This window comes from Amphiprion ocellaris, chromosome 1, assembly GCF_022539595.1.
Source record: "Amphiprion ocellaris isolate individual 3 ecotype Okinawa chromosome 1, ASM2253959v1, whole genome shotgun sequence".
NCBI lineage: Eukaryota > Metazoa > Chordata > Actinopteri > Pomacentridae > Amphiprion > Amphiprion ocellaris.
In genome coordinates, this window is record NC_072766.1 from 10,893,312 (window position 1) to 11,342,618 (window position 449,307).

Below are 449,307 nucleotides of genomic sequence, written 5' to 3' on the forward strand. Positions count from 1 at the left end.
CTGGCTAATGTTAAATTCCTTTACCATGACTCCACGCAGCAACACTCCTTCATGTTCAGGGTTTCACACTTGAGTCGACTGGTATACATACACATACACAAATATGTGTCCAGTCCTCCTCATCTGCATTCCTGTTCTATCCCGTTGACACCTACTGCACATTCGGGAGCAGCAGCTCTGCCTCTCCTGTTATGGTGCCAAAATAAATACCATTCCTTCATTTGGTCATGTGCTGGTCCATGGGAAGAGTTGTCTCACCCCAGCCTGGGCCTCCCCCTCATCCCTCTTCTCAGCAGGCTTCCTCTCCCAGGATGGGGACAAGAATACTAACATCCCTCGCCTCCTTTTAAACTAGGCCACCATAACAAGAAACCACTTCAACAAAGAGTCAAGTATTGCTGCTTATATATACAGCGTCATGCCATGAGCGTTTTAGAAAAGTCAACAGAGAGAGCTGGTAGCAGTTTGGACATGAAGTGATGCTTTAACTTCTCAGTTTACACAGTAAGGGCAAACTATGCAGTGAAGCAGACCGAAAATACACTGGATATACAGAAGTGAAACTGCTACCACTCTTATATCTCAGCACTATTTTGAACAAACCACTTGTTTTCGAGTATTCATTTAAGCATCTTAGTTTTGTACCATGGGCGTTATATATTGATTTTGATCCGATAACATTTTCATTAGGGTGAAGTAAATGGAAAAGCCAAAAAGTGACATATCATGTGTTACTTGCAAAGATGTGCTGTGAAAACTCTGATTTGTCACAATGTTCATCTGCTCAGGTATCCAATTTGGAAAATTAGTAGCCCAAGACAAAACTACATGTAATAATAATTTCAGTTACTTAATAAGCTGCTGATAACTTTCCCAATTAATCAGCAAGAACTTGGATAAAATATGAGTATAGAATGAAATTGAAAATGTCAAAGAGCCACAGAAATTAAAATAGTGTAAATTCTTACATTTAAGGAGCTGGAAAGAGACTGCTGTGCATTTTCCTTTTAAGTGATTAAACACTCAGTCCTGTGAACCAACTGATCGATTAATCAACTCTTTTAGCTCCTGCCAAAACTACACAATTAAGCGGACTGATATTGCAACTTCAAGTAAAAAATAACCCACCTCTGCAAGGTTAGAAATCACGAAGCTACATGTGAAAGTGGGGATAATATGACCATGTAATTCCCTAATGCTCATCTGTGTACGGCTACAAGTCAGAAGTTATTCTATACTTTAAGGCCACAGCACAAAGACACTGTAATAACAGAGGTAGAGCTTGAAATCTGTGCATGTAAACTTGAGTTCCACCTCTGCGGCTGAAATAATGTATAATTGTAACATCCTCAGAGCAGATCTGTCCTTCACACCTTCCTGTCCCTCATCTCTAGCTTATCCTGTCATTCTCAACTGCACAAATCACAGGACAATAGGAAATGCACATTAAATAATACCAACAAATTATGGCTTATTGTATCAAAACACTCTAATAAGATGCATGCTGAGGTTCTTGCTTGAGAAAGATAACAGAGGAAGCAGACAGTACTTAAGATGCTTTTCTTTGATGGCTTGATGGAAAAGATGCTGGCCTGGGTCTTTTTTTTCTTCACTCAGAGTTATGAATTCTAGTGCTATTTTTAGCACACATAGTCTCCTCCTTATTTGCGACCATCCCTCTGCTCGGTGTGCGTGTTTAAATACATGGCGTCCTTTTCGTGGGCGACTGCCAGGGCTTAACTCTACACAACACCCTTCACATGTTCTGCAGTGACGAGCCTCATGGGGGTGAAAAGAGGCATGATGTCACTTCCAACCAATAACAATCATCCTGCATCACTGCCATCCTCCTTGTCTCCGGGTTACCTAGCAACACCACAGCTTTCCCCCTTAAGAGCTTCCCCCTCCCGGCCAATGCTGTTTTGTGAACCATTTGCCTTCTCTTGCCATTGTAATGGATCCAATCACCACACCAGAGCCAGCATTCTTAAGTGATCTTCTTGTTTCTCCACACACACTCATTCTCTCCAAACGGTGACCTGAATAGCACCTTTTTGAAAAAATTAATTCTGCTCACCACAGAATGAACTAAATCTTTAGTCAACAGCTGCTCCTAATGAATAAGTGCTAACAGGGATAGAGCTGCCTGCGTTTTCTGAATGCTAACAGGTTTTCCTGATCAAAAGCTGCAATTAAATTAGGTATTTAATGGTCAGATTTTTTCTGTACGTTTTCCTTACACAGATTACTGCAAACAAAATATATTGTTGTATATCTCCATTGACTTAGAGGTACGGTTTCTATTGAACACTAGTTAATTAAATCACACAAGAAATTCAAGTCATAAGCAAAAAATCAAAAGGTTACCATTAGATAAACAAAGGAAGAGGAAGGTTCTACTGAAGGATGCAGTATACTGTGTGTGAAGAGTGTGCTGGATGATCAGACAGCCTTGGAAACCCCCCTGCACCCACACTTTCAGATTAGAGAGGCGACCAAAATGTATAAACCACAATGACAGCTTTAAAGCTACATCAGCGTGTAATAAGCAGGTCCCCAGACAATATCCAGTCTCATGTCATGACATTGATATGTCCCCTAGCTCCAGGGAGATCTCTAGAGAACAGCTTTGCTAACAGGATCACATGACCTCACAATTTTCAGACAAACAGCTGTTACAGTTAATTTTGTGCTTCCCTACCTACTGCCCTTTAGAAAACATGCGTAGTTTTGTTGAACTGTGTCCATACTAAACAGGATTTCAGTGCAAGCCAGACTACTTGCGTATTTGTTTTAAACACGGTTGCAATATGAGCCATATGCACTGTACTTGTAATCGCTGCACCCCAACGGGACCGGACGTTAAAGGTCACATAGAAAAAAACATGAGTGCAACAGTTACAGAGCAGCTACTTACGCTGTGAATAAAGCAGTATCTGCATCTCGAGCAGAGCACAGGTGAACAGCTGAAGAACGTTCTCCACCCCTAGCAGATTAAACATCTCACTGATGGCAAAGTCAAAGAGCGGCAGCTCAGATGTGCTCGGCCTCTGGCACACCACAGGACCATAGACGCCTGAGAACTTGAGGGAACGCCCGGAGGGTGGTAGGGGCACCTCATAGAGGATGTTATAGATGTAGCTCTCCAGAGGAAGGGGTGGAGGCTGTGGGGAAGTGACAGCTTGGTGGAGCTGCAGCAGCACCTTCCTGCAGGCCTGGGCGAATGCCATGGGGGTTATTAGGCAGATGCACTTCGACACATACAGGGTGTCACGGCTGATGTCGTAGGAGTTGAAGCGCTGCAGACGGGAGATGGAGGGTGCAGCGTGGAGCATTGGGCGAGGCTGCGAGTGTGGGTGTCGCTGGTCCTCGGGTCCTTGAGGGGAGGTGGGCGTGTGCAAGATGTCATACTGCTCTGCGTTGTGCATGTGGTAAAGAGTCTGCATGGCACTGCAGATCTGCTTGCTGGTCACCTCCTCGAAGAAGGTGAGGGCAAAACCGTAGGTCCGAGAGCCATCCTCTCTGGTGATGATAAAGGAGTGGAACTGGGGCTCCCGAGAGTCAACCTGTGTCCTGAACGACAGGCCCTTTGGCATACAGAGCTGTAGGAGGATATTCAGAAAAGCAATCAGAAAGAATCCTGACTGGAACCAGCCTTCAATAACTGGTACAACGTGCTGATCAAACAAACACCATATGAAATGCAATTTGTGATAAAGGTGCTTTTGGGTGTATGTTTTTTACCTTTGGACTATGCTAGCTATTTCCTAAGTGTCTGTCTTTATTTTAAGCTAACTGCCTCTTGACTCACAGACATGATTTTATAAATATTCTTGTCAAAACAAATGCGAAGAAAGCACATATCCCCCAAAATGTCTATAACCCAGCAACACCTTTATTCTTAAAGAATAATGTTATGTTAGAACTGTGTAGAGACCATACCATGCCAACTGCATCCTGGTCAAATGGATTCCACTCGACATTGTCTGGATAATGTGCTAGGACTTTGGATTTAAAGGTCCTCCGCAGTGGACTCTGCTCAAAATTCTCACCTGAAAGCAAAGCAAATAGAGTACAAAAACAACAGAGGAGGAAAAGAGTTAGTGCAAGTTTCCAGATGTAGACACAGGAGAAGAGGAACAGTCTGATCAGAAGCAGGCTTAAAGTGCCAAGCACAACTCCAGAGGAAAGAGCAAATCAGCATATTTGTCTTGAGAGGAAGATTGTATTGCATCATATAAAGCTGTCATTTGCATCCTGCTCCAGTGAGTAAACAAAATACTATATTCAAGCAGCAACATCTAATACTCCAAAATAGATCATTTGTCATGGGAAAAAATGGCAAACTTTAAGGCTCTTAATGCTTTCCGACAGCTTTAATGGCAATACAAAGGGACACACAAAATAATCAGTCACAGAAGCATAAAATGAGTTGATTTGAACCCAGAGTAAAGCAGAAGTGATGCACACACCAAGGCAGTACTGAAAAGTCATTCAGAGTGTAAGGGGAGAGTAAACATTGACCAAGCAATGCCAGCACAGGCAGCACTGGATTTGTGTGTGTGTGAGAAACAGAAGCAGTGATTGTCAAACATCGGCTCATTGTTCAGCTGCTGCTGAAGTAGGTGAGGCAGACGGAGGAGGGGAAAAGAGAAACTGAAGGAGGACAGAAAATCAGTGTGCAAAAAAAGAAAGGGCAAGTTCCCACACCTGTGCAGAAAATAACTGTAAAAAAAACTCAGATTTTTCATTAACAAAAGAGGGCTGCTGAGAAATAAAACACAACACAGTGCACCAGGTTTAAGGCTGAAGGGTTAAAGCTGAGCTCAGGTTAGGAGGGAGAGGAGTGTGTGTGGCGGGAGGGTTACCTTCATTTGCCCCTGCCAATTTTCCTCTGGCCCCATCTCTGAATTTAGTAGCTTCTATATACTGGCATAAAGCTACACAACAAATAAAACAAAAAAATAATTAAAGGCCTGCTTCTGGATGGGTAGCGCATCACTTCTCAGTTTGTGTCAACACATCCTGGCAGCTCTGTTCCCAAGAGAACAAGCTGTGTGTGCGCACACACACACACACACACACACACACACACACACACACACACACACACACACACACACACACACACACACACACACACACACACACACACACACACACACACACACACACACACACACACACACACACACACACACACACACACACAGGACATTATCATGTCTGTGTCAGGTGGGTATATGCTAATTCAAGCCAGCTGGTGGGGTTCCGATAAAAAAAGGATGCAGCATTTCTGTCTTCTTCTACAGATCATACAAATTCATAGTGGTCTAGCATGAATGTATTTTTAACACAAATGTACTGGGAAAGAACCAGCTGTGCTAGTAGCTCTGTCAGGCTGTAATTAGGCACAGCGGTACTTTAAGCTACATGCTAACATTAGCAAGCTACAATGCTCACAGTGACAATATGATGCTGTTCAAATGATATAACTATATTCACCATCGTAGTTTAGCATAGTAGCAAGCTAATACTCGTTTAGCATGTCAGCATGATACAGATAGAAGAGTGAAAAGTTGAGGTCTAGTAGTATGAACACAAAGCTATAGCATTTCTTTTGTAGAGAAATGTTTATTATAATAAAAGCTGTGATTATAAGCATAGGATCATAAAACTGGCAACATTCTGTATCTTTCCTACTGTCAAAAAATTCAATTAACAAAGAAAAAAATATTCACTGTGTAGCCAAAACCTTAAATGATTGATTCTTCTGTGTCTGATTGCTCCACTTTAGTACAAAAACAATACAGAACACAATATTGAAGCACAGTTTTGAACTAGATGACATGTTCGTTCATTAGCATTACACATGGATCCTGTCGTTTATTTTGAGTCGATCCCACATACGCCAACATGCTGCTGTAATTACTCACTAAGCACACTGAATGTGCATTAATCCACACTTAGAAACAGTCCCAAACCAGTACTGATGCTTCTCCTTTTTGGGTACTGTTTGCTAAAAGCTACAGTGCCCTGTTGTTTTAGGAAATGACTGAAAATTGTGGTTAAAAAAAACAAAACAAAAAAAAAAATTGATTTTGACCTGTTTAAGATGTTTTTCTTGAGTATGAATGAGTGTCATGGATAGGGTAAAAAAGTAGCAAGACAATAAAAAGAGGTATGTAAAACAATTGTTTACAGAAAGAAAGAAAGGGAAATACAACATTTTGCACTTTCAACATCATGCTGATAAAACATTTAATGGTATGGCACATGGGTCTAACATGTGTATCCCATCACCAGACAGTCATGAGTTAGAATACAGTGAATGACTGCTTTTGTATTCCAGCCCTGGAGTTAGATTATCTAACATTTTACATTAAAAAAAGATCCTTTGTACCCTTTGCGGGCAGGCAATGCTATTTGCTGTCTTCTTCAATCGTGACATTTGCCAAGCCCCAATGAAAAATCCTGCTGGCACAAAAACACATTCATGCAGCGACTAAAAGCCAAATGTAAGTTGTGTGACACATGGCATCCACATTTTTCTAGCAACATCACTTCAGCCTCAGACTAATGCTGCTCTCAGGCTAATGTGGCCTTGCAGATGTCAAACCAGGACAGTCCTTACTGCACTTCCTGTGGACTACGCATTGTAGGGAAAATCCATTTTCACTGCCTTTATAATATGCCTCTGTGGTGACACACACACGCCCAGACAAGAAATGATCATTTTCTCAAGTCTGGTGGTTTCATTAATCCTCTCTGCTGCATATTAGAAAGAATTCACTGAGAATCATAGCTGAACTTTTGAGAACGATGGATAAAAGTCGTGTTTTTAGTCAGGTAGCCTGCTGATAACATTTGACCTCTGATTCCGCAGTCTTACCCTCACAAAAGTTCAGCAGTAATAGAAGTGTTGTTTAGAGTACAAACAGGGTCACATTAGAGCTGTATGTACACAGAGCTGTCTGAAACAAATTCTGGCAAGGGAATGAAAGTCTTAAGGATTAAGGGGTGTAATCTGTTGGTTACAGTCATATCCAAACTGCCCATGGGGAAGAATCTAGGCCAGGAACTCAGACGACAAAAACATCAGCGACCAAAGATAGGTCAGACAGTGACATTATTATTTGAAGGGACAGACAAAAATGGTTCAGGTCCTACAGTGAAATCACAAAAATGTGTGTTTAGAAAGCATATTTTAGGCACATAATTATCATCAGATATTGTTAAAAGTGGATGTAAAATATTGCATAGCTGAAATAACTAACTGTTCATGAGCATGAAAATGTAGGTCAAATTCCAAGGCAGAACGCGGAAATCGACAAGTGACTGAAGCTGTCGGTGAACTCTGCCAGCAACACAACATCTGGAAGCATGTGGCTGTGGAGCCTGTTGGAGGTGATGAGTTGTTGTATTCAACCAACAACAGCTAACAAAATAATCAGAACTGAGTAAATCATAGCCAATGGTAATGTTCAATTTGCATAAATCACAGCCACAATCACACACGCAGCAGGTCTTTACACTAATACAGGAAGGTTTGTTGGTTGTGAGATCACCTTTTCAGGGTGTTTACAGCCAGTACAAAACATCCCTGTCTAGCATGTAAAATCTAGAATTTATAACAGTGTTTTCCACAGTTGAAATGTACAGAATGGCTGTAATTATCTCTAAGAAAAACATGCAAAGCTATTACATGGTTAAATAAAGAAGCCTTTTCTAAAGTGTGTGGAGAACAATGTTGGGCACTGAAAATGAAAGAAACTGAAAATCTGAAGGGAAAATGGCAAATAAACTGTCATCATATAATGGAATTTATTAGAATCAGGTTACGAAAGGATAAAAAGAAAATGACAGCATGAAAATGAAAAGTAAATTAAATTCCTGTAATGAAAAATATAAAAGTCGCTAGAGCAGATAAAAGCATTTCTAGGCTATAATTAAATTCTTAAATGCAAGCACTTACATTTAAACATATAATAGGAAACTTATTCTCATTTTCATTCTCCACACTTTCACTGTCACAGCATTACAAAATAAATAGAAACTGTCATTTCACAGAAAATATTCTAAATGAAAACAGCATCTGTAAACTCAATTTCAAAACTGGGTGAGGGTTCCTTTTCTCCTCTATGTTGGAAATACAATTATTCTGACACTGCACCTTTTCCTTGTTTTTCACATAGGAAGACCTGATGTATAAAATCATGAGTCAGCTTCAAGTGCAGCTGGCTTAGACCACAAAAACATTCCCTTCATCTAATGTCTTCATCTGATAATTAGTGCTAATTACAAGCTAACTGCATCACCTGGAGGAGACACTTGTTGACGTAAAGCACTACCAGACTCCACTGTGTTAACAGTTTCTTGATTTGTCATATTTTCTAATAAATGGACAGTAACGCAATGAGTGTGGACTGGTAGTGGGAGTAGAGCGTCACTGCTCTGGCTCCTCATCCTATGAGCCAAGGACCACCCACAGTTCTGCACCCCTGCTGTGCTCACACACCCTCACACCTACTATAGCTTGGTCCTCCAGGACAGGCATGAAGGGATATACCTCTCTGAGTGGAAAAGCTATAACTGAAGCACGACTCGATTCGACAGCCCGCAGCAGAATGTGGTGTACAGACTGCTAACAGTTCAAAATAGCTCTGCAGCAGAAGCATCAACACTCATTCACCTAGAGGACCGGGTAGTGACAGAACATGATAGCTCACTCGCAGCTTAAACTCACCACCTTCACAGCTCAGAGTCTCAGCAGAGACACAATGTGGGTTTTTGTGTGCGTGTGTGTGTGGTTGAGTGTGTGGTTGAGTGTGTGTGTGTGCTCAATAAAAGGATATATGGTCTTTTTTTCAGTTTTTGCAGTGTGGAGGGATTTTAAAGCTGACAACTGTCTTTTTTGTATTTAAATTAGTGGTTAACACTACTTGCGCTGATGCTAGCTACAAAGAAACACCAGCACAATGCTTCCTGGGTAGTTTTAGGGGGGAAACGTCATGAAAAAACAGCCAAAGAAAAGGTGTCAACCTGTCATGGAATTCCTTAAACTACACTGGACCTGTTAAAAATCCAAATACTGACATTATACACCAGCCAATCATACTTCACTTGGCCTCCTCATTCAATATAAAATAAAAGAATCTGATACTTAAACTTCATCAGTTACACAGCCAAAAACAATTAAAAATATAGATTTAACCTTTAATAATGAGGCTGAAATATGAAACAGAGCTAGTGAGAATTACAAAAAACACCCAGACCACTATCTGCACCACATCTACAGCTAATAAGAAGCTGCTGTCGACAAGACACCTGTAAATCATACAACACTTTCATGTAACATGACGGCCTAAAAAAATTCTACTCTAAAAACATCTGTTAGCAGCCACGGGATTAGACAGCAGAAGACACGCAATCTTTAGGACAAGAATGTACAGGTTTAATTTCTGTGCCATTGCGGTGAAGAATGTAAACCTTCACTATTCAAGAGCATATCCAAGCTGCAATCTGAAAATCCTCACAGAGTTTTATACAAAGAGAGGAGTGCAGCAATGAGCGAGGGAAAGAGATGTTTCTCCACAGTGGATTAAAAATTTATCACCATGTGGAGGCAAATCAAACTCAAGAGGTTATCCCAGGGCAAATTCAACTCTCAATGTAGCAGAAGCAAAATAAATACCCCAATTAACACAACAGATACACATAGTTTAGCTTGTTGGTTTAGTATGAGAAATAAAAATCACAAACGTAAAAACAAACCATGAGAAAATATTACAATAAGTGTTATGATCAATAGGGAGTAGCCATCCTGTTCCTGATATTATTTAAACACAATTTTTCCAATCTTTTTTTGATCAATTTTGGCATAGCAGACAGTCTAAACATGACAACTCCCATGGAGAATAGGCCACAGCTGCATAATTCATCCAAGAATCGAAAATTAAGTTGATTTAAGCTGCAGATTGCGTTGTCAGCTTCATCAACCCTATAGGCCTTCATTAGCAGCGTATATCAATTAATCACAGAGATTTGATGTTTCTTGCTGAATTGCACCATGGGAGTCATAGTTATCGTCCACAGGCTTGACAACTACTAAACAACTGTTTATCAAAGAATCAATCATTTTCAAAAGCCGCTTTTCAACATTTGTACGGATGATTTAACCAGAAAACTTTCATGTCCCTCCAAACTGTAGAAATTATCTGATTGTGAGACATTTAGCATCATCTGCATAGCAAAGACAAAGTGGATTTTTACTTCTGAATCCTGAAATAGCCCAATTCACTTTGCAATGTGATGAATTAATTATCTCAAAAATAATAGTTTCAGTTTATGATAAAACTAATTATTTGGCACGGCACCACAGGCCTAAAAGCTAGTACTTCTACGAGCTTACTTATGGTCATGTTCTGAGTTTATATTAGTTCTGGGTGTAAAGATCGTGGTATACTTCGCATTCAAAGGACTGTTAAAATGTCTAATGAATCTTCAAAGTGCATCCAAAATTTCGCTGATACATTTTCAAACAGATTTTTTTTAAAACTACAGATTAGTTACAGGCCCATAAATAAACAACTCTGAGTGAAAATATGAAGGAGTACATTATGCATTTGAAGCTAGCTTTCATGTTGAGCCATTCATCCTCATTTGTTTGCAGAGTAGGATTTGGGGGAGAGAGGCTGCCTGGGAGATTCAAAAGGATATTTAGCATTTGAATAAGTGGAGCCTGTCTGCAAGTGTACTTATGTCCCCCAGCTCCCTGTGTTTCCAGTGTCGCCTGTGAGGCTGCAGGGTCATACATATGCTAATCAGGTCTGCACTGTGCTCAAAGAAAGTTTTGGTCAATGCTTTGTGTTCCGCTGTACACGAATCACTGCTGCATCATATTAAAAGTGAGGAACATACTGTACTGTGGCTCTGTTGAATCCCTGAAGAAAACCACTGGAGAGTTTGATTTGGCTCATTTCATTCACTGCACCATGGATCTATCAAACAGTTTGAGGCAAGGTTACTTTAAGTCATTACAAATCATTGTGTGTGATTCATGTCTAAATAATGTGCAGTTATCTGTTCAATGATTACAATAATTACGAAACAGAAAGCTCCGAGGTTACCATTCTTGCCATCTGTTGTTTCGGGTCTGTGAGATAAAGCTGTACTACCTCTTTGTTGTTTCATAATGGGGATTTTGTCTTGCTTAAAACTGTTCTTTATTTACAGTTGAGTGAAACATTTGGTTAGAAATAAATTTTAAACCAACTGCTGATTGTGTTTACATTGATCTGCTGGTTCCTTTCTTGCTCTATGAAATATTTGTTTTGAATAGTAAAAAAATCGACGCTGCAATTATCTAGATTACTGATTCATATGTTTTTTTTTCTAAATGAATAACTGTTTATATAATTTCTTACAGTTCCTTAAAGATAAAAGTCTCATCTTTGAATGTCTTGTTTTGTTCAATCATCGATTCAAAACACAAAGATTTTCAGTTTGCTATTGTGTATGAAAAGAAAACTGAGAAGGTGAAAGACATTTATATCGTTTGCTTTTTCCCCTTTTGTGCAGGGAAAATTACCTATACTGTGAAATAATTTTAAAAAGATGACAAATAAATGTGTCTATACCAACTGGTTGATTCATCAATGATTGCTTCAGCTCTAGATAAATTTAATTTTAGGTCCTTGATTCAAAGACGTCATGTTTAGATTCCTTGTTCTATCCAACCATTAATCCAAGGTACAAAGATATTTAGTTTACAATCTTGTATAATGAAGAAAAAGACAAGTCGTCAGATTTGAGAAACTGGAACCAAGTAAAACATAGGTATTTCTTCTTGAAAAATTACTTAAACAACTGATTGATTATCAGAACAGTTGATTTCGTGTCAGATGATTGTTTAATCCATTTTCTCTTTCAGCTTTGGTGTTAGATCTTATACAGAAAGGTTAGGAAAACATAGAACTTTGGTATCAATAGCAATATTAGAACTCAAAAGTGATGACTTATAATCAAGTCAAATGACTTCAGAATTTCTGCATTTTCTACCAAACTAACCACAAACGAAAAGAGAAACATTAGCGTCTTTCAAAAAACACACAAAGTATTTTGATTTCATGCTGAAACGGTACGGGAGCTCTCTGTGAAGGCAATAAATCCTTTATAATTTATACAACTACCACTAAATCTAAGACTTTTATATTATTATATTTATTTGCTTTAATCATTTATGACTAATAAAGTAAAATAAAGTAAAAACTAGAACTGCAACAATTAAGTAGATGATTATCTGTCAACTACAAAATTAGTCACCAACTGTTTTGACGATCGATTTATTGCTTTGAGTAATTTTTCAAGAAAAAAAAGCCATAATTTCCTGTGTCAAACTTCTAAAATTCAAATATTTTCTACTTTCTTCATTTCTCTATGACAGTGGTTCTCAAATTTTTTCTGTCGGGCCCCCCTTCGGAGGACAAAAAACTTTCGTGCCCCCCCAATAACTTTGTGTGTGTGTATATATATACACACACACACACACACACACACACACACACACACACACATACATATATCTGAAACTGTGAAAACATAAATATGCAGGGCTGTGTTATTTTATCTGATTCCATTTTGTTGTTTTTCACAGTAAAGATCAGGGGTGTCAAACTCATTTTAGTCCAGGGACCACATAAACCCCAATCTGATCTCCAGTGGGCCCCACCAGTAAAATCACAGCATAATAACCTATAAATAACCACAGCTCCAACTGTTCCCCTTTGTTTTAGTTCAAAAAAAGTACATTCTGAAAATGTTCACATTTAATGAACTACCTTTTTACAAAATATTATGAACCTGAAATTTCTTAAGGAAAACAAGTTCAATTTCAACAGTAGCCTATTATGCCTCAGTTCACCATTTACACATGCATTGTAACTGCCAGATAACAGTTTATCTACAAAAACACAAAACATTCAGTCACAGGTATCTGGAACTGAACAATCTAGTATTTTACTTCATGATCAGAACAACTTGTCAAGTTCTAGAAATTATTTTAAATTTACAGTTTTACAAATTTACAATTTACAGTTAATGTTGTTGTAATTTTTATCATTTGTAAAGTCGTCCTGCGGGCCGAAATGGACCGTCTGATGGGCCGGTTTTGGCCCACAGGCCGTATGTTTGACATTGCTGGTAAAAATAATCGGAGGAGATGAGCCGAGTATGTGACGTGATCAAGTACGCTGGTGTTCCGACTGCACATTAACGATGCGTTCTCCCGTTCTCGGGAGTCTGTACTTCGGAGTCTGAACGGCCAGCGCATATACCATAGATATATATAGAAGATCATTATTATTATTATTTTTTTTATATCTATGGCATATACAGTCTATGGGCAGCACAATTTCAGTATTGTTGTACGCCGCGAAAAACAGGCCGACGTTAAAACAATAGTTCAGCTAATTAGTTCCGTATTGAAGGACCTTTTCCTCCCGGTCGCCCGCGCCCCCCCTGACATGCCTCTGCGCCCCTCTAGGGGGGCGCGCCCCACTATTTGAGAAACACGGCTCTATGAGTCTAACTGAAAATCAGCTGATTGTGGATATAACTTATTGGAAGCTGTCATCTTGGGCTTTCTGAAACACTGATGGACATTTCCCCATCATTTTTGATATTACTCATCAATGAAAATAGTCATTAATTGCAGCCCTACTTCTAGGTACACCTGCAGTTTTAGCTGAAATAATCATATGCAACCTGTAACAATGGAATTTCCACACCATTTCCTTTCTTCAACTCATAACTGAAAACAGTTGATAAGGGCAAGCCCCTAACCTGTTTCTACAGTAAACAGCAGCAGCATGCAGTAAGTAGAGCAACACTGGTAACGTTTGACCTCAAAGCCCCAGTTTGTATGTCTGTGCAAAGTTTCAGTGGGTTACATTTCAGTCTTGTCAGAGAGGCTTTAAGGAAATCTTATCACACACCCACAAGAGAAAAAGCTCTTCCATGCCTTTAAGAGAGCCTGAAGGGTGATTCGAGAACATGATAATACCGCAACTGCAATATAAACTGCTGCTACTAAACTGTATTTCAAAAAGCCTATATGTATTTACGCCTTTTGCATGTGTTAAAAATGTTTTTTGAGCAGCTGATAATTTTAGTGTCTGAGTGTTGAGTGACAAACAACGCAGCTGTCTAATCTGCTATACTGCCATACAAAAAGAACTTGTCATATTAATTCTGCTGCTACACAATGGCACCAAGCTACATATTGGCGAGTGGCAATCACACACAAGTATTTTTTCTGTCAACGCTAATGTAAGGCTGACAATTTTATAGCGTTCGCTCTCTTTAGTGTTTTAGAAAAGCTCTATTTTCAGCAGAAGAATATACAGGCTTACTGTGGAAGAAATAGGCTGCGTTTTTATATTAAACTACAATAGTGTGGACATTTTCTTAGTGTAGTCAGCTTCATGTACATTGGCTCTGCTCAGGTATTTAACAGATAAGTGCATTTTTTTGGAGTTTCACTTATTTCATAGATTCAAAGTGAATTTCTGCTAAACCTGGAAAGAGGAACTTCATTAGAGGAAGTAAAAATAGGAAGTACAGGCGCTGAGTCTTTGAAAGCTAAAAGGATTTTTTGGTTAGGTCATTGCTTTAAGGAGGAATGAACTTTCGTTCAGCAACAACAGCAACTGCACAGGCCTTCAACCGCCTGCTGAGTCACAACAAATCACATCAATGTGGGACAGAAAATAAATAGACAAGAGATCAAATCAATTCTCGACCCTCTTTCAAATCACTGCATTCCAAGTTGCAGTAATAGAAACAACATTATCTTGTTTTCATGAGACTAAAAATGCATAAAAATGGCTGAACTAATTGGATTGTTGTCTGAAGCCAGACGGAGCATTGGCCCAGTTAGCGAGAGCTTAACAGTTATTCTCAACAAGCTTAAAGACAGTTCACGTTAGTAGATTTACGCACGGATTCCTCGACTGAATCATAACAACCAGGAATAGGAACCTTAGTGTAGAACAAGGCAAAACTGAATATTGTGTTATGTTAAATGCAGTGCCTAAGACATCATTTGAGTTAATTTGTTTGTTCCTGTCAACGCTTAGGGCTTCCCCAGGCAATTTCATTTCACACTGTGGGAAACTGACATTACAGCATGAGGGAAATGATGGAACTGCCTGATAATTCACATTCACTCTGAACAACACTGATCTCCTATCAAAAGTCTAAACACTTTTTTTTAACAAGCACAGCTCGACTTTAGACATTGGTTACGGTATGACTCACAGATGACAAAAACTCGAGTATTAATTATTACATCATTTTTTCATGAGAGTAACCCCTTCAGGGCAAACTATACAAACAGTCAACTTTAGAAACTCCAGTTCCAAGATATAGAATGCTCAGGTTTATCATTTAACCATTAAAACAATTAATATATGTGTAGACAAGTACATTTTTAGCAAAAACTGAAAATGAATATTCGTCAACTTGGAGTTAGGGAAACATATCCTGACCACACTTTTAAATGTCTGCGTACATGTTCGAAATTAGCTTATCCTTAAACACCTGTAGCTTGGGTTAATACAAAAGAAGTAGCCCTCCAAAAAAACCCACTTGTTTTACAATTTGTAGTATCAGAATGCATGGCCAACATGTCATACCAGACTACATGTAATTTCACATCATAATATCAATTTGCGTCCAGAAAAAGGGAATTTTCTGGCACTCAAAATAAAGAAACACTTAAAAGACACCATGTAATGTTCTTGTTATATCAAGAGCAATAAATTCCAGACAAGTAAAGAAATGCTACCACACTGGTACAAAAATCACTTAAAAAGCCCCAGAAATAAAGTAAAAACAATATTTTTAAACATGGCAAAATAACTATAGACTTGCTGACATTACCTCACAGCAAATTGTGTAATATATTCCCAAAACACTAGTAAATGATGCTACAAACATATTTACTGATTGTAATCCTGTACATCTGATAAACTTACTCAGTATTTGGTATTCTGCGAAAGAGAAAAGCAGCGCTGTTACTATGCTGTAATCTCAAACAGGTCATATCAGCGCTGAGGAAACCTTTAACCACAGCTTCACATGAAAACATATGACCAGATCCTCTCTCTTTCACTCAAATTCTCAAGCAGGTACAATCTTAATTTAAAGGCTCACACAAACAAACAGGATCCAGGTCTGCCACAGCCTATCGTACTTGCATTAGATGCTTAAGCTATTTATGTGATTGTTTGTGAAGGGAAGGGTGTGCCCTCTGAGGAGGTCAGGGATACAATGTGGTCTGGTGGATGCTGTGGATGTCAGAGGTCGATGAGAGGGGGCATCGGGGATTTTTGCCCCCAGGTGAAACAACCATGTGTGCTTCTATCTTGATAACTGATCCCATTTAGATGACAGTGACAACCTGATCATAGGCAGCAACGTTATAAAGACATCAGTGTCACAACAGCAACGCCTGGATTAACCCAAAATGAAGTGTTGCTCATTTAAAATACATATTACTGCGCAGTACTGGCATTAAAACATTTCTATTTATATTGAGTGTAAAAAAAATAAGGGTGGATTTATCGACAAGCTCTGAACTGAAATGCTTGTCAGTGCGTTAAAGAGGAATACCAAACAGTAATCCCCTCTCTTCTCATCGAGCAGCACAAACAAGAGGCTGAGAGATGAGCTAGGCCTGACGTTTTGTTCGCTGTTTTTATCTCAGTAAAATACACAATATGTTACACGAATTGTTAAAATACAAACATATAACGACACAGAACCGACTAAACAATGCAGCCAATATGATGTTAAAACACCCCTTCCTTCCTTATTCGGTCCCCGAGCATCAGCCCCGACGTTTACCCCCGGTGGCTAATGTGCTTACCGGACAGTTCGTCGGGTTCCAGCCCGCTTTCGGTGTCGAGCCCGCAGATCACAAAATAATCTGCGAACCGGCAGGAACCGGAGCTGAAGCCGGTGGTCATTTTGAGACTGGTCCGGTGGTACCCTTGTGCCCTCAACAGGGAGCATATTAAAGGAGCTCGGAGAGGCGACTTCTCCCTGCCATTATGGATGATACGTTGCTGCGAAGCTCGAAAATCACTACCGATACTGAGCTGCTAACGGTCAAGCCGTCAGCAACGGACATGATAAACCCAGCCCCGGCCCTTCACAATAAAACGTCCTTCAGAATAAAACGCCCTTCGACTATACGATTTTATAAACACGAAACTTTAATTTTACGCCAAACTGCTCAAAACTCTCTTCATGAATTCTGCCTGTCATTTAATGTCTGATGTGTTATCTGAAAAGATAAATACAAAAAATAAAGGAATAAAAAAACACAAATTATAAATCAAATAAATAAGAATGATTAATATAAATACATATAAATACAAATACCTGGGTGTTCACCTCAACAATAAACTGGACTGGACACACAATACAGAGGTCCTGTACACGAAGGGCCAAAGTCGTCTCCACCTGCTGAGGAGACTGAGGTCCTTTGGAGTGTGCAGGACTCTGCTCCGGACATTCTATGACTCTGTGGTAGAGTCTGTTTTTTTCTATGCAGTGGTCTGCTGGGGAGCAGGGAGCACTGAAAGGGACAGAAAGAGACTAAACAGAAGGTCAGGAGGGCTGGTTCTGTCCTGGACTGTTCCCTGGACTCCATAGAGGAGGTGGGTGAGAGGAGGATGTTGGCAAAGCTCACATCCATCATGGACAATCCCTCTCACCCACTGCATGACACTGTGGGGTCTTTAAGCAGCTCCTTCAGCAGCAGACTGAGACATCCACCCTGCAAGAAGGAGCGCTATCGCAGGTCATTCATTCCATCTGCTGTAAGACTTTACAACATCAGCATCACTGGCTGATGCTAGCATATACTTGACTCATATCATTATTACCCCAAACCATAAAAATTTGCACAGCAATTCTTGCACTGCTACATCTTTGCACTTTTTAAACTTATATTTTCAAGCCACTTTATATTGTGTTGTTTATAGTGTGTCAATACTGTACTATTTCATTCTCATCTCTCATCCCTGTACATATTGTAAACACTATTACTACAATTTTATTATTATTTTATTACTATTACTATGTTTATTGCTACATAAGCTGCTGTAACAATGTGAATTTCCCCTGGCGTGGGGAGAAATAAAGGACTATCTTATCTTATAAGAACACCAGTGGCGTGCACAGATAGACACCAGGTGGTGCTAGAGCACCTGTCCCTTGCCCTCTGTATCAAGCAGGTGCCCTCCGCATCTCAACTTTTTATTTTTAAATTTAAACGTTAAACACACACACAGACGCACACACACAGGCACACACACACACACACACACACACACACACACACACACACACACACACACACGACCCGCCCCATCTCGTAACGTGACCACGAGGAGCGGGCACATGTGGCAGCAGCTGCACAGCCCATATAGACTGTAGCCACCAACCAGGTAACACGTAAATGAATGCAGGGTTTTGTTCATCAACCTCAGTTGCCACACGGTGCATTTATTTGTCTCTGTTGTGAAGTAGTCTGTCTCATGTAGCGCTAAACAACCCTACCTAAATTAACCAACTGCCTGCCTGCTTAACAAGCTGGACTACCATAGTAATAATCAATTAATCGACACAACGTGACGACGATGACTTCACAACCAATGTTATTTGGTGAATTGGTACAGCATATGATCAGTATACTATAACTGAATATTTAGTTTGTGTAGGTTTATTATTAGCCTACATTAGATAGAGGCAACACTTGCTGTGACTTATTTGCTAAATGACAAACAGAAAAAGTAGCTTTCTGCCTTGTTGTACCCTAATGTCGATCTCTTTTAATTTACCAATTGTTACGGTACAATGTTTTATTGACCCTTTGTGTGTTATTAAGATGTTAAAATAAATGCCGTTACAGAAAATGTGTTCCTGATTTTATTTTTTCAGATCTCACACTGTTACATTAAGGTAGCCATTATATTGAGTAAATCACTACTACTTCTGTGACACAAGCATAAACACAAGTATGAATTTGAATTTTTAAAAATCCTTCAAAGTCAGGCACACTGTACATATTTGAAAATTAAAATTCGCACTCAAATGTCAAAGTGGCTTATAGATAATATACTATTGTAAATAAATTAGCAGTAGTTTTACTATAAATTAAAGAAAATCTGTCATATTAACACAATATTGACATTTTGAAGTGTAGGATTCTTGATATTTCTCTTCATTAATATAATTTTTTATATACATTTAAATTAATTAAGCCAACTATCCAGCTTCTTTTTTGTCGTTGCTGAGACCAAGCAAACGTTTAAAGGTAACGTTCTTGGGATAGGAAAAAGAAGGAAAGTTCCGGGTTTATTCTAAGTATTTCTGACTTGACTTACCAAAAAAAAATCAGAGCGTTGCAGTCGAAATGCATCATGGTCCACAGGCAGCACCACAGCTGTAATAATCTGCCTGTGCATGAAGCTGACATGGAATATTCTTAAAATGCTCAAAAGCCATAAGAGCAACAATCGTTACTGTGCAGTGACAGTAGTATTATATTCTATTCCCAGAAGCACACTGAATGGATGGATTAGTTGTAGATTTTAATTCCAGAGAGGTATCAGAATTTTACTCTCTGATCTTATGTAACCTCGAGGTTTTTTATTTGTTTTTGAGCCCAGTACTGAGAGAAGTATTTAAGTGCAAAATGAGTGCAGTTAGATTTTATCTGTGAAATAGTGAACGTAGTATATTAGCAGAAATGGATACAGGAATATTTCAAATTAAAGCATGTTTTTCCTATTAATCTCTTCTAGACTTCTGTTGTTGTATAATCTCACTGGATTTAAAAAACAGCAGCCACACATTTCAGTCCAAACAAGCTAAACTGATGAGCTCAAGTTTTAAAACTCATACCAATTATTTGAAAAAAATAAACAGGTTTTATTTCATTATCTTGCTTTTCATTTCGTAAGCAGGTATCTAAGAAAAATATTTACCTATTTACAAATCCATTGATCTGACATTTTCATTTTTAAGAAACATTTAAGTGCTGTCATTTCTTTCTATGTTCAAACTTACATTTTCTCAACCCCTGATTAACACAGTTTAGAAGCATTCTCACTGCTGCACACACTACAGTATATTACAATGCATGGGGTATGCAGGTATGTTACAATGTCACCACCTGGTGGCACTAAAATCTCCTACATTTGTTTGTGATTTACAGTAATAAACTAAGATGACAACATTAACGTAGCCATTGCTAAGACTACCACAACAGATGTGTTTTTTTTGCATGATGTCTTGTCCAAAACAGCAAAAGAGAATCTCATATGTCAAACCAACTTAATAAATAATTACAAGGAAACCCCACATTTGAAGAATTCTATATTTATGATCAATAATTCAACATGTGCTCTTTGCAGATCATTCTCAGAACTCACTCACACTCTGTAAAGAAAATTTTAATGATTCAATAAATATAAAAAAACAAGTTATATTAGGTAGGACAGAAGTCTGCAATCTGTAAACACTTCATACTGCAATACATCACTGCTGAGTACAGAATAATACTGCCTTTTGAAATGTTAGCAGAGGGTTACACAAAAGTAATCTCACATCTGTGACTGGATAACAGGAACACCAATAACATCCAAATTGAGTGTGAAGTTTAGAATAGGCATACTGTTTTATTACTTTAACAATTAGAAAATCACTTAAATCTACTAGCTTTCATCTCTTGGCAGTTTTACCATTAAGGAGAACTAAGATTAGGTTAACCATAGTTCTGATTTAAATACGAGGACAAAAATGAAAATTGTTAGGATTCAGTTGATAACATTTCACCATGTTACTGAAGGATCTACTTGAGGTCCACTTTCCAAGACAACTGAGTACCGTAGATGTACAAATGCAGCAAATGCAGTAAGAAACATAAAAACAACCCAGCTCATGTAGCACTGTTTCCTGCTTTCACATAACTTGATGTTTTTATAGCCATTTCTAAAGTGGGTTTGAGAGGTTGATAATCTTAGACAGTAAATCTGTTGTGTAGTAAGACATCAAAGACAAAAACGGGAAATCCCAAAATGCACAACTTCCTCTAAATGTGCAGTTTTAAGAGACTAGATAGGTCTGTTGTGTAAGACTTGTTGCCTGCATCTACATTCACTGCATCAGTGTCTCTGGTAGCCATCCAGAAGGTTATTTAAGCAGCAGCATTAAGTTGCCTTAGTACAAAGGCAATACATCTAAATGAAAAACAAAAAATCAGTAAGCTTTCATATCACTGGACACAATTAGCAATCCAAAACAATTTAAAGAACACAAACTAGCAACATAAATCAGGCATCGTAATACATATCCCCTGGTGAAAAATGGAAGCGATAAAAGCAAGGCAAGTCTTGGATACCTCACAGTCTGTTGGCAGTCTCATCAGGGGCACAGGTGTATCATCCACAGACAACATCTCCAGTTCCATACTGGTATATGAGACATTAACATACATAATCACAGTACACACACAGAAGTACATCATTATCACTTCATCCCAAAATTAACAACCCATCTCACATAACAATTCTTTTGCATTTTGCCAATGTTTTGGGTTTGCGGGCACCTTATATCACTCAAATCAGCAAATTTATATTGATCTGTATTAATTTCGTAATTTAAACATATCAGATGGAGATCAGCAATGCTTGGATTTTGACATCCTCCAGTTCAGATGTCCTGTGATTAAATATTACATCAGCTTAGTTTGTTATTTACAAGTTGCAGAAGCAACGTGCTGCTTTAGGCTACTAACATGGACAGGGATTGGTGAACACAAAATGGGCTATTGTGCGGCAGTGGATCCAGGCACCTTTTGAGGAAGAACATGGGAACATTTCAACAAAAGCTGAACTTACTGATCTGACTCATTACGTTTTTCTTCTACACATTTTCCCCTCACACTGCATATGTCTGCCAAGGCAAGCACCGGGTATCAAAATTTACTTTTAAAAACTAAAGTCCTCTTTCAACAGTAGTGTGACAGTTATTGCTGTGGTGGTACAGTTCATTGAGTTGAAACTAGACACAAGCATGTAAAAATTAATATTAAAAAGGGAGTGGGCGTTAAAGGTGCTACCAACAGGATTAGTAAGTGATATGAAAGCAAATGTAACTGTTGTTCCAGTAATGAAAAAGAAAGATGTTTAAAATTCCCTTGACAAGGTGCTGATGATTTCAGTTTCCAGCAAGAAATACAGTATATTCCCAATGAAAAGTTGGCTATTCGAATTGGAACAACTGTACTATTAAAAAAAAAAAAAAAAAAGGATCTTATTAGTAGCACCTTTAATCATTTAAGAAATTACACAATAATGAGTCTTAAATAAAAACAAAAAATGCAATTTCTCATATTTACAAGATGTGCCACAATCAACAATACGAGTCACAGAAACCAAAAAAACCTGTGCAAGCAGCGGCCAGTTTACACTTTACTTAACATCAGGAACAACGCACCACTGCATGCATTTTGTGGTCGATGAGTGCTTGCTGTGCCAGAGCCCAGAGATTCCACCACCAACAGCGCACCGAGGCAGAGCAGCCTGAGTGACAGCTGCATGTTCCTGAGCCGAGGGAAGGGGATGTCGGGATCAGCCAGCAGATGAGGTGCTGAGGTGTTCAATGTTCTACTCCAGTTTCTGCTGCAGCTTTTTCTGGAAGCAGACGGGCAAGATCGAGAGCACAGCGAGTACACCGAGCACAGCCAGGGAGTTCCAGGACACTGCCTCGCCGGCTGTCGTCAGTTTGTACAGCGTTGTACCTGCGTTGATCGCTACAAAGGACGGTGGTGCCACTCCTGTCAATCAGCCATGCAGAATACAAGTGAGTCAGAGACAGCAATAAACAGCAAAGAGCGAAATACAACAGAAGCGATAGATGGTCTTACCGAGAAAGGTACCAATGAAGAAAACCCCCAAAGGCACATTAATAACAGGCGAGGTGATGTTGATGAACCAGTTGGGAAGAAAGGGGGTTATCCTCAGGAAGATGATGTAATTGATCAAATGATCTCTATGTTTGTCGACCTGTCAACAAGTCATGTAAAGAGTGATTCTGGAGTTCTACTGGTGCAAAATATTGTGAGCCAACACAACAGCCCTTAAAAAACCGACTGTAAATGTTTATTGCTACTGTTTTAGAGGACTGTTGTATTGCAGAATAATAGGAAGATCAGAGTCATCCCTCACTTTACTTAAGCACTGAATACCACACCACCATTAACAATGTCAGCATCATAGTCTAGAGCTGGAATGTTTAGTTGACTAATTAAATAGTCCTTTAACAGAATATTAATCGGCATCCATTTTGAGAGATTCATTGTTTTTGCTTCTCGAGTGAATAAATGTTGATGCGCTACTTTTCCTTGTCTTACATGAATTCAGGACTCCAACTTTGATACATCACCTGAGGCTTTGGAAAACTCGTTATTATTTTGCAGAAATAAGTAATCAAGATGATAAAGATCAGATTAGTTGCTAATGAGTAAAATTATTAGGTTCAGCTCAACCATTGGAACATCACATAACGGTTTGCAACATGAGTACTTCCTGCTGGTAAAATAAACTTCCCAAACAGGTGTAGCAACACTCACAAAATGCCAATAAAGTTGTAAATATAAGCTTCACAAGTGTGGGCTGTACAGTGTTGAATTGCGTGACTAAAACACAGAAAGAAGACACAGCTGAAACCAAACATCTTAAAGAAAAAATCCTGCTCATATTGTGTGAAAGCTCTCACCTGCTGGGACCATTTCTGTGCTCTCTCTGTGAGATATTTGTAGACCATGGGTCTGCCCACCAGATATGACAGCATATAGCAGAAGGAAGCCCCCAGGCCAGAGCACTGTAACACAAAAAGCACATGACGAGTGATTAAAACACATGATAGGGAAAAGGCAACCACAAGCTCGTAGCTAGAAAAACAAAAAAACAAACAAAAAAACAAAACACTGCTTACTTTCATACATGGAAGTGATTTGCCCTAAATACGACTCTAATAGTTTGGTAATTGCACAGACAAAATCTAGAGTCCACTAAAAAAGCAAATATACGTGCTAAAATACAACATTATCTCCACCGTCGCGACTGGTCTATTTTAACTTTGATCAGCAGTAGCGTCGCGTTCATCAAGTCATTTCAAAGAAGCGGCTGTGGGTCTTGGTGTTTTCACACCTTAACCACCGCCCTTCATGTTTGGCACAGCAAAAGGAAATAAATTGTTGCACTCCGAATGAGAACTCAATCTGCAAGCATCACATTCTTTGCGATCATAAACAAAACCATTGCAGAAGTGAAAAGAGCAAAAAAAAATCCAACCGAGAGTAGTCACAGCTGACTGTACCGCTACACAGCCACATGACATGCTGTATATCAAGGTACTGAGGTCAAACTGGTGACTTTGTTATTGTAATGGGGTACTGTCTGTGTATTTGACGATGGAATTTTTCTTTAAAAACATAAGCGCAGGGAATGCTGATTATGCTTAAAGGTCCCATATGGTGAGAATCCATTTTTATTCTGTTCTGTATGTCCAAAAAACCTTGTGGTGTAAAATAGAGGCTGTAAAAATAAAAAGACGCTAACGACTGCCTTTACTCAGGCATAGAATTATATTCAATTTGTATGGAGAAGCTGAGTAACCAGTAGTCATCTGGCTAAAAATTTGCACAATCCTGCCCCCTCAGTGCCCACTGCCTGCGAGGTGAGCCATTCAGAATGCGCAGCTGTTTCACAGAGTTTATCATACAGTACAGCATTTGCTTTCAATCTCACATTTCATACTGTTCTTACTCACCAAGCAGACTAAGAAAAGAGCCAAGGGGAAAGGGTAAAGATATCCAGACAGGATGCTCAGGAAGATGGACCCAGGGATTGCAAATGTCTGAAGGCTGGTAAGAGCGTCAAGGTGAACAGCTTTACAAAGACATACAGATATCACACAGACGTATGCATGTATAATAAAACAGGCATATTCCTCCAAGCACTCTTCTGTTGGTCCTTTTGCTGAATTTTTAATTTGATACAGTGCATTTTATTATGAGGAATACACAGAAGGGATGTATTTTCCAGAAATGTTCAGTTTTTCTCCAACTAGAATGTCGGTGCTCAATCCCAATCTACCAGCAAAATAGACTATGTGTGAGATAGCTCCTGTGCATTCGTTGAATGAAGCAATAGGAGAAGGTATTTAGGTCTCACTACGAATGTTTATTTAGCAAAAGACTGAATATAACAGAACAGAATTCTGGATCCAGAATTGCTTTCCTGGACCCTTCTCTTCTGCTTTCCTTATCACTCCATAGCCGGCCTTCAGTCCTTCTGTGGGATGTCTGAAACAACATCCATCTGTGAACAAAATTTCATCTGGGACTTTTTAATGGCTCACTAGTCAGATCTGTCCTGATTTTTGCATCTGCTCTCACCCTTTTCTCACACTGATGTGGTTCTCCTTCCAACATCTGATCTGCCATGTTAATGCCTTCGTGTGAATGTGATATGAGATGCTGAAAGAGTTTTTTCTACCCTCGTTTGCCTCAGTGATGTCATGGTGAATGCTGCTGAGTTAACAGACACCAAAAAAGCTTTCATGATTTTGTAGTAGTATATAAGTCTGGGTCAGGGTGGAAGTGGGTGTAGTCAGACTTCATGAACTGACAGTGTCTCTGTTGCTGTTAGGGAAAGGAGTCTGGACCCAGAATTCTGTTCTGTTATATTCCATCTTTTGCTAAATAAACATTTGTAGTGAGACCTAAATACCTTATCCTATTGCTTCATTCAGCGAATGCACAGGAGCTATCTCACACAGTCTATTTTGCTGGTAGATTGGGATTGAGCTCCAACAAGAACCACAACTGACGTGTTTTCCTGTTAGTCATCATGGAAAGGTCAGCTAAACAGATAACTGGTCATCTTTGATCTAGACTTTGAGCAGCTCAAGATCTGACTGTCTGCATACATCAGGCAATGCTCACATATGTAAGTAAGTTACATAAGTTTTGATAGCTTGAGTGAATTCAGCATATTCAAACCTGATACTTTTGACACTTGTGACTGATTATTTCTATCAGATAATGGCTGGTTTTCAGTGTAGGTGCTTCTGGACAGGTTTTGTAAGCCCATATGCGGGTACACTTTGTCAAGAATGTCAGCCGGATGACTAAATTAAGGAAACAACTGATGATGCTGCAACTAGTGTGTTGTCATTGTGGTCCAAAATAGCTGTAAATCAACTGAATCGCTTCTACAACCTGTTACTGCAAACCAAACTGTCTTCTAAAACCTGAATGTCACTTCATTCGATAGACGAAGCAAAACTGAGTTATATTTTTCCAAAAGGTGCATGTTTTCTCAAAGGATACAACACATATGTTGCAAAGTAGGCCACCAACACCTGGGAGTAGTAGGTGTCTTTGTATTTGGACAATACAGTTCCCAAAGCTTTGGCATCATCCATGTCTTTAGGGATTTTGATTTTCTCCATTTCATCACTAGAAAAAAAAGAAAAGAAAGATATTAGAATCTTCAGGAATTCATCTTTCACAAATCTTTATGCCTTTTCCACAATTCTACAATTCATTTTATGTTTTGCTTTATCCAAAGCGACATACATCTGACAGTAATACCACACAAGCAAGGATATAGTCAGGAGAAAACAACTTGGCCATTTTCAATGTGGCTTCTTCATATACTAATCAAAGAATTTCTTAAATGCTTTATACTGGCTCTGCTCTATATTCATGCTGCATTTGACACTGGTAGGAACGCCGTACTTCTTTAACTGGTGAACATTTAGCATTACAGAAAATGACATGATGTACCCCAGCAGTTAATGCATCATCTAGTCTTGCTCTGATTTTTGAAAAATTACAGAATACACTGTTTTGGTATTTGCACTTTGATATATAGCTTATTTGGTTCAACTTACTATGTAAAACAGACATGGTCAGAGACTTCAAAATTTCATAGTTCATGAAAAATTAAATGTTCATGACAAAACAGATATTTAAAGAAAACTGTAAATTCTATCTCAGCATTTCTGGATTTTGAGCATCATGTTAAAATTAGTAGTTCAGTTTAGCCTTTTCTGATGAATAAAAACTGCCAAACTCAGGCACATTATTGAGCCTTAAGATTTGAGAAAACTCCCAGAAAACTCCAGTGCTGTTTTTTTCACCTATTTGACGTCTCTGCACTTCAGCCAGTCTGCTCTGGCTGAACTCGGACTAGTCCAGAGATCCACCGCAAGGCTCCGAACAACAACATTACACACATCTAACACTGAGCCATTGCCTGCTTCTTTGTTTGGTTACTCATTAACTTTAAGATTTGCTTTTTCACTGAGAAGACATTACAAATGCAGCCAAGTCCATCTGTACTTTTAAACAGTGGCTGTCCTCTTAAATAACCTCAGCTGCTCAGAGTGAAGGGTGTCAGGTTTTCCAGGGTCAAGGCTTAAAAGTGAAGGTGATGATGATTTTTCAAAAGACATTTTTATAAATTCTTACAGAAGCTAAGAATTTTTTTTAGAAGCATGTTACAATGTACATGTTTTCAGTGCATACACTACCGGTCAAAAGTTTGGACACACCTTCTCATTTCATGTTTTTTCCTTATTTTCATGACTATTAACATTGTAGATTTTCATTGAAGGCATCAAAACTACGAATGAACACTTATGGAATTATGTAGTAAACAATAAAGTGTGAAATAAGTCAAAACATGTTTTATACTTTAGATTCTTCAAAATAGCCACCCTTTGCTTTGATTACTGCTTTGAACACTCTTGACATTCTCTCCATGAGCTTCATGAGGTAGTCACCTGAAATGGTTTTCTAACAGTCTTGATGGAGTTCCCAGAGATGCTGAGCACTTGTTGGCCCCTTTTCCTTCACTCAGAGGTCCATCTCATCCCAAACCATCTCAGTTGGGTTTAGGTCAGGTGACTGTGGAGGCCAGGTCATCCGACACAGTATTCTTGGTCTTCCTTCCTGGGGTGGTCCTCATGCGAGCCAGTTTTGTTTGTAGCGCTTGATGGTTTTTGTGACTGCACTTGGGGATACATTCACAGTTTTTGCAATTTTCCAGACTGACTGACCTTCAGTTCTTAAAGTAATGATGGACTGTCGTTTCTCTTTACTTAGCTGATTGGTTCTTGCCATAATACGGGTTCTAATAGTTGTCAAATAGGGCTGTCAACTGTGTACCAACCTGACTTCTACACAACACAACTGATGATCCCAACCTCATTAAGAAGGCAAGATATTCCACAAATTAACCTTGACAAGGCACACTCTGAAGTTAAAACCATTTCAGGTGACTACCTCATGAAGCTCATCGAGAGAATGCCAAGAGTGTGCAAAGCAGTAATCAAAGCAAAGGGTGGCTATTTTGAAGAATCTAAAATATAAAACATGTTTTGACTAATTTCACACCTCTTTGTTTACTACATAATTCCAGATGTTTTCATTCATAGATTTGATGCCTTCAGTGAGAATCTACAATATAAATAGTCATGAAAATAAAGAAAAAACATTAAATGAGAAGATCTGTCCAAATTTTGATTGGTAGTGTATGGCTGAAATAGTCATTTTCACTTTATCTGTTTTTTTTTTTATCTGTATACTAATCAACTCATTGTTTTGTTTTTTCCATGTGTGTTTTAAGAAACCAAATTGTTCTTTAGAATTGCCAAAAAATAGTGACAAGTTTGCTTTTAGAATGAAACTATATCTATGACACAACCTGTTTTGCAAATGGTATTTACACTTGTGTATATACACTTGGATCTAACATCACACTCAGTTGTATGGCCTTGCTGCTACTAAATGTGACCAAGTAATGTATCCCCCACCAGGGAAACAGCTGCACTCTTTGAATTCATTATAGTGGAAATAGAAGTGCCCACAAAAATATATTTCTTCATATCCAAGAAGGTTTTTTTAGGGGTGAAAAATTCCAGGTTACAGCTGTCATTAGTGCACTTTATATTCAAAAAAGCAAACCAGACAAGTCACCCTGACTTTACTGCACAATGTGCAAATCATTTTATAACTGCTAAAAAGGGTATTTTAGATTTTTAGTGTAACCTCTAACACCCCAAAAATGTAATATTTACTTTTAAAATATCATTTATGAACAAAAAAATGGTGGAATTTCCAAAGATGGACATTGTCCTCTTCTTACATATAATCATGTTTAATAATTATGAAACAACTTACTCAGGAAGCTCTGGGAAGTTCCTGTAGACCAGGTACATGACTGAGGCAGAGCAGGCGAAGATGGACACCAGAATGAGAAGAGACATGCGTGTTGAGCCCCCTACACTCTGTTGAGCCTCTGTGTGGACAGAAAATAAGGTATTTGCCTAATAAATGAAGACTTTAACATAAAAACAGACAGACTAGCTAACAGCAAGTCTTACGTAATTTGCTTACGTAATTTGCATCACTTGATAAAGACACTACAGGGAAACGAGTCTCTCCCGTGAGATAGACTCTTGCTGTTGCCGAGACAATCTGGTTAATTTTGTTTTCAACACTTTATGGAAAAGGAAAGGAAACTGTAAATATATTATGTTGTACTAAAGCAAAATTTTAAAAATATTATTGGCAGTTTGAGTATTTTAAACAAACCACAGCACAGTAAGCCAGGTGGATAAACTAGGGAGCTGGAGACAAATTGCAGATAACAAATTAACATTAATTACAACTGATTAACTAACTAACTCAACAGTATCCAGGAAGAATGAAAAATGGATATAAAAGTTCTAGCAAATATCTTATCTTGGACACACGACTGGTGCAAGTTTGAAGCTCGGCTGTATGGAGATATTCAGCTGTAAACAGGCTGTGGGAGAAGACAGACATCTAATGTTATGCTTCAAAATGATAGATTTATAGAAATTTCACACCAGCTTTGTTTATTGGTTATGGGTCTATCTTTAGATTTTAAAAATGTGTCTGTGTGTAACTGTTATGTCTTTGATTAGGGTTGAATGAAGGAATCTTTACATGAAGACACTTCCCGTTATTATTGATTAACTTTAGTCACTTCTGGCTAATATGTCAGTGACACTGCTAAAATATAATTAGAGTACATGCACTCATGTATTTCCATTTCATGACACTTTACAGATCTATTCCACTATATTTCAGGGGTAATTACTGTACTTTTTGTTCTACTGCATTCATCTGAGAGGTGTAGTCAGTAGTTACTTTACAAATTAAGTATGAGTGCAATGTTAATTAAAAATATTTCATACCACAGTATATAAACTGAATGAATTACCTCCAAACATGCTAATTACATATTTATGTATCCGTAATAACAAGTACATGATGTAATCTTGTATTAGCAGTCTGAGGGGTGTTTTACAATGACTACATGACACAGCTACTTTATGTCATTTTAAGTAGATTTTGATGACAATACGACCCTTTAGATTTGATTTTCAGGCGGTTATTTTACTACTTTTACTACAGTAATATTAGAGGAGCTGAGGGCTTCCCTCAACTGTGGTACGACAAGTCTTTGTTGACCAAACCTTTATCTTATCTAGCTAATAAAACATTCAGAGATTTGAGGCTTTGCCATCGTTTAAACAGTCGGGGTAATTTAATTATATCAATTATGCTGATTTCGAAGTCACAAACGATTTAGGTATATCTGTAGCTAACTTTGCTTTGTGTTTCATTAGCTAGCCATCGAAGTCGTAGAGGGCTAATTTTAGCTAGCTGGCTCCGGCTAACATTAGCTTCCGTTCCGCAATTTGTACCGACCTAAAACTCAGCCGGACGTTGCCAAATCGCTATATTGCTCAATCTGTCTTTATCGAGAACAAATACCTGCTTTCCTCTCGCTTTAGGTTAACAGTTAGACGCCGCCGTGAACCTACCTTTCAGTTCCTGAGAGACGTTAGCGTTCGTCTTCACCTCCTCCTGAGCCGACAGCAAACCGTCCGTCTCTCGCGTTTCTCTCCGCTTCTTGGCCATTTTTTCTTCGGGACTAAGGTTGAGGTCGGTTACGGTACCGAGCTGTCTCACAGCAGCAGCCGGCGGGTGGAGTGACACCGGTGTGGTGACAGCCTGCTGACACGTTACACAGGCTGACCTTTTACCTTCACATCCAGCAGCAAACCGGGCTCCGTCCACAGCAGCGCCCCCAGCTGCAGCTCACCGTCCACAGAAACTGAACCAGAAACAGAAAGTAGGTTTTCACATAGGGATCTGACTTGGTGTTTTAGTGCAAATACCATAAACAGTAACATAAAGATAAAAAAGTGTCGCCAGTTATTAGTATTAAGTGTAACCAGATAGTGCCACAGTAGTTTACAGTAGTAGTAGAACAAAACGCAAAGTGTCTAAATGTGTAAAAATGTCTAAGTGGATGCCAAGAAATAGTGTCTAAAAAAATGAAAATGAATAAATAGAGTGACACAAGTTCAAAATGTAAACTGTAAACTAAATAACAAGAAACAGATAAACAGAAAGTGAGCCGATGTATTGCACAGAAATATTGCACTTGACGATAATAATACAGATCATGAGACTATTAAAGAAAAGTCTGATGATATTGCACATGAAAATAGGTTTGTTGTTTATGTATCACTCCTGCAGAGGGTGGAAGAATTGTACAGTCTGATTGCCACAGGTAGGAAAGACCTCCTGCATCTCAGTGTCATAATTCAATAGCAAGTTGCAGTAAATGTAGAAAGGGTTTATAAAAAACAAAAATGAATAGAAATATTTCCAGAATGTGCAAATTACTGACTAGTTATACAGTGTTTGTAATCCAATACACTGGAGCACATGTTTCTGGTGCTGGAGGTTTTCCTTATTCTTAATATTACTAGTGAAAAAGACATAGTTATTTATTTTGAGTACAATATTAAGGTATTTTACATTTTACACTAGTTCATCTTCCTACTGTGCTGCATTTCTGAGTGAAATATACCAATTTTTCTTATCTGACAGCATCTGTATCAGTGTTTTTACTTTACATCAAGGCTTTACAGACAAAAATGAGGATATAAGATGTGAATTATAGCTGCAGATTCAGCTGACTGACACTTTAAATGTAGGTAATGTCACCTCTTCCTGATGAAAATAGGCCTTTACTTCAGCCATAAACACTGCATGTGGCTGAATAACTATCCCATGTGTTTAACTTATAGGACATTTACATCTAAACATGACAATGTCAGTATTGTTCACTTGATCGATTTTGAAGGGTATTGTAATGATTTGAAGTTATTAATTTTAATCGTGTTATGTCAATTATTATCTTTGTTCAAGTAATTAATGTGGCATGTATGTAATTATCTTTTTAAAAAAAAAAATCTGTATATTTTACCTACTTACTTGATGGACAACTTTCATGGTGATACTCGTCTACCTGAGTACTAAATGACAAATGTCTGCTGTTATGCTTAAGAGCAATGTATTTAAATGTATAATGTTGTAGAAATACCATGCAAAGTCTTTCTTTTAAAGAGAAAAAGAAGGAGGAATGGTTGCTATAATTATTGAGGAAGTGCAGATATCCTTGATGGTAATTGCAAGGCCAGGAAATAAAGAAAAGATGACCTGAGTTTGCAGTGTGATCTCTGGTTTATTTATTTGAATATCTAATTTTCATGTGTTGATTCTGGACACGGGCTGCACAATGGATCGGTGGTTAGCACTGTTGTCTTGTAGCAAGAAGATCCCTGGTTTGTGTCCCAGCCTGGGGCTGGGATTTTTCTACATGGAATTTGCATGTTCTCCCAGTGCATGCGTGGGTCTTCTCCGGGTACTCCGACTTCCTCCCACAGTCCAAAAACATCCATCCATCCATCCATTATCTATACACTGCTTAATCCTCAGGTCATAGAGGGGCTGAAGTCTATCTCAGCTGACTTGGGGCGAAGGCAGAGGACACCCTGGACAGGTCACCAGTCTATCACAGGGCTAACAAACAACAAGCAATCACACTCACATTCACACCTACAGACAATTTAGAGTTACCAATTAACCTCAGCATGTTTTTGGACTTTGGGAGGAAGCCGGAGAAAACCCACACATGCACAGCGAGAACATACAAACTTCATGCAGAAAGATTCCGGTAAGGCCAGGACGCAAACCAGGGATGTTCTAGCTGCAAGGCAAAGATCCCAAGCCACCAAATCACTGTGCAGCCAGTCCGAAAACATGCTGAGGTTAATTGGTGATTCTAAATTGTCTGTAGGTGTGATTTTGAGTGTGCTTGTTGTCTCTGTGTAGCCCTGCGATACACTGGCAACCTGTCCAGAGTGTCCCCTGCCTTCACCCTAAGTCAGCTGGGATAGCCTCCAGCTCCCCCTGACCCTAATGAGGATTAAGCGGTGTATAGATAATGGATGGACGGATGGATAGATTTTGGACGCAAATAGATGTTTTTATAATTTGAACCTCAAAAAAAAAAACATAACAAAAATGACCATAACTGTATTGTTGTAAAATATTTTATATGTAACTAATGTGACTGAATGTCTTTACATATTCTGCAACAAATTGCCAAAAAATGACACGTTGTACACTCCATGTTCTCAAAGGTGCTGCATGATTACACTTTACCTTTACACATGCCATTTTTTTCTTGCTTTTGTTTCTTCCTGAAGCTGCCCTAGTCATGACCTCTTGTGCTTTCTTTTTTCTTGTGTTGTCTTGTAATGATTGCTTATCTAATCTCACTAAGTTTTCTCTTTCACTCTCGCTTTTGCTGTTATTGTCCCAACTGTGTTTATTCTGTAGTTCATAGAATTTTGTAGGGGTTTTAACCGTAATATTGACCATATTTATGTAAATTCACATCATAAATTACGTTGTAATGTCTTAACCTTAATATTTAAACATGTAAGGGGTATTTGCAACACCAATTTTATCTCTCTACCAGGAAGCATTTTACTTGTTTGAAATGTGTTATATAAATAATGGTGACTTAACTTGACTTTACTCAGCAGTGGGTCCAACAACAGGTAGAACATTTAAGGTATTTGATCAGCTGCTTAGTGATTGGCAGAAGCTTACAGGCAAATTAATTATCATACAATATTTTGGTATTTAGCTGAAGGTCATTTTACATCAGTAATGTTTGCTGGAAAATCTAAAGTTTAAATTATAATAAAATGAGAAAACAAATGTATTACAGAAAATCTTTATTTCTTGTCTTAAACTTTTAATCTTCTGAAGAATATCAAAAATCAAATTAGCCAAATTATTTTTCATCAGAAGTTTTACAAGCAATAGCGTGCTACAGACCAACTGTTTACTACCTGAAGTTATTGAGGGTCATTTTAAACCAGTAGCTATAATCTACATTTCAGATTATGAATTTGCAGATTTATCTGAGACTTTAAGACGGAATCTCTTAATCATTTAAGATATCTCAAAATCATTATATCAAAAATCAGACAAGCCAATTTTTTATTTATTTATTTATTTATTTTTAAAGAAAGCAACCAGCAGGTGGGTCACCTTCCCCTTCCATTTGCTGGACACAAAAAAAGCAGGTTGTGCTATATTTCTGCTGAAAAACTACAACTCCCACAGTCGCGCCAACGAGGCCGGATGTTCATGTTGCACAAATTTGGCGCTGATCTATCCGGGTACTTCATTCACTGCTTCCTTTCGCGCCGGGTAACCGGAGAGCTGTGCGTCCATGTGCGCAGTGACTGGGAATTGATAGACCTCTGAAATATTAAAATCCGAGCCGTAAACAGAGTTTTCGTGATGGATCCTGAGTCTTTGGTCGAGGCCCTTCGGGGCACGATGGACCCCAACCTACGGGAGGCCGCGGAGAGACAGCTGAACGAGGTAAAAGTTGAGATTAGCCGTTAATGGTGAAGGCAGTTTGTGGCGCGGTCTCGGGTCGGGCCTCGGCCGTTCACAACATCAAGATGGAGCGATCACGCAGGCTGGGCTCGGCTGCCTTTACCCGGACATACCGAGCGCTAAATCCCGCTAAACTCGCCCGCTCTGTCTCACCGCCCTCGGTCCCGTCACCATTGTTAGAGCCACAAGCACCGAGAGAAGAGCATTTTTGTGATCTTGATGACACACTCGTGTGCCAGTATCCAACGTCAACGCTAGCTACATCTCGAGCCAGCTGTGTCGCTAATGCTAAGCAAGCTAGCCCTTCTGAAGAGATAATGGTTAGCTCGTCACAGACCACTTCAGTTCAGTTTAGACCGATTTCAGAGCTGACGCGGCACGAGAATAACACGGGCAGCGTGTTAAATGCCAAGTGAAGCCGAGCGAATGTGGGGCATGAGCTGTTTAAGGTATTTAACAGCAGGATACTGGTGTCTAGCTGTGTGGCTAATGTCAGCTAGCTAACTTAGCTACTTGTTGGATGAGCTGCCATAGCTGCTGCTCACGTGTCACTGTGACAAACCCTGGACTGAACACAGTGTTTAACAACGGAGTAACAAATATGTAATTCGGCCTTTTTGCTATTGTTTTTCTGATCTAGACTTAACACCCGATCGGCGATTTTATAGTTAATTACGTAAAATACATAATAAAGTGGATTTTTACGCTAGGCGAGTTCCATGTGAGCTAACGTTCAGTACGTTAGCACTAGGGTCCTGGTTGAGGCATCAGCCTGAATGTGCTGTTAAAAAGTTGTCTCCTGTCCTCAAATGCCTCTTATCAGCTCTACTTTTGACTTTTAGTTATATATGTGCATTAAATTATGCCGTTCCATAATTAGGTCTCAAATCAGAGACAGAAAGACTTTAAATGGCTGTGATTGAACGTATCTTTCACTGCAAGTTGAAGCCACGAGGTTACTATTGTTTTGTTCCATTCTGTATCGATTGAGGAGAAATAGCTTGCGTGTTCATCAAGTTAATTAGTATACATTGTTCTTCACTAAACAACTAGAAGCCTGAGCCAATAGTTTGTACATTCATGCACAATCTGCACAGCTCTCTCCCTTAGATAACCCTGTAAATATTTGTATTACTTTATTACTTTGTGATGGCTTTCGTATGCTGCAGTTGCTTTTCATTTGACTTGCAACTCATGCCTTTTATAATCTTTTTTTTTTAACCTGTCAGGGTTTATTGTTATGCTCTAAAAAAAAAAAAAAAAAAACTACTCAAATTCCACTTATGTAAAAACTTACTTGGCAATAAAACTGGATGTGATTCATAATATATTTGGAGTTCTCTGAGTCAGGCTTATTTGTTAAGCGGATTAAATGCAGGACCAGATATCTTAAATTGTTTTGAAGCTCTGGTTTTAGGTGTGAAAGTGGTGTTGGTCAATCAAATGTTGATGCTATGATGAAACTCCACACTGCTGTTCTTGCATCTACATTGCTGTAGGTCACAAAAAATACCCGTTTGTTTTATATTCAGGTGAAATCCAGTTATAGCACAAATATTCAGTATGTTGTGCTCCAGTCAAGAACACTTCCTCTGTTTATTTATGGCAGTGCTAGGGGCTTAAGTTTTGTTACTCCCACATATGCAATGATAGTGATGGTTCACTTGAATGGCATCGCTGGGAGAGTATTCTCACACAATTGGCTGGATTTATACAAGTTGTGTATGGAGCCAAAGAAATCATGTCTTCTGGAGGAGGACGGAGTAAATCTGTAGTTTCTAAAAACAGTTCTTTGCTTAGTCATAAACTCTGACTCTGTTTTTCATGGAAAATTGAATAAAGATTCAGAAAATGTTTATTGCATTGCATGACCTTTAAGCACGCACCATTAGATTGCAGCTTCACAGAGGCTGTCTTTAATGGAGCTCATCTTGCCAGTGTGATGGTTGGAATTGGCAGCTTGTTTATTGGTCTGACCATACAGAAACAAACATCTGATGTATCAGTTGGTCATCTCATGAATCATCAGCTTTACAAGTTCACAGGGACCAGCCTAATGCAGCTTTGCTCCGGGGGAGGAAATTGCCCAGAGAGCTACCTTACGTACTTCACCAATTAATCATATTTTAGATCAGAAAATGAACTTGCACTGTTTGGAATCACAGTTGGTTAATGTGAGCATACATTTTTATTGACATTAGTCCTTTTGAAGGATTCACTCGTGTAACATTTGTACTTCTCTGTTGATGTTTTTTTTTGGTTTTTTTTTTTATTAGGCAAATAAAATGATACAGACTACGAATGTTTTTTTTTTACTCTAAAATATAAAGTAAAAATGCTACAAAGCTTAAAATTATTCATCAATTTTACAAAGGTTATAAGTCATCCGTTTTTGTTGTCAGTTGCCTAGCAACAGAGTTGACATGAGCATGCCTTCGAGCATCTGAATGACAAACAATGTTTACTCAGCTTGCCGTGTCAAACATACACCCTGTCGAGTATATTTTGATTGCAGTGCAAAGTAGGTTTCATGAAAAATGCACACAAAATAGTATTTTTTAAAAAAATATGTAAAAGGAAGTGTTATGTGTGTTTGTAACTCATCTACATTCAGCTGTTTTTCAATTTTGATTTACAGGGTCACACCCAGGTGAACTTTGTTTCCACTCTGCTGCGTGTCACCATGTCTGATCAGCTGGATTTGCCTGTCAGACAAGCAGGTGAGTCTAAACCCTGACATGTAATAATAGATCTTCAGATGATTGAAAGCTTATGTTTAACTGAACTAGAAGGAGCAAAAATCAGCTGTGTTAAATTATTGCAAGTCCACTCTTTTTCATCTTAACACACCATTAGATTAAATGTTAAATCAGTTTACCATTGAGTGTCTTTTCTGTATTTGAGTAAATGATTGGACTGAAACTGAGATAGAATCACTCCAAAATTTGTAATTGCTCTTGAGAATAATCTTGAGCATATAAAAAAAAAGTACTCCCTTAGTAATTATATTGTTCTTTTTTTTAGTTTTCTATGTTGTTGTTTTCTTACTGGATAAATAGTGTAATTTTAAAAAAATGCTAGGATTCTAAGTTCATGCCTTTATCCCCTTGTATCAGCTGGATTTACATATGGCTACTAAACTACCCTGGGTCTCTGTGACTTTATGACTTTACCACTTTATCCTTTATCTGGCTCTAAATTTGTCAAATTGCATTAGATGAGAAATCGACTTGATGTTCTCCACGATCCCAAGTCAAATGGGTCGCTTACATAATAGTGTTAAAAAAAGGATAATTTAGTGGTGATACGTGAGTCACACGTGTTTTTGTGAGGCTAAAGTGGCACGCTGAAGTGCAGTGCACACGTGGAGTCGGTTAAATATAGCTTGTTTTGCTTTAGTCAAAAGCTGCTCTGTGAGGAAGGTGTTGATGGAAGGAAAATCTATGGGCAACATTGAAATTTTGTCCCAAGTTGTTAGAGAATATGTACAGATATTATCTGAATCATTGTATGTCCGCCTCACAAGTGTTCATAGCACTACTAGCAAATGAAGCTGCTATAGAGCTGTGCTTTGGTCCAATAAATTACTTTTCCAGCTGTAGAAAAAATGCCAGAGCAGAATAGAGGAGCAGCTCCTCCAGACTGCACAGAAGCTGTTGGAATAATATCGAAAATGAAGCTGATTGCAAATGTGCATTGTCGTAATTTATTGTCCTGGCACTTTGTCAATCACTTAGACTGGCCAGATTGTTATTTGTTTTTAGAGCCTGTCTGGCTTGATGCTGGTAGGCAGTTCAAGATTTGGAAAAAAAAAAAAAAAAAAAGGCTTTCATGGTTTTTTGTGGAAACACTCTGCCTCTTTTATGATCATTTTATGTGATTGGCAGTGGTTACATAATTTGAATAGATTTATCAAGTTAATAGTTGTTTCACAACTGTCTCTAGACAGCATGACTGGATGTGGGTTTGAGTTGTATTTGAGTCAGTGTTGGTGGGATGTGCAGTATGAGCTGTGTTTTTATGGTTTCTGCTACCAAGAAACAAACAAGGGGGTAAATGAAGTTTTGTGTGTGGTGGTCCAAGCAAAAAAAGCACTTCTGAATTTGAAATTCCGTTCACCTCAGCTGTATTTGTGCGGCAGCAACTTGCAAAATCAGTATGGAAGCACACAACCCTGATACTACCTAAATTCTGCACAGCTCAGTGCTACAAGGAATATTTGAGATTTTTTGATGTGAAATATTGTGAACTGATCCCTTTTAAATATTTGGTTCCATCAACATAGCTGTATGTCCTGGGCATTAGTAGTCACTTTTTAAATTTCAGATAGTCTCAACTTTGTGGAGAAAAAAAGAGTAAAATTTTGGTGTTATGCTTGAGAATGCCTGTAATAACGAGACGAGTTAAGTAGGGCACCTTTGTTGTCTTATTTGAAGTGATATTTTACCATATTTATTTTTCCATTTTAGGTTTTTCTGGCTTATGTATTAATCCTGCAGCCATTTCATTAATTTAGACATTTTTAAGTAGTAATTTTCCTCACATCCATGAGTCTGATTTATATGACAGACACTTGGCAGCGTTGGGTCGTAGCGTAGGGTAGTTTGGTGGTCATGGATGGTGGGGAGGGGGTTTATGCTCTGTCAGCATTGATAGGCTAGATTATGATTGCCTCGCCAGCGGGGCAGACCTTTGTGTCAGCAGTCTGACGTCTGCATCCAGCCCTCTCTCCTCCACTCCCTCAGATGCCACAGAACTCAGAGTGGGGCCCCACACTGTAGATGCGAACCCAGCCGACACCCTGGTGCCACATTCCAAACTACTCAACTACAGATGGAAGAATTTATTTCTGTAGCTTAGAATTTAGGTGGTTCTAAATTCACACTTATGTGTTGTACACAGCCTAATGATGCAAATGTAGTCGATATGATGGATGCAAGTTTGGGATTTGTATATTTAAAACCACACATTATGATTTAGTCTAACGTGCACAAATGGGTGCGTTATCCTGAACGGCATAATGGTGTCATTAAAAAGCTATTTGACTGTGCACTGGGGTTGATGATGCAGGGGAGAGAATAAGATGCCGATATTTTAGGATTTTTGTAATATTTGTCAGCATTCACACATTGGGTTCAGTGGCTTTCAAGTTTTGTCAGTGCTTTGGAAGATCTACAAAGGGCTGACCTTTGTGTTCTCTCTCTGTTTAGGTGTGATTTACCTTAAGAACATGATAACCCAGCACTGGAGTGATGGAGACGGTTCAGGCACAGAGACGCCTGTTAATAACATCCCCGACGAGGACAGGCAGTTCATTCGAGACAACATAGTGGAGGCCATCATCCACTCCCCCGAGCGCATCAGGTAACCTCAAACCCTGCAGGTTCAGTACAGCCAGGAGGAGACTTTGTCATCCATCCATGTTCCCTCAGAGTCACCGTTGGTCACTTCACGTACCGCATTCTGTCACTTTCTAAATCACCTTGTCTAAAAATGGCCCTTCAACTTTTCAGGGTTCAGCTGACAACATGTATCCACCACATGATCAAGCACGATTACCCAGGCAAGTGGACGACCATCGTGGACAAGATTGGCTTCTACCTGCAGTCCGACAACAGTGCAGGATGGCTGGGCATCTTGCTCTGCCTTTACCAGCTTGTCAAAAACTACGAGTAAGCCAGAGCTCTTCGCCTTGGATTAATATAATCTTTTAACGAATGGCATGGGCTTAACTCCACTTACATGGCTCTGTGTTTAAAACAGATATAAGAAACCAGAAGAGCGCCAACCTCTTGTGGCTGCAATGCACATCTTCATGCCCATGCTGAAAGAACGCTTTATCCAGCTTCTCCCTGACCACTCCAGTGACTCTGTACTCATACAGAAACAGATCTTCAAAATCCTCTATGCCCTCTTCCAGGTAAAGTCATAACTCTTACAGTTAGTGTTTAAAATAAATTGGGTCTGTTCTCTGAAATCAAGGTTTATTCTCAAATCGTATTACCCTCTTTGACATGAACACACCTAAATGTGTAGTGTAATCACGCAATGATATCTTCTTTTTTCAAAAATCTGGCTTTCTTGTGTGTTTCCACAGTACAACCTCCCTCTGGAGCTAATCAACAGACAGAACCTGACAGAGTGGATGGAGATCCTGAAGACAGTAGTGGATAGAGATGTGCCTCCGGTAAGGAGACAAAATAAATTCACACTGCTTTAACATTGCCAGTCCTCAAAAACTGCTTTCCAAAATGTGTGCAATTAACGTCTCAACAAGCAGACTGTGCCAATGTTGTTCTTGTCTGTGCAGGAGACGATGCAGATAGATGAAGATGAAAGGCCTGAGCTGCCGTGGTGGAAGTGTAAGAAGTGGGCCCTTCACATCTTGGCTCGGCTGTTTGAAAGGTAAAAAAAAAAGAAATATAATTTATCCTTTAACTTGTTTAATAAATCACACAAACATGTTTAACATTGACTATATTAAATCCTGTTTGTAGGTATGGAAGCCCAGGCAACACAACCAAAGAGTACGCAGAGTTTGCTGAACTTTTCCTCAAGGAATATGCAGTTGCTGCACAGCAGGTAAGAACTTCAAAAAGTGAATTGTAAGCTGCAGCTCTCCAGTCAGACTGAACTGAGTGGTTTTTTTTTTTTTTTTTGGGGGGGGGGGGGGGGGGGGAGCGAACATCACAAGTGAACATCACAAGTGAACATCACAAGTGAAAAGTTTCTTTGTATATTTGTCTCCTAGGTGCTGCTGAAAGTCTTATACCAGTACAAGGAAAAGCAATATGTGGCTCCCAGAGTACTCCAACAGACACTCAACTACATCAACCAGGGCATAGCACACGCTCTGACGTGGAAAAATCTCAAACCACACATCCAGGTACAAATACATCCTGTCTGAATATCCAGTAAACATTTCACAATTCTGTATGTGACAGTATGTTAGCTATCATGTACTGATCAGAGGCTCTGGTAGAACTATTATGTGGTCACTGCCAGTCACTACTGGTTCAACCATGTTTGGAAAAAAAACAACAAAGTGAGCATCATTTCTCGTATTCTCTGTTAGTAGTTCAGTGCCCATTCAAAATGTGTCACTTGCAGCTTGAGTCAGTGATAGAAGCCATTTATTATGAAGGAATGGCGTGTGTCAGCAAATACACAACTGATTTGCGTGCAAATATTCAGCTGCATTTGCTAACAGTAGTCTGGACCTGAAATTTCCATTTAATGTTACTTCACAAAGTTTGTCATATGTGTCACAATAATAAAGGAAAACAAAAATACTGAATTCAGCCAGAGGACCAGAGCTAACGCATAACATTACTGTTTTTAAGAGAGGACATAAGGATACACTCTCTGCTTGTAGAATGTGTGAGCGTCGCTGCTGATAAACACAGAACGCCTGAAGCAAGCCTGAGGAGCAGAGATAATGCTGAACTAGCCAGCTTTTGCTAGATAAACTGAAACCCAACTTTTTTATTAGGCATTTATTTTAACATAAAACCCAGGGTGAAAAATAGATAGTAGGACAGCTGATAGCCGCTAAATATAGCATCCAAAACATCACATCCAGTAGTAATAAACTGTCGATACTTCCTGATGAAGGCCTGCTGACAAATCACTGAAAACATACCGTTGTGAAAACGTAACAAGAACTACTTAAGTCCTGATTAAAACACCTGCCAAGTATGAGGTAGACTGGATGAGCAGTTGTTGAGGAAAGCAGTCGTTAGATGTTACAACAATGTGGAGACGATGCTTTCTGGCTAACAAAATAACGGACCTTAACGTTTGTATTTTTCAGCCTCAGCAATCTGCAGTGGTGGCACAGTATTTAGAAGTGTGTAGAACTTGTCTCGGGTCAAGTGCTGGAGAAATACCGTGTTAACGCTCCCGTTTGTGACTTTGTTTTTCAGGGCATCATCCAGGATGTGGTTTTCCCCCTCATGTGCTACACAGACAGTGATGAGGAGCTGTGGCAGGAGGATCCATATGAGTACATTCGCATGAAGTTCGGTAAGCAGAGCATTTGTGTTCCTGTAATCCAAACAGAATCCAGTGCCTGTGTGATGACTAACCATTACTCCACATTGTGCCGTCTCCCTCAGATGGGGGGGGGAGTGAACATCACAAGTGAAAAGTTTCTTTGTATATTTGTCTCCTAGGTGCTGCTGAAAGTCTTATACCAGTACAAGGAAAAGCAATATGTGGCTCCCAGAGTACTCCAACAGACACTCAACTACATCAACCAGGGCATAGCACACGCTCTGACGTGGAAAAATCTCAAACCACACATCCAGGTACAAATACATCCTGTCTGAATATCCAGTAAACATTTCACAATTCTGTATGTGACAGTATGTTAGCTATCATGTACTGATCAGAGGCTCTGGTAGAACTATTATGTGGTCACTGCTAGTCGCTACTGGTTCAACCATGTTTGGAAAAAAACAACAAAGTGAGCATCATTTCTCGTATTCTCTGTTAGTAGTTCAGTGCCCATTCAAAATGTGTCACTTGCAGCTTGAGTCAGTGATAGAAGCCATTTATTATGAAGGAATGGCGTGTGTAAGCAAATACACAACTGATTTGCGTGCAAATATTCAGCTGCATTTGCTAACAGTAGTCTGGACGTGAAATTTCCATTTAATGTTACTTAATGTTACTATCTAATGTTACTACACAAAGTTTGTCATATGTGTCACAATAATAAAGGAAAACAAAAATACTGAATTCAGCCAGAGGACCAGAGCTAACGCATAACATTACTGTTTTTAAGAGAGGACATAAGGATACACTCTCTGCTTGTAGAATGTGTGAGCGTCGCTGCTGATAAACACAGAACGCCTGAAGCAAGCCTGAGGAGCAGAGATAATGCTGAACTAGCCAGCTTTTGCTAGATAAACTGAAACCCAACTTTTTTATTAGGCATTTATTTTAACATAAAACCCAGGGTGAAAAATAGATAGTAGGACAGCTGATAGCCGCTAAATATAGCATCCAAAACATCACATCCAGCAGTAATAAACTGTCGATACTTCCTGATGAAGGCCTGCTGACAAATCACTGAAAACATACCGTTGTGAAAACGTAACAAGAACTACTTAAGTCCCGATTAAAACACCTGCCAAGTATGAGGTAGACTGGATGAGCAGTTGTTGAGGAAAGCAGTTGTTAGATGTTACAACAATGTGGAGACGATGCTTTCTGGCTAACAAAATAACGGACCTTAACGGTTGTATTTTTCAGCCTCAGCAATCTGCAGTGGTGGCACAGTATTTAGAAGTGTGTAGAACTTGTCTCGGGTCAAGTGCTGGAGAAATACCGTGTTAACGCTCCCGTTTGTGACTTTGTTTTTCAGGGCATCATCCAGGATGTGGTTTTCCCCCTCATGTGCTACACAGACAGTGATGAGGAGCTGTGGCAGGAGGATCCATATGAGTACATTCGCATGAAGTTCGGTAAGCAGAGCATTTGTGTTCCTGTAATCCAAACAGAATCCAGTGCCTGTGTAATGATTAACCATTACTCCACATTGTGCCGTCTCCCTCAGACGTGTTCGAGGACTTCATCTCTCCAACAACAGCTGCCCAGACGCTCCTCTTCACTGCCTGCAACAAGAGGAAAGAGGTGAGTTGACACTTTTTCTTGTGGTTAATTTTCTGGTAACTTCAAAATTATTCTCTCTGTTCAATGAGGCATAAAGAATAATATGTATGTTGTTCTTGCTCTTTTTAGGTGCTGCAAAAGACCATGGGCTTCTGTTATCAGATTCTCACTGATCCCGCATCTGACCCCAGGAAAAAGGACGGTGCCCTGCACATGATAGGCTCTTTGGCTGAAATCTTGCTCAAGGTAAACTAATGGCCAGCTTGTATGCAGTATGTCTTTGACCATTTCTGTCTTCTAAACACAGATTAAAAGACCTGCAACTCCCTTCTCATTTAGCAAAACAGATGTTGAACATTTCTGACATGGTGCAGCCAAAGATGCAGCAATGATTTCTCGTGCTTTCACCACAACTGCCCTCATGAGCATTCAGTCGTAGATTATGGTCTCTAACTGGGGCAAGAGATGAGTTTGTACAAGTTGACTTGGATATGGGCTGATGGTGAACTATCATCCTTACTTTGTTGTGCTCTATTAAAACCCATGTAATTATTTCATAGCTGTAGGCCAAATATTCAAGTGCTGATATTGAACACTTGTTAACAACTCTTTTCCCTAATTTAAGCAGAACAACCTCTAGAATTTACCTAACAAACAAAAAATAGATTCATGCTAATGTGATACAATGCTAAACATACAGGTTAAGTGTTGTGTTTGACTGTCTTTTTCTATTTCACTCTTCACACAGAAAAAGATATACAAGGACCAGATGGAGTTCATGCTGCAGAATCACGTCTTCCCCCTGTTCCGCAGTGAACTGGGCTACATGAGAGCCAGAGTAAGTGATAATCACTGAACAGACCGACCTCAGACTCGTGTGAAAACCGCACTGAATAAAGTAGCCTGTTATATTGGCATGTAGCTTCATTCTGTCAACGTCTCTCTAGGCTTGCTGGGTGCTGCATTACTTCTGCGAGGTGAAATTCAAAAGTGACCAGAACCTGCAGACAGCTCTCGAGCTGACCCGCCTCTGTCTAATCAATGACAATGAGATGCCAGTTAAGGTGGAGGCTGCAATCGCCCTGCAGGTTCTCATCAGCAACCAGGAGAAAGGTGAGCAAGTAAAATCAGACAGCTCATGGTCTGCTGACCGCACTACATGCAGTAATTGATATTTTTTTAGGAAATGTAATTCAGTTTTCCTGTCTGACTAAAGTTTTGTATTGTGTTATATAGCCAAAGAATACATCACCCCCTTCATCCGGCCAGTGATGCAGGCTCTCCTGCACATTGTCAGGGAGACAGAGAATGATGACCTTACCAATGTCATACAGAAGATGATCTGCGAATACAGTGAGGAGGTCACTCCAATTGCAGTGGAGATGACACAGCACTTGGTGAGTTCAGTCGGTGTAGAGGTTACACATTGATGTCATAATCTCGCATGATTCCATTCTCTTTACTGTCACTGAGTAGCCAAATAAACTCCCCCTAGTTTGTGCAAACTTGTGCAGCATTTCCATTTTCGTTATGTCAATATACTCATAGAAGATGCCAAATATTTGCCTGTTTGAACATCAGAAAGTGACTGGAAAGTTCAGTGTACGATGATATCTCATTCATCTGCTTATTTTGTTTCAAAGAGAAAACTACACTCAGATTGGGTCTGTTTTTATCGTCTCCTTTAGCAATTCTGAGAAGGGAAAATGTCAGATCTCTTGCCTGTTGATGAGTTTGTTGCCATTTGGATGGCAATATATTCTCAATCTAAGAACGTCATAATAGTCCCTCTGTTCGCTCTTTGACAGGCAATGACGTTCAACCAGGTGATTCAGACGGGCCCTGATGAAGAGGGAGGAGATGACAAGGCTGTGACAGCAATGGGCATCCTCAACACTATCGACACATTGCTAAGTGTGGTGGAGGACCACAAAGAGGTTAGCAGCGTCGCCGCTAAGTGTGCAGCCCACATACGCGCACACTCCTGGCTGATCACTCATCTTAATGCCACTTCCTCTGTAGAAGCAGCGCTGGTCTGCTGCAGCGTTCCTGCCAACACACTTGAGCCACCCACCAACTCCTGGGAACACGCTCTGTTCTCACCATGTTCAAAATGACTCAGAGGCTGAGGCAGGCACTAGAAATAGTGCCGGGCACGTTGCCACTATGTCTGCTGAAACATAGGACCAATGCTGCTCGAAGCCAAGAAGCCATTAGATGTGACCAAGCATTGAGAGCCTTTTGCTTGCGTAACGACTCAGTAGTTTTGGATTCAGCTATTGTCAGCATACGTCATTTGGCTGCACAGACGTGGAATTAATTTTATCTCACCTGTGAATCTGGTTTAGGAAATATAACCTTAGAGAACAGCTGACATTACAGCACGAACACATCAGATACATACAAAATCACAAATGGTAAAGAACTGCTTATTTTTATTGCTTTTAGGTGTTTTGTCTCGATAATTTACTCTCCCTATATTGTCAATACTCAGATGTTTGATCATGTTTTCAATGTAATAATCCCATTTAATTTCTACAGAATTAGTCGGAAATGTTAAAATGTAGAAATACAAAAAGGCCCCAGGAGAGGATATTGTTAAATGTACCGTGAACAAAAAATATTTTTTGACAGTTTCATCTTCTTGAATTTCTAATAGAATGATTAAATCCTCATTGACTTTTACTGTTTGTGTTGTTTCAGATCACACAGCAGCTGGAGGGCATCTGCCTGCAGGTGATTGGCACTGTGCTGCAGCAACATGTACTGGGTAAGCAGGACTGGTTCTTCCTGAGCTTCCACATTCCACCCTGCATGTTACACTAAAACTCTTTATGTTTGCCCGCATAAGAGATTACCTGTTGATAATAAACACATAGTGCTTGCCACCAATGACTCAGTTCTGTTTTGCTCGGTTTTTTTTTAGAATTCTATGAGGAGATTCTGTCCTTGGCCCACAGCCTGACCTGCCAGCAGGTGTCGCCACAAATGTGGCAGCTTCTTCCACTTGTGTATGAAGTCTTCCAGCAGGATGGATTTGATTACTTCACAGGTACGTGTATGGGGGAAGCATTTACATTCATCGGAATACTAAATAGGCTTCAGTGAGGTATATAAACCTTGAAATAAAATCCAGATTTATACTTTATACCCAGTCAGTATCCTGAGTTGTGAGAGGGAAAGAGTAAAAAGTAGAAATCTCTAGTTGTATGACTATTGCAGCCTCATATTCTGCATACTTTGCTGTAAATTCAGCTGCGTTAATAATAACTTTCTGTTTCAGATATGATGCCTCTCCTTCACAACTATGTCACAGTTGACACAGACACCCTCCTATCCGACACCAAATACCTGGAGATTATCTATAGCATGTGCAAGAAGGTGAAGTGCAGTTGATACTACATGTTCAAAGAGTGTCCATATATTCAAGCAAAGTTCTTTGTTGATGAGTGTGCATTTTGAGGTTTACTTTGGTTTGTCACTTCACAAAGGTCCTGACAGGTGATCCAGGTGAGGACCCAGAATGCCATGCGGCCAAGCTGCTGGAGGTGATTATCCTGCAGTGCAAAGGCCGTGGCATTGATCAGGTCAGTCTCACGCAAATGAATCCTTAAGATACAGCTATAGTAAATTGCATCTACAGATTCCAAGAGATCTTTATTTGCCTGAGAAATCAGGATTTTTATTGTTTTATTACTAAAATATATGTTTGCTACAATTGCTTATAATAAAGAAAAAAAATTCGACCTGGTTTTGCTGCAGGTTGTGCCCTTGTTTGTTGCCGCTGCGTTGGAGCGTTTGACGCGGGAGGTGAAAACTAGTGAGCTGAGGACCATGTGCCTGCAGGTGGCGATTGCTGCACTTTACTACAGCCCCCCTCTTCTCCTCAATACTTTGGAGAATCTCCGCTTTCCCAACAACACCGAGCCAATCACTAACCACTTCATAACCCAGTGGCTGAAAGATGTCGACTGCTTCCTTGGGTGAGACTTATGTTTTTAGTATCGCAAATCACAGCTTGTGCCGGTTGGCAGTGAAATTGACCATAGCGAAGACGCAAACGCAGCCAATATTATTTGAGTAATCACTGTTAATCATATAACTGTTCATTTAAAGGACCAGTATATAGGATATAACGGCACTTTCTGATTTTTAACTTGTGCATCAAATTCATCAACACATTTACCTCAGAACTAGTTTTCTAATGTGTAATTACATAATTACAGAGAGATGCACACTTAAGAGACTGAGGAGGGAAAGAGAAATTGCCTTTCAGGAAAAATACACCATTGCTGCAGAAAACCTAATTATTTTTTATGATTCATTATCTGATTAAAGTGAACCGAAGTATAGATTAATAACAGCAGCTGTAGTGACATAGACAATGAGCGTGGATTGTCTATCCATAATTGCTGGTAATGACATTATTATCTTACTAATCTATATTACTTTTAATCAACCAGTTGTTTACTCGGCTAGTGTCGATCTTATTAGTGTTAATCAGAACTCCGGCTAACTTTTTGTGTCTCTTTGCTGCCCCTCAGCCTCCACGATAGGAAGATGTGCATTCTGGGACTCTGCGCTCTCATTGACCTCGAGCACAGGCCTCAGGCTGTCAACCAAGTGGCCGGCCAGCTTCTCCCAGCAGCCATCCTACTGTTCAGCGGCCTCAAGAGGGCGTACGCTTGTCGAGCAGAACACGAGAATGAAGATGAAGATGATGACGAAGATGGGGAAGACGAGGATGACAACGGTAAGTCGCAAGGGTTTGATGAATCAAATGTTCCTCTGCAGGAAAAAATGAGGCGTGAGATGACATTAAAAGGTGTTTTTGCAACTCTGTGAATGTAGCTGAGCTGGGCAGCGACGAGGATGACATCGATGAGGAGGGTCAGGAGTACCTGGAGATGCTGGCGAAGCAGGCCGGAGAGGATGGAGATGATGAAGACTGGGAGGAGGACGACGCTGAGGAGACAGCACTCGAGGGCTACACTACAGCTGTAGACGATGAAGATAACTTTGTGGACGAGTATCAGATTTTCAAAGCCATACTACAGAGTAAGACGACAAGAGCTTGTGTTTATCACTGTCTTGTGAAACAAACCATCCATGTGGTACATCACTCACTGATTTCACTGTGTTGCAGACATCCAGACCCGCGACCCTGCATGGTACCAGGCACTAACGCAAGCCCTCGACGAGGAACAGGGCAAACAGCTTCATGACATTGGCACACTTGCAGACCAGAGACGGGCAGCACATGGTGAGCAACGACTTGGACCACACCTCAGTTGTCCAATGAGACACTGATGCTGCACTTCTGCCTGATAATTCTGACAATAAAGCATTTTTTTCTACATGTCACTATTTACTGCTATTTTTGTTGTCGATACAGTTCTACCTGAAATAAAAATTGTTTTTCAAAGCATCTACATATTTACACTACAGTCTAACATATTGAAATAAGGCATCCGTGTTTCTTTAAAGGCTCTGGGTTATGTTTGGGATCAATACTTTTGTTTTTCTTATCACACACTGTTTGTGTAATTAATAAAACAAACATAAATTGGCAAAAAACAAAGTCCTTTAGCACCGAGTGCCGGTATGTGGCTGAATAGGGTGTGGTCTGGTGGTCTTACATCCAACCTTGCAAACTTTCAGCCCTTAAGCTGAGAGCAGCAGAGCGGTTTGAAAAAAGAAAAACCCAAAGAGACAAGTGAAAGTTAATACTTTTCAATATTTCAACAACATTAGCCCTGTTTCTGTTTCCTCTTGTTCATTTTACCTGTTGGATTACCAGAAAGTTTTGTCTCATCATGTGTTCTGTAGATCATATTAAAGGAAAGAAAAAATTTTAAACCTTACTCTTGAACATGAAAGTTGTCAGAACCTCCAACTTAACATTAATAACGGGCCATCTCCAGTAGGTGGTGTTCCACCAGCTGCGTAGTGAACAATTAAATCTCAAAATCATTTTCTCCCATAATTTATGTTGCTTATTTTCTATTAACAGAATCCAAGATGATCGAGAAACACGGCGGGTACAAGTTCACAGCGCCAGTGGTGCCATCTACTTTCAACTTTGGAGGCACTGCTCCAGGAATGAATTGAGTCATCTGTTCTACTTTTTATTACTCTGTGACTGATTGTAGTGAAGTGAAAAAAAGCTTGTGTTGTTCCCTTAAGTAGTGGTTCCAGAACTGGTTCTTCTCAGTCATTCTTCAATCTGTCAAATGGGAAATAGCACCAGAAGATGTGGGAAAGCAACCAAAATGCAACCAATGGCTGGGGAAAACAAACCAAGAACTTGAGCACGATGCAAGAGAAGAAGCTCTGAACAACGCTGTCTTCTGGAGCCCGGTGTGCAGGGGATACCATGACAGCAACTCTTTTGTTTTTTTTCCCACTTAAACAAAATTGGGGGATTAACAGTTAGAATTGATAATGGGACTAAATATTTCATTATCACTGTTTTGGCCAAATGGCCGTAATAAGATTATACCTCTGGTAGTGGTGAAATCTACGTTATGTTCTGCATAAACAAACACTCATGTTTATGTACATACAAGCCAAGGTTATTGATTTTTCAAGTAGCCTTGAAAAACAGCCAGAGGCATTTGTAAGGTATCAACAGCTGTATTCATATGTAGCATATTGGATAATTCATAGCACTATGTGATGCCTGATCTCTGTAAATTAATGACTAGCACTTTCATATTGTTCAGGTCTCCTAGCCTTCTGTATCAGACTGCAAATTTTTTAAATTGATGACTATTTAAAATGAAAACAGCTGTAACTTTGTTACTTTGCAAGTGACTTCTGTAATGGCTGGTTGGAACGCATCTGGTTACAGAGTGGATCAGTGGGCAACTCGGAAACATCGATTTCAGGAAAAGAGAATGTTCTTGGTGTTCAATATGGCTACAGGACAAGTGTTTGTAAGCACTGAAAGTGCAGTTGGATACATCATTGAAGCATGTACAATTGGACTTATCGTGAAGGTCTCAAGCTTTTGGTTGGTGTATGGATGAACCATCTATATATACAACAACATATTAAAAAAAAAAAAGCTAAGGGAATTTGTGACCATGAGTGTTTTCTTACACAGACACATGGCCTTTCCTGTAACTAATAACTAAGCGTAACTTTCATAATGACTGTCCACCAGGGAGCAGTGCACTCAAGTGATCACAGACTCTGAGTCACTGTTTTTGACATTGTTGTCCACAGTGCTATGTACGCTTGCATTAAAACTGCATTCTGTCTGTTAGCCAGAAGGGGGCGACTCTTCTGGTGCCGAAAAGAAATCTAATTGTAAAGAAGTCTATGAGAATATAATAATAATAATTTTAATAATTTTTCTACAACTTCAATACAATTAGACATGTTTTTCATCCAGAAGAGTCGCCCTTGCTGGCTTTTAGAAAGAATGCTGCTTTAAGGCACGTCAGCGTTAGCATCACCTTTTACAGGTTGAAGGCCAAGTCCATCTATTATAAACAATCTATGTTATTAGTAGATTTTGTTTCTGTGTGAAAATGTAGTTTTAGTATCTTAATGACCTTGTTTTTTAACAATATATATTCTTAAAAGTATGTTTATTTAAATTACAACCAGAGCCATTATAAGGGAAGATTCTGTCACAGCAGAGATGGTGGTGGTCTGACACATCTACTCCCTCGCAAAAGCCAGTCATCTGCTTTGTAACAGGCATGTTGGTAAACATTAAGCCAATCGTGTAGACAGAAACTGCACATGTTGAAGAAGTAGACCACCTGCAGAGGATGCTTTATAACCTTTATAATCCAAAACCCACCAGCAGGTTTTAAGGGCATGTGTTCTATTAAAAAATAAATAAATAAAAAATTACACCATGAATCAAACAGAAAACCAGAGAGAATTGACAGAATTGTAACTTTCCCTGAGCAACTCATCTGGTGTGTTGGTCCATCGTGGACACGAGTCATGATATTTCATCAACATTCCTTTATTTTACATGGCTTGTTTTAAAAACTGTCAAAAATAAGTCTTTTTCTCTAGCTGGATTCTATAAACTAAAAATTCTGCAGTCCTTGGCACATTTGCGAAGACATTCGTTACTCAGCTGTGACCAACAGTTACGTGGCAAAAATACAGGGACTTTTCAGCTGAACTGCAGGCTGTGTTTGCACAGAGCAGATAGGGCAAGATTATGTCAACAAATGAACAATGTTAAGTTAAATATCTGTAGTATTTATGATGAGCTTTTTTTCCCCTAGTATTGGTAACACCCAGCGGGCACATGGAAGAATGTATGTGTTTATTCCAGTTATTTTTTTTCCCCAAGTTTTGAAAAATAATTAAATTACATCTTTGTTCTTTTTGTGATTTATGGCATTATAACTTTGTCATGCTGCACAGAAGATTTGAGTTTCCACTACATCTAATCATGCTTGTGCTGGTTCCATAAAAGTGAAGAACATTCTGCAGTGAAGAATGAGCCCTTTAGGGAACATTCCCTAAATGTTCTAAAAAAATTAGGTTACAAAAAGTAATCTTCAGGGGATGGTCTTGGAAACGTCCCCTGAATATTCTCTGAAAGATTCATGAAATAACCAGAAGGTCTCTAAGTTAAGGTACAAAAAAGCCTTAAGGGAACAGCCAGTAAAATTTCCCTGATAGTTACCCAAAGGTTCTCTGAACAATTCACAAAATGACCAAGACCCACTGTTGCAAAAATGCAATGTCAGTTAAATTTTTTTCAATCATGTTTCTATCTATCTATCTATCTATCTATCTATCTATCTATCTATCTATCTATCTATCTATCTATCTATCTATCTATCTATCTATCTATCTATCTATCTATCTATCTATCTATCTATCTATCAGATATAATCTTTGCTCATTTTTCCTATATTTGGGTTTTACAGCTTTTATATATAATATATGTAAGTTACATATATATTATTAATTTTTTTATTATTCAAACATTATTTTTGCTCATTTTTTCTATGTTTGGGCCTTAAAGGGTTAAGGGAGCATTTCCAGAACTTTCCCTGAAGGTCTGAAGCGTTCATCAAATAACTTAAGGGGAACGTTGCCTGAGTGTTTTTTTTTTTTTTTTTAAACCAGGGTGCAAAAAAGTAAAGCAACACTCAGTCAACATTCTTTGAATGCTGTTGTTCGCCATGACTATTTATTAATACTTGATTACGGCTTTTGCTCCCAGTACATCCTCTGGAGATTTTGGCTGAAGTTAGTTAAATGACAGAAACTGTTGATCGTCATGTGGCGCCATCATCACGCTTCTGGTTGTGCGACTCCAACTTCCCAGAGGCGGATAGTTTCAAACCGCACCGACACAAACAGCAGACAGACACACAGACAGATAGACTGACTGACAGACAGACAGACAGGCAGACCTCTGGTGCTCAGGGACAAAATGTGGCATCGAGAGGAGCTTTTGAAATCCATCTGGCACGCATTCACAGCCCTGGACTTGGATCATCGTGGAAAAGTTTCCAAATCCCAGTTAAAGGTGCGTTTCACTTTTGCTGTTTCGCTTCACACGTTGACACCCACCGCAGGACGAACACTAACTGTGTAGTTATTGTTACTTTACAGGCCTAATTCACCACATCCTGGTGCTACTTGTTTTACATTTATGTGCACTTCTCTCGTGATAAACAGGGGACTTTACTGTAGAACTTAGTGGTGTAAAGTAAATGCATTTACCCATATTACACTTGCAGTGGACAACACACGTGAGAAATATCACTTCTGTATCAAGTGATTCAAAATTGTCACCTTAAATAAACAACAGTTTAGACTTACTGTATTAGAATAGCTACTGAATCCACAAAAAAGTCAGAACATCTTTCATTACTGAGATTCAAATCTTTTATTCTTAGTGCTGTTTATGTCTAGATTTGTTTTTGATGGCAGTCAGTCCTCATTATGGAGGATATCATTGTTGCTGAAATTTCTGGAGGGACGTTATGCAACTATTGAAATGTGATTTTTTTTCAACCCATACGTTCTCTTTAAAATACGCCAACCGTGTTTTTATAGATTCAAGTCCAGTGACACACTTGGCCAGGTCACAGTGTTCTTTAGATCAATATTATCATGCTGCAGTAACTGTTTTATTCCAAGTTCCTGAAGAATGGGAGTCACCTTATTAGCCAGTATTTTTAGAATTCATAGCCATAATTGTCTATAAATGTCATAACTCCGCCAAGGAATGGCGGATTTATGTGACGAGCGGCGTATGTTTGTCTGTGAATCTGTGTCTGTCTGTCTGTTTGTCAGTGTGAAACATTACTCAAAAACGGACTGACAGATTTGGATGACATTTTCAGGGGAAGTCAGAAATGACACAAGGACCACCTCATAAAATTTTCACAGTGATGCGGCTTATTGTCTGGATCCACGGCTTTGTTAAGGATTTCTCATTGCCAGATATAGCTGTCGGCACTGCGTCGCTGTAACCATGACAACAAGTGAACACTGTGTCAGTTACCTGCTGACGATCACGATTGCAATCCTCCTACAAATTGACTGTGATTTATCAGTTGGAAATCATACAAGGAACAAATGATTAAACTGCGGGGTGTTTCTGAGTCCCATCAATTCCTGCCGCCTGCTACATATTTAGGTTACGTGATGTGGCAAACCCCAGCCAGACAATGGTGAAGCTCCTGATGTTTCACAAAGCCTTTATTTACATTCAGCCGTCAGCCATATTTTGAACACAAATTCACCTTTCTGTCCTTCACTCCTTTCTCCAGGAAACACCATAAGAGCTTGTCCCCATTCCAGCTAGGTGCTTCTAAGTTTAGACACATCCTTTGTTAGACAGCAACAGCGTGTAACCATTTTCTTTCATCTTTATTTGAATTTTCAGACTTTTCGGCAGCGTCTTCGTCATGTCAAGAAACTGCTTATTGGATAAACACTTCCTGTGCCGCTGGAATGGTGACAAAAAAATGCTTTCCTGTCTTCCTCTTGACCGACCTATTGAATAAAACCAACTCATAAACAGCTCAAGGCCCTTTACTACTGGTCTTACCTGCTTTCCTGTCTTCCTCTTCACTTACCTATTGAATAAAACCAAAAAAAGGGCCCAAAAAACAAATTGGAAAAAAACGTCATAGTTTAGTACGTCGTCCAAAATGTGACCAAAAACGTCATAGTTTAGTATGTCATCCAAAATATCACAAAAATGTCATAGTTTAGTATGTCATCCAAAATATCACAAAAACATCATAGTTTAGTACGTCGTCCAAAATGTGACCAAAAACGTCATAGTTTAGTATGTCGTCCAAAATGTGACCAAAAACGTCATAGTTTAGTATGTCGTTCAAAATGTGACCAAAAACGTCGTAGTTTAGTATGTCGTCCAAAATGTGACCAAAAACCTCATTGTTTAGTATGTCGTCCAAAATGTGACCAAAAACGTCATAGTTTAGTATGTCGTTCAAAATGTGACCAAAAACGTCGTAGTTTAGTATGTCGTCCAAAATGTGACCAAAAATGTCATAGTTTAGTATGTCATCCAAAATATCACAAAAACATCATAGTTTACTATGTCGTCCAAAATGTGACCAAAAACGTCATAGTTTAGTATGTCGTCCAAAATGTGACCAAAAACCTCATTGTTTAGTATGTCGTCCAAAATGTGACCAAAACGTCATAGATTAGTATGTCGTCCAAAATGTGACCAAAAACCTCATTGTTTAGTATGTCGTCCAAAATGTGACCAAAACGTCATAGATTAGTATGTCGTCCAAAATATCACAAAAACGTCACAGTTTAGTATGTCTTGCACTGGCACCTACAACACATCGTGGATTCATAGCATTATAAGACATTATATTAGCAAAAATGTCATAAATTTGTCTCGTTGTTTGTGATTACCTTGTATTTTATTATGTATTGTAGATATTTAACGAATAGAGGAATTGAAGCATGTTTAATTAAGGTCTAATTGGCGACAGAGCTAATTTTCAGCTGTATCACTGAAACCCAGGCCTGAGAGGTGGTGTTTGGCTGTATGACAGCCTGAGCCTCAGTTTGTTTGCCTGCTGGCTTTCATGTCTATGTGAACAGCCTGACAAAGACACAGTCTGACTTCAAGGCTCCTGCAGGGCTTTTCATCTCTCACATATGCTCCCTCGGCACTGTGGAGTGGCCAGGAAAACTGTGAAACTCCCTATTTTGGGAGGTTTATTCATATCACGGTGACATCACTGTTAGCCTGGAAACTGTTGAAGAGGAGGTTTGTTTGAATCTAGTCCTCGCTGATGTGACTGTACAGATTAAATGAAATGTTTACGGTTGTCATTCTACATTGTTACAGCTGAACTAACCCATGGGAAGAATATCTAGTTTGAAAGTTCAACTTCAACAACTGAGGTAATGCTTGGTCAGTAATGCCAAACACTGATTTGCATATGTGTGAGACTGAAGTTGAGCTTCACCTTTAACTTACTATTTTTGCAGGAATGTGACTTTAGTTAACCTACCGTCTTTCCTCTCGCTTGCAGCACTCATGTTATGGTGGTTTCTAATTCACTTGTTGTGGTTGTTTAGGTGCTGTCTCACAACCTGTGCACAGTGATGAAGATCCCCCACGATCCTGTGGCACTTGAAGAGCATTTCAAAGATGATGATACAGGGCCTCTGTCCAACCATGGCTACATGCCGTATCTCAACAGGTTTATTCTTGACAAGGTGGGGGCAAAGAGTTTAAAACTTTGTAGTCATTATTTTTATTACTGATGCTCTGCTTTGTTCACAGGCAGCGTTTAAATCAGAGTTCCAGTAGACGATGAAACCAGAAATTGGTCTGGTCTTTTCTGTAAGCGACTGTGAAACCGTGATAACAGTATTGGGCAGCAAATTTAGCTCACTAAATATACTGTAAAAATGGATTAGTACAGTATCGAGGAAACATGATTAAACATGCAGACTAGGTGACAAATAACTAGCTGTATTTTACAGAGTCTCTCATGCCAGACAGAAACAAAAGAGTAGAAGCAAAATGAGAAAAACACTTGGGTCAATATATAGTTGCAGGACTTTTTATAACATAGTTGACAGGTATCATAGTTGACACTTTTGCTGTTTTCAGGCCTAAAATCAACATGGCCACCTATAACCAAACACCACATGGCATTTTTACAGAAAGATTCTTCTAAATATTATATATACAATTGAGTAAAATTGAAATTGAAAGTTCATTATGAAGATATTGTAGTAAACCTGTTGACATGCCATAAATCCACACTTGACTCACACACTACTTTATATTAAATAACTCAGAAAGCCTTGGAGTCTTGCCAGTCTTTTCTTCAGGAGGAAATGACATCATGTGGAGCAGGTCATGTGATTTGGAATTAACACACTTCCTTGAGAGATGTTTTTGTAATTAGTTGAAAGTTTCTCGGACACAGATACAATTTGTTATTTTCCATCTAAAATTTGGTATATTTCCAAAAAAGAAATATCTGTCATGATTACCTCAACTTCATAAGAACAATTTTTGAATAAGCTCATTTTATTATTGTTTAGCTAATTAGAAGGTGATTGTAATTAAATTGGGACGGTTATTTAGTTGACATTTTAGTGATATCCAGTCATTTTCTATCAATAAATGACTGTTTCCATAATAAATAATTATGGAATTTGTAAAGACATGATCACAATGAACCAAAAAAACTTTTTACTTTTAATAAAAATGTATGCAATATATATCCCACGGACTTCAAAAATCCCTCAATTATATATCGACCCACATAGCAGACCAATGCTAATGTAAATTGGACTGTTCACAGTATATTGTCCTATTGTAGTGTGATCCACTGTGTAGTTGTGTGCATGGATTCTATGCTACTTTCTGTCAACAATCCTCCAATGCAGCATATGCTTTTTTATAGATGTGAAAAATCAGTGTCTTTAAATGTCGGTGATGACACAGAATGGTGACAATTGCTAATGTCAGAAATTCTGCTTTGACACTGAGTAAAATATTTAGTGTTCATTAAACTGACTCACCAGATGTAGACTGCGGGCATAAGCCTGCCATTGGCTGTGATATATTTACCATTTTAAAAATCCCATAAAAAAAAAAAACACTCCGTAACTTTATGAACTTAAGTTTAAGTTCTCCTGCTCCCTTGAAACATTTTCAACAAAGACATCTCCTGACATTGTTCTCTCTCTTCTCTCCTTCCTCAGCCTTTGCAGTGACAATGAAAATTTGTCTGTGAACATCAGCAATTAAACAGAAAAGGGACTTATTTCTCAGTCACTGTAGCTTTTTATTTCTCTTAACAAAAGAAGTCGAACTTGGACAAGAGCTTTGCATAAATAACTTGAAATCATCAAAGAATAAGTAGACAAGTTGACAAATCTGACAAGATATTTGATGATGCCAGGTTTCAGCAATTTTTGACACTTTTTTAAATTATACTGAATGTCACACTTTGCCAGGAACAGTTCCCACAAGCTTTTTGTAAGACTTAGTTTGAAAATCTGAAAAAAAAACTAGTCAGTTACACAAACAATAAAAATAGTAAAAACCCACCAACAGGCACTAGAAGACTGCATGACGTGGATTAAGATGACTAATCATGACCTGCTTTGCTCTGTATTAGAGGAAATGGTTGCAAGCACTTCCCTGTTGTGCCTACAGCAACAACATGGGTTTTTTTGGTCTACTGTTTGTGCAATGGTTTTCTAATAATTTGTGGTTTAGTGGATTCTTGTTTTTTATTGCTGTGCAGCTTAGCGAGCTCAGTGTAAACCACAGCAAACACATCTGTTGAAGTTCTCTTCAAACTAAGCCCTTGTCCACACGTAGCCGGGTATCTCATAAAACGAAGATATTTTTCTACGATTCGGCCTATCATCCACACGAAAACGCAGATTTACGTCATCAAAAACGATTCTTTTTAAAAACTCCGACCAAAGTGAAGATATGCGAATTCTCCGTTTTATGCGTCTGCATGTGGACATCAGTAACCGGCGTTTTGCGTTTCGAAACGTCACCGCCTGCGACAAAATATGTTCCAACGTCACATATGCGACCTGTGTTTACATTCGGTAACAGTATGGATGCTCTCACAAGGTTTTGGGCGCTGTTTCTTGTACAGGCGCTTTTTACTTGCTTGTTTTTACAAGCCCAGATACTGCTCCACATTCAACAACACAGGCGAAGGACGACGTTAAGGACGGTTATTCTCCACCACCTTGCTAGGATTTGGGGAACTACTGCCACCTAAAGGTCCGGCATGCTTATGAATGTGCTGAAAAACGCACTTATGCGGTTAGGTATGGATGAAGCTTTTCACTAAAAACGAGGTGGTGTGTACGTAAGTTTTTTTCTAGACGGAGGGGGCAGGATATTCGGTTTTACAAAAACCCTGCTACGTGTGGACAAGGCCTAAAACTCTCACGAGCTGCTTGAGTTTCTCTCTTTGTACTTGAAGGCGGTTTTCTTGCCTTTCTCTCGGAGGTCCTGACTTGAATGAAAATGAGGCATTTAATTGCATCACGTTTGTACCTCACATCCTGCAGACTTGAGTTTTTAGAAAGGAGACAAACGCCTTTCTCCTGCTTAGCATTTGTAAACACGCAGATCACTGCCGCCAGCAAGCTTGACTTTGACTCTGCTGCGTTTTTGTTCACAGGTACAGGAGGATTTTGATGTGCTGGAGTTCTACAGGATGTGCTGGACACTGTGTTACAAGAAAAATATACACTCTCAACACCTCCTCATCTCAGATCGGGATGCTTTCAAAGTCTGGTGTATTTTTAACTTTCTGTCAGAGGACAAATACCCACTAGTCATCATCATTGAAGAGGTGAGGAAGATTCTTGCAGCTGCTTTCTCTAGGATTTTTTTCTATATCTTAGAGTGAATGATCTGAAAAAGGTCCACTCCACCATGGTTTTAAATTCTAAGTAAAGTGTTTTTTTTTTTTTTCCAATGTCCATCTCCCTAGATTGAGTACTTTTTGCGAAAGATGATGGAGGCGATGGGAAGTGGATGGAGTGAGGAGAGTTTTGCAGATTACAAGCTACAGCTGAACACAAAGAACTGCCTGACTGCCTGGGAATTGATTGAACTGGTGGGGTTGGGTCTCTTCAGCAAGGGCTTGGACCGCCAGACCCTGTCCATGGGCATCACCGAGGTCTTCACTGAGCTCATACTGGATGTGCTCAAGCAGGTCAGACAGGATGTAGATCTCAAATACACTGTGTCTTTTTCATATTTGCTGTCCAAACGCCATAGTTTCAAATTGATTATCCCATTTAGATCTCTCTCAACTGTGCACTCTCATCGCCTTGCTGACATTATCTAAACAAAGAAATTGAAAGAAAATGGTGCTTCTTATTTAAATAGCCTTCATTTGTTGTACTGCAGACAACACACACAGCGATGTATGTAGATTTACAGCAATTTGTGCCACAGTAGCTCTTCTTAGGTCAGACTACATGGACCAGACTTCACCTACCACCTGCATTAATGAGCTTCAGTTGCCTATGACTCTGTTGCATGCCCACTAGTTGTGCTTCTCTGGACCACTTTTGGCTGGTGCTAATCATCACATACTGGGATCCTCCCACAGAACCTGCCCATTTCGAGATGCTCTGAGACAGCCATGTAGCATCAAAATTAGTCATGCAGCAACCATTGTCAGATCTTTACACTTGCACTTTTTCCTAATTCCAACACATCAACTTCAAGAACTGACTGTTCTCTTGTAGTGTAAAAAACACTGGACTGAAGCTGTAGACTAAGATCTGTTGGCCACAACTGGAGAGTTTTTGTGTGTCAGCAACTGCACCTGCTCTGTCGAGTAAAATCAGAATGTTAAAGCTTGGCTCAAAAACTGTAACAAAGAAGGGAGACAACAACTGTGTGGTGACTGAAATGGATTTATTTTAACACAAAAAACAACCAAAACTACGCATTTAAGTCCCCAAACAGAAACCCGAAAACTATGCTGCTGTCAGAGAGAGAGGGCTGAAATGGAAGTGAGGGTGCTGCTGAGCCACTGGATGCCAGGTGTGGTTCAATCAGCTGACGACCCTCCCTCAGCTCTGAAAAAGAAAGACACAGACACCTAGTGTCCAGGTGGATGTTGTGGCTCAGTCTGTCTGCTAAGGGCCAGTGATGATCAGGCAGCTTTGCCAAACATATAGTCAAAAATCAATTCTGGATCAAAACTTAGAGTCTTCAAAAAAGTTTTCAAGAAAGTCTTCGAGAGTCTGATGCGAATAATGTTTATTCAATACAGAGGCTGTAAGAACAAACGAGCAAAATCTCAAGATTTTATCTGACTGCACAAAGCGTTACATCGTCTTTTATACCTACGCAAATTCCTTCTAAACACTCCTCTTCCATTCTGGAAGACCACAGCCCATTGTTTTAAGACCCAATCAGGATGTATATGATGTAATCACATCAAAAGTTAGACCACCTCCTCTTGGTTTCAACTCACGAGTGCAGACAAAGAAAGGGCATGCACTTTCAGTCCTGTTACACCCAGTCTGGGGGTTACTGAACGTAACATGAAGTGCCATCCTGCCGGGGTCTCAAGCAGCACACACCACAACGCTTCCCAAAGAAATTAACAATTTATTTTCAATAGACGAGAAGTAATAAACAAAGGTTGTATTAAACAAAACTAATCGAGGGCAGGTGTAACTAAAATTAGGGATGAGCTCTTCATTAAAAATAATAAACAAAACCACACTAAACTTACAGAGATTCACTGACCTACCAAAATAAAAGTACAAAATTAAATACAAGGTCTAACCTCCCTCTCTAAATCAAACAGGGGAAAACGAATGAAACAAAAAGTAGAAGCTCAATCCCTCCTACCACTACTACCGAACTTGGCTTTTAGTACACAATCAATGACTGAATGAATGAATGACTCGAGCTGCTGTGTGCCGGTTGGCACGCTGTGAAGGATGGCCCGCCCATCTGGCCCTCTCTCTCAGACCCAGAAACAGCATTGTCTTTCCGCTTTATATCCAGCTTTCTTGGTAGACCTAACCAATCCGTCCTTCAGGTGTCCAATCCTGGCGGCAGTGCGGCACAGCCCTATTTACATATTTGATTGGATAAACCAAAGGGGACACATACAGTACAGAAAAAAAACATGTTCGACCTCAGCCCTAACAGTCTTATGCCTTATGGGCTTCATGGGCTTCTGTTTTTTGCCGTTTCCCACAGGATTATTTAACGTATTCATAACTTGAGTTGACACGTTAGGTTTTCCAATCTTATCATTGTTAGCTCTTAAATTTGATTCACACATCCCATTTGTCTGATTTTATCCTTTGTTCAATCTTAAAATGCCACAACATGGACTGGTGGAGGGTTGTCACAAAAGTCAAACCTTAGGTCATATATATATATATATATATATATATATATGTGTGTGTGTGTGTTTGCTAGCATTGTGACGAGATATCATCTAAAACTCATGTAGAAGGAGCTTTCATGTTCAAGGGAATATGCTGAAGAAGCGATCATGTGTACTGGATGTATGATGAAAACTCTGACGTGCTATTTCCTGAATAAACATTACACAGGGATGAGTGAATCCACCTGTAGACATGAAATTACTCTGAAAGTTTAAAAAAAAAGGAGACTCTTCTCCATAAATGCAGGTGCATCAGAAGCTGAGGATCAGTTTGCTCCCTGGAGCAGTTTGGGTTTTTTCTGTTGCTGTTTCGACAGAACACCTCAAACTCTTTTACAACAGACTTTGACATCTCCAGTGATCTTTTTGATTGGACTATGATTTATTCATACCTACTCGTCTTCCTAAAAATTGGATCTTTGTAAAAATAATAACTTATTATTCCATCCAGTGAGCTGAGGATACTTTTGGACCAATTAGACCCGTGTTGGCGTTTGGACACGTCACACTTGCTGCCTACAGGGATGAGAATTTTCCACGGATCCGCGGAATTCCGAGTTTTTTTCCGCCGAAAGTATAGTTTTTGTGAATCGTGTAAATCCGTTGAGAAAATTGTAGGGGGGTAGGCAAGCGGCCGGCCGGCCGGCCGGCCAACATGTCGCGAGCCGAGGCTTGTGTGTGTGTGGGGGGGCTTCGGCAGACATTTTCCGAGTTTTTTTCCATTTGTCATTCTCATCCCTGTGCCTAATACATCCCACATCTTGCTATCTTTTTACAAGCTTATCATTGATTTAGTTTTTGCTTAATAAATGACACTGATGATGGCAGATTTATGATGTGATTTAAGTGTCTTTGTTTACCTCTGTGCCGTGTTTTAAAGGACTACATGATGAAAAAGGGCCACAAAAGGAAGAACTGGACTGAACGCTGGTTTGTCCTTCGACCCACCTCGTTGTCATACTATGTCGGTGAGGATGTTGAGGAGAAGAGGGGAGACATAATACTGGACCAAAGCTGCTGTGTGGAGGTAAACAGTCCAGCTGTGTAGTTAGTAGTTATAATATTAAGTCATGCTGTTGGGCTGTGTTGACTGAACCATTTAATGTTCCTTTTTGTTTCTAAATGCTGATGTACATTCGAACTGACAGTATGACTTAACTTAGAGTGTCATAATATTTTTCTCCTGTAGTCTCTGCCAGATAAAGACGGAAAGAAATGCCTTTTTATTATCAAGTGCATTGATAAAAGCTTCGAGATTAGTGCTTCGGATAAAAAGAAGAAGCAGGAATGGATTCAAGGTACTGACTAGTCATTTTCCACCGCTCTGTAACTTCCTCATCATGAAGAGGCTCATTGTTGAGTTGCTGACTCACCAGTGGTGAGATTGTCAGTGATTCCCGTCTCTCTTCGTCTTGTGGCAGCTATTCAGTCGTGCATCCAGCAGCTGAGGTTGGGGCTGTTGTCTCCTCACCGTGAGGCCCGGCTGAGGCGACGGGAGCTCCGGCAGAGGCAGCAGGTGGAGGAGGAGGACCTGGCAGAGAGGATGAAGCAGCTCCAGGCAGCCAGTGACACCAAGCAGAGAGAGCTGGAGGCCATGAGGATGGTCTGTGTTAAACTGCAACTCAGATGTTAACATAAGATATAAGATATGTTGTCTGCAGTGAGCTTCTCAGTCTCAGACATGATATTAAATATTGTATATCTGCTATAGAAGCTCTTTCCTCCTAAATAGGCCTGTTAAAAACAACCATAGAGACATCATTTTGATCCTCACAAAGATTTTTGTGTTCCATTTGTGCCCATCAGAAGCAAAAATATCCAATTTTGTGCAGTGAATGAACTGTAATAAATAATTATAGCCCGATAAATGATCATGATTAAGTCAAGGCCTCACTGATGCAGACTTTGTTTCTTATCGCAGGGCTGCTTTATACTAGATGGATGTTTACGCCGGGGCTGGTTCTAGCTTTAAACTGTATACAAATTTTTAGATTCTGTAGTTCTTGCCTGCTGTATTTGCAACTTTGGAGATAAAACTCCAGAAGTCCTGTAAGTGACTTAGTAATCAGGAGGTGGCTGAATTGAGTCCAGATATCTTCTCCCCTTGCGATTAGTGTTTCTGTAATAAGTAGGATAAACAAAGACTTACAGTTAAACTAACATTTAGAACTGTAGTTTGTTCGGATCCATACATTATTTAGAGCAGAATATGTTTGTGATGTTTCACAAGCCGTGGAACTGTGTTTGTTCTTTTACTTGTTTTTGCTCTAAGAGATGCTCTGCAGTGGGATAATTTGGAGGTAAGAAATTAGAAACAGTACAAATCCTTCATCTATCGGCTGAACCAAACGTGTTTTTGTCTTAATGTTTGATTGGCTGGGCCGAGGACACTCCTGTTTGACTCCTGATGACCAACTGAGGAACATTATAAATACTCTTCATTTAAATTTATTATAAAGGGCACCAAGTGGAGATACAGCAGGTCAGCATGTGCATTTGTAGATTTTGTTGGCATTTTCTGACATCTTCTTTTCTTTGGGAAGCACAAGCTGATCCTGAAGAGGGACAAATGTGTTAAAATGTATTTTATTGATGCTGTGATGGCTGTGAGGTTTCAGAAGCAGTAGTACAGTCAACTCAGTCATCATGAACAAAAATCTGACTTGTCCACTTCCGCTTATTGTTACCTATTCTGGTTCAGAATAACGCACACACAGCGCAGCAGAACTCTCACAAAGAAAAGGGAAGTAAAAGTATGTAAGCCATGCAAACAACAGTATATATCACGTCAGGGACACCTGCAGCCAGTGAAGGGTGTACGATCATTTCTCACTTCTCTTTTTACTCTGCCAGATGTTTTTACCAATTGTCAGAAATAGATCATGTCTATAAGCCTACTTAGTAATTATGTGGAGCGTAACTTTGTGTTTTTTTAAAATTACTTTTACTAAAATACACCACAGTGCCAGAAAGTAAAACATATTAAATTGACGACAAAACAAAACAGAAAAGGTGCTTCTTGATTATTTTACCAAGAAATATGTGTTGAAATGACTTGTCTACAGTAGACACAGATTCTCTCCTCAACGACACCCAAGTTTCTCTACTGTGTCTTGTTTTTCATCAGTTTCTGCACTATTTAATGTGAAGCAGACAAGTTGCAGCTCTTGTTTTTTGCTTCACAGAAAATGGAAGAGGCTGCGGCTAAAGCAGCGCTGGAGGAGCTCAGGAGGAAGAAGACTCAGTTAGACCTGCAGGATCGCTACAGACTGGACCTAGAGAGAGAGAAAATGGTAACTACTGTGCTCCTGATCATGTGGTGACACACCGCTTTGTCATCAGTACAGAAGGAGAACTAATGCATTTGATTAACTAAGACTGTCTTTTCATTTCATTTTTCATTTTTACCACCCGTCTGTGGTTTGGTCCTTTCAGGAAACCGGCTAAAATTACTTTAAATAACATATCCCATGATGTTGACTCATCTTTGGTCTGAGTGTCAGATGAGCTAACATATTAATCATCCTCTTAGTTGAATGACTACACAGAATAATGGCTTTGTAGGATAAGAAAAACTTTATTGTTTGCTCAAGTGCATCATTGCTTCAACACATATGGGGGTGTAGAAGGAGCTAAAATTAAGCAATCATCACAATACAGTGATTTATAGTTGATTTGTACATGACTGCAAAGAGCCTGTTGTGTAAGAATGTGCAACACTGTGTCATTCAGGTGCGTCAGCAGATGGAGGAGCAGGTGGCTCAGAAGTCCAGTGAGCTGGAGCAGTACCTGCAGCGCGTCCGACAGCTGGAGGACATGTACCACCGGCTGGAGGAGGCCTTGGAGGACGAGAGGCAGGCCAAGCAGGATGAGGAGGCCATGCGAAAGCTGCAGGCCAGGTCTCAGAAACACACAAACACACTGGGCGGCATGTGGATAAATACATGAAGTAATAATAACTCCTGTGTGAGATAATGAAAACCAGAGGGACAGATATGTGGTTTTTCAAAGCTGCGAACAGTTAGTCTTCTTGTCAGAGAACTGTTGACTCATTTTCTGGTTATATCCTGCTGTTAGATTATCTTATGCGGTCGGTCTTCAGTTATGCAGTGAGCTGAACTCTTCCACTTTTACTGAAAATTTTACTGGATGCACATATAAAACTGTTAAAATGATATAGAATCATAACAACATGAGATATTTCAAACCTGCAGTGAGAAACTTTTGTCTCCTCCTTCTGGCAGTGACAGTAATTACATCCAAAACATGCTTACATTGCTATTGATCGCTTTCTTTTTAGGCTTTAAATCCTTCGTCTAGATGCCGAGTTTCCTTTTTATCTGGAACATTAGAATTTTTTTCCTGGATGCCACCTCCTTTTTTCCACCATACTCCATTTTGTTGTCGCCTTCTCTGTCTCAGTCGCTGCGGTTGCTCCCTTCTTTACTGGAAAACCAGTTGTTGCTGGTTAATGTAACATGCACTACACTGGCCAATGCAGGAATATAGACAGATTTATAAACCACTGATGGACTTAATCAACATTGAGTGTAGTCGTTTGACAAAGACTTGAAAGTGGAAGATGTTCATTTTACTTGCAAAAGTCCCTTATGCCAACTTTAAGTACAGTTACCAGGAAACTGGATTCACAAAAACATAAATTCACTTGCAAATCACTTCCATCGACCCTAATGCTAGAAAGGAACTAATTCTCACACGTAAAAGAGCAACATCAAGTCTGCATAGGAAGAAGAGCACATTGATTGTACCATAAAGAGCTTAATTAATAGTTATCTAGATGTTCTCTAGTTCTCTGTTGTATTAGCAACAAATGTCGAGCTTGGTTACCACTAAATGTATGAATTTACATTTGTTTACTTACAAATCTAAATTTGTCTGCTGTACATGTCTGCTGTCTGTGCCTGTTTTGAACTGACAAACACATTTTTCAACCCTTGTTCTGTGCTCTTCATTTCACGGGATTTTAATGAATAAAGAAACTGTCAGAAACATTTTTTTCCAGCATCCTTGCTGTTGGTTTCCTGGCAGGCTGCTGGAGGAGGAGGCAGCCAAGAGGGCCGAGCTGGAGCAGATCCAGCTGCAGCAGCAGAGGGCGCTGTGTCAGACCGAGGCGGAGAAGCGGGAGCTGATGGCCGAGCAGCTGGCCAAGGAGAGAGACCTGCAGGCCGCCACGCTGCAGCTGGAGCGGCTGGAGAAGGAAAGACAGGGAGCGCTGGAGCAGTACGAGGTCAGGAGCAGACGTGGAAGTTTACAGGGATCCACTGACATGAAAACACGACAGACGGCTTTAAATCTAACCTTAGCCAGGACGTCAGGCTTTGGCATCAGAAATGGTTTTATTCATTTTTCTGTTCTGGGTTGAAGAGAACGGGCATCTGTAAGTGCAAGGTTGCATGATGTTATGGGCGGCTATGGCTCAGCTGGCAGAGCAGAGCATGTGGAGGGGCACTTCTTCATCCCCCACCCCACCTGTCAGCAGCTGATTCTCCTGTCGGAGAGCAAGTAGTTCTGTAACCAGGTCTGCTTTTCCTCCATTTTGACGGCTCTGATTATTTGCCTTCACACAAGCAGAGTCATGACTACTCTGAGTCATGCTGAAGTGTTCTTGGGCAAGACACTAAACCTGTAGTTGCACCTACCTTGCAAGCACCTTGAAAATAAGCTCTGTTGCCATTTGTGTGTGAATGGGTGAATGAGAGACACATTGTAAAGCACTTTGAGTACCAATAGGGTAGAAAGGCACTATATAAGTGCTGACCAAAGAATCCTGAACATCACTAAAGACCGGTCATACCAGCCGATTCCACCCGGCGAAGCTTGTGCCACAGTTAGACTGAAGCTGTACATTTTGCCTCTCACGCTAAAAAACACTACAAACTATGCCGAAGGGGGCTGATCCAATAAAGTCTGCAACAAACAATAGATTCACCAAAATCTAGCAGTTAAAACAAATGCTAAATGTTAAAAGGGTTTTAAAATATCCACAACTTTCACTTATCCACCTGTCTATTCTGTGCTAGCACCTCCTCAGCGTCTGACTGCATCTCTGTCTTTCTTCCTGAGATACAGGAGGTGTCGAGGAAACTCAAACGAGCCGCTACCAAGACTAAGACTTGGAAAGACAAAGTGGCAAAACATGAAGGGCTGGTGCGTCTCATCCAGCCAGGTAGGTGGAGCTGATGGCTGCTCCTAAGTAGTTATCAGTTCTTTTGTACAGTCATAGTTGTGCAGCTGCAGCTATATCTGGGCTGGTTCACAGTTTCCACATTTGTCTTCTAGTAAAGCTGTAATGTTTCACAGTCTGAGTAAACGTGATGATCTATATACCAAAAGATGCCACAGGTTATACACTGACCCTGAATTAAGAATCTACGTGCATCCCAAAGACAATCAAACGCTGTTCTTCTTTATTAACAGTTTTGTACCTGTGACTTGTTTATAAGTACATCTTCCTAAAATACATTCCTCCCTTTTGTCTTTTAGGTCATAAAGGACTTCAGCAGATGACTAACTGGGGTCCAGCAGCGTTTACTGATGCTGAGTTGGAGCAGAGGAAGAAATTATGGCAGGACAGTAAGAACCAGGGAGCTCAGGCTCAGTGAACATTTTAGATGAACGACTGACTGATTGATCGGGAAAACTCTGGCTGTGTCCGAAAACACTGCATGTTCACTCTTTCAAGCCAATAGACACTGTATATTCAGTAGTATGCAGTGAGTTGAAAAGTCAGATAATTGTCATTATTTCGAATTCGGACTGAAAACAAAAACTGCAGAAAGAAAATGTTCAGTGTTATGTGTGAATATTCAGTGATTTCAGACGCAGCCTGTTCTTAAGATTTGATAACATAAACTTACTGAGCCACGTGGTAGCTGCAAAAACTGCTTCACTTATAGAATTTGAGGTACTTTTAAATATACAGAGCAGGTTTAATGCATTTCTTCTGTACAAATACCATCACATTCGGGAGGGAGAAGTTCATACTTGACCTTGGAAGACGTCTGGCGAAATACTTTCAAATGTCCCACATGGTGAAAATATATCTTTATTATGTTTAGTATGTCTTAAAAAAAACTTGGACGTGCAAAATACCACCGCCATTCCTCTGCTTCAGTGCAACCTAAACAGCCTTTACATCTGTTTGCTTCCCTCCTGCTCTCTGTGCTCACATAAACTGCATTTAAATACACCCAAGTCCCCAATAAATCTGCTCTCATTTATATGTTTTTTCTGTTTCTGTTGTCAGACAACAGAACAAGTATGAAATACTGACTGACACACAGCATGTTAAGTGGAGGTCATTTCAGAGCCATTTCCTAGCCGCTACTCTGCACAGATAAACTACTGATTTTATTACAGTAACACCGTCTAAAAAACTCACCGCACACGGGGTAAAAACAACAACTGCGCAGTGAATTTGGGCATATTTTCATGTAAAATAAATAAGAAAATCCTCTTCTCACACATCATTCTCATTTATGGTTGTTCAACTGTTTTACTCCATGCTGTAGGTCACAGACAGAGAGAGTCTTCTTCCTGAAGGGTGCATGGTCAGAAGCAGATCAGCTGTATTTAAAGCTACAGACACATTTAGAACAGGAGTAAAAACAGTGGTCACAGTGAGAGGAATCACTTTTGCTGTATTTTGAGCCGAGACTTGTTGAAAATGGCCTCAATATGCAACCTTTAAGTCAGCGTCTACTTACTAGCTTTCTTTCTCTAACGTCCCGTCTTATTCAGCAGATGCAGTTTACCCAGTTGTCATGGAGATAGTGATGATAGATCGTGAACCATCTCTGTGAGAAATAAGCAAACTTCATGCACTGAAGACATAAATAAGACTGAGGTGTAGTCAAAACCGCTGAAATAGAGGAGAAAAAATGGATCCATGTTCTCAATTTATTCAGCTCCTTTTGTAATTTTTGTCCGTTGTTTTTCATTTCATGCGCTGTTTAATGTAACTACTTTGCAGTTTTCCATGTTTTGCGTTGACAAACTTTACTGCCCCATAAATGGAGGAAAACATTTAAGATTTTACTTGTATTTAGCAGACTGTAAGAGTAGACAATTTCCTACACAGCCTCGGTTTATTAGCTGGAGATGACTGAACTGCATTTGTTAATCAACATAATACAACGTAAAACAATTTATTTTTCATGAAAGTGGATGGCTATTTTCATTTCATAGATTGAGAACAGCCTTTTTGCAAATAAAGACACTTAAATATGGCTTAAGAATCCTACAAGCTCTCTCTTTTCTATTTTATTGGACCTTGGAGTCTTCGTGTATCTCTTGAACAGTGTCCACCAGGTGTCACCATATGAACAGGATCCTTTGTTAGTTAGAACCTGAGCAGGAAGTAGTCTGTGTGCTGCTGTTATTGGCAACTTCAAACAGCAAAACCTCAGAAAATCTGACGAAGAAGGTGTACAATAGCAGTACATAGACAATATTTTCGGATGCTTAGGAGCCTCAGAGTGTCTCCAGACTTTAACCTGGAGTTCTTCTTGCTCTTACCGCTCATGAAAAATAAACCTTTTGTCCGTTAGAAGCTTTGTTGGGACTATTTTGAGACTGAGGCCTCATTCAATCAGATTCAGATTTCTAAAAAAGCACTGCAGCAGGGAAGGACTGATCTGACGCTGACCTGCTTTAGCAGACGTGAGCATCAACCACAGAGCTGCTATCAGAGTGGTTCTTCTTGTTGGCAGATGTAAGAAAGAAAACAGTGGATCTCTACATGCTCTGGTTACCTCCATGACAGGCCTGTAGGTGTTTGACAATATGACTTCAGTGTTCCTGTAATCACACAACGAGATGAATCGCTCAATGCACGTGGCATGCGGTGGTGGGGTCTCGTTTTTTTTGCTGCGTCTCGGTGTTATAACAAATCAGTTGGTGCAACAAAGAGATCCACTGTTCTGAGACATACGCCTCGCCCTCATGCTCGAGTGAAAAGAGAGACTCATTACAGGAATACTGTAACTGGGTGAAACTGTCAGCTGTGGGTACTTGTTTGTCTCACAAAACTCAGCCCACCTTAATTTGCCCGTAGAAAAAGAGGAGCTGGAAAAAAAAACTGAGAAAGTTCATTTTGAGTTCAGATTTGTTCGAGCAAGAAGTGAGATGAGAACCTGCATATATTCATACACTGATCTAACAGTCGGCACCGTGCACGTCTCTTTACACTGGCGGACTATTGAGAAAACATTTACCACATCAAGATTCCAAAAAAACAGCCAGTTATTGGTAGAATTTGTTTGTTTTCATTGCAGTATTTGTCAGGAATTGTGCTCTGGTGTGCAGTAAACAGATTTGCTGTTCACATTTCTTCAGTGAGAGGTATTTATATCCCAGAATCTGAGAAAAAATGTGCCACTTTTTTTACTGCAAAGACTATTCTCAGAATCTGGAGTTCATCTCCGTAGCTAAATTGCACAAGCCCCCCGACATTCCAAGTATAAGGATATCTGTAGCTGTCTCGCCCTCACCCCATGTGTCCGAAAAATGCGCAGAACCAATTCATCTGATTCCCGTCCAATCATCGAAACTGATTTGAAACTGGAAGGCTTTATGGGATTGTCTGCCGGTGAAAAAAATGTCTGGCAGATGCCTGTTTTCTGAGTTAGATGACTTCCCACAGTGACCTCATGGCCCGGAGCGTTTCGCATAGTTGAACAGTCTCGGGGTTTTAAGCTGCAGAGAGAAGCTGTGGGTCACTTCCACTGAGTTACTTATCTGAGGCCCTGATGTTTTTCACTTGCCAAAGTGGGCCAAGAAAACAGACTTTAGTGCAAACTGGAGCAACGCTCACTACCACTGTTCCCTCTAAGCTGCGCACGTGCGCAATTGCGCACTGCTGACACGGTCTCCGCGCACAGAAAATCTGCGCTGCGCACAAAAAAAAAATCCAACCTAAATTGTAAATAAAACAAACACGTAACAATTCATTCTGTGCTATTTTTCAATGTGAGTCAGTGAGTGACCGGTGACTGGCTGCTGCAGCCAATGATGCGATTCACATACGTATTTACCATAGACTGTATATAATGGTATTTATGCAGCTAATCAATGTCATTGACAGACGTCCTTATGTGCAGCCATCGTTGTTCTCATAGATATGAATGAGTAGATAGGACACGCCCCTTTGAGCTGCGCTACAGCGAGGCTAAGCTAGTGGAGGCAAAGTTTCAGTGCATTCCGTTGATGTAGATGGCATGAAAACGGAAACAAGTATGCCGGCTCACTGTGCTGCATACAGTTACACACTGTGTCGTACGATTGAGACAAGGAAACTTGGAATGACTTTTCATAGGTAAGAATAGTTTTTGGCTCTTTTTTCATTATGAAATCTTGTTGAGAGCTTCCAGTCTATGAGAGCTAACTAGTTAGCCACTAGCAAAATGCTAAGGCGAGCTAGCAGCTTGACAACCAAATACCAGACGATTAATAGTAGCTGTAGTATAGTTGTACAAGCAGTAGTAGTAATACTAAAAGTACAAGCAGCAGTAGTAGTATAAACAGCTGTTAGAGTCGTAGAAGTAGTATCAGCATTTGTAATAGTATTACAAGTTGTAGTAGCAGTGCCAGTATCAGCAGCAGTAGTTACTGTACTACCACTACTACCAGTAGTAGTCACATTGCTATTACTGCCACCAATACTACCAATAGTAGTTATAAAGCCTAACTCATATATCCAGATTACCATCTATGTTCTTCCTCCAAACCCATTTTATGATTGGGATTACAGGCAGTTCTTTAGAACTGCTCTAAAATAATTGAAATGTTACTAAACAAGGTTATACTTAGCAAATTAAATAGCTCTCGTCTCCAGTATATTGGCGAATTCAGTTCTTTGTACTTAATTTATTAGCATGATTTCTTTTTTAATATGGTGTGTACAGACTTAATTACTTCTCTGTCTACTTTTCTTACTCCATGTAGGTTTCCCAGAGACTATGGGTTGAGGAGGAATTGGAAGTTTGTCGGCTTCGACCTGGTGTCATTCCATCAGTGTTAAACTTCCTGGCTCATCTTGGAAGAGTACGTGCCAGAAAGACCACGACCAAGCAGCCTTGAGATCTTAGGCAGCGTCTCCCTGAGGTGGGTGTCGATGGTGTTCACAGTCAGGTCTGTGGTAATCCCATCAAAAAACAAAACAGAAAAAAAATCTAGATTATAAATCAACATGTAACCAAAGCACTCTGTGTATAATGCCATAGTATAGGATGTAGTTCAGAAAATGTGAACGTATAGTATGCTTTACTCAAGAATAACATAGTATGGCCTGTAGTTCATAGTACAGCATGTTGGCAAGAAAAAAAACAAAACATAGATTATTATGTGGTTCAAAAAGCGCAAAATGATAGGATGTTGCCTAAAATTGTCATGTATGATATGTGGTTCAAAAAATGTCTTAGTGCAGTATATTGTCAAAATAGTATGTAATTCAAGAAAACATCAGAGTATAATATGTCATCTAAAAAATGCCAGAGAATAATAATTTCATTGCACAAGTAAAAGTATAGTAACTTTTAAAACTGTTCGAATTCGTGTATGTTGCTAAAAAAAAACAACAAAAAAACTAAAACAAAAAAAACGTCACAGTAATATGTCAATTAAAAAAGCCTATAGTATAGCGTGTCGCCCAACAAACATCATAGTATAGCATGTCGCTCTAAAAACGTCACAGTATAGCCTTTAGTCCACAGCTGTCAGTAGGTGAGGAGCAACACAAAAACAGTCCAAACGCTGGTTTCCAGAGGGTTAGACAAGAATTTATTTGAAAGAGTAAGTTTACAACAACACAACATGTGAGGGGATTAAAAACAAATGGGGGTTAGTAAAATAAAAATAAATCAACAGAACTAAAAGTGAACTTCATGTTGACATTGATGGGCATTCAGGAACAAGGTAAAAGATAATCAATACCAAAAAAAACTCTTCCTGTTCACCTCTTAAAACCCAAAAAAACCCCGCAGTAACACCCTAAACTAAAGCTACCAATGGGTTCCCTGTTTTCCTTTGTGAACAATTCAAAGGTCTCTCTCTATCTCCCCACACATCTACCAACCACTGGAACACATCTCCAAAGTTCTGCCAGGCCAGCTCAGCTTCCCCTCAGAAGAAGTGCTGCCACCTGCCAGATGAAGGAGCCTTTTGAGAGGCAGCTGGCATCGTGATTGGACTGTACTTTGGTCTGTTCCAATCCAGCTTCAGCTCCAGAGACGGCAGGCGGGACGAGTCAACGGAGGCCGGGTGGACGAAGGTATGAAGCTGAGTACAATCCAGAAAACAACAGAGGAGGAGTACAGCGGTCCAGGGCCAGAACAAGCAGAGTAGCATCGTATGTCTCTTAGAAAACATCATAGTATAGAAAAAACGCCATCATATACATCGTATATTGTACAAATAACAAGTCAGAGGAAAGAGACATACATTGTAGAATTGTAGTAATTGTGGGCTGACTGGCCTTGGCAATGGTCGTCGGAATGTGAATAACACTGACCACACTTCACAGAGGTTATAAGCTGAGGCAACATCAACCACCACCAGAACTGAAGAAGCCTCTTGGATGAGTGGTGAAACGTCTTCAAGGAACCTTCTTAAAGTCCAGTTGGATTGATTTAAACAACTTTGGATGACTGATTTACTGATTATCAGTATTTTATTTTTTACTGATTTACGGTAATAAATAAATTTAAAAATGGTGCTACTTTGGCTCTGAACCTTTATCTACCTGTGGTCGCTCTGTCTTCTGGAGTGATTTGATTGGTTATACGTCACGAATAAAACTCCTTTAACTTAACATCTGTAAACAAAACAAAAACGTATCAACAAAGTTTTCTGTTAGAGTTTGTGTTCTTCACTACAAGATTTTAAATACTTTGATTTACTGCAAATGAATATCTACTCCAAATGTCTCACTAATAATCATTATCAGCCTTAAAAACCGACAAAACACCCCTCTATACTCGACCACACTTAGTACAGTCCGGTTCCTCCGTCTATAAATCTGCTTGGAATCTTCCACTTCCTGTTTGTCAAAGTGGCCTTCTACCTGGACAGGTTTTGTTGGAGCTCATGCAACAAACATTTTGGGTAACTGCACTTTAATATGGATGGATGACACTGAATTAGAGTCTGTTTTAATGGGACTGAGTTAAGATGTGTAGCTCTGTCATTAAATAGGAAATTATTTCCCAGAATTCACAGAGAAAAGTCTGAAATGTTTGCTAGGTTAGCGTCCCACATGTTCTTTGGCTCAGCTAAAGGTAACTCTCTCCAACTTCTGGATCTCTTGAGTTGCTTGTTGTTAAAATATCTTGCTAGAGGTGCTGAAGCTCAGAAAGTCTGAGATGTTTGTTCAAAATAAGCTCATTCTCAAGTCTTATCTGAACTGTCCTCTTTTGTTTGAACTTTCCCTGAACTTAGGAGTTAGGAGCACATTCGGACTCAGTCTCATTTATGTAGCGATTAAACTTCAGTGTCATTTATTGATGTTAAAGTGCAGTTTTTCAAATGTTTGTTGCACATGCTCCCGACCAAACCAGTCCAGGTGGAAGACGATGTGAAGAGAAAGCTCCAGAGGATGAATATCACACATTTACATTGGAAATTAATGTCCTTTAATTAGACATTGTCATGCAAAAGTTGGATTTCCCTTTAATGATGTTCAAATCTTTGAGTGTTTTGTTGATGTTGGTTTCTAAATGTTTTTTGACACTCGGCCCCAAAGATTAAAACCTTCTACGCCTCACAAGCTGCAACAATTCACACATCAACTATCTTTCTGACTAAACTAAGATAAAAAGTGAAAAACTGCCTAATTCCTGCATCATGAATGTAAATCTTTTTGGTTTTTATGACAGTAAACTGAGTATATTTGGATTTGACATTTTATAAACCAAAACAAGAAATGAATTACTGGAGAAAACAATCAACAGATTAATGGAAAAAGAAAATGTGTTTTCCAACATATATGGCTGAATTACTCCAACATTACAAGATACATACAATTTGAATTCAATTTTATTTATATAACACCAAATACAGATCAAATTGTCTCAAGACACTTTATTTTTATATTTTTTGTCATATTTAAAATATGACAAAGTAAGAAATTTATACCTCTTGACTAATCCAATTTATTACTTGGTTTTTAAGAGACTAATCGACAACTAAAATAACTTTCTCCGCTAAAACTAATAAACATGAGGTCAAATAGAAGGAAGAGTTTTAAATACTGCAGTCCCACGACGACAAGAATAAAGTTTGTCAACAAAAACAAAATCTGCTGGTGGATTCCATTAAAGTCCTAATAAATGATAATAAAGTGTGATACTAAAGGTTTGTGGTGCTAAAAATGTCAAAGTAAAGATATCAAGTTGAACATCTGGATGGAGCTTGATAAAAGTTGACCTTCTTTCGTTTCTCTGGAGCCGACTCCATGGATTTTATGGATGGTGGTTAAAGACCTGCTCTTCGAGTGGTCTTCCTTCTAGTCGCTGTAAAAAGTCAGTCCATCCTGGCCGACTTCAACACCTCTTCATGACAACTTGTTCTGCCTCCGACCTCGTGGAAACTCCAGAAACTCGGGAAAACCTGTGGAGACTCGAAGAACTCGTGGAGACTCGAAGAACTCGTCGGGCAGGGGAAGGTGTGGTGGGCGGTGGGGGAAGGTGGGGGAGTAGAGGGGGGAGGCCGCCACCCACCTACCCACCTACTCTCCGCCCTGACTCCACCCAGACTCCGCCTTGGCTCCACCCATGTGGTCACTTCAGGAACTACGATGTCAAAGGGACGACGAATTTATTTCTTTGTATCTGATCTGTAGCTCAGTGAGTTAAGGATTTGCCTATGGAGCTGCAGGTCGCTGGTTCAAGACCAGACACTTCTTAAATTTTCTCAAAATTCTGACAAAGACAAAGAAAGAAAATGCCGGTGGTGGGTCTTGAACCTGCGACCTTCCACTCTGTAGTCTCTCTCTTATCCCCCTGAGCTATTCGCTCAGATACTAATTTTACTTTTTTTTGCGCATTTATCATCTATTTTTTGTCGTTTTCGAGTTTTTTTTTTAACTCGAGTCTCGACTCGACCGTTTTTCTCAGGAGGTTGGACTTCAGCCTTTGTGCTGGAGGGTTGAACCCTCAGTTCCAAGACTTTCCAAAGCCCCCACACCTCCCGAGTCCTCAGGACCTGAGCTTTCACACAGTCTGAGGGCTGAAATTTTCTAAGTCCCACAGTAGTTCTCTGTTAGATTGAACTTTCAGACAGTCCAAGGACTGATATCTTCTAAGTTCCTGAGTAGTTCTCTGTTAGTTTGAACCTTCAGACAGTCTGAGGACTGAAATCTTAGAAGTTCTTGAGTAGTTCTCTGTTAGTTTGAACCTTCAGACAGTCTGAGGGCTGAAATTTTCTAAGTTCCTGAGTAGTTCTCTGTTAGTTTGAACCTTCAGACAGTCTGAGGACTGAAATTTTAATAGTTTCTCAGTACTTCTCTGTTAGTTTGAACTTTCTGGTTAACAGAAGCCTTAAAACTTGTGAGCATGAGTCGATTTCACATTTAGATCATCCATCTGAGTTCTTCTCAGACCTTCACCTGTGGGTTTTTAGAAATCCTCAACAAACTTTGATTCTCTTCACTGAACAGTAAAGTTTGTGGAGCTCAGAAGGTAACATTAGTTTGATCAATGCCTTCAACTACTAGTAGACTTTATCTGGAAAGCAGTTTTCTGAAATGAGTTCTTAGTAAATCTGTCCACAATCAAACCAAGAACACAGAAAGAGGAAATGTTTGAAGAAACAACTTGATGTTTTCATTTCAGACTAGAAAACGTTTTACGACCTTTATCTGTTTTTGCTCTTTTTGATCGTTTTATTGTCTCTTCTGTTTAATTTGATCTTCTAAAGTCTAACTGGTGTCTTTTCAAATGTTTTGTCTTTAGTTTGAGTCTTCTTAAACATTTAGTTTTGCTCTTTTCTCACCTTTTATTCTTCTCTAATGTCTGATTTGATTTCCAAATGTTTTGTCTTTTTAATGTTTAATTGTTTTTTCAAATGTTTTATCGGCTTGTTTGAGTTTTTTTCCTTTCCCAATATTTAATGTTCCGATTAAATCTTTAAGGTTTTTCTTTTTAAATGTTTTACCACCTTTTAATGTTTAATTTTCTTTTTAAATGCTTCATTGTATTTTCTGTTTAATTCCTATTTGAAGTTTTATTGTCTTTAAGATGTAATTTTCTAATTAAACATTTAATTTTTTAACTAAATGTTTTGTCTTTTTAAAGGTTTAATAATCTAACTAAATGTTTTGCATTTTTTAAAATGTCTAATATTCTTCTTGTTTGTATTTTTTAAATGTTTAATTATCGAAAATATTTTATCTGTAATTTTTAATATTTGTATTTCAAAAATTTTGTTTAATTTCATAATGACATGTATTATATCTTGTTGAATTATCTAATTCAATATTTTGTCTGTTTAATAGAGTTAAACATTAAATATAATTAAATGCTATGTCTGTCAAGATTTTAACCCCAACCTTAAAAATGAAATAAACCCTTAAATCATAATGAAAATACTTCTGTTGTCACAATCATGAGTTAGTCAATTATTCAGTTTATCAATTCAACTTTATTTGTTTAGCACCTTTTACACAACTGACAAAACTAAACAAGCAAAGAGAAAAAAACTATGCTAAAACTATGATTAAAACTCAAAAACATTTTTAAAAAAAAGATTTAATATGGTAATAAAATATGTTGTGTCCAGGGGATGGAGGGAGTTTATTGAAGTCTTCTTGGGCTCACATGGGAAATCATTTATAATATAAACTTGATATTCAGTCTAAGGAAACTGCAGAGTGACAGAAGAACCAACAATATCTCCTGTTTTCTCCTTTAATGAGTCGACTCTTCTTGTGCTTTCAGACCAAAGAACTACAGACTCTTCACAACCTGCTCAAACTCTTGGTACAGGACCTCACCACACGGGTCAAGAAGGTTTCCTTCTCATTTCTACTCTGAAGCTCACCTTCTCCTGCTCAAACTGCTGATAAATGTTTCTGCTGCTCTGAAGTCTGGTCTCCAGAACTTCCTAAAAACTCTCAAAGGCTCTTCTGCTGCAGGTTGCTTTGTAGAACTGTTGCAGAAAACCTCACTAAACCACATGGAGGGGCCTCAAGATAGTCGTCCAAATGAAACCATACAAAAACCAAACTAGTACAACCCAAACGCTAAAGTCTCCTGCAGCCTACCAGAGAACCTCTGAGAACAGAGAATCAGGACAGGAACTCTTACCTTCTGGACAACCAACGTGGGTTCACAAACAAGAATACAGAATGTGTCTGACCAAAAACCTCTGAAGACTCACTACAGCCAAGATAAAGACACAACTCAGCTGCAACAAATCCACTAATCACTGCACACATTGCACCATGTGCTAACTGTGGCTAAAGAACCACATTTACCAAGACAACTATCCAGTACAAAGCCCTAAAACACACCAAGAAACACATTAAAGACGATTTTACTGCTGGAAGCTGCAAGCCAACGCCTAAAGAACAAGCTAAAGCAATGGAGCCAAACCCGGTTCAGTGGTGAAGAGAAGCAGAGGAAATGTTTGACTGCAGCTAAATAAAGCAGGAAGACACTGAGCTGCTCAGGTGTTCCTGATAATACCAAGCAGCCACCTGGACAGCCAATAGGAACACAGCTTACTGGAAGTCCAGAGGGCTGGGTTAGTGAAGGAAATTTAATTTAAAGTTGAAGCAGAAAGTTAAAGAAAGTTGAAAACCACCTTCTGAAATCTCTGAGTTTTCACACAAAGAACACCTGAACATGTCAAACTGGCTTCATAGTAGAACCATCATTGTAAAAACGTCATAGTATGGTGTGTTGCTCAAAAAACATTAGGACCCGGCTGTCAGGGGACAAATATGTAAGAAACATGAGAACAGAGAGAACCCAACCAGTAGGTCACAGTTTATCATCCCCCAGTCATCTCCTGAAGTCCATATGGTGAGAGACATCAGTATCTGGTTGTTAATTTACCAGAGGATGCTTAGAATCATGCTGATGTGGTCTGTACTCTACAGTATTTTAGTGACTCAATAAATGCCTAAGTTGTTTTTTTTTTTAAATGCTTTTTAGTTTTTAATAAACATTTAATAGCCTATATGTAATCAATAAATGGCCTTTGCCTATCTTAAGAAAAACTCCCTCCGAACTCTGATATGTTAACAGTACTAAATAAATCAATAAATACATGCATACACACAAAAATAAGTTAATACATTAACTGTGTTAAGATAAGATTTAGATTTTAAAAAAAGTTGTTTATGTTTGGGCTGCACAGTGGTGTAGTGGTTAGCACTTTCGCCTTGTAGCGAGAAGATCCCTGGTTCGCGTCCTGGCTTTCCCGGGATCTTTCTGCATGGAGTTTGCATGTTCTCCCTGTGCATGCGTGGGTTCTTTCCGGGTACTCCGGCTTCCTCCCACAGTCCAAAAATATGCTGAGGTTAATTGATTACTCTAAATTGCCCGTAGGTGTGAGTGTGAGAGTGATTGTTTGTCTCTGTATGTAGCCCTGCGACAGACTGGCGACCTGTCTAGGGTGTCCCCTGCCTTCGCCCGAGTCAGCTGGGATAGGCTCCAGCACCCCCCCTGCGACCCTAATGAGGATTAAGCGGTGTATAGATAATGGATGGATGGGTTGTTTATGTTTTTGCAGAATCCAGTATTGCTCACTGGTTGGTCATTACATTTTGTTAGTTTGATTTCACTGTTTAAAATGATGCCACCTCTTTTCAGACAGAACCTGTGATAATAAAACAATACAAAATTTTTAGTTCTGTGTTAATAAAGCACTTAAAGCTTTAAGTATGGCTAAATGCTTTTTTCAAAATTAAATATATCACTCCTTAGGTGGTAGTGGCCCCAAGTTCAGTAAAGTTGGAAAGATATTCACAGATTTGGACTTCCAGCATCAATTACTCATTAGATATAGGTTGTCAAAACATAAACGGTGCCTCTTTCCCATTGTTGCAAGGCAGACTGTGCTACAAGCCAGTTTTATCAAAAGTAGCTGTCTTTCAAGCTACAGGAATAACATTGGTGTCTATGGAGTGAACAGGGTCCGTCTGCAATTTGCAAAACCGCTGTAACAGTAAAGAGAGACAAACATTCAATAACTTCACTCTTATACATTGTAGTGTCACTAAAATCACTGCAGCCTTCAACTGGCTCCTGTTGACAAAGTGTTTTAACAGAAATGTAAATGCTGTAATTTGATTCTTTTAATGAACCATGTAACTTGAATGGATGTGATGCTGGTGTGACCACAGTGCACACGTCTGATGTTGCTCACAGTGGTCCAAGGGACGCTCAGGGAGTTTGTGTGTTTGCTCACACTCATGAAAAATTACAGGGAACATTGCTCACTACTATCCCCTAAGGCAAAAAATCAAATGTTTAATTGTGCTTTTCTATTCATGGATGAGCGGGCGGTGTCCGGATAACATCATCTGGAGCTCGGTTGATTCATGCACTTGGTAATCTCCCAACTAGACCCCCATGTGCTGCCGGCAGCTGACATCACCCTGATATCTAGGGTGGGACTCGATGATGTGAGCCGAGCCGGTGAGATCAGCGTTTGGAGGTGCTGCGTTGAGTTTCGGAGCAGGTGCCCGATGAGGGGTCACGAGGTTTCTGAGGCTTGAAGGGGCCCCAGCAGCGGTGAATCAGCTCTCACATGGCTGCAGAGGCACCCAGGAAGTGGAATCTGCATTCACTGCAGCTGCAGGGCTACATGGATAATAGGATTTGGAGGAGCAATAAAAATAAATCAGTATCATCTGTCAAGGGGGGTATTTTTTTTTTTTTTTTGCAAAGGCCAATCAGCATTCACTGCAGCTGTGACTGCACAAGAAGGGTACAGGCTCCAAAAGCAACAGATACGTGCAATTTTGAATTTATAGACTGCTTTTGATTTGTCTTTTTATGTAAGAGCAGCACGCTTCCAGCCAACCATGACTTATCCCACTGAACTCAGAAGAAACATGTGGCCAAGTTACACAAGATCACTGTCACACAGCTATGCGTTTATAACAATAGTGTTCTTAAGGACATTCGATGCTTTTGTCTGTAATTTGTCTTAAACTTCACAGAGGATAGCATTTGCAGAGGCAGTAATGTACCCAACCTCACGTCATGGTTATATAACAGCAAAGAGCTTTTCATCTTCCAGAACAACTCATTTGCATGAATGTGGTGCGATTTAGTCAGAGGAAAGCAGTTATGTGAAATCAATAGCTGAATAAAATGGCTGCTGAGGAAAATCACCATTTTTATCTCTGGGTAAAACGATTCCTGTCATGGCATTCCTCACAATCCTGCTGGAGAACTTCCGCTGCGTCCCTCAGTTCACGGGCAAACGTCCTAATCTCCGTACCCAGAGCAAAAGGCTAAATATGGAGAGAAGTGCCAGAGGCTCTGCCCAGATGTTCGACTGCAGCAGTTCTGCACCTGCTGCCAGAACAAGCCAGCTGGGAGACCGAAGCACAAACACCCACCGCATACCACCGAGCCCATGTGCTCCTCTTCTGACCTCAGCTTCCTCCCAGAGGTGAACTTTCGAAGGACTGCAGGAGTCCTGACCAGCACCGCCTACCAGGCGCCACAGAGCCTGAGCTGGGGCTCCTGCCCAGTCCCATATTCACTGCTGGCAAGTGAGACATCCATCATCATCCTGTCCAAGCCCTGCTGTTGGCTCTGAGCAAAAAAACATGGGCTGCAGCGGTGTCTGATTACCTTTCATTGAGAGAAAGCCCTTGTTAAAGACGAGGTGTTTGTTAGAGGCCAGAAAAACATGGCAATTACAAACGGTTCACGTTTTCTCCCTGTGTCCTGTGATCCATAACAAGACTGAGAGACTACAGCCACGTCAGCAGCTGAGAGGCTCAACTTTGTACTAAGAGCTAATGCAGCACTCACTGCTGAGTTTCCAACAATCTTTAGCATGTCCATCACATTAGTTTGATGTGTTAAAATGCTCCTTTGTTAAACAGTATTCATCAACATAGAATGGAAGACAAGTGCACAGCAACAGAACGTAAACTTTGAGTCGTGTTTTTGACATTTACACTGGAAAGATGGAAGAAGGTTTAACACAGTAATACCACAACTATTAAACCGAACCAAGCCCAACACCTTTACCTCATTTAATTGATCTTTTAGTTTCCTTTTAGAATCTGTGCAACTAAATCCAAATACAGTGTAAGTGTAAGAAGTGTGTCTGACGGATAAACTTCTGAACTTCTGAAGCTTTTATATTCTAGTGTCATAGAGAGATAGAGAGAGGAAACAGTGGTACTTGAAATGAAGAAATTCCTAATTAGAGGTGGTCTAAATCGGGTGTCAAACATGCGGCCTGCGGGTCAAAACCGGCCCTCCAGAGGGTCCGATCCGGCCCGACTTTGTAAAGACTAAAAATTACAGAGAAGACATTAACTGCAGATTGAAAATTTGTAAAACTATAAATTTAAAATAATTTCTAGACTTTGACAAGTTGTTTTGAGCATAAAGTAAAATACTAGATTGCTCTTGTCATTTTGTGTCTTATTTCTGTAATATTTTCTCTTCTTTTTTGCTTTTTGTCTTTTTTTGTCTGACTTTTGTCATTTTTCTCATGTTTTTGTTGATGTGTTTCCTTTTTGTCTTGCTTATGTTATTTGTCTTATTTTTGTCATTCTGTGTTTTGCTTTATTCGTTGTTTTGTGTATTGTTTTGTTTTTTTTTGTGTCACTTGTATTTTTTTGTGTTTTTTGTCATTGTTTCTTGCTTTTGTCATTTTTTTGTCTCGTTTTTGTCATTTGTCTGTTCTTTTGTCGCTTTGTAACTTTTTTGTCCAATTTTTGTCTCTTTTTTTGTTTTGTTTCGTATCGTTTGTCTCACTTTTTGTCATTTTGTGTCTCATTTTTGTAATATTTTGTCTTGTTTTTTTGTCTGACTTGTCGTTTTGATCATAAAATACTATATCATTCGGTTCTAGATACCTGTGACTGAATGTTTTGTGCCTTTGTAGATAAACTGTGATCTGTAAGTTGTAATGTGTAAAAGCTAAACTGAAACATAATGTTGTTGAAACTGAATTTATTTTTCTTAAGAAATTTCAGGTTGTTCATAATATTTTGTAAAATGATAATTCCTTAAATGGGACCTTTTTCAGGACAGTTTTTTGCACTAAAACAAAGGAAAAAATTGCAATTGTGGTTATTTATTGATTATTATGCTCTGATTTTACTGGTCCGGCCCGTTTGAGATCAAATTGAGCTGAATGTGACCCCTGAACTAAAATGAGTTTGACATCCCTGATCTAAATGATGTTATCCGTTACCTCTTATGTCTAACTCTGTCTTTTAGGACACCCTCAGAGTTTGTTTCATATTCATCTCCAAAAACTGGAACATTTCTCTGAGTTCAGCGAAAATCTGAGCTGAAGGCGTGTTTCTGCAAGCAGGATTTGTGACATCACAACTGCTACACAGCCAATCATTGTAAAGCATGTCACCTCAGGAAGAGCAAACCTTCACACGCTGAACTTTACTGCTTGCATCCGTCAGTTCAACTATATTAGTAGAATTCTTATTTAAAGCTGTGCGATGTTATTGATCTTAAAACTGGAGGGTATCTGTCACGAACACATACGCATTGAGCACTTTTGGTAGTTTTTGGTAATAGCATTATTATACGAAAAGTAAACTGACACTAAACATAAAAATGTTTTCAATTCTGGTTTTATTATAGGCACAAGTGCATACCTCATTTAACAAACAAGCTATTACTGCAGTATTATTGGCAAAATAAATATTCCCTTTTGTTGTTTTTATTAGTAGTTTTGTATCTCAAATAAAGTATTTCCTAGTTCTGGTGACTTACTGGGTTTCATGGCCAGATATTGGGGGGATCTCCGGAGGAATTATGGGTCGGTTTTTACAGGCTATCAGCAGACTTACATTTGTGCCAATTCTGGCAGTTTGATTGGGGTGATTGCAGCATCAGTTAGGTTTTGGCCTTAAGATTTGCATCAGTGTGGGCTCAGTCTGCCATTTTTACTGAGGGATTGTGAGCCCACGCTGGCAGTGTCGGTTTAGTTTCAACACTGGGTTGGAATGGGGCCAGACTGATCTCTTTTTGTCTTTATTTTGTTGTGCACTTGTTTCTAAGTGAAGTTGACTGACAGATACATTTGATTTCTCGTGAACTGGTTAAATCAGGCAAAGCAAAAACAAAGCAAGCACTTAACTCTTGAAATAATCCATACAGCCGATATGCATATTCAGTAATATTTTCACTGCAGGATTTCCACTTGTAACTTTATCTAATTGAAGAATCCGAATGCTTCTCCAATCACCGTGAGCAAATAAATGAGCAAATCCCACCAACGTCCACTCAGTAAGCCATAAACGCAAGAAACGAGTAGTTTCAAGTATGTTTGATTTATTTCCAAAAAATTAGTGTCACCACAAAACATGGTACAAAGATACAGTAACAAAAAAAGCTTCTGACATCTTTGAATAGTTTCATTAATGTTCTTTTTTTGTAATGAAGCTGAATAGGCTGCACAAACAGAGAACAAATGAGACGAGGATCTCTGAAAACCACAACGTCCTACATGATATATTCTGTAAAAGCCCTTAAAAGACACAGAGCCTGCCTGGACAACAACAAAAAAACGTCTCCATTTCATTTTCAGAACAATGTTTCACCACAAACAGGGAACAGGCCACTCAGGTTTTTTTTTTTTCTTTTTGCACCAGTAACGACACATTTAAAAGACTGGTTGGTCACATTAGAATGAAAGTTAGAAAAGTATACTTATGCTCAGTACATACAGTTTATAAAATGAAATGTCACGTAGGTATTTACAGGAAAACGATGCCACCACACGGACACAGTTACACTTTTAATAAAAAATAATAATTTACATTGCATGAGACAAACGTGTTAACCAGAAGTCAATAAACAATCAACAAAATAGAGAAAACGTCACATATTTAAATAGAAAAATGTCAGGTAACTCTTTTGAACTCACTGTGCAAACTCTTTTCATTTAAACCGTCAGGATGAAACATCACATGTACACTGTAAAGTAATGCCTTTAGCCTCGCCGTCTGCATCAGTTAGAAAATCTATATTTGATAACGAGTGCATACTTTAGAGCTAAGTGCAAACAAATTGCTTTTTAATGTTGTGCATTAAAATCTCTGAGTTTTTGGCGGTTCATAATGTTTCTGTAAGCAGCAATAACTTTTTCCTCATAGTAAAATATCTGATAGAAATTCTTTTACAAGGTCTTTTCTATATTTTTTTGAGTCTAAAATTGAACCCACAGTTTTAATGGCCAGTGATATTGCTTTGATGTATATACAGCTTAAGTAGGATAACATTTCCTCCATAGTGCAGTCCCCTAAAACACCACCTTCTCTTCATCCCTGTCGGAGGGAGCTGACAGCAGAGACGGATGTGACTCCGACTGGAAGCTGACGAACGCTTGATCAGCCGCTAAGTAACGGGCAGAGAAGGTGGACGGACGGTTTCCATCCTCCACTACCAGGCACTTTGTTCACTGTGGTCCCAAAAGATTAAAGACACCTGAAAGCTGAATTGAGCGGTTTCCACGTCTCTGCTCTCAGCCGCCTGACGCTGCCTCTGGTGTTGGTGATGTTTGGCCTCAAAGTTCAGGCATCAGAGATGCAGTTCTGGATCTTGTCCATCCACACCTGAGCGCTGGGAGCGTCTGAGGCGCAGAAGTTGTAGACTCTCTTGCTGGTCTTTAACTGGAGGAGCAGCATATAAAAAGGGTTAATGGTCACCTAAAGAGACTGACCATCTGAATTTAGTGGACATTTTAAACTACAGGGGGTCCTCGACTTGCGTCAGAGTTCCATTCCTACTGATCTACGTTAGTCAATTTTTGCCATAAGTTGGAACTCCGGCGAAAATGTAAACAAAGCCGTGATGCGCATCACGATATCGATCAGTTCTTGGGAAAAGTCATGAATACCAACAACTTTCATGTATGTATGAGTCATTTTACAAGAAGATAACACAATATTGTAATGGAATGATATTGTTGTTGAGGTTTCAATGTTTATTGTTCAGTTAGAGATTTACCTGATGTCAGTGAACGTGCCATGTTTGGTTAGCTCACCTCTGATTGGCTAAGAGTCAGCAGTAGTGTGTCTCTGGCGAGAGAGAGCTGGGAACAGCAGTTAATTCTGGAGCTAAGTGACAGTTTTTTTTGTAGTTATTTTGGTGATGGCTACGGCCCACAGCAGCCTGTTTGAAGGTTCAATAAACAACCAGAGAACGAGATGAAGTCTCACCCGTTCATCACAGAGAGTCGCTACAATATGTTGCACTGTTTTTACAACTTGAGCGATGTTTGTTGGTGTTTCACCCTGTTCAGAGTGTTTTATTATACCAAATTTCACTTCCATGGAGATGTTTTTCCTTTTCTTCGAAGCACTGCCATCAGAAGAGTCTGACTGACACTTGGGAGCCATAATGAAAGGCAAAAAAAAAAATCAGAATTCAAGGTGGTGTACAACCAGAGAATGGAAACAAAGCCGTCTTATAGCGCCGTGTGATGACGTATTCGTCTGCTCCGCTCGTCAACTAGTTCCACGTAACCAGTTCTGACGAAACACCGTACGTTAAACTGAGGACTGGTCCGTAACCAGTTTCAACAAAACGCCGTAGGTCGATGACGTCGTAAAGCGAGGACCCCTGTATTTCCTAGAAAATTGGCCGCAGAAAAAACTTTCCATATATCAGGAGCTGGCTGAGAAGAGTTTGTATTAGAACTTTTTCAGGCGATACCAGTAAAACACAAGTGGTTTAGTTTTTCCATTCCTTTGCCAGACTTGTATTGAAATAAAACAAAAAATACTCTGAAGTAAGGCAGTCATACATTATTGCTTTGGAGACGAGGGATCGGTTCAGTTTTGCAACAGTTGACGTCAAACAGATGTTATGCAGCCATGTTCTGTATCGACCCGAATGCAGGATGAACCCGAATCGGAGGCGTTTTCAGTCAGTATGGTTTTATTTAGTCTGCTGTGGTAAAACACGTTACACAAGCCTTAAGAAACTCCTCCAGGTGAAACTGGGTGAATGAACTTCAACAGCCGACTTTCTCTGCCAATGAACTCAAGACACTTGTGAGCCTGATGACAATAAGGCTACAAAAACCCACAATGCAACACTCTCTGGGATTCTCTCTATTAAAAAGAAGATTTATAGTAATATAGTTGTGAAAATGTAATGCTCTAGCACTTGAATATAAATAATACTGTCTGACACTGTATGCAGACTAATGTAGTTGAAACTTGTTTAAATGCAACCTCTGTGAAAAATCTAGTGACAACACAGATACTTTATTTTAAAAACATGTCTGGATGGAGACGTGACGGAGTGCACTAACATGTACTCACGTCAAAGAAAGCCTTTTCACTGATGTGTTTGGGGGCTCCTATAGTGGGAGCAGCGATCATCACAGACTCCACCTCGGCCAGATCGATGTGGCCTCTGCAGTTTGTGTCCTCACCGGTGTCGTAGTACCTCAGCTGGAAAGACGTGACTGTTAACCTTCAGTCTCACTCAGGTAAAGAATAAAGTGGTTTTTTTTTAACCCTCTGAACCCCAAACATTTTCTCCTGCCAAATGTTTACTCACTGTGGACTAATTTTTTGCTGCTATTATGTTTTTCCAGTTTTTTTCTCTAATGAATGGTTCGTGATTGGCAATAATTTAAAAGACAACATGCCTTTTAAAACCACCGACGGGTTTTGTGATCCAGAGGGTGAAACATGAATGTATTACAACCTGCTTACCTGGTGTTTTGTAATGTCCAATACAAACCAGCGAGGTTTCCAACCTTTCAGCAGCGCTCCACGTTTGTACAGGATCCCCTCATAAGACCTGAAAAAACATAAAGAGTGAGATCCAAGTGCATTTAGAAGTTTTGGATGACAAACTAAAGCCTCAAACTGCAGACGGCTTAAACAATGTTCCTAATACTTTTGTTTTTTTCATCCATTATTAGAGTCTAAGTCGGTGAAGCATATCTCAGTGTTTGTTTCCTAAAAGGTTGAAAGATTAAATACAAATTTGAGTGAGTTTCTCCACATGTACAATATCAACTCCAGCACCGTTTATACACTGTAATCCTGTAGTGTAAAACGAAAATAGTCTACAAATCTGTACTATCATATTCCAACTTTCTCAAAGCTTTACATGTAGAATCAATCAATCAATCAAGTGCCATCCAATCTTTTGCCTTCTGAATTGTGACTGTTGCCCGTTCCATATGTAGCCATGATGTCAGTCCGTCTATCATTTTCATTTTCTGTCTGCCTCGTCCTCTCTTCATGTTAATTTTTCCAGTTGTGACGATACATTCCAGGGTCTCTTTCCTCATGATGTGTCCAAAAAAATCTTGCTTGCCGTTTCCTAATTTCGTTCAGTAGCGTATAATTTGTGTGTTGTGTTTTTAAAACACGTTCATTGGTTATTCTGGCCGTATAAGATATATGTAGCATGCGTCAGTAAAACCACATCTCTGCTGCAGTCGTTCTGTTTGACATTTTATCATCTATGCTCCAAGATTCACATCCGTACATCAGAACTAGTAGAATGTAACAGCTGAGAGTCATTGTACGGATGCTACTTGCTATTTTCTTGCTTGTCGGAATATTTTTCATTTTCGTAAATGCTGTTCTTGCCATTGTTTCACACCTGCCATCTCATGTCCTCCATGAACCGAGATATTTGAAATGATTAACCTGCTTCAGTATTTCTTGGTCTAATTCTAAGTTACAGGTTGGGATGACATTTTTCATTGAAATTACCATTACTTTTGTTTTCTTTTAGTTTAAAGACAGACCGAATTTTTGGCTCTCTCTATTAATTATGGATACTATGGTTTGCAAGTTTTCTTCACTATTCGCTATCAGCACTGTGTGATCTGCATAATGTATGTTTTTTTATGCTATAACTTCCGATGGATACTCCTGATAAGCCTTGTATTTTCCTCATGATGTTTTCACTGTACAAGGAGAACAGGTCAGGTGATAGCACATATCCCTGTCTGAGTCCTCGTTTTATTGGTTCTTCTTCATCAATTTCATTATTTAATTGCTCTGCTGCACTTTGTTGTCACTGGAGGGTTTTCATAATTTGTAAATCCTTTCCATCTATGTTTCTGTCCTTTAGCATCTGGATTATTGCTTGATGTTTTACTGTGTCGAAAGTTTTGATTACAATCGATGATTACATGTAAAACACAGTAAAAATCAAGCAGCAACCTCCGGGGAAAATAAAATGATGAATGATGAAGGTGCCTAAAACTGCAATCCCTCTAATGGCCACTAGAGGCTGACTTCAAAAATGAGTCAATCCTCATAGACCCCATGTTAAAACGTCCAAGCAAAAATAAACATACTCATCATCTGGCTCAAAAAACTGTTTTGGTCTCTAAAGCTAATTTCCCCATTCATGAAAATTTCAAAGGGTGTGAATTTTGATACAACTCACGTTTACATTGTTTTAGGGCTTAGAGTTATGCATATGTTACGACTGCGGTCGTTTATGTAGTTTCCTGTGCTGCGTGTCCTTTTTACATCCCTATCATGTATGCAAATAGGGCTGCACCGCACCACGGCCACGGTTGGACGCCAGGATAACCGGTCGGCACTGGATTGGTTGGCTGTACCAGGAAGACCGCGATATAAAGGCGGAACCGTGACGTCGTCTCCGGGTCAGAGGGCGTGGCTACATCCTACCCTGCTTCCAACCTACAGTCAGCACACTTGGGTTCCAGTGATCAGCTGTGATTTAGGGATTTAATATTGCGTAATCACAGTGAGCAGCCACCTTTTGTTTAACCGGCTTTTTCTCATGTTTAAGTTAGGATAGGGAGGTTAGACTTTGTTGTTCTTTTTACCTTTTGTTTTTGGCAGATCAGTTTTGGGTTAATAGCTTAGTGGCTTTTTGTTTGTTGTTTTTGGTTTTGCTCACTGTCGCTTTCAGTTACCAGTCCCCATTGTTTCAGTTCTTAAATTTGTTGAGAAATAAATACCTAAACTTTATGCGAAAACGTGTGTTGGAAATGCTTGGGACCAGGGGAAGGATGCCTCTTCATGTTACGCACAGTGGCCCCTAGACCTGGGCGTAACACATAATTACGGAAGTGGCCGCTTAAAGTGACAGGTGAGTACCATCACTGGACAATCAATGGCCCACAGACATTTCACGATCCAGCTCAGCCACACTCACTCAATTTTGGATTAATGGGGAGTTAGGAGGAGTCAGACACCGCAATATAGCAACGGCTGCAAGCACCGCACTTAGCTACAGGAAACTCATGGCTGACATCATGGGGGGGTTCATTCATCTTTATATACAGTCAGCTGCTTAAATGATCAGCTCAACACATCAGAAACTATTTTATTTTTTCTGTCCACAAAAATGTGAAGCTTGCAAATATGATTAAATATTTTACAGGAAATGAGAATACTTCAAAGGATGATATTATTTATGGATCATTTATTATCCAGAAACATGCATAAGAGTGAATGATGTTTATTGATGATAGCTTTCACTCTCCTCATCTGTTAAAGCTTGTATCTGTCAGAGCGTTATTTGGAATGTGAAATATGGAGAGCATGTACAAAAAATATTTTTTTTTTTATCCAAAGTAGATTTTAATCACTGTTTGTTTAACTCACAGGAAAATATCCAGATATTGGAGCCAAGAGACTGTACTTTAACCTCACAGTAATTGTAAAATTACACACCCAGAGTTTAACAGAGTACAGACAATCCTCACAAACATGACACACGGCATACCACAACGCTGACTCATCTTCCAAAACTGGACTGGCCACTTGGCCCCAGCGTGCAAGTGAATCAAATGTGGACTACTTATTTGTTCCGGCACTCAGGAAGTTCACGACCCACCTGTTCTCCTCGCTCTTGGGGGTGAACTGGTTGTAAAGCGTCGCAGCGCGGCGGTTGATCCCGTTGGCTGTGGCCGTGCTGCGGTCGTCGCCCAGTCCGCTTTCTGGCAGGTGCAGCATGGAGCGCCGCTGGTAGGCCTGCAGGCTGGACGTGGGAATGAGGCCTGAGATGGACACCGACTGCTTACAGAGCTGCAAACACAAGACAAAGGAAATGTTTTACGCAACTGAACAAATGTATGTGACTACTTCTTCAGTTTTTTAATATAACATATCATCTTTACTCCTCTACTACACACATTTCCTTCTTGCTTGAGGTCTTCCTGAATGCTGATTCTGACCCTCTCCAGAGTTGTCTGCCATTTCTCCGGGGGCTGGTTTAGTTGACCTTCCAGCTTCTCGATGTCCTGCAGCAGCAATAAAAGCCAAAAAAGATGACGTACGAGAACAAACAGGGCACAACTTGGTTCAAAGCTTTTGGTGATCAACTCTTACAGCGAGGAGTTTGGTGATGGCGTCAGGCTGAGCGCGGCTCACGCTGCTGTAACACGGCCAAACAATCCTCCTCTTACTGTTGGAAATGGTGTCAGCCTCCTCTGAGTTCTCCAACCTCACAGCCATCATCCTCCAGTCGTAGCACGGTCCAGTCGACAGAGTCTCATCCGTGAAGAAGTCCCACTTGTTCAGGCTGGGGATGCTGATAGACGGCTTCAGAATCACCTAAAATACAGAAAACAGGAGGTGTTGATGAGAATCTAATGCAAACCTGTGGGGTCTAAGATGTAAAACACAGCAGAAAACAGAATTTAAAATAAAAAGCCTGAAATTTGTAGTGGTGAATCACTGTCTGTCACAATGACTACGCTGATGATGTCTATATGGTGTTTTTCCATTAAGATAATTCAGCTTCACAAAGAGCAGCTTGTCAGTCGGTGGTGTGGTAAGATACAGAAACAGGATCCTCTCATTGATGTGGCTGGAATATAACTAAAAACACGAGAAACTTGAACATTGAGGACTCATTGTTCAAATCAGGACCGATCCACCCATGTTTGATACTATTTCTTCATCTCTACTTTGGTCATTCTCTCACCCAGACTCTCCTTACTTTAGATCAATGGACAATTCTGTGAAAAAAAAAAAAAAAAAACTATGCTGATGATAAAACCATTGTGGGTCTCATTTCCAACAATGATGAAATCCAGTACCACACTGAGGTGGACCAGGCCATCACTTGGTGTGCAAAGAACGACCTCCTGATTCATTCAGAAAGTCATTTTTGACCTTTAATATATGCACTATTCCAAAGTACCAACAGACATAAAGAACCTACATTGAAGTGGAAAACTAACACTAAACACATTATTGCAAAAGCTCAACAATGACTTTAATTCCTGAGGCAGCTTTAAAGGTCCCACATGGTGAAAATCCATTTTATTGTGTTTTGTGGTTGTTAGAAACTTGTAAAGTAAAAGCTGTTAAGACATTAATATGTTTATTTCTGCTATTTCTCAAGCCCCCCAACATCTAGATTGGCCCCCAGCTTTACCAGCCAGTTTACTACACTGCTATGTTCTAGCTGAGGAACTAACAGTCCTCTCATTTAAACCTTGCGTAATCCTGCCTCCTCACTGCCTGCTGCTTCTAGGTGAGCTATTTAGAATGAGCAGCTACCTCTCAGTCCACCAGCTTTATTTACTTTCTAGAGCTGCTCCTGTCAAATTTAAATGTCTCAGCCATGAGCAAAGCAAACCAAAAGTTCCGCTGCTGGCTGCAAGAGTGAACACAACAGTCTTCACACACTCCCAGGATGCAAGGAACTGAAAATCCAGTGAATTCCATGTATTTTTTATGACGATGTCCATACAGCAAAAGGAAAATCCTTAGTGTTAGTGTGTTGTGGTGCAAATGTGACTAACTCTGCAATAACAACAAAACTGGTATATATTCATCTATAAAGCTCTGCTGGGCAAATTCCCAGAACACCTCAGCACCCTTCTCATTTTCAGTTCTAGTAGTTACCATCTGCGCACCTCCAAGTGGTTGCTTTTTAACATTCCCCGGGTTCTAACAGGCTTTGGCAAAACAGCGTTCTCCTATCATGCACCACGGTCATGGAATAATCTACAAAAAACTCTTAAACTACAAACATTCATATCCATTAATGACTTTAAGAGTATCAAAAAGAACACAGCGAAGGAGGAATGTCAGTGTTTTTCCGGTCACTGTCCTTGAATAGCTGTCAATCTGTTTTATTGTTCACTATTTATTTGTGTATTATGTATCTGTTTTAGATAATTTTTAAGTTCTGTATGGCTGCTACCTTGGCCAGGTCTCTCTTGTAAAAGAGATCTCTAATCTCAGTGGGACTTCCTGGTTAAATAAAGGTAAATAAATAAATGAAATAACACTTCATTAACTTTGATCACATTCCCACAGGTCAGAGCTGTGTGAATAGTGTAAAGCTGAGAGATACTGAGAGATGTTGGAAACTTAAGATCAATTTAAAACCCATAAACAACCTCTCTGTTCTCACAAACACTGCATTTATGCTGACGCCTCTGACTTGCCAATTCTTAAAAAAAAAAACAAAAAACATCACATCGGCCTCAACATTATGACCACTGACAGATGAAGTGAAAAACATTGATCATTTTGTTAGAATGCCACATTCTGTTGGGAAACCTTGAGTCCTGATATTCATGTGGATGTTTGACATGTATCACCCATCTAAACATTGCAGGTAAAGTAACCCCCCGCCTTCCCATGGCAACAGCAGTCCTTGATGCCAGTTGCAACCCTCAATAGAACACTGCACCCCGACACACCGCTAAAACTGCTCAGGAGTGCTGTTCACCCAGGTTTCACACTCCCCAGATCCAAATCTTATTGAACATCTGTGGGATGTTCCAGGATAAGCCTGATCTAGGTAGGTCCCACCCTGCAACCCACAGAATTCACTGCCACCATCCGCAGAGGTCCAGTGTCCATGCCCCACTGGGTCAGAGGAGTTTTAGCAGCATAAAGGAGACCAACACAATATTAGGCAGGTAGTCATAATGCTATACCTGATCGGTGTACATTGATAATGTAATTACAGCAAGAGTCCCAAGTTTATTCCACCTCCTCATGTATGCAAACAGCTCCCACATTTCTCTCAGTTGGCTCTGGTCAAGTGCAGAAAGGTAACAAAAACACTCACGTCGCTCTCTGAGGGGCTGTACAGATAGTTAAAGAAGATGGGACTCCTCCGGTGCATCCTGTTAATGCACTCCCAGATGCAGATGCCTCTCCGGGCCTGTTTATCTCCTTTATCTTCAAACAACAAGCCTGTGAAAAACAGAGGACAAGCTGTTGAGCACATGGGCCAGTTAATCTCACAAATCGTTTTAGCTTATGGAACAGTCTTGTTAACAAAAAGTCGGCAAATGGTGATTGTGAGTTATAACGTGGGTACTGGGAGAAGAAGGTTTTGGCTGGCTATGTGTACACTCATTTGACAGAATATCAACATGAAGTATAGACAGTGCAAACTACAACTAACCTCACCTCACAACTTCAACACATCATTTCATTTCCTGCACCAAATATAGGCTTGCATATTTATTTTTGGGAGGTTTAGTGCTGTAGCATGTCAGGATTCTGTGAAGACAGTGAAGGCTTAAGTGTTGGATTTAGTTTTAGAAACTCTTCAATAAATCAAGCAGTTTTTTTTTACTGACGTGGACATTTCAAAAACAAATCCTTGGCTCATTTAAGGAAGGCATTATGTGCGCAAATTCAAATATTGTAAATAAGTATCACACTGCAAGTGACTTTAGACATATAACATAAAAACAAGATTCATAGTAGAAGAGTAGTCACAATGGACACAATAATGACAACAACACAACAGATACAGTCATTTAAATGAGTCTTACACAATGTTTTAGTTGAAATTTCTTAAAGGGCAGACTAATAATAATAATAATAATAATAATAATAATAATAATAATAATAATAATAATAATAATAATAATAATAATAATAATAATAATATTAATGAAATTAACAAGTTTCGAGAATAAGTAGACAATGACTGCATAATAAATACTAATGAAAAGACAAAAAGCAAGTTTATGCAACTAATGTGTCATTAAAATAATACAATAGCAACATTTTATTATTTTAATTATCATCATTATGGACAACTACAGATATTAAAAGCACTACTTTAATCACTACAATATATTAATCAAAAATAAAATGGAAAAAGAAAGGAAACTGACAATTAAATGATAATAAAAGGGAAAGACAGAAAATATTTAGCTTTTTGCTAACCAGGCTGGTAAATGCTATTGATGAATGGGGGCCTAAAGAGTTCACCTCTATCTTTTCAATTTAATAAAATAGTTTCTTAAGGGAATGTGCAGCTAATATGGGTTGTTCATATCTCAGTGGAATGAAGCATTATGACAGCTTCAAAATGAGAAAGTTAAAAAAAAAAAAATTCCCCCTGGTATTAATTGTAAAAGACACTGACCATGTTCCAAGCGCTCATAGTCTGAGTCCAACAGGAAGTTCTTGAAGCGGTTAGAGATGTGATGATAGGCCAGGAACTTCAGATAATACTGATTAAACTCAAACTCCAGAGGATGCTGCTCCAAAATCTGCGAGGACATAAGAAAATGGATAAAGACACCTCGAGACCAAAAGGGAGGAAGAGTCAAAGACAGGAGGTCAGAGTGTTGTGTGACAGCTGCGTTGTGTCCTCATGTTGTGGCTTCACTTCTCTCCAGTGTGTAATTGACCAATTAGAAACAGGAAAGAACCTCTCCTGTCCGTGTGAGGGCAAAGGCCACTGATATCATCACCGCCAGACACAATCCAGCCTGAGCCAGCAGGACTGCTGCTCCATTGTTCCCATCCAGTGGTGTGAGGTGGCCAACGACAGTGTTGAATATTTGAGGCCACCTGGGTCTGCTGGCAAAAACAACAGCTGTTTTGGAGATGAGGCGCTTCTATTTCTAGCTCTTGTCCGATTCTCCTCTCCCCCCTCCTGTTTATAGCTCTCCAGACCCCAGGACCCCCGCCAAAGTGTCTTAGCTGCCAAGCCTACAGTTTCAAAAGACAAATGCAGAAACTATGCGTTGATGTAAGTGTATGGGAGTGGATCTGTGTGACCCCAGGAGACACAAAAAAACACACCACATTCTCTAAAGTTAGCATTTCCGAGCGGACACAGTTCTCTGGACCTCAGCTGTGTGAGCTTCATTCTTAAGTCGACCCCCCCTCACTCCTCCACATCCTGAAGAACACCCAAACCTTCCTAGAGACTCTCAATCCCCCAAACTCCAATTTTCCACATGCAGCTCTAAGCACGCACTGAAATGTGAAGAGATGCTGAAACACGCGAGCACAGACAGCTCAGCGCTGATCACTGGGTTCACCGACCATCTGGGCAGCAGCCTGCCTGCACACTCACTGGTGCAATATGCTGTCGTGATTACATCTCAAGCGTTGGGAAAACCAAACCAATGCACGGTTAATGACAGCTGAATTTCTCGCCTTCTTCACTCACTCGCCTGTTTGCTTTTGAGGAATGCGATGAGCTCATGAGGAAGTTGTGAATGACGTGAAGTCACGGGGTAAAAAGTGGAGCAGAGTCACATAGCGGGGCCAGAGGTGAGCGCTCAGTTCACCTGTGCTACCTGTGGGGTTGGCTGAAGCTCACCTGGTGCACACAGTCCAGGAACTGCAGGAAGATGGGGGTGAAGCCGCTGCCCTGGCTACTGGGACTCAGGTTGCTCCGCTGGCTGAACTTGTGGCCGAAAGACAGCCACTCTTTCTCCAGGAGCACCTGAAAACCCTCCAGGGTCCGGTAGAACGGATCGCTCAGCAGCTGCACCAGAGACACCACCTGCAGCAGGACAGAGAAAAGATGTGAGAAACCAAAAAGCAGGACGCTTGACTGAGACATGATGTGTGAGAACAAACACCTCCACAGAAAAAGATCTTCCTGATTGGTACCATACTCCTGGTTTGTGGTGTCCTTAGTCCTGCTGCAGCCTAAAATCCCATGGTGCACATGTGGTTTGTGTAAAAACACATACAGTACTGTTCCTTTAGGAAAAGACCATACTGTTCAGAGGAAATGGTACATGGGGTGAACATTTATCATAACACACAAGCCAACTATATGATAAACGGACAACCTGCTCAACCTTCTGAGCCACATCTGCATCTCAAAAATATTGAGAAAAAAATTAGGAAAAAAGGAAAAAACTGCGATCATCCACACAGTGAAGCTAACGCAACTCTTTAAATATGGAATAATGGAGATGTGTGTATGTCTGTCTGAGTGACACCAGTTTGTTTGATGTTGTACTCTCATTTCCAGATTTGACAAACCGCTGAAAATGACTTGAACAGAGTTTATTTTATGGCGATGATGTAACTAAAACAGAAACAAAAATTGTGGATTTTTGAGGCCAAGACCAACACTGATATTTAAACATTATAATATTGATATCATATGATGGAACTAATAAGTGTAATGAAACCCAGTAGTGTTTCTAAATGACCTCAAACATATATTTGACATCACAGTTGTGTTTCTTGTTACTTACAACTTGTGCCAAACCAACCGCCAACCTACTGTCAATGCTACTGAAGAGGGCACTTCTTAATATGCTAAACTTATACGATATTTTGGCAAAGAAGATGTTTGATCATCTATATACTAAAAGGAAGTGACAGCTGTTTCACGACAACTGTGCAGAATTTTCTCAGTTTGTCACGCATGATTATAATTCAGCAGACTTCATTTTTTTTAAAAATTTGGATGGTCTGACTTTGATTTCTATCCTTCTGAAAAGTCAACTGATCATCTGCTATCAATAACATTATATAACGCTGCTGCAAAGTCTTCAGGCACACTTGAGCTCACTCCACAAAACACCAGTTGAGAACCACTTGTCTACACATGCAACATTGTTGGCCTGCTTCCCTGCCCGCGTCTCCTCCAACACAACTAATGAGTCCTGACGCGTGTGGAATGAGCGGGAAAAACACTTCATGGCTTCCCAATGGGATTTACAAGAACATCCAGCCCCGAGTGGCAGAGAAAGCCCCCTGCACCCCAGCAATGAAATAAGCCCCCCCACAGCACACTAAAGAGTGGCTTTAAGAAGGAAACAAGGCATGAGATAAAAGAGTGGACATGAGAGAGGCACAGGACATGAAGGAGAAACAAAAAACAGCATGTGGATCCCCAGAAGTTTTGTATAAGCTTGGCACGATGGGTCAACTGATATTTTTAGGGTGGCACAAAAAAAAGCAAAGCGCTATAGCTGAATTTCTGTGAACTATGTACATACAGGAGTTGATGAATTATCTGCTGTGCACAGACTAATATTGGTGCAGTTAGAATTTTGGGTGACCAACTTTTCAAAGTAGGAGGAGAGATGTCGTAGTGTGTTTCAGGGGGAAAAAAATTACCTGTAGGTAAGACATCCACATTTATTTAGGAACTCTTAAACAATGAAAATTCTATCCATTTGTAATGATATTTTACCATCCAGAGCCACTTATGGGACAATAAAATGGGTTGTCATTGTGACCAGGCAACCTGTTGCCATTTTTTGTAATTGTTTTAATGATTGACTTGAATTTCCCTTGGGATTAATAGAGTGAGTGTCTGTCTGTCTGTCTGTCATGCTTAAATGTGTAATTATGGGAAGGCCTCCTTAGACGATAGTCTGCTGCACAACTGTAAAACTGAAAAATATCGGCAGTAAAAAAACTTGAAATGACAAAAAAATATCTGAACTTCAGTTAACAGATCTGACTTTACAGTAAAATAATATCCCATCCCATGATAGAGGACTTAACTATGGAACAAATGATTTAACTGCATCCTATAAACATTGACTCTGTGTGTGACGACTCACCTGTCTAAAGTGATCTGAAGTACATAGTGGTTTTTTGCCTACTTTTGTCCTCCATGTCTGGAATAATTTATTATTGTAAGTAGTTGATTAAGTTACTGAAGTTGTTTCATGCTTGTAAATGTGTGCAAATCTCATATTATTATTGGAGATGCTCAATTGGATCCTGCTGCTGTGATGCTGCAGGTATTTAATAAATTAAGAAGAAAGACAAACAGCTGGAAGCAAAAACTAACCTTCAGCTCCTGGTAATGTTTGTTCAAAACCAAGATTACAACTATTATTGGTCTCATTAACCTGACTGGTACAGACTCTGTCATCACCACATTAAAGTTTTATTTTTAAGGTAATTTCAATTCGTAATAGATGTGAAATTTTAAAAGCAAAGTGAAAAACTCAACATATATGGTAAATGTTTCAGTTTTTTTGTTTTGGGGAGGTCTGTTGGGTGTTTTTATGGATCAATAATTGTTCTGGAATATGGGAAGAGTCGGATGCTCTGACTTTGTCTTGTACAAGTAGCTGCTACATCATTTAATGTTGCTTTTCCTTGCACTCAGTCCACATAATTGCATTCACTGCAACATGGACATCAGAGTTACAGTGAATGAACCTGAACCTATCAGATCTAGTGGTATGATAACAGGAGTCACCAGTGAGATTCTTTGGCGGCCAGTGCTCCCCTAGTCCCCCCCCTGGCGGCACCACTGGCAGAAAGAAAGCAAAGACAGTTCTGCATCATGTCTGCTGGAAGTCTATGGTCCGTAGACCGAGGCATGAGAGCCAGAGCATATGGAGTCCATTTGCCTGTGCAGGCTGATCAGGACCTGGCGTGATGGAGTCGGTGGCCCATGGAGAAAGATGCTCAGGGCCGAACACGTGCCCCGCATAAGGGATCCACAAATGGTGCTTTTAAACAGCAGCCCAGGGCCTTACAAAACCCGTAAACACATTTGAAGGACACACGCTTGCAACACAGACATGTGCAATTTAACAGGTCGGCATGGAAAATATGAGCTCAGAGAGCAAACAGGCGATGAAATTCTGAGTTTAGCAGGAAATGGATACTGACAATTGATCACGATCGAAACAGACTTTTTGCTTAGATAATTAAAAATCTGAACCGTGAGCTTTCATGGAAGAATTCATCACAAGTTAGTGACATAAGGCTTGAAGACTTTAGAACTCTTCTTTGCATCTGCATAATTGGGTCAACTGTGACAGAAGTGATTAGAAGGATGAGCAGGAAAAGCAGGTACGGCAGATTTATGAGCCACACATGGACCGTTAAGAAGTGCAGTCCTAATGGATGCCATGGGTGTCTGGAGAACCCCTAAAAATGTTGTCAACATCTAGAAATCACATTTGAATTACAAGATACTGATCTGCTTTTAGTCTCAGTTATGACACTAGAATACTGAGGGCAACAGGACAGAAATCTTTAGTACAGCGACATCTAAAATTTTATCTGAGGCACCTCTTTGATTCATTTATGCTCGCCCTTTTCTATGGAAGAAGACCAGAAGTGACTGAGTAAATATGTGGCAATATAGACCATAGAAAAGGCTAGAACCTGTGTTTTTTCCGTGTACGCACCATGGTTGCTGTTGTGTTGTTATCTTAAAATAGTTTACACAGTTTGAACAGTGAGGCTTTGTTCTTTCAAAGGTGTCAAGCTGGATTTCAGGATGCACTGATGCCATTCAAAACACACCAGCAGAATGTTTGGTTGACCCACAGTCGGAGAGATGAGTGTTCCTAAGTTAAATGATCGTGCAGCTGCATCTGGAACTTTTTTGTTGACACCTATTGGGCTTGGTTTTGTTAGATTGTGTCTCTGCTCTAGTGAAGTGAAGTTGTAGAGGGATCTGAGGAGTTGAACAGTTGAATATATTAAATGGTGAGAAGCAAAAAATAGTTTCAAATAATAACACAAATAGTCAACTATATTCTTCCAATAATAAATCTTTAGCTTGTATCTACATGTAAGTTATGTTTAATTATTATTATTATTATTATTATTAATAATAATAATAATAATAATAATAATAATAATAATAATAATAATAATAATAATAATAATAATAATAATAATAATAATAATAATAATAATAAATTTTATTTAAAGCGCCACTCAAGGAATGCAAACACAATTTAAAGAGGCATAAAAATCGACAATAAACAATAATTAAAAACTATGCAATAAAAAAATATCAATAACAAGAATAAAACAAAGAACAACAAAGAGGTGTGGCACAGTGAGGTTAGGGTGTGAGGGAGTATGCAGTCCTGAACAGGTGAGCTTTGATTTTGGATTTGAAAACTGGGAGGGTGTCACAGTTCCTGATATCCAGGGGTAGTGAGTTCCAGAGCTGGGGAGCAGAGCGACTGAAGGCTCGGCTCCCCATGGTGCTGAGATGGGTGGAGGGGACAGTGAGGTGGATGGAGGAGGAGGATCTGAGGGAACGGGATGGAGTGTTGACAGAGATGAGGTCAGAGAGGTATGGAGGAGTGAGATGATGGATGGACTTGAAGGTGAACAGAAGGATTTTGAATTGAATTCTTTGCTTGATTGGGAGCCAGTGGAGTTCTTGGAGGATGGGGGTGATGCGGTGGTGGGAGGGGGTTTGGGTTATGATACGGGTGGCAGAGCTGTGAACGAATTGAAATTTATGGAGGGACTTATGAGGGAGGCCAAACAGAAGGGAGTTACAATAATCCAGGCGTGAGGTGACAAAGCTGTGCACAAGGATAGAGGTGGTGTGGGGGGTGAGGGAGGGGCGGAGACGGTTGATAATACGTAGATGGAGGTATGCAGGCCGAGTGATGTAATTAATGTGTGAATGAAATGATAGTGTGCTATCGAGAATTACAATGTCGCAGCAAGTTTGAAGCTCATTTTTGAAAAGCTGGCAAAATGCAACGTGAAGTGTGTGTTGCATCAGCTAAAGTGGTGCAAGTATATTTAACAGAGTGTGGCACAACTACATAATTAATTGAGTTCCAGTAAAGCTGATACGTCATGGCATTGCAGCGCTGCTTCCCATTAAATACCTGTGTGCTTGCTTTGATGAATTAATGCGCGTCTTTTGATCCGTGCATTCCCTGTGGTGTTTTTATCAACTGCTATGATTATAACGAGGGGAGTGAAATGTAACATGGACCTCATCTGGAGCTGTACCAGTGAAGTTGTGTTTACCTACTCTTAACAACCCCCTTCTCTATTCTTTGTTTATGGACTCTAAAGCGCAGTGGAGGAATGTAACGGTGAGTGGCTGCATGACATGAATGATGCATCTGCACCGGTTTTTATCAGGTTGTACAGTAGCGATTTTTCTTTTTCAATACACACACTTTCAAAATCTCTGCCATTTGTAAAACATTACATAAAAATTATTTCTGGAACATAATTATTTGCTTTAACACACCTTTTTACACAAAATTAAAATCCTCTGGAAAATAGGTTGATGGAAACAAACCTAAAGACAAATTCTGCACCATGTTCAACCTCTCTCTAGACATTTTACTTAAGTGTTTTCACACGCCAGCCTTGATCGTGTTTTTTTTTTCTTTTTTCATGAAGGCATTTGTGCATTTTTCTTACTTGTGTAGTGATGTCCCAGCCGTCCTCCAGGCTGAGCAGAACAGATGAACCGCTGTCCAGAAGCTCCACCAAAAACAGTGCCAGCTGCAGGATCTTCTGAAGCTGTGGGAGGTCAACATATGTGCATGTGAACAAATAGACACACACACAATGAATCCCCTCCAGTTGCATATATTACCATGTTTGGTCTACCGGTGAAATACTTGCTGAGTGCTGCTCTTTTCCCACAGATATTTCTCGACAGTGTATGATATGCTCAATGTAAGTCTGCAGGGGGTCAATCAGATAACCAGCACGATAAGGCCTCTGCTGTTACCCCGTCGTTGAGAATCTGTTTCCCTTGGGAAAATGGCTTCAGAGTGGACTTATTCGCACAACTTATCTATCATGTGAATCTGACACACAGGATGAGCAGAAAGAGTGAACTGCTGGGTCATTCTCACACAGTTTTGTTTTTTTTAGTGTAATGTAAATATAAATACAAGCCTGTTTATGTGTTTTGCTACCTGTTGGATCCACTCAGAGTCTTCCAAGGCTTTAAGGAAGGAGTCCTCTGAGTCAGATGAATTGGCACTAGGAGCGCAGGCCCTCAGCAGCTTTTTAAAGGCAGCTTTAACCTGCCGCGTGTCCGCAAAGTCCACCGGAACCAGTTCACAGTTCAGAGAGGAGTCCACTCTGAGGCCCTGCAGTCAGAGAGAGAGATATTTAAATTAAATGACACCGAATGAATAAATACTCAAACATACTCAACAACAACATAATGCAACAACTGGATAAATACTATGCTACATAAAATGTTGGGGTTTTGTTTGGAGTAATATTTAGGTTTTGTGTTGACTCAGCCTCTATGGAATGTACATATGTAGGAGCAAACACCTGAGACATTCATTTACAAGATCATGTATAATCAATACGACACAATGTGCTTTGCACTCATGCAGTGTTGTCATTGGGGCATTGCTCACCTCCTCCACAATAATTATTTTCTCGTCTATATGCAGTCACTTATGTTGTGAAACTGTATAAGAAAAGGATGAAGTCTGGTGATTCAGTTGCAGATTAGAGCTTTACACATTGCACTTGCATCCTTTAGGAGTAAGAACAGTTACTTCATATTCAAAGAACAATTACTCTATTAATGGTTATGGGTAAACTGACTTGAATTATTCCAGTAGAGATGCTCCATTTTTACTTATTATACTGATGCTATTCTATTTTATGTGTCAGCACACTAAGACAGAGAAAACAGTGGCAGAAAACTTCTTAAATGTTAGCTTTAAACTAAGTTAGTTTATTGTTGTTGACATATTTTATATTGTTTTCCTGCATTTGGATGTATTCTAAAATAATCAAATTGTTCCTTTCCACAACATACCACTAAAAGAACTTTTTGCAATATATTGCTGTTGTTTAGTTTGAGCTGGGTACTAGAAAAAATTGACCATTTTCTTCTAGAATTTAATTTATACATACTGTGATGCTGTTCCACCCCAAATTCTGATTTTGTTGGATAAACCTGCACAATGTACTGCAACAGATTTCTCCATTAAAAGGTTTAGAATGATCAGCTTTTATACACAGTATAATTTATAATTGTAACGCCTCTTTGCTGAAAAAAAGAACATTATACGCATCATTAAAATATAATTCATGACAGATTGCATCTGGTACAGCAGGTGTACCTCATAAAGTGGTTACTGAGAGCAGATTTACAACAATATACTACACCAACTTGTAGCAACAGCCCCTAGAGAGCAGCTTTTTCTTTTTTTTAATTCTCACCTTTAGGTGTGACTTCTCGCCAAAGATGTATAGGGCAGCTTGGTGTTTGAGGAGTTGAGCCTGCAGGCTGTTGCTCCCTGCAGGGGGCGCCAGGTCCTTCCCTGCTAGTCTGGCACCCACGTCAGCTGTCAATGGGTGCTGACTGAGTCTGCTGCTGGAGCGCAGGCTGGCCCACATGCCTGCAAACATACAGATACAAACAAAAGTCACACAGACGCAGGAGCTGGTATGTTCGAATGTCACTGATGTACACATGCTGTCAAACAAACGAAGACTGAGTGATGAACAACACATGTCATGGGGACGGCGTTTACATGCACAGCACTACAACAGGAATTATGTAAACACATTCAATCCTTCAGTCCACCGACAAAGCAGTCGCATCTGACAATCGGTATGCTGAGATATTAGAAGCAGAAGTGGCTGGAATTTTTTAGCAAGTCAACAAGTCTAGAAGCCATTTTTCTAATCAGCATGCAAGACCTTCCAAACAGAATGAATCACCATCAGGAAGGACATGATTTTTCACAGTAATCACTTTAGGCCTTTTCAGCTGCACTTGTACAGCGATCAAACTGTCATTTTCTGTAACCAGGGCAGTTGTATAAGAGCCTTTGGCCAAATTAGCTGAATTTCACCCATCCATTATCAATATACGGCTTAATCTTCATGAAGGTCGCAGGGGGGGCTGGAGTCTATCCCAGCTGATTTAGGGCGAATGCAGGGGACATTCTGGACAGATCACAAGTCTATCACAGGGTTATACAGAGAGGCAAACAAACACACTCACATTCACACGTACAGACAATTTAGAATTATCAATGAACCTCAGCATGTTTTTGGACTTTGGGAGGAAGCCAGAGTACCTGGGGAAAACCCACACATGCACAGAGAGAACATGTAAACTCCATGCAGACAGATCCCAGAACCACGCCAGGATGCGAACCGGGGATCTTCTAGCTGGTTAACAGTTCTAACCACCGAGCCATAGTGCAGCCCTTACTGAATTTCACTATTTGTAAATCCTTGGGTGCGATAATTACAGTTCATCCTGAAATCGGACAAGTTTCAAAAGCTCTGACACTTTTTCCAGATAGGATCCACAACATAACTGTTTATACCTGATGCATCACCTGATGACGGCTATTTAGATCTAGTATGAAATAAAGAGCCAATCAAAACAGTCATCACATGCACAATATCAGAGAATTTATGACTATTTCTCACATTAACCAAATTCTGTTCCCTTTGGGTCACATTTGCTGCACATATTCAAACCGTCTCCAATGTACTGCAAGATTGCAGGGGTCTCATTTTCTGTGATTCATGACTTGTGTGCCATGACAAACAGCTTCCTTTCCTCCTCAGTCTGGACCCAGCTCTTGACTGACCACAGTTAGCCCTGCTGAGCCAACACATTAACAATGGAAAAGACCACATCAGAGCAACCACTCTGGTTTGTGAAAAACCACAGCTCCCAGAGGAGCACCCACAAAGTCAGCGATGATTAGTACTATGTTCCACAAGGCTTTTGTAAAGGGTTTGCAGCATGGTGCACTGTAGTACTTGACCTGGTTAGTGAGCAGTTGTGTAGGTTAGAAAAGCAAAAATGATGAGGCTTGGAGGAGATGTTAGACAAAGAAGACGTGCTGCACAAATGCTGGCAGGGGAAGCAACAGTTTCACTATACCTTGATTGTGGATTCTCTCCTTACTGGCAGGTTTTTGGTTTGAGTGAGTGAATAGTTTATCTCTGTACTCAAGCACTGGGTGGTTGTTTTGTACAGGACAGAGGATGAGGGCAGGGAGAGGGGCATGAAAAAAATAAATCATGTCAACATCATATGAACTACAGTCACTGCCTACACTACTAACAACTTCAGATTACAGAAACAGTCACGCAAATGAGGAGTTATAGTTTGGTCTGGGACACATAAATCAACAACGAAATACAGCCTTATATTATTAATGATCAGGAGAATGGTTGTCATACAGTAGCATGCATGTTCATGACTGTTCATGATTATGATTGATTGTATGGAGATAGAGGGGCAGATTAAGGTTTTCTGTGTGAGCTTGCACGGCACAGATGTAACAGGCTGCCTCAAGGAACAGGTAACATCTGTGCATGCTGGAATCATTTACAGGAGCTGCAAGCAAGATTCTGTTGAACCTATTTAAATTTTAAAGAAATATTAATGACAACAAAAAAAAAAAATATGAGCACAACAATGAAGCCCCTCTCAGACACTCAATCCTTTCTATTAATCTGAACATCAGCTTCATGTCTGAACAAGCACCCCGGTAACTTTTAAAAGTCATGACATCAGTCTTACTAAATTGGATCTAGTAATATGTAACTTACAACATGGTACAGGTCTGAACTACATGCTGTCGCTTTAACAGACGGGTATCAAACCACAAGCAGTTGGACCCATACGAGCTTCCCTGATGTGATCTTATTGATGAAGACATATTTGAACTGACCAGTATTGGCATGGACCTAAGCCTAATTCTTTATGTTGGCTGTCACACAGGTGTCATAAAAGGAGAACACAATTTGCGGTAGGATGCTAGGAATTTAACTTTCAATAATTTTCTTAATCAATCAATCATTCTATTCTATTCTATTCTATTCTATTCTATTCTATTCTATTCTATAACTGGCATTATCAATAAATAAACGATTACCTGAGAAGACAAATAAGGCGCAGTGGGTATTTGCCCCACCACTCTACTATATCCCAGCTCATCGTAAGAACATGAGCTTCATCTGGAGGTCATTAAGCGTTGCTTTGTCATGGCGGCCTGTGGCTAATTAAACCCCAACAATGTTCTCTGCTTGCTAACACAGACCCAACCACAGTCCGAGTGACTGCTTCCTCGGGTCAGTACAGAATTATAAAGCAGGAGGCTCCACATGGTGGTACAGCTAATGCCCAACACATTTTCTGACATGCATTTAGAGAATGCAGGTTTTTGCCATCTTTTGAAGCTTGTGGAACCACAGAACACCCTATCCCTTTAGACACCAAATTTCCGACAAGGCCATACTCAGAGCTTTACAACACGGTCTATCGCCACCTACTTAACAGTAAATAGCAGCCTAAATGTAGAAACGCACTGCAGAGCTATTCAGTGATAAACTATACATACTGGACTGTTTTCCATAACTTTAATGCACTTAAAGTTATGGAAAATGTAATTGGACTGGGACTTGCACTGGCAGTTACTAAATATTAAACAACTCGGATCAGACCTGGGGCAAAAACCTTGATCAGGACATCCATAATTGTAGATTTTTCCCGACATGGAGGCAGGATTGATTAGGAATTGATAGCAAGTGACACTGTGTACATTTCTTCACTTCAGGCAGGTGAGCTGTCACACAACACAGTCTGTAAACTAAGTTAAATCACTTGTGACATATTGCGTTTAGTTTTCTTTTGGTAATTAGTGCATTATCATGCATTATGCTACTTGATCTACTGTCCAAACTCAAAAACAGCACCAGGCGCGTACCGTGGCCCTCAATGTTGTGGATTTTTTCTGAAAGAGGCCACGAGGAACATTATCTCAATGACAGAATGCTGTCATGTGCAATGTTACATATCCAAAGTCTGAAAAGAGCCTAAAACAGCTATCCAAAGTCAACACTACATTATCTCAATTAATTCACCAAATGTAAATTAATACAAATACATAACCTTGGAACAAAGCAACCACTAATAGCTTTGTATTTGTAATATTTATCTCAGTGATCTATTGCAACATCAGCCCTATCGACAACATCTTCACCCTTCGCCTAATGCACTCTGTCTGTTGGCTCGTTTGAAACACCTTGTTAAATCACATCATCTTTTCCTAATCTCTAAAAAGTCTCTTTAATGCCTCACACTGCACTTTTAATAAAATCCTGAAAATGGTATTACAGTTTAATGAGTAACAAGATCTCTAAGTTATCAGATATTTCCAGATTTTGCTAATCCCAAATAAGTCAGATTACTTCATTTGAGCCACTTTCTTACAAAATCTGGCTCAAAATTTTACTCCTGGTTCCTTGGAAGCAAAAATGGTGTCAGTGATAATCCTGAACTTTAAATCCAGCAGTTATTACAGAACAGTGTTGTGGTTTGGTGGATAAAGAAATGGAAGTGACACATTCATGTTGCAAAAACTTTAAAGTGACGTGTCATCCTTTTCTGTGTGCTAGAAAAATGCTGAGTAATGTTTGCGAATTCTTTCGCCTTTCACCTTCATTTGAAGCACTGACTAACACCTCCGTTATGCATCAACTCCAAGAAAACATCTGGTCAAGACAAAACACTCAGTATCGTTGTTTCTATTTAAGATTTCACATTCCTGTGTAGACAGTCACTGTGTTGTGTCAGCTTAACAGGACATGATGTTTTTATCTGAAAGATTGCATTTACAGAAATTCTCATTTCTCTGGAAGATCACGTGTCACAATAATAAGGGTTAACACAGAGGTCAGTTTCTGGGACATAAATTAAACTTGACATAATTAACAGATGCTGAACAACGTTTAAACTGTAAGCATGGGTGACAATAGGTTCACATTTGTTCTACATGGGCACTAATGATCAAATAGTTTTAAGCATCTGTTTATATGTTTTTTTTTACTTAGCCAGTCCATTAGTTGTACCTTGGTTGTATTTATTTGAAACATTTTTTTTCCTCACGGTTATCCTTCTATAATTTTTGTAGTGTAAATGGATGATTCAAATATTTTTCCAAGGGGGTTTATGTATTAATGACATTAAAACTAAAATGTACTCTCTGAAGTCTCAATTCTCCTCTTTCAATTGAATAAAGAGGAATATATTTTTGAAAACAGGCTGTAAATGAACAAAATGATTATCACTGTTAACATTTGCTATCTAATTTAGACATTAAGGATTGTTAGCCTGTTAGCATTGGCTCACACTCTCTTATAAATACAGTTTTCAAAAATGACAGGAAAATCATTAAATATCATCTTTTTCATTGTTTTCTATTATTTATTTGTTTTTATTTAGGTGCGTACTTGTGTCTTTAGAAGTTCTCCAGTTAAAAACTGTGTAATTTGAAGGTCTTAGAAGTTTTTTTTGCCATATTTACTCACACTATGCATGTAGTGTGACTAAACTAAACAGAAACAGAGACTCGAGTGGACACCAGAGAGAGGGGAAAAGAAAATCTGAAAGATCTTTGGAAAACAGGAGAGGAATTAAAGTATTTTCACTGTGTCTAATACACATGTTAACAAGAACTATACATCTCGTTTCCTTTAAATAAAACGATGATGCTAAATCAGTCATAACTACAGTTTAACAGATGACAGTTCTAGTCTTTCATATTTCACCTGACAGCAGGAAGACGGTTGACAAATTGAGCAGGAAACAAAGGAAAACACTCACCTCCTCTCGTAAAGCTGCTTGAGAACGGGAGGTCTAAATGGACAGGAGCCATCTTTGGTATCCTGGATGTCCTCCTTTCACTGCCTGAAAGCAAAACATTTGTACACAGGATGTTAAAACAAGTGTCAGGCTGCATGCATACGGTGCTAGTAGCAAATCCAAGATGACAAATGTGCTCTCAATAATTATACAACCAACAACCAAGTAGTTTTGGCTCTGCTCATTGTAACACTGCAGAAGTGCGCTAAATCCAATGTTCTGCATTAAGACCCCTTAATCCTATTTGAGAGTTTAAAACACGAGATACAAGAAAGTTAAATGTGAACACATGAATGATCAGAATTTGCATGTGTGTGTGTGTGTGTGTGTGTGTGTGTGTGTGTGAGAGAGAGAGAGAGAGCATCCTGGACACAGTTTCAGCACAGTATATCCAGGATACAGGCAGGAGGGGGTGAAGTCAGAGGAGATGAATGGGTTGGACAGTGACCTCAGGCTGTCTTGTGATTCTTACATAACCTTTTATTGTACAAATTTCCTTAAAAATGTGAACAAATATCAGATACAGCATTTCTCCCACACAATCTCTCACACATACACACACACACACACACGCACGCATGCACGCGCACACACACACACACCAAGATAAGTAGGTGAAAAATAACCGCTGACCAAAGCAAACACAAAATGGAAGAGAATGATTACCTGACTGCAGAGAAAAAAAGAGACCTGAAGTGAACGAAAATAACTCTGAGGAGTGCAAGTCTGCAGTTTTTCTCTTTATCAGAAGAAATGAACTCTGTGTGGCCTCGTGTCCCTTTGCAAACAATCCAAGCTTTTTCTCACGCCACCGCCAAGGCCATCGCACAGCAAATCCAGGTCAGGTAGGGAGCCCGACAGGCAGGTGACGTAGCTTTGCTTTAAGGAAACGAATGCCCGCTTATGCTAAAATTAGGGTTTGCATCAAAGTGTGTCATATGTGAACTTATTGTATTTACTATCTTATAGTTATGAGAGGTGAGTGGAAGTGAAGTATCCTCCTCTGTTTGTTTCATTGCCGTCTAAAAGCAAGTGGAAAGTTGCACACTGCAGACTATCATAGTAGCTAGGGTAACTTCCATATGACTTTGACACAACATAAGGTCATGGTCTGGGTTGGGATCAGTCAATTCCTGGCAAAGAAGGTGAGGTATGTGTGCAGTTTGAAAGGCTCACATCAGGGCGACAATCTCCGGCTCTGTTTGGTTTGAACAGCCCTTTCTCATGCCCCGCAATCTGACTAACAGCCATCAATGCTAACTGATAACATTTACGGTTGTATTTCATTTAAATGTTCCAGCTTCAGCCACCGTGTTGGCAGGTTCAAAATTTGTGGGAAAATGAAATGGAAGAGAGTGGTCATCACTGTTTACTGACACCTAAGATATGAAGAGCCCAACAGGCACAATGACGTACCAAATGAATTTTGTCAAGAAGGTGAGAGAACAGTGTCAGTTTCCCTCCAAATAAACAGGACATACTTTGATTGAGCTTCAAAATAAAAGAACATACAGTCATACAGCATTACACGTGCGTCATTAAGAGCGCCCACACAATCTGTTTTACTAAGCTAAAATGGAAATTTATCCCGCAAGGTCTAAGGTCTAATCAGATCATCTACTCCATATTTGCAACCTGTGATATAATTGTGAAGTTTCTGATGTACTGTGTCTACAGAGTCACAGAGTAACAGGTTATGAATCATGGTGGGAAGGCATAAAAAAAAACAAAAAACAAACACAGAATTTGAATTTTTTTTCTGTTGAACAGTACCTGGTGAGAGGCCTATGAGGGAACGGTTAGACAGGGTGTTGTTTCCGTTCATTTTGAAGTAAATAGGGATGGAGTCCAGGATAGCCTGCAGGTATTTCTCCTGTTCAAGACTACTGGATGAATCTGAGGATGAGGCAGGGGCTAAAAACACAAAGACAGAAAAATAATGACCATCATTTTAAACCTGTCTGAATTACAGATCTACATAAATAAGACAGGAGCCACTAAATAAACTGCTGTCGACATTTGTGTTTTCATAGTTTAACCACCGTGATTCATGTTTTTCAGATAGCCAAAGGAACACAATAAAGATACAAAAGACAGAGTATCTGTGCAAACCTGTTGAGGAAGGGTTCTGCGACTTAAACAATCCCACTACACTCTTGCCGTGGAAGCCTCCTGAGCGGAGCAGCACGGCTTTGGTACGAGGATGCTTCCAACAGACGACAGGCAGACGGTTGTGTCTGTAGCAGCGGGCTACTTTGTGTAAACTGCTGTCCTGTACAGCTTGAGGAACCACCAGCAGACCTGGGTAGCTGATGGACAGAGACAGAGCAGAAATCCAGGTGAATAAACAACTTCTTACAGAATTTATAGCCAACATTTGAGTAGATTTGTGTTTGAGTATAAAGGCCAAGACTCTCAATAAATAAGGCAGATATCTGTCTGCCTAGTAAAAAAGGACTCCCCACTGGCAGTTTGAGATACCAAGACTTACACCGCTTCCGGCAATGGCTACATTTCCTGGAAAATAAAATTCTCAACACTGCTGTGCCGCAATTAAGTGACATCAGCCCAGATCAGCAGGTTTCTGGAGTGATTCATGAGGCCCATAAAGTCACAATGCTGCAGATGATGCTATTTAACTGGCAGCAGATATCCAGTGATTGGCGTCGTACCTGCGGCAGAGGGAGTAGAGTCTGTTTACGGCTGTGATCCTGAACTGCTCGCCTGATTTGGAGCGAGACGAGCTGGCAGTGATGGTGCCCAGACCCAGACGCTGGTAGTCACGGAAGCAGGACTGCTCCACCAGCTGCTCCATGGTGGACTTCTCTGACGCTCGCAATGTGCTGCTGGGTGGTGGCTCTCCGTCGTCTGATACTGAAACACACATAAAAAGCTGAATTACATTTTTGAAATATTTTCTTCAGTCTGTTTTTTCTCCCTTCAGGTCCACACCACCACTTGTAAATGCGTCATCTCTCTCACTTGAAATGTCATCATCTTCATGCCAGGTCATTCTGCTGCCTCTGTCGTTCTTCTTCAGCGAGGCCTGGCTGCCACGGCCCATTGTGATCTTTCCAGCTCTCTTCGCTCCTTTGACAATAGTTTTAGACAGTGTTCTGTGAAGAGTACAGAGCAGACAGAATTTACTGTGTGCAGGCTTTGGTGGTGTGTGTTTGTTCATGGGAATATTTCATATGACAGTATGATTTACACATTGAAACAGTATTAGAACTCAGTCCAGTAGCCATTTCTGTAAAGCTGGTTGACGAACCTGAAGCCAGTGTTTCTCTCCTTTTGCTTTGGAAGGATTAGCTGAGGTGCTGTTTGTCCTGCAGCAAATGCAAAGGAGCTGAAGATGGACTGTGGATAGCGGATCCTCTGGAGGTGCTTCCTGAAGATCTCCACCATCTCTGAGCTCACCTCCTCGTCAAAAGCCACTTTTAACAACTGCAAGAGACACCCATCAAACCGACTATTTAACAACACAAGCAACAATTCAAACACAACATTTCAGATTTACACTCATTCCAATTCTGTTTAACCCAAGCAACATGTGTTGAGGTCAACCTAAACACACATGGCACATCTTAGTGGAACAAAGCTGATTTTTCTCAGTTTTATTCCAAAACATTTGCACAAGGATGAAGATCTACAACCTCCACATTTAATGAGAGATTAGTCTAACAGCCCACGTATGGTTTCCATAACACTGGCACACAGTAAGTATGGAAGCACAACAAATCTACAGAGATGGCCACGTAAGCCGAGCAACCTACAGTCACTTTCATCATCCTTGATAGTAAAAAGACAGGAATGAACCATAAAAAGGTTTATAGCAAAACACTTAGAGTAAAAACTCATGCTTGGCTGAAAATTGTTTTGATTCTGAGATGCTTGAGTTATTTAGCACAAGACAGTGAGTTCATGTGCACCATGCTGAATGTTAAGCATAAGTTCAAGTGTTACTGCTTATACATTAGTTTGTGCTGTTTTGGAATTTTCTGGCAGCGCAGTGAATTAAAAAAGGCATTGAGTTAATATCATATTGTGATCTGAAGAATGAAGAAACAGAACCACAGATAATTCTAAATAGGACATCGTCACTGCTCACAAGTCGTAATAACTAAAACACTGCAGTAACTCCACTCATCTGTTTAACGTCTTGTTGGAAGTGTGTTTTAGTGTTTACCTGAAATGATGCAGAGCGGAGCTGCAGGCCTTCCTGCATGTTCTGCTGCAGCTGGTTCTGGATGCTGATCTTCTTCTCTTTGGTCAGCGTGGACACTGGGAAAGCCCTGATCACTGCCTGCTCCCCCACTGGGAATATAGAGACCCCCATCACAATACTGACATGTCATAGGAGTTTCAGTAAAAAAGCAACTCTCTTTTAGGTTCTTAAAGATATTTCACTGTTCATCCAAGAGGTTTCTTCAGTTCAGGACTGAACTACCACGAGCACCATGACCTTAATGACTGAGAATCTACACAGACATTACTGACATGATGGCTGCAGCATCTTATCAACACACCAGACCTCTTTGCTAATTGGTATTTTATGCTTTTGTTAAACAGCTGGCAGTAAAGAGATGTGGAACACGGTGTGCCAGATGCGAACAGAAAGCAAGAACATGAGGATCATTATTTTAATTTGAACATAAAAAATGTTTGGTTTAAATTACTGGGGATGAATTATCAGTTGAACATTTTGTTTCTTGCTGTCTGTCCAAGAAAAAAAATGTCATTTTAGATCAATTATTAATAAAAGCAGACTTATTGTTTTAAACCTGAAAATTAGAAAACACTGTATTTTTTAGTTCACTGAAACTACAAAGCCGGTGATGCTGTGGTTCAGCATTTACCGAGTGGATCATGGGGGATGCCTTTGAAGATGATGCGGTACGTGGTGAGAAAGAGGGCTCCCTCTGCTGGCAGGATGTGTGGGCCCCCCAGGAGGCCCCCAGTGGCCTCCTCCCTGCCGTCAGGGTCCAGAAGCACCCGCAGCCCCTCCGACACCAACTCCTCTCCAGGAAGCAGCGCTGGACGCAGAATCTTGGGCTGAAGGGAAAAAACACATTACATGCTACCCAGGACAGAAGCACAAACTGTACCTGCCTGTCGACACGTCTGAGCGCAAATGTTGACAGCTTTCACTGACGATAAGGTATTTAAAATGAAGCCAGGAAATCAATTTATCATCATGATGTCAAATCAGAGCACCACATGACCTTGTTGGACAAATTTAAGCTTCGCATGGACGTCATCACCAAAAATATACATCTTGCAAACGCACTGACCATGAAGTGGGAGCATTTTAAAGATCAAACTTTCCAACAAAAACAAATTCCTACTCTCCACTGAGACGCATTTAACATTTCAGCCCTCCTAGTAAAACTCATGATCTGCTTTTTTAGTAAAGTGGTTCTGTTTATCCAGTTTACTGAGCTGAGTAATTATTGGTTCTCACTTTATGTTTTGAACATTTAAACATCTGGACACAAACTGATGTGATGTGTTTTTGTGCTTGTAGAGCAGATTCATTTGAGTGTCCAGTCATCACTAATGATAATTAAAGGTTTCATTCAAATGCAGGTTTTACACATCCTACTTTTATTCTGTTTGCTCAGTTGAATCATTTTAACATGAAATCTTTGTGTAACTAAAGGCAGGAGGACCAGCTAAATAGCTGCCCTCAAAACTTCAAAGTATCTTCTACGTTCAGGATCTCTTAAGATATTTTTCATATTTGTGTGAAACTGATTCAGCAGACAAATAGCACTTGGAGAAATCGACGTCCGCTTTAAGCTACTTTCCAAGAAGAAGTTAATGACGCTTGCATCGTCCTATAGAAAGAAGAAAGGGTGCGTGCAGTGAGACGATTATACCTCATATAATACACAGTTGACTGCATTTATGTGTTTTGTTAAGAGAACTGATTATTAACTGTCCCTAACACCATATGACTGTTTCTACTGCAAGAACTGTAGCTAAAAACAGTAAAGTCTGAACCCTGTATTGCTTCAGCTCTTTCTGACCTCCAGAGTCAGTACAGAAGTGCTCAATTGTTCCATTGTCACAAATACGAACAAGGAGGGACGTTAGATCATTCACAGCATTTCCCATTAAGGCCATAGCTGACCTGAAGGAGCCACGGCCTGGCCAGAGGATAATAATAGCTTCTTGAATCTGTCCTTGAATGAACAGCGAGACCAAGAAGAGACTCCCTCTGCACCTCATTACTGCTGCAAGCTCTGCTACTCAGTGGAACTGCACCTTAAATGCTTTAACTGTTTTTCTTCTTAGTGTTATCGCTGCCATTACTACAACTATTCAGACTCAGTGTTGATTACGCACTTTTTATTTTTAAGCATTTTTTGGCATGATGCACGCAGCTCGCTGTGGAATTGGAAGTTTTCTCCAACACATACACTTGTGAGAAGTTAACCACAAAGGGCAGCAGACAGACTGCTCTCCATGGTGTCCAGGTTGCTCCAAAGCAGTACTGGCATGGCGTTTGTCTGGTAAGTCTGTGTGTGATTGTGTGATTTAATAAGAACTGGCAGACATATAACACAGCAGGCTCCAATAGATTAAGTGGTAAAATATAAAAGTTTGACTGGAAAACACTGGATGACACTCTGCATAGTAGCAACAAACCAGACTAAACTGACTCAACTGTGGTCAAAACTAAGAGTTGCAACACAAGTTAAAACTTTCATTAAGGCAACAGTGCAGATGCATATGATGTTTCCTATGAATAAATTCATTTTTAGGTACTATATTAAGGAATTCAGATTTTATTCTTGGGTATCAGTTTAGCCTGATGACAGGGTAGCCACCGCTGCACAGCCTTGTTAACATTTTAGAGTTGATCCTCTTACATAAAACAGTATTTTTTTTTATCAACACTTGTTATTATGTGTTTAAACTACACCTCCTGTAATTTGGCCCAAGTTCTCTCAAGCTGACATTTAAATTAAACTAGACAAATAAAGTTTATGTTATACAGCTGAATTCTGTGATACTGATGCCTCTCATATAGCACTAAAAGACAGCTGAACACAACCCAGAAAATGCATTTTCACTTTTGCTTTCTAATTAGGAAAGAAATGTTAAATATTTCTGCTGAGTCTAACTCCCTGTTGTTTGATTTTGTAAATGCTGTATATACAGTTGAAGCCCCAGCTGCTCAGTGTTGAACAACACTCACCTTCTGAATGGGAGGCAACCTCCTGCTCTCTCTGTGAACTGCCTCAAGAGCCTCCATCTGCATAGCTACAATGCCTGCAGGTCAGAAGACGGGTCAGTTACCATATGTATGCACACTAGTGCGCATGTATGCATGCACGTTCTACTCTCAGGTGTATTTACAGATTGTGAGGCCATTTGACGAGTCAGCAGTTAATGAGCTCAGAGGCCTGTGCTGCTGTTGGCTTGAGCTGAGAATACACATGTCCAAGGGCTACTGAGGGAATAGAGGCAGCAACAGAGCAAGTGAACACTGTGAGTTCTGTACCTGGAATCATGCTGTGCAGGCTCTTGATGTGTTCCTGGGTGACTCCACTCTCTGTGCACACCTTGTCGATGAAGCGGGCAACAAACCTGACAACAGAGTTGGCCACGTCGCTGATCTCTGAGTCCTCAAACCCGCTTTCTGTATCAAAGCTCTCTGCCACACTGCCAGCAATGCTGTAAACATACATGATGACACAATGAAAATGAGAAAGGTCAAGTGACCATGTCCACTAGAGATCTGATCTGAGATCTGAGAGAAGTGTGTTGACAGAAATGGATTAGAAGATTCACTATGATAAAGAGCAGTGCAAGTGCGAGTGACTTGTAGCCTGGCATGAACTAAGTGTTGATGGCTGGATTAAATGCTCAGACTGTATTAGCCAAGAAGAATGTTTCACATAAAATAGTGATGCAACCTTCCCTCTGGATGCACAAATACTGAGTGATGAAACCTAAATGTCCTTTGTGTGAAACAAACAAGTCTCAAGCAAAAATGACAGAAAAATAAAAGAAATTATCCACATAAATACATTTTTGGGTGCAACATTTATGTAATCTCATTCAAAATAGAAATGAAGTACAATCAAATAGCAGCCTTATGTTCTTGTGGCTAAGTGTGAAATTATGAACAAATGTTTTGTTCAAATATCATACATGACATAAACTGACATTCTGTTCCTTTGATTATTGGAAACAAATCTTAAAATTTGGAACAGGACATTTTTTGGCTGAAATCCTTCCAGTTTTTGGGAAAGATATACATGGGGGATCCCTCCCATGTTTAATTCGCTCCACATTTACTGCAGAGCAGTACAGGAAATCACTTCCTCTGCTATTTTGCTTGGTTTGGGTGAGCACAGCTTAGCACGTTAAAGACACCCTGAGGGATTGAAACTTCCCAACAGAAGTAAATGAGCCACACTCTGTTTTGTGCAGTAGCGATGAAAGCCCACAGGATGGATGTGGGCCGGAAACAGAAGTGGAGTTGTGGTCCATTTGGCTAAACAGAAAGGTATCGTGTAGACTGTGAGTTAGGCCACATCCACCCACATGCTTATCATCACCTTATTAAGAGAGGTACACATACTCCCAAACCATGAAACCTTATCTTAATATTTCCTCCAGATAAGACTGATCACTCTACCTTTCAAATTCTGAACAAGCCAGAACTATGTTCTAGGCTCTTCTTTGTTTCATCTTAGAGGAGAGTAAAGATGTTAAACTACATCTTTTCTCTACCCAGACAGTAGGCTATGGTATGCAATCGTCCTGCTGACCTGTTTGTCACGATGCTGTTACTGCCGCTCTCCCAGTCAGCAGCAGGAGTGTTACGCAGCAGCTTGTTCTTGCTGGTGTCCAAAGGCACCAGCAGGTAAACCATGAGGCTGGCGTAGTGGATGGCCTGGCTGAACACAGTGCTCTCTTCGTTCTTCACCAGCTCCTGCTGCTTCTCTTTGCTCAGGTTGAGCCACAATCGCAGCTGCTCTGCTGCCAGGTCCATGGCTGTTTGGTCCTCATCTCTGCCTGCTGGAGGCGCGGGGTCCACATCCTGGAGAGGTCAGAGTAATCGAATGGACTTTCACTGAATTTGTTTCTTCGGTTTGTGACCCTAAAAATGTAGTGATGTTTGTTTTGTTTCAAGCAACAGAGGGCTTACTTGTTCAACCAGAGCATGATTCTCTTCTCTACATTTTTACTTGTTGTTTATTATTGTAATATATTAAATATTATCCTGCATTTCTTAATTAAAAAATCTAAACACACAAAATAATAAAACATGTACACATTTTATCTTTATTACAATAAAATTGTTACTGATTCATATTTATATGGCTTAACCCTCTGAACCCTGGGAAGGTCTAAAAGTGCTTGTTATATCAAAAAATAAATAAATAAAAATAAATAAATCATCCATATTATAACCACTTAGCAGAGTCAGAAACTGTGCAAGCAGGAAAAAAAGCCAAAGTTTGCATCTTTCTGATGATTCTTGAGTGCAAAATGTGTGACTTTTAGCTATATCTATAAAATGAAACAAATCTGAGTTTAAAATCATTATGTTTAATCAAAATCCCTTCATTGTACATGTCTCATTATAGAAACTAAAAACTACACAGATTAGTTAAAGACAAACAAAATTCTGTTCCTCAGTGCAACCACAAAGCTGTTTAGCAGTCACATGACAGAAATTCAGGGACTATAAGGCTGAATGGAGCTGAACCAGGCTAAGTGCAAACTACGTTTAAATTTCTAACACCTGTGTATTTTTGGAAAAATGTGGTACATTTTACATCCTTGAGCTTCAGAGGGTAACATTTTGACCTTGATGTGGATTAAAGGAGTGAGACTAAACAGACTTTATATAGGGACAAAATCTCACTCGACATTTACTCATATTAATGTTTTACCTTTAGCCTGGCTGTGATGCCCCCCTTTTCCTCTGGGGTGTTAAGGTAAAGGGCTCGGATCTGGCTCTGGACTTCGCTGTAGAAAGTAGCTTCCCAGAACTGCTGGCTGGTCCAGATGGGATGGTCCTGTATGCAGGTGTAAGCAAACTGGTTCACCCCAGCAGCCAGTTTCTGAAAGACAAAACAACAAAGTTGGGACAATGTAAAAAAATTAAGCAAAAAAAAAAAAAAAAAGCAACATTAAACCATTTCCTCTGCTTGTGGGTAGATGTGCAGGGCTGATCTGAGGGATAGTAGGGTTCTTAGGGTTATTTTCTGATCAATACTGCATGTTTCTGCAGCTGTGAACCTTGTTTTCTAGACATTAATCACCACCTTTACTGAATGAAGTGAAACTGGAGCTTATTAAATGACTATCAACCGTAAGGAAAAGACAAGATGTCATCAAGCAAATAGTTACAGACAACAACATGATTTATTTTATTAATTGACTACATGATTAGTTCTAATAGACAAACTAAATTAAATCTTTACATACACAAATTTGTCACCCCTAGTACAAGCAGATGCTGCAGAGACACACTTTGTTCAAAATTTCAGTGTCCTTCAATACAAAATATCAAAAGGTTTCAGTTTAAAGGAAATGTGCAGCAAAAAAAGCCCCAGTATGTGAATTTCTATACAATGCTACAGTCGTCAGCTGCTCCTGTATTCATATATCTTATTATCTTATAAAATCTGTAAAACATTTGTTTTTAGTCCTGCATTTCCCACTGGATTCCAACGCCACCACAGTCCTGTACATGTGGACAGAGGTACAGCAGGTTAGTCTTTATTACACAACCGCTTTGAGGGATTTCACTAAGGGTCCTCTAAAAAATGAATTTGTCAAAAGGCTGAACAAAAGGTGAAACACAAAAGTCAACCATGAGGTTTAAAGTGCAATCAATCATTGTGAGTTATAACTCTAACTACTGGATCAACGGACCACCTCTCTTGAGCTCTGTGTCTGGATGCATCTGGAAACAGAACTTTTGTTTTTCATTAATGTGGGCTGAGGAGTAAATCACCTGCTGCTTGAAAAACAGCAACTAAAGGGAACATACCGTCCTCAGTGAAATGCACTGACATTGATGCATACTGTACTGTGTAACACATACATTAAACCACACTGAGCACACAAGTCACATGGTCTCCACAGAAGCACAATGTGCCAGTGAATGAGCGGCCGCAAAACAAACGCTCACCAACAGTCCATCTCCCTGTAAAGTCTCAGGACCACATAAGGCTCACGTCTATTATTAGATTAGCGTCTGATTTCTCTCCCCAGAGTGTGACACAATACAGTGTTTTCTATTATAACTGCATAGTTTGCCTTTGAAGGATGAGAACTGGGGTGGAGGTTGCGGTAATTATAACAGACAGAACCAAAACAGCTCTATTCCCAATGTGATGGGCCACAAGCCAACAGGCAGGAGAGCTGGAAGCTGATGCCCATATAACAGCAAACACACAGCACTGTAACTGGGTCTTGTTCTTCATTTATGAGTGTCAGTATATCAGCCACTCTAAGATTTAAATATATTGTTTATCCTTATTTACTACAGAATTAACTAATATTTTAGAAAACTATTAGCCAGAAACTGGCAAATGTCTCATTATTTAGCTTAAGTGTATGCAATGATAGAAAAATATGGGTAAAACATCTTGAAAGATTTTAACATGCTCTGACATCTTATTACACAGTCGAAGCAATGGCTGCACGCTGCTGTTCTCCTAATATTAGATTCCCAAAATGAAACCGCTTTTTCAGGACACATGACACTGCTGAGTAAAGCAGATTTTCATGAGTTTTCAAGATGTTTTAAGAGCCAAGGATATCCTGCTGGCTAATGATAGATTCCAACGAGAAACGGATTCAAATTGTCTCAATTAAGCAAAAGAATGTGAAACAGTAGTCTGAGGTATTTCAAAGCAAGAACACAGACAGTGTTCACATTTTTCGAAACTCGTCACTTGAAAGGTATTTCATGTAAGCACAACATTTTTGGAAATCAAATCAGTGACTGGCTATATGTTATGTGTTGTAACCTATGGATCACAGAGTGCCCCATCTGAAGATCTTTAGCTAATGTTGCCTGTGTTTACCATCTCAGTTTAGCATTTTAGCATTATAACTTAAACAATGCCTTAAATCATAAAAAAAAGAAAAAACTAAAGTTGGATTTGAAAAAATGTAAAAAACTTGGATCAATATATGTCCAAGATTTTTCCAAGTGGCCAAAGGTGCTGTCAATACAGGGAAAAAAAAACAGTCACTCTTCATACTATAGATGTTTTGCTACTTACATTTTTATTACGTTTCAGTACTTGTCTCCTCTCTGTTCCATGTCAACACCGCCTGCAGTTCAAACAAAAACTCCAAGAATTGCAGCCGAATCACTAATGGCCTCTCAGTTGAGCAGGAGCACAGAACTTTTTCAGTTTTTTACAGAATCTGGTGTAATTATTCTAAAAACGAAACATGTAGAATAAAGGGATTTCAATAATATGTCACAGTTTTAAGCTTAGATTTGGTCAAGTTTTTCTGAACATTGCTTCACAGATGAGGAGTTCAAAGAATACTGGAATGTTAAAAATCCAATAATCATCTGTTTTTAGAATTTGTAGCTTTGATAAAGGGTGTAAATTTGGTGATATTGGAAGAAAAAATCCTTACCAAGCCAATGGTGGGTTCTGTGGTACAGAGGGTTAACATTTGCTAACTAGAAGTTAACACAAAGTTCAGGAACACCAAAGCACTCAAACATCCCTCTCAGGGACAATTGATTAGTAACCCTTCTAGCAGAAATTGAGACATTTTCAGTCTACAGTTTGACTTCAGTCTTGGACCTTCCAATGTTGACATCTCGAGATAACAAACCACTTGCCAATATCAGTTTTTCAGTTAAAGTGCTCTCTGGTTGATAAACTATGTGATCATGACAAAGTGTTTCTTCGAGTATATCTTAAGCTTTTTTGGCAAACATATAAGCTTGTTTTGCTATATCTGTGATAATCTTAAAATAATGTTGGCAATGCGACTACCCAAAAAAACATGTTTAACTGTCCTGTGATGAGAGCAAGAAGTGTCCTTAATCTGTCCAAGCTGAAATGGTTCATCTCCTGCAGGCTTTGCACAGTCAATCAATGCTAAATTACACCTCACTGCTTAACTATAAATGCGCCTCCTCTCCGTCCATCTAAACCGCTCTGACATCTACATGTGGTGAGCCAAAGTACAGCCTCGCAGTAGATCACAAGCCAACATTAGGACGACATAAATGGGGAGCTTGCGTAGATGAACCGTTTTCTCAGAATGAAAGATGATTAAACTCACTTTACTATCATCAGAGGAACCAAGCATGCTGTCTTAAACCAAGTATGGGAATTAGGCCATGAAATGACTAGGGCAAATCTGGTGGAGCAAAAAATGCTTTGAAGAGTGGCTAAACCTGGCACTGATCTAGCTAAGAGACTAGCAGACTATGGACGATACATGGTGTGCGGACTGACGGCACACAGAAGTCAAATTCTTTAAAAATGGAGTGATGGAGCTCAGTTAAACACGCCATAAATAAATTGTGACAAATACGATAAGAAGAAGTGCAGCCCCCTTGATAGTACGGTAATACCTTTCTGTCAGCTGAGTATGTTATGTGTCTTGCAGCAGATGTTGTGTGGGTGTGCGTCTTGTGTTTGTGTAGGGGGGTCTGTGAGTGTGTGCGATTCGTCAATGCTGTCTATAATCAGCCTGGCTGTACTTTTCTGACTTGTCAGATATGTCGAGGTCATTTTGACCGAGGTCAGGCCTTCCTAATATGATAATACACGAAGCTTAGAGAGACATCCATGAGACAGATGTGCAAGGAGGAGGACGGGGAAGGAGAGAAGAAAGAAGAGGAAAAGGGAGGAGGAAAGGAAGGTAGGAGGTAAAGATGAAGGCGAAGGAGGGAGTATACCACTATCAGACCCATCTGGCTGTGTGACCAGCAAAGAGGAGGAATGCAGGATTGAGGGAGAAAGGGTGAAAAACAAGCAGAGAAACCACAAGGGGAGACAGACAGAAAGGCGAAAATGCTTTGTACAAGTCAGTGGAATGAGGCTATCAGGATTTGGGATCTTGTTTTGAACTCTGGGACTTGATGCAGTGGTTCACCGTATGATGGACTACGGCCTCCGAGCATCAGCAGAACAGCATCACATACGTCCACTGTGTCTTTCAGAGACTGGGAGACCGCATGTTGTCACTGAGGGGAGTGTGTACTTATATGCAGACACTGAGTCAAGACTGCTGTATCTGATATGTCACCAGCCTTGGGGCAGCAACATTATTTACATGTTTTGGAAGAATTCATAGCATTCCTAAACTGTTGATACAAAAACAGTCATTACTTCTGGACTAGTCTTCGGTGAGACTGCACGCCTGACCTGAGCGCAATCCATCTCCTCACTTTTGCAATTCTACATGAGTCAGTGTATTGCGATAAAAAACTACTTGAATCCTGAAACCATGAAGAGGGTATTTATAGAATGCCGTCCCGTAAAACAAACACAGAAAAACATGTCGAAAGTCAAACTAACAAACAAGTCCATCATGGCATCCATAGGCGGCATCTGTGCAAAAACACAATGTACAAGTAACATAAATGTTCCAAAACAAAGTAAACAGAGATACGGCAAATCAAGAGCTGGACATTTCTGAGATATACAAGGGTCACCCAGTACGTCATCTCCCTTGTGAGGACATAGTGGAGAGCAGTTTGACAGAATGAGCTGCCAAATCCCTCCATGCATAAACTCTGGCCGAAAGAATGCTAACAGTCAAGCGGTCTTGCCGTGTAGGTCATCCAGAATCGTGTTTGGGTTTTTCCACATGCTGCCGTATTCAATCTTTGTTTTCCCTAGGCAGAGGCATTTACACTGGTGATACATTCAAATTGAAGAAATATCACGTGCCACTGTAAAGGGCAGAATAACAACCGACTTAGGCGTCAATGACACCCGCTCATCTCCTGATAAACCCACCACTCACTAGATAATGAATGCCAGAGGAACTGTCCGCAGATTAGACAATCACAACAAAATGTAAAACCTTACCTCTAACAAAAGGCCACTGTGCAAAGGTTGTAAGGCGTTTAAACAAATTTTACCTATGCAGGCAAAATGACACCATCCATGCATGATTTAGACTAGAAGATGTTTTGCAACTACCACCCACCACTCTGAATCAAACACTGTTCCGCAAGTGGTTCAGTTTGAGCAAAACATTCAGGGAGGGTCAAATTGAGGGGAAACTCAAGAAACGGGAAAGCAAAACAACTGAACACAGAATTTGGGTCAATAGCATAAGCTGTTCAGTGTCAACATATGGCTAGCAAAAAAACTAAACACTGTCTCGATCGTACAGATTCTGGGGGCAGACATTTGCAGCGATGGGAAGCTTCCCACATTCCCCGACATGGAGACATGAGGGCCGTGGGGAAAGTGCCACCGTCAGCATGAACATAGTGTGAGCCTGCCAAAGTCTGGCCAAGAATACCACACAGGAACTTGACCAGTGACTGACTCCTGATTTTGAACTTAGAGTCTTTAATGCGTCTCAAGAGAGGAAGATCATTTTTTACCCAAAGTTCAGCATGGAGTAGTTTTCCTAAACATGTATTCCTTCCACAGTGAAAAACATGCACTTGTTGTATAAAAACATTTATAAAACACCACTTTTGATTCAAATCACAAATATCCGAAGCTAACTCATCTTTCAATCAATTAATATGTAAAAGTGCGAAAAGGTGCGGGCAATCAAAGGGCAAATTCCTCATCTGCTCCTGCATACAAGACTAGTTCAAGATTAATGTCAACACACAGGTAAGTGGGTCAGTACAAGAACCGACTGGGTCAGTGATTTGATTTACATCACAGACGACCTGCTGGCTTGGAAAAAAATGGAAATCATTTTTCTTGTCGTAATCTTAATTCCAGGGCCTTAATTACACAGTACGACCATCATACTTTACTGTAGCACCAGTAAACATCTCCTTAAGTGTGGCTGTCAGGCAGTATTTTTGGATCATGCGCATAGAAATCTTATGAAATAAGTCCAACATCAGTCCAGCTATGTGAGATCAGGTTTAATAAAGGATGACTCAAACGTGTGCTTTTATTGAGACCAAATAAAAGATGTAGGACGAAACTAATCTCGACCACATGGACCACTACTGACTGCTTTGGGCACTACACGACTCAATAAAGTATACAATGGACAATGATGAACTCATTTTTACTGTCTTCTTCCGAGGTAAAAAACAACAGGTTCTCCAAGGTATGAGAAACCAGCTATTGCTAACATTCTGTTCTGTGACTTTCAGATCTTGTCTGGTCGGATTGATCATCTATGGAGTATTGACAACTGTAGATTTATAGTCTGTCCAAACTGCATGTTAGACTGTTGGAGACCACTCTCTCCGCACCTTTCTGACGTCCGACGGTCGTTAAATCTTTCCAACCTGTCAATCTGACATTCACGTTCTCTTCATGCTGTGACTGAGCATCTGTGCAGAGATGAGAGAGGAATGAGAAGATCCTCTTTCTAGCTCTCTTTTTTCATTTGTTACTCATCCATTTCAGACACCTTTCATGTCTGTTTAAGGTATTTTAAATGCTTGTAAAACATCTGCCTTCTATTTAAACTCAATGTGCTATTGGACTTGCAATGTCATTGTACTTAAAATAAAGACACACCACATCCATGTTATGAAACTTCTAAGGCTGCATGTTGTCACGGTCAGATTTGTGAATGCAAAGAAATAACTAAACATGGATAAAAAGCTGTGAAAATGGGGGTGATGGATCAATTGTGAGATGTCAGGATCATGCAGGCCTCTCAATCCCCACCCAAGTTGACAGCTGTTGCGATGCTCCATTACCAAGCGTTGTTTTTCTCACATTTCCACTGCATGATCCTTGCTCCATAAACCAGTTATTACAGATACTTTTGGCAGATTCCCTCCTGACCTCACTTTACTTTTCACCCTTTGGGTGAGGCAGAGCTTAAGCTTGTCACCAGTTCCAATCATCAGTAAATAAGGAAAAATCTGTCTCTCTGGATATCTTTCTTTCTAACTGAGTGTCAGTGCCAGACAAAAAATCATTTGCAATTTTCTCACTGGAACAGCAAAGCATGATGGCAGGGTGGCGATGATGGTGTATTCTTATGAAACAGGATTTGCTTAGAAGTGGTCAGTAATTGTTACTTGGTTTAACAAGTGCACAGCTAAGCGGCACTGACAGAGCTGATTAATTTACGGTGCTGGTGGTCCTGAAGAGAAACAAGAAAAACAACACATATGGCTTTATCTGGGAGAGTTACATCAGCCTGTGGCATGTGAACTGGATGAGTCATGTGGTAGTAGAGAGTGGGCCAGGTCCCAGGCCAGCCCATCAGGGTATGGCACTGGTATCCAACAAAAAGCCAGTGCGGACAGTTGTGTCTGTCCCTATAGCAACAAGTAAGCTGCGAGGACATAGTTGCAGTGAATACTGCAGCTACCCAGTGCCTATATTATGACTTGGAAATCAAAGGCCACAGTTGGCTCTTTACACTTCAGTGCGGAGGCTTTAACATGTTGCACTGGGTACGTAAATGCTCCAGGATCAGCAAAGGTCAAAGGCTGTGAAAGCTGTCCTTTCTTTGACTATTCCCTGCTTACAAACTTCTCTATAATGCAGTGCTAACTTAAGCCCAACCAAAACTGGACTTTTACAGAAAACTATGACACTGAGATTTGAGAGTTCTGCTGACAAGGCACTAAATAAACACAAAAAACATTCAACAATTTTTAGAAGAAGCCCTTAAATGTGTTTATTGAGAGAACTGGGACCATGGTGAGTTGTGCATTGAATATACTTGTGTAAAAGTTGCATTTAACGCAGACACAATTGTTTTGAACTGTGTCTTATGCACTTTTGCACTAACATTTGTAGTTACCTTTCAGCCATCATATACTCCACTGCTTAAAAATCACTAGCAGTAGGAGCTAATAAGCTACTATATCAGTCCGCTATTGTACTGTACTAGTCTATATCAGTTGTTATTTTAGTTGATGCACAATCAGGCTACAATGGTTGGTGCATTCAAAGTGGACAATTTCTTGTAGGTGAATGTGTTTTGAAGCCTCCACTCCAGAAGCAGATGTTTTCTGCAAAGACACACAGCTGGTTGTTTTTTTCCCAATACAAGTTGTCAATATTTTCTACAGCTGAAATAAAAACTCACCTAAAATGTACGAAAATGGTGTTCAGAGAGAATACTTTGACAGGATAAACTGCAGTATGTGGATAGGCAGAAACCACATATGAAGCAGTTTGTATGCATAACAGTGAAAGTAAGGAGAAAAACAGAATTCCATTAAATTCACATACATCCAACTTTTGTGCTTTTGGGACTGGAAATTGATTTCCTTACCCTGTAAAAGGCTGTTGACAGGGGCAGCAGTGCAGCAGCCACGGTGAACTCTTCGGAGCTGGAGCAATCCTGTAGGTCAAACAACAGAAAGAAGGTCAGAGTACAGCAGGACACAGCAGGAGACATGCTACAAATCTCTGTGAAAATCTCATCTTCACTGGAGCCCCAAAACAAGCAGCACAAGTTTCCAACAGAGAGGTCACACGCAGTGGCCAGAGGGGAATCAGCTTTGGTAACTTCACAGAGAAACATTTTATCCCTGCTTCAGTGAATCCATTTTCATTTTCAGAAGTAAGACAAAACAAAATCTGTTATCATTCAGCGTACGACTGATGAAGTGTCATAAATTAGAAAAGCAGAGATTAGTCGAAGACAGTAGGGGGCAAAGAATCTACATAGCATGCGTAAGTTCCTATTATATAAAGACACCCTATCCTGCTAAATGACAGGGCAATGCTAAAAAAAAAAGGCCTGCCTAAAGCATTCACTCTCCTCCACTATTAGGACATATGCTTTCAATAGCCTTATATAATCCCTGCCTTGACACAATTGTCAGAGCGTTCCAGTCTTCAATTTATCGACAATTTTATGTTTTGCATTCTTGAACTAGATTCCCATACAAGTCTCATCAAAGAAAATCACAGGATGTTGCATAAAACAGATATTTTTGCCATAGAATGCTGTATCCATTTATCTAGCAGCTAGCTATAACTGGCCAGAGGGGAAAAGTAACTCTCTTTTTTATTTTATTTTTAAAATCAGGAAACAGTTGAAAATATTCCCTCTTAAACAGTTACACATCATGCCTATGTGTTTTTGTAGTTGGGACTATTTCAGGTCAAAGAGGTGGTGCTTAATTGTGCTTTCAGGAGATTGGTATTATGCTGAAGAGCACATTAAGAGGCTTAATACAGGGGGTTTAGGGGCCCAAAGTAAACTTTTCTTACAGAGATCACAAAAGACTGATGAGAATGGAGAATAAGAAGAAAAGACATGAGTTGGATTCAAACTTACTTCACTCTCAGGAAATTGGTACTTATCATTGGTAAGCTGTGCTGGGATTTATTTGTTGGAGTTTGTAAATGAGAATGGCCGGAGGAAACTTTATGTAAGACCATGTACAAACAACAGCACTGATTCTGACCTGGTGCCGCACCTCATAACCCCCCAGTGGGGCATCAAAGCTATAAAATATGTGTATTGAAAACATTTTCTTGCTTTTTTGTTGCAATACAGTATCTCTCTTTAAATGACACATTAAAAAGAGAACGGACACACACACACACACACACATACAGAAATCTTAAATACACAGCTGTGTCTTTTTAAAACTATGCAACAAGCTATCAGACTCTTTAATTTTGGCGGACAGATAGGCAGAGGAATGCTGCACTTTCTGATAGTGGTCTGTAATGGGGGCCTCTGCTACCACCATTGCTCGAGAAAAAAAAAAGCACAGACACACACACACCTACACACACACACACACACACACACGCACACACACACACACACACGCGCACACACACACGCGCACACGCACACACACACACACACACACACACACACACACAGAGACAAAAGAATGTACAGAGGGGAGAAAATGCAAAACACATGAAAGTCTGGCCCCCCGTTGACCAAGCTAAATAGTTTCTGTTTTATTTTCCTTGTCGCTAGTGTTTTTCTTTGCAGTTATTTGGGCTGTGGTAAAATGTTCCAGCTTGCTGGAGCAGCACCAAAGCATTGTTTACCGGCATCCTCCACGACGCTGTAGGTCACAGGAGTTCATGGACACCAGTCAAAATAGAATAGCAAGTGGAAATGCAGAGAAATAAAAAGTGTGAATATCTAGCAAACCATAAAAAAAGAAGGAAACTTCGCTGTGCATGTCATCAGTCTGTGGAGCAGAAACTCGGGACGACAGACATTTCTAGCACTGAAAATGCTGTTGTCCTGCTTCAGATGAAGAAACTGCTACAAGCTATATTCAAAGCGCTTTTCAAAAAGTCATATCTCATATAAAGTAGACATTATCAGCCTTACTCAAGCCACACTTACCCCCGACAAGCCTCTACCTTAATCTCCTGTGAGCAAAGAGGCTAAGTGACAGCTCAAGAGCTTTGGAGGTCAACTAACAAAGCAAACTGATAGTAGCAAAATCTAAAGCAGCTATGAGATGAAAACAAACGAAAAGTGAAAGTTTAGAAGGTACGAGCCTTGTAATGAGGTATATCCTATTGTATTCAGGACTCAGTCACTGTGATAGTGGTGAATAGATTCCTTTTGTGCAGGGTGGGAAACGCAACTTAGTTTATTTCAAGGTTGGGGGAAGAAGAGGGTGCTGAGCATCCCCATGTTTCTGTTTCTGAGGACACCCTAGAGTCCGTTTCCTTCTGTTATTTCCCAGCACGCTCACCATTTTCCCTTCATTCTTGAAACGGTGATGGCAAGAGTGACTAACAGCTATGCCGTCTCAGACACGTATACAGTGAACATCAACAAAAAGTGAGCCTGCGACAGAAACACTGCAGGATGTGAACAAACAGCAAATTCCTGCGCTTTCAAAAGAGGTTGGCACTTTCCAGAAAAGCTGTAAGATTAACTTATGCTCATGGCATGCTTTTACAAGACTTGTGTGGCAATGAACAAAGCAAAAATCTTCAACTCAGCGTCTATTACCGTTAAGTGTGTTGAATCACTGATAGGAAGCCACAGAGTTGACCTCCATGTTGCCCAGAGAAGCAGTAAACACTGATTTCAAGACATCCGATTAACACAGATGTTTACCTGGTCATATTGGTGGACATCCTAGAGAAACAGTGAACTGGACATGGGAATGATACCCAGCACAGATTCCCAGTGACCATGTTACGCAAGACAGTTCATCATGGACACTATGGCAGACAGGGGCCATCTTCTCACAGCAAGAGGCTAATTTATGATGTAAATAATGTAAAAATGCAATGAAGTCATCTATTTGAAGCGATTAAAGCGCAGCATTCAAGCTCAGGGTACAAACTCTGTTGGTAGGCGCTTACAAGCTCCAGTTCGTACAGGATGGTCAGATAAAGCTGCTCATTCTTTCAAACATCTGTGAGTAACGTGTGTTCTTGCACAGTGCTCCACATCGGATGGACGAGCTGAGGATCATGCAGAACTCATGGAGTCCATGCAGTAGCGACCACTTCCCATGGACCCCCCCACCCTAATCCCCTCTCACAGTAAACTGCCATTCAGAGTGTGTTTTTGAGCACCATCATGAGGGCCTCAGCCATGAGAGAGCAGAGCACAGAGGGCTCATAATCCTATCTGACAGGAAATGGTTGGGATGCCAGGATACATCCACAGCAAGGCTCAATCCCCCCACATGGCTTGCGCAACGTTTACTTCTAAAAGGCTGGAGCAGTGACCAGTATGTGCACACATGCACAAACAAATGAATGAGCAATTAGCTCAAATATCTTAATGAGGGTCGTTACCGTGCGTGATTCATGGCAGAAAACGGCACCGATAAGGACTACAACAGATGTTTAAACAGGAAAAAATGCGTCACTGTACATTTTTCACAGCTACATCAACCCATTCCAGTTATTATATCGACATTGTTTTGTGAATTGCAAAACCTCTAAAGAAAGATAAAACAAATTAATAAGAACTGACAAGGTACAGTTCCACCTGATTCTAATGTCCTAACCTTCAACCTATTGTACATTCTATGTATTACATAGCACTTCCTGCGGCTGTGCTCCCCTGCAAACCTTTGAAAGAAAAACCCTGATTGTATCCAGACAACACAACTGTCACTCGGCCTGAAGCTGACAGTTAAACGATAAATGTTGTAATCCGCCTCTGAATGATGATGTCATCGCAAATCAATGTGTCACATCAACACATATGCCAGAAATTCTAATGAGGCATTATGCTGTCATTATACAAAGAGCAAGCAACATTTTTTACCGAAGAGGTCACTTTGGCTTTGTTCAGCCCTGAAGGATCTTTTGCACACACACCCATACACAACGGCTAACGCTCTCTAATATCATTTTGGGATTCTTACGTGGCCAGGCATTGAAAGAAAGGGCAGAGTGCAGAATATGAAAGTAATTAGTGGTACCGCAATTTACTATTTATATTCCTTTCACAGATCATCAGAGACAAATTCCTCCCAATTTAGAGGAGACCAAGAAATGAACGCCAGGAACAAATGCCTGGCATCAAGACTAAACAACAAACAACACACAAATCTAAAAAACAAACAGGAACCCATCAGAGAAATGCTGACCATATCGTGTTGCAGTTAACAAAAGAGCACTCCACATCAGATCTCTTCTCCATGTGTGAAATTACTACTTCTTTCCACATGTGTAGCTGTGGATCACTGTTTTTTTCAGCAGTATGCCAGAGAAAAGTAAAGGAGGCAAATTAGTTTTTTAAACTCACTTGGAGACTATTATTTCTCAATATAGTTACACAGTGGTACCAAAGATTTTACCCTACTTCAAATGACAGACCTTTACTTGCAGTAAAGCGTTTTTTGTTCCAGATGTGCATGACAGTTACCTGTTTCATGGAGTCTGACCTTGATAAAAATAAAAGACTGCAGGATTGTAACTAGAATCCTGCATTACACATTAATCTTCCCTTCAGGGAGATTTGTTGCATTGGTCTTCATTTTGTGGTAACGAGCATTTTGTGTCCAGCACTGCAACATTTTTTTGCAATTCCTATCGCTCATTTGTCATAACAAACCTACCCAGGATCTAATTTCAGCACAAAAAAATGCACAGATAGCAGTACAACAGTGTAATGCAGGTACAACAGTCATTTTTGCATCAATTTCTACTTAAACACAGTGTAAGCATTGACTGAATTGGCAGTGTAAAAGGAATTGTGGTCTTAACTAGACCTCTTGCCATGTTTTGGCTTTTCAACAAGTGATAAACTACTGTGAAAACAGCAAAGAGTTCATCTCTGATCCTGGAAATTAAGGCAGTCAGACACTGCGCAGCACAAGATGGATGATTCAATAACATTTCTTTTACGTCTTTGTGCATGGAAAGACAACATCTACACATCAGTAGCCTTGACATGCAGACAATACATCGGCCAAGTCATCAATACTGCATTTTATTTTGCACCGATTTATAATTGTGGAGCAAATGACACGTCCAATGACCTTGCATGTCCCTGGCGCAGGCATATGGTGGGATTAATTGACTATTTATCATTTCTGAGGGAAAAAAAGAATGACTGGAATCTAAAGTCGCTCCATAAAAGCTGCACTCTGTGAGGACTGCTTAAAATTATTAAAATCTCTGGAATGGGCTGATTCAAGGCAGTAAAACATGAGGAACTACCAATAAAGACCCTGCTGCTCTGGTCGAGTAAAGCTCCACCAACTCTTTATGAGCTCCACAAATACACATTAGTTACTCACTTTGACAAGTAGCTGAGGCATGAGAGCACCAGGAAGAGACAAACATACTATCTGATAAACAATGAGCAGCACTGTTGAGACTCCGTCTTTCAGCACTCTGCCAGAATGTTGGAAATGAATACTAATGTAAGAACAAAGGAAAAAGATGTTGAAGACAGCTAGCTATTTACTACTGTACATCAACTTCAATTAAATATTTTGGTGAACATTCATTTTTATAAAAAGAAATAAATAATTACTATTTTTACTGTAAGGCTTAAGATTCACATTCACAGTTTTGGGAAGCACTCAGGATCACAACACTAAGGGTCAGATTCCTGTTTGTAGAAGAGTTTAAAATTATAGCTTGAGTTTTAAAATGGCATTTTTATAAGCACAGCAAGTCCTTACACTCTTGTCTGTAAAATACACAAATCATTTGGTTTTAATACCCAGCATGTATTACGGTTACTGATGTATCATGCAACTTCACTGAATGTCTGGTGCTAAACAAACTATTGTGTAACGTAGTCCTTTGACCACATTTTTCTTCCCAAGCATCTGTTTCAAGAAGAATATGAAAACCATTCTGTTTGTGTAGTTCTTTCGCTCTTTCTGGCAAAAGAAAAGACCACATTTTCTGAGCCCAATTAGACATCTTCAAGCAGATTGTTTAATTCGACCGACAGTCCAAAATCCAGTGCTGAAACAAATGAATGTTGTACTTGAGAAACAACTTAAATATTAAATTAATACCAATGTCATTGTCAGTCAACTAATAGAACTAGCTTGCTGACTGGACAACAAGCTCTCGGCATTACAAGAAAGATAATTCTTGGCGGGTAAAAATGTTTGTGCCTTCTTGGCTACATGATCTATTAGTGCACATGTTTCACATCAGTTTACAGTTAGCATGCAGCAGTCTGTTACTTGTGCTGTAACGATTATCTGTCACTTACCTGAAGGGCACAGTTCATCATACGAATAATGTAGTCAAACTGTTGGTGGTCCATTATGGCACGATTCTGCTGAACGTGAAGACTCAGTTCGTCAGTCAGACACTGGCGGGCTGCCTTGCCTTTCAGTGCGCGCAGTGCAGCCGGCAGCGTCTGTTAGGGGAAATACGAATAAAGAAGGTTTTAGAAAAAAAAAAAAATTTTTAAAGTTACTGCTATGTGGTTGTACATCTTTGACAAACAGTCAAGTTGCGGTTCACATTCATGTCTGTCCAAACTCATTTAATACATTTAGTTAATTTAGAAAAAATACAAGATTTGTTCAGTCAACACAGTTTCAAGGTTTGCTGCCAAGATTAGTATATAACCAAATGACTTTCTGGGTATATAATGTCTTTACTTCATTGTTTTATCCTGTTACATACATATATTATGTGAAATGTGAATTCTTGAGTTATTGCTAAAGGTCACAGTGACCTTGATCACCAAAATCTAATCAGTTCATCCTTAATTTGAAATGAACATTGTGTCTCATTTGAAGAAACGGCCTCACATTAATGAGACAGGGACAGACAGGTGTTTGTATGGACAGATACAAAATGCAAAAATATAATGCATTCAGCTGTCAGCTGTCGGAAGTACAGGGCATAAAAAGAAAAAAAAACTTTAGAATTAGGTAACTGACCTCAGAAAAAAGGCTGGTTAGTGTTAGAGAAAAAGAGATGTGACCATTTAAAAAAATGGGAAACACATTTTTAAGAAAGCCAACCGCTGCTCCATGCTGTTTCGATAAATAGCACTAATTTGATTTGACTATCCATTCACTGCTTTAAGTAACACTATGTACCAAAACAGTACCTCAAGCTACTTCGACCCGCTGGATGGCTAATGGTGTTCAACTGACCATTTGGCAGTCAAGGATTTATAGGCTCACGGGGGGTTCAGAGGATGCCTGCTATGCATTCTTGCATTATGGACAGAGATGCAGGCCTGGATTATATAACTTCTATATGAAGCCATAGGGATGCATAAAGTAACTGGAAACCATCCCATTTTGAACATATTGGATGCATATTGGGCAGAATGTTCACTTATAACATTACAAAGATCGGGCTACAGGAAAATAAAAAAAAAGTGAGGTAAAGTCTTTGTCGAGTGTAGATGCTTGAGAGGCAAACACAAATGATGAGAACCAATGAACCTCTGTGTTAAAACAGTAATTGTTGCAGAGCAAGTAAGCTTGGAACATGGATTCAGAGTGTTTTATTAATGTCCTGTCTATTCTTGTGTCTTGTGTAAATGTGTGCCAGCTGGAAGATATTAGAGTGATGATGGTGAGGAGAGACCAGCAGCTCTATGACGGCCTGTAGGAGTAGTGTAACTCAGAGCACGGATGCCTCCGGGTAATGAGCTTGTTTAAAGGTTGATTAACTCCCCTGATGAAAGACATTGTGCATCACCTTTTCAGTCTCCAGGGTCTTGTTGTCAAAGATGAAGGCAATGCAGCTCCGCACCACTTCCAGCCTGCGAGCGCTATTAAACACAGAGCCACTCTTACCCATGATGGACACTGGAATAAAAAAAGACAGAACAGCAGATAGATGTCTGCAGGTTAAAACAACAGCTGCTGCAAAGACAAATTTTGCAGGTGTGAGTAAATCTATCACAGCAAGAAAGAATGCTCGCGTCATCACGGAACTTTATATTACTCATGACTGAGGTTTAAAGTGGGTCATACCAACAGGTGGTCCAGCAGGAACAACACATTTCCTCTCTAGTCGTGTGGAAGGAGGTACATTGCTGTGTTTTGCCACACCCTCCTGCAGCATCTTCTCCACCTTTTCATCATCCAGCAGGGGGAAGGGCACCTGGTGCACACGCAGGTGGGATCCCTCGGACGGCCGAGGCACTTTCTGGAATGCCATGTGGGGGTTTGGGTTCTCCTACAGTGCACCCACCAGGAAACAACACGCATTAACAGGATATACTATATACGCAACAGTGCAACACTCCTGTAGAGCGAGCTGAAATGAGGGCAGGTGATCTATACAGTGGAACTTGCATGAAGCCTTACATTTCTGTACAGCTGCTCAGAGAGCTCCCTGATGTGCTTTTGCAGCTTGGCAGGGTTCACCTCCTCTTCCTTAAAGCTGTCAAAGTCTAAGGCCACCAGCTTCACAGCGCACATCAAACAAAAAAACAACAAGACAGTATTTTCCACATTAAAAGGGATGGATCAATGCATTAAAGGTTGTACGGTCACTCATAACTGATGTTGATCCTATTAAACAGGTTGAATTTCAGTCATATTAACCTTCTGAACCCCAAAACTTGTCAGCATGCATGTGAGGCATGAAGTCATTAAAAAGAAGCCAAAATTGTATCATTTATCAGAGCTAGAAAAAAGGAAGTGTAAGCGCTATATTTCATCAAAATCGCTTTATTCTGCATGTCTCAGTAAAAAGTTGGCTGAAAATAAATCATTGGCTCTAACCAGATTCTTTAAAAAAAAAAAAAAAAGAAAAATTTTGCACTCTTCTGTGCACCCAAGAAGCCATTACCTCAGCTGCGGTCAGCACTCACGTGGCAAAAATTCAGGGACTATTTGGCTGAGATGCAGGTTATTTTTACACAAAGCAGAGAAGACACAATTATGAGAAACAGATTAAATAGGAGAGCAGTAAATTATCACTGGCATGCAGCATCACTGTTATTTTCCAGTATTTGTAACATCTGTGGGCACATGGAAAACTTTGTACATGTTGAGTTTATTATTAGTTTTTTCAATTTTTGTAAAAGAAATAATAAAAGAACTTCAACTTTCCTTTTTTGTTTTATATGATATATGGCATAGCTGCATTGTACTGCACAGAAAACATTTTTGAGATCTCTGTACTTCTAGTCATGGGGGTGTTATTTCCACAGAGGTGCAGCACTTTATATTGCAGTGAAAAATGAGCCCACTGTGAGTAAAAATGTGACAGAAGCAGAAAAAGCCCAGAAACGGCTTGGGGTTCAGAGGGTTAAACTAGTCCATATTAAAATCTGTTTCTTTTTCACTTTAGTGTAAAAAATGTTTCTGTGTGAACTTCTATAAATAGCTAAAAAAGAACAAAAGTGAAGGGTTAAACGGGTACATCATGGGGCTGTACCTCATCAAAGAGATCGCAGGCTCGGTAAGGTGGACCTCTCTCTGAGACGAAGCCAGCGAAGGCCATACCATCCAAAACCTTGGTCAGGAAATCATTCTCAATGAGGCCTCGCTGACCCAGGAAGGCAGTCTGGATAATGTCAGAATTAGAACAGTTACAATCCCACACAGATGGGAGCAATGTAGTCTTGATCATATGGACTTAGTGCAGACTGAACAAAAAGCATAGCGATCACAGCCATTTTTAGAACACGATCACAGAATCTGCAAAAAGATCTCTGCAAGGGGCCTATTTATTGTTGAAAACATGAATACATTCTTCAGCATGCACAAAAGGGGAAATAAATCTAGTTATAAATGACTACATGCAAATGATTTTAATTTACTTTACGCATAATTATTTGTGCTTGCGGGTAGAAGAGATAAAACAAAGTTCACTCAAGCCTTCCCCACTCAGGGATTCCAGACGAATAAGCAGAGCTTTTGTTTATAATGTGATCCATGTGGGGTACTTAGAGGATGATGTGCTGATGGGTTACCACGGAGACACCACAGACATGAACAAACAAAAACCCTGGCACAAAGCAAAAATGTAAACCTAATACGTTTCATATGGCTCATTGCCGGGCTTTGCCCAAGGCCTGTGTCCGAAGTTTGCATAAACAAATTGATAGCATCATGGAAGAGTGTGTGCATGAAGCCTCTATGACACACTTAAAACAACATGCATACTCACACATGCACACACAAACACACGCCGTGCAACTATCACAAGTTTATCTGTCACGTCTTTGTAATTCCACCCACATTGCTGGATAAAACATTCTTGGCAGATCAAAAGAATAATGTGTTTGCTGAGGACAAATTGTCTTAGGGGTTTAAGCTAAGGTCACAGTGGAAAATCAAGTTTGAGCAAAATTTTAAATTGAAGCACTGGGAATTCCATTTTGTTGTTTTCTTACCTTGTGAAAGTGAATAACAGGTTCGGAATGGATGCGAATGAGCTGCAGACAAGACCTGTAGCCCTGGAAGAGTTGTGCAAACAGCCTGAGAAAGACGGCCCTCACCTCCTTGTCCTGGAGCACACACACACACACACACACACACACACACACACACCACACACACAGATAATGTTATTCCTCAAACAACTATGCCACAAATGCAGTCTGATAAGTTCATCATACAAGAGATGTGCTTTTTTTTGTCTTCACGGTAATGGGTCAGTTAATGCCCTCAAGCCTTCCAACACTGACATTTTCGCAACAAGAAACTTTTTTCTGATGAAGGCAGCCTGTCCTCCTCACATAGTTAGAGAAGAACATCACTCCTTACAATGAGACGCCCCGAGGACCATGACTGATAAGAGGGCATGTGATTATTATGACGACTTACCAACAACTTGAGGTTGGAGGGTGCAGTGCGAGGAGGAGGGAACGCGTTGTCTGCTATCTCCAAATCAGGGTGCAAAACCTAAAAAGAAAGAATTCATCTCCTGAATATTTATTTGCTTTCAATAAATCCATTTTGTGTAAGCATTAAGCAGTATCTATCTATCTATCTATCTATCTGTGAGGAGAAAATGCAGCAAACCAAAAGTGTCCCGTGATTTCATTCAGAAACAAAATTAAGACCATCAGTTTGTTGGCAATCATTACGCAACTTTGAATTTAAGTATCAAAAAAATTCTATATTAAGCACCTATGTGTGTAAATCGTATGAATAACGGACATGTATACAGATGCCAACAAGAACATACTAGGATTTGTCTGGATGGTGTTCAAAGTTGATTGATTTCAAGAATGTATTCGTTTTTGAGTCCTGACTTCACATATCATCATATTGCCATTATTTAAATATGCATGCGTGCATGTGTGGGTCTGTGTTTGTGTTTACCAGGGACAGAGTACACTGTGTTTGGTGTAGCAGGGGTTCAGGCAGCAGGGACAAGTGGATGCACTCAGGGATCTTTATTGTTCCTCCATCCAGGTCAGCGATAATTACATCCAACTGATCAAAACACACAAAACATTGCATGTCAGGTGGTTTGACTGCAGCTCTGACGTACAACATACACACATACTGTGTGTCTGATGAGATCCAACCGAAAACAGCTAATTAAATAGACATCTTGTTTACGTGTAAAATCTTCCTGAAAGCAAAGGGCTTGTGAAATTAAAACTCTTCTGCTTAGTAGAAAGAACAAGTCACAGGATGTCACGATTGCTTTAGAGATATCAAAATAAACTCAAAAAGACTCCAGTATTTGTTAATGATTCACAGGTGTCTGAAAGCATTCAACAGTTTATGATGTTTGACCGTGCATGCCCGCAACAGAGATTGCTGGATGCCTGCGACACATCTGCACTCACCAGATCCTGGATTTCATTCTGAAACATGGAGTGCACTCCGATGATGAAGGGGGTGGGTGAGCTCAACACCTCCAGCAGCCGCGAAGGAAGAATAGGGATGTATGGGTAACTGAATACATGACAGGAAATACAAAATGAATACGTGTAAAATTTACAAATTTACAAAAAAGTCAGTTAAGTAAGAATTAGGGGGAAACCAAGAGCTTAAAATATACTTCCTTGGAGGGAAGTGGATGTGTCTGAGTGCACATTATTATGAAACTAACTCTGACATGAGTAAGCTTAGAATAGGCGATAGGATAGCATCAAGGCGTAGATTACATTATTAATTTTGCAATTAACCATTACAAGTTCTGGAAATTTACTATTATCATCAACATTTACCAGAAACTTGGGAGTATCTACTTTGTATCTAGTGGACATAATATATTTCACAATGTGTCGAAACACAGCATCTTTCATTTCTACATGTAACACAGAAATACAGAAAACCAGCAATGTGTACCAGTCTTTTGATGCTACTGAAGGCATGTTTTCAAATATGAAATGTTCAGAAGACTCATCTCAGTATAGTATTTGGTACAGTTTGTTACACTTTTGAATTACACAATGATTTTTGAGACATGCAGTTGTGTTGCCAATGGGTAGGACAGGCAAATGAATCATTACTAATATCTGCCTGTTGCTGTTGGCAAACAGGCAAATTTAGCCCAAACATAGGATGCAGGAAAAGCCTAGCTTAAGCTATCATTATAGAGTAACACAATGGACGAATATGTAGACACTGGGGCATCTGTGACTCAGGGTCAAAGGGAATTTATCCATCTTTTTCAGGGTTTAAAAGCTCAATCCTCAGCTCTTGAGCACATTCATGGACTTGTGGTTCTGGCCCCAATTCCACTAATTACATTCTTTACATTTTGTGCCCTCTCTGCAATGTTTTTTTTATACAAATACAACTCCTACAGATAAACCCATCCACTCAAATATGACTTAACCGAAAACTAATAATACACTATCTTACAAAAAGATTTGTGTATATGTCACAGCGGGAAAGCACAGGTATAAATAAAATCAGTGCGACTGACTGCCATGCTGCATTTCTAAAAGGCAAACGTGTCACTAATGTTGATGAATGACAACTCAAAGTAGGGCTGCAGCTATCAACTATTTTAATAATTGAGTATTCTATTGAGTATTCTGGTGATTAACTGAGTAATCTAGTGTCTCAGTCCGCATTTTGCATTCTGCTCTTGGCATGAGCATTACAGCATCACAAGTAGAAGTAAGCACGTTGTGCAACAGAAATAACTGTACAGGCAAAACATGAATGGACATCTGCGCTGTATCGTGCACACATAGTGGAGTATCTAGTGAATTGAAAGAAGCAGAGAATGTTGCCTCACTTGAGGAATCATTTCAGCCCTAGATCAAAGTGTCTTCTGTGAAAAAGGCCTATTGTCTCAAAGTATGTTGGTGTTTTGTCAGCCTCTGTTTATTCACCATTCTTGGTGTTTTATGTGTTAAAGATGCATAAAAAGGAACTCCTGAATTTTTTTCAAGTTTCATGCAGTCATGTTTAAAATGATTTGCAAAAATGTAATACTCATGAGGAAATTACTTCCTAAAAGTCCCCTGAAAAATTAGTTGCACAAGAGAGTATTGTGAAAAAGGGCAGGATGTTAATCACTACAGAAGTGAAAGTCATTCCTAGGTGCAATTAATCCTAAGAAGAGTTACTAAGTGGAAAAAGTAATTTTAACAACATGGTTAAACAAGGTACAGTTTTGTGACATTGTGAACTTACGCAACCAACAAAGTGAATTAACCGTCAGATCACAAGCCATCAAAGTCATAACACCAATCAAAGTTCTCGTAAAGAGTCACGTGAGAACCTCACCTATATTTGAGAGGGAACATGAGAGCTTCGAGGGCGCGAGACGCCTCTCCAAGCCTCTGGTAGCTGGTGGAGTGAAACAAAACCTTGTGTTCTGTCAAAACCGCACAAAACAGGCTTAGAACATTTTGGATTCCTGAAACGACAAAAACAAGAGAGAACGAAATTGATGAGGTATTTGTTGGAATGTGACATCCACACTGTTACAGATCATTCATCAAATTTTCATTGCTATTTGCAGAGGATTGCGAACTTCAAAGACAGATTACAACTAATAACATCCATTTGGGGGTTCTGGGAATATCTATCACAGCTTCAAGGCTGATTACTGCAACTCTAAACATGCAGCGTTCTGTAGAATATGTCATCAGCATGACAATCATAATGTCGAAGTTTATATAGCTGCTCATGAATTGGGTGTAAATGTGTGGAAGTTAGTCTAATTTGTTTTACTATTGCTGGAAAATGTGCTGCATGACTCCACAATGCATGAAGCTGATATGATGTCAGTTCTTTGGTAAGGAAGATGCCGGAAGCAAGGGTTGCAACTCACTCCATTTCAGAAAAGAGCATGACTTTTTCTGCACAGCTCACTGCAGCCTTATCATTTTATTGGTTCCACTGCCTACATAACTGAAGCCACGACAGCACGTCTTTGTCTTTGTTACGTGGGCAAAGCATTGCCCTTCTGTTTTCCATTGCACAGGGTAAACACATGTGAACAAGAATGCTGAGCTAACAGTGGAATAGAGCAACATGAAAAATGTAAGAGTGAATAAACAGTTTGTGTATTTAATTCAATTGGTGCTAAATTTTGCTCTTAAAATCTAATAGACGAGTAGCTGATCACAGCAAACAGATACAATCCCTGCACGTAATCTGCTGTTATTTTCAGACATGCAACCTGCTGGTTCATGTCGACAAAAACAATAAATTTCCACAACCAGATGGGACAGTTCATGTTAAACACTGAATATAAAACCTATGGGAAAAGTCATCTCTGAAAAACAAAGGAAATTGCACACTCTCATACAGTATAAATAATATTTCAAATACCGATTTGACAATCAGGAAGAATTCAGGAATCAGGAAGTTTACAGTTCCTGTTATTGTTTCCTATCAAGCAACTGACAGAGCAATTCATCGCACATTGGAGTGATAAGGAGAGGGGAACACTGGCAGACATGTCTGCGCCACTGGGGGCGCTGAGTCTGGATGTCTGGTGGTCTGAGTGGAGCACTTCAGTGATAAACAGGAAACATGACGAGCCTCAAAAAAATATGACTTTTGAAAATGAATATGCTTGTCTTAGCCTTGTGGCCTTTTGCCCTGAAGAAAGCAAGCTCTACTACATACTGGCATCTCGTCAACAGTCCAGCTAGGACACGTGAATATAATAAAGACATTTTATTCACATGAATGCCTCAGTGTGGATTTTTTTTTGTTTCTCTCTTTTTTGCTTTACTGAATTTTTTCCGTTAGACACCAAAGAGCACCCAACCAAAATAACCAATAATTCTATTAACAGAGGTGCTCATGCGACCGAGCTACTGAGGCTCTGGTTTCATAATCACACCTCAAGTTCAGGTGTTAAGTTATCTTATGGAAACAGCGACGCGTTTCCCAGCCCTAAATAAAAAAAGTGACAGCAACAGCCCCGGACAACAGAAGAGACAAAGGCAACAAACAACAAACAGCAGGGCTGCTGATGGCCGGTTTTATCTTGCCCCTGGGGGGGGATGTACTTCCTTTGCAGTGTGACATGTTTAACACACATTCCTCTCTGGTGACTCGGTGACCTGTGCGCACAGGCTGATGTGCCGACCTGCCCGTCTGCACAGCTACTATCCAATCCTTATATGGGCATAAGGATGACCTAATACGTGGAAATGAAACACTTGTTCTCCATGCTTACATGTAATTCATCAGCTGGCTAATGACATTTATCTACCGGTCAGCATGTACAGAAATCAGTTTATAACGTTTGAGGAATGATTAATTCAGTTAAAGTCTCACTATGTCAATCACCTTCAGTCTATCTGACTATAGGAGATTCATGCAGACATTCATAATGCTTCACAATCAAAAAAGGAATACAACAATCTGCTATTGTTTATCACCAGACAGACAATGGTCACACAAATGCAGAAAAAGAATGTTACCAATGTCTGCATGAGATATTTGCCTGATAACAAATTTGATTCTATTCAGATGCTAAAAGAAATTATATCTTAGTTGTCTATTTTATGTTAGTTTTTTCATCTAACATGAGGCAAGAAAGTGAATAGCGGCATTTCCTAAAATGTTGAACCATTTTGCTCAGCAACAGCCAAAAGCACAAACACCAGTTAATTGGAAAAGAGTCAGTATTATAAAAAATGTTTTACAGCGTGGAAGCACACAGTGTCATTCCACCTGTCTGTCAAACAAGGAATTAAAGTAACGTTTTACATTTCTTACACATCTCTAACATTAAGTAGACAAGATAAATGTCAGATGGTAACAGCAACAACACATGCTGAATGTCTTTTTAACACACATTGTAGCCCCAAAGCTGCTTCACAGACGAACAGCACTGAATAATGTGCTGTGTTGATGAATGAAAGCAGGTTTATAAGAACTAACAGACCATGGTTGACTACAAATGCGTAACGTCGACATGACCCTGATCACATGTATCGTGTAAGTACCCCCCATGTGTATGTTATTTATTCTGTCCAAACAAAAAGAGGATGGTGTTAATACACTCAAGAAACACTGATTTGAAGCACATTCTTCAAATCAAATGAGGCTAAGTGAGGGCCAACTTTCCATTACCAATCAAATTTCACATGAACTATATCTAATTTCACTCTCAGCTCACAGATGCACAGTGCAAGATGTGAAGTAAACCTGATTTGGCGTGAGTGACCGCAAGTAGCTCTGTTCATGACGTATGCCAAACTGTTGTTTTCAATAGATAGATACTCTGTCCAAGCACAGTGTTGAACTATACATATGAGTCACGGTGAATGAGGAATGCCGTATCTTTACGCACGTATGGCCTGTGCAAAGCGTTTAAGTTCAAACCACTAACATCTTGTGCAAACACTACAACATGAAGCCAGCAAACTGCATCAAATCTTCATCATGTGTTCCTTGTAGCCCAGACAAAACTACAGGAATTTTGATAGGACACAGTGAAAACCACATAATCTTGCCTTAGGCACATGTAGAATTAATCTAAGCTCTTAATGGCTCATTGAACAAGTCTCCTGACTGTAAAAGGCCTATAGTGCTGCAGTTTACCATGTGATTAACAAAGTAGAAACAAGCCTTTACAAATCTGTTAAGAATCAATATGAAATATGTCACACAAATTAAGCTGCTTTGTTTAATCAACTAAGACTCTAATTTTAGGACAAATGTTCTTTTGAATGTTTGCTGTCAAATAGATTATAAAACTCAACCGTACAATTTGCAAAATGTATTGAAATCAACTTGCAGAAGGAAGCTATTGTTTATTGAATAAATTCAATTCAATCAGGATTCATGTTCAATAACAAATGACGAGACATTTAGTCATCTAGTCTTGTGATTTGTGATTTCATGAAGTACAGATACAGTAAATGACAAGTCATGTTCTGACTCATGATTAATGGTTAGTAGTGATCAAAGTGCATGGAACACACCCAGCTGCTGGAAGAGCAGAGCAACACTTTTGCACGTGACAGGCAATGTGTCGTTCAGGGGCGTCTGGATGAGCTGCCGGTCTCCTGCTCCCAGGCTAAACAGCTTCTGTAATGAAGAACAAAAGCAGTAAAGGTCAGAAAACAGTCACGGATAATTTCTACAACCATCACGTCTACAAGGTCAGGCAGTGTTGCAAATGACAGTCATTCATTAAGATTAATAGCTGAGTGCAGTGTGTCTGTATCAAATAGAGAAGGCTGTTCAGTTGTATACAGAAACTGCAGCTGCAGAGCTGAATTAACTATCTGAATACATTGGTTTGTCATTGAAGAAAGACTGCATGTTCACAAAACTGGCACAGCAAACAGCTGCAGCAATATCACGAAATCCCTTAAAAAGATCCTTCTATAAAATATATAAAAACATATTTTGATTCTGTGTATCTGCTGTTAAAATGGGCATTGACAGTTCTGCTGTGAATGTTTGAAATCCTACAAACAGATCGTGATTCAGATTACAAAGAACTGGCAAAAGTTCTTCAACAAAAAGTGAGATATTGCAGGGTCTCCATTCATACAATTCCTGACATACCTGTATGTTTAACCTGGTTGCATTTTGACAAATGCGTCTGCTTGTGTCTCGCAGAAAGCAGGACTTGAGATTTACATTTGCGTCTTGCCGGAGAATACAGGCCAAATTCTTACTACTTACACGACATAAGCAATTATTTAAAGCAAAATCTGATTTTTATGAGTGATAAGGATATATGTCCAGTGGCAGTGGTTGACAAAAACTGCATTTTTCCAGTACGATTGTGACACATTTTGGCTGTTGGCTGTTTTTTTTTTAAAGGTACAAGTACTCTTAGTAATCTATTGCTGAGATTACTGCATTTATAGCCTCACCTCTGACACTGGGCCACCAAACTGCAGCAAACTAATTATGTTCATATATAATGAGGGATTTTAATGCAGTGACATTTTAAATACATATTAATCTGAACCGCTCTAAACACAGTTTAGGAGCCTGCCATCTTAGACTGAGGTATTTTGCTCCGAGTGACATGATGTGAAAAAATTACACTATACTTTTAGAAAATTACCGTGTGGAAACAACATTTCTGATTGGCTGCACAGCAAATATAAATTATTTTAGGTGCTGCACCATTGAGCTTCAGCCATTACTTGAGATTAAACATTTCTTGTCTGGTCTGACGTGGACCTGTGGCCCCTGTAAGGAACCGGTCCGTAGCAGAACTGTGGGGGTGTCTTGCAGACCGTACTGCTTTGAGTCTGTTGTGTCTCAGGTCAGACTCACCTGGGATCCACCAGCAACAGGAACCAGGAATGCAAAGAGGTTGGCCACCAGACCCTCTAAAGGGAAACTCAGGCTATCAATGTAAACTGTGTAGATCAGACCCAAGCAGCCCTGTGAGGACAACATGCAAAATAGACATTAGATGTGGACAAAGAGGAAAGCTAATCGATTTATAGGAGTCATCATTGTCTGCATTTAGCTGGGTATTATGACAAAGTGCATATTTTGACCGATCTCGAACATTCAGGCAAGGTTTGCCAGAAGCTATTACTGTGAACTGCATGACTGACTGTAAGTCTGCAAAAACTATGACTGTAATGAAAGTCCAGTGAAAAGATCAAAGGCTCTTATGCTTCTATGTCTCATTTACTTTACTAAAGTGCATGCTTATACTTGATCAAACTTAATCATTTTTGCAGTCCCTACAAGGTAGATTAGCATCATTTCAAGACTGCAAGATAAAAGCAAGATTTGTCAAATATTCTGAGAATTCCTTCTGAACAGATAGAAAAATATTTTTTAATCAAGATTAAATCATATGGTGTCTTATTACCCGGAATATTTCGGGATAATCCAGCCTGGACACGAGGATGAGACTTTTTGGTGCAAACACTTGAGCTGGCTGGATCAGGCCATCCTCCTCCTCCTCCTCATCTTCTTCATCTCCATCGGCCTCAATACTCTTTGATCCCTGAAACATTAAAAAAAGAAGCTATTTCAGTCAAGGAGTTCAACGTGGTGCCATGGACTACAGACCCTGAACTCTACTGTAGAGCACGCCAGCACCACTGAGCAGCACTGAGCTCCTGGTTTAATTCAAGAATACACTGTGTGCCTCAGACACATCCAGTACGTATCTGGCATGTGTACACATCACATCACAAGAGATACTTGCACATTTTTAGCGGAAAAAATAGCTCACCAACATGTCCCGGCATAGGGAGCGTTAACCGGAAAAATCTGCAGGAATTTAAATTGGTGTACCAACTTACAATGTGCACGTGTATGGATCAACACCCAACTTCTCAAGATTCAGAAAATTGCATCGTCTATCACATAGTGACAAAAGTTTGGGGCTCACAAACAACATGTCCCCATATAAGACTCACATAAAGATGACATCAAAACACAAAGAATTAGGAGAATAAATAAGAACAGATGTGCAAAGCTACATCAAAAAAGAAGTGACAGTGTATTCAGCTTTGTTTAAAACAGAAATTGCAGCAGAAATTAAAGACTTTTTGTTAGTTCTCTATTTGGCTTCTATTTCCCATTTTCACTTGAGGTGTGTGTTGTAAAATGGGCTTTTAAGGAGCCATAGGGGAAAATTAGTTGCATTCCTTCTACAAACAAAACAAAAACCGCCAGCTCTTGCATCAGACAGCCCTCTGATATTCTTAGGAATCTTTGTCTTCAGAGGGGAAAAACTGAGACACATTTATGAAAGTTTAGTCTATCAATTATCACCTCTCCTAATCTGTTGCAGTTCAGCTCAGTTGCTCATCCCAATGGATCCATTGAACGAAGGCAACAAACTTTCTAAAATTACGACGATGTTATTAAAAGATCTCACTTCCAAAGAAACAAAGATCACACACGAGAGGATCTGCATACCAAGAGACAACCTAGTTTGAGGTTAATACTTAATCCCTCCCAGAGTCAAATCATAACACAACATATGTGTCATCAAACATCCTAACAACGACATAATTTACAGTTTCAGGCTGTTTTTAATTGTCTTCTTTGTGTATTTATTACAGCGATGCACCCGCCTCTCAGCGCTCATTCCTAACTAAAGCCCTTATCACAATCTGGTTTATTTCTCCAGGCAGTGAAAACATGCCGCACTGCTTAAGTATCTGAGGACCAAGGAGTGTGAGATCAAAATATCCCATTCAGATGGGGGTCACATTTCTTCATTATTCTTAGGATTTGGTTCAATCATTAGACAAAACACATTCCTGCACTGCCTGTCTGGACGCTCCCTGGATTCCAACTGAGCAGATAAGGATGTCAGTTTAGAAAGTAAAGATTGTTAAAACACCCTCACGTTTTAAGAAGATCTTCACGGCTATAGAGTGAATCCTGGAATGTGTGTTTGTTTGCAAGAACATGATGTCTGGGCCGAATATAGCCTGATCTAATCATAAAGGTGAGCCTGACAAAAATGGCAAAGTGATACTGGGGATGGAGAGTCTGCCAAATCTGAATGTTTATAACGCTGCTATGTAATCTACACAAAGTATTCACGTGTCTCGCTCAAGTGTCTTTTTTAGCACACACAAACTTATTATTGTAACCCATTTTAGAAATGAGTATCACTTAAACTCTCTCTACAGATGTATTCCTGTTTTACAAATACTTATCCTTCCAACAGCTTTAATATTGACTCTTCTTTTTTAACAGCTTCTCACTTTATAAAGCAGTATACATTTCCTTTTCAAAAATGTGAAGTATAGCCAGGTATCTCTCCCCGTATATGACTGAAATTAAAAGCAATAAATGAAACTTTCAAAATAAAACAGGTTGTACTGACTGTACTTTGTAGCACTTTTTGCTTGTGCTGTTACATCTTGAACTGAGAGAATAGTTAAGGCCATTTTTTAGAGATTTGTTTAACTTTTGTAACTATAACCAAATCCAGGCAGTCAGATTTTGAAGACAGAACAGAGACAGAAACAGAGATTGAGAGTAAAGTTCAAAGGCTTCTGATTATCCATATGATTGCACACATACAATGTCACAAAACTAATGAAGTGAAATGTTTTTTACATAAAAAAGGTAGTACTTCATGTGGAAGTCCCCTTCTATCACGTCTGGTAGATATGTTGCACAATTTGTGATTTAAAAAAAGTCAACAACTGTTTTTAATGTCCGTTTTAAACCTCTGACCCTTCAAGCAGCTCCTGGGTGTCTTTTGGTCCTGTGGGCTCATTTTATAGTGCAACATAAAGTCCTGCACCTCCATGGTAACAGCATAAAAGTTGAGTGAACTCAAAAATGTCTTTTGTGGGGGTGCCCGGATAGCTCAGCTGACTGGGCGGGTGACCCATGAACAGAGGCTATAGTCCCTAACGCAGCGGTCATAGGCTCGAATCCAGCTCATGGCAATTTACCGCATGTAGTTCCCCCATTCTTCTACCCATGTTTCCTGTCTCTCTCTCATTGTCCTATCCAATAAAGGCAAAAATTAGAGTTTAAAAATGTCTTTTGTGCAGTTTGACTGTAAAGAACTCAAGCACATTTCTTTATACACTAAAAAATAACTACAGTATTTTATTTTTCTTTATGTATCATGCTTCATTATGGTTATGCTTCAATGACACTCAAAATGATAGAAATTATAAAAACAACTAATCAATTTATAAGAATAGAAAACAAACTAGAAGAATAAAACAGTAAGTAAAAGCATATTATCTGTGTTACCAACGTGTGGCACACTGGATCAGTGGTTAGCACCGTCGCCTTGCAGCTAGAAAATCCCCCGGCTCGCAATCTTTCTTTCTGCATGCAGTTTGCATGTTCGTGGGTTTTCTCCGGGTACTCCAGCTTTCTCCCAAAGTCCAAAAATATGCTGAGGTTACTTGATAATTCTAAATTGTCTGTAGGTGTGAATGTGAGTGTGATTGTTTGTCTCTATATGTAGCTCTGTCATAGCAGCTCTGTTTCCATACTTGTCTCCAATCTGCTCTGTATGAACTCACCCTGAAGTTCATCATAGGTCACACAAAATGTTCCAGCATTTTTTTCACATGACTCTTGGTTGCAAATTTTCAAATGGAACAGATTGATTTCAATGAAATTTCATGATTTTAAGCATAGTCTTAGAGCATTTTTCAGACTAAATGGTATGTCACAGAGGAGTTTCCTGGCTAAACTGGAAATCTGCCGATTTTTCCTGTGTAATTTTGGCAATTTCTTTTCGAGAAACTTAATATCAACATTAAATGTGGAATGTGGATGAAAGTCAAGAACTGTTGTTGTTAATGACAGCTCATACTAAGCTCATTTAGCCTATGTGGTAGTGTGACTGAAAACTGATAAGAGAGTAGAATATTAAGCTGCAATGCTGAACAAAAGTGATCCACTGGTCCCATGTTTTATACAGCTGAAGGATTTCACCAGTCAGTGACAAGCAATGAGAATTAAATCTATTGATAGGTCCTTTCAAAGATACCTGATAACAGCTAACAACGGGGCTAATTCTGGTTACTTTTCTTCTTTAATGTGGCATTTTTTTCATAATGTTTTTCACAAGTTTTATAACAAAGGAGGAAAAATGTGCCAGGTTATGCAGAGGAATGTTTGTGTAATTACAGTTTGATACAAAATTGACCATAAACATTCCATCAATGTGACTCGGACACTATTTGAAAGCGGATAGCCTTCCTGGAGATGACTGCATTTTGAATTAAACTTGGTAATGCCTCGCTGAGTTAACTGGAACATGATTGACGACTGCCTTCTTCACGCGAAAGGATGTGAAGTCACAGTGGGCAGAGCGACAGAAGTCATTCAAGGCCTCCAAGACAGGCCAACACAGTGAAACAATTAGCTTGGTATTCTGTGGGCTTTTGGCAGTGAGAGACACTAACAAAATCATTTGTAAGTATAAGAATGAGCCTGTCCAAACAAATCTGTTGTAATCAATAATTTATGGGGGTTTTGAACATTTGTGCCTTGACCACAAATCAGGCATCAAACGCAACCTTGTATGCATGAGTAAATCAAATGAAAATCGCCAGAGGGAAAACACTGATCCATCCTCTCCTTTTTAAAAGAATCTCCTAGCCAACTCGCAATTTATTAGGCTGGATCCAAGCAGGCGTTTGTTTTCTTTAACACCTGAAATCCTGGAAAACATCACAAGAAGCATTCCTAACAGTTAAAAAAGTGTCAAAAAAAAGCAACAAAACAATAAGCCTATAATGGAAAACAGAAAACGAGCACAACTATATTGCCCAACCATGATTTCCCTGAGGGTTTCTAAGGGTCATGAGGATGAAGATGACCTCATGCTCATCACGACAACATTACAAGGATGGAGGAGAAGCCTGCTGGACACAGTGATGAGATGCACAGCTTTCAAAAGGAGTGACAAAGTGGAATATTTGCGCGTACTGATTTTACTACATAAAGATTACTAAAGCCAACATGTAGGGGCAGCAATGAGCACTGTTGCCTTATACTGTAGCTGTGTGGGATCCATCCTTTCACTGTATATGTAACATGATATTTGCATGTTTGTACTGGGGTGAAAACCTATTAATACAAATAAAGTAAAGTGTGTGAATAGAAGTGCTGCAGTCTTACCTGGAGATTGACCTCCGCCTCGTAGAACGTGAGGCAGGAACAGTAGTGCCGGTCTGAATCTATATCTGTCAGCACAACGGTGAAGAAGGTGGGTGCTTTCCTCTCCCTGGACAGCCTCCAACCTCCTGGCTGGCAGAACTGAAAAATATTTCATAAAACACCATGACATTAGAATAAAACAAAGGATAATTCATATACCAAGGTCAGACATACAGCAACATTTGCTCTAGAAAGGACATGTGCTTTTAGTCATTTAAGCTCTTGGCATTTCACTCAAAGATCGAATTTCTTAAGGGTTCAGTGATTATCGCATCCCCAGACGTTCTTCTGGTGAACCATTCAAACCTTACAAGGACAGGGCATAAGCATATTATTGTGGCAGGTTCTAGCTAATGCTTAATGCCCCCATAGAGAGCACAGACAGGATGTCCTGTTCTGGTGTACCAATTACATCTACTGAACATGCCACAGAGCGGGAAGTGGCATGTTCGGAGTTTATTTTCCTTGAAAGTCACCAGCAAGGGTGCCTGATGTCATTAACAGTAAGAACATGAAAAGAAACATCTTAACCCTCTGAATCGTGTAAATTTCCTGCTACTGTCTCATTCTTGCCGATTTGGGACTGGGATTTTTCACTGTAATATAAAGCCCTGCACTTCTACGGAATCAGCACAACCATGGCTAGAAGTAGAGATCACTTGAAAATGTCTTGTGTGCAGTATCATAAAGTAATAATGCCATAAATAATTAAAAAAATGAAACATCTTTGAACACTATTTTACAAAATTGACTTGGAATCAGCATGTGCAACATACATGCAGCAAAATACCCAAAACTGTTTCCTTGCTTGTCTCCTATCTGCTTTGTGAAACACAGCCTGCAGCTCAACCCAGTTAAACCTGCTGGTGGGTTTTGGCTTCAGAGTGTTAAATAAGGCTACTGTAAAAACACCATCCATCCGTCTATTATTTATTTACTGCTTAATCCTCATTAGGGTCACGCTGGAGTCTATCCCAGGTGACTTGGGGTGAAGGCAGGGGACACCTGGACAGGGCTCCAGTCTATCGCAGTGCTAGACATACAGACAATAACACTCGCATTCACACCTATGGACAACTTAGAGTTACCGGTAAAAACACCAATTAATTAAATAGTACGTTAAACTACGGTTAAAACTGACACAAACAAAGATATATTTATCTTGCTGCCAGATTTATATTCATCATCAACTGAGACCAACCTTTGCACTAGAAAATGTGATATATTCTGATGGTCTCAGGGTCTCAGTTTAAGATTAAAAATCTAACTGGCCAAGTTGTGGTTACACATGAGATTCGTTTTACAATTCTGCATGAGTATATCAAGCTCTTACAAAACTTTCCTGGAAAAGCCCATTATCTATAATTCCAAACACTCTGTTTATCAAGAATTGAGGAATCACACAAATCAATAATTTTCGATGCATGACAAAACAGAGCAATTTTTAGAATACTGTGGTCACAGAGTCTCAGAAACACTGTTACCATAATAAAAAGCATCTTAAACAGGTTTTAGGTCTCAGAGCAACAGTGTGAGTCATTTGCAATCCTGACACAAAACATCTGTGAAGTGTGGGATAAAATAAGCTTTTTCTGATATGGTGTTTATTTAATGTTTTTTTATATACGGTTTATCAATAAAAAAGACTTTGCAGGTGGGGACTTAACGTGCTGTTAATGTTGTTTTCACATAAACACTTCCAATTCTATGAGCCAATAATACACCCGCCAGTTGTATGATGAAAAATCTGAATTACTATTTGAGGCAAACTTTGAAAATGAGAGGGGCACACAGGAGAGCACGGGGCCTAAATATGGGAGGCAGGCGGGCATTTAGTCAGAGCGTCGAGTGTTTGTGTCTGGTCTCTCTCTGTTTTTCCTGGAGGCCCAACTGGCCCTGGCTCTGAAAATGGTGTTTAGACTGCTCCTCAGGGGTTACACAGGGGATCACCGGACACATGGAGGAAGACAGGAGAGGAGGAGCGGGTGAGGGCAAAAACAGATGGATTGATGGGTAGATGGATCTGTGTACAGCCAAAGACTAATATAATGGCAAGGTAGTGTCTCTTGGGGTGAAAAAGAAGAAGAGTAAACACAGAATAGGAGAAAAGAAAGTTTAAGGAGAGCAGGAAATGTAGATCAAGAGAGGAAGGGAGGAAAGAAAGGAGGAGGAGGTGGAGGAAGGGAATTTGGCTTGTTCAGCCTGGAGGTTTGGACCAGGATGCTACCATCTTCCAGCAGATACAATAGTCTACAGGAAATCTGTTAAACCTGCATTGTGGTGAGGTGCTCGTGTGTGTGTGTGTGTGTGTGTGTGTGTGTGTGTGTGTGTGTGTGTGTGTGTGTGTGGGTGTGTGTGTGTGTGTGTGTGTGTGTGTGTGTGTGTGTGTAGGTGTGTGTGTGTAGGTGTGTGTGTGTAGGTGTGTGTGTGCATGCACTCAGGCCAGACAGGATCCAAGGACAAGTGCAGATAACTGTGATCCTGTCCTAAACTATTCCAACTATGCCATTCATTATTGTCAAAAAAGAGGCAAACACGTTCAGGACCACATGCCTAAGAAGATCACAGGAGATAGAGCATCCTGTGTGCATGTTTCTTTCCATAGGACCATGTGTATGTGTGAGAGTGGGACTAACTGTACGGGACAGTGACAAGCTGTGAGCACATGGAAGCATGATGATGAGAGGGATTATGAACTTCCATGATATTAAATGAGCGTTTCCTTTAAGCCATTATCTTGCCTGTAGGTCTGCGGAGAGACACTTGAGGGCTGGCACAGGTTCAAACACACTTTAGGGACCTCAGTGTTTAGTAAACTCCACTGTATTCAGGGTCCAATGCACCCAGACAGACTTCTGACATCATTTTACATACAACTTACGGCTGCCTAAGCAAAAGTTCAATGACAGTATTAAATTAAAAAAAAGTTTTGAAAAAGCTGAAATTTTTTTGTATCCTACCCTTTATGAAAACATGTGGTACATTACTGAGACATTAAACACATTTTTATGCAACATTATCTACTTGTGGCTCCCATGCATTCCAGCATCCACAATAACTACACATGCATCCTGTGTTCATATATAGTGTTGTTTGCCTGTAAATAAACTACTTGAAACTGGCTGTGTCTTGATGAATCCAGAGTCTGTCCTGCTTTCTGTAAATTTTACAAAAGCAGGGAAATCTTTGAAGGCAAGCAGTCCTTTCTGCACATGTTATTTGAAATTTAGCTACAACAAAGTGCTGTATAACAATGTGTAAATGAAGAAAATATGGTTAGGCTATTTGTTTAAACATTCAGCTGAATAAATTATGTAATTTGTAACTCAGTCGCAAACAGGATTTAACATGGATTATGAACACACATGGATACACTTCTGATGTTAGGCCCTGAAGGCAGAATGGACAGACACAATGTTAAAGACAGCCAGTTTGCAATATAGTGATAACTATAGGAAAGTGTTGTGTTAGGAGTATTTGTGTCACCTGGTGCTACATTTTGCAACCAAATGCAGTAAGTGACACTGGACAGATTACTGGTATTAGTTGAGGGAACATCAAGTTAGAGCATTGAGTGACAGCGTCTGGCACAAGCTATACTGTACATTCACTTTACAGCATTACACAGAAAGCCACTGCAGTGAAACAGGCGCAAAGGTTAACACGTAGGAAACTTAACCTTTACACAGCACACATACACACACAAACACTGCAGAGAGAAAGGACATCTCCTATTCCAGATTTAGACCTCAGTCAAGTGACAAAGGAACTCTGGGACACACTTGCTATATTGATGTCAAAGCCGAGTAAACTGCTGCCCTCCAACTAAACCCTCTGCACCGCATCATGTGCTGCAGCCCAGCATGACTGACTCCCAACTGCACTATTCACCACCTCAGCCAGTGACACTGGATACCCAGTCTGACCTGCTAAGCATCATTAGCTCTGTGTGCTTGAGGAGCAGCACCAATCAAAGAGGGAATAAGGCAACACAGAAGCTTTGCCTGAACAAGACAGACCGACATTCTTATAGTGTGAGAGGACATAAAAGCTTGCTCAGGCCAGAGCAAGCCGGCTATAACAGGAGTGACAGCCATTACTAAAGATGACTCAGGGCAAAGATACAGTGACAAAGCTGTCTCCTTTTAAAGTCAGCTTTGTTTTCCTCTGGTATGACACAACTGAAACCTGACTGGAAAAGGTTTACAGTGTTTTTATTATGACCGCAACATCTGAGAGTAAAGTACTTGTGGGAATACAAACAGACTTCGATGGGTCATAAAATCTTTAAAGTGTTCCTGATACCACGAATGAGCTTAGACCCGCAAATCTATTCAGAGAGGGATGCATTTCATAATTCGGGTGAGTTGCAAATCGAACTGAACTCAGGCACCAAAAGTTCACCCATAGTTTCTCTATACAGCAATAAAATATGTACGCACATTTTTTCTATAACGTAAAACATGTCATTGCATGAAAAAAAAAATTGGGGGAAATGATAGTGAGACAAATGTAGGAATACAGACAGCTCTCATAGGATAAATTACACACATTATAGAAAAGATACAGAATAAACGTGGAAACAAACTGAAAGTACAAAATACAATCTCTAATCTTAGAGCAGGTGTTAGCAAAAGCAAAAAAAAAGAGAAACGACTTTCCAAACTTCCAGGGAGTAATTGTGAACTATAGATGAAGCGTGAATGTAAAGGGTCTGTAAGACAATGCAGTCAGGAAAACTTAACAACAGATGTGTGCTACACCATGTACTCCCATCATCCTCTTCTCCCCACCTTGTTCTTTCCCCATTCATGGGGAAGAGTCGTATGCCAGGAAGACAACACAATGACGGAAAGTGAGGTGCGAGGTGTCAAGGGCCAGACAGGAGCTGGGGGAGGTGAGAAGGTCAATGGCCTGCTGCCTGTCCAGCAATTCAGCTTTATCAGGGCTGCAGGATGAGCAGCGGACAAAACAAACACAGACGGCTGCTCCATCCGAGTAGTTTTGCACACAAACATACATGCCCTCCCATCCTCACCCTCCACAATCACCAAGGTCAACTTGATAAACAAGACTGTCAACAAAATGAGCATAATAGCACTGTCACCCAAATACTATTCAGGGATTGCAGTCAATTTACTGCACCAAAGCTCAGTTCCATCACATAGCTCTGAGGTGGCATCTCCTCCCTACTTCCGTTCCTCAACTCTGCTCCCCTGCTGTCACCAACACTCCTCGTTTCCATTGCTGATCTGTTATGCAATACCAGGCACATATGGTTCATTTTAGAGATAGATATTTTTAGACGACCACAATGGACCACAGTAAATCCAAAAAAAAAAAAAAAAAAAAGTCTAGTAAGGCAATGAAGGAAGAGTCATCTAGAAATATTGCAAACAGTATGGTACGCAAAATTTTGAGCCTTATGAATGCCATATGTGTAGGGAAATGCAACACCATAAAAAGAAATTACGACAACGTGTATTTTTAGTGAAAACGTTTTTTTTCTTTTCAGCCAGTCAGTCTAGTAACAAGCTTGTAAGGACAGCTCTGCTGAACTCCCATCTCCGCAACATACCTTGGGGAGATTTGTTCACTTCAGGGCAAATACTTCATTTCAAAAACACATCATAAATTAAAAACATGCGGCCAGTTAACCACATGCAACTTGAAAGCAGAAATGTGGAAAGAGGCAAACAAAAAGGACCCTTTGGAGAATTAGGCATTCCTACGCTTAAATCAGTCCACTGTCAGATTGACTCATCCTGTCTCAAAACCTTACTCTTCAGCTAAACCTCAACCGTCTGTGTGATGTTCACAGTTGGGATGGGGATCCCAAGCATTAAACCAACTTTATCATGTGTCATTTTAGTCAAAAGTAGGTTAATAAATACCATATCAGCCATGCATAAATGAGTTGAATCATAGCTAGTAAAAAACTTGCTGTAAAATATACTCATGGGTAGAAAAATTCCCTATCAGAATTCAAGGAAAGTCCATGGCTTTTCCCAGCACTGTTTGATAGTAGGCTCCAGTGGTAAAACTGATATGAAAACCATTTAAATTCTATAAAAACAATCATAATCCAATAAATTCTCTCTGTGCTATGATGGAATCTGTCAAAACTGAAGCAGTAAGATCAAACTTAAGGAATTTTGGAAAAGACAATCAAACCTGGTCTGTCTCGTACAAGCATGCCTGCTTACACTACTCCGTTAATCATAGCCTGACAGTTTGTCTGCACACGGTACTTTTTAGACAAGTGAAATTACTGTAAAAGCCCTGTAATGACTAGAGTTACACAATTTATATGAGGTATTTCTACTAGAAAGAAATTAGTGCAATTAGCTATGAACAGCAAACAGTATAATAGCAACATGAGTATTTAACAAAAGTACTGACAATGGCCACTGAGTACAGCACATATGTTGCACACTGAAAGCAGACTTTTTCTTAATTTCCAGCACGAGTTACATGTAAAATTAAAAATTCAAACCAACAGCCAGTGGAATGTTAAACATTTACAGACAATGTCTGATTTCTCCTAACGTTCACAGGACAATGAGAGCCAAATGAAAACAGAAACCAACCAACCATAACAACATTTTCTGATTGTGACAGCAATGGTGAAAAACACTAACATGAGTGTCCCACATAGAGTCTACCTGACAGTGACCTCAAACATTTAAAGGACATGGAAGTGAAAGATGGAGACTTTTAGTTGAACTGGGGGTTCCACTGCATATTTGCAACAGCTTAAATGACATAAATATTTGTCAAACAAAGGATTACAATTCTAAGTCATGATGTTGAGGAGAAATGAGCCCTATTTTACTCCAAATGCACTCAAATAACAGGCAGATGCTATTACATAAGCGACTCCCACTTGTATACAGACTCGGTTTCAGTGATTTTTGTAGCAAATCCAGCAAGCAGATGCAACTAAGTGAAATATTATGTTGACTTTTTGTCTTTTCTATCACTGCAACTTTCAAGTTAAGCTGTAGAACTAACCTACCTTAACTTATCATTGTGCTTGTGCCTGTCATACCAGCAGGTGTTCAATGCCTCCTCAGAACCTACAAGGTTACATCTGGCCTCCAAATTTTGGGTGCCTGCAGATGTGCGTTTGACCCTCAAGCACTTTACCTTCACTTACACGAATTACACAGGTTGTGGACAGAATACAGCAAAAGGCACCTAAACTTACAGAATAAGTGCCCCCATGTCCTCAGGTTAGATCGGGGCTAGCAGTGGGCTTTCCTGTCTTTCAGTTTCGTTTTTTGATCACTGGAGGTACCAAAGTCAGGACATTGCTTTAAGTAAAAGGTATTACAAGGGACAAGTACAAAATGGCAACAAAAACCCAATAAAACAGAGCAACATTCAAAAAACGGACACTCTCTCCTCCATCAGAATCTGAGTAAAGGCATTTCGAATGGGTCATTTATTATGATCCATATGTATGTACCCCTGGGACATATTTTGAGAAATCGCTCACTGTTATTTTTCTTATATCATTTCTGATAATCACCACATTACTACAGTTCTTTTGCAATCTGTATCAGCTGAGGGATGGTAAACAAAGTTACTGTTCTATTTTTTCTGTTGGAAAGTGTATACAAAACATCAAAACACGTTTCTGAGCACATGGAGTGATGCATGAAAGAACAGGGTAAACAGCTTTGTCTTGAGGTTGTATATCAGTACAATGGCTGTCGTACTTCAGACTGTTCAGTCCTTCAGAGCACAGTAAGATAATGACTTATGAACAGGTGCTTCCTCCACCGCCTTGTGGGGGCCCTGGCTAAGCTACAGTACTCGCAATAGGTTTTGATCTCCCTTCTGCCATTCATATGCTCGGTTCAAACCACAACAAGTTCCTCTCCTGACTACATGCTAATATAGTGTGAACAGTAAATGTGAATCTGTGAAGTAGGCGTCAGTGTGTTTGAGTGTGTGTGAACACAAATGAGCTTCCCTGTGTATCACATGAGAGAACACTTGCTAACACACGCCTTCTCTCACATTAGGCTTTAAACACAAATCTCACCACGGTTTTGGCGTTAAGATAACAAGTGAATAGAGGCCTTGCTGATTCTGTAATTAAAATGTTACTATAAGATTTCCTGTTAAAGAAACAACACAATTAACCACCGGATCGTGATCTGTCCAAATCACGGTTAAAGATTACTTTTATGCTTAACAGTTAACATTTAACTGACAAAAACTACCAAAGTGAGTAATTTTTTCCCACTAAATGTCTCACTGCTGGGCTGGATTGGGCAAGAGTAACAAGCCCTAAGACTGAAGAAGAACAATGTGCAATCTAGTACTACTAGGAACAAATATCCAGCCACAGGAACTGAGCATATGGTGTTCTAAAACAACAAGAACAAGGGACATTATCTTGATGTACCTTATATGTGACGTCTAACCCCTCACCCCCTGTCCCAGTCATTAGATTATGTAAATGCGCTCCAAGTGTTTCTATAGATAGTGATTGTGACTATATAGCTGCCATATAAGATAAAGGATTTGTTGTACAGGTGCTGAAAAACAGAAGTTTTTTTTTTGCTTGAGTTGCATTTTTCTTACAATGAAGTGATCTGTTGATTAGCTGTTGTCCAATAGCTGAATAGCTAAGGACATGGAATTCAAAAACATGAAGTAAGACATTAACTGTGTACCATCATGTGTCAATTTTCTCCTAGCTGCAGGTGACCTAATGGTAACACTGTTCCTCCTTGCCACCACAACATATTCATCAGTGCACTAAGGATCGCAGTTGATATCGACAATTTTGGATCTGATGTTCAGCATTTTTCTGATAATAAACAGGGTTATTTTTTCATAAAATAAATCATTTAAAAAAATGCAGTACTTTGGTTCTTTAGACAGTGACAGATACTGAAGCAGACAGTTTTATAGTGGAAATACCATATAAATTGAGGGTATGACCCTAAAAGCTATGAAACCATGCCACTAGAGGACATGCCGCTCTTCAAACCCAACAGGGTTTGACAACCACCCAGCACTGTCGTCCTTAGAGCCCCACATTCATACTAGCATGGCTAAAAATGTCAGTGAATAACAGCAATGTAATGTATTACTGCAACGTGTTATTATTCTGTCTGTGGCTGTCCGAAGGAATCTCAGTATTTTTCACTTGAAATTACAAACATCCAGGCCATGTCAACACCACTACTTATTCTCAAATCAAACTCAACAGGCTAGGAATACAGCAGTCTGGGTGCTATCCTTACTATGCCACCACGAAAGGGAAAAACATGGCTGGGCAGTCATGTTTAAGTGTATTAACACTGAGGACAATACATGAAACTGACTCTGTACATCTGCATACATTAGACAGTGGTGTAATATTTTCATGACAAATAGTTAAAGTTTAAAGGACTCACAGATTCTCCTGAAATAAATACATTCAGCCAATAGAGGGTCTGTACATATGCTATGTTATGACTTTGGAGGTACAAGTCACCAGCCACAGGCCATTGTAATAGCAGCAGTCAACACTTTTTTACTAGCGACTGTGGTATTTGCCAGAAGCCAAGTACAAGGATGTCGGGAGCCAGCCAGTTCTTTAGATGGGAGAGAAGAAATGTACAGGATAAACGGGGTATCCCAACTTTGCTCTTGGGCTTGTCCATCTGGCACAATTTTACAACTACATGTTGTTGTCAAGCCACAGAGTTGGTCATTTATCATCATTGCTTTTGTGTTTTGTTTGTTTGATGGGTGGCTTTTCCTACTACAAATCCCAGACTTGGGTCTATGAGGAAATAGCATTGCTGGAAGTGGAAAGGCTTCTACTGTATTTAATCTAAAAGTTTGATTATGTGCACTCTCCAGTGTACTGTGGCTTGATTTCATCCTGTGTATTCCCATTTCCTGGTTAGCTCATAGTGCTTTTCAGCATGGAAAGTCCTGCTTGCTTGACAGCTCCAGCTTTGTTTCCTGATGTGTTTAGCTTCACTGGCACATCAAGCATTGATTACTCATCTGTGGATCTTCCTGACAAACACATGATCCCATTCTCCCCCCTGGCTGGAATGGCTTCCTGCTATCTGGAATGCACTGTTTAGTTTTTCCCTCATAGTTTTACAAACACCATAAGACCGACGTGCTGTGCGACACGTCAAGTTATGGTCACTTGAGTCAATCCATAAAGTGATACAATTAGGCTACATTCTTTCATCAGTCTGTGGTTTGGCATGGAGCCTAAATCTGACTAACCAAGGCTGCTGATTGTGAACAATGCAGTTAAGCTTTGTCATGGTTTGCCTTTCCAACCTAATGGGAGAATAAGGCCAGATAAATGATTTCTCGAAGCAAAAAAGGGTTGCGTCTTAACTGAACTGAATCTGACCTAAGCCCAGAGGCTCAGGTCTTACTGGAGTCATGGCCTATAGTTTTTCTGAAACAATATGCATCAAGAAGATTTTTGTATTTGTGCTCAAGTCCAGCAGAGACATCAACACATGGTACCAGCAGTTTACAAATCTTCTGAAATACCCCGGCATCCTTTCTGGAAGTGCAAGCCGTGTTCCTCATTACAACAGGGATTTAAGGGAAAAGGGAGGAGGTTCAACAAGTCAGAGTTCTAGACAAGAGAAATGACACATATGTTTACAGTCTGGTCAAGTCAGGTCACATTCCTTCATTAGAAGAAATTATGCCCTAAAGAGGATTTCTAAAAATTTGGATCTGAACATTTTTTGTCAGGGGAAAACAGGGGTGTTAGGTGGAATTACATACATAGTGAAGTATCTTTGTCTGTGCTGATGAATTAAGCTTTTACTGTATACTCACTTTTGTACATTTAGTATATGTATTGTGTATGTGTATTATTTAATGTATGTAGCATAGGTAAACAATGCCTATCAACTCAACTTGGATTATACCTTAAGTCCACATGTGATTTGACACTACTTACACTTTCAGCCTCAGGCAACCTTTTAAATGTGATTGACACAGTATGAAAAACATATTCACACCAGAATGCACAGACATCATATACAAAATGCTGTAACCATTTTTCAGAATAGTGACTGACTTCCATTGATAGCCGCTTCTCCAGTGTCCGACAAGAATAAACGGATACATCTGCTTAAAAATGAAAAGCTGATAGCTGACCAAACAGCAACCACATTAATGAAAAGGGGACATGTGAAAAATAGAGCACATAACAGGTGAAAAAAAATCCATAAAAGTTGCAATTGTTTTGGTGATATACTCAAAACATATTCCTACAGAAATGAGTTTCTCCTCATCCATTTATTTCTAATTGCTGATAACATTGTTGACATACATTCAAACTAACCCATATCAAACAAGACATAAATTTTCCTATCCATGTACAATGTGACCAACTGACAGTGTTTCTGAGCAGCCTAAGCCTGAAAACAGCTAAAACATGCAGTGATAGTGCAACAGGGCTCGTGAACAGAGACAGTCAGGGGTAAGTTATGTTATTTATGTTCTAACTGATAGGATGTACTGCTGCCTTCTTTAAAATTAGATACTCAGAAAAGGACAGACGTAGCGCCTGTGTTGTAAACCTCACTTTTGAAGATTGTTCTTAAGCTTGGATTTGGGTTTACCACTGACCAGCATTTTGAAAGCCATTAGAGTCACACAATTCAAATTTTGGCAAATAATGGGGTCATCTTGGTGGAGCTGTGGAAGGACAAGAATGCTGCAGGCAGTCAATCTCAGTGTGACACACTGACACTCTTTTTAATCAAGCAAACACACTTGAAAACATCCACCTCTACTTTTAAAGACCACACCGCAGATGAAATTAGCTGGCGTGACCATAATGCCTTGTGGAAATTCGTGGCACATCAATATTGGCTGCAGTTCTTGGACCACTGGGGGCCATTTGTGTAAATGACTATTTGTCTCAGTAACAATTATGGCTACCAGTTTATGGCTGAGTAAGCAGTGGGACAAAAAAGCAAATGACCAGCATGGTATGTGGTCAGAGAAGCAGCTCTGCTTGCCTAGCTGACTGTGTGGAACAGAAAACCCACACCACATACTGTACTTTGGATGGGTTCAGTTCAGAATTACTATTGATGGTAGAACCGCTCTCCACCCTCAATAGTAAAGAATTACTATTGAAGGCGGAGAGCAGTTCTAGTATAAGGCTGAGGCTGTTTTCACTGTCACACATCTAAGGCTAAATGCCACAGCCTTTTAGAGGTGAGAACAGGTCACCTATTACCTTTGAAAACAAACTAAAAACAAACTGAGAAATACGTCAAGCGGAGGCAACGTGCGGCAAGTGAAGGTTTTTGCATAAACAACTCCTTTGAGGATGTTTCAACTTTGCTGTCGTTAATCTCAAACTGCTGAACGAAATGTTCTTGAGAAATGGTTGTCCTCTATAACTACATTAATGCATTTTTGAAATATTTGGTAATCAAGTGGAAACTTAACTAAACCAGTAAGTATTACTGTAAAGCTTCAATTGAGCACAAGTTAGGCCAAATTAAATTAAAGCAGACGGGAACAATTATTTTCAATTTTGAACATTTTGGAATCATTTTTTTCTGTTGATCAGGAAATACTGAAAAATAGTGAAACTTGCCAATAAAGCCCAAGGCCATGATGTTTCCAAATCAATCTGCCAAAAACCCTTAAAACATTACATTTAAAGTGACATAAAACTGCAAAGAACATCCATATTTTTACATTGGGTTGGATGCAGTTGAGTCTGTTACTAAATAAATAATTTAAATGATTAATCAATTCACATAATTCTCATTAGACTGATTAACTAATTGTTTCAACACTGACTAAATACCACTGAATCTTCACTTTGACATGATGTTATTAAAAATGATAAAAAAAAAACTTTCCCATCTTAAACTCTACGTACAGACAGTAGTCTCCTTACTGTAAGTCAGCCTTTAATTTTTAACACATCATCAGATGAGGCATATTTGAGGCTGCGCCTTCAGAGGAAAAATCTTGTTTTCTTCCTGGGAATTATGACTACAGAGGAGACAGGAGGAATGAGTCTGTTGATAGAACATTGTCTACAGGCTACATGTAATGGACTGACCCTCATGTTCAAAGCTGAACTTTGTTGTGCTTTGGAATGTGTTTGACCTCTCAGCATAATTGTCAAGGCAACTGAAAGCTAAGCCGAGCATAAACACGAACAGCTATCTATTCTCGTTCCACAGCATATGTTGCGTGTCATTTTCTGTTTATTGCGATGTCCATTTCAGTTGAAGGACTGTATGCTGTCTGAGAAATTTAATGGTACTTTGAATTATTTCTCATAACCTGTTATGTGTTCAAATTACGTGTACAGTATAAGACTATGTAAGAGCTAGGCTTAGAAAAGATGATTTTTCCAGCTAACAGACATTCCTTTAATAACAATAAAATGAGTATGTAACAGCTAAATATATGCATCAGATCATCAAATGCTGAAAATCAACATTATTACTGTATTTTTTGGTAAAAATGTTAAATTCATTAGCATTCAAATTAAAGTAACCAGCATGCGTTTATTGGGTGTTTTACAAAGTTTGGGAAAGGATAAAGTCAATTTGTACAGCTTCAGAACAGTGTGTTTAAAATACACACTCAATATGTTTTACATAGCACTGTTAATGCATCCAAGACACACCCTTAAATGAAAACCATCCTGTCTTAAATTAGAGACATATTTCTTTCACTGAATGTTTGATTCAGGTGAGGTGCGCTGTAAAGATTTACAACACACTTTACTGGCAAGCACTTGTAAACTGCAAAAAAAAGCAAGCTTGGATAAGATTTTGTGTTTGTTACTTCAAACACTCACCAATACTTGTATCAGATTAAAAAGCTTAATGTCCTCGTGGTTGTCTCACAGTGTCGACTTTATACCTACAATTATTATAATCCACTTAACATGGTAGAAAACAGCGCCTGTTGGAAGCAGAGGACATCTGAAACAAACAAGTACACGTGAAGGAAAGGGACTGACAGGAGACTGTGGGGCTCAGAAATCTAAATTTGACACCAGTATGTCGTCTATAAACAGCAAATGTTGTGAACATCATTATGTACACCAAACATTAAACATGCTGTATTTAAACAAACAAACTCAGTGAACACTAATGTAATGTCAGGCATCCCTTTGGCATCTGTGTGGCACATTTCATTTCTTTGCTCACAAATATCGAGTGGTAAACCTAAATAACAAAATACAGGCTGTCTAATAGAGGGAAAAATAATGTTTATCGTGATAAAACTGCCATGTGTACAGTGCTAGTTGGAAACAACTACTATGAACAGAAGCAAAACCAGGAAGTTCATATTATTGCCATTTGACACAATGTGCTATTTTACATTTTCCACATATTTAACTACGGGTGATAAACCGACTGAGCACATACCTGTTTTTTTCCTGGACAAACCCCTCCGTGTTAAATCCACAAATACTTTGTCCTGTAATTTGGTTTCTAGCAAACGCTGCCCTGTGTTCTGAAGTTGGTAACGCTTTTCTTTCAAAGACAGACTTTTACATTTATGCTGTAATCCATTCTCCGCTCTCCTAACTTATACTAACTTATACCAACTATGAGCGAACAACGATTCTAACAGTTCTTGGAAAACAGCAAATGAAAGTGCAGTGGGGGAACAAGCAGTCAACCCCAACTGGCATCAAATTTGTGCCATCTGTTTACATTGCCAAAGGGTCTGGATGTGTATTTAGTTGTTTTCCTACACTTTGGACATAGTAAAGATGTTCGCACATCCTAACCTCTCAAGACGACAACAACTGAAAACAGAGTTTCATCACTATTCTATCCAGCAACTTAAGAGTTTAATGTCATGAATTTATCCAGAATAATACTCATTTCAAAGGTACTCAGTATCACTACAACTACACTTTTTCATGCTCCCAGCAGAAGAAGCTTCGGCCCACTTGGCTTAAATGAACCAAGAGCATGACTAAGGTCACTTGACCCAGAGGTACTGAATCCCTGACGCAGTGGTATTTAAACTACACATCTTGTAGCAGAAGCAGCCAGCAACTTTAATTAAACAGCGAGTATAATAAGCTAAAATTGGGCCCTAGTCCTTCATAGGAAAAAGATAAACAAGAACAAAATGGGTTAGAATATGGGAAACCTTGCTAATGATTGTGGAGTAAATACATTTCAACAACTGTTCTAGCAAAAATGTGCACTAAAGAGAGCTCAGTGGTAAAAAGGAAAATGTTACAGCTGACTGATACATTCTGAGGCAACCATTATTCATTATGAAATTTGGTGCAATTACGGTAATATTATAAAAACCTCCTACATGACACCACAGTAGTAGTATCTCCAGAGCCTCTGTCCTTTTCCTGTAAACGACGAGGGATGTGCCTCAACAGTGGACTGCGAGGTGATGGAAATGTACTAGATGCTCGAAGTGCTGCCCTCCATCTACAGACTGGACTCATCCATAACAGATGAGGGTTTGAGCTGGTTCCTATCATCATCACTTGCCCGGAAAGATTAGAAACACATTTTTCCAAGCACAAGTTGTAAACGCTTTTTCTTGGTGCATTCCTCATCTGTGGTTATTTAGTTTGCTGGGGGCCTGTTGTGACCGCAAAATGCTTTTCGTGCTCAGCTTCATCCACTGTTTTCTACAGATGTGTTCCTTAGTGTTTGTAAAAGAGTAATTTTCTTTTTCATGGACGAGAGAAAATCTGCAAATAATAATGGTGTACATACCAGGCAAAAACAGAGCCAAAATGCAAATTGCTTAGTGGGTCTGTTAAACACTATGGTGTATCTTCATTAAAGCTTCAAAGTAGGAATTTCAGTCATTTGGCTCTTGACCAAAATTTGTCACACACCACATAGTAGGAAAGTAAATATCTGAAACGACCCACTCATTCCAGTCCTTCCTTACTCTGGTTATTTTTCCATACTGAAAATCAAATATTTCAACATATGAATCCTATTCAGCACATTATTCTGTAATCATACTTCACATACAGTTGTATCCCAGAAGAACATCATCTATGTCTATGCCTTGCATTGAATGCATCCTCCTGTTTCCGTGTAAGCTTAGTGCCTTCAATGAGAAAAAGTTTTCTTTGCACTCTGGGGATTGCAGTATGTCTCAATTTCAGTCTAGGCTGACACATAATAAAGAAGTACTGGTGGGATCACTTCAGCAAGATGGAATACAAAAAATCCACACACACCCACACATGCACAAAAACTGGTATGCACGTCCTCGATGACATCTGGAAACACTAAGCTAATAGATTTAGCTAAACTTGTTGCAGTGTTTCTATATTTAAACCCTAGGAAACCATGACAGGATATTTAAGGGATGATACTGAGAGAACAGAGCCATCCTGGTTTATTCCTGAGTCACTAATAGGAAACAGGGGTTTCACCCTCATATAAAAAAATTCAAGCTCAAAATTTCCTCAACTTTGTCTAGACAGGACATTTTTTGTTTCTAAATTCTTTTGAGCTTCATTTACTGGCCATTGCTGGCCTTGACGAGCTCTGGGCTTTGCCGTATGACATACTGCTGCTGGTCTCCCAACAATAATTCACAAGAAGATATTCTCGATGGCCACCAACAGACTCAATGAGTTACACAGGAAGACGCCTGCATGCCATTCAAACCACCCACTCACAATATGTCTATTTGCGCTGGAACAACAGCTTACTTGTCCACCACTGCCTTATAAATACTGCTGCATGGATAAGAGTCAAGGAATAATAGTATCTCTTTGACTGTGTCCGTGCACAGTCAAAAATTTCAACTGCCACTATAATAACTATCTGCCATTATTTACACAAATCCTAATTCACAAATCATCTAATTAAATTCTAAGACGTGTTTTTGTTAAACTTTTACAAATGCTGCACAAAAATGCAAATATATTCTCTTTTCTACAACGGATCCTGTCACAGTAAAGAGATTACCTCATCTAAACAGGGGTTTGTGAGGAATGCATAATGTTTGGATTAGCTGTCTTCATTTATCCTGGCTTAGATATCTGACCCATATTATGCAACTTGATGACCTCTGCACCTGCTGTGTTCTGCTCTGCATCACTTAGCTCCTAAATGATATTCCCCTTGTGATCTCTGACCCACTGTGACCTCCACAAAACACAAAACATACTTTCACCAGCAAAGTAGAAGACATGTAGGATTTATTTTGACACAGCACATCCAGTCTTCTGCAACAATGCATCCTGTAAATCTTCATTGCAGAAGTATTAAAAGAAAGAGAAAATCTGACCTTTCCAATTATTTTTCTTTTTACAAATGCACAGTCAGGTAGATATCAATTTTATCTGTTCTAGCTATTCATTAGCAAGTGTTTGTCACATAGTCCAAAACTTCCCAAAATTAAAACAAAAAAGCCTGCTTATATCATCCATACACCAGTATTATGTAATTTACCAGCCAAACACCATCCTAACCCCCAATGATTTTAAAAGAAAGTGAATGTATAAGTATAGCCACCCCTCTTTTTAAGGTGACTCACCTAATTCAACACAAGTGCAGCCATTTGGTGCTACACGCCACAAAATTTGTGAAATAGAGATCATCTGAGTATAGTAAATGTGTCTCTAATTATGGTAGTATAAAGACATCTGAATCTGAAAAGTCCAGTCATGGTGAATCATGAAGCACGTCAGCGGATGCATACAATAACATTTCTAAGTCCCTGCATAGTCAGAGCCCAGACATCAATTCAATTGAGAAATTGAGACTGGGCTTGAAAATGGCTGTTAAGTCATGATCCCTGTACAAATTGCCAGTCTTGCAAAGAAGAATGGGGTCAAATTTAAGCATCCAGATACGCAAGGTTGTTTGAGACCTGTCCACACAATCTCAATACTCTAATCATGGTCAAAGGGGCATCTTATAAATTCTGACTTGAACAGGGCAAATAACTAATACACTTACCCTACATTTTATATTTGGGATTGATTATTTTGTAGAAATCTGTTTTCACTTTGACACAAAAGATTCTTTTTTGTACATTCCTGCTGAATAACTCCAAATTACACTGACCATGATTCAGTGTTGAAAAGCAATAATGGCATTACATTGGAAAAATAACAGAAATCTGTAATTTTGCTTAAGTAAGGCCTGGATAGCACCATCAAAGCACCAAGTAAAGTGTTTGGGATGTGGAGTCACTTTGCTGTTTTCCCTCTTTGTGCCAAAGCTATTCTACTTAGTCATTAAAAGCTTATCTACATTAGTCAATATAAATAAACTAAAACAGATACAAAACAGGCACTAATGTCCTCTGCAGTATGACACAGTCAACTGCTAATCTTACCCAAGAGATTGACAGTTTTTCTCAGCCCTGATAAGAAAGTATTTGTCCATCCATTGCATTGTCCATGAAAGGATAACCAGACCCCCTGTCAGAGACCCCTTAAAGTCACTCTGCAGAAAGGCAGGGAACAGGCTAAGGGAAGCATCATTCCCTTAATATTAATATTATTGCAAAAGAAGATGGAGATAGACAGCAATGGGAACCAGATAATAGGCTGGATAGAATGTGAAAAGAGACTATGATGAAAGAGGTTCCCCAATTAGTGAATGTGAAAAGGATTTAAAACAAACTGGAGTGAACAATCATTATGAATTCAACTGAAACAGGAAATGCCAATATCTGCTGTACAGGCTCCAAAGGGCAAATGTGCTTTTAAAACTGGAAAATTCCCTGGGGTGTATTGTCAGTTTGTGACACAGAAAATACTAGAGCATTATTTCTTGTGTAACAGCATTTTACAGAGAAAAACACATATTAACATCAGAAAGGAAGCTGGCAATGGTTAAAGGCTGTTAGAACAAGACGCTTTGCTAAACTAGAAAACAAACATTAACTTCAAGCTGTTTGAAATATGAAACTATGATATGGGTCCGCAGCCTTCAGTCATAATAATATTGCAACCATTCAGACACTAGTCTGTGAATTATACTTTAAGTTTCATAACGGATTCCACCAGTCATATCAAACATAGCAAACAACGTGAGAATTGAGGTGAAATGACCAAATTGTCTTAAATAATGTGCAATGGAGCATATGTAGAAGAAAAACAGGGGAAAAGAAGGGTGAATGTTTTGACATTTTTTCTACACTGCCCAAATACTTCCACATCAACATTAAGCAGTGTTAAATTGCATTCTTGATTAATTTTCCTATTGCGATTAAATAATCATATTGACTGATCGTTCCGTTTTCTAAGTAGGTAATTTTCTGAATCATATGTCCACATCTTTGTGCTCCACCATTTCACTTTGGACAGTGTACTTAATAATTAGTTTTGTGCATATTACGTAACTTTAACTTGGTAAGAGTCTGTTTTACTCACCATCTCCACCCCCTGAGGAAAGGCTGTCCCCTCCCAGTCTTTCTTGGGGAATCGCTGAATGATCTTTCCACATCCTTCTCCTGAGGCTGGAGATAAAAAGACAAAGATCTGTCAGTCCCTGCTGAGGACAGTTATTATATTGAAGCATAAACAGAGCGCGAAAATATAGCAAAACTATTTTCAGAATTTTAATGTTGATATTTTCTAATAGCCTATTTGATAGACTGGTAACCTGTACAGGGTGTCTCCTGTCTTTTGGTCTATGCCATTTAGGACCGAGACAATGCTCTCAACTCTACATAAACCACTGTCGATAGTCAAATTCCCTAAAGCAAAGGAAAATCTATATATGGTGACAGGGCAAGTAAACAAAATGCAAAAACATTATGTTTCACGAGTAGAAATGCAAATACGAGCATAACAGAGACTACTGCTCTTTGCATAGAATGCAACACAAAATGATTTTAATTTATAAACGACATTAGCAAACAATGACAAAGATAAGCATATAAATATAACAGATTATAATCATAACATCAACATGTAATGCATTTTGTATCTAAGACATCTTCTTTCTCAATCTCAGCCCCTAGAGGGAGTGTTAACTGCTTCACAACACATTCTGATTTTGTGCTCTGGCTTCATGAAGTGCTGGATTTTTAACATCACCTTGTCTAATACTAGATCTGTACTCACTGAGGAATGATGTGATGATGGGAACAAACACAGGGATGTATTGCCAACCTAGACATAGCTTTTAAACCCATGCACCTGCCATGGTGTGGTAAATGCATGGCCAACAATATAGATCTGAACAGAACAGGAAAAGATTATATCATTGCATATGTGTATCTGCTACTAAGCTATATGTTTATTGGCTGTATTTTGTGTGATACAAAAATATCTCAATTTAAAGATCTAATGTTACCAACAACCAACAAAGCAAGCTCGTAAAACAAACGAGCATCTTTAAACACTTAAATAATCAGGGAGCATTTAAAAACTGCCTGGGTTTGCACTACTGCCTTTGAGGTGCTGATTTTCAAAAAGCCATCCACTGACTTCTAAGACAAGCTTATTTCATTTGGTCTGCATCTACTTTCAAAAGAAGTCACTAAGAAGAGAGAATGACCTAAAATCTACTTTGGTTCATTTGTTGGAAAGAGGAAATGTGATAAATCGAAAACTGAAGTACAGATATCTAAATCTGCTGACGGCGCAAAATGAAGTCAACTGTGCAAATTGAAATAAACAGTCAAAATGCATTACTGAATTAGGTAGCAGGTTAAAGCCAATCAATGAATGGATTATTGTGTTGAATAAAATCAGCCCCTACAGGAATTTGTGCTGTTGTCTACGTAACATTTAAGTTTATTGGTTCACGTTGCAGTATATCTTACATGGTTTCTAGTAAAGTATGAACAATGTTTGCAAATTCTTATTAGCAATACAACAAGACATTAGCAGCAGATCCTACAAGTTCTCCAGGTGGTGAAATGGGGTCTCCATGGATAAGACTTGTTTTTAGAGCTCATCCCACAGTTGCTCAGTCAAATTGAGATCCAGGGGATTTGAAGGCTAAGTCAACATTTTGAAATCTTTGTCATGAACCTGAACAATTTTTGCAAAGCGGTCAGGTACAGGATCCTGCTAAAAGAGGAACTGACTGTTTAATTGCTGCCTTATGTATCTCCCACCCTTTGACAGGAACATTGTAACAAAACGATAAATGTAATTCACTTCACCTGTGATGTTTTTAATGTCGTGGCAGATCAGTGAATAATGTACAACACAAAGCCATACACACTTGTAGTATGTAGTCAGTGCTTAGAGAGACAGCTGGATCCTGATCTATAGCAGGTGCAGTGAACTTCATATTTATTCACACAGATGTGATGGGTTGACCATTGAAAGCAGTGAAATACCTCACTCATAGATTTCCCACATGGCCCCATATGGCTGGGTCTTGCAAAACTCTGAGACCTAAATTAGATGTAATAATTCATTTCAACATGAGTGCAGACACAGTAAGTATTTAGGAGTTGATATATTACTGCAACATTCTTATTTAGCAATCCTGAAAGTTAATAAAAAGGAAATTGTATCTAATTAAGGAAAAATTCCCCTCATTTAAAATGCCAAAAACAACATTTTAGAGCCTGTTTCCCAATATGCAGTATGTCATGATATCTGTCTGACCCCATGACTTCATCCTATCGTTATTTTAAACTCTCAGTCACTCCTTGACAGCTAGGACACACTTTCTATTTATCAGCCAAGAGAAACAGTTCTCCTATCAAAAGAGTAAGAGACAGAAATTAGATACATGTGTCCCATTTCTTGGAATCCATTTAGTTAATATGGATAATTAGACATGTATGGGTATTTTGTTTATGCAATCAATAAAAACCCAAATTGCCAATTAAAATGACTGTGGCTACATAAATTGTAACACACAGTAGATTGTGTGAGCTTTTCAAAAACTCAGTTATTTGATTAAACACTTAAAATATTCTGAATTTACAATATGGAATCAAGGTGCTAAAAAACACAACTACACAGCATTCAGGATTTACTCTCATTCGAAAGCATATCGTTAGAATTGGCAAGTGCTAAAACCATGTGAAATTGCTATGTTGGTTAGAGAAATGAAAACCAACATACCAATTTGCTGCATGTGCCTTTCAAACTGAATTTTCAACCTACAACCTACTATAAAAACCTCAAAAAGGAAACAGGAACTATGCTGGACTTGCTGCAGCACTGGAAAGATAATGGAGGCAAGTGCAAGCAGTCCTCCAACAGCCACACTGTGTGGGCAACAGAGACAGGTGTTGCTTCAAGAAGAGAAATAAATGTTCCTGCACAACAATCTACACCCTGAAAAGGGCAAGTTTTCCAGTATTCACCTCTCAATGTGTCCACCTAAGTTCATCCCAACACCTTTTTACCAGGGCACTAATGCTGCGCCTTGGGCTTAGCTCTGCCCAAGAAAATTGTAATTGGTTTAAATAAAAACATAGAAGCCAGAGCATTTTTTCCCCCTAAACCAGACCATTCTCCAGCGCTGACATAGCGATGTGGATATAGGTCTGGCTATGTGAGACCACCATTCAGGAGTAGCCACTTATGGTCATTTACAATTTTAATCATTTCCAAAAAAATTCTGGTGTAAGCAACCGTGATCACTGTTATTATATTGTCATTGGAAAAAATGGCCGTAGTTAGATCCATTTAGCAATTCAGTGCATTTCAGCAGTTCTAACTCAAAACAGGCAAATGTCATGACTCAGCAAACTGCTCAGCTGACTGCTTATGTTGTCCCTATGTCACAGTTTGTGTAGAGGTCAGACACCATGCACAGAGGAGGCAGAATTGAAAAACGAACTGCTACACATTATCAAAATGACATGTATTCCTCCAGCACCAAGTGCCTCAAGCCTGCTGTCAACAACTCCTTGAAACCTAGATCTAATGATGAAGCTCTTAGGCCTGAGTGAGCATGTGTCTTAGTTAGGGAGTGTGCACACAAAACTGTGTAAAGGTTTGAGGCACTTCAGATGTTTAGGTTTATACAGAAACCTGCAGTCAGAGTCATAAAGAATTATATTTGGCCTCTATTGAGCTCTGATCTCAACACTGAGCCAGTTTGGAATTACATGAAGTGACAACAGAGCCATGACACATTCTACAAGATGTTTGAAACATACCCGCCACATACTTGAAAAAATGTGTGCAAACTTTTGCAGAGTACTGTATGTTCTTTTAAACAGGGGGAAGCTGTATGCTGGTTATATTTCTGCCTTTGTTCACCTGTAGATAAAAGCAGAGCGTGTCCAGACACAGCATGGAGACTGGTGTTAGTAGAGCACCAGTCTGTCTGACCATTACGTGTCTTCAGGTTTTTACAGCTCCTTTAATTGAAATCACATGCCTTGAGTGCTCCACGTTCTAATTTTCAACCACAGATGAAAATAAATGACAGAATTCCTCACATTCCATGAGGCTGCACTATTGTATTAAAACATTAAACATTAAAACAAGCCGCGGTTTCAAATACTACCCCCCCGATAACTATAAAGAACCCCATCAGAGAGGAAAATAGAACCCAGGCCTGAAAAGGAACATGCTAATTTGAACATCCGCTAGCATGACACAGGGGGGAAGTGAAGTCAAAAATCAAGTATATTTATTTATTTTTATTGGCAGAAGTTAGAATCAAACCTCTCCTAGCCCACTACATGTGTGTGGGATTTATAAAAGTTTTCTTAGAACAAAAAAAAAAAAAAAGAACAAACTTTACGCTCGTAAATGGATGCCATGATGCCCGCAAATTCTTGCTCCAGGTTTGTGGCAAGATCTAGGCCACGAAACAGCATATAAAACACAACGACTGGGAAATATCCGTCAGATATAAAATATTCCAACTTCACTGGAAGCTTTTAACACTTTTTAATCAGGTTTTCCAGTGGTTTGTTCTAGCGTATAGAAGGACCCGGTGATAAATGTCGAAGGTATATGATATAAAATAAGACAATGCTTCATACAAATCTATCTGTATGAGTCTATCATCAAATATGTGCCTTAATTCACATTTCTTTTTATATTGAACTGAAGATGCCTCTTGGATGAGAGGAGAAACGTTTTTAAGAACCTGAAAGAGAAGTCTAGTTGCTACTTAATGAAGCCACTTGGGTTACTGTGACCTGGATGACTGAAAAACTACACAAACATAAGTATAAATAACAGAAGTTCATTAGTTTAATCTAGCTGAGATAGTACTGTCATCTGCAGCTGTACTGAAGTGAGTGGTTGATACCATTATCCATTTGCATGCACTTATACAAAGTGCAAAGATAGTGCAGCAGATGTGAAACTATCTGGCATAGTGACATCTGAGTGTTGGTGGAGTAGTGGTCTGAGGGCACAGGCAAGCCCCTTGCCCAGTAGTAGTGGTGGTAGTCAGGATTAATATCATTAAAATTCCACAATTAACAAACAATACTATTCTTTTAGCTTAGTGTTTAATGCAATAGCTGCTACCAACATACAATACTGATTTATCATTATGTCTCTACAGAAACCATTTCATCAATGAATAATGAAAAATGTTCTGACAGTTGACTAAATATTAAAAAATAGCAAAATTTTTGCTAAGCCCCAACAGAATTTAATGTTCCCTTTCTCAGCAAACTAAGTGGGACTTCAGCCATTACTGCAAGTCAAGTCAATACACACACACACACACAAATATCTGACTTAGACTGAACAGATCTAATAATTTATTACTAAGTTGCGTGATTTAGCATAGTCTCAACAAAAAGTGAAAAACCACAGAGGAAAAGTTGTTAGTCTCTCTTGATTAGAGCAGATGTTTCTGCTTTTGGAAAAAAAGCTCAATTTATCTTCTTGATTTATCTTACTTCTCTGACTGTTGATTAAATCAGCCAAATGCTTATTTTACCTTTTACAGACCGGCCACCAGTGGACTCTGCCAGTTTATGTAACATTTACGTCAGCCTCTGACCTGATTTTGGTCCAGTCATGCACACAGGTGGACAGATCTGGACCAGCTTCACAGGTGTCATATATTTACTTGCCTTCACTCTCAGTTACAATGAGAAAATAGATCAGAAAATAGCATTTACATTAATATATTTCAGTGATTATGACATCAAGGATGTCTGCACATCCACTGACAATGAATTAGAGAGCTTTGTTGGACTTGTAGCATCCAAAAGAATTTAGTTTAAATCTAGAGTCTCCAGATGTGCATCACAAATCACTGCAGATGCATATTGCCTTATTCAAACAGTCACTGCATACGGAGCAGCTCCAACTGTCTACAGACTGTCATCCCTTGACTATCTCACTTGCTGCTAAACTTCAAGACAGATGTGAATCAAATTCACGCACACAATTCAGCTGTACAGATGTACATTCATGTGTGTAAATTCTGCATAAGAGAAACCAAGTATTGTCTCAAGAGTGACCATCCTCAGGAAACTAAAATGTTGTGGATGTTCTGTGTGCATGATATGCAAAGGAACGCGCAGGTGCTGTTTGCATGTCAGAAGGGTACCAGAGATTAGCAAATTGATGATGCATTAAAAGCTTTCCATCTTGCACAGACAGCTACAGGATAAATATGTAAAACAATAGACAGTTCCCTGAGGCCATGCCCAGGTTGAAATGTCAGAAGAAAAGAAAAACATATAAGCCAGGAGAGGAGTTTTGAAAAAACAGAAAGAAACAAAGAAGAGTGTTACATGCACATACTATGTCTCCCTTTTACACATGGTCATAAATATGCAGCTTTGTTTTCCACATAAAACAATACATGAGACTAATTTTGACATTCCACACACAGACATGTGGTTCTCAAATGGGTCTGCACAATGTTTGCAAAAAAATGAATCAATCATCTTTTCACCTTTCACTTAGCCTATGAAAAGAAATTTGTGCTGCTCACTAATGTCAGTGCCATAATTATTAGAAAGTGGTTCGAGGCCTTCTGCCATCATCTTATTGTAAGCCCCATTTGAAACCAAACCCACTGGTTACGAGCAGCACCTCTCAAAAAAAGACTCCTTTTATAACACTTAGATCATGCAAATGATTTAACAGTCCCTGGTTACATCTGTTGATATAACTCTCTAAATTACGTAGTCTGAGTTTAGAGAGAGTTCATTTAGGTTCAATACTGTATCAGTTTTAAAGATTTGTGGTCACAAAGTCATTATGTTTCATCAGATTAAAGAAATGGTTAGCTTGTTTGAGAGAAGGGGATTACTTACTGTTTAACAGAATTTTGCTTTGTTCCAGCTGTATCCTACCAACCAATTCCATCTGTCATATTATATTTGATCTTAAAATGTTATGACTAAAAGGTTTCCTGCTGTGAACTTTAGTGCAATTTGCATAACCCCAAAAATCACAAAGCTCTGATTGTATAACATCTTATCAACAGACTGTGACTGGGGTAACAGTAGCCAGTGGAGTTTCCCTACATATCAGCTTTAAACTACAACAGAGAGGAAGGAACTCCTCCATTGTGGTCGGGACGCCTCTCATCACCAAGTCTGAATCCAAACGAAAAGCTGCCAAATGTGGAGTTATAAAGAAAACAATCAATGGAGGCAGAAAATCCAAGATGTAAAATAGAAGCGAGGAACAATTCCACATCTGCCAGCTCTCTCAGAGCAACAGCAGTAATGTCAAACTTTTGTTATCCACAATCAGCCTGTTGCTGTTAAAGAAATACAAGGATTGACATTTAGGATGTATGAGAGTCTACCTTTTCCGATAAATCCCTATTACAGCCATCTTATGAAACAGAAGTGAAAAAAGTAAGTCAAAGTGAAAGTGGATGACTTTTAACCAAGTAAGCACTACTAAGGTACACGACACAAATAGTTGTTTCCGACTGTAAATTTATTATAATTGGTGATGCTAAGACACAAATGTCATTTATCAGCTTACTGCAAAAAAAAGGAAAGTCAGTGCAAATTCAATATTTTGACAAATTATTCTTAAGGCTCATCTTTGCTGCAAATTTCGTCAAAACATACTTTGCAAAAGTATAACCCATAAGCACTGAGCCAGCCACCATGTCGACATGTGTTTATGTTATCGCTGATAAATGAAAACAGACTGCACGACTTGAATTGACTTGTATAAATAATGATTTAGAAAACCAACAACAACACATTGCAGCACTTCGAGTTCTGGCATCTTCAACATGATATCAAAATCTCCAGCTGTTTAGAAAAGCTCTGCAGTAAGTGCACCCAAACAATGTTTACTTTGTGGCATTATTTAGTCAGATTTAATGCTTGCTAAGTTAGCGTATGGATTGTAGTCATCACTTTAGCATACATAAACAGCTGTCAGATATAATATTGAGCTGATTACCAGAAATTAATGCTTAATTAAACTTTGTTTATGCAACACAATTTCAGACAGAAAAGCCCCAGAGAGTTCATAAATGTCAAAATGCAGCCTTTTGATAAAGACTGAGAAATTTATTAAACAATATGCAGATCTTATTGAGAACGTCTGGCTTTAGTTTACTGTAATGAGAAGATTTTTCAAACTGAAAAAAATTAAAAAGCATAAACTTGCCATATTCTGGAAGTTAAGAAGAAGAATTTAATGTTGCATTTAGAAAATGATGTATAAGAAAAAGCACAGTATCTCTTTAGCATGCAGCTAAACTGTACAGAGACAATGAGGAGACCACTTTTAAGGTCAAGAGCCAGCACAAAGCTAACACACTTCTGATTGTGAGTCAACCTAAAACTAATAAGTAGGGTCCCGTAAATGAAACTATGAACCCCAACGAGTGCAGATCAACACAAGCTTGAAAACCACTTTATAGCCTGGAATGAAAGGCATGAAATAGTCCAATGACAAAGTTAGCCACAGAAGTTTAAGGAAACGGCCATAAAGACAAACCACAGAAGCACCAACATTTGCTGTTTTCATAGAATTTTCAACAAAATGAAATTGCAAAAATAGCAGACAAAAACATTAACTTCTTAGAATCTCAAATGTCATTTTTTTTTGCTTAAGAAAGGGGTGCTTTATTAGCAAAGCACTTTCCTTGTGGGTGTCCCAAGAGAGCCAGCACAAAAACAAACACTCTTTGAGAAGATACAACAGAAAGTCGATTCATGAAATTTTTGGAGGACAAAACCTAACATGGACTCATTCTTGACACAACCATTAAAGAAGTTGTTAGAGGCCATTTATGAATTAGCAGGCAAATTAAGAGACAACCTCACATCTGAAGCTTGTATATTTGCATGTCTACAGTAAGCATCTTATGACGCAAAACAAATCACGCGGTAAAAAGACATCTGCAGATGGAAGTATTTTTCTCTTTATTTTTTGTTATTTTTTTGTAGGATTACTATGTTACATAAGCCATTCCATGAGACCAGACCAGACAATCCACACCATAAAGTCACACAGAGTAGAAATTGGTCACAGTGTCTGTGAAACAAATTCCAAAAGCAGTCTGATTCAATAAATAGTGATGATATCCATCTAATAATCTGTTTGAGAAAAACAGCTGGGCAGATTCCTCTTTTTATACTTGGCAAACTGGAATTTATGGCAAACAGCATGCCAAGTCATATATAAACCATTGCCAGTAAAGACAAACAGTGTCCTACTGCAAAAGGAAAATACAGAGTACCGCGGGGTTCAATACAGGCTGCATCCATCAGAACCACAGTTTTCGCATTCCAACATTATTCATGAAAATAATTCCAACATTTGTGGTGCATGACATTGGCCCCAAGGGAAGCACACTCCGGTCAGATTTCTAATACAGAAATGTACCTCTCAGCTCATGCTCCATTTTATCATGCTGACCAATGCATACTATTTTTCATATATCTGAAGCACTTCAGTGACAAACAGTGCAACGCTGATGGGTTTAATCATCAACAGTAAACTGGAACTAGAAGTTGTCCCACTTTCACTTCTTTTTTTCCCATTTGTTTTAAATCCTTCAGTCTGGGGCACCTAGCACAAAGACTTGACCATTAGATGTGTCCTTCAGTAAATTTTTCTAAATAGGTCACCAGTCTCATAATGAAAGTATGTAGAGACACATACCTTGGATTTATATTCATTCCCAAGGGGCAAACAAAAGAGAGAAAAGAGCAATGCAAGAAAGCCAATGAAACTGGGTCATGCAATTTTGAGTAAATAATCCTAAAAGAACTTAGTCTTTATTGATACTATGCAATGCTTTATGTTGCTATACTTTATGCTTTTAAGTGACCATCATTACTACACGGTATTGTCTCTTCAAGTCAGCTGTACCTGCCTGAATTCCTACTTGCACCGTCACTCAGGGAGAAGTTTCATCACCACTAACACTACAACTACATACACGAGTCCAAAAGTAATATTTTCATTTTATCTCAAAAACTGTTGATGAAAATTAATAATAGTCCTATAATTTCCAGTTTATTAGAAGCATGCATTCAGAATTTATGGGACTGATGTAGTTTTTACAGTGTAATTCTAATTTACTACCAATTGGACTGGAGCCTGTTCCTCAACAGATTGCATGCTTGGTCGTACTTCCAACTGCTCCATCCATAGTAATCTAACAATGAGAAGTGGGTCAGGCCAGTGGAGCAAAAGCCACCACGGCACAGAAGGCATGGTGATGATCCATGCAGGGATTCCTGGTTTGAATTAACGAGCAAGGTGGACAGGAAAAATCTGTTGTCTAGACAACCTACTGCTCATTTCTGTGACTAAAGCTTAGCTTCAAGAAGTCATCTGTGCTGAGCGAAAACATGGCTATAGATACTAAGGAGAAATAAAAAGTTATCTTTAATTTTCTTGTGCAATTGAAATCTAAAAGTCATTTTAATTTTTCACATTTGCAAAAACCACTGCCAGCCACAAACAAAGGTATCCCTGCAACAACTAATATGCTTCGTTACAACTCACCAAAACATAACAAAAGCAGACCAATACAAGTCAGTAAGGAGTGGGGGATCATTTTTGTCCTCGGGAGAGGCTTACATGCAGATGAGACATAAGCCTGTCGCAGCGCCCTAATCAACCACAGTCTGTGATGGCAGACCATTATAGTTTGTTCTTTCCACAATCAACCTCATCAGTGAACAGTGACCAGTGAAGAGAGGGGAAAGAAGTTCAACTCATGGTCCCTGTGTCTTATTGTGGTAAGACTTTTTGAATGTGAATCCATTCAGATTCTTCTTGTGACGCCAGGAACATTTCTTCCCTGGAGCCCAAAAAAATAATAATTTTTTCAGTTGGCGCTGGGATGCACAGCACTGATAAATGACATTGTTTACCTACTGTGTATAGCAAGCTATGGTGACTAAGAAGATTCAGCTGCTCTGGCCCCTCGTTGACACACATGGCGCTGGATGGGCGCCACTGAAAGAGGCTAGGAACCTAAATTTGTTCCCGTAATGGCAGATTAGCTGAATATTTTTCCAAACTGCTCATTAGATAACATTCTCACTGGATCTGCAAAAGGGCACGAGTGACAGTAAATTTCAGAGGTTTGAGCCATTTGCAAAGTAGCATTTATCAAATGTGCAGTGCCAAAAATGTTTTCATCTATTTATCTATGAATGCTTAGATATGTGTGCAAAGCTGTTTTCTGTCTTGGATGAAAAGAATGTGAGGCTGGATCTGAGGCGGAACATGTAAGTGGAAGCATGAGGGGCTTCCTGTCCCACTACAAAACAACAGTGGAGAGGGAGAGGAGGGCTGAGGCTCTGGCATAATGTTACGCCCATCATGAAGAAGTTGAGCACTCTTCCGGCAAAAATAATATAACACAACAATCAATGGCAAGTGTGGCTGCAGAAGGAAAAACAGACTCAAAACTGAGCATGCAGGAGGTCCAAGACCCACGCTACCAACGCTCAGCAACACAAACACAAACCATGGATGCAAATACTGGTTACTAAAACCAATCAAGACCTGGCTTGACTCAGCAAACAAATCTGATAAAGGAGGAGCAAGGTTCGGTCTTATATGATCAAATGTGATCAGTATTCAAGCATGTCCCGCTGTTATTAGCTCCCAGACCTGACAGGAGCACGATCAACAGGGACAGGATGTGACAGAATTTGAATCCACGGAAAGTTTCAATTGATCCAAGATCGCATATCGTCGTGTGAAAACATTCACGAGTGATTCAACATCGGGCGTGTGCTTGATCTGTAAATACATGCCCACCGGATGATTATCCACCATCTGGCCGGCTAATGGAGAAAAACCGAAAGTGTTTCCAGTCTCGCCTGGTAGCCGTGTGGCTAACGTGAAGCTAAGCGCAAAGCTATCTAGCATCAACATCATCACACACTGACTGACGGCCTGGACGCAAACCTCAGCTCCGCAGTTCAATCTGCGAGCCGCCCCGCCGCCAAACTTACCGGCTTTCTCTTGATCGTATCCCACGACAATAAAATAGTCAGCCAATCTAGCCATGTCTGCTGCTTTTCCCGAGATATACCAACACAATTCAGCATTTTTCCTTCTTCCAAAGCACAGCCATGTTTGACAGAAGGAGTGTCACTGCGCTTGCGTGCAGGAGCGGGATACATCCATGGGCGTGGGCCCTTGAGTTTACAAATACAGCTCTGTGTCTCAACAGAGCCTCTTTTTGGCCCTAAAGCACAGGACCTTTTTCATATCGAGGACAGCCAAACACACAGCCACCACACTAGAATAATGCTAAACGTTACTGTAGCAGCGGAGAGTATAATTACAACCACAGAGGGGAAACCTGCTATAACAGTGATTTGTGCCTGTAACATTGGATTTGCTGGAGGCTGACTGGGAGCTTTCCAAGAACTGCTGGAGATCTTAGGAGCTTCTCCAAACTACTGTCGAGGATAACTGGAAAATACTCACAGAAATGCTAGATAAATATAAGAAATAAATACAGCAAAAAGCAACTTTGACAGAGGAATGTAGAATATTTGCGTCAGTGTTATAATCGGTGACAGAGATTTCCATATGATTATATCATCTCTGTATCTGCTTACCTCCTTTTTCAGAGCGATATTTTTGATTTATATAAAGATGTAGAGCCAGGACCACCTTTATAGGGGAAATATTATTTAACCTTTGAGCTATACATAAGTCTTCAACTTCAACTGCAAGTCAGCAACTAAGCAAGTCTCTCACCAGTCTGTCAAAAGAATTCTTATCATATTGCAACACAATGCAAAAACTTAGCAAGTTGTGATTCATTTTTAGTCTTAATATCACAAAGCTTCTCCAACCGCAACATCACAATCTTCAGGGACTATTCCACATATTTGTGTGAGCTTTTTATTTAAACCCAATTTCACTTAATAGTTTGATTTTGTGGTAAGTGCAAAAGAGATTCATTCTTGGTCCCGTCCCAGACTTTGCTATTGTTTTAAAACCTTTTCTGTTAAGCTAAATGTGCTTGTGATTTGATGCACAGTGTGAGCGACGGGGCAAACTCCTGTGGTCAGTGCAAAAATATTGAATATTCATGAAAACAGGAAAAGCTGTCACAGGGTATAGCACGTGGTTATCGGTAAAGTGTGAGAGACAAATAAGCAAACCACCGTCACTGTCAACAATAGCAGGAACACAGCAAGCAGTTTCCGCTCTTATTTTCTCCCGCTCTTCATCTGTGTTTTCAATCTCGCTCTAATTTCCCACATACTGCTTTTGTTTGCTAGTAAAAGCAATATAAAGACAGAGGTAGTCAAAGAGCTGAACCTACGCCAAAACATGAAGGAACACAGACCGGGTGTTTACATATAGTGCTTATCATAAAAGAAGAATGAAGGGAAAGTCATGGGACCTCAAACAGCACAACAGGTATTTCTAGGTTCATCACAGTATTGCAATAATTATGAATCATCTTGTAAGTTTGTGCCTTAGGGTTGGCAACCTCTTTTTCCTGGAAACCATGTCATTTGTTGTTCAGATTTCCTGTCTCATGTAACTGTCTCATGTAAGGACCAAGTTGTTGAAAAACTGTGACAGTCATCCAGCGACAGCAATTTAATGAGGGACATAAAAACGATTGCTATATAAGGAGCCGAAAGACGCCAAAAGAATATTGTTGTCGCGATTGCACCATCTCTTGTTTTAAACTCTGGTAAGGGGATCACTTGTGTGCTGGAGACAATTATCATTACAAAGTGCTTACAAAACATTTGCTGGTTTACAGCACATGTGTTTGCCATTTATGTATTTTTTTGAGTTGAAAATATGACACCATGTGAGGAATGGGGTCGCATGAGATATAAATAAACCCAGGAAGGTTTTGTAATAATAATAAGATAAGAATTGTAGGATGCTGATATCCTAGAGTGGAATGTCAAGTATTAAGCACTCCTAAAAAGATGTTGAAAGAACGCAAGGCACCATTTTGCCCCTTCACGGAAATAGAAACAAAAACTGAAAGCATTACTTGGAATGTAAAACTGATTTACACAATGCCTCGAGGAAATTTCTACACTGCAATTTCTTTGTTGGTAAATGTTTTTTCTCTGGTTTTTACAATATTTCGTATGCCGAGTGCAAGGGTGTATGATTTTAATTTTTTTTGACTCACATACTCAGTTTTTCTGAGGTGTAGGTGTATACTGAAAGAAAAGTATTTTTTTTTCAATGCAGATAACATTAATCAAAAATACAGTCTAGACATTGTTAATGTGATAAATGACTATTGTAGTTGGAAACGGATGATTTTTAATGGTTTATCTACATATATATATATATATATATATATATATATATATATATATATATATATATATATATAGACATACATATATATATATATATATATATATATATATATATATAGACATACAAGCAGACTTCATGGCTCTTCATGGATTATTGTATGCGGGATCTTGATAGGTCCATTATCATGTAATATATTCTTGTCTGTGCATTCCTGAGAAGAAATGTGAAGTCAGATTACTTATACACTATAACAGCAACAAATTAACTGACTTATTTTAAAAAAATGTCTCAGTCAATATTTTTCATACGTCACAGATTATTGCTCAAGTTCATTTTCTGAATCTAGATTTATTTTTAGATAATTGTAAAATTCCATTTTGCCTTTATCCAGATATCAAAATAAATGGCATGGTAAGTCAAGAGTCAAATACTTGCCCTGTACAAACAAATACATTGAGCATATTGTGCTTACAGTTGGGCATACTTGCTATATTTAATCAGTTACTCAATGCTTGTCTCTTTCCACATCTCAAATTCATCATCATTCAAGCCGACATGGAACTTCACTGTGTCAGGGAGTGCCATGGAAGGCGGACTGTGGAAACATTCCTTAAATTTTATTTTAAACAATTAGCCAGTTGGGCTGAAAGGAGCATTAACAAAAACTATGCGTAACTGAGCTCAAAGTTCAAATATTAGAAGATCAATGCGTAAACCTTTTCTTTTGAGATTATTTAGTTTTCTAATACCCTCCCCATACAAAGCAGCCGGCTGAGCACACCATATTGTATTCTTACAGGAACAGCGAGTGTTTTGTTGTAACTGATGGCCATTATATACACATACTGTTACAATTATATTTACATATGGTAAAAAAAACAAACAAAACTTTATGATACTTATAACTTTATATTGAGGCGTAAAAAAGTTAATATTATGACTCAGTTTAATCATTGCATTACTGCATTTATTCTGTAAGCTCTGTAAATATTCTTATTTAAGGTTTTATGTTAAACATTCTAATTTTTGATCTTCACTCTTGATCTTTTTACTGTGTTGCGCTGAGCACAGCAACAGCACAGCAGTAATGAACGGGATGGGGTGGGGGAAAAGGATGAGAGACTGCATGTGTCAATGAGCCCCTCCCACCTCCCGTATAAAGGCTCCCCGTCTGGTGTGTAGGAGCTATTAGCAGAGTGACACAGCTGCCTAACAGAACCAGTGGCAATTTCAAGAAACCTGTGGAGTATTCTTTTACAGCTGACCCGACAAGAAGAGCTTTCTTACCCATCTGAATTGTCAGAGACCAACAGGTATGTGCACTTTCTTTCAAAGAAGACATTGCTGTGATTTGCTGTGCTCCCAGCTGATGGTTTTATCTTTGCTTTTTCGAGGTCAGGGCACAAGTGTAGAGGCAAGGACAGGTTATCTGTCTGGTTATATAAGCAGTTCAGCTCTTAATGTGTGTGTCTGTGAAGAATTGCCTTCAAGGTATAAAGCATCCAACAGAGGCAGTACAAGTTGCAATTAATTTTGCTGTGTTTTGTGGTAGTAATAGGTTAAAAACATTTTAGGCTTTGTTTGAGTTGTGAGCTGAGCCTATTTCGGACCCCTTATTGGTAGACTGTGTCCTTCGCATTACTGGCCAGGGGCCCAAAGCATGGTTGTAGGTTTACTTAACCGAGCAAAATCTGACCTTAGCTTAACTTTTTAAATAAATGAATGATATGTGCAAATAACTTGGCTTTTGGACTCTTGTGTAAGCAAGCATAATTGTGGAACTTACTGTATGAGTGAGTTTTACATGCATAGAGGGACATTAGGTAATTTGTGTTGTTAAAAATTAATTTTGAGCAGGCATAACTAATTAACAAATGTTTTCTCTACTCTCCATAGGAGTCAAAATGAAATTGGTCTTCCAGCCTTTCCTCTATTGCTGTCTGCTGGCAACAGTAGCACACTGTGTGGAACTTGAAGTGAATCCCGAGTTGAGAAAAAGGTGAGTTAACTGATGAGTAATTCATTTAATAATCAAAATGTTTTCAGTCGATTCAAGATGTAACAGACTGTGACAGCAGTTATATATCTGCTGAATTATCTAACTAAGACTAATGGATTTTTCCCTCCTCTCACAGGCTAAGCATATGGCTTGGAAGCAGATTGAGACGGGATCTCGACAGTGTATCACTACAGAAGACCGCAGAGTCTGAGCAGTTTATCAGACCAGAGGATATCAGGGATACTTTGCTGCCACATTCCAGGTAAGATACTAATCATGCAATCCTGAAAATCCACTTGATTACGGTATAACTTTTTGTTATTTAATTGCTTGTGTTAAAAAAAAAAAAAAAAAAAAAAGCAAATTAAAGAAGTGCAAACTGAGGTGTTAACAATTCAGGAATGAACAGCATGATTAATGTCCTATCCTTTTGTCCAACAGCACTGACATCAATGTCCGAACCAAGAGGTCTAGAAACTCAGCCAACCAGTCGAGAAGACAAGGTTGTTCGCTGGGCACTTGCACAGTACACGATCTGGTACACCGCCTGCACCAGCTAAATGTCACATTTAAGGCCGGGAGTGCCCCTGTTGACAAGATCAGCCCACAGGGATACGGCAGGAGGCGTCGGTCTCTTCCAGTGCGCAGAGCCACACTGAGGCTAGAGCAGGGTATGCTGAGGCCCGTGTGGAGCACAACTGACTCACAAGTTCACAAGCTTGAGGCTCTCCTGAAACGGACATGAGCGGGACTTTGCAAGAACAGTTGGGAACAAAAGTGAGGGAGCAGCTCAGAATGAGCGTCCTCTCTGCTCTGTTCTAAGATTCTCGAAATGCCTCAAATTTCTGCCAAGTATTCTCCAGCGCATTTGTTCCAGCCATGAGGACTGAGTCAGAGCAAGACTGGCTGCAGCTGAGTATCTCTAAAGCCTGAGCCTTGCAGCTCAGCGATGCAGAGCTTTCACACAACTGAAGCTGCCTTATAGACACTGGATGGCACATTGTGGAGCAAACTACAGGTGCTGCTCTCTGCTTGGCAGAGGTAAAGGAAGAGTGCTAATACCTGGCAAAGTGGACACATCCTCTGGCTTAAAGAGGGAACTCTCCTCAAATATTCTGGGACTTTACATACTTGTTCCTCAAGGCCAGGACTTTGATAAGTGCTATCTCTAAGGATTATACCACCATGTTCCATCAAACTGTCAGTACATTTCTGCACTTTTCCATTTGGACTTAGAGTCAAATGAATCATCAGGAAAAAACATCTTCATCACAATGCCAAACAAGAAGATAGGCTACAGAGCTCTGAAGCTCTCAGTTTATATCAAGCTTTGGACACTGTATAAGGGAAAATGCCTTAGATTCTGTGAGATATGTGCCAATCCACAATGGATTGAAATATACTTGAAAATGTTATTATTTGTACAAAAACACGTGCAATCTATATTTGTTTTTTTTTTGCAGGATATGTGTATATATGAATTCCTTTATTTAAATATTATATAGAGGTTACATTAAAGTACTTATGCAGATAGAACTATTTTTGTACAGGAAGAAATATATATGGGCATTGTAGCTATTTGTCATTATTCTTTTGCAAACTGTGGTAATAGGAAATCTGTTTTATAGGTATATATTATATATTTGTAAATGTGTTCTATTTTATTTGTGTCGAAGCAATAACATTGTCATTCAATAAACATTTTGCATACAAAATCTACACCTTGTTCAGACCTCCTTTACTCCCGGTTCTTGTAAATTGAATGCGGCATTTCTATTGTCTGAGGCGCATTCAAGACACACCTGGTCTCCGTTAAGTGATTACAGGTTCTCATTAGAGCCTCTCCTCCTCTCACCACATTCCCCTAGTTATGACCCCCCTCAGCCCCCATAACCCCCTCAAAAAAAGGGCAGACAGGGTGCCAGGCGCATTCCTGCTAGGTTCAGCTCATATTTGTTGGCTCACCCCACACCACAAAGCAGCCCTAAAGCCATCAGAGAAGGCTAAGGCTTTAGCTCCATCTGTATTCAATGGCAGACGGTTGGGACACAAGGAGACTGATGCGGGGGGTTCCGGTCTAGCATTCCTGCACGAGCATCACAAACACATTCACATTCAAGCACACCCAAGACTGAACACCACTGAGCCACTGTGAATCTCTTCACTTGACACATTATCGCCCCTTCTTTCACATTTTTGGAAAGTTCAGGCTCCACCTAAGATGTACATATATTACAGTTTCCAATTTAGGCTGTATTTCTTTTCTGCCTATAAAGTCAAACCAGTCTCACAGTCTAAAAGGTGCAACATGAATATTTGCAGCTTTGGTATGCAGTAGTAGGGAAAATGTGGGTCTAACACTGCACAGAGTAATGAGCCATGAGGACCCAATGAAGAAAGGTGAGAGGATGGCATTTTATCTTCTCTGCAGAATTTACAATGAAATATACACCTTAGAATTACATATGTATATATTTACTACAATGGCCCAGAACAGGAATTTTGGAAATTGTATCAAGTCAACTACTTTAAAGTAAGACATGAATTGCTACTTGTTGGTGCCCTTTGTACTCCATATCAGCAAGGACTATCTGAATATTTATTCTGATTTTCTAAACAATTCCTTGTAAATCATATAGGGAATGAAAGATATACCTGTGACTGAACAACATTATATGAGACTTAAGACTATTATAGAGCTAGAGACTATCATATGAGGATCAGAACTGTGATTATGTGTTCTCTATTGCCATCTAGAGATAATGGATGGGTAAAACAGCAAACATTTATGCTTCTATGTTCTTGGTATGATGATTAGTTCAGTTAAATCCAATAGCTGAACGAACCACTTAGCTGCGTTACAAATGTAGGTGCTGCCTATCAATTCAACCTTCTATAAAGCACCTTTACAAGAACAATATCAAATTCAACACCTTGTTTTGTAAAGAATGAATATTTTTTTTAACTTATTTTCATCTTAAGCAATACTGCAAGACAATATTGGTTCACTCTTACTATACACTGTGAATTTTTAGCTTTCATGCAGTAAATGGCATTGCATTATAGACAAGCTTTACTGCTGTAGTTGCTTGTTCTTTTGCATGAAGTGATGTATAATTAGAAAATGAGGCTCAAATGTCACTTTAATTAAAGACTGGAATTTTGGGTTCAGACTTGCTTTGTGCTTTGACTAATTCCTTAAGTATAGCTTTAGCATGAGGGCATTAACAAATACTATTAAGTAACTAAAACAGAGCAAATATGCCATCTAGTGGCTGAATAAATTACGTGTTTCTACATTCTGAATAGGAATTGAGTTACTACACAACATAATTATTGTAAAAAATAAATAAAAAAATAGAATAGCTAACTTGTATAGTGTTTTTCATCACAGTAAAATAATTCTAAGAATAGAATGAATGATCTACTCGGTGTACTCTCTAAGTATGTGAAGGTGTCACTGCTTCAGTAAGCCAATCAGCTAGTGACGCCAGTAACCTGATGATAGCATCAACAAACTGATCAGTCTAGGTCAACGGGTAAAAAATAATACCCACTTTCCCAGATCACTGTAGGCAGGTCTTTTATCTTTTTTCCTCACAAGTATGTACAGTCAGTTACTGACTAATATTTTAAGACCGGCTCTTTCCAGCAAGATATCAGCTAAGATACAGTCACCATTTTTAATGTTATTGTCAAAATGCAAGTGAGTGAAAAAGGACTGTCTGGAGCAATACTACTGTCAATCAAAATGATACATGCCTAGGACTAAAAGTCAGTCCTCTAAAGCCAGCTCTAAAAGTAACCTGATAACCTGAGCTGAGAAGATTAACCTCATAATCTCAAACCCTGTCAGGCTAAAACAGGGACGATGGTTCCCCTGCTGCTTAAGGCCAAAGTAGTAAATCTGGGTGCTCTTCTTCGATGTACTGTGTTGAGTTGTACAATACTAATGCTGTACTGCAGGACTGCTTTTTCTACTCTGCACAGATATCAGAAAAAAGAGCTTTGATTTGCCCATGGGACAAAACATGTATAATACCTTCAGTATAGAAAGTCTGAAATTTTAATTTCTTTGCAAAATACATGCAATAATAGAGACACTTAGTCTTCACATGAGATATACTGCTGAGTTAAATCTGGATTAATGAAATGTAATTATATCTCAGTAGATTAACTGGAATTATAGACAGAAGTGAATGCCGGGTTTTAGGCTTTTAAACAAATGAGTCTTCTAAGTGAAAACTGTTCTAGTATTTGTACATTCATTCTTTACCTAATCAAAAGGCACCCTTCCTTTGCCGTTGCCAATTGTTACTTGTCATGTTCCATCACAGCAAAATGTCCTGCAAGTGCACAAAATAGCCACAAGAGGACATGGTTAGTCTCAAAGAATAAAAGAAATAAGAGAGAAACCAGGAAAAAAAACTGTTATTTTACATACTGACCTGCTCTTAACATAATAAGCACTATATCCGTTAAGACTGGCTGAAAAAGTAGCAACACAATCAGGATGGCAGCATTCTATTTCAGCTGCTGTCTCTGTGCTAAGCTGTGGTCATGAAAGAGTTAAGGATGGAGTGATGTGCGCTGCAGGGTGGTGGATGAGATATCAAATACTTTCTTCACAACAAGAGCACAGCATGACTTAGATGTTTCTCTGAGGTTCCCTCAGAGACAACAGAGATAAAGAAGGTGAGTGGACTCATTTGACATATTAATCTAGAACCAGGGCGAGTGATGTGCAGTGATGATTGTCAATGACAAGCAAATGTCACTTGAAATATATTTCTGTCTTTAAATCTTCATTCAAAATGTTCAAGATTTATAGTTATTTATAGTTTTGGTATACTCTGAGATGTTGTAACTGATAACCGGTTTAGGTGTATACAAACTTATTTAATAGTGCAATAAAAAGTATGCATCTAGACTTCCTGGAAATGTATCTGACAAGTATTAGAAAATAGCTGTAAGGGAGGCTGCTTTGCTTTCATGTTTGAATGGCTGCACTTCCTTTGTTTTTATCTTAGCTATTCTCCAGGCCCTGGTGGCTGAGAAAGATGAGAAGAGGAGACACGCCTCTTTGAAAGCAGTAGTCAACGCCTTGCTTGGGAAAGAGTGAGCTTCCTTCTTCCCCTCTCTCATCACTATCTCCCTGTAATGTGGTAAATGGCTTTCTCTTGTGCTGCTGACCTCTTTCTCAGATATGACTTTGACAAAGAGCCAACTTGGGGGCTCGGCCAATAACAGCAGTGAGGTATCTGAGAAAAGTCCAGAAAGACAAGATAAAGAGAGCAGAGCTGGGTCTGAGATAGGGCCATGAGTGGTCCAGTAATGGCCTTATAGAGCCTCCTGTGAGGTTTACAGACAGGGGAGTGGGAAGGAATGAATAATGATCTTTATCCTTCAAAGTAACTATTAAGATGATATATGGACAACTCAAAATTTCCACATTACAGTGCATTTAAGCAGTCCCACAAACACAAGTGTACTTACACCCACATTAGCTCAGTCCAGAGTGGGCACCATTAAGATTCTCTTGGAAAATTCAAATATGCAGAGATGCAGTTTGTCCGGTATCCTTTGACTCTCTGCCATGCTGTGGTTATACCTTAGGGAATGTGATCGCACGTATATAGCAAACGGATAAAAACTGCATGGATTATATGATTACTTTCATGAATTCGTATTCAACTAATTTGTTAATTCTGGGGAAATCAGGGGGAAGTGATGCATTCTAAAAATTTTCACTGGTTAAACAGCACCTGACTCATACTGTATAATAATCATTTTACTGTATGGATTACTAGAGTGTTATCAACATTAACATTATTGATCACTCTAACTACTTGGTTATTTGACTACAGTGCAGTGACAGAGAGTATAGACAAAGCTTATCTTTGCCATCATACAAATCTAAGTGCTAATCTGAGAGTGTAAAGAAGCCTAATGCCTTATGAGAGCCATTAGTTGTTAAGAGAGTGACTTTTGCAAAAAACACCGCAGCAGGAATATATATTTTTAAAAGTGCAGTGACCAAACCAAGGTCAGAAACCAGATAAAACACTGGGCCAATAAGCAAGAGAACAGAGAGACGTGTGATAAATCAGCAAAGACTTGGATTGTTCTCAAACTACTTCAGAAACCTATCACAGCATCTTGTGAATCTAGTGACTTACTCACTGAACAGAACAACTATGACCTGGCTGCTATGATACAGAAGTAGTGAGGAGTCTCTTTACTTCTCTCCCCCTCTGTGTGCACACCATAAAGTATGGAGGTGAGTGTCAGAGTGCTGTGTGTTTGAGTGTTTCGGAGAGTGGCAGAGTAGCAGGCTCTGTCTTCTCTGACAGTGGCTCTCTTTTTGTTGACAACCAGTTTTGATAAATTCTCAGGATTAGCAACTCTATCAACATGATGCTACCAGCTCCTTAAAACAGAGAGAGATGGGCAGTCAGGAAAACAGAATTGTAGTTGTGGACCACCGTACACTCGTAGATTGCAGATAGAGTATATTAAGGTACTGCTGAATCTGTGTCCAAGTCCAGCTTGAGAAGACAACACCCTCAGATATGGCTGTGAGCAACACTGAAGGTAAGGCTACATGGCTATGATTTCAACCTACAATATAGTACAGCAATTCTCTGTATCACTTGACATCTGCTATAATTCAAGACATAGTAAACAGATGAGGCTGAGTTGATCAGCAGCAAAATTGGATAGCATGTGCTGAGTGTTGGGTGTCTCTGCCTCAATGTGCTGAGTATTCATGACAGATTTTGCAAATTTGTAGTAAAATAACGCATAATGATAATGTTTTGAAGATCATAAACCAACTTTGACTTGACACAAAATAACTTGAGCATAATTTTCCTAAACATTTGAACAGGTACATAATATTTTTATGTATAAACATTTTCCATTTTTACAGCCATGACACATTTGGCATTGGTTGTCATGGTTACCGTCAAGGGCCGTTTAAAACTCATAATACGAATCTATTCAACTCAAGAATAGGAAAGTTCTTCTGTTAAATGCAGTATTTTCTCAAAAATCAATTTGCTATTCGACCTAATATAACTTAGAATAGCTGTAAAAGCTAATGAAATAACTTACCGGATGGATCTTCTACGGAAAGCGCTACAGGCGTGCTTAGCTAAAGGTTAGCATGCTAACTTTAGCACAACGGTATATTATAAAGTTATGTTTTGTCAAGCTAGCGCTAGCTGGCACGCTGGTTTACAGCTACACCTGCCTATTTTTCCTATTTCGAAACACTGCAGTGAGGTAAACGTTGTGGTAACTAAATTTAATAATTTGTTGAATTTTTGTCTGGGAATACTGGACGGTGTACTTCCGGTCCGTTCAGGTATCCCTCCGCCTAAACAATTTTCAGGGTGACAGTTTTAGGATTTTTTTGTTTACTTGTTTGTTTTTATAATGATAGTTGGACAGTTTGTCCATTTCTTTAGTATTTTTTCCATGCTTTTTTAATTTTATTGTTTTGACTGTATACATTGTAACTTGTTGATAACAGCACTGGAAAGTAAAGTTTGTAAGACAGTCTACTACATGGATTACACTGAATAGAACAGATATAGTAGGTTTTCATATCAGATCTTTTCTTGGATGATAGTGACCTTGCTACTCTTTGAATAGCATTTAAATCATTTTACTGCTGAGAGACAATCAATAGAAGCAGTTTCCCAACAAGGAGGCAATGTTGCTTAACACTACTTACAAGTTCTGTTTTAAAGAAAAAATTGTAAACTTAAATTCAGAGAATGTCTTAAGAATATTTAACATTTCAGCTAATGTTGCTATGAGGTTAAAAGTAAACTAAGACAGGACATGTAAACATTTAGAGAATGTTTGGAGGATGTCAGATTATTTTACATGACAACAACAACAGAACCAGCATTCAAACCATGTTTTTAAAAAGTTCCCATGTCCTCCAATGACAGAATGTTTGTTCTTTAATAACAATGTTCCTGTAATATGATCAGTCAACAAAAGCAGAGCATTTTGCCAGTAATATACTAAGGATGTTTTGGTGATGGCAGCGTTGAGAGAGTTGTTCTATACAATGTTCCGACAATGTTGCACGATACCAAAGGAAACACATTCGAAACGCAAATTTCAGAAAATATTTTAGGAATATTGCCTTTTAGAAGAACATTCTGGGAACTAAAATAAAATTTCCAGCTGAAAACATTACTAGAACTTTGCAGAACTTGTTCAGAACGCTTTTAGAACAAGAAAATTTTAGCTGGGTTTGAGGTATGTTGATGCAATGTTTTAATCATAGCTTCAAAATAGGCCTGTTATGAGCATATACATATACATATACAGAGTTTTTCTACTGTTTACATGAGAGTGATATGGAGAGTATGGGGTAAGGCGATATGGGGTAAGATTTTCAATACTCTAGCTTAGATTTCTAATATACTATGTGCTGTTTTGTCTAATATTGTATGATAATAGCTAAGCTAAGTTCATTATTTGACTTAATTGAGTTTTTGACTCAGCCAACATAGTTTTAGGCCTACCTGAAGTTGAACTGGATTAAATAAAATAGGATTGTGGTGCCATGGTTTGTGTGTGTGTAACTGTGAAAAAACAAGAAAAAGTAATAAAAAGTAATTGCTTCATAGAAAGTATGGCGGATGTGTGAGAGGATGGTTAATAATTCACGAAGCCATTAACTTCAGATCAATATGAGCCTATCTGTTTTCAGTGTGCATGTGGTGCCATAAAGCTCCACAGCAGTGCCAATACACACAGCTGTTGTCAGGATAGTGTTGTGTGCCTGGAATGATAAGCTTCCTGGAAGCACCCTGGCAGAGCAGAAAACTGGCTTAGATTACACCACACAATGTAGCCTTTCTCCGTTGTTGCATCAGCACTCCAATGAATAGAACTGGATGTTGTATCACTAAAGATATCAACAAGACACTGTCAGTTCATCCAGGTTATCTACTTACAAAAGCAGACACCTGTTCAGCATAGCCACTGTACTGTAGGTTTGTGACCCTAGTTGACTGTAAAAGGATTATATACATAGTTAAAGTAAGTGTTATGTTGCTACACTGTTGATAAGGGCTAAAACAAGGGGAGACAGATACTATCCCATCAGGAAAACATCCATCCATCCATCCATCCATTATCTATACACCGCTTAATCCTCACTGGGGTCGCGGGGGGGCTGGAGTCTATCCCAGCTGACTCGGGCGAAGGCAGGGGACACCCTAGACAGGTCGCCAGTCTGTCGCAGGGCTACATACAAAGACAAACAAGCACTCACACATTCACACCTACGGGCAATTTAGAATAATCAATTAACCTCAGCATATTTTTGGACTGTGGGAGGAAGCCGGAGTACCCGGAGAAAACCCACGCATGCACAGGGAGAACATGCAAACTCCTCAGGAAAACATGTATACTACAAATGTGTCATGTATCTGGAGAATTTAAATGAAACTATTCTTGCTCATGGAAGTTGTTTTCAAATATAGCTCTGTATATATCTTTGTACTATTGCCCACTTTAAAATGCTTTCAATGTAAATGTGGTGGTGGTCCAGTGACTATTCTACAGGCCTCCCTTCCATTAGAGGGTTTCCATTACAATATCCCATTACAGGCATTTCCTAAGAATAAGAAATATTTTTTAAATTACATTACAAAATAAAAGTTGTTGCTCTACATGTAGAACTCTTCTAAAGATGAAAAACAATGCAAAGAATGAGTAAGTATAACAAATAAAGACGTCATATTGGGACACATGAAAACAGTTCAGTTTATGGACAATAAATATTAATAGGGATTTTGAGATGAGCTAAATAAGACAAGATAGGCATTAAATTATGCGCTGATTCATTTGTGGCAGTTTGAAGGAAAAAACGCGTCAAAAACTGCAGTTTTTTGATGTCATTTGGACTAACAAAAGCACTTCACACAGCTCTCCAGGTGGTGATGCTGTGCAGTAGTTAAATCCAGCATGCCCTGCACCCAAACCCTTACACAGGTAGATTACTGTGTTTACAAAACAGCACAAACTAGTCAGAGCAAAGAAGGTTATAAAGAGGACAAGTCCTCTTTGTTTCTGTCACCTAACTGTAGCTTCTGCTTTGTTGCAGACATGCCTCGTCATTTTCCAAAGGTAACGCTGAGTGAGGCAGAGGAGGAGACCCAGCTTCTAGCAGAGAAAGTATACGCATCAGCGCTAAAAGAAGAAGACAATAAGGATGCCTTGTCGATGTTCACCGTGCCTGAGGATTGCCCAATTGGCCTCCAGCAGGCCAAGGAACATGAACTGCTTAAGGAGCTGGCAGAGCAACAGTCAGAGGAAAGTGCCAAGAGGTAGGCCTTGCTGCTGCTCTGGCACTGACCCAGACGATGGCCATGTCACAAATGATACAAACAGAAAAACCCTATTAAATAACTGTATCATGATTTTCAATAAAGTTTCACCAGCTAAAGTGAACTTTAGGGGAATCAAATGCTAATCATGTTGCTAATTTTTCAGGAGGAAAAGCTTGAAGATGATTCGTTCCCAGTCATTGTCCCTGCAGATTCCAGTGAATACAGATTGGACACGCTCAGTGGCAGTTACACCTTACCTGTCCCCAAGCTCCACCTGCTCATCAGTGCCAGAAAGCTGCCCTGATTACCAGAGGGTTACTATTACGGGTGACTATTGTGCTGGGGTAAGTAATATGACCGAGAGCATTAAGTTGTGTGCACCAAAGTTAGAACAGCTTTACATATTTAGTATTTACTAACTATTCCCTTCTAACTATTATCATATTCAGTACATTTAAAGAAAAAAAAAAAAACGTGCACAGCGTGACTTCATGTGTAATGTCCATTTATGTCTCAGGTCACAGTGGAGGACTATGAACAGGCAGCCAGGAGTCTGTTTAAGGCTCTGCTTATTCGTGAGAAGTATTCTAAGTTAGCCTATCACAGATTCTGTAGAACTACAAGCCAGTTTCTCCGCAGTGCTGAGAACATGAGATGGAGGGAAGAAGATGAGGTTCTGCCAGGTATGAAGTCTTGGTGTATTGTGTTATTTGAAAAGATCTTTTATGCTAATACAGTATATAACTAAAATGAGAACACACCTGAGCAATATGATTTAGAATTATCATTGTGAAATTATTTAAAATTGTATCCCCTCTCAATATATGGATTATTTCAATGTTGATGAACAGTGTTTCCTCTCATGAACAATGAAAACCAGCAGTTTAGGGAAACTATATTATAAATACAGGCCTTGATATAAGAACAAAAGTGAATCCATCTGTGATCACTGACACACAAGTTAGAAAACCTGTGATTATTGATACCAAACTAAGATTTCCAAGTATACTTGCCTGTCTCTGCATAGACAAGAATAGCTACAGAAATTGAAAAATCTGATTGTGAAACTTCATAAAATTGGTATGAACTTGGTCAGGACTGAGTGAAAAGGGGGAGATGACATTTATAGATGGCACCGTGATACTAAAACACTGGCTGACAAGATGAGTCCCAGTCTGTTGAAGCTTAACAGAAGAGGAATATTCTAGCATGATGGCGATCCAAAGCATGCCGGCAAAATTACACAACAGTTTCTAAAGACGAAAAAAAATGAAAAATATGACCTGAATTAAATCCAATTAAAAAAAAAAAACAAACAAAAAAAAAAAACACTGGAGTATTTTAAAGACAAAGGTAGGGCAAGCCAACCCCTCTTGCAAAAGAAGCTGAAAAAACTTACATAAGGAATAACAGAACATCAGTCTAGATTGAGTCGGTTATCAAAAATAGAGATGGATGTACAAAGTATTAAAGAACTTGCTGCAATACGTTCTCACTGTGGGCCTGTTTTTTAAAACAGCATATCTAATTTGTTAGTTTTTAGTGTAACGTTAAGCATATACTGCTCTGTTTAACTTAGAAGTAGTGAAATTACCATAAAGGGTTACAATTCAGAATCCTTTGACACTGAAGTGATACTGCATAGGACTGTAGTCACTTCTGTTGTTGACAGTAACAGAAAGATATTGTGGCCTCCAGACATGTGGCCATCCCCTGCAGACGGAGAGGATCCCTACTGCATGGACAACATTCCTGAGAACCTGAACTATGAACTGAAGATGAAGGATGGGATAGTGTACGTGTATGATAATGAAGAAGCTCTCAAAGAACAACAGCCCCACGATCTTCCTTACCCAGACTTGGAGACCTTTGCTGTAGATCTCAGTCACGTGCTGGCAATGATTGCAGATGGACCCACGTAAGTTGCCAAAACAAAAAGGCTTAAGAGCTATGCTGGTAGAAAAACCGGTTGCTACACACAACGCATATTTATTTACATTCGTCAGCAGGGTTACTTTAGCGTATGAACAAAATTCCACTCTCATTTTCAGGAAGACCTACTGTCACAGAAGGCTAAATTTCTTATGTTCAAAGTTCTTCCTCCATGAGATGCTCAATGAGATGGCTGAGCTAAAGGAACTGAAAAGTGTGCCTCACAGAGATTTCTACAATGTTAGGAAGGTCAGTATTCTATCTCCAAGTGCTATAAATATTGTGTAATCCCATAGCATTCTAGAGTTTGCCTCTATGAAAACACTTAATCTGTTAAGGCCTTGATATATTAGTAGGCTCTTCTCATTTCTCTATTTTGAGCCACGTCTTCTCTTTCCTCTGTCCTCCAACCTCTACAGTGTCATAAAAAATGATCCTAAGTGCACAATCTTGCAGGATTTCTCAATTCCTAAAAAGCATCTCAAGCAGAGAGAAAGTATTACATGTATTCATTGTTGTCACATTATGCCATCATGTTGTAAAGTAAAGTAAAAGTATATACTGTAGGTTATCATGAACACTGCAATGCCCATCTGACAGAGACCATAAAACATAATGGTGGGCTATACAGGTGACAGATTATGTTTAATCGATATTGCTTTAAAATGATCGCCCCCAAAACAAGCATGTCTCATTTTGTTTAAGGCCTCCTCCACTCTCCTTATCCTTAATATTAGGACAGCTTAAAATTTGAGCTGTATTTCATAGCTGCAGCAAAAACTGACATTTTTGATAAAAACTAGAGTAAATATTAAGCAACATAGATGTTGTTGAACTTACTACTAATAACTGCAGCTCTACCAAATTTGATGCAACAGCAACAATTCTGCATCCTTATCACTCATAGTCGCACCAGACAGCCTCTTTGCAAAATGTGCTACGTTCAGCAACCTTCCAATCATGGTTGCATTTTAATCACAGATACAGCTTGGTCCTAGCATATAAACTTCCAGGGTAAGGGTTAAACAATTAATCCTTAACTAATTATAGTTCCGAAAAAAGAGTCCTGTGTGCATGTTTAACCAATCAGCATGTCTGGTAGACTGAACATACTGATTCTTTCTCGCAGGTGGACACACATATTCATGCAGCTGCATGCATGTCTCAGAAACACCTTCTGACCTTCATCCAGCAAACATATAAAACTGATGCCAACCGTGTAGTTTTGGAAAACGCTGGACAAATGATGACCCTCCAGCAGGTTTTCCACAGCCTCAGCATGGACCCCTATGACCTTACAGTGGACTCTCTGGATGTTCATGCTGTAAGAAAAGCAGAAACTGAGAACCTCTTTCAGGATTTTAGAAAAATGCTGTGGTTTTCTGTGGTCATTTTTTTGTGTAGCTATAAACATTTTATTAATCTCCTGTCAAATGTCATATCTTCTACAGCTTACACTTTCTCAACTATGTGTGCTGCTAGTTTGTATCACTTTATTTCACCAGTGCACATAAATTCCTCTACTGATCATTCTGGGTTAACAATTGTACTTCACAGGGGAGACAAACCTTCCACCGCTTTGATAAGTTCAACTCAAAGTATAACCCGGTGGGAGCCAGTGAGCTTCGAGAAATCTTCCTGAAAACGGACAACCTCATTAATGGAGAGTATTTTGCTCGGATCATAAAGGTATTATGTCATGAAGTCATCCATTTAAAGTCAGTGCTGATGCAGACAATGTTTAGCACACTCTAACTCTCACCTTTAACAGGAAGTGGCCCATGACCTGGAGGAGAGTAAGTATCAGCATGCAGAGCCTCGTCTGTCCATCTACGGACGCTCTCCTGACGAGTGGGACAGTCTGTCGAAGTGGTTTATCCACCAAAAAGTCCACTCTCCAAACATGAGGTGGATTATTCAAGTGCCCAGAATATAGTGAGTGCTGAAGCCTAAAATACACACGATCTTCTAACTTAAACAAATTTTGTAAAATATACGTTAAAATATGTTTTTCTGTTTCAGTGATATTTTCAAGGCGAAGCAGCTGTTACCTAATTTTGCCAAGATGCTGGAGAACATATTCCTTCCTCTATTCGAGGCCACTGTTAACCCACAGAAGCACAAAGAACTTCATGTTTTCCTCAAATATGTAAGCTATTTAGATTTTTATTAGGATTCATCAGAGTAAAACCCTACATAACCTTGCAAGTATTCGTACGTAGAATTTATAACACTTTATTTTTATTGTTATTCAGCATTTATGTGCAGTATTTAAACACCTAATAAATATTTAATAATATACTGTAATATAATTATAAGCAGACAAGTGTTTGGTGTTGCATTGTAAAAATTAACACCTGTAAATATACTCTGGTGTAGAATAAATAACAAAACAGTAAACACATTTGCATTATAAAATATGTCTTCATACAACAACTATGTGTACTGATAAATGCTTTCAATTGTTATTTGCTTATAACTACATCACAGTGTGTTCAACATCACAGCTACATGGGGGTTTAAGTTAAAGTGAAAATTAATGTAGTCAGTTGGAGATAAGATCAATCATAATAGGAGTATTCCTTATGAATTAGCATTTCGTTCGTAAGATGTGACAGTGAGGAAAAACAGTCATTGTTATAGCAGTTAACCCTTGAGGGAGGGAAAATATACAGTCCTAAAAAAATGATTTCCTTTTATTTCCTTTTATTGTACATACAGGTGTCAGGCTTTGACAGCGTGGACGACGAGTCCAAACATACCGATCACATGTTCTCCTTCAGGAGCCCAAAGCCAGAACAGTGGACTAGAGATGACAACCCCCCCTACAGCTACTACATCTTCCACATGTATGCAAACATCATGGTCCTCAACAACCTCAGAAAGTAAGAGTCAAACTTGCACTCAAAAGCACCAGAAACAGGTTGTTTAATTCACTTGCACTTTACTCAGTAGCAGATCTACAAGGACAGCCAAATAAAACAAAGAGAGCAGCCAAATCAGGTCCCTTATTCAAAAAACAGGGGGATGTTAAAAAAATAGACAAAGGTAAACAGACTAAAAGATCTGAAAAAATAGATAGATAGATAGATAGATAGATAGATAGATAGATAGATAGATAGATAGATAGATAGATAGATAGATAGATAGATAGATAGATAGATAGATAGATAGATAGATAGATAGATAGATAGATAGATAGATAAAATCTTTATTGATCCTGCAGCGGGGAAATTTACGGTGAAACAGCAGTAAATAGAAAACAGTTTGAATAAAAAGAGCAGCACACAATGCACACAGTGCATAGATATAAATACTTTCTCTTTCTAAAAGAGTAAGCAAGATGAAAAAGAAAATAAACAGAAAAAAATACTTGACAAGCGAGAGCTGCCACTAGAGCGGCGCCGGGGGGCCTTACAAGTACTGCACAGAGCTGATAAATACTCTCAGAATGATGAATACAGATATGAACAGAACTGGACACTGCTGTGTTATTTGCTCATATCCTGACTGACTTGCTTATCATGTCCTTTTGTGTCCTCTATAGAGAGCGTGGACTGAGCACCTTCCAGTTCCGACCTCATTGCGGAGAAGCTGGATCCATCACTCACCTGGTCTCTGCCTTCCTCACCGCAGACAACATCTCACATGGACTCAACCTGAAGAAGGTAAAAGGTCATTTCTAAACTGCAATTAGAATCCTGAACATTTTCAATTCAGATGCTGTTTGCTGTCTCCTTACGGATCAAAGAGTGATCCTTTTGAGAGCAGGGAAGAGAAAACATGGTGCTACTGTTGAGTGGTCTCAGCCAGTCAGAGATCAATAATATAATGAGGTTTTCAATTACCTTCTACAGCTGTTTGTCTTTGTTTGTTCATTTGTAACTTTAGACCAAAAAGCAGCATAATTAACGTTTCTTCCTTCCGGCTATTTCCGAGTCTTTGCTGGTTTGAGACTGTCATTTCAGCTTGTTTATCCGGAGTGTTCCTCCAGATGTCAATTTTCTTGGTATTAGCACTGCGATTCAAAACACAACAACTGAAAGTATGAGAACTGTGGGTGTGACAGAGAGGAAATCTGAAGTTTTGAATTTCCGGTAGATGAACAGTTTGTTCCAAAAGCACCTGCCAGAAAAGATGATGACATCAACTCAGTGATACTGATCTACAACTCTGGCATAACTGTACAGATATATTTTTGTCTGGAATGAGGTAGCGAGAATCTGTGTTATCTCACTGTAGCTAAGTCTTGGCATTGCAGATAAAGGACCATAGCATGGAACAACATTTAATGTTTTAAATTTAACTACACATGACTTGTGAGCTGCAGAATAAACAAAGCTCACCACTACAGTATTGCAAGATAAAACTGCAAACAGTATATAGCATTGTGAAAAGAACAAAAGGGTTTTATATTCAGTCCGGTTTTAAGGTTAAAACATGGACATCAAACAGTAACAGATCTTATATGTGTACTGTAGTTGTGTTTGTGTGTTTGTCTGACTGTCAGAGCACTACTTCTCTTTTCTAACCTCCCTCAGAGCCCTGTGCTGCAGTACTTGTACTACCTGGCACAAGTGCCAATAGCAATGTCTCCTCTCAGCAACAACAGCCTGTTCCTAGAGTACTCCAAAAATCCCCTCAGAGAGTTCCTGCACAAAGGTCTGTGCGTGTCCTTGTCCACAGATGATCCCATGCAGTTCCACTACACCAAGGTAAAAATAGACACGGGTGTTTCTAGGCTATCGTTCACTATATCAGTATCACTGTTTAACTTGCTATTGCAGCGCAGTTTGGATTGATGTAGTTCCGCGGTGTAAATACTTCTTATCTGCCGTTTGTGTGCTCTCATTCTAGGAACCGCTGATGGAAGAGTACGCAATAGCAGCTCAGCTGTGGAAGCTCAGTACCTGTGATGTGTGTGAAATAGCCAGAAACAGTGTGCTGCAAAGCGGATTGTCTCATCAGGTACCATAACATCCTCCTTTTATTTATTCTCTCTGTCATACTGGCATTGAATTCAATCATCACTGCTTAGACATGTCTTCCAACAATATACTTGTTCATTTATTTAAAGGATAAGAAGCACTTCTTAGGAGTGAACTATCTGAAAGATGGACATGAAGGGAATGATATCCGCCGGACCAACGTCGCCCAGATCCGTATGGCCTACAGACACGAGACACTGTGCAATGAACTTAGCTTCATAGTGGACGCAGTGAAGTCGGACGCTATGAATGGCCAGTATGAATAAAAGAGGCCTCGCATTTTACAGAGCCCAAGCATGCTGCCCTCTTATATCACTAAATAAAAATACAATCTATTGTCACTTAAAGAGCAATACTTGACTGCCTCAAAGCTATGAGAGATGAGATGGTGAAATAAAGATGCATTCCTTGGATGACTGATGGCACTTTGGTTTTCAAAGGTTCAGACAAAGGCTGTGGAGGATCTTGTGTAAAGTATATGTCATTAAACAAACCCCCTATGTATAAACATCTGTACCTTACACTCCCTTCTGTGATAGGAGTATGTCATAGAAACTGTTTGAAACTTGAAATTTTATTGTATAAATATCAGACATGAAAACACTTAGGTTTGAGAGAGCGTTGCACAGAGACAGCTGATGACATGATGGCTGGAACTGTCTTTTCTTTAAATAGCTTGTTTGAAGAAGATTTCAGTGAATATCTGGCCAGATGTTGATACATTAAAAGATATTTAAAATAAGTCTGGAATAATGTATACTTTATTTTAAAATTAAATTAATTAAAATTGTGGAAGAATAGTTGCTTTTACGTGTGCGTTTCTTATTTGAAACACCAAAAACTACATTATCAGAATAAAGTCACCAAAATGATTGTCTGGCAAACACTGCCCTCTGGTGGTTGAATTGCATCATTTATTTACATCACATGACAGAAAATAATAAACGCATACATGCAAAATAAATTCACTTTACAGTCATTCTGTTACAATACTTTCACACAAAATAAGGCACAAATCTTCATCCATAATAAAGTCGTCACTCAGATTTTTTTCATGGTGTGTTTCCTCAAAAAATCTCTCGAGTAAAATGTTCAACATGCATTGTCGTCCACTGCTGTCCTCTCATCTTTCTGACTCACTTTCTTGGTTTCCTTAGTATTCTTCACAATTGTCCACTCTTCTGTCTGGATGTACTCCTCGGGCTTTTCCATGTCAGAGCTCAGAGAGCAGCGTCTTCTCCTTTTCACACAAAGAAGCAAAACAAGACAATTAATTGTTGAATGTAGAACCTTGAATTTAACATGAAGGGATGGTGCTTTGTCTTCGCCATCTTTTTTACTGGCTCTATACAGCACAATTTAACCAACAACAAATCTGTTCTTAAGTCTCAGTGTTGTATTTTATTCACTTCTTGAAAATAACTCACAATTTTAGGTATGCAAAGATGATTATTGCAGTCAGGAGGAAGGCACAGGTGCAGGTGATGAGTACAGCCTTTCCTGAAATAATAAAACATCAGAATGGAGGGAAAACATATTAGTAAAACAGGAAAATAAATAAATTCAACACTTGTAAAAGTGTAAAAATGCCCTCACAATTTTGTTGTAGTTACTACTATGACCTGAATATGACAAAGGATTCTATCTGCAAACCAGAGCCTCATACCTCCGGATGAGCCTTGTGCACTGCCGACAAAACGGGCTGGTTGTTCTGCAACATCTATGCTGTAAGGAGTTGAGTAGGAAGAAGGAAGAAGGGAGGAAGAAGCTGTCGAGTTTTCTGTCAGGGTGGAATTTGTTGCTCGAGTTGGAGACTGAGGTTTTCCTGAGTTGTACCTGCTGCTCAAAGGGCTATCAGTTGTTTCATCCTTCAATTGTTCCGCTGCATCTGTGCAAGTACACGAAGGTCATGAAAGATTAGATCAGTGCCAGTCATTTGACAGCTGTTTATACTTTGTTTCTGCCTCCCACTTGCAACAATGCACTGATATGAAATATGTAGGAAAATATGTTATGTTGTGGAGATTTCAACTAACATTTACATTCTTACTTTAATGCAAACATTTTCGTTCATTTTTTCATTGAAATTTTTAAGCAAATGCTACATAGAATAAAGCAAAAAATGCAGCTGAATCTAAATTCTGTCCAAATGTAAATGCAATGAATCCGGAGTGTTTATTCATATTAACTTGAGTTGACATATTTGGATTTATATGAACTCCCCATCAGATTTTTTTGAAAATTTAAAGACCAAAAAGCAAAGAGATGTGACAAAAAGCATGCATGATATTTTGAAATACCCTGACTAATATAAAACACTAGAGAAGAGTTCAGATTGAAGTCTTCATACCTGATTCATTGAAGCAAAACACATCAAACTTCTGTGTTACAGAAGCTCTCCATGGCACCAAGCCTGTCTGGTTTTTCCCACAATTAACAAGTGCCTGGATGCGGGGGATGACCGCAAAATGTTCATCAATCCATCCAAACCTAAATGCAACAAACAAGCATGACATCAGGTACGTTTCTGTGAATTCCACTGATCTGATACTGTGCAGTTTTACTCTGGTCTTACCTGCATGTCTCTAAGCCTCTGCTGAGAGCTCTCTCCACTTGTGCTTTTGTGGCGATGCTCAGTCCGAGAGACAAGCAGATCCTCCGAGCTTCAGAGGCATTGAAGGCGTACTGAGGCTGGTTGAGGTAATTTAAGGAGGTAACCTGAAGCACTCCGGCAATACTTTGGTTTTCTGCTGGGAAAACTGCAACAATAAAACAATTAACTGAACTATCTGATCAACCAGTGGAGGCACACATGTACATGGTTGAAAATATGTAAATTTACAAATCATTTCTTACCTCGGATGTGGCTTATGTCAGTATTTTCTTCAGAGAAGACTGATGTAAAAGTCAACGCTAATGTGATGCAAAGCCAGATGATATTCATGACTGGTCGGAGTAGAGATGGATGAATGATGGGGAGGACCAGCGCTGCAGCGTTTGTGCGTCTGTCAGCCAAATGACACGGTTAAATAGCAGTGATTCTGTTCACTGGGGTGTGTGGAGTCTGTCATTGCCAGAAAATAAAGGAAAAGGAAGTAGGAAGTACTGAGCACAGGTCAGATCAAGAGCCATCATATGTTCTGGGAGAAGGACCCAGAGGGAACATGGAAGTTAGACACATGTTCCAGGAATAATTGAACAAAAATGTTCTATAACTTAAGCAAATGCTGTCAGTTAACTATATGAGCAACACATGAATTGGATTTCTGCCCAGGTCAGAGGATGATGTAAGAGGATTTTACTGCTCCTGACATCTGACTGGGCACCCTGTCCTAATGATTTCCTCTCTCAGGGCGTTACTCAATCATGAACCTGCTTATTATCTCTGGTACCCTCTGATGAGCCTTGGCACACGACGACATCCCACTTCCGCAAAAACATCTCTCCAAAAGCCCGGACAGCAGGAAATGACGCAAAGCCCTGCTGACGAAAACGCAGCAGTGTTTTTGTCAGATGTGAGGTGTCACTGAGGTGAGTGGGCACAATAAATGGTAATCTGGAGTTGCGGAAAAGGATATTATACTCTTAGATTTATTTTACCTCCCTGGAGGTGGAGTTTGTGTGTCTGTGGGGTCATATTAAGACCTTATGGAGTTAAACTTCATAACCTTAAATGGTGTCCTGAGATAAATAAGCTACTCTGATGAGAATATGTGTTGGGAAGTGAGAGGTTTTTCAATGGAAAAGAACTTTTTCCTGACAGATATTTTGAATAAAGATAATTTTCATGACTATATGGCAATAGTAATAAATCCCAATTAATTATGGCAATATGACAGTGAGCCAGTAAACTGAAACTATAGCAGGTAAATTTTATTATTTACAACTGTGACGTGTCAAACTATCCTCAAGAAGAGTTGAGTAAGGAGGAATGACAATATAATTCAGAGGAATAATTAAACATTTTGTAAATTTTTGTAGCTGGAATGAAAGTGAGATGAGCCTCCAGATTGTCTAAATGCTAAGCATGAGACTACAATAAAGAACATGAGGTTAATGTTTGAACAAAGGGGCATTTCAGTTGATGACAGGACTTCAGCTTTGCAGTTTAATCACTCCTTTTTTTCTGACCCATTGAAAATCTTAGTGAGCTTTAAAGGTGCTAGCTCACCAAGTTTTGAGCTGTTCAACCGGTAACAAATTCTCAACCACTGAATTAATCCACATCCTAGTCAAGTGTGGCTTTGAAAAACAACCATCAAACAGTCTTACCAGTAAACAGACACTCCTTTGATGAGTGATTGCAGAGCGCCACCTTAAAATGCTACTTTATTGAGGTGAAATGATGCCACAAATGGCAAGAATATTAGAAAATTGGGCTGTTGGCACACTGGATGCTGCATGTCACACAATTGAATGCCCACAACTCCCTATTTGTACCGGAAGAAATCCCTTAAGACAACTCCGGATGGACATGTCTGACAACGTGATCCTGTATCTGAAAATGTCTGTCAACTTCACAGAGCCTTTCAGGAAGAGTGGGATAACATTCCACAAGCCAGCATGACAAAATCATGACCTCTGTGCCTCACAGATGTGTGACTCATTACTGAACTGTGATTTCTTAGCGTGTATTTGGTTGTTTTGTGACGTACATTCTGTCGTAGAGAATGTATAATCGGTAGAATTTATTAAAATACTACATGATCCATATATATTTTTTGTTCTGTATACTTGATGCACAGAAGTAACTCTCAGCATAAGAGAGAATTTCTCAAAACATCCGCCTAAGACCCCAAAAAGCACTAATCTGCTTCGGCTGCACTTTTTATTTGCCGTAACTGAAATGACTCCAGAACGTTTTCAGGCACCTTTTATTGAAAGGTGAATTGACAGAGCAAAAATTCCACAAAGAACAAACAACACAGGCAGGCACACTTGTGCAAAAAAGAATAAAAATAAGCCTTATGCCATCTAAACAGTGCTCTCATACAAGAGGAAAATTTGTCAGTGCTCTGAGGACACAATCCAAAACAACACAAACGAGAACCATCAACTGCAAAATATTGCACTTAAGGAACTACTTTGGAATGTGCTTGTTATTATTATTTCAGTCTTTAAATATAGAATTTAAACAACAAATAAAAATCTTTAAATATGGATTCAAAATCTCTCAGAGGCATTATTATCTATTGGACCTGAGAGATTATACTTTAACATTAGAGTGTCGATAAATATACTTTTTTTTCTACTGTAGCATTTATTATTCCTCATCCAAAGTACCAGAACCAGAATGTATCATTACATGTGCTTCTAATTTAATTCAATATATATTTCAGCACACTATGCAATTGGTCCCTAAAGAGAAATTATCTTTATTTGCTGCAGCAAACTGTCAACTTTCCATTCTAAACAAAATAAAACTTATCCATAAAGCCTCCCAAAACGTCTTCGACCCTTCGAGTGTCGGGGTCATTTGATTCAAGTGAGTCTGAGTGTGATGATATGGTAAACTGACAGAGACACGATGGTGACTGTGGTCTCTGTGGTTCTGCTGGTTCTTTGGTTGTGCTGTTTCTCAGCCCAAAGATCTCCATCGTGTCTCGCACAAGGTCCTTTTCTCCTTACGTGTCCTCACGTCGGTTGTAGTAGTCACTGAAGAACGTAAAAATACTGATAACCACACACATCACCACGAACAGCGTCAGGGCGATCAGGAGAAGTCGCCGACTCATGTTGACCTTTGGACAAAACCTTGTGAGAACAGCCAGAACCTCCTCCATCCTCCTGTGAAGATAAACCACTCATACAGTGCACTGTATATTTCTGATAAAAATTAAATAAAAGTTAATCATTGATGCTGGTTTTGTTTCCCAAAACAGCCTAAAAATGAATATTTACTGTGGCAGCAAAGAAAAAACACATGTAAAGACAGATTGTCCTGCTGAGAAATAATTTATAATAGTTGAAATACTGAGTAGAAAAGTTATCTTGACTCACTTGTTTTTACTTCTTGACACACCTTCTCATTCAATGGTTTTTATTTACTTATTTTATACATTGTAGATTAACACTGAAGACATCAAAACTATGAAAGAATACACATGGAATTATGTTGTAAACAAGAAAGTGTTAATCTTGCGTATTAATCTGCAATGTAGAAAATAATACAAATAAATAAAAAGCACTGAATGAGAAGGCGTGTCCAAACTTCTGACTGATAATGTATATAGAGCTAGATATAAACTTGCTCTCTATTATTTATAATGTTTTTAGTTTTCTGTTTTTCCATCTACATTTTTTGAAAGTATCAGTTACAGGACATACATAAAAAGTATGATGATTCAGAAACACTGTTTGAAAAGTACTGTACAGCATTTGAATAGAACTTGAAGACTGGTGATTGGCTTGTATCTTATGTCAGAAAAATACAGTGCATACTCTGTGTTTCTTCTCATTTTTTAAACATAGCAGATTGAGTTTACCTGCTGCTCTTGAACCTCTTTCCGCTCTCTTCATCCTTATTTTTCAATTCCAGCAGTTTCTCTGCAGCGTTCTCCTCTTCACATTTCTCTTCCTGCAGTGCTTTGCTTTGCTTCAGTCCCTCTTGATAACTGCATTTGAAATGTTCACATTAACAGCATAATATAGGCACTTATTAGTCGCATAACTGTGATGATTTATGATGAACAACAGTTATGTCAATATACGGTGTCTGTTTATGTGCATGAACAAGCAGGAGAGGAGGCCTCACCCTTTATTGTACGCCTCCTCCTCGATCTTTGCCTTGATCTCGGCTCTGATCTCGGCTCTGATCTCCTCCAAGTTTACAGAAGGCTTGGCCGGCTCACTTTCCTGCTCCGACACACTCTTTCCACTGCATTGTTTCAGATAGGAAAGAGCAATCAGCCTTGGACACCACCACTACTACCACAGCAGAAGTTATAAAACAGTGCAGACTGAGGTTCCATCACAACACTGTGGCCTTGTCTCGTGATGGAGAAGCTGCAGAGCCGGCTGAGTGGAGGGTTTGCATTACCGACACCTCCGCAGGCATGGTGAGTGAAAACAGAAAAAATAACAAAAATGGAGCGAGCACTTTACACATTTGTTATTGCTATTCTCCTCAGAGAACATCTTGCTCTGACACTCGAGAGCTCAACCGAGCCTCACTTTATAACCACAGTACGATGGGAGCCTTGCTCCTGGACTTTGTCAAACTCTTCCACAAATGTTTACATTACGACCCAGGACAGCATATCCCTCGGCTGCAGCGGGGTTTGATTATTTTTTATGCTTTCAGGGTTATTTTTACCCCACTGGGACTTTCTCTGCACCGTAAAACACATCCTGAAGGTCACACAAACAAGCCAAAGCTCCATCTGCTGCACAAAATGCTTTTGATAAGAATGATTAGAAGTTGAGGTTTTTTCTCGGTCCATTGTTTCGAGGACTGTGGACTGACCTTGAAAATCCAGCAGTGGTATGTGACTTTGTGTGCTTGCATGTGTGCGTATGTGTGTGTATAAGCAAAACACGACAAATACACAAAACGTACCATTCTGCTGCTGCTGGCTGTGCTGCCTCTGGGGTGGTGCTGCCTTTCACGTCATTTGCTTCACACTAAAGAGGAGCGAGTAGAAGAACATCACTGCTTTCTAACAATAAAACAATTAACAGTAACCTCTAACATTTTGTGAAATTATGCATTATTTTACATTTTTGGAGCTAAAACTTAAATAAAAAGTTATTTATATCAAATCATCTGGGAAAGTAACAGGGGAAACTGCTTTGATATACTAACAACCAAAACCTTTTGTGCTGCAAATATTGCACATAATGTACAGCTTTTGGTACATGTTGTTCTTTGTATACTGAATATTTGCCTACCTCAGTATGCATAGGAAGATAATGAATGGGTGCACTTTGTAAATTGATTCATTACAGCACTACATAGATACACTGCATGCTATGAATTTAACTGTACTGACATCTGGTTTATTGCTGTTTCATGACAATTAAAGCCTTAAAGTCACCTTGTATCATTTGGATAAAGAGAACAAACCGGATACTGCTTTTATGTGCACTGCATTTTATATACTTTTATGTTGACCACTGAATTATAACAACACTAGACTGTAGGTTTGCATTAAATGTTTTTCCTTAGTGGAAAAAAAACTACCAGGACCAAGAGATTCTGTCCTCAAAAAGCTGAATATGTTTCCAACCAGAGATGAACTTGAATTCAGCAGTCACTGTGGAAGTGCTGGATTAAATACTTGATGCCTCATTTCCCATCAGCCTCGTCCTGACATCAGGACAGGAAGACCTACCAGGGCAGGAAGAGTAGCACCAGTGGCGGGTCCTGCGTTGGGGCTCGGGACAGCTGTGGTTGGGGTCTGACCCGGGATGTTGAGGAGGTTAAACTTAGGCACCACTGCTACGCTCACCCTGCGTCTGGGCAAAGCCTACAGGAGACAGAACAGACAGAACATGCTACAGTCTCTTTTTGACCTACAGAAACATGATGCCACTGAATGAAGACACTACTTTGAAAGAGGAGCATGTCTTCTGGTCCAGACTAGACCTGCATGATATGAAGAAAATCTACAATGTGGGATATCATGGTTCAAAATTGAGATGACGATAAAACTTGTGATAATTAACCAGTTCTTCAGAGTGTAGGCAAGTTATATAGTACAGTTTCTGTGTCGATGCAACAATGAAAATATGATTTATCAGTCAGCACTTGTCCAGACTAAACCATTTCAGCAACTACTCAGTGGATCGATAGATATAAATGATGATGAGTGATGCCATCTTGAGGATGAATCCTAATAGCTCTTCTGATCCCCTGAGTTTTTCTCATCTGTCACTATGATTTTCAGATTTGTGATTCTGAGAGAAATGTCTGAACAGCCCTTCAGTTGCAAATATATTGAATAGTGAGCTTTAAACACCCCAAACAGCTGTTTAGATGCATAGACGTTACAAGAAAAACACAAAATCATTAATATTGCATTGACCATCCCTCTTCTTATTCAGATTGTGACTTATATTTTATCTTTTTATTAGTATAAAATATCAGGCTACAGTGAAAAAAAAATGCATTTAAATTTTCCAGGGCCCATGGTTGTGCCTTCAAACACATTGCTTTGACTGGCTAATAATCAAAAATTCAAATATATTCCATGTCCAACACTGTGAAACGGGGGGAAAAAACCTGAAAAAACATACCTTTCCAAGGGTGAGGGACATTGATCTTGACGGCCGTGGAACTCCATCATCTTTATAAAGAGAGCAGAATCCAGCATTATGAGACACTATTCATTTCATGCTGGCAGCAGTAGTTTACTCCAGTTAAAGTGGAAAGTTCTCTATTGAAAATATGCTCAAAGATCCAGTTGGCAGAGATGTTTAAAAAGGTACATGCTCAGTCAAACACTTGGCTCAAGTCAAAGTCAATTTCTAAGCATGGAACACCTTTGTAAAAAAAAATACAACATGAAGTTGGCTGAGTTTAATTCTCCGTGTTTCCTTTCCCTTGTGATCATCAGTGTAATCTTACCTCCAGTGTCTACAGATCCTCCATAACAACGATTTGAGTTCTGGTTGGCCAGCTTCTTAAACTCCATCAGCTCTGCATGATCCTTCTCATACGTCCTCTTCAGATTTTCAACATACTGCATCATGACTTCAGTGGCTTTGTTCATACGTTTCTCCTGTAAGACAAGAAAATTAACGTCTCTGCCTCATTATTTATGACACTGTGACATTTTCTCGCAATTTTCTGTCATATATAAAAAAAGATTTCTTATTTTTATAATGTCTTATTGTTATTGCACAGCCTTGAGAACAGTCACTTTGCATTTCACTGCACATGCTGTATGTGACAAATAAAAAGTCTTGCATCTTTAATATTGAAAACTCAGTCAGAACATGCCCTGCATTACAATGTGTGAGCGCAGAAACAGGAAAAACGGCTGAAAAACTGTTAGGTGACCTAAAACACCTAAAACCTGATAGCAGAGAGAGATTTGAGGTTGGAAACTTGCAACGACCTTCACAATAAAATACACAACAACCTATATTTCTGCTACTGATTGGATATCTTTGACTCATCTTGTCACCTCATTGACTTCTGAGTGAATTTCTGTTTTTAAAGTTGCATTACTTAAGCTGCATAAACAAGCTTGACATACTTAGCTAAGTAACTCCAACTCTTATCAAAATACCGACAGCTTTAAATCATAAAATTGACTGTATTTTCTCATCTTTGCTGCTCTTTCTTGATCTCTGGTCGCTACTCCTTCTTATTTTTGTAAAATGTACATTCTAAATTTATACTAGGACAACAAAGATGAGCCATAAAGAAAAATTAACACCATTTTCCCAAAAAGGCCACAGACAACACAAATGAACAGTTTGTCTGCGTTGAAATAATGAATCTTAATGCAGTTTGATCAGGAAATAGACTTCTATGGAGCAAAAGCGGCAAGATGCTATGCTTTTGTGAACCTTCTGTGTAACTATAACTACAGTGACTGTTTTTAACAGATAAGTAGCTGGGTCAATATATAATTGAGGGACTTCCGAAGTCCATGGGATATATCTTGCTTACATTTTGTATTGAAAGTAAAAAAGCTAATGTTTTCACGTTCATTATGATCATGTCTTCACAAATTTCATAATTAGTTTTAATGTAAACAATCACTTATTAATAAAAAACGACTAGATATCACAAAAAATCAACTAAATAACCGTTCGAATTTAATAACCACCTTCTAATTAGCTAAACAATAATAAAATAAACTTATTCAAAAGTTGTTTTGATTGTGTTCTTTTGATTAAGTTGAGATAATCATGACAGATATTTCTCTTTTGGCAATATATCAAATTTTACATGGAAAATAACTAATTGTATCTGTGTCTGAGAAATCACTTTCAACTAAGTTCCCCATTACAAAAACACCTCTGAAGGAAGTGTGTTAATTCCAGATCACATGACCTGCTCCACATGATGTCATTTCCTCCTGAAGAAAAGACTGGCCAGACTCCAAGGCTTTCTGAGTTATTTAATATAAAGTAGTGTGTGAGTCAAGTGTGGATTTATTGCATGTCAACAGGTTTACTACAATATCTTTATAAATAACTTTCAATTTCAATCTCATTCAATTGTATATATAATATTTAGAAGTATATTTCTGTAAAAATGCCATGTGGTGTTTGGTTATAGGCAGCCATATTGATTTTGGGCCTGAAAACAGCAAAAATGTCAACTATGATACCTGTCAACTAAGTTACAAAAAGTCCCACAATTATACATTGACCAAGCTGATAAGGGAAAGACAGAAAAAGCAGTAATTCATCTAAGTGGTTTAGGGTTTTAAGTAGCTGTAGGCGTTTGTACTTCAAAAACAGTGAATTTGCTCTTTTTGTGATGCTTGTTTGGGATAAAATCCTTCACCACGATATTTTAAATGCTGCCAAACCGGTACTTCAGTGACCCCAAGACATCCTGAAGAAGACGAGTATCTTTCAAACAATGAGATGTCTTGTATATTTGCACAGTGCACCAAACTGTGCTGCATTTTCAGTGTTCATATTGTCATCTGCATGCATGTGTGTGTCGCTGCACCTGTCGAACCGCTCCGACTATCTCCGCTCTGCTGGAGAGTCGCGTGGCGAGTCGGTGCAGGACGGCCACCGTCTCTAGGAGGCGCTGATAGGCTTCACGCTGCTCCAGGTTCTGCCACTGAGGTGAAGTCATCTGAAACACAACAACATCTTGTAACAAATCTCAGGAAAACAAAGCATACATCACTGTCCCTGTTGTACCTGGGTTTTGGACTCAGATAAGATAAATATTTCCTGCGGGGACACTTCCAGGAAACATGAAACAGATGAATGAGCACTAAAGAGCCAGCAGGAATTCTTCTTTTCTCCTGAGTTAATCTACAATCAGCTGCTGTTTTCGAGGACTGACCTTCAGCGCTCCTTTGAAATCTTCTAGTTCTTTCTCGGTGTCTTCCTCCGTCAGATTCCTCTCCCTCTCCGCCTGTTTGAGCCGCGTCTCCAGAGTGTAGTTGTCATTACGAAATGCCAGTGACAGCTGGACGAATGCGTTCTGTGAGAGAGGAAATTACAGCAATGTAACACTCAGATTGGCACATTAAACAACACATTGAAATACAGATGAGCTGCAGGTGATGGCAACACACCAACACAATGGAACAAATCCTAGAAACGTGTCCACAGCACAGCAAACACACAAATACAGGACAAGTAAGAGTCTGTGTGGTTGCTTAAGTCATACTGGCATGAAATTTATGGGTTCACGTGTGACGGGGAGTCGAGCAGCCCCGGGACGAGCATGGGGAACAAGCTGCGAGTCTGACATTTGACCCCCTGATGTTTTGCTACGTTGATCAAAGCAAGTCTGCACAGTTTTCCTACATGCATGGGCCACAGCTGAGAGGAAATATATGACCTCTGACTGTCCTGATCCAGACGCATCCCAGAGGGAGCAGTGAGAGGGGCTGCAGCAGGCGCCCGACAGCGTCACGAATGTTTGCATTTTTCTCTGCAGGAAATCACTGCGAGTCTCTTCGGCCTGATCAGGAACAGAAAAAACACTTTTCCTGTTGACAGAACATCGCCAAACGCAAGCTGCCAATTTCTGACAATTAACTACTCTGGTAACATAACAGGTTGTTGTAAACATGGGGGACGAAGGTTCAGCTGTAAGTGGAAAAATACAGATTCTCCCACAATTCACTGGTCAAAGGCGGTCAGTTTTGTGACTTACTGTATTAGGAGTTATGGGCAATTAATAACCGTGGATCATGGTGAAGTGGGAACATTACATGGCGTAAGAACATGGCACTAAGCATATTTTTACTTTCTTTTTCTACCTGTTTAAGTACAAAATAGCTGTATCTGTAAATAAGTTGAGTTTGTACAGCTGAGTCATTAAAGTCTTGTGTATTGTCCCTTTTAGACAGATTAAACAAATATAGCAGCTTGAATAATGAGTTTCAGAGGTGTTATTTGGCTTCATAATAAACAGACGGATATGAGAAAGTATCCTTCTTGTAATCAAACTCAAAATGACACACTATTTAAATTAAAGAATCAAATCACCAAAAACTACCTGGACAAAGTACTGAATTTTCATTTCTACTTTATGAATCGGAAATTTGTAGCTGTCTATCATCATTTTAAGCAAAAAAAGTGCAAATTAAATGGAACAGCAAGCACAAATCAGACACCAACCTCAACCTCTTTCTCAGTGAGTGGAGGTGCACTAGAAGGAAATCACAGAACAACAGTTAGACATAAACAGTAACTGAGACGTGAGGAAGGCTCTTTTGAAGGCTATGAGGGCTTCAGCAGTGGCTTGTTACACACCAGCCCGGCAGGCCGCGGTGAAGTTTGAGTTTTCTCAGCATCACGTCTGAAATGTTGGGCATGGCGTCGGACTTCTCCTTCGTCTCCTCACTGCTGGCTGGTTTTGGAGAAGATGGAGATCCTGCGGACACATCACTGCATTAAATCACATCGAAAGAGAATTACGTGGACTCTTTCCACGGACTTTTTTGAGTCACGTCTCAAGTCATTTTAAACTTTATGTGGGTCAATATATAATTGTGGGACATTTTGTATCATAGTTGACAGGTATCATAGTTGACATTTTTGCTATTTTCAGGCCTAAAATCAACATGGCCGCCTATAACCAAACACCACATGGCATTTTTACAGAAAGATTCTTCTAAATATTATATATACAATTAAGTAAAATTGAAATTGACAGTTATTTCTAAAGATATTGTAGTAAACCTGTTGACATGCAATAACTAGATCTAGTTGTTCATTTTAATGTAAAACTAATGCAGCTTGCATGTGTAGATTTCTTGCTCATGTTTAAAGAATAAATATGTGACCTTGTACACAAAATGAGATGATCTCAGTGAAACTGCTGTTTTAAAAAGACATTAAACTACTTTTTTAAAAAATGGCAGACTGATTCAGTAATGTCAAATGTCTATGAATATATCTAGTTTTCTAACATTTCTAACACCAAGACAAATTCCACTGCAGCATGAAAAATCCTTCAAACATGTTCATTCCCTCTAATACATCATGAATTAAGCTTTTCTTTTGTAAGAGGAGGAAGGTGTTATTCATTCTTTAGCTGTTAAGTAATCTTATTTAAAGGTCTCTAAACGATTCCCATTAAAATTAAAGGAGACACTTGTACATTTTTCTACAAAGACTAGTTTTATCTAATCAGGACAAAAACAGAAAATTAATAATTTTGGCTTTCATGCACAATGTTGAGTTAGGTGTTCCAGCTGTCACTTCACAAGCTCATTCTCACGGCAGTCAAATCCAAGGAAGCTCAGTAAGTCTCAGTCCTCTTTCTCTTTTCAAAAATGCACAGAACAACTTCCTCACTTCATCCGGTGGTCTAAGGCCTGCATACTTTAACAATCATGCCATCTGCTGATGGAAAATGAAAACAGCACTTGTCTCTCTGTTACAAGGTTGCCAGTAAATGGGTGGCACAGATGGAAAAAAAACAAGAACATATCATCATTTTCGGACTCAGATTTTCCCTGAGATTCAGGAAGTGCACACCCTTGGCGACATCGCTGGATGTGCTGCTGAAAGGACTTTGTGTCTTGCGTGACGAGGGAGCTTTTACCTTTTTCCTGTTCGGCAGCTTCGCTCAAGTCTGGTAGCTTGGATCCCACAATGCTTTGGTTACGCATCAGCTTGTGCTCCTGTACACGGAAACAAGACCAAAACATTCTTTTATCATTCTCACAACATTTTACCCAAAGGGACATTTGATTACATAAAGACAGAATGACAACATCAATGCTTTACCTCTCTGAGTTTAGACAGTTTCTGCACCGGCCCCGGCTGAGTGGGCAGGTCCTTATATCCTGAGGACTTGAACACAGCATCCTTGGGTTTGTCTGAGAAAGTGTCCTCGGCTGTAGGAGGGAAACTCGGGGCTCCGTTTCTAGAATTGAGGCTTCCTACGGTATCCCAGGAAACAGCCCTCATCAGCGGAGGAAAGGCCCCGATGGTCTTGATCTCTGCGGTGCAGGGGGCCTGCTGGGTGGGAGGTCTGGGGACAGGCTTGGCCACCCCTGTGGCCGGGGCCTGGTTTGGGTTTCGACCTGAAACCTCATCTGCTTTATTGACTGAGGGAGGACTCTTAGGCACAGAAAGATCACAGTTGTCCTTCTGAAGCGCAAAACGAGGCGTCAGAGTTCCAGACGACACTTTCCTTTTCTCAGGCGCCTTCCAGTCCACCAGCAGCCTGCCCTGAGGTCAGTGACACAATAACACCACTATTAATACATTCAGTATTTCTGTGTTTTTATGACATAAACTCACACACATTTTATAAGACACATTTTGGACTGGGCACAGAGGTGATTTTAGCTTTCGAGGCACTTAAATATCAAATTCTGATTTTAACCTGATGAAGGCGAAAAATTCTAACTTACAGGACATTAACAAAAGTGACAGTGTGCCTCCTCTACAAAGCTTTCTTTCATGTGCATTTGAAATGATTATGGTTGTTATTTGTGTGTTAATAAAGAGAACTAGAGTGAGTGAGTCTGTAAATCTGACCTCTTGATCCTGACTGGTTACATCAGACTGCTCCCTGCCTGAAGGAACCTCCAGATGCTACAAGAGAACATATCAATGTTCTTGTGTTAATAAAATTATTCATATGATTAGAATCAGACACAGTTGATTTTTAATCCTTTGAACCCCAAGTAGTTTCTGGTTGTTTTTTGCTCCTGTCACATGTGGGTTTACTTTTCCCTGCAGTGTAAAGTCCTGCACTTCTATGGAAACAGCGCAATCATGACGAAGTACAGAGAACTCAAAAATATATTTTGTGCAATATGGCACAGTTTTTGTTAGCATAAACTATACAAAAGAAATAATAAAGCAGAATTTATTTGATAATTTATTTTACAAAAATTTTAAAAACCTGGGAATACCATTTTTCATTTGTTTCCGTACTTGTCTACTATCTGCTCTGTGTTATCACAGGTTTATTTTCAAAATGAGACATGTTGGACAAAGTGATACTGACAAAATACCACAATTTTAGGTTTTGTTATTTTTCCCAACAAAGACTGTCAAAAAGTTGAAAATCCAACAATTCTTTCTGTTTTTACTGTTTCTAGCTCTGGTAAATCATGTAATTTTGGATGTTTTTAAAATTGTTTTAAGGTAAAATGGTTTTCATAGTTGGAAAATTAATGCTTGAAGTGGGTTTTTATTTCAGAGACAGCATGGTAGAGAGACTAAATGTTTCACATAAAGCAAACAAATTAGAGCAGCATTTAAGAATACAAAAAAACTGAAATAAAATGAACACTGTTGGTTTTATTTGTGGGAAATTTGTATCAAGAAATGTTTGCATAACACTTGAGGCCATTGTGAGTGAAAACTGAACTTGTGTAACAATAACAAGCATTCCTTTACCTGACCGACAGACTGTGGGCTGACATGGGTTGACTCTGAAGGTCCTACTAGTGAAAAAGCAAAAAAACAAAAAACAAAAACATTTTCATCAACTCCACAACAAAGCATCAATAAATAATAATCTTGGACAAAAAGTACAAACCAGTCTGAGGGGCCACAGTCAGTGAGCTGCTTCTCGATGAACACGGTGAGGATGACGGTGTTGGAGTTGGAGAAAGAGCTGCAAAGAAAATAAATGAGTCAGATTCTTTAAAGTTACCAACCACATATTGACAATATCTTTAAGGGTCAATATATAATTGCGGGACTTTTTGTAACATAGTTGACAGGTATCATAGTTGACATTTTTGCTGTTTTCAGACCTAAAATTCACATGGCCACTTATAACCAAACACCACATGGCATTTTTACAGAAAGATTCTTCTAAATATTACATATACAACTGAGTAAAACTGAAAATTCTTTATAAAGATATTGTAGTAAAACTGTTTACATGCGATAAATCTACACTTGACTCACACACTACTTTATATTAAATAACTCAGAAAGCCTTGGAGTCTTGCCAGTCTTTTCTTCAGGAGGAAATGACATCATGTGGAGCAGGTCATGTGATCTGGAATTAAGACACTTCCTTGAGAGGTGTTTTTGTAATGGGTAACTTAGTTGAAAGGGATTTCTCAGACACAGACACAATATGTCATTTTCCACATAAAATTTGATATATTTCCAAAAAAGAAATATCCGTCATGATTATCTCAACTTAATAACAAGAACACAATCAAAACAATTTTTGGATAAACTCATTTTATTATTGTTTAGCTAATTAGAAGGTGGTTGTTATTAAATTCAGATGGTTATTTAGTTGACATTTTAGTGACATCCAGTTATTTTTTATTAATAAGTGATTGTTTCTATAATAAATAATTATGGAATTTGTAAAGACATGATCATAATGAACATAAAAACATTAGCTTTTTACTTTTAATAAAAATGTATGCAAGCTATATCCCCTGGACTTCAAAAGTCCCTCAATTACATATTGACTCTTAAAATCCATTTAAACACTAAGACAACATGTGAGATCTCACTAATTACCACTAATGTGTCTGTGTCTGAGTACATGTGTGTGTCTGTACTTGTAATACCTGTGGGCGAGTCGGTGAGGCTGCTGGTGGATCGGCGGCCGCGACGCATCAGAAAGCGATCGCTGACCTTCTTGGCCTGTTCGAGCAGCTCCAGGTTCTTCTGTCGATCCTCCTCAGAGAGCTGCAGCTCCGGGAGCTGATCTTTGACCAGGTCGATCACGTTACCTGTGTTGTCTGAGGAACACAACACACACATGAACAAATATACACACAAATGTAGATACACAAGCACACTTATTTTGATTCTGCGGTGTTTTCGACATTTCTGCAAGCTATTGATAAATTACATATATCCAAGCAAATAGAATGCAAGGGCTGCACAGTGGATCAGTGGTTAGCGCTGTTGCCTTGCAGTTAGAAGATCCCCGGTTCATGTCCCAGCCTGGGATCTTTCTGCATGGTGTTTGCATGTTCTCACTGTGCATGCCTGGGTTTTCTCTGGGTACTCCGGCTTCCTCCCACACAGGTTAATCGGTAACTCTAAACTGTCCGCAGGTGTGAATGTGATCTAAACCAGTAGGCTCCTTTCCTAATATATCAGCAAATCATCAGGTAAATCAGAGAGGCTGCATCTCAAGTGTATTTAAGTGGAATTTCTTGGTTTAAAGTCTCAGCGCGAGGAACAATTCACAGATGGACCTGAGCCAATAAATCAGGTGATGAGTGCTGGTCAAGTCAGTGATATTTTTATCTCCTCCTCTCTTGAAAAAAAGTTCAACAAACTGAACATCAAACGGAACCACATCATCAAAAGCATTTCAGACATGTGGGAGGATTCACCGACTCATCTGTCAAGATACAGATGACCAAACTTCGCCCAAACGTAGTGACGCTTCATGAGCAACGATGTAAAATGAGAAAGCTATTTTGCTTTTAGTCCTGCTTGAAAAGACCAAAGATGTTTTAAATAAAGAAAGGATTGTTACAGCAGTAATAGGGTTACAACTGTCCACTTAGGAAGAGTGCACGTGGAAAAACACTCCAGAATAAAACTGGTGGACTAAAACAAATGATGTTAATGATAACATTTAAATAGTTCTCATAGTGTTGTTTATTTTTAGATAGTTTAAGCTGCAGTGTGTGTGTGTATGTGTGTGTGTGTGTGTGTGTGTGTGTGTGTGTGTGTGTGTGTGTGAGTGTGCGTACCCACCGACTGTGGTGATGGGTCCTCCAGAGGACTTCCTGGCCATGCGAGCTCTGGGACTGTGTGGCCTGAGAGAAAGAATAATACTGATTCAGACACACACTGTCTCTGTTTAGAGCTAAAGCAAAAGAAGGAAACTATTTTAGGGATGCTTGAGAGTGAAGCTGATTACCTGGCCTGCTCCAGAGGACGTCCATCTTGCTGGACAATAGCGGCCTGCTGTGGGTAGACGATGGTGGGGGCGGTCATGATGACAGCTCGACTTTCCGCTGGTGTAGACTGAGCAAAAAAACACAACATAAGAGTCTGAGTTACGACAAGGTTACAGTAAAAGCAGGGTTAGATGAACCTGCTGTGGAGCCCTGATGAAAAACTGAGCAGTGGCAATTTAATTTAACACAACTATAGTTAGAAGGACACATAAACAAAACCTGAACTGACATAATAAGCAAATAAAAACTAGATTTAACACAGTAAGATTCAGGAATAAGAATTTTAGACTAAAATTAAAGCTTTAGATTCAGGTTTTAAGGTTCAAACTTAAAGATCTGCATCCTGATTCTGGCTAGATTGGCACAAATGCTCCCTAAATAATGCTATTTCACACATATAGCAATGATCTGGCCTGTTCTACACTTGCAAAATATTGCTTGAAGCAGAATATTGCTCCCTTTATCAAGGCTTCTTCACTAAATTCCCTCTGGATTCCTATAAAGCAGTTAAAGGTTACTAGACGAGGGATGAGAGAACAGACAAGATGTCACTCAATTGTAGTTTTACAGCATAAAATTCTTCTCCAACTATGAGAGGTAAGTACGCAAACAAACACAGACTCACATCAAACACTATTTCCTGAAGACCTCCTCTAAAAGCTGATCTTTGCCATAGATTCCTAATAAAAGGGATCCCCACTGATGGCAGCACCGCAGACAGGCTGCAGCCTCACCACTGTGCTGCAATAAAGGTGGATGCTTTTATAGTGTTGGCATATGCCCTGGAGATTAGATTACACAGCTTCATTACATTCTGCAGAGATGTCTTATCAGGCCAGCGTGTTTATGAGCGACTGCAGCGGAAGACAATGTTCTCCGATGTTCAGACTGTTTAACACTTTACTGTCTGTGACATGTTTGCTGAATCTGATCTGATCATATCCTCCATCTTGTTGTGAGATGCTCAAATGCTCCAATCTTGAGGGTGTTTGTGAGTTAAAGGCTCAGTCCACCCACAGGCGAACAGATTAACATTTCCCTCACTGTCACTAATTTTAATGTATGCAGATAGTTTTGGTTTGTCTGCTGAAGTTTTGCGATATTCATCTCTGGAATTGTACACTGTGGACGAGTGTAATTTGTGGTTCTCAAAGCAAACAAAGTTTTTCAAATAGATTTTTTTAATGATGAAAAGCATACTTGCAAAACTTTAGCCAGCTTGTAAGACTTTGTGGAGATAAACACGCAAAAAAAGAAATAAAACCGAAGAAATACATTTGCAGAAGTCAGACATTTTTAGTTAAAATAAAACTGTCTACAAGGACAGAGGGTTTTCAGGATGAATTAGGAAAAAAATGGCAACTTTTGTCTTTTTTTTTTTTTTAACAAAAAAAGCACGAATGTGTCCTAAATGACCTACAGAGGACATTTTCTACAGATAAGGTGTTCATCACACAACAGAAAAATCTAAATTAGTCTTCACCCTGAGCTGATTTCAGTGAGTTCTTTGGAAAATTCCTCAGCTGTGGCTCTACTTTTGGTGATTTATTCTAAAAGCCCAGCAAAGTGGCCTTCAAAGACTCATAAAACATCCAAGAATCAGCAGAATTAAAGTAAAGTCTAAACAATTTATGAGACATAACTGTTATATGAGCTAAAAAAGTAAAGTATGTACCAAGTTAAAAGCCAGTATTTGCAGTACTGGTCATTTCTGTTCTCTGCACAGCAAAGCCTCATTTAGATAAGAGCAGAGAGCCTCTCTAACAGGAGAGTGTTGGTAGAAGAAAAGAACATTGTGCTCTCAGCTGAGAAGGATTAATCAAAAGCTTCTACTGGTGAGCTGAAAGTAGCATGTTGAAGGGAAAGAGGGACTCATTTTTGAGGGCCAGACTTCAGCAGGAGCGTTGATGGAATTTCCTCTGTGGGCCAAATGGATTATGGAGTTGTTCGAAACAATACGCGATTCGAAAAGTGACAACTCACTGTGCTGGGAGAGCTGGAGGAACTGTCCAGCTCCTCGGGAGAGTCCTCCTCCTCCTCAGGCAGTGTGGGCATGGCGGGAAGCAGCGAGGGCCGAGAGCGGGTGTGGGGGAAAATAAAGGGTCTCTCAGCAGCAGCGGTGGCGTCACAGGACTCCTTGGAGATACGGTCACTTTGTTCAAGAGGAGCTTCCTGCTGTAAGTGTTTGTCCTCCTCCTCCTGGAGCTGCAAGATCATGAACACAAAAAAACACAATAGATGAAGAAATGTTAAAAGAAAAAGGTGATAATCCTCTCTGCTGTACTACAGTTAGAACTAACCAGACGGTCAAGCAATAAACAAATCCCAAAATAGACATTCTTCATTGAACTGCGACAGCGTGTTAGCAAATCTTCCCAAAAGATGGTCAGAAATAAAACCTCTGCCTTGAAAGCGTTACTGTCCTACGACTCACATATTTGGCTTTTGAGTTTTCACATGAGAACTTTTTAAGATACTTAAAAGGGAAACATGTAACTGTGAGGTAGAGTTAGTGGCCGCTGCTGCGTTCTCTCACACGTCTGAGGCTTTGTATCATTTAGACCATGAAAAATATGATTGTACACTTAAAGGAGATGTTGCAGAGAAACATTTGTATGTGCGTACATGTTTTGTTCTTACTGTGGACATGCCAGAGTACACAAATGCATGCAAAAAGACCAGCTGCACAGTTAACACACTGCTGTTAGCTTCACACTATTTCACTGATATGCAGGTGACTGTAACGCGCCACAAAAACCAAAAGCAAACTATCAAGAATGCAGAAATGTTGTGACTGATTTATGAGGAAGGAAATGCTTTGAACACATTCAGTGGCTGAACTCTTACAAGAAAACCCCACAGGGCACCTTTAAGCTTGTAACTATACTTATTTAGGGCTTCCTCAGAAAATGATGCTTCTGCTAGATTTAAGACGCAGCAGTTGTATCATTTTTATCTGTCGCTCAGCGGAGGAAAATTCAAAAGCGGCATCTCTGCTTTACAGCATCACTAATCATAAAACAAAATAATAAACAGATATAGTGCTCATGGTTGAGCTCCGTGTGTTTTTCTTCCCACACTGTGACTTTTGTCAGGCTGTTGCTGTTTTGACCACAAACACTGACTGGGATGTTCTCTGTTGTTACAAAACTCTGCTACATTCAGTGTACGTTGCTCTCACAAGCTGACTGAGGCAATGAGCTCCTGAGGGACACTGTAAAACAAACAGAGGGGCTTGTGGATAAATTGAGGGAAAAAAAGCCAGTGAGTGCACGCCACATGGAAGATTACTGAGAGGAGAAACCATTATTGTAGAGTCTGCACTAAATGTTTTGTGCTTCAAGTCAGTCAACTGTGAATTTATTAAAGATTTGTTTACTAAAATTGGAAGTGGAAGAGGAAGAATTGTTATATTAAGGACGATGAGAGCATAAAATGAAGACAAATTGCAAAAGATACACCCAAAATAAGACAAGAGCAAACAAAATGATGTTGCTGATTATTTGTTTTGCCGATGAAAATATTGAATAATGGGCTATTTATTTTAGCTGTAAGTCCTTTGAACACTGCAGCAGTTATGTAGCTCACTGAACTAAAGCCAAACATGGCCTAATTTAGTCAGCAGTTATGTGTGCAACTTGTTTGAACCATTGTTTGCTGTTTCCTTTTTAGTCACAAATTTATTCAAATATAAATGCAGGGTAACTTTAACCCTTTGAAGGAGCAGGAGCTGCACATTTCGTACACATTTCACCCAAAATAGAAAGATTTAGCACATTGACCACTACAGGTGCGTCTGTTCTCACTGCCAGTGCTGCCTGTAGTTACACTCACCAGCTGTTGAACAAGGCATGCAGACAAGTGAAAGGTGTGAAGAATTATTGGCTATTTCAGAGGTATGGCATGCACTTAATGCTGGACAAATCCTCTGAGAATTTGGGGCCAAAATATGCAGAGTGCTGCTCAATGTCATCACAAGCATGACAAGTTCTTGGGAATATATAGGGACAGAAAGGCTGTGAGTCACTGGGGAGGAAATGGCTTGTTTAACTCTCTCCCAGTGAGCTGCGAGGATATTTCCTGGCTACAGGAATACTGCCATACAGGAGAATACTCACTTATCTCTCTTAGTCTGCAGAAACACGTAGAACACACACTTTTGCATTTTAAAAACACTCTTTTACTTCACCGTTGCTGATTGTCTCTCTGCTGTAAAGAAACAGAACCTCTCATATGTCATAACTGAAATCCTAAACCTACTTCTTAGTCTACGTTTTCAGAAATTATTTATCAGCTTAGATTCAAAGAAATCAGCTTCAAGGTTCTGTTGCATATATAAATATGAAAGTGAGTCACTGGATGTTTCTAAGTAATTGCTCCTGAAATTCAGGGGAGTTTTGGCAACAACCACCTGCAGTTTTCATGTCATCGACTGCATCAGCTGCTTTTTCTCAAAATTTGCCAAATATGGAGAAGAATAAAAAAGAATAAAATAACAAAAACACTGAACAGTTTGCAGCCAGTGTATCACCTGCTGCCTTGTCTGTTTTACCTCCTTTAAATGTGTTACTAAGCACTCAAACAAACTCAGATGTCTTCCAGTGAAAGAATTCTGCTTTTAATGACTGCGATGAAACTCGTGCTACTCGAAAATGCTTCAGACCAAACAAAGATGTCAAGCTACACAGCAGGAGGTTCGTCGGTGCAGAGTGTTTCCCCAGCACACCATGAGACGCAGATAAATATTGCAGAGTAATTGAATCAGTCACATTATTTCCTGTGGGGGGAACAGGACAGAACATACAAGCCGGAGTGCAGATAACTCCTCACACACAACTCTTTCCTCATTCTTACACAACCAGGAACAGAGAAAACTTATTCGTCCATCAGAACCATCACAGTCAGAATCAACTTCCCAGCCGGAGCTGTCTCAGATGGAGGAGATGGAGGGAACCGGCACCCTCCTCCCCTTCTCTGTTACATAAGCCCACTCCCTCTGGCCAGATTTGTTTAAAATTTGGTTGTGTGAAGCGCAGAGTACAGGGCCAGGGGAGGAAGTGGTTACCACAGAGGCACGATCTGAGATAACAGAGCAGAGGAAGTGTGAGAAAGAAAAAGAAATGGATGCACAGGAGAAAGATGTACGGTCAGGTTAGGGAGCAGATTAACTCCACAAATTTCAAGGCGAAGGAAATATGACACACAGCAGATCATGTTAACTCACCCGGGCAGCTACGAATCAGACCAACAACTGTCTACAAGATTTCATGCACAAGTTGCAACCCACTAACAGAGCTCAACCTGCATGCGTCCCCCTACAAACATCACCCACTAAGACCCCACAGCTCCATGCAGCCGAACCTGTCCACAGAGAGCGTGCACGTTACCTGAGTCCACCGCTGTAGTGCTGTGGAGAAACGCACACAGACACACACTGGCGCTGGTCTCTCCGACTCAGACCGACTTCCCACAGTCAAACTGTCACTCTCAGCCTTTTCCTCAGAAAACTCCTCTATCCTCAGGGCTTCTCCTTCCTTCTCCCGTCCCCTCTGTTCCCTGTCTTTTTTCAGCAGCAGCCTCTCTTTCACTCCTGGGAGCTTTGACCATTTAAGGAGAAGGGCTCTGTGCGCCTCTTTGGGCTGCTGTGGAGTGTGTGTCTGTCTGTAAACTGTGTGTGTGTGTGTGTGTGTGTGTGTGTGTGTGTGTGTGTGTGTGTTCTCAGGCTGCTGGTCCTCTGATCATCCCACAACCAAAACCTGAAGAAACTTAAAGAAGCATGTTATTTTCTTTTCCTGCAGGGTTTGTTTTGTATCTCTTGTTGTACGTGAGGGCATGTTTGTGAGAGACTGATAGATAAATTGTGTCCCTACGATGTGTGTTTACTCTGCTAACCAGGAGGACATCTCTCTTAGGGGCTGCTTATTAGTCCTGAGATGGTTTTTCTCTTCAAATGCCTCCATCATCCTGCATGTTGTGTAAACGAAGGAGCACAGCGGACACATTGTTTGGAGGGACACAGCTGACATTCACACCAAAATGCAGCATCACCATTTGAACTAATGTGAGCTGGTGATCTTAAACGCTCAGTGTGAAGAGAATTTTTGATGAAAGGGGCAATTTGTGCCAAGAAGTCACATGCTCTTTTTGCTTACTCCAACTTGAGGAAGGTTGTGTTTAAAGTTACTTCATGGTTTTGCTCAAAATGAATGATAAAGTATGATAACAACAATCTACACACACAAGTACAATTTCATTTCATTTGCATTTTCATATATTTTGTAGAACCTCCACAGCATTTATAAACAGTATATTGGTATATGTGATTATGAGCAGAAATATCTGTTTATTATAACAGAATATTGCAAAATCCAATTACAGGAGAAAATGTATGTGTTGAGAAACACAGTACATTATTAAAAATGTACTCACACCTGCTTATAACTGCATTACAGTGTGTTACAAGCCATTTATTACACATTTATGTGCTGCTTTTACATGGTGGACAGAGGTGCTTAAAGAAAGGTGTGACTATGATGACTACTTGGAAACTAAGGATTAAAAAGTACAGTTTTATCATATGAATTACAGTGGAGTGTAAGTATAAAGCAGCATAAAATGGAAATACTTGAGTACTCTCAAAGTGTACTAAAATTAATGTACATAGTTCTTCTTCACCACTGTCCAAACCACAAAACCAAGCAGCGCAGTCGCACTTCTCCTATCTTTACATAGCGTCGGCCACAAAAAGAGCTTTTCCCCACAACATCTTCAAAAAGCACAAAAGACCCACAAATACGTACCACCTTCAGCATACAGAGATAAAACTGTATTCTACAGTTATCGAGCAGGAGGGAGTCTTACCTTGCTGCAGCTGCCTGGTCCTGAGCCACCTGTTAGAGCCAGAGCACAGACAGTGACAACAGTTGATTTGCATTTAACAGGAAAGCATGTGCAATGCAAATGTTATGGGCCAGTTAACAAAAGAAAGAAGCGAGAGAGAGGGAGAGAGAGGGAGAGAGAGGGAGAGAGAGTGAGTGTATATGCATCAGAAACAGAAAGAGAAAACAAACAGCAAAGACATAAATTGAGTTTTCTGTCCTGTGAAGCTGATGCTGGCAGTGTGATATTCATCTCACTGGCAGAACTACTGTAACTCTTGTTTCAGGAAGTCTTCCACCCAGCCCACCTTTATAACTAGGGGCAACAATAACCTGGCAACCGTGTCGAGCAAATGAGGTGCTTGATCCGCTGGTTGAAAGCTCTTGTCGCCCGCTTTAGAGGCTCTCTGGAAAATGTTTGTAGTATCGTGGCCAAAAAGCACTAAATACCTGTAACTCTCAGATATTATATCAAGCACCATCAGCGCTCAACAGCGATATGTCACCATTAAGGTAATTTAAAAAACTACAAATAAACCAACTGCTTTAATGTTGCTTATTTGTTGATGACACTTCATGAATTTTGACCCCTGTAAAGCACAAATCAGACTCCAAAATCACCAGATTGATGCAGCTTTTCACAGCCAGAATTTTACTTTATTTGTCCTTACACAGGTCACTCAGAAAAAAACAAGGAAAACTACCCAAAGCAGTATAATTTTCCTCACTTGATCACAATCTTGCTTTTTCTGGAAGTGTCCAACCTGACCACAAAATAACTCCCATTCCAGCTTCAGAGATTCTGTTATTTCCACATTTCATTTCTAGATTTCCCATCAAAGAGCTCACTGTTTACAGCCGCCACACACACGCAGCGCATTAGAGACCCGCTGCTTTTCTAAACTATTTATATTCAGTCTTCAGGGGATCTTTATGCATTACACAACCTGACTATGTCTCGGTTTTAAACAGCAACATAAAACCTAAAAGCGAGTTTTATCTCTTTGAGATGTTACAGTGGTAAGACTGAAGTTGATTTAATATCTCATATCAATGTTTTATTAGTGCGAGGAAGATAGTGGAAGGTAGGAAGGAATGTAGAATAGTTTTATTAAAGCCTTAATGGAGGTGGAGCTGTGCTTTAGATGGCATCAACAAATGTAAAATCACCGCTGAAGCACTGACAGACAGAAAAAATGTCAACATTTATTTTTAGGTTTTGCTTCATTGTGTTGTAATCTGATCAGTCAGTTCACCCGCTGTTATTACCATGAATATTTGTACAGACGATCACGGTTCTTCATGACGACAACCACGATTGAAACAGTAGGCAGAATCATTCTTAATATTTGCATTTTTTTATTGAAATTTTACTGAGCTAAAAGTCCACTCTTCTATGATACATTATTGTACCACAAACCGGGTCCACACCAAAATTAAGTGGATTATTCCTTTACCCTTGATCCCCCTCTCCACTGAGGTTCAAAAAATCTGATAGTTTTTACATTTTACATATCATTTTTTTCCCCACAATTTACACACGCATTCCACCTACTTATGTCCAATAACTGATACCTCATCCTCTTATATATAGTCTTCTACATAGTATTTTTTTTTTACATCATCTGTATATTATGTGCTCTGCAATTTTTGTACTGTGTTTTTTCTTATTTATTCTTGTACTGCCTTTATATTTTTGGAGCTGCTGTAACGGTGAACTTTCGCCACTGTGGGATCAATAAAGTTTATCTTATCTTATTATATTTATTAGCATACTGATATTAACAAGTAGTGTAATTATAGCTGCAACGAGCCTTTAACACGGCTGTAGACTTGTTTATGTGACTGTGTGTGAGTCCTGTATGTTTACTTGCATTGATAAATTTTTTTAATCTTTCGGGATGCTTTTTCATATGCATTTATTGATAATATTGTATTTTTTATTATTAGGATTATTACTTCACTGTATATATGTGTTTTAGAACAGCTTCTTTGTGTTTTGATGTTGTTTTACTTACTGCGTTATTGATTGTTATGTGTTGCCCATTCTAAACAAATAAAATAAACTACACTTCACTATGTGGAAGATAAAACCTTCCACATTCCATATCGATGGACACTAAACTAGACTAAATTGGTTGTTTTTGATGGTAAAATTCTGGTAGCTGTGGATGCCAGAATGCTACCGTAAAATTACAGTAAAACATTTTCTACATTTACGGTAAAGAAATGTATTGATATTGTTTATTTTAGGGTTAAAAAATATGCTTTATTCCATATTTTACTGTAAAAAAAGAGTTTTAACCATTAAAATTTTGAAAATTTACATGAAAATACTACATAAAATTAAGTTTGTGTAACTTATTACAAATATTACAGCATTTTTCTATTATCAGTACAACAGTTAGTATATTTAACGTTAAATATATGTATTTTTTTTAGCAAAAACTGAGGTTAAAGCTGTCTTTAATATTAAAGCATAAGTCTGTTATTCACACAAAAGTACATTAATTTGACTGGTAACAAACTGTATACTACTTATTGTAAATATTGCAGCATGTTTCCATTACCAGTATAACAATATATACATTTAACTGGGAAAAACTGTATTCTTTTTGAGAATTAAATGCAAAAATTAAAGCCTTGTTATACATATTGCTGCATTTTTCCATTAAAACTGTGCAGGAGTCTGGAAATGTACTTTTTCAAGAGAAAAAAAAAATCTAAAAAACACACTTTTCTCCGGATTAACCTATTTACGGTGATTCAGTGTTATATAAACTGCATCAAACTGTTTTAGAGTTTACAGTTTTTCACGGTAAAATGTACAAATACTTTTAACAGTGTAACTATATAGCATAAAGTATTTACTGTTTGTCCTACAGCAGCTTTTTGGACGTGTGGATGCACCAACATGGCACTGGACAATGTAAACTTTAGACAGAAGGCCATAAAACAAACAACTGCACATCTAGACAACTATTGTCAGCTCCTTTAAGATGTAATTTCCCCCCGCTGAGGCCACCCACGAGTTCTCAGCAACCTCAACAAGCTCCAAACCCTCCTCTACATCACAAATAAACAACTGAATATAAGACTGGGCCCTTTGAGCCACCCGGACTCTTTCTAGGGGTGGAAAAGAGTGACCTTTCCTGAAGAGGTGGAACAGAAGGAACCATCCTTTGGCCAAAAACAATTATTGTGGCATTATTAATACTGAAAATATGTGATAAAGTGAGAAACCTCACTTTTTACAGTGCAGGTGTATCAGCTTTCTTGCACATGAGCAGGTTAAAGCATCACAAAAAGACAGTTTTTCCTCTTTTCCTATTTTAAAATAAAAAGCTTTGAGGATTTGAGGAACTGCTTATTTGTTGGTGGATGAGAATATAGATTTCAGTCTTTTGGTGCATCTGATGCTGGAATATGAGGCCAGTTAGATCAGTATAGCATAAGAACTGGAAACTGACTGTAGCTTTGTATTTCCTGTATTTACATAAAGCTAACCAGCTTCTAAACTCTCTGTAAAGAGCGAGTAAGAATTTCTAAATGAGCTGAACAATAAATGTGCTGCAATCTTTTTAATTTCCTAAAAATTCATATTCTTTCACTCACATTTCAGTTATTCTGCTCTAACGCAACTAAAAGCTTGCGCTGCTACTTTGCAAACTACAGATTTTAGCTTCTCTGCATCTTTATTTAAGTCCTAAAGAGCAAATCAGATGTTGATAAAACAGGCTGAACCGCAGGCGCTGAGAACATGAAATATGTAACTCAAAAACAGCAACTTTGCTTGAAAAAAACTCATATTAAAGTGATGGATGTATCCAAAAATACTTGACCCTCATTGTGTTTAGATAAAAAATCATTCTGATCTCCCTCATTTTTCCCCACAGCCCCCTCTGATAGAAAACATAGCCTCCCTAAAAGCTTATTCTCTCTTCCTTCTCTCTGTACCAGCTGTTGTGTGCGATGTAAATATCTGCAGTCTATTCTCAGGCATCCTCAGGGATTTCCATCAGAGGAGGAAGTAACTTTAATTCATCTGTGTCTCACTGTGCACCCCCCATAACCGCCATAACTCTCAAGGCGTATTTCTGTGGTGTGGTCACCATACCATTCATGGGTAGCTGTGGAGGCTCGCTGACTTCTGGGATGGCAGGAGATGGAGGAGGACGCTCTGCTCTGCCCGACTCTTCAGGCTCAGACATAAAGCTGGTGGAGTCTGATCCAGGATCAGCTGGTAGACTGAGAGCTGGAGACTTCAGGAAAGTACAAAGAGAATAGATTTTAGTACAACGTTGCTACTAGTAGTACTAATGTTACTAGTTGTACAAGTAATATAAGTGATGAGGTATAAGACTCTCTTAGAATCTTATTTCCCTCAGGAATATAAGTATCTATCTATCTATCTATCTATCTATCTATCTATCTATCTATCTATCTATCTATCTATCTATCTATCTATCTATCTATCTATCTATCTATCTATCTATCTATCTATCTATCTATCTATCTATCTATCTATCTATCTATCTATCTCTGTACATAAGACACATGAACAGTGTAGGACATTGCCAACAAGACATTGTTTATACTGGTGTGGATAAAAATTTCCACAAAAAATATATTCATGATCGACATATCTCTACTCATAAAAATAAAGCCCATACAGAGCTTGTCTTTCTGGTGCCCAAAAAAAAACCAAACAAAAAAGATTCATTATTGAATATTGACATAATATATTTTGTACATTTCTAATTTCAACACTGACTCGCACACAATTTTTTAAACTTTTGCAATTCATAGTTTTGTATTTCTTGTTTCTACAAAACACAATTAATCCTTGATTATAAAAACATACAAAATGCAGATGTCGCTATAAACTTTTCTGGTTTACGTGTTTGAAAAATACTTACCGGATTCATTTGGACACGCATGGAAATAAAGCATTTAATTTTGAGCCACATATTTCTGTGATTGCTGTTGCTTTTCTAAAATGTATATTTCCACATGACTTTCTGTGGATTATAGTTAAATAAAGATAAACTGTTACTCTAATGTAAAGCAAACACACATTTTTTACGCAGACGAACCTGAGTTGGAGCCGTATCTGTGATCCTGGCCTCCAGAGTGTTCAGCTGCTGATCGGTGTCGGCTGCTCGGACCAGAGCTTCCTCCACCCTCTGAGTGATGCTCTCCATCCTCTCCCTCACCTGGCTCACCCTCTGCTCGCTCTCCCTCACCAGCTCGGCGGTCTCCAGAGCGTTGTTGACCATCGCCTCCATCCGTCTGAGGGTGGACAGAAGGCCTTTGGTGGTCACCTGAAGCCGTGTTTGTTCCTGCTCTGCGGCAGCTCCACCTGAGATCTCCACAGGATCCGTGGCCACTGCTGCATCCCTCTGATCCTTCACGACCGTCTCCACACTTCTGTCCTCTTCTGTTCTCTCGGTGTTGCTTGCCTTGTCAATAAGAACAACTCTGCTGGTGTGTTTTCGCTCGGCACACTCCTGTGCGGATCTGAGAGAGGCTTGCAGGTTGCAGACCTGCTCCCTCATATCAGTGATGGTCTGCTCTGCTTGCTGGAGCTTTGCTTGTGTCTCTGAGAGCTCCTGGTTGGACTTGGTTTCTTTCGTCCGGGCCTTAGCCCCCTCTACGCTGCGGGCTTTCCACCAGTTCACCACGGCCACCTTCTTGGCCTCCTGGATCTGACTCTGGCTCCCAGTCTGGCTTTGCTTTTGCTCCCAGGCTCTCCAGCGCTCCTCCACCTTCTCCCCTTTCTCCTCCCACACACACTTGTGCAGCTCAAGCTCCTGAAGCCTGAAACCACCACCACAGCTTTATAAACATCTTCCTTACACACTGTTATGTCTGTAGTTACCAAGGGGCACTAAAACTGCACTTAGTCTTACACAGAAGATAGTAACTCTTGTGGGTTGCATAATGGAGATGCCAGACACTCTTTTTATTAGCTTCGCTTCTCAGAACTGAGACTAACATCAACCATATCCAGTCTGTTACCATAACAGGAGAAAGGGAGGTAAAAAACTCACATACACATTGACAAGCTGCTGCTTGATGCTTGCCTGTTGCTGCTGGAGGTGAGGAAAAGGCCTCTCCTGCATTTCCACAGGAGCAGAATCCTGAATGAGAGGGAAGACGCAAGACAAATAAGATTCATACATGTATTCCACGCAGTTATTGTCATGTGCTGCACTCACTCCTCCTCACCCTCTCAGGATATTTATTGTGCAAAAGATGAGCTCTTTCTGCGCTCTTGATCCTGTGGATGATGCTCTGAATATCTTCACTGTGTGTGTGGAGGGATGGGAGACTTATGTCTTCCAGACCTCTGTGATGCTGCTGCCGACAAAGACAGAAGTTACACTGACTACATGAAACACAAGACCAGCATCGAGGCAACATAACCTGTGGACAGCAAGCGATATCTACCTGCTGCATATCCTGCATCTCGCTCTGCAGAGAGCGGTGGTTTGGAGGACTGTAGAGACCCTGAGGGCTGATACAGTGACTGTCATACCTGTCAGAATTCAGAAGAAGTAAAATATTATTATATATTTTTTCCCCCCTTAGATGCACGAGTGTATGGACCTTACACTCTTACATAAGTGGGTCAAAAATGACCAATACAATATCTTTTTTCAAGATGTTTTTAGAACATTTTTGTCATTTTGGTTAAGAATAATCATTTGTATTATGGTTTGTATTATATATTTGTCCACACAAGTATAAGGTCATGTTTCAAATATGTTTATTTTTATTTATAACAGATTTTGAACATTTTGATAATTGAAAAAGAAGAATATCACACAGAACAGCAACAGAAGAATGTTACCATCCATTTTGTTGACATTTTTCCACTTTTTTTCTCCAGCTGTTGTTGCTCTCTGTCCCTCCAAATTCGTGCATCACCTCTTGTATGATATTATCAGTGATAAAGAGCTTGGGGTAGTAATACCAATGTTACAATTTCGTAAAGAGTATAAAAGGTAATTAAAAAAAATAATTTGAATGATATCAAAGACATGTTTTTTGAGGAATAGCTGGAATATGAAATGATAAAAAAAATTTCATTACAAAGATATTGTAAGAAAATGACCTCAACGGGTCATTTTTGAACCACTTGTGCATCTAAAATGATGTTTAAATGATCGTGTTATTCCTCTCATGAGCTTGGAATTCTTTTTCTTCACTTGAAAAAAAAAATTTAACTTCTCTACAGAACTATGACAGCTGACATATATTAAGTTATTTTTTTAATTAAGGTTTGACAGCAAGGCCACGCCTCAATAACTCCTCTAATCACCTGGCGAGCCTATTTATTCTTATTTAACCATCGAGCACTGCTCGTCTCATTTTCTCAATCCCACCCTCCTCTCAAGACGTCCCAAATGTACCTAAACACACCACCTTTATATCCATGCCCATCCTCACTTTCATTATTTTTCTCACATCACCTAATACTTCCTCTCCTCATAATACCAATAAATTCACATTATTATAGCTTGGTCTTTGCTAGTGGACCTAATGTTCACTCTGCTGGTGTTACACATGGAGTTCAGGTTGCTTGTCACCGTTTATTTAAAAAAAAAACAAACAAAAAAAAAACAACAGAATTATAAAACTAGAAGTGAGGTGTTTGAAACGTTTGTATCTGAAAGGCAGAGAGGGTTTTATTAAAGATGCAGCTGAGCTGCAGCCTGCGAAATGCAGAACATGATCCAGACAAGAGACTAAAGTCTGAATATCTCTGCCACGGTGGCTTTGACTTTGAGTCTTTAAAAAAAAATCTGTCTCTTCTGAGTTCTGTGATTTAAGGCAAAGGAATTCTTTGCACATCTGTTTAATAAGACAGTTGTGTAGGAGACAGTTGTGTTAAACAGACTCCCACACACTGTTTAACATGCAAAATACATTCATTTTTGATGTTTCTCTGCTAAACCTTCATCTGGCCAATTAATTATAACAAAGAGATCACATTTTAAACAACTCTGTACCCAATCACATTCCTCAAATACTATAGGAGGCCATGAATCCCTAACATCCAGTTAGAAAACAGTCTTTATAGTCACAATCACAAATCTATCCCAAATTCGTTTACAATAAATTGACTGAATGACATAATATCGTGTAATGTGAATGTTTAAAACTCCCAAAGGTCAGAGAATGATTTTTGGGAATGCAATTTGGCTCTTAAGGGTTTTAACTATTCACATCATAGCATTTTATCCACTTAATACAAACACATATAGTGTGTTTTCTAATTTTCTATATGTTATTGAAAATTGCCATTTAGTAGAGAGATGTTTTTGAATCTAAGCCTACCAATAGCAAGTGGAGAATATGATTGGTTGCAGAGTTTAGGATGGCATCTCTCATGAGTCCCTCAACTTCATAGAAATGTAATACTACATTACTGCATCTGTGCCTATCACCACTCAAACTAATGGCTAAACTACTGTAATTTAGCATTAAATGTCATGCCCCTTTGACAGAAAAAGATGAACAGAGAATAAAGAATAACTAAGTTTCTGATTAGTCCACAGAAATATTGTTATAGCAGATGCTTTTATCTAAAAGTAATGCAGAAATGAAGTCAAATCCAAACCATGTCAGAGCAAGAAGTTTTCTAAGAAGCAGCAGCACTTAGTTACAAGTTTCACTTGATAAATGCACCACTAAGTGAAAATACCTCAAAAGAACTTGGTGTGAATGTTCCTGTAACCTCATCAGCTCTGACTGCAGACCCTGCAACACCAGAACATACTGGAAATTAGAGTTAGCTTGGAATTGCCTCATATTAGTGTCAGCAATTTGCTCTTAAAATTGGCTTCCTTTCACAATTTAACATGAAGTAACAACCCTTCCTGGTTTCACAATGAAAAACTAGGAATAAAATATACTACCAAATATATTGATAAGGCTTCCTTCAAGTTTCAAGTTGAATTGTTTGATATTTTTTTGATTTGTGATTGAGCATCAAACATACCTCAATCATTTTGTGATTCTCCACATGAGAGTTCTTCATCTTGTCCATAAGAATGTCTTTCTACACAGGAATATTTAAAAGAGAAGTTAAAACACAAAACAAAAAATGTGAACTGATAATGTCCTTCATGACCATCTTAAACTGACCTTTGTGATATCTCGGTCTCTCAGCGTCAACAGAACCAGGGCTTCCTCAAGTTCAGCCTGTGAACATGCAGATGTTTAACTCGCAATGTGAACTCATAACGTAGAGAAACACAACAGTGTGTCACTGATCTGTTCGTACCCTCAACTCAGCGTTGACCTTCCTCAGTTTGTTGAGACTGTCTTCAGAACACGTCCTCTCAAAGGTGAGTTTTTCATTCTGTGTGGACATGAGATAAACTTTATCACATGATAGCCTTCTTAGGGACAGTAGTCACACTTGAACTTACTTTAAAGATGTACTTTACCTTGTCCTCGAGCCTTCTAATATGAACCTTCAGACATTCAACCTCATTGCTCTGAAGACCAAAAAAAAAAAACATTTACATGATAAAAACAAATCAAACTTAGAAGGAAACTTCATTTGCAGACTGCTGAGTGTTTGAATTACCAGTTTGGTGCAGCTGCTCTGTGTGCGACTCGCTCTGTCCTGGGCCTCTTTAAATGTCCGACGTGTCTCCTCCAGCTCTTCTGTCAGGGTTCTGGCTCTCACTGCTGACCGCTGAGCGCTGCACACATGAAGAATAAAGACATCAGAGCTTTTTCATGCTGTCAAAAGGACAGGTCTCTATTCAAATCTAAAGTGGCAAAAAGTTAAAAACGAAGATTTCAATCTGTGTTTAACTGACAATTACTAATGGAAAAGACATGGTGAAGCCACATTATCTGAGATATCGGTTTTCTACGATAAAACAATGTCTATACACTGCACTCACAGAATTTAACCAATATAATAAACCGCACAACTGACAAAACGCAATATATGTTTTTCCATGACAAGGGTCTTAAAGGATTTCTACAGTATCACAGGTCCAAAAAAGGTGGACTAAGTGACAAATATTTAACTTTCAAAAACTCTGGTAATCTTATTAGCATGGAATGCATTTCTGTATTAGTGGGACATGAGACGCATGTATTGTACCGTAAATGTAAGTATTAAAACTCAGGCACAAAAGAAGTGATGGACGGTCAAGCAGAGATCTAATTAATTAATTAGTGACTTGTGGTATACGTTTTTTCTCTTTCTTTTCGTAAAACTAAATTCTGAGTAGAAAATGGCGATTTTATTGACTTTGTCATTATTCTGTGATGTGTGTGGGTGAAGTTTTCTCTGAGCTCTGAGGCCACAGTAGTAGAAAATGAGCCTGTTTGGTGTCATAATTGTGTTTTACCACCTTTGAAATAGCCTGTTTAGCTGATCTTATGCTTTCCCTCATGTAAATTCATTATTCCATTACATTTATTTTATAGTCTGCTGGTGCCTAAAAATGTGGTTTTCAACCAATGTTTGTTTTCATAGACTAATTTTGAACATGCGTTTACACCCACTCTGGATATGTTCTTGTTAGCTGTGGCTACAAGCAGCTAAAAGATGCATCTGTAGTGACAAAAAGGTGCATCGTTCAATAAATGCGTTTAATAAATTATTTAAACTCTGCCTATATCAAGTATGTTGTCACAGCCTTGGTTGTTCCTTTATCTCCTCCCTTGTGTTTTTAATGGTTTTTCCTCCTTCCCATGTGCATTTTTCTGAGTGGATATAGGTGCGCTGGAGTCAGAGCAGAGCTCCACCAGCTGCATGCAGCTTCATAAACAAGACCTCTGTAAATACTCAGCGCTGCCACTTCCACGTCTAGACTGTAGACTCTGTCACCTTTCCACCCTCTTTACTTCCTGTGCTGTTCTGTCAGTGTAGCTGTTGGGTTTATACTCGTTTCTCTGTGCCTCAGTATCTCCAAACTTCCCGCATTGTCTGTTTCCCTCATCAACTAAGCTCAGCTCTATCTGCTTGCCTCAGTCTCAGATCTCCAGGTTCCTGTCTGAGCTCCAGCCTCACTTTCCCAGCTAACAACCTTCCTCCTCTTCAAACTTTTCCCCTTGCCCAATTGATTCCAGGGTTCCTATTACCTGCCCATCAATTAACAGTCCTTTCACCTTACTTATCCCCTCCTGTCCCTGAGCTTGGGTTTACCAGCTTTAACATATGCAGGATGTTTGATGTTTCGTGCTGATTTTTGTTCATCCTGTTTCCTTTTAACTTAATTTTAAATGTGTTGTTACAGAATACTATTTGTATTTCATGTTATGAAATACTACTATAAATACAATTTCTTATATCACTGATGTGTTATAATCTTATATCACTGAGGTGATATAAGAAATAATGAAGACATTGAGATAATAATGAGCTTTTGTAAGGAATTACAGTGTAATCCTGCGTACAGAGACTGGAGGTGAATTCACAATGAAGAAGAAAGTAGTTAATCCTTCACCTGACCAGCTTGGCTCTCAGCTCAGTGATCTCCAGAGTGAGCTGCAGGTTTACATCTTCACACTGAGCCACTGTCCTCAGCAGGCTGCTGTTCTGCTCACTCAGCTTGCGGTGTGCATGCTTCAGTTCAGCCACTGTGCCTGACAGGTCCTTTCCATCACTGAATCCAAACAAACAGTTACTGAAGTATGACAACAACCTGACTGCAGGAGACAAACGTAAGCAGTAAATCAAGGAGTGAAATAACTAACCAGGAACACTGGAGGCCTTCTGATGAAGTCGCTTTGCTTTGAGAAGACGATAAATCCAACCCTGAGAGGAAATTAAGTTTAGTGAAGCACCTTTTATCTCATTAAGATGTTTATTAGAAGTCTGAACAAAACAGGATCACCGTACCATTTACAGGCACTTGAGAAGAGTCTGGCCAAGATACATGACTGCCGTCCACATCAGTACTGAAACACAAGAGATGGGAGCAAGTTAGTTCCAACAGCTCATTGAAAATGCAAAGGAATAAAGTATTTAATCAACAACACAAATTGGAAACAGTTTAATTGGACACATCCCACTGGGTTTGCAAAATTGAAGTTTTGTGCAATTAATCAGATAAAAAATTTAATTAATTCTAAATTCACAAAAGTGAGGTTCTGGCAGGCCAGCTTCACTTCTTGCCTTCATTTATGGAGATAATCTACATTGATACTCCTGCTGCTGCTTAGAGAGCAGTAGTGGAGAAACACTGAGCTGTTTTAGAGACAGTAAGTAGCACTAAAAAAAATAGTCCTGCATTAAAGTAAAAGCATGTAAACATCACAAGCAAAAGCACCAAACTTAAAGGCACTGCTGTGCTACTTTTAATGGTGAATTTATATTTAAGCAACAATTAATGCTGTCAGTGAGGAGATAATTTCAATACATTGTCGGGCAGTTTAATCTGTAACTGTATATCTGATTTTACATGAAGCTGTATGCCTGACATTTTTAATCATGGTAATGCGGATCCGTCCCTTTACAGTTCAGCGTCACCTGTCCTGGCTGCACTGGGCGATCCACTCCCTCATGGTGGAGTGGAAAGTCTCTCTGCTCACATGTGGGTCCTGACAGTCGGGGTCCAGCAGCTGTCGCAGGGCAGCCAGTCGGTCATGCTGAGGGCTCTGAGCAGTCATGGTCTGCAGGTACTGTATGATGGTGGAGGCCAGCACCTCTCCTGGAGACGAGAAGGAAGCAAGAGACTCAAGTTTTCATCGTGTTATTTTAGTTTGCTGAAATCATACACACTAAGTCTGTGTACCTGTGCTGCTGGTATTACACGCACTATACATGATGTCAATGAGTTCATGTTCAGAGAATCCACCTGTGTCTTTATTGTCTTCAAGCACATCCCGCGTCCCACTGGCTGATTCCCACACTTCACACGTAGAGATGGACAAAAGTCAATTTACATCCAAGAGGAAAACAAAGATACTAGGTACAATTGTTTTGCCAAAGAACAAACTGCAACACTCACCATCGTTGCTGTCAGACATTGTGCTTGTTTCTCTTGAAACCTCAAGAAGAAATGTGCTGATGGACTGTCATAATCCTACATGACCTGATATTTGAATAAACAAATGCATATTGACATCTGTATATCAAGCATAGAGGCCAAACATCACAGCAGACATACAGATAAAAATCAACCATGAATTGAAATCAAGCAATAACTCATATGCAAAGTTAAACATTTATGATTTTAATAACTCCTTGCAAGATCTGGCTGTTTTGAATGCATACATGTATGCAGGGTGATCTGGTCAGATGGCTACATATGACAGATCATCCTACTTTTATTCTACAAAAAGGAAAATGTAAGGTTAAAATAAGCTTTCAGGCACAAATTATGTGTTAGAAGACTAAAATGTTTTACAGGAAGACCGCAAAATAGCTGACTCCACTTCTACAATTTCATACTGTAGCCTTTCTGTTAAATATGCAGAAACAGGTTAGAAAATTAAATGCTTACTTCTCAATCCAGACAGTTCTTCTGAAAAGAAATATATTTTTTAAAATGTTGAGTTGGGGCCTTCATTTCCATTCTTTATCTGGTCTTTTTGGTTCACTGTGATGCTACATGAAGTCTTCAAGATGCTCTTATGCCTGTTTTCACTGCTTCACATCAAAACCAGCTGACACCCCCCAGCAGCCCTCTCCCACCCTCCTCCCCCCATCCTCTCCCACCTCCTGACATTTCTGCCAAAATACTGCCCTGCAGAGGTCTGTGACAAGGCTGCACCACTTTAAATTCACCGCTTTAACATATCAAATGAACAGTCTGACAAGCATTTTTCACCCATTTTGAACGTTTAGTCCTGCAATTGTAGGAAACAAATCACATTCTCCAGTCAGTGGCGCAAATAAATTACTCCCAGTCCATGAAATCCTACTGTAGTAACATAAATTGATCGGTCTTTCAAAATTACCGACATTTACATGTTTCATTTGTAAGCCAATTGATACCAAATCCAAATAGACTGTTTGAAAACTCAGTAAAGAACTAATGGAGCTCATTTTTCGTGCAATTATTATCATTTTTTAGTTACTGCTGAGTCGACAACCGCGTTTCCATCGGAGCGTACGACGAACCAAACATTTAGGAAACCCGACACTCTAGCCGGACGTAATTTCAGTTGCACCATCCGTGTGTTTGTGTCTTGTCGGAAGCATGAAGTAGCTACCAACAGGCAGCGGACGGGAGTTTTTGTATCTTTTATTTTGTGAATTCAACTTCAAGCGGGCTTCTCCTGATTCAAGATGTCACGGGGCTCCATTGAGATCCCTCTACGGGACACAGATGAGGTAAAACTCCTCTGATGTTTAGTATTTCTAACTATTGCGTATGTTTAACTCAGTGAGCCTCGCTGTACTGCTAGCCGTTAATGCTAACTATAGCTAGCATAAGCTAATGCTCACTACACATCACTGCGGCGGTTTAAACGTTTGTGTAAGATCTCTTCAATTCGATTGAATTATAAACAGTAGAAATACTTAGTCTTTAAGTACAGAAGTACTACTGTTAGCAAACATTATAAAAATCCCCGCAACTATGAGACAGGCTCCTTTGCAAACTGTAGGTCAATCATTGAGATGTTTTCTGTCAGTGCCCCTCTTAAAATATTAAACCTTTATAGAGGCATTTCTTAATTCAAGGACTTATCACATAGATGATATTTAACTTTCAGCAGCAACCTAAAATCTTAATCCCCACTGTATAGTTCCGAGTATATTTTTTTTTTACGTGAGATTTCATCAAATGCATCAAACATCTGCATCTTAATTCATAATAACAGTGGGCAATGTGGGGAAAAATGGCTTTCACAGTACATTATTTTATGTGAAGATGATACCTAGATACATGCTGCTGAGTTGCATTGCTGTGCACACAGAATGTTTGTATTATTTAGACAGTCTAGTTGATATTAACGGGGTAAACAGAATATTAGACAACCATCACAACCTCTAAGTCACTATACATTTGGATGAATATCTCTAAAATACTTGCAACAAACACTAAACAATACAACCTTCAGCACCATTTGCCTACACTGAGATTTGTTGAAGCAAAGTGCTGTATTTAACTGTTTATTCAATATAGTATACCTAAGAAACTCGCAATAAGTGTTTGTTAAATTAAGCCAAATATGGTTAATGAGACAGTGGGAATGTGATTATCTTTTTTTATTCAAGTAATTAATACTGTGATGTGTTAATCACTTGGTCTATAATATGTGAAAGACAAAATGTTTTACCCAAGTCTTCAAAGGGCCTAATTGATAGTTATCTAAATTAGAGACCAGCCTACCGAAATTATATGAAAACACAGCATTTTCATTAAAAAGATCTGAACTTTTAACAATGCAGATGTATTCGAAGAATCGGGGCATAAATAGTACAGAAAAGTAAACTTCAGATTGTCTCCCCATATATGCAACACGTATAGAAAGTTTTGTCAGACCTTGATGCGTTGTGACTTGAACGATTTGTGTTATGCAGGTTATTGAGCTCGACTTTGACCAGCTGCCAGAGGGAGACGAGGTCATCAGTATCTTAAAGCAGGAACACACACAGCTGCACATCTGGATTGCTTTGGCGGTGAGTGTATTCTAACCTCAGACCATTACTATCTTTCTCGGTCTGCAGATATTGATTAGTTTCGCTTTCTTAGAGTTATTGACATTGAAAACAGGATAAGGCAAAGTAGCAAATTCTCAAACTTGAGAATCTCAAACCAGCACTTTAAATGATCGCGCAATTACTGAAATAACTGACAGTTGATTGAATAATTGTTTCAACAGGACACTTATTGATGTAATGTAAAATGTTAAGTATATCAGATCTGATTCATATAAAACAATGTGAAATGCAGTCATTTGTGAGAGTTTGTCTTTTCTTTTTCAGTTGGAGTACTACAAACAGGGCAAAACAGAGGATTTTGTCAAGCTTTTAGAGGCAGCACGTATTGATGGAAACCTCGACTACAGAGACCATGAAAAGGACCAGATGACCTGTCTGGACACACTGGCAGCTTACTATGTCCAACAAGCACGTAAAGAGAAAAACAAAGATGCCAAGAAGGAGCTCATCACACAGGCCACTCTGCTCTATACTATGGCCGATAAGATCATCATGTATGATCAGGTAGGAAAAATGTCTTTCAAAGCTGGTGATAATGAGAGAAAGCTTCCACTATTTTTTTTTACATTTCAGTAAATACAACATGCTGTTGTCTCATTCAGAACCATCTGTTGGGTCGAGCCTGTTTCTGCCTGCTGGAAGGAGACAAGATGGACCAGGCCGATGCTCAGTTCCACTTTGTCCTCAATCAGTCCACCAATAACATCCCTGCTTTGCTTGGCAAGTTGAATATAGAAGAGCCTAGGATTGGTCTTTACTACTGTTGTTGATTGATTAAAATAGTAACACAATTGTTGCCCAACAGGTAAGGCCTGCATCTCCTTCAATAAAAAGGATTACAGAGGAGCACTGGCATACTACAAAAAGGCTCTGCGAACAAACCCTGGCTGTCCAGGTAAACCAGTGACATGTAATATCTTTAAACACTGTATTACCCATTACTGTTATCACTACCACAGCGACTTAATACTGCTGCTACTAGAACTTGGTCAGACCTGGTCAATATCTATATTTCTTCATTGTTTTAAGGTTATAAAGAGTTGTGGCAAAGATGTGTATGTTGTAAGACTGTGCTTTAAAATTCAGCAATAATGCTTCCTGAAAGTAAACTGTACTTTATGTAACAATACATTTATTATAATTTATAGGTGTTGCTTAAAGCTAACTAAAAACACAAACACTAAACTTGAATGAAATGAATACATGTTAAACATGCGACCATAGTGAACTTTTGAAGTTGTGTCTGATTTTGAATTGTACTGAAAAATATATAATGGAAGAAAGCAGCAATAGACAAACATGTAAAATCACAATCTGTGTTTTGTAATTTTTTTTATTTTTATTTTTTATCTGTAAATGCTGAGACTGGATCCAAACATCTGTGATAAGTGAAGATGAGATGATATATGAGCAGGACTTTATTTACTGCTCCAGTTTATACTGTATTTCTCAGGCAAAGAAAGTTATTACAGAATATTCCTAATGTGTCTGATCTGTCTTGTCTCTTTCTAGCTGAGGTAAGGCTAGGGATGGGCCACTGTTTTGTCAAACTCAACAAACTGGAGAAGGCTCGTTTGGCTTTCGGTCGAGCGCTAGAGCTTAATTCAAAGTGCGTGGGAGCGCTTGTTGGTTTGGCAGTTTTAGAGCTCAACAATAAAGAGGCGGACTCCATCAAGAACGGAGTGCAGCTCTTGTCACGGGCTTACACCATCGACCCCAGCAACCCCATGGTGCTCAACCATCTCGCCAACCATTTCTTCTTCAAAAAGGTAACCACATGTCTGTTTTCCTTTGACATACTGACAGAAGGTTAAATCCTTGTGTTGTTTAACCCTTATTTGTTTCTGTGCGTTTTCTTTTCCCTGTCAGGACTACAGTAAAGTGCAGCATCTCGCCCTTCACGCTTTCCATAACACAGAAGTCGAGGCCATGCAGGCTGAGAGCTGCTATCAGTTAGCTCGCTCATTTCATGTGCAGGTAATGTCCTAGCCAGCCCTTTGCATGCTTACTGAGTGTTTGCATCTTGTAAATTTTTGTCTATGATTTTGCTTCTCTTTCTTTTCTTCAGGAGGACTATGATCAAGCATTTCAGTATTACTACCAGGCCACTCAGTTTGCTTCGTCCACCTTTGTGCTGCCCTTTTTTGGTCTGGGACAGATGTATGTGTATCGAAGAGACAAAGAAAACGCAGCACAGTGCTTTGAAAAGGTTCTGAAGGCCTACCCCAATAACTATGAAACTATGAAAATCCTGGGTTCCCTCTATGCAACATCTGACGATCAGGAAAAGAGAGATATTGCAAAAGTAGGTATCTTGTCCATCCGGGACAGGAAATTGTGCCAGATTTATCTTGAGGAATATGTTAAATAATTATTTTAGGAAGGTAGTTGAATTTGAATATATATGCGACTGTTTTTGTTTACTAGGGCCACTTGAAGAAGGTAACAGAGCAATACCCAGATGATGTGGAGGCATGGATCGAGCTGGCTCAGATCCTGGAACAAACTGACATCCAAGGAGCTCTGTCTGCTTACGGCACAGCAACCCGAATCCTGCAGGAGAAGGTGCAGGCAGACGTTCCCCCTGAGATCCTCAACAACCTGGGGGCTCTGCACTTCAGGCTGGGCAACCTGGGGGAAGCCAAGGTAGAAAACAACATGCAGTACAGTTACTTCAGCCTTGCATCCTACTGTAGCCACATTAATTTAAACCCATCATCTGCTATGTAGCTGACAATGTGAAATATACATTGAACAGACAGTACAAAGATTTTTTTTTTTTTTTACTGTGATATTTACTGATCATGAAGTGAGCAAAACTCTATATTTAACATAAACAGCAGCACTATTTCAAGGTTGGGGTCTTGTCTTCTCCCTCAGAAATATTTTCTAGCATCTCTGGACCGAGCCAAAGCTGAAGGAGAGCATGACGAGCATTACTACAATGCCATTTCTGTCACCACCTCCTACAATCTGGCCCGTCTGTACGAGGCTATGTGTGAATTCCACGAAGCTGAGAAACTCTACAAAAACATCCTCAGGGAGCATCCTAACTATGTGGACTGTAAGCATGCATCGTTCTACAGTAAAGCATGAGATCATGAAGATAAGGGGTTGTACTCTTTTGAAGACCATTAGATTTTTTTCTCTTTTTTTTACCTTTTTGGCCTGCAGGTTATTTGCGTCTTGGAGCGATGGCTCGTGACAAAGGAAACTTCTACGAAGCCTCTGACTGGTTCAAAGAAGCCCTGCAGATTAATCAGGTACAATCTGCTGGTGTGTCAGTATTATAACACTGATAGATGAAGTGTGATGTCAGATTCTTTTAAACATTATCTGATGCTTGTTCTGTTTGCTGCAGGATCACCCAGATGCCTGGTCCCTGATTGGAAACCTTCACTTGGCCAAGCAGGAATGGGGACCTGGTCAAAAGAAGTTTGAGCGCATCCTGAAGCAGCCGTCCACGCAGAACGACACCTACTCCATGCTGGCTCTGGGTAACGTGTGGCTGCAGACTCTGCATCAGCCCACCAGAGATCGGGAAAAGGTGCAGAAAGATGCCTTTTTCTTTCTAATCAGCTGACAGAGAAAATGAAGAAAAGGAAAACACTTTGTTAAAAACTATTGCTAAATAACTGCAGGTTTTCTCTCAGGCAGCTGTTGTGGCTCAGTCTGCCTGCTAAGGGCCAGTGATGACCAGGTAGCTTTGTCAAACACACGGTCAAAAATCAATTCTGGATCAAAAGTTGGAGTCCTCAAAAAGTTCTCAAGAAAGAATCTCCAAGCACTTTTCACTCCACTTTTCCCACATTATAGAATCTTTGTTGCTTTCTTTCTTTAACATGCTGCATAATAATTGTAGTTGAACAAGATGGATCATGGTATATCTCACCTTGTCATCAATATAATTAATAGATGAGTACTTACGCTTGTTTTCTCTGAAGCTTAATAAGCCAAAAATTCATTCACACGCTGTTTTAGCTTCTGATGTTAGCAGAGGCACGCTCCATTTGCTGTGAGATGGCGTGTCTCCCTGTAGAAAGGTTGAGTCAACATTGTTTTTCTTGTGTGTGTGTATGTATAAGGGGAAAGTAATAGATTCTCATATTAAGTAACAGTGGTTATGTCTTGACAGGAAAAGAGACACCAGGATCGTGCCCTGGCCATATACAAACAAGTCCTGCGAAATGATGCCAAGAATCTCTATGCTGCCAATGGCATCGGTGCGTTCAGCTTTAGTCTGTTTTTGTTCTTTTTGATTCATTCTCCTGTATGTGTATGTTGTGCTAAACATAAATTTCCTTCGTCCAGGTGCCGTCCTTGCCCACAAGGGCTATTTCAGAGAGGCGCGTGATGTGTTTGCTCAAGTGAGGGAGGCCACAGCAGACATCAGTGATGTCTGGTTAAATCTGGCTCACATCTACGTGGAGCAGAAGCAGTACATCAGCGCTGTGCAGATGGTAAGGCCCCTGGTTGTGCTAATCTATAAAATTGATTGTTTTAGTCAATGTTTCTTTTTCCTCTTCAGTACTGTTGACTATTTTTTTCTGCAAAACAGTATGAGAACTGCCTGAAGAAATTTTACAAATATCAGAACACGGAGGTGCTGCTGTACCTCGCAAGAGCACTCTTCAAATGTGGAAAACTCCAAGAGTGCAAACAGATGCTGCTGAAGGTAACATGAAGAGAATTGGAAGGCTTTTATTTTATTCAACAAAATGAAGGGACTACAGCTTTTGTATTTGTGATGTGTACACCTCAAGGCCCGCCACGTGGCACCCAGTGACACGGTGCTGATGTTCAATGTGGCCCTGGTGCTGCAGAGACTGGCCACTCTAGTGCTGAAAGATGAGAAGAGTAACCTGAAGGCTGTGCTCAGTGCTGTCAAAGAGCTCGAGTTGGCTCACAGGTAGTGACTTGATTTATGCCTCTGCTTCATACTCTGTCTAATCCTGCAGTTTCATCACTTATCCTCCTCTTCCTCACACAGGTATTTCAGCTACCTCAGCAAGGCCGGAGACAAGATGAGGTTTGACCTCGCTCTTGCTGCGTCTGAGGCCAGGTCAGTCTGCATTTATTCTTGTTACAGTTAAAGACATGCTGAAGGTTTTTCTTTCTCTTCTAAGAACAGTTTAAGAACATGTATGTTTCTAAATGAGTGAAATTGACACCTGTGGCTCCACAAATACTGGCCTCTAAACGTCTGTTATTTCACCACAAATGCAGTTACAGATTGAGAGACTAATTGATTTTTTTCCAAAAGCTTGTTCCCACAATTGCATTTTTTACAGTCATTGTAATTACAGAGTTTCAGAAACACTGATTTAGAATGTGTTGTGATATAACTGTGGGCATCTGTGGTGTTGTGGGAATGCAGGCAGTGCTCTGACCTGCTGAGTCAGGCTCAGTACCACGTTGCAAGAGCCAGGAAACAAGATGAAGAGGAGAAGGAACTTCGGGCCAAACAAGAACAGGAGAGGGACCTGCTGCGCCAACAGTTGCTAAAAGAACAGGTACATATGTTCCTACTGGGTGTCATTATGTGCATTATGTCTGATTTTGATTCACTTTTGATCTACAACACTTATACATTGGTTGCCTTGTCTCCCTCAAATCTTTTTTTAGGAGGAAAAGCGGAACAAAGAAGCAGAAGAACAGAAGAAGCTCCTGGAGCAGAGAGCTTTGTATGTGGAGAAGACCAAGAACCTGCTCACCTTCGCAGAGGGATCAAAGGAAATGGCCAAAGAAAAGAAGAAGTCTGGTGGTGGTGGTGGAGGAGGTCGGGTGAGTGTCAGCACTGTTACCAGTCTCAGCAGCAGACTTTAAGTCACACTCAACATGCAGTGTGGATAACGTACTTGTTTCTACCTTTAAGCGTAAGAAAGGTGGCGACATGGATGAGTTTGTTAACGACGACTCTGACGAGGACCTGCCAGTGAAGAAGAAGAAGAAAAGAAAGGGCGGCAGTGGCAGTGAACAAGAGGAGGGTGAGGATGGAGAGAAGAAGAAAAAGAAGAGGAGGAGGTGAGTTTGCTGCAGTGAATGCCAAATGTAGTTTAGTTTGACTGCAGGGCATTTAGATACTAAGAGAAAACTTTGTCCTGTGTTTCAGACCAATTAAAGGAGGAGATGAAGACAGTGATGATGAGGAAGGAGCATCACGACCCAAGAAGCAGCGTAAACCCAAAGAGGGACGCAAAAAGATTGAAAAGGTCTTTTTGGTGTTTCTTTGCTCTGTTCTTCTGTTGTGATTATTGTACAGATTCTACAATTTTAACATGTTTCTCATTATAGCCCCAGCCTGAGCGTATGCCACCGTCCCTTAAAGGAAAGATCAAGTCTAAGGCGATCATCTCGTCTTCTGAGTCCTCTTCAGATGAGGATGGATTGAAAATAGCTGAGGACAGGTAGAAACCTACTCAGATTTTACGCTTAAACGAGGACATCAACAGAAAGTTAATGGATGCACTTCTTCCCATACAGACAACAACGAGACAGCGGTTCAGGCTCCGACGATGAGGGCGGCCACAGGAAGCGCATCGCATCAGACAGCGACTCCGATGGCGGTAGGAACCGATCAGGCAGCGAGGCGGGCAGCCCTCGGCGCTCTGGAGGCTCAGAGGATGATGAGTCGGGCAGCGACCGTCCAGTGAAGAAGAGGAGGGTGCAGTCCGACTCGGAGCAGTCAGACAACGAGAGCAAGAGGAGTCGGTCGGGATCAGACGATGAGTCGAGGGCTGGTTCGCCCGTCGCAGCGTCAGACCGAGGGTCCGACAGGGGCTCTGAAGCAGGATCAGACAACGAGGGCTCCCCGCGCCGCTCTGCTTCAGAACAGGAAGGCTCCAACAACGAGGATGACGACAGCGATTAAACTGTCAAATCACTCGCAAAGACTCATGTAATACTGAGAAAACTCCTCACTTATACATTTTTATTTTCTATTAAAAGCACGGATATCAGCCTGTGTAATTACTTTAGTCTAGAAAAATGTCTTTTTGTATGTGAGTGTGGGGCAGGGGTACAGCATTATGGTCTATTGGTCATATCTTACTGGAAATGTCTTTTCACAGATACTGCGCTTCTTTGGAGATGTTTAGTTAAACATAGATGAAATGATGCAGTTATATAAAAAAAAGCACACACAAACTATTTTGTATCTCAGATGGTTAGATGAGACAGTGACCTGAAACTGGGATGATACGTCAATGAAATGTCAAATAAAAAAAAAAAAAAAAAACAGCAAAGAATTGTGTAAGACTGCTTCATTCTGGTCCTATGTCACACTAATGTTGACCTAACAAATACTTTAAACTTTGTTGCTTCTAATAAGCTGGAAGTAAACAAACAAAAAAAAAAAACTGATAAGATGCGGGTGGACTGCTCTACTACATGATAAATTTGTGGTTGGAAAATCGTGTCCTGTGACTCAAATCTCCCAAGCTGAATTTTCGCTTTGACTACACAAACGTATCAGTTACACTTTTTTTTTTCAAACTTTTTTAGATGGAAAACAAGGCTTTTAACAATTAACAGACCCACAACATATGTACTCTCAACAAAAAAAAATCTCAGACTGACAACATAAGACACCTGTATCTCCACCATGCTAGTATCAGGTAATTTAAAGGCTTGATAATGCAGCTAGTTATTTGAATCTAAACCCAAAATTTGTGATTTTTGACATATTGCATATCACTGTACCGACAGGTCACGTGGACAAGATAAATTTATATTAAACAGGTTGAAATAAAGCAACAGCATTTATTTAGTTGTGGAAGCCGGCATAGCTGGGCTACATCCCATATTAGAACCATCTGTAATGAGCAACATACAGCCTTAAATTAAGTCATCTCATCTTGTACATCTTAACAAGGTCAAGATGATCCACCCCAAATGACCCCAGTTTTCACAAACAAGTCTTTAAACAGAAAACTGTGGGGGGAAAAAATCTTCAAGACACAAAAATGAACTGTTAAACTTTATTTCAAGGTCTGATCTGTAGTTGTACACTCAACTTCTTGCACTCGACGTTACAGTGACACTCCAGAAGAAGGTGTAAATGTACACATACAGTACATTCTTTGTAATTTCATGAAGATAAAAAGACCATTTAAGAACTTGACAAATATGGCAAACAGACGTAAAATTTCCACGAGTGGTGAACAACCGTAGCAAAGCAAACTAAGCTTTGGCTGTCTCAATGTAAAAACCGAGACATTCAAGTATAGTCCGAGATACATTAGAGGTATATCCATATGAATTGATAAATAAAAAAAAAAGAAAAAAAAAAAGGCCACACAGAATCATTCCTAACAGCGCTAAACGTTTTATACTTAAAAACAAGCTCTTGATTCATCAAACTTAATGTGGGTAACTGAAATCATTGTGCGAGTAAAATAGGTCACTACGGTTATGGACATAATCAAATCCGGATTAAAATTTTTCAGACAAATGGCCTATTTTCAAGCACAAAGTAACCATTATAATCATGGCAGCCAACAACTGCAACTCAAGATTGTTTTAAAGAATCAAGGAAAGAATATTTTACTATTGCAACGACTCATGATGTTCAGCAAAGTGCATCTAAAAACTGATTAACAAATGTAGATAAAACAAGGAGAGAAGTCTCTTTGCATCATGTTAGAGTCTTTTCTCTTTTGTAAACAGTTTTTAAGTAAATAGTTATGGCAGCACTTGGTGACTCCTACCAGATGTCAGAAAGGTGATAAAATGGGTCAAGTTCTGGTGCTGGTGCTTTTTTTTCCCCCCTGCCAAACGCTGCCTACTCTTAAAGGAAACATAACCCAAGATAATTGAAATGTATAAAACATCTGCTGTAGGAAATCAAACAGGATAGAAAATGAGAATAAAGCATAAATATAATAAGATTGTGGTGATTCTGTCTTGATCGGGCAAAACATTTCATAGTGGAATGAATTGTAACAGCGGTTACAAGAAGAGAAGGAAAGCGATAGAAGGAAGGGACACATGAATACAAAAAAAAATGAAAAAAATAAATCACTCATTGCATCCTGATAACACATGGCTTTGGCCTGTTTCTCAGTAATCTTCATCCTCTGACTCCTCTTCCTCTGCAGTCTCCAGCCAGGTCAGCCACTGGTTCACCTGCACCAGAAGTACAATACCTCCATTAATTACTCAACTATATGGAAGTACAACACAAAATGGCTGCAGATTTTAGAGCAGCTTTGCATACGTATATTTCTATTACCACGAACAGGGCTGTGGTTCATTGATGAACTGTCCAAAAATTTACCTGAAATAATGCTTTTCCTTTTCCTGGATACTCCTGGGTGATATCCTCTTTCCATGAAAGGAAACCTTCCTCTTCAATTATTTCCATGTCATAAAGGTTCGCAAAGTAGCGCAGCAACATGCCTAAAAAATTACAACCATTACACTTCTGAAAGCCTTCATACCAAAGTTATCCAAACTCGGTGCATAAAAATGGATTTTCAGTTACGTAGAACTACAACTGTACCTTTGGGGAAACCCTTGGCATTGCAGTGCACCTGCAGCGCATAAAGCGCACTGACTTGCAGGTCGATGTAATCATGTAGGAACTTCTGCATTACTGGCTTGAAAGACAGCAGCAACTGCTTCTCCTTGTCCAGCTGCTCCTTGCTGGGTGCTGCAAGCTGCTCTTCATCGTCCTCAGGGTTGATCTCATAAGCAATGTACTGCAAGAAGCTGCCAGAAAACAAGACCATCATTACACTGTAAAACCCTTACAAAGTGACGCGTGCTGTCAGATTAACTAACAAAGCATTGTCTGATAGAATATGTGTGCTTCATTGGCAGAGACTGATTTAATCATTAGAAACGGTGCTGTACCTGGTAATGAGGATGTTCACAAAGCCTCTGTCAGTGTGGAGTTTAGGAGAGATGTTGTCCTTTATCCACTTGTAGATAGACTGTGGAGAAGGATCTACTTTGATTTGCTTCAGCAGCTCCTTCTCCAGTTTCATCAGTGGGAACAAAAAGCTGAGACCTTTGCCCTCCAGAATCTCCAACATCCTGTCCTTGTTCTGGTCAATTTCTATGGGAAGATAAATGATTCTTTATTAGTAGCAGAAAAACTATCTTCATTGAGTATAGTACCAAATCTGCTTCTCAATACAGAATAAATTGTGTGAGCACTAATGGTCAGAGTGGACTTGCACATACCTGGTAGCATCTTCTGCATGTTGACCTTGCTCTGCTGGAACAGGTCACTCAGCCATTCACGGTCCTTCAGTTTGACCATCTGCTGGAGGCAGAGCAGGAACAGCGGGAAATGTGCACCATTCTCCAGCTGATGGGCAAAATCGTCAATGCTGACGAGGTCGGCAATGATCGCTCGTGCTGCAAACTGAGCTAAGTACGACTTCACCAAAGGGATTTCTTCCTCAATCTTGGGACACTGGTCCAGAACACTCAGAAAGGCCTATGAAAAGGAGTGCAGCATGTACACAGTAAGTACCGAATAGCAGCTTGGTATTGAGACAGTGAAACCTGTACTAAGCAGTCTCATCCAAGTACGTTGATCAACTTTAAAAACTCGCTCTTAAAAACTAAAGTTATGACACTTGCCTGCATTAGGTTTTCACAAGTGACGAGGCCCTCCGTGCAGAGTGAATGGATCAGGGTGCTTGCATGTTCCTTATCCTCATCTGAACGATCAAGGGAGTAGACCATGATCTTGTTCAGCATCTCAGACAGAAAGTGTTTGGGAGCCTTCATCTCCTTTGCAGCATTCAATGCCTCGTCGATGTTTTTGCTGTTCAGGTAGTCTGCCACTAAAGTCTCCTTGAAAAGCAAAACAAAAAATGTCAGATGTGGTATGGAAGCATGTATTATCTTATGCAAGAAGTCAACCAAGACAAGCGTGAGCACATTGAGGAACTTACAGTCATTTTGCGCAACTCTTCCTTTGTAGGAGGAGCTTTTTTGTTGGACTTTGCTGGTTTTTCCTGAATTGGAGGAGGATTGGCTTTGAGGCCAAGCTATGGAGGAACAAACAAAGCAAAGTGAGAATGCGCTTCCTGAAAAATGAAAGTATGGATTTTTGTTTGAAAATCTAAAAAATGTTACCTGTCCAATTGGGGAACCCATCTGAGGAATCATAGTCATCTGTGGCTGCAGCTTTGGCACTTGGTTTTTATTCAAGATGAAGGACTGTGCTGGCCTCAGACTGATCTAGAATGCCAAAACCAACAAGTCTATTAAAATTCCAGTTAGAATATAACTCCACATTCTCAGTTGATATACATAATAGAACATAACCCTGCTGAAACAATACATTTCAAATACACCTTGGACTACCAGAGCAAGCAAAAATTAAAATAGCCAAAGTTAATGATTAAAAAAAAATAATCTTTGCTTATCAACGCAAGTGGCTGTACCTCATCCACATTGAGTTTCCCCTTCTTGCTGAACCGTGGAGCCATATCCTTAGACTGCATCTGCACTAAGTGATTCTGTTTGTGATTGAAAACTGGTGAATGCTGCCCCTGTGAAAGATTTCACACAATCACAGTTATCAATGAATAGTGCACAGGTTCAACATGGCAATAAAAATGAACAACTACAATATGGCACATACCTGGTTTGGTTTTACGTAAGGTTTGCTTCCTGCTTCAAACTGTGGCTGGTGTGAACCATTGCCGTTTCCAATATGGCCATTAAAGATGGGGTTTGCACGGTGACGACCCATGGTAGGAGAATAGTGGTCCTGAATGACCCCTGGACCTGTACCAATGCCACTCCCTACCCAAAACAACAAAACAAAACATTAAAACATTGCTTGAAGAGAATAAATCCTTTATAATACATACAGTATGTAGCTTAACTTCTTTTACAGTAGTAAAAAAAGCAAGCAGTTACATACCAGGCATTTGTCCAAACATATCAGCCAGCCCACCGAGAGTCTCCCTGTCGTATTTCACTCTTGTTGGAAGGAAAGAGGAGTTGTCCATGAAGAAGTCATTCCTCATTGCATCACTTGGAGGTGGAATGAAAACCCCCAAATCCTGCAAAGCACAGTGAGACTCTAGTTAAAATCTAAGGACACAATCTGACTACGAACGACACTATTCCCTGTGATTGTTAAACTAAACATTTATTGAGAACAGCAAAGTAGTTAAACTAACCTTTACTGCATCTTGACGAACTTGGTTGATAGTCTTTGGTCCATTGTCAACATAAGCTTTGCGAGGCACCCAGTTGTTGTCTCGCAGCTCCACCGTGTTCTGCAGCAGGAAACGAATCCTCGCTGGCAATTCCTTGTTGTTTGTTAAGGATCGCATGCGGCCAAAGTACTGATCCATTAAAGACTGGAAGAAGAGTTTATCTGTTATCAAACAGAACTAAACAATTTAAAGACAAAACTATTGTTTGCATTTGTATCCACATACTCACCTTAGCCTTGTCATGATCAAGCTTAGGTCCCACTGTTTTCATTATCTGACAGAGGCATTCCAAATCTTCACCCATATCCTTAAGTTGGACTCTCTTCTTCTTCTCCAAAAGCTTGAAAAGAAATACAAAACATTTAATACAATCCGCTTTAATTTCTGCTGGCGTGACCCAACATGATTTTGAGAACATACATATTAAGAACGCATAAGTGTGACAAATACACCCAACCATGTAAAGGTAGTAAGCACAACTTACTGTTTTGATGCACTTATGGAGGATAGATTCATGGATAAGGTTGAGTTTGCCAAGTTCACCAATGAATTTGATGTTGCCCAGCATCTTGATCTTTGCAATAGCACGCTGCTCCTCCTCCTCGGAGGTGAGTGGGCCATCGTGTTTTTCAAAGACTACACAAGGAAAAGAAACGGAATATGAAAACAAGGAAAAATACAAAACATGACCAAATCAGATTTTGCAATTTGACCACATGTATTAAGTATGATCCACTTACTTTCAACATTCCTGGCGCGATTCTCAAACTCATCTTGAAGCTTAGAAATCAGAAGCCGCCTGAAGGTCTGTAAAGGAGAACTTGTTCAAAATCCAGACAAAAAATACTCCAGCATAGTACATAGTACAAGTGTCAATTTTATTGTTTAAAGAAATCTTACAGTATTCTGCTTTTGTGTTGCTTGATTTTCTGTTGATGGACCTTCAAAGTTGGGTGCATCCTCTGCCAAGCGTAGACACAGTTGAGCGTATAACTGGCTATACTTGGGCTCTTCGAGGGCTTTGTCAACAATCTAAAGAGAAAGAAATAGAAAACGAGAAATGACGGGCCCATTTTTTTTGGTATAACGTACAAGTACAGGTAAGAAAAAATACTCACCAACAAGATGGTTCCTTTTAACACAAGTTTTGAATCTACACCCACATTGAGGAGCTCCAGGCATAGTTTGTCAAACTTCTCAGGAGTCAACTTATTAAGTATGCTAAGGAAGAGGAGGAAGGGCAAGAGGTTAAAAAAACATCCCTTTAAATATGCCAAAAATACCATCAACAATTTCTAATGGCATATTTAGGTCCTGTGTTTTTTTTTTTCTGCTTGATCTGTGAAACTGGAGTCAATATAAAGTTCTATAGAAACTTACCCTCTCACTTTCCTGAAGATCGAATCATTCTGGCCTTTCTCGTTGGAGGAGTTGGCATCTCGTCTAGTGCTTCGAGAAGGTACCCATCTCTGAACGCTAGAACCTGGGGTTTTCCCCAGGAACTCGCTGTAATGGACACAAAACATGGTCAATGTCACAATATGGATCCATTTATCAGGAAAAGAGTCTTATCACAGGTATTTAGCCCTGATCCACAGTGGCTTAGTTAAAAAGGCCATGTTGGACTTGTTGTTTAGTATCTTTCAAACTGTCTTGTCAATTGTGAAACTTGTGGTAATATTCTTTGGTTACAACTGACTATTAGTAGCATAAATGCTGAATGCATGCCCTGTCATGTTAAGCCATGCACTGACCACTAAAGACTGTCATAAGGTATGACAATCTGTGTTTGGATTGTGGGATGTCCATTGACCTCTGCCTGGAATAGCAAATATGTTGTCCGTACCCAAAAGATGCCCAACATTTAACACAGTAAGACACGTGATGCTACATGTCAATTGCGAAAAACAGAGTGAAAACAGCTTCAGCTTGAATTCTGTCAGCTCTTGAATCAAAATATTGACAGTGGCAACACTGAATCAACATGAACTACTGTTGATGTGGTACGTGGTTCGAAAATTTCCAAGTAAAAGGCTTTGGAGTATTTAAATTATAGGTTTCATCAGAAATATAGAAAACCACCATCCGATCATGGTATAGAGTCATATCATAGTGAACATGGCTATAGAGGCCATCAGAGACAGCTACCTCCCCAAAAGTGCTGTACTCAAAGAGTAACACATGTGAGTCTATAGTTTAAGGCCAGTGCTAAAGCCTGTATATTTTAAGTGTCATAAGAAATAGTGGATGTGTTGAAGGATAAATTTGAAAAAAAAAAAAAAAATCACCTGTTGCCGACAGTCTTGGGATAGTGCTGAGGTGCACCCCCACCTCCTCCCCCCACACTGTTATAGAACAAAAAAGGAAAATAGTTTTAACTTAACATAATTGTGAGTCTAAATTTGAATGTGAGCTATCTGACTTGCTTGCGTGTTCTTTATGAATAGGCCAAGTGTGATGTGGTAATGTTAATTACCTGAAACGAGAAGGACCCCCTGGTGCAACGACACTCTCCACTTTGGCGGCTTGGCAAAGAATATCTGAAAAGAATTAAGTTCTGGGAGTGGGGCAGGAAAGATCGACCTGCAGGCAGAGACAGGTATACGTTAAGAAATTAGCAGTGTCAAATGCACACAGTTGAGCTTCATCAATCACACTACAGTCAAGAGATAATACGCCTGACCTAGCAGGTCTGGTTTCCAGTTACCGCTTAGTGGATTTCAGCGAAATTGCTGAGCACATGAAAGCCAACACGTGCCCGTACAAGTGAATAGGAAGCGGCGTACAGCTAGCACATTAGCCTAGCACGGGAATGCTCGCTCACTACGTTGGCACAGATGTGTCGACGCCGGTTTCCCAATCCCAGTTTACCCCTCCCTCATCTTAAACCACATCGAAACCCCTACTAGTCGTTTCTGACTATTAGAATCATAATTTAATTTAATCAATGTTACTCTATCTACATAACCCGGTTAATAATCACCACATTTACAGGTAACTGAGATTTCGACACAAGACCTCGTTTAATGTCAGAATTTTTCCACTCTAATTTTTTGGCAGTTTTACTCCCAACCATCGTGTATAACATGACATCAAATGAAATAGCAAGACAAATGTATATATTCCGTGTACTCTCGAGTATCAGTTTTCTACACAAAAGTTGCATTCAAAAACCCGAAATACTATTCAAATCCTGAGTTTCACAAACATGTATGATGTGTAATCCAACCACATCAACGTGATATTAAGTATAAAATTGTGTTAAACCAATAAAGGACATCCTATCAGCTGGTTATACGAGGTCTTTGTTCAAACACCGGATGTCGACGCAGCGACATCTTGGAGGTTTTGTTCTCCGGGCCGCCGGTAAGCTAACGGCTAACAAGCTGTAAACAACTCTCAGCTCCTGACCTACTTTTCTCCTGACATATAACCACTTCACCACAGCTTTTCGATATAAACGATGCCAGGTAAGGCTAAACAAGAAAATCACGATTAGTATTTTTCCTTTTCGTAAACAACACAATCAAGCGAAGCGAACTTCCTACTAGACAGACCGGTCGGTTAGCTAACCAGCTAGCCAGGCAAGAAAAACAGCGACATGTCCTACCTTTACAAAAGGAACGTCAGCGTAACAGTTGTCTTGTCAACCAAGAGGTAAAAAAATGAAGGTAGAATATAAATGAAAGCTCTGAAGCCGCGTCAAAACCTTTATGGTTTTGAAATATTGTTAAAAATAAGAGAAACGCGACGGCTCAGACACGACAGCTACCGGCTACAGTGAAGAAATACTGCTGACTGTTCGTCTACGTCATGTGAGAGCCGCTTTTTGAATGGGGGCAGTCTTAACGTCATCATCCCACCCTGGTCACACGTCACACGCCAAAAAAAGTCATGCAGGTTTCGCAACCCAGTCTCAGCCTGGAGGGTTTGTTCCCTCCAGTGTTGTTTAGAAGTGAAATTCAAGGATTTTCTGGGAAATCAAGGACAACTGACTGTCTAACAGGGTAGATATATAAGTGAGAGACTTCTGAAGTCCATGGGATTCTAAGCACACTCTCATTTGCCCATTTCTGTATCACTCTTGTATATTCTTGTATATTTTGTAAATTTTTTCTTTCTATATTATGTTTTCCATATTCTTATCTTATTTCATTTTATTCTATTTTATTTTATTGTATTCTATTTTATCTAATTTTATTTAATGTATTGCACTTTACACCTGACCCTAATATTCCGTGTTGTCTTGTTGTTTACCCCCTTGTTGATTATTCAGCTGCTGTCACGACAGAATTTCCCTCTAGGGATTAATCAGTTCTGTCCAAGTGTAATGTAGCTTGTATTTTATTTTTATTAAGTTGAGGTATTCATGACAGATATTTCTTTTTTGGCAAGATATCAAATTTTATATGGAAAATAACAAACTGTATCTGTGTCCGAGAAATCACTTTCAACTAAGTTACCCATTACAAAAACACCTCTCAAGGAAGTGTGTTGATTGCAAATCACACGACCTGCTCCACATGATGTCATTTCCTCCTGAAGAAAAGACTGGCAAGACTCAAAGGCTTTCTTAGTTATTTAATATAAAGTTGTGTGTGAGTCAAGTGTGGATTTATGGCATGTCAACAGTTTTACTACAATATCTTTATAAATAACTTTCAATTTCAAATTTACTCAATTGTATATATAATATTTAGAAGAATATTTCTAAAAATGCCATGTGGTGTTTCTTTATAGGCGGCCATGTTGCTTTTAGGCCTTAAAACAGCAAAAATGTCAACTATGATACCTGTCAACTATGTTACAAAAAGTCCCGCAATTGTATATTGACCCAACAACTATCTCTGTGTATACAATATCTTTATGCCAGATGATGCCTTTTAAAACTTGTGTCAAGACAGTATAACTAAAAACTAACTCATCTGGTCAGCATTTTGTGTGATTACATTTTAAATTTTTGATCAGAATTCATTATTTTTATTGATAATGTTTATTTGTTTATTATGATATAAGTTTACCACTGAAACTATATGTATTGAAACTGTATGTATTGAAGCAAGACACTCAGTTTTATTTCCCTCCTCTTCACATCCACAGTGTTAGCCACAGGGTATCAACTCAGAAGCCAGTAGGGATTCAGTGGTTTTATTCAAAGATGCCACAGGAAGAGGAGAGATGTTTGTTGACACTCAAACCTGCCAGTCTGCCACACAGAGGCCCAAGCGGTTTGTAGACCAGCTTTACCGAACAAAAATAGAAATGCAGCACATAATATCTTATTGAATTCTATCCATTCCTTTCAACAGGCGAATAAATGTTTGTTGTTCCAACACGCAGCATCTCTACAGCAGAATGGACATCACGAAACAACCAAATTTTTGCTGTTTTGGAAATTTAACTGTAACTCAAAGTCAGAAAAGAAGAGCATTTGTATGCTGTGTTTGTATTTCTGTTCAGTGTAGAAGTAAACATTTTAATCTTTTGTGACAGATATACATTATTACACTTATAATATTGACTGACTTTGACCACATGACCTTAAAGACTGATTACCCACTTGTCCTTCCTGTCTCTTAATGTGGAGTTCCAAAAGTAATATACCTGAACAAGTACTGGATGTATTTGCATTAAGTTGTCAGAGATACGAATCTTCCCCAGTGGGCTCGTAATGATTTTGCTGGCCATCTGACCTTTCAAAAACTGATGAAAAAATTCCTAAAATCTCCAGTGGATATTCATGGGTCCCTGAGGATGAATCCTACTGTTTTTAGAGACTGCCTGACCTTAGCTGTGGCATCACCATTAGGCATAAAATGTCATCCTCCCTTCTTTCAAAGCTGCTTTTTTCATGAATGTTTCCAACTCTCTGTTCAGAGAGGACTGAGACAGTATAAGCTGATGTTATTTAAACTCTATTTCATGAATTTTATCTTTTTACAGAGGAGTAGAAGGAGTTGGGTGTAACATTTTCAGAAGGAGCTCTGTGGATTGTGTCTATTAATAAGAACATTGCCGTGTTATTGTTCACATTGACTTGGCAAGATGAGTCACTTCCTCCATTGCCAGTAAATTACTACAGGGCAAGACTCGACTGGTAACGCCTCTTGGTGGCTCAGGTTACTCTGTACTGCCCGTTATGCAAGATAAGGCCAACAATAACCTTTGCTGTTATGCTATGATGAACATGATCCAGATAAGATTTTAAAAGAGCATGGAAAAGTGTGTTTCTGGAACTTTTTCTGTGTTTTTTTTTAGTATGTCTTTGATTGACAGTATAGAGAATTTTCAATCTAGCGTTGAAAGTTTGAGCCTGTGCATTTCCACTGACTTGTGAGGTGGTTAGACCTGAATATCCAGATTGTCTGGGGAATTTTTAAAGGACATTGTGTTTTGTTGTAAAATATCCAAGTGTCTAGTTCAGGCTGGACTGTGATGTGGAATGCTAAGTAATCAAAAGAGATTAAGCCAGTGATTAAAAACCTTTTTGGCTTGTGAGCATTTGAAGCAAAACATTATCTACCTTTGACCCCCACGTCACAGGTTTATCATGTTTTTGAAATGCAGGCAGTTTAACTAAAGAATGACGCATTTCCTTCTATTTCCAGAAGCGTTAGCGGGTACATATATTCACTGTTTCACATTAAACAGAGCCAAATGAAAGATAAGTCAGACAAGTACACACTTGTAATCCATTTACTGACGAGGAAGCAGCTAAAAGTAAATGGACCTTGATTTGGGATTGTTTAACATTTCTGAGAAAGTCTTATTTATTCAGCTGTACTGTATCTAAGTGTAACCACTGCGTGAAATCTAACACTTCCCTAGTTTCAGGTGTTGACACACACTGATTATTCCAAATCTCATCACTCTCAAAGATGTTTGTTTCAGCATGTTTATTTGATCCTTTTTCGTATTAGAAAAGGGAGAATTAAATCTCTTTCTGTGCCTTCACTTACTTGCTTCTTTACCCCCGAGGGGCATCAATCATTCATCAAAAGCGAAATGAAGCCAGTTGTCTCACAGTAAACACTCCACACCAAGTTAATTAAGCCCAGTGTGCCAATAAAGTCAGCAAAGGCAGGCTTTGCAGTCAAGGAAAAACTGTGCAGTTTCAGTTGGAGCTGGTGTGAAGTTAGTTCTCATCGCACTGGTTTACTTTGTTTCTCTTTGATAAGGCTTCATTGATCTGCTGCGGCTTCTTGAACCTTGTCTCGACCTTTAGTATTAAGAGCCTTATGTAGAAATTTGCTGAATACAAACTACATTAGGAAACATAATACCTGAAATGTGTAGTCTACTGACTTGATACCCATCAACTACGTTGCATTTATTGGCACCAATTCACCACATAAATCGTCTGTGGGCATTTTGCATAGTAAAGTCAAAAGCTTTCAATAGTATGTTTTAAAGGGAAACCCAACAAACTCAATGATTCTCTTTGAGAAGCTCTTGGCAACAGAGGAAAGAAAAAAAAGCTTGTTTTTAACAGTAGGAAACTTGCAGCAGAAACAGGCTCCTGGCGGAAATTCATCTGCCTCGAACAGTTGGGGTGAGAGGAGGGCAAACAAACAAATAAATAAACAATATTATTTAAATATATGCAATATTTAAATGTACACTTCATTTTTCCTCTTTACATGACCCATCTGAACTATTTAGAAGCAGGGAGCATCCCCATAATAGTGCCTGGAAACCAGCTACAAATTAAAGGCTGATGTCGTAATCAAGGGAATAGCAGGACTATTCACAAATACAACATATGACATATGAAGAAAGGGAAAGTCTGCATAGAAAGGCCACAGGTAGCCATTTTATCCATTCATTGTTAAAAACAGCTGACAATCTCAACCTTTAGTCAACTTAATTCCTCAAAGTGCTTAAAGAAGCCAGTTTCAACAATATAGAAGACTTCCTATAAAGCAGCACCATTGTTGTGTTGTACGATTGAAAACTCCAAGACAGCTAAAAAATAGATTGTGTGGGGAGATGTTTTTGCTCCCTGCTGTTTCAATTCCATCCTTGAAAAATTAACTTCGACATGTTTAGATTAATAAGCGAACAACTCATCTGCACTGACACCTTGGAGTGACTCTGCATGATTCAGACAGATGTGCCCCCATTATGTCATTACAGTCCAAACTCTGCCACTAAGACCAGTGGACTGACAGCAGATAATAGTCATAGATCTGGGTAGACAAATAAAGGTGCAGTATAACCTAGTAATAGTCCATTGCTTAAGGCAGCACTGTAGGCTTCTTAATTGAGAAATAATAGTGATCCAAGCTAAAATTAGGCCAGTTCCACAAAAGATAGCAATCAGTGAGTAGACCAACACCATGGAAAGCAGTGACAGAAATACCAAACAATCGTCCTTCTCGCCAGAAGGACAAGAGTAATTTTGAAAAGCGATAAAATCGGCTGAGAGGAAAAGCCATGAGGATAAGTCTGGAATTTCCAAAAAGCCAAGTGAAAATCAACTCTTCAGCTATAAGAAAAACTGCTCTGTTGCAAGGGAGTAAGTCACAGCATCTGTCTTTACCAGCTTTACTATCGAGCATCATGGAAGGAGTGAAATGCCAAGGGGAGGCTTTTTGTTGGCAATGACGGAGTACTTTATATAGATAAGGAAACTATGAAGAGAGCCAAATACAGGCAGATTCCTCAGTAGAGCCTCCTTCTGAGCAACAGAAATGTTAAACTTGATTGATGATTGTATATAGTATGTAATAATGACACTGAAGATGCAGCAAAATATGAATATCCTCTTTAGTCCAACACCAAAATACATCAAACCTAAGTCAGTGTCATACTTAAAGTATATGCTATTATATATATTCTCTTGGTTTGTGAATTGCTCATTAAAAGCTGAAAAATGACCTGATATTCACAAAGGAATATAAACAGAATATACCCATCATATGGCTTAAAATGAGACAATTTATCACAGAGAGGTCAAATAATATTACATGAAGTAAATTGAGAATTTAATTTTAGCCGTCACAGAGGATTAGGAATCACTGTGAAAGACTTATTAAAGTTAATTAAAGTTGGTGCCCAGAAAAAAATGCATGATTTTTCAAGCCTAAGCTGAGAAAATGACAGACAATTTGTGGAAGAATGAAAGAGCTGAACAAATGGATCATGAAAACTGAAAACTAATTTGGGTTACACGTGTCTGAATGCTTGATCAAGTCTGAAGCCAGTAGATGGTGCTACAGTCCTTCCTGGAACGTTTTCTGTTGTTCAAACAGAAAGTTCCAGGTGCCCTTTTTGGCACTGAAAGTAACACACAATTAGCTTAAAGTTTTGACAAGCGAACTGGACTGTAAAAAGAATGAATGATTTGATTTTCAATACTGTACAAACATCAGTGAAATTTAAACTGGAGAATGATTAAACACCTTGTTAACAAATACGATATTCACATCATTTCAAATGAACACATAGTGTCAGTTAATTAGGTTGTTGACCTGCTCATATAAAATTATGTTTGCGTTATTTAACACCGTTGTTTTCCAGAATGCCTGCCCAGTAGCAGCCATTAAATCGAAGCTATCAGTAAACAGCAAACAGTAATTGTAAAAGCATTTCTCATAAACATTTTGACATGTGACACTCTGTGCATCACAGGTGTAATTAACAGCTACAGCGTTCACAATAATAAGGCCCTGGAAGTCACACCTGATTGTTAGTCAGACATGTTGATTTGGGAAAACAATCAGAAATGAGGTCTAATGTATTTTTAATGTTAAAAATGTGTGACCTGGTTCAAAATAGACATCATGAGGAATGTTCAAAAATGTGTCATATTCTGAGCTTGTCTAGATTTTTCAGTTATGAAATGACAGTCATGGTTGCATGATTAAATATTTGAGGAATACTTTAATGAGCCCCTGAACGTCTGTTGAAATGTGATGTTGAGATGTCTGGTGGTTGAACTACAGAGCATGTAACCACATTGTCCTTGGCTCAGTTCTGACTGCGGACCTTAATTACATGTCACACCACTCTTTGTCTCCCTGGACTTCCTGTGTGCGTCTCTATTGTCACAGTTAAATCAAGATGGCTAACACATAATCTATAAAAAAAACAAAAGAGATGGTAATGGTGATATAGCTTGGAGCTTTCGCCTGCTTTGTCTTTTAGTACTGTGAATAATTTTACTCTTACATTTGGAAATGCAATATTCAAGAAGTTTCTAAATAATGTATAGTTAAATATAGAGTGTACACTTCTGTACAAAGTGCCATGTTGAATATTTATTAAAAGGGGACTAGTATAACCCTGCATACAGTGCTATAGTGTACCCATTACCTGTAATTTACATCAGTCACAATAATGAGTTTCTCTTTTGGGACCAACTTAGTTTTGTTTCAATTCTTTTGAGTGCTTTTGAATGCTGCAAAGCTGACTGAGTGAATTACAACAAAGCATATGCAGTCTGCATGTCTGTGAATGCCACGAAAATTCAGCTGTTTTTAGCTGCACATTTCTATTTCCTTGCCTTTTGTGTTTACAGTATTCTTCACACTTAATCCCACGTCATGTGCACATTTGAGGACGAGCACATTCCAGGGACACACAAACACTTGAGGATTATTAGAGATCCATACCTACAATCCATACAACAAGTTTAGAAATCATCCATTAAGGAATCGGGACAGCAGGGGGAAAAAATCCTCTTTGGAATGCAAATTTAATTGACTGAACTCTCTGCATACAGAACATGAATCACATTAAGAACAACCATAGCTTGGCTGAATTATTCATACATACTGGCCTATTGAATCCCCCTCTCCAGGCTCCCCCACCCGACAGCACAGTATAGGTTGTGTCAAAAACTTGCAGTACTTCCCCGACTCTGCTGCTGCTGTTGCTCTCATTTATCCTGGACGTGTCTCTCATTTACCACGGGAGGGTTTCTTTGCTTGTCACTTAATTGGCTTTTATTTATTGCTGATGGAGTGGTTCATACATGGCAGAGACGGTGCGTGGCCTCAGATATCATTGCAAATTAACATACAGGACTCCCCCAACTTGCTCATACTGATTGCGTGTTTGATATTCTGAGCACATACTGCATGAATATGCTGAGGTAGAGCAATAGTGGCTGTCCTGTGCGCCAAATTGTGTTGGGCTTGAGGGACTGTCTGAGTCATCAGTGACAAGCCCTGTGTCTGATTTCAGCTCTGCTTACACTCTGGCTGGGCTTTACCTGGGGGGTCTGACGGCATTATCATGAGATTCGCTGGAGGAGAGAGCTGCTCCCCGGAGACAAGTTAAAGTGTTTTCTCTGTAATAAGGGAAAAGAGGAAAAGAGAGAAAACACTCGACATCTAATTTTTGAATCACAAAAGCAGTTCTGTGTCATATTATTTATCAGCAATCAGATTTAGGTATATAATGTGTAGGATAACTGAGGTATATATTTTAAAACCTCATGAACGCCTACTGATGGAAATGCTGTTTTTAAAAACCATGCCAGCAGCATTACTCTGGGGATGGCATTGTTGGTTGGTTGATGCAAACTGAAACAGGCAAATCTGGACTAATATGGCATTCTGCACTCACATCCATGTTACCCAATAATTGCAAAATAATGACATTCACTTTGGCTGTAGTTTGTGTTGGGCACTAATTGGCAAATGCTACAAGGCTAAACTCATAGTAAACACAGTAAGCACTATACTTGCTAAACGTCATCATGTTAGCATTGTCACTGTGGGCATTTTGCCATGCTGACATTCGGATTTAGCCCAAAGCACTGCTGTGCATAGTGCAGAATCAAAGACACACACACAGAGCCTTGTTGAAGTTTCTTTTTGTTGCCATTTTGCCTTTGTTTAGCATGCAGGAACTGTCCCTCCAACAAAAACAACAGCATCAGTGGTCTGAGGAAGAGCTCCAAATTGACATATGTTTATGTTCAAGCGACAAAGCCCTTCACCAGCTGTAGTAAATATGGTAGGAGGCATAGAGGCAGTAAGAAGTAAGCAAGACCACAATCCTTTGTTAACCTTAATCCCTTAACATTCACTCCATTTTTAGTTAAAAAAAAAAATGACAATAAGCTTGTTATCATTTTGGTAGTTCCTCTCTGAACGGTGTAAACATTGTGCAGCATATAGTGTATGTTCCTCTAGATGACAGAGAAGGTAAGAAAGTGTGCACTCTTTTTTTGCAAAGTAATGAGCTATAAAACTGTTTCAGTCAAGTGATTCTGAGCTTTCAAATGATGAATTTGTCAAATTTCATTCAGAACGGACTGATGCCATTGAGAACACAGAGGTGGAATATTCACTCTACCAGTAAAGTCGTCAACCCACAGTGTAATTCTAATCTCAATATAGTACTTATTTTACCACAACTCTAACCAAATAATCTGTTACCATACTAACTAACACACAGCCATGTGTTTGCCACATCATAAAATGGATTTCTAAAAACAATGTAGAGTAAAAGTTTTAAAATACACAGGTGTTGCCCTGCAGATGTATAGATATCAGATCAGGAATTCCTTTTATTTGCTGTTCCAGAGCCGTGGGTGATGCTTTATTCTGCATTTCTTTGCATGCGCATTTCACATTCCCTCTCATCAATACAAAAAGGCTGAGCTTTATCTGGTTAGTCACAGCATGAGTATCATTACAATCTGTATCATTGCAGCTACACAGATAACTAGCTGAGGTAGTGAATGGGGCTAGTTGACCCAGCTGTCTGTATCACTCAGGATGTTATTACTGGCTGCTACTGAGGCTTATCGGGCCAGGCTGTAGCTGTGATTATGACTGTACCCATGGCTGTGCTTTGGTTGTTATGATTATGACTGTGTCACTTTGCTTTATAATGGGTGTAACAATAACTGCATGCAGGGGTTGGGGTTGTGCGGTGATGGTTGTGCTGGCCGAGTGTCGTAATGAAGCTGCAGTATTCCTGACCTGCTGCGGTGTGTTGGTAACACGTGTCATATCTGCTATCTGATAGAAACACCACAGGGGTTCAGATCCAGTGTGGCAAAGCAATGCTCTTTTGGGTAATGTTAATCAGAGCAGCAAAGAGTTGCTTCAGTACAGCTACAATAGTCTATAATAACATCAAATTAACCACAACTTCAACCGAAGTCTAAGCAATTACTACATCCGCAGCCAGGCAGAGCTGCTGCAGCTGTGTTCATAGTCGATGGCTGTACTCTGTCGGACCTTTAGAAAGGAGGAATAGGCAATAAATGTATCATGTAAAGTGTCACATTATCTCTCTTTCCTGTAGTATCTGCAGTGTATCCCTAAACTGGCAATATATTAGAAATGGACTTGAACAACATACTAACTAATCAGGGAAAATGCACAAAATACTGCAGGGGCATGCAAACCTTAATGTGAGGTAACACAAAATAATTATATACAAAAAAAAAAAAAAATCCCACTGTTAACCTTCAGCTTGCTCTCCCTGTGCATGTGTGGGTTTTCTCTCGGTACTCCGGCTTCTCCTACAGTCCAAAAACATGCTGAGGTTAATTGGTGATTCTAAATTATTGGTAGGTGTGAATGTGAGAGTGCTTGTTTGTCTCTATGTGTCACCCTGTGATAGACTGGTGACCTGTCCAAGGTGTCCCTTGGGATAGACTTCAGCCCCCCGCGACCCTAATGAGGATTAAGATATGTATAGATGATGGCTGGATGGATGTTAACCTTCAGGTGCTCAAAACCTGCTCTTTGTCTGTTAATTTGTGAGTTAATTTAGGCTTCCTGAGTACACAGCATAGAGCAGATAAAAGTCCCTCCCTAGACTCAGAGAGAGGACATGAATAGCATCTTAAAGCCCTCGTCTATCACTTCCACAATACAAGAAAGTTTCATGTGCAGTATAATTGATTCCCCAGAGGGTCTCTGTGAGAGATCTTGAGCATCCAGGACATACTGAGTAGGATGGACACCTGCTGTCATGTGTGCTCTACCTGTGACCTTGTCTTGGACACCATCTTTACCCATCAAGCCATTCTGCAACCAGAAGTTGGCCGAGTGCTTTTTCCAAAAATAGTATAGCACCCCAAGGCATCACGGTGGGACAGACAATTTCCCTGGGCCCAGAAAAATAAAGGAGGTGCTTCTTCTCCAGTATGAAACTAGTCAGTATAATGTACTGTCTGCCTTGGGTGAAGTCTGCTGGCATCACTCTGTGAGGACAAAAGAACTAATGTGCTGGGCAGAAGAAAAACATCTTCCCTCAACATCCAAACAAGTAATAAAGTCATTTGTCAAAATCAGCCTGTGGCAGCAGCACTGAAGCTCAGTGTTGTAGTCTGAGGCGTAACAAGCAGGCAATAGATGCTTATTAGCTTATCAATGAGCGCTCATCGTTGCTTTCATTTGAGAGTTCAAGGTGCGATACAAGTGGAGATATGCAGTGAGAAGTCTTGACAAATAGATTATATTTTCATGACATGACATATTACTTGTAGTCAATTTAATGTGGCTATCCACTTTTGGTTACAAGTAATTATGCAGGAGAAAATTGTATGTAATAAAAATACAACTCAAGGCCCTTTCCAAGGCTTTATTAATGCATTTAAAAGTGTGGATGACTGAGTGTGGCACCAAACAATGGCTCGCTAGTCTTGTGTGGTTTTGCTGCTCATATCAGGAATCAGTTTATATAAGAGCTGGATTCTATAGGGTTGCTGAGGAAATTATATGACATATATTCAGAGCATGAAATGCAGTCACAAGAATAAAAGAATGTTGTAATATCAAGGACACACACACACACACATGCGCACACACATGCAGAAAAGGTTATGCACCCTTGAAAAAAACAACTCCTAATGACGAAGGACGAAAAGAAAAAAACAGTGCCATTTTCTCAGTTACATCCACATGCTAGGCTCAGCTGCATAAATAAATCCATAAATGAAAAGACCGAGGGTTTCACTTAGACACCGAGGATGTTGCCCTGAGGGGAGTCATGAGTCAAAGCTCCCCTAATGACTAAATATTAAGAACATGGAGAACTTAAGGCTTGTGTTTTTTCTCCTCTGTTTGATTTGACATTGGTATTCCTGCTCACCCAGCCTCTCTGTAGCTTTCTGTTGAATAAGGAGGCAACGTTTCTGTTTATCAGAAGGTTTTGAAGTCGAGGAAATAAATAGCAAACATCTGAAAATATGCAATAAAATTGCTCTCTGCTTCCCACTTTTGTCTGCTAAGTAGAAAGGCAGTGCAGATGAATGTACTGCATGGTTGGTTACTGCATTAATCATATCGATCAGATGTATTGGCATTTAGTCTACCTTGCTGTGACAGGCTATAGAAGCCACTCAGCGTTAACATATATACTGAACCCGGCAGAATTTTTTGAAAAAGCGCTGAGATTTCAGGCTCTTGAGAAGATCAGGCCTTCACTCAATCACTCATTCCCCTTTGTAGGAAGGTCTTTTCACCAAATTGCTGAATATTCATTATCCATACAATGCACACCACAGTCATCAGTATTGCTGATGCTGGTTTATTGTTTCCCTTTCAGGCCACTTAGTGTAAAAACTGTGCAGTAGATTTTGTGCTTCATAATACTTGTATGCTACATCAAGATGTATTCATGCTAATCTGCATCTAAATATGTTTATCCTTTAAGATCCTTAAACACATATAATCGTAGGATTTATTAAATATCCCAAAGGTTTTTTTTTTTTTTTTTTTTTTTTTACTGAGATTAGGATTATGGGATTTACTGTAGTTTGTGAGACTTTTTTTTTTTTTTTGCTGAATGGGCTCTAAGGAATGACTACATTATCTAAAGAGATACCTGACATCCCAATGATTTTTACTTTAATGCCTCTCTCTCTTTCCTCCTATCAGCCACCTTGTTTCTCCATGCAGGTTGAGCTATATTGGCACTGATAGCTAACTCCCACATGGTGCAGGTTTTAGTTCTGTTCTTGGAGTGCGTTACACATGTTGACAGATGTCTCCCAGCATAGACTCAGACAGAGATAGATCCCAGTAGAGCGGAGTGACAGGGTGAGGACTCAGCTGAGCAGCTGGGAGACAAACTCTGTTCAGGCAGAGGTAATGTGACCAGGCTTGAGATCGTCTGCACAGCACGGCTAAGCTGAGCTCCAGCATGCCTCTGTTTCTCTATTGCTGTGTCCTGCTACTCAGATCAGCTCTGGGAAGCACTGAAGTCCTGTCTGCACTCAGTCTGTCAGCATAGATCAGAGTCATTGTAGTCAGGCCTGAAATTTACCTGCAGCCTCAGTGGCTTATCACAGCCCATACCAATTAAGCTCATCAGCAATGTAAGGGGGAATCCAAATGTACTTTTTGCCCCTACTTAACAGACACCCACCCTGTTTCACAGCTTACCAACAGAAATAAAACAGCAGAGCAGTGTTTCTCTTGCCATATTCCCACCGCCCAAATGAGATGAGCTTCACTGACACCATCTGCCATGTTGTATAAATAGGTGCTTTTGCATGGAATATAGCATAAATGTACTTTATCTTATATTATATCAATGTAAATACAATTGAAGTTATCAAGCTTGCATTCACACTAGTACTATTTTTTTTAAAGAATTTGCTTCTATGCTTGTTTGTTTACTACTTTTCTCCATCTTGCAGTTGTAACAAATGGTGTTAACATGCTACTACTTGGTAGCTTACTGCGAAAAGTAGATATACAAAGCTCAGCATCAGACCAATTTGTAATCCCATCTGCCAGAGTATATATAGTAAAACCCCACATGCGGAAAAAGTCTTAAAAAATGCATCCACATAAGACATGCAAAGCTCCAGCAACAGCACCTCCCAGCTTCATATGAAATGATTTTCTGTCGTCACTAAATGCATGATCAAGACCAGGCTTGTTAGGTTGGCACATAAGCAATAATCAATATCAAAGATTGAATGGGACTCTGGCAATCTATTCTGCATCTTCAGAAGATCAAGGGGCCCTTTAGTATTCTCATTCTTATTCCAGATCATGGGCAGAGGCTGAAACTTAATTACGTTCCGCAAAGTGCAGAGTCAAGCTGAGTCAATGTCAAATTTTGTTTGCTGTCAAGACATGAACAACAGGGAGATTTTTCAAGTTAGAGTTAGACATTTAGGATTTTCTTTTTTTCCTGACTTGACAGTTTTGATTTATGACGATTAATTTCTGCATCGGCTATTGTACTTCTGAGAAAAATTACAATTATTGTATTCTCAACACCTTTATGTAATGGATGGCAGTTACTGTTGAAAATTGCATTTTAGAGCAAAGCAAAGTCTATGTAGAAATGTATCTATATGCATACAGTAATGAAAATATGTGTGGAGGGAAAAAGAAACCAAAATGCTGTGAAAAAGTGAAAAAAAAACTATCTTTGCTTCCCAAAGAAAATACTAATGTTCTTTCACTGTGCAGTATTATAACATTTGATGGTGTTACTAAATGTAGTTTACCACCACCAGAGTGAGAATGTGTGAGTGAATGAATAATGGATTCATTGTACGCACTTTGAGTATGCCTTAATAGAAAAGTGCTATATAAATCTAATCCATTATTATTATTATTATTATTACTTCTGCCAAGCAGAGAAAAGATGCCACTGAGTACTTGTTGGATTTCCTGATAAAAGTAAACTGGAAAAATGAAAATATATACCGTATTTTCGCGACCATAAGGCGCACCGTATTAAAAGGCGCACCGTATTAAAAGGCGCAGTCTCAGTTCCGGGTGCTATTTCTGTATTTAACACATACATAAGGCGCACCGTATTAAAAGGCGCAGTCTCAGTTCCGGGTGCTATTTCTGTATTTAACACATACATAAGGCGCACCGGATTATAGAGCGCGTGCATGGTAAAACATACCTGTACTAGCTTAAAACATGCATGCTAGCGTGTGTTTTAAAAAAGGCAGCGGAAGCAAAACTGAGTTCAGTTGTACTTTATTGAAGTATTTAGCAATGTTTTCACGTTGTTTTTTGATCAATCCTCATTCACAAATCCATCAAAGTCCTCATCTTCTGTATCCGAAATGAACAGCTGGGCTAGTTCTCCATGGAACACGCCAGGTTCCCGCTCGTCATTGTCAGAGTCCGTCTCGTTGCCGTGCGGCTCCTCATAAATGATGCCGGCTTTTGCGAGAGCTCGAACAACAGTGCAAGCAGACACGTTAGCCCAAGCATCCGCAATCCATTCACAAATTGTGGCGTAACTCGCCCGGCGCTGCCTCCCAGTCTTAGTAAAACTGTGTTCGCCATCTGTCATCCATCGCTCCCACGCCGTTCGCAACTTCACTTTGAACGCCCTGTTTACACCGATGTCCAGCGGTTGGAGTTCCTTCGTCAAGCCTCCCGGAATGATAGCAAGCTCCGAGTTCATTTGCTGCACTTGGTTTTTCACAGCGGCTGTGAGATGGACGCGCATGGAGTCACAGATCAACAGGGACGGTGACGCCAAACCCATGTTGTTTTGCATAATGCAAATACCGGCACTATATACCCACTGGGGGCGTGCCTTTAGCCTCTTCTTTCACGCCCACACTTCCCCCTTTAACGTTCTCATGTTGTCCTCTGTCACGTCCTCCTTTTCTCTATATAAGCAGCGTGTCAGCAGGAAATGTTCTCAGTCAGTCTAGCGGAGCTCATCAGAGTCACACAATAACATTTACACATTTTGGAACTCGGTGCACACATAAGGCGCACCACATTATAAGGCGCTCCGTCCATTTTGGAGAAAATTTAAGACTTTTAAGTGCGCCTTATGGTCGCGAAAATACGGTAATAGAAAAATGATTACATCTAGTGAGACTGAACTCACACAGATTAACATGATTGTAAATGTAAGAACAGAAACTGACAACCAACAAAAGAACCATTATCTACTATAAATACTACCAGTCAAATGTTTGGACACACCTTCTCATTTATTGGTTTTTCTTTATTACAGGACTATTTACATTGTAGAATCTCAATGAAGGCATCAAACCTATGAATGAACACATATGGAATGATGTAGTTAACAAAAAAGTGTGAAATAAGTCCAAACATGTTTGAGATTCTTCAAAATAACAGCCCTTTGTTTTGATTACTGCTTTGCACACTCTTGGCCTTTTCTCAATGAGCTTCATGAGGTAGAACCTGAAATGGTTTTTACTTCACAGGTGTGCCTTGTCAAGGTTAATTTGTGGAATTTCTTGCCTTCTTATTGGGGTTGGGACCATCAGTTGTGTTGTGTAGAAGTCAGGTTGGTACACAGTTGACAGCCCTATTTGACAACTGTTAGAATCCATATTGTGGCAAGAACCAATCAGCTAAGTAAAGAGAAACGACAGTCCATCATTACTTTAAGGACTGAAGGTCAGTCAGTCCGTAAAATTACATATACTTTGAATGCATCCCCAAGTGTAGTCGCAACTGGCTCACATGAGGACCGCCCCAGGAAAGGAAGACCAAGCATAAACTCTGCTGTGGATTAGTTCATCTGAGTCACCAGCCTCAGAAATTGCAAGTTAACAGCACCTCAGATTAGAGCCCAGATAAATGCTACACACAGTTCTAGTAGCAGGCACATCTCTACATCAACTGTTCAGAGGAGACTGTGTGAATCAGGCCTTCATGGTTAAATAGCTGATAAGAAAACACTACTAAGGAAAAGCAACAAGCAGAAGAGATTTATTTGGGCCAAGAAACACAAGGAATGGACATTAGACCAGTGGAAATCTGTGCTTTGGTCTGTGGAGTCCAAACTTGAGATCTTTGGTTAGACCCACCATGTCTTTGTGCAACGCAGAAAAGGTGAACGGATGCTCTCTACATGCATGGTTCCCACCGTGAAGCATGGAGAAGGAGGTGTGATGGTGCCGGGATGCTTTGCTGGTGACACTGTTGGAGATTTATTCAAAATTGAAGTCACACTGAACCAGCATGGCTACCACAGCATCCTGCAGCGACATTCCATCCCATCCAGTTTGCGTTTAGTTGGACCATCATTTATTTTTCAACAGGACAATGACCCCAAACACACCTCCAGACTGTGTAAGGACTATTTGACCAAGAAGAGAATGATGGAGTGCTGCGTCAGATGATCTGGCCTCTACAGTCACCTGACCTAAACCCAATCCAGATGGTTTGGGGATGAGATGGATTGCACAGTAAAGGCAAAAGGGCCAACAAGTGCTCAGCGTCTCTGGGAACGCCTTCAAGACTGTTGGAAAACCATTTCAGGTGACTACCTCATAAAGCTCATGTAGAGAACACTAAGAGTGTGCAAAGCAGTAATCAAAGCAAAAGGTGGCTATTTTGAAGAATCTAAAATATAAAACATGTTTTGGCTTATTTCATACTCTTTGTTTACTACATAATTCCGTATGAGTTTATTTGTAGTTTTGATGCCTTCAGTGAGAATCTACAATGTAAATAGTCATGAAAATAAAGAAAACCATTAAATGAGAAGGTGTGTCCAAACTTTTGACTGATAGTAAGTGATAAGCATGAACATAGATTTGTTGTAATTTGTGCATTTTTTACATGCACGGATAACAAGACCTCTTCGTTTAATCAAATTTCTACCAGAAAGCGAGAGAACATGCTGCTTGGTGAGATGTCAACTAAGAGATGCTAAAACCTCCCTGCAGTTACAATGAGTGACAAACATCTCATGTGAAGTTACACATGAATCCATGTTGGAGGAAGCAGTGTCAGGCAATATACTGCATCCTTTAGATCAGTGCTTTTACTGTGTACCGGCTTCACAATGACACTATTGTGGAAGCAAGATTTTGTCTCTTCGATAGCTATCAAGCAAACACTCCAGACTCCCAGACTCTGCCTTACTCATCCTTTTGAGTTCAGTTAGCACAGCACACTGTTTGACAGGATGTGAAGTTGTTCCCAGGCACCGTGTTAGGCCATTGGAGTGGTACGGCGCTGACTTGTCATACCACTTGTGGTCTGATTTTGTGGATGTTCTGCGCCTGCAGACATAGACTCAGAGTCACAGGAAGAAAAAGACTTGTCTGTATTTTTATTTTTCTGCTGTGAAAAGAGGTGGTGGGGGTGTAAGAGGGAAAAAAAACTGTTGGAAAGAAGCCCTTGTTCACAACATTTAATGCAACGGCAAATCCTGAGCTGTAGAGACTAAATGTTGCGTGGTTGTGTGATCAGTGCCGACGGTTGCCTGTAGCACTCGATACATACTCAAAATATTTAAATGCTATAAGCAGAACTCTGTGCCTGATGGACCGTCGTGGTGCTGTTTAGAAAGAAAAATGGACTAAATGCTCCTCTGGCTTTGCCGCCACACTGAAACCTGTAAGCGTGTCAGTACAAACTGCACTTTTTTTTTGAACATTTAAGTTGCCTTGACCTGGTTTTCTTATATTCTCAGAACTTGTCACAAAAGGACAAAAATTGAGCTAATCCCCCCTAACAAGTATTGTCTGTGTCAGTGCAGCCTGATGCTTATTCCTCTGTGCCGACAAAACTCTACTAATGAACTAATAAAACACATCACTCAGTCACACTGCTGCACTGGGTGACATGTTCCTCGTTTCCATGAACACGGACACTGTAGTTAATTCAGATTCAAACCTACACACACCACTCTACTCTTGCTCACTAGCACAAAACATACGTGGCTCAGATGCTCAATTGGATAGAAATCTGGGGAATTTGGAGGCCAAATTGACACCTTGAACCATTTGCCATGAAATTGATCCTTGACAATATTAATAAAGGTGGTATATTTCAAAGTAAAATCCACGAGTACCAGGACACAAGGTTTCCCAACAAACATTATCCAGAACATAACATTGCCAAGTTTGTCTTCTTCCAGTGCATCCTGCTGCCATGTCTTCCTTATATGCACCCGGTCATCCAAGGAAACACGATTCATTCAACCAGACCACCTTCTTCCTTTGCTCCATGGCCCAATTTTGAAACTCACATGTCTGTTGTAGACACTTTAGGCACCGAGCAAATGTCAGCACGGACGCTCTGATCAGCCTGTAGCTGCGCAGTCCCACATGCATCAAACTGACACCTTTCTATTATCACCAGTGTTAAGGTTTTCAGCAATTTCAAGCTGCTTTTTTTTTTTTAGGATAAGACCACGTGGACCAGCCTTCACTCCCCATGCACATCAATGAGCCTTGGGCGCTGTCGACCCTGTCACTGGTTCACTGCTTGTCCTTCCCACGGACCACTTTTGTTAACTGCTGCGTACCTGAAACACCCCACAAGAACTGCCACTTTGGAGATGCTCTGTCCCAGTCATCTCGCTGCCACAATTCAGTCCTTGTCAAAGTGACTCAGATCCTTACACAATTCATCCTGCTTCAGCTCCAATAGCTCGCTGTTCAGTTTCTGCCTAATATATTCTACCTTTTGCTATTATAACAAGATAATCAGTGTGCTAGTGGTTTTAATGTTGTGGCTAATTGTTGTACGTGTAACTTTATCGTGCATCATATTTGTTCATTTTCACCCCTCAAACACCTTCTGTTCTCACCTACAACTTTCTTTCCATCACCGGTGAGACTGATAAAGCATTGCTGCTTTTAAAACTAAGAATAGACTAATCACAGTAAATTGATCAGTTCAAGAATCGCTGACATACAGAGAAGAAGACGCATTACTGCTGAGAAAAGTGTAAAAATAAACCCATCACACTGTTGTAGCGTGCTCATCAGTAGGGGGTAAATCTACCGGGACATTTTGGCTCACAGATAATCAAACCCCCCAAATATTTTGTTGGAGTTGCTCAGTGTGTGACAAGTTTCTCTCATCTGGACACACAACACCCAGCTAGCGAGAATGTTTGTGTGAATAAATGCCTCCTTTGTTCTTTTTCATTTTCTTGCTTTGCTTTGCTGAACGTAACTGTAAGGCATGATGCTAGCGTTCCTGTCAGTTTTATTTCTTCTTCACGCTCTCTTGCTGCTCTGCAACTTTATTCTCTTGTTGTTTTATGATTTCTTCATCTTCTTTTTTTTCCCTTTTCAGTTCTTTTAAACATTGACAGGTGCTTTAAAACAGAGTGAAAGCAGCCCTCATCCAAAGGGAGGATTCCAGGTGACATTTCTGTAATGACAGCTTATACATTACGTCTGACAAGCAGATGGGTGAGTGACATTTGGCATTTGCTTGTTTTTAAGCAAAAATATGTTTTTCATTCAGAGTAGAATAAACCATGACTGCCTGAATTTATTTTCTGTGATACCTTTCAATGTTAATCTTTAAATCCCACAATTTCCCCAAATTTAACAGGACAGAACTTTCCACAATGTGTTTGTCGATACATTATAATTAAGTGACAGAACAATCTATTAAAATAATACCATAAAATAAATAGTGCCAAATAAGCAGGGAAATACAGGGGACACACACAAAACTTCTTGCAACCACAGTTAGAGAATGAAATATCAAGAATGCAATAATCAGAGTAATTTAACTGATGACTTCTGCTAATTGCTCACCTCCCCCTAACCTTTATCTGAACTCCATATTTATTCCATCCTGTCCCAGAAGAAATCCTAATTGCTCACACAATTTGCTCATGAATATTCAATGAAATGCAGATGCCACATTGTAATAAATAAAATATAGAAACCCAGAGCAACAAACACGTTGTTTTGTCCCTCGAGAGAGATGTAGAGTTCATATAAGCTCAAGGCTTTAGGCTCCATAGTGGCTTAACGATCGTGCAACACAACTAACAGATCAACTGGGTGTCCTGAAAAATTTGAAGGCAACCATGGACAAAATGAGGGAAATTATTGCCCCCTTCAAAACTTAATGAGGTAAGTTTTACTCCTCCGCTGGCCTTATGTATGATTTGTGGGGTATTCGGTCAAAAGCTGTGACCTAGTCTCACATTGGTTCAGCACCCCCTACTCATTTTGTTGCTGCGACTGAATCTGCCTCCTTCAATTAAGAGCTCACGTCTCCTCCAGTCTTTTTTTGTGCTCCATTAAATTTCTAATGATCCTATCCAGTTTGAATTAAGAATCCAATATAACTGTCAAAAACAGATGTTTATCTGCATGATCCTCAGTGAAAAATGGCGTAAAATGATCCAATAACTTCCTTCCAAAAGAATATTGTACAGTAACTTAGTATTCCAATGTTTCCCAGTTTTATTGGCTCTGAGGTTGAGTGTTCATACTGTTATTAGTGATGTAAAGAAAGCAGTTAAAGTAATTTTACCATAGTATATCCATTTAGTGTTACTTCATACTACACTTTTTAATTGCAGAGAGAAATATGATGTTTCTAAAATATCTAATTAACCAGATCTTCCTGACACATTTGGCCTATTTTATAAAAGGACAAATCTGGGGCTCCTTGTCATGTTTCCAGTGTCCATGAGTTGATGCACCAAAGAGACATTTAAGCCCCAATCAGGTGAAATGATCAGATATAACTTTTTCTTTGTTCTTCTCCCGTTAATTATTTAGAATCTCTCAGATTTAGCTTATGTTGGCATCACCACCTGTATCGGCCAATAAAGCTTTAAAATGAAATATTGGAACCAGGATAAAATGGACAGGAAGATGAAGTTTGTCAGGCTGAAAGTTTACAGCTTAGTTTGAAAACGTAATTCAAAACGAAAAATAGCATATTTTACATGTAAGTTAAAATAATTTTCCTATTTTGCAAAGTAAATGTGTGCATTTGAAAAGCATTTTATTTTGTGTCTGCATCCTCCTATGGACCGTCACGATAAGAGTAGGCATAATGATGTTAATCCCACAACAGGATCGACTTTATGTCCTTTGTAAATAAGTGGAAAAATATGTGCATTTATCTGTAACAGCATCCTTAGTGCTCCATAGCCAGGCCATTCTGCAGCATAGACTGATCTGGCCCCACTATTATCATTCTGCCATGTTCAGGCTTGTTTGTGTTTCTGTAATCACAAACATATTCGGTGGAGCTGAGCCAGGGTGCAGCAACAGATTTCCCTTTAAAATGGAGACAGGTAATTGTTTTAGTTGAACATTTGCACACAGGGAGGTAAACATTGTCATTACAATGGCTATCTCACCAAATAAATAAAATAAATAGATCTACCAGAGCTGCCGTACTGCACTGTTGATATTCTCTGTTTTTATTTTTCAGTGTGGTAGAATGCTGCTCTGAGTGTTTTTTGTTGTCGTATTCCGTGGTGAAGGGGATTTTGAAAGTAGTAACATTTAGACCAGGAGTCACCAACCTTTTTGAACCTGAGAGCAACTTCAAGGGTACTGAGTAGTATGAAGGGCACCTTGTTTGATACACACTTCCTCAATAGCAAACTTACGCCATCATCTTTAAATAATAATAATATGAAAATAATATGTAAAAAGACTGTCTGATCACATTTGTTAATTATTCCTCACAATAATTTTTAAACAACGATTTCCACAACTATTGATGGTAGGAAACACACACACACACACACACACACACACACACACACACACACACACACACACACACACACACACCTATATATGGAAATCTGTTCCAATATTTAAAAGTCAGAGGTATCCCATCTCTGAAACTTTTGTAAATATCTTTCTTGGCAGTTTTGTATGAATCAGCATGTTTGCAGCATTTTGTTCAAAATCACACCAGTTACATTTCTGTGCAAATGATCACTTCTAACATTTTTAGGAAATCATTAACTGTCATCAAATCATGCTTCATTTGTGCAAACCACTACCTTTGTAACATTTTTGAACAATTCATGAACTCTGTCCCATGTTTGTACAAATTATCAGTTATGTAAGAAAAAAAAATCAACTCTTTCACATTTTGAAATGAATCCTATCACATCAGTACTAATCACCAGCATTTTTCACCAGCATTGCAGCATTTTTAACAAATCATAACAAATCATTACATGTTTTCAACAAATTATTTTTCACATATTTGTGTAATGGCACAGTGTTTTGAATGACGTTTTACCTCTTTCTTTGTCTGTAAATGTGTGTTAGTGGCACTGTTCCCTCTAAGCTGCGCGCGTGCGCAATTGCGCACTGCTGACATGGTCTCTGCACACAGAAAATCTGCGCTGCGCACAAAAAAAAACAAAAAAAACCCCAAATTGTAAATAAAATAAACACATAATTCGTTCTGTGCTATTTTTCAATGTGAGTCAGTGAGTGACCGGTGACTGGCTGCTGCAGCCAATGATGCGATTCACATACGTATTTACCATAGACTGTATATAATGGTATTTACGCAGCTAATCAACGTCAGGCGTCCTTATGTGCAGCCATCGTTGTTGTCATAGATATGAATGAGTAGATAGGACACGCCCCTTTGAGCTGCGTGCTACTGCGAGGCTAAGCTAGTGGGGGCAAAGTTTCAGTGCATTCCGTTGATGTAGACGGCGTTAAAACGGAAACAACAAGTATACCGGCTCACTGCGCTGCTGTTACGGCCAGCGCTTCCTACCCTGTGTGTGTGTTTTAACCATATATTGTGGCTATGCAAATAGAGCTGTGTGATCCCCACTCCCTGGTTGGACCACGACGGCAGAGGCGTGACTGCAACCAGGAGTCCTGCGATTGGTGCGGCGCTCACCAGGCTGACCAACCGAAAACTGCCAACTCTTTTAAAAGCGTTGGCAGTTCAACTGAACGAGGCAGCTGACTTCTAGCGTGTCATTCTGTGTTTCTGTGTGGTTGAGGCAAGATAGACTGTGTGGTAGGAATTGGGCCAGGATTAGTGTTAAAAACTGATACAGCAACATTTCATTTCATTACAGGTAGTTTTTGTTTGTCTAGTTTCACCAGGGTTAGGGGTGCTGACTCCCATGTAGTTTTGTTTTGTGCCAGTTCCCAGGTAGTGAGCCTTTTTGTTTACTTTTTTCTTTTGTCCACAGCGATTGTATTGTATTGTAGTGTAGTGTTAAGTTCTCCTTATGAGAACTCTTCTTGTGTTTTGCTGTTTTCTTTAATTTGAGCAGCACCCACCAGCCATCTTCCTTAGTTTTGCCTCATTTGTATAATACCTTGCACATGTTTGTTCAAACTTTTCTATAATAAATAATTAGATTTTTACCAACTACAACTGTTTATGTTGCTTCCCTTCCCCCCCAAGCCGGGGTTGTAACAGCTGTATACAATTGCACACTGCGTCGTACGATTGAGACAAGGAAACTTGGAATGACTTTTCATAGGTAAGAATAGTTTTTGGCTCTTTTTTCATTATGAAATCTTGTTGAGAGCTTCCAGTCTATGAGAGCTAACTAGTTAGCCACTAGCAAACGCTAAGGCGAGCTAGCAGCTTGACAACCAAATACCAGACGATTAATAGTAGCTGTAGTATAGTTGTACAAGCAGTAGTAGTAATACTAAAAGTACAAGCAGCAGTAGTAGTATAAACAGCTGTTAGAGTCGTAGAAGTAGTATCAGCATTTGTAATAGTATTACAAGTTGTAGTAGCAGTGCCAGTATCAGCAGCAGTAGTTAATGTACTACCATTACTACTAGTAGTAGTCACATTGCTATTACTACCACCAATACTACCAATAGTAATAATAATAATAATAATAATAATAAATTTTATTTATAAAGCGCTTTTCCAAAAACTCAACTAGTAGTTCTAAAGCCTAACTCATGTATATCCAGATTACCATCTATGTTCTTCCTCCAAACCCATTTTATGATTGGGATTACAGGCAGTTCTTTAGGACTGCTCTCAAATAATTGAAATGTTACTAAACAAGGTTATACTTATCAAATTAAATAGCTCTGGTCTCCAGTATATTGGCGAATTCGGTTCTTTATACTTAATTTATTAGCATGATTTCTTTTTTATATGTTGTGTACAGACTTAATTACTTCTGTCTACTTTTCTTACTCCATGTAGGTTTCCCAGAGACTATGGGTTGAGGAGGAAGTGGAAGTTTGTCGGCTTAGACCTAGTGTCATTCCATCAGTGTTAACCTTCCCGGCTCATCTTGGAAGAGTACGTGCCAGAAAGACCACGACCAAGCAGCCTTGAGATCTTAGGCAGCATCTCTCTGAGGTGGGTGTCGACGGTGTTCACAGTCAGGTCTGTGGTAATCCTGTCAAAAAACAAAACAGAAAAAAATCTAGATTATAAATCAACATGTAACCAAAGCACTCTGTGTATAATGCCATAGTATAGGATGTAGTTCAGAAAATGCCGAAGTATAGTATACTTTACTCAAGAATAACATAGTATGGCCTGTAGTTCATAGTACAGCGTGTTGGCAAGAAAAAAAAAACAAAACATAGATTATGTGGTTCAAAAAGCGCAAAATGATAGGATGTTGCCTAAAATTGTCATGTATGATATGTGGTTCAAAAAATGTCATAATGCAGTATATTGTCAAATTACTATGTAATTCAAGAAAACATCAGAGTATAATATGTCATCTAAAAAATGCCATAGAATAATAATTTCATTGCACAAGTAAAAGTATAGTAACTTTTAAAACTGTTTGAATTCTTATATGCTGCTAAAAAAAACAAAGAAAAGGTCACAGTAATATGTCAATTAAAAAAGTCTATAGTATAGTGTGTCGCCCAACAAACATCATAGTATAGCATGTCGCTCTAAAAACGTCACAGTATAGCCTTTAGTCCACAGCTGTCAGTAGGTGAGGAGCAACACAAAAACAGTCCAAACGCTGGTTTCCAGAGGGTTAGATGAGTATTTATTTGAAAGAGGAAGTTTACAACAACACATGTGAGGGGGTTAAAAACAAATGGGTGTTAGTAAAATAAAAATAAATCAACAGAACTAAAAGTGAACTTCACGTTGACATTGATGGGCATTCCAACCAGGAACAAAGTAAAAGATAATCAATACGAAAAAAAACTCTTCCTGTTCACCTCTTAAAACCCCAAAACACACCACAGTAGCACCCTAAACTAAAGCTACCAATGGGTTTCGTGTTTTCCTTTGTGAACAATTCAAAGGTCCCTCTCTATCTCCCCACACATCCACCAACCACTGGAACACATCTCCAAAGTTCTGCCGGGCCAGCTCAGCTTCCCCTCAGAAGAAGTGCAACCACCTGCCAGATGAAGGAGCCTTTTGAGAGGCAGCTGGCATCGTGATTGGACTGTACTTTGGTCTGTTCCAATCCAGCTTCAGCTCCAGAGACGGCAGGCGGGATGAGTCAACGGAGGCCAGGTGGACGAAGGTATGCAGCTGAGTACAATCCAGAAAACAACAGAGGAGGAGTGCAGCAGCCCAGGACCAGAACAAGCAGAGTAGCATCATATGTCTCTGAGAAAACATCATAGTATAGCCTTTGGTATGAAAAAACGCCATCATATACATCGTATATTGTACAAATAACAAGTCAAAGGAAAGAGACATACATTGTAGAATTGTAGTAATTCTGGGCTGACTGATTTACTGATTATCAGTATTTTGTTTTTTACCGATTTACGGTAATAAATCAATTTAAAAAAGGCGCTACTTTGGCTCTGAACCTTGATCTACCTGTGGTCGCTCTGTCTTCTGGAGTGATTTGATTGTTTATACGTCACGAATAAAACTCCTTTACCTTAACAACTGTAAACAAAACAAAAACGTATCAACAAAGTTTTCTGTTAAAGTTTGTGTTCTTGTAAGTTTAACTCCAAGATTATAATACTTTCATTTACTGCAAATGAATATCCAAATGAATATACTCTAAATGTTTCACTAATAATCATTATCAGCCTTAAAACCCACAAAACACCCCTCTATACTCGACCACACTTAGTACAGTCCGGTTCCCCCTTCTATAAATCTGCTTGGACTCTTCCACTTCCTGTTTGTCAAAGTGGCCTTCTACCTGGACAGGTTTTGTTGGAGCTCATGCAACAAACATTTTGGGTAACTGCACTTTAATATGGATGGATGACACTGAATTAGAGTCTGTTTTCATGAGACTGAGTTAAGATGTGTAGCTCTGTCATTAAATAGGAAATTATTTCTCAGAATTTACAGAGAAAATTCTGAAATGTTTGCTAGGTTAGCGTCCCACATGTTCTTTGGCTCAGCTAAAGCTAACTCCAACTTCGGATCTCTTGAGTTGCTTGTTGTTAAAATATCTCGCTAGATTTGCTGAAGCTCAGGAAGTCTGAGATGTTTGTTCAAAATAAGCTCATTCTCACGTCTTATCTGAACTGTCTTCTTTTGTTTTAACTTGCCCTAAACTTAGGAGTTAATGAAAGAGCAGCACATCCAGACTCAGTCTCATTATGTAGAGATTAAACTTCAGTATCATTCATTGATGTTAAAGTGCAGTTTTTCAAATGTTTGTTGCACATGCTCCCGACCAAACCAGTCCAGGTGGGAGACGATGTGAAGAGAAAGCTCCAGAGGATGAATATCACACATTTACGTTGGAAATAAATGTCCTTTAATTTGACATTGTCATGCAAATGATGTTCAAATCTTTGTTGAGTGTTTTGTTGATGTTGGTTTCTAAATGTTTTTTGACACTCGGCCCCAAAGATTAAAACCTTCTACGGCTCACAAGCTGCAACAATTCACACATTATCAACTATCTTTCTGACTAAACTAAGATAAAAAGTGAAAAACTGCCTGATTCCTGCATCATGAATGTAAATCTTTTTGGTTTTTATGACAGTAAACTTAATATATTTGGGTTTGACATTTTATAAACCAAAACAATAAATGAATTACTGGAGAAAACAACAGATTAATGGACAAAGAAAATGTGTTTTCCAACATATATGGCTGAATTACTCCAACATTACAAGATATATACAATTTTAATTCAATTTTATTTATATAACGCCAATTACAGGTCAAATTGTCTCAAGACACTTTATTTTTATATTTTTTGTCATATCTAAAATATGACAAAGTAAGAAATTAAAATTTCTTGACGAATCCAATTTATTATTTGGTTTTTAAGAGACTAATGGGCAACTAAAATAACTTTCTGAACTAAAACTAATAAACATGAGGTCAAATAGAAGGAAGAGTTTTAAATACTGCAGTCCCACAGCGACAAGAATAAAGTTTGTCAACAAAAACTAAATCTGCTGGTGGATTCCATTAAAGTCCTAATAAATGATAATAAAGTGTGATACTAAAGGTTTGTGGTGCTAAAACTGTCAAAGTAAAGATATCAAGTTGAACATCTGGATGGACCTTGATAAAAGTTGACCTCCCTTGATTTCTCTGGAGCGACTCCATGGATTTTATGGATGGTGGTTAAAGACCTGCTCTTCTAGTCGTCTTCCTTCTAGTCGCTGTAAAAAGTCAGTCCATCCTGACCGACTTCAACACCTCTTCATGACAACTTGTTCTGCCTCCGACCTGGTGGAAACTCCAGAAACTCGGGAAAACCTGTCGAGACTCGAAGAACTCGTGGAGACTCGAAGAACTCGTTGGGCGGGGGAAGGTGTGGTGGGCGGTGGGGGAGTAGAGGGGGGAGGCCGCCACCCACCTCCCCGCCTACTCTCCGCCCCGGCTCCACCCAGACTCCGCCTTGGCTCCACCCATGTGGTCACTTCAGGAACTACGATGCCAAAGGGACGACGAATTTATTTCTTTTTATCTGATCTGTAGCTCAGTGAGTTAAGGATTTGCCTATGGAGCTGCAGGTCGCTGGTTCAAGACCAGACACTTCTTAAGTTTTATCAAAATCCTGACAAAGACAAAGAAAGAAAAAGGCCAGTGGTGGGTCTTGAACCTGCGACCTTCCACTCTGTAGTCCTCTTCTTATCCCCCTGAGCTACTCGCTCAGATACTAAATCTTCTTTTTTTTGCGCATTTATCATCTAGTTTTTGTCATTTTCGAGTTTTTTTTTTAACTCGAGTCTCGTCTCGACCGTTTTTCTCAGGAGGTTGGACTTCAGCCTTTGTGCTGGAGGGTTGAACCCTCAGTTCCAAGACTTTCCAAGCCTCCACACCTCCCGAGTCCTCAGGACCTGAGCTTTCACACAGTCTGAGGGCTGAAATTTTCAAAGTCCCACAGTAGTTCTCTGTTAGTTTGAACCTTCAGACAGTCCAAGGACTGATATCTTCTAAGTTCCTGAGTAGTTCTCTGTTAGTTTGAACCTTCAGACAGTCTGAGAGCTGAAAACCTAAAACTTCTTGAGTAGTTCTCTGTTAGTTTGAATCTTCAGACAGTCTGAGGACTGAAGTTTTAAAAGTTTCTCAGTACTCCTCTGTTAGTTTGAACTTTCTGATTAACAGAAGCCTTAAAACTTGTGATCATGAGTCTTGATTTCACATTTAGACCATCCATCTGAGTTCTTGTCAGACCTTCACCTGTGGATTTTTTAGAAATCCTGAACAAACTTTGGTTCTCTTCACTGAACAGTAAAGTTTGTGGAGATCAGAAGGTAACATTAGTTTGATCAATGCCTTCAACTACTAGTAGACTTTATCTGGAAAGCAGTTTTCTTAAATGCGTTCTTAGTAAATCTGTCCACAATCAAAGCAAGAACATAGCCAGAGGAAATGTTTGAAGAAACAACTTGATGTTTTCATTTCAGACAAGAAAACCCTTGAAGGCCTTTATCTGTTTTTGCTTTTTTGATCATTTTATTGTTCCTTCTGTTTAATTTGATCTTCTAAAATTTAACTGGTGTCCTTTCAAAGGTTTTATCTTTAGTTTGATTCTTCTTAAATGTTTAGTTTTGCTCTTTTCTCACCTTTTATTCTGTTCTAATGTCTGATCTGATTTTGAAAAGTTTTGTCTTTTTGATGTTTTATTGTTGTTTTTTTTTGTTGTTTTATCGGCTTGTTTTAAAAATTTCCTTTTCTTTCCCAACGTTTAATTTTTCGATTAAATCTTTAAGGTTTTTCTTTTTAAATGTTTTACCACCCTTTAATGTTTAATTTTCTTTGTTAATGCTTCATTGTATTTTCTGTTTAATTCCTCTTTAAAGTTTTATTGTCTTTAAGATTTAATTTTCTAATTAAACATTTAACTTTTTAATTGAATGCTTTGACTTTTAAAGGTTTAATGATCTAATTAAATGTTTTATATTTTTTTAAAATGTGTAATATTCTTGTTAAATTGTATTTTTTAAATGTTTAATTATCTAAAATATTTCATCTTTAATGTTTAATATTTCTGTTAAAAATGTTTTGTTTAATTTCATAATTACATGCTTTGTATCTTCCGTTTAATTATCTAATTAAATATTTTGTCTAATATAATTTAATTGTATTTAGTGTTTAATTTTCCTTTTAAAAGTTTTATTATATTAAATGTTTTTTTCCTTTAATTTAATTGCTTTTTTACTGTAGTCTATTTCTTTAATCTTTTTTTTCTGTCAAGATTTTAACCCCAACCTTAAAAATGAAACAAACCCTTAAATCTCAATGAAAATACTTCTGTTGTCACAGTCACGAGTTAGTCAATTATTCAGTTTATCAATTCAGCTTTATTTGTTTAGCACCTTTCACACAGATTACAAAACTAAACAAGCAAAGAGAAAAAAACTATGCTAAAACTATGATTAAAACTCAAAAACAAACAAACAAAAGATTTAACATCATAATAAAATATGTTGTGTCCAGGGGATGGAGGGAGTTTATTGAAGTCTTCTTGGGCTCACATGGGAAATCATTTAAAATATAAACTTGATATTCAGTCTAAGGAATCTGCAGAGTGACAGAAGAACCAAAAATATCTCCCGTTTTCTCCTTTAATGAGTCGACTCTTGTGCTTTCAGACCAAAGAACTACAGACTCTTCACAACCTGCTCAAACTCTTGGTACAGGACCTCACCACACGGGTCAAGAAGGTTTCCTTCTCATTTCTACTCTGAAGCTCACCTTCTCCTGCTCAAACTGCTGATAAATGTTTCTGCTGCTCTAAAGTCTGGTCTCCAGAACTTCCTAAAAACTCTGAGTCTCTTCTGCTGCAGGTTGCTTTGGAGAACTGTTGCAGAAAACCTCACTAAACCACATGGAGGGGCCTCAAGATAGTCGTCCAAATGAAACCATACAAAAACCAAACTAGCACAACCCAAATGCTAAAGTCTCCTGCAGCCTACCAGAGAACCTCTGAGAACAGAGAATCAGGACAGGAACTCTTACCTTCTGGACAACCAACGCTGGTTCACAAACAAGAATACAGAATGTGTCTGACCAAAAAACCTCTGAAGACTCACTACAGCCAAGATAAAGACACAACTCAGCTGCAACAAATCCACTAATCACTGCACACATTAGCACCATGTGCTAACTGTGGCTAAAGAACCACATTTACCAAGACAACTATCCAGTACAAAGCCCTAAAACACACCAAGAAACACATTAAAGACGATTTTACTGCTGGAAGCTGCAAGCCAACGCCAAAAGAACGAACTAAAGCAATGGGGCCAAACCCGGTTCAGTGGTGAAGAGAAGCAGAGGAAATGTTTGTCTGCAGCTAAATAAAGCAGGAAGACACTGAGCTGCTCAGGTGTTCCTGATAACACCAAGCTGCTCAGGTGTTCCTGATAATACCAAGCAGCCACCTGGACAGCCAATAGGAACATGGCTTCCTGGGAGTCCAGAGGGCTGGGTTAGTGAAGGAAATTTAATTTAAAGTTGAAGCAGAAAGTTAACAAAGAAAGTTGAAAACCACCTTCTGATACCTGAAATCTCTGAGTTTTCACACAAAGAACACCTGAACATGTCAAACTGGTTCCATAGTAGAACCATCATTGTAAAAATGTCATAGTATGGTGTGTTGCTCAAAAAACATTAGGACCCGACTGTCAGGGGACAAACATGTAAGAAACATGAGAACAGAGAGAACCCAACCAGTAGGTCACAGTTTATCATCCCCCAGTCATCTCCTGAAGTCCATATGGTGAGAGACATCAGTATCTGGTTGTTAATTTACCAGAGGATGCTTATAATCATGCTGATGTGGTCTGTACTCTACAGTATTTTAGTGACTCAATAAATGCCTAAGTTGTTTTTTTTAAATGTTTTTTAGTTTTTAATAAACATTTAACAGCCTATATGTAATCAATAAATGGCCTTTGCCTGTCAAGAAAAATTCATTCAGAACTCTGATATGTTAACAGTACTAAATAAATCAATAAATACATGCATACACACATAAATAAGTTAATACATTAACTGTGTTAAGATAAGATTTAGATTAAAAAAAAGTTGTTTATGTTTTTGCAGAATCCAGTATTGCTCACTGGTTGGTCATTACATTTTATTAGTTTGATTTCACTGTTTAAAATGATGCCACCTCTTTTCAGACAGAACCTGTGATAATAAAACAATACAAAATTTTTAGTTCCGTGTTAATAAAGCACTTAAAGCTTTAAGTATGGCTAAATGCTTTTTTCAAAATTAAATATATCACTCCTTAGGTGGTAGTGGCCCCAAGTTCAGTAAAGTTGGAAAGATATTCACAGATTCAGACTTCCAGCATCAATAACTCGTTAGATATAGGTTGTCAAAACATAAACGGTGCCTCTTTCCCATTGTTGCAAGGCAGACAATGTGCTACAAGCCCAGTTTTATCAAAAGTAGCTGTCTTTCAAGCTACAGGAATAACATTGGTGTCTATGGAGTGAACAGGGTCCGTCTGCAATTTGCAAAACCGCTGCAACAGTAAAGAGAGACAAATATTCAATAACTTCACTCTTATACATTGTAGTGTCACTAAAATCACTGCAGCCTTCAACTGGCTCCTGTTGACAAAGTGTTTTAACAGAAATGTAAATGCTGTAATTTGATTCTTTTAATGAACCATGTAACTTGAATGGATGTGATGCTGGTGTGACCACAGTGCACACGTCTGATGTTGCTCACAGTGGTCCAAGGGATGCTCAGGGAGTTTGTGTGTTTGCTCAGACTCATGAAAAATTACAGGGAACATTGGTTAGTGGGAAGCCTGGCATTGCAGAGCTTATCATGTCAGCAACAGTCTTACCTTGACCTTGCAGCTCACAGTTCAGATGGTTCAGTTTCCCAGTGATGTCCATTAAAAATGAAAGGGCAAGAATCCACTCAGTGTCCTCAAGCAGCAAGGTGTCTTCCCCTTTGGACTGCATCAACTCTTTGATTTCGGCCAACAGTGACAAAAAACGCTGCAAAACTGTTCCCCTGCTGATCCATGGGGTTTCTGTGTGTAGTAACAAGTCACCATGTTCAGCTGACAGCTCCTCCAGCAGCACCTTCAATGTCCTGGTTGTTTGGCTTTGGAGCCATTTATGATCTTCACGACAGGAGTCATCACATGATCAAATCCGGCCACTTCTCTACATACATATGTCCTGCTGGTGAATGATGCAGTGGTAATTTAGGAATGTTGGGAAGTCTGGATCACCTCTGCATCGTACGTTGAAGCCTGCATGCTGACCCGTCATGGAGGGAGCCCCGTCCGTCGTCACTAAAACAAGCCTTTCTAATGGTACATTTTTATCCGCGAAGAAACTTTTCGCCACGTAGTAGACGTCAAAGCTGCCTTTAAGTCCCGGGCTTTTCCTGTCCATAGTGCACATACAGTCTATGTGTGCTACCAGGTGGCTAGTTAGCATGGAAGCTTTGTAGCGGCTAAAGTAGCGTCTCTCCACATCGTGCCGCTTTGCCGATGCAATAGTCGCCCCGCAAATAGGACACATACATTTATCTTTCACTGTCGTGAAAAAGAACTCTTCCTCCAAATCATCGTGAAAATAGTGTTTTCTCTTTCACTTCTCTGCCATGTTTTGGGGGTAAAAACCACATCTAGCTTCCCAAAGTGTCTGCGTCCTGATGCTTCAGCAAAGAGTGACGTGGTGGTTTGACATGCGCAGTCAACTTTGACTCAGACAAGGTCAAAGTTCATTTACGCTGAAGACATTTTTGTTTTTTTAAAAAAAAAATTTATAATAAATATTGTAATTTAAAATCTGCATTAATATAAGTATTTCTGATTCAAAAATAACAGCAACTATAATTTTTTATAAGGAATTTCATGGTGACTAGTGTTATTTTTAGAACATGTGTGGTGGGCAACTCACATGGTCTCTGCGGGCAACCAGGCGCCCACGGGCACCGTGTTGGCTACCCCTGATCTAGACAGTGAAAGAAGAGGAAAAGATCCCATGAAATGCACGACCACAGTACTGACAATTTACCAAAGTGAGTTTAAAGTGGATTTGATATTAGCAAAAAAAAAATAATAATATGATTTTTTACATTCCTACTTGTGACCTTTTGGGGGGTCTGATCCCTGGATTGGAAACTACTGGACTAAATTATGTAACAGTAAAACTCAAACTAGCTTTACCTCTACAAACTGTACCTGTAAAATGTAGATTACTAACTGATGCATCTGTATTAACAATCTAGTGTCATACGGTAATATATCAGAGAAAAGGACCAAGCTACTGCAAAACTACTATTTTTACTTTTGGTTCTTAAAATTTAGCTGCTAAAACATCTTTATTTTCACTTCTAGTGGTGTATTTCTACATGACCTAAAAACCCAAAGGCTTCTTCTACCACTGTCTCTTATAGTTGTGCATGTTAGTGTGAAATGCTTTTATGATGGAATGATATTAAGTGGAGCTGCCAAGAAAAACAAACCATTTCTTGTTCTTCTCAGATGATTGGCTCATATTATATATTATTCAGAGAAGAAAAAAATCCGTCCTCATCACCTTAACGTTTATTCTTACATGACAACCTGACAATAAGCGACTCCAGGCTAAAGGATAAAAATTGCCTTAATCTCAGAATTTCCATATGATGCCGTCTGCAACGAATAAAGCAGATCCTGCTACTTGGCACAATGTTCAGCAAGCAGTTACTGTGTTAATTCTGTTATATCCAAAGTCATAACATACATAAATCTCAGTTTATTGGTATTTCAGGTAGCAGAATTGAAGATAATGATGTTCCTGTACATAGAGGTTATACACGACACACAATCTAGCTTTAAATTTCAGATAATCACTTGACTTGTGAATTTGTAGCAACTCTACATATGTTTTATGAAGTATGTTCAGGTATGTTTTGAGGGAATTTTCAGTGCTGCTGAGATTATTGTGGCACTTTTAAAGAGCAGAGTTTTGTGTTGCACAGGGAAGCTGTCATGACAGATAATATGCAAACACTGCACAGGACCTAAGTGCCTCGAAGCACTTAGTGATGGTGTGGACAGTAATGCACCACCGGAAATGGAGAAGGTTAGAGTGTTTATAGCTTTTAAATATGCATGTGGTCATTCTGCTTGGTCCTATTTCTACTTGGCCACACTTTACATGCCACGTTAATAATTTGCAAACAAAAATATAGCAAACAACAGTTCCTTTCAAAGGCCGTAAAAGCTTGCTTTCAAATCCTCAGCATTTTTCTGGAAGATTAATGATGTGAAAGAGGTGCATTAGTGTGTTACTTGGTGCATCCTCAAGTATCAATATAGAGTCAAGAGTGGTGAAAAGCATTGGGCTGATCCCCGAAAATATGTTACACAGAAGTGACTGAAAATATGTATCTGTTGATTTTCTAGGCATTTGTCCTGCTCAGGGCCACAGCGCAGTGAGGAGAGCTGTCATATTTTGTCCCTGCAGCCACTGAGTCTGCCCCATTGTCTCCTTGAGCCAGGAGCGTTCTTATTTGGAGCTCGAGCTACTTCAGGGTACTTATGTCAGTGTAGAGGAGCACTGGCTGGATGCCAGTGTCCCCTGAAATTACTCACCTCATCCTGTCACTCAGAGTGTGACGAGCTCCTTCCAGAGGCTTCTCATCTGAGGTGCTTGTACAGGCGATAGTCGTGACGAGGACTGGGCAGTAAAATCAAGGGCTTTGATTTGTGGTTTAGGCCTCTCTTTACAGCCAAGGTCTGATACCGAGGTGCGCTGTGCTTGAGTTGCAAAATTGTCATATACCACGGCTATCAATCACACAATTCTTCTTGCCCTCGCTTGTGCAGTGCAGGTGACAATTTACGCTGTGACAAATGAAGCCCAACTGAGCAGCCTCATGACCTGTGAGTCAAAGAGGAGGGCTCAGCTGCAGGTTTGAGTGCAGGAAGAAGCAGAAGTTGAAGCACAGTCCTGCTCTCTGAAGGCAGTCTCTCAGCAGCAAACACAATATGGATGGACCATCCACCCGGTAACAAATACTGCACCTGTGAGCCTTGTGTTAATGTTTTCCCATTTACACTCACATTTAAGACACGCATACTGTACTGTGCTGCTCATGGGTGTTTCCCATATTTTCCCACAACTTTATTTCATTAGCATTTCAAACAATTTCCTGCATCTAAAATCTGTCACATCTCCTCTTTCCAGATAACAAGATCAGAGTTGCTAACCCTGTGTCTCATGCTGCTCAGGTCATTGGATAGCAGAGTGAGAAGCATATTAAAGCAGTGATTGTAAACAAACTGCCCCCTGCTTTGCTTTTGCTGTTTTTGAGCTCTCTGGTTTGCTTATAAATGGCCCCAGAGAGGCATCCAAATGATCCAAATTTGCTTTCTGGGTAATGATTAATTTATGCTCACCCTTACTTTTGCACTTTTGACAATCCCCTCTCTGGATTCTGTATTCCTGTAATTGGATTTTGTTTCCAACACTGTATAAGCAATCAAACCCACTGGCGTAGGTGCTACAATGTTCTGGCCAAGTTAAGGAATATAGGATATTTACAGTTACAGTGAAGGAGCTCCAACTGCATTCAGTATGGACCACAGTTTGTTTGTTGCCTGTATACAGTACTTTGAAGCTAGCATTTAGTAACTTTTTAAAGTTAAATTCATGCCTAAGGATGTATTCAGTTCATATTTTATGTTGTAAACTTTGTAGAAATTGCATTCATACAGATGATTCCAAATGAAAAATGGGATCCGGTGGTAAAAATGATCTGAAAAACAATTTATTTTCACTGTGGTCAATAAAAATGGAAGACAAAAGGCTGGATTTGGATACATGAAAGCATCTTGTTCAGTTTCTGGCTGCTGTTTGCAATTATGTGGTGTCTACTTCACAAAAGCAAAGACTAATTACACAATTAGTGCCTAGGAAAGTGCCCCGGCAGATGAAGGACAGCTCAAAGGCACGGCGGATTTGTGTGAAATCAGCAACTTAAGAAAATAAATCAAAACATAGGCTGCTGATTATGGAACAGAAATAGGTAACACCATTTACTAAAGCCACAATCAAGTCATTTGAGCATCCTTTACTCACAAAATAACAACCACAGACTGCGGATGTGGAACGAATGCAGTTGGAGTCAGTGACCAGAGTTCAAAGGGAATAGAAACGAGATTAAAGACATCAAACGTTGGTGGCAACTGATCTAACCTGTCGGCAGGAGCTAATCTCTGTCTGAGCCCTGAGCTTCTACATGCTACACTCTGTCCTCTCTTTTTATTCCCAGATGTTTCCCATCACAATGAGGTGCAGACAGAAGTGTTTCTGAAATATGTCCATTCTCCAATTAGCACAAACTTTAGATCAGCAGTATGAAAACGTGGACTGATCAGACTTAATTTTCTTCTCACCCTGATTACCCTCACTGAAGAAGCCATCTGACCCTTTTCTGAGCTTGAGAGTTAAGCTAATGGAGCCTCACTTGTTACAGTCATTGACTTAGACCCATCAGTCTCCTGCTGACTCATCTGGCAGCTTTTATGTTCGCAAATTAGCAGCCTACTGATTCCCAACTGGGAATAAGCACATTCACGTGGCCAATCAAAACACCGTACGTCTACCTTTTTATAAGATTAGTTTGACATTTCCTTCTTAGACTGATGCTACTCTCTTGTCTGTGAGTTAAATATAAACTCACTAAGCCAGAGGTAATCACATCTGCCTATGAGTGCCTCTAAATCTCACAAATTAACACGTTACATCTTGTTTGTTCCATCTGTGCAAAAAAAAAAAAAAATCAATGGGTATCAACAATAAATTGTGGTGTTACTGTGGGCTAAGTGCAGTTGCCTGGCAACCAGCAAAGACTCCAGGAAGTTACAGGCCCTGACCAAGAAATATTTCAGCTTATAATGTACCCACAAACCTGCGATCATCCATCTCTTAGCAAGAAAGTGAAAAACATATTTCTCCAAATGTTGAACTTTTTCATTATGCTCTGTGCAGCTCGCTCCAAATCTCCAAAAATATGCATTCTTCATATATATGCATGCTTCTGCTGAAGAGAAATCATTTCCCCATCTCTCATAACAAATATAACTTCTGTTTGTCTGTGACTTTGTGAAACTTAAAATTGATTTTTAAAAGACTGCATGCTCTCTATGACAACTGGTCAGGGGTTTGCTGTTGTGATTACATTGTAGAGTGAAGTGAGAAGTGGTTCAAAATGTAAACAGCACTAAACTGTCTGACAGACACTGATCTCTGAGTTTCAATATAGCGAGGATTCTGTTTCGGATACTCATTTAATTGAGTTCTGTAAGGACATTCAGAAATAGACTAGTGATGGATTTTCTGCAGCAATATATGGAGGATTACAGTTTATTGTGTTGTGTGTACCCTGAGAAGTTCAGAGTCAGGTGGCCGTAGAGTTGAGCTTCTCTCCTCCGACAGCACTTAGATCATTGCTCTCCATCTGCTTGACAGATGCTGTTTTGCCAGAAAATGATTAATTTTGCATCTAGGTCAGAATATTTGTTTGGAGCTTTGAACATCAAACACATGAAAACATGAAAATAGCCTTCAAAAGGAATTCAAATGAAAGATACAAAGGATTTGCTCTAACTCGACTGAGCAAACGTTACACATCAAATGCGGTATTGCTCTTAAGCTTTATCTTCAACTGAGCTGCACATTTTGTCTGGATATTCAGACTCACATCGCACAAGTTGTTCTGTTTTTTCTCTGCAGCAGATATCAGTGTGTGATGAACCCATATTGTTCACAGATATCACTGAAACACATTCAAGATGCCTGTGCAGATGTGTTAGAGCTGCAACTCATGGTATTATTGACCAGCTATTATTTGTATTTTTAATGTCTGGGGTGCTTTTATGTGAAATAATAATCTGTACTGTGCAGTATTTCCCACTGAAATGCAGCTGGGTACATATAAATGAGCATAAAATGGAAAATAGGAAAGTATTTTCATTCTGTGAAACATTTGAGAAAATTTACTTAGTAATCTTCCAACGCTGACAGTTGAAATAAAGAACAAGATAGACGGAGAAAGATGGATTGTGAAAGACAGGTGCTGAAAAACAGGCATGCCTTCTGTCTTATCTGCATTCAGCACAATTTCAGAAAAGCACACCCGTCAGGATTCATTTGAATCCAAAAAAACAAAGACACACAAACTCCAATGTCTATAATCTGCAAGAAACCACAAATCTTTGATGCATATGTTTTGCAGAGCTCTTTGTGTTGACTTAGACAAACCAAAATCTTTCGTAGAGATCTAAATCCAGCGGAAGAACAGAACTGTTATCAATTTGTCTGTTTGGGGGGGAAATCTTGTATCAAATCCAGCTCTGTGAGGAGGAGGACGAGAATAGATACAGAGTTTTCCTCCAATACTCACAAGATGTCTTTCTCAATAGTGCTGCAGGAGCAGAGAGGCAAAGAGAGTCTAAATCCAGATTGCAGTGATTAGACATTGTCAGGAGTGTCTAGGCTGTGAGGACATGGACTTCAGCATTTTCTCCTTTTTTATGGGATGAATGCGGCTGTCTGAAATTTCTCAGGGCGGTGGTATCTGGGGTTGGTACTGTCAGTTAGCAATCAGAAGGAAGATTGTGGTAACACAAAACTGAAGCATAAACATGGGTCTGGTCCAACCTGATGTAGCGTATATGTGTGACAAGCACAGACTGCATCAAGCTTTGAGGTGGGATTAAATTTTGATTAACCTGTGCTGTCTCAGACTCTCCTTGTTCCTGTGACATTTGACAGACAGGCCTTCACTGAGGCAAAATGTCAGAAGTTCTCTGATGAATTTTTGAAGGGCCTGCTCGGAAAAAAAGAAGAGCATAAACCAGCCAGATGGGTGAAAGTGCATAGATAGATGGATAGATAGATGACTTCATATTTACCACACAGATGTGAGAGTGGTACCAGTTTTCTCATCGAACTCTCACCAAGGGGGCAAATTAGCCATATTTTCTAAAATGCCAAACTATTACTGTAAACACCCCTAAAAACTTAATTTTAAATCTCAAATATTATGTTGACGTTCAGAAAAGATCCTTTAATTAAAGGAGTTTTTCTGTAAATGGCTCATCTAATCTGCTTCAGCAGGCCTGTTTGGGTTTAGTTTGGGTAGATCTGATCAACAGCAGCTTGTCAAAGTAAGAAAACAACCACACAGCTGCCATCATGCATGTATTTAATGCTAATTATAAATTCATTACAGTATAATTCAACCAGAAACAGTGCAATTCTCATCCAAAACATGCGCTAGGATACGTTTAATAGAAACAATGAGCCATGAATTTTAGATGGGTTAGAGAAACAGCAGCTAAAGTGGATTCATTCGGGGTTTGTTCTGCAGGTTTTGACTCAGCTTTAAATAAATCAAGACTCTAATCAGCCTCTGATTGAGTGGCAGCTGATGGCTGCTTCAAGAGACAGATAAAACTCACAAAGGCTTTCTGTAAGGGCACACAGATTTAACTTCAGTATGAAGTTACTAAAATGCAAAAGCAAACAGACTTCAGATATCTCAGTCAATACCCATTTTCGGCAGCTTAATCTGATTTATGGGCTTCCGAGTGGAACCTCATCCATCACTGCCAAAAGCTGGTTAAATTGTAATGGATAAAATGTCCCAATGTCCACATCCTCTCACTTGTTAACACTTACTGAGCATAACAGGTGTAAAGAAAGTAATGCAAGTAAAGCATAGTAAGAGCCAGCTGCTCAGGAAATTAGGTTTTTTAAAATCTGCGTTGATGATTCAGATGAATGGCAGATACAGAAAGCAGAAAAATGTTTCTTTCAAGCTCAGTGTTTTAACTCCTGAGAACAAAGTGAATATTAATGACCTCCAGTGCTAGATGGGGAAAAATGAGCATGTGTGGCAAATATTCAGATTTCAAGGCCACAATAATAAATGGTTTTATTTTAACAATTAATCAAAACACTGTGCGATGTAAAATATGTAGCCTTTTTGCAAATCCTACAGAGAACTATCACCTGTGTTGTCTGCAGTTGGCCTCAGTTCTGTAGTGTTAAATTCAATCTCATATTCTGCAGAAACAAGCAGCTGTTTTCTGTGGAAAAGCACTGAAAGCCCAGTGCACACTCCCTGCTCGGCACCTAAAAAGGGACAGATAATGTCAGAGACAGCTGGTAAAAACAATGGGGATGTTTCCTCATGAGTTGGCCAGAAACAGGAGCCTAAATTAATGTCAGTATTGCTTCAAAACTGCTGAGTGTCTAATAAAGGCAGTTATTTTCTAATATTTAAACATATATAACATTATAATTAATCTATATCTTTATAAAGTGATTATATGTCAGTCGACTTGCTCCGCTGCCTCCAAGCTGTAAAGACTGTAGCTTAAGTTAAAGTAGTAAATTAGCTATTCTATCTTTATCATTAATTAAACGTGCAGACTGTTGGCACACATGATAAAACTGCACGTTTTCAGTCTCCATTTTCACATTAACATTATTAATTTTGTGAGTGCTATTTTTATACGGGATTTAAAATTCATTGAAGCATAGTACATTTATTATTCACCGGTTGTATCTACCGCTATCTAATTTTATGGGATTATATTTGAAAATGTATAAATCATGAGAATTAAATGATACCTGGTGATCTTTATGCAATATTCTCATAATATCACTCGCATGTGTGAAAATCTCCCGTATTTAAACATCTCATATTCAGCCTTTTCACTACAACTTCAGGCCTCCACTTCGTTTTACCCACACGGAGAGCTTCATTTCCGCTGTAGCAAATCCCTCACGCACCATTACGCTCTTCTACTCCACATACGGCACTGACAGATTTGCACAAAAAAACATTTGTCAACCGGTTCATTTGCACAGGTCAAAGCATTCGAGTGCAAGACAAAAAGGGCAAAGATTAAAGTTACATCTGCATCTGAAGGCAATTACATCCTGTCAGGTCCTTTCAGTTAATATGCTCACCTATGGTCTGATGCCCAGGGATATCTGTGAATATGTAGCTTAGGACCTGTAGCCATGGCAACGCAGTTACAACTCCGATTCACTCTCACAGAAAAACAATTAACAGTGACATTTATCCACATGTGAAGCATTTTGGCTGCGTGGTGAACACAAATTTCACGCCCACATGCATTGTTCTAGGGAATCTGCTTTTCTTTTTTCTTTTTTTTTGTGCTTAAACATTCTCCGTAACACTGCTGGCTTGCTGGAGCTTGTAAGAGAAGAGTCATTTCATCTTTGGCAGGGTTTATGTTTATTTTTAACAGAGAGGTGGCTGCTTAGACTATTCCCTGTTTCTGTTTCGGTGTGTGTGTGTGTGTGTGTGTGTGTGTGTGTGTGTGTGTGTGTGTGTGTGTGTGTGTGATGTCCCATACGCCCCACAGTACTGACAGCTTCCCCTCAGCTACCTGTGGCTCACCTGCAGGAGAGACAACAGAGGAAAGCTCTACTCTGGATCCTGGGGGGCGTTCAGATATTCTCACTTCTGACAAGCTACTTCCTTTTGCCATATGGTATTCAAAACTCAGCTGATTCCCCTGATCACAGCGCGACTTCTGCCAGGAATATATTCCTCAATGTTTTATGTCTCTGTGTCGGGGGCAGAAAATAATGACAAGACGTGATAGGTTGCTTCTCAGAGCTTTCTCCCACAAGAAGCAGAAAACATGAATTATAGAGGTATGAAGAGATAGAGATGCACGGAGAAGGAGAGAGAGAAGGAGAAGAGGGGGATGGCTTAGGATTTATTTTAAGGACTGGTTTGACATTTTGGGAAATATGCTTATTTGCTCTTTTACTGAGAGTTGGACTAGAAGGGTTGCACCACCCTCATGTCTGTATGGTGTTTCCAGTACACACTAAAAATCCCTGGGTTAAAAAATGGCCTGGCGTCGGTACAGCAGCAATACAATACTGTGTGAAATTAACCAGGAATAAACTGCTCTGTCTTGACCTACTGTTATTATTGTTTGTATATTACTGGTGGGTGGCTTACCCAAACTAAAATTTGGTTATATTGGCTCTGTGTGCTCATATTTGAGCTTAACCCTTCATCGAGCAAGTGATCATATTTGGTAACTTCCGCACACGGTAAGTATGGCGTTGCTCCCACCTCTCAGTGAGGTTGAGGAGCATGTGGTTTTCACCCAGCCAATCAGAGAAGATCACTCTACATTACATCACACTACATCGTGGCATTTGACCAATCAGCAGAGGCCTGGAACGTATCAAACTTTCTGTTTTGTCCGAATTTGGAAAAAGATGGACTTGCGGCTTGGTCCTCTTCCATATTTGTGGTCGAAACATCAAAACTAAACATGGTTAGTTGACGAAACTCACACGTTACAGTTGAGTAGTTGTGCTAAGTGATGATATAGACAATTCTTGGAATGTTTTTTTTTTTTTTTTACCACTAAGGGGCAATCAACCATATATAGTGACTTCAGTGAACTTTAATTTCAACATGAAAATTAAAAATTTAGAAGAATGTCACAAAAGTTAAAAAGTCTCATGTCCTCCAGTAACAGTGGTTGAATTTCTAAATTTCAAAGCATTTCAATGAGTGCCTTTTAAAGGGTTAAAGCTGATACAAAATTGCAGATTGTTGTATGAGACAATGTGCATGTGACATTTAGAACTGCACAGACATACACACAGTATTTTGAAACAAAAACTGGACGACTAAAATCCCTTGTCTTTTGCAGTTTTCTCCACCCCTTAAAATTAGTATAATTAACCAAGTACTGTATTAGTGCTCCAGTGACCTAAACTGAATCACTTATGACCCTGTCATTTTTTAGTCTTTCTTAGCTGAAACCACAAACAGTTTTAATTTTTTTGCCTTTTTGCTCAAGACATATTGAGTTAAGTAGTGAGCTTTAGAGTTCTGGTAGAAAGATTTAGTGACTTTTGGAACAGGAAGACGTCTCTCCTGGCTTCCAGTCTTCACACCAGGCTAAGCAAACCCACTGCTGGTTCCGTACAGATATGAAAGTGGTGTCAAACTTCTCATCTGACTCTGTGCAAGAAGAATGCAAATATGCATATTTCCCCAAATGTCAGACTATTGCATAAAAAGGAGAGAATAGCAAGGAATGGGAAGGAGAAACCTAAAGTTATAATACATTGTAAATAGAAATTCAAATGATCCACTATAATATTAAATAATGACAGGGCACCAAAGATGCAGCCTATATGTCTTAATTCCCCCCGTTAAACACAAAGTCACTACCTCTTTATTCTTTAATCTCTTGTCTTTATTAATGTACTTACATACGGTATATATGCTGGCGTGGGTTATTTCTACAGATACCCCAAATGTCCAAGATAATTGCACTATAATTTGCATGTAGTGATTTACATCTTCCTATTCTACACTGTGGCCAAATTTTTCAGCAGCATGTTTATACCAAAACTTTGTCTCATTGAGATAACTTTCAGCACTCAGTGTAGCAAAAATAATTAAACAACAACCACAAAACTGTCGATAATCAAGGATTAACGTTTCTTCCTGGAAACCCAGAGAGTCATTTCTTTTTCTCAACAGTAGACATCATGTTTTCCACAAATAACACTCAGTGCCCTTTTGGCTCATGTAATTTCCACTACAAGGCATTTCTGCAAAGTTTAATCTGAAGAAGTGTTCTCCATTAAAAAAAAAAAAAAAAAAAACATAAAACTTTCTCATGTCAGCAATACAATTTTCATGACAGCTGCTCTAGAAAGGCAGGAAAGTTAGTATTTAATTCCCATAGCAAGGCCAATGACTGTAATTTTGTAAATGCTAGATCTCAAAGGGAAGACAGACACATTACCACCATGTCTTCGTCGAAATCAGGCCAGCACTTTTCTGAGATATTACATGTGACTCATGCTCGCACAGAGACAGCTCCATCACTGTGGGATACAGTTGGATGTCTCTTCCTCCAGATAGTGCAGGAATTTAATTCTCTGCAGTGTACTTTGTGCCAACCTTTAAAAAAAAAAAATCTAGTTATTTTGTGGCACAGGATGATGCGTTAAATCAACAAGATTGAAAAATGTATGTCTGATAATAGAATATTTAGCATACTCTGAGCATACACAGATTGCTTATCTACAGCGTAGTTCAAAGCAGAAAGCGATGTCTGTGAAGCACACCAGCAGGTAATCAGCATCAGAGGTCAGCTGCAAGGAAATGTAAATAAAGTGCATGGGAGTACTGTTTTGATGCTCTTTCATTTCTAAAATGTGAGCGTGCACAGGCGCTCTTATTGCTTACAGTATATTAAGATGAGCTAGTAGGGAGGTCCTTTTGATGAAAGTGGGTTTCCATGTATATTTAATGGCATGGTTTGCAGAGCTCTGCTTGGATGTGGATGGTAATGAGGACTGGCGTGTTGAAAACAGGCTGTGCCACTTGCCTCCTCCCCAGGTGCACATAACAGTGAGAGCTGAAAGCCACCCCGTTTCTCAGCTTCTGCCCCTGTACTTGTCATTACAAACCGACAACATCACTTCAAATGAGTCTGTGCTTTAAAATGCTACATGTGTGCAGGTACATTAGTCTGTGTGAGGGAACATTGTTGAATAAAAGGTTGCTTTTAATGGTTCAACAGCTCAACACGCTGCATTTAAAAAAAATGCTGATTGACAGAAAACAAATAAAAAAAAAATAAGTGAAGATATTTTCACTGATTTTACAGCACGTGCAAAACACGAAGATGATGAGCTTCTCTCAGGTTCCCTGTGTTAAATGTTCAAAGGTCTTTTGCTGCACTTTCCTTTTTTTCCCCCTCTGCTAGATACTTGGTGGTAAAAAAATAAAAAGGCCCAATAATTAACTCCAGTTTTCACCATTCTGCTTGCATGATGTGCTAGTATATGTATACAGGCTAAGGTAGATCTATATCATACTAAATCCTGAGTAACCACATGAGCCACAACAACTCCATGGTTTAGAGTGTTCATTAGTTTATACAGTCCCCTGAAAACATCTTCTGCCAAGGAATGCCTGAAGATCAGCGTATGTGAATCCTTCCTGCCTTCCCCCTGTTTGCAACATTACACAAACAACGGATTTGGATGAAATTTTCACAGAAGGTCAGAAATGACACAAGGGCCAATTGGTTAGATTTTGGCAGTGATGCAGCTTATAGTCTGGATCCAAAGATTTGTTAAAGATTTCCCATTGTGAGATAGCTTCCGGCACAGCACTCTAACTATGACATGTGAACGCTACGTCAGCTGCCTGCTGACGATCACATGATTGCGGTCCCACTACTGACACATCGGGACTTATCCGTTGGAAATGATACAAGAAACAATTGATTGAATTGTGATTGTGTGTCTGAGTGTAACTATTTTTCCTTCCATTTTTACATGAAATTTCGGTCTTCCTTATGTCAAGAAATTGCTTCTTAGATAAACACTTCCTGTGCCACTGGAATGCTGCCAAAAATAAAAGCCTGTAACATTAAAAAAAAAAACAAAAAAAACACGCCTTCAAAATAAAAGCATGGAAGGAACGGTTGTTTACACTAGCAAAGCAAAGCCTTGCAAAAAGTGATGGTCTGATCAACCGACCTTTATCAGAGTAATTTAAACATATGCAGGTCACAAGATTCGGTATCCGTACATAATGTACACATGCATAACACACGCCTGTGCTTAGTGCAAGGTCATTTTGTTTGCTGGTACATCTATATTAAATGGACACATTCTATAGTGTCGTGATTTCTGACCATCAGTAATAATAATAATAATAATAATAAAATGCTGCATTTCTGACAATACCATATGGGGTAATGAACAGAACTGGCATAGTACTGTGCTCTTGGAGTGCTTTTCTTGTTCAGTTATGTCAAACTATTTGTTTGGTTTTCTTGTATTAGCAGTACAATTTTTATGCTGCATATGTGTTTTGAAATTGTTAAACAAGTCATTTGATTGTGTTTTGTCAGTTTGTGTATGTTTTCCTCTAGCTGCAGTCTACTGAGCTGTGAGGGCGACTGTACACATCAAAACATTTTCACCACAACAGCAACAACAAAAAACATCTATTTGGGATTCATAGCCGATTCCAGTCCTTTCTATTTCTGTCACTGGGTCACCCCTTGTAGCCCCTCTGTAACTGGCTTTTGGCAACAAATAAAAATGACACTTGTACAAAATAGTTTACATCATTGTTATTTTACTGTTATATATTACAAATATTCAAAATATTTACATTTAGAAAATATCATTTTCTGCTTTAGTTCAACATTTCCCACAATTGTACAGCTGAATCGCATAATAAACCTACAAACCTGAGACACTAAAATAATAATAATAATTACAGCAGGGACTGATTCAGAAAGCTTGCTACACAGTAGCAAATATGAACAAAGTACAAAAACATATTGGACCCATCACATCTTTTAAGTCAACAAAAATCTGACTGTACTGTATTTACCACAAAATATACTAAATATACGACCTTGTCAAATCTGCAAAATATGCGCCAGCTATGGCTGATCCTGTAGGCAAAATAAAATGTTTAACATTTATGATGTGATGTCGACTGCTCATCAGAGGACATCGTGGTGCTCAAAATGAACTTGTTCCACCGTGCACCGTTCACCTGCCTCTTATTCTTTCACACACACACACACTCGCATACACGTGCACACAAAAGAAACAACGTCCAGTCCAGTTGCTATTCACTCCAGTGTATCCTTCAGCAGTCGATCATAGGGAGCTGCTAAACAGCACATTTGTGATGAACCATTTCTGTCCAGTGCATTTCTGCAGAGCCAGTTTGTAGCCAAACTCATTGTCACTGCTCACTGCAAGCTCTAGGCATCTCTTTGATTTCCTGTTTTGAATGGATCCTCCCTGAAAAGATAAAAGCAGGCTGGTTAAAACTGTGCTGGGCTCCAGAAGAATCATTTGTGTGCACAGTATAACTTCTCTCCTTTAAACCCACACTGCTGTGAATGGATATGGATGTGAGCTGCTGAACGCCCTAAGCTGGGTGTTTTGGCTGATTCACACTACAATCCGCACTGGGGCCCACCAGATTGCATCAATATGGTTTAAAGGCAAAAACAACAATGCAATTGCTAGTGCAGTCATTAGCTGTCTTCCTAGTGAGGTTCCAACATTTTGAGAAAATACACCTGATGAAAAGAACAAATCAAAACAGGAAAATCAGACTCAAACAGAGCAGCACAAATCGGAGAGGAGAGAGAGAGAAAGAAATTGAAACAAAGGCTTGAAGGACACGAACACCTCATATTAAGTGTAGGAGCCATTACAATGTTGTTCAAAATTATTTAATAGACCACAAGTCTTTGATTTATGGGAAGATGAGCGATGTGAAGGCCCGAGGACGAGTAAAACCTTTAGTGCAAAATGAAACAAGGTCCAACAATTTATAAACTTTAATATGGCAGCTGTTGCCAGAGTGTGAGCAGAATGAGCACATCAGCTCAGTGAAAATATTACAGCATGTCCTCATGAAATGAGGCAGGATTTTCTCATTACAGTGTCAGGGCTGACAAAGGGCAAGTGACTGAAGAAGAGGCAGTCAATACAGTGTGGAGAGAGCTGTGAGGAGAGCTCTTTTCACTGCTATGAGAGGAATGCAGCAAGGATGTGGGAGGAAAAAGACCCAAGGATTGGACAGGTTGTACGGGCTGTGCGCTGAATTATTCTTTCTATATTTCAGGAAGAGTTTGGCCTGTCTGCAAGGTCCAAAAGACATTTTTATAGTTAACAGATTGGCAGTAACGGCTGGAAGTGGGCATTTATGGACCATTATTTAGTGACAGCCTGAGCCAGCCCATGGTGCGGCATGTGGCGCAATCAAGGCATTAAACTAAAGGATAACAGCTATATAAACCACATCAAATCCATGACAACTGATCGATTCCAACAGCTAAAGTAGGCTCACAAGATGTAGAAGCTTCAGAGACAACCAGTAAATTGGACAATCGCTTGTTGGGATGTGGTTTAAAAGTTTAACAATCTGCCTTAAAATCATTACTGCAAAACAAGAACATGGAAAAGAATGTGTTACTTCTCTTTTATCAGTCCTACTCAGAGATGACGCATACTCGTGGATGGTGCATCTTTGGTTTTGACTTGTACAGACCCAATGTACCTACTTACTGTCAACCTTTAAGACTGAATTAAATTGTCTTGTTTTTAGCTTAGCCAGCTTTTATAGAGCGACCCAGAGTGGCATATTTACCGCATGCTAAACTATTAAAGAAAGGGCAACATCTAATTGTCTTACGCTGCAATATACTTCAAATACTTCATGAGTTATAGGCTGGTGTTGACTGCAGAATTACAAAAACTGCACCAATGACTGCTTCATTTAGAGCAGACACTTTTATAGCGTATTTCTCAGGGGGACACAGGAGGTTTGAAGGGGGAGTTTGGAGGGAGAGATGTCAGGAAAAACTACACTGTGAGGTGAAGGGGACAAGAGGGACATAAAGACGTTCTCCACAACAGAACTTTGTAGGTGGTCCTGCTAATTTGACTAATTTATCAACATGAGTAGGCGCTAAAGCTGTGACAGAATTGTGGAAGTATATTAAAACATTAAAACCACCTGCCTAATACTGTGTAGGGCATCCTTTTGACACCAAAATGGCCCTGACCCATTGGGCCATGGATACGGGGCCTTTAGGGCTGTCCTTTGATGTCTAGCAAAGGGATGTTGACAGAGGTTCTTTTGGGTGTTGTGGATTGTGAGGTGGGGCTGCTGTGGATTAGGGTTGTTCTGGCAATTGGCCCAAAGATGTTTGATCTGATTAGGATGTGATGAGTTTGGAGGATTGGAAATGGCTTTGGACTTTTTATCGTGTTACGTATCAAAGCAATATCCAAATGACTGCCAGGACCCAAGATTTCCCAGCAGGAGATTAGATTGTGACAAGATGATCAGTGTTTTTCAGTTGTCAGTGGCGTTAATGTTTTGGTTGTTGGATGCATGTTCAGTGTTATTCACACTTTTTGAGGACATCATTATAGCTACCAGACATAAACATCTCATAAATCTCCTTTGAAACACAAGAAAAAATATGCTCCTCATAGCCTCTACATATTTCAGTATGAAAGAGATCCATTAATAGTTTTCTGCAAACAGAAACCGCTAGCAGCTTCTTTGTCACTGATGATTGTGCCAATTTGCCAGATTGTACAAATACTGACTAAAAAAAATTGAGTCAAGTTTTAGTTCAAAAAGTTAATGCATCATTATCTCCATCCAAAGTTGCTAAAATAACTTAACATCCCTGTTCCTAATCCTGCACTATGAAGCTCTGATTGGCTGTTTCTCAAACCAGAGCCCAACTCCAGACCTATCTGAACAAACTGAAGATGTGGGTGGTGCTTCACAGGTATGGAACAAGGCCACAGTACAATCCAGAGTCCATGAAACTCTGTAAAATAAGCTGATAAAGGTAGCGACTCTTGGTTTTGATCATCCAACTTATCTACCAGTATGAACTATTGGCACCTCAAGGATTTCGCTAATGAATGCACATGTGAGCATATAGCACGTGGGAGGATTGTTATTTGATTTCGAATGGTATGGCGTGCTTTAGCATTTTCATGGAACCCACTATGCTATACACAGAACAAGAGGTATTTACTGGAAATGAAATAAATAAGGAAACACCCACACATCGCCACAAATCACACAAGCAAAGCGAACTTAGCAGTCCCACCCACTGAACATGTGTCTGCTTTCTAACCTGCCAGCACATGACTAATCTTTACATTCAAGCACACATTTCATTCATTTCTCAAATCAAGGCTTAGAAAAATCTTTGTGGTTAATGAGAGGCTTTTACAGTAGGTACGGGAGGTTAAGCAATTTTGCACATTTCATTAGAAAAAAATTAAAGCAGGTTAGCTGAGCAGGTTTTGTGCAAAATAGTGCATTTTTGGAATTAACATAAAACCAACTTTCCCTCTCCTCTTTGAAGAGTGTTATGTTCCCCAAAGTTGCTTCGGCTGCATCGAGGGGATTTATTTTTGCTTGAGCTTGACACTTAGCACATGTGCAGTCAAAACTGTGTTAATTATTGATGCCACATTTCAGAGACATGATATGCTCCTGCCTCGCTGATATGTCCCCATCCCACTTATTAAATTATACAAACCTAACCACTGAAAGATCAGTGGGAAAACAAGTAACTTGTGAATTTGAACGGGTTTTGACACTCTGTGTCCCTTACACTGTAAAACCGCACAGACAGGTGTGTAGCGGTCTAAAGAATACTGTATTTGTCATAACATGCACCTCATAAAAGCACCTTTTTGGAATTTTATACATATTTGACTAAAAGAGGAATAAAAATGCATGATTAATGCTGTACTGACAGCATGGCAGACAAGAAAATTAGGTCTTTTATGCTTAATCAAAGCATACAGTAAATCCAATTCATCTGCTGTTTTGAGGCATGTTGAGAGGTGACTGCTGGTTCTGTTGAAATACAGTTTGCAACCACAGAGCCGCTAATGAAGAGAGACACTCGTTAAGTTTCACCGACTCCTCACGTCCAAATGAGCTGCAGAATTGTAGAGAAGTCTGGTCTAACAGTGAATTAACCCACCTGCATGATTAAAAGCTACCTGCACAGTTGCTGTCACTTTCAGCAAATTACCTTAATGAGAACAGAAAACTGAAGCTTGTTTTGTTTTTCAGATTATGATGTAATGTGGGTCGTGTGTCATGTTTTGTCACCTGAGTGAAGAGCCAGTGAAGCTTCATGCGTTTGGCTGCGGCGTAGCTGCACTCAATGAGGCGTGGCCTGCTGTTCACATCCACCAGGCACTTGTTGTCGTCGTCGTCGATGGTGGGACTGAGGAGCCCGATGTGGAGCTGCTGCGTGCTGGTGTAATACACGTTCTGAAAGAAAGAACAAAGCATGTGCTGCTCCACTGTACGTTCTGTTCGACTGCTGCAGGTGACATTTAGATAATGGCCCTTCCAGAGCTGTATATGATCATACAGGTACTAAATTATGCAGCAAATGAGGCTTGCTCTTGGGTTGTCTTTGAATATAAAAGAGACATCTATGAAGTTGATTTACATACACAAAATATGCATATTTATACTGCTTTCCTCACTGAATAGAGAGCAGGAAAAAAGCAGGCAAGGCAAACAAAAGAAGCTCATTATTAATTCAGGAATGGGGAGAAAACCCGACTAATTGTGCTCCCTCTGATGAAAAACTTTCCCTACTGCCTTTTTTCAAGGGCAACTGTTTGCTCATATTAAGCTGACAAAAAGCTGCAAATCATTTGGAGGACTGAAGCTGCCTTCAGTTTGCTGTAGTGCACAGAGTGACAAATGAAAAGTCGTGAAAAACAATGACGCTCTATATACTGAGTGCTGATGATATAAAATTACTCATTTGTGCGTCTTACAGAGGCGGAAGTAATTAAGCAAACTCGATTGATTGATTAATTCTACAAAACAATGCATTTGGGTTTTTTTGTTTTAATTTTTTACATTTTTTCTTGTCACATACTTTATTTAGTAGCTCTTTCAAAAAAAATTCAAAATATATGAGTTGTTTTTAATTGATGGGAGGCAGCAACATTTCCAGTGCTAAGTCTATTGGCAATCTGCATCCTCCAACTCCATAGTGGAGTTACACTGATGGCTGTGGAAGGGCTCTTAATTAAAGGGTAGGGTATAAACACTTCTGTTAATACCCCTCATCTGTTTTATTATCTGTTATTGTTTTTTACACTTCCATCAGATCAGTGCATTAAGATCATAGGCTATTCCGCTTCAGTTGAATTCAAGCGTTGACAACAAACGATTGACTGTAAAATGTTTTCTGAAACACGTCTTCATTCTTACCTTCTTTCTTTTTAAACAACAAAAACTTAACAAAAGCAGAGATCCAACATGTTTTAGAGGAAAATTCAGATAAAACTATTTGGCATATTAAATCAAATACACCGATAACATTATGACCACTGACAGGTAAAGTGAATAACATCGATCATCCTGTTATGATGCAACGTTCTGCTGGGAAACCTTGAGTCCTGACATTCATGTGGATGTTTGACATGTACCACCCACCAAACATTCCTCCAGACCCAGCACATCCACACACCAACAGCCTCCCCTGAAATGGAACACGATAAAAAGCCCAAAGCCATTTCCCATCCTCCACACTCATCACATCCTAATCAGACCAAACATCTTTGGGCCAACTGCCGGAACAACCCTAATCCACGGCAGCCCCACCTCACAATCCACAACACCCGAAAGAGCTTATGCCAACATCCCTTTGCCAGACATCAAAGGACACCCCTAAAGGCCCCGTATCCATGGCCCAATGGGTCAGGGCCATTTTGGTATCACAAGGAGGGGTATCCCCATGGAGAAAACACTTTTGGTTAATAATGAAGAACAAGGCAGAAGATATAAAGACAAGTGGGAGCATTTCCGAACACTTACAGCCTTCCATATATTCAGTCTTCAAACACATAGCACTGCAAATACCTTTTAAAATATATTATTACTAAAACCATTTTGTAATATCTACTACTGAGGCCATCCTTCTGAAAGGTCAACAAGCAGGCGCTGCACATGTTAGAGCGGTTAGTAAACCTGCATCGATGAAGACTTGGTGTCTGAGGACTGTATAACACACCTTCCACTTAAGGCTAGTTGGTTTGAAAGTGCACTTAATGTGGCGAAAGTACAAATGAAAAGAGGAGGTGTAGGTAGACGATAAGGGGCCAGATTCCCCATTGTTGCCGCAATTTAATGACTTTGCTGGCATTCGAATAAGTACATACTTCCCCTTACACAAAGGACGTCAGCTGAGTAGACAACTCTTTCATTGTAGGTCAGGACACATTTTGGTGAAAACTGTTGGAAGAATATGACCATATGTGGTTTTGTTAACACCTGCACATAGAGGACCACCCAAGACATATGTCAATACCAGCTGTGAACAAGGCCAAAGTACGTACCGCAGAAAACAGTTAAAATTAGCTCCACGCCTCCACCTCCACCTCCACCAGCTACAGCAGTCAAGTGCCACTTACATATCCATGCATCACTATCAGCTATCTAATAAGGTCTCAGAGCCTCTTCTTCTGCAGAATGAGTGTTTTTACTTTTGATTATACTCCTTTAAAAAACAGTATTTTTACATTGCTTAATGGCACCATAGGATGTGAGTACTTCTTCCGCCACTGGCAGCTTAAAGCAAACAAATGAGCAAAAGCAAAACTCAAAGGAGAGCACATTAATTACTTTGCAGAATCCAAATGATAAAGAGCTGCAAAAAGAGGATGTGGGAAGTGAGATTCATATCACAGTCAAATTGGGCTGGGAGCAGACAATTATGCAGGAACTCTGTTAGCAGAACCAGGCTAAAGATTGCCCCCACATTATCTGTCAGAGCACACCAAAATATTTAGTTTTATTGAAAAGAAAGAAAAAATCAGAGCCATGTTTTCTTATTCTGCCTTTTCCTGTATAACTGCTTCTCTCCTCCTTATTTACTCTCATCTTGTTAGGGTGATGATGCTCACACTGCCTCCCTCACACCCACCTGATGTTAAACAGTCTGATGAGTGTGATTTTTTTGGTTGTGTTGTTCACGTTTGGAGCCACAAATGCTGCCAGGCTGCATGTGGCAGTGGTTTCTATTGTTGCTGTGCTTAAGTCGGTATGTTTTTTTTCTATTCCTGCTTGAGCTGAAGTGCTGTACTGTATGTTTGCTGACAAAACGATCTTGTAAAGTCAGTCACGTGTTGCATTGTAAGCTTTGTGAAACTCTTCCTTTCATGTGTGCCTTTGCAGTTTTCTTTTAGCACCTTGATGTACTGCCTTTACCACAATGTCTGGCTCTCCCAAAGCAACATCATTGGGAAGTAGCTGATGCTGACAATGACACATTTTGACTGACTATAGCAAACATATGCTGCAGTCTATGCATCTGTATCAGTACAGAGGCAATCCAAGGACTAATTCCACTCAATGATGTAACACTGAAACGTAAAAATAGAGCAGACTAGAAGTGTCTTGTAGAGGAGATCCCTAATCTTATTAAAAATGCTGGTGCTACTCCAACCCTTTGTTGGATATGTGGGGATTCGTAGCACACAACAGATTTATAATTAGCAAATTTTAATGTCATCTAGATCTTCGAAGGTGCAGACGCTGGAAATAGTGTGGATAAGATTTGACAAGACTACACAGAATTCAGGCCTAAAGACTGAATCAGGTGTAATGCATACAACGGTGTAAATACTAACACAGGCATAACGAGTGTGAAACAGTGGACTCATTTGAATTGAGAGGGATAATGTGAGCTCAAGCTGCGCTCTATACGACAAGTTTACAACTGTCACAGCAAGGTTAAACAATCTCTGAAAACAATCTGCTCAGACGTAATGGGTTGGAGGGATCGATATGAGCTGGAAGAGACTGCAGAAATTAAATGATAATCAAGCTGTGCTAACATTTGAAGACAAGGGTGAGTGTCTGGATTTGTAACAGATTTGCTCTTGTACCAGAAAGCAAACCTCTTGACATTAAATTAAGGAAAGCGGGAGACAGAGACAAAGGTTCAAGCACAACACAACTTAATCAGCATTTTACACTGTGTTTTGTTCATAATGTGGGATTTTATTTCTAAGCTTGAATCAGTTAGAATGTGTCACCCCTAAATGGAGCTGTATGAAAAATAGAGATAAGTTTAATATGCATTAAAAAATATCAAGGACTGTCATTGTAAAGGGCAAAATAGACAGTCTGATTCTGTTTTATGAGGCAACGCTACTGAAAAGCAGAGGAAAGGGACGTTTTATTGAGTAAGAAAAATGCAAGATGGAAATAAAATACAGAGATGATATATTAAATCTGGTGATATGCTTCCTCCTGCAGTGGTGCAGGGAGACAGAGAGGTGACTCTAACCTGCGGTGTCATCCCATGGCAGAGATACAGGATGGGGACGTTGTCGTTATCCGGCCCCTGGTCCAGACACAGATCATTCTTCAGGGAGTTTTTCAACTAACAGACAAAGAAAACACAAACAGATAAACAGTGTTTCTATGCACCAGAAAATCCACATATTAGTTCCAAGTGTAAAGTGGGTCAGGTTGGCCACATTAACTTTTAATATCATATGAAAATGCATGCGTCTGTGAATCATTGCGTCTAATTCGACACACAGAGGTGCAGACCAGCTTCAATTCCAGCCCATCAGAATAAAAACCCACACTGTGCTTTATTCACCTGACAAAATGTATTGATGAAGTTGCAAAAAGGAAACAAAAGGAGGAACTCTTTCAAAGGTTTCTGTTGGATTACCTTTGCTCTCACAATGGGAGTTTTTTAGAACAAGGATGCCACAACTTTAAGATTTGGAGTAACTGAACACACCATCCTCTTTTTCTGGTAAATTGCATGTCATTTTATCACACTATCTATTGATCCTGCTCCCATTGTATAGCGCTTACTGCAACAGGAGTTGTTTTTCTTTTCCCAGAGAAACTCCAGTAGTTCTGTTAGTTTGAACCCTAAATCAGTGAAAAAAATCAATGATGTATCTGGGACACTGTGTCCCAAAGCTACAAGGTGAACCCATGTTTACTCCTCACTGCCATTTGCTGACGGACATTCAGAAAACACGGTGGAAATATCATGTTTTTGCAATTGTTAAAATAAATGTAGTAAAACGTATTTTCAAAAAATGTGATAGTGTTGTTTTGATAATCAGGACAGATTTGTGGGCTGCAAATTCAATAGAGAATCTGTATTTGATTGAGGAAAGACAAAAGAAAAATATTCGCCGTTGGGAATTAAGCCTCAGGTACTGAATGGTAGTGGCCCCTGTTTTAAATTTGATGGACTGTGACTAATGACTAAGATAATTTTTGAGCATGTGTGAAGTCCAGATGAAAAAAACACACACCTGCAAACAAGTTCACTCTTCACCTCTACAGTGTATTAATTTATTTACAAGGGGATGAAATTGGAATCCAAGCTATTTTTGTAAATGTATCCACATGACTGTAAGTTAGAACATATTTATGTCACACAGTAACCAAATAATACCAGCAACAGCCGGACGCCTTCACTGGAAAACACAGATTAAAGCAAAACTACAGAAAATACAGAAGAAGCCCAACCTGAGTTGGATTAAACAAGAACGCGAAACAAACTCTGAACCCTCTTTAACTCATTTCTGCTTTATAAAAATGCAAATCTGACTTGTTATGCTTCACTAACATGACTCAGGCTTTGAGGCCCAGAGGGTTATCCATACACATCATGACAAAGGTCTGCCTGATTGCCAGATACAAACTGCACCATAGGGAGCTCCAGGGATTGTGGTTGTGTGAGGAGTGATTTAGGCAAAGATGTGAGATCAGAAGAACACAGCTAGGGATGATTTCAGCTCCCCATTGGCTCCGGAGATGTCTACTTCTATCTGATAATCAGTAAATCCACAGGCAGCGCATGGTCTCGGCAAAAGCTCGGGTCTAAACATTTCCAGTGCCGTGAAAAAATAGTAAATATGCATTTCTAAGTGACACCTGTGGGGACGCAGTGACAGTGAAGCAGCAGCTAGTGCACCTTTAGCTTCAGTAATGTGATGTATTTCTGAATTAAATATGTGGGTGGAGTGTATTTACAAGAGGGATTTAAATCAAATCCTTCAGATTTGATTGACGTGCGCATGGCTTAGCGAATACAAAGCGAGATGGAGCTGGAGTGAGATACAGAGCTGCGGAGGACAGTTCGCCTCCTCCCACACTCACTTTTTGTTCAGGAAGAAGGGGGATGAAGGAGAAATAAATAAATTTGACCTCAAACACATTCCTTGAAGATGTGAGCAAATTTTTGCCTGGAAATTTGGTTTCCAACTTGCTCGTGGCATGGCTCCAGCAACGGCAGTGTCAGTCTGTCGGTCGGGATCGTGTCGTGATGTTTTCCAAATAATTCCAAAGTTAGTACCGTATGTTCGCGACCATAAGGCGCACCGTATTAAAAGGCGCAGTCTCAGTTCCGGGTGCTATTTCTGTATTTAACACATACATAAGGCGCACCGTATTAAAAGGCGCAGTCTCAGTTCCGGGTGCTATTTCTGTATTTAACACATACATAAGGCGCACCGGATTATAGAGCGCGTGCATGGTAAAACATACCTGTACTAGCTTAAAACATGCATGCTAGCGTGTGTTTTAAAAAAGGCAGCGGAAGCAAAACTGAGTTCAGTTGTACTTTATTGAAGTATTTAGCAATGTTTTCACGTTGTTTTTTGATCAAGCCTCATTCACAAATCCATCAAAGTCCTCATCTTCTGTATCCGAAATGAACAGCTGGGCTAGTTCTCCATGGAACACGCCAGGTTCCCGCTCGTCATTGTCAGAGTCAGTCTCGTTGCCGTGCGGCTCCTCATAAATGATGCCGGCTTTTGCGAGAGCTCGAACAACAGTGCAAGCAGACACGTTAGCCCAAGCATCCGCAATCCATTCACAAATTGTGGCGTAACTCGCCCGGCGCTGCCTCCCAGTCTTAGTAAAACTGTGTTCGCCATCTGTCATCCATCGCTCCCACGCCGTTCGCAACTTCACTTTGAACGCCCTGTTTACACCGATGTCCAGCGGTTGGAGTTCCTTCGTCAAGCCTCCCGGAATGATAGCAAGCTCCGAGTTCATTTGCTGCACTTGGTTTTTCACAGCGGCTGTGAGATGGACGCGCATGGAGTCACAGATCAACAGGGACGGTGACGCCAAACCCATGTTGTTTTGCATAATGCAAATACCGGCACTATATACCAACTGGGGGCGTGCCTTTAGCGTCTTCTTTCACGCCCACACTTCCCCCTTTAACGTTCTCATGCTGTCCTCTGTCACGTCCACCTTTTCTCTACATAAGCAGCGTGTCGGCAGGAAATACTCTGTCAGTCAAGCGGAGCTCATCAAAGTCACACAGTAACATTTACACATTTTGGAACTTGGTGCACACATAAGGCGCACCGCATTGTAAGGCGCTCTGTCCATTTTGGAGAAAATTTAAGACTTTTAAGTGCGCCTTATGGTCGCGAAAATACGGTAATTGCAAACCAGACTTTGTAAACCTGTAAATAAATCTGGATGAAAAACACCAGACTGTGCATGTAAAAAAAAACACACACACATAAATACAAATAAAAGAGCATCTGTTGAAAACTTTTAATTAAAAGTAACACTCTAAGCTTAAACTTCCCACACTGTGTTTGCCATCAAAGTTAGGAGTGAAGATTTTAAGCTTGTCTTTACACTTGAATCTGATTGGACACTGACAACACAATCAAGAGTCAGACAGATAGTTTTATCTCTGCTGCCAGTCCTTTCTAAAAGTGGCTTTTTGTTTTGCACTGTTGCTTGGAAAAACTCAGTCATACTCATGAGGAAACCTGATTGGCTGGTGAATGAGGATGTGAGCGTGTCATCTTCAGCCAGTCAAAAGCAGAGTTGGGCAGATCTGGCTTTTGCTACACTTAAAAACAAAAATTTGCATCCAAAGTATTGCCATAAATTCTCAAGTGAGATGATGACACGAGGTGGGTTTGATTATATTTTAGTGATGCTCATGAAAAACATTGTTTTGTTACTATCTTGTCCTTCTAAAATAGTACAGTATATGGCATGGCAATGTTTGATGTAATATTTGCTTCTTGTATTTCTATTCCTACTTAGTTAAATGCGTTATTCTTAGTATGTGAAACATTGTACACCTTGGGGCAAATGAAATTAAATCAGATCTGCTCGGCGGGATTAGCTAGTCATCCCAAATCACATTTGATTGGACAACGTAAACATCCCCAAGATCAACACAAAAAAATGTTAATAATGTCTTACAGGAAGAAAAACATAGAAGAGTTTTGATGAAAATACAATCAGAACAGATTTTGTTGTGATACTTTTAGCACATCAAAATGAATACGTAGAATGTTTTTCTAATCTCACTGTGTTTTTACATAATTTAGCTGTATATTTTCCTTCTTTACTGCTGTGTTAAACAGGGATCACAATCTGTCGCATGTAATGAACCCTCAAACCACACACGACTGCCTCACCCATGAAATGCATGTCACAAATATAGAATAACGAGGTCAACTAACGCGCAGAAATTAATGTAATGAGGCCCATCTGTTTCCTCAGCATATCCATCCAGCTTTTGTCAGTTTGTACAAGAAAAAAAAAGAATCCACTCTGCATAGAAAGCAGTGCCGTAATACTGCGGTCTCTGTGTCACTGTGTATTAGGGAGCATCATAGTGATGTGAGGTGGGAGGACCGTGGAAATAAAGCTGTTTGAGAACAACTAGGAATGGGCAAATAGAAACACTGCCAGCAAACCCTGTTGGCTGTCGGTTTTTCTGGCTTCTTTGACTAATAAAATCCTGCTGCAAAGCCCTTTAGCAGAATCAGCTTCATTTAATCTACATATTTGTGCATTTGTGTATCTAAAACCACCACAGTAATCACACTGAAGGCCATTTTTCAGTAACTTCCCACGAGTGAAGGAAAGAGTCCGAGTTGCTGCAGCAAACCTCGTCTTTGTGAACCGTTTGTGTTCCTGACTGCAGCCATCCGGATCCCAACACAAGGGATTAAAATGATTTGCTCAGGCACGGTTTAGCCCTGTTTTGGCTTTTGCAGACACTGAATTGAATGTGGGATGAAGAGAGAGGAAGAGGCGTCAGCTTACTACTCCATATGCGATGGTGTCGCTGTACATCCTCATCTCAGGGTAGATGTTGACTAAGTACCACCGGAAAGTTTTGCACTGCAGCCTCTTCCTCAGAGCCTTCCTCTCAGAGATATCGCCGATATCAATCCCCGAGTCCTGCATGGGTTTAAAGCAAACACACACACACACGCACATACACACACACACACACACACACACACATACATACATACATACACACAGAGCGTAAAATTGATTAACTGTGGTTTGTGAAGAAGTGAATCCGATAATGGGCCATTGAGGAGCACTGTGCAGCCATTTGTTGTGTATTTGAATAGCCTTTATAAGGTTTTTGATTTTTTTCTATTCTGACTTGAAAACCATCGACTGTCCAGCCGCCACATCAAACAGCCACAGTCCCATAACACCAGAGATGGAAAATAACAAGTACATTTGCTCAACTACTGTCTGTAAATGCAGTTTAAAGGTCCATCACTCCTGTATTTGCATGTTTATGTTATAGAGCGCGTGCATGGTAAAACATACCTGTACTAGCTTAAAACATGCATGCTAGCGTGTGTTTTAAAAAAGGCAGCGGAAGCAAAACTGAGTTCAGTTGTACTTTATTGAAGTATTTAGCAATGTTTTCACGTTGTTTTTTGATCAAGCCTCATTCACAAATCCATCAAAGTCCTCATCTTCTGTATCCGAAATGAACAGCTGGGCTAGTTCTCCATGGAACACGCCAGGTTCCCGCTCGTCATTGTCAGAGTCAGTCTCGTTGCCGTGCGGCTCCTCATAAATGATGCCGGCTTTTGCGAGAGCTCGAACAACAGTGCAAGCAGACACGTTAGCCCAAGCATCCGCAATCCATTCACAAATTGTGGCGTAACTCGCCCGGCGCTGCCTCCCAGTCTTAGTAAAACTGTGTTCGCCATCTGTCATCCATCGCTCCCACGCCGTTCGCAACTTCACTTTGAACGCCCTGTTTACACCGATGTCCAGCGGTTGGAGTTCCTTCGTCAAGCCTCCCGGAATGATAGCAAGCTCCGAGTTCATTTGCTGCACTTGGTTTTTCACAGCGGCTGTGAGATGGACGCGCATGGAGTCACAGATCAACAGGGACGGTGACGCCAAACCCATGTTGTTTTGCATAATGCAAATACCGGCACTATATACCAACTGGGGGCGTGCCTTTAGCGTCTTCTTTCACGCCCACACTTCCCCCTTTAACGTTCTCATGCTGTCCTCTGTCACGTCCACCTTTTCTCTACATAAGCAGCGTGTCGGCAGGAAATACTCTGTCAGTCAAGCGGAGCTCATCAAAGTCACACAATAACATTTACACATTTTGGAACTTGGTGCACACATAAGGCGCACCGCATTGTAAGGCGCTCTGTCCATTTTGGAGAAAATTTAAGACTTTTAAGTGCGCCTTATGGTCGCGAAAATACGGTAATTGCAAACCAGACTTTGTAAACCTGTAAATAAATCTGGATGAAAAACACCAGACTGTGCATGTAAAAAAAAACACACACACATAAATACAAATAAAAGAGCATCTGTTGAAAACTTTTAATTAAAAGTAACACTCTAAGCTTAAACTTCCCACACTGTGTTTGCCATCAAAGTTAGGAGTGAAGATTTTAAGCTTGTCTTTACACTTGAATCTGATTGGACACTGACAACACAATCAAGAGTCAGACAGATAGTTTTATCTCTGCTGCCAGTCCTTTCTAAAAGTGGCTTTTTGTTTTGCACTGTTGCTTGGAAAAACTCAGTCATACTCATGAGGAAACCTGATTGGCTGGTGAATGAGGATGTGAGCGTGTCATCTTCAGCCAGTCAAAAGCAGAGTTGGGCAGATCTGGCTTTTGCTACACTTAAAAACAAAAATTTGCATCCAAAGTATTGCCATAAATTCTCAAGTGAGATGATGACACGAGGTGGGTTTGATTATATTTTAGTGATGCTCATGAAAAACATTGTTTTGTTACTATCTTGTCCTTCTAAAATAGTACAGTATATGGCATGGCAATGTTTGATGTAATATTTGCTTCTTGTATTTCTATTCCTACTTAGTTAAATGCGTTATTCTTAGTATGTGAAACATTGTACACCTTGGGGCAAATGAAATTAAATCAGATCTGCTCGGCGGGATTAGCTAGTCATCCCAAATCACATTTGATTGGACAACGTAAACATCCCCAAGATCAACACAAAAAAATGTTAATAATGTCTTACAGGAAGAAAAACATAGAAGAGTTTTGATGAAAATACAATCAGAACAGATTTTGTTGTGATACTTTTAGCACATCAAAATGAATACGTAGAATGTTTTTCTAATCTCACTGTGTTTTTACATAATTTAGCTGTATATTTTCCTTCTTTACTGCTGTGTTAAACAGGGATCACAATCTGTCGCATGTAATGAACCCTCAAACCACACACGACTGCCTCACCCATGAAATGCATGTCACAAATATAGAATAACGAGGTCAACTAACGCGCAGAAATTAATGTAATGAGGCCCATCTGTTTCCTCAGCATATCCATCCAGCTTTTGTCAGTTTGTACAAGAAAAAAAAAGAATCCACTCTGCATAGAAAGCAGTGCCGTAATACTGCGGTCTCTGTGTCACTGTGTATTAGGGAGCATCATAGTGATGTGAGGTGGGAGGACCGTGGAAATAAAGCTGTTTGAGAACAACTAGGAATGGGCAAATAGAAACACTGCCAGCAAACCCTGTTGGCTGTCGGTTTTTCTGGCTTCTTTGACTAATAAAATCCTGCTGCAAAGCCCTTTAGCAGAATCAGCTTCATTTAATCTACATATTTGTGCATTTGTGTATCTAAAACCACCACAGTAATCACACTGAAGGCCATTTTTCAGTAACTTCCCACGAGTGAAGGAAAGAGTCCGAGTTGCTGCAGCAAACCTCGTCTTTGTGAACCGTTTGTGTTCCTGACTGCAGCCATCCGGATCCCAACACAAGGGATTAAAATGATTTGCTCAGGCACGGTTTAGCCCTGTTTTGGCTTTTGCAGACACTGAATTGAATGTGGGATGAAGAGAGAGGAAGAGGCGTCAGCTTACTACTCCATATGCGATGGTGTCGCTGTACATCCTCATCTCAGGGTAGATGTTGACTAAGTACCACCGGAAAGTTTTGCACTGCAGCCTCTTCCTCAGAGCCTTCCTCTCAGAGATATCGCCGATATCAATCCCCGAGTCCTGCATGGGTTTAAAGCAAACACACACACACACGCACATACACACACACACACACACACACACACATACATACATACATACACACAGAGCGTAAAATTGATTAACTGTGGTTTGTGAAGAAGTGAATCCGATAATGGGCCATTGAGGAGCACTGTGCAGCCATTTGTTGTGTATTTGAATAGCCTTTATAAGGTTTTTGATTTTTTTCTATTCTGACTTGAAAACCATCGACTGTCCAGCCGCCACATCAAACAGCCACAGTCCCATAACACCAGAGATGGAAAATAACAAGTACATTTGCTCAACTACTGTCTGTAAATGCAGTTTAAAGGTCCATCACTCCTGTATTTGCATGTTTATGTTAACATTTTAATGTTACTCAAGACTTTGACTTCAGCTACATTTCACATGCAAATTTACTTTATACTCCACTACATGACTTTATCATAACCATGGTGGGACCGAGTAGCATGGGCTTCAACTGTGGAGCTGTAACCTGCATTCATCATGAATTTCTAGTAGCAGAAATACTGTGACGACTTGCCAAGACTATCACAGGAGCAGTTCCCCACTGAAGGGGCATAATTTCCTAACCGCTGACTCTTGACAGTACGTCCGCTTAACAAACAGGCATCAGTGACTGTCTGTCGATGTTCACCCACCAATGCTATCACCATTCCTGCTTCCCGTATGGATCTTTGCATAACCCTGCACAGGCAGCAGGCAGGTGCAATGCCTTGCCAAAGGGCAGCCTGCGATTTGGTCTGGGACTGCTATTTGCTGCTAACCCTCATATCTGAGAGTCATTCTTCTCTCGCTCACTCTCAAAAAGAATTGATGGGACTTATACCAGAATGCTATGGATGGTACAAAATATCTCTTGGAAATTGCACCTCACCAACAAATTGCTATATGGCTTACATCCATGCTTGTCAATCATCATTCGGCAATGTAGACTAACCCTGGCTGGGCATGTGATGAGACACAACGAAGCAACTGGTCGAGTACTGTTACGGAAACCCGATTCTGTCACAAGGGTTGGGAAGCCTAGTACGACATTAAGGAAGGTGCTAGAAGAAGACACTGGTCCGGAAGGCAAAGAACCTTTGACTGCAATGCTGCACGGAGGGAGCTGGATGAAGAACTTTATTCATGTCACCAATTCCATCAGATGCAATTGACTAACTGACCACTACATGATACGCGTAGAAAATACATTACATTTTTAGCAATAAACCAGTGAATCACAAAAAAAAGTGAAAATTTACACTTTATTCATCTCCTAACTCCTCAGATTTAGCTTCAATGCAGTATTTTTTACAGTGTGTTTCTGGTGCTCTTACTTCCACCGCTGCATGTCACCATCTGCTGCACCTTGTCCATGCGCCTCATCTGCCATCGCTGATGCCTTTCTTTAACAACTAAAAAGCTGAAGTGGGTGCAAATATTGCTGACGTGGTGCTCAGAAACACGAGAATTCAAAATGGTGCGAACTTAAGATGAACGCTGTGTTGATTTTTACGCTCTCAGAGGTAAATTAACACTGACAATTTTGCTGTGTGGTTAATTCATGGGGCTAAAGCTGGGGCTAAATTTCATGCTTCTTGAGTACAGACTCTGTTAAACGCCTTATTATTGACTGAATGAATTGCCTGCAGATGTTCATCTATTCATAACGTGGATTTACATATTCAAACAGATTATGCAGGACAAGAAAAAAAAAGACAGCCTCGATGAACAAACATTTGACTTCGCCTTTGAGGGATGCTACATTTAACATAAGACAACATTATTTATCTCAATTTACTGTATTTAGTTCAAGATCAAACAAAAATTAGCATTTTTGTGAAAACCCTGAAATGTTACACTAATACAGCTGTAAAAGCACAACATGTTGCGATGTCTTTACTTAACATCTTGAGTTATACAACAAAGCCTCACATACAGAGATTCAAATGAGCAGATGAATTGCATTTCTGTTCAAAAATAAAGCACATAGCTGTTTAAATAAATCATGTACATCTTCAATCATTCTATTTAATTTTTCCTTTCTGCATTATTAATAGTTCTGCTACAAAGTCACAGCCATAATATAGTTAGTTTCTTTAATTAATGTTTTAAAATTTTATTCCCAGCCCCTTTACAATGAATTCTGTAACTGCTAACGTCTCCATTTAGACCGTTTTATTGGAGTCATATTAGGTATTTATTTATTCAGTGGCACGTATTTAATTCAGGCCATTCTGTAAGTGACAAGAAAATCATTTCATTTGAGCCTTCAGGAGGTGTCAGGGGCCCCGTTCAACTAAACATCTGCGATGGGAAGGGAGCAGCTGATAACAGATGACACTCAAAACCCTGTAAAATGAAGATTTGGTGACTGCAGAATGGACTGAGTCTGATATCATCTGTATTCATATTTGTGGCTTCATTTTTCCACATCTATCTGGGGCAACTGTATGAATGCTTCCTTTGGATTATGACACAAAAGAAAAACAACAAAACAAGCTTTGACAAACTGAAGATCTTATTTGCATGTTGTTTCTATTAAGGATGGGAAAAATAATCACTGCTGCAAAATTCTGTTATGTGGTCTTTTCTGATATGTTGCTGATACAATGACAACGTAATGTAATACACTCACTTATTGAGGCAGGAGGTGTTTTTTTTTCCTTGTCCGCACAAAATGATTCTGCTATCTGTAGCCTTCAGCCAGTTGAATTATATTGTATTAAAATGGTTCAGAATCGCAGCTCTGCAGACGTTGTTTCCTCTCAGTAGGCTAAAAAAAACTGTGAAGCTGAAAGAACTCCGTAATGTAGGACAGCTTGTAATGGATTTCTGCTTTGTGAGAAATTACACAGATTAAAGCCAGTAAATTGTGGTTTTGACAACGAAAAGTAGGCATAGTTTTTAACCCTGTAAAACCTTTTTTTTTTAAACTAAGATTTATGTCCCTGCATATCCAAATATCAAATATTATTGTTTCCTGCTCCAAAAAGACAGAATTTAGAAAAAAAAAAGGCATCTAGTATGGCAGAGAGCAGTGGTCAGATACATAACTTAAGATACATAACTTAAATGTCTCTTTCTGCCTGCTATCTGCAAATTTACTATGATCCATCCAAAGAAATATCTCATGCAACTGTTTGTGTCAGAGGGCATGTCTCTAAAATCAAAAGAGAAATTTGACCTGCATTGGGAGACGAGCCTGGAAAAAGCCTCTGCCATTCAAAAACAACATTAAAGCAAAACTAAAGCTGGCTTTTCAGGAGAAGAAGCTCATGCCAACGGTGAGGCATGGTGGTGGAAATGTTATGGCTTGGGGTTGCTTCGCTGCCTTTGGGACCAGGCAGCTTGCAGCCACTGACTCAACTATGAATTCTGAATCAAATCAAAGCGTGGTTGAAGATAATGCGAGGCCATCTGTCTGAAAGTTGAAGTTGAACCGGAATTGGAGCTTTCAACATGATAATGATACTAAGCAGGCTCGCAAAAATCTACCCAGAAATGGCTCAAGAAGAAAGAAAGAAACGGAGGATGGATAGAATGGCTGCGTCAGAAAAAAGTCCAATTTTAATACTGGAATACGATGGATGGTATTTGAAACAGTACTAGAAAGAAAATCTTGCAATATTTTGAAAATGAAGCAATTTTGCATGGAAGAGTTGTCAAAAATTTCAGCAAGCTGATGTCAGAGACTGGTGGGAAATTATGCAAAACGACTACAGGAAGGTATTTCTGCTAAAGGGGGCAATACTAGCTTCTGATGCCATGGGTGTGCTTAATTTTTCCACCCAAAAATATACATCAGGTGATATTTTATGTTAAGTAAATGATCGAAAAAGGCAGTTTTCCTCGTGTCCATGTTCAAGTATACATGGGATCAAATGTTTGTTTGGGCAAATATGTCAAAATAGCCAACAATTTCCACTGTTCATTACATTCAAATCTGCTGACAAGCTGTAAGAAATTCATCAATTTACCGACTTAAAACATTAAATAAGTGGCTTGCTCTGTAAGAAAAAAACAACAACCCGTGATTTATATGATTTCTCACCTCCAGAGGGATATTCCATGCCATGTAGACGTGACTTTTAAATTCATCCATCCAAACCTCTGCAACTCTGAGGGCGTTTCGTCGCACGTGAGACGTCAGATCCTCAGTGTAGGGTTTATGAGCGCGCTCTATGTGAGCGATGCGAGCGCAAGGCAGGACCTCCACACTGCCTCCGCACTGCCACACCTGGTACAAAGAAAAGAAAAAACAATGTTATTCGTCTAAATTATGCCAAGCAATGAAAATGCTTGCAGCACTGCAGTAAATGAAAGTCAAAAAAACAAAACAAAAAAAACCCTTCAAGACTTGAACCAGAGTTGGTACCAGACGCTGCTCAGATGTTGCATTTACACACTGTAGGGCTTTTATCTGATGCAAATGCAAGCTACACAGCCTTTTTTTTTTAAAAAAAGAAAATGTCTGAAATTTACTTCAAAAAGAAAAGATTTTCTCTACAGCTCAATTCCTCATGTTGCCAGGGAACACAAATACTACAAAAAACCTCATTTCACAATTGAGTCATTTCATTAACTTTATTTTGTGTCTTAAAACTATGCACCATTTTCCATTATTTACTTTTTCTCATTTGTCTCAGTTATAATTATTTTGTTTAGTTTCTTCTTTTTGCTCCATGTTTCAGCTTTGATGCTAACGATATCCTTCTAAAACACACTCAGGTGTAAAAGCTCTTTGGGGAATTCCTTACAGTCGATGCACTGGGCCATGATGGCACCTTATCTAAGCTGCTTAAAGCATGGAGTGGCTGATGAGCAGAGGCCCCTCATCACTTCTGCTGTCTACTGTATCCCTGACTGTGAGGATGGACTCCCCCTGGTAGAGAATGTGAATAGCCCTGGTGCCCAGGAGGAAACCCTGACTCCTTGATGACCAAAAGCCAGTGGCACAAACTCCTCACATAATGAAGACCTCTGGGAGGCCGAAGACCCTGCTGCAGGAATCTCTGCAAACCTTTTTCCGACCTCCATTCGGCAAATAGTGACAGATAATGACAACAATTTCTCCAAAATGCCAGAAAGGAAATTTAATTAACTAAATATTGTTCACTTTGTGCACATAAAGTCCCAATTTAGAATCAAGGACATCTTATAAATGATTTCTAGTTTGTGAAAAAAAACTCCAAGTTTTTGTAATCAAGCATTGATGGTTGGTTATGGACATTTGTGCAAACCCACTTGATTTTCAATCCTATTTAAAATATTTCTTGTAATCTTTTACAGCCAAATCAGACATGAGTTCTTGGTATTTAAATTTATTTTGTCCTTTTTTGATTAATACTAAAACATCAAAAAGGATATGAATTTCTGAGTTGAGATATCATTGAGAAATAATGAGAATTAAAGCTCGGAGGGAAATGAGTTAGAAATAAATTAAGCTGGATAAAGCTCCTGATTGGTATCTGAAGCATCTCAATGGTATCTCAAAGCAATTCAAACACTCCAGACAAGCAGTGAAAATGTGTTATTTATGTGGGGTCACTAAAGGAGATGTCACTACCAGAGCCTGTGGAAGATGCTCAGAAATCCCTTAAATGCCCTGAACTTGACATTAGCACAGGACACCCGATGTTTCAGTATGAATAAGGTTGTAATCAACCCACTGTGCTGTTATGTGAGGACAGAATGGCACAGCTGATATCCTTCCTGTCATTTCCATCAAAAGCCCAAAGACACAAAAGAGATATTTGGTGCAAATGTGCATCATCAAGGACAGAGAACAAAACATCAGATTTGAGATAAACTGTGAACATGATGGGGACACTAATGATAGGACACTCTCAGTAGACATTAAACTGTTTGTCAAGCATATCTGGTCGTGACTTAGCTGGTGTGCTGCCACTGTCTTGTTATTCAAGAGCAAAAATTGCCTCCCTTGTCTTTTTATTAACTACTTTCCGGGTGACAAAATGTAATATAATTCAAAGGAAGGAGGATCTTTCGAATTTCTAACACAGCAGTAAATCGTGAATCTGAGGGAGGTCACATAATTTGAAAGCACAGCTTGTAAAGAGCTGTGAATTATGTACATAATAATACATGGTACATGTTTACTCACACACATATTAAAGAGGCTCTAGTGTTGTCGGATTTCTCTGGGATACAACTGATTAAAGAATCCATGTACAGTTCAGACTTGAAGCGAACTGAAGAACATCTTGGTTTATTTAAGGCGTTGGAGTAGATTTTTATGGTGGGGTGGTAGTTATTAGCTTCAATGTCTCAAAAAAATTGGCTAGCTCTAGCAGCTGCAGTGATGTTGAAGAAAGACAGAAAAAACACAGATTACTTAATATTCTTATTCACATGCAGCTTTCAAACTGAACACTGAAAAATATGCCGGCCATCCACATCACACAGCCACCTGTCTAATATTGTCTAGGTCCCCCTCGTGATGCTAAACTGGCTCCAACTCATTGGGCATGGACCTGGGACCTCTGTGGTGTCTGGCACCAGGACGTTGGCAGCGAATCCTTTGGATCCTGTAGGTTGCAGGGTGGAGCCTTAGTGCATTGAGTCTGTTCCAGTGCATCCTGCAGATGCTTGACTGAGAATGAACACAATGTTCAGGCACTTGGTTCGTGTCAACGTCTAAATGGAGGCCAAGACTAAAAGTTTTCCAGTAGAACACTGCATTGTAACAAGATCCTCAGTGTTGCTCACTTCACCCGTAAATATGTTTTTAATGTTGTGGCAGGTCGATTTAAGTTACAACAATCACAGCAGGGAAACACAAAGCTGAAGCCATTGGTTGATCATCACAGTGATCAACCAAAAAAACTCTCTAATCAACTCTTACTACATATTAGCTGTTATAGACTAGTTTATTTAATTAATTTGACAGAATTGTTGTTTCTTGAATTGTTTCTGGGGATTTGCTTCTTTGCTCTGGTTTATATTGTAAGCTGCATCACTTTGACTTTAAGACTGTCGATGACGAACATCAGTATGCTAACAATGAGTAAAATAGTGTTAACATGCTGATTAGCAGTTATAATATTAGCTGTTTCCCATCTTAGTTTAGCAGGTCAGTTTGTTAAGATTTTCTACACAAGTGACACAAAGTTCAACAGTTATTTGGTTACAAATGACAAAGTGAAATTGATCAACAATAAGATTTCCAGATTAAAAGCCGGGGAATAATTAACAAAGTTGCTGAAGTTATTACAGCTCATCATGTGGGGATCATGAATGTTTAAACCACATGACATCCAATGATTGTTGAGACTTTTCCCTCAAAACCATCCACAAATGTCAAACTTGTGGTGACGCCAGCTGAAAAGTCAGACTGATTCATGCTCTGGCCAACATGGGTATAAATTAATGTGCAATCCATCAGAGAGTTGTTGAAGTATTTTAGTCTGAACCAAAGTGGAGGACTGGCTGATGCTAAAAATCAACAGATCTTTGGCTAACACATGACTTTGGAGATTAATGGCAATGTTTTACTGCACAATCTTCAGCCTGTCTTCGAGCCTACACTTTCTAAAACCTAGTCAATTACAGCTTGTGTGCAGCCTTGGTCCAAACACAATTTTTCCTCCATTCTTGAGAGTCAACTTTCTTTTCTGACAACGAAACAAAGGCCTCAGAGTTTTTGCCTCTGTGACGCCCCTGCAGTTAGCCACTAATTGTCTGCAGCCATTTTCCAAATTCATTTCTAGAAATGGGCCATTACTGTCAAGACAAAAGCCGGAGTCTTCCATTACTGCGGATGGCTGTATTGTTATTCCATTCAAAACAAAACGGCTTCATACAGTCAGATATTCCTAATGGTGCATTCCCCCTTGAATGATGAAACCCACCATCAAATTTGCATGTTGACTCAGACAATCCGTTTTCCAGCGTGCTGCCGAAGCAAAATGCTCGACAGTGCTGTAGCAAACAATTACACGACGCTTTACTCCATGGTGGCGGCACAGTCTTGGATGTAAGACGGTGCTCCACCTCCATGCTGTCAAATAGAAGTTTTGTAAACCTAATTGCTGACACTTGGTCCATGTCATTTAGGGACGATACTTCACCCACACTGTGGTAGAAACAAATCGCCTCTCTGCCGCTTGCAGCCCATGTTTGTGTCTACTTTGCGTTATTAAGAGTCAGGTGCTCACTCCGCGAAGTCTCCCCGACTCCACAGCAATGGAACAATCTCAGTCTCAGTCAGGGCGGCACAACCACCTTCTTCCACTGTAAACTTAAAACTCATCTCCTCAAGAAATACCTCACGTCCTCTGCTCCCTCTTGTATCAGACCCTTTTCTGCCATATCCTCTTGCAAATATACTCTTGTCTCATCAATCTCATCTTCCTCACCAGCTAGCTGTTCTTTCTCTAATTCTTTTTCTTTGTAGAACTTTTCTGGCAGAGAAGCTGTCTCACATTACAGCTGTGTTTGCTTAGATCTATTATCAGAGCACCATCAGGCTGAGCCTAAGCTAATTTTCCTGCTGCCCTCATCATAATTTGCTTTAGATAAGAGCAGGAGCTAAATACCTTCAATGTAAATGTAATGTGAGTGGAAGTGCTTTATTCATTTTTCTCTGAGTGGTGGTGCTGGTTACTGAGCAGGATGTACAGTGGCTTAAAGTGGATTTTGATGGGAGCACTCACAAGGTTATTTAGCAAAAATCTGTGAGGATATGAAGCATAATAATGATCAGTTTTATGGCGCAGCAATAGTTGTAATCAAATTACCAGTATACAGGCTTTAGGTTCATAACTGGATTGTCAGTCTGCTTAATGCTGTAAGCTCTTGGCAACCTCTGGTTTGTGCGTGGTTCACAGCCTTAAAGTACTCCACCCAAAATCTATCTTTAGAGTGTCAAGCATTCACCCCCTGCAGGCTTTAAAGGCGGCTACAAGATGCTCGTGTTTTTGTTCTTCACTAATAGCAGCAGTCGCTTGAAGTCTTGTTGGTAACAAGAGAAAATTTAAAAGCAAAAAAAGGATAAAGATGTACACAAATTGTCTGAAAACACTCCTGTGGCATAAAACAGTTCTTTGCTGCAGAATAATAGCAATTTTGTTGTTTTTAATTGATAGATGAACGCAAATATTTTTTAGACAAGTAAGAAATTAACTAGATTTTGTGTTGGTAAAGGCTGTGCTAGAGAAAAATACATTCAGGAGCAACACATGTACTGCTCTAGAAATGAAATGTGTTGTCCTAGAGGTGAGCTAAGGCCAGAGTCAGTAGCAGTTACCAGGAAACAGAGTTTTCACCAAACCCGCAGAGATAGTGTTAATTATCTAGCCAGCTTAAGCGGAGAATACTTGAATTGAAACAGCTACAAATGAAGAGTAACTTTTGTTAATTTCTGACTCATTTCTTTAAAAAACACTAGGAAAGTCATGTGGCAAATCTGCCACTTCTATGCAGCATTTAAGAATGTAAAGCCTCAACAGCCATAGCAGCAGAAAATAGGGAGCTGAAGCTTAAAAAGATATTACTTGTTAGTCACTAATTACCATAAAATATATTACCTTGGAATATGTTTCACTCAATTAAACTCTACTCTAAAATTGAAGCCCCAATACTATGAATTACTACAGTTTTCTTACTTGTCAAGATATATTATCCCTTTCTTAACATGTTATTAATGAGCAATAAAGTGTTTCCTTTTTCTTCTTCCTATTCACTGAAAGAAATTACAAATATATTCCTGAAAAGTACTTTACAGTTTCCACATACCATAACCATTATGAAAGCTATAGATTGGTTTTCACGCCTGCTCTCATGCAGCCCTACGGGATGTTATGTTTCAGTGAAGATGGAAAACACACTGGAGATACCAGACGATTTCAAAAAGATGATACAGTCTCATTTCAAGCTGGGCAGTCTAAGATCTGGAAAACCATGAGTTCATGCATCAGTCATGGCATGAGTCATCACAGCACGCTGGAGGTAGGGAAATGAGATGGGCTGACTTTTCCTGCTATATATCACAGCCCTTAATAAAAAAGCTGCCCGTCTTTCGAATGCCACTAGATGTAAGGATATGATGCATCTATCTCTTATTAAATTTTTCAGTGGGATGCCACAGCAAAGTGTCTAGAGATTATTTTTTCATTTGCACTTAAAACAATACTGGAAAATGACTTGAAAACTGGAGTCTAAACTGATGCAAATGAGCAAATCCTTTGTTAATTCAGTTTGAAACGTGTTGCAATGTTACAGGCGTCCTGATAGTTTCTGATGTGAAAATGTGGTGACACCTTGTCAGTGATAAATGTCACAACTTGAAAGGAAACGCAACAGCAAAGGAAACTCATACATCTACATTCTGCTGACAAGATGAGCAGAACCTCAGGAACTTTTAATCCATATATTCTTGTGATTTACTGTGCTAGGAATTTCCTTTTTTCCCCTTTATGCTTGTCTGTGTATCTCAAGCTATCTGCTTTCATCTTCCTGCACCACCTCTCCTGTCCCTCCAGAAACCTTAACTGGCTTTAAAAAACAGCCTAATATTTCCCACTGCATTCATTTCACATTTCCTCAGTATTTTGTGATAATAAAACCCTGCACATCAAAGCACAGACTTACTTTAAAGGTAAAGCTTAGCTTCCTCTTTCGCTGCCCAGAGCACAGAGTTGAAGCACTGCAGACAATTGGCATAGAGTTTCCACTGCATGCGTATCAGCTCGCACTGTCTGTTGTCTGAAAGAGAGGAGTGCATTTCCCATCCTCTCCACAGAAATGCTGAACCATTTACAGATAATACCGACTTGCAGAGTCAACGCCGGATGCAACTTCACCATTGTCCTTCTGTCTCCACATCCACACAAGAATACAAAGTCATGTACAAGTGATGCATTTCTACATGAAGGCTGTCTGCATTTGTCTAACTTGACCATATCTATGCCCAAATCATTTTGTATATTTCAGAACAGAAAACTGCCTATGCTAATTTGAGACATGCAGTTTAATATGTACTATGTGGTGGGAATTTTCCATGCTTGTCTCAGGTTTGAATAAAAATCATCACTAAATGAATCCAGATTTTCCCACATAAAGAATAGGAGAACCCTGATCCAAACCTGGATCACAAAACAATTTAATTTGGACTCGAAGCAAAATTTTAATGGAGCCTGACTCAGTGAAACCCCTCGCTCATGTCACTTCACAGACATCTTTTCATCTCAGCTGATTACCACTGAGGATGATGAGAGTTTGAACCTTAAATGAAAAAGTGAAAACCCACATTTAAAACTAGCAGATGTAAGGAAAACTTGAATACAAAGAAGTAGGTGATAATTTTACGTGAAGAAAGCATAAGACAGATCAGCTTAATTCATTAGGTGAAGCTGTCACATTAAGCCACAGGCAGGACACTTGTAAAATCAATCAGGTTGCATTTTCTACTCCATGAACAACCTCGACTGCAGCAAACTCACTAATGGACATTTATATCCGTGTCTCTGCCCGGCCAACGCTTCTTCTGTGATGGCATTTAAAGACCTTCAATGGAAGTGCCACATCTTCCATTAATGGTCCTGGAATTTTTAGAAGTTAAATATCAGTCACTTAATGCATCTTTTATGAACCTGCGATACTGTGGAAATTTCACAAATGGACAATTAAGACTTGAATTTGAATATCATCATCAGTGTTCCACTTTAATCTACAAAAAATTGCCTACAGAAAGAATGTCCAGGAAAATGCTTTACATACAACACGTGTTCCAAAAGAAACTGAAAGGATTTTTAAAAGTATGTGGCTGTTGAACTGTAGCCGATAAAATAAGCCACTAAATCCTATATTCTCTCCAATAAATTATGTCATTCATGAGAAAATTATTAGGGGGATCTCCAGGCTTGATTAGAGTCATGAGAGGAACATTCTTCTTGCCCAATGTGGTCATTAATTAAACCCCAGAGATAAACAGTCAGCCAAATAAAGGTGAAATAAAATTTAAAACCTACTCACTCCAGTACAGACACTCCCTTTATGTAAATCATTGTGCGCAGCAAATCAGCAATTATATTTAAATTGTTCATTTTAGGTTGACCAAAACCTATGTTTAAATGCAATCACTTCAAAAGGTCAACAAGTGTCGGTTTCACTGCTTGATTGTTGCATCTTGATATTAAATATGTGATAGATACAACTTTTTTTGTTTAACACTGAATATCTTTGGGTTTTGAACTCTTGGTTTGACAGAAAAGGGGAATTTGAAGTGTCACATTGTGTTTCAGAACAATCTTAAGGACTAATTTTTGAATCGTGATAATAAAATAACAGATGATGAAAATAATCAATAGCTGCAGCCCTACCATAAACTGTATATAAAAGCTGGATGTAGCCTCTAAATATGAAAGTGAAGCCAATTTCTGTGGAAGTAACTTAAATCTGTATTATTGTTTTAATGGCCAGCAGGGGGCAACTCCTCTGGTTCCAAAAATAAGAGTAGAACTCTATGAGAGAATGACGCAACTTCTCACTTAATCTTCTACTTCACTAAAGTTCTTCTTAAGGAGTTTATGGTCTCAATCACTAGTTTCAAGTGTCCTTCAACACAGCATGATGTTCATCTTGTAAACTGTTGCCCCAGTTTTGATCGACAAGTCGCTGTTACCTGGACAATTTTCAGTTAGATCCATCTCTTGTTAGCCACGTCAGGTTTCAAAAGACCAAAATGATGACGACCAAATTCTGAATTTAAGGCCTCGAAATGGTACTTGGTACCATGTACCATGTTACAAATGGTACAAAATGGCAGTGGCTACGTCTATCTTTTATATTCCGTCTATGAACTCTACACTAATTATACTTAGAAATACATGTCCATTCTTCTGTCCTTGACTTTGATTCAGACCTTCCCAGTGGTGAAGCTGTGAGCACCATAAACAGTTTCAGTAAACCAGCTAATTAAACCAAAACCGTGTTCATGACTGTTTACCAAAAGACACAACCGAGCAAAAACACAGTATATACAGTGCTGTGTTAAAGTTTTAGGCACTTAAGATGTTTAGATTCTTATCTGCAACATAATACCACCACAGAGGCATTTGATCAGTCCAAAATTCATTCTGCAACAGGACAACAATCCCAAACATACAGCCATAGAGTCATAAAGAACTATCTTCAGAGTCCTACAGCAGATGGTATAGGCCCTTCTGGGATTACATGAAGAGACAGAGGACACAGAAACAGCCTTAATCCACAGGAGAACTGTGGCAAGATGCTCAGAAGAACCTATTTACCAAGTAGGTTGAAAAACTGCCTGCAAGGAACCCTAGAAGAAATGGTGCTGCTTTCAAGGCAAAACAGATATTCCAACCTAATATAACTGAGATTTTATTTCTGCTTACTGGATTATGAATTAACGTTTGCACACCATATTTTACATTTTGGGACTTGGGGAGAGCTGTTAAGTACTGAAAATCCCAACACTGGGACTAATTAGCATTCTGTGGGTTAATGTTTTACATGTGTATAAATCCCCCATCCTCTAGGTATTTTTTGCTGACCCTCACTTGGCTCTGAACGTTGCCCTTGAAAATAAATAGCTAATGAAGAATAAATGCATATAAATGTAATTTCTGGGAGATGGGGCTGAAATAATCCATACAGACAGCCATACGAAGGTTCGTTGTCTTGAATAATTAATGCATCAACTAAAACTCGTCGAAAACAAGTAGCTTCCTGAGAAGGTATGAGATGTTGACAAAACCAATGCAGAGGCTGTCATATTTAGAAATGTGATTCTTACTACCATTGCTTTCTATACAGAGCCACAACCAGCCACTTGTGTGAATTCACGTCGAATTATAGCGACAGGAATGGAGTATTTGTTTAAATTGTGTAAAGTATCCCATATGTAAAGGCTTTGTTAAAGTTCTGGATAATGAAACCAAACAAAGATTTATGTGCTCCAGAAATTTAAACAATATGAAAAGGAAACTGCCTTTTATTTTTTTCACATTTGTATCCACTAGTCTGAAGTACCACAGAAGAGCACAATAGTTTCCTCCAAAATGCTGCTGTGGTTGCTGCAGACAGATTCTCCCTCCAAAAAGCAACACTATAAAGAATTTAATTCAGCAGTCTTAATGATGAGTGTGTCTTGGCACATCTGTACTGGGGAAATCCCAGCAGCAACTGCTTGAATGGTGCTTATTACAAAATAAAAGCTTGGAGTCTGAACGCTGATATGCACAGTTTTCCTGTGTGGACGCAATATTGAATCCACTGAGAAAAATATCTGTTTTGGCTAGGGACTTGATTGCATTTTTTATCTAAACAGTTTCCTTCCTCCCAACAACTGTAAGCATAAAAATGTCCTGACATGTTGGCAACACTTGGAGTTATACTCTCGTTACCTTGAAGTGTGTGAGTTTTGAGACAGTGTGCCCTTGTGCAAGATGTTTATTTGACATGATGGAAGTCTCAATCAAGTTGTATCTACTTTCAAATCACTATAAACAGAACATTAAATACGCATTTCAGCAGAGTAGACTGAAACCAGAAATACTGGTGGTTTAAAAATGCAGCTGTAGGAGTGTAATAATACAAGCTTTAATTGTATTGGACCTTTTAGTTTGACAAACAAAATCAGATCAAATGAAGTTTTGTGTGGGTTTAAAAAGTTTGTTAGAAGTTCAGCAGTGTACTCTGGAGCTCTGCCATCTAATACCTTGTAGGTAATAAACATAATTTGTAAATCAATTGGAAAACAAGCCAGAGTAATGAAGCCAATCGGAATTGTTTGAAGAGACCAGTGTTTGTTAGAAGGCGGAAGCTGAATACGGTTACAGAAACAGAGTTTGTAATATTACAAGTGTCCTGCAGATTACTGTGAACTGTTGTTATTTTAAAGATTTAATTACGGCTCCAATAGCAACACCGTGCAACAAGGATCATCTTAAAAAAGCTGTGATATTTCTCATTCTCCTAACAGAGGGCTGCATTACTATTCACATTACCTCCGCTACAAAAGACTTTCTCATTGATTGTCCTGTTGGTCTGAGATTACGCAGTGGGGCTCGATAGATTTTTTAGCAGCACAGGGGTCATGAAACCCAATCAGATCTTTTCTACAATTACACACTGAGCCATCATGCTGCAGTGCGTTCTTATTCATCCTGTATGATCACACAGAACTCATATTTTGGTATTTTTCACATGATAGAGAAAATCAAAACAGCAATATAGACAGTGAAAATTGACATAAATTGAAGCCGTTTATTTATGGTTAACATTGTTCTTTTTTTAGCTTAATTCACCTGAAACTGCCTTTAGAATTAAAACCACTATTTGAAAAATACAGCCATTAAGACATAAAATAATGAAATGTGGCTGAAGGTAAGTGAATTTGTTTCACAATAGTAGAACAGACACATTTTTATATTCACACATTTAAATGATTTACAACATGTTGAACTACAGATGTCTTATATTGTATATATTGAATCTGAGTTGTTATAATATGCCTACCGTATACATTTATGCTTAACATCTAATTAAAAAGTGCATCAGATAGAATTTATTGGTTCAGATCAACTGGTCAAGTTTGTGAACCTGTAATGTTTGATAGTCAATGACACTGTGCAAGCTGACAAGGTCCGATCAATGATAACTGCAATCTTAAATATTAGAACAGAATAATACATCACCTTAAGGACCTGGCCTTGGTTTTGCATCTACCAGAGTTTGATTTATTCTATGTCCTATCTGTGCTGTTCACATTGCTATTTAAGATGCTCCCACAGATCACACTTTGCTTATATATTGAATACAAACTGCTCGCTGAATATTTGGCTGAAATCTACTGTGTAAATCATTATCATGACAGTTATGGTGTTTTATTGCCACTTCCATAAATTCTGTGCACAAAGCCCGCTGCATAATTGTTTTTCATAGCCCTCAATGATGCTCATTTCTCAACACAACCTTCCTGGCACTGGTTGAGAGTGATGATGTCTGCTTTGGTCATCTTGTGATACATTGTCCTAGGCTGGCTTCACTGGCACAATACCCAGTATTCACAGGTGTTTTGGGAAATCATTTGTATTACAATGCAGTTTCAGGGTCCCGTTGCAATTTGCCGCGCATTCTGCTGCACAGTCTAGCTTGAAGGATCGCCTTACGAAAACTATATCTCTGATTTGCAGCACATTCATCATAAGTTTAGAAAACAACACATTGTTACCTGATACTCAAACAGACAGCTGTGGCAAGCCAAATTTGCTTTATGGACCTAACGCTGCACTTTGTTTTCAAGGAGATAATAGTTTGCACTCCAGGATTATCTTTTACTGCAAGACACCACAGACGGCTTCATAATAACTTCCCTGCATTCACAGAGTCTCTTTAGGATAAGTAATCAGGATAGTTACTAGAATAAGCAATAAAGCTAATTACCTCAAGAGCATAATCAAACCAAATGCACTTACTGTACGTGGAAGCACTCGCTGATTACAGTATACAGTTTTGACACGTAAATTTCTTTCAGTCTCAAATCATTAATTTTGAAATCAGTTATGACAACTTTGGAGTAAAGACAAGCATTAGTATTTTTTAACTTTTTCAGCCAACCTCAACAGGCTGGAAGTTAGTAATTAAACCCCAACATACTAGCTTATAATTCAATAAAATAATACATAATTTACTGCAAATCTGACACACATGACTTCATAGAAACAGTGGCTGGTCAGTTTTTTGTTGGCAGTCAGTGTGCAAATGTGAGGATTTAATGGAAATGTATTGAAGTGAAATTAATCACATCGAGCAAAGCCTTGTGGGTTTCGTATTAGCTGATAGCAGAACAGAGCAGTCAGTATGATGTACAGCTGTCTGCTAAAACTGCATTCAATTTAACTGCAAACTAAGCTGTTTAGATCATATTGTTCATTCCCGTGGCATTTAGATTACAATATTTTTAACATGTATCCAGTGTAGCAAAACCTCTTCGTGATATTTTATTGCAAAAGCTCCTAAAAATAAATATAAAAACAGCACTTCATGAAGCACAGGGAAATAATACTGGAAATCTCAGATTATTTCTCATAGGATTGTGCAGGGATTTATACTGCCCTGTTTTAACAATTTACTGCAATACAAGACACTCTAATAGAGTTGCACATAAGATGTCATATTATGGAAACAAAGCATCTTGATAGAAATATTTTGCATCCACACTGTGACCAAATGTGCAGAGAGAGCAGCGGTTTATTTCCCCCTCACACTACAGAGGACAGCCCTTTCAAGCCCTAAAAGCCTGTAGCTGTTGGCCTGATTTGAGTGTGTCTCTGAGGATCCGTCAGCAGCCAGTCTGTGTGCTGGCAGGTGGTCTGGAGGCATGACCAATACGCTGCAGACAGACAGGCGGACAGACAGACAGACAGACAGGCCCTGCTGGAACTCCATGGGACTGCTAATCTGGGGCCAAGCCAGGGTCCTGCAGTCTTGTAGCTCTCGGCTCACTGTGTCACCCCGCGTTTCAAAAGCTCTGCAGAACTACAAAGTACAATCACCTCCAGGCAAAGGCGAGTTCCTTCAGTCCGACATAACCGAGGAAGTAAACAACATGAGAGGACAAAGCAAAGATACAAAAGCAGTGAACCAAAATGATGGTTTATAATAAATGTGATAAAATCGTCAATGTGTGCAGCTACAAATCACTCAGTGTGGCTATTATCAGGCCCAGGAATTCTAAAAGCATGTAATTTCTGGAGGAAATTGACTTGCAGGGCTAATCTCGCTTCTTTTCTGATGATTGCATCTCCGTCATTAGTGAGGATGGATGTTTCCACGTTCAGCGTCCTGTCATAAACTTGTCTCCATTTCCTTTCACAATGCAATCTAGCGAGAGTGCAGTTGACGATGAGGATGAGTGGTCCCCTGCTTCTTGCTCGGTTATTGAACAGGCTGATAGCTGCATTAATGGTCTTGGTACAGTACATGTGTGCAATCATTAGCTATTCCTTAGGTGTGTAATTCTTTCTCTGGCCCATCTGCTCGTGCTTCTGCTGAATTGTTGCGATTTTCAGCTCTCAGTCAGAGCTGACGACGGTGTACGAATTAATTATAGCACTGTGAGAGGAACGCAACATGACAGACACGTCTCTGCTCTGAACACATCATTGCAAACAGTAACAATGATTTTTGACTCCTACAAATCTCACGTGTGCAGCAGAGAGATCATGAGGGGATGAAGGTGATCATTCAGACTGAGAATTAATTAGTAGCGATCATTTGTTCGGTATGAAACCGCACAAGAGAGAGAGCATGTCACTGCGCGCTCTGTGTACACTCACTAATGGATCATTTCCTCTGCTGTGTTTCTGTCAAATCATCTAAACACTGGCATGAAATCACACTTGTTTTAAGGTTTCAACAGATCGTGTCGGGTTTTTTCCTTAGTTTTCTTATTGTCAAGAAATACTATAAAAAGAGCACATGCTGGTTCAAATACTTGCTTTAATTATCACTTTTGGCTTAAAATTTTAAGCCAAAATGTATTAGAGGTATTTAAGGTGCTTCCGTAAGTCCCTGAAAATGGGCACACTTTACTGCAACACTTTACTGAAAAAACCATGGGATGAACAAAAGCTCCACATCATTACTACATGGACCCTGAGGTGAGATAGATTTGTCGATTATGTATTTCTCTTCAGTAGCATTTTGTGGCTGAGTACCACATCCTCAATGCACCATTTTGAAATGTACAGATCACAATGCTGAAAGCCAAATTACACTTGGGTATTATGAGTTCAGTATTTTACGTAAAAAGAGGTGAGCGATGCCCTCTGCGACCTTGCTCCTAACAACCATTACGTGTCATTATCAAAGTTAATTTTCCACGCATTACCTGGATGAACAATGGCCCATGGCCACATGAGTAACATCATTACTCACCCTGATGCCCAGCTCCACATTCTCTCCCCCGTACACCTCCATCCCTTCATCCAGCAGACCAATCTCCTCAAAGTACAGCCGGTCCACCACAAAGCAGCCAATCAGGGCCGGGCTCCTGGGGAATTTAAGATGATGAAGATGTTTGTCAGCTGCAGTCCTCTGAACAGGTAATGCTAGTCTGGCACAGTTGCTATAGTGACAGCAAGGACAGGAAAGTGTACATGACCTTACACAACATGTAATTAGCTTGTGAACGCAGCATGAATTGCCATTTTAACAGGGTTGACATTTGTGTTCTTAATTTCTTAATCCTATTATAATATTTGACTCAGACTATTTAGTCACTGAGGTGTTCACTTACTGGATCGGTGCACTCTTGTTGCCCTTGTGCCACCACAACTTGGGTGGGTTGAGGTAGCGACACCACAGCTCCCAGTCGAAGCCCTGGGCGGACAGCGGATACTCCTCTATCTCGAACGTGTCATATTTGATGTTATCAAATGATGGGGAGATTATGCGGGTTCTGTCTTCTTTAATTCTCTCCAGAACGGGTTCAGCCCTGTTAATATGGAGAGAGAAAGTAATTTCACTGTGAATATTTGGTTCGACAGGCTTTGTGATCACGCTTGTCATGTAAGGGCACTTTTAAAAAACAATTTCACGAGATGAATTCCATTCAGTTTATTAGTCTGACAAAGCATCATTGCCCATCTGATTACTTGATGGAAATTAGAATTTGTCTTTATCAAAATATTTAAAGATAAATTATGTTTGCTTTCTTTTACACACAATGAAGTGAAAATAACTGCACAATGCATTTACAAGGTTATTTAATGTGCATGCTCTCCCCTTTACTGTTGAATATATTGGCAAGGAGGATTTACATTCCAGAAGCGTAACAAGGAGGGCGTCCATACAAGAGATTTGCTTGAAGCAAATGCAGCTTATTAAAAGTAAGCCTGACACGAAGCAGCACTGGATAGCTGCAGTCGAGTGGATGTGCGTCAGGTGTGCCGTGGTGGTGCTGAAGGTGTAAACAAGGGTGAGAGATGGAGGGTGTTTTTCATTATGCTAACATGTCTCCGCACTTCTCACAGTCACATCTCTTCCTCGCCTCTTACTTTCTGCCAGCAAGATGTGACAGAGAGCTGCGAGGAAGAGACGCGACCACGGAGAAGCCAAAGTTGCCAAACGAGAAACCCTTCGTTCCATAGCGTCCGTCTTAAGCAACGCCAGTTACTTATAACTTGATGCGCATGTGCATCACCTGGCAATTCAAACCACCACTCGATAAAAGACCTCTGCGTAGGATCCACCTGTGCTTCTTCAATCTAAACTCCTCTCTCCTCGCTCCTAGTCTCCCCGAGGTGCATTTAAGTAATTGGAAGATCCTCCAGGATGTGGGAGCGGGAATGATTTCAGGGTCACAGGAGAACGCGAGGAAGCATAAGTTAGCATAATAAAAAGCCCCCAGAGTGAACACATGGGCAAGTTTTAATAGCCTGGAAGGCCCAGGTCAATCACATCAGCTGATGACCCTCACACGTCAGCCATTTGTCTACTGAGATTAGCCAGGAAACCTTTTTAAAACAGCTGCAAGTGCGTCACAATGGCGTAACATTTTTGGGTTTTGGCTAGGGAATTAAAAGAATGTGAAGGAATGTGAAGATTTAAAGCAGAGGCTCTACATTTTAGGAAATACACTGTTTTGTCAGAGTAATCAAAACTGTACCACCTTTAATAATTGCATTACGCCTAAGCTGAACAGCAGAGTATTTGCTCTATTTGCTAATTGAAAACTCACAGTTTAAATATACTATAATAAAAATACAGGCTCCACAGTAGAAACTCTATGCAACAAAAGTCAGTACAACTTCCAATACTGAGAAGCAAATCTTTTATTTTGCCTTTTTCAGCATGGAGGATGACAAATTTCTGGAGAGATGCAAGACCATCCTTCAGAGATGTTTTTTTTTCCAAGTACTCTTTGCTGGAGGGCTGTGATGCTCTGTATTTCTCTTTAAAATACCCCAGAGGTGTTCTGTTGGATTCGAATCAGGTGGCACACTTGGCCAAGTCATAGTTTTCACTTTTTCATTCTTTAGAAACTCTTGTGGTTCTGGCAGTGTGTTTGGATCATTATCATACTGGAATATTTCTCTTCTGCCAAGCTTCTGCAGACTAGGAGTCGTCTTGTCAGCCCGTATTTTGATGTATCCACAGGCATTCATGAGGCATCACTATAAATGTCCTCTCCCTGACACCTTTTTCACTTAAGTCGCCCAGTATCATTACACTCCCGCTCCATGCTTTACTGTTGGGACTATGAATTCACTGTGGTAGTCCTAGTCAGGTTCATTTCAACGCCATCTTAGCTGAGCAAATGTATCTTGGTGTCATCTGATCAAAGAATGTTTGGCCGGTATTCATCATTCAAGTTTTCTCAGATGGGTTTGAACCACTGATAACCCTTGTGCCAAGTCTGAAGCACTTGCCAATCTGTTTTTCAGTTACTTTGTTAAAGTAGTGCACTATATACAAATTGCAAATTCTATACCCCTTTACTGCTGCAATCATGAATCTGAGTGATTTTTAATCTTTATGAGGTCACACAATCACATTTTTAGATTCCATTGACTTTATTTTTTCCACACAGCGCCATGATGCAGACATACAGATACACACAGCCCATAGGTCCAAAACTGATAAAGTTCTGGTGTTCACAACTCATTTTATAACCCTGTTCAAGAATTCTGGCTCACTGGAATTCACAAGTGTACTCAGTATTGTTTTAGCAACCACAGGTTTTATAACTTGTGAGTCAGTGATTACAGGGTTTCTACTCTGGGGCCTGTCTTTCCAATATAGTCTTTCCGAGGTTTTTGAGTTTGGCTGTTCAAAAGGAATAATGCAACTAATGAGAGGGGATGCAATCTGAAATCATTCTGACATGCAAGTGATGACGCATACTCACTTCTGTTGTATACTGTATTTACACAGGTTTATATGTAGCTGGGAGACTATCCGTTTTTCTCAGCATAAAGACTGCAAACAGGTTACAAAGAGCCAACAGCCCGGCTCTGTCCAAAGGTAACAAAAGGCACCTACCAACAATCCTAAAACTCTCTAATTAATATGTTATTCTGTACTTTGTTTGTTGAGTGTAGGTGGTGTGTTTGAGGAGTTTTCTCTTCGGCAGGAGAAACAGCAAACCTGCAGGCTTTGTTTATAAATGAAATTATTTTCTGTGAACCCACACAGAGTGATATGACTCGAGATCCTGCGCTCTTGTGCTGAGTGGAGCTGATCTCACACGTTGCGAGTGACTCACCAGCCGACATTGAACTCAACGTGGGCATCAAACAGGGCAACAACTGGGGCAGTGGCCGCTCTCCACCCACTCACTCTGGACCGGATCAATCCCTCCTGCTTGGCGTGCCGCACCATCTTAATGAATCCTGGACGCTGGCTGTTAGTCTCAGACACAAAATCCTGCAGCTTCTCCTTCAGCTCATCTACAGAACACACAGACACGCATGAATTTCACATCAACACCTGAGGACTTGTTGAAGATCCCATTTGAGATATGTGAGTAAAGTGAGAGATGCTTGTGAGCAAACTTCCACCCACAAAGACGTCGTCATGTCCTCTTCCAGTGGGCAGTATTTCATTGGTCAGAGGCCAAAAGCACTCATGCTTCGCTGCTTTGATCAGTGGACCAAATAGGCAGCAGCTTGAGCCAGCTCTGCAGACCTCCATGGAGCTTACCAGTCATAACAGGCTATTGCAATATTGAGGACTCAGCCTGTAATGCTTTTCAAAACACGAGGGGAGGAGATGGTGGAAGTCCGTGCGGTTTGATGTTTGGCCTCAAAGTTTACCTCCATTATTACCTGAGTTATATACTGTATGATGAATCATGCACTGCGGTACAAGAGCCAGTGCTGCTTATGTGACAAAGAAGAATTGTTTTCCCTTCAGGTTGGGAGCAGCATTTCGGCTAATTTTCTCAAGAATACAATAAATCGCAACAGTGTATTAGACGCTCCCCTTGTGTTGCAACTAAAAAATGTCAAGACAAGTGAAAAAGGCTTCGGCTGAAAACAGTTTCTTTAAAAATAAAAAGGGGGGGCCAAGCTTTAGAGTCTGCTGTCAAATGTCAGTGCAAGCCAGTGAGTAAAACTACAATTAAATCCTGACTTTACACCATACTATCAACCAAATAAAGCTGGAAAATATAAAACTTGTATCAGCATGGTGTTTCATCATTCTGTATATAAATCACCTTAGGCTGTGTTCTCATTATTTTGCTTTTAACCAGCGGTATCGTTTGTGTTTACAGAGAATGGGAAGCAGCAGCAAGCAGACAAAAAAGTGGCCAATGTGAAATCATGCTGTGCCTGGCTTTTCTAGAGGCAACATGAGGAATTTTATGAAGTCAAAAAAAGATTGTATAAATCAACAACACTGGAAAAGGTTGCGTTAGAGAAGTAGATAGTATACTGTCTACTAATAAAATGTATGAAAACAGTGGACGTGTCTGTGAAACTCTTCAAACACAATGAAAGCAGCGTATTTTCTTTAAATGTAACAATTCTAAACGGATTTGTTTAAGCACGGAATGACCTGAATGTGAATTGGAAGCGTTTAAATATTTTAATTCAGCAGACTTATTTTCTCCTGACTGCTTGGCTTGATGGTTATTGTTGGCACCTGATAGTAAACGAGCCTCACAGGCTATCAGTCGTTGCTTCTACAGCACTGAACTTGAATAAAAAACAGGAATATATACCAAGATTTCATCTTTTCATCAGCAGACCCTTGAGAGGTTGGAGAAGCTCTAATTATCTTCACCCATATGTGAAATATAAGAATTTCAATCATTTTGTTTTCTTTTAGTTGAAAAGCATAGAATAGCAACATTGTTTCCACAAGGAGACATATTGTATGTCACAGATTTATCTATGCATAAAGTGTATAGCCTAAATTGATCAAAGAAAGAACAGAAAGAACATTTTTAAGGACTTGTGATTGTGCTGAACTATGAGAGAAGAAAACACAAAGCAGTAACTAAAATCACAATAACATAAATGATGAGTTGATATGATAATGCATGACTGGCAGCTATTATTACTGTTAATGGCTAATACAAGGCTAAAATATGCTTTCAAATTAAAGCTGCACAGTCACAAGGGTGCTTTCAGTTACTCCTGTTGATTAGACCTTTGCTCAGGTTGACCTTGTGTGATGCTGCAGTGTTGTTGTGAAGCCAACAAACTCTGTGAACCAATAAGAACAACGGTAAGGAGAAGTGTTCCCACCCCAACAGGTTCAACAAACTTATAGCAGTGATGGAGGTCAAGCAGAGGAAATGTCATAAAAACATGTTTGAGGATGGATTGTAGGAATGTAGGGACTTTAACATAACACGCACACAAACTTTGAAATTGTCTGATTACTTCAACTTGTCTAAACTTTTCTTTCGGCTTGTACTGACCTGAACAGTCGGCTGGGGAAATGAAAATATAAATAAACAAGCATTTCATAAAGACATATCAGAGTCAAAGATGCAGAGTGTTTTTTCTTATTCCTATGGAGGCTGATCTTTGAGACACTGAGAACTGCTGCTTTTTCCCACCAGGCAATAAACAAGTCTGGAACAGAATAATTTTCACAGCACTGAATATGCACTATATGCAACATGAAACTCAGTGATACGCCACATGTATGTTCAGTATCTCATCTAGTAGAGTCAGCAGTGGACAGTTTTTATCCTAATCTGCAAAAATCTCTAGGTGTGCAGTTTTAGGAAATTTAGTAGAATGATTAGCTTCATAATTCCTTTACTTGAGTCTCTTAATTTTTGCTAAAGGAAAACTATTGCAGCTACTCATAATAGTAGCTGCAAGCAGAGCTGTAATAAGTCTGAATCCATCAATAATTAAGACATTCTGATGTACGTGCGAATTGAAAATAAGAATGATGCAGTGTTGTGCCTCATAACAAATCATAATAAAGCACAGTTCATTACACCAGAAATGGCTTATGGCTAACACTCATCAATCTTTCAGGACTGATATCCTGCTGAAGCTCTGCTGGAAGGCAATGGGCTTCGGGATGGAGTTGGGCTGGAACAACAAATAAACAGGTTTCTAACACCACTGTGCATTCATGCAGTAAATCTGGTAACATATGTGAAATGCAACAAAGAATGTCCAAGGCTTATCTCAGAAGATAAAGAGGAAAGCTAATGGTGAGCAGCAAAACGGAGAACACGCCATTTAGCTCACCTCTATTCAATTCTTCAGCCAGAAATGACAAAATAACACTGCAGGGAACTGTGTGTAACTACCAGCAGCACACTATGAAAGCTTTCTGTTTTTAAAATGTTCTATGTCTAACATGGTTTAAAAATCTTATTAATTTTCTTTGACAGTGCAGAGAATTAATCATGGCAATGTCATATATATTATTCTGTGCACAACCCTTCAAGGATATTTCATTGTTTGTCAGTATTTGTCCACCCTGAGCGTGTCTGTCTGTGCCTCGAATATTATATATCCTCCTGTTGCACGTTCAAACTAAACACCATTTATCACCACACAGGCGTTACTGTTTGCACAGCAGATGGCGAATCGGCATGGATACAGGTCTCACAGTTGCTGTGTAGTTTGCACTGCACCATTTGCCAATTTCTCACTACACAACTCTGTGGTGGTGAAAAATCTGTGTTTAAAATATTCAACTGAGGGTCGCTCTTCCTTACGATCAAACCCTGGGTCCACCTGGCAATTTGTTGAAAACACTGTGAACACATGTTGCTGAAGTTCCAGCATAAATGTGCCCTGCTTGTACATCATAGTTGGCGGTACAGAACTGTAAACTCAGCTCTGTTGGGTTTTTTGCTGATATCATCCCAGCTTTTGTGTGCTCTCCAGCTTTCATTGGCCAAACCTGCAGCAACTGCTTGCTGGATATCCAACTGGTTTCAAATGGCTGCTGGAACTTCTCTGCACACCTGAGGTGCCGAATGAATCCACATGAAGTCAGTCCACTAACAGGGATGCACAATGCTTGGAAGAGAGCAGACACAAGCCACAGATTCTGGCTAGCAACACACTGTCACAACAAAAATGCCAAAGACACGTCTCAGATGGGGTTATTTGCTGTTTTTCTTGCAGCTTTAGTCAAACGAATATCTTCCTATGTCACAGGGAAAGATAAGAAAATGAAAGAAATTACCTTAGGCAATAAAACTGACTTCTCAGACATATTGATTTCTAGATTGTGTAAATAAAGGATTGATGAACCAAACAAAAACCTTCGACACCCTCTTCTCAGTGGGCAGTTCCTGATAACGACTGATCCTGCAGAGACAGACTTCTGCAACAAATACAGATTCTCTAAACACTTTTTATGCTGTCTGTGCTTTACTTGAAGTTAGTGGCTCATCACAAAATCCTCTTCCCTACCATATTATCACTTAAGGTAAAGGATGGGATCTCGAACAGCCTGTATAATAAGTGAGCCCTTCTCAAAACCCTGCTCTTACACAGATGAGCCTTTCTCGGGCCACAGCTTGGGACATTATCCAATTAAGGAGGAATCAGCTAGGTCAATTTGCCCTTCTCTCCCTTGATGGCTACACATTCTCCTGCATGCTAATGCCTCTCAGAGGTTGGTTGTGACAGTGGCGGGTGACTAATGTAAAGCTGTGAATGACCGGGAGGTTAGCGGTGGATGATGACCCCTTCAACAATCTCAGCAGCATCACGGGTCAATAGGCTAACGACATTTAGCACAGATAAGATTCACAGTCATGGCGATAATGATAACACCAGGCCTATCAGACGCACTGTGACAGAGTGCTCAAGCAAACAGGGTGAAATGCCATCAGCAAAATGTCAATGCGTGACTTGGGTCTCTGAAGGAGCTAAAGGCAACCGCTCCCCAGCTCTCAATTACGTGATGAAATATGAATGTTTATTGGCGGCGATGTGCTAATCCACCCGTGCCAGAAGAGACGGCAGCAAAGTTTTAGGTTTTCACTTTTATTTTTAATAAATTTTTAATGGATAACTCTGGAAATGTTACTCTCTGGTCAAAAATAGCCCAGGGACAGTGATCATTCTTATTCCAGTATGTTGAGATGAGTTTTGAAAAAAATACCACAATGATCTATATTCTGTTCCAGCAGGCTACAAGCCATGCTACATATTTTGCATTATTGACTTCAGTTAAAAAAAAAAAAAAAATCTTCCCAATGCCACTATTTCCCATGTTGATTGTCCCTAATGGCTAATTCAGTCCTTGTTACAAGCAGCACGGCCCGTTTTAGAGTGTATCGTCTATAAATGACCTTGGCACATGATCATTAACTTTTTATAGCCGGATTTCTGCCTCCGTAATGTAGTTAATTCCTGCACTGTAAATTACTAGGGCCACTTCTCACAGGTAACTTCGTCTATTATTTGTGTCTCTGCATGGCAGACTGAAGTCACCCATCAGTGATCTCACACATCTGTCATCTCAGAGACAACATCAGTGAATGAACGCTGCTCAGCAGTTACACATTGTCAGCATACATAAAATGTCTTTTCGACCTGACGCTGTTTACACTACATCCAATGCATGCAGATGTAGGAATTAGGTTTGCAAATGCAGACAAGATATGTACAAACACTTCATCACCTTGCTGGATTGTTATCTGCCTCAGGGCAAATTTCCTGGCTTTGCAGCTAATTAGTGTTATTCATCTATCAGTTAAATCCAATGAACACAGACCCTAATTAACATTTAAGGAGTCTGGAGGCCATCATTGGAGCAGTAAATATCACAGATATGGACTTCACTACACATGTAAACACTGATATGTACACTATAGAGGCCTTGCTCAATCTGACTTCTCATTCACAGCCCATTTTATCGAGGATACTGTGGTAGCTGACTTGGGTGGCAGACAAATATCCAAGAATGCATTAACACCAACCAGCTGTGGTGAAGGTGAGGAAAGAATCATTTGGATTTTGAATGAAAGGCCAATGTATCTGGATAATGTCCATTTTGAAATTTGGTCCACAGTAGAGGCTGGATGATTGAGGCTGTGGGTTACTGATTACAAAATCAGGGTTCAAGCCTCAGCGCCTCCAAGCTGCCACTGTTGGGCCCTTTTGAAGGCCCTAACTGTATCAGGGTGACTTCTCATTGCTTACACTAAATTTTCACATTGCTGCAATGCATTTGTATCAAATAAAGACCTCTTCTGCATCTTCTGAGATGTGAGGGCTGCAGTTTGTTGAGGCTGGTCAGCAGCTAGCAGCTCTGCTCTCAAGGACTGCCAAGTTAATGTCTGCTGTATCCCAAGGAGAATAGCCTTATATCGGCAAGCCCTTAAGTAGATTCACAAATGTGTCTGTGCTGCTCTGATGTCTTTGTTGAGTTTGACATATGATGTAATTTATTTTGGAAGATATGAAATGTATTTGCTGCTGCCACATTATTTCGTCTTCCTCTGCAGACTTCAGGGTTCGTACATGTACAGATATCACCTCCTATAAACATATGTGGTATATAAAGTAAAATGCAGCGTGTTTCAACCTATATTGTTTTCATTTCTGACATTACAAGAAAAAAGCCCTTTAAAATGAGAACCGACAAATGTTTGGCAAAGGTAAAGCTGCCTTGTGTAATGTTTGCTGGCTTTGTTTGCTCAGCTTCCAGAACCGATAAAGAGAAGGAAAAGAGCTGCTAGCTTGAAATGGGGAAACACGATACAGACATAAACTGCAACTCAACACCACATATTGTTTATCTGATTATGTTCTCCTTGGTTTTGGAAGTTGTACTTGTTAGACAACTGTGTGTAATGACTTTATTACTTGATGGCAGCTTATGGAGGAGTACATTAACACACTGGTTTATCCACTGCTATCTTAATTCCACCTTTTGCGTTTGTGATTTTGGTTTTGGAAAGGCTTAATGCATGTTGCTTCAACATGTTAATAAATTCAGAGCTTGATGAGCTGATTTGTTGCTGCTGTCAAGGTAAAACTGAACAATCATTATGAAACAGTCACTTTCTATATCATGAAATCATGCTGCTTACTGTTATTGCTGTTGTCGTCCACCAGGATGATCTCTTTGAGAAGGTGGGACGGCGTCCTGTTGATGGCAGAGCGAATGGACCGCTGGATGACGGACAAGGCTTCGTTCACAAAAATGAACACAATGCTCATTTGTGGGAGGTTCAAAGGATAAGTAACGTTTTTGCACCTGTGGAGGACAAATAAATCTTGGGTGAGAGAAAGCGTCAGTCTTTATCTCGTCTAAAAGATTAAGTGAATCGTTTGACTTTAATTCCCGAAAAGCAAGATATTGTCAGGTTTCATGCCAACCCAGGTACTTGGCAGATTTCATCAGGAACCTATATTCATTAATCAAGGTATAACTGCTGGCACTGGCACTGCTTTATGCCTCGTAGATTTTTCAAAATTTAACACTAGAGTGCTACTGTATTAATGGTGCTACAGCAATGCAGCTATATAAAATGAATTGGTTTCAGGGGAACAAATAGAGGAAAGTCTGTAACAAATTGAGCTTCTCTAATTCATTCAAAGCATGTTCACATTTGCATTGTGGATGAGGAGACCAGCAGACAAACCAAGCTGTAATAAATGACGACAAAGCTCCAGGCAACATACCTTTCAGTTTGAATTGAGGTTTTTCAAATTGAAATCCTGATCACTGAGTTTTGTTTGTGGTTCCTGTGTACAAAAATTTACAAGACGAATATTCCCTTAATAATAGTCGAGGACTGCAGAAGCAAAATCTGTTGAAAAGCCCTCGCACTAATCCCCTTGACATGTCCATTTAATTTAATTCTAAAGAGAAAATTGTGTTGGGATTGTAATATCTTATCTGCTCCAGCCTGTAAAATTGAATAAAATCACATTGCTGTTCTGCTTCATCATGCTCTCCTTCCTGTTGTATTTACACAATGCCATGGCTCAGGCACAATGTTTGGGAAATGTGAAACAGAAACACAAAATGCGTATGATTAATGTCTCCCCTGAAACGGTTTCGGGTGAGTGTACGGAACCAGTATTAGTAAGAATGAATGGTTTGAAGGGAGTTTAGCGATGTGCAGTGGAGGAAATGCCCTGAAGATTTCTGAGCTGTGCAGACTTTCTCACCAGGATATCATCTTGCATGCTCCTGCAACCTAAGTAATGTGAACATGAAAGCTCTGCTGAAAACTGAGTCCCAGGCCAACATGGCAGGGTGTAAACAACTCCCTGTGAAGATGCTGCTGTTTTGACTTTGCAGGAATGCAGTGCCTTTTGTCCAGAACTTAATAAAAGTGCCAACAGTGCAAAAATACATGAATGAGGCTTTGAATATGTTCTTACTTTGTCTATTAATTGTCAGCTGTCCTGCTATTTTCAGATGGCTGATCTGTGACTTGCATCTGCACAGCAAGAATTGCCCACTAAAAAGCCCAAACTGGGGTTTTCTTCAGCCTCCATAACGTGATTAACTCAGCAGCAGGTAGGGGTATTGAATGGTGTACACAAAAGTAAACTCTTCATTGGTTTTCAATTACAGGCACTCAGTGTTTGAGAGGGAACTGCAATGTGTTTTTCCATGTGGCCTCCATGAGGTCCTTTGTTTATTCGTCCGCCAAGGCGAGAGCTGAGGCGGAGGTATGTGATCAGTGCCGTTTGTTTGTCTGTCCGTCCATCTGTCTGTTTGGCAGCAAGATATAAGACATGCAAAAACCATGTAGTCATACTTCACTGAACCTGGTGGAAGGATGGAGGAATGCACAAGAATAAGTAATTCAATTCTGGTGCAGATCTGGACACCTTTCATTAAAACTGCGAGATAGGGCGTTGGCCTTAGTGGTGGATGAACTCTGCCAGTCCTCTTAGTAATTCAAATAGTATATTTTTTGAGGAAACAATACCAAACATTTGGTTTCTTAAAAACTATATACTAAAAATGCTAGAATTATCAATAACTGAGAAAGCAACTGTTATACTGATAGATAATACAAATAATTATGATAGATTTGTCAGCTCTGGTCGATCAGTGAACTACTGCGCTCCAGAAATCTCATACAGACATTCATGGTCCCAAGAAGACAAATCCTAGTGACTTGTCGTGAAACAGATTTTTCATCAGGTGCCTGACTTTTCATTTAACACTGCCACAGGCCAAAATTTCTAATATTCCAATGCTTTTATTTTTGACCAATTACCAGCAAAACAAATGAGTTTTCATCAGGGTCAGCTTTACTTTCTGTTTCCCATTAATTGGCAGATGGCATCATGCTATCATGCTAAACAAGGACGAAACAATCTGCAGCTGTTCGTGTCACAAATGTGAGCATGTTATCATGCTGATATCTACATTTAACTCAAAGCACACCATTGCAGTGTCTCTAGCAATCCTGTGAACTGTTGGTGTTGATTTTTTCATCAATGGACTGTGGTGCCCTCCAATGATATGGAGACCTGAACATGTTAGTTGATATTGCACTTACATTACACCACTAATTAGTTTTATTCCTATTACATTTATTACATTTATTATTATTAATGTTATGGTGTTCTGCATCCCCACTGGCCTTGCAGTGGCAGTTCAAATATATCTAAGTAGTGCATCAGCTTACTTGTCTAAAATACATGTCTCTTTTCATAAGCTTCCCATTGCTACTCATGCTTTTCCACTTTATCCTCTGGATAATATAAGTATTAACTGAAATAAAAAAATTTTTTTTGTTTCGTAAACTCCTGTGTATGTTTTCATTAGATGTCGTGGGTAGGTTGCAACAACAGTAATCCACCCATTTCAGTGCAATCGAGGTGAAAAATGAGTTTGCAGATGATTAAACTGCCACATTTGCAGCACGAAATTTGGGTACAGAACTCAATCTCAGTCTGCAACTCAGATTGTGTCAGAAAACAACAGTGAAATAAATGATTTATTCAAACAATTCAAACATCTAGTGTAGGGTGGTAGTTTTTGAAAAGTGCTTGAGAACAATTCTCGCTGCAATCTTACCCGTCAGGCCTGAGGTCTGGTATTGGCCTTTCTAAAGAGAGACGATCGCTGAGGTAGGCATTATATCCGTAGTACTGGAACATCTTCAGTGCCACCCGCCGGTTGTCTGGACCGAGCTCCTGACCCCAGTGAGCAAACAGCGACGAGTCAGAGAATGATGTGTCCGGCTGACTGTCGTCTCCTCTCCCCGGTGTCTCTGGGAGGCACAGGAAGACAAATAACACATGAATATTTGTCTAGACCGCAGCGTCTCAACCTGCTGGTGAGGTTGACTGTAAGGTGACATTTAAGGAATGTGGAAAAATGATAGCGCTAATATAATCCCTGTGATGAATGCCGTCCTTGTGCTGTAATGTATGTTAGCAGGTGAAGGGTGGCCTGTTATTTAAAGAGACGGACTGGCTGTCCTTCAGCAGAAACGCCACGAGTTCACGCACACGATGAGATGCTCTGTTGTCCTTGAACAAAAGATTTGATTCCTACCAGCTGCTGGTGGGCTGTTCTGTAGCTGTCTTTGCTCTTTGACCTACACAGACAAGACAAGTGAAACTAATTTCCCTAAAGGCATCGCTACAGTAAAACACACAACCTCGCTTTAATAATTAATCAAGTGTGATCTTTTTGGAGTAAGTGAACCGTTCTCTGTGTCTGCTCTTATATAAGATCGTAGAAGGATTCGGTTTGTGTTTAAAAAGCGACAGTATCGAGAGACATTTAACAAACACACGTTTAGTGTGACAAAGTCTGTGTTACTGCTTGTGGTCCTTGTTGATAGATTCACTTCATGCTCAGACTTCCTAAAACACTGGTGGTATATCTTAAACATTCTGTACCGCTTCCAAGAGAGTTTTAATGCACTTTAAAGGCAAACTTCTGCGTGTACTTAACAGTCAGGGAGCTCTACCCACAGGCGAGTGTTTTAAATGCCAAACATATAGTACATAAAGTAGATAAAAATGAAGTGATATCATCTTCAAGAGTAAGTGCACAGCAAAAAAATTCTCAACTGCACTTGCATGATTACACTGTCTAGCTCTGAAAATCAAAGAGGACCCAAAGATTTCCAGGGCTTTTCATTTAATACAGCAATTTCATTGAATCCAAGTACGGTACCTGTTGGGACATTATGCAGGGATTCAATAGTGTGTGACAGCTGAGCCTGAATATTGTGGGACTGCGGTGTTATTGAACAGCACAGTGATATTTATAATCTCTGGGAAAATGGAGTATGGGTGAGAGGTTGGTGGCAGCGGAGAAAAATCCTCAATGGCATTTCTTTCTCTAAGACTGTAAGATGATTTCAATATATAGACATAAAATTTAATTTATACAGCCTATACTACTGCAAACAGATGGTCTCAAAGAGGAAAAACTGATCAGGAAATAACATACTTAATAATTTACCTTTGTGTCATAGCAAATAATGGCATATTGTTACCGTATTTTCGCGACCATAAGGCGCACCGTATTAAAAGGCGCAGTCTCAGTTCCGGGTGCTATTTCTGTATTTAACACATACATAAGGTGCACCGGATTATAGAGCGCGTGCATGGTAAAACATACCTGTACTAGCTTAAAACATGCATGCTAGCGTGTGTTTTAAAAAAGGCAGCGGAAGCAAAACTGAGTTCAGTTGTACTTTATTGAAGTATTTAGCAATGTTTTCACGTTGTTTTTTGATCAATCCTCATTCACAAATCCATCAAAGTCCTCATCTTCTGTATCCGAAATGAACAGCTGGGCTAGTTCTCCATGGAACACGCCAGGTTCCCGCTCGTCATTGTCAGAGTCAGTCTCGTTGCCGTGCGGCTCCTCATAAATAATGCCGGCTTTTGCGAGAGCTCGAACAACAGTGCAAGCAGACACGTTAGCCCAAGCATCCGCAATCCATTCACAAATTGTGGCGTAACTCGCCCGGCGCTGCCTCCCAGTCTTAGTAAAACTGTGTTCGCCATCTGTCATCCATCGCTCCCACGCCGTTCGCAACTTCACTTTGAACGCCCTGTTTACACCGATGTCCAGCGGTTGGAGTTCCTTCGTCAAGCCTCCCGGAATGATAGCAAGCTCCGAGTTCATTTGCTGCACTTGGTTTTTCACAGCGGCTGTTAGATGGACGCGCATGGAGTCACAGATCAACAAGGACGGTGACGCCAAACCCATGTTGTTTTGCATAATGCAAATACCGGCACTATATACCAACTGGGGGCGTGTCTTTAGTGTCTTCTTTCACGCCCACACTTCCCCCTTTAACGTTCTCATGCTGTCCTCTGTCACGTCCGTCTTTTCTCTATATAAGCAGCGTGTCAGCAGGAAATGTTCTCAGTCAGTCAAGCGGAGCTCATCAAAGTCACACAATAACATTTACACATTTTGGAACTCGGTGCACACATAAGGCGCACCGTATTATAAGGTGCTCCGTCCATTTTGGAGAAAATTTAAGACTTTTAAGTGCGCCTCATGGTCGCGAAAATACGGTAATGAAAATGACCAAACCATCAGGAAATTAAATCTAATGAAAACTGGTTCTGCCATTATATGTTAATAATTTCATTAGATGAAAAGGAAATCAGTGCCATGCAGCATATTGAGGTTAGAGAACAATAAAAAATAGCATTTCATTATAAAGCTTCAGTGTTTTAGTTTGGGGTTGACAGGCTGATGTTATCAGGGATAATTCACATCCTAGCAGACACAATAAACAGTTTAAAATGAAATACAAGCTATAGGAGAAGAATGATTTCCTCCTTTAAATAATACTGTTTGTCATAATGGTGTTCTCTGCTGCTTGTGTTGAAGCTGTTTTAGATTAATATATGCATCTAAAGTGTCAGACTATGGTAAAGATGAATGAACAGTTTAGGCTGGTGCATGAAGACCAAAAACCATTTTAAAATCCGAGGCAAGACATGAATCAGTGAGGAATAAACATAAACTAAGAAGCCTCAAAGAGCCAAAGAGGAGAGACACTGAGCCCTCAATGACACTGCATACAGAAGACAAGGTTAACTTTGTGTGTTTTTGTGTGTGCACAATGTGTGTTTTAAGCAGATTGAGAATGGTTAATATTCATGAGCAGATTGTTTTAACACCGGACTGACAAACCGTGTCAGCCAAGTAAGAACTAAAACAACAATATGGAGGAGAGGCAGGTATAATAGGATTACATAGTGAACCAAAACAAAAAGAATTTCTTGAGAAAAGGCAGGAGATAACAGTGAGATTTGTTTGAAGTAAAAGTATTGTATCTGTAGTTCTGAAGTTCAAATCCTGTAAAATAAAACGCACAGTCCCTGTTTCTGAGAGAACATATTCATACTTATATACCGTAACCCTGACTTTAAAATAAGCTTTCAATAGCCTCTAGCATTTGATGTTACCAATGTTCACCGAATAATTACAGTATATTATTTTTTACAAAAATAAGATTCAAAATTTTGTAAACCAGTGCTGTGCTTTATGGCCAGCAGACAGACACAGTGACTAGTTGGTGAACATAGTACATCATTTAGCAGCTAGAGACAGAAGAAGACCAAAAACAGATTAAACAGGTTAAATGTGAGACTTAGATTGGCCAGAGGGTTACACATATAACTCCAAATAAATGATTTAGTCCCCATTACCTTAAGGATGTGCAAAAGAACAACAGTTTACAAAGAAATTCAGATTCAACTTGAAAGATGATATGTCAATGTTGTACTCAACAGTAGATTCTGCTGCCCCCAAGTGGCCAAAAAAATCTACTGTAGATTTAAAAACAAGACGAAAATTATCCTAGGTCTGTCCAGAGGGAACAGAATTTATTTATTCACCACTTATTTATTTACAAGCACTTAATTATTGATAGCTTAATAATTAACATTCATTCACTTGTTCAATCTGTATAAAAACCTAGGTGCAAATGCACTGAGGTGTAGTTTCATCTGTAACTTTCTTGTGTGGTATTGGATTGATCTGTTATTTCCAAAACCAAAAAAACATATTTCCAAAAATGCTGCCTTTCTAACTTCTTTGATATTTTGATAATGCAGCCAGTTTAATGTTAAACCAATATAAAGCACCTGCTTTCCTCAGACACTGTTGTTAGCATGTAAATCGATCAGCCACAACATTAAAACCATTGAGGGGTGATGAGTAACACTGGTCATCTTGTCACAATGTAATATTCTGCTGGGGAACCTTGGATCCTGACATTCATGTGGATGTTACCTTGACATGTAGAATGTTCCTACACAATGTTTTAGTTCTCAGTTAAGTCTACAGGAAGCGCTGGAACACAACCATGGCCCAAAGCATCGATCTGCCCTCCAGACTGACTAGATTCCAAATTATATGAACATCTGTTCAAACAACTTCTCAATAAGCCACTTGGAGTCAGGTGTTGCAGTGAAGAAGATGAGACTGGAAGTGCAGGTTGTAGAGGTGAACATCGCTTTAAATAAAGCCTACCAAATCTGGTTACTGATAAAGTTGGCTCTTACGAAAGATTGGTGGGTGTGAACAATGCCTTGATCACAACAACTTTCACAAGACCTGAGGTGAAGTATTACAGGGATGTATGAATATGTAAAAAGCATTTATAAATACCTGGATGCTCACTCGTCTACTTGGTAATTAGACCTATTAGAAATTCAGGACCGTTGCTAGTTTTCCTTACAGTGAGCATCCTGCAAAGATCAAACCAAGGTGCCATCTGGTGAATAAGAACAAGAATAACATAAAAAAAAAAATCCCACAGAAATCTTTCTAGCCTGTTAAGCCTTTGTTTGTTTCCACCATAGGAAAAACACTAAATAAGATATGGTGTTGAAAGAAAGAACACCACAAAGGAAACAGCTGCTCTTGGGAAGAAAACTGCAGCACTTCTCAAGTCTCCAATAACCATCACAACACCGTGTTCTGTGGACTGATGAGACAAAAGTGTAACTTTTTACCTAAAATGCACAATATAACGTCTGGATGAAAAAAGGAATTGCATACCAACACATCATGTAAACTGTGATGCATGGTGGAGGGAGCATTATGGTTTGGGTCTGCTTTGTGACCTCCGGGCCTGGACGTCTTGCACTCACGGATGGAATAATGAACCCAAAAATGTATCGAGAAATTTTACAGGAGAATATCAGGGCAACAGTCTATGACCTGAAGCGAAGGAGAGGTTGGGTGAGGCAACAAATGCAATGACTAGAAGCACACAAGTGAATCAGCAACAGAATGGCTGAAAAAAGGTTGCTTTTTTTCAAGGCAGAGTTCTGACCTTAAGTCAAGTGAGATGCTGTGGCACGACCTGAAGAGAGCTGTTGAGTCAAGACACAGTATTGTAGAGAGGAATGGTAAAAATCCTCCTCACTGCTGTGAAAGTCTCATCAGCAGATACAAGAAACTTCTCATGAAGGCTGTTGTTGCTTGTACGAGCTACTAAATTCAATAGTTCACCTATTTTTTCCACCCTGCAACGTAAAAGATCGTTCACTAACCACATGAAAAGTTCAACCATTTGTGTGTTATCAGTTTACTCAGATTGTGGTTATTCATAACTGTGGCTTAAATGAAGATCAGACCACATTTTATGCGTAATCGATTGAGAAATCCTGGTATTTACACAGATTTTCTTGAAGCTGTGGCTGTATTTTGAAAAATGCTTAGTGAAACATCGACAAATCAAAAAAAACCCCAAAAAAGTCAACCACCACTCCGAGTTGAGAAAACAGTGAATTATGGAGCCCAAGGCAGAATTACTTCAACACAGTTTTTAAAGTCTCGCAGCAGCAAAGCAGAGAGGAAGGGTCTCAGCTCCAGAAAAGACAACATTGTGATTAAACTAAGGACAAGATACAAGTTCTGTAAGTCTTTCAGTCTGGGCGAGTGTGCCTCAAGGCCCATTCATCTGACTTCTTGTTTTGGTGATTAATTAAGCCTACAGAGAAGGTTTCCTCAGCGGTGATTCCTTACGGCAGCAGCAAGGGCAGGTCAGAAACTTGGTGTGTTTAGTTTCGTGTGTATAAAGCAGACAAACTGGATGAGCACAAGTTTCCTGTCGTGGCTCAAATGAATTAAACAGCTTAATAGCATGCCGTGGGACTTGTTTTCCGATCATGTGATTTATCTTTACTTTGTGTTTGGACAGCGCTGTCCTCTTGAATGCACATACATGAAACTAACCTTCTTGTTAACTCAAGTAAAGCACAGCCAAACACCTGAGGCAAATAGCGGTGCACGTTTGCAGACAGGGAAAGTATTCCCCAGGCTTCCCAGCAGCACTCCAGGCATGTGTGGAGTGCAACACTAAGTGCGCTTTCATTGCGTGCACAACCAGGCAACTGAGTTATAGCTGTCTGCTCCCACAGTCACAGAGGAGAGAGGCAGGGGAGAAGATATGCGCATACAACCAGAATGCACTCATTGTCATTAACCTGACCGTGAAACAAAAAACAACACAAAACCGCTGGAGAACAGACAACAGTTAACAGAGACATCACTGAAGGAAAACAATAAACCTCCAGGTCCTATACAAGCAAACTTTTTAGAGGCAGAGCAGAACATGTTAAATTATTAAGTTTGATCCCATAAAAACAGTTCGTAGTGATGAAACCACCCTACAATGCACAAAGATTTTATCAAATTATATTTATTCATGCCCTCCTGCCTGTGGAGAGGAAAATGTTTTGAATTTCAAACGCAAGTCATTATCATTTTTGACACCTCGGAGATAAATTTCCTCCATGCAATGCTAACTCACGGTGGTACAGATGTAGACTTTTGATAACACCGCTGTAGGCACTACAAGTTGTTGTTTTTTAACCCACCTCTCTGAACTGTAAGGTACACACTGAGAGAAAAGAAGGATGTATTTGTCCATTGTAGCTACTTTAGTGAAAAATCGATGAAAGGGTAAAATCTCAGTCAAGAAATCTCGACTGTACTCCACATGCTACGCTGGACTATTACAGTGGGTGGAGCGGGGAGGCAGAATATCAGTGATGAAAAGCAAATGAATTGGTTTTTACATGTTAGATCTTTTAATATTCCATTTTCTATCCACCACTTTATTTTGTGAAGGGCTGCGGGGGTGTGGCTGCCCATCCCAGCTGATTTAAGGTGAAAGCCAGTGTACACCACGGACAGGTCGGCATTTAAATACTGAATAATGAAAATACAATAAAGTTGGGCACCTCCAGAGGCCCTTTCATACTAATTCGTTACTGGTTCCTCCTGATCCTGTCTCCATCGAATACAAGTTGGCGGGTGTAAAAAGCGACAGAAAATCAATGCACTAAAACCAATAAAAAAATGGATTTCATGAGTGATTGGCTGAACAGGCAACCAAGACCTTACACAAGGGAGGCTTGTTTGTTTTTCTGCCAGTATTAGCCTACTGTAAGAAAGGAGAGACATTTAGCAGCTCTTCCAATTATTTTGTTTATTTTTGACACATAAGGTATAAAATAGGTCTAAAACACATGTTCTTAATATGAAAAGACTTTTAGCTCATTGATTTATTCAGGAACTCCAACTTTTTATTGTTCACATCGAGCTGTAATGTGATTGGGACTTTTTTTCCTCATTGTTTCAGCCCAGCAGATGGTGACAATGTGACAAGTGATCAATCGGAAGTTGGTAGGATTGTTAGGAATGCAAAGTGCGTTTAGCATCATTTGCAAACATTTTCCAAAGCAGATGTTCTGCCTTGGGAAATGAAGGGCAAAGGGGTAGAGCTGCTTCTTTTTAACACTGTAAAATGGCTACATTGAAAGACATCAATTAGTCTTGAAAATAAATTATTTGCGTAAAGAAATTAGTTTTGGGTAAGTTATTATTATTAATGCTTACATTTACAAGCAATGTGCTATTTGTATCTCACTTTTGGGTTTTGCTTCAATAATTTATTTGCATTGTGACTCAACTCTCAATGAGATAATGAAAACCATCACTACTACATATAATGACAGAGTTGCTCATAGGCAGTGACTGTAGAATTCATATGTTTTCAACTATAAGCTGAAATTGACAAGCGAACATTGCTTTATTCACTTAAGGTTCCCTGTCTGACTATGAAACCAGACATCCATTTCAAAAACGGCTCGACAGCTCTTTGTCTGTTCTTGTGATTTCACTGTCTGTAGAAACCCTCCAATTAAAACAGGCAGTTTGCAGTTTATCCTCAGTCATTGTATCATTTTACATCCACCATAATGACAGCGGAATATGAAACCAAAAACATCAAACGCCGTGTCGCAGTCGAAATAAACACGGATTGAGAGTGAGGAGAAAACCTTGATGTATAAATGTCTGTAAAAAAAAAAATCAGGTCTCATCTTCCACCTGTAAATTTCAGGACACATCGGTGTTTCTTCTGCTTGATGTCAAAGAAGCTGTCAGCCAAAAGATGTCTGGTATTTTTTAAAAAAAACTTTAAATGTTCAAGACAGTTTTGACAGAAGTGCAAAATAAATAAATAAATGTGGCTCACTGCTACAACTATATGCCTTCTTTACCTCTATTATGCCATATTAATTATAACAAGAAAAGCACTCAGAGAGCGCAGTACTCAACCAAAGCTGCTCAGTTGTTGTATGATTTCCGATGGATAAGTCTCGATAAGTCCGCAGCGGTCGATTTGTAGTAGGATCGCAATCGTGATCGTCAGCAGGCAATCGATGTAGCGTTCACTTGTTGTCATAGTTACAGAGACGCCGTGGCGCTATCTCACAATGATACAGAAATCTTTAAGAAATCCGTGGATCCAGACTATAAGCCGCATCACTGTAAAAATGCAGGACAATCAGGCTGAGGAACGGGTTTTACCCATGGCCCATCAGACTTCTGAACGCAAAACAATAACGCACAATGTCACTTTTAATAATGCTGCTCATGTGCAATCTCCTGCCCATGTTTATTCTATTTTATTGGTTTCTATTTGATCTCATTGCCTCCTCTCTGTACTGTATATATCTTGCCTCTTTTGCATATGTTGGAATTCCTAATGCAGTTTTGTTTTATATGTACATTCGATTTTATTATTTATTGTTGTTAATTTAGCTTATTTCAGTGCACCGTCCAGTGGCAGCTACTTATATTTTCGTTATGCCCTCGTGTATGATGACAATAAAGTTATTCGATTATAAAAATCTAATGAGGTTGTCCTTGTGTCATTTCTGACATTCCCTGAAAATTTCATCGAAATCCACTATTCCGTTTCTGAGCAACAGACAAACAGACCGACAAACGTATGCTGATCGTCACATGACTCCACCGCCACAAATCCACTGCTGCGGACTTATCAGGACTTATCCGTCAGAAATCATACAATGACTGAGCAGCCTTGGCGGAGTACTGCGCTCTCTGGCGTAGTAATATTAAAGAATTTAAGGATGTTCCAGTTAAGAGGGGGCTAACTGAAAAATATTACTTTCAGTGGAATCGAAATGTGATGATATGAAGATATTGCGTGATTGGTTTCCAAAGTCCTGTTGTCCCAATTGATGGCTTTGAAGATTATAATCCAAATGAACAAAATAAAGGACCGCTGTTCTTGTTTTGCACATGGGAAGAACTGAGATGTAATGAATAACACAGTTCATTTGATATCAATTGCAAGTATTGATCCAGCTAAAAATACCCTTTTTAATATTGTGGTATTGATTTCAACGGTATTGTATGTATGGACACAGGTACAGGCTCAGCACTGGACTGGTGAGAGCTGGACATAACCTTCTGCTTCCTTTACATCTTCATGCACCTATTATATGTGTTTTTCACTGCAGCTTTATCATTGGTACAATATTTTTCAGTACATATGTTGTCCTTATTAGTCACATGAATCAGAAAAAAAGTGTTTACAAATGACATACAGTCGCTGTACAGTTTTAAATCATTCAAGTGGTTTATATGATACCATTAACTCATTAAAAATAAATTCCACAACAACTGTGCAAATACTAAAACTCTTAGGAATGTGGATTAAAATCTAGGCAGTGTTATCTGTTCATGGGATATAAAGAGGATTTTCTAGTAATCTTGAGGATATTTTGCCTCTTGTTAAAGCTGTCAATCTCAAGTGAGTAGAGGTGTGAATTACTGTGAATGTTCCTAATCTGAACATAAAGAGCTGAATGGACACTGGAATAAATAAATACATACAAAAAAGCTCTTGTGTTACAAAAGCAGTGTGCAAAAACAGCCACTGAGACGATAAGATACAGATCAGGAAACCCAGTTTGCAATATTCTGAGGATGCACTGCACAACTCTGTGAGGTTATCACGGCACCAGTCTCAGTACGGATCAGTAGAAATGCAACGTCCACGTTACAAAGTAATACACCAGGAGGTGAATGAGAGGGCATTTTCTTTAAATGAAACACACCACTGTGACGACTGTCTAATCTTCTTTCTTCTTTGTGTTTTCATCTCCAACAGAAACTCAATAATACATGTAAGTAGTCACATAAGAGTAGTTCAAAGAATAAAAACACTGATTTGCATTTTGTAACCACTTGACACAGATGACTTCCTTCACACTTCTCAACGCTTTTGTCTAAATGTGTAGTCTCAAAGAACATCTTGTTTTTATATAATAACTTGACATGCAAGCAGATGAGCTGCGTTTCATTTCATAAATATGCTAAGATTACGCTGCTCTTATCTCCCATTTACACAGAGGAGGTCAGTTATGTTTTCATCTCTTTATAAATTAACTTGTTCTGTTCCTGCCTGTATCTTTTTAGCAGCTGCTGCTGGGAAATATTGCTGGTAGATGCCTAACAGAAGCTAAATGTCACAGTCACAGTACTCCAGTTTTATCGTCTTTGCACCGTTTCTCTCTGAGGTATAGAATGAGTTTAAAGGTTTAATTGATTCTGCCGTTGCCTGGTTCAAAACCATTTCACAGGGTCTCCCCAAGAGTCCAGGCCGCAGGGGTGTTAGATCTTTGGGAAATAACCTCCCGATTCGTCCGCAGTCTAGACTAAAGATGGACTTGAGCCTTCAGTGGCAGCTCTTTTTTTATACACAGACATTTATACAGCTCCTTTTAATCAGTGTATGTGGCAGCCATTGTTATCAGATTCTTTCATTCACATGCCAACTGAGCGTGAGGACACTTGAATGAAAATGTTCCTTAAATCAAACAAAATGAGCAAAAACAGAAGGAGCAGAATCAAGAAGGCGACCTGGCAGCCAGTCAAGCCCTCACTTATGAAATTAGCAGCAATGCACAGCTTTTAGTATTTACTGCAATTACTGGTGCACAATTGGTGCCTTAAATGTCAGATTATGAATACAGCAGCAGTCAGAATGAATAACAGAAGTGGTTTTATGAGGGACTTGGAAAATTTCTGCATTTAGAAAGATTTGTGCAAACTACAGCAGCATATGGTGTCTTGGGGATCGTTACTAAATGAACCAAGTGAATTTAATCCATTCTGTGCCAAGACCTGCAGTCTGCAAAGCATCTGGCAAAACAGCAACAACAAAAACAGATCAGATAATGAAGCACAATGATGATGTTTTTCAGAAGTGTTGGACAGATGACTCCCCTTTTTGCAACGAGATTAATTTAGTTGCTAATCATATTAAATTGAAAGCTGCACTAATCAATGCTTTTCTATGACAGCTTGCATTACGAATACTCATCCATACATCATCTATACACAGCTTAATCCTCTGTAGGGTCGCAGGGGGGCTGGAGTCTATCCCAGGGTGAAGACACAGGACACCCTGGACAGGTCACCAGTCTATCACAGGGCTACATATGGAGAAAAACAATCACACTCACAACTACAGACAATTTAGGATCACCTGAGCAACCTGAGCATGTTTTTGGACTGAAGGAGGAAGTCAGAGCACTTGGTGAGAACCCACACTGCATAGAAAGCTCAAAGGCTCAGGCTGGGATGTGAACTGAGGATCTTCTAGTTGTGGGGCGACGGTGCTAACAACCGAGCCACCATGTGACCCGCGCTAGAAATATGAGTCACATAAAACATACTGACAAACTCGCATAGAATAATCACCCAGCTGCAATTTGTCTGAGTTAAACAGCTAAAGGGCCTCATATTTTTCTCAAGTGTTGGTGGAAAACAAAACAGAGCGAAAAAGGGATGAATACTAAATATATTTACAACGTAACTCGGAATAAATGTTAATTTTTCTCTGTCTGCTGGATAAGGAAATAACTGTTTGCTCCCATTCTTCGATTCTTTGTCCACAAAAACTTTTTTAAGAGCATGTCAATATTGTATTTACATCTTGTTGCACTACCCTCAAGGGATCATAATTCAAAATCAGTCAGTTCAGGTTTAATAAAGTGATGCCCTGCTTGTAAAATAGACAGAGAGAGAGAGACATCAGGCTACCTTCGCACTCAGGTAAATGTATTATGAAGAAGATGATCATGTTTGCAGAACACAGAACCTCTTACATACAGAGTACGGTCAGTTTTGCATGTTTAAACAACACAGTTACATTTATATTATTACTCCTTTCTCACTAGAAGGCCTTTCTTTCCTGACAGAATATACAGCTAATAACCAATTAGTCTGTGGGAAGCTGAGTCCACCACTGTATAGGTGCTGTATGGGCCTCTGTGACTTAAGGAGGGGAAAATCCTCTCATTAGGACGCATCAGTAGCTGGCACGTCACACTGACATTTTCCTCTTGTAAGAGGAGAGGGGTATGTGGCTGTGTCTTTCTCTTTGTTTATTCCCAGAAGGGGATATGCAGTGGCAGAATTTGGGAGGAGGGTCATGTTTACTTGGAGCGGCCTTTGTCATCTCTACCCCTTTTGTTCATTTCTCCTCATTAAAGCGCTGAAATCACCCGTGCCCTTCTGAAGGGTACAAAGGCTTTCTTTGTGCTTTTTCATCCTTTAGCGGAAGGATTCTCTCGAAATTCAATGTCATTAATGGCACAAAATTCCGAGCAACTAGCTGCAATATTTTCCTTCTTTTGTAGAACAGCAGATATCATGAGACAGCGTCGATGTTATGGGATATCAAGCTCTGGACATTTTGCTTCTGAGCCACATTTCTCATTCCCACCGTTCAACTTGAAAAGCTGGATTTGTCATTCCATTAAATTCAGTCATCTGAGATGCCTTTTCTATAACCTCCTATCAGATCTGACTTCCTCAGCACGGAGCGCATGGAGAAAAAAAAAAGGCTTCTTCATTATCTTTTCACTTTTTATCTTGCAATTCTTATCTGTGCCCTGCATTTAACATCATTTGTCCTTTGTGGCGGGGTTGTTTTCCTCCAGTTTGGAGTGTAGCTTCTCCTCAGAAAAGCACTTATTGGCGCAGGATATAAATCCAAAATATTTCAAAGTGTTGAGAGCAGAAAAATAAACTAATGTGGCCCAAGGCATGGAAAAGTACAGGGTGAAAAATCCCATTAATCTCACATAAAGGACATCTATCTTCCCGAGCCAATACCAATTATTCACTGGCAATGAAGTTTTAAAGTATAAAAAGTATTATTTGAACCAAGGCCTACTTTTCCCATAATTTTCCATTAAGCTGATTTGCTGCTTTTATGGCTGAATTATCAGAGCACATAATAACACAACAGGACAATAACAGAGTCACGCATCCTGACACGTCAGACACAACCGGGTAAATTAGGAGAAGATCGATGAAATTACTCCTGAATGGGCAGAGAAAAATAGAAATACAAGTGCATTCATAGTTTACAAAGAGACTTTTTAATAAGTTGGTGAAAAAGATCCTCCTTAAAACTGCATGAGTGAAAAAATGAGTATTTCAGCATCTTCCGTGAACTGAACAGAAAATGGAAAGTCTCCGTTTTAGCCCAAAGCGTAGCTAATCACAAAAGAGTTTTATGCTCTGCGAGGCTGCACTTAGACACAGCTTCAAGGTAAATCCTAATATTAACATGTCAACACATTCACCATGATAGAGCTAACAAGCTGTTGTTTGACAGGTGTATCATTAGCCACCTTCATTTAGTGTGACAGAGCTGCTCCCCTGTTGAACAACAATACATATCTCACTAGAATTTTCGTTTTTTCAGTCCAATGGGGATTCTTTAACCGTTTTTTCCCCTCTGATGTGATTCCTGTATTTACACATATGCTGATGTATTTCTGAATGTCCCGTTTCGAATATATCTGGGATTATATTTCACATACTGTGCAACATTAACTGAAGTTAAACTGGAAATGTGACTCTTAAAACTGACTTGATACAATCTACTGGAAGGTAGACAGGAAATGCGCAGCCTTCTTCCTGCTAAATGTTTTCAACCAACACCGAACCTTTAACCTTCTGAACCCCAAGCAATTTCTAGGTGTTGTTTTGCTCCTGCTGCTTTTTACGGACCGGGTTCTCTTGTGTTTTTTACCAGCAATATAAAGTCCTGCACCTCTGTGAAAGCGGCAAAACTATGGCGAGAAGTAGGGGGAACTCAGATATTTTGTGCCATCTAGGAAAATTGAACTTCTTTGATTGTTTAAAAACTTGGTGGTAAAGATACTGGACAAATGGTGACTTTACACACTATAGACAATTCACTGCTTACATTTGTGCCTCCTATCAGCTCTGTTTTACACAGCCTGCAGTTCAGCTGTCAGTTGTCCACTGGTTGCAGTGGAGTTGCTAATTTTTGAGCGAGACATGTACAAGTACATGCGATTTGTAGTTATAGGATCATCGGGAAGTTGAAAATCTGACTGTTTTTTGTTTTCACATTTTCTAACTAATAAATGGTGCAACTCTGTAAACCCAGCAGCAGTTTTTAGGGTTCAGGAGATTAAAATATGCCTAGAATGGCTCCTACTCTGATCTCTACATTTCCCTCACATGTCTAAGAAGAAGAAGTCACGTGATCTACAAAGTCAGTACCATTCATCCACTGTGAATTGTGACTTTCACAACAATCCAACCAGTTGTTGACATTTTTCAGTCTGAACTAAAGTGATGGGCCGATCATTTGACATCGCTGGTGCTGCAAGTGTCACCAGAAACCTGAATGTTTCTCTGCATTCGTGAGACAAAACGGAAATGCAGCAGAAACTGGGAGCTTCTTTATCATTTAGCCTTTATTGAAGCATAATCTAGCAAACAAACACTTGCCTGAGGAGCTGTATATGAATCAAAATCAAAGTAGATGTGTCAGTATATTCATTTAATTATAATGCATATTTTCTCAAAGGACTATGACAATAACAAGAAATAAGTCTTAATCTGTCAGCGATGGTCACATTATCATAATTACATCACCTCTGGTATAACAAAAACACTCCACTGACTTCTCAGAGAGTTTCTCATCTTTAATATTTTACTGCTTGGTGGCTTTCTAGCAATGAAAAGGATTCTAGCCAAAGATGTTCACCTACAGTATCACAGCTCCATGTAGAGATTTTTCTTAATGAACAAAGATCTTAAGATGTGTGAAGGGTTGTGGTACACTGTCTTTAATATTTCACTGGCAAGTAGTAACAGAATCCCTAAAACACTGTTGCATGTAGAAACAGAAATCTCGGCTCTAATTTAATGAACTCTACATGGATTTGGAAAGCAGATATTGACATCCAGTATGTCGCAGTTTTGATCCTGACCTCTGCTGATGCTGGTGAGGGGTACATATCAATTATTCAGCTGCAGAGCTCCTTGATTTTTCACTTGGGGAGTTTGGAGGGAAAAAAGGCACAGGTCACTTAACAGCCGGAGCTATTGTGAGAGTCACTATTCAAAAAGCCGCTCATCTCCTGGGGTTTGTGCGGGAGGTTTTATATGTGATTCTCCTCAAATGAAAGAGCTCAGAAACAGTACAAGGCATACAAAAATACCCTTCATGCTTTTTACACCACCATGAACAGGACGTGAGTTCTCTGTTGTTGCATGTTTGGTACGTTTGTCTGGTACAACTACTGCAAAAAGAGTGATGACATACGTAAGTAAAAAGGTTATACTTCTCTTCAGAAACTGGATTCCTGTCACAATGTGTATAAGAAATCTGGCTTCTGTGTACAGTTAAGGGAAACAGAGGAATCAAATTTAGCCAAAAATGCTTCTTCTGTGACAAAAATGTAGCCTTGTGATTAATATAATTTCTTGTAAAGTCACACTAAAACTAAAACTATCCTTCAGGCATCAAAATAAGTCCATTGCCACCACTGAACAGGTGACTGAGTGTATTTCAGACTCATTTACCCTGTTATAAAAAGCTGTACGCTGCCACAGAGCCTCCTCTATAATCACACCTAACACACACAAACCAACTTCTCGAAATAAGATTCATAAACTAGAAATTCACAAAGACAAAGGCGCTTTTTGAAATAAATTTAGAGCCCCCTGGATTAAAAATACTGCAAAATGCAATTGAGAAAACAAATTAGTTCTGTATAAGCAGGATTTCTGGGACACAGGTTTGCACATCGACATGATTTATTGCAGGCACTGTTCAATAAGTAAGCTCCCAAAAATAATCAGCAGATTATGAGAAAATCTGATTACTGACCTTCTGCACGTAAACACAATTTATGGTAACAAGTACAAACAGCATTCTCAGTGCGTATTCCAGTAAAATACAACTGAAACAGGTGGTTTTTTTAGCTTGAGGACAGCAAATTTCCAAAATAGAAAAATGAGGCTCAAACACATTGATTCATTTACAGCTAGTTACTGTAACAAATGCATGTAAATGCAAATCAGTTTCTGGTAGAAAATTGTTTCGTTAAACAACCTGCGGCATGTACTATCAAATGAGATTAATGGGTTAGAGAGGTGTACTGAGCCTCAAACCAAAGTGTCAGTGTCACCTGGCCATGGCTACATCACCATGGTAACTGATGCTGCACGCCTAACCTACTCCAGAAGAGGTTACGTTGAGAGTTTAGGATGAATTTCAATCTGCTGAAAGGAGTGTCATCCTTTCACCATTTTCTCTGTGAGTGATATAGATTGTGAGCTTAGGGAATGCATTTGCAAACCTGTTGAGCCTTTTGTTGGCAGTCCTACTGAGCGAAGCCGTACAGTCACAGTAGGCAAATATTATGTGTCACGTTGTCATGGGGACCTTCATACATTCAGCTGGTAATGAGAGAAAATACGTAATTATGTTCCTATGTTTGGTCCTGATTAGCTGCAAAGCCCATTTGACACTGCTGGTGTTGCAGCTGGTTGGTCACAGATTAGAAAATTGAGAATATTTCCTCAATAACATTAATTTCACTTTGATTTGGCCGAGTGATTTCTGCGTATCCTTCATAATGGGACAGTGTTAGACCTAAATGCTCTTCTTGGGTGTTATATTAAAATGTTTAAGTCACCTTGGCATTGAAAGTGGACTGTGTAGTATATAGATATACACTGCCTGGCCAAAACAAAAAGTTGTCACCTGGATTTAACTAAGCAAATAGGGAAGAGCCTTCCATCGGATAATTACTACAGTGATGACTACATTTCAGCTGGAAACAACTTATTTAACCCTAGCAGATGCAGTGAGGAGCTTCTCATTTCTTAAACAACCATGTCGGAAGACATATCCTGTGGTCATGGAAAGGATATTAATCTGTTTCAGAAGTGTCAAGCAAAGAAAACAACTAAGGAGATTTCTGAAACCATTGAAATCAGGTTAGGAACCGTCCAACGCATTATTAAAACCTGAAGGACAGTGGAGAACCATCATCTCTGAGGAACAAATGTGGTGGGTTATGTTGTCTGATGAGTCCAGATTTACCCTGTTCCAAAGTGATGGGTAAGTAAAGAGGCGGATGAACTGATGCACTCATCATGTCTAGTGTCTACCAGCCTGTGGGGGTTAGAGTTATGATCTGGAGTTGGTCAGGTTCAGCAACGTTATGTTCCCAAAGAATGAGGTCAGCTGATTACCTGAATATACTGAATGACCAGGTCGTTACATCAGTGGAGGTTTTCTTCCCTGATGGCAGAGGTATATTCTGAGATGACGATGCCAGGATTCATGGGGCTCACACTGTGAATGAGTGGTTCAAGCAGCATGAGACATCATTTCCACATGTGGATTGGCCACTACAGAGTCCAGACCTCAGCCCCATTGAGAATCTTTGGGATGTTCTGGAGAAGACTTTGGACAGCGATCCAACTCTCTCATCATCAATATAAGATCTTGGTGAAAAATGAATGCATCTCTGGACAGAAATAAATGCTGTGACATTGCAGACGCTTATCGAAACAATGCCACGATGAACGTGTGCTATTCTCAAAGCTAAAGGCAGTTCAACAAAATATTGTATGTATTATAGTGTGCAGTTTATTTTCTTTCTTTTGGCCAGGCAGTGTATTATCTTAGAAGATTACCAGTTTTTTTGTTTGTTTTGTTTTATCAACAACATTCTCAACCTGTTTCCCTTTACCAAGGTACACCCAATTGGTTCAGTTTTTTTATGTGAAAGATGTCAAAAAAATTAGTCCAATGTCTAATATGTCTTTTTTGGGAGAGAGCCTAGTGAAAAAACCTGGTTAACAAAAGGTTTAACAAACACTGACGTTTTAGGTTGTGTCAAGCCAGCTTATACCAACAAAGCCTGGCTATGTTAAACTTGCTTTGTAGTAAAACCCACTGGTCTCTTGTGTGCATGTAAACCATTACTGTGGTAGTTAAGGGTGTAAAAATCTCAAACTGAAAGTGGGAAATTTAACTGTGAAGATGAATTTCCAAACTAAAGTGAAAGACATTTGATTATTTAAATTAAATTAGTTTAGGCAATAACATAGTGCACTTCATTGCTTATTGACTGCCTTTTACGCAGCATTGTTGCCACATTAGGACTTCATCTGATGCGTGATTAGTTTGATGATGTATAAAAAGCAGAGCGGACAAACTGCATCCCTGTGAAGTAAAAGCTGGAGGAAGACATTTGGGTAATGAAAATAAATGCGAGCTTCGTGAGACAATGTTCTGGGCTAAAATCAGCGAAGGTAACTTCAGCATTATTGTGGTTGGAAACGCTGACAAGTAAGTCAAGTGAGAGAAAGTGAGACAGATGCTGGGGAGTAGAAAATTGCCTCCTGGGGAAGATCGGCACAAACAAATAATCGTCAAGCTCCCCGGGTTTGATAACCAACTATCCATTTTCAACATCTGCAAGTAAGCTGAAGGTCTGGACAATGATATCAATCAAGATTTCTCCATTTCTGTTCAGAGGAGGAGGTAAGACCTGCAGGTCAAACTGCATGGCTGCCTGTGGAGGATGGATAAACACCGGCTGAAATGTTGCCGTCGAACCCAGAAGCCACAAAATTCCATTAGAAAAGTACACATTCAGTTTCTTTTGCTGTTCGTTTTGTATTTAATTGTGTTGTTCTGCTCCAATTTGCTCACACACTGAACTGGTCTAATACTTTCATAAGTCTGTGCCTCAATTTCCAAACTACGCTGTTAATAAATTACTGAAATTATACACGTCACCTCTGATCATGGAGGAGTAAATCATTTAAATCACCTGGACTTTGATTTATTTTCAACCAGAGCCAATTATGGTTCAGTTCATACTCAAACCAGACATCAGCTAGTCCTGCCTTTGTGTCACACTTCTCAATATTTTTAACAATCACAAAGACACTAACAACATGAATACACTGATGTTTATCTCACATAAAGTCTTTTTCATCCCTTTCCAACTGCCCTGATGTGAAATGAGATAAGAATCACTGCAGCATTGAGATCAGCTATACATATTTTTGGTTGCTGTGCTTCATATTAGATTATATTTACATCTTGTGTTATTTTCACAGATTATAGAGACTGAATCATACAAGTTTCTCCTGGTTGACATCTCCCATCCTTGGCTTTTAGTTTAGTCCGTGTCCTTATTTGTTTGCCCTTGCCTTTATTGAAAAGACTTATAAAACACCCCTGTGAGGTTTTGTTTTTATCTTGTATCTGTGGTTTTTCTCACCTTGCCTCTGCTTTGCAGCTTTCGTGTTGAAATAAAATGGCACCTTGCAAATTAGGAGCTGTGAAAATAAAATAATTTAAAAATGCAGGTAAAATTAGGGATTCAACAAGAAGAAATGACTCCACAGTAAGTAGAGCTTTTGCTGAATGTTTTAAAGGTGACGGTGTTGGTATATTCCATGTGTGCGATGTAAAGTGTCTTGTCAAAGCTCAAGAACAGACGGCTGCTACATTGGATACGCACTCTTCAGTTACTGTTATGCTTTTGTGACTGCAGTGAGAAATCAGTAAATCAGATGGTGCAGTGATTGGCTGGGGAAAAAAAACTCAGGCCTAACTGAAACTTGGTGGAGAAAAACTTCACAACAATGGCCCTCTGTGGATGGATATGCCAATGTCTGTATACATGCATTTCTGATTTGTTGGGGAAGAAAGGTAAGACATAAATCAAAACATAAAGTATAAACTACAAGACGTAACGGTCTACAGTTTGCTTGAAGGATTCAAAGTGGGAGTGATAAATGTGGTGAAAAACAAACAGAAGGCAAAAAGGAAAAGGGAAAATAAAATTTGACACTAAATAAGATGCATTTTAGAATCACAGATGTCATTAACCACAGTCACAAAAAATCTTCACACTCTAGATCCAAATGCGAACTGACGAGCTCATTCATGAGAAAATGTAGAAAAATAGCCTCAGGCCATCTGGCTAAATATGCTGCACCTTTAACACCACCCGTTAAAGGGTGAAGCAACCAGCTAAAGGCCAATAATGAGGCTTATCAACCTCTAGTGAAAAAAGGCTGCCAGTGATAAACAAACGAGATGTGCTGTATGGTGGTGGCAGAACTGTCACATCCCTTTATGGCCTTTAAATGTTATATTTGTTTCAACAAGTTCACATAGTGCTGATTATGTCCCATTTTCAGCATTCAGCGTTTGAATGGCCTCATGCTGCTGGTCAGTTTGGAAATTTGCAGAAAGTTAGCCTCACTTGCTAAAGGTTTCATAAAGGTTAGTTTGTGTCCGTGTTATTTCAGCACATGCTGAGTCACTGGCAGCTCTCACACACTCAGTGTTGTGTTTGTCCCACATTAGTGTTCGCCGTCTCTCTTTCACAAGTTCAGTTGTGGTGACTGCTGATAACCAGACACGTGAATCGTGGCATGGAGGAACACACAATGTCTGGGGGACTTGTTTTATAAGGAGCACTCAGATCACAGATGGAAATAAATGACGGCTAACCAGCCCTGGACTTGTTTACTGTTTGTGTAGCTGCTGGAACTGAAGTGACATTAAGAATAGGGTCGAACGTCTCGGGAAAAATATTTAACACTGAGCCAAATTCCTTGTATGTGAAAACCTACTTGGCAATAAAACCTTTCTGATTCTGATTATTTTCTAACAGATATTTGATTTGCGATATAAGTTTCAGCTCAGCATTCACTGTGTAAGAGATTTAGAACATATGCTGAAGTGTTACGACAAAAGATTCCAGCTAAAGTCAGCTGAGGGCATTCATTTGTAAAACCACTGACACAACAGTTTAAGCAGTTCAGATGTGCTGCCTAAACTGCAGCCTTTGTGAGTCGCTGATTGCATTGTTTGAAATGGCAACTTTGATTTACAATCTATCAATCATTCCACGCTAATTACGAAATATCTTTATTGCCTATTCACAGACATTAAAAGACTCAAATGTCAGTTAGTACTAAGATCACCAATGTAGGAGGCTCTGTTCTTGTAGAAAGATTAAAGTATAAATGTATTTCTGACTACAAAATAATTGCACAAGTCAAAACAGATCAACGATATACACCGATCAGCCACAACATTATGACCACTGACAGGTGAAGGATTAACATCGATCATCTTGTTATAATGCTACATTCTGCTGGGAAACCCTAAGTCCTGACATTTTTAGTAGCATAAAGGAGACCAACACAATATTAGACAGGTGGTCATAACATTATGCCTGATCTGTGTATATATGATGTGTTAGTTTAAAGAAATAATTGTAGTTTGACTTTAAATTCATACACAGAATTGAATGTTTGCAGCTTCTGGCTAGGCAAGTTTCCAGCGTACCACCCAAAATAAACTCACCAACCAACAGTAAATGTTCTTCCCAGGAGCCACCGAGCTGTATTTCAGTGCACAGAGCCACAGCGAAGGCCAGCGAGTGTCTGTGTTGAACCTGAGGGCTGCTGATGCAGAGGAAGTGCCGTGGGGAGTACTCAGTAAAGAAATATGAAGGTTTAGTTGCTTTGTGTTTCACTTGTGTAATCGCAGTGGAGCAGATGTGCTCGTACGTTTCGCACATCAAAAGCCTTACACTCGGCTTTGCGCTCACACTATCACAAGTCATGACTGGGCTATAGAACGTATAGGTTGAACATTAATTCCAACGACAATACAATGAGATATATAATTAGCTCCAAAACTCTGTGCTTTGTTGCAAAAAAAAGTGAAGCAGCCGAGTCCTTATCACCACATAGCAGATGCCCCACAAAGGCGCATGACAGGGGAGTTTTTGCACAGTGTTGGTTTGCACCTCGGGCCAGCCAGACTGAAAGGCTGCTGGCTCGTTGCTGATGGCAGTCACTGGCCTCTGTACCAGGCTGACAAAACCCTGCCTGACAGCTGAATTCTCCTTTCATGTAGTGTCAGAAGATCCGAAAGCTTTGAGAGCGCTGACTTATAAAAAAAAAAAAAAAAAAACAAGGACAAAGAAGGATAGTTTTACTAACAGGAGTCAAGATCACCGTTTTTGTATTTTCACAAGATTGCACCAGATTTTTTTTATTAAAAAATGAGACTACTCGATAAAAGACAAGTTGACCACAAGTTGGATGACAAAACTATGCACACCTTCCACTTAGCATTTTTAACAGCAACTGATGTAGAACCTTCAGAGGAGTACAGATGGTAGCTGAACGCGCTGTAAAGAAATAATTCTGGAGCTGTGATGCACCAACTGTTGTTCTCCTCAGCGTACAATTCAGCTGAGACATCCCCATGCAAATACACACCAAGTTCTAAGTATTATCTTTTGGGAGAATATGTAATGACTTCATTTCTGCACCGAATTACCTCCTTAAAAAGGATTGGATCTATTTTTATGCTAAGCATTTGCATTCAAGAGGCATTTGTGAATATTTGATGGCTTGCACTTGCACCAGGAAGAGGCTCAGACAGGCAGGGGAAGCCGGTGCAGAGCTTTAGGCATCAACAGCCTCAGAATGGGACCGAAATCTGTTGTGTGCTCATGATATTGAAAATGGGATGCAAAGGAGATGCAGAAACAAAACAAATAGGAGCATGTGTCTTCTTTTTCTTCATTTCCTAGTCTTTCCATTCGGCATCATTTTTTTTTTTTTTATATTCACTGAATGTAAGACTATTGATCTTTTCTTAAGTTACTGGCAAAGAGAAGCAAACGAGCTAGTGTTTACTTTCAAATTTCAGAGTAAACTGTGTTTGTATTCACAGTATCTGAACTGAAACCAAGAGATATGGAACATAAGAAGGAGGTGGTTTAAGGAAAATGTTCTTCTTAGAATGAAAACCAATTTAGCATTCTCATGTTTCATTTCTGAGGCTTAACTAGGATTAAACTATGCACTTCAGTTAGTATTTAAAACAGTAAGAAAAAAAAACACCATTCATTGCTTTTATGATTAAAACATAATCTGGTTGCAGCAATTACACTTAGCCCAAAACTAATTAACTGATTAGTGTCCTTATCGACTGATCTGCTAAACATTTTACTGATTAATCCTTTATTGTGTGGGCTACAAAAATATCAGAGAATAGTTTAAAATGTCAGAAACAAGATGCCAGAAACAATGAAGACTCCTTTAAAATCCATGTTTTTCAAAGATATTGAACTTATTACAAAAGCCAGAGAAGAAATTTTCACATTTGAGAGACAAGAACTAGCAACGTTTTGGCGTTTTTCAATCAAAAACTTCAGACATCAATAAGTAATTTTCAAGACTTCAAGAACTGATCAATTTACTGATTGTTTCAGGTCTAAATTGCACATCTATACACACCACAGCAAGCGAGTTCTTCTCAGGTATAAAGCAGGCCTCTACTCGCAGGATTCTTCACAGTTTGTCATAAACATGTTTCATGTGTCAGAAAGAGCAGAAGACAACAGCCAGCTAAAAAATTCTCACATTTTCCAGAGACTAAGATACTCTTTGACAGCTGTTGTACAGAGCTATATATGTATATATATATATATATATATATATATATATATATATATATATGTATATATGTGTGTGTGTGTGTGTGTGTGTGTGTGTGTGTGTGTGTGTGTGTGTGTGTGTGTATATATATATATGTATATATAAAAATAATTTTTTTAATCCAAAGTGATGTGTGGGAAAGACTCACTGGACTGAGAACTTGGAAGTAACACACTTTAACAACCTCTTAATTTCATGGACATGATGTGAAGTTTTTCCTCAGTGATTTAAACCTCAGCAGAGCCATAAAAAGTTGAGGACAGGAGGGTGAATTGCATGCTTGTGTAAAGACTTTCAGACATGCTGTAAGACAAAAGCCAAATCAAACAGCTCAATGAACACGTCGTAGAATTATCACAGTAGAAGAAGCCTATTTAACAGCTGCACCTATATGACATTTCATTTTAATTAACGATTAAACAATACATCTGCCTTAAATCCAAATCAAACTCCAATAAATTAGTAGGAGACCTCATGTGATTAACAGCGAGACAGCATCTTCTCTGTGGCACATTTACACAGTTTGCTCATGATCTACCCGTCAGCTCTGAAAAGCTCTTCTGTCTTTATTGCATGTTTGTCTGGATTGAGGATTGTTCCCACACTGGGAGGAGATAATGACCAATGTGACTGGATTTAATAAGCTTCAAATAATAATTAGTGTTTCTATTATTTATTTATTTTTAAATAAAGCCTGTTTTTCCATTGTATTTTCAATGTTATAAAAGGAAAAACTGCGAGCAGAAATGTTGGTAATTGGAAAAGCTGACGCAACTGACACACACAAAGAAAGTTTCTCCTCTTGGCTGAGGTGGAAAGAACGTGATAGAATACAATGAAAACAGACTGAGGGAAAAAAAATCACGATGAAGGACGTGACTTTAAAGCTCACTGAGGAGATGAAATTTTGCAAAAACTGTCAAAGCCCACGACAACACGACGCAGAAAGCTCAAACAGCTCCCCTTTATTAAAGGTAATGCATGCAGAAGCAGGTGCGGGGATGCTAAAGGGGGGTAAAGCCAATAGGCGGACGGAAATATCAGGAAACGAAAAGCAAAAAGGGCAGGCTTGAGTCCCAGAAAAAATAGGCAGGAGGCAAAAGACAGGAAAAAGCCTTGGGAGCCACTACTGTTAACGCACAACAGACAATCTGGCAGAGGGTAATTGGAAGAGGACCAGTATCCATCAGGGAGCTAACGAGGGAAAGTGCAACAGGTGATCAGGGGGTTAAGGGGGAATCAAGCGATCAGGAGAGGTGGGACGGTCTGGGGTTACTGCAGGGCAGATGGAGCTGCTGGATGTGAAATGACAGGAAAACTTCAGGAAATGGCAAACAACGGGAATAAATAACTGAATGCAAAGTGAATGAAACAATCAGATCTGGGTAGCACGATAAGGAGACTGCAACCAACGTAAATGCCATATTTCTATTACGTTTTTTACATAACTTGCCTTCCACATTATTTTTTTTCATAATTGGGGCATAAATGTTAATGGAGTAGTGCAAGAAATACTAAATCCATATGGACTCTGGGTGGGCTAAGAATCACTGTTTCATGTGCTATTAACATCATCCAACCTCCTCCAGAGAAATAAATCCAATCGGAAGAGCCTAATTTTTTTATTTAACAGATTACAAACCCAGCAGATTTGCACAGGATGATTATTACAAATCACAAGAGGACTCAAAGTAATTTGTGTCCTGAGCGAACAAAGCTTAAGTGTAATAAGCTGCAGAGATGAACATTTAGATTAGTGTTGCAATCAAGGATGCATGTGAGGTATGAAAGTCATGGAACAGCAGCCTTTTTAATGGAAGAGAAAAATATTAGCCACATGGATTTGATCTGTACAACAGTTTGTGTCAGTAAACTACATCCCCATTTTTATCTGTATCAGTGACAGACTAACGATGAGTGAACAACATGTATTTTGATAGAAGAACCCAATTAGTCAGCTGCGATTAATCTCGTCTTGAGGCCGCAGTAATTCGCTTGTCTGGTTGAATCTCACCCTGCAATCCATCTCCACCTTCCCCATCACTGCCTCACATCAGCAACAGCTGACCCAATTAAAACAAATTGAATGCTGACAGCTGAAGTCCACTGTCTGGTCAACACTTAGATCTGCTGAGTGAGAAAAAAAAAAAAAGCAGTTTCAATCTAATGCATGAAAAGCGTTTATTCCAACACAACTCATGTAGTCGGGTTAAAAAGTTTGGAACTGTATTGAATTTGTTGAAAGTTTTAGTGAAGGTGTGAGCAGATTGTCTGTGTGTACTGACTGCACACATGAACTGCACATTATGCATTTGCTATGCAGACCGCACACTGCATGAAGGTCCACATGGTTCATGGAAACAAATCCAAGCAGCTGGCAGCTGGGTGATGGTTTGTGAGCACAAACAGTCAGACAGACATTGATGGACCAGCAGCAGCACAGGAACAGTTTTCTGCACAATCTGCCTCAGTTTTATAGGACTGGAGATGAGATTACTAGTCTAGCAATAAAAAAATTAAACTTTAGTTGCTTCATTATTTTTGTTATATTTTAATTTCTTTTTTTTTTTTTTTACATTTGAGCATTAGGACTGACAATATCATTTAATTAAACTTTTTTTATGACTTCATTACTCTGCAGATTAAAAGGTAATGTAAATAACCGTTAGCTGCAGCCCGCATTGTGTGAATTTGTGTGCAGATGACATTAAATGTGCTGTTAGGTATGAAATTACCAAATTCAGTTGCCACTAAGTATGTTGCTAATTTTAATATTTGCACTAACGGGCTTTATTGAAAAACACCTGAAGGAAATGCTCGATACTTCGTACTGTTTGTTTGAAATTCCAAATTTTTTTCATACTTGTGGCAACATCTAAAGAAAGTACAGTCTACCTACAGCCTCACCCAAAGGCAGGCAAATACGTTGTGCGATCAAATTAAAGATTTGATTTAATAGACAGATTTAATCAAACAAATCCGAGGAGGTCTGAACTCAGAAAAGAGACGCTGCATGAGAAGATGACAGGCCACATTTGTTCATACAGTCGAGGAAAACATCTCCCACATAATGGCATGGGTGTGTTTGAACCACAGCACACTTCCTCACTTAGTGTCATTAATTATGAAAAAGAGCAGAGGAGTGAGGAAAAGAAATAAATCAACTGCTGACAAATCTTGAAAGCATGTAGCAACAAAACACTTTAGTTTGTTCTTCACTGCCTTCGCAAAAGAGCAGCGGTTTTCATCATGGATGTCTAAAGCTGTTTCCGTGGATTCAGTGATTCTAATTCGGAGGGAAAATCTTGGTGCATTTTTTTTCACAAGCATTTATTTAAATGGTGAATGGTCTGCATTTATATAGTTCTTTTCTACCTTACAGCTACTCAAGCGCTTGACAATGTTTTCCACATTCATCCATTCACACAGGGGTCCGGGATCGAATCGCCAACCTTGCAATTAGCAGACAACCCGCTGTAGCACCTGAGCCACAGCCACCCATGAATCATTTTATCCTTAAAATACCTCTCTGGTCATTGACTAAACCTGATTTAACCCTTTGATCCACAACATGGGTCAAAAGTGACCCAGATTCGATGGAAAATGGGGATCTCTTGACCCATGTTGTGCATCAAATGGTTAAAATGGCTGAAATGTAACTGAGCATCTTTGCTTCCTCTAGAATGTGCAGATCGTTGAAGTCTCTCCATCCACCTCTCAGATGAACACACCAGCTTCACTTACGACTCTGATCTGGCACTGTGAAAATACTTTGCGTCACACAAAGGCATTTTGGAGTCATTTAGTCTTAGTCATACATGTTTCAACCGGAAATCTATTCTGAAGAAGAAGAACGGCTCAGAAAAAAAAAAAACACCAGCTGGACGATTTTTTCATTTAATTTTCACCAGAGGGGGTCTTTAAGCTAGTCAACCTCAAGCCTTGCCAGAACCCAACTTTATCATAATAAGTGGCTTGAGTTGCCCAAACATAATTACAAAACAGTGACCTCTAAATGTTTTTTTATATTCAAAATAAAAATTTTATGATGGCACTAAGCAATTTGCAGATGATACAATCTAAATACTTCTTTGCTATGCTAATCCAAAACTTTTAACAATTTTAATCACAACGCATTTAATACTGGAAATTAGTCGAAGGTGAATGTAATTTTAATAAGACAAGTTAAGCATTGAACATGGTGATGATTCAGAAAAGAAGCACTTCTTTAAAGTGGTGCTCATGTTGCTCCATGTCTGCAGACAGTTACTGTACTGACTATAGGTTATAGTATTTGGTATATCAGAAATGTGCTCCTGTGAGGTTCTTTGGTAGGCTTTATGTTGCACACTGGTCAAAAACCATTTAATGCAGTTGTAAGTGTATTCTGAGAATCTTTTGTTGTGTTTCTTTAATTGACTCCAAGCAAGGAAGTTCTTATCAGTACATCACTGTTTATCCCTGTATAGAGATAAGTGGCCTGTTTTCCACCATAGCCAAATCTCCACCTGACTTACAACGGTGCTTTTCATATTATTGTTGTGACTTCAGCAACTCAACAAGGGGAATAATGACACCAAGAACATCTGCTACAGTAAAAATTGACATGGGATAATGTTTGAATCAACACTCTTATAAAGAAGGCTTTTATTTGCTTATTTTAGACTCTTCGTGATGATTTAGCCCTCTGGAGTCAAACTAATTAATTGCTTTTATTGCCAAACATTCTCCAGTGGATTCATATCCCTGTATTTCAATAACTTCTCAAATTTATTGGAATTACCACCCAGAACATTCTCCTGCTTTATATTCCCAGTCGTCACCCCGCTCACGTCCTTGCTCTCTCTCACACAGTCTCCAGCCCTGCCTACAGGCTGCAAACAGCAAGTGCTGACAGATGAATCAGCACTGTAATAAATGTACAGCAGAATATTTATAGGCACTTGTTACATTACTTTTGCGCATACCAAGGACAGCAAAGCTCTGTACAGTAAGGAAAAGTTGCGCAGTAAAGTTCTCTTTGTTCTTTTTCAATGAGGTCTGACATGTGGTCTAGTGATCAATTCACCAGAAGGTTTAAAGGGTTCGGGCTATTATAAGCACTCTAATGTTCATACTGCCTGTAAATGTGCCCACTGCTCTACCTAGTAGTTACTGAATAAGTCATGAAGTCTGCCAGTATGTCAAACGGGGCAGAATGACATTTAATTGCAATTTTTCTGACGCATACTGAGATTTGATTTGTGATATAATTTTTCAAAGTCCTGCATCAGTTCAATTTTGGCTGTGTGATAGTTTTAAAATGTGGCAGAGCCTTTCCACGTGAGGCAGAATAAAAGCATGACTATCACACAACGAGGACAGTGTGAATTTATACTGTGATTGACACAATTAATTCCTGGGTCAGGCATGTTGCATAATATATACACTTAATTGTTGCCTTTGTGATTTTCTAATTGCAGTGTTTCAAATTGCAATTCTGATTTAAAATTGATTAACTGTTCAGCCTTGAATATATTTAATAAATTACATTTGTATTCATCACATAATCTTTTTACAGTAGAACAAGATCAATAAGGCAGCCAACGACGTTGTCAACCAATAGAATCTTGTCACAGATCTGTGCTATTGGCATACATACATATATCAAATGTCACGTGGAACTGCAGTGCACAAACACCTGACATATGTTTGCAGTTATTTGGAAACACTGTTCCACAGCTGAGAAGCACCAATTCAGATGCATGTTGCAGGAAAATGTGTGAAGAATCCTGTTTTTAATTGCAAAAATTCTTGCCACAATACAGATTGCATCAAAAAGTAGTTACATGTTTATTTTTCTACTGTAAATAATCTTGCTGAGTAAAAATTAAAAGTCTGTAACACACAAATTAATTTCTTTGAAGTGAATATCAGGCAATTTACTGATTTTAAGCAAAGCTCCAAGATGGCAACATGTGCCTGTGAGTTCGTCCATTACTTTGCTCCACAGTAAAATATATTAAGAACTGAATCGTAATCACATTTTGTCCACGAACAACAACAGCTTTGATTTATGACTAAATACCTGCTAAATTACTTCATTAGTCAGTGTTTGCACACATTCGAAACCAACATGATGATTATGGTAAACATATGTCAACATGCTGATGTTTAGCATTTAAGTAAAAGTGCTGCTCTGTCTTACGCTGGGCTCACATTACAGAAATTTGGGCTGATTTACAGAGAAATTACTTGGTAATGTGAGGGCTTTACAGATCCAGTCTCAACCTGATGATTGCAGACTCATCAAGGCTGCCCTAAAAATAAAATAATTACTTTGAGATTTACGAGCTAATTACTGCCCAGACCAGCACACATGTTTATTATCATTCTTCTTTTTTCGCTCCTTCATCTTTTCTTTTTCATAATTCCAGAACATTCCACAGGTGCTGAACTCTGATTGGCTGCTGCTGAGTGACTGACAGGGGGCATGTTATCAAAACTGCTCAATGGGGGAATAAATTGCCTCTCCCTTCTGAGGCTGTGCTGCTTTCTTTCTTTTTGTTTTTGCTTAAATGTTCGTTAAACGTTAAATGTTCAAGTCCTTGAGTCTAACATTAGCAAAAGAGAGTAAAACTAACAGCTGAAATCTCACCTCACGTTCTCACTGAAAAATTAACAACCCACGTCTTCCCAAACATTTTCTCATTCCGTCTCCTTTTGTTTTTCTCACTGTGAGGCATTATTAAATGTTAGAAAAAGTTTCTCTCTGTGTTTACATCCGTGTCCCCATGAGATCACGAGAGGCGGTGATTCCCCTGATTCCCCCCGGCAGCATAATCCTAATAACATCCTGTAGCACCTGCTTACACGCCATTACTTTCACATCTTGTAGCGTGTGCATGTCTGAGATTAGAAAAGAATATCTGCAAAAATTCTCCTTATGATTGGAATTTAAAACTCTGTAGTGTGAGCATATTGCGATTTTTCATTAATAACAAAAGTTGCAAGAAGTGTTCTATGGTATAATTTAAAATGTAACATATGTTATCTGGAAATGACTAAATCTATAGTAGCTTCAATTTTTTTTTTGCATGACTGATGAAGTCAGTCATCTACAATTCAACTAATTGCCATAGTGACAAGATACTTTTGCAATTTTCGGTTTATTATCCATTAGTCTGCTAGTCTGAACCTGCTCTGTCGCTTTAGATGCTGCCTTCTCTCTCCACCCAGCAGCAGTCCTCAGCTGCTCCTGCCGTCCTGATCATCACCTGCTAGCACCTGCACCTCATTCACCTTAATCAGCCGCCCAGTTTACAGCCGCTAACACTGGCCTTCTGCCTCATTGCACCGTACCGCTCTGGAAGGAAGAAACGAATAATTAACCACTAAAAGAAGGGCATCCCTAGTTTGTGTTCCAGTAAACATCTCCGTAAGCAGGCTTTCATAGTGATAATAATCATCGTTTGCATGTGAAAAAAAAGATCAGCATAACCTCTACGCATAGCAGCACGTATCCGTAAGGAAAAAGCAAGAAAGGGGAAAAAAAATCTGCATTTCACCACTTCACCATGGCAGCAGCAATTTGTGTAGTTTTCTGCACCAACCTGCTACCTTCAAGTAATGAGCTCTCAGAGTTGCCAAATTAAAATCTTTGAGAAGAAGCTACACGATAAAAATGAAGCAGCAGAAAGCCTCTGCAAATGAAGCCTATTTTATTCCCATTTTTCTGCAGTGGAAGAGATTTTGTATTTGGTTTATACTGATTATGCCTTTTCAACTTCTTCTGCACCGAATGTATTTTTCCTACCTTCAGGTGTCATACATTATATTACATTGAAAACTTAAGCAAATTCTTATTCTGCAAAAAAAACACATTTGCCTTCTTCTAAAACTGTATGAAAGACTCTTTTTTTTCCCTCCCAAATGCCTGAGAATCCAAAAGTATGCACAAGCCTGACTTGTACTTTCCAGGGCTGCATACCACAGCCTGCACAAGCATGTACACAAACACCTGCACACATCTATGCACAGGAACATGCTCCCTCCTCCCCTCTCTCTGAGGGTTTTTTGTTTTTTTGTTGCCCACACATACATATTCCAACACTGCACTCATTGTCACTCTTGGAAAATCACACCAGATAAATATCCAAATATAACCGTCCTCTGAGCATCGGCGGAAATGCTGATTTACTGCGATTCTCAGTTGACTTGACGGGTGGATTTGCTTGAAGCCATCATGGGAGCCGTCATGATCATTTGCAGCTAAATCAGCGCTGCGTTAATGACTCGCTCTCAGAGGCTTCACGGCCATTCTGTCAGACAACACACTTGTAATACACATTCTCAGAGGTCAAAGGAAGCTGTCAACAAGCTGCTTTTCATCAAAGCCGTACTAATGAAACTCTTTAAAAAAAAAAAAAGAAAAACGTGTTTGTAACGGCATACATGACACACATACATCTAACACTGGTTGCTTAGACTATTGGTTTTGTTTCCTGCAATGACAATATTATTATCATCAGAATTCCATATGAACTTTGGATTGTTTTCAAGGAATCGCTATTTTTTAACGCAATCTGATCTGTTGTTTTATTGTTTTGTCTTTTGAAAGACAATTAACCTGCACTCTCCCTTACTTGTTTTGGTCATTTTTCCAGCTAAAGTGTAACAATTAACTGTTTTTGTTTTGTTTTTTTGCTATATACGACAGTAAACCAAACATCCTGAGGTGGCAAACTGTTAATGGGGAAAAACAAGAGATTATAAAAACTCACTCTGGATTCTGAGAAACTGTGAATGCCATTTTTCACATTTTCTTTGACACTTTATAGACAAAACACTTAACCAAGAAAACAAATGACCGATTTTGCGATAATTAATACAGCTGTGTTAGCTGAAGCTTGCAGTTCAGTACTACCTACGCAACAACCCATAACCCAGATCAACAAATACACACAATAAACAGAAGAAAAGAAGAGAAACGCTGTTAAACGCCAATCTGAATAATATGCATACAGATGAAGTAGGACGGGAACGAAGCAACAGCATCACTGTTCGTACAACAAGCACATAAGACATTTCAAACTACAGCCTGACAAAGTGCTCCGCAAACAACATGTAGCTGAGACATTTCCCCTCGTTTCTGCTTTTGGTAGCACGAAGCAGAGGAGTGCAGCAAACAGCCCACATGGCGGGCATGTGCGAACCTGCTCAGTCCAGCTATCCAATAAATTCCCCTCGGCTGACTGTACTTAATAAAAGCGAGAGTTGAGCTGGTTTATGTGCTGTCGCCATGCTGCTTTGTCCTGGGAGCAGACCACTTCACTCCAACACATAGTTACACTAGCGGAATATTTCTGTCTCATCCCTGAGTGCGAAGCTGACACCAGAGACATGTCGCCTGACTGTCCGCAGTGAGTCAGCTGCACTAAATGTTTCATTCTCACATGCCATAATGCATTGTGGTGTGAGAGCTCGTGTTGGCCTCTAGAGCGCCGAAACTAAGTGCATGCACAGTTTATGGCTGTGTGAGTAGTGCACAAGGACTTTAAGTGCACAAGTCTCAGTGGTAAATTATTACAAGAGTCAGAATATGCCATTCCTGCACTTGTCTCATCATTATATAGGAAGAACATGTATTTTTAGAGATGTCAAAAGTGCACTAATGACTCTCTGGCTCCTCTCTGACTGAGAACGCTGTCGGCCACTTACAGACAGATTATGGGTCTGTATTTGCAGCGGAAGCATTCAGAGCAATTATCAGTGAAATCCAACAATATAGCTCGGAAAATGACAGGTCATTTGGTTGTAACAGTTTTTATTGTTCAACATATGCATTTGTACGTCATCGACGGTGTCCTTCAGCATTAGCTCCAACAGCGCTGTGCTCCCAAACTGTAAAAAAAAAAAAAAAAAAATGACAAGCACGGAGACTAACTGTTGCTATTAATGGGATCTCTGTCATGTCCCTGCAGTTTATGTTAGAGGGCCTGGAAACAAGTTCACAAACTAAAATGAGTACAAACGCACACAGCAGCCAATAATGATGCTGGCTAACCGTGCAAGAGCCGGTGAGAGAGTGAGGAGAAGTGAGAATGTTTGATATGCATGACGTTTTTAAAACTAATTACGGAACGACTGTCCTAGTTTTTAAAAGTAGCATAAAAAGACAATGAGGCACAGCCAGCTTTTTTTTTTTTTTTTTTTTAAAGGAGGAGTTTCACTTTTAGGGGAGCTGACTTACTCTATCTCTGGCGAAGAGCAGGATGAGAAGATTGATACCAACCTTATGTCAGCATTCAGAATACTGTAAGAAGCTGCAGCCAGTTGTCTCCTCATAAAAACTGGAAACAGGAAAACAAGCAAGCCTCTGTGCAAAACCTCCCTACCAGCACCTTTAATTCTCACTAATTGCCATGATATATCTTGCTTGTTTAATCTACACAAAAACCAAAGTGTAAAAACACTGCGTTGTGGTTTGTGGAGGTTTGTGTGTGGGACTATTTCTTGGACGGGTGCAGTAACTTCAGAGACTTAACGCATTAATTAGTGAGCCTCAGAGGTATCGCAGGAAGGGTTTTTTCCCCCCATTTTTTTCTTTTTTACCTTTGTACAGAGCCAGACGAGTTGTTTCCCCGTTTCCACTACTTTATGATGAACTGGGCAATGGAGCTATTGGCTTTAACTTCATATTCGCAAAACAGAAATAAGAGGATTTTCAATCTTTTCATCTAACTTAATGCAATAAAGTGAATAAGCCATACCTTACAACTGGCAGTTCAAGTACTGAGATACAGACTATGCCATCTGTCTTTTTAAAAAGTTGCATAAATAAAGCAATTCAAGCACTATTGATTCTTGAGAGCAGTGGCCTTTTCTGTATAAGTAGTAAATATGCTTATGAGTGCTCTTCATTTAGATCAAGTTTCCTGAAGAATGACTGAAGAAGGGACCATGCAGATATTTTGGGAGCACAAATGTGGCACAAAATGATCCTTTCCGTCAGAGTAACTGTAGTAGCTGAAACATGCACTTTGGAGGTAAGTCACTGGGGGCACCTCAGCAAAGCTCCACCCTGCAGACGCCTATGGGTGCCAAGCTGAAATGGAGACCTGCCTCCAGGAGGAATGTTTACCCAAGCTTAGCACAGGGCCTTATTGCTCAAGGAAGCATGAGTAGACTTCTGTCTGCGTTTCACTTTTGCACCAGCTCTGTGCCGTTTCAAACTGGGACCTTCCCAAAATGATCCTTTCCTCCCCTCCCCCCCAAGTGATGACAAGAATAGCTCCTCTAAAGACATGGAATGGAGAGAAATTAACCATGTGTGATCAAGCGTAAAGTAACTGCAGCAAAAAGAAAAAAAATTCCTGACATTCCTAAAAGTATGAGAGCAAGTTCAAATCAAATGGTGTTCAGGGAGTAGAGATTTAGCTTTGAGCAGTTTCATTCATTCAGGTGATGTAACTGAGGGAGGAATGACGGAGCAGATCAGAAAAATCTCTTTGCAAGTTTCCTCGCACACATAATCACACTTAATGCGGATGGAAAATTTTTTTTAAAAATGTAACTCCAGCTGAATGCAGAATTGTTCTACTGCCAGTACTTGACATTTCATTGTACTCTCAAAAGGAATGCAATGTGTTGTCACTGTACATTTCCAGGTGAAGTTATGCACTTCTCTGGAAAATATGCTGTTCAATTCAGCACTGCGAGCATTCGGGTTGACACAAATGTGCATTTAACAGTACTAATGAATGAGGCATCAGATCCATTCACTGTCTCCAAATCAAGAGTTGATTAGACATTATTGCATATTTAACACAGGCTTGCTTCAGCCTACTTAGTACTGAACTATTCTGCCCTTGTACTGTATTTGTAGTATCATGTTAGGCTGCATGTACATATTAGTACAGTGAGGAGCCTCTCTGTACTGATCCTTGGGGAACCTGCAGCTTTTCTCACTGTGCTTTGTCCTCCATCACACCCTCCAAATAACCTGATCTCCAGCAGACAAAAGAAGTTCCAGTTTTCTTATCAAAAACACACAACAGGAGAAGCACACACCTTGTTGTGTAAAGCATAAAAAAAGGTATTAACCCACTTAAACTTTCTCCTAGTGAAGCACCAATCGTAAAGTAACAAAAGAGCTGCAGTACCGGTGTGTTACCTTGTATGTGCTGGTTGACCACATTCTCCAGCCGATCGAGCCTCTCCATGATCCGGAGAGTGTCTCCTCTTTTGTCCCCCTCTAACTTTCTCTCCGGTAAAGGCATCGGGACCTTGATGTAAATGTTGGCGATGTAGTTAGTGACCCATCCGACATAGAGCAGGCAAACAATGTTGGTCATGCCGCTCAGGATCACGCATGTGGACACCAAAGTTTTGGTTCTCCTGGTGCAAGCCATGCCGACATCCCTCCATACAGGCTGCAGTATCCCGTTCAACCGGAGCACAGGGCGACAGTCAACCGCAACAACAAAAAAAAGGAGAGAAGAAAGAAAAGAAATCAACCCTAAAATACCGAAGTTATTCCCAGCGACTGCGCAGCAATGCGATATCCAACGCGCAAAGCATTCACTTGGCAAGAGCCGTGAGTTTTATTTTCAGGACTGTGTCAGGTTAGTGTCAAATATCTACAGGTGAAGGTTCCCTCTGTCGCTCCATTGTGAACCTCCGTCAGCTCCAGTTGCATTTGAGGATTAAGGAAACAGGAGAGACGCGGAGCATCCTGCTGCAGCCAATGGGAGGGATGGAGAGGACTGACAGCCTCCCCGCTGCACGCGTCCCCGCTGCGCACTGATTCACTGTGAAAGTGGATCTGACCGGACTATTTCCATAGTAAAGGACGTGAAGTATTAGAGCCTATTTCTGCACAGGCGGCGAGAAGTTTGCGCCACGCCAACGTTACACTGCGTATGTGCAATCCAGTTGAAACACTGAAGCGCAATCTCTGTCCCATGCATGAGCAGGCAGATGCGTAAAAGCGATTTTTTTTTTTTTGAACATGAAAGAGCGAAAAACTGTGCACCCTACCTGCTGCAATACTGGATAAAACCACGAGATAGAGACAACGGGACTCCCTGTGAAATCGAGGTGTGGGGTCATGTTACAAGGTCTGGCTCTGGTCCACCTCACCATGAAGCCACACAGGAGACAGAAAATAGCCTGCACCCAACCCACATGCCGCTTTAAATTACACAGGTACAGGGAAATAAGACAAAGAAGCCATTTTCTGCCAAACTGTAAACTGCAAATCATTAGTTTAACCTCTAAACATTTCCATTTTTGAGGCAATCCATTGTTAATGTCTCCGTATGCATGCTCTTCTTGCTGATGATTGGATTCAAATTGTGGACTTGTCTATATCCAGGGTTTATTTCCATCCTCCCAGGGTTTATGGATATTTTTTATGCATGGTTTTGGTCTCAGTTGGGCTTGTTTCTGCAGCCAGAGAAAATAGGGCCTCATTAAATGACACACAGCTGAAGGAAGAAGCTTGAAATGTAGCCCCTGTGTAGGAGATTTTTCAGTAACACAGAGCACTAATTCTCCTATCTGCAGGAATGTAATGTGTTTGATGCAGCAGAGCCCCTGGATTATGTGGATCTGCCAGTTGTTTAGTTGCTGTCCCTTTCTGTGTGTCTAAAGCTGACTGATTTGTCATTTATTTGTCCTCTTTAAGAAGATCAAATTATTTTAGGATATCCTGTGTTTCTCTGCAAATGAAGATCTGAATGCACATGAAAACTGCAGTCTATAGACAGATTCTATTGCTGGCTTTTTCTCTCTTTTTTCTTTTTCTTTTTTAACCAAAATGCTTGATTGTTTTGACAGTGTTTTCTAGTATCATCTTTGCCAGATGATTATTTGCTAATAACAGCCTTTGTCATCCAATCTGCCCGACAGCTACAACACAGCAGGCTGCCAGAGTGGAGCTATTATATTCAGCAATGAAAAATAAAATTTACATGAATATAGTACACAAATTATGCTTTTAAATGCAATACAAAGTGCTATAGTGACACTTGTGTTCCCGTCTTTCTCCTGAATAACTATGATGGAAAGAAAAACAGAGCAAATGCCGACCAATTTCTGTGTTCGCATCGATATCCAAATCACTGACTTCTGAGAGCAAAATGCAACTGAATCGTCCTCTTTGTGGCTAGCTGCTGTCATACACCTTGATTATAGGGAATGATATAAAGAAGTGAAAATTGAACTGACAACGGGAGATATGCTGCAGTTTGAAAGAGAAAAGTTTTCTAATTGATTTTCACAACCTATTTTTTAGCTCAGATCTGTCACTATGCATTAGCACCATACAAAGGTAGCAACAATTGAATTAATAGTTTAATTTGTCAGTCAAAGAGGACTGTGTTGTCTGATTGATACCTTCCTCCTGTGATGGGCACATCAGCAGGTATTGTTATTTTGTAATATCATTTTCACTCAACCTCAGTTTCACATTAATTTGACTTTTCTGACACTTAAATATTTACATATTAAATGCATATAAAAGAACAATACTGCTGGATTTTACATTTTAGCTTATTTATTCTGATATGCATATTGTGTATGACTTGTGTATCTCATGAATAGTTATCACCTTTGCATGCCCCCTGGACTATACCAAGTGCCTGGAGGAGAAGAAGTTGGATTAGTTGATCATTTGTAGAGGTTTATTTGTAACTTCTATCCCTTGTGTGTGTGTCATTGATTTAGCCAGCTAGTATACATCTTTCCCAGTAATGTCACCCACTGAGGTCTGGTACATTGTGTTTTAGATTAAGCAGTGTGTGGATGATGGATGGATGGATGTTGGGCCACAAACCAGTGTTTTCAATGTTACAAAGCTGGCTCTCTTTACACCTGCCAGATCACAATGGTAACTGATGCTGCACAGCTAACCTGCTCCACAGGAGGTTCTGTTTAGAGTTTGGGATTAAAATCTGCTGTGTGAAGCACCTGAATTTATTTGGTGCAGCAGAAAATGCTTAAATATGTTTGTGTGCATGATCAGGATTTGCTGCCGAGTCTGCAGTGCTGGATATTACAGCTAAGAGAACGCAGATTAGGAAATGTACTATTCTGCAGGCATTTATCATAGAGAATATTCAGTTACTAGTGTTCATTTCACTGTGATTTGGCTACAAACTGATTTCCACTCTCCCCGGCTTTCCCGACATCTTTCTGTGTGGAGTTTCTATGTTCTCCCTGTGCATGCGTGACTTTTCTCCGGATACTCCGGCTTCCTCCTCCTACAGTACAAAAATATGCTGAGGTTAATTGGTGATTCTAAATTGTCCATAGGTGTGAATGCGAGTCTGATTGTTTGTCTCTGTATGTAGCCCTGTGATAGACTGGTGACCTGTCCAGGGTGTCCCCTGCCTTCACCCTAAGTCAGCTGGAATAGTCTCCAGCCCCCCATGACTCTAATGAGGATTAATCCATGTATAGATAATGGATGGATGGATGGATGGATGGATGGATGATTTCCTGCATCTGTCATTATGAGACGGTGTCAGACCTAAATGCTCTTACTGAGTATAATGTTTCAATGTATGGAGTTAAAGGTTTAAGAGCTCCAGTGTGCAGTTCTCATATTAGAGATAATACCCTGTGCACTTGGTGGTAAAATACACACATCAAATTACACCATCATTCTCTGTCAGCATTCCCCTAAATTTTCATATTCTGCACAGCTCTCCATTTTACCAACCTGTTCCTCTTGGCTGAAGTAGGCGGCACACAATCAGTTCATTTTGTGTGGAAGAAGAGTTACATGACGCCTCTTTTCTGGTTGTGGGCACAGAGCCTGGTGAAGTAACGCTGGGCTAACAAAGAAAGTGGACAGCCACAATAGTAAAACCCACCATCTCTGACTGAGGTTTTCTTTTTGTTTCGAGCCAGCTTACACAGAAACAGCCTGGTTATGGGTCATTCAAACTTAAACCATCACATTTGTAAAACTATTCCTGCTCGACTGCCTTTGATTTGCCTCAGATTTTTATAGCATGAATTTCTTAAGAGGCCTGATATATCAAATACTTTCACAGAATTTCTTTAAAATGACCGCTTTCAGCACTGATCAGAAAATACATTTCAGAAAATGTCACCAGCTGACTGATGCAATAAAACTGCAAAGTGTGCTCACAGATTGGACTTTTCATGACTGCTTCAATGCTCGCCCATATTCAGAGACTCACTCTCGCTTTTTTAGAAAAATTGGTGAAAATTTCAGGCTTTTATCTTAAATGGCTCCTGAGATATTGTCAAATACCATCAAACAGCCTCAAATCTCAAGGTGTGGAAAAACGTACTGAAAATAGGTCGACGGGCAATTTTTCAAGAAAAACTGAATCTTATCAAAAAAAGTACTTGATATATCAATCTAAAATTTCTCAGATAGAATTTTATAATAGAAAAGTTTCAGGCAAATCACAGATAATCGAGCAGAAGCTCCCTGCAGATCTGAGATAGAATAACCCCGATGTCAAACTTGCTTCGTGCTGCACTTCAGATTGCTCTTAGGTTAGTTGCCTTTTGTTGACCTCTTCTAGGGCAGAAGTTAGTTGATACTTATCTTTTTAACCAGCACTCGCCTTTTTAAAGATCTAATCTCTGTGTTCAGCTCAGCTCCTGACGTCTCTGTAACCCAGGTCACATGACGGACCTCCTGCTCCGTCCTGTGTTCAGCTGCAGCCATTCATGGCTCTGAGATGATCAATGCAGGAGCTGTCTGCTCATTCATCTCAGCTAACAGACCTGCCACAGTACCAAAAGGCAGGGGTTTTTTTCTTTAGTTTTCAATATGTGAAGGTTTTTTTTTTCGTTTGCTAGTTACATGGATGTAATGAAAAAGCATTTTCTTGCTTTTCAGCCTGTTTCTGTTCATCTTAACCCATTAGACTCTCCTGAAAGTCAATAAACTGTTTCTGGGCTTTTGTGCCCCCAAGCTGATGTGAGCTGCCCTTGAAAAAAGGTCTGTTATATAAGTTTAAAATGTTGCATGTAGGATATAATGCACAGTTATAGAAGCCTATTAGAGCTGAAATGACTTAACAATTAGTATAAATAATGTGTTTAATAGTGACTTTTTCAGCCAAACATTAGAGTTCAAACAATTCTATTGTGAGGACCGTCTGCTTTATACCGCCGTCAAATGAATTTCTTTGGTTTTTGACAGCCAGCCTGATAAAAACAAGCAATTTGAAGATATCAGTCTGAGCTCGAGGTTAATTGACATGTATTTTCACTATTAATTGTTCTGCAAGTTATATTTTTTGATGTCAGACAATGATAAACAATCTCTATCACTCTCATTCAAGGTGACAGCGACAAATGTCTTGTTTCATCCATCTAATAATCCAGAAGTCAAAGACATCTCATTTGCAAAGGTATTAAAAAGAGCACATTTAAGAAACTGGAAGAATACTTGTCATTTTTCCTTGAAAGTATCAGCAAGTAATCAATATAGTTGCAGATTAATTTCTGTTATTAAACGAACTGTCCCATGGATCAAGTCAGTGTTTCAGCTCTGAAATGATGTGATGTGAATTTTATTCTCAGATTTTCTGGGTAGAACCATTATTTAGGAAAATGTGATGAATCAGTAATAGTTAAAAAAAAGAAATGGTTGCAGCTTTGAAGTTTGCATAGTTTTGATTTTACTCATGATTTATTAAACTGATGATTTATGTAATCCTGCTGTGTCAATGTTAGATCAAATATTTAACCAGCCAAACTTTCATCCTCCCTAACTCGGGGGGTGGGGGGGTCCATGTGGACTATGGTTTCAAATTTCACATCATCTAAAATATACTTCTGATATGTGAAGTGTAGAAATTGTAATATTCTAATCCAAACTTGGGATATTTTCTTTCACTGAGTTCAAGCGGTCTGTGTGATTTCCAGACTGCAGACTGTGCACAGTGTAGAGATGAACACAATTAAAGTGGATTGAAATTATAATGAGAAAATTTTTATCTCCGCTAAGTCACCAGACAGTCAAATTGAAGAGATTGTGATCGAAGATTAGCTTGTTTTCCAACTAACAGAGTGGTGCACCATGATGTATGAATAGCACTGATGTGCAGTTTCAGCTCTGGTTTCACTTTATTGTTGGTGATGTTTTATGACTCTCTCTGTTTAGAGGCCACCGGAGAAAAACTGAAGCTCGTACATGAGTGTCCTGCAGTATTGCCACTGAGAGACAACCTCGATGTTGTGTTGTGCACATTTAACTGACAAGCCATAAACACCTGCAGGTGTTAGACCTGCAACTTCTATCGATTTCTTCTGAACCGGAGCCAGGCTCAGGGACATTTTGAGGCTGGTATTAGGGCCTATGATCCTCCTCCTGAATGATCCACTCAGCCAAGCAACTGTCACATTTAGTCAAAGCGAATAGGCTTCTTCTGGGCTGATTAATTACAGTGGGCAAGAGGTTATCCTATAATCATCAGTGTGAGGTCCCCGAGACAAAGACACTACCACTGTAAGTTCTTCAGCTGCTGAGACAGCGACCATTAATCAACAAAGCTCACGCTGCACATGTAAGTATCAGGCTTTAACAACATAAAAAAGATAAGTGCATAATTGTGAAGTTTTGCAGCAGCTTTTAAATATTCTACTGAAATTGAATTGCAACTCAGTGCTATAAATTGTAGAGATTTGTTGTTAAACAATGTGTCCACAGTGAGGCACAAATTTTGGAAAAGAAGGTGCTGCTCTGAGGTTGACCTGCTGATTGTCATAGTCTCCACCTAAACTGAGAACTCTGTGGACACTGAGGCCAACAAGAAAAGGGAAATTTCCCACGAGACACAAAATCGCTTTCAGTTATTTCATTTTTAAATAGTGCACACTGCAAATGTTGTACAGGAACCTGAAAAAATCAGTTAATTTGAGTTAGGCAGCTCTCCAATTTTACTGTCATGGTCACTGTCAGTATTCTGTCTTCACATTAATATATCCACAAGTAGAAACATTTCACTTTTATATACCACATGACTGCATGACATTAGTCTGTTAACACAATTACACAATATCTGCAGCTTTATTCACACACACGTGCATCTAAATATAGATGTACATGCGCCAGTGCAGCCATAGTATTTCACACATGTACACACATATGATTTATGAGACTTACAGTTTTCTGTGGGGAAATAACACTCAGAAGTAATCTTTTTTTCTTTCTGCATATTTTCCAATTTTTAGGATTGAAGAGAAAGTACTTGAACAGCTCCTGTGCAGTTCAAACAGTGGTAAAATAAAATGAAATGAATATTGTACACGGACCATTTCAACAGATGAATACATTTATTTTTATGTATTTGGGCGATGAATGTATGCTTTCAGTCACCATCCGACTTTTTATCACCTGCACCTTGTTCAAAGGCATGAGTGGATTCAAGTGGTATTACTACTATTCCCTGGCAACAGCTAAAAAGGAATATTTTCATATCAGAAAGACTTGTTTTTTAACTCAGCACCATGTGCTGAATATTTCTACTTTTAGATAATGCTAAGGTAGGTGGTTGCAAATGTATATTTCCTGATTGTGCGATGAGAAACACATTAAGTTCAAGCTCCTGTATTTGTAGAGCCCTTCATCAAGTGTGTCTCAAAAGACTCCACGGAGAGAAAGTGTCAACCTATCCAGATTTCTCTTATCGTAATCTTTCACATGACAGAATGAAGTGCTGTAATACATGATGAAACAAGTGAAATGCGAAACAAACAAAGCGCCAGACTCAGAAGAGCCTCATACGTCTAATTAATCTACAAGAGGTGGACACAGACCTGTGCTGTTTAATGCAGTATAACCAATTTCAACAGTTCTGTAATGAAAAATACATTTACAAAGCTTTAAGTATGATGTTGTGTTTGTTGAGACGGGTTAAGAGAATAGCTAGCTGTGGTAAATTACTCTTTGTGGTGTTTATTTTGGATTAAATGGTGTCATACAGTGTTGAGCAGAACTGGTGTGGACAAAATACAGTGAACACCTTATAATTTCAAGCATGTTGAGGTAGCGATGTTGCACGGATCTTGCACAAAATTTCATTACATTGCACAGATTTTGTGTTCATCCCCCTGTGCATAATGTAGCCAAATTTTTGTCAGCAGTCAGGAAGAGGCATCGTTTCCTCAGCACATTCAAAGCTGCATCCACCTGGTGTCGTCTGATTTGAAGCACAGCATCCTTTCACTGAGAATAATTTTAATAATCTCATCTCTCTGTACATTTTGAGGTCGGTGATCTGAGTGTTATTAACATGCTGCGCTCTGCAGGCTGCCTCTGAAGTGCACCAAGTCATCTTTTTCGAATAAAACCACCAAAAAATGAGAAGCCACAGGTCTTGAGGAGGTAGACAGCCTTAATGGACCAAGAAAGCAATATGTGTGTCTTTAATTTTGGAAAGTATTTGCTGAGTAAATGGGCTCAGAAAATGGCTGTAAATGAAAAGCGAGACCCAGAGGGGAACCAATGAGGGGACTGGTTTGTACTCTCTCAGCTGGTGAGACGCAATTTTTCAAGATGAAGGCAGTAAAGTGTTTTTTTTTTAAATGTAGAAAAATTAACTGATGTATCAGAAAGTGATGGCAGAACACTCAAGGAGAAGCAGAAGTTCAGTTTGACAGAATATTGAAAGAAAGAGATGGACGAGTTCACCTGGGCTTTGCAAGGAAATCGAGTTTACAAAATCAGTTTGGTGCCCTGAAAATGAAGTCATGGGAGGAAGCAGGAGGGAATCAAAGAAGGTTATCATCATCTGTGTCTATTGGAAGAGAGAAAAACAAAAGAAAGCAAAAACGTAACATTGTCTTTGTGTGCACATAATTTAAGATTTTTCATTCCAGTCAAACATGCTGCAATTAAAAACTGAAGAAGGACAAACAGAGAAAAAAATGAGAGATATTGTCAGAAACAACGACATGATGGGAGACTAGTACTGAAGAATGACCTCCAGAAGACACTGTTTCTGCAGTTACGCTCCTCTGCAAATATCCTTTTGTCTAAGGAAAATTGAAAAATGAATTTCACTCAAAGATCCTTTGTTGCTAACTTATTCTGTGATGACTCAACCTCATCCTAACTTAAAAAATAAACGAGACAAACTAACTTTTGATGTTTTTATTCTGACGGTTTCATTCTATCTTCAAAAAAAAAACTGTAATGAAACAATGTCAAACATACAGGACAAGCACTGGTTAGTTCACACTGTGTATCCAGTATGTTTTAATTTAATAATGTTAACCTGTTCTGAGGACATGAACGCTCCCTCACAACTCACTGCTGATTGTCATTGTGCGTTTTATTTTTTTGTGTTACCTTTTTTGTGTAGTTATATATTTAAAAACTCCAAATAACGTATTCCAATGAGGAATGCCTTCTTTTTAAAACATTAAATACATACATATATATATATACTATTGAGGCATCTATATATACGGTAACCGATGCTTAAATCCCTCACATGGTTTCACGTACAAAGCCACATGAACACAACACAAACATGCATCAGGCTTCCCAGATAAACACAAACTTAAAATGTTATTCTGGTTGATGAGACAGGAAAGTGAATTCAATAATTTACTGTAATTCCCTCATTGAACATTCTTTACAGTGAATGTGAGCCTTGAGTGGTAGTGAGTGACTCAAACTGCTAAAATCAGGTCAAGCAAGTTGAACAGTAAAGCCAAGCTGTTTGAAAAGACTCAAAAGTTCCCATAAGACAGCGCTTATCTCTGATATTCAGTGTGGAAATATTACAAGTATTGAGAGGTACACACAGAATTTCACATATTTGTCAAAGCAACAGTGCTTCAAGTTCCAAATGCTACAGATCATGAGGAATATACTCTGTTCTGCTGCTATACACCGTTCTGAAACCCTGAACCAATCTGTTGAACACATCTTTATAACGAGCAGATTCTAGTCATTTGGGGCATTGAAAAGAATTGTTTTGCACATCACTGTAGAGTCCCAGAGACTTGTAGAATCACTGACAAGGTACACTGAGGCTGTTCCAGCAGCTTGTGGTGACTGAACATCTTACTAACTCATGATGCTGGTTTTTCCTTTCATTTGTCACCAAATGTAACACAATCCAGCATGATGTTGGCTCAAGCTGCTAACATGTGAACATCAAACCAGGCAAAGAGCATTGTGGACTTGTAATTGATGCCTGAACTCTGACAGCATCAAGCTTTTCATACACAATGGAAGTACTACTGCACACACATTGTTTAACAATTAATACTAACGGTTTCAAGTAACACCAAGATACTACTGTGACTAACCCTCATGCATGATTGCTAATCAAATTCTCTTTCTATGTCATGGTTATCAGATGTTAAAATTCTCCATCTAGACTGGCAGCTATTTTTCGGCTTCATGCTTCTGAGCGTTTCAAACCTCTTTTCAGAAAAGAATTTCAAAGTCTGGTGGCCCTTTAGTCGAGCAGAAATGAACTCATCATCACTGACCATTATATTAGAGAAGACTAATGCCCACCATAAAATCTCCTCTCTTTGCCCTACTTTCTCCATTTCAGCTTTAGACTCTTTTCATCTTTCCTGCAAGACTGAAGTGAATTTGGCCAAACTCAGCAGAATGGAGCAAAATCCAGACTTTGACATCATGCATATAGATATGTTGCTCTGAATGAGAATCCCAAACCCTCTACCGTATGTTTTCTTTTTTTCTGAGGATGACGATGAGTAAATCTCTTCAAGGCATTGTGTGGCATCACAAGGATTGGGATCATTTTAAAGTCAATTAAGGCCTTTATTCCCCACATCCAATCATGCTTAAGTGAATATTCTTTGTATATTTGTCTTAATACACAGAATGGGTTCCTTTTGTCACTGTAAATGAATAAAGTCACTCTCTTCATCTCTGAACACTACTTTCTCTTAAAATGGTATATATTGTACTAACCCTAGAGCACTTCAAGTGTAATCCTGCTTATTAAAAAAACTAATCTGTCTTAAATCCCTTTGTTTATAAGCCTTTAAGCCAGGAATGATTCATTCATATTTCCTAACAAGGCTAAACATTTAATGCTGAATCTCAGTGTGCCTGAAACTCCTAAAATATCAGGTGTAACAGGCAGAACATCAGGCAGCAAATCCATTTAAACAATTTTTGAGTGTTATTAAAGGTGGCGTCTCTTTGCTGTGGGAGACTGACTTAGAAATGAGCTCAACACTTTGAGTCAGGGAAAGTGTTTTAGCGCTTGTGACCCAACATGTTTGTGTGATTCTGAGAAAAAATAGGAGATTCTGTAACAGATGATGTGAAAACAACACCTCTGGTTTCTGAACTACTGAGGTCACAATCAGTCTTCCAGGAAAGAACTGGTACTGTAAGTAATATCGATTTATCTGTAGAGTTTTAATCAGTAGCTGACACTGTTGAATGCATCATGATCCTCAGTTGTATTGATCCTTTAGCAATCATCAATTGTGCTGGGGTGAAATCTCAAAAAAAATCTAAGTTCGCACTAAAAACAGGCCAAAAATGAACACACAAACACACACTGATAGATACAGAACGAAAGAGACTCCATGAAAAATTATCAGACGCAAGTAAAGCCATTTACAGCTGACTGCACAGCCTTCAAATATAAATAAAAGCCTTTCATACAGTGAAATCATGAAGTCGACTGACTCTGATGCATGTTAAATAGCTACAGTCGACACTAAAACAAAACCTGGGACAGGACATATCAGCCTGAATGAATTCATTATAGGTAAAAATCTGTCATCTATAAACTTTGAGGAGATCTGTAAAAGTCTTTATGGCATTCAGGTGAAAACAATTACATGCTTTAAACAAATGACAACAGGATAAGTCAAGTATAATGATCGCTAAATGTTGCTTAACAGATTAAAACATTTAAGTTCATTTGAAGCAACCACCTAACAATAAATTGTACAGATGTTACATTGTATATGTATTATTTGCTGTCTGTCAATTACTACTGATGTTGATGAGAATACCCATGAAAAATGCAAGTTTCATTAACATGTGGAGGTTTAATTAAAGACTCAATTAAAGAAAAGACAACTGTGGCACATTTCACCATGTACATGCTTTACTTTTGTTTTTAATATGCTAGAATAGTATCGATGAAAAGAAGAAAGCGATGCATGTCGGGGTTTTATCAGTTTGTTTTAACAGTACTACATACTTTAGTGAAACATTCACCCACAACTGAATATGAAGAAATGTCTGAAAAATGGGACTACTGTAGCAGAAAGGAAGCAGAGCTCAGCGTCTGTGTATCCAGATATGAACAAGAACCAAGTTTTATATGAATCCGGGTGTGAAAGGCAGGACATGAACAGATACTGAAAGATCGGAATCTATTAAAACTTGCTCTTTTCAGGGAGTACACTGATGAGTTCGATCCAACTGAAAGTAATTATCATTAATCTAATGTAACTGATCTATTAAAATCTCTCCAAATCTCAAGGGAGAAGATGTAAATGAAAGGAAGCAGAAGTTAGATGGGCGTAAGATGAAAACAACCAAACAGGACATGCAGCGGGCTTTTCTAATCTTTTGGAAATCAGAGCTGTGTGATAATACAATCTGCTTAGTTTCACTTAACTTTTAGATCTATTTGTTTGAAATCCCCACAGCAAGAACAACATTGAAAGTACAAACTCAGCCTTAAACTTCCTTGAAAGGACCATGTCGAGGAAGGACAAACACTTGACAAAAATACTTGACATTATTGTGTTTCTTGTCTACAGCAGACTGAAAGGACAAACTGCAGGTGTATCTATGAAAAACATCACTCTCATATCTGTGTAGCCTCATAAATTTTAATAGGCAGTTCTTTAGTGGAGTGGCTTTACACATCCACTCACACAGGGTTACATAAAGCATTATTGACCTATACATTTGGTGAAAAAGATGCACTTACATCTGGTTACACCCTGCATGGCCTCAGTGCTGCAAAATGGTCTCTGGTGTACAGTCTGCACTTTACTTTCATACATCAGTAGAATCTGATTTACACTTCAAAGCCACACAGTGAAGGATAGGGGGAGAAGAAAAGACAGGGAGGAAAGACGATGAAGAGAAAGAAAGAGAGACTGAGTGGCCTGTGGCTTAGTTTTGATTTGATTTTCATTAAGCACGAGAACATAAAAGTAAAATCAATTAAAGTGTGAATCTTTGCTCCCCCTGGTCACTGCAGGTTAGTGCATCTCTGCCAGCAGGACTAGCAGGGAAGATTCTCCACATCCAGCTGTAAAGTTACAGATCCAGGCGCAGCTTTGATTAGTGATTTCTTCTCCAGCTTCTCGATCATGCTGCTCCTTCTGTTTCTTTTCCTCGCTTCCTTTGTTGCAACTAACCTTTGGCTCCGCAAGAGCTCCCCTTTATCAGACACAGCAATGAAATCGGGGCTGTGAACTGCCTGCTTTGACTGCATAAAACACAACCTCAGAGACAGGAAGGGGCTGCTCAGTGTGCTTAAAATAGTTCTGACCTTATTCTTGTAACCTAAAATAGCAGGCATCATTTACTTTACATTAAGCTAGATTAAGTCTCCAACATCCCTGTCTCTTGAGATTCTGGCTTTGCATGGTTGCAGGGTGAAATTCAAATTAAAAAAATATAATTAGGCATTGTTTTTTTTGCTTTTTAAAAGACAACACTGATGAGCAAATTGATCATTTTTTTCTTCATATATAAACCACCATATTTCCGCAACCATAAGGCGCACTTAAAAGTCTTAAATTTTCTCCAAAATGGACGGAGCGCCTTATAATGCGGTGCGCCTTATGTGTGCACCAAATTCCAAAATCTGTAAACGTTCTTGTGTGACTTTATAATAATAAATTTTATTTATAAAGCGCTTTTCCAAAAACTCAAAGACGCTGTACATAAAATACAATAAAATAAAACAAAACAGTTAATTAAAATCAATAGATAGTAAAACAAGTTCAAGATAAAATACAGAATCATTTTAGGAAAGCAGATCTAAAAAGGTGAGTCTTTAAAAGGGATTTAAATGTGTTGAGGTTGGTGCAGTCACGGAGGGCATGGGGGAGTGAGTTCCAGAGTGTGGGGGCGGCAATGGCGAAGGCTCTGTCCCCCCAATGTCGCCGGCTGGTCCTGTGTGGGATGGAAAGGAGGTTTGTGTGGGAGGAGCGGAGATTCCTGGGGGGGGGGGTGTAGGGGAGGAGCAAATCGGTAAGGTAAGAGGGGACAAGATTATGGATGGACTTGAAGGTAAGGAGAAGCAGTTTGTACTGGATGTGGTGTGAAATGGGGAGCCAATGGAGGTTCTGCAGGACGGGGGTGATATGGTCGTGAGAACAGGTTCGGGTGAGGAGTCGGGCAGCAGAGTTTTGAATGTATTGAACTTTATTGAGAACTTTGGAAGTGGAGCTGAAAAGAATGCTATTGCAGTAGTCAAGGCAGGAAGTGACGAAGGCATGAATGAGGGTTTCAGCGGCTGAGAAGGAGAGGAAGGGGCGGAGACGGGCGACGACAGTATGATAACGTTAAAGAACCTGATGCCTCTCATGATACGGTCGCCAATGATGAGCGTAGTGGGGACGAAGAGTGGGGCAAGTGGTGTACGGGAGATTGTGAACTTACGGGAGAGGTGGAGTGGAGGGCTTCCAGCTGAGGTTGCGTCGGGGCTGGTGTGCAGAGGAGCCGCCGCGGGTGCCAGCTGTCCCTGTGGCTCAGTGTCGGTAAGGGGGGAGGTGATGGTGGAGCGATGGAAACGCAGCGATGAGGATTCTACAAACTCACGTTGTAAACAGCTGCTATGATGGTCTAAGTCTTTGCCGACGGACCCGGCGGAGTGGCGGCGCACCGCGTCCCGCAGCAGACGTCGTCGGGAGGTTGCGGAGGATATCCGGGTTTGGGACCGCTGGGTTTGTTGCTCTCTGGAGGAGGACCGAGTGCTGCCGGTCGCCCGTGGAGAGGAGACCCTGCCGGTGGAGCCAGGCTGAGCCCGGGAGCCACCGCACGTTTGCGGAGAGATGGTCTTTGCGCCGGCGTCCAGCGGCGACCGGGAGATAGCCGCCCCCGATGAGGACACCGACCGATCCGTAGCGTTGGACATCGGGAGGTCCAGAGCCTTTGGCGGTCCGTCGGCTGTTCGGCTGGGAGCCGTAGAAGTTCCGTCAGCTGGCAGGTTGGAGGAAGAGGAGGCGTCGCCGCCGGGTTGGCGGGCCGGGGCTTTGATGAGCCCACTTGACTGACTGAGAACATTTCATGCTGACACGCTGCTTATATAGAGAAAAGGCGGACGTGACAGAGACAGTATGAGAACGTTAAAGGGGGAAGTGTGGGCGTGAAAGAAGACACTAAAGGCACGCCCCCAGTTGGTATATAGTGCCGGTATTTGCATTATGCAAAACAACATGGGTTTGGCGTCACCGTCCCTGTTGATCTGTGACTCCATGCGCGTCCATCTCACAGCCGCTGTGAAAAACCAAGTGCAGCAAATGAACTCGGAGCTTGCTATCATTCCGGGAGGCTTGACGAAGGAACTCCAACCGCTGGACATCGGTGTAAACAGGGCGTTCAAAGTGAAGTTGCGAACGGCGTGGGAGCGATGGATGACAGATGGCGAACACAGTTTTACTAAGACTGGGAGGCAGCGCCGGGCGAGTTACGCCACAATTTGTGAATGGATTGCGGATGCTTGGGCTAACGTGTCTGCTTGCACTGTTGTTCGAGCTCTCGCAAAAGCCGGCATCATTTATGAGGAGCCGCACGGCAACGAGACTGACTCTGACAATGACGAGCGGGAACCTGGCGTGTTCCATGGAGAACTAGCCCAGCTGTTCATTTCGGATACAGAAGATGAGGACTTTGATGGATTTGTGAATGAGGATTGATCAAAAAAACAACGTGAAAACATTGCTAAATACTTCAATAAAGTACAACTGAACTCAGTTTTGCTTCCGCTGCCTTTTTTAAAACACACGCTAGCATGCATGTTTTAAGCTAGTACAGGTATGTTTTACCTGCACGCGCTCTATAATCCGGTGCGCCTTATGTATGTGTTAAATACAGAAATAGCACCCGGAACTGAGACTGCGCCTTTTAATACGGTGCGCCTTATGGTCGCGAAAATACGGTACCTGACCAAAAAATCCTACTTGAGCCGCTCATTTCCACAAATTATTGAAGGATCAAAAATTCTCTCTCTCTCTCTCTCTCTCTCTATGTATATAGTCTTTATAGACAGACCTGGACTTTGTTCTTTTATTTGCAGCATCAGCCTCTATTTTACAGCAAACCATCCATCCCTGACAAGCAATATGGCACCATATGTTGCTCTACTGTTCAGTACACAGCTATGCACAGATGTTCGCTCTGCAGAAATGAGATGGATAAGACAAAAGAGCCCATTTGGATCGAGTGTAATTTGCAGAGAAAGTTTAGTGACCAAAGTCATCTGTTTGACCATCAAAGAAAACAAAGAAGCAACTGCCAGCCATGTGAAGCTATTTATAGGAAACAGCTAGCCTCTATGACTGCAGAATTACAATAATTGCAATTAGTGTTCAGTTTTGAAAGAGAGATTGTTACAGAACCCAGCAAACCAAGAAGTACATAAACATGAAGCTCTTCATTGGTCTTAATTACAAGGTGTAGTCAGAGAAAAAGATGAATGTTCCAGCAAAGATATGCCTAACCTACTCAAGCATGCATTAGTTTAATTTAATCATAGCTTTCTCACCCACTGGTTCTCACAGTTATCCAAACTGTTAGTTTTCACAGGTTTGCATGGCAGAAGAATCACACACCAATAAGTGATGCAATTATAGATCTGCATCTAAGAAATTACTGTAACCATGACAAAATCACAACCATTATCCTTGAAAAAAACTTCTACAGATAAACCCATCACATGCAACATTATGCGTGCATTCAAGAAGCAAATCTGCCATTGACATGGTTGCAGTATAAATGAATCATATATAAAATCCCCTAATCTAAATAATGAAAACATCCTGGCATGTGTATTAAATGTGGCATGAAGGAGGGGACTGTTTTTAGAAGAGCATGCGTAGGCAGATTATTGGATAAAAACTGTACAGATCTCAAGCTGTTTCTGAAACATATCCATTCTGTATGTGTCTTTGCATTGTGGATCTCTTTCCCAGTGAGATGAAATTATCAAAATCTGATGCAAAACTGTTTAGTCTTTGTAACCTACTTGCAAAATATTTTATTTCTCTGTAGTGCAAAACATCTGGAATGCCAACTGTTAATCAACGGCCACGTAGCCTCTCCAGCTGCCTTGCCACGTAAAACCTGACATATGCTACTGACGTGTCCACAGACATTCCACAGCAGCGGGGAAACCATGAACTCTATAGTGATTGATGGAGAAATAGTTATGAACTTTTCAATTCTATAGTTTTTTTGTTGTATTTTCTTCCATGTTTGTCTTTGCAGCTACATATATTTGTTGTCCACTGTTAATCAGGGAAAATATGAGGAAAAATTCCACACAAGACAAGGCCCTAAAGCACAGGATTGATTATGACAGGAGCAAAGAAGGTACCCTGGTGATGTTGTTCCGAAGTCACGAAGCCTGCAGATGAAGAAAACAGAGACACAATTGTGTTTTTTTTAAAAGAATGATTGTGATTATCCTCCAACCCAGCCATGTAACCATGTTTATGAAGGTCCCTTAACTTCAGTGAAACAATCATTGTACCTCAAACCACAATGTTTCTCTCATCTTGGCAAAGAAATTATTTTATTTTGAGCTATGACTTTAACTTTAAAAAGTTTTAATGTTTACCACTAACCAGACTCTATCCACAGTGCTAACAACTGATTAAAGAAATTCATCTTTCAAATGTTATTTTTTGACTTTTTAGTGCAGAGACAAACAATATCATCGAGCTGACTGACATCAGACGACAAAACATTTCTGCGTGTTGCTCTAGAAGATACAGACAGATGACGTATTCTGTTATTCAGTTTGGTGAACTGGTTGAGCCAAAAATATTTCTCTGTCTCCTCACTTCTGTTCAAATTCACCTTTTTCACAACCAATATTTTAACATGTCACAGCAAGATAAGTACAGCTGTTATAGCTAAAACAACTGCAGTTGATCTTGTTCCAGGTTCCTGGTATTGTGAATGTTGGCTCACTGTCATGGCTTACTGGGACATTTAACTGGATGATAATGGGCTTGCATGGTGTGAAAATGTCTCTTAACTGCCATTACCCATTCAACTGTGGATTGTGTGACAACAAACAACAAAAACAAAATGGTGTAAATGGGCATGCAAAACACATACATTGCATATTTCATTTACTTAATGACAGAAACTCGTGCACACAGTGCATCATATACACAAAGACATTCTACAGAGTAAACTAAGCATACTTTCAGTCAGCATTTTGTACATTTGGTTGTGTGCAAACAAGTCTTTTTTTCCCCAACAACAGCAAAGTCATGATCTGCGCTACTTTGTCGCAGACTGGCTAGAAATTGCCACCTTTGTTGCTTGTATTGGTCTGGTTTACACATGAGACAAAACTTTCTTAAATTGTCTCTTGAAAGTACACTTAGGATTCTGTTACCAAAAGCTGGGTGTCCTTTGCTTCCCTAAACTTGGTGTGTAAACATATATTGAAAATATCCAAATTCAGGGTTGAAATGTTTTATTTTAGAGCTATTTTATATTTAGCTAGAAGATCTCTGGTTTGTGTCCTGGCCTGGGACTGGGATCTTTCTGCATATAGTTTGTATGTCCTTCCTGTGCATGCATGGATTTTCTCTGGGTTCTCCGGCTTCCTCCCACAGTCCAAAAACATGCTCAGGTTAATTGATGATTTGGAATTGTCCATAGTAGACTGTAGACTTGCAAAGCAAGAGGATAGTTGATGTGTGGATGGACACATGAAGAGTTCACTTAAAATGCAACATTACATATTTATCTCATCCTGTTATTTGTAGGCTGGTACTGAATGCAAAATCTGCACCTTTTCTGTGCCTGATGTCAATTTCTTCATGATCTTTAATCCCAGAAATCAAATAACAGAAGTTGACTAACAATACTGCTGGTCAATTTTTGGACTGTAATGTGCAAGAACAGTCTTACATGTCACAGTTTATTTGTTTAGGAAGGCAGTTTATACTTTGTTGGACTTGTTGCATAGAAACCAAAAAAATAAAATAAATTAAAATAATACAAAAGTACACTCATTTCATCAGACATCACTTCACCACTGCACATGCACAAGTACAATCAATCTTTTCTGAGTCTCTTGTAAGTGGGTCCTACATAAAGTTGTTCATTCAAAATCACTCTTTTATTGTACAGATAAATAGGACAATGTTACTTCAGCTGTGGCTGGAAATTTTATTGCTGCTTAGCACAACATTGGAAGAAATAAGCAGAATTTTGTTAGCAATTATTCGTGTAAGGTCTTGTGTACTCTTTTTACAGTGTGAGGACCTGACAAACAAAACCTGCTGCAAGCTTCAGAAAAATGTTTCCAGGGACAAGTAAAGATGCCGCCTGTATCTGTGACATCCCATGACTCACAGATTTATGTTTTGTAGGAACAGTACAAGCAGTGTCAAAACAGTCTTCTTCTGTTTGTCATGTACAACGCACAAAAGAAAATACCGCAGCAGAGTGTTATCGGATATTAATATGTGCACTGATCTGTAAATAAAACATCTGTTCCCCTGCAAATCTGTCACTGGTTATATAAGTTTAAACCAGATAAGCGTGATACACAACACAGATTCCTAGAAATCACATGTATATAATTATTCTGCCAATATGTTTTGAAGAAAATATACACTACCTTGTATTGTTCTAAGTGTATGTTTTTAGTTACTGCAATTGTGTATTTTTATACAAGTTCTGTACAGGTATGTGTATTTTACAGATTGCACTTTAGCTTGTAACACATCATGCCTGACTTATTCTCTTTTTTCTATGCTAAATAAAATAAAAATTTGATCACAAAAAAAGAAAATATACACCACTAGTCAAAAATTTGGACACACCTTCTCATTCAGTGGTTTTTATTTAATTATTTTCTACATTGTAGATTAATACTGAAGACATCAAAACCATAAAAGAATACATATGGAATTATGTTGTAAACAAAAAAAAGTGTTAATCTTCAGTATTAATCTACAATGTAGAAAACAATACAAATAAATAAAAAGCATTGAATGAGAAGATGTTTCCAAACTTTTCACTGGTGGTGTATGTGTTGCTTGCATTGCATTTGATCAACTGTTGGAACAGCTACTGTTTCATGCTGGTATCAGGGTGGATGGTCGGTGTACAGATTCCAGGACATTGACACTAGACACAAAGGTTCAAATCCTGACTTCAGTTTGTGATTAGGTTTGTTTTGGGTTTCGGTTTTATGCAACAACAGCATTCAGAAAGTCAGAGAAAAGCTCACGTTTTTGTGAAACAGTTTAGTAACAATTGAAACTGCGAGATGTGACTGGAGATATCCACTTGCTATACCTTCCTTATCTGTAAGGTCTTGGAGGACTGGAGCCTATTCCAGAGGCAGATTACTTTCTGGCACAGAGAACATGCAAGACATGCAGCAGATTCAAACCCTCAAGCTTTATGTGATGATCTTAATGCTAACATTTCTCTTTTATTGCCAGTAAAAAATGACCAGGCAATATGCTTCTCTCACAAATAATTTTTGTGTCTCCCATTAGCAGTGCATGAACATACAGCGTAACTTAGAATGAATAGAAATTATGTACATGAAAATAAAATGTCCCTGACCTTAATTCCTGTTATTGCTAAACACAAAATCCTTGTGCAGACGTTGTATTTGCAGGTATTTTATATGTTTTGCTGTTATGGCACATACCTGAAATGCACCATTAATTGCCTCAGATGTGACATTTCAATATAGGAAGTCTTCTGTTTTATATCCATCTGTTATATCCATAGAAATATATTCACTTCATCACCAGAGATTTAATTTCATTGTGAGCATTGTTACAGTTTCATATTTCACTGCCAAGACTGACACCAGGATTTGACTTTCTCGCATAAAGAACCACATGAAAAGAAACAAGCTTTGAAACTGCTCACATACTAACATGCTGTGGTTTGATATTACAACTGTCAGAAATTATATGCTTTTTCTTATAGAGCCTTACAGCAACTGCAAGAAATGTTGCTTGCTTGTTATGGCAAAAAAAAAAAAAGAGAGATGAAGGGAGATATGACATTACAGAAACAGAGAGGCAGGAACGCCGCATAGCATTCATGAAGGCAAACTAACTGATATCGTTCTTGTGGCATACTGAGCAATAAAATTAAATTGCCTCCCTAAAACAACAGCATCAAATCCCATTCCCTGTGTTTGCAAATGGGATGTAATGGTGCCTGCTTCATATACATGCTGAGCTGGCTAAATGGTTTCTCCCCCTGAGCTCCCTGCTGGGTCACTATGGGTGTTTCACACAGCTTGAGCACGTTCAGTTGCATCGTCAATGAAACCCGCAACCCACAGGCCACCTCTATTTAACAGCCTCAGCTTTGGTAAAATCTGCCCATCTTAACTCCCTCTGATCGGGAAACTAATGGCCTGCACAAGGAAAGAGTCTGAGGTGTTTTGCTGAGCAAAGTGGAAGTTCTTAGTTTGCTGCGACCAATAAATGGAAACCGTACGCTTGTGCCTCCGTTAAACTGAAGAAATTGGCGGTGACTACAGGTGACAGATCCATTTTGGGACTAAATTAAATCTGGTTTTCCTGGCGCACTAAGTAGGAGAACTAAAGGGGGTGGATGGTCTGCTAGTGGGATTCATCATTTGGACGGCAGCCTCTGGGAACACAGGGTGAGGAGGACAGTTTGTCTCAGAGAAACCTTCACATCTCCAAGTTTGAGAAGCTAAACTCTGGATGTCTAACACAGACATACTGGCTGCTAAATTTATCGAAACTCTATGTAAACTTTATCCTTGAGGCATTTTGTTTAAGTCCTATATTCTACATTTTTCCATTTACAGTCAGTTACATTTATTATTGTATGGCGACAGTGACCAGCTTTTTTGGTGTTCCATCCTACAAATTTACTGCAGTCAGAGAACAGCCTCTATGCACAATCTGCTCAGCACCGCACAGCAGAGTCACAGTTAGCAGCTAGCTGATGAGCATAGTGGAGCGTTCAGTGGCTGAGAAGCCAGATATTTCCCTCGGGAGGTGGTAGAGACCAAAAATACATGCAAAAGGAGAGTTGCCAGGTGGACACAGACATGACTCTGTATGAATGCTAATGTTGCTCTGCACCTTTTAAAACGTGTAAAGAAGAACTGCCGGTCAAAGTGTTCTTCTTCTCGCCTTTAAAGGTGATGATATGTCAGAGTCTGTTCCTGCTGCTCTCATTAAAAGTCTCTACATTTTGTGTTTCTCTTTTTGCACTAGCAAACATGTGGAGGTCAAATAAGTGGTATTCAGAATGACTTAAAATCTAAAACTCTTCGTTCAACATCCAATCATGGGCCATACCAGGAGATGTTTTCACCTTAAATTTGGGCAGATATCCATTTCTCTAAGATTATCACATGCTGCTATTGGATCATGGGAAACATGGTAATTTGTTGTTGTTGTTCTTTTATAAGCAAAGCAGAAATAAATGAGTGTGTCACCTGTTGTCTTAAACCATTCAGCAGCTAAACACAAAAACGGATAAGATACACTTGGTGCACCAGCTGTAATTAATGCAGGATAATAATTAGAAAACTATAATTTAATCTGACGGCGCAGTCTTACAGTTAAGGCCTCCATGTTTACATTCCTCTTGGTTGGTTTTGCTACATTACTCTGTGTTGAATTAAACATTTCTAATCATACTTGCTTTTCATCAGGCCTGCTGATTATTAGAAGTCCGTTGTGTCTTGAAACTCATTCTAGTGTGTAAGGCATTTCTTTTAATATAAGCTTTATATATGTTATAAGAAAAATAAGACATGTTTTTGTGTAAAATGAATAAACTGCATAATTTGATAAGTTAAATGGTGTTTAATTAACTGAAAACTCCTCAAGGCAAGCTTTGGAACCCTCAGTTAGATGACAGGCAGTTTTAAAGACTATAAATAAAGCTAAAACAAACAGAAAGATGACGCATAATGATGTTGGCGGTTGTCATGTCTTTTTATGGTCACTTGCTGATTGTTTATGCGCCATGTTTTAATCAGATTTACAGCCAGCGAGTGGATGTATGGGAACCAGTGGACAGTGACCTTGACGAGTGCAACTTATCGAACTAATTAATTCATTACTGTTCCTCCAAGTCCCATAAATCAACTTGTCACTCTCCAACTGGCAGCAGATGTAGAGGGCAGTAGATAATCTATTATGATCATGTATAACTGCTGATACAAAACACCGTTATGTTGCTGAGGATGAGAGGACACGAGAGCCCGATAAGCAGGAGGATTTTCAGCTACTTTCTGCACAATTTGCTGCGTGCTGATTGCACATTGATTTACACCGTTGCCTAAGATCTAACACAAGTGATAAAAACTAACCCTTAAGTGTTCTTCCACAACAATTTTTCAACATATTGTAAAAAAAAAATCAATACTCCCTTCACCTACCACACTCACATTCAGTGTAGTGTATAGATATTTAAGCTTTCAGTCTGTCAGAGAAGGAATGCAAAGGTTAGTTGTTTTTTTTTCCATTGAAAAGGCAATTGCAGACACACAGTATATTCCCATAACACAGTTGCACTATATATATATACTATTCTATTCTGTGGACTGCACTTTGCATTGTACAGTGAATTTCGAAGCATGTATCCAAGTCCATACATTGCTGCAAGGCCTCCATTCACCCATCTTGTCATATTGTCACTTCTTCACAATAAGCAATTAAGAGCAACAAACTGTAAGTCTGAAATGGGTCGTAAACATGCCAATACTTGTATCTGGTTTATTGTAGGGTTTCATTTTTGCAACAGCTTAACCTGGCAAAAACCAACAGTTACAAACCCGTACACTCGTACATGGACTTCATGACTACTGTATCATATCGATGACTATAAAGCAACAATATACTTAATCTTATGAACTGTTCAAAGTGAAATGTGTTAGAACAACAAGATAATGGAAGGAAAAAAGGAAATTTTTGGTTTGATTTTGGTAATGTCATAGCCATCCAGCAAAACATGAGAGGAATGAGGAGGAACTTGCAAGCGACAGCACGCCTGTACATCAGCCTCTGATACGTTGCTTGCATCCCTTCTGCAGATTATCGGAGTGAAATAGTATTTTAGTTGAGCATGAAGATGGTAAAGCATGAAATTTTCACAACAAGCTTGAGACATGTACTTACACAACACAGAGAAGTCACCCACTCAGAAACCAACCACACTGAGGAAAATAAAGATGGTTGCCTGGTGAAGGTTTGCCAAGTGTTTCTCTTATTTTTCTCAGAATCAGTTTTATCTTCTTTGTTATTAAAGCACATTGTACACTTAATATCATGAATGAAAAGTGAAAATGGGCCCTTGAAATTGGCTAACTCTTCTATCAAACAGGATCTTTCTGGGTCTTATGTTACTGGTGTTGCAGTGAGCTCTGATACTCCTCCAGGGCTGTTCATGCGGTGTGTCACCACCCAGTAGCCTGTGTCTGACCGACAGGGTTTTGTTCAGGTGTGGACCTCTCTGAACCCCACAGTCTCACTTACCTGACTGCACCTCCACCCAACACACCCCCCTTTAATCCTCTAAGTGTAGGGTATTAAAGCTCAGCACCTTAACAAAGGATGTCCTTTAAGCTTTGTGCTGAATGGATGTGCTCAGGATGTGATTTTCAAAATGTAAAGGCTATTGAAAGTCACACACTGTTATCAGCACTCAAACAACTGAACAACAAAAAACTCAAATATATGCGCAGAACTAGTGAGATCCATGTTAAATGCTTTCCTCCTTGCAACTTCTTTTGCATGGCTCTCACCTGATGATACTGGAGTATGACTGTTCTATGGCATTTGCAAACTTGTTTCTGGCAATATATCTTTATTGCATGTCTTCAGATGCACAGATCTGTATTTTTCCAACTGTTCCCTAAACCAATTCTTTAGTGAAACTACACAGTTTAAAGTCTTTCAGATAAAGAATCAAGCACACAGAGAAGTGCGCTGGACGCGATGGCAGAGTAAGCACAGTTGTTTTCTCTCCGCCTGGTAATGACTGCAGTGCCGACTGGCTACCCTCCATATAATGGGCTTTGTCAACCATTGATGCAACAAACACAAACTCTCAGACTTTCTTTTTCATCAGTTTATTGTTGTCGCCACACAAGAGCAATGAAGGGAGAAAGATTTTTAATATGTCATTGCACAAGTGTAGTACTTTGTAATGTATTCAGTGGGTTTGTAGTGAGTATGATGCCAAGGTGATGCAGTAACAAATTCACAGATTACCGTATTTTCGCGACGATAAGGCGCACCGTATTAAAAGGCGCAGTCTCAGTTCCGGGTGCTATTTCTGTATTTAACACATACATAAGGCGCACCGTATTAAAAGGCGCAGTCTCAGTTCCGGGTGCTATTTCTGTATTTAACACATACATAAGGCGCACCGTATTAAAAGGCGCAGTCTCAGTTCCGGGTGCTATTTCTGTATTTAACACATACATAAGGCGCACCGTATTAAAAGGCGCAGTCTCAGTTCCGGGTGCTATTTCTGTATTTAACACATACATAAGGCGCACCGGATTATAGAGCGCGTGCAGGTAAAACATACCTGTACTAGCTTAAAACATGCATGCTAGCGTGTGTTTTAAAAAAGGCAGCGGAAGCAAAACTGAGTTCAGTTGTACTTTACTGAAGTATTTAGCAATGTTTTCACGTTGTTTTTTTGATCAATCCTCATTCACAAATCCATCAAAGTCCTCATCTTCTGTATCCGAAATGAACAGCTGGGCTAGTTCTCCATGGAACACGCCAGGTTCCCGCTCGTCATTGTCAGAGTCAGTCTCGTTGCCGTGCGGCTCCTCATAAATAATGCCGGCTTTTGCGAGAGCTCGAACAACAGTGCAAGCAGACACGTTAGCCCAAGCATCCGCAATCCATTCACAAATTGTGGCGTAACTCGCCCGGCGCTGCCTCCCAGTCTTAGTAAAACTGTGTTCGCCATCTGTCATCCATCGCTCCCACGCCGTTCGTAACTTCACTTTGAACGCCCTGTTTACACCGATGTCCAGCGGTTGGAGTTCCTTCGTCAAGCCTCCCGGAATGATAGCAAGCTCCGAGTTCATTTGCTGCACTTGGTTTTTCACAGCGGCTGTGAGATGGACGCGCATGGAGTCACAGATCAACAGGGACGGTGACGCCAAACCCATGTTGTTTTGCATAATGCAAATACCGGCACTATATACCAACTGGGGGCGTGTCTTTAGCGTCTTCTTTCACGCCCACACTTCCCCCTTTAACGTTCTCATGCTGTCCTCTGTCACGTCCTCCTTTTCTCTATATAAGCAGCGTGTCAGCAGGAAACGTTCTCAGTCAGTCAAGCGGGGCTCGTCAAAGTCACACAATAACGTTTACACGTTTTGGAACTCGGTGCACACATAAGGCGCACCACATTATAAGGCGCTCCGTCCATTTTGGAGAAAATGTAAGACTTTTAAGTGCGCCTTATGGTTGTGAAAGTACGGTAGTCAGAGCCCAGTTCTGGTTACTGGAGAGCCGAGCAGACATCATTCCCACCAAATCACTGTAAAAAGAAACAACTTAGTTCAAGTTCAAGGGCAGAACCACACACTGCTCCTCCTGTCATCTCTGCTGTTTGAAGGCCTTCCTGACCTGTATTCTTGTTTACTCTTGTTCTCTGTAGCCTCCCCTCCTTCTTCTTTTTCTTTCTTTCTTCTCTGATCTCTCACAGGGTCCCCCGGGGGTCTGCCGATCCCAAAAGCCACAGCAATCCTTCCTGAAACCCCCCTCAACACTACAGCCAGCATCCTACTGCACCATTCTGTCTCATAGTCAACAAACAATGGTATTTCATCTCAGTTGAGATGCTTCAAGGTCTTTTCCCTTGAAGTATCACAGAATACTACTGGTCACAGCATGTGAAAAGGATTTACAAAAATAAAGCTCTGTGTGAATGTGCCCTCTTGTTCTGCAGTTCACTGAGCCCCTCACACAGCAGCATTAAAACCGAGCACTTTGTCACTGCAAAAGACGAAACAAAGTCAAAGTGGTTATTTTTTAAACTGAAAGCTGTCAGGGCATCTAATAACTTTTCATAAATAGTGCAAGCTATGCTAAATGATACTGCAGCCTGCTGCAAAGCAATAAAATCAACAGTGAATTATACGATGCTTGTTCCAGTAGCACAGAGGTCACACAGCACAAATATACAGATTGTTTATCTGAAGTATGTCAGTTGAATGACATAGTTTGATGTAAAGACAGTGTTTATTCCATCTTTGATTGAAAACATCAAATAGAACTTTATTTTCAGGATGATGAAGCAGGTACATTTGCACTCTGACAAGTTTTACAAACCAAGTGCTCCATATACACTACCAGTCAAAAGTCTGGACACACCTTCTCATTCAATGCTTTTTATTTATTTGTATTATTTTCTAGATTATAGATTAATACTCAAGGTTAACCCTTTTTTGTTTACAACATAATTCCATATGTATTCTTTTACAGCTTTAATGTCTTCAGTATTAACGTACAATGTAAAATTTGCTCATGTTATGTGGCTAATGAGGACTTAAACATTTACTGAATGATAGTGTGGTTTTACTCAATCAAACCAAATGTCCATCAATATTCACAAATGTTCTTTTAACTAATTTTGTACATGTCAAGAGATGGTGGTAATATGATTCTCTCTGAATGAGTTCATGGTATTTCACTGCCCTTCCTAATTAAACCTCTGAATCCAAGAATCCAATATTCATTTTAAAGCATTCTCATGCTCAGAAGGAATACAACTTTGCATATTATGCTAACATTATTTCCAAATTACCCACATGAAAGGAAGCTAAAGGAGATCATTTCAAGTCAAGTCGTCCTCTGTTTCCTGACAACATCTGTCTCACTCCAACTGACTAACTATGCAAAATTGTATGGTATAATGTTCCACGCATGGCGTGCTTCTGTTCTACAAATCACATCAATCAGCTTGTACATCTGCTTCTCTGCTTGAAATGTGTCATCTGCTAAGTGAGAAAGAAAGTAAGCTGAATTAATGATGATGTAAAACTGTAACAACCGAGGAGGAAAATCTGACAAGAGTGGTCCCTCATTTTGATTCTCTTCAAACTTAGTGATGAATGCTTTGAAAGTTGTGCCTCAACTTTTTCTTGAGGCCTTGAAAGAATTCAAAGATAAGCACTTCTTCAATAAATATGAACAATCGTCTGTCAACCAAGAATTCGGAGTCAAGTTTATGGGTATTGAGAAAAGCATATTAAATGCCTTGTTAAGGACTTTACATTAACTTTGAATTATTTTTAACTTCTGTAACTAATCAGCATTGTCAGCAAACTCACTACATTCTGTAAATTCAGCAGCAGAGCTTGATTGCTGTGAGACTCCTTCTCCTGTTTACGGTAATTTTGTCTCTCAGGTCATGTTTCCTTTTTTTCCCCCTGCTTTTTGTGGTCGTTGCTGTTGTTTATTCTGTATTTAGAAATGAAATAATTCTAAGATATTCCCACATAAATGGCTACTTTATTACACTGCAGCTCTCAAAACATTGTATAGTCAGGTTCTGTTGTTTATGTGTTTCTGTTCACACCAGCAGTATATGCAGCACACACACACACACACACACACACACACACACACACACACACACACACACACACACACACACACACACACACACACACACACACACACACACACACACACACACACACACACACACACACGTCAATTTCACAAAACTGTTATCCTTTTCCTCAATCATCCAAAATCACTTTAAAAGGAGCTCTTACCAGACAATGCATGATAGTTGCTTCATTCAGACCTCCAGTGTAAGTGGAAGCAGCCACACACAAAATACACACAGTACACATCAATCCTGCACAATCATAATGTTGGTGAGGAAAGATCCAAAACATCCCCAACTTGTCTGGTTTTGTTTCCTGTTTGTCAGGTTCACTGGGGGTTTTTTTTGTCACCCTTGATGTGAACATCGATCATATTGCAGGACAATGGAGCAAAACATGATGTGTGATTAGTTTTTGTTTTCCTCTACCGTGCTGTTACATGCAGATTGCAGATTTTTTTTTTGTGTGTGTTAAATGAACACAATTATGTGACCTTATCTTATTGTCCCCTTTTAACATACCAGGTAGCTTTTCAATTGAAAAACAAAACAGATGTAACTGTGATAAATCACATTTTCTAGGGGCAATTTGTCCTAAAATCAGAACATAAATTGACTGTGATACCCAGCACTGACAGGTTCTTGTGTCTTTATTGCCTGACAATGGAGAGGCATTTAAATGTCACATCACACAAATCAAAACATCCTCACTAATTACCTGCATTCTAAGACGACAGCTGACTCGTGTAAATCTGACAATGCCTCCATCCTCAAGAGTTACACTTTCCAGGAATGGTTCATTAAACATTCCAGTGACTTAAACTTACACCGGGATCTTCATTCTAACCGAGTAGCTTTAGACGACGGGTGAGATCCACCATGACAAAACTTGCTAGAAACATGAAAGGCAAAGGAGTCAGCATTTGCCGGCGTTCATGTGGAACATCTTGTAAAATCCATTTTTTTTTCAAAGAGCACCTGCTGTTTGGAGAGGAAAATATAATACCAGTCAGTGAAGAAGGTGTTCTTAATGTCATGCACACTGAGCTCACAGCATGAAAATTAAGACTGAAATTCTCCTCACTTCTTGGACACCAGAAGCTCCCAGTACAGAGGAATGAAAGGCTTTACTTTATCTGTACACCAAAGTTCTTTTTGCCTGCATGAACGAGAGGATCTACTGAGGCAGGACATTTCTTTTTCTTCCACTGCAGACACTTTTAATTCTTTTGCTTAATTGCATTCAGGGATTCTATTGTTCCGTTTTTATCTGCCAGCTTTTTCCTTCCAAACCATTTCCCATTCACCCATGACTCCCTCGCAGACACCACACAGTGGCTGAGGCTGGGCCATTTACCTCAATAAAGCTAATTAATTTAGGGAAACAAATGGGTGGGAGAGAAATAGTGTGAAAATTAGCAGCATTTGCAGTCATCTGGAAAAACCCCATTTGACTTTAATGTGAGACTATAATAGCTTGAATGATGTGGCTACAGTAACATAAAATAAGTAGAAGTATAGACAATTTAAATTTAAAGCTGACTTTAATGGCTTTTGATCAATACATTTCTTATGATAGAGTGCTATGAGATGGTGATATTGCAGTATTACAAAGCACCAAAAGGCCACGATTGGGATTTTTTCTGAATTACTTTTGCAGTACCTTTCATTAGGTTTTGTATTCCTTCTGATCAATGTGAACAGTTAGTGTGTAGTTTAGGCAAAAGCTCTGCAGATGCTACAAAAAGGAGAGTTGATTTGACATTTTACATGATGCATTTATAGAATAATATTTGCTTTAAAAGGCTGATCTCATATAGCCACAGATGCTCTGCCCCACTGTGACTGAATATAGTAATTGGCTGTTCATTCTATGGTTTTATGAATATGCCCATCAGTTTAAAGTTGACCTGACAGATGTGTTACCGACATGCCACAGGAGGAACGCTGCAGCTTCAACACAACACTAATCCACACCAAACACTGCACACACACAACCACTGCATGCGCTCACCGCTACAGCCATTAAACATGAATGTGTCACAGCCATAACCGTAACCACCAAAGCACCGCCATGGCTACAGCCACAGTGACAGCTATTCCAAGACTGCAGTCTCATAATCAAGAGCTGCAGCCTGGCTCGAAGCGAAAGTTATGAACCTGCTCCTCTAGTTTTCTATCTAAATTCAACAGTCAAGACTTGTGCCTGAGCAGGCACAGCTGAGGGTGCACTGACTCTGACTGCATTCGCTACGAGCAGCAGCCTACAGTAATGTGACACTGTATAATGATACATCTCAGCCTCTCTCTGTGGGTCAGAGGAGAATGCAAATGTTAATGCGAGATTACTTGTTGCGAGCCAACTCAGAAATAGTCCAGAAATAACTTCTACAGTGTGACCTTTTGCAAACTTTGTGGTTGTTAGTGAAAAATGTTAATTGGTTCATCCGTACCTGGTTACCAATATACAATGTGTTCAAAATCCAGCTGGCTCACAGTGATACAGAACAGCATCTGCAGTTGTTTAAAGCTACACTGATGACTATTTCAGCTGCATGGAAATGTGAGTTTGTTTAGCGGTCCACCAGTTTCTTACTGAAATATCTCAACAATGATTTGATAGTTTGTAATGGTATTTTCTAACAACATTCTTGTTCCCCAGAGGATGAACTACATCAGCTTTGGTGATCTCCTAAATTAACCAGCAGGTTAACGGTTTGGCTTTTCTGTAATCTCCCAAATGCTACTTCATGGTTTTAGACTAAAAACATTTATTGTGATGTGTCCCAAAGATTAATGATCCTCTGACTTTGTTTCTGTTGCCAACATCAACTAAAGTTCTGCTTTAGGATGAATTCAGTGCAACACTAATGACAATCCCATCAATCACAGCTGTACACTGTGTCTTGTGCTAATTAGCAAATGTTAGCATGCTGAAACACTAAATTAAATGGTGAGCATGGTTAACATTATACCTGCTGAGCGTCAGCCTGTTACTGTCATTGTGAGCACTTTAGCAAACCAACACTGGCATTTAGTTCAAGGCACTGCTGCGTGTAAGTAGAGCTTCAGAGAGCCGAATGTCTTAGATCAGGGGTAGCCAACACGGTGCCCGCGGGCGCCTGGTTGCCTGCAGAGACCATGTGAGTTGCCCACCACACATGTTCTAAAAATAACACTAGTCAACATGAAATTCCTTATAAAAATTATAGTTGCTGTTCTTTTTAAATCAAAAATACTTACATTAATCCAGATTTTAAATTACAATATTTATTATAATTTTTTTTTTTTTTTTTAAATAAAAATGTCTTCAGCGTAAATGAACTTTGACCTTGTCTGAGTCAAAGTTGACTGCGCATGTCAAACCACCACGTCACCCTTTGCGGAAGCATCCGGGCGCAGACACTTTGGGAAGCTAGATGTGGTTTTTACCCCCAAAACATGGCAGAGAAGTGAAAGAGAAAACACTATTTTCACGATGATTGGGAGGAGGAGTTCTTTTTCATGACAGTGAAAGATAAACGTATGTGTCCTATTTGCGAGGCGACTATTGTGTCGGCAAAGCGGCACGATGTGGAGAGACGCTACTTTAGCCGCTACAAAGCTTCCATGCTAACTAGCCACCTGGTAGCACATAGACTGGATGCGCACTACGGACAGGAAAAGCCCGTGACTTAAGGGCAGCTTTGACACCTACTACGCGGCGAAAAGTTTCTTTGTGGAGAAAAATGTACCATTAGAAAAGCTTGTTTTAGTGACGTCGGACGGGGCTCGTCCATGACGGGTCACCATGCAGGCTTCAATGTACGATGCAGAGGTGATCCAGACTTCCCAACATTCCTAAATTACCACTGCATCATTCACCAACAGGACATATGTATGTACAAACGTGGCCGGATTTGATCATGTGATGACTCGTGTCGTGAAGATCATAAATGGCTCCAAAGCCAAACAACCAGGACATTGAAGGTGCTGCTGGAGGAGCTGTTAGCTGAACATGGTGATCTGTTACTACACACAGAAACCCCATGGATCAGCAGGGGAACAGTTTTGCAGGGTTTTTTGTCACTGTCACCGAAATCAAAGAGTTCATGCAATCCAAAGGGGAAGACACCTCGCTGCTTGAGGACACTGAGTGGATTCTTGCTTTTGCATTTTTAACGGACATCACTGGGAAACTGAACCATCTGAACTGTGAGCTGCAAGGTAAAGGTAAGACATGATGAGCTCTGCAATGCCAGGCTTCCCATTAACACACATTTACAGACAAAGAGGTAACATATGTTGTCATTTGAAACACTGTGCCATTACACAAATATGTGAAAAATAATTTGTTGAAAACATGTAATGATTTGTTGTTACGATTTCTTAAAAATGTTGCAATGCTGGTGAAAAATGCTGGTGATTAGTACTAATGTGATAGAATTCATTTCAAAATGTGAAAGAGTTGATTTTTTTTCTTACATAACTAATAATTTGTACAAACATGGGACAGAGTTCATGAATTGTTCAAAAATGTTACAAAGGTAGTAGTTTGCACAAATGAAGCATGATTTGATGACAGTTAATGATTTCCTAAAAATATTAGAAGTGACGATTTGCACAGAAATGTAACTGGTGTGACTTTGAACAAAATGCTGCAAATATGCTGATTCATACAAAACTGCCAAGAAAGATATTTACCAAAGTTTCAGAGATGGGATACCTCTGACTTTTAAATATTGGAACAGATTTCAATATATGTGTGTGTGTGTGTGTGTGTGTGTGTGTGTGTGTGTGTGTGTGTGTGTGTGTGTGTGTGTGTGTGTGTGTGTGTGTGTGTGTTTCCTACCGTCATTGTTGTGGAAATCGTTGTTAATAATTATTTTAAGGAATAATTAACATAAATGTGATCAGACAGTCTTTTTACATATTATTTTCATTATTATTATTGTTTAAAGATGATGGCACAAGTTTGCTATTGAGGAAGTTTGTATCCAACAAGGTGCCCTTCGTACTACTCAGTACCCTTGAAGTTGCTCTCAGGTTCTAAACGGTTGGTGACCCCGTCTTAGAGTATTTATTCTTTCATCTATCAAACAGATGAAAAGACTGTGTGTGTGTGTAGGGAGTCAAAGAAAGGAGTCAAAAAAGAAGTCACAGCGACAAATCCACAGAGAATGTGTTACCTACGGATATTCTCTGGTTCCAGAGCAGTTTATTGACTTACAGCCTCACTGCTCTTATAGGATTGTTTTTGGCCACAGTCGGCAGCTTATTTCAGTGAAAAACCTCTAAAATCCTACTGCAGCTCAGCACCAACAGATAGTGAAATTTGCTGGTGAACACTGTGGAGCATTTAGCAGCTGAAGAGCCACAGATTTCCCTCTAGAGTGAGTGGTGACCAAAGCAGAGCCAAAAGCAGAGTGGATATTGGTCTTACATTTGCCAGATGGCCAGAAACATGGCTTTAGATGATCTCTGTTGTTGCCCTGTATTTGCTGGAAGTATAAATCAGTAACTGTTTTGGTCTCTCTAACCAGTACCAAAGTTGATAATGAATTAATATTGTGTTTATAGCTTGTTGAGAGGGCCCCAACTGGACAAAAAAAGGTCAGAAACATCTTTTATTTTACTTAAAAATAAATAAATGAATAAAAAAAAATAAAAAATAACTTTAGCAAAGATATCCAAGACTAAAGAGTTCTCAAGATCTGGCCAAACAGGTGTGGAAATATTAATAACATATGCACCGTCAGCTTTGGAGAAAAATGCAAAGTTGTATGTGTCAGGTGTGGACTCATGCTCTACTTGTGATAAGAAAAGTGCCAGATATGTTTTCCATGTAGGGTCTTAAATTTTTAAATCAACAGTTTATTCAAAGTAATTTCCACCTTTTCTTATCTTTTGTTTTCATCATCCAGAAAGACGGTTGGTTTTAATTCTTTATCTGAACTGAGCAGAGAAAATTTATTCTAATAGAAACACTCATGAGAGTCCCTTTTCTTGGCTTTTTGTCTAGTGGCTGACAGCAAGGTCTTTTCTTAAAATCTGATACTAGATCATACTAAGTTTCAAGTCAGGGACAGACTTGTGTTTGGACTATTATTGCAGCCCAATAAAGACATAAGAAAGTATTTCTGAATAAAGGATTGGATCAGGAAATTTGGCCCTGGTACTATCACGCAATCCGTCTTGGGATAAGTGATCTGGATACTGACTTCTGATCAATGGGCCTTTGCATTTACACCTGGTGCTTAAATGCATTCTTGTTATCTCTGCTGTGGCTGAAATTTGATCTGATCTCAATATGTAAATTAAATAGGAGAGGCTGACTGTTTGCTTCCATTGCTGCTCCTTTAGCTTTAATTGGGTTTTCTTGAGTTACAAAAAGAGCCAGAGTTTGGTGAACTTTCAGCCGACTGAGAGCAATCACTGTGCAAGCCAGACCGCTTCTAAAAACAGTCTGGCTGCTCCGATCATGACACCATCCCGGTGTGTTCTGTGTGGATTTATTGCTCGCATTAACAAGCTTTTCCCACTGTCCAGATAAGTTACTGGAGTACAGATCACAGTTGTAAGTGGGCTTTTTGATTTGTCTGTGAAAATGTATGAGGCAAACTGTCAGACTGCCACATAAAACTGAATCACTAAGTACCAAGATGGATTAGGAAAAGAGAAACTTGATAGATAGATGGATGGTTTAGTGGTTGAATAATAAAGGGCAGCTTATTGGGCACAGAAAGTTTTTTTTGTATGATTTATGGATTGAATAGTTTGACCCTTTTGCTGACTTCCTGTACTTACGAGCAACACTAAACACAAAAGACACTGCAGCAAGTAGAATATTGTAGTCTTAGAAATATGTGGTCAATAAAGGTCACCAAACTCTAGAGTGAATCGTGTCTTTTTTACAGAAGTTAAAATACTGTTAAAATGGAAAAAAAAACAAGACAAAAGGTCTGTAAGATTGCATTCTTTAATGTTCATTGTTATGACTGCAGGCAGCTGTAAAAAATGCAAATTCTGCTCTGAAGGTAGTGCTGGATTTAAGACCACAGCATCATAAAATCATGTGGGTTTTGTTCCCCTGGGAGCAAGAGAAAATTTTGTCTCTTTGCCTTCTTGCCACAGTCTGCAAACTGCAGAGAGTTCATATATTTTGAAAGAGTAAAAGAGCCAGTAAATTTCAGGGCAACCCTCCCTTTGGGTTTTAATACTTTTTATGAACATGTTGAAGTTTGAACCTGACAGTAGCTCCAGAGAAAAGGTCAGGAACCCATGAATATCCGCAACAAATGTCATGGAAACACAACCAATACTTTGAAATAACATGAATAAGTGTTGGTCAGGGGTAGCTTTTGAACTGATGGTGGAGCTGCGTGAAAAGTCAAGAGGTCACAGAACAACATGAATGCAATAGCCAGAACAAATATCACGGCAGTCTCTGAAGTAGCCGCTTATAGTTTTTGGCTTCATGATCTTGAAAATTGACATGAGCTTTCATTTTTCCAGCTGCTGTGCAGACAGATGTGCACAGATAGGTGGGCCAAAAATGTTTTTGCACCTTAAATATCATCAAACCAATTACAGTTAGCAGTTTTGAGTTATTTTTATCGGTGAAAATTATTTTTTGAGACGATGTTGGTCATCATTGTCGTTGCAGCAGCAGAAACTAACATCATTCCCACAGTATGTAATATAATGCATCAACAATATTAGTGTAAGGCCACACCTTGGAGATTCATTTTTGCACTAAAGAGCACATTGAATGAACAAGCAACAGCAGCTAGAAACAAAAAAGAACCATCTTAAGCCATTTCACAAATTTCACATGTTGCATTTGCTATTTCTGACAAATCTGTAGCTGAAATGTTTTTTGTCCTGTGAAAGAATAACTAACAGTCTTTTTAGATAGATAGATAGATAGATAGATAGATAGATAGATAGATAGATAGATAGATAGATAGATAGATAGATAGATAGATAGATAGATAGATAGATAGATAGATAGATAGATAGATAGATAGATAGATAGATAGATTAAGCCTTTATTGATCCCACAGCGGGGAAATTTACAGTGTAACAGCAGCAAATAGAAGAACAATTTGAATAAAAAAGAGAGCATTTTCCTTTTTTCCACAGGAGCATTTGACTGAAATACACACTGAGAGAGTCTAACCAAGGACACTTGCTTGTAGTTCATTTCTATTTAAGCCCTTAAACACAAGTTAATAATTAAGACATTGAAACGGGCAAACAGAAACCAGTGTTGTCAAATGTTCATTCAGAAGCTGAATCCTGCCTAACTCACACTCCAGAAATCCAGCGATATCAGCAGTCTAATCCTTGTTCTGCCCTGTAAGCACAGACCAATCTTTTAAACCAGTTACAAGCATGTCCCTCTGCGAAGAAGTGCAGAGGGACATGCTTGTAACTGCTGCTTAAATTCCAGGGTGAAGAGTAACACGTACAGTATAATGGGTTTTTTTCTAGGTTACAGCATAGAGAGAATGTGTATTTACAGTACTGTGCAAATGCTTTAGACTTAAGAGAATGCTTTCAACAGCAATGACATTTACAGTTAAATTTGAACATTTATTCAATACAAACCCTAAATCAAATCAACATTTGGTCATGCTTTATCCTTTATGCTTTATAGAACTAGCTTTTCAATGTATTTGGCAGGTAGGTTATTTCCAGCATCTTGCCATAGTTCTGTGGATTTAGTCTGTCCCAGTATATTCTGTCTCTTCATGTAATCCTAGAATTACTGCATAGTGCTGAGATCAGGACTCTGTGGAGGCCATACCATCTGTTGCAGGACTTTTTTTTCCTCTTATGGCTGAAAAAAGGTCTTCATGACTCTGACTGTATGGGGTCATTGTCAAGCAGCAGCGCCCTCATGATGTTACAATGGATACGAGTCTCAACATTTAAACTGCCTTACATATTTGCACAATGCTATATAGATGTGTGTGACCTTAGAAATGGAGGAACAATTCACACAGCTCAAGTTTGCATGAATCTGTGTTTTCAGTGGCTGCACTGAATTGTAGAGTTAACACTGTCCTACTAAGAGCAGGGACAGCATCAGTAGTGTTTGTGATTTCAGGTTCTTATAAACAGCAAAGTCTGTGTAGCGAATGTTATTCACTGTTTCTAATCAAAGCACAGCCACTTGGTCATCACCTGTTTTACTGATAATGATCAATAATGTCCCGGTTGCAATTTCAGCCCAAATTATGATGGTTTGTGTGCTTCAACGAAAACAAATTTTAGCATGAGCTTTCATATGATACAAAATTGTAACATTTTGAAAGGAGGGCACAGGCATTGAATTATGTCATTATGTTGTTCTGCTGATGGGGGCGTCTGGAGGACAAACAACGCATCTTTTAGTTTATTTTTTGAGACTTGATGGCTAGTTTTCATAGCTTTCTATTTTATAGAATAGAGTAATATAATCCTTTGTTAGTCCCACAAGGGGAAATTGTAATGTCACTGCAGCAAAGTGTCAGAAGTAAAAAGTAAAACAATAAATCAAAACACAATTCTAATTTGAAGAGGTGAGATAGACACACAAGATATACAATATAAATAAGAAAAACAGAATAGCACACTGATAATAAGAACACAAATTTGAGAATTTATTCCTTTTTTGTTAAGCAGTGAGTACAAAGACTTGTATTTTTATTAAAGAACTTGATGTTTCTGTTTTATATCTTTTCATTATATTCCACTTAAATCATTTTCTCAGTTTTATCATCTCAGCTTCTCATTATTCTTTATATTAAACCAGCTACCGTAAAATTAAATACACTTCTCAGTGTGTTTGCCAGATTGCTCTTCTCTCATATTTCAGCAACTTGTTATTTATTAGATGCAATGTAATCTGCATGCAGTCAGAGAGACAGGTTCTGTCTCTCCTAATTAATTAGTTTACTCTGAGTTTGTGATTTCTGTCAGGTTGAGAGAGGCAGTATCTGTATTTACTCATAAGCCTCTCAAAGTAAATGAGTGGCTTATGAGCTGTGGATATCAGCCACTGATGCTATGCGGAAGTTTCCATATGGCAAATCTTTCTCACAGATTATCTTTTTAAATATCCATTTATTTACCCGGCTGTATTTAATAAGCAGGTTATTGCCAGTTTCATCCTCTGCACCCTGATGACACCCATTTCCTTCCCGGCTTAATGTGTTATTAAGCCCCTCTCCTGTGAAAATGTATCAAGGTAAACTGATTCCTAAATACCAGTGACTGCAGTAACGTGCAGCCACGCTGTGCAAGCACTACACCTAAGCTGGACTGCTGTGAGGCAACTCGTCTGTCTGCTGAGGATCCAGTAAAAAAAAAAATCTTCAATTTCACTGCAGGGCATCTAAGGCATAAGCCTGGCAAGCACCAGGCTGTCAGAGCAGTCAAGGCTGTCCATGGTCATAACTGCCGCGATGCCATGCACCAATATGTTATGACAAACTTAAGCTTAAGAGACACAATTAGAGAGAAGGCAAGAGCAGCCAGTTATCGGTTGGAGGAAGAGCAGATTGACAGCTAAGGAGAAGCAAAGCGGCATTAAAGATCAGCTCTGTCAGGATGACAGGGACACAGCTCTGTCATCTCTCCAGAGCTCTCACTCCATGCTTTTCATTTCCAGGTCAGCATGGATATAGGCAAGAAGCCAAACTGCCTAAAAAGGGCCAACTTAAGATAGCAAGTCCTGTCCTGTCTTATCCTGGGCTCAGGGTGAAGATAAGAGCAGAAGGGCTTTGAGCACAAGCCCTCACTGATGCACCACTTGAATAGAAAAACACAGCAAATCCCACTACTAAGACATGAAAGAGAAAAACCATCATCTTGCTTTGAAGTGTTAGTGTAGAATTAAAATATCTATATAAAGTTTGTACAGTTTCACTCTCTCGCTGTCTGTTTCTCTTGAAGAAATGCATATCCCTCTATTCCTAATGTGTGTCTCCTTTTAAATATTACAGTGATCCCACAGTTTCTTGCATGTTATGGATTAAATGGGTCTAAAAAAATCAAGGGATGATAGAAACTAAATAATCTTAAGCCCTGCTTTCAGCTCCGTGAGGCTGTTTTTTTCACAGTGGGGGTTTGATTTAAGCTAAATGCTAAAATTAGCATCCTAATATACTCAAAGTCCCAGTGCTAACAATCTGATTTCAGAAGGTCATGTTGTGTGTGTTTTATTGCTACACAATCTAGTTTGGTGGTTCACATCTTATCTCAGAGAGAGGACCTTTTTCTTCAGATTAGGATACTGTTGTCTGCTCCTACTGAGTATGGCATCCTCCAAGGTACAATTTAAGGGCCTCATACAATGCCTGTTACTGAAGAACCTTTTTGACTGTCAAGATGACATCCAAGGCTAGAAGGTGAAGAGCTCCCCACAGCTAAATAAATCAAATATGAATTGATTTTATTTGGTACTCCCTCTAGTCCCCCTGTCTGCCAACCTACAAATTGTACCCAAAATTCTTGGAGCCCTCCTGGAGTCTGGTGTGCTTTAAAAAAACTCATATAAAATAAAATCTAAAGTCAGATGTGTAGAGAAGGGCAGATTTTTTCAAAACTGCCAAAATAAAGGCATTTTATTTCATCACCTCTTAGTTGGATTTACTAAAACTCTAAATGTATGGTGTTGACCTATTCCAACCTTTTTCGTCTTGGTTCAAAATGTAGCTGCTGGACTTTTGACTGGAACATCAAGACAATACATCACTCACATAAATCCCCATTTTTATCTTGCTTTTAATTTAGTCTGAGGTTGCCTCATGGTCTTGTTAAAGTCTTTTCTTTAATTATTCCTATTGTCCTCACCCAGTATTTGCTTTGTTTGTGTTTTAAACTTTGATTTTACCACTTTTATTTCGCTTCATGTGGTTTTGAATTTAAACTTGCCTTTTATATATTATTCCTTCTGTTCATCTATTTTATCTCACTCATACCTCTGGTTATGTTTTTCACTTGTACTCCTCATATATTTTTATTGCTTATCCCTCTGCCTCATCTGGAAAGTGGTTCATTTAGAAATTCTGTATTTGAGGCTATATACTGTCTGTAGCACACAATGCTCTATAAATTCAAAGGACTTTACTTGGCATACTATGCATTTTAGTGCCAATATTTCTAATATTTTTTAAATAGCATAAAACCCAAAGTACAGATGAGGTGGATGGGAATAACTTCAGTTTTACAAATATTTGTTCGGAAACCAAAACCGTGAACAATTCATTATTATTTGTTTGTAATGGAAAATGTACAAAGTTAAACTGAAATTTTCCATTTGATGTATTGTACAAGAGTCAGAGGATCAATGAGATCATTAGGATTCATTTGCTGTGAACCTGCGAACATCTGCCTCAAATTTAACACCATGATGGAGCAAAAGGAAAGTGTGAACTGTCCTCTGATCCATGCTGTCAGCGAGACTGAAAATGACAAACTTCAAAAAATTCTATCCTGTGTTTTTTGGACTAACAAATGCTTTAACCAAAGGTTTTATTCTCTTTTTTCTCTCTGTGATATCTTCAAAGAAAGGAGACTTTGCACGCTCTCTCAATTTGATTCATCACTTTCCTCAAAAAGCATTCAGATTCAGAAAGAATGAGACTTTTTTTTTGCAAAAAATAATGATTTTGGCTCACAGTTCATGGAAAACAAACATATCTGAAGGGGTTTCAAAACAGATGTACCATTTAATTATTGCCTGTGAATGTTTACCTCCAGTCCTACGTGATTAATATGAATGCTGCACCTGTGTTAGATAAGAACACACGATACAAACACAAGACCAGTCAGATCTGCGTCATGTTACAACACCTGCACTCTGTGAGATTAGAACTGAACTGAACAGGTGCATCTCACATGTTTCGGGCATTTTGGTATGTTAATGAGGGCAGAGCTGGAGTCTGTGTGAACTGATAAAGAAACAGAGAAGACTTTGTGTGCAGAAAAAGTTGAGTTTTCGGTCAGTGGGTTGGTTCTTCGAGGAGCTATTGTTTATTGTGACAGCTGGAGAGGTGGTTTCCCGATCCCTGGAGGGAAATAATGCTGAATGTGACTCACAACAGCCTAATTGGGACACAGAGTGGAAAGAAAATTAATCGAATGCCCCAACTGTCATGTTTAAGATAAAAGGAATCCACATCTGTAGACCCTAACCTGTGACTTTATGTGCAAAAGATCTGCTGTTGGATTGTAACATATATAATTTATCTCAGTGTACCATTTCAGTCTTTGTATTTAAATTGATTTCTGCAGGATTCTGTTTCAAACCCACTTTTGCTGTATCTATTCTGTTCCAAGGTTTGTCTTGCATCATTTATTCAAGTCCTTCAGTGGTTCTTTTCCCTTCTACTTGTAAAGAATATTTATGTATATAACAGTGTAAAATAAAAGTTGCTAAATGTTAACTTGCCACCAGTTTGCAAACAGCGACACAGAGCATCCACGAGAACAGTGAAGGCTATGAAAGATGAAAAGAGCTTATTTTTTGAGTTCAACTTTGTGCTGCAAGTGGGTACATGAAGAAGCTTATCTGAAAAGAACTTTGGGGCATAAGGGCTTTCAGGATTAGATGTGACATTAAGATTTTGTTTTCAAGGGCCTTCCTCACAAAGCAGGATTAGTGGGTTACAAAGCTAAAGTTGGGCTTAGCCCTGGCTTTTCTGTTTCACCACAGTGACGCAGTTTGAGGCTAAGCTAACCTGCTCAGGCTGTGCGGATCAAAATATAAAATCTTTTGAACTCTGTGGAAAATGGAGCAACTGTGTCATCCAAGTCCAAATGACGAAGGAGGGAATGTGACGATTCACTGAAAAATACAATTTTTTTTTCCAGACTAAAAAAAAGAGGGTCATAGTTGTCGAGTATATTTACAGAATTAAATTTTCTGTTGCTTATTAAGTGTGCTGATATTCCTGCACTGGAGTCTCGAGACTGAAGCAAAAGATTGCACTCACATTCACATTAGCTCAGCCTTTAGGGGACACAGACCAAAGCAAACTTTGTGAATTGAAAATCCTCCGCTGCCTCAGTGTGTCGACATCGTACTGTATTAATAAAAAAAAATCCCCACAGTTCTTTAATGACCTGGCAGTGATAAGCCTATTTACTTACACATGCAGTTTTCCTCCAGCTATCTTTTCTGGAGCTTGGCAGCAGCCACTGTTACTTTATACTGTTACACATTTGCGATGCTCATTTATATTCATTATAATCACTATTTGTTCTTTTTTTTCCCACCCAAACATAGTCACTTTTCTTTCCTGTGTGTCCCACTTCCATTGCCTGTTTAACATTGTTCCTTAGTAGCCTGGCTATCACAGACAACTTTCATGACATGATTCTTTATGTTTTCCTGTCTCTGCCCATAAAGCATCTGTGTATCATTTCAGCAGCTTCATATTTTCCTGTTGCAGCACTGGCATGTTCTTGTCTTTGTTATTGCAGGACAAAGCATCACTTGCTGAATCCACTCATTCATTATATCTATTCATCCACTGCTGCTTGGAGCTGCTGAACTGCAAACACTAAGACCTTTGCGTTAAGTTCATCCAACCACGTGTTCTGCAAGTTTCTATATTACTAAGTTAGTATTTGGCTTAAACTCTCCTTTGTTTTATGTTCAGCTCACTCTGAAAACAATGTAGGCACTGCACTGTCTTTTATGGGTAATAATACTGTCTACATAAAGATAAATATCGTCTTAATATCATTTTATGTCCATATTTGTCATGTGATTGTGCAGTCTGCATCATCAGTGTTATCTATCAGAGACTTATTATTGTTTTTCATATGCTATTATTATAACTGATGTTATTTCCAGTCCTTTTATAGTAGGCTCCTGTTTGACATGAATGGGTTGGGTGACTTCAGAAATGAATTTGTTGATTTTTACAGACATTACATTATAGTTTAATTACCCAAATAACTGTTTTTTATATTCATTTCATTTGTTTGACTCACATAACGTACAGAAGAGTTCTGAAAATTCTTCCAAATGCTTTTGTTTTTTAACACACAACCAAAACTTTATCAAAACTTAGAGGAAAAGCTCTCATTACTAAAAACTTAGAAAAGCATTGTGGTGATAGAATCCTTAATGAAGATAATACATATTAAGAAATCACACACACTGTTACCTATTTCTGATTCCTTCCCCAAAATAGATTGAATTTTGGAATATTTTGGTTCAATTAAGTTTAAAAATTCACTGACTATGTTACCCTTTTTAGAAAAAACTAAGCAGCTGCATCAATCCACCACAGAACCAGGCTGCTCTTGGATTTTAGGGGTTTTAGGAGCTATTGCTACATATGTGAAGCAAGTTGCATAAAACCTTTCGTGGCACCAGAGACCTGTGTGAAATTCAATGAATTGCCTCAAGTGATGACACTTAGAGTTGCTACCGATTAGGATTACAAACTCGCAAATGAAAAACAGTCAGGGGGCGTGGAGATAGTGAGAATTGAACCTCACGAGACCTTTATAGCGCAGTCGTCATCTCTGCTTCAGGCTGCATTAGCCGTCTGTAGCTGATACAAAATCTACAACCAATCTGGGTTGCAAATGTAGATGCCAGCAGAATATTGTGTGGAATAAAAATAGATAATATCTCTGCTTTTTTGAAATTGTTTTGAAAAAAAAGGTGACAATGACAGTGTTGTAGGAGCATAATATCAAATAACTGGAGTGCTATTTCAAGGTGCTTTCAGATGGCAAACAGTTACAGCTTCTGCCTGCATGTTTCCCCCTAAACACAATGACTATTGCTGTCAAAATGTCACAACTGCTGCTGCTGTCAGAGTTGATGATGCTTCAACTTTCTAAGACTTGTTTGAAACCACATCAAGGGAAATGATACAGGAGCTGATTTTCCAACAGCTCCATGAATTGTACACCTCTTCATACCAGTCCTTCATGACAAACATCTTGGAGCATCATCAGCTTCAAAGTTTGGTCATCTGACTGCTCCCTGTTCGATCCAAATTACCGTAGTCTGTTGAATTCTGTACTAAGTTATGCTTGTTCAGACACTGTTCATCAGGGTAACTGTCAGCTGTTTGTGTTCGTATGGCCTTCATTGTCTCTCTGAAGGTTTTTCAGTCACCTGTGACGGAAGGTCCAATGCAATCTGCAGTCTGTGAGTAATGATCCGTCCAGCATTAGGATTTCTTCATGGTAAATAATTGCTTGTAGCAGCACCGAACATCATCATGCTTGATTTTACTTTAGACTGATCCAGTAACATATACATCATTGCAAGTGCTCACCATCCTATTTATCTGACCTCTCTGTTCATCCAAGTTCTCAGAGGATCACATTTTTCATGCTGTCTCGAGAATCAAAAAGAAAAATAAGAAGGCAGCAGAGCATTTTTCTGCCAAGTTCAATGACTTTGGAGTCGACTTCCTCTAGCTAATTCTTCAAAACTGGGGAACTTCAAACCCCACACTCTAAAGCAATCTATTTCACTGTCGTATAACCCTGTCTTGTTCGGGACTGACATTCTCTTCTCTTTTCTGTCTCTTTTCTTACCTTCTTCCACACACAGCATTAATACGGCCCCCAACTGCTGGGAGCCCAGTCTGTGGCTGCATCATTACCGGTCACTGCCTGTCTGCTGTCTGTATGACAGAGTGTGTTGCTTACATAAGGCTCCTCTAACTGTGTGGGTCCTGCCTAGCGTAGCAGTGTGTGTTCAGCTGCCTGTTTGTCTTTCCTCCCTTTTAGACACCTGCTGGATTTCAGTGATTGAATGCGGCAGCAGTAAGGTAGCAGTAAGTGTCACCTTCTACCCAGTCCCACACAGCTGGACCAGCCACTGCCATGCTTTTTAGGTGGGGAAAATGCTCTACCTTGTTTGTATTCTTCTAAATCAATCCTAATTGTCTTGGACAGTGTTAAGCCCAGCATGTAGTGATGATGCCCCTGCAGAATAATTGTGGGGGAATTGTTTTTCGTAGAACATTTGCATGCAAGAAGGTGAACATTGTCATTAAAACAGCTAATTTACTGAAAAAGACAAGCAGGGCCGACTATTGCAGGACTCTCTGCTAAAGTTGACATTTTCAGCATGTAGGTTGCTGCTTAGATGTAGCTGTTATTTTGCATAGTGAGGGGGATATTGGAAGCAGGAACACACTGATAGGGGAGGAGGAGGCTATATGAAATGTGCGGTGGAAATGGAAGGCTACGTCTGGTGAGTCAGACCAGATTCTACCTCAAGTTTCTCACTGACTTATTTTACATAATCTTATCTTATTTTCTGGCATCATTGTCAGTATTCACTGGTATTTTTTGTAGTACCTGATGAGCCTATAGATTGCAACTATATTAAGTTGAGGTATCTTAGTCATGTTGTGAAGAGAAGGATCACAATTGTGGCTGAATAATAAATATATCAAGGATAGTTTCTGATGACATCCTTGTGGTCTGATGAGGAGGGAAACCTTCGATTGTATAAGAAATACAGTCTATGGATGATACCTAACTGCAGGAGTAATCTCCTACAGACTAACAGAGGGAAGACCCTGGGACAGATGCAGTGACACACTTCAGTGACTAAACACCCCATCTGCTTCGGACATGCCTCAGGTTCCCTTTAGAAAAATGGAGCATGTGGTTTTGGACAAAGACATTTGGGCTGCCTTCCTCTTCCTGCTACCACCACAAGGATACCACTAGGATAAATGTCACAGTGACTGCAAGTATTTTAATATGTCTCAAGAGAAAACTGTAATAACTCTTCTGTTCATTTTCCCTTATTTTTCTCCCTGCCATTTTCTTACTGTATGCAAGTTAAACCGACTTTCTGCAGCTGGCTTTAAAATATCTGGATATGTCATCTGTATCAGGAAAAATGCGCGTTAGTGCAAGCTGTAAATACATGCAGTGTGCACTGAGATCAGTGTGTGATCTGATCAGGGAGGCCACATTTGGAGGTGATCAGGCTCACAGCGTGGTCTGAGTCAGGTGTAAATACAGTCCCCAGAGTGTGACCTCAAGGTCACCTCTGCCTTTTCCTGCCAACTAAAGCAAATTCAACAACAGCTGCAGGTAGCAGCAGTAACATTAGTGCAGCAGTGAAAAAAAGAATTGAGCCCATACAACAGCATGGCTTCCTTTGAAGTGGGACATATCATGTTTGCTGACAAATCTACCAGCCCACTGAACAAACTGCCACATTGAGATGCAAAGTTGGTGCAATCGAGAAAATGAAAAAGCATTATGATACAAATGCCAGAGCCCCAGGATCAGATGTCATTATTCTGATAACATATCTAGATATGGATCAGAGCACATACAAGTACAACTACTTCAGTGATTTCTCCCTATCTGCAGCCTCTTCTCTCCATCTGCCTGTTTTATAAGTAAGACAAGAGCCAAGAGAGGCAACAAATGCAAAATGTCAAACTAGATATTTGTTCAGTGCAATTGTCTGCCATCTGTTTAATTTGCAGCTACAACTGAAAGTGTTGCTACATGTGAGGGAACAGCGTGCCGTAAATGGAAATGATTTTCTTTATCCATCCGCACCATGTACTTGTTTTATTATTACAGTGAAAATATTCCACAGAAAATGGGTGAGAAAACGCAGAGATTCAAAGGCAGTGCATTGAGATTCACACCATTGTCTTTTATGGGCTTTGATGATCTCATCTGTTTATTCTGGTTAGACAATGTCAAAACTGGTTTACTGCCTTGGGTCGCCATCTCCAAACCCATCTGCCAAATAAAGCGTGTGGTTCTCTGCTGTGCACGTTAGCATAAGAACCTGCGAGGAAGGCTGAAAATAGCTTCACAATATTAATGAGTAGTTTGATAGACATTATATATGAGCGTGTGGTGTACCTGCACACACAGCACTTTCAGTCCAGTAATGGCAGTCATATTTCTGCAGCAGGATAAATGACTGTCTCTGATTAGGTTTTATACTGTGGAAGAGATGTAAGAGAGGATGGTCTAGTCTGGAAGTAAGAATGAGTGATGAGGCCATTTGAACCTGCACAGGGCACACATAAGTTATTAGAAATTATTAGTGTGTGAATCAGTGGCATTTACACAGGAGCTTGGTTGTGGCTCAGAGGCCCCGGACCTCGAGTGTGGCAGCACTTCACTGCCTCCATTTGAACTTTCAATAAAGAGATTATTCATCAAATCGCCGGCATAAAACAAGATGCTGCGAGAGAAGAGCTTAGAGATTTTACAATCCCTTTTTCAGGCCTTTGGTCAAAACAAGGATTTTTAATCCTTAATTTAAAACGTTTTTTAACTGAAATTGAAAATCACAGTGTTAGCCATGTTGTAGTAGCAATATGCACAGTTTACAGTTATGCCCCTTATTATTCAGATCCATGCCAAATTTTGATCTATAGTGATTTTTTGTTTGAACAATAGGTTTCTTCTGGTTGGAAATGACACAAAAGAAGGCTATGAAAAATTTGGGATATAGAATTTCTAATAAAAATCTACGAAAGAAACAAACGACCATTTACACCTCCTGTTTTGTGTTATCATTTTTGTGTCATTTCCAGCCAGAGTAACTACTGGTCAATTACGACTGGGCGTGGGTATGGATAATTTTGAGCTGAACTGTAAATAATATAGGTCAAACTTGCAAGTGGCATTGTTATATCTTGCTTCTGAGATCACTATCTATTAGGCACTGTATCTATAGGTTTAAAAGAATGTAAGACTGAGCCAAAACAGCAAAAAATAATTGGCTGGAAAGCCAAAATAGTGAGTTGAAACTTGAGTTGGGGATACAATAATTTTCTATGAGTTTGTCATTACAAGACTTGGCTGTCATGTGCAAATAGTCATACAGTCCACAGTTTATACATTTACAATTTTCTACAACCCTTAACATAAAATTCACAAAAGCAATTAATTGCCCCCCTTTCTGTACAGATTTCAGACTTGCATATGTGTGCTGGAGCTAAACTGCTGATCATGATTATCTTGAATCAGTTGAAGATAAGCTTCAGTGCTTATATTGTGGTAAAGGTCATACTACATGACATTTTTTGATTTCTCTGTGATGCTTGGGTTTTGTTTTTCAGAGACACTTTTTTGTAAACGTTTGTCTTTTATTCTTTTAATTGGCTCTCTTTCACCTTTCCTCTGACCTCCAATGACACCCTTGAATAATTCCAATTAATGCCAACGCTCTCAGGGGAAGGTCTAATTACTTTTCCGCTGCCACTGCTCTGATGATGGGTCTGCTGCGTTCCCCTGGGCTTTACCTCCAGTAAATAAGACCATCAACCGTTGTCTTAACTTCCTCTTGCAGTCATCGAGATAGTTTTGCTCCAGCATATTCTGTAGTGTCCAGCTCCCCAGTGAATAGCACTTGTTTGCAGGCAGCACCTCCTGCCTGAGGCATCACTTATTTGTTTCCACTATGAGATCTCTGCTGTGGCATCTTCCACACAGCACAATAACAGTATTCGTCTGGGGTTATGCTTATTATCGCTTTCCTGTATTCACCCCAGTGTGTCTCTACTGCACCCTTGTTGCTACATCCTTGTCCTCAGGCACACTGTTCAAAATAACTGGCAAAATCTGCATCAACCGAGCAATCTGCATGAGCATGTGCTTAAAGTCTTTGTCACTAAATGGGACTTACCTTTATAAAATATTGGATTTATTTTGATTGTAATTTTGTTGTTTCTTTAAATCTGTGTGTATAGAATATGAAAATATCCTACATTTGCAGCCCAGACAGCAACACATGCAACTACACCCCATTAAGTTGAGAGTAGAGAACTGAATGTATAAAAGAATGTGTAAAAATTAAACAGATTCTTGAACAGATACTACTAAAAACAGTCTGCGAGGCACATAAGATCACTAAATATTATTCATCGTAAATTGTAGCAAGAAGTTAGAGGGTTTTGAGATATAAAGATTTCAGTAAATGTACTAAAGCTGAAGCTATGACTAATTATATGAATATCACCTGATGTTATTATGCTTTAAAAAAATGTTTGGACCTCTCAGTAGCATTTGGCTGGTGACCTACATTGCATTTTCTCCCCTCTTTTTCTGTGACATGTCTTTTATCTACTACCCAATGAGTGGAAAAATAGAACCCTACTTTTAATAATAATTACATAAAAATAAGGAATGCAAAGCATTTGTATCACACTAAAGAATGAGCCTATTTAGTGTAATGCAAAATTTTATTTTTTGCTCTCACTGTAGTTTATCTCTCTTACCATGCTGGATCTCGCAAGGACGCTGCAGAGATTATTACAGACGATGTTCACTGCTGTTCCCTTGAGGTTTTCCATTAAAATGCTGGTTCAGCTTAATCCTGCTATGGGAGCCCTGTGAATGTTAACTAACTGGTTTCTTGTTGTGCATCAAAGTTCGTACTTGAGCAAAGTAATCTTCACTCAAGGTCCACTTGCTAGATCTTTTTTTTTCAAAGCGTTGCACCACATTTCACTGTGCAAACGGAGTTGAATCAGTTGTGATCAAAGAGCAGAAACAGTTGTAATTCCACCATCTTATAAAACAAGTATTTCACACACAAGTCAACAACTGAAGCAAAATCACTGACGATGAAGAGTGCTTTAAAATTCAGTTAAAAGTTGGTAAGCAAGTATTCTTTTTTTAAAATCCTGTTGATTTCAAATTACTCTAATAGTATTACCTCTGGTAGCAAACAACAGCATAATGATGAGAGTTGCATATATTAACCACATGTTTTCTTCACTCTGTAAACAAGAGCTGTGCGTCACATTCAAGACTCAAAGCAAATGTTTAAGACACTGCAGATATGATAGGTTGAAGATTTTGTTGAATTTGACATTTCAAAAGCAGATGAGGACAAGTCTCTCATCAAGTTGTCATCCTTAATCTATCTTACAGTGTGATTTAAAGTTTCAGTAAGTTTCCAAGAGAAATCTTCTGGCTAAACAATCACACCTCCAGTCTTTTTTGCTTCAAACACGCAGTTTTTCTCTTTCAACCGGAGCAGACGGCCTGGGGACAGATGAAAACCTGTAACCCATCCCTTTTTTTGACCATTGTTGTCATGTCTGCAAGGCGCATGGAAAGATGAAAGCTTGTGTTTTTGTCCTCTGTGTGTTTTTCTGCCTGCGGCTCAGTGTTTTGCACAGAGCAGCTTGAGGTCCAAGCAGAAAAGGTCATTATTCAAGTTGTGATTTGTTGATATAAAGCTCAACTGGCTGTCATTTCTACATGTTGAACTTCATGTTTTCACATCACGAAGTGGACAGAGTGGCACGAACACCTCTGTAATGTGATGCAACACAATCCAACAACAACACCAAAAGAAAAACACACAGTGATCAACAGCTGTGCCAGCCGGAACTAAAAAAGCTTCACAACAGTCGTCTGTACTGTATCCCACAGCTAGTGCACTGTGCTGTATAGCACATGTGCGATGTTGCTGTGTAGACGTGACCATCATCTACACTCTGTAATAGAAACTGCAATTACTGAAAAAATGAAAGGCCCAGTCACTACCTTTGTTTGCAGGGATTTAAGCTTGTATGTAATTTTGCACTATTACACAGCTGTCATCTTTAGCTCACATAACATGGAGACAATATGCGTTCACCTGCAAGCGCATCTCCAACAGCAACCAAAATGTCTCAATTACGTTGCTAAATATATTCAGTTTTATTTAAAACTTTCCACTTTTCCTGTCTTTTCTTGTAGTTCCACTTTGCTCTCCACTCTTGTCTGCACTCTACTCGTTTTGTTCCAAATGACTGAAAGTGTGTGCACTGGGCTGTAAGAAGAAATTCTGTGTGTCTCAAAGGTTTAAAGCAGCCGTTACCAAAGTGGGGGCTGTGAGATGCTGAAGGCGTGTCACAAGATGATTTCCAGAGATCATATCAAAGAAATAAGACTACTATAAAGACCATATTTTTGCCATAATTGTTGCTAAAGTCTGCTGCTTCGACATATTGTATGTTTACTCAGTATGCAATTTATACAGAGACTGCTCTGACTGATGTATTCTGTTACTAACCATTATAGAGATAAGATAAGATAATTAACGTCATAGAGTAACAGTGCTACATTATGTTATTGCACTTTAGGAGCTGTAAGAGAAAAACAATGTTACATGATGTTATTGCACCTGAAGAGCTTTAAACAGAAATGATTACATTACCATAAAATAATTGGTTTTCAGCCATGATGTTCTTTTGCGTTGTCTTTATGTGTGTGGATCAACCTGTTGATGTGAATGTGCTGCAATGTGTGTATATCTTAAAGCTATCTCTTCTTTCCCCCCTTGTGCTGTGTGTTTGAACAATTTGCTGTTATTTTACAGATCTGTTTTGTTAAAACACAGTTACCAACAAGTAAAATCACAGAAAACAGTATTAATTTACATTAAAAATCTATTTTCACAAATGTTAGCGTAAAACACTATTTCTTACTGTATTTAAACCAGCCAAAAATACCATTATTTTACATGGGAAAAAGAAAAAGTATGTATATTAAAGACTGAAAAAGGAAGATTCTTTTTGTTTCAACCTCCAACCCCTATTTTTAATTTTTTACAAATGATCATTTGTTTTTGGTTTTTTTTTGACATTGGACCAAACAATTACAAAATACTTTCTGTATCAATCAACTAAAACTGTCCTTATTATTCATTAGTTTTTTTTATATATAGAAATGTTTTATATTATTATTTACAGTGCAACTGTTGTCAGACTTCCTCTCTCCTCCTCAAGATTCCCGTGCTCTGTAGGTCACCTTACCAACGTCCCCAACAAATCTTCTGGTCACTTGTCACGACTTCCCCCAACAAATTCACTCTCCAGGCTCCACTTTTCGCTCTCAAAAGACTTTTTGAAAACCATTTTAGACTGTTGCCGCTGTGTGAGTGCTCTGTATTTGGGCCCAGACATTACACAACCAGCAACAGTGGATGCTTCTACCACCTCTGCAGACGACAGTGGAGTTTGTGAGTCTCCTCTACTGTCAATGTTGGGGTTGGGGGACATAAAGTTGGAAAAGCCCTGCATTAGAGGGGGGGAGCCCTTCTTTAAAAAACAAGAGCAAGCCCCACCCACAGTATCACACTGGATTAAAGATGTATTGTTTCATCTCAAGTTGGAAAAAATACGATTTGTGATGAGGGGCTCTGAGAAAAAGTTTTATCAGGTGTGGAGGCTTTTTTTGACTTTTTTCAGCCAACCATCAACACCAGTACGAGAATGACTAGGCTCAGTAGTCTGGTTGATTTGTTTACTGATGGTCTGAATGTTCTGTGT

At 39.5% G+C, this 449,307-nt stretch overlaps 12 protein-coding genes and 1 long non-coding RNA gene across 25 annotated transcripts in view; 6 read left to right on the top strand and 7 right to left on the bottom strand.

Annotated features, from left to right (window-relative positions):
- The window catches only part of dennd5a (DENN/MADD domain containing 5A), a 36,879-nt gene extending 19,715 nt beyond the window's left edge, over positions 1–17,164 (bottom strand). For 3 of the 6 annotated variants that reach the window (XM_023294128.3, XM_035940917.2, XM_023294126.3), the window contains exons 1-4: positions 16,931–17,163; positions 4,869–4,940; positions 3,943–4,052; positions 2,918–3,602 (exon numbers count right to left, since the gene is read on the bottom strand). In XM_023294128.3, coding sequence (XP_023149896.1) covers positions 2,918–3,602; positions 3,943–4,052; positions 4,869–4,940; positions 16,931–17,030 — 967 coding nt within the window. In that variant the 5' untranslated portion in view covers positions 17,031–17,163. Of the gene's footprint in view, positions 1–2,917; positions 3,603–3,942; positions 4,053–4,868; positions 4,941–16,930 lie in introns of all 6 variants that reach the window. The other 3 variants (XM_035940914.2, XM_035940915.2, XM_023294130.3) reach the window with 3 other exon arrangements.
- A 3,348-nt stretch (positions 17,165–20,512) lies between these two features.
- tmem41b (transmembrane protein 41B) lies at positions 20,513–31,235 on the bottom strand. Its single transcript, XM_023294131.3, has 7 exons — positions 31,009–31,235; positions 29,333–29,450; positions 26,474–26,602; positions 24,910–25,003; positions 23,854–23,958; positions 23,003–23,141; positions 20,513–22,912 (listed from the first exon to the last, which is right to left on the bottom strand). The coding sequence occupies exons 1-7, from the start codon at positions 31,103–31,105 to the stop codon at positions 22,743–22,745; spliced, it is 852 nt and encodes a 283-aa protein (XP_023149899.1). The 5' UTR covers positions 31,106–31,235; the 3' UTR covers positions 20,513–22,742.
- A 3,508-nt stretch (positions 31,236–34,743) lies between these two features.
- ipo7 (importin 7) lies at positions 34,744–51,660 on the top strand. Its single transcript, XM_023281304.3, has 25 exons — positions 34,744–34,945; positions 37,602–37,683; positions 40,174–40,327; positions 40,477–40,635; positions 40,727–40,883; positions 41,061–41,150; positions 41,274–41,368; positions 41,461–41,545; positions 41,715–41,849; positions 42,889–42,988; positions 44,526–44,602; positions 44,711–44,827; positions 45,330–45,419; positions 45,529–45,694; positions 45,818–45,978; positions 46,390–46,518; positions 47,285–47,351; positions 47,508–47,633; positions 47,865–47,962; positions 48,073–48,168; positions 48,344–48,564; positions 49,126–49,334; positions 49,433–49,639; positions 49,728–49,844; positions 50,595–51,660. The coding sequence occupies exons 1-25, from the start codon at positions 34,862–34,864 to the stop codon at positions 50,690–50,692; spliced, it is 3,120 nt and encodes a 1,039-aa protein (XP_023137072.1). The 5' UTR covers positions 34,744–34,861; the 3' UTR covers positions 50,693–51,660.
- A 2,057-nt stretch (positions 51,661–53,717) lies between these two features.
- Positions 53,718–75,884, top strand: swap70a (switching B cell complex subunit SWAP70a). 4 transcript variants are annotated; one of them, XM_055010480.1, is made up of 14 exons: positions 53,718–54,101; positions 57,158–57,298; positions 60,259–60,432; positions 60,574–60,798; positions 63,890–64,036; positions 64,199–64,307; positions 64,431–64,612; positions 66,195–66,302; positions 66,742–66,908; positions 68,059–68,257; positions 69,100–69,196; positions 69,514–69,603; positions 73,975–74,133; positions 75,072–75,884. In XM_055010480.1, the coding sequence occupies exons 1-13, from the start codon at positions 54,006–54,008 to the stop codon at positions 73,995–73,997; spliced, it is 1,758 nt and encodes a 585-aa protein (XP_054866455.1). In that variant the 5' UTR covers positions 53,718–54,005; the 3' UTR covers positions 73,998–74,133; positions 75,072–75,884. The 4 variants fall into 4 exon arrangements, with proteins under 4 accessions (XP_054866455.1, XP_054866456.1, XP_023137071.1 ...); XM_055010481.1 differs by adding an exon at positions 56,925–56,980 and having other exon boundaries at positions 53,719–54,101; positions 69,514–74,133; XM_023281303.3 differs by having other exon boundaries at positions 53,720–54,101; positions 69,514–74,133.
- Positions 75,885–86,508: 10,624 nt separating this feature from the next.
- sbf2 (SET binding factor 2) lies at positions 86,509–185,869 on the bottom strand. Of its 2 annotated transcripts, XM_023282852.3 has the most exons (42): positions 185,713–185,869; positions 173,768–173,853; positions 154,342–154,479; positions 149,582–149,719; positions 149,029–149,139; positions 147,711–147,816; positions 144,043–144,175; positions 142,143–142,251; positions 141,667–141,780; positions 141,166–141,243; positions 140,733–140,846; positions 139,772–139,900; positions 138,694–138,792; positions 138,358–138,562; positions 138,080–138,189; positions 136,623–136,772; positions 130,248–130,316; positions 121,745–121,915; positions 120,614–120,885; positions 119,338–119,510; positions 119,032–119,105; positions 116,684–116,879; positions 116,014–116,141; positions 115,096–115,271; positions 114,807–114,940; positions 114,497–114,698; positions 113,937–114,133; positions 113,598–113,738; positions 111,786–111,869; positions 108,057–108,131; positions 106,367–106,545; positions 105,091–105,267; positions 104,585–104,686; positions 98,766–98,951; positions 97,575–97,701; positions 96,255–96,382; positions 93,548–93,772; positions 93,352–93,459; positions 93,054–93,244; positions 89,927–90,014; positions 89,528–89,659; positions 86,509–87,868 (listed from the first exon to the last, which is right to left on the bottom strand). In XM_023282852.3, exons 1-42 carry the CDS (start codon positions 185,765–185,767, stop codon positions 87,770–87,772), a joined length of 5,709 nt encoding a protein of 1,902 aa, XP_023138620.2. In that variant the 5' UTR covers positions 185,768–185,869; the 3' UTR covers positions 86,509–87,769. The 2 variants fall into 2 exon arrangements, with proteins under 2 accessions (XP_023138620.2, XP_035809940.2); XM_035954047.2 differs by lacking the exon at positions 108,057–108,131.
- Positions 185,870–189,196: 3,327 nt separating this feature from the next.
- On the top strand, positions 189,197–191,738 carry adma (adrenomedullin a). The gene is made up of 4 exons (XM_023282851.3): positions 189,197–189,333; positions 189,917–190,019; positions 190,156–190,281; positions 190,461–191,738. Exons 2-4 carry the CDS (start codon positions 189,925–189,927, stop codon positions 190,762–190,764), a joined length of 525 nt encoding a protein of 174 aa, XP_023138619.2. The 5' UTR covers positions 189,197–189,333; positions 189,917–189,924; the 3' UTR covers positions 190,765–191,738.
- Positions 191,739–194,599: 2,861 nt separating this feature from the next.
- ampd3a (adenosine monophosphate deaminase 3a) lies at positions 194,600–208,103 on the top strand. 4 transcript variants are annotated; one of them, XM_035954053.2, is made up of 16 exons: positions 194,600–194,714; positions 195,050–195,184; positions 200,158–200,380; positions 200,547–200,727; positions 200,901–201,066; positions 202,082–202,301; positions 202,435–202,564; positions 203,445–203,639; positions 203,873–204,004; positions 204,087–204,250; positions 204,338–204,464; positions 205,037–205,200; positions 205,863–205,983; positions 206,857–207,030; positions 207,173–207,283; positions 207,393–208,103. In XM_035954053.2, exons 3-16 carry the CDS (start codon positions 200,160–200,162, stop codon positions 207,567–207,569), a joined length of 2,283 nt encoding a protein of 760 aa, XP_035809946.1. In that variant the 5' UTR covers positions 194,600–194,714; positions 195,050–195,184; positions 200,158–200,159; the 3' UTR covers positions 207,570–208,103. The 4 variants fall into 4 exon arrangements, with proteins under 4 accessions (XP_035809946.1, XP_035809945.1, XP_023138617.1 ...); XM_035954052.2 differs by having other exon boundaries at positions 195,050–195,137; XM_023282849.3 differs by lacking the exons at positions 194,600–194,714; positions 195,050–195,184 and adding an exon at positions 195,248–196,613.
- A 92-nt stretch (positions 208,104–208,195) lies between these two features.
- lyve1a (lymphatic vessel endothelial hyaluronic receptor 1a) lies at positions 208,196–210,324 on the bottom strand. Its single transcript, XM_023282850.3, has 6 exons — positions 210,160–210,324; positions 209,879–210,062; positions 209,654–209,793; positions 208,970–209,191; positions 208,731–208,803; positions 208,196–208,543 (listed from the first exon to the last, which is right to left on the bottom strand). The coding sequence occupies exons 1-6, from the start codon at positions 210,245–210,247 to the stop codon at positions 208,396–208,398; spliced, it is 855 nt and encodes a 284-aa protein (XP_023138618.2). The 5' UTR covers positions 210,248–210,324; the 3' UTR covers positions 208,196–208,395.
- Positions 210,325–212,160: 1,836 nt separating this feature from the next.
- Positions 212,161–246,783, bottom strand: mrvi1 (murine retrovirus integration site 1 homolog). Its single transcript, XM_023282843.3, has 39 exons — positions 246,691–246,783; positions 246,196–246,279; positions 245,980–246,096; positions 245,715–245,895; positions 245,085–245,143; positions 244,940–245,000; positions 244,690–244,848; positions 242,808–242,925; positions 242,665–242,715; positions 242,499–242,576; positions 242,360–242,416; positions 242,214–242,273; positions 241,917–241,972; positions 239,657–239,744; positions 239,435–239,566; positions 239,261–239,346; positions 238,300–239,023; positions 237,321–237,465; positions 233,187–233,215; positions 228,309–228,530; positions 226,286–226,392; positions 226,120–226,181; positions 224,970–225,143; positions 223,967–224,044; positions 223,825–223,868; positions 222,955–223,011; positions 222,196–222,642; positions 222,011–222,089; positions 220,714–220,834; positions 220,579–220,609; positions 219,290–219,430; positions 218,942–219,073; positions 216,872–217,025; positions 216,541–216,590; positions 215,637–215,771; positions 214,862–214,926; positions 214,058–214,180; positions 213,789–213,917; positions 212,161–213,090 (listed from the first exon to the last, which is right to left on the bottom strand). The coding sequence occupies exons 2-39, from the start codon at positions 246,212–246,214 to the stop codon at positions 212,928–212,930; spliced, it is 4,734 nt and encodes a 1,577-aa protein (XP_023138611.3). The 5' UTR covers positions 246,215–246,279; positions 246,691–246,783; the 3' UTR covers positions 212,161–212,927.
- A 581-nt stretch (positions 246,784–247,364) lies between these two features.
- ctr9 (CTR9 homolog, Paf1/RNA polymerase II complex component) lies at positions 247,365–257,987 on the top strand. Its single transcript, XM_023282840.3, has 23 exons — positions 247,365–247,523; positions 248,718–248,816; positions 249,123–249,362; positions 249,461–249,578; positions 249,664–249,753; positions 250,371–250,627; positions 250,728–250,835; positions 250,927–251,163; positions 251,286–251,504; positions 251,739–251,922; positions 252,033–252,121; positions 252,220–252,405; positions 252,994–253,081; positions 253,170–253,318; positions 253,417–253,533; positions 253,622–253,767; positions 253,849–253,920; positions 254,236–254,371; positions 254,484–254,642; positions 254,734–254,882; positions 254,971–255,070; positions 255,153–255,265; positions 255,342–257,987. Exons 1-23 carry the CDS (start codon positions 247,479–247,481, stop codon positions 255,727–255,729), a joined length of 3,489 nt encoding a protein of 1,162 aa, XP_023138608.1. The 5' UTR covers positions 247,365–247,478; the 3' UTR covers positions 255,730–257,987.
- Positions 256,824–264,387, bottom strand: eif4g2a (eukaryotic translation initiation factor 4, gamma 2a). The gene is made up of 21 exons (XM_023282838.2): positions 264,348–264,387; positions 263,526–263,589; positions 263,338–263,394; positions 262,430–262,555; positions 262,168–262,270; positions 261,950–262,081; positions 261,790–261,856; positions 261,534–261,685; positions 261,279–261,389; positions 261,011–261,193; positions 260,749–260,890; positions 260,464–260,627; positions 260,264–260,371; positions 259,953–260,057; positions 259,769–259,864; positions 259,452–259,667; positions 259,047–259,305; positions 258,714–258,918; positions 258,361–258,569; positions 258,136–258,257; positions 256,824–257,984 (listed from the first exon to the last, which is right to left on the bottom strand). Exons 1-21 carry the CDS (start codon positions 264,385–264,387, stop codon positions 257,919–257,921), a joined length of 2,727 nt encoding a protein of 908 aa, XP_023138606.2. The 3' UTR covers positions 256,824–257,918.
- Positions 264,388–264,410: 23 nt separating this feature from the next.
- On the top strand, positions 264,411–297,794 carry LOC129348917 (uncharacterized). Its single transcript, XR_008601671.1, has 4 exons — positions 264,411–264,519; positions 283,136–289,056; positions 289,977–290,203; positions 294,717–297,794. It is a non-coding gene; the product is annotated as an uncharacterized LOC129348917 (long non-coding RNA).
- A 13,471-nt stretch (positions 297,795–311,265) lies between these two features.
- galnt18b (UDP-N-acetyl-alpha-D-galactosamine:polypeptide N-acetylgalactosaminyltransferase 18b) lies at positions 311,266–397,006 on the bottom strand. The gene is made up of 11 exons (XM_035954050.2): positions 396,362–397,006; positions 360,055–360,250; positions 357,095–357,261; positions 350,321–350,504; positions 347,351–347,548; positions 346,990–347,104; positions 332,114–332,299; positions 327,916–328,053; positions 320,051–320,146; positions 315,841–316,005; positions 311,266–311,969 (listed from the first exon to the last, which is right to left on the bottom strand). Exons 1-11 carry the CDS (start codon positions 396,597–396,599, stop codon positions 311,823–311,825), a joined length of 1,830 nt encoding a protein of 609 aa, XP_035809943.2. The 5' UTR covers positions 396,600–397,006; the 3' UTR covers positions 311,266–311,822.
- Positions 397,007–449,307: the final 52,301 nt, after the last annotated feature.

Bases quoted from the DNA above. Each gene is read 5' to 3' on its own strand.
- lyve1a (XM_023282850.3), bottom strand. From the start codon at position 210,247: ATGAATATCATCTGGCTTTGCATCACATTAGCGTTGACTTTTACATCA. The intron at 209,794-209,878 runs GTAAGACCAGAG...TGTTGCATTTAG, and splicing joins AGAGGCTTAGAGACATGCAG to GTTTGGATGGATTGATGAAC. The intron at 208,804-208,969 runs GTATGAGGCTCT...TTATTATTTCAG, and splicing joins TGCACAAGGCTCATCCGGAG to GAAAGGCTGTACTCATCACC.
- swap70a (XM_023281303.3), top strand. From the start codon at position 54,006: ATGTGGCATCGAGAGGAGCTTTTGAAATCCATCTGGCACGCATTCACA. The intron at 54,102-57,157 runs GTGCGTTTCACT...GTGGTTGTTTAG, and splicing joins TTTCCAAATCCCAGTTAAAG to GTGCTGTCTCACAACCTGTG. The intron at 60,433-60,573 runs GTGAGGAAGATT...CCATCTCCCTAG, and splicing joins TAGTCATCATCATTGAAGAG to ATTGAGTACTTTTTGCGAAA.
- ampd3a (XM_023282848.3), top strand. From the start codon at position 197,139: ATGGATCTTCTACGGAAAGCGCTACAGGCGTGCTTAGCTAAAG. The intron at 201,067-202,081 runs GTATGAAGTCTT...TGTGGCCTCCAG, and splicing joins AGAAGATGAGGTTCTGCCAG to ACATGTGGCCATCCCCTGCA. The intron at 202,302-202,434 runs GTAAGTTGCCAA...TCTCATTTTCAG, and splicing joins ATGATTGCAGATGGACCCAC to GAAGACCTACTGTCACAGAA.
- ipo7 (XM_023281304.3), top strand. From the start codon at position 34,862: ATGGATCCTGAGTCTTTGGTCGAGGCCCTTCGGGGCACGATGGACCCC. The intron at 41,151-41,273 runs GTAAGGAGACAA...TTGTCTGTGCAG, and splicing joins TGGATAGAGATGTGCCTCCG to GAGACGATGCAGATAGATGA. The intron at 49,335-49,432 runs GTAAGTCGCAAG...CTGTGAATGTAG, and splicing joins GGAAGACGAGGATGACAACG to CTGAGCTGGGCAGCGACGAG.
- mrvi1 (XM_023282843.3), bottom strand. The intron at 226,182-226,285 runs GTAATCAGCTTC...TCTTTCTCTCAG, and splicing joins CGTCCTCTGGAGCAGGCCAG to GCCACACAGTCCCAGAGCTC. The intron at 223,869-223,966 runs GTTTGTACTTTT...TTTCACTAGTAG, and splicing joins GACTGTGGCCCCTCAGACTG to GACCTTCAGAGTCAACCCAT.
- tmem41b (XM_023294131.3), bottom strand. From the start codon at position 31,105: ATGGCCAAGAAGCGGAGAGAAACGCGAGAGACGGACGGTTTGCTGTCG. The intron at 25,004-26,473 runs GTATCCTTTGAG...CGCTCTTACCAG, and splicing joins TACTTTGCAACATATGTGTT to CCTTCAGACATTTGCAATCC. The intron at 22,913-23,002 runs GTAAGACCATCT...GCTGATTGACAG, and splicing joins CTTCATTGGTACCTTTCTCG to GAGTGGCACCACCGTCCTTT.
- ctr9 (XM_023282840.3), top strand. From the start codon at position 247,479: ATGTCACGGGGCTCCATTGAGATCCCTCTACGGGACACAGATGAG. The intron at 253,082-253,169 runs GTGCGTTCAGCT...TCCTTCGTCCAG, and splicing joins CTATGCTGCCAATGGCATCG to GTGCCGTCCTTGCCCACAAG. The intron at 253,921-254,235 runs GTCAGTCTGCAT...GTGGGAATGCAG, and splicing joins CTTGCTGCGTCTGAGGCCAG to GCAGTGCTCTGACCTGCTGA.
- galnt18b (XM_035954050.2), bottom strand. From the start codon at position 396,599: ATGGCTTGCACCAGGAGAACCAAAACTTTGGTGTCCACATGCGTGATC. The intron at 360,251-396,361 runs GTAACACACCGG...TGTGCCTCCCAG, and splicing joins GGTCAACCAGCACATACAAG to AGACACCGGGGAGAGGAGAC. The intron at 320,147-327,915 runs GTAAGCTGACGC...TTTGTCTGTTAG, and splicing joins ACACCATCGCATATGGAGTA to TTGAAAAACTCCCTGAAGAA.
- sbf2 (XM_023282852.3), bottom strand. From the start codon at position 185,767: ATGGCTAGATTGGCTGACTATTTTATTGTCGTGGGATACGATCAAGAG. The intron at 113,739-113,936 runs GTTTGCACAGAT...TTGTGTTTTTAG, and splicing joins GCAGAACCCTTCCTCAACAG to CCCCTGCCTCATCCTCAGAT. The intron at 96,383-97,574 runs GTCAGTGTCTTT...TGTTTTTCACAG, and splicing joins CTATGAGCGCTTGGAACATG to GCTTGTTGTTTGAAGATAAA.
- adma (XM_023282851.3), top strand. From the start codon at position 189,925: ATGAAATTGGTCTTCCAGCCTTTCCTCTATTGCTGTCTGCTGGCAACA. The intron at 190,020-190,155 runs GTGAGTTAACTG...CTCCTCTCACAG, and splicing joins AATCCCGAGTTGAGAAAAAG to GCTAAGCATATGGCTTGGAA. The intron at 190,282-190,460 runs GTAAGATACTAA...TTTGTCCAACAG, and splicing joins ACTTTGCTGCCACATTCCAG to CACTGACATCAATGTCCGAA.
- eif4g2a (XM_023282838.2), bottom strand. From the start codon at position 264,387: ATGTCGCTGCGTCGACATCCGGTGTTTGAACAAAGACCTC. The intron at 261,857-261,949 runs GTAAGATTTCTT...TCTCCTTTACAG, and splicing joins CAACACAAAAGCAGAATACT to ACCTTCAGGCGGCTTCTGAT. The intron at 260,058-260,263 runs GTACAGCCACTT...TTGGCATTCTAG, and splicing joins GGAAACTCAATGTGGATGAG to ATCAGTCTGAGGCCAGCACA.